We start from the raw sequence: 551,622 nt of genomic DNA on the forward strand, positions 1-551,622 counted from the left end.
AAAGCTCTGACTATTCCAGTATATGTTTTCCAATAGATTTTTGTAACTTGCATCATACTTCTGAATCTATGTTCAATGATCTCAAGAATTAGCATATCCATCTTTTTTTGTACCTTTTCTACTTGCCAAGATGTCTTTTCAGCCCTGCACCTCCAATATATAGCATCTATCAATGCATCCATGGTATCTCTGTCGACCCAATAGGTCATTCCTATTGGACTGGTACCTATGTCAACCTGAAGCAATCTTGCTTGCAGCCTTTGTTTCTCTTCATCAGCTTTCTCATATAAGCTTTTGTATGCAGAGTTCTCTCTGACTAGAAACTCTACTTGATCCTGGTTTAACTTAGCCACATCCAAATTTAGTTTGGCAGTTATTCTAGGGCCAGTCTTTCCAACTTGCTGCACCATCAAATGTCTGAAAGCTTCTTCTGTATCAATCAATATAGGTCTCTTATCTTTGGGATAGATAGCCCACTGTAAAAGAGCCTTCTGATCTGGATCATATCCTGATCCTCCAAAGAATTTGTCAATCTCATTCAGAATCATCTGCTTGTTCGGGTCCTGTTTCTTAAGGAATCCATCAAACAACAAGGCAGATTTCATGTCCCATCCAGAGTACAGCAACACACCAGCTTCCTTAAGCAATTGTCTTCCCTTCTCAAGTATCATTTCTTTCATCACAAGATCCATCTCCTCTTGAAGCTTTTGAAGTTGTTGTTCTTCATCCTTATCTTTCATGGTGTCCCTAATTTGAGATCCTTTATGTTGATAGAGGAATGTGGTAAACTCTTTAGAAGCAATGAAGTCACTATCTGCAATGAAATCCTCATGTTCTAGGAGTCTGATGTCAACCACTTCTCGGACATTCATTTGTCCTGTTGTTAGGTCTATAGGTGTATCCTCTGCATAACCAAGGGGCTAATCCTCTCAAGGAGTGAATGGAACAATACCAGATGTAGAAGTAGGAGACATATGAGCCAAAGGCTCTGTATTCCTAATAGTATTAATGTACTCCCCAAAGACATGAGGTGGAACTCCCTCAAGTATTTCCAATTCATGCTCCATGAGTTTGGTGGCTAACTCCAAGGGATCTTCAATCTTTTGTAGTACATTCCTATCCATTTTCCTTCTAAAAAGCTTCCATTTATAAGCCTGCATTACTTTCTCAAACTTTATTCGCTTCACTCTGGCCTCTTCCATGCCAATGTTCTTAATGAGGTCATCTGGCAAGTAAGATTTAAGCTCTCCAGCCTTCAGCTTTTGTGATGACCGGGCTATTCTTATGTATCCTTCGAGATAAAAATTGGGCCTTGTATCCCCCATAGCCATGCCATAGTAATCCAATTTTGTTTGTAACAAACCATAGCTCTTTGAACTCTTCACAATAAAATCTGAAAATACTAGCAACCCAGGTACAATTGATTGTTTTCCATGGCTTATCAGATGTTCTATACTTACTATTGATAGTTGCCTTATAATCTCCAGACAAGCCACTTTGTTAGGTACTGTAAGTGGTAATAAGTATGGTTTCCCTTCGAACCCATATACCCTTACTTGTGTGCAGTCTAAGAAACAATACCAATCTCCCCAATTATGGTCAATTGAGGGATCTTCAATGAAATCTTTTGGTCTCGGTAATCTTTGAATTTCTGGTGCAAGGGCATGATCGCACAGGCATCCTAATAGTTTATATAATGGCTTGACAAAGAACTCCCCAAAATGCCAATATTGGTTATTCACATACCTTTGGTCCCATGAAGAGACACATAGTTGCATTGGTTTTCTTATCCCGACATTGTCATATATCCTAACACATAACTCTTCTGGCCATAACCCTTCATCTTGGCCCACATACAATAGCATATGCATAAGAAAGTAATAATGCTTGAAATGAAAATTGATGACATCCCCTTTTAACTTTTCTATCCCATGATTTAAAACCTCAACCAAATAAGCAGAAAAATCAAAGAAGCAGGGGTCCTTAGACTGCAAATCGGCACAAATGACCATGGTTGCGATATCCATAAATGGATGGGCTTTTATCCCTAGCACTTGGGCAACACAGTAATAGGTATACTTGAAATATGGATGGAAAGAGTCAACATCATAGGGGGCCTTGTCATCTTGACCTAGTGGCACTAAGGATCTTGCATTTCAAGGTCTATGTATCGGGAGTCTCCACGTTTTATAAATGTGTTCTAGGTTAAAATATTCACCTGTTAACTTCTTGAGGTCAATCAATTCTTCGAACCCCCAATCCAACTCAAACACAATGTCAATAGCTTCTTTTATGATTGCAATAATTGGCTTACCCATGTAATTATATATGGTCATGGTTTTAGGGTCATAATTGTTCGCCAATGCCTTCATGAGCTCCACATTCACGAATACATTAGCCATAGCTAACCTACTTAGGTTCAATCACCATAAATTGCTTATAGGTTGAGGGGTAACTCTTCTATTGTACCCATATATGAATAATTCATACCCTCTCAACTTTTTCCATATGTCTCCAAGATCCTCAAGCTGATCCTCCAAGCCTTCCTCATCAGCTCTAATCTTCTTGGACCTCAAACTGGATGAAGGCCACTGATCAATCAAGTCTTGGGCCAAAGAACGCCCTTCCTTCTTCTATCTTTTAGGCTTTTCTTCTGCGCCAATAGGTTCCTTTCCTTTTCTAGTCTTACTAGCTTTAGATGATGATTCCATTTGAATTTAAAAAGGTCTGTGTAAACAACTTACTTGGAATCACTGAGTTTTATCTGTGAATTCACCCAATTTCTGCTTCCAGTTCGTCACCTATGAATTATTCAATGTTGTGTCCTTTGATGTCGATCCATTACTTATGGCGTATTTAATCAGTTAGTAATGGTGGTTTGGACAACGGTCACCTAGGCACACGTTTGAATTTAATGGCGATGTGACCTTGCCTGAGATTCATTTCTGATTTTCACGACAATCAATAACCATTTCGATGAAACTATATCTCTCGATCATTAATTTCTTTAGTCTATCGATCTCTTTGTTTCCATCGACAATACACTTCGATCAATTATTTTCTTCCTTCATCGAAATGCTGCATTCGGTCATTATAGCCGTCTCCCCATCGATATATTTCTAATGTCCGTCAGGTTTCATTTCGAAGAGACCTCGAGCTTCGATGACTTCCTTTATCCTTCCATCGAAACACCCTTTATATCGACATCACTACATCCCATCGATAAATGGGTCTGTTGTTTCATCGAAGCCATCTTTCTTTTGATGATTTGCTTCTACTATCGTCTTTCATCGATGAACTCATTAGTAATCTTCCTCGATAAAGTTGCATCGATGAAATCACACATATCGGTAACCTGCCTTTTAGCCTCCTCGAAACATATCTTTATCGATATCTTTTATCAATGTAGCTTCCTTTTGTTTAACTGATATCATTCTTTCGATAAGAACACTTCTTTCGGTGAGTTTCCTTCATGTTGCGCCAATGGTATTATTTCCTTGAAAGCCTTTTCCCGTTGATGAAAACGTCTCTGCTTTCTTTGATATCTTCTGTCGGTAAAATCATTGCTTTCGATGAGTCCTTTTCAGAGTTCATCGGTGTTCCCTTTCCTTCAATGCCCTTTTTATATCAATGAGACATCACTGGGTCTCATCGATATTATTTGGATTTTGGATATCTCGATAGAATGCTATCAGATTTGTTCGATAACTTATGGGTTTTCATGGTATTAATGAAAACGATGATTTCTTCTAACAATAGGGGCTTTTATGATTTAATTTCTAAAATCAAGATATTTTACTTAATTCAAATTTGATGCTCAACATAGAGTATGGAAAAACTATTTTGAGAGCTCAAATCAAACTAGAAGGTGTCAATTGTTTATTGAAATGATTAAAAAACTAAATTTTAGACACTATGAAAATTATTGGCTTAAGATCATTCAAAACCAATAGTGAAAAAATTATATTGAGAAATCTAATTTCTCTATATCAAGCAATAGGTTCAACATTGTGCACTAAAGTTGGCAACATTAGCCGATGTGTTCTTATCTCGGTTCTATAATGAGCAAGGAAATGAAAATATCTTGTTTGATTAGAAAAAAAAGTAAGTCACTCAAGATAAGTAGAACACCACTACACTATGCCTTAGGGAGACATTACAAAATCAAGGATCCTAATAATAATTCTCTCTGGGAATTCTTGAGTAGGCTTCCAGGAAAAGACATGGTAGTAGTTGATGCATTAATAGCATTAAATGAAAAAAATTGGCAAGATAGCACAAGAGTTTCACCCAATCAAATAGATGTTAGAATGAGAATAAGATCTAGAAATCGTGAACCACATCTCAAAAGCTTTTTAAATATGACTCAAACATTATTTTATGAGAAATTTTCAAATCTATCCTCAGTAAGAATTAGTCAAAAAAAAATTGAAGTGACCAAACCTTTTTATGTTAAGATAAATCATATATGCACTACATGTTGTTGTATGATGAATATTGAATTTTCTATGCATTATGATATTTACCATCATATATGTTTTACTTTGCACAATAATGATGTTTTGAAGGAATGTGGTATACAAGTCCTCCCAAGTCATCAAGAGATTTTATTTCATGTGTATTACACAAAAGAGATGATGGCTATATTTTTTTATAAGAAGTCATGTTTGAAAGTATCATGTGTTGTGTGTGGTGGTTTGCAACACTTGCAAAGATGTGTACATTTAGAGAGAACACATGAAATTGGAAACAAACTACGTGCTTTTGGAAAATACTAGATAGTAACATATGAGGTTAAAGATGACAAAGAGTTGAAGAGATGTGATTTAGAGAATATCCATATATATGTAGCTGAAGTTATGAGGTTTTTTCAAGAGAAACTAGTTTATGACTACACAATGCATGCACATAGAGCTCAATAGTTGGATGACAAATTCAGGTTATGTCAAGAAATATTTCCTCTTGGTATTCTAAACCCCAATCTCACCTCTCTCTCCCCTCTAGGACTCTTAGCTCCCTTCCCCTCTATGTTTACCTCTCTATCCCTCCCCACCCTCCTTAAACCCCCATCTCACCTCTCTCTCCCCTCTAGAACTCTCACCTCCCTTCCCTTCTATGCCCTTTATCACCAAGTCTCCTATTTCTATTATATATTTTACTAAGAATTATACACTATAACTAAAAAATGAAGTACAATCTCAGTATTACCACTCTACACAAGTTATTATTTTTGTACACATAGAATTCATGCATGCACATGATAGAACGAAGGGGGATAGAAAGATGTTAAGAGAGTATCACTTCTACATTAGCAATGATCAAACTCATTCCATAGAGTTTGAGCAAGGTTGCTTTCAAATTTAAACTATAATAATTTAAGAAAAATAAATATCAAATATAGTCCACACATCATATGGTTAGATAATTACACCTCACAATTAAACAATTTGATGATGTTCTATTGGTTGACTAAGATGCATGTAACAAGTAGTGTTCAACATTTTTAGAATTTCACTGAGGCTAGACAAGGAAAGGGAGAGCACAATGGTACAAGAGCATGTGTAAAAAGAGCCCTTGCCATAGAATCTATTGAAGTACCAAGGTGGTGATAAGTTTACAAATGCAACAACAATTATAAAATGGTGTAACTCCACAATGGGACCAAGTAATGAAGGTAAGTCTACAATTTCTAGATATTTTTGGTAGATATGTAAATCTAATTTTGTAGACTACATAGATTGTTGTACACTTGCAAGATCAAGATAGTTGCACTCTTTAGAAGTTGAAATGCAAGTTCATTGATTATTCAAATGAAATTGGTTGCATGTTTTTTCTCTTCATATATGGAATTTTGTGGGAAGAATGTGAATCAAAAGAGTGGGTTAACAAATGGTTTTGAATACCTTTAGTTCTCATTGACACATAAATTTTTAAAAGCACTACAGTTGAATAAGATAGAAGTATCAATAGAATTTTACCATGTATCTGCCCTAGTGAAACCAAGTATTTTGATTTATTACTTAGTTAGAATCAAATATTTAACTCATTTTATTACATTTTACATAGATTTTGGAATTCATTTATCATTCAATAAAATGCAAGTCATGTGTACGCAATTATTACTAATGGGAACAATGAAGAGGGAACAAATTGCTTTTCGTACCATTATATTAAGGCAAAAAAATTCACTATCACAAGCATTGATGGAGAGGGTTCTGAGTACCAAATATGGTTGATGTTGTCACAAGAACATGGCTTAGAAGGTACCCTATCAAAAAATCTAGTGTTTGGTTGTTTGAGGAATTCGACACACACATGCATATTCTTCATTACTATAACCTTTTTGTGGCAATAAATATCTAGTTGATTAAATATAATGGTAGATTTCTTAATAAGGATTTATGGAAAGTTCACAAATCTGACCATGAGACAATACTTAACACAATAAGGGTTAGAGTTGATCCATAAGCTTCACTAGATTGAATTTGGGTCAATTACAAGTATTTATGTATTTGAGCATTACAATGAAGATTGATTCTACAAAATAGTAAAATGGTTTTGGTAAATTTGTATATATCATTGGTTGATTGGCATATCATCCTGTCCTTCTACCAATTGTTGGAAATTCAATTCTTTTTATTAATATAAACTACTATGAACTGATTTGTACCTATTTAGTGTTGGCAAATGCACACTCCAATGAGACATTGTAGGTGATTGAAGGTTTTGTCGTTGATGGCAACCTTACAATCCTATGACACCGGCAAGACAATCCACCAGCACTAGCAAGATCAAACTCTACACTGGCATACAAACCACCGGCACTGGCAGTGAAAGGAAGCATACCAGCACAGAAGCCGACAAGAATTTTGTTTGTAATTTATTTTGTTTATTATTGTAAAATCATTGTAAGCCGACTTGGAAAATTGTAAAATGACTCATATATATAAGAGATCATTGTAGAACAATTATGTAAGCATGGAGGAATGTAATTAGGTGAATTAAGGCAGACCTATTATGTGAATTATAGGTTAAGGGTTTATGTATGAAGCGGAGCTATAAACCAGTACTGGATCTAGCATTGTAGATGTTATTTTGAAGCAGTACAAGACACTAGATTTATATAATCCATTTTGTAAGTCAGTGAGACTTCCCATTTTGTAATTGAGCAGTGAGCTCTAGGCACTTGGCCTTCCTGCATGTGAAGGCCCCTCTTGTAGTAGTAATATTCTCTTATTGGCTAGTAAGTGAATATTGTGGGTCACAAATCCCACCGAGGTTTTTCCCACACTGGGTTTCCTCATTAAACTATTGTGCTATGGTGTGTTTTTCATATGGTTGCTTTTATCTATGTTTATTGCATTACTTTTTGTTTACCGGTATGCAGTATTAATATGTTCTACATGTTTTAAGTTAAGAAAATCTGATCACTGGTTAGATACTGATTCACCCCCCCCCCCCCTCTCAGTATCTATGGGAATCCTAACAATTGGTATCAGAGCCTGGTCCTCTATTTTCAAAAGCCTAACAGCTTGAGGAAAATCTTGACACCAGTAGAGATGGATAACTTGATGAAGCAACTAGAAGGAGCTCTCTCAGACTATGATGCGGAAAAGGTGAAAAATATCAAACTTGAAGATGATCTAAAGGCAGCTCAGGATATTATTCAAGCACTTCAAGAAAATCTTACCATTGCAAGAAACAAGAGAAGAGAACTTTGTGAAAAGATGCAATTTGAGAATGATGAAAAGGAAACTCTTAATGATCTGATAAACAAGCTGAAACAAGAGAACATGACAACAAAGAATGAGATGCAGGATATGACTATGAGATTTTGTAAGGAAATTGAAGATAGAAAGAAGAATGAAGAAGATTTGACTAGAAGACTAAGTGATGCTGCAAATGAGAACACCAGACTTAGCTATGAAAATGATTTGTTGAAGAGAGATCTGATGCATACACAAAATGACTCAAATGAACTCATGAGACAGAAAGAAATCTTGGAAGGAGAACTGGCTGTTGCAAATCAACATAAAGAAAAATTCAAGAAAAGCTCAGAAGAACTTGGTGACTTGCTGAAGAATTAGAAACCTAATGGTGACACTAATGGCCTTGGCTTTGAAGTTGGTGAAAGCTCTGGTACTACAAATACACAGGATCATAACAAACTGGTAAGACAACCTAATGCTTACAAATTCAATGGTAAATGCTTTAACTGTAACAAGTATGGTCATAGAGAAAATCAATGTAGATCTAGAAATTATCAGAATACCAATACACCCACCGGTCAATGTTCCAAATGCAACAAAATTGGTCATAATTCTAAAAATTGCAGAATGAATGTAAGATGTTATGTTTGTGGAAGATTTGGACACTTATCTAATCAGTGTAAAACACAAACCAGAATAGGTTATGGAAAATCTATTTAGAAAAATAATGTGACTTGTTATGCCTGTAAAAAAATTGGACATATTGCTAAATTTTGTAGAAGCAAGTCCTCACCGGCAAATAACAAAGGTCCTAGTTTGAAAGGTAAAGAAAAAGTTGAAGAAGTTAAGCAGGAATTCTCAAAACAATGGATCGGGAAATCAAAACTGAATGTTGACAGGAATACTCCTCCACCGGTAGAACAGAGTAGCACTCCACTGGTAGGAGACTCTTCATCTAATTGAAGAAAATTCTTTTGAGGGTTTGGCAAACAAATATGAAACATGCTATTATTCCCTCGGTTGATGGTATGAAGTTGAAATTACTTCTATACTGATAGATAAGTTAAGTGATTACTTAATCGGCAAGCATTAAATGTGGTGGTTGGAAAATTAACATTATAAAATCAGTGTTTTTGGCCCCATTTCACTTCACCGAGCATTCAGACATTCGAAGAGAGCGAAAATTCTGAGCAAAGACATTTCAAGCAAAGAAGCAAAGCAATTCAGCAATCAATCATTCCTCAGGCAGAGAAAGGTATTTATAATCATGGCATCTTCTTCTGTACCTGAATTCATAGCAAACCCTACTATAGTCAAAATAATCAAACACCCTAGGCCCGTATTTCAGTTAGTTCCTGAAATTACTAAAAAGGATGATAATGTTGGTACATTTTATCAAATTCCCAAAGGAGTAGTTTTTGCAGAAGACCCTAGAATGTACATTCATTGCCACATAGAAGAATTAGGTGATGAGGAAATTAATAACATGTATAAAACTGTAATTTGTGATGATTCTGGTAATGTGAAACCTAAACACAAAATAGTTGAAACCCTAGGATTCATTGAAATTCTCAGCATTCTGGATTTTCCTAAGGAAGTGATAAGGATAGTTCTAAGCAGGGTACATGGTGCATTCTTCTGGTTAGATTCAGTTCACAAAATTACTAAAGAGGCAGTAAAAGTTGTGACAGGGTTACCCTCCACCGGTAACAAACCTGATAAGACAAAGAAGGTCTCAAATGACCTAGTGATTAACCTAACAAGTGCAACATCTGACAAGAGATCCTTGAGGGTAAATGATGTGACTGACATCAATGTCAGATTCATTAGCATGATTCTAGGCTACAAAACAACACATGCAAACAGGTTAAACTCAGTTTCTAGCTTATGCATAAAAAGTGCCTATGATATGATTAAGGACAATGCAAAAATAGATGTATGTGAATGGTTGAAGGATGAACTGATTGATAATCTTGGAAAGATCAAGAAAGACAAAAAGGGGACATTTAGATTTGGAAACCTACTTGTCTGTTTAATGTTGCACATAACAAAGCAGGTGCCCGATATCGGTAATAAGAATTTTGGTTTTGACATACCGGTAGGCAAACAACTATCTGATTTACTGCACAACATGGGAGAAAATAGAGAAAAGAATATAAATGAGTACTTTTAGGCATTGAAGGCCCGGATGAAGACTAGAGTCAGATTATCACAAGCAATTGTAGATAAGTATAAAGATGAAATATGCTTTGTTATTAAGAAGGATGAGATTTGGATGGAGGCAATCATCCCAAGAACAATCTGGGTTACTGAAATGGGTTATGAAACTGATAATCTCATAATTGAAACATATGCAAAAGCCCTCATAGAAGCACCCAAGGAACCCAAGGAAGAGGTATTTGGTAGTGCTGAGACCATTGAAAAACAAATACAATCTAAGAAGAATGTTAAAAAGGTCGAAGCAACAGTAAGAAGAGGATCCTGGCAAGAAAAGGCTATAAAGGAAGATGTACTCAAGAAAAATGGTATCACTGAAGATGAGTTAGAAGCACTACAGCCAGAAACTCACCTTTCACCGGTAGCAACTTCTTCGAAAAGTGATATACCAGCTGAATTTAAAAGAGTTGTGAGAAAAAGGAAACCTTCACCGGTATCTACACCTTCGCCTACAAGAACCAGACAAAAACAACAGGCAGTAAGACCCTCGGCTAAGAAGATAACTCCAAAGAAGAAAAAGTTAACACCCAAGAAGAAGACTCAACAAAACATTGCCCCAATTGACAAACTACTAGAAGAAATAACAGAGGATGGAAAGCTTAAGAACATCAACAAATTATATGATTCATTATCAGTTGATGACAAGGAAAAAGTTGAAAACGATGTAATTCTACACTTGGATATCTACAAGAAATTTTTGATGCAAGTTGTGGATGAATTACTGGCAGAACTATTTAAGAGACTTGAAGCTAGAAGGCAAGCTGTTGTAGAGCTTGATAAGAAATTAAAAGTTGAAAAACTACTTGTTGTTTATCCTATTAACTCACCAAAGGAGATAGATGATCTGATTGCAGAGGCTAACCGGTCAGTATTCTCAACTGCACACCGACATATAGCACTTATGGTTGGTAGAGTAAATGAGGTTGCAGAAGAAACTAAAAATGCATGGGATATATTCCTTGTAGAGAAGGAAAAGCAAGAAGAGTATAGAAATCCCAAACCTATCAAAGTATATCAGAAAGATAAGGATAAAGGAAAAGGCAAGGTTGGTGGACCCCCTAGCATAAAGATAAGAGATAATTTATCCCCACCACCTCTGGATACTCCACCGATAGTTACAACTGAAGATCAACCGGCTAGTGAGAGTATGGATATACCACAAGAGGACTCAAATCCTAGCTCTGAGGTGTTATACATAGTTGACATTGATACTTAGAAAGTTAACATTGTGGTAGATAAGGACACAACTGGAAAGACAGATATGGCTAGTGAGGCACTGGTAATAGGTAACATAGAAGGTAAATAGGCAGATGACCACACTGAGAAACAAACAGAGCAATAGGATCACTCAGAGCAACAGGCTCCCTCTCAGAAACAAGTTCATGTGGAAACAGTGCTACCGGCAACAACAGAGAAACAAAAACCTTTGCTTAAAGAAATGGAAACACAAACTGACCTACCAGAGGTCACCACAAGCAAGGAAATTGCTCCCACCGATGGGATACAGAGTGTTGGCTCTTCAACTACAGAATTCAAATTAACTAATGTAACAGAAGTTCTTTTGGACTCCATAAAGAAAATAACAGATTGTAGCTCACAAGCTTACAAGGCTATAGATGACACAATTCCAATTTTAAAAATGATAGCTCCAAAATGTAATGTAGATAATAAGGATTCTTTGAGTCAACTTGACACTTTGTCTAAGTATATTACTGACAACACTATGACAGTTGAACAAATAAAAGAGGAAGCATTCAAGGAGAGATTAGAGAAGGAAAAACACAAATTCTTTGAGGAAGAAATAAAGAAGAGTACAAGGCAGTTTGACACACTTCTACCAGAATTATGTAGCACATTAAAGGAATTCAAAACTTTGTACAGAGATACTTGTAAGACTAACTTTTTAACAGTTGATATAGACAAGAAGGTAAGCAAGATACAGGAGGAAATAAATCAACTAGCTGACAATTTCATTAATTGATCTGATTCATTATCAATTTTTGAGCAGAAAATAACAGGTTTTGAGGAAGAACTATTAAAACTGGAAAGAGAAAAGTAAAGAATAAAAAGTAAGGCTAAGGACCTTAAATGGAGACTAAGTCCAAAACTAGACTACCTTACCTCCTTAAGGAAAGAAATATCAGATCCTTTGGTTCAAGGACAGAAAACATCGGCAGAGCAAATGCAACACCTCACTGGTACAGTTCAGAGGATAGAGGCTGCAATAAAAGATAGCAAAAAGTTCCTTGAGAGCCTGAATCTAGTTTTGGAGGATCTTTTTCAGATTGTAACCAGTCGGTTACAAGGTTGAAGCAAGAAACCACACTCATTGACACTTTGACAACCTTTGTCATTGATGCCAAAGGGGGAGTAGTGGTATGAGAAAAATCCAATAACTTAGGGATCATCTGCTCAGGGGGAGCACACATTTTTGGTAACATTTTTGGACTTCAATTTTTGGATACACTTTTGAATTTTTCTCATGAGTGTTTCCATCAATGCCAAAGGGGGAGATTGTTGGCAAATGCACACTCCAATGAGATATTGTAGGTGATTGAAGGTTTTGTCATTGATGGCAACCTTACAATCCTATGACACCGGCAAGACAATCCACCGGCACACAGACCACCGGCATCGGCAGTGAAAGGAAGCATACCGGTACAGAAGCCGACAGGAATTTTTTTTGTAATTTATTTTGTTTATTATTGTAAAATCATTGTAAGCTGACTTGGCAAATTGTAAAATGACTCATATATATAAGAGATCATTGTAGAACAATTATGTAAGCATGGAGGAATGTAATTAGGCGAAATAAGGCAAACCTATTATGCGAATTATAGGTTAAGGGTTTATGTATGAAGTAGAGCTATAAATAGGTACTAGATCTGGCATTGTAGATGCTATTTTGAAGGAGTACAAAACACTGGATTTATATAATCCATTTTGTAAGTCAGTGAGACTTCCCATTTTGTAATCGAGCAATGAGCTCTAGGCACTTGGCCTTCTTGCATGTGAAGGCCCCTCTTGTAGCAGTAATATTCTCTTATTGGCCAGTAAGTGAATATTATGGGTCACAAATCCCACCGAGGTTTTTCCCACATCGAGTTTCCTTGTTAAACTATTGTGTTATGGTATGTTTTTCATATGGTTGATTTTATCTCTATTTATTGCATTACTTTTTGTTTACCGGTATGCAATATTAATATGTTCTACATGTTTTAAGTTAAGAAAATCTGATCACCGGTTAGATACTGATTCACCCCCCCCCCCTGCCCCTCTCAGTATCTGTGGGAATCCTAACATTTAGAAGCCAAATTATATATATAGATGGTCATGAACTCATTTGTACCTATTTAGAGGCTAAATTTTGTATATATTGACCACCATTTGATTATAAATGCATAAATTTAATTTTGTGATAAATTTTGTATCTATGATTCTACTTAAAATTTTGTATGATTGTACAATTCTTTTGTTAATGTGTAATTCATGTGCAAAATAATCACTTTCTATTGGTCCTTCAATGACCACAACTAACACTGTATGTCTCTACAAAATCTTATAGTTGTGGAAGATCATCAAAACCAAGCCTCTTTGAAGTATAATGACTCTGAAGATGGTTGCAAAACAACAATTCAAACAACAAATTAGATTACTTATGTCAATAATAGTTTACAAATGTCAAATTAACATCAAAGTAACTATATTGAACTATAATTTCTCTAGAATTGAATTATTGATAACCTTGTGTCTTTGGTTTTTGGCTAAAAGGCGTTCTAAAAATTATGGTCCCCTTTGAGGATTAGGAGTCCTACCATATCAATGAGGTAGAGGATCTGTGTCATGTCCAAATCATGAATACGACTATACTAGGTAAAATAAAATTGAGTTGGTTTTTTAAATGTAATATTATGATTATACACATACATCTAGATTGATAGCCTTACATTTTTTGTCTTCTATATACAAAAACTAATGGGGTTTACAACATTGATGATTGCAGCTGATATAATGGAAGAAGAGAGACAACATTTATATATTTTTTTATTTTTTTATTTTCTCAATAACATTATTGTATGCACTTGTACATTCATTATATTACAACCTTATCATTTTTTATACAGGAAATGGCCATATTCGTTTCATCAACGATGACCCCTCCTATGATAGCAAGAGAATCATCAAAGGCTCAAGTATACATTTATTTTATATTGTAGATATACGTTTAGAAAGAAGTAGATATATGTTTATGCCTATTTTATATTATAGATATACCTTTCGAAAGAAGTAGATATATGTTTATTTTAACATATATCTACTTCTTTCTAAATGTATATCTACGATATAAAATAAACCTATACCTGAGCCTCTAATGGTTCTCATGTTTTTGTAAGAGGGGGTTCATCAATGATGAAATGAGTATGGCCATTTCCTGTAAAAAAATGATAAAATTGTAATACAGTGCATGTACATGTGCATATAATCATATATCAAATATATATATATATAAAAACATGTTGCCTCTATTCTTCCAATGTATCAACTACAATTGTCAATGTTGTAAACCTCGTTAGTTGTTGTATATAGAAGACAAAAAATGTAAGGCTATCAATCAAGGTGTATGTGTATAATCATGTAGCGTCCTAAAATTGCGACACTTGCAATTTCGACTGCATTTCGGTCTTCACGATGGCGACGCAACACGCAACCTGAATGGAGACCCCGAAACCTGATTATGACACTGAAAACTGCATTTTCTTGCACCCTGGCCTGAACCTCCTTTGCACCCTGTTGTCCCGGGAGGTGGGACCAGAGCGCCCAGCACCCTGGTCCCCCAGGACCATGGCGCCCAGTGCCCTGGTCCCTGGGTCCTATTTTGGGCCCGGTCTCTTTTGGACTTCGGGTCTTTATGTTTGCAAATTGGAAAATTATCTTTCCTGGTCGGCTTAAGGTCGGGAAAATCAGTCTATCAGCCCTAAATGACAAGTATATAAACTACATTTTCCTCTCTCATTTGGACAAGATACAGATGATGGAAAAGCGTGGAAACTATACTCAAGCATTCAAGCATTCAAGCATTCAAGCATTCAAGCATTCCTTCAAGCAATTGATCATTCTAAGTCTCCATTCAAGGCTAAGTGTTGCATTCAAGACAAGGATTCAACCATTGAAGAGGAGATCACATACTACATGTTACATACAACATACAACATACAACAAACAAACAACATCTATACCTTCGCACATAAGGATACAAACATCCTTACAACAAGGTATTAGTACTTGTTTTACATTACATACATTTACAGCATTTCTCATTTCTTGGTTAATTCCAAAACCGGGGTTTGACCTAAAGGCAAACCCCTAATCCCTAACCCCCCAATCGTCTTCGCTTTTCTGTGTGTAGGTTGCAGGTACGCGGCTGAAATTGAAGATCTGGAATCCTTGTGCAGAGATGAACAGATCCCCCTTCGTTTCGCGGATTTTCGGAGGATCGTGGCGCTCGGGCGCCATCGTCCCAACAACTTTTGCTCAAATTTGCAGGACAGCGCCGTATCGACATTTTACTGCTAATTCCAGGTCCGCAACTTCATCCTATATCCCTATCTCAGTTTATAAACGAATCTTTGTCACTTTCTATGCGTTCCTAGCTTAATTCTTCTATCAACATTCTTTACAAAAGAGGGTAGCCTTGCTTTCTTAACCCTTGAAACACATTCAGCATCCAATCTTGCATTGTGTGGGATTGGATCTTGTGGGTTTCAACCCCTCTTTTGAATGTAAAGTCTCTCCCCTAAGTGAAAACCATCAACCCTAGTGAATCTCCCTTCTCTCTCCTTGGAGTTGGAAGAGGGGAGAGCAACTAGGGTTCGATCGCGATTTTCCGCTTTACATTTTGGTGAACCCAACGTGAACATCCTTTCTGATTATTCATAGTTAGATCTGAAAATTAGATTCCTTGATTACATTTCCATGTTTGATCTTTTGCAAAATTTTAGAGGTTAATTGCATAAAAACCCTAAATTTTCTTTTTAAGTAATTAAACTTGTGAAATGTTTAATTGTTAATGCTTGTTTCAGATCTGCCCTTCTATTACAAATTAACAATTCATATTTGTGCTTTAATTTTGAAAATTAAGTGGTTAAGTGTCAAAACCCTAATTTTTGAAACCCTCTTGATTCAACATTTGTCCGACAATTTCACTGATCAAAACATCTCCAAATCAGCTGTAACTTTGGATTCCGCAATAAAATCACAATATCTTTCATCCCTGAAAATTTGGAAAACAGTTGCGAGGACCGTGTGCACTCCGAGCGCCATCGTCCCCGACAATTTTTCCGAAATTTCGGGAGCGAGATCTTACTGTATTTTCCTGCTAAAATCCAGAATTTTGGCTGATTTTATCTATTTTAACACCTTCAAAATTACAGTCAAAGTTGGTCTTGTGATTGCTTGGATTAAGGCTTCTAAACATTCAAAAAATCATCGAAATTGAAATTTTGTGTCAAAATTGTGTTCTTACTGTCCTAAATCTGAAAAGTGTGTTTGCATTCATTCGAAATTTCAGTGCTTTATTCAAATTCTTACAATTTGTGACTTTTGAAATTAAGTGCTTAATTACAACAACTTTAATTTCCGCTTTCAAAATTGAATTTTGCGTGAAATTGAGTCAATTTTCAAATTTCAAAATTTGCATTGCTCTTGACATTCCCTCTAAAATCATAAAATTCAAAATTTCAGTTTCCCTCTCTTTTTCAAAATTCAAATTTTGCATTTTTCGACAATCTTGGTAGGGTTCAATTTTGAGATTGCAACTTTAATTTGGCCTATCTACAGATCGTAAAATCACTCAATTTTTTCAGATTAGCTCTAAAATCATCATAACTTTCATCCCTGCGAATTTCGAAAAAAGTTGCTGGGATCGTGTGCACTCCGAAGCGCCACGGTCCCTGACATTTTTTCTGAAATTTCGGGAGATTGTCCTGATTGTATTTAACAGCTTAAATCTGGAAGATTGGCTGATTTTACTGAAAATTGCTACCTCTAAATTCAAAACTTTCTCTCTCTCTCTAGTGCATGAGTTTTACAACAATAAGCCCTACTTACACTATTCCCGTTAGACGAAGCCATAGAATTAAGTCTTTCCGAGGTTTAACTACTGAGGAGATGGAACCTAATTTGAATAGCCTTTTTAACGAGGACATGGGTAATTCCTCTAATCCTCCTAATGATGAAGAAGCTCTCCATGAGGTTTCTGAAGAACAACTTTCGAAATTGGATAACCAATTTGACGATTTTCGACAATGGATGTCTCAAGAATACCCTGATAGTCAAGCTCTTCCTTTAATTGAGGGTCTAAAACGTATGCTTCAAAGTGATAAGAATGGAATTGATATTTTGCGTGGTATTGCACACATTGTGGATTCAAATGTGATGCCTATGAAGAGTTGTGCTGAAAATTTGGGTTATACACAACCTCCTACTCAAGTCAATCATTCTATTCCTTTGATGACTTCTATTGCTAGCATACCTACCTTTACATCAAACATAATGACTACTTCTACACAAGACATTCCTCCTGTGATCACCAGTCATGGGGGAAACCCTTCTTCTTCAATTAACCCTCTTCCTTCATTTAATCCGACCTCTTCATTCATTCCTTCAATGAGTGTCCCTATTATATCTCCACAAAGGAACATGACGCAAGGGGGCAATTCGTTTAACCATTCCATTCCTCCTTGTAGTGTTCCTCCTGTCCAATCATCTCCTATGACTAATTATCATAGAGTCCCACCACCTTACTCTTTACCTTCTTTCAATAACATAACACCTCCATCTCAATCTAACACATCTAATATGAATTCTTCGACTGAAGCGACCATTAACAATCTTGCACAAACTGTCTCTTCTTTACAGCAACAAATTGCCTCTATGAATCAATCTAAGTTTAGTGTGCCCACATTTGATGTTGCGAGCCCACTTTCTCTTGACATTGTTCGAGCTATCCCTCCTAAACATGTTGAAATCCCGCATTTGGAGCTTTATAATGGTAAAGGTGATCATCTAACACATGTTAAGACTTTTCAAACAATATGTACCGATTTTGCTTATGACCAAAGGTTGCTTGCAAAACTGTTTACTAGAACATTAAGAGACAAAGCCCTACAATGGTATTGCTCGTTGCCTTCCTATTCTATTACTTCTTTCGAACAACTTGCAAATGTTTTCATTCAACAATTTCAAAACAATATAAGTCCTAAAGTTACTTTGATTGATTTAATGCATTGTAAACAAGGTGTTAAAGAAAAAGTGATTGATTTCATTGGTAGATATAAACATTTGTATGCTCAAATTTCTTTTCCAGTGCCTGACAATGATATTCAAAGAATCTTTATTTCTAATTTACAAAAAGATATTCGAGACAAACTCCTGTTTTCTGAGTTTACTTCTTTCCAACAGTTGTGTGCAACTCTTCACAATTATCAACTGATTGTGAGTCAAATGGAACAATCACATCCTATGGCTCCAAGTGATAAGGGTGATAGAAGTCAACAACCATTTGGGAAGTTTAAACCGAACAGAGATTCCATCAAATTCAATGAACACATCATCAACAACAATGTGAATGCAGCATCAGGTGTGCCTCCTATTTCTAAATTTTTCAAGAAAGAAAGAAAGTATACTCCTTTGAATGAATCATTGCATAGTATTATGAATAAGTTATTGGAACAAAATGTGCTTACTCTTCCTCCTATAAGACAAATTGATCCTGCAAAGATTACTTCACCTTATTTTGATAACAAAGCTTTTTGTCAATTTCATCGTCAGCCTGGGCATGATACCGAAAAATGTTTTTCTTTAAAGGGTAAAATTCGAGATTTGATCGATAATAATACTATTTCTGTTTCTGGAGTGAATGATAAAGGCAATACATCTATAGCTCCTCCTAATCAAAATCTTCATATTTTCACTGATCCATTACCTTCTCATACCTCTAATGCAATTGAGGCTAATGATTCCTCTCTCTCATCTGATGGTCTTGTGTCTATGACTCCGAATGTGATTAACTTTGTAGAGCAGCAAGAAAACCCTAAAGAACTTTCCATCACATTTGACTCCATTGAAACCATTAGGGCACCTAATGGTCCTTTATACATAGTTGCAAAAGTCAAGAATACACCTTGCCGTGGAGTGCTTATTGATCCTTCGTGCATGGTTAATGTTATTACTGAAGAATTTCTTTTTACTTTGCAATTGAATCAAGTGATCTATGATGAAACAAATGTGGTTGTGAAATTATTTGATGCATTTTCTTCTCCTGCAATTGGTTCTATTACATTGCCTATTGAGGTCCATAACAAGTCCCTTGATGTGAACTTTGCTATTATTCCATCTTCCGAACAATTTCGTGTGAAGCTTGGCTATCCTTGGCTATCTTCCATGAAAGCTATTGCTTCTCCTATTCACAAGTGTTTGAAATTTCCCCATAATGGTGAAGTTGTTACTGTCAATCATAGTCTCTTTAAACCCGCTGAAAGAACTTCTAGCGTTCCTATTGATTACTTTTGGCCTAAACAATTCCAATCTCTTCCTCTGCGAAGTGATCATCTTTTCAAATCTTATCAAAAGTGGAAAACAGATATGATCCTATCTCTAAGTGAACCTAGAACACCTAAACTTGATATTCCTATCATTCTTGAGAAGGAAGTTCTTCCTTTGAAAGATAAAACTAATGTCTTTTCTGAAGAAGATTCCCAACCCATCCCTATGGATGTGACTATGTCTATATCTAATAAACTTCCTAAAAGTAGACCTATACCTCCTCGTCACGATGGACTTGGTCTCCTTCCTAAACCAAATATTCCTCCCTTATATGGAGCAGTCCCTCCTCCTCCTTTTTATAGAGAGAAGAGACCTTCTTCTTCTCCTATTATCCAGCCTAAGAGACCACAACCTAAACACCCAAGTGATAAGGATGAAAACATTCCTCCTCCTCAATCTTTCTCACTTCCTACTAAGACTAGACGAAATCGTTCTGCACGTGAACGCCGATGAAAGCGTCGTCTTAGAGCTCAAGCAGCTGCTTCTCAAACTTTGCAATCTCCAAAAACACCTTCAACAAGCATTATTCCATTTTCTCCAAAATCTCCAAAACATAAGATGCATGATGGTCTTGATCCTGTGCAAATTAAAGACCCTATTTTTATAAATCTTGATGATGCTATAGATGAAAATGTTATTCATGATGAAAATGTTACTCCTCTTGCTTCTGATAGTGAATATGAACTTGTTGATATTGATAACCATTTATCTAATGAATTTTCTAAAGCACTTATCCTAGCTCCTAGACAAGAACAACGTGGCTTGGAACATGAACATAGCCCTTGTTTGGATCTTGTGATAGCTCCATCTGCTATGTTGGATGTTCCTCCTCTAGCGTGTTCCCTGCCTTCCCGAAACATTGATCAGCAAGATCGGGGGGTAGATGACGTGCTAGACTAGTTACATTAGCATGGCAGATTCTCTACTCCTCTCTTTTGTTACTTCCTCTATGTGTTATTCTCATTCTTCTATTTGTTGTCCTTAGTGTTGTCTACTTGAGGACGATGCAAAGCATTGAGATCTCTCGATCTCTCTCATGTTGACTCAAAAGACACATGTGTTCCCTTCTTCTAGGTGACCTTCCTTGATTGGGGAATGAAGAACAATTATGCATACATACATATGATATACATGAATTATCATACAGCATACTGACCCCGAGGAAAGTGAAGTCACCTCGTGCTTTGTGTTTTGTGTCTATTATCCTTGGGTTTATCTCACACTTGGGGGCTAAATCCTTGCGATAACGTGCTCCTTTTCCTTTCTCATTTCTTATATGTATCACTACCTTAAAGCAATCACCCCCGGTGAGGCGTGTGCGATCGCTTTAACGTAGGGGGGCATACATCCCGTCCATATCTTTTCAAGATACTTGAAAATTTCTTGACAAATTTAGCTTTTCCTTGAAAATTTTTGATATCTTTCTTGCATGACTCATAGTGAGGGAACCTTACTACTGACAGTCATGGTTCTCCCTCGTGATCTTCCCTTTTACTTTGTCAATCGAAGTCGTAAGATCCTTAGTCCACTGGGGGCTTGGTGTATCTTGCCTCCTTGACGTGGTGAAAATTTTTCAATGTTGTTTCCTTGTACTTTACCGGAAGTATGAGCATACATACTCCCGCTAAAGTGGGGGCTAAATGTAGCGTCCTAAAATTGCGACACTTGCAATTTCGACTGCATTTCGGTCTTCACGATGGCGACGCAACACGCAACCTGAATGGAGACCCCGAAACCTGATTATGACACTGAAAACTGCATTTTCTTGCACCTTGGCCTGAACCTCCTTTGCACCCTACTGTCCCGGGAGGTGGGGCCAGAGCGCCCAGCGCCCTGGTCCTTGGGTCCTATTTTGGGCCCGGTCTCTTTTGGACTTCGGGTCTTTATGTTTGCAAATTGGAAAATTATCTTTCCTGGTCGGCCTAAGGTCGAGAAAATCAGTCTATCAGCCCTAAATGACAAGTATATAAACTACATTTTCCTCTCTCATTTGGACAAGATACAGATGATGGAAAAGCATGGAAACTATACTCAAGCATTCAAGCATTCAAGCATTCAAGCATTCCTTCAAGCAATTGATCATTCTAAGTCTCCATTCAAGGCTAAGTGTTGCATTCAAGACAAGGATTCAACCATTGAAGAGGAGATCACATACTACATGTTACATACAACATACAACATACAACAAACAAACAACATCTATACCTTCGCACATAAGGATACAAACATCCTTACAACAAGGTATTAGTACTTGTTTTACATTACATACATTTACAGCATTTCTCATTTCTTGGTTAATTCCAAAACCGGGGTTTGACCTAAAGGAAAACCCCTAATCCCTCACCCCCCAATCGTCTTCGCTTTTCTATGTGTAGGTTGCAGGTACGCGGCTGAAATTGAAGATCTGGAATCCTTGTGCAGAGACGAACAGATCCCCCTTCGTTTCGCGGATTTTTCGGAGGACCATGGCGCTCGAGCGCCATCGTCCCGACAACTTTTGCTCAAATTTGCAGGACAGCGCCGTATCGACATTTTACTGCTAATTCCAGGCCCGCAGCTTCATCCTATATCCCTATCTCAGTTTATAAACGAATCTTTGTCACTTTCTATGCGTTCCTAGCTTAATTCTTCTATCAACATTCTTTACAAAAGAGGGTAGCCTTGCTTTCTTAACCCTTGAAACACATTCAGCATCCAATCTTGCATTGTGTGGGATTGGATCTTGTGGGTTTCAACCCCTCTTTTGAATGTAAAGTCTCTCCCCTAAGTGAAAACCATCAACCCTAGTGAATCTCCCTTCTCTCTCCTTGGAGTTGGAAGAGGGGAGAGCAACTAGAGTTCGATCGCGATTTTCCGCTTTACAAATCATAATATTAAAAATTTAACAAATCAATTTCTAAATCATGCTACAATAACTCATATCAGCTCTTTAAAATTTTATTTCAATTTAAATTGTGCTTAATTATCATTGCTTGGTCAATTGATCTTGAGGAAGAAATTGGCATAGGTTATGTCTCTATCACACTCAGCATACCATACATGAGTATGATAAGATAAACATATATCATTAAAATATAAAATAAACAATCACACTTTAAGTGATATGCATATTTAAGAAAAATATTAAGTTCACGTACGTGCAAAAAAGGATATTGTATAGCTTTCTAGGCCAAATGAAATGGTCATAAGGGTAGCGTCATGGACCTGTGAAATCTAGTTTGTTGTCATCTCTAGTTAAACCTCACATAAATATACATTAGTAAGCTAATATATCTTATAATATATTTTTTTTATACAAGGTCAAATTATTCTATTTTGACAAGTTATAAAAAAAATTCATCTGTCGATGAAGATGCAAAGTTGCACAGGTTGTGGCAAAAATGATCAATGATGTACCACCCTCTATCGCTACATCCTACAATGTATAATGTTTGCATTATTTTAATTTGATCTATATTACATTTGGAAATTTAATTATTCAATAAATAAAACATAACTATATTTCAACATACCAACATCTCAATGCCTTGAACACCTGATGCATCAAGTCATCTGTCAACACCACATCATCTGATGCACCACTACTCCCATAAAATCTTGACTAACAATGTGAACACACATGGGAGGTTGAACCATCTACATGTGCATTAGTATCTCTCCCAAAGAATAGATGGTAACAATTGGAGCACATGTGAGAGCTAGGCACACTAGAGGTAGATAGTCAGGTTGTTGTACCATCATTTAGGCCAAGAGGCTAGGGTAATGGTGTGCCATGTTGGATATTAATGTCAATCAATATGGCAACTTCTTGAAGAGTTTTACCTCCATAGAAACCTTCAAAGGTATTAAGACTGTGACATGAACAATGGGTTTTGTTGCTAGTGGTCTATGATTTGGGTGGTTATCTACCCATCAAGCTCCTAGTATATCCTAGATAAATCCTTCCACCTCTACCCTATAACTCCCTCAAATCAAAATAATTGGGAATTTCATTAAGGATAAACTCGCAATACAATTTTCTCAAAAAATAGAGAGGCAAATCATAATTATTACAAGGAGGTTAGTCAAAGACCATCCACCGCCTATCCCAAATATTAGATTTGATGCCCTCGTGATCACACCAATGTATTGGAAACCTCCTTGAATTAAGAGGAAGATTCTCATTGGTTCTAGGTTTAGTGAAAAGTTCACATATTTATTCTTTTCTTATTTCTTTATCTTTCACTACATCATATGACAAACCATTTGCATAATACTCATGACATGAATCCCTATAAGGTTTCAATCATTTATTTGATTGGTAATTTTGCCAACATTTGTGACCATTGATTCCAAAGTTGTGGCCTAGTTTTTGAAATATTTAGTCTATAAATTAACTGAGAAATAATAGCTTTGTTTTGTTGTAAACAACGTAATAAATCATCTTGAGCATATGTTGTAGGGGGTTTCTTGGAGGATTCAGAGGGTTGGTCATCTAGGGTTCTTGGGGATTTTCATAAAGGTTTTCATTGTAGGAAAATTTTGTTCAGGCAAAGGGTTTTGAGGATCTAGTATCAAATTTTAAAAAATAAAAAATAAATTAAAAATAATAATTAAGCAGTCAAATTTTAATTAAAATACACAAAAATGAAGACGTACCTCTTCAACACGTCGTGGCATGGTGATTTGGGTTGCAAATGGTTGAAACCTATTCAAGATTTTTTATGCTAATGAGGATGGTTTGCAACATTGTTGCGAGGGTCATGGGTGAAAATGACGCAGTCAACCCTCTTTTTTTTAAAACGTAGTCATAAAAACCTAATTAGGTTTTTTTCTTTAAAAAACTCAATTGGGTTTTTATTATTAGTTTAGTTTGCATAGAGGGATTTAATTCAAAAAAACCTATCCACATTAAGGCTTGGATTTTTTCATCAGTAACACGTTCAAGATTTTTGAATTTTCAAAAAACCCAAACCCAATACCTACATTTTTTGCTTTTTTAGGTGATTGGCCACTCTTTATTCACCATCTTGGTGCATATACCCTGATATGAATGCTGATTTTTTAAGAATCATTAAGTAGAAGGATCTAATCATGGTTATACGACATTAAGGGAACTTAATTTTTAGACTTGCATATAAAGTTTTAGATTTTTATGTTGTAGCTATTCAAGCCTTATATCTCATCCTTTGATCATTTCTTTGGATAGAGATTGATTTTCACAACCTTTAGTATTGAACCTATATATTTATCAACAAAATGTCCTTAAAGTATTTGTGAGGTACTTCTAAATATTCCATTTGTTATCATAATGACATTTTAACGGAATAACAATTAGTGAACATAAGGAATTATGTGGACTTAGTTTGGGTAGAGGATGTTGATAGCAATATATATGCTAGTAGATGTTTGTTTCACCTATTTGGAGCATTGATTTGGATGACCAAGTGACATACTACAAGCAATTTATCCACTATAAAAGTTATCTATATGGCATCTTCTTAGGCATATAGGTATGTCATATATCTTTAGAAACTATTTTCAAATGTGGGGTTGATTAAGAGCGCTATTTTAATTCATTGTGATATATTAAGTGTCATTTGTCTTTTAAATAACCTAACCTTTCATTTCAGGATAAACTATGTTAATGTCCAATACCGTGTTCTTTGAGACATTGTAGAAGATGAGAGGTTGATGTTAGCTAATTTTGAAACTTTACAAAAATTTATAGATATATTGATGAAGCTAATGAACATAAAGAAGTTCATGTGGTGCTATGATTATGTGGTCCTCTTAGCCGCTAGTAGTTGTTGACAATGTTCATGTTCCCTTTTTTTCTCTAATAAGGTATACAAGAGTGACAAAATATTAGGGATAGGTGTATCAGACACCTCATAATCCATAGATTGATTTATTATTTATGTATTACTTGTGAAACATCGTGGAAAAAGATATCCCACTAATTAATTGGCTATTATGTCATGTGTATGCCTTAGCATGGCACATGCAAGTGAGATTATGTCTTATCATGAAGGCTATGTAAGAGTATGTATGAGGAAAATGTCGATTTAAAATTATTTATGATGCACATAAGAACTTGTTGACTTGACCACGTGGACCAACTTATGATGTATATAATTTGATATATTATAAGATATCATTGATTTGAGATAATGGAGCTCAATTGGAGTGCCCAACTTGGAGGGTTACACATAGCAATTTATACAAGGTGTAATAGGTGTAAGAGAAATTTCTTTTTTTAATCTTAGAAGAATAATATCAAGGAGGGCATTGGAATTTGAGGCCATGATTTGGGTTCCATTATGGCTCATGGTTTTGGCTCATGGTTTGTGGTTTATTACTCATGGTTTCATAGTTTTTGTTCTCTATTTATTGGATTCTTAGGAGAAAGGATTCATAATGAGATGATTTAGGCCAAACAAAGGCATAGGCTTTTACACATAGGCCACAATGAACCAAATTACCTTTAACAAAACTAGGAGCTCGACAAAAACATTAACAAGGAGCCTTATTCAAGCTTTATCAAACAAATTATCAACACCAATGAAAATCAAGTATACACAAATCCATAATAAATGTTTATCTAATCAAGATTCTTTAGTTCAAGAACTTCATAATAACATATTTTTTTCTAAATTGACACTTTGTCTTATCATGTGTAGGAAGAAGTCAAAGTTAACAAGTAGTTGGCTAAGCAACTCAATCAAATTCAAGAGAAAATGAATTAGGCATACACTTCACTAGAAAAATTAAGCAAAGGCCTCCAATTCGCTACTCATTGATGTTGCAGCATTTTTTTCTATGTGTTTTGAAATTGTTATTGTTATTTCTAGTTTATATACTACGTATCATGTGGTTGTCGCTATTACTGTCAAAGATATTTACAACTTGGTCACCAGTTGTTTCTTCTATTGTATTTATAATCCATTTTGATCTTGTTTTAGACTATAGTACCATAGTTTTTAACTTTTATATCTATTAATTTGTTGTATTATATTTCTTGACTTGTTTCAAACAAAAAAAACCAAACTTAAAAATAAAATGCACCTACTACTATTCTAGTTTAACTTATAATTTGAAGGGAAACGTCATACAAGATTATGGCACTAGATTGTTCTACTTCAATTGGTTGAGAACGATTTATGAGAGTAATGATATATTCCTTGATTATACCATCCTTCAAAAATTAAATTCTTGAAAATTTTAATAAATAAGGAATGAGGTCAATATCATGTCAAAAAAAATATTAACATGAACTTTTAGTACCATATCAAATTGCAAAAACAGTCTGAATTTAACATAAAACATTATAAATAAATAAAAATTTGACAATTATATTTGGAGCTGTCTATACAAAACAGCACCTCATCTAAACACAAAATCCACAAAATCACAATAGAATTTTAGGGGATTTTTACTGGTTAGATCCTCTTAATCTGTCTTTTTAATTTTGTAAAAATGAAAAAAAAAAATTAACTAAAAACCAATTGTATTATGCAAATTTATATTTTTGATCAGATTCTATTTTGTAGGGAGAATAGCAATTGCCATTAAATTTACCTTCACATTTAACAGTTGTCAAGTAGGGTGCATTTGGTTGGTAGCTGTCTCGCAAATAAGGCATGATAGAGAAATTAAACTACAATTAAAACACATCTTCAACTTATGAGCACGAGATTTATTACTGGCTTTGAGTGTATGCTGGACATATTCTAGATTTATTACTGGATTTGATTGTATGCTGGACATTTTCTTTACTATATATCGCTTTCTTACTTTCAACGAAATCTATAATTATGTGAAAAAAAATTCCGAAATTATTCATTACACTCTGTTTGTCACAGTGGGGATTCAAAATTCATAAAATGCCCATTTTCCACACTCCAATTACAATCTTAAAATGCCATGGTCATCTCCTACTCATCTTAATCTCACAGCATTATGGTGAAGGAGGTGCCGCGCATTCTGCTTACTACACACAAAGCTCCAGGAGAATCATATGCATATCTTCAATTATTGCAGACTTGCATTTTCAAGAACGCACATTCACAGAGGAAAAATGTCCACTCTTTCATCGCTCCCGGGCGATTTGCATTTGGTACAGACACAACTTTTCAGAGTAAGCTTATTAACATGTATGTCAAGTGTGGAAGTTTGTTGGATGCTCGCAAAGTGTTTGACCACATGAAAGAACGAGACAACGTCTCATCATGGAATACGATTATTGCAGCATACCGAAGGTATGGTTTTCCTCACGAGGCAGTCACACTGTTTCACCAAATGCAACGAACAGGTCTCCAACCCAATCAGTTCACGTTTGCCAGCGTACTCCCAGCCTGTGCCAAAATGGGCGCCTTGGAACAGGGTATGAACATCCATCAAAGTATAATGGAAGGGGGATTTTTGTCAGATGTCATAGTTGCAAGTGCCCTGGTAGACATGTATGCAAAATGTGGAAGCATAGACAAGGCACGTGAGTTGTTTGACAGAATGCCTCAAAGAGATGTCATCTCATGGACTGCCATGATTGCAGGATATGTTCAAAATGGGTTTGTTGAAAAAGCCTTGGAAAATTTTAAGCAAATGCAATTGGTCGGTGAAAAACCAGATTCGTCAACCTTCGTCAGCATCCTTCCTGCCTGTGCTCAAATTAGAGCTTTGGAACTTGCTGCAGCCATCCATAAAATTATAATAGAAAGTGGAGTTTTATCGGAGGTTGTAGTTGCAACTGCCTTGGTAGACATGTATGCAAAATGTGGAAGCATAGATAAGGCACATGAACTGTTTGACAAAATGGCTCAAAGAAATGTGGTTTCATGGAATGCAATGATTGCAGGATATGTACAAAATGGATTTGTTGAAAAGGCTTTAGAAACTTTCAAGCAAATGCAATTAGCAGGTGTAAAGCCAAATTCCACAACCTTTGCAAGCATACTTCCTGCCTGTGCCAAAATGGGAACTTTGGAACAGGGTATTGACATCCATCGAAGCATAAGAGAAGGGGGCTTTTTGTCTGATGTTGTAGTTTCAAGTGCTCTGGTAGACATGTATGCAAAATGTGGAAACATAGACAAGGCATGTGAACTCTTTGACAAAATGCCTCAAAGAAATGTTGTCTCATGGACTGCAATGATTTTAGGATATGCACAAAATGGATTTGTTGAGAAGGCTTTAGAAAATTTCAAGCAAATGCAATTGGCAGGTGTAACACCAAATTCCACAACTTTTGCCAGCATTCTTCCAGCCTGTGCCAAAATGGGAGCATTGAAACAGGGCATTGACATCCATCAAAGCATTGAAGAAGGGGGGTTTCTGTCAGATGTTGCAGTTGCAAATGCCCTTGTAGACATGTATGCTAAGTGTGGAAGCATAGACCAGGCACATGAACTGTTTGACAAAATGCCTCAAAGAAATGTGGTTTCATGGAATACCATGATTGCAGGATATGCACAAAATGGATTTTACAAGGATGCTCTCAAAATATTTGAATTAATGAAGCACTCTGGAATATATCCTGACATTGTAACATTTGCTCGTGTTCTATTTGCATGCAGCCATGCAGGTTTAGTGGATGAAGGGTGTACATACTTCAATCAAATGAGAAACTCCTTTTGCATTACACCTACAGTTGATCACTATGTATGCATGGTTGATCTTCTTTCCCGTGCCAGCTATCTTGAGGACACACTAAAATTTATTATTAAGATGCCACTTAAACCTGTAGTGGTTGTGTGGATGTGTTTTCTTGCTGCCTGTAGATCACATATGAACATAGGCTTAGGAGTATTTACAGCTACGCTGCTTTTTGATTTGGATCCTAAAAATGCTGCCACTTATGTTCTGCTATCAAACATCTATGCAGAAGTGGGCAGGTGGGGTGAGGTTCAAATGGTAAGGAGGTTGATGAAAGATAGAGGAATTAAAAAGATACCTGGATGTAGTTGGATTGAAGACCATAAAATGGTACATGCTTTTTGCATAGGAGACAGATCACACCCACAGACACAGGAGATCTATGCAATGTTGGAAAAATTGGCTTGGGAAATGAAGGCAGCAGGGTATTCTCCAGATTCAAAGCATTCACTTAATGATGTGGAAGAGGAGGAAAAAGAATTATTCCTCTGCTACCATAGTGAAAAGTTAGCAATCGCATTTGGTTTGTTAAACACGGCCCCTGGAACAACCATTAGAGTTGTTAAGAACCTTCGAGTATGTGCTGATTGCCACACTGCAACGAAATTCATCTCCAAGATAGTTCCTAGAGAAATTGTTGTGAGAGATGCAAACCGATTTCATCATTTTAAAGAGGGACAATGTTCTTGTGGAGACTACTGGTGATGCTAAACGAAGCGATCTGAAAAATAAGCTTGCACTATAATAATGTGCACTGCATCAGACCTGTTGTAATAAGGAGACAAGTTTTTCATTTTTCAGTTTCAAGAAAGTTTTTTTTTTTTATGATAGCATGGTTATGTTTCATTGAATTGATTTCAAAACGCATGCATATGCATGAAATGAAAAGCTAGAGGAGGTGAGTACTGTTGTGGTTTTTTTTTTCTTTCGCTCCATACCCAAGGTATAAGTCACGGCTTCACTTTTTGTATTGAGCTTCCATTAAGATTCCAAATACCTTATCTTTGTCAAAAGTGTTTAAAAGGCCTTACTACTTGACAAAATCCGCAAGCATGTGAAAGGAGAGAACCTTAGCTAGTTAATTTTCAAGATACTTTGACTGCTTCAACTCCACGTTGCATATGTAGAGGGAAATCACTCTGCAAGGAGTTCGAGTCATAAATGAAACTAGTAGAGCTGTAAGGGTTTGTGTCACTTTTGGGCCTCATCTAGCAAGTTTGCAGCAATCCATGGCATCCAAAATTATTACTAAGATTTAATGAAGGGTTCCGAGTGAGGGTTTTTGATCTTCAACAGCCATCGTTTTTAGTATAACAAGTAGAGATGCATTGAAGTGGTTGAAGAACTCCTTATGGACCATCATCCCCTGTTCATGCAGGTGCATAATGCGTAAAGAGGTATGTTGCTGTCTTAATTTGTTGAAGCCTTGCATTATTTTAAAAAAGCAATCTGCCTTATCAACAAAAAGAGGAAGAGAACAAGCATAATCTGCTCTATATTAGTTTCATTTGTTCATTTGTTGTGAAGACTATAGACAGATCAGAGAAAATTTTGCGTAATTAATGAGCAGCTAGTAAAAAGAACAAGCTCGAGGACTTCCCAAATACAGATCTAATGGGAAAGTTCAGGCTCCTCTCTTGAATCTTTGGTTTGATGAAAATATGCTCTCAAAGGTTTTATGTAACCTTGTGTGTGAAGGAAATCATGTGCGAATACAAAAGATTGAAATACCTACGATAACAATCAAGCAAACACAATTAGCTCAAACACCTCAAGATCAGGATGTTAGAAAGAAAGCAAAAGAAGCGTAATTGACATAAAACAAGATGCAAAACTTTATTTGACTCCTTGATTTGATTATCTCGCGGTTGGATGTGTGCTCATTGACGTGACGGGTGCTCGATATTGCTCCATGACGTGCGATTTGAAGATGAGATTCAAAAGCATGAAAAGATGGATGAGAGGATGGGATGGAGATGCATCATTATAACGATGTGGTTGTATGAAAAGTGGAGGATTTGCTTGAAAAAGAGCAGGATTAAATAGGAAAGGAAGGGAGATGAAGGGCCTTGAAAATGCAACACTTGTCCTCAAGGGCAATCCTAAGAATGCCATGTGGAATAAGATTCCACACTTGTCCTCAACAAAGGAGGACATGTGTCCTTAAGAGGGACAAATGTCAAGAAGGGGTTTGACATGTGTCCTTGAGGACACGTCCATTTTGGGAGGACACGTCCATTTTGGGATTCAATTTCCTAATATTAAGAAAATCAAGGAATCATGAGTGTGCACACACATGTGAGGGGAGGTTAGGATAAGATAAGGTTGGTTGGGAGGATAGGGTTGGTTAGAACCCATGAGTTATATTAGATGTTAGGTTAGAAGGGTAGTTAAAGTTAGGAGACATGTGACTAAAAGGAATATTTGAATTAAATTCAAATAAAGGGATGGAAAAGGGGGAATTAATTAATTTGATTAATTAATTCAAGGATTGGAAAGGGGGAATTAATTAATTTGATTAATTAATTCAAAGATTGGGGGTGGCCTTATTAATTAAATTAATTTGACCAAAGGGATACTTGATTTTAATTGAATAATAGAAATTATTTAACTAATACAAGCGACTTAGGAGATTTGATCTGATCTAATTAATCAATCAAATTTAAGTGTCTACACCTTGTAAATGTGGAGACACTATCTAGTTTATGGCCAAGGGGAATAGGTTGGATTTTGAATAGCATAAAATTGTCTCCCAAGTTTCAGTTTTCAAGAGCTTTGGAGATTGATGATCAAGTTATTCACATGTTAGTGGGCAAGTTAGAGAATGACAGAGATATAAATGTTGATGATCTTAGACTCACAGAAAAGGGGTGAAGGATTGCCTTAAAACCCTCAACCAACCATAACATGAAGCATTTAATGTGAAAATGAGGAGAAAGAAGGGATAATCCATGTAGAGATCAAAATCAATATCGATACTCAAGAAGAGACAAATAACAGTCATTGATGAAAGTGATTAAAGCAGCTCATAGCATTATCTATAAAGGTAAGAGGTCATTATATGTGCATGTCAGTCAATATCAATAAACATAAAACAAGGAGAAAGTAGGGGCAGCCAACAGTCAAGGGTTCATAAAATGTAAGCAGAGCAAGAATGCAAAGGACTACCATTTTAAGAATGAGAGCATAGCAGGATTGATGTTAAGTGGATAATGACAAGAGATAAACAATGAGCAATCATAGATTATGACAATAAAATAAGAAAGATAGGGTTCCCTTGGAAAAGACAATCCTAAGTCCAACAAGTGTTCACAAGATCTTAATTTACAAAGATCGTGAGTAGGCCATACCCTATGCCTATCAAGCAATGAGAAAAGACTTCTTTACCCTTCACCAAGTATTAGATTCAAGGTTAATGTAATACCCCGTCTGAAGGACCAAGGCAAAACTTGCCAGAACAACTTTTTTCTTTAAACACAACAACAAAAACACCAAAGGCACAACATAACATGTCACACGCGCTACAAGATGCATACTAGTCATGTGGAACACAATGACAACAAGGGTGACCTCACAATTGCATAAGCAAGGTACTAGCAGAAGGTTAAGCAATCAAGGGGCAACTCACCAAGGAGGACCTACAAGAGAGAGAACAACACCCAACAACAATCGGCACTAGCCCACAATCGTGTTCTCTATGAACACCACACAAGAATGGGATGAGGGAACATCATTCAAATCCACACACGACACACACTAGAAACAATGACAAAATCCTAGGAGCCAACACCACTCAACTTGATGACAACACTGCCAAAATTTCAAACAAGGAGTAGGATGAGGTCACTAGCACCTCCAATCCACTTCACTAGAGTCAAGACAATCCTAAGAATGAGGCCAACCTACATAAGAGATTTACTAACTAGGAGGCCTTATGCCCAACCAGCCTAGTTAAGCTTCAAAGGTCGGGTTTCGATGATCACCTAACCTCAAGCATGAAACAAGAGAGTTGTAGAAGAGAAGGTCTAAGGCTTGAGAGTCGATCCTTAAAATATCACAAGAAGAATCAGGGGTTGGGGATGTTGGCATGATTGGCATAACTGATGCAGATGAAGAATGATGACTGAACCGGTAAAGGACTGTTTGTGATGGCATTGTGATGAAGAGATTGAGAATGCACGTTTGGATGACTTTGATCAGTTATTTGTGTTGTCATTGATGGCAATTGATGTTTACTATGTTGTATTTTGTCATCTTAGTCTTTTTGGTCTACCGGAAGGAGCTTACCGGTAAAGAAACAGAAAACTGGGAATTAGGACCTTAACCAGTAAACAAGGAAATGTTTTGATTGGATCTAGTTGTTTGGTGGCAAAGATTAATATTTCAAGAATCCTATATTACATGCAAGAACTAATCACATAGAATTGAAATATCACTTTCTAAGGGAGAGAGTACAGGAAAAACAAATCAGAATGGAGTGTGTTACAAGCAAAGAACAACTAGCAGACATTTTCACAAAACCATTGCCAAAGACTACCTTTGAGTAACTCAAAGGTAAATTAGGGGCCAAACCCCTACACAAGAAAAACTAGGATGCAGGAGATGCATCAATCCGTTATGCTTATTGAAAACTTTTCACCATGGATTGATGAAATGATGGCTACTCCACAGGGGGAGCAGCTTAGATGAGATTTGCAGAGATGTTGAAAACAACAGCAGCAGATTTGATGACTGACGATCCATATGCACCTTCGGCATTGTTGTCAAAGGGGGAGAATAAGAAATATGATTGGGAAGAATAAATATATTATCCTAAGGAGGAGAAGATGTGTAATAGAAAGGGGGAGAAGAAATGAAGATTTAGTTCCAAGTGGAGAAGAGAAGAACCGGCAAAAGAGTGAAGTGCAACAGAGAAGTTCCAGAACTGAGCAGCATGATTTTAGTTGAATATGTTGGTGTTTATGTTGTTGTTGCCTTCAATGCCAAAGGGGGAGAATGTTGGCATAATTGGCATAACTGATGCAGATGAAGAATGATGATTGAACCAGTAAAGGACTATTTGTGATGACATTGTGATGAAGAGATTGAGATTGCATGGTTGGATGACTTTGATTAGTTATTTGTGTTGTCATTGATGGCAAGTGATGTTTACTATGGTGTATTTTGTCATCTTAGTCTTTTTGGTCTACCAAAAGGAGCTGACTGGTAAAGAAACAGGAAACTGGGAATTAGGACCTTAACCGATAAACGAGGAAATGTTTTGATTAGATCTGGCGATTGGTGATGATTGAAGTGTTGCAGTTTGGAATGTGAGTTTGTATCATTGTAATATGTATCTGACCAGAACCGCATCATTTTTTGGTTACCGGAAGTCATGTTTATGATTTATGTTGTATTTTTGCTAGGGTTTAAGAAGGCTTTAAGGACCGGTAAAGAATTATCTTAACCGGTAATGATTTTTGGTTTGGCGGTGATCTACATCAAGTTCAAATGTTGGAGGTGGCGTGGCACAACTCGCGTAGATGGATGAATTACTATTTTGGCACGTTTCAAGATGGAATTTCTTGGGAAATAGCAAAGCGCTTAAAAGAGTGAGCTAAGGGTTTGAAAGAGCATCAGATTGAGGTGCAATGATCATTCAACGGTTGTAATTGATTTGTAATTGATTGTAATGATCCATATGATGATCAATGATGATCAGTAATGAATTGTAAACGATCTGTGATGATCTATGTTGTAAGTCTTGGGGTTTTGTAACCGACTAAGTTGTAAAGGTTATTTAGGTTGGTACAGTTGATGTTTGTTGTGTCGGTGGTTTTGAGAAGAGTGTGAAGCCGAACCAGATTGTGAGAGATCTGCCAGAGTGTAGCAGAATTGGATCTGATCAAGCAAGTAGTTAAGTGCTATACCCAGATCATTCACTATTGTTCCCTAATAGTTGCAGCAGTCAAAATCCCTTAACCGGGTAGGTCCTAATAGGCCTTACATTGTAAATCCCTTAACCGAGTAGCTCAATATTTGAGTGTTAAATCCTTTTGCGAGGTTGATCCTAACAGGTCAAAGATCCTAACAGGGCTCATTATCTAAATCCCTTAACCGAGTGACTCCTAATAGGGTTTTCTCCTAACAAGTCATCTTTGTAAGCTCCTAACTGGGTTAGGCTCCTAACAGGGCGCATTCCAAAAGAGTGCACAATTTTTGTGGGTACCAATTCCCACCGTGGTTTTTCCCTATTTGGGTTTCCACTTGAAAAATATGGTGTTCATGTGGTGAATGTTTCTGATGTGTTGATTTGATTTACTTCCAGTTTATGCATGTTGATGAACACTTAATGAGCAGTTTTGTTAAATCAGTTTAACAGTTGGTTATCAATGATTACCATTAATGTTAAAGATTTTATTACTGGTTTATGATTGATTTTGTGGAGTTTTATAAGTTCAAGTTTTAAGTTTGAAATTGTTGTTAATACTGATTCACCCCCCCCTCTCAATATTAACAAGATCCTCTGAGATTAATAGGGGATTCGTCTTACCAATCACCAAATAAGGAGCTACAAAGACTTGATGTTCGACACCCCGGGACCTCCAACATCTAATGCTCAGTTGACTCTTGAATTGATGATTGGGGGTCAAGGATCCGACCTTCCAAGTTTGAAGCAAACATAAGAATGCTCGATGCCTAATGCTCGAAAACTATTGGGGTTGCAAGACCAAAAGCTACCTTTCAAGGATCAGGGATCAGGGGTGCACCTACCACTTTCCAAATAAGAAACGCAAATATCTGATTCCCGATGCGTGACATGTGCAAAGAAAACTTGGCAATAGAGAAGATGGTTTCGAGGGACGAGGGTTGGGTTTCCCGATATATTTTCACAGTTAGGGAATTTCGAAGAGCCAAATCCCAATCCACAAAGCCCGAAATACTTAGGGAAAAAGACAAGGATTAAGAGGCCTTTGGTGATCGAGGTGCAGGATTAAGGCTTACCCCTTTTCACAAATTTTACAAAGACCAAAGAGCACAAGCCCAATCAACAAAATCCAAAACACTAGGGAAAAGGAAAACTTAATGAGGTCCAAGGGTAGGGTCTAACCTCAACAAAAGGCAAGAAGAGGTGACACCTATGACTTTCACAAGTCTTGATTAGAGGTCTAAATAGGCCAAAGCAACTCGACACTCTAGGCACACACATCTAGAGATAAGAAGCACACAACATGGGGTACACAACACCACCCTTGACATAAGCCAAGACATTATATGTAAGAACTGTAGCGTTTTTTTCTTTTCTTGCTCCATACCCAAGGTATAAGTCACGACTCTACTTTTGCATGGACCTCTCATTAAGATTCCAAATACCTTATTTTTGTCAAAAGTGTTTAAAAGGCCTTATAACTTGACCAAATCCACAAGCATGTGAAATGAGAGAACCTTAGATAGTTGATTTTCAAGATACTTTTACTATTTCAACTCTATGTTACATGTATAAAGGGAAATCACTTTGCAAGGAGTTCGAGTCATAAATGAAACTAGTAGAGTTGTAAGGGTTTTGTCACTTTGGGCCTTTTTTAGCAAGTCTACAACAATCAATGGCATCCAAAAGTATTACTAAGATTTAATGAAGGGTTCTGAGCGAGGGTTTTTGATCTTCAACGACCATCATTTTTAGTATAACAAGTAGAGATACGTTGAAATGGTTGAAGAACTCCTTATGGGCCATGAATTATGTTTCATAGAATCGATTTCAAAAAAATATGCATATGCATGAAATGAAAAGCTAGAGGAGATAAGAACTATAGTGTTTTTTTTTTCTCCATACCCAAGGTATAAGTCATGGCTAAACTTTTTGCATGGAGCTTCCATTAAGATTCCAAATACCTTATCTTTGTCAAAAGTGTTTGTAAGGCCATATTACTTGACAAAATTCACAAGCATGTGAAAGGAGAGAACCTTAGCTAGTTAATTTTTTAGATATTTTGATTGTTTCAACTCCACATTGCATGTATGGAGGGAAATTACTCTACAAGGAGTTCGAGTCATAAATGAAACTAGTAGAGTTGTACGAGTTTTCGTTACTTTTGGGTCTCGTTTATCAAGTCGGCAACAATCTATGGCATCCAAAAGTATTACTAAGATTTAATGAATGGTTCCGAGTGAGGGTTTTTGATCTTCAACAACCATCGTTTTTAGTATAAAAAGTAGAGATGCATTGAAGTGGTTGAAAAACTCCTTATGGACCATCATCCCATGTTCATGCAGGTGCATAATGTGTAAAGAGGTTTGTTGTTGTCTTCATTTGTTGAAGCCTTGCATTATTTTAAAAAAGCAATCTGTCTTATCAACAAAAAGAGGAAGAGAACAAGCATAATCTGCTCTATGTTGGTTTCATTTGTTGTGAAAACTATAGAAAGATCAAAGAAAATTTTGTGTAGTTAATGAGCAGCTAGTAAAAGGAACAATCTCGATGACTTTCCAAATACAGATCTAATGGGAAACTTTAAGATCCTCTCTTGAATCCTTGGTTTGATGAAAATGCACTCTCAAAGGTTCCATGTAACCTTGTAAATGTGAAGACAATATCTAGTTTATGGTCAAGGGGAATAGGTTGGATTTTGAATAACATAAAATTGTCTTCCAAGTTTCATTTTTCAATAGTTTTGGAGATTGATCACGTTATTCACTTGTTGTTGGGAAAGTTAGAGAATGATAGAGATATAAATGTTGGTTCTCTTAGACTTGCATAAAAGGGATGAAGGATTTCCTTAAAACCCTCAACAAAACCTTACAACCATACCATGAAGCATAAGTAATGTGAAAGATGAGGAGTAATAAGGGATAATCCAGATGAAACTCAATATTGATACTCAAGAAGAGACAAATAACAGTCATTGAAGACAATGATAAAAGTAGCTCATAGCATTATCCATAAAGATAAGAGGTCATTATACATGTATGTCAGTCAATATCAATAAACATAGAACAAGGAAAAGGTAGGGGTGGCTAGAAGTCAAGGGTTCATAAAATGTAAGTATAGAAAGAATGCAAAGGACTGCCATTTTAAGGATCAGAGCATAGCAGGGTTGATATGATAATATGATGAAACAACAAGGATCCAGTCAACTACTGAGAGGGGGAGTGAATTAGTAGATAGAAAACAAACTAAACTTTCACCAAACTTAATCCCAACTCAGAAACAACTTGCTAAACTAATCGGTTTAGTCATTGTAACAAAAACTGCAACTGCACTGTCGAACTTTACCGGTTGACCAAAACATCAATGATACAATGTAACAGATCTGAAACTTAAATACCATTTAACCAAAAAATTAAACCACTTTACTAACATCAGTAATAGCTCATTTCAAATCACTTTTGGTCATCTAAACATATATAAGTGGATTTACCAGTTAATCATATCAACCATATCAAAACACATCACCAAAATCATTCACCACTTGACACAATGATTTTTCACGTTGAAATCCAAATGAGAAAAACCACGGTGGGGATGAATACCCACAAGTATTTTGAACTCTTTTGAAGTTTGCCCTGTTAGGAGCCAAGCCTTGTTAGAAGCTTATACAATAATGTCTTGTTAAGAACATATCCGGTTAGGGACCACCTGGTTAAGAGATTGACTACAGTACATTGTTAAAGGCAATACCTCGTTAGGAGTAACCTTAGTAGAGGATTTCAAATCCAAGCTAATGGATCACCTGGTTAGAGGATTTAAACAACACCAAGCCTATTAAAGCTTACCTGATTAAGGGATTTAACTGTTGTAATGGTTAGAGAACAATAGGGTCTTTGTTGATCTGGTAATAGCACTATCTTGCTTACTTGGATCCTTTTATGCTCCTATCTGCCTTCACAACATTTTGCAGACACTTCTTCTGGTTTTGCAACAATCACACTACCACACTAAACCAAATTTCCAACACAATTACAAACAACTCATCAACCTTAAATACAAATGCAATAGGTAGGTAACACAACACAAAACCTACAAATCTCATAGAGATTACAAAAATATCGGTTCAATCATAGCCATTGGATTACATAGCAATCAACTACACATTGTTCAAGATAACTTCAACTGTTGGACTGGATCACCGCACATTGGATCTTGTAGCTCATCATGTGTTTTCCCACTTCATGCTATGCATTTTCTCATTCCCAAGATAAACGGTTATCTTCACGTGCCAAAACCACTTTGAACCTCATCACGTGCATCATGCATACATGGCATCTTCATCTTCGATCATCATTCGGTCATAGATAATCACAACCAATTCACCAAGATCCATTGGTTAGGGTTCTGCATATCAACTGGTTAGGGTTACTAGTTGATCACTCTTCTTGAAATACCAATACCAATACCGGTTTCCTTCACTACTCTACTACCAGTTGCATTATTGCATCACTACCGGTTGCAATACAACTCCATTACCGGTTACTATTGACACCAATGACAACACTATACTTAATTAATGCAATCTTCATCCAATGCCAACAATCTCCCCCTTTGGCATTGATGGCAATACAAATATCAATACCCTTTGATTGTGATGATTGAGAGTAAAACACATACACAGGTATAGGAATCCTAGTTTGCACTTTTCCATATACTCTCCTTCAACTGTATCTTCATGTCTTCAGCTTGTAACTGGATATTCAATCATATACAGTTCTTCTCCCCCTTTGACAACAATGCCAAAGTGAAGGTTAACCATTCCATGCTTCACCGATCTGTAACTACGATCTGCAACTAGTTGCTCCCCCTGTGGAGTAGCTCCACTCTACACCAATCCATATTCAATATTTTCAATAAGCTACGGGACTGATGTCTTTCACATCTGCTTAATTGACTTCATGTAGGGGTATAACCCCTAACTTACCTCTAAGATACTCAAATGTAGCCTTAGGTAGAGGTTTAGTAAATATATCCGCTAGCGGTTCCTTAGTAGATACATGCTCCAGTGACACATCTTTACTTTGCACTTTTTCTCTCAAGAAATGATACTTCAGTTCAATATGCTTTGTCCTAGCATGCAACACTAGGTTCTTAGAAATGTTTATTGCACTAGTGTTATCACAGAAAATCATTACCGGTTCTGATAGCTTCAACTTGAAACCTTCCAGAATGTGTTTCATCTAGACTGCTTGGGTACAATTCATATATGTTGCAACATACTCAACTTTTGTAGTTGATTGAGAGATACAACTCCATTTCTTGTTGCTCCAAGACACTAGTCTTCCTCCAAGAAAGAATGCTCCTCCGGTTGTACTCTTCCTGTCATCAACATTGCCTGCCCAGTCTACATCTGTATAGACTTTTAAATCAAAGTCTCCTGCATATGGATACCATAATCCATAATCAATTGTGCCTTTCAAATATCTGAAAAATTATTTTGGTCGCTACCATGTGTGTCTCCTTTGGGCTCTTCTAAAATATGGCAACCAATCCTACTGCATGAGCAATGTTCGGTCTGTTGTGTACAACATAATGTAGTTTACCTATCATTGACCTGTACTCCTTTTCATCCACTGATGCAGAATCATCCTCCTTAGACAGTTTACAACCTGTAACCATTAGTGTTCCAACTGGTTTAGAGTCTCCCATTCCAAAAGTTTTCAATACTTCTTTCACATACTTGGACTATGTGATGAAAATACCATCCTTCATCTATCGGATTTGTAGACCTATGAATTTTTTTTATCTCACCTACCAGTGACATCTCAAACTTATTCTTCATCTCATTAGCAAAATCATGACACATATCATCATTCCCTCCAAAAATGATATCATCAACAAATACCTCACTTACTAGTATCTTATCTCCTTCTGACTTGAGATATATGTTATTGTCTTCACTAGTTCTCTGAAAACCTATCTTCACCAAGTGAGAGTGCAATATTTCATACCATGCTCTAGATGCTTGCTTCAGTCCATATAATGCCTTATGTAATTTGCACACCGAGTCCTTTTCTACAGTTAAAGCATAACCATCTGGATGTTCAATGTAGACTTCCTCTTCCAATATTCCATTTAGGAATGTTGACTTCACATCCATCTGATATACTTTGAATCCTCTATATGTTGCAAATGCAAGTAGAGTCCTTACTCCTTCCAATCTTGCAACTGGTGCAAATGTCTCACTATAGTCTTCACCTTCTTCTTGTGCATATCCTTTGCATACTAGTTTGGCTTTATTTTTTACCACTACTCCAACTTCATTCAGTTTATTTCTGAATACCCATTTTTTACCTATTACATTCTTGTTCTCTGGTTTGGGTACCAATGACCAAGTATTGTTCTTCTCTATTTGGTCAAGTTCTTCTTCCATTGCCTTGATCCAGTCTTCATCTGCAAATGCTTCCTTTGTAGTTCTAGGGTCAATGGTGGAAATCATACAAGAGTTCTCTCTAAGCCTTGTTCTAGTTAGCACACCTGCATTCATGTCTCCAATAATCTAATCGGAGCTATGATTGAGTCTAACATACCTTGGAATGACATGATCTTGATTTCTAGGTTCTTCTTCTTATTCACTTTCTTCTTCTTTTGTTGGACCTCCCTGTTCTGGTTGAACTGGGGATACTCTGTTCTGTTCTTCAAGTTCTGGCTTCACCGGTTTCTGTTCCAAAAACAGTGTGTAAGGTTCTTCTTCCTCATTCTCCTTACTAGTTTCTCTTGATTTCTCAAGAAACTCATCAACTCAAACATTAACACTTTCAATGATCTTCTTGGTCCGGTTATTGTAACACTTGTAAGCTTTGCTCTTGGTGGAGTAACCAAGAAATATGCCTTCATCACTCTTGGCATCAAACTTACCAACATAATGACCTCTTTTGATAAAACATATGCTACCAAAATTTTTAAAGTAACTGACATTAGGTGATCTACCATACCCAGTACTCATAGGGAGTTTTATCCTTATCTCTTTTAACTAGTATCCAGTTTGTTGTGTAAATAGCTGTGCCGATAGCTTCTCTCCAGAATGTCTTAGCTACACCTCCTTGAATTAGCATAGTCCTAGCAGCTTCAACAACTGACCGATTATCCCTTTTTACAATACCATTCTTATGTGGTGTCCTAGGTGCAGAAAGTTGCCTCTTAATTCCATTGTCTTCACAGTAACTAGTGAATTCCTTTGAAGTAAATTCACCACCTTGATTAGTTCTAAAGTGCTTTATCTTCTTTCCACTTTCATTTTCAACTAAGGCTCTGAATGCCTTAAACTTGCTAAATGCTTATGTCTTGTCTTTCAAGAATGTGACCCACATCATCCTTGAGCAATCATCAGTAAAAATCATGAAATATCGATCACCTTGAATACTCCTAGTCCTCATTGGTCTACAAAGGTCGGTATGAACCAAGTCTAGCAAATGTTGTGTTGAGAAACATTTTCTCTTGAAGGTTGACGATGGCATCTTCCTTAACTGACATTCATTGCACAAAGCATTCACCGGTTTGTCCAACTGTGGCAAACCTCTTACTGATTTGGACTTACTGACTTTTACAATGTTATCAAAATTTATATGACAAAATCTTCGATGCCAAAGCCAACTATCTTCTACTTTTGCAATTAAACAATTGTTGACTTTAGAACTTAAATGAAACAAGTTACCTCTGGTCTTTTTGTCAGTTGCAATCAGTTCACCTTTGCTTCCATAAATCATGCAGACTCCATTCTTGAATTCCAGTGGATAACCTTTGTCATTGAGTTGAGCAACACTCAAAAGATTGTGTTTCAGTCCTTCAACCCAGTAGACATCATCTACATTGATTTTACCATTCAAAGAGATGAATCCTTTTCATTTCACCATGCAGGGTGAGTCATTCCCAAATCTCACAACACCTCCATTAAACTCTCTCCAAGTAATAAACTTACTTCGGTCACCGGTCATGTGGTGTGAACAACCACTGTCTATAATCCAGTCATCATAACTATCCATGCAAGAGACTAATACCTTTTGATCTGATGTATCTTATTTAATAGAAAAAAAGACAATGTCCTCATTTGCATCTTCTTCAGATTCCTCATCTATAATTCCTTCATCCACTGCAATGAGACAATATCTTTTACCTTTGCCTTTATACTTCTTATACTTCTCACATTTTTGCTCATTATCTCCATTAGGACAGTTAGCAACAAGATGTCCAATCCGGTTACATGCAAAACACTTCAAAGGTAATTTACCTATGTACTTACCGGTACCTCTGGGAAACCGCTTGGCCAACAATGCTTCAAAATCAATCAAACTATCTTCATCATCTACGTCTTTGTTGGATTTGAACTCATGACTGTGGCTCACTTCTCTACTTTTCCTTACCAGTGGGGTTGAAACTGAGGCTCTAAATGCAGATTCTGATCTCTAAACACTTCCATCAAGACCATTTAATTCAAATGCAGTTAATTTACCAATGATGGAGTCAAGATTTACCTTTGTTTTATCAATAGACTTGAGTTCCTAAATGGTTGCAACTCGGATAGCATATACCAGTAGAAGGGTTATCAACACATTGCTAACCACTATGGTATCCTCCACTATACCTCCAACACTTTTGATCTCTCCGACTATCTCCTTGATCCTCTGACCATACTGTTGAATGTTTTCACCTTCAGCCATCTGCATATCATCAAATTTACCTCTCAGACTCTCCTCTTTGGAAATCTTAACATTCTCATCACCGCTATAGATATCTTCCAATTTCTTCCACACTTCATATGCAGTCTCCAATCCATGAACATCAACATACTCTGAATCGAACAAGGAACTGATAATGGCCTCCAATGCTTGATTGTTCTCATGTTGCTCTTTCTTTTGTTCATCTAACAAAATCCCACTAGGCAAGTTATATTTAGTAACAACATAGTCCCAATATTGACTTCCTAGGTTCTTGATATAGATCTTCATCATATCACTCCATATTCTGTAGTTTTCCCTATTGAACTTTGGACCTTCTTTCTTCATCATGTTCTCCTAGATCTTTTCCTCAAGCTATTAGGCTTAAATAGAAGAGGACCTGAAATGCTTTGATACCAATTGATAATATGATGAAACAACAAGGATCCGATCAAATACTAAGAGGGGGGGTGAATCGGTAGATAGAAAATAAGCTAAACTTTCACCAAACTTAATCCCAACTCAGAAACAACTTGCTAAACTAATCGGTTTAGTCATTGTAACAAAAACTGCAATTGTACTGTCAAACTTTACCAGTTGATCAAAACATCAATGATACAATGTAATAGATATGAAACATAAATACCATTTAACCAAAACATTAAACCACTTTACTAACATCAGTAATAGCTCATTTCAGATCACTTTCGGTCATCTAAACATATCTAAGTGGATTTACTAGTTAATCATATCAACCATATCAAAACACATCACCAAAATCATTCACCACTTGACACAATGATTTTTCACGTGGAAACCCAAATGGGAAAAACCACAATGGGGATGAGTACCCTTAAGTATTTTGAACTCTTCTGAAGTTCACCCTGTTAGGAGCCAAGCCTTGTTAGAAGCTTATAAGATAATGTCCTATTAAGAATAGATCTGGTTAGGGACCACCCGTTTAAGGGATTGACTACAATACCCTGTTAGAGACAATACCCTGTTAGGAGTAACCTCAATAGAGGATTTAAAATCCAATCTAATGGATCGCCTAGTTAGAGGATTTAAACAACACCAAGCCTGTTAAAGCTTACTTGGTTAAGGGATTTAACTATTGTAATGGTTAGAGAACAATGGGGTCTTTGTTGATCTGGTAATAGCACTATCTTTCTTAGTTAGATCCTTTTATGCTCCTATTTGCCTTCACAACACTCTACAGACACTTCTTCTAGTTCGGCAACAATCACACTACCACACTAAACCAAATTGCCAACACAATTATAAAAAACTCATCGACCTTAAATACAAATAGGTCGGTAACACAACACAAATCCTACAAATCTCATATAGATTATAAACATATCGGTTCAATCATAAACACTGGGCTACATAGCAATCGACTACACATTGTTCAAGACAACTTCAATCACTCGTGGATCACCGCACATTGGATCCTGTAGCTCATCACACATTTTCCACTTCATGCTATGCATTTGCTCATTCCCAAGATACATGACATCTTCATCTTTGATCATCATTCGGTCATAGATCATCACAACCGATTCACCAAGCTCCATCGGTTAGGGTTTTGCATATCAACTGGTTAGGGTTACCGGTTGATCACTCTGCTTGAAATACCAATACCAATACCGGTTTCCTTTACTGCTCTACTATCGGTTGCATTACTGCATCACTACCAGTTGCAATACAACTCCATTACCGGTTACTATTGACATCAATGACAACACTATACTTCATTAATGCAATCTTCATGCAATGGTAGCTCATAGCATTATCCATAAAGATAAGAGGTCATTGTACATGTATGTCAGTCAATATCAATAAACATAAAACAAGGAAAAGGTAGGGGCGGCTAGGAGTCAATGGTTCATAAAATGTAAGTATAGAAAGAATGCAAAGGACTACCATTTTAAGAATCAAAGCATAGCAGGGTTGATATTAAGTGGATAATGACAAGAGAGAAACCATGAGGAATGTTAGATTATGATAGTAACATAAGAAAGATAGGTCTCCCTTGGAAAAGTTAGTCCTAAGTACAACAAGTGTTCACAAGATCACAATGTACAAAGATCATGAGTAGGCCATACCCTATGCCTATCAAGCAATGAGAAAAGATTTATTTACCCTTCACTAAGTATCAGATTGAAGGTTGATGTAATGCCCCATCTAAAGGACCAAGGCAAAACTTGTCGAAACTACTTTTTTCTTGAAAACCAACAACCAAAACACCAAAGACAGAACATAACATGTCACACTCACACTATAAGATGCATACTAGATTCATGTGGAACACAATGACACAAAGGTAATGACAACAAGAATGTCCTCACAATTTTGAGAAGAAAGGAGGTACTAGCGAAAGGCTAAGCAATCGGTAGGTAACTCATCAAGGAGGACCTGCAAGGGAGGGAACAACACCAAACAACAATCAACACAAGCCCATGATCATATTTTCTATGAACACCACACAAGAATGGGACAAGGGAACATAATCTTCAAATCCACACACTAGAAACAATGACAAAATCCTAGGAACCAACAACACTCAGCTTGATGACCACACTACCAAAATCTCAAAATAGGAGTAGGATGAGGTCATTGTCACCTCCATTCTACTTCACTAGAGGCAAGATAATCTTAAGAATGAGGCCAACCTACATAAGTGATTTACTAATCAGGAGGCCTTATGCCCACCCAACCTAGTTAGACTTTGAAGGTTGGGTTTCGGTGCTTACCCAACCTCAAGCATGAAACAAGAGAGATACAAAAGAGAAGGTATGAGGCTTGAGGACCGATCCTTAAAATATCACAAGAAGAATAAGGTGTTGGGGGTTCAACTTACCAAGCATCGAATAAGGAATTGCAGAGACTCAATGTTCGACACCCTAGGACCTTCAATGTCTAATGCTCGATTAGCTTCGTTGAGGATTGGGGTTCAAGGATTCAATCTTCCAAGTTTGAAATGAACATTAGAATGTCTAATGTCTAATGCTCTAAAGCTATCGGCTACCTTTCAGGGATTTGGGATTGGGGGTGCACCTACCAATTTCCAAATAAAAAACACAATCTTTGATGCCCAATGCACGACACACTAAGAAAACTTTGCAATAGTGAAGATGGTTTTGTGGTTGGGGATCAGGTGTTGGGGTTCCCGACATATTTTCACACTTAGCATGCAGTCCCATGAGGGGGATTAAGCTTCTATTTTTATGGAGCAGGAGGTCCCATGAAACAAAAAAAAATTATGCTACAGGTTTATTTATAATCGTTTCCTAAAAAATAGAAGCTCCTACTTTTTAGGACTGCATATTTCAATAAGTAAAATTGGGGTGAGGCTAGAAATTGCCCCACTAGCTAAGGGATGATTCTGCTACTTGCCACATATCTAAGTTTAAATTGTTGTTAAAAAAAAAATTGGGAGGGAAAAAAAGTTTTTAAACTTGTTTTTATCATTGCAGAAAGAATAGAAAACAAAGATATGTATTCATGAGACCACTGACTTCCTTAAATTTAGGAGCTTAAATTTTTAAGCTAAATAACACTACAAAATTCATGAGACCCTTAGCTTTGAAATATTCCTAAAAATCTCAGTAGTTGCAACTCTATTTTTTAGGAAGCCCCCCTCCATGGAACCCCAGCCTTAGGGAACTTCGAAGAGCAAAAGCCCAATCCAAAAAGCCAGAAATACTTAGGGAAAAAGAAACGGATTAAGAGGCCTTTGGTGATAGAGGTGTGTGGTTAGGCTTGCCCCTTTTCACAAATTTTACAAAGACCAAAGGGCACAAGTCGGATCAATGGAATCCAAAACACTAGGGAAAAGGACAACTCAATGAGGTCCAAGAGTAGGGTATAACCTCAACAAAAGGCAAGAAGAGGTGACACCTATGACTTTCACAAGTCTTGAATAGATGTCTAAATAGCCCAAAACAACTCAATACTCTAGGCACAAACATCTAGAGACAAGAAGAACATGAGATGGTATACATAACACCACCCTTCACATCAACCAAGACATTATATTCATTTTAAACCAAATGAAATGTTCCTATTCATTAATACCAACATATCTATTTTCTAAGAACCGTGTTCATTTTAAGACCCAAATTAAGATTTATAAGTTCATTTTACCCATTATGTGATGTTCAAATGAGAGTAACACATACAAGTGCTTCTTGCTCAACACCAAGACTGAGACATGTAAACTACTCTAACCATATCACTTATCACTAATTACAATCCCTTCATAATGAGGGTCCAATCTACATATTACAAGTTACATAGCATAGGACAAAAGGTATTTGAATTATACATTTTCCATACATTAAATAACTAAAGTGCAAAGAAGGAAAGTTGAGAAGAGAGAGCTCAATATCGTCTATAATGTCAAAGCTCTAATCCCCAACAATAGTTCATGTTGATGTGTTTCTTAGGACACTTTGAACATAGTGTAAAATACCAAGTATTCTATCCTCACTTTAACAAAGAAACCTTATATGCTAAACAATGTGATCAAATGAGATAACTCAAACATTTACAATGCTAACAATCAACTTTAATTCTAGATAAACTCAGTGTGTATGATGTGATCTTGTTGGTAATCACAAAGGTACTTACATTTGTAAACATGGTTGGAATGTGGAATACTTAAACTCACTTGGAAATGAAAGGACAAAAGGGAAAATGTTGATAAATCTAATCTAATCCTAAGGACAATGATGACAAAGGATGATGCTTTGAAAGATGAATTTCATCATCAAGCCTTGATTCATCATGTAGAAACAACTACACAAAACTAATGTAACCTCCAAAGGATAACGAAGGGTTTTCATATTATGAAAACTATTCAAAAACCCAATACTGGTGCAGTCCAAGTGAACATCCACAATCGAACTTGTGTGCTTAATGAGGTTTAGACTAACCATACAGTGAAACTTGCAATAAACAAATTACAAATGGCATCAACTGGAATTCCATCAAGATATCATCACACTTCTCCATTATAATCAATGAACTTTATCTAAATTTGAGAAGTAACAAGAAACCATGCAAAATGTAGAAACAATACATTGAGATCCACCATGCTTCAATGAAAGTCATGTATTAGCTTCAATAAGTCTTAGCAATAACTTTGAGTTTACTCCTACTCTATTGCTAACTGCTATCTTTCTACTAACTATCTATTAACCTTTACAAATGAGAGAATTGAGCCTTATATACAAGTCTCATTACAATTGAATGGTTCTAATTAATTAAATATCAATGGCTAAGATCACATGTTAAAACCCTAATTAAGTTAGTTACAACTAACTCCATTTTGACTAATGAGAAAATTACATTGTTTAGAATACATGTCCATTCTTGAATTCTAACCAATGAGAAAATAGGTTAGGTACATAGAACAATATTCAATGTAGTGTCGTGTGTCACTTTTGTCTTCATTTGATGAGTTAGGTTCATTGAATTTGGACATCTTGACTTGGAGTAACTTGATTGGTTGGTGATGACTAGATGCCACCTCAACATGCTTGTCTTGTAGATCATCACAACAGAAGTGTTTTGTGTTAGGAAAATATCTCTTGATACTCAACATTATCCAACTACTTGAGGTGATGATGATGGGGAATATTTCCAAATTGTATTATATTTATGATCAAGTGTTTAACTTTGATTAACTCTTCTAAAACTATCTCCTGATCACATTCACTTTCAACTTCTTGAAAATCAAGAATCTACCTCCTTGTGTAGCATTTTGCCTTGATCCTTGCATTGATCCCTTCTTAGACTTGAATTCCTTTCCTTGACGTGGGGTATCTCTATGTTGTAGTGGCTTTGGATCTTGGATTTTTGAAGGAAATTCAAGATAATTGTAAAATTTACTCATTTCATTGCTATAGTTTGAACATTTTGAGATCTTCATTGCATTGTAAAATAGGCTTGCAATATTGAATCCTTCATGTGGTGATTGCATCCTCAAGGATATGAAATTATTCTCCATGTTGAAATTGCTTCATTTTCTTTCTCTTGCTTATGATTTCTTCATGTTGCAATGTTGGTATTTACCTAATTTTTGAAGACCTCATGTTCATCTTCTCGCATATGTGGATGTGGTCTCTCATTGATGATGAATATTCTTTCACTTGTCATTTTTGCATGTTCATCTATTATGCCTTCCTATGAATCCCTCTATCTAAGTCACACCCACACATTCTTGAATGTGATGATCTCTAATATCCTTCATTTCTTGCTTCAAAACTTTAAAAAAACATGCTTTAAATTAAGGAGGATGAAATAAACCTCAACCTTACACATCCTTAATTTTGAACAAAGAAAGGAAACAACACTTTACTAATTAGGCCTTGGAACCTGTTGTCACAAAAGTTTGCACCCTTGATGACCCAAGAAACCTTGATCATCAACCTTGTAAAACATTGAATCAAGCTCTCAAGTGTGGGACCTTTCTAAATGTGAGGTTGAATCTCTGGAGAAGGTCAACTTCCTATTCAATCTTAGTGCAAGTGTGTTGGACCAACCCAACACTGGTAAAACTAACTATGATCTGGCAGGGAAAATGGAGAGAGAGAAGGGTTGCATGAAAGAAGGAAAATATGTTTGCACCTACATTGAAAGTTGATCTACCCCCCACCTGTAACTGCACAGAACATCAATAAAACTACCCAAAAGATACACTAATTCTTATCTAAGTCTATCTTTCTGAGACTGAGTCAAGGTTGGAATTTTTAACAATGGCAGAGGAACGAAACAATGTTCTCAGATGCCACTCTAAGAGGAGTCAATGCTATCACAGATGTTGAGAAAATAAGAAAGAGATGCATTCACACAAACAGGTAAGAGAAATACACAAATTTGCATAAACTAAAACTAGGTAAGGCAAGCAAAATCTTATTAATGCAGAGGCAAGGTAATTTTAACAGTCGCAGAAGTCATAGACTATTGTAAGAGAAAATGAGGAGAAGATGATCCTCAAAATATTACAGAGATTGCATCTATAGTTCAAGCATAACTCAGACTGGACTCAAGATAGAAGCCCTAACCCTAACCAAGGTTAGGTTACAAAATAAGGCAGAGGGGAGAAGACAATTTGATTGAATGATTTAAGTTGTAGCATGCAAAATCTCCTCCCTGGGTGTCTAATCATTTGGGAAGAAACAAACCTACCTTACAGATGAAGTAACCCCAACACATAAGCATTATTGGGTACACTCCAGGGAAAAAAGTGTCTGAGCCGTAATGAATGAGCATGGGTTTCATTTGAAATCAACTGCAGAGGTGTAAGAGGGACAATCATCTCCTGAAAATCAGGAGAAATCCATATGGGATGGCATCTAAAAAATCTCCGTCAGACCCAAAAGTATTCATAATGCATTGAAGAGGAATGAGAGGCATCCATAATCAACCTATAGGGTCACTTTTGGAGTAATGGCGATAATCCCCAGTTGTTGAATGAAAATCAGATCTGAGATTGGGCACCGATTGAGCACAAAAAACGTCTCAACTATCGAGTTGACATTCACCCACTCTTCAGAGGAATTGAATTTCAATAGTCATCACAAAATTGAAAGTCCACCTTCTATCAAGAGATCTCATATGCAAATGGATGCATGAGATCTCGCCATATAAGTGCTCAAAAGTCTTCTTGAAGATTAAAACATTACCGTCAGATCAGGATTTATGAAAGTCCAATGGTCGTAGATGACTAATGTGGCCCCATAGGCCCACGTCTCCACCTTGTAATGTGATGTCCTAGCTGCCTGACCAACCGTGCAGGATAGTGGGGAACACCCTCTCCCTGCGATCTCTTATCCCGCAAGCCACTTTGCCTCCCAAAAAATCCCATGTGGGATAGCTGGGACACTACCAACTTGTTTCTCTTTATCCTGCGAGGCCAAAATGCTTCCCAAAAATCCTCACGAGATAATGGGGATGTCGTTAATTTCTTTGTTCCTTTACCCCACAAGGCCCCTTTGTCTATCGTCTTTACCTTGTGAGTAGGTGGGAACACTACCCGCAACCCTATTCTCTCCTACCTTGTAGGGTAGCCGTGATTGCATGAAAGGTTTATGTGATGACTATCTACCCCTTAACATTATTATCCCACAAAATTTTCTACCTCCTTGTTTACTTGTTAGGGGAAATGATATCATAGGCTGAGATCACCATCCCGCTATCCCGCAACTTCAGTTGTTGGCTTTAGAAAAACTTGCGGGGTAGTGGGGCCAAAAAACTTGAGGGGGAACCACCAATGACCGGTAAGAGGAAAAAGGGGAAAATCAATCCACTAACGACCAGAAGCCCTCCAGCCGGTGAAAAATAAGTGATTTGACTGATCGACCCAGTCAACTAAAAAATAAAAGCAATGGAGTCTGAAAGGAAAAGAGACCCACCACTGTTGCTTAAATGATACGCATAATACACAGGTTATCTAGATGTGCATCACACAATTTATGCAAAATGATTAGCATTTTCTCAGATTGGATCTTTAGCTTTGTTGATAGAAAAAGGTAAATATTTTGGTGACTCAAAGGGGGCCCTAGGCATACTTGGGGTGAGATCAGATGTCCTTGTCCATACATTGGGCACAGAGTCACAAAAGGAGCACAAAAAAGGAAAACACCCCTACATACTACAAAAAATTAAAAAAACGGCCAATCTGAAGGAATTGGTTTGTGCACAAGCACTTATGGAAAGAAGGAGAACATAAATTACAGATATCCACACTATTTCCAAAAGATCTAGAAGGTCTCCCTTAAGCACATGCCTTGAGATGTATGCCACTGATTGCAATAGGGAGGCCTTCACCATTTAGCTTGGATAAATTGAAATAATTAGCCTCCTTGCAACTTGTAATCACGTAGGGACCACTCCACATTGCATCAAATTTTGAGTGCCTCCCCTCTTTTTCTCTGTCACATCCCATTTTAGGAAAAAATCTCCAACTTGGAAGCTCCTCAAAATGGCCCTCCTATCAAAATACCTCTTCACTTATCCCTGATGGGCATTTAAGGTCTACTTGGCCTTCTCTCTGACCTCTTCAAGCTCTGTAAGTTCAGCATACCTTACTAACAAGGCATCATTTTCCTGGAGCTCCAACTGATGTGATAGGTCTAGAGATGGAAACTCAAGGGATAAGGGGAGCCTTGCTTCCCTTCCATATACTAGCATGAAAGGTGAGCTTCCCAAAGCTATCTTGGGAGTAATTCTATCAGCTCATAGGGTTGTTCCCAACTTGAGGTGCCATGACCTCTGACTGTCTTCAAGAGTCCTCTTGATGATTCTAATGAGATTTTTTTTAGAGGACTCGGCTAAGCCATTGCCATGGAGATAATAATTTTATGATGTTTTAAAAAACACATCATGCTGGACTGCCCATAGACTGATTTGAGATCCCACAAAGGCCTTATCATTATTTGTTATAATTGTGGAAGGGGATCCAAATGTGGTTGCAATACCTTCAAGGAATTGAACCACTAAATTTCTAGTTGCATCTTTCAAAGCCACTACCTCTGTCCACCTTGTGAAATAGTTTGTGGCTACCAAAATCCACTTGTGGCCTGCACTTGATATTGGATTTATAGGGCCAATAAAATCAAGCCCCCATTGTGCAAAAGGCTGATCAACAGAGATGGGATGAAGGGGCAAGGCTGCTAACCTTTGTTTGTCTAAAAAGAGTGCACACTCCTTGCACCTCCTAACCCACTTGTGAGCATCACTAAATAAAGAAAGCCAATAGTAGCCCACCCTTATGGTTTTCATGGCTGTGGTCCTTGTTGAGAAATGGCCACCTCAGGGACCATTATAAAATTCCTCTAGCAGCCTATTGGTCTGATTTCTCTGGATGAACCTTAGAAGGACACCATTTAGGTCCCTTTTGAACAAAACCCCATCCACCAAGGCATACGAGATGGACTGCAACCTGAGATGTCCCCTCTTGGTTTTATCAAAGTAGGGAGGATAGCTACCATCCTTTAAGAAGGTAGTCATATTATGGAACCAGCCAGTTTTCATATTTCCTTGGTTTTCAACCTGATATTATTCCTGTAGCAAGAGGGAGACCTTTGAATTTTCCTCAAAAGATGAATTGAATTGCTCATAGAGTCCTCTTCCCTTACTAACCTGGTAATTTTGATGTCAAGGTCATACTCCATGACCTTAGTGATCCATCCAACTCTCTTCTCACCGATATCCTTGTTGAGAAGAAAACCTTTCACACTGGCATGTGGGACTAAACATTGAACTCGGTTTTTTGAGAGCATGTGTTTGATATTTTTTAGTGCTCTCACAACTGTGATGACCTTCTTTTCCACATAGCTATACCTGAGTTCATAGTCCTTTAGGCCTCCACTGAAAAAAGCTATGGGTTGCTTCAATCCTTCCTAATTTAAAAGTGTTAGGATAATAGATATACTTGCATCTCCTCCCAATGTATAAATGATGAAATCCTTCTCATAGTTTGGATTTACTAAGGTAGGGGCCATAGCAATGGCCTGCTTAATCTGATCAACATGGTCCATTTCCTTCCTTGGTCCATTTGAAGGGAAATTTCTTCTTCAGCATGGTTGTGAGGGGCTTAACCAAAGCTGCAAGGTTTGGGATAAACCTTCTGACAAATTTGATTCTTCCGAGGAAGCTTTGAAGTCCTTTCTTGTGATATGGAAGTGGAAGAGACACAATGGCTTCCACTCTCTCTGGGTCTATGGCTAGACCATCTTTAGATATAATGTGTCCAAGTAGTTTTCCCTGATCAGTGACAAATACACACTTATGGGGGTTCAAGGACACGCCATATTCTTTGCACCTTTTGAATACTTTATCAAGGTGAGAAAAGTGGTATGTTTCATGCATGTAGTATATAGTGATATCATCAAGATATACCAGTACAAACTCTGTTAATACTCCCTTAAAGGCCATATACATGGCTCCCTGAAAAGTTGCACCTGCATTTGTTAGTCCAAAGGGAATTTTACAATAGGAATAAGTGCCCCACTTAGTAGTAAATGCATTCTTAAATTGGTCTAATTCTTCGACTAGGATCTGATTATACCATGAGTATCCATCCAAGAATGAAAATCTTTCCAAGCCACTAACTTTGGCTAAAATTTGTTCCATAGAAGGGAGGGGGTAATGATCTTTGAGAGAGGCTCTATTGAGGTCCCTCAAGTACACACACAATCTGATTTCCCCATTCTTTTTCCTAACTAGAACAAGATTGGCTACCCAAGAAGAATGCTTGATTGGAAAAATAATACTAGATTCTATAAGCTTGGATAATTCCTTTCTCATCAAAGGCTCAATTTTGGGGGTTATGGGTATTTGCTTTTGTCTAACTGGCTTTGTATTAGGATCTAACTCTATGGTGTGTTGAGCTAAGCTAGGTTCAAATCCTTTTAGATCCTCATATGTAAAAGAGAAAATATCATTATATTCTTGACAAAGATTGACAAAAGTACCCTGATCACTTTGGGAACATACCTTTCCCAAGTTGAGAGCTCTACCATCAGATATGTAGTCTCCCTTGTTTGCAGCCAGGATCATTGCTCTTCCTTTCAACCGATCATCAATGTTGAAGATCCCCTCCAAGGTGATTAGTCCCTTAGGAAGCTTGTTTGAGCTTAGCCACATGATCTGATTCCCATACTGGTCTTCCAGTATGCCTTGCTTCTTATGTGAGAACTCTTCTTCATCTTGCGAGAATCTCACAATATGTTGATCTGATTCGAAGACTTGTCAATAAACTTGGTTATCAGGAACTGTTTATCTCACCACAAGTCTGATATGTTGTTATTTCTCTACTACAACATGAGATGGAATGTCATTTTAAGCATCAATTGTTGCTAATCGATCAACATGTTTATTTTTATTTCTAGGGACACTAGAAATATTAAAGGCCTCAAATCCTTCAATTAGGTCCCATGCTCTATGCTTGGAGGACTTGAGAAGGTTGCTCTTGGTGGTGCTCTGAGATCTAATCTGATTAACAACCAACTCACTATCTCCATTCACTTTTAAAGATTTGATCCCTCTCTTTTGTGCCATTTGGAAACCCAAAATCAAGGATTCATACTTAGCTACATCATTAGTACAACCAAAATGAAGTCTAAAAGAAAAGTAATATTTCTCTCCTTTAGGAGAAATTAGTAGTATACTACCCCCTGCACCATTTGTTATCCTTGAGCCATCAAAGAACATATCCCACAGTCCATGCATGTCGTTGTCTTTCTTTGAGAGATTGGGGATAGGGGTATCCTTCTCATGTATGCAATAGGTACCTAGGCCTCTGTCTTTGATCTCATCAATGGGATCAAACTGAAATGCATTTGCCCACTCATCAAGTAGGCAATCAGGAACCTCCTCTAATTGAGTTGTAGGCTCTCTTACTGAAATTTCTTCTTTCTCCTCATGGAGGGTACAATCATATTGATAGGACTTAGGGTATAGGTTTCTATATTATCATTGGCAATAGGCTCGGCCCTAATGGTGAATTTGGTACTATATCTTGTCCTAAACAACATGTGTGACCAATCAGAAGATAAGTAGCCACCTATCTTAGTAGTGAATTCCCTAGATAAATAAATGGACAAATAAGAAGGGAGGTCAATCACTGAGATGTCTTGCAACACACTACAACCTGGGAAGGCATACAAGGTCAAATTTAAATCTTTAATGACCCCAACAGTCCGAACTGATGTTCCATAAAGCTGCACAACTCCTCTTGTGATAGGTTCATACTTGATACCTAGGCATTAGCTATCCCCTTAGGCATAACCAAACTACTAGCCCCACTATCTATCATGCAATTATGAACAATATTATTTCCTATGATTAATGATAGATAAAAAGTGGGAGGCTTACTAATTTTCTTTAGATTCTCTACCTCCAAAGGCTTCACTAGGCTTGTAGAAATTGAAGAGATGCCACCTTGACTGGTATCCTCTGCAACATCCATCCCCTTTAGGGCTTCTTGAAGTAGGTCTCTTTGAGATGGGATTGCAAGAGCATCACACATAGATACTTTAAGGCTGGCTCTCTTCATCTATTCAACAATATTAAAGGGAACAACAACCTTAGGAGGGATCTTTGTAACAATGAGGCTCAATTTTGATATTATAGGAGCCTTAGTTGGCTCTCCTTGCATGACCTTCTGAGTCACATCCTGTTCCTTATTCAAAGAAGCTACCATATTATGGGTCTTTGGCATTGTATTCTTCATGGTACCCTATGGAGCTTGAGGTGTTGTGGTAGAAGAAACAATAGTGTCTATGGCCCTCCTTTATGACCTTGTATTCCTGGCCACATTGTCCCCACATGTCTGATTCATTCCATAAAAATCAGCCTCCTACCAATTCATAAAAGTTGTATCTCCTTGTGGATGACCTAGACAGTTAGCAAATTGTTGCTTCCTTGATGTTGTTGGCTCCTCTTGTGCTACTAGGGCCTGATAAAACTCACCATTCTAACATGAAGTCTGATTGTGTGGCTGATTGCATGGGACACACTAGTCTTGCTCCTGAGCAAGATTGTTCTGAATTGGCACTATAGCCTTTGAGGTGCCTGGAGCTGTGGGATTCAAACTGTTCAAGGGCCTAGCATTGCTCCATTGGCTCTGCCCTTGAACATTAGGCCTCTACTACTGATAGTTTTGATTTGATGCTTGATAAGGCCTAATGTTAGCCTGTGGTAATTGTCTCTTGACTGAGACCAATTCATTTCCATATCCTTGCAGTTGTTGGCTCATTTTTGCACTGAAGCCTCCATAGCAGCCCCGAGCTCTTGGATTTTAGAAGCTAGAGGGGGTCCATGTGTAAGGAAATGTCTTGAAGACACCATTGGTATTGGTGCTAAAATAGGTTGTCAAGCAGGAGCCTCTGGAAATAAGGGCATTGGAGGCCTAGGAGACAACTTTCCTGCTTGTATTAAGAAATTTTATGTCCTTATGGCAGTCTCATAAGCTAATGGGAGATTATCTCCTCCCATAGATTGAATCATTGCAGCTATGCTACTGTTCAAAGCCTTAAAAAAATATAGAAAAGCATGGTTTGATGAAGGATTTACTAATGATGGGATTCTATCTCATGTCTTTTGAAATCTATAGTTGAAATCACCCATGAACTCATAGGGTTCTCTTTTTATTGTGGTCAGTTGCTCCATAAGTGATAGATAATTACTTTTGTCTTCAAAATGCTTGCATAGATTTTCTCCTAACTCATCCCAATTATGAATGGAGTTAGAAGCTATCCCTCTATACCATTGGAGAGGTTTTCCCTTTAATGAGGAGGCAAGAAGCCTCACTACAACATTGTCTTTAGTGACATCAAACACAGTGCAGATGCTTGACACATCTTGTATGTGTTCCTCTGGGGAGGTAGATGTCTCTCCTATGAAATATGGAATATCCTTCAAGGCTTCCACTAGAATATCATTCTTCTAGGCAAGAACCAAAGGGTTGCCACCATTAAAGGTGACAAATGCATGTTCTCTTGGCACTGCCATAGCAAATAGGGGTTTGTTGATATGGATGGTAGGTCCTCTAGATTGAGAAGGTCTGATAATAAGAGGGGTAGATTGAGACGTTAGGGGTGTAGGTGATTCTCCTTGAATTTCCCTTGTAGGTGACAAAGAATGCCTACCTCTAGTTCTTCTAGGATTTGAATATGAAAGTTCGAAGTATTGGAAATCACCTCTAGAAGATGCTCTGATTTGTATTCTTGGCATGTAAGTGGCAGCTGGTCCTCACCAAGAGTTTGAATTTTATCCTTAGAGTTGCCAAGTGCTTGATTAACTGCCTCCAAAGGCTGGATTGCTAAGAGTAGCACTGAATCCTTAGCAGATATGTTGAAAGTGTGTCCCACCAAGTGTGCCAAAAACTCTTGTTACAAAAGTTTGCACCCTTGATGGCCCAAGAAACCTTGATCATCAACCTTGTGAAATATTGAATCAAACTCTCAAGTGTGGGACCTTTCTAAATGTGAGGTTGAATCTCTGGAGAAGGTCAACTTCCTATTCAATCTTAGTGCAAGTGTGCTAGACCAACCCAACACTAGTAAAACTAATCTATGATCTGGCAGGGAAAACAGAGAGAGAGAAGGGTTGCGTGAAAGAAGGAAAAAAGGTTTACACCTAGACTGAAAGTTGATCTACCCCCACCTGTAACTGCATAGAACATCAGTAAAATTGCCCAAAAGATACACTAATTCCTATCTAAGTCTAGCTTTCTAAGACTGAGTCAAGGTTGGAATTCTTAACAATGGTAGAGGAATGAAACAATATTCTCATATGCCACTCTAAGAGGAGTCAACACTATCACAGATGCTGAGAAAACAAGAAAAAGATGCATTCACACAAAAAGGTAAGAGAAATATGCAAATTTGCATAGACTGAAACTAGGTAAGGCAAGCAAAATCTTATTAATGCAGAGGCAAGGTAATTTTTACAGTCGTAGAAGTAATAGACTGTTGTAAGAGAAAAAGTGGAGAAGATGATCCTCCAAATATTACAAAAATTGCCTTTATAGTTCATGCATAACTTAGATTGGACTCAAGATAGAAGCCCTAACCCTAACTAGGGTTAGGTTACAAAATAAGGTAGAGGGGATAAGACAATCTGATCGAATGATTTAAGCTGTAGCATGCAAAATCTCCTCTGTGGGTGTCTAATTGTTTGGGAAGAAACAAACTTACCCTACAGATAAAGTAACCCCAATACATAAGCATTATTGGGTACACTCCAGGGAAAGAGGTCTCTGATCCATAATGAATGAGCCTAGGTTTCATCTGAAATTGACTGTAGAGGCATAATAGGGACAGTCATCTCCGAAAATAAGGAGAAATCTATATGGGATGGCGTCTAAGAAATATCTGTCAGACCCAAAAGTCTTCATAATTCATTGAAGAGTCATGAGAGGCATCCATAGTCGACCTACAGGGTCACTTTTGGAGTAATGGCGATAATCTCCGGTGGTTTAATGAAAATCAGATCTGAGATTGGGCACCGAATGAGCACACAAAATGTCTTGACTACTGAGTCGACAGTCACCCACTCTACAGAGCAATTTAATTTCAATGCTCATCACAAAATTGAAAGTCCACCTTCGATCAAGAGATCTCATGCGCAGATGGCCGCGCAAGATCCCACCATATAAGTGCTCAAAAGTCTTCTTCAAGATTAAAAAATTACCGTCGGATCGAGCTTTATGAAAGTCCAATGATCGTGGATGACTAATGTGGCCCCACGGGCCCACGTCTCCACCTTGCAATGTGATGGCCTAACTGCCTAACCAACCATGGATGATAGCAAGGAACACCCTCTCCCTACGATCTCTTATCCCAGAGGCTGCTTTGCCTCCCAAAATATCCCCTACGAGATAGTAGAGACACTACCCGCTTGTTTCTCTTTATCCCGCGAGGCCAAAATGTTTCCCAAAACTACTCACGGGATAATGGGTATGTCGTTACTTTCTTTGTTCCTTTACCCCACAAGGTCCCTTTGTCTGTTGTCTTTACCTTGTTGGAGGGAGGGAACACTATCTACAACCCTATGATCGCCTACCCCACAGGGTAGACATGATTGCATGAAATATTTGTGGGATGGCGGGATGACTATCCGCCCCTTCAAATTGTTATCCCGCGAACCTTTCTACCTCCCTGTTTGCTTGTGTGAGGAAATGATATCATAGGCCGAGATCATTGTCCCGCTATCCCGTAGCATCAGTTGTTGGCTTTAGAAAAAGTTGCGGGGTAGCGGGGCCAAAAAACTTGAGGGGAAATCGCAAACAACCAATAAGGGGAAAAAGGGGGAAACTGGCCCGCTAAGGACCAGGAGCCCTCCAGTCGGTGAAAAATAAGTGAGTTGATTGATCAACTTGGTCAACTCAAAAATAAAAGAAATGGAGTCTGAAAGGAAAAAATCCCCACCGTTGTTGCTTAAACAATGTGCATAACACGGAAGTTATCCAAATGTGCATAACATGCAAGTTATCCAAATGTGCATAACACACAATTTATGCAAAACAATTAGAATTTGCTCAGATTGGATCTTCATCTTTGTTGACAGAAAAAGGTCAACGAAACCCCTTCAAGTCTAGAAATGATATTCTAAGTGTAGGAATGTTGTTGTTCAAGGTCTGGCTATTACCCAGATTTCACTTTGATGCAACCTTTGCCTTGATCTACTAATTAATTCATTCACATATACACCTTATGTTATGCACCCAAGTCTTTTCCTTTCTTCTAATTCGCTTGAATTGTGATAATTGATGTTTTGGTGAGAAAGTTTGATCCAAGTCTTTATATGATTCCTCACAATTTTAATTCACAACCTCCTATTAAGCCGGCCTAATCATATTTTCATTGGAAATCAAATACAAGGCACCCTCTTAAGTCAGGCAGGTCTAATTTTGTCATTGATTTCACCCTTTAATTACATATTTCTTCCTACAAAAGGGCCAACTTAGGGCTTTATCCAGCTAGAGTGGGTTTCAAGGGGGTTACTGCACAAATATTGAGCGCATTTAGGGGCCTCTTTTGTACAATTTGGAGTGCTAATCACACATATACAAGAATAGATGCAAGTCAGGTATGCCTCCATTTGATTATGTTTGTTTTTCAAGTCCAAGTTGGCTAGCTAAAAAATGTTGTTTGAACACATATAAATGAATGCTAGATTGCTCTCCCAAATCACAATCCTTCACCAAAATATACACTTTCTCTACTTTGTGTGTGAATTTAGGATAGATGTCTTACTTGCGGGTCTGATTTTGATCTTTTAGGTCTAAACTTGTGTTTTCAATGTGATTACTTTATGTTTCTAGGTCCTTTTAAGGTTTGGTTTTTACACTTTAATCAACCCCCTCATCTCTTCCCTTGGGTGAATATGAGCCCCTTGCTTGCACAATTTGTTGATTAGGTTTCATGGATATGCTATCACAAACAAGATGTTGAGCGCAATTCCGACATGTGCTTGCACAAAAAAAAGTATGTGATTGAGTGCATAGAATATGGTGGTTTGCACAACCAGAATAAGCACATACAAAGGTTATTTGTGCACAAATATGAGGAGCACATATAGGGTGTTGCTTTGCACAAGCTTCTAGAGTTGGTTTTGATGGTAAGAAAGCACAAAACTTATCCTTGAGCAGGGTTTTGGTGGTTCTTTGCACAATGTTGTAAGCTAGGTTTCATAGGGTAAAGTGCACAATATGATATGAGCGGTTTTGATGCATATATATGCACAAAGTTGGAGTGTATTTGAGGTTTAATATTACACAAGCTAAAAGGGAGTGGATTTGAAGGGTTAAGATGCACGACGATACATGGAGAGCATCTTGAGGTCATACTTAGATAATTTTTTGATTTGCAACCTTGACTTGTCATCATTGAGGGCTATATAATTGCACAAAGAGGGAAGATTTTAGGGGTAGGGTTGCACAACATTATGAGCGCATTTGAAATGTAGGCATGCATAAGTAAATGATAAAGTGCACTATGGCTTTGGGCATGCACAAAGTAGTTCAAGTGTAAAGGCCCTTGAATCTACACTTAGACATTTTTGAATGATCATTCTGAGGTAGGATTTGACACTAGTGCACAACTTACCCCCTTGACCTTGCACAAATTTATACATAAAATGAGGGGGTTAACTCTAGACAGAGACAAATTTTGAGTTCCCTCTCCTTAATTACCCACCTAAGCTCTACACAATGTGAAATTTTAATTCATGACCTTAAGGTGTCATGCTTGCAATTCCCGATGGAATCACAAGCAATCTTACCACTTCCTACAAACCCTATGAATCTAACAACAATGACAACTTTAGCAAGATTTTGCCATCCTGCCAATTTTGACAAAATTTGCAACTTTTCTTGCTTGATGACAATGTCTTTCAATTCTCACACCCCATAGCACTTCGACCTCAACTCCTCATCTTTGTAATGTCCCCTTTCTAGCACATGTTGTATGAGGTTGTTGTTAGTCTATTTCTTCATGGTCACGTAGGCTAACCGAGACATTTAAGGGGTCTTGAGGATATTTGGCCTAGGCAATTTCAGTTGCAATCGATTTTGATGTGTTTTGATATGTTTTTGAGATACTTACTATTTATAGTAAGTCAACTGGGCCAGGTCTGGATTGACAGTGAACTCGTAAATAATATCTTGATGATGATAGTTGTTGTTTTTTACTAGAGTTTTAATAATCGTTTGCGATTATTAATTTATTTATCAAAAAAGTTAAATTAAATATTTCTTTATTAAAGTGGGACTTATGTAAAGGGAAAAAGTTCCCTTTCACTTACAACACTTGGAGACTTGAATATTAAAAAGGGAAGTGTTTTATTTATCCCACATTGGTTAGAGATGTGTGTTGGCTCTCTTGGAAATGTTATAGAAGACTCTTTACGAGTTCGATTTTTGGATAGGCTTGACTTATTATTTCTGAGAGCTTCTAGTTTTCAGTTGCGTGCCCTAGGACTGAAACCCTTGGTTTCTTTTGGATTGGACAAAAACCCAATCTCATCTATCCCAATCTCATCTATCGGTGGATGTATTTAAAAATTCACTTTATGCTTCAATGATCAGTTTGAGGAGTTATTTGGGTTTCAAAGAGTTTAGTTCTACAGTAATCCATACTTGCTACAATAGTCCATACAACTACAGTGGGCGTGAACAGTGACGCAGCTACAATGGTAGTGAATAGTGTCGCAGGTACAGTGTTGTGAACAGTATCGCAGCTACAGTGGTTGTTTTAGTTTGGTTTATCTTTAATGAATATTAACTGGTTGCCTCTCTTGTAGCTGCAAACACAGTAATCAGAAGCTTAAGAAGTTGTCTCAGAACTTTATTGATGAATGTTGCCACAAGAAAGAAGGGACTGCATATTCTAATTGAAGGCTGGGCGTGGCTGTTTAGGGACAAGGCACTATAGATGGGGGTGTTTCATTAACTCTATGTTACAAGTGCAACTATTATAAACAATTTTAGACCTATTGGGTATAGTTTTGGAAGCAAATTTATAATTAAAAATCAAAGGTGCACCTACAGTCAATCATTGTTAAGATACAACAGTGTAGTTGTATGTGACAACAACAAACCTCAAAGCTGTGTAACATCTGCTTTATATGAGCAACATTATTATGAAATGACACCAGATGTTGTGGAGTTCTCAGAGTGAGGTCAGATTTATACAATTTGTTTATAGTTTGTGTGCATGTTATATGTTTGACAAAATACCTCTCTATTACTGTGATGTTTTGATGCAAAATTAGATGCCATACTTTCTATTTGCATATAGCATTGTTCTATAACAAATTCTATTAGAATGACATTGAAAAAACAAACAACGTAGACACCAACAAAATGCATATTGATTGACAAAATGCCTGCATAGTAGAAATCAGTAATCTTTATGGGTTTTGAAAAGAATTGGTTTGCAAAGTAGTTGACTATTACAGTGATATCAAAGCTTGGGTGCCAACTGTTTGACAAAATTCCTCATAGGAAAGATTTAAAAATTGGTTGCAAACTAGGGGTGATCATTACAATCTTGGAGTGACAAAAAGATACCCCCACTCATGAGCGAAGGTTAAGGACTACAGCTATTGCCAAGCTAAAATACCTAAGCTGGAAAGAAAAAAGTGGGGTTCCATGTTTGTAATGGGGCTATGTGTGACAACATCACAATAGTTACCATGTCACCTGGCCATGTGGAATGCATAGGTCCACCTCATCATGCTATGGATATGATCACACAACCCAAACACAAAAAACACATAATACATTTGGGGAGAAAAACTTGCACACACCAATCACAAAGTATACACATCATGCAATATTCAAGGAGTAAACACTAATATGGAGAGTAATACTACATCTCTTGGGTGCTACTCAAGCTACAAAATAGGTTACGTATTAGAGTCATGGAAGAGGAGTGTCATCATGTAGCATAAAGGTATGTCTTGCACAAAATCGAGTGGTCCTCTCAAGGAGACGAGGAGACTTGCTCATACTAACTAAACGTCCCAAGGACAGTCATATCTTTTTATAACTCAACCTAAGCCTATCCAAGTGCTCTAAGCATGAGAGGAAGCATATTATTACTTACATTTATCCATTTCTCATATTTTGCATGTTTTTTCCAACGAGTTAACCAAGTGACTATATGTGTTTGGGCCCTCATTGGATCCACTCTCACAACTCACCCTAATTGATACACCCTAGGATCATCATGTTCACTTCAAATACAAAATTCAATTAAAAAAAATTGCCAATCACAATGCAACACTCTCATTTTAACAATAGCATTCATATCATAGACATAAAGTTTCAATCCATCCAAAATGACATGAAACGAATCCAAAATAATCTGAAATCAAAATTCCATACACTAACTATATCATTCTACATAAGAATCTATCAAAATTTGGCAATAATTTCATTTTTTGGCAATAATTTTATTTTTTCAACTTTTCTAAATTTTCATGCAAGAACTAGTGAATAGTGAAACCTCCATTTAGGGAGATAAAAATTGCATAAAAATTCAAACTTCCAAATCTAATGATACCCTTTTGATTATTAGGTGCCCAACAACAATTATTTTAGCATAAAATCATCATTGCACCCATTCTATATTTTTTGTGTCATGATAACATTTTTAAAAGGGCTTTTTCTCAATTTTTCTCATAACTAATTATCTACTCAATGTAATGATTTCAATTAAGGAAATGTTTCTTTTTTCCATACAAATCATTTGCAACAAGAAAGAAAGAAAAAAGAAAGAGTATGGAGAGATAAATAAGATTTCTACCTAAAACTAGCTCCAAATTTCAAAATTCAAAATCTATAAAAACTCACAATTAATATTTAACTCCGCAGAGTAGCAAGGGGTTGTTTGGGTTCTAATGCCTCAATACCCACAAAAATCCTCTAACAATTTCCTCCCCAAATCACCATCCCAAAATTCAAGTGTAGAGAGGGTTTTGAGAGCTCAAAAATTCCAAAATAACATGAAGTATGAAATGAGCTATTTCCCTCTAATAAAGTCATATTGACTTTTCACCTTTTGAAATAAGTAAATTAAAATTACTTTTTAATTCTCAATTTCTTATTTTTACCTAAATTATGCAATGTCTTTCAAAATGAATATACATAAGCCCTTATTTGCTCTTTGAAATAAAAAATTGACAATTAAACTATAAAACACAATTTCATGTTAAGTTGAAATAAAATAGTAATGCATTTCCTTTTGAATATAAATGTATGAAAAATATAAACACATAACATTTCTTTAATTCCCAAACATCATATTACTCCAATTGTTGAATGCATTTTACAATGAATATAAATACGCCTTATATTATCTCTTTTTTTTAGTATTAAACTACTATTTAATACTAGTAAGTGTAACTTTGCATTAAATCAATATAAATAACTAAAACACTTCCTTTTCGCCCATATTTCACCTTGAATTTAAGGCATTCATTAGAAAGTTATTTTTTGAATATAGCATTAAAAGGCCAAGCAAATCTATTTAATCATTAAATTATTATAAATTATCATTTAAATCATAAACATGCTTATGCAACAAAATGCATAATGAACATAAACTAACACCAAGCACTTTTTATTGGGCATTCACATACGAGTAAGAGTTTATAAAAATTACCAATCATGGTATTTGGGGTATAACATGGTCATCACATGAGAAATCATACTCAACTGAGCATGATGGTCAAGATTTAGTGGGATTTGGCCAGTGCGATATCTCATGTTAACCACCATTGAGGTATGCTCAAACCTTTGGAGCCAGGTGGAGTTGATACCTAGTACTTGTAGACACTTAAACACACACAATGCCAAGCATATCTACTCAGTATATCAGTAAATAGTCGAAGTATCAATGATTGCCATATGAGGATTCTAACATTGTATCTATTCTCATTGTCTTTGAATGATATGCCATCATCCTCTTTCATGTAATCCTAAATTCATAACTAATAATCATAGTTTGGGCAAGCCTGCAACACATACACATCTTTTACGATACACTTTTCATATAAATCTCATTTAATCAATTAACATCAAATAAAAATCATTAATATTATTCAACTAGCTAGCATCTAAAGCATGGATCGGTATTATATTATCACCTTAATTAGGCTAGGGTTAGGGAGGCATTACACCTTCCCTCTCAAGAAATTGACTTACTCTTGGAAGTCAAAAAGATCAAGATGTAAGCATATCACACATTAGCAATGGAATTCCTTTTACCAACATCAAATATCCATGCATCATTCAAAGATGTGTAGTAATGCACATCACTTCCCATTGAATAAAATAGAGAAGATGCACAAGCATGCCATTCTCACAAGATAATCACCATTGTTTCTAAAAACATTCATCACTTATGTCATCTCAACTTTAAATGTCATAGCATAATTGATACTTATTTTCATAAAATGCAACAAGTTTACATTTTAAGACACAACACATCAATTTAAACATTTCATATTCAACTATACACATAGTAAAACATGCATTTATACATACATTCACATTTACATCATAGGGGATCACAACACAAGGATGAATGGGTCCTCAAGAACACCATGGGAATGTCATGGTAACTTCATCTAAATCCATAATCAAACATGAGGCCCTATCTACAAGTGTGTAAGTGACCCCACACCACTCAACACCAAGTAGGAAACATAACATACAATGTGACTTTATGTATATGTGTACATGGCATCGTGTTGTCAAGCTCATCTCGCTACCATCAATAACACAACATCATCACTAGCACTATGTTGGAAAATCAACATGGTGTGGCATCATTTCAAAACACATGCAGATATGGTATTCATCACAACATGGAATAATCAATCTCCACATGTTGGATCACATATACATACAATAAAGGTAAGAGATGTCAGGTCCGACTAGGAAAGCTAATGTACTGAGAGGGGAGGGGTGAATCAGTACTTCAAAACTTTTCTTGAAAAACAATTTTACTGATAAACACAAATTGAGTATTGCTGATCTCATAATATATAATGTTGAAACATAATCATAGAAATAACATCCATACAAATTTCACTCCATAACACAAAGATTTTTGGTCATGCAGAAACTCTTGGTTAGAGAGAAAAATTGCGGTGGGATCGCACCCACAACTTCACTACTGCAATAATCAAGATTGCTCGGTTAGAGCTACATGTTTAGCTATTTCTGATAGCTTACCCTGTTAGGAGTATAAAGATCTTTAGATCTACCTTGCTAAAGCATTTTACAAACACTTTTACAAAATGTTGTACCTGGTTAAAGGCTTTACAATTTATAGACTTTATTAGTGTCTTTTACCATGTTAAAGGTTTCTAACACAACTTAAATAATTCAATCAAAATCTTTACAAAATATCTGCAACTTCACATTTGAAATGTTATAGTAGACTCTATGTGCTCAATATAAAATTACCTTGCTCATAGCATTCCTCAATAATTGATAAATCAACTCGGTAACCTCTTTTGTATGCTTTGTCCCTTAAACTGTTCTCTGAAAACCTTCTCGGTAACCTCTGAATATCTCTGTCAATCTTCACATCTTATCTTCTCTCATGATTTTCCATTTTCAACTCATCATTTCAAATACTCAAATCATTCTATATATATAGATCTCTAAGACGGTGATCTGTTCATGCTTCGATCATATAAACATGTTTTATTGAATGAATAAACATAGAAATTATTTCATTGGATATTCTTCCTCAAAATCATACAAAATCTTTAAATGCAATTTCCTATGTAATAACAGTTTCATCTTCTCGATTCTTGTAACACGTTTCACATGTGTGTCCAGGTTCATTGAATCTGGTAACACGTTTCCACTCGGTTCAAATTAACTCGATATACCTTCTTTGCTGCTCGATAGACATATGAACTTTACTCGGTAGACATTCTATATTTGTCTCGGTCCATAGCTCGGTGTATATTATCTCGGTGACTTGTCTTTCTTTTGTAACCGATATCGATAACCTTAGTATTTACCGACTGGACATTTCAGTAGCATTTAATCGACTAGAGTATATAGGATGACTTTGGGGATAAAACTAATGACAACTTAGTAAATAGCAACAATCTCCCCTTTTGACATTAGTTTGGTATGTTTGACAAAACTCCTTTCAAAGTCATAACACAAAATCTATATACTTGCAAAATAAACTGAAATGACAGTATATACATTGTTCAAATACATACTCCCCTTATCAATATTTTGTAAAAAACTTGATGATCCATACTCTGTATTTCATGCTCCTGATGTTCCATGCTCCCCCTGTCCATTTCAACTGTACACTTGGTATATATGATAAACTCTGTTCACTCAGATACTCTGTATACTTGGATACTCGGTACACTCCCCCTTTTTGACAAACATCAAAACTAGTTACCATTTGGTGGGGGCAACTGATCAAAAATAGATTTATACTTTGTACGAGCATCTGTAAGAGCGTTGGTAAGTGCATCCTTGACACTTTCCATTAGTGAATTCTGAGCTGTAATATCAGCTAACAGTGTGATCAAACCATCTAAAGTGCTTCCCTCTACTTGAGTGGACAATTGGGTAGCTCGGTTGATCTACTCTTGAACTGATGACAAATGGGGAATAAATAATGTTTGAAGAGTCATGATATCCATCCTTATTTTGTGCTCTTCATTCCGAAGTTCTAACTGTTGAGCCATAAGATTTTGTAGCCTTCTATAGAAATTCTGAAGAGAATTTGGCTCGGTATTCAATTTACTTGAGAGACCGGTAATCTCTTTTTCAATGACTTCGGTCTTATTCTTGATATCTTTGATAAAGAATGAGAATGTACATAACTTCTGGAATAAATAAATAATATGCTTGAGTTGAGGGGACAACTCAGCAATGAATTCAATAAGCTTTGTTTTACCTATAGCAATTGCTTTCTGCACTTCTTCAATCATCTTGGCAGTTAGCTCTTTATCTTTTAATTTGCTAAGGTATCTTGATGCTTCTACTCCTGATGCCTCCAATTGAGTGAGTAGTTCATCCAGTTGCATATGGATGGCAGCATCTTTATTTACGGTAGCTTCAGGTATCATGTTTGTCAATAATGTTTTGACCTTCTGAAGTACTCAGTTCTTCTATTGAATAGCTATCTATCTTTCCTGCTCTACTTTGGCTTTACAAAGCTCGCCGAATTCTATCAGTGCTTGCCCTTTCAATTTTGCAATGTCAACATTCGGCAACACAATAGGCTTTGATAGATCTATCTTAAAATTGTGTCTCTTTGCTTTCTTCTCTTTTGATGATGATGCCTTCACCGGTTGAATGGGTACAATGGCTTTGGAGACTTGTCCTTCCTCGGTATGTTGCTCGGTAGAGGCAACACTTTTGTCATTTCTTGTAGCCTCTGTTGTGTTCTTTGGTGTTTCCTTGCTCAGAGTTTCAGTGGCGACAGTCTTGGTGCTTGATGGTACTTGGGAAGTTTGCTCACTGGTGGCTTGAGAGGTAGATTCACCTTGTTTAGCCTTTTGACCATCTGTACCTTGATCTGTGTCCTAAGGTTTCTCGGCTGAAACTTGTTGGGTGATTGGAGGATAGGACTGAACCTATTCCAAAACTGATTCACTTGATACCAGTTTGGCATAGGCGCTTCCTTCTATCATTTCTTCTTCCTGTGCTTCAGTGTCTATAACATCCTCATCTAACTGAATAGTGGAAGCAGGATCTTGCTCGGTGATGTCAACTATCCCCACTTCACCTTTAGGCTCTTCAGTCTGAATTCTGAATATTTTCTTCCATTTCTCTTTGGTTTCATTTTCAACTTCAAGATAGTGGCCATTCATCATTTTCAAGGCCCTTTGCTTTACTTGAAAATTTGTCTGGTAGTTTTTCAAATGATCTCTTATGTCATCTACCGACATATCTGGAAAGAGATGTACCAAAACTCTTTCTCTTATTTGCTTTTCCGAGTCCATAGCATATTGCCATCTATTATCAATATGTGACTATAATACTTTTGGAAGAAAACCAACCACTTCCAATGGAACTACTCGGAACTTGAGAAGTGTACAAATTACAGTCTCTTCTATTTGCCTCTTCTCTTCATCTGTTCTAGAGTCATATTTTACATATCAAAACGATCCAAATCCACCATATTGCTTTAATTTTGCACAAAAATTGTCAACACTATGTACATCTTCCTTTGTGCTTTTTACAACCTGAAATTTATTTACATCTTCTAACTCTATGTCACTTGCCTCTTTATTCAAAATTAGTCTTCTGGGCTTCTTTGTATAGGTATTTGTAACCTTAGGCGTTGCTACATTCTTCTGCTTCTTACCAGGTGACATAGCAAATGATCTAGTGTTCGGTCGCTTTACAGGTGGGGTTGGTGATGCTTTGGTTGTACCCTATTTCTTTCTTTTCAAAATTTTGCCTTTTGGAAACTCGGTACTCAGTGTAATTGTTGCTTCTTGAGCTTCAAATTCTTCCTCGATTGAAAGTTGACCATTATTCCTACTTGCTGGCTTAGTAGGTGTGGAGGTAGAACCTTCTCCAAATTTTTCAGTTAAATCCTTGATCATTCTAGTGGCTTTTCTGGCAGCCTTCGGTACTACAATGCTCATTTTTACTTTTTCCTTCACCTCTTCATAGGTGCCATATTTGATCTCGGTAGCATGCCTTGGAAGTGCTTAAAAGGCATCTATCTGTTGTTGAGCAATGCCAAAATCTATCTCATAACCCATAGGCGGTAAAGATTGAGTCCTGGGTTCTACTGCATTGACATAACAGTAGTCGGTATCCACTTCAAAACATATAGTATCCTTGTACTTTTCCACTAGATGAGGTGGAATCTTGTACCTACTATGCATCTTTTCCTAGAATTTGTTGAAGTAATCATCCATTATCTCATTGAAATTATCACCTAGCTGATTGATGAAATCATTTATTTGATGGGTGATAGGTCGATGTAATTCCCAAACAATGTTACCAATAGATGGAAAGAATTTATGAAAATAGAAGAACATACACACTAAGAGTGACCCAAACTTTAGTGTGTTGGCAGTATTATTCTTCTTCGGTTTCCTTATTGTATTGAGATTTTCAAAAAGATTCTTCAATAACACTTCACATAAATCAATTTGCATACCCTTTTTAACAATTTTATAAGCCAAATCTACAGTTGCACACGGTACACTGGTTTCTCTTAAAAACTAGAAGAAGCAATAACCAATAACTCTAATAGAAAAATTGAGTTCTGCATCAGTCACATTGTTCAACTTAAGACCTCTGCAATCAGACTCAACAACTGTTAAGGTTATCAATTCCTTCTGTGAAATCATCTTCTGTGCTCGGGCATGGTCAAATATAGGGTATCCGGTTATCATGTGAATAATCTCCTTGGTGATCTTGAAAGGTTGATCCTCTAACCACATAAAATCGTCATGCACTCTGCTCAAGACAAATTTGACCCATTGGGGTTTGAAGACTCGAGGATAGGTTAGGGCTTCGGTCAATCCCCTAACTTTGATATGCTCATATTTGCTAACTAGAATTCCATCGGTGCACAATTCATCATACATATCCTTAATCTCAGTATGACCTATCTCTTCAACTCGGCATTTGGTATAAAATCTAATATCTTCTATCAACAGAACCCTATCTGGAATAAGAGAGAATGCAATTTTCTCATCGGGTTCGGATGCCACTTTGGGAGGTAAGGTGTATTTCAGTGAAGGCTTCTCAATGGTCTCTACTACAACGGGTTTCTGTACCTTGGGAGCCATTTCAAACTTGAAATTCTACTTACGAAATATCTTAGGGTTTCAAATAACCAGAAAATGCTTCCAACTTAGTAAATACTATGCAAATATTTGCAATAGATTTTAATCGGTTAACTACTGAAAATGCGTTTTAGATTATGCTAAATACCTTGAATTCGCTCTTGAAAATGTTAGATCGCCTTTGATTCGCTTTGCTCTGCTCTTTGAAAACTGGTAAGTGAAAAATGACCGCACAAAGTACTTTAAATACTTCCTTTTGACCTTATCGGGCTTCGTACAATTAGGTATAATAGGCATTAAATGCACTTGGTTCCACTAAACTGACTATCTCCCTTACAAGCTTTTATCGACTAGACAGGTTGATACATTTACCAACTTCTCTGGTAATTCAAAAGACTAGATAATATTTCAAAATTGTTATTACATCTTAGCTATGCAAATTTTGGAATTATGTACATGATTAAATAGGAACTGTTAAGATCTGACCTTGTGAGAATGCAGTCCCTCCATACCTTTATTGATTAATTCGAAGTAGATGCACCTAACTCGGTAGGTAAGGTGCTTCCTTCATTAGTTGACCCATTTTCCTTCTTTTTCCAAAATTTCTGTAATTTGCTTCTTATCTCCCCAGTATCTCCTCTGGGTTGATCTTTACAGTCTTTAGCCAAGTGTCCAACTTTGTGACAATGAAAACATGCCATACCGGGATTTCTCCATGATCTTCTGTTGTTCATTCCAAACCTTATAATACAGTTTGCGGGTCAGTGCAAGAAGATGAGTCCACTTTTTGGCCAAAAAGTGGAAGTGTTTTCCCTGATTTTCAGATTTTCTCTCATTTGAGCTTAAATTTTGAAACACTTAGAGATTGAATCTTGGAAAAAGTCAGTAATATAAAAGATAGCCCTCTGAGTTTACTTTCCAAATATGTAATTTATTTTAATACCCACATAATAAAAAACAACTTTTTGAATGGAGTTCTGAAAACTATGTTTTAAAAATGCCTGTTTCAGGACCATACCATGCATGTGTACGACCCACACTTTTTGACACAATTAAAATTATTTTCTCAAACCGTTTTGGGAAGTGGTTTGTAACACACTGAAGATTGATGAGCATATTTTTCTGTATTTTTTTTTCTAATATTTTTTTTTAAAATAAATTTTTTAATGGCCGTAATTATCATTTTAAAAATTTGACGTGTACGACCCACATAATTTGATGTAAACTTAACATTTTTTTATTTTTTTATTTTTTTAAATACAAAAGAATTTTGTGTAGATTGATGACATATAATTTTTTTTCCAAAATTCTTTCAAATAAAAAAGTAATTAAATTAACAAAATTAGTTAATATTTCAAATTTATGGACCCGATTTAGTATAAATTAAATGAAAAATAGTTAAAATAATCAATTTTTAAATAAATTTACATATTTAGAATCTAGACAGTATAATCTGAAATGGGTTTTAATTTTGTATAAAAATTCTCTGATTAGAGGCGCGTAAACTATTTCTGAAGTTCATATTTGTGCTTTCATTTATGGAGATTTGAATTTGTAGGTCCATGTCTCAGGTGTGGCCATCCCAGGCCTATCCCGGGCCTAATCCAGGGCCAAGTGGCGGGTTGTGGAATCAAATTCCACAAAACGGGCCCCCGTTTTCAAACAAGGGCGGCTTGTGGAAAAAAAGGAAAAATACCATTTAGAAATGGGGGCCCGTTTTTAAAAAACGGGCCCCCGTTTTGTTTAAAAGCGGGCCCCCGTTTTAGAACAAAACGGGGGCCCATTTTTTTTTCTTCGGACCCCCGTTACCTTTTGGCTCAGGAGCCCGAAGCATAAACGGGCCCCCGTTTTTTGAAAACGGGCCCCCATTTATAAGAGCACATTTTCCAACGCGTGGACTTCCGTGAATTTGTGACTCATTACCTTACACTTGCCCTTGCACTTATATGTCTGTATCTTCCACAACATTCACACCATATTCTTGTATTGTAATCCCCTGGTAATGAAGTATATTGTCGATTGAGATCTGTGTGAGTTCGGTAGCTTCTAGTGTTTTCTCGGTGTGGAGTCCACATATAGTTTTTCTGCTTAAACCAACATTTCTCGATATTGTGTCCATATCTATTGCAATTTTTGAAACCCCTTGAATTTTGCCTTCTGATAATTGTTAACAGACTTTGTCCTACATTGCTTAGATGTGTGACCACACTTATTGCAATTATAACAATAGCCATCAAACCTAGTAACATTCGATTTCTTACCTTTTCTGATCTAGCAAAAGTTGGTAGTATTTCCTTGTTTTCCACAGTAGTTGCAAATAGGCTTCTTTTCCTTCATGTTATCTTTGTTTCCAGCTTTCTTTGATGATTCTCCTTTCTTAGTGGTGTTGATCCCTTTCTCGGTAGAGTTGTTTCCTTTGTAACCGAGTCCTGCAAATTTGTTGGGTGATCTCATATTTAGTTGCTCATCCAACATTCTTGATGCTTCATAACTTTTCTTCAGTGTTTCTTTTGACTTCTTTTTTGCTTCTAGTTCATCGGTCAATCTTGATAATTCAAGTTTCAATGCTTGGTTCTCATTTTCTTTTAGAGTAGCTTCATGATGTGCATAATCCAATTGATCAGACAGATTATGTTGAACTTTAGTCATCCTTGATATTTCATCATTCTTTTTAGACACCATTGCTTCTAGCTGTTGTTTTTCTCCTTCTATATTTCGCATATTATCTTCAGTTGTTCTCAATGCATCAAGATTTTCAGTCATCTGTGTGCTAAAATACTCATGTTCCCTTCTCATTGCTTTTAGTTGTTCATTAAGTGCTTTGTTCTTTTCTTTCAGTTCTACAATCATTTCTTCAGATTCTTCTGATATGCTATTCTCAGATAATGTCTCAATTTGTTCCACCAACTCTTGTGAGTCCTGTAAATCATCAGACAACCTTCTTCTGACTTTCAGTGACCTTTGCATTTGTCTTTGCATATCTGCAATCACTTGATTATCATGATCCAATTCTCCTTGAAGATTCACAATTCTGCGTGATTATTTATAGCCTTCCATTGATAGGATCTTTCTCTTTAGGCTGTTAATCCCTTTACCACGAGTCCAGCTCTGATACCAATTGTTAGGTCCGACTAGGAAAGCTAATGTACTGAGGGGGGAGGGGTGAATCAGTACTTCAAAACTTTTCTTGAAAAACAATTTTATTGATAAACACAAACTGAGTATTGCTAATCTCATAATATATAATGTTGAAACATAATCACAGAAATAACATCCATACAAATTTCACTCCATAACACAAAGATTTTTGGTCACGCAGAAACTCTTGGTTAGAGAGAAAAACTGCGGTGGAGATGGCACCCACAACTTCACTACTGCAATAATCAAGATTGCTTGGTTAGAGCTACATGTTTAGCTATTTTTGATAGCTTACCCTATTAGGAGTATAAAGATCTTTAGATCTACCTTGCTAAAGGATTTTACAAACACTTTTACAAAATGTTGTACTTGGTTAAAGGCTTTACAATTTATAGACTTTATTAGAGTCTTTTACCCTGTTAAAGGTTTCTAACACAACTTAAATAATTCAATCAAAATCTTTACAAAATATCTGCAACTTCACATCTGAAATGTTATAGCAGACTCTATGTGCTCAATATGAAATTACCTTGCTCATAGCATTCCTCGGTAATTGATAAATCAACTTGGTAACCTCTTCTATATGCTCTGTCCCTTAAACTGTTCTCTGAAAACCTTCTCGATATCCTCTGAATATCTCTGTCAATCTTCACATCTTATCTTCTCTCATGATTTTCCATTTTCAACTCATCATTTCAAATACTCAAATCATTCTGTATATATAGATCTCTGAGATGGTGATCTGTTCATTCTTCGATCATACAAACATGTTTTATTGAATGAATAAACATAGAAATTATTTCATTGGATATTCTTCCTCAAAATCATACAAAATCTTTAAATGCAATTTCCTATGTAATAATGGTTTCATCTTCTCGATTCCTATAACACATTTCACATGTGTGTCCAGGTTCATTGAATCTAGTAACACATTTCCACTCGGTTCAGATTAACTCGATATACCTTCTTTGCTGCTCGGTAGACATATGAACTTTACTCGGTAGACATTCTGTATTCATCTCGGTTCATAGCTCGGTGTATATTATCTCGGTGACTTGTCTTTCTTCTATAACCGATACCGATAACCTTAGTATTTACCGACTGGATATTTCTGTAGCATTTAACCGACTAGAGTATATAGGATGACTTTGGGCATAAAACTAATGACAACTTAGTAAATAGCAACAAGAGAAAATCTATCATTGGTAACTAGTACCAACCGTTGATATCATCCTCAAGAATTGTGGGGAATTGGCTATCACTATGAACCAACTAATGACCTATCCAAAAGGGGAAGTAGTGAGTACTTTCTTTAGGAGGGTAGGTGATGAAAATTACACCATGCCAATATTGGAACATATTACCAAAGCTTTCCAAAGAACTTTTCTGCTTCTACTACCCCTACACATATTGACTTATCAACAACCCATGGGTTGGCACTCAATAGGGTGACAAACAAGAAAACACATGTATAGTACGATTTCATCATACTCTTATTAAACACATCCTCCACCGAGGGGTACCTAGTACCACTCTCTCATGTGTACAAAATGTAAGTACGACATATTCACAACACTCATCATAAGTATTGGTACAAGATGTTCACATTCACAAGGAGTGTAATTATAATTTCACTTCTAAATATAACAAAAATATTTTCCTCATACATGATTATGTAATATTAACACAAAAATCTCCTAGAACAAGTACTCCCAAACATCCATTGGAATATCTCTTTCCAATATGATAATGCACATTAGCCATGGTTCCATAATCAAATTCTTTTAACACATCAATTTTCTCAATGCATGAAGTTAATTAACAACATCATACTAAATTTAATTGCATGTTCACATTCATAAGATAGTACCTCAACTTATAATACACACATGTCTACCTTATCTCTTTAAAATTCATAAACTAATAACATTCCATAAGGTATAATAGTTCTACTAACTTATAAATAATTTTCACAAACCAATGACACATATCACAAGAGTTTGGTTGGGGGACTTACATCATAACCCAACATTTCTAGTGCAATTACATTAAATATTCACTCACTCACCCAATAATTCATTAAATAACAATGCACATCTAGGCTCTAGTTAGGGGGATAATTCCCTAGTCGATGTTACCATGATCATGTAATTCAATCTATTTAGTCAATTGCCATACATAGTATAAATCTTTGTTAAAACAAGAACATTTAGATGTTTAACTCAAACCGTGGGTATATAACATATTCATTTTTTTCCATACACTTAATATTTTGCATTTTAAATTACAATACAACAATTTAACATTTACAAGATTTCCTTAACAATAAAAATTTAGTTGGAAACTATAAGTCTCATCAACAAAATGTTCTTATAATGCAATTATTATTGCTATACATATAATTCATTGCTCCCTTACTAAGTTTTCTTAATGCAAATTGATTATGAATTCAATTTGGGGACTTAGGTATTTTACTCAAAGGTTCATTCTAATCTAACATTCTTCTTACACATATATGATTAATTTACATGAATTAAGAATTTGATAATTCTAAAACACAAGACACTTAAGTTAAGAACCTTCATTAATCATACAAAATGAGAGAGGGAGAGAGATATTTTAGCACAATAAGAAAGACTTCATCACACAATATAACTATCTATATTGAATGAGGTTCAAGGCACAATCCTTTACACAAAACATTGCAATCGTTATTCAAGAGGGGGGAATTTACCATTTCTATGATGAAGCACATAAACATGATTTTATTTCAATGCATCTTTCTATTACATGTGCATGCAGTAATCACATAAAAGCATGCAGTAATCACTTATGAAGTATGAAAGCACTCAAGGCGAGGGTCAATTTAACAATCATATGAAATAGGGAGGTAAATAACCTGACAACATCAAGGTATAATTGACCTTCCAATTGCATGAATAAAGAAACCAAGAAAGGGCAATTTCAGCAACACACATGTTACCTCTAACCCACATACATACTAAGGCCCTAACATGCCCACCCACAACCAAGGACAAAAGGGAGTGATTGCTCTCAACTTTGGGAGACCCTCAACCAAGGTTGACATGCTAGTCTCATTGTGTAAGGCAAGGCCTAGGAGGTATCCTCCATCCATAAAAATAAAATAGGGGTTGGAAAACCGAACCTTCTAAAATGCCATGCTAAGGCACACGAGGCAAAAAGTCCTACGATTACCTCACCGCAATAAGAACTTGGAAACATACATAACAAGAACACTACAACCACATGGGCAACTACATTAACTAGATATCCCAGTGTTGCAACATGTGCTTTGATACCGGATGTGACCCATAAGGATAGTTAATCCCCTTCAATCTGACTATGTTCCCATGTACTCTAGTAGAATGTAATTTCTTTAGAGGTTGGCATTAGCGAGCTTTCTATCATTTCAATTTTCTTCCATCAAATAACATTTATAGTCAACTCCTTTTTCACTAGCATCTTCCTAAGCTTTGAATAAATCATATAAAAAAATAAAAAATATAGTACCAAGTTAATTGCATGAAGATTCAAAATATTAAATATGCTTTTTGTGGTTACTCTTTTATCAAGTGATATAATAGAGTGCAATTTTTAGATATTTACCAACAATTTTATTTTTTCACAATTTGAATTGGAGATTTGTCTTTTGTTTGGATATACTTAATAATGTGATCGTTGATACTATCATCCTTGTCATCTTAATATGCATATAAAAAAAATTAAATATTATTTGTATTTTTTAACTAATTTTTTATCAAAAATGTAACTGTAAGGCTTTATTCTAATAATTCCTTAGAAGTATGAAGGCATGAAAATGATATTTATATGTCAAAATACTTTCAAGGCTTCTTTGGGAACAGACGCAGTGTAGCATGGAGGCAGAATAACAATGGAAGGAGATTCACTCAAGGGTGTTTTAATAATGGTGCGAATCATGGGAATTCTGAGAAGCAATTCAAGGGATTTTCGAGGAAATGGTCTTTGGATCTGGGCAATCAGCGCATGTTTGCTAGGGTTGTTGGCTTGGCAAATAAGGAGACTGCGGCTAGGGTTTCTATTTCTTCACAACAGGTGGGAAATAAGGTAAATGTGAACCTCAAGGAAGCTAGTCTGGAAAAGGTAAGTAAGATTACATCTGTTCCTATTCTGCTTGAGGTTTCTTCATTGCAAGTTTGGGCTCCTATCCCTTGTATCGATCTTTTAGGTTCTTATGTCGATAAGAAAGCGAATTGTTTACATATGAATGCTATTTCTAGGGAAATTTGGGGTGATCAAATTAGTTTGTTAAAGCTTTATCATAAATTGCAGAAAAGATGGGGGGATATGCATTATTTTCAATTATTGTCTGCGAATGCTTTTATTATTGTCTGCGATTCTCCTTCTTTCAGAGATGAGGTATTAAGAACTTTACATCATTCGTTTGGAAAACATTTAATTTCAATTGCGGCTTGGAAACCTTTTTTTGTTCCTTCTTGGTCTAGTTTGAAACTTATTCCTTTCTGGTTTGGTTTACCTAAAATTCCTTTTGAATTTATGGATCCAGATGTTCTTGAGAAAATTGGAAATACTATTGGAACTTTTTTAACATCTAAAATGGACTTTGTGGAGGGGGAGGTTTTGGTAAAAATTTGTGTTCTTATTAACCCTAACAATGTTTGCCCCCGTACTTGTAATATCAAGTCTCATGATGGTATTTGGCACCAGTCAATTGAGAAATTAGAAATGGAGCTTCTTAAGTCTCCTTTACTTTTGGATGCTCCTTTACTTATGGATTTTAAGAAAAACCAGCAGGTTGTTGACTCTGTCCCTAAATCCCTTAATAAAGATAGTTTGTTGGCGGGACCTTAGATTGAAGGATGTGGAAATGTCTCTTCGCATAAATTGGTAGAAACAGGTCACATTAATCTTGAAAATAATCCATTGTGTCGTAGTTCTGGGAAACCAAATGATCGCACTTCGGGTTCAGTCTCACTTTCGTCTTTACTGAAGACATTTTCTAATAACGGGGGTATAGTGGATGGGAATCCCCCGATGAATGGAGTAGATCACCCATTGATGATAGATTGCCCTAAGATGCCAAATAATCACACAAAGGGTAAGGATGACAATTTGTCTTCATGCACTCAAAAGGAGGTTTTAGATTCTTCAAAGAATGTGAATTTAGATAAAAATGCAGTGGTTGATATGGAAACTATTAAATAGGTACCTGCCATAGGTTTTCCTAATGATGCTTCTTTAGTTCAAGAAATTAAGAATTTGGTGTCTAATAATTCCCCTCTGAATGTTGAAATTAATATGGCTAATGAATCTTCCTTAGGGATTAGTAATCCGTCAGAGGTTGTCCCTGTTATTATGCCAGATGAGAATCTATTTCAGCAAGTACATGATATTTTTAACAATCATGCACATCAAATGGATGAGGGTATTATTGATAGAGTTGTTTGTTCAATTGAGAATGATTTGGGGGGTATAAACTTGACCCTTCCAATTTCTGCATCTGCTAATCCTTTTGTGGTTTTGGCTACAACAGAGTTGGGTTTTGAAGATAATCCATTTATCCTGGCTTCTCCAAAGTCATGCAAGAGTTTACCAATTGTCCAAACAACTCCATTTTTTTCACCATCGGTGGTTTCTCCTAGGAGAGGTAGGCCTCCAAATAATCTTAAGACTCAAATGGAAATTGATGCTGGAATTCAAAAGACTTTGTCCCTTTCTCCTGCTGGTGGGCAAGGGAGGCATTCGGTCTCTCTTGGTAGGCCTAAGAAAACATGCCTAACTCTTGTAAGCGTAAAAAGAAAGAGGAGTAAAAGATTCGTGACTAGTCCACTTGTGACAAGATCAGGGGCTATGAAACGTAATTTGCAAGGTTGCTTTGGGGAAAGCAAAAATTCTCCGATTATTGGGAAGAGGGGAGCTTCGGCCTCCCCTCGAGGACAATGAGAATTATTTCTTGGAATGTTAGGGGCTTAAATGCTCCTAACAAGAGACGCTTAATTAAGTCCCAAATGGACTTAATCAAGTGTTATTTTTTTTATGTTGCAAGAAACAAAGTTGTCAAAGGAGTCTACTGATTTGATTTTTTCATCTTGGAGAAGGTGGAATTTTCTTTCTTCTCCGGCTTGTGGTGCTTCAGGAGGTTTGGCACTGCTTTGGAATAATTATAATATTGAGGTACAATTAGTGGCATTTGCTACAAATTGGATGTTGGCTTTAGTTATAAGAAAGATTTCGAAGGTTAAATTATGGCTTTTTAACATTTATGCTCCGTCAAGAATTCAAGGGGAGAGTAAGTTATGGGGTGAATTAAAGAGGATTTCTTCTCCCTTAAAACATGGTTCCTTTATTATCTTCGGGGGTGATTTTAATGCTATCACTAATTTAGATGAGAAAAGAGGAGGTGTTTTCCCTAATAAAAGGATTATGGATGACTTTGGGGATTTCATTTCTGATATGAGCCTTTTTTATTGTAAGTCTGAGAATGGGGTTTTCACATGGACAAACATGAGAAGGGATTTTTCTCAGATTGCTAAGAGATTAGATCGGTTTGTGTTATCTAAGCTGGATTGATTCAGATTTTGAATTCTTTTCCTCTATTCTACCAGTCTCAGGTTCTGATCATTTTCCAATTTCCCTTTCAGTTATTGAGGATAGGGCTTCTTTTAAGTCTCCATTTAAATTTGAGCCCATGTGGTTTAGGGATTCTTCCTTTTTACCTCTTCTTATGAAATGGTGGAATTCTGCTCCTTTTTGTTTTGTGTCCCGTATGTTTCAGATTACTAAGAAGTTAAGTTATTTAAAATTGAATATTAGGGAATGGAATATCTCGCATTTTAAGAACATTTTTCAGGAGAAACAAAGGATTCAAGATACGATTGAGTGTTTTAATACTCATGTGCTTCAACATGGTATGGTGCCACAAGTTTTTGATGAATTGAAGTCACTAAAATTACAGCCTGAGGAGGTGTTAGCTACAGAGGAAATCTATTGGAGACGGAAATCTAGAGAGTTATGGCTTTCAGATGGTGATAGAAACACAAAAAAATTTCATTCTTCAACTAAGATTAAAATATGTAAGAATAGGATATCTTGTATTCAATGTCAGAATGGGAATTTATTGACAGAGCCAGAGGACATTGCTTCAGAGGCAGTTAGGTTTTTTAAGTCATTATTATCTTCGGAAAATGGAAATCTTAGCAATGATATTATATCTAATATTCCTCCTTTAGTATCTTTGGAAGACAATAAGATGTTGATGTCTCCCTTTTCCTTAGAAGAATTTAAGAGTGTTGTCTTTGCCATGAATCCGGATAAAGCTCTGGGACCAGATGGTTTTACTCCTTTATTTTTTGAGAAATGTTGGGATTTTGTGGGAAATGATGTTTTATTGGCTCTCGAGGAATCTAGGAGAAATAGGTCCTTTTTAAAAGAACTTAATACTACAATGATTGCAATTATTCCTAAAAAAGAGGATACTAAGACTTTTGCTGACTTCCGCCCCATTTCTTTATGTAACACTTTGTATAAGATATTTACGAAGGCAATTTCCCTTAGGTTGGAAAAAATTCTACCTAGGATCATTTCATTGGAGCAAGGTGGTTTTGTTCCCGAAAGGGAGACAATAGAGGGTGCAATTGTAGCACATGAGGTGCTAAATTCTATTTCCACCCAAAGAACCCCGACCATGATACTTAAACTAGACATGATGAAGGCTTATGCTAGAGTAGAGTGGGGGGCTTTATGTGTTGTTCTTGAGAAGTTAGGTTTTTCCAATGCCTGGGTCAAATGGATTTGTGCATGTATTTCTTCTGCAAGATTCTTGGTTTTAATTAATGGTTCTCCTTGTGGTTTTTTCACTTCCTCCAAGGGTTTGAGACAGGGAGATCCCCTTTCTCCCTTTTTGTTTATTCTCCTAGCTGAAACCTTTAGTTGGGCTATTAGGGCTGCTAAAGTGGGGGGGCTTTGGAAAGGTATAAGGATTCAGAATATTCCCCAAAGTATTTCTCATTGTCTCTTTGCAGATGATACTCTATTATTTGGACATGCTTCATTAGTTGAGGCAAAAGTGATTAAAGGAATAATACAAAATTATGCATCATTTTCTGGTCAGAAAGTGAATGGTGATAAATCAAAGATTTTTTTCCTTAATACATCACAACTGGTTCAGCATAGGTTGCAATCCTTTTGGGGATTTGAGACTGAAAATCTTCCATGTACTTACCTTGGGATTCCTTTCTTTGTTAAACAGGATAAGATTGGTTTTTGGGATAAGATTATTTTGGTCATTTCTAAAAGAATTCTCTCATGGAATCATAGATGGTAAACTTTGGCAGGTAAAATTGTTCTCATCAAGTCTGTTTTGAATGTTGTTCCCATATATCTCATGTCTGTTTTGAAGTATCCAAAAGTAGCCATTGTTAGTTTACAGGATACTCTTAGAGATTTTATTTGGAACAATAATAAAGATGGCAAGAAGAAACTCCCTTTAGTTGCATGGGATAAGGTATGTTTGCCTAAGGAACTTGGGGGAACAGGAATTTGGAGTCTAGAGAATTAGAATTTAGCCTTAGGTGCTAAGTTGGTTTGGAAAATATATGACAAGCCTAGCTTCTTATGGGCACAGATTATGTTTTCCAAATATTTAATTAATGGACCAAGAGAGTACATTTTTAAAGTCTCAAATTTGCCTTCAGGTTCTGCTATTTGGAATTTCCTTTGTAAATGTAGATCAGTTATTTTGCCTCATCTCTCATGGATTGTTCATAATGGTAGAAAGGTCAGATTCTGGGATGAAGTATGGAATGGACACACACCTTTGGTGAATATTAGGGATTGGTCTCCTCTGATCACTGTTCTTTCCTCCCTTTGGGGTGTTTTTGTAGCAGATTATTTTGAAATTGTGACTAGTGGACCCCTTAAGCTAGCTAGATGGAAGTCGATTGATTTCTTAGATGTTGATCAAAGCATGAAATTAGATTTTGAAAAGATTTTGGGGGATAGAATTGTATTTCTTTCTGATTCTGAGGATGAACATATTTGGACAAAGAATATTTCTGGTAAGTACACTGTTAAAGATGGTTACAACTCTCTTATGGTTGCTAAAAATTTATCTTCTTGGCCTTATAAGTTGTTTTGGCATTCGGCTTGTCTTCCCAAAGCTGGAGCCTTTGCTTGGTTGGCAGTTCAGGATAGAGTCCTTACAGGTATGAGACTAGACAGGCTTGGTATTACTGTTGTTTTCCCTTGTGTCCTTTGTAACAAAAATTTGGAATCTTCTTCACACCTGTTCCTACATTGTGATTATGCTTATGAATGTTGGCAATGGTTTTTTGAGAAGTTAAATATAACCTTTGTTATTGGTAAGGATCTCATTTCACATTTTAGATCTTGGCCCTTTATGTTTGCCTCATCTTTTTATGCATGCCTTTGGATCATATCTCCATCTATTGTGATTTGGAATGTTTGGCTAGAGAGAAACAATAGGATATTTTAAAAAACAAGGTCTCCTGTGTCTGAGGTTCTATTAAAAATTGAGTCTTCAATATCTAAGGTTGCTTTGTCATTTATTTATAAGAATTTGGAAAATCTTACTTCTTTTTTGCACTGGGATAGTAGAGTTACTAGAGTTTAGAAGCTGTTGTCAGCTTTACCCTCTCATTGTTCAATTTTAAAAAAGAATGATGCAATAGGTAAGAGATGCTCTGCTAGATGGAAACCTCCTCTACAGGGGCACTTTAAACTGAATTTTGATGGGGCCTCTTGTGGTAACCCTGGGATGGCTGGGGTAGGCATGGTAATTTATGATCACAATGCAAATTTTATTCAAGCTAAGTGTCATGCTATTGGTTTTAAAACTAACAATTATGCATAATTTCATGCTTTGTCTTTTGGATTGGATATGGCAATCTCTTTGGGAATTAAGGACTTAATAATTGAAGGTGATTCTATGGTGATTATTCAATGTGTTATGAAAAAGAAATCAAATTGTTAGAATTTCCAGTATATACTTGATCCCATTTTACAAAAATTAGAATTTTTTGAATCTTTCTTGGTATCCCATTGTTATAGAGAAGTTAATAAGATTGCAGATTATTTGGAAAATTTAGCCATTGATAGCAATGCTAATCAGTGAGAGGTGGGTTTTGAGGAAATTCATTCTAGGGTATGGGAAGGTTTGCAGCAATAGTCATATGATTTTCTTGAGTAACGTCGATGTAAAATTTTATGATGATAATTATTCACACTTTCCCCTTTCATTTCAAGTATTCATGTTCGTTGTCTAGAGAAGAGTTCGAGGTCATGGTATTTGATATAATAGTGTTTTTCCAAAGGTTTTTTGATACTTTCTCTTTTGGTAGGAAGATTTTTGGCTCATGGGATTTGGCACAGGGCTTTGGAAAATTTTGTCTTCTTCCATTGATAGTAGCTATGGAGTCTACATTTGAAAATTATCTGATGGGTTTTTTTGGCAAATTGGCATATGGGCTCTATGCAAAACTGATATTATATGTGTTGTGACCGCATTTTGTATGTGGTTTTGGGCGGGGTGTATAAATTGATCCGTTAGATACTATAGGTTTATTTTATGAGTTGTGACCGGAGGTTTTCTTCCCAGGGTTCTTTCCTCTGGTATGCTCTTTGAATACTATGTAAAAAATAAAAAATATTAATAAAAAAGTTTAGTGGAATAATCCACTTTTATTTTAAAAAAACACACAATTTGGAATAGTTGGAGAGATCTCCAATGACCCATTTCCTTCCCATCCAACCCCAATGCTTTTCATACTCTAAAATCATGGGAAACATATGTCCTATAAGCATCAAGAGGTAGTTAAGTGGATTGGAAGCATCATGGAGAGAATATAGGGTAGGTTGGTGACTTGTCCAAATGGTTGAGAAGATTAAAGAGGAAATTTTGACTCAATTATAGTCAATTGAGAGCATCTAGGAGATGATTGAAGAGCTTCATCAATAGATGGGTCAAAATAGAAGACTTTTGTTCATCTTTAACCATTTTGAAGCACTTTTGAGGCCTCAAAAAATACCCAAACATTAGTTGCACGCTCAAAGGAGTTTGACCCAACAAATGGCAGTAAACTTATCTTTCTTTATTTAGCACATATTCCTTTATTCTAGCAAGGTGTTGCACGACTATAAAGAAGAGCATTAGGCTTCATTTTGGAGTTAGTTCTTGTTGTTTTAGGCTAGTATCATAGTTTGAAAGCTAGTTCTTTTTGGCCTTGCAACCACATTGTAACTCAAAGAGTTCTTTTATATATTTGTACAAGCTAATGTAAACACATTTTTTATCAATAAAAGATAAGCTCTTTTCCTTCATAAGAGGTTGTTTAACCATGTACTCTCATATGGTTGTTGTATCTCCTTGTGATTTTTATGAAGATGCTTGAAATTATCTCATTATAAACACTTTTAGGTAGAAAATATGTGTTTAGTGCAGGTTATAAGCTATGTGGATGATATTTATAATCACAGTTGTGAAAAATGCTACATTTTCCTTCTAAGATGTATATATAATGACCTCCCTATGAAGCATTGATGCATGAGCATATGAAACTTCTAAGTTGTGCATAGAAGAACATTATCATTAGTTAGTTGAATGTTCAAAAAAATATTATAGGTTTTGAAACTAATGTGTTGCATGTGACCATAGTAGTCTTAGTTTTCATTTGAGTCTTCTTTATATCATTTTTTCTAGTATGCAAAAATAGTTAGTCTAGATTAGGCGATTATAGCAAGGGAATTGACCCTCTTTGGAGGTTGACCTCTAACTATCAAAGCCTAGAATTTGAGAGGAATTCCAATGTTTCACTTGGTTGTTGACTTGAGAGCTCAACAAGAGCACAAACTCCAGTGATGAAAAGCACACAAAAAACACAAAAGGTGAGGAACACTTCAAGTAAACAGAAAGATGCTTGACAAGAGAAAAATGGAAAAGGAGAGATAACAATCACCCTTTTCCATTGTGTATAACTATTTTTAGTTCATTAATTGTATTATCCTTTTCTAATGTTAGGTCAACCTACTTTTATATAAGTGCAAGTAGATTGCCTCATTTATGGTTAGATATTTTTGATATTTCACATTCTTTTCCTTGGTGAAATAACTCATAGATTTGTCAATTTGTAAATATTTTAATGAGGATGCATCTACCACCCTCAAACCCAGATCCCAAGACCCTATGGTGTTTTAGGGATGGTGGGATGGCAAGGGACATCCTATAGAAATTTTCAAATCTAGAAATATTTTGAAAGGGTAGTAAATTGTAGGAAATATCTGTGTATTGCCATCTCCAAGGTGGTCTAGGACAATTGAGACATCCCTAAATTATCATAGGGATGACCAATTTCCCCAATGTCAAAATGATAGTTTACAATGTCTTAGAAAAAATGACACATGACATAAAATAATTGGTTTTAAAGGGGTGTAGGGATCCCACAAACCCTCCTATTCCCCTTATATGACCCAAATCATAAAAGAAAACACTATATAAAACTTTTTTCTACCAATATTGTTGTTGGAGAGGGTTTGAGGGCTAAGGATATGTTCCCAATGAACACATCACCAACATATAGACTAATTTTAGATTCATGTAGTTATCATGGACTAGTTCTAGCCTCTAGGTTCATTTGTTTACTTGGACACCACTTTCATCAATCATTTAGTGATATTAATTACTGATATATTATATTTTCAATAAATTTGATCTTTTATTTTAATTTATAAATTTAAAATTTAATTAATGTTATTTGATACATATTCCTTGGATATTCCCAACTCTAGCTCCATGTCCCTTCATACTGCAAACACCTACCATTAAGGTTTTCCTACTCCACTTGGATAAATGTATATATGTGTATCTACAAGGATATATCTATTTGTATGTATGCATGAGCCTTATCAATGAACATACATGCATACACACACACAGAGTAATAATCACTTATTGAGGTGGAGCAAGCAAACCTTAAAATTGTAGGCATTTTAAGCATCATAGGGGTGGAGCTAGGGTTGTCCATAGAACATGTTTGAGAAAGGAGAATTAAAGAATATCATATTGTTAGTAAATATTGTATTAATGCGTCTCCTACATACAAATATTGAATAGTGATATATTTATATATTCATTTGTAGAGAATGCTATTGAAAACAAGGTGAAGAAAGATTGTAATTTTAACTTCTTTATGTGATTGCAAATCTAAAAAAATGAATTATCAAATTTAAAATAATAAAATAATTTTAATATTGAACACAATACAAAAATTCAACAACCAAATGAGACACCAAATTTAGGTGGAGAAACCCTTTTGGGAAAAAACACCACCAAGGAAAGAGGGCAAGTATATTAATAATCTTCAAAAGAAATATAACTACAATAATGCACTTCACTTCACTTCTCTAACCAAAGCCAACAACATCTAGATACCTACAAATAAATCATATAAAATTATTATGCCATGGCTCCACTTTAAAGCAAAACTGAGGGAGGGAAAACCACAGTAGTAACTAGAAACAAGAGGTAGAAAACCACTTGCAAAAACCCATGCCTAGGAAAGTGGACAACCATGAGACATGATAAAATATTAATTTCCTTCATATGGATCCAACATAAGTTCCTAAATCATATCCCCTCAAGTCTTTAGCTTCTCAGATTCTTTGTAACTCACTGATGATTCTTTAGATCACCCAATGGACAACCTTTCACCTTCCAATCTTGGTCGCCCAAAGAATGACTCTTCATAATATAGAATGTGGATACCAAAAGGAGTAAATTTTATCCATTTTGGCTTATCCTTAAAAAATTTCTACATGTTCACTGTTGGTTCTCAAATCAACATGTCCCCAAACCCTAGAGATTTAGCCACCCTCTCATCAATAGGTTCAAAGTTGGATTTGGCCAACGAATGAGATTCAGTTCTAAGACTGAAGTCTCCTACACTTTTGTCTCTGCTAGGCCAAGGTGGGTGTACCTCACAATGTCCTAATGGCCTATGACAACTTTATGCCCAAACATTGCCTACTAAAGCAAATTATCTCAATGAAAATGTGTTGGCCATTTGGTGGAATTGATTATGTGTTGCATTGATGTTTTGTCATTGATGTCAACACTAAATGTTTGGATGCTTTACTGGCACCCTTCTGGTCCCGGTAGGATGAGTGTTTTCTGGTTAACTTGGATCTGACATGATCTGGCAGGCTCCGATATAATCTGGTGAAGGAATTGGCTTCTTCATGATACTTATACTCATATTTGGTCATTTGGTTTTGGTCTGATGATTGGATACTATCCTGCTTGCTTAGAAGATTGGTTTCTAGTTCCGGCGAGGGTTTCACCAGCAGAGCTTTTAGTGGAGATCTTTGATAAATTGCATAAGTGGTGTTGGTTTAGCTTCTGATGGAGTTTCAGGATGTTGTTGGTGATCATGTTCGAGACTTGGCATTTGGAGATCATTGTTGAAGCGTGTACACCTATACTTGATCCCGGTTGATCTAGGTTATGGACCAACTTTAATGTAACTTGTGGATAGGACCTATTGATTTATTTATGGGATGTCTTATGTGTTGATATTACTTGTTTGGTCTAAGGTCGACATGGTTTGTAATTATGTAATTGATTTATTATCTTATGGCTGACCTGATTGTTTATGGTCGAGGGTTTGTATAAATAAGATGTAAGATCTCATTGTAGATTACCATGGTTAATGTCAGAGGTCATGGTTAAGGAATGTAATGTGCGAATAATGTAATATCATTCAGGCAAAGGAGTTGGTCGATCATTGGAGATCGATTTGGGTTTATGTAAGAGGATTTAGTCCTCTGGTATTGAGCTTAACCGAAACTGTACTCTGGCATAGGAGATGCTATCTTTTGCAGTTCAACACTTCTTTGGATTGCAGTATGGATTTATATGTAGTCAGTGGGGCTCCTTTTGTGATGAGCAGTGTGCTCTAGGTTGTTGACCTTCCTGCAAGTGCAGGCCCCTTCATTGTAATTCACATACTTAGTATAGAAGTATTATCTGACTATGGGTAGGGTTCCCATCGTGGTTTCTCCCTTTACTGGGTTTTCCACGTACAAATCTTGGTGTTGTGTGGATGGTTTTTATTCTGTGATTACTCTCTATGCTTAATTGGATTAACTGCTATTACGATATTGTTGTTCTGGGTTTTGATATTAAAGTTTTAATTGCTAAAAGTTCTTGTAATATGTGACAACTGATTCGCCCCCCACCCCCCCTCTTAGTTGTCTTCTGGTTATCTAAATTATCTAACAATTGGTATCAGAGCTTTGGTCCTCTCTGCAGAAAGCTTAATTGCTTGGGGAAGATCCTATGGTAACTAATAGTTCAAGTTCATCTAGTTCTTTTGGAGCTATATTTCGAAGGGATATTCTGAGGCTTGATGGAACAAATTACACAGTATAGAAGATTCAGATGGAGACTCATTTGAGATGTCTTAGCAAGGAGATTTGGGAGATCACACAGAACGGTGTCACACCCTATAATCTGAGATATGGAAATCCTCCTCCAGAAAACCTGCACAAGGAGCTTGAGAATGATTGTAGAGCAAGATAATCCATCTTGTGTGCACTTTCTGATCAACAAATAATGGGATTAATAGACAAATCATTTGGAAAGGCTATATGAGATAAGTTGGAGACTCTTAATGAAGGTGACCCTATAGTGAAGATTGCTAAACTTGATATTTACCGGGTGAGATATGAAAACCCGAAGATGGAAGAAGATGAAAGGATTATTGCATTCATAGAAAGGGTAAATGAGATTGTTATGGGAATTCAATGTTGTGGTGGAACTCTAAGCGAAGATGAAATTGTTTCTAAAGTCTTGAGAGCCCTACCGTCAGCTTACAAAATGAAGGCTACTGTTATTAATGAGTTGAGAACAATGGATAATACATCTGTCAACAAAGATGCTTTGGTTGGGAAACTATCTGCTTTTGAACTTGAGGAATTTGGAGCTTCTAGAGCTGTGAAGACTGAACCTGCTTTTCATGCATCTACATCTTTTCATGCATCTACATCTACAACCAGTAAGCAAGACTAGAAATCTTTATATGCAAAGGAGTTAGAAGATATGAAGAGAGAAGATGATGAGTTTGAGCAACTTGAAGCACTATTTGCTAGAAGAGTACTGAAAGGACCGGTAGGAAGTAAGTATGAAGGAAAATCACCTTTTAAATGTTTTGCATGTAATAAGATTGGTCATTTTGCATCTAGATGTCCTGAAAGGAATTCAAGATTTGAAGAAAGAGTTAAAAGATCATTTAAGCCCAACCCTGGATATCACAACAAGTATAAGTACAAGAAAAACATAGACAAATCATGCTAAATAGCGGATGAGAAAGGCATTACTGATTCAGATGATGAATTGGTAGAAGAATCTACTAGTGTATCTGGCAATGGGAAGGAATGGGTATTCCTAGCTATCAAAGAAGATGATCCAGCACTAGAAGAGAATGTACTTGAAGAGAAGGAACTTGTTGATAAAATTGATGACAAGGATGAATGGGTAATTGACAGTGGTTGTTCACATCATATGATTGGAGATAAAGGGAAGTTTTTATCTTTGCAAGAATTTGATGGTGGAATAGTTAGATTTGGAGTTGACAAGGCATGCATGATTAAAGGAAAATGAACTATATCATTAGATGGTAAGAACAATACTGACAATGTTTATTATGTTGAAGGTTCGAAGCATAATATTTCGAGTGTAGGACAATTGGTAGATAAGGGATTTCTATTACAGTTCAAGGATGGAAAATGCAAAATCATTAACAGATCTGGCTCAGAGATTGCAACTGGTACACAGACTAAAGGTAACATATTTCATTTGAACTCCAGTGAGAAGACATGTTTGATTACATAGATTGATGAAAGTTGGCTATGACATAAAAGGTTGTGTCATGTGAATTTTGATTGAATTGTGAAGATCAGTTCAACTAAGGAAGTTAGGGATATACCTAAGATTATGAAGCCTTATGATCTGATCTATAAGGAATTTCAAATGGCTAAATAGGTCAGAACCTCTTTTAGGAGTATACAAGATAAATCAAATGATGTTCTTGATCTTATTCATGCTGATTTGTGTGGCCTTGGTAGAGTTAAAAGTTTTCAAGGTGATAGATATTTCATGCTAATCATTGATGATTATTCTAGAATGATGTGGGTTACTTTTTTGAGAGAAAAATCTGAAGCATTTGAAAAGTTTAAAATATTTAAGGCTAAAGTGGAAACTGGGACAGGATTGAAGATTAAATGTTTGAGATCAGATCATGGTGGAGAATTCACATCCGGTGAGTTTAATAACTTTTGTGACAAACATGGTATAAGAAGACAATTTTCTGCTCTGCAGACACCTCAGCAGAATGGAGTTGTGGAAAGGAAAAACAAAACTATCTTGGATGCTTCTAGAACAATGATGATGAAAGCTAATCTACCTCATATCTACTTGAGAGAAGCAATGAGTACAACAATTTATACATTCAACAGAGTACATATCAAAGGAGAAACTGGTAAGACACCTTATGAATTATGGTTTGGCAATACACCTACATTTAAATATTTCAAAATTTTTGGTAGTAAATATTATATTAGGAGAGATGATACTATTGGGAAATTTGATCCTAGATGTGATGAAGGCATATTTATTGGTTATTGTAATGAAAGCAAATCATATAGATGTTATAACCAGATATTGTAGAGAATTGTGGAGATTGCAGATGAGTTGAACATAAGTCAAATCAGAGTTTATGAGAAGGAACTGGTAGTGAAAATGATTGTATTTGAATTGGTAGCACCTTTACTAGAATAGAGAGTTGAACCAGTTACTCTGGAAACATCAGAGAATTCTACAATAACTGAAGAATAGGGAAGAGAAACAGAGAGTCAGAAGACTCCTAGGTATGTGAGACTGAATCATTCTGAAGATCAAATCATTGGGGATAAGAGAAATGGAGTGATGACAAGAAGAAAACTGGAAACTAATGAGGTATGTTTAATTTCACAAGTTGAACTGGTATCAGTAATTGAGGTATGTAAAGATGAACATTGGTTAAAAGCTATGGAAGAAGAATTAGATCAGATTGAGAAAAATAATACATGGACTTTGGTTCCCTGACCTAAAAATAAAAATGTTATTGGAACTAAATGGGCTTTTAGGAATAAATTGAATGAGGATGGTCAAGTTATAAGGAATAAAGCTAGATTGGTTTGTAAAGGATAATCTCAGAAGGAAGGAATTGATTATGGAGAGACTTTTACACTTGTAGCTAGGATTGAAGCTGTAAGATTATTTCTTGCTTATGATGCTTATAAAATCTACAAGGTTTATAAAATGGATGTTAAATGTGCATTTTTGAATGGGGATCTTGATGAGGAAGTTTATATTGAGCAACCTGATGGTTTTTCACTATCAGATGATACATATATTCTTTGTAGGTTAAGGAAAGTTTTATATGGATTGAAACAAGCACCTAGAGCTTGGTATGCAAGGTTGGATAAATATCTTTTGAAGCTTGGTTTTACTAAGGGCAGTGCTGACAATAATTTATATTATAAAATCATTGATGATGATATACTGATTGTTGAAGTATTTGTTGATGACATTATTTTTGGAGGTGAAGATAAGTTATGCATAGAATTTTCTAAGAATATGGAGAAACAATTTGAGATGTCTATGATTGGTGAGATGAAATTTTTCTTAGGTTTGCAGATTACTCAGACTAACAAAGGTATTTTTATCTATCAAACTAAATATGCTAAGGAATTATTAAAGAAATTTGGTATGGGAGATTCTAAACCGATAAGTACACCTATGGTTACAAGTGAGAAATTGACAAGAAAAGATGTTTCTACACAAATCTTTGATTGGAGGTCTGCTTTATTTGACTCAGACTAGGCCTAACATTATGAATGTTGTTTGTATTGTTTCAAGATTTCAGAGTGATCCTAGAGAAAATCATGAGATGGTGGTAAAAAGGATTTTTAGATACTTGCAAGGTACATCAAAATATGGCTTATGGTACCCTAAGGATGATAAATTTACTTTATGTGCATATATAGATGCTGATTGGGTTGGAGATGTTGATGACTAGAAAAGTACTTCTGGTGGAGCTTTCTTTCTTGGGAAGAAGTTGGTTTCATGTATCAGAAAGAAATAGTCATGTACTTCTCTATCTACTGTTGAAGCTGAGTATGTTGTTGCTACTAACTGTACACAATTTTTATGGATGAAGCAAATGTTGAAGGATATAAAGGTGGATTGTGATGCACTGGTAGTTATTCACTATGATAACTTTGCTGCTATTGATATATCAAAGAATCTGGCATTTCATTCTAAGACAAAGCACATATCTATCAAGTATAACTTTTTGAAGGAGAAGGTGGAAGCAAATGAAGTTGGACTGGTTTATGTGAACACCAAAGAACAAATTGCAGATATTTTCACTAAACCTTTATCCAAGGAATCATTTGAGTACCTGAGAGACAGATTGGGAGTTCTGCCCCCCGATAGAGACTTGATTGATGCAGTTTTTCATCAGTCTGACATGCACTATCAAAGATATTATTCATTTCGGCACTTATGTGGGATGCTACTACTCAGGGGGAGTAGTCAACTTTGAGATTCAAACGCTTATGTTTTTACTTTGATATTTCTATCAGATTTCTGGCATTGATGTCAAAGGGGGAGAGATATTGATATTCAAACCTATATATTGTTGGCTATCTTCCACAGGGGGAGACTTGTTTGGCATTTTTTTGGTACTTAGATATTTTTCACATCTAGTGTTGCCATCAATGCCAAAGGGGGAGATTGTTGGCCATTTGGTGGAATTATTATGTGTTGCATTGATGTTTTGTCATTGATGTCAACACTAACTATTTGGATACTTTACCGGCTCCCTTTTGGTCCTAGTAGGATGAGTGGCTTCTGGTTAACTTGGATTCGACATGATTCGGCAGGCTTTGGTATAATTTGGTGAAGGAATTGGCTTGTTCATGGTACTTATACTCATATTTGGTCAGTTGGTTTTGGCCTAATGATTGGATTCTATCCTACTTTCTTAGAAGATTGGTTTCTGGTTCCGGCGAGGGTTTCATCGGTAGGTCTTTTAGTGGAGATCTTTGATAAATTACATAAGTGGTGTTGGTGTAGCTTCTGATGGAGTTTTAGGTTGTTGTTGGTTATCATGTTCGAGACTTGGCTTTTGGAGATCATTGTTGAGGCATGTGGACCTATACTTGGTCCCGATTGATCTAGGTTATGGACCGACTTTAATGTAACTTGTGGATAGGACCTATTGATGTATTTATGAGATGTCTTATGTGTTGATATTACTTGTTTGGTCTAAGGCCGACATGGTTTGTAATTATGTAATTGGTTTATTATCCGATGGCCGACCTGATTGTTTATGGTCGAGGGTTTGTATAAATAAGATGTAAGATCTCATTGTAGATTATCATGGTTAATGTAAGAGGTCATGGTCAAGGAATGTAATGTGTGAATAATGTAATATCATTCAGGCACAGGAGTTGGTCAATCATTGGAGATCAAATTGGGTTTATGTAAGAGGATTTAGTCCTCCGGTATTGAGCTTAACCAGAACTGTACTCTGGCATAGGAGATGTTATCTTTTGCAGTTCAACACTTCTCTGGATTGTAGTATGGATTTATATGTAGTCAGTGAGGCTCCTTTTGTGATGAGCAATGTACTCTAGGTTGTTGGCCTTCCTAAAAGTCAAGGCCCCTTCATTGTAATTCACATACTTACTACAAAAGTATTATTTGACTATGGGTAGGCTTCCCACCGTGGTTTTTCCCTTTATTGGGTTTTCCATGTACAAATCTTGGTGTTGTGTGGATGGATTTTATTCTATGATTACTGTCTATGTTTAACTGGATTAACTGCTATTCCGGTATTATTGTTTTGGGCTCCGGTATTAAAGTTTTAATTGCTGAAAGTTCTTATAATCTATGACAACTGATTCACCCCCCTCTCTCAGTTGTCTTCTAGTTATCTGAACTATTTAACAAAATGTACCAAGGAAAGATAGATAAACTCTTGGTTCTGGCTTCAACATTAGTTTATCTCCTTCATTCATGCATTGAGATTGGTTCTGTATTATAATAACTACTCCTACTACAAAAACATAAAAGGTGAAATGAAAATTGATTCTGAAATGTTAATCTGACCAGTGCCTATTTCGGGTGAACAGAGTCCAATATGCAAACAATAAACGCTTTCTATGACACATATCCAATGAATAGCTTTAAATATGTTATGACTTGCACAACCTGTTCAAAAAATTATATAGACTGACTAACACTTCAATCCAACACACATTGTAATGATCTTGAGAATAGAATTAAACTCTTTCATTAAAAGTGACTCATATTCAAAAATCATACATTCCTACTTGAAGAGGATGAATTCATATTGTAGTCACATAAATCTGTCCACTTAATTAAATGAATACTTAGTATTTATTTGATTATTTAACCATCAATTAGTAATTAATTAAATTAATATTTAATTAATTCATCTTAACCCTCTTCTCCTATTAATTAAATAAATTATTCAATTTATTTGATTTAATTCACTTAACCAAATTCAGACCATTAATTAAATAAATAAATCATATTTATTTAATATTCTCTCACATTTAAATAAATTAATATTTATTTAAATCCCCCAAAATCCCACCTCTCACATTTAAATAAATTAATATTTATTTAAAACCCCCAAAATCCCACCTCTCACATTTAAATAAATAAATCATTTATTTAAATCACCTTTATCCTCCACCCACTTGCATTTTCCTACAAAAGCAAGTTGCACAATTATTTTAAATAAATAATTTATTTAAATCACCTTTATCCTCCACCCACTTGTATTTTCCTACAAAAGCAAGTTGCACAACTATTTTAAATAAATTATTTATTTAAAATCCTATTTATCCTCACCCACTTGAAACCTTTAATGGTTTCCCTTAAAGTAGTCAAACTTGATGGCTTTAAAGTCTTCAAACTTGATGGCTTCCTTCTATAGTCTTCTTAAGACTTTAATGGTTTTCCTTAAAGTCTTCAAGCCTTTAATGGTTTCCCTCAAAGTCTTCAAGCATTTTAAATGCTTTATCTTCATTTTCTCATTTAAATAAATTAATATTTATTTGAATATTTATCCAAATGCAAATTACACCATTTAATTGAAATAAATGATTTTATTTTAATTGAAAATACCAAAATTTCTCCCACTTGCATTTTCCTACAAAATCCACTTGTATGCCTAAACCCCTTCTAGATTCTTCTAAACCCTTCCTAATTAGCCTAAATCCATCCCTTAAATATTGTCACATTCCTAAGCAAATTGGAGTCACTTCTCAAAGACTCCAAAGTCTTTGAAAAGCAATTAATGCTTTGTGTGTTCAACAAATTAACCCTCAAAGTCTTGGATAACCTTTGAAAGCTTCCAACCTTCAACCACTAAATGGCTCAAAGTCTTTGATAACCATTGAAAGCTTCCAACCTTCAACCACTTAATCCCCAAAGTCTCCAATAACCATTAATGGTTAATTCAACCCTCCCACATGGTTAAAACATTTGTTTTGACTCAACCTCTACCCAACCCAAAGGTCTCATCAAGCCTTTAATGCTTTGACCATGATTATCTCTTAAACATTTGCACAAAGGTTTATCCTTGGATTAACTCTTAATCCAGTGGGTAATCTTAATTTAGACTTGACCCTTACCTTCTAGATAACCATGAGGTCTTCTCAGGCCTTTAATGCCTCCAACCTCTTCTCTCAACCCAATCCTATGTTGAAACTTGTCACCATTTTATTGGTGCCAATTGTGCACATGGATCCCCAACTTTCAATCCTAACCCTTGTTAAGATTGCTCAATCTTAACCCTTCATTTCCCTATTTCTTCTATAAATAGAACCCTTCTCCTCAAGCAAAAAAAGAAGCATTTTAGAGTATTGTTGTTATACTGGCATTAGCATAGAGCTTTTTCATAGCATCACTATATACTCTAGCATAGTATTTAGCTTTTCATTTCATATTTGAAGCTTAGTATTAAATCTCAATCCTCCATAAGCATCCATAGTGCAAAAAGCTGCTGAGAGCTACACTCATTTGGGACTTGGAGAGGAGAGGAACAAGGGAGGAGCAACTATGAGCATCTTGATTAGCTATTTCATTTTATGTTTATATGCTTTCTATTTCATGCTTAATATCTCTCTTGATATGCCTGTTTAGGATAATCTTTTGTTGCTAACACTAACGTTTGTTTCTTGTGCTCTTGTGTGTGTTGCCATCAAACAGATTTTCTAATCCTTTTTGCAGAGCATCACATATGTCATTAACATATAAATTTATAAACATGTGGACACAAAGCATGAGACAATAGGAAGATGACCTTCTCTCATTAATATCCAAAAACATACATATATCATAACAATGGACACTTGCAGAGAGGAAAAACTTTCTTTCTATGTTCCTTGGCTCCTATTATATCAGCAAGGGAGAAAAAAAAGCTATAGGCTAGAAAGAACACCACCTGGAGGCATTTAATGCAAATGGCTATGAGGACAACCACCATCACTATGAATATGATGGCAGGACCATTTTAACAATTCTCTTGAGCCACAAAGAAAATATGTCCCACTTGCAGATTAGATGCCATCATTAACTCCATCATCTGCCATCTTGGATCAATCCTTGAGAGTAGATTACTAAATTTAGTAACCTTCACCTACTCATAAAATCTAATATCCTTTGTAGGTCACCTTGAGCCACAGAACAATCTGCAACAATATTTTTGTTAATGCACTCTCCAGCATCTGTTGACCTGCTCATATTGGATAGGAGAACTACCATATTTAAGATCCACCATCCTCAGGAACCAACCACTGTGTATCCGATCATATATCTGACCACTTGGAAGCCTCTTGTTATCATTTTCATTGTCCATATCATTTGGTCAAGCCTAGTCAGCTGCCACATGGATCATCCTTTCTATCCACATCCATCTATGGCATCAAAACTTCACACACATCCTTTGGTCAACCTTTATCAACTATCTATGTGGATAATATAACCATTGGGCTATATGCTTGCATGCTCTGCGGGGTTACAGGATACATTATTTTTCATCTTTTATTTACCCTAGGATATCACCTTTTCATCGCCTTCAATGTTGTGGGGTAGTGGGATTACCCACTATTTTCTCTTATTTGATACCCCACAAGGCCCTTATCTTTTTTCCCTCTCGTGAGCTTCCTTTTCATTTTGCCTTTATTTCATCTTATCCCGCACAACTTATTGATTTTCTCTTTGCATAGTGTGGGATGGTGAGGAGATATCTACCTTCCTTCTTGGCCTTTCTGCATAGTAGTCTATTGATTGCTCTTAAGAGTGTGTGGGGTGGCAGGGTGCTTGCTTCTTGCACCCATCTTATCCCCATGTTGTATCTTCATCCACTCTGGATCCCATGTAGAGTAACAAATTACTCCCTTCGCCTTACATTTCTTTCCCCGCACGACCATCTTCCTCAAGTTCTTCATGGCATGTGATCCTTTCAGCGTGACATCCACATGTTGGCACAAAGTACTTTGGGCTATACCAAAACCATAAGTTACACCAAAATCAAATCTTTGTTGACTAGATAGAACCAAGTTGTGTCGAAAGAATACTCATGTCACTAAAACACGAAGCCCATCACACCAAAACTGAGATATTTTGATATGACCTAAGGGTTGCCAAAAGGAGAGAAGGTCTTGCCGAAAAGAAGTTAGGCCTTGTCAATACCATGGGGTCCACACAATTAGGAGATCCAACCAAAAACTGCAATGCAACCACCATTAAGCATGAGGGAGGAATGGAGGCCCACTTGACACCTCATCGCCAGAGCATGCCAGATCAGTGTTGTAATGCCCCGCCAAGAAACCCTAAAGGAAACAACAACAAACACTCAAAAAGAGTGCAAATAATTTTTTTTTAATGAAAAAACACTAACAAGATATACATTGCAATAGAAGTTGCACAAGTGGAAGACTTAACACAAACTCCTAAAGGGTTTCCAATGAAGATTACTCGATTAATCAAATGAACATTAAGGTGTATTAATCCAATTAATAATGAGATTCAGTAAACCTACTCATGATAGAATGATTACCACATGAACATAGAAATTAAATTCCATAAGAGATTAAACTAAGCATGCTTGAATATATACATATATCATTTGTTAAATTACGTCACTAACGCTACATTCATCATAATTCATATTACTGCATTTAAATTAATAACTTCATACATAGAATTAAGATTAATATCACCTAAATTACATTATACAATTTACCCATTATACCATTCATACATCCAAAAGTAAAAGCAACCAGATGAACACATACACCATACAACACACATTGATAACATAGTTCACCCCTAATGGGCTACGTCTCTAGGTCTGCTTCAAGTGCAAGACCATTCTAATAAATAAAAGATGAAAATAACATAAAGTTTACATCAATTACATCCCGCCATCAAGGCGTACATAAACAAATGATACAACCGACCTCATAAGGGTCCAAGATATACAAATATGATTTGAGGCATCAAAGAGGATCCAACTAGAACATCGAAATGAAATGAATCCAAGAGAAACATCTGGAGCACCTGCAAAGCTAATCCATCGCAAGAAGGAATGAACAACATACCCAATGGAAAATGACACTACCAATTGACCATGTGGCCCTAAAAGGAATCACCCCTCTATGCTAGGAGATAGAACTAAGGCCCTCAAGAAAGACATAACAAAGCATCACATGGTCTCACATGTACATCAGGAACTCACAAAAGATATAAGCATAAAAGCATGACTCTCACAAGAGTGCCCCAAGTATATCCAACACATGACTATACACTAGTGAACATAAGGGAAGAGTGTCATAGCATAGCTAGTATGGGTTACTGGCAGGCCTACATAGGCCTTGACCCCCATCCTGGGTTACCCTAGTAGCCTCTCCCGAACCTCTGGCCTCCATCCATGTCTAATGCAGACCCAACAAACCTTTCATGAGGACAAGGTAATTGGTTTGCCATTCCAAGCCTTCCCACTACATCCCGAGTCTGTACTAGCACTCAACCATGAGCGGGGCACAATTTATCTTGATTAATGTTTGTAAAACCCAACCCCCTATTTTTTAATTAAGTTATCACTTATTACTCAACTTTCGATGGGTTATCCTGCTAACCACTTTGGGTGTGACCCACACTTGAAAGACACTCTTTCTTATGACACTACACAACCTCCAAAGAACCCCAAGACAAAACACAAAAGCCAACTAACATAAGGAGTTAAAAAAAAAAACAAAACTGAAGGACAATATGATTAAACAAACCTTCTACCATGGTTAAACCAATTGGAGGTATGAAACGAACAACTGGTCTATCCACAAAACAAGACCAAAATGACAATAAAGCATGTACGACCACAACCAAAACTTAACCAAATCAATTTGCACAATAAATTGATATTCAACAACATGCCATCATGACACGAGAATGACTTTACCAAATCAACACCAAAAATTCACCAATCAAATTAAACACTCAAACGAATCTACTTGCACTCTAAATTCATCCATGTTAAAGAATCATAACAATCACTCAAAATATACTTAAAACTAACAATCTCTAATTGCAGTTATTTCAATAACTCTTATGAAAAGAACACCACAATATGGAATATCACATAAAGACGATCTAAGTAAACATACATTCAAATAAACTTGTTCAATATTCAATTTTAAACCATACACCTTAAAAAGAATAACAACAACTCAAAGCCTAAATAAACCATCATTTAAAGACAAATATAAAATCATTTCAACTAAAGCCAATTTGGCTATAACAAAGACCACTTGAATTTGGAATTTCAAGATATTGAAATTAACATTTAAAATACTTTTGAAAACTAAATTCGATATTTAAATCAAAATAATCTTTCCAATTCAAAGTCATATCGACTAAACGTAATTGATGGCTAACAATATAAATTTCATTTGCACAACTAATTTGCATTTACATTAAATCAATAATTAATATTTTCTTCATATAGTAAATTCAAAATACATAGTATAAATATATACACATATATTTATAAATTAATTACTAAACTGATAAAAAAAATTTAAAATTAAATTTCATCTAACACCATATTTCGAATAAAAATTACAAATTATATATATATATATATATATATATATAAAAAATTTAAAAACAATATAAAATATTACGCATTGCATAGGATATAACATTTACTATGATTTTGTTTTGACTGAGTTTTTTTTTAATTCATATATAATATCAATATTCCACATAATAATTTCACATTTAAAACATTAGATTCACATATTCTAGACATACATAAAAATTTGGGTAGCATTTCCCTAAAGCAACTCTCATTTAAAAAAATTGAAACATACAAATTCATATCTAAACTAAAATCCAAAATTCAAGTTGGAGAAAGGTTCTAAATCCATATGCTATCCATTTGCAACAAGAATTGTGCAATTTCATAAAGAATCAAGGGAGAAATCAAATAAAACTCACCTTCGAGTTAAAGAATTTCAAAATGAAACATGGAGCCAAAGACTCTGAAAGAACTCACGAAAACCAAGTAGCAACAAGAGTTTTCCCGCTCGAATCCAACAAGCTCCTACCCACAAAATATCTCCAAGGAAATCCTTCCCAATCAAAATTTCAAAAATCCATTTTAGGGTTGGAAATCTCCAAAATTTGGAAAATAATACTTTGTGTTCAAAAATGCATAACACATATTTAACTCCACCATATGGTAATAAATAAATACTCTAATTTGTTACCTTAATAGAATTTGATTTATCAATTTATTAAAACAATGGTCTATTTTTTTTTTTAAACAATTACTCAAGCCAAATATAATTTAACTTGCACTAATGATTCAACATCACTCTAACTTAAACAATTAAAAATAATCGATTAATTAATTAACCACAAAAATGATTCTAATATAATTTATTCTTAATTCCTTTTAATCAACATGCCACATATTAAATTCTCAATAACTACTCAAGAAGAGAATAATTAAACACACAAAACATATAACACGCAAAACTCAACTGAAACTGAAATAGAATATGACCCACATACCAACGTCAAAAAAGTGGCCTACTTGGCGAACTGACAGGGAAAACAAAAGACTGACGACGCTCATAGTTGAAAAAGGATAGGGATGACATTAGGACTTTAGAACTACCTCCTCCACTTCCATTAGGTTAATTAGGTATGCTCAGACCTGTGGAGCCAGGTGGAGATGATACCTTGTACCTGCAATTCCCTGCATCACCGAACCACACATACATATATACACAAACACGGTAAACACACCGGTGAAGGTGAATCGTGGCATTCCATGTCTCACTGAAATGAGTGACAGAAAATCATCTCCTCGCACCCCATAAACTTCCACACAACATCATGACATATACATGAAGCAACTAACATGCAAAGTAAATGTGTTATTCCATCATTAGTAACACTTAAATAAACTTAACATTTCCTCATTAATAAAATAAGATGTAGAAGCAGAGCTAACAACTACTCATCAATAAGCAATATTGTATATTCAATATCTATTCCTCAATGAGCTATAATGCATAATCATATTCACCAAACACACTCCAAATCGTAATACCAGAATACACTTCACAATCACAATAAATCAACCATCCACATAAGTCACTGAAAAGTCAACCTTGGTCAATGAGACCAAAAAGGGTCTGAACAGGGTAGGGGTACTACATTCTCCCTCACTAGGGTCTGACTTACACCTGGAAGTTAGTAGGCTAGGATGGAACAACAAGGACACCAAGTTGTCACACTCACATATCATAACCAAAATCATAACTTAACTTAAGGAGAATTGCAATCCACAAAATTAATATAATAATGTATAGAAATCAACATCGAAGTCATCTAACTTAACAAAAAGATTTCTCGCCTTTACTAAATCAATTAGTTAACATTGAACAATATTCCTTTTAAGTTCCTTAATTATAGAAATCAATGCATTAAAACAGTTACAACAAGATTCATTATCTCTAATTACCTAGATTATACATACTAACACCTTTTTCAACTTCTAGGAACTACTATCCCAACATACATTCATACAAGAAAAGATCTTCTATAGAAATCCTTATCCAAAAATATACATATCATACTGTACAAATCATAATAACTTAGTCTATCCAATCATGGAAACATTTATTTTATATCAATAAGCATCATGAAGATGGTATTTGCATGACTAATGCAATATCCTAATTATACACACAACCTGTGTTACCAGGTTAAGCACTGACATACTTTCAAATTAAACTTTAAAATTAAGTTGTAACTAATATTTCATACCACCTCTAAGGTACATAATGCATACACATTAAGTGTGTTGGCTTGATGATGATTGTAATGTATTCATCACTTGTTGTCATTGATGAAACACTCTCACACACACATATGATTATATTGACTACTGATGTAACTTTAATTGTTTACATTGTTAACCGGTATGTTAGAGGTTAATCCCTAACTGGTACTTTGTGTCAACCGGTATGTGCATAAGGGACAACTTGTGGTTATACTAAGTCGGCATCAAGATGAAGATAAAGATGGAGATCAAGCAGAGATTCAAGGACAACGATTTATATATTTTATTCAAACTAGTATTGATTGTTCCAACCGGTATTTGGTTATTTTTGTGATGAGTTATCGGCATCGACTACTTGGCGGTCATTTTTGTGATGAGTTATGATCACTTGTCTAGATACACTGCACCTAGGAAATTGTGTTTTGATTTCCTTGGATAGACATAAGATTTGAATGTCTATTTAAAGGCATCTTAGTGAATCATTTGAGATATATGTTAAGTTATGTTATGTTATGATGTATGCATGAAGAGCGAAATTTTTTGTTAAGATAAAGAGTGTGTTGAAGAGAAGTGTTGAATGTACTTAGAATGATCTAATAAAGAAAGTATTGTGCTACTCAGAACATATCAAACCATTCTTGTTGTTTTCTAACCATTACAAAAGAATCAAATCCCTTAACCAGGTAAGCTCTAACAAGCTTCAATGTACAAATCCTCTAACAAGGTGATCCATTAGTTTGGATTCTGAAATCCTCCACCGAGGTTACTCCTAACAAGGTATAAGCTTCTAATCAAGCTTTGGGATCTCTAACAAGATTCACTCCTATCAGAGCACTTTATAGACCTTAACCAGTCAGTTATCTATTACTACAGATAGTTAACTTGTGAGTCTCATCTCACCATGGTTTTTACCTATTTGGGTTTTACACGTATAAACAATTGTGTTATGGTGGATGCTTTAATTTTTGTGGATGTTGTTATATCGTTTTGGATTACATGCAAAAGCTTTGTTAAGTTCATCTAACGGTGTCACTGATTCACCCCCCCCTCTCAGTTCTTTTCAAGTCCATCAACTGGTATCAAAGCCCAACTTTTTAAAAGCCTAACCACTTAGAAGGGAGCCTTGAAACCACCATGGGGGACAAGATGAAGCCAATATAGATGCTTTAGTAGAGGAAGTTGAAAAGTTAAATGGTGAGAAACTGAATCTGAGGAGAGAGCTAGAAGGTCTCACTATCTGCATGAGTCAAGAACTGGAAGCCAGAAGAGCTGTTGAAGATCTTATCAAGGAAAGAGATCAAGAGATTACAAAGATCAAATGGGAAAATGCCACTATGCTTGAGCATTTGATTGTTGAAAGAGAAGAAAAGGAGAACCTGTAGCTAGATCTTGAACTTGCATCATCTCTGAAAGAGAACTTGTCAAAGTATAATGGAGATCTCACAAAATAACTTACTGAAGCCAATGAGAAATTGGAGAAGTTCATCAAGAGTTCTACCATGCTTGAAGAACAAATTCAATCACAAAGAATGAAGGGTGATGTCTCTGGACTTGGTTTTCATACAACTGAAAAAGGTGAATCCTCCGATACAAAGAGCAACAATCCTAAGAAAAAATATGCTTCTAAGATCAATAAGCCTACTGGTAAGAAGGTCTTTGAACTTGTCTGCTTTGTTTTCCATAAACCTGGTCACATTGAAAATGTTTGTAGAAGCAAACCTAACAGAAATGCAAGTTACAATACTAATGCTAGGTATGTGTCCAAGAAATTTGAAGGTAATTGCTTCACATGTGGAATGTATGGACATAGATCTGTTGAGTGCAAATATGGAGCAAACAATCTTGTACCACACATGCATCCAAGATAAAATGGTGACCGGATAAGAAACTTTGATAGCCGGGTAAACCTGAACTGGCAAAGATCCTACGACAACTGGTTTAGTTAATTTGAGATGGAAAAGGTAACAAATGTTATTTGCATCTCTAATAACTTTGGTCATGTGGCTATGAACTACAGAAGAAGAACAGGAAGAGGAAATGCAAGACCTTGGAGATCTACTAGTATGTCCAGTTATCACTGTAACAAACCGGGGCATTTAGCAAAATTATGTAGATCCACAAATAGAAAACCGGTCAACTCTTCTAAAGAGCAGAAGGGAAAGAAGAAAGTTAATGCTCAAGAAACCAGAGAGGAAATGAATCGAATTTGGAAGAAGAAAAGTGATGAGTCACCTAAAGAAGAAACTGTTCCTTCACCTAGTGAAGAGAACCCTGCACTGGTGACTTAAGCCTTCTTAATATGGCTAAGGGGCGCTTAACGGTAAAACATCTTTGGACCCCTTGTGAAAAATGAGCGGCAAAAGAATTTTGAAACGGGTGAACTCACAATAATGGTTCCCACTTTTTTGCCACTTTTGACACTGAGATGTACATTTTTAAAATAATCTTCAACTTCCGAGAACTATAACTTTTAAACTATTAAAAATTTGAAGATGATGTAAATTAGTGATTTCTAGCATTTTGTTTGTAGATTCTATATACATTTTTTTCAAATTTTTTTGAAAGATTTTTAAAAAAAATTTCCATCTCCCTCGAAAAGTAGTTTTTTACAACAAACTACATTTTTTAAGAGTGATGTGCCTTCCGTAACGCATAAATTTTTTTCTATAAATGATAAAAACTCAATTCTTTTGAATTTTGGTTTGTAACATCAATATCCAGGGCATGCATTTGGTTTTATAGTGATATGTTCAATATTTTTCATTTTATAAAGTTTTGAAGTCTGACTAGTCATAATTCAAACATAGGTTTACGTTTGAACACATAACTTGTTCTATATAAATCGAAATTCAATTTTTTTTTTTGTTAGAAAGAAGACATCAATACCAAGGGCATAGATATTTTTCAAAATTTTTTTGAATTAGTTTCTTATTTTTCCCAATGCGTTGAACAGAGAAGTTCATGTTCGGTTAAAAACCAACTTTTAATAAAATTAAAAAATCAAGAACATAATAAATTCAAAATATAACAAAATTATATCCGTTGGAAAGCTTGTTTCGAGTACTACCATCTAATATTTTTGGGTTATGAAGATTATTTCATTCGTGTACTGAACCAGAGCTCCGAAGTCATTAATTCTTCAGAACTCTGAAATTTTTTGGGAGAAACTTCCAATTTTGGGGTTTCGATCGAACACCTGTTTGATCGGATTGGGTTCGCTCGAACCAAAAGGGGTTCGAGCGAACCCCCATTCGCTCGAACAAGTGAGCTCATTTTGGCACGTTTGATGTTCGAGTGAACCCACTCGATGTTGGAGCGAACCCAACTGAACAGTTTGGTTCGCTCGGACTCCCAGGGGTAGTCCGAGCGAACATTTGTAGTTCGCTCGAACACTGGAAATCCGAAATTCCCACTTTCGCCAAATTCCTTCGTTGGCAAAAGTGGGAACCAGCTTTGTGAATTCACCCAAACATGAAATTTTGGTAACTTTTTGTCAACATGTTATCAACCAGTTTTTCGCTTGAGTGGTGAAATTAGGGTTTGTAACCCTAACGGGCAAGCATTTATTGTAGAAGGTAAAAAGGATAAAAGCAAGTTTCACTTTGTCGTTTTTACCCTAACGCATTTGAGAAATAAATTTGGAGTGCTTGCTGAGCTGAGTAAGATTGTCTTGTTGTAAATTGCCAAATTGTTTCATAATTTGTGAAATTAAGTTGAATTGAAGGTTGCAGAAGGTCGAACTAGTGTGCACTGGGGCATTTCAACTGGTAAATAGGGCAACGTGCATAAAACAAGGTATTTCTTTGAACATACCACTTTGAATCTTGTTCATCTAGAATGGCATCTACTTCAAAGTCTATAGAGAGGTTGATGATCACTTCTGAGCCTATGGAAGCTCAAAAGGAAGATAAGATTATGTCATATAATGCATTATCGCAAGTTCCAAGTAGAGTTTTGGTCAAAGGTGATTTGTCTAGTTATATTGACTGCAAGTTAGAATATTTAGGGTCTCTATACATCTACACAGTTGAAATCACTTTGTGATAAAAATGGCAAGATTAAGGCACAATATGCTAGGATTTTCGAAAAGGGTTTTCATAATGCCTCTTATTTTCTTGATGATTTCTAATAAGCACATATCAAAATAATTTTGAGTAGAGTTCATGGAGAAAACATGTACTTAGAAAGGACTCACACAATTACAAAAGAAACCATTCAGGCTGTGACTGGCTATTTCTCAACCGGTGAAGTACTTGAGCTAAGGAAAATTCTAAAGGACACTGTTTTCAAATTAACCGGTTCTACATCTGATGGGTGTGCTTTTTTCATCAACAACATTAAGGACCCTGCAGTAAAACTAGTAGCAATGGTGATAGGCTACCGAATATTTTACTCCAGTAGACTTAACAATATTCCATCTACAGCAGTTCACACAACTCACAAAATGATTGTTGATAATGCAGACTATGATCTCCGTGAAGCTATTAGGAGACAATTGTTTTTGAATTTGAAAACTATCAAGAAGGATAGGAGTCTGAAATTCAAGTATGGTCAACTATTAGTCGGTCTATTCTTTTACTTTCAGAAATTTCTACCAGGGATTAGAGACATTGAGTGGTCAAAGGACTCACCGGTCTCGGCTCGAATAAAGAACAACATCAAAGTTGTAAAGAATACTTTCCATGCTGCCCTAAATATGTATTTCAATGAGTTCAAAAAGAAGATGAGTATGAGAATGAGGCTACCAGAAGATGTGGTAAAACACTTTAAGAAGGACATAATCTTCACCGCTACCATTGACTTTTTCTTAATGCAAGCAATTGAGCCAAGAGAAGAAGAAATGGAAGACATGAGTTATGAGGTTAACCATGATCTACTAGTTGGTTATGATAATACCCTATTAGCATCACCTATAGACAAGAGGTAGGTAAAATTGGACATTGTGTCAATCTAAAAGGCACCTGAACAAACCAATACTGCACCTATCAAAAGTACAAAAGGAAAGAATAAAAAGTTTGATGAAGCATCTCGAGCAACAAAGAGTACTAGGGTTACCAGGAGTGTCCTAACCAAAAAGGAACTAGAACCCAAAGTATATACTAAGAAGGAGACAAAGAAGAGAGATAGGAAATTAATTTTGCAACTAGAGTCTGAGGGAGCAAACTCTGATGAAGAACCAAAGGAAGAAAAAGCAACCACAAAATATCCAAGAAGGTAAAGGTAGTGCCAAAGGAAACTACACCTATTGATATAGCTTCTTACAAACCGGATACCCATTTTGAAATTACAATGAAGAGACTAGGGAGGAATAGGTTTGACAATGTCAAAGAATATTTTGATTCTTTCACTGAAGATGAGTTAGAGAAAGTGATTCAATAGGTAATCACTCATTTGTGTCATTATAGTAGATTTCCACACATGATCTGGAAAAGGTCATTTTAATCTCTTTGTATAATATTCTTTTAGATAAATGGGAAGATGCTATAAAATTGGAAAAAGAAATTATTGATGAAATATTTGTACAATATTTTCCCAATTTATCTACGGATGGAATTAGTGCTTTAGTTGATCAGTACAAAGCACATTTTTCTTTTAAAGAAAGAAGATTGAATCTTCTTAATGGTAAAAGGGAAATTGTTGAAACTAAGACACATCAGATAGCCCATGGAATCAAAAAGATGGAAGAACTCATCCAATCTTCTAATAATAAGGATACAGAAGAGATATTTGATGATGTTAATAAATCAAAAATGGATGAAGAGGAGATTATTCAACCCGATGAGGTCTATCCTCTCAAGAAGAAGGATGATTTCATTATTCTTGTTGATGAAGGTGTTCAGAACATAGTAGACCTATCTGGAGACAACACTGCACTAGATATGGAGCCCCCAACAATCACTCATGTATAAGTTACACTAGTTAAGCATCCGTCTACTCAACTAAAAGTGAACAATCCACTGGCAACATAACAATTGGAGAAACCCCAATCTCCACTGGTCATTCAAGAAATTCAGAAGGAGCCTACTAAAATTGTTGTCACAAACGGACAAGAATATAGAGAAAGCTATCATTAAGGTTGTATCCTCTGAACCGGCAAAGCAAAAAGAACTTGAAGATGATGATGATTATTCTCTAAGAATATCAGGACCAATTGATATGAACAATCTGAGCGCATCAGAAATGATGAAGATTGCTAATGTTATGCAATCCAGGGCACATAAGAAGAGACTGAAATAGAAAAGGGTTGAAGCAGAGACAATTCAGACTGCAGTAGAAATTTTGTCTGGTCTAATACCAAAAACATCTATAGCACATCTTTCTACACCCATTAGCAAACTTGGTCAGTTAGTTGCAAATGCATCTGATCAAATCAAGTCATTAGAAGATTTTCTCAACTATGTGCTGAAAAGAGCCACAAGAAGAAATATGGAGATAAACTGGCAAAGCATATTGATAATAGCAAAATGGCTCTATCTCACAATTAAAGTATGTTGAGTAAAGCTATTGAAATAGGAGGAAAGTATCTTTCTTCTACCTCCAATGTTACTTTCTTTTATTTTGACATTTCAAAAAGTCAAGTTGAAACAAAGCAAGAAATGGAAAGGATATGCAAGGCATATGTCCCACTCCAGGATTCCACACATGCCTTTAGCAAGTCTGTAGATGATTTGCATAATAGACTAGACAACTATGATAATGAGAAGGCAAAGAGACTCTGATCTCTTAAAGACCTCAAAAGTCCGCTCACATCTCAAGTAGACATTCTTCAGAGGGCCTACTCCAATGAAGAAGCCATTCTTGCAACTTCTGACACCTGCACACTAGACTCAGTGGAAGAATTTCATTCCCAACTGACGTCTACATTTGAGTATACTGCAAACATACTGAAATCATGGGACAACGCTTTATCACAAATGAAGAAGAGCTTTAATGATATTTTTATGAGATTAGCTAATGCATGAACTTTTTTAAGGTTATTATTCTATATGTTGAAAACTTTGATATATATATATATATAATCTTTTCAATTTGGCATCGCTGTCAAAGGGGGAGTAGAAATATGTATGTGTGTTTTTTTGAAAATTTTGTACTTATGCATGCATTGAGGGGGAGTGTGAATATATGTGTAAATTTTTTGTGTATGCACACTTAGCAGTATTACTGTAAAATTTTCTAACTGTTGCCATCAATGCCAAAGGGGGAGATTGTTGGCTTGATGATGATTGTAATGTATTCATCACTTGTTGTCATTGATGAAACACTCTCATACACACATATGATTATATTGACTACCGATGTAACTTCAATTGTTTACACTGTTAACCAGTATGTTAGAGGTTAATCCCTAACCAGTACTTTGTGTCAACTGGTATGTGCATAAGGGACAACATGTGGTTATACTAAGTCGGCATCAAGATGAAGATAAAGATGGAGATCAAGTGGAGATTCAAGGACAACAGTTTATATGTTTTATTCAAACCGGTATTGATGGTTCCAACCGATATTTGGTTATTTTTGTGATGAGCATCCGACACTGACTACTTGGCGGTCATTTTTGTGATGAGTTATGATCACTTGTCTAGATACAGTACACCTAGGAAATTATGTTTTGATTTCCTTGGACTGACATAAGATTTGAATGTCTATTTAAAGACATCTTAGTGAATAATTTAAGAGATAAGTTAAGTTATGTTATGTTATTATGTATGCATGAAGAGCAAAATTTTTATTGAAGAGCAGTATTAAATGTACTTAGAAGGATCTAATCAAGCCAGTATTGTGCTACTCAGAATAGATCAAACCATTCTTGTTGTTTTCTAACCATTACAACAAAATCAAATCCCTTAACTGGGTAAGCTCTAAAAAGCTTCAATGTACAAATCCTCTAACAAGGTGATCCATTAGGTTGGATTCTAAAATCCTCCACCTAGGTTACCCCTAACAGGGTATAAGCTTCTAATCAAGATTCACTCCTAGCAGAGCATTTTGTAGACCTTAACTGGCCAGTTATCTATTACTGCAGATAGTTAACTTGTGAGTCTCATCTCACTGTGGTTTTTACCTATTTGGGTTTTCCATGTATAAACACTTTGTTATGGTGGATGCTTTACTTTTTGTGGATGATGTTATATCATTTTGGATTATATGCAAAAGCTTTGTTAAGTTCATCTACCGATTAGTGTTTAAAGTAGTTTATTTTTTGTCACTAATTCACCCCCCCTCTCAGTGCTTTTCGAGTCCATCAAAATGAATAAAGGTTCATGGTGCAGAATCATATCAATAACAACACCGACATATCACACCTCAAGAAAGATATAGCCTCACATGAAAGAAGAAACGAATATAATTACCTACGTTCAACCATCTAAGGTCTACTTAATTCAATTAGAACTCATGTGGGCTTTTCAACCACTCAACAAGATAATAAATCTATAGATCAAAAATATTTATCTAACATTTATCACTCAATCTATTAGATCCAGTTCACACTTCATCCTACTACATCTTATAATTCCGACAATAACAAACCAATTTCATCAAAGAAAACACACTTATTTCCTTAACTAATCTCATTATTTATTTAGTTACCTCATTACGTTTAGAATCACTCTCTACGATGTTCCCCCTTAGCACACTATCAGAGGCCCTGTTGGCATATGATGAAGCGGTGACAATGTATGTTGTCATTGATATCAATAAGTGAATAGGTATATGGTACTCAAGTAGGTGAACTGGTGTCGGGGTTTACAGTTTGACTATCGGTTGGTAGTCTCAGTTCAGCCCTAGGGTTTCCAGTTTGGCTTGTGCGGTGCAACTATTGATGTTTTGTGATGAGTTAGTTAAGAAAAAGGATAAGGATCAAGATGCCATGTCAGCTATGTGCACGTAAAATATTTCTTCGAGGATCTTGCGGTGAAGATCAAATGCATTGAATTTCTACCTCGAGAATGTGTGTTTTTCTTAGAGGTATGTGAAGAAGGTGTGATGGGTTACTATTTTCCAGCTGTGGTAAAGATTGGACAACGCAGAATGACTTGAGATCTTTCTCATATTGTTCTATTCTATGCAATGCATTTTAATGGCCAGGATTAGACCGCTTGTAACTGAAAACCTAAACGTGTAGGGTTTAGGGTTTATGGTACTGACCTAATTGTTGTCTATAAGGTCAATGATGTTTATTAATGTTTGTGTTGGCAAAAGTTTTGTTTATGTCTGTGTATTGAAGACTTGATACTTGCCAAACTAGAGTAGGGTGTGTGCAGAGTGTGATTGTAGAAGAGAGAAACTGAAAAGGCCTTAGCAAAGAAGCGATGTTATCAGATCGGATTTTTATTTGTTGTCTTCTAACCATTTCAACAAAAAGAAAATCCCTTGACCGGGTAGCTTTAACAGGCTTGTTGTAAATCCTCTAACCAGGTGACTCAAGCTCATTGAGTTCTTTAAATCCTCTAGCGAGGTAACCTTTAATAGGGTTTCAACCTTTAACATGGTTTATAGCCATCCCTTAACCAAGTGATCCCTAACAGGATCAGTTCCTAACAACACCTTATTATAAAGTCTTTAACCGGACTAGGCTCCTAACAAAGCGGACTTCAAAAGAGTTCAGAACAAGCTTGTGGGTATTCATTCCCACTGTGGTTTTTCCCATTTGGGTTTCCACATGAAAAATATGTGTGTTATGGGTTGTGAGTTTTCATATGATGATTGAGTAGTTTTTGATTAAGCTAAATATGCATACAATGCTAAATGATTGTGGTATTATTGATACAACTCATGCATGACTAAACTGGTAAAGTAGCTATCAAGATCTGAGATCTGTTGATTTTTGTTTGAAGTACTTTTGGTTAACCAGTTTAGTTGTCTGAAGCATTTTTGTTTAACCGGTATTGTTATGGCTAAGTACAGTGGTATAGACAACCGGTTATCTGTGTTTAGAGAGTGTCAAAATATTGAAGCAAGTTTTTGTGTGTATTAATTCACCCCCCCCCTCTCAGTATCGGTTAGGGTATTAGTTGTTCATCATTATTCATCAGGTCCAAGTGAACATGATAGATATAACGCTTAACACATAGCTAGGGATAGCTATTACAAACATTCAAAATGACCACCAATGATCTCAAAAGAACATCATCCAAATGATGATCACCAAATACGATGATAAATAAGAAAAATGTTAGCAATTTTGACAATCAACAAAATTGAAAACATGACAAGTGTCAAATTTAAATAAAAAATGAATGAGAGTTTAGTGGCCATTTCGTCATAAGAAATTTCAGAAGAAAGTGCTAGCCCCTTAGCCACAAAACACAAGTTAAAAGATAGTCAAAACACTGTCGCAATAAAACAAAAATAACATGGAACAAAGTGACCATTTTCAACCACATCATAGGGAGTAACCGCTACACTACATCCAAGATCACACGTCCTGAGTGCATTAGAGAATGAACCATAGAAACTAAGGCTATTAGACTAACTACTATACTTAAATACCATGCAATCTTAATTCCCAAGTGTCACCTTCCCAACATTATCATTTATCCATCTTACTAAAATTCACAAATCGAATAAGGTAAGGAAGTAACATTTTTTCTATATTTTTACTAACCAAACACATCATTCTTGTAGTTCTTAAAAATTACACAAAGATTTTGCGAAGCTAAGAATTCTATTTCCAAATAGAACGGAATCACAAAAGATTAATTTCCTATTCTCCACACACATTCTACATGTAGTGATATGATTATCTTAATAATACGTTTTTCCCCTTCATGATCTATCAATCATATAAGCTACATGGATTACCTATAAAATCTATGCAAAAAGTATTTCATTTACTTACTTACTTGACATGATGCACTCATAGGCAAAGCAACCCAATTTGGTTCTCAATGCAGAATGAAACAAACACTCCTTAATACATGTCTCTTAATATTCATTGCAAACAATCAATTATTTCTATTTAAGTTTTAATTACATCATTTAATAGCATTTATTTTAATCTTCATAACTAGATAAAGAGAGAAGGGAGAGATTTTTTTATTGTCAATCACTTCATACATATGCACGCAATCTACAAGTAAGACTAAATTTCTCCCTATATGCCTATCATCCTTATTGTACTATTTTTCATTTCACTTTTGATATAAAAAATATAATTTGGCTTATCATGATATTTCCTTACATTAAAGATGTCACTAATGTCTTAGTTTCCAAATGAGAATAATAAAATTTCAATCTTTCCTTACATGATAACTTCAAGAAAAACACTCCTTACTCTTAATTGATAAAAACACATCATTAACTATGACTATTCATTGAATGTCAAAACATGAGGAGAAGAAGGAGAATTGAAATTACCATTTATATAATATGTGGTTATGTAGGCACATCAACAACGTTATACATTCACACATTCTATTTATACATAGTCAATTTAATATGCCCACTACAATTGCATTATTGTACTATTCTTACAAGTCATTATTCAAGTTGATCATATAAAATACACAATGAGATCCTTAATAAAAACACATCCAATACCCTCCTATACCACTATAACATAATCCTTTACTTCTAACATTCAAGTACACACCAATCTCTCCAAGATTCACATAAGGGTTTTAGAAAATCAGAATATATAGATATTTTAATTTCTAGAGAGAAGGAGGAACAAATACATCTAATTCACAATGAATACACACTCAAAATTTTCTATATAGGCTCTCATTATTACGACACTAAGTCCATTTACAAGTAAAACACAAGTGCATGATCATTCATTCAGGCTTAAGACAATGCATTATTCAACCTATTTAGCTAGTCTAAATAGTATAATATTAGTTAAGAAGGTACATCCAATTAACTCTGAAAATAAGAGTAATTATGAACCAATACATCTTACAAGAAAGAAGCGCATATATGATCACACAACAACCACTAATCATCAATCAAGAAGAGAAAGAACTAAATACATATGTTACACTTGTTTAGGGTTTTCAAAAAGAGTGAGTTAAAGAAATAGAGCATGAACATATAAGATCTTCAAGATCCCAAGCTTTAATCACAAACATACATCAAAGAGACATGCATACAATGAAAGGATTATATATTACACACCACACTAAGGGCACCAGTTACACCAGAGATCCCAATGTTTGTAAACCTTGCCTCTGATACCAAGTGTAATGCCCTGCCAAGAAACCCTAAAGGAAACAACTACAAACACTCGAAAAAGAGTGCAAATAATTTTATTTTAATAAGAACACACTAATGTACAAGATATACATTGCAATATAATTTGCACAAGTGGAAGACTTAACACAAACTCCTAAAGGGTTTCCAATGAAGATTACTCGATTAATCCAATGAACATTAAGTTGTATTAATCCAATTAACAATGAGATTGATTAAACCTACTCATGATAGAATGATTACCACATGAACATAGCAATTAAATTCCATGAGAACTTAACCTAAGCATGATTGAATATATACATCTGTCATTTGTTACAATACATCAGTAACGCTACATTCATCATAATCCATATTATTGAATTTAAATTAATAACTTCATTCATACAATTAATATTAATATCACCTAAATTACATTATACCATTCATACATCCAAAATTAAACAGAACCAGATGAACACATACACCAACACACATTGATAACGGAGTTCGCCCATAATGGGCTGTCTCCAGGTCTACTTAAAGTGCAGGACCATTCTAATAAATAAAAGATGAAAAATACCTAAAGTTTACATCAATTACATCCTTCCATCAAGGCGTACATAAACAAATGATACAACCAACCACATAAGGGTCCAAGATATACAAATATGATCTGAGGGATCAAATAGGATCCAACTAGAACAACAGAATGAAATGAATCCAAGAGAAACATTTGGAGCACCTATGAAGCTAATCCATCACAAGAAGGCACAAACAAACTACACAATGGAAAGTGGCACTACCACCCGACCATGTGGCCCAAAAAGGAACCACCCCTCCATTCTAGGAGATATAAATAAGGCCCTCAAGAAAGCCATAACAAAGAATCACTTGGTCTCACATGTACATCAGGAACTCACAAAAGATATAAGCATACAAGCATGACTCACACAATAGTGCTCCAAGTAAAGCCAACACATGACAATACACTAGTGAACATAAGAGAAGAGTGTCATCGCATACTTGGGATGGGTTACTTAGCATGCCTCCATAGGTCTCGACCCCATCCATGTCTCATGCAAATCCAATAAACCTTTCATGAGGACAAGGTAGTTTGTTTTCCATTCTAGGCCTTCCCACGACATCCTGACTCTGTACTAGAACTCAACCATGAGAAGGGCACAATTTATCTTTATTAATGTTTTTGAAACCCAACCCCCCATTTTTAAATTAAGTTATCACTTATTACTTAATTATTGATGGGTTACCCTACTAACCACTTTGGATGTGGCCCCCACTCAAAAGCCACTCTTCGTTATGACACTATACAACCTCCAAAAAAGTCCAAGGCAAAACACAAAAGCCAACTAACATAAGGTGTTTAAAATAAACAAAATTGAAGGAAAATATGATTAAACAAACCTTCGACCATGGTTAAACCAATTGGAGGTGTGAAACGAACAACTGGTCTATCCACAAAACAAGACCAAAACCACAATAAAGAATGTACGACCACAACCAAAACTTAACCAATCAATTTGCACAATAAGCTAAAATTCAACAACATGCCATCATGACACGAGAATGACTTTACCAAATCAACACTAAAAATTTCACCAATCAGAGTAAACACTCAAATGAATCTACTTGCACTCTAAATTCATCCATGTAAAGGAATCATAACAATCACTCAAAATATACTTAAAACTAACAATCTCTAATTGCAACTATTTGAATAACTGACTCTTTTATGAAAAGAACACCACAATATGGAATATCGCATGAAGACGATCTAAGTAAACATACAATCAAATAAACTTGTTCAATATTCGATTTTAAACCATACACCTTAAAAAGAATAACAACAACTTGAAGCCTAAATAAACCATCATTTAGAGACAAATACAAAATCATTTCAACTAAAGCCAATTTGGCTATAACAAAGACCACTTGAATTTTGAATTTCAAGATAATGAAATTAACATTTAAAATACTTTTGAAAACTAAATTCAATATTCAAATCAAAAAAATCTTTCCAATTCAAAGTCATATCGACTAAATGCAATTGATGGCTAACAATATAAATTTCATTTGCACAGCTAATTTGCATTTACATTAAATCAATAATTAACATTTTCTTCATATAGTAAATTCAAAATACATAGTATAAATATATACACATATATTTATAAATTAATTACTATACTAATAATTATTTTTAAAAACGAATTTCATCTAACACCATATTCTGAATAAAAATTACAAATTGGAAATACAAATTTACAAATTATATATATATATATAACATTTACTGTGATTTTGTTTTGACTGAGCTTTTTTTTTTTAAATTCACACAAATAACTCATGGCAACAATGCATTTCCAACACATGTATTTAATTACTCAATTGGCCCTAATGCTAGGAGAACAGATCTGATTCAATCCACAAATGAAATTTTCATATATAATATCATTATTGCACAAATAATTTCACATTTAAAACATCAAATTCACATATTTCAAAAAGTCTAAGCAGACCAATAACCAAGTTTTGGAGGCCATCCACCATTGATGGACCTCCAAAAACTCAAAAAAATTAAAACTTGCCAAATCAAAAATTCCTTAAAACCCATTGGTTGATGGGTGAACAACATCACACTTTTCAAATAAAATTCACTTTCTGGGCATACATAAAAATTTGGGTAGCATTTCCCTACATCAACTCTCATTTAAAAAAAATGAAACATACAAATTCATATCTAAACTAAAATCCAAAATTCGAATTGGAGAAAGGTTCTAGATCCATTTGCTATCCATTTGCAACAAGAATTACAAAATTTCATAAATAATCAAGGTAGAGATCAAATAAAACTCACCTTCAAGTTGAAGAATTTCAAAATGAAACATGGAGCCAAAGACTCCAAAAGAACTCACAAAAACCGAGTAGCAACAAGAGTTTTCCCGCTCGAATCCAACAAGCTCCTACCCACAAAATCTCTACAAGCAAATCCTTCCCAATCAAAATTTAAAAAATCCATTGTAGGGTTGGAAATCTCCAAAATTTGGAAAATAATACTTCGTGTTCAAAAATGCATAACACATATTTAACTCCACCATATGGTAATAAATAAATACTCTAATTTGCTAGCTTAATAGAATTTGATTTATCAATTTATAAAAATAATGGTCTTATTTTTAATTTTTTTAAAACAATTACTCAAGCCCAATATAATTTAACTTTCACTAATGATTCAACATTCACTCTAACTTAGACAATTAAAAATAATCTATTAATTAATTAACCACAAAAATGATTCTAATATAATTTATTCTTAATTCCCTTTAATCAACACACCACATATTAAATTATCATTAACTACTCAAGAAGAGAATAATTAAATGCATAAAACGCATAACATGCAAAACTCAATTGAAACCAAAATAGAACATGACCCACATACCAACGTCGAAAAAGTGGCCTACTTGGTGAACTGATAGGGAAAACAAAAGATTGACAATGCTCACAATTGAGCAAGGCTAGGGACGACATTAGGACCTTAGAAATACCTCCTCCACCTCCATTATGTTAATTAGGTAAGCTCAGACCTATGGGGCTAGGTGGAGACGATACCTTGTACTTGCAATTCCTTGCATCACCAAACCACACATACATATATATACACAAACACGGTAAACACACCTATGAAGGAGAATCGTAATGTTCTGTGTCTCACAAAAATGAGTGATGGAAAATCATCTCCTCAAACCCCATTCACTTTCACATAACATGATGACATATACATGAAGCAACTCGCACGTAAAGTAAATGTGTTAGTCCATCATTAGTAAAAACTAAATAAACTTAACATTTTCTCTTTAATAAATTATGATGTAGAAGCAGAGTTAAAAACTACTCATCAATAAGCAATATTGTATATTCAATATCTATTCCTCAATGAACTATAATGCATAATCATATTCACCAAACACACTCCAAAGCGTAATACCAGAATACACATCACAATCACAATAAATCAACCATCCACATAAGCCATTGAAAAGTCAACCTTGGTCAACGAGGCCAAAAAGGGTCTCAACAGGGTAGGGGTACTATAGGTGTCATCACATGGACACATGCAAACACATAGATGAAGTGGGCTTGAGATCAAGAGAGAACATCACCAAAACACATTTCATGCAAACACAGATATGTCACACCAAAAAAGGAAGATTGTCGACATAGCATGTGAAGGTCAATAGGAAGTTGAAGAAGTCTTAGCGAAAGACGATGTTTAACCGAAAACTGTCATTTACATGGACTTTAAACATTTCACAGCCTACAACACATGTGCAGTTAACATGATGTGTTATGCACAACTACAACCAATACTCCTTGCAGTTGTATAGCGACTAACATGATGTGTTATCCTACAGAGGGGATTCTAAGTGTCATAAATCAAAAATTTAAACCTGGGGCTTCAATATTTGACAAAATTTTTGAAGTCCCAATAGTGGCTCTAGCTCATGGATGCATGACCCTTGTGGGTGTGGCAAGATCCTAGATCTATGGAGAAACAAACCAACACAAAAAACACCAGGAATACTTATGAAATATTTAAAACCCTAATCTATTGTGCATGGAAAGAACATCATGCAAAGAAATGCTTCAGGAACTATCTGTGTGTTGGTAGTTCCTGCATTTAACCATTCATGTCTATGAGGAAGTAAGATTCCTCACCATTCTTCTCTGCGATGACATAAGGGCCTAACCACAAAGCTTCAAACTTTCCATGCTTGCCCTTTTCTTGAGCTCTAGCATTCCACAACAATACTAGATCATCGATGTTAAACTTTCTTTCAAATGCCTTCTTGTCAAACAGATATTTACTCTTTTGTTGCAACTTCATATTTCTCTTGTGAACATCATTCCTGAATTCCTCAAGATCCATAAGTTGTTCCATTCTCTCTTCCATTGGATCAAGCATCTCGAAGTCATTCTCATGGATAAATTTACTTACAAGCAGCAAATTGTTTATAGGTTACGTAACTTGTGCCCCATATACCAATTCAAAAGGTGACTTTCCAATCGCCTTCTTGACTATGATTCGATCTTCCCATACAACCATCTTCAACTTGGAATCCCACACCTTTTTATTCTTTTCCACTATTCCCTTTATGATCTTCATAAGGCTCTTTTTACTAGATTCTACTTGTCCATTCACTTGAGGATGATATGGTGAATCATATGATATGCAGATTCCATATGACTTGCAAAATTTTGTGAACTCCTCATATCTAAAACACATTGCATTGTCCATAATCAATCTTACTGGAACCCCAAATCTAGTTATGACATTGGTCACCATGAAGTCTATGAGAATTTTGCTTGTGCACTATCTAATTGGGATAGCCTCTACCCACTTTGTGAAGTAATATTTTGCTACAAATATCCACCTGTGCCCACCACTTGACTGCTCAACTATCTCTCCAATAAAATTAATGATCCATTGGTAAATGAAGCCTCCACATGAATAGGTCTAAGAGGAAGTGCCCTTGAATACTTAACTTTACCTAAGAAATTATGGCAAGGATCGCATTTCCTTACATAAGAATGTGCATCCTTAAATAGGGTGGGCCAGAAGTAACTAGACCTTAACACTTTGTGGGTTGTATTAGTAGTTGTGAAGTGACCTTCACACACTCCAGAATGCATATCCCTGAGTAAAACTTGAGCTTGGTGTTCATCCAAACAAAGTAATAAAATGCCATCTTTTCCCTATAGTAAAGGTCTGCATTAATGAAGACATACCTCTGACTTTGCAACTTCAGGGTCCTCCTTTGACTTTCTGTCATGTTATCCAAGTATCTCATAAACTTGAGAAAATGGATAATGTCGGTATACCAAGGTGTTTGTTGAAGACTACAAACATTACCCTCTAGAATGGATACATTATTTACTTGGACAACATCCAAATTTCCCTCTTCCATAAGCTTTACTAAACCCATTCCTCTGACCAACTTAGTGATTTGGATGTCAATATTAAACTCCTAAATCTTATTTATCCATATGCATCTTCGTCCAGTTACCTCAGATTAAACAAAAATATCTTTGATTGCAACATTAGGCACATAAGCAATGACCTAGCCACCCACAAGATAAGGTCTGAAATTATTGACATCCTTTACCAAGGCATAAGCCTGTTTTTCCACTATGTCATATTTGAGTTCAGCTACTTGGAGAGATTTGCTATAAAAAGCAATAGGTTGTTCATAGCTCAGATCATTTTTCCAAAGCATGACTACAACAACAATATGAATGAAGAAAATGAAAAAAATTGGAAAGGCTTACTAAAATCAGGGGCTTTTAGACCAAGGGTTTCCTTAATTGCTCTCTTGATTGCTACAAAAGCCTCTAAAGTTTCACTTGTCCAATTTATTTGGGCTCATTTCTTGAGCATTTTAGATATGGGCATTACAATTTCAGCAAAGTTTGAAATAAACCTACGCACAAAGTTAATTTGGCCAAAAAATGATTGTATGGCTTTGACAGTTTTGGGAATTGGTATCTTATAAATTGCCTCTACTCTATCGGGATCTATTCTCACTCCTTCCTTTGACACAATGTGACCTAACAACTTGCCTTCAGTTACAACAAAATAACACTTTAGGATTGAGTGATATACCATACTCTAGGGCCTTGGTAAATATCTTCTCAAGGTGAAAATAATGATCCTTGACCTACTTAGAGAATGTCATCAAGTCATCCTGATATACAACCATGATGACATCAATTAAGTTTGAAAATGCCACATCCATGGCTCTCTGAAAGGTAGCCCCAACATTGGTTAGACCAAAGGGCATCCTTACATAAACATAAGTTCCCCATGGAGTTGTGCAGGTAGTTTTATATTGTTTTGATTCTTTCACTTTCACCTGATTATATCATGAAAAATTATCCATCATAGAAAGCAACTCACAACCGGCTACCTTTTGCAGCATGGCTTCCATGTTTGGAAGGGGATAGTTGTCCTTTAATGATGACATATTCATTTTTTTGAAATCCATGCATAGTTTGGTATCACCATTCTTCTTCTTTATTGGGACAAGATTTGAAACCCAAGATGAATGTCTTATTGGTTTAATGATACTACCATCCCTGAGTTTCATCAATTCTTCCTACATTTTGGGTCTAAGTACTGGGTTAATGGGTCTTTTTTTCTACCTAAATAGTTTTGCATTTGGATCCAAAAGAATCTCATGTTGAAATAGATCTTCTTTGTAAGCCTTCAAATCATCATAAGACCATTCAAATACACTTATACGTTCTCAATAGTGCAAGCAACATGGATTTGATCTTTGGTGTTATCTTCTTACCAATGTAGACCTTCTTTCGGGATGACCCAATCCCTAAATTAATATCTTCTATATCTTCCGTGTTAATTGTGAAAAGTTTGGTGATTTGATTATCATTACTATCAAATACTCTTTCCAGAGCCACTAGTCCCTTAGGGATTTTGTTTATTTGCAGTTGTACCACCTCATTCCCAAACACAATATCTTTACCCTCCTCAATCTCTACAAACACATTAAATTCTATTTCCTGATTCTCATACTCATCAATACAATGACGGAATTTTAGCAAGTCATTATCATCATTGAATACTTGCCAGTTACAAATATTGTCTAGGATGGATGGTCTAGTCTTCACTTCTACATTTGACATTCCAGCAAGAGTTATATCATCAGTTTTCAAAGCAACATTTTCTAAGAAATCAGCCATAATATTCTTTGTCCTATCTATCCATGTGATGTTGAAGGCATGTAATAACTCAATTGAATCCCAAACAACACCCCTATACTACTTCAACCTTTGAGTAGGTTGATCGAATCTAAGATACCACTAACTTTGAATCTCCCCAAGATGACAACATCTTTATTCCATGCTTTATAGCTAGATTCAACCCAAGGAGAAAGGCCTCATATTCTACTACATTGTTAGTGCATTCAAATAGCAGCTGGAGTGAATACTTAAAGGTCTTTCCACTAGGTTCCACCAATAAAATCCCAACCCCTAGCCCCTCATTGTTGCAATCTCCATTGAAGTGCATGTGCCACAAACCTCCTTGATCATTCTAAGTTTCAAAACTCACTAGGTCATTATTCTATAAAAGTGATTGAGTTGGTTCAATTCTGAAGTTTTCCATGTCAATGTCACAAAAACACACCATGTTGTTTGGGTTTAAATGCTCATCTATGGTTTCTGACCTACATTCTCTCTCCAATTTCACATCCTGACCATTGACTAGAATGGTAGCTCATGATAGGTCCAATTGTACATTGCCCTCTACCACTGCCCTCCATTGCCTAGACAATAACATTCCATAATGTGGGGGAATATCTACCACAGTTACATCTACATGGTATGTAGCTTTAGGGAAGCTTTCAAGTTTGACTTCTAGGTTCTTCAAAACACCTATAACTAGTACTCACCTATTATCTATAGCATAACATCTCCCATAGTTACAATCAACCCGTAACCCCAATTTTTTCATGACTCCTACTGGAATTATGTTAATGGGAACCCCTGAGTCTATCTTGCAATTTTTTACATATTTATTATTGACCAACAATGTCAAATAAAAGGGGTCTACCTGAGAATGTTTTTTGGTGATTGTAATTCCTAAATACACCTTAGGGATTTGCATGGTTTCTAATCCCCCATTTTGAGAAAATGTGTCATTTTCTTCCAAAACATGACATGCATTATCATTTTCTAGGACACTATTCTCAATCTTTCTCCTTTGAAATATATTAGGAACATTGAATATTAATGATAGGTGCACTATCCCTATGTTCTTGATTTTTCACAATTTCTAACAAAGGGACTGAGATCTTTATCTGTGACAAAGTTTGAATTGCATCAAATATAGGTGCACTAGGAATACCTAGATTACTCTCCCTTTTTATGGCTGGTTTTTGTTGATCTTCCTTCATTGTTGTGGGTTTCTAAGGTTCTTCAACTGGAGCTTCCCCTTTAGGCTTCTTGTATTTCTGATTTTCCTTGAGAACGTACTATTGGGCTTGACTTGTTTTAGCTGTCTTATTCTTGTCATCTACATTCCGGGGAGATTGTTGTGCTTTTGGGTCTAACTGTTTGTTTTTCATGAAAAGCCCTCCTGGAATTCCTTGATTTGGCAGAGAACCCTTTGACCTTAGATTATAATCATTCTTGGCTTGAGCAATTTCAATTATAGTTAACTGTCTAATTTCTTCTTGTGAGGGTCTCCTTAGGTTGATTTCTTCTAATTGTTCATTAGTTGCATGCATTTTGTAATCTTCTACATCTTCATCATTTGAGAGGATCTCTTGCTAATGTCTTGAACTCTATCTCCTTTGAGTATCAACATCCAGTTCAGTCTTATCATCTTCAGAGGAAGAATACCCAGTGCCACCATGATATGATCCAAGAGAGAGAAAATTGACCGTATGATCTTGCTCAAACTTATCCTCCATACAACTTATGTAGGTCTCATTTATCTCCTCCATAACTTTTGCAATTGCACATTGAGATTGTGCATGAGGTAGATTACACATGACACATCAAGGATGGTCCTCCACAAGGTGAGCACCCATTTTCTTTAAGGGATCAGGTGTATCCTTGCTGGGTGAAGGCTTCTAGTTATTATTTATAGGCTTTCCATCCTTCCAAATTGTGTTGTATGGCATGTCATGCAACCTTGGATTGTCAGGTCTCTAGTAGTTTGGCCTATCATGTGATAGTCCCTTTTCATTTTTGGATATTTTATAGTTCAAGTCCTTGAGATCACTCATGACTTTGTCCATCTTATCCTCTTATTTTGATTGCGTATTATGATGTCCTTTTACATTCTACAAGATTCTGACATCATCCCTCCTAGTTGCTTTTCCAAAGGCCTTTCTATTGTTTTCTATAGTAAGATCTTCTTTGAATTCCTCACTAAGATTTTATGGTTTTATTTTTATCTCAATTCATAACCAATCTTAGGATCAAAAGCATCATAGTAAAAAAAAATACAAATGTGATTAGTTGGCTTCAAATGAGGTGGTATTTTATTGAACAACTTAATGAATCGATTGTTAAAGCTTGACACTTCCTCATTGTGCCCCTTCTTTATGCTTGTCAATTCACAAAGGGAAAACTTTGGATCAGAGTGATCACCATATTTATCCTTGAACATCCTCTTGAAATCCTGAATGAATCTAATTGATGAATCAGACAAACTTTAATACCGCTCTCTTGCATCATCTGTGAGGGATTGCATAAACAATTTTATAAAAACATCCTCATGTTCAACATCAAAGTTAACCATTATATTTTGGAAATCTCTAATGTGATCTTCACCAGTGACTGCATTATTTCCAGAGAACTTAGGGACAACATTTGTTAGCTCATTGCTAATAGCATTAGGATAATCCTTGATCTCAGTAAAGTCCATTTGCCTATATCTATCCAATTGCATTGGTCTCCTAGCAAATTGACCTTGTTACTATTTGTGGACCTGTTGTTGTTGCATATTACCTTGATTTTAAATTTGTTGTTGATGTTGGTGTTGTTTATTATTAAATTGTTGCATAGGGATCTGTTGATGTTGGCATGCTAACTGTTGTTGATGTTGCAGAAATTGCAAGTATTGCGAGTAAGCATTATTCCCTCCTAATGGATTGAGCGGTGGATATGGTGGAAAAGTAGGGAAATAAGGGAACATGGGATATTGTGGAGGTGGTGGAGGAGGAATGTACCCATATGTTGGTCTACTAAACTGGTTTAGCATTGTGTGTTACTATTGTTGAAAACTTTGTTGTTGACTAGCGCTTGCTTGATTAGAATTGACATTTTGAGTATTTATGGGGTAAAATCACACTTGCAAACATTGAAGACATATTTGGCATGTCGGTAGTCCATGGGATAGACACTAGTATGGTGCTAGTGGCCACACTTGATGCATTCATTTGAACATTAGCACTGGCCTGAGTATTTCCTACCAATTGTGATGTTGACGTACTAGTCACAGTAGCCTAAGCACCATTACTTGTAATAGAAGGCAAAGATGAATTACTGATGCTTGGTGTGTTTGATACAGAAACAAAGGAATATGTAAGGCTGACATTTCTCGCTACAGACACAATAGGTATTTGACTTATACTACTACCGTACTATCCAGCTAAAGGAGGAAAAGCCAAGGCAAAATAGGAAGCAAGATTGGGAACCTCCTGAGCCATTAGTCTTATCATATCCATTTGGGCTTTCATTTAGTCTACTTTCCATTGTGATTCATTCATTGTTTCCCCGAATGGATTACCCAAAGTAGAACACACATTTAGATTGGTAAAATGGGCTTGAAACTAGGCTTGAAGTGGAGGATAACTCATTGATATAGGGTTAGGGGGAATACTTATTAGTTTAGGATTTGACATATTTTGACCAAACCCAGCTTGTGCATTGGCTAATTTCTCAACACATCTTGCTTCATTCTAATTTTGGAGTCTAACTTTCTCAAATTCAGCATAAAATTTATCTTATCTTGCTTTGGCCTAAATAGGGTCTTCATAATAGGGATTTGGGATATGTCTATCCATTTCTAGGAAGGTATACCCAGAAAAAAGATTCTCTCTAAATGGGGACTTGTCACTACTTGTATCTTCTAACTCTCTATCAAAATAATAACCTTCAGAAATATGCTTTTCTTTATCCCAAAGTTACAACTAATGAAGACCTTCTACTTCATTCAAAGAAATTTCAGAGTTAATCGCTATCAATTTTTTAGTAGCCGAGGTCTCAGTATTACCTCTTCCTTTGACAGTCCACCTTTTGTTTTCTATAGCTTGGCTTGAAAGGTGATTCCTTTATCTCTCTTGTGAAGCTTCTCAGTTTGAGCTATGCTCGTTATTTGAAGCCTTCTACTTTGCAATACGTTCACTTCTTCGTGTTGCAGTATTGATAGCCTTTTTACTACTCATATGAACTTCTCAGATTTCACAAATTTATTTCATTTTAAGAGTCACCACCCAAGATGGGAGTTACTTTCTTTAGGATGTATATTTACAATTTGAACTTGACCATTTACGTTTGTGACTCTGAACCTTGGATAGACCTCTAGGTTAACTGATTTGACAAGATGTAAACTATGAGTTCCCTAGCAGATTTGCCAATATGTTGGTTCTCAAATGAACATGTCCCAAAACCCTAGAGACTTATCCACTCTCTCATCAATAGTTTCAAGGATGGATTTGGCCAATGAATGAGATTTAGTTGCAAAACTGAAGTCTCTTGTACTTTTGGCTCTGCTAGACCAAGGCGGGTGTACCTCACAATGTCTAATGCCCCGCCAAGAAACCCCGAAAGGGATAAAGCTAAAACACATGAATGGAGTGCAATAATTTTTATTTTTTTTAAGTTACACAACATTAAGATACAACAAGATATCAAAGATTCAGATTATATAGCGGAAGACATCAACTAACACCTAAAGAGTTTCCCAACGTGATTACTTAATTACACATTGAACTTAACTCACACTAATAAATCCAATAAGCTGATTATCTTATAACAAGAAAATTCTTAAACAAGGATAATTTCTTTCAGATAGATGAAAATATAGTTCACAAAATAAGGTTCATCCATTAAGATTTATTCATACCTTACATTTAAGCTTTTCCTTAAAATATAAGCCATGCATCTAATATTCTAACACCCAAGAATTTCATCATAAATTTATGAGATATTTTCATGCATACTTAATTTCCTTAACAACAACTGATTATATTCCATTATACTACGCTACATTCATTCATGATCCAATTTACTGCATTCAAGAGAGGACTGCATACAAACATTTCAAATTAATTTCATCTTATCCTCTCATACATTCTATAAAATGCCATTCATACATGCTAACACTAAACATGAAACATAAGGATAAAAGCATCACATAACACCAAGAATGATCTCAGAGTTCACCCCTAAAGGGCTACATCTCCAGGTCTGCTCAACTACAAGACCCCTCTGATAATTAAACAAGCTCATAATACATAAGGTTCTCATTATTACAATCCTGCCATCAAAGCAAAACATAATCAATATACAAATGACCACATCAGTCAATAAATACATAAACGATCCCTATAAAGGAAAGGATCCAGTTGAACATAATTAAAGCTAATACAAAGGTCTGCTAGAGCATCCACAAAATTGAGTCATCGTAACCCAAGGTCTAGCATGAAACTAGGTACTCACAAGGGCATAGACAACAAGATGACTCCACAAAAGTGCTCCTATCAGGACATTACCATAACACACTAGCACTCATAGGGACAAGTGTCATCACACAACGTGGTATGGTTACCATGGCAGGTCTTCATAGGTTCTGGCCCCACACACTGGGTTACCCTGGCAACCTAATCCGAACCTCTGGCCCATACAAGCCTCATGTGGACCCACACATCCTCTCGTGAAGATAAGGATGATGGTTTGCCATTTCAGGCCTTCTCATAGCATGGCGAGTCTGTGTTAGCACTCGTCCCATGTGTGAGGCACAATAATCTTACTTAGAGATTAACATTCTAATCTATTGTTAGGTTATCACTTATTAGACTCACTTTCGATAGGTTACGCAATAGCCACTTTGGGCACGGCCCCTAATTGAAAGCCACTTTCCCATATGACACTAGACTATGATAGTTCTGATACTAAATGTTTAGTACAGATGCCAAGCTAACAAGATGAGAGAGGGGGGGGGTGAATCTGTAGCGTCGTAAATTGTACGCACTTGCTAAAGTGGTACAATTTCACACCTAGTTTAGCACCCACCTTGGCGCATTTTGCATTTTGCATTGCATTTCCCCTTTAGCACTTAATTAATCAAATTAATTAGGTCTAAGGTTCTTCCATATCATAAAGTTGGGCCCTTTTCATTAAAGTGTGCCCCTTTCATTTTATTGCTCCTATACATCATTTAATCAAAAACCCTAATTAGGTCCTATTTTGAACTTGGGGGCTTGATTTCGGGGGTCAAAACATCTTGAAATCACCTGTAACTTCAGGATTCTCTCTAAAATCATCATATCCGATGGCCCTGAAAATTTGGTGAAAAGTTGTCGGGACCATGGTGCCCGGAGTGCAACATGGTCCCGGACATTTTTCCCAAAATTTTAGGAGCGCGATCCAATCATAAAATAAAGCTTAACCCCAAGAAATTGGTGGGATATTCAATCTCTAGGTCAGCCAAAATACGAATTTACGATCTAGGGTTTCCTATATAAGAGCTCTCTTTCTTCATTTGAAGGGATCCGATTTTTGTTTTCAGGAACTTCATATGCAGCGAAAGAGCAGATCTTTGAAGACTTCAACAACAATCAACATCCTTCTATCAAGCATCTAATTCATTCATCCACTTAGGGCTTGGAAGACATTGAAGAACAATAGGAGATTACTGACTGAAGATTGGCTTGTACTCCTCCCTTGAGGGTTGGGTATGATTTCATGTTGTTTTCATGTCTTTGCATAAGCTTCAATATATCCTTTATTCATGCTTTAGATCACTTTGCATCTTGATTTAGAGCATTTACATTATCATTTACAAGCAATTAGGGTTTACTTTCTAGGTTGCTCTAGTTTGCTTTCTTGCATTTAAGGACCTTGCACACACACTAGGTCTGCACACACAATACATTTTACAATACAACTTGGCTATTCGTGGAGTTGGAAATCACCAAAGCGGGGGTTTGACTAAGGCAAAACCCTATATAGCCGCCCACCACACCTTTTTAGATATAAGTGCAGGTTTCGGAATTCGGACGACGCCGCAAGTTACAGATCCGGAAGAAGCAGACGGAGACCGAACTTCACACCAAATCTCAGAGAAAAAGACCAGGACAGGGGCGTGGGGCACCCTGGTCCTGCCAGGACAGGGGTGCTGGGCGCCCTGGTCCCTGGGACAAGGGCGCTGGGCGCCCTGGTCCTCCTGACAGACAGCATTTTCAGCATTTTTGACAGCTTTTCCAGAGTGCAAAACAGCAGTTTCCGGAGCAGTTTTCGGGGCAGAATCAGGACAGTGGCGCCCGCGCCCCCGTCCCGAACATTTTCAGTCAGATTTTAACTCCGGGTACGCATTTACATTCTTGTCTTGTCCTTGTGTTTACAGCTTTCCATTATTTAAGTTCAATTCTGCAAATCTTGTTATTAGTTCATACTTGCACTTTGGGGTTTGGGATTGAACTTGCATCATTTTATCTTTCAATTACAACAAAGGAATAGAAATCCTAATAGGTAGCCCGTGGCTCTCTCTTCCACAAGAAGAAGTAGCCAATTGTGTGATACCTCTAGGCTCTTTCGTATTCCACAAGTGTGTGGTTGAAAGTGAGATTAGGGCATGTTTGCTTAGTGTCACTTTTTCTCCCACACATTTTGGTGAACCCGACGTGAATCTATCATTGCTTCCTCTTGCATTGCATTTGTTAGATCTAGATCTAGATTTAGTGTGTTTTCATTTCATTTTCATTAAAAAGAAAAAGAAAAAAAAAAAAAAAGTGTGTTTCTTTGCATTGTGTGTTTAAAATTTTATGCAATTTCAAAATGTCAGATTTTTATTTGCAAGATGTTCATATTTGTGATGATTATGAGTTAGATGAAGCTTTAGATGAATTTTTGAAACATAAATATACCAAACCTTCATTTTACCAAAAACTCATAAACATTGTTACTATGCCATTTCGTTGTGATGAGAAAGATAAGTCGAATGATTCCTCTCAAGGGTACATTCCTATCAGCTCTTCCACTAAATCTAGTAACATGGTTGTTTTCAATGATCCCCTCTATGAAGAGATATCTCCTTTTGCATCAAAAGATAAACCTTTTAATAGATATGATCATACTTTGTTGGATGATGCCCTTGATGCCTTTGTGTCCCCTAAAAAACACTCCCTTCATGAGGATCCTTTTGTGCAAGAAGATGACATTATCCCTACATTTCCTAGTGATGGCCTTTCCTTTTCCAACAAAATTCCCACTAGAGATGATGAATTAATGATAAATGCTTACCCTTCTCCTAAAGTTGGTCTTACCCATAAGCATCCCTTAGAGAAAGAAGATGAAATAATAAGCAATTTCCTTAATTCTCTCTCCCCTAAAGATCATATTGAACATATTTTGAAGAAAGAGGATGAGTTTAACACATCTATTGATGCTCTCCCTCCTAAGGATGAGGAATTAATAAACAATGTTATCTCCTCTCCCGAAATTGACAATGCTTCAAACATTCCTTTCAACAACTTCACTATTTGGGATGAACCATTAGAAGAAGGTGTAGATTATTCTCTACCCTGTGAGAGAACCCTAGCCAAAGTGGTACAATTTCACACCTAGTTTAGCACCCGCCTTGGCGCATTTTGCATTTTGCATTGCATTTCCCCTTTAGCACTTAATTAATCAAATTAATTAGGTCTAAGGTTCTTCCATATCATAAAGTTGGGCCCTTTTCATTAAAGTGTGCCCCTTTCATTTTATTGCTCCTATACATCATTTAATCAAAAACCCTAATTAGGTCCTATTTTGAACTTGGGGGCTTGATTTCGGGGGTCAAAACATCTCAAAATCACCTGTAACTTCGGGATTCTCTCTAAAATCATCATATCCGACAGCCCTGAAAATTTGGTGAAAAGTTGTCGGGACCATGGTGCCCGGAGTGCAACATGGTCCTGGACATTTTTCCCGAAATTTTAGGAGCGCGATCCAATCATAAAATAAAGCTTAACCCCAAGAAATTGGCGGGATATTCAATCTCTAGGTCGGCCAAAATACGAACTTACGATCTAGGGTTTCCTATATAAGAGCTCTCTTTCTTCATTCGAAGGGATCCGATTTTTGTTTTCAGGAACTTCATATGCAGTGAAAGAGCAGATCTTTGAAGACTTCAACAACAATCAACATCCTTCTATCAAGCATCTAATTCATTCATCCACTTAGGGCTTGGAAGACATTGAAGAACAATAGGAGATTACCGACTGAAGATTGGCTTGTACTCCTTCCTTGAGGGTTGGGTATGATTTCATGTTGTTTTCATGTCTTTGCATAAGCTTCAATATATCCTTTATTCATGCTTTAGATCACTTTGCATCTTGATTTAGAGCATTTACATTATCATTTACAAGCAATTAGGGTTTACTTTCTAGGTTGCTCTAGTTTGCTTTCTTGCATTTAAGGACCTTGCACACACACTAGGTCTGCACACACAATACATTTTACAATACAACTTGGCTATTCGTGGAGGTGGAAATCACCAAAGCGGGGGTTTGACTAAGGCAAAACCCTATATAGCCGCCCACCACACCTTTTCAGATATAAGTGCAGGTTTCGGAATTCGGACGACGCTGCAAGTTACAGATCCGGAAGAAGCAGACGGAGACTGAACTTCACACCAAATCTCAGAGCAAAAGACCAGGACAGGGGCATGGGGCACCTTGGTCCTGCCAGGATAGGGGCGCTAGGCGCCCTGGTCCCTGGGACAAGGGTGCTGGGCACCCTGGTCCTCCTGACAGACAGCATTTTTAGCATTTTTGACAGCTTTTCCAGAGTGCAAAACAGCAGTTTCCGAAGCAGTTTTTGGGGTAGAATCAGGACAGTGGCGCCCGCGCCCCTGTCCCGAACATTTTCAGTCAGATTTTAACTCCGAGTACGCATTTACATTCTTGTCTTGTCCTTGTGTTTACAGCTTTCCATTATTTAAGTTCAATTCTGCGAATCTTGTTATTAGTTCATACTTGCACTTTGGGGTTTGGGATTGAACTTGCATCATTTTATCTTTTAATTACAACAAAGGAAAAGAAATCCTAATAGGTAGCCCGTGGCTCTCTCTTCCACAAGAAGAAGTAGCCAATTGTGTGATACCTCTAGGCTCTTTTGTATTCCACAAGTGTGTGGTTGAAAGTGAGATTAGGGCATGTTTGCTTAGTGTCACTTTTTCTCCCACACAGAATCATACAAACTTAATCTTCCATGAAAACAACAGATTCAACCTCGATAACATATACTTCAGCAATATAACCAAAACTGCTAAACATGCAAACTCATAAGCATATAAACATCATAACACTCATAACACCGAATTTAACATGGAAACCCAAATAGGAAAAAACCACTGTGGGATTTCGGACCCACTAAGAAATATACTCTTCTAGAGTATGCTTGGTTAAAAGAAAATCTTGTTAAAGATTACAAACACATTGCTAGATGTGACCTGGTTAAGGGATTTCCCTCAGATCTGTTAGGATCTTCACCTTGTTAGAAGTGACATTGTTAAAGGATTTCAAACACTCAATCAGAATGTCACCTTGCTAGAGGGTTTTACAAATAAGACTGTTAAGTCCACTCGGTTAAGAGCTTTTCTGTCACTTTACAAAATAACAGTAATAAAAATCTATCTGCAACTTCACATCCAAAATGCTAAAGCAGATTCTTATTTGCTCAATATAATCTAGTCATAGGACTTATCTTGTCCATCTGCTGGGCTCTATACTCTGTTATTCAAAATAGGTCTTCAAGCTTATGTGCTCGGTACTCACTATATGCATCCCTGTGCTTACACTGCCCGCATAGATTGTTTATCAATAGTTGCTTATTTATAAACAATTTGCCAACCACTTAATCTCCTTGATCACATATCCCATGATCAATCATAGCCATCAGATCTTCAAACTTGACCAGGTTCAATGTATCCTTCGATCTAAAAACATTTTACCCCACCTTGGAACTTGCATACATTTCTTGGAACTTGTGCTAGGGTATTGCGGTTCAATCTTAGCTGTAGATCTTCCTGCTAATTTTCCTTTGCCATAGATTCTTTAAAAAACTTCATGCATGGCATACCAATCATTTAATCAGTTCCAGCTCATCAACTTCCTTCATTAAATAATGCTTTTTATTCATTCAATGCATTTTTGTAGTACCCCTGCCCTAATCAATCTCTAACCTTGGTTTAATCTTGATTAGTTAATCGTAATATTATGTTATAGTCAGATGATTGATTTTACGCATCGCTGTTGATGTGGTTTCACACTAGTTATATGCAAGTTATTCAGTGTTCCTATTTCGTGATATTAGCATCGGACTAACGCTTTCATTAAGTTATTATATATGTATGCATGTATGTTCTTTGGTTGCAGGAGATTTCAGGTACGAAGTCGCATGAGTGCGAGGTTCGTCTTCACCTGGATGTGCAGGTTTTAATGTACCTCTGTTAATCCTTAGAGTTGGATTAGGTGGTCGTAAGACCCTAGTCGACCTTTGTCGTGCTCAAGTGAGCATCGCCAGTCGTCGTCGGTAATCCCTTCTTGTTTGGGTTTGTGAGTCGTCTATTTGGTTGGCCTTCTCGATTTGCGTGCTTGGTGTGTTTGGTTAAATTGTTTAATGAGTCCTTAATAATTATCTTGTTTTAATATGCGTTTGTGCATTGAAGATTAATGGATTAAATTAATCGGGAATTCGTTATGCGATTTTCGTTGATATGAATTGCTTATTTTATATTGGGAGTGAATTCGATTAAATGACTGATTTTGAATATTAAATGCATTTTGTATATGCTGTTGAAAAGAAAGTTATGTATTTTATCGCAATAGAGTTAATTGCATTCTGTTGGATTATTAAATTTGAAAGGTTAAATTGAATTGATTGAGGAAATCGATTTTTTGATTTGAATAGCAAGTTTAATTTGTTGTATAGTTGAAAAGGATTAATTTTGTGAATTATTTGTAAATAAAAATTTTTATTCCAAAAAATAGATTTTTTTTTTTGTCAACTCTTCCATATAACCCAAATTTGGGAAAATTTGGGGGATGGACAAAATTGGAGAAGATTTTGGTTGGGAAGAAATTTTGGAGGTTTTGGGAAGGATTGATGCTGGATCTGGAGGTGGGCTCTCCTTCAGCCATTCTAGGATTGCGTATTAAGGTAGGATTCTGAACTGCCTTTCTTGTTGCCAAATCCAATCTTTGATTGCTTTCAGTTTTAAATTGGATTTGTGAGTTTAAATCCATGTTTTAGTTGTGTTCTTCAAGAAGATTTTATGGCTGTATCATTGAGCTTATATGATTCTTTTTGCCATACCTGGTTTTGTTATTAAAAATCAATAGAATTAATGGAGGTGGGTTATTCCTCATAGCTGTTTGAATGTTGAAACCCTTTGGTATTTGGGATGAATGGATATCATCAATAATGTGACGCCAAACCCAGTTCATTTAAACCGAACTGTTATTAAACCGAAATTCTTTATCTTTTTGTGTTGGGCGTCGGTGTTAATTTCCGAGCTGGGCGTGTTGGTTTTATTTAGGACTGCGGGTTTGGGGTTGGAGGGCGGGGAGCGGAGCTCCACCCACTCCTCCTCCCCTCTCCCCCGCTCGCCCCCTTACTCCTCCCCCTGTCCCGTGCTCCTCCCTCGCTATCTGTTTGGGCCGCGGCCCACGGCGGTGGCCGCAGGGGCCACGGTGGCCCCAGGGCGCCGCAGCACCTGCGGGCACCACCGTGGCGCCGCCCACGAGAGTCCCCTGCACTGCGGCTAGGGTTAGGGCACGGCTGCCCTCGCACTATTTTAACATGCATTTTTTTTTAAAATCATAGTTTATAAAACATTTTTTTTTAATATGTTTTTTTCTATCATTCAAAAAAAGCATATGTTATGTAATACCATTTTAATGTAGGTTATTTTAATGCTGAGTTTTAATTAGTTTTAATCTTGATTAAGGTGGCATATAGTGGTAAATGTTAATTGGATATGGATTAATTTTATATTGGAGTTTATAAGTGAATTAATTATCCAATCTCATTTCTTGACTTATGCTCCTTTCCTGATTACGTTCTAAAACTATTAACTTCGCAACTAAATATCATTGATTATATTCTGATCGATCTTGGATTAATGAATCTAGATCTTGATCATAGAAATACGATGTAAATTACTGCTTGATGAGGTTAAATTTTATCGTAGAACATATCATTTGAGTAATTGTAAAGTAGTGAAATATTTATCGTTGGGCATTAGAAATTTAACGATATGCATTGGAAATGACTATCTCCATTTAGATTTTCTTTCTACATTTTTATTTCCGTAATCCGTATAATGTATCTGGAATTGAAATTATGAATCTGTAGAGATTGATTTTAGACCAGCATGTTAATGACGTTTTGATTGGAGATTAAATATCTTATTTTAATTGTTTAATGGTTGTCTGAGTTTAATTAATATGAATTGGTTTAAAAACTCTTTATGACTTAATATGTCTGTTCGATGCTTTGAACCTTCAAGAGTTAGAAAACCAAGAATAACTTATCCCTAGTTGAGGTAGATAACTGTAAGCTGATTTAGATCTTGTAGAAAACTTGATCGTCTTGTAATGATTAAATCAATTGGAGGAAATATTGTCTTTTCTGATTATTGCCTTGCGAGTTTAATTTCTGTATTCGCCTTAAATTATGAAATGTCAAGAGTGCTTTGTTTGATAGGACCCTGTCGTATGGATTGATTTGGGGTACCTATTTCAGTCCTCGATTCTGAGTTGACGGTTGTATTGTGGTAGTGTCGTTTTGATCATATCCTCCTTGTGTGTGAGTCGAATGATGATTGTGGTTGACCGTTGTTGGTCGGGTCTCTAGTTAGAGTACCGTCAGTAAGTGATTACCCTTGAGTCGTGTTTGACCAGATGATTGTTTCTCTCTTCTTGAACTCCGTTCTTCTGACCTTGTTTATTCCTTGGTTTTGAGTTCGTCTGAGTTAGTCTAGTGTCATATGGGAAAGTGGCTTTCGATTGGGGGCCATGCCCAAAGTGGCTGTTGGATAACCCGCCGAAAGTGAGTCTAATAAGTGATAACCTAAGTAGATTAGAATGTAATCTCTAATAAGATAATGTGCCTCACACATGGGACGAGTGCTATCATAGATTCGACATGCTGTGAGAAGGCCTGAAATGGCAAACCATCTTCCTTGTCTTCACGAGAGGATGTGTGGGTCCACATGAGGCTTGGATGGGCCGGAAGCTCGGATTAGGTTGCCAGGGTGACCCAGTGTATGGGGCCGGGACCTATGAAGACTTGCCATGGTATCCATACCAGGTTGTGTGATGACACTTGTCCCTACGTTCGCTAGTGTGTTGTCGTTTTGTCCTGTTTTGAGTACCTTTGTGGGTCATCCTTTTGTCTCTGCCCTTGTGAGTGTCAGTTTCATGTTAGACCTTGGGTGGTGATGGCTCAGTTTTATGGATGCTCTTCTGGACCGTTGTATTAGCTTTGATTATGTTCAGCTGGATCCTGTTCTTTTCAGGGATCGTTTATGTATTATGGACTGATGTGGTCGTTGGTATATTGTTTATGTATCGCCTGGATGGCTGGGTTGTATAGTGTAACCTCTTGTATTCTTAACTTTATTATTTATCAGAGGGGGTCTTGCAGTTGAGCAGACCCGGAGATGTAGCCCTTTAGGGGTGAACTCCGAGATCATTATGGTGTTATGTGATGTATTCTCTTATGTTTCCTTTATTCAGCTTTATCATGTATGATTAGCTTATGTTAGAATGGTTAAGTGAATAAATGGAATTAACTTTTAAATGCTTATATTCAGTTCTATCTTGAATGCCATGTTGATCGAATGCATAATTGGTTGAGATGCAATTTATCGTAAATGCATGTGTGTAATCGTCCATAAAATGCAATAAGTTGGACTATGGAATAATGTATCTTAGAGTAATGAATTATACTCAGTTGTTGTTAAGGAATTTAAATATGCTTGGAAAGATCTCTTATGTTATGATGAAATCCTAGTGTATTAGAATGTTAGATGTATGGTTTGTAATTTTAAATGAAAAGCTTGAATGAAGGTTATGAATGGATCTTAATGATGAATCTTCGCTTGTGAGTTATTATTCCCTCTTTTGAAAGGAATTATCCTGATTATGAATTATCTCGTTATTAAGATATTCAGCTCTTGGATTAATTGTGTGAGTTAAGTGTATTGTGAAATTTAAGTAATCTCATTGGGAAACTCTTTAGGTGTTAGTTGATGTCTTCCGCTATGTAATCTGAATCTTTGATATCTTGTTGCATCTTATGTGTTGTAACTTTAAAAAAAAAAAATTGCACTCTATTCTTGTATTATGGCTTAATCCCTTTGGGGTTTCCTGGCGGGGCATTACAATTTTTTTATTACTCGGTTGCAACTCGGTAAATACTAAACTTCACTCGGTAGACATTCCACCTTCATTAATCGATAGCGATAACCTTAGGGTTTACCGACTAGGTTCCTTAGGGTTTACCGACTAGGTTCCTTAGGGTTTACCAACTAGGTTCCTTAGGGTTTACCGACTAGATTCTTTGCTTGGTAACATAGTATAGTATTAACCTTACAATCAACAACATATGTAGGATATCAAAACAATCTAAACATCATGATCTCATCATTGTCTAGCTCGGTAATAGTTACCCATTGAATAACTTATTCCTCTCCTTATTCATCACATTCTTTCTATGTCTTTTACCGACATCTTTATACTCACCAAATCATACTTCTTAAGATATGGCAACATCATACAGAATCAGAAAATCAATTTCTTGACATCAATGACAAAATAATAATATTAAGACAGTAAACATCCTTAATCAGTTATATCCATAATCATCAACAACCTTCTCAATATCCTTATTGAAATGCCAACAATCTCTTATTGTAATTGGAATGCCAACAATCTCCCTTTGTCTATTATAATGCCAACAATCGCCCCCTTTGGCATTGATGGCAAAACCAATTGATTTGACCTAATTGATTTGGATTGTTGTGAGATTCTGACATGCTGAAATGCTCTCCCCCTGTCATTAGTCTTCTCCCCCATATAATAGTCTTCTCCCCCTTTGACAACAATGCCAAAAAGTAAAGAACTAAAACATGATTTCTTCCGCTGAGAAGTTAATTCCTTGTTGTTATGTGTCAACTTGGTCTCGATCAGAGCATTATGTCTTCAATTACTGTTCCCTATTATTGTTTCCTACACACCTTTAGAAAACCTCCTAAAGTGTGTAAATCAGCATCAACTCCTAAAAGATATTCTGTACAGTCATTGAATTGATGCTTTCACTGAACTTGGTCAATGAATAGAAGATAGGGTTAGGACCCCTAACCGACTTCTGAGATACTCAAAGTGTCCCTTGGCAGTGGCTTGGTGAAGATATCTACTATTTGTTCTTTTGTGCTAACATACTCCAACACCACTTTCTTCTCTTGAACTTCTTCTCTAAGATAATGATATTTGATAGAGATGTGCTTTGTCTTAGAGTGCATAATAGGATTCTTTGAAATGTTAATGGCACTAGTATTGTCACAAAATATAGTTACTGGCTCAGTAACTTTCTCATTTATGCCATCCAACAGTTGTTTGATCCATGCTATATTGGTACAATTCAATGCTGCAGCAACATATTCAACTTCTGCTGTTGACTGTGAAACACATCCTTGTTTCTTGCTAAGCCAACTTACTAGTCTTTCTCCTAAAAAGAAATCTCTTCCACTTGTTCTTTTCCTGTCATCAATGTTGCCTGCCCAATCAGCATCAGTATAAACTTTTAAATCAAAAACATTTCCTTTCTGATATACTAAGCCATAATCTTCAATGCCTTTCAGGTATCTGAAAATTCTCTTGATTGTTGTCATGTGTGTTTCCTTGGGATCTGCAGAAAATATTGCAACTATACCTACTGCATGTGCTATGTCTGGTCTGCTGTGAACAACATATTGCAACTTTCCAATCATGGATCGGTAAAGTGTCTCATCAACAGATGCAGATTCATCATTCTTTGATAGTTTATAGTTGGTAGTCATAGGAGTATTTACTGGTTTTGAATCCTCCATTCCAAATTTCTTCAAGATTTCCTTTATGTACTTGGATTGAGTAATGAAAATCTCATCTTTCATTTGTAGTATCTGTAAACCTATAAAATACTTTATCTCACCGATTAATGACATCTCAAATTCTTTGCTCGTTTCATTTCCAAAGTTCTTGCATAAAGAGTCATTTCCACAAAAGATAATATCATCAACAAATACGGCTGAGATCAGTATTCCATTTTCATCATTCTTCATGTACATGTTATTGTTTTCACTTGTTCTTATAAAACCAATCTTGATTAAATAAGAGTGCAATCTTTCATACCATGCTCTAGGTGCTTGTTTCAGACTATATAAAGCTTTGTTCAATTTACATACTTGATCTTTATTCTTGTCTTCAACAAATCCTTCAGGTTGTTCAATAAAAACTTCTTCTTCTAATATACCATTCAGAAATGTAGATTTGACATCCATTTGATATACCTTGAAATTCTTGTAAGCAACATATGCCAACAATGTTCTTACTCCTTCAATTCTTGCCACAGGTGAAAAAGTCTCACCATAATCAATTCCCTCTTCTTGGGCATAACCTTTGCAAACTAATCTTGCTTTATTTCAAATGACCTCACCCTTTTCATTCAGCTTGTTTCTGAAAATCCACTTTGTACTGATTACATTTTTATCCTTCAGTCTTGGGACCAGTGTCCATGTGCCATTCTTCTTGATTTGATCAATCTCTTCTATCATAGAATTTATCCAATCTTCACTGTTAAATGCCTCTTTCACTATCCTTGGTTCAAATTCAGATATCAGACATCTATTCTGTCTCAGTTTGTTCCTTGTCATCACTGGATCATCCTTATCTCCTATAATCTGACTTGATGCATGATGTCTTTTGACATACTTGGCTAATATAGGCTCGGTAGGCTCTGTATGATCTTCTTCACCACTCGGTAACTAGACATTCTCTTCATTTTCTCCAGTAACTCTCTCGGTAGGACTTGTTGGTTGAACATAGACAAATTCATCATAATCTTCTGGTTCTTTGGAATTTCCTTCATCATTTCTTTCTGCAAATTCATCAATTTTCACATTTGCACTTTCTACTATTTTGTTAGATGATTTGATCAGACATTTAAATGCTTTGCTTTTAGAAGAATAACCTAGAAATGTTCCTTCTTCACTTTTCTGATCAAACTTTCCATTTCTATCATCTTTGTGTACATAGCGTCTACTTCCAAAGATTTTGAAATAACTTACATTAGGTTTCTTGTCATACCAAATTTCATATGGTGTATTCAAATTTCCTTTCTTCAGTTGTACTCGGTTCAGGGTATAAACTATAGTGCTTATTGCTTCTCTCTAAAATGTTTGTGGTACTTTCTTTTCAATCATCAAGGTTCCAGCACAATCCACAATAGATCTGTTTCTTCTCTCACTAATTCCATTTTGTTGTGGAGTTCTCAGTGCAGAGACTTGTATTTTTATACCATGATCATTGTAGAATAAGTTGAACTCATCAGATGTGAACTCTCCTCCTCTATCAGATCTAAGACATTTCAGTTGTCTTCCTATTTCATTTTCAACTCTTGCCTTGTACCATTTAAACATTTGAAAAGCTTATGATTTTTCTTTTAAAAACATTACTGACATCATCCTTGAGTAATCATCCACAAATAATATGAAATATTTATCACCATAATAACTTTGAACTTTCATAGGACCACAAAGATTGGTGTGCACAAGATCTAAAATTCCCTTAAAAGTGTAGGACTTACTTGTAAAGCTTGATCTTGTCATTTTACCCATTTGGCATCCTTGGCACATAGCATTCTCAGGTTTTTCAAGACTCGATAGACCTCCTACTCGGTGCTTCTTGCTTATTTTGATCAGATTATCAAAATTTACATGACAAAACCTTTTATGCCATAACCAGGTATCATCAATCTTTGCATATAGACACTTGTTCCGATTTGAGTCAAGGTGAAATGTGTTACCTTTTGTTTGTGTTCTATTAGCAGCTAACTTTCCATGCTTGTCATGAACTTTGCCAATTCCTTTCTGAAATTCTATTCGGTAACCTGTGTTGTTTAGTTGTGCTACACTCAACAAATTGTATTTCAAACCTTCAACCCAATAAACATCATTGCATTTTGCATTGTCAAGAAGTGTTATAGATCCTTTACCTTTTACCGGACATGGTGCATCATTACCAAACCTTACATAGCCTCCATCATAATCTTCTAATATAACAAACTTGTGTTTATCACCTGTCATGTGATGTGAGCATCCACTATCTATGATCCAAGAATCATTAGTATTTATGTGAGATATTAGGGATTTTTCTTCATACCTTTCTTCATCTGATCCATCTTTGATAGCCACATAAACTACTTCCTCTATATCAGTTTCATCTAATTTATCATCATTGGATTCCTCATCAGCTATTAAGCATGACTTTCTATCTCTTCTTCTGAAGTCTTGGTGTCCTTTATTATGATTATCTTTCTATCTGTCATCTCGGTAATCTCTCTTTTCAGTAGAATCTTTGTCAGGATAGTTAGAAGCCATATGTCCTATTCTATCACAATTAAAATATTTCAAAGGTAGTTTTCCTTTATACTTACCTTTGCCTCTCGGTAACCTTCTGGCTAATAGTGCTTCAAACTCTTCTTGCTTTCTGATTTCCTCATACAGTTTGTGTACTTTTTCCATGTTCTTGTGAAATCTCTCACTTGCTCCATTGTGATCCCCTTCAATGTACTTACTCATTCTATCATTGTAATCATCAGATTCACCAATATGAAAAGAACTAAATGCAGATTCAACTTTATTTACCGATGACCCACTGTTATCAAAATTACTTAACTCAAATGCATGTAGTTTACCAATAGTAGCATCTAAAGAAACTGGCATATTGGGTACAGACCTCAATTCATTGATTGCAGAGACTCGGATTGCATAAGCTGGTAGAAGAGTTCTTAACAACTTACTTGTTATATCCTTTTCTTCAATAGTTCGACCTGCTCCTTTGATTTGATTGACAATCTCCTTTAGTCTTGTACTGTACTGGGTTATGTTCTCACCTTCATTCATCCTCTTAGGCTGTCCACTTTTTCTCTTTGAACATGTTCATCTCCACCATACACAGATATGATCTTATCCCACATTGCCTTTGCATCATTGTAGCCTTATAGATCATTAAACTCTGAGTCGGTCAATGGAAATGTTATTTCAATCATTACTTGGATATGTTCTTGCTTTGCCTTTATCTCTTCCATTGTCAATGGATAGGTTCTTAGTGTAATGAAATCATTTTCTAGATAATATACAACATATTCTCCAACTACTGATAGGTGCAGCTTCATCCTTTTTTGTCATGTAGAGAAACTTGACTTGTTCAACTTCAGTGCATCCCTCTTTGGATCTTTGCCTCAAGTACCTTTAAACTTTTTTTTTCTTCCGGAGTCCAAAGCTCTGATACCAATTGATAGTTCTGATACTAAGTGTTTAGTACAGATGCCAAGCTAACAAAATGAGAGGGGGGGGGGGGTTAATTATATAAACTTAATCTTCCATAAAAACAATAGATTCAACCTCGGTAATATATACTTCAGCAATATAACCAAAACTGCTAAACATGCAAACTCATAAGCATATAAACATCATAACACTCATAGCACCAGATTTAATGTGGAAACCCAAATAGGGAAAAACCATTGTGGGATTTTGGACCCACTAAGAAATATACTCTTCTAGAGTATGCTCGGTTAAAAGAAAATCCTGTTAAAGATTACAAACACATTGCTAGATGTGACCCGGTTAAGGGATTTCCCTCAGATCTGTTAGGATCTTCACCTTGTTAGAAGTGACCTTGTTAAATGATTTCAAACACTCAATCAAAATGTTACCTTGCTAGAGGGTTTTACAAATAAGACTATTAAGTCCACTCGGTTAAGAGATTTTCTATCACTTTACAAAATAACAATAATAAAAATCTATCTGCAACTTCACATCTAAAATGCTAAAGTAGATTCTTATTTTCTCAATACAATCTAGTCATAGGACTTATCTTGTCCATCTACTGGGCTCTATACTCTATTATTCAAAATGGGTCTTCAAGCTTCTGTGCTTGGTAATCACTATGTAGCATCCTTGTGCTTACACTTGCCCGCATACATTGTTTATCAACAGTTCTTTATTTATAAACAATTTGCCAACCACTTAATCTCCTTGATCACATATCCCATGATCAATCATAGCCATCAAATCTTCAAACTTGATCAGGTTCAATGTATCCTTCGATCTGATAACATTTTACCCCACCTTGGAACTTGCATACATTTCTTGGAACTTGTGCTAGGGTATTGTGGTTCAATCTGAGCTGTAGATCTTCCTACCAATTTTCCTTTGTCATAGATTCTTTAACAAACTTCATGCACGACATACCAATCATTTAATCAGTTCTAGCTCATCAACTTCCTTCATTAAATAATGCTTTTTATTCATTCAATGCATTCTGTTATTACTCGGTTGCAACTCGATAAATACTAAACTTCACTCGGTAGACATTCCACCTTCATTAACCGATAGCAATAACCTTAAGGTTTACCAACTAGGTTCCTTAGGGTTTACCGACTAGGTTCTTTGCTCGATAACATAGTATAGTATTAACCTTACAATCAACAACATATGTAGGATATCAAAACAATCTAAACATCATGATCTCATCATTGTCTAACTCAGTAATAGTTGCCCATTGAATAACTTATTCCTCCCCTTATTCATCACATTCTTTATGTGTCTTTTACCGACATCTTTATACTCACCAAATCATAATTCTTAAGATATGGCAACATCATACTGAATTAGAAAATCAATTTCTTGACATCAATGACAAAATAATAATATTAAGACAGTGAACATCCTTAATCAGTTATATTCATAATCATCAACAACCTTCTCAATATCCTTATTGAAATGCCAACAATCTCTTATTGTAATTGGAATGCCAAAAATCTCCCTTTGTCTATTATAATGCCAATAGACTATACTCAAGCGACCTCAAAAACCAAGGAATACACATGGTCAAGCAAACGGAGTTCCAAAAAGGAGGGAACATCCATCTGGTCAGACACGACTCAAAAGAGGTACACTTACTGATGGTACTCTAACCAGACACCTGACCAACTATGGTCAACCACGAATCATCATTCGACACCCACATACAGGATATGACCAATACAACACCACAACCAAATAATAGTCAACTCGAGATTGAGGACAGAAACAGGTACCCAAATCAACTATATGATAGGGTCCTATCAAACAAAGCAAGGCTTGCCCTTACTCAAGCAAAAGCGAATACAAAAATTAAACTTGCATAGGCAATAACCAGCAGATACAATCTTTTACCAAATTGTTTAAACATTAAATGTCGATCAAGTTTTCTAAATGATCTAAGTTAGATTGCAGTTATCTACTTCATCTAGGTATAATTTGATTCTTGGTTGCTCACGCTACCCCAAGGCAGTGCTACTACCAATTGGTAGCAGATTGCTACCCTTGGGTAGTGCTACTACCAATTGGTAGCAATCCGCTACCTTGGGTAGCGCTGCTACCAAAGGGTAGCAACCCACGTGGTGGGGTTTTATTCCCAGCCACGTGGTTTTTTTTTTTATGTTAGTTTTTTTTAAAAAAAATTACTGCTAAAATAACAGTACCCAGAAAAAAAATTAGAAAACACAGTCAATTGAGACTAAATTCATTTTATTATTTTTTTGATAGCTTTGGGTTTCTAAATTTTATAATATGAGAATACCCAAATCCAGGAAAGAATAAATTCCTCTAAAACAACACCATATTGACAAAATGAGATTGATCTTCACAAATTTAACATCATATCTGCCAAACCCCCAAACTAAATTTCATTTTTAAACTTATATAAGAGAGATTCATTGGAGTTTTAGACAAATGTTTCTTAAGAACAACCAAACCCCAAAATCTAGTTTTTAACTCTTTCTTTTTTTGAGAATCCAAGTATACACACAAAATTAACATCTAGAGGTCTAAAAAGGAAGCAAGGAGGATTTAAGATCCATAGGTTCAAACTACAACTCCTCCATTTCCCAAAAGCATAAGATCTTTCAAACTTCCCAAACAGATTTCTTCAAAATCCAAAACAATTTCTGATAAATAAAGAAACCAAAAATATAAACCAGAATCTTACCTCATATAGCAATCCTGGAAAAGATTTAGAGAGGAGCCCAACCTGCAGGATCAAGAAATTTCTCCTCCTCCAAAACCCCCAAATTTTCCTCCAAAATTTTTTTTTCCAACCATATTTTTCCAAAAATATCCATCCAATAATTTCCAAAAGTCTAGGTTAAATGGGAGAAGTTTGACCAAATTTTATTTTTGGAATTAAAATTTTTATTTAAAATAAATCACAAAAATCATTCTTTTAAACTATATCAATAAATTAAATTTGCTTTTCAATTTAAAACTGATTTTTCCAAATAATTGAATTTAACCTTTCTATTTCCAAAATGCCAAGAAGATAAAATTAATTCCATTTCAATTAAATTTAAATCTTTATTTTCAAACAGCATAAACATATTAAGTTTAACATTAAAATTAACTATTTAATTGAACTTGCTCCCAATTTAAATCGAGCAATTCAATTTAACAATAATTGCATAAAGAAGCCCTGTTTAAATTAGTCCATTAATCTTTAATGCACAAACACATATTTAATCAAATTAAAGATTAAGGATTAATTACTCAATTTTAACCATACACACCAAACACGCAAATCAAGAAGGTCACACAGACAGACGACCCGCATACCCAACCAAAGGGGATACCGATGACGACTGACGATGCTCACTTGAGCATGACTATGGTCAAACGAGGATATCACGACCACCTAATCCAACTCTAAGGATTAAAGAGATACACTCAAACCTGCGAATACAGGTGGAGACGAACCTCGCACCCATGCGATACTATACCTGGAATCTCCTGCAACCAAGAGTCATACATGCATACATATATAAACTTAATGAAAGTGTTAGCCCGAGATAATAACATGAAATAGGAGAATTAATTAACTTGCATACAAACTGGTGTGAAAACCATAATAACAAGTATGCACTAAAATCAAAACATCTGACTATAACACTATAATATGTTAAACTAACTCAGGTCAAACCGAGATTAGAAATTGATTAGGGTAGGGGTACTACACAATGTCCTAATGGCCTATGACAACTTTATGCTCTAACATTGCCTACTAAAGAAAATTATCTCAATGAAAATATACCAAGGAAATATAGACAAACTCTTGGTTCCGGCTTCAACCTCAGTTTATATGTTTCATGCTTGCATTGAGATTGGTTCTATATTCTAATAACTACTCCTACTGTAGAAACATAAAAGGTGAAATAAAAATATTAAATGTGAAATAAGAATGATTCTGAAATGTTAATCTAACCAGTGCCTATTTTAGGTGAACAAAGTCTAATTTGCAAACAATTAACACTTGCTATGACACATATTCAATGAACACCTTTGAACATGTTATGACTTGCACAACTTGTTCAGCAAATCATATAGACTGACTAACACTTCAATCCAACACACATTGTAATGATCTTGAAAATAGAATTACTCTTTCATTAAAATGACCCATATTCAGAAATCATACACTCCTACTTGAAGAGGACGAATTCATATGTCATTAACATAGAAATTCATAAACATGTGGACACAAAGTGTGAGACAATCTGAAGATGACCTTCTCTCATTAATATCCAAAAACATACATATATCATAACAATGGATACTTGCGGAGAGGAAAAACTTTATTTCTATGTTCCTTGGCTCCTATTACATGCTATTTGGAAAATCTTCAGATTCCATCTTTCTGGCCTTGAAATCCCTTTTATATCAACAAGGGAGAAAAAAAAGCTATAGTCTAGAAAGGACACTTGTCAAAACTTGACACCTTAAAATTATAAAAAATCTACTGCGCACAATCCTTCTGGAGGAATTTAATGCAAATGGTTGCGAGGACAACCACAAGCACTATGAATCCGATGGTAGGACCATTTCAACAATCCTCTTGAGCCACGGAAAAAAATTGTCCCACTTGCAGATTAGCTACCGTCATCAACTCCATCATCTGTCATCTTGGATCAATCCCTGAGAGTAGACTACTAAATTAAGTAACCTTCACCTGCTCACAAAATTTGATATACTATGTAGGTCACATTGAACCACAAAACAATCTGCAACAAGATTTACATTAATGCACTCTCCATCCTCTATCGACTTGCTCAGATTGGATAGGAAAACTACCATATTTAAAATCCACCATCCTCGGGCACTGATCACTATGTATCAGATCATATATCTGACCACCTAGAAGCCACTTGTCATCATTATCATTGTTCATATCACTTGGTCAAGCCTGGTCAACTGCCACATAGATCATCCTTCCTATCGCCATCCACCTGTGGCATCAAAATTTCACACACATCCTCTGGTCAAACTTTATCAACTATTTGTCTGGATAATCTGACCATTGGGTTGTATGCTTGCATTCTCTATGAGATGGTGGGATACATTATTTTCATCTTTTAGTTACCCTGCGATGTCACCTTTTCATTGCCTTCAATGCTCTAGGGTAGCGAGATTACCCACTATTTTCTCTTATTTGATATCCCACAAGACCCTTATATTTGTTCCCTCTCGCAGGATTTATTTTCATCTTGCCTTGATTTCATCTTATCTTGCATGATTTCTTGATCGGCTCTTTGCATAGTGTGGCATGATGGGGAGCCATCTCCCTTCCTTCTTGGCCTTCCCCCGTGGCAACCTATTGATTTCTCTTAAGAGTGTGCAGGGTGGCGGGGTTCTTGTTTCTTGCACCCATATTCTCCCCACATTGCATCTTCATTCACTCTGGATCCCATGTGGGGTAACAAATTACTCCCTCCACCTTACATTTCTTGCCCCATGTGGCCATCTTCCTCAAGTTCTTCATGGTTCAGGATCCTTTCGACATGACACCCAAAGGTCATTACAAAGTAAGTTGGGCTATACCAAAACCATAATTTACATTGAAATCAAAGCTTTGTTGCCCAAATAGAACCAAGTTGCGCTGAAAGAATACTCATGTCACTGAAACATGAAGCCCATCACACTAAAACTGGGATATTTTGGTATAAGACCTAAGGACTGCTAAAAGGAGAGAAGGTCTTCCTGGAAGGAAAGCTATGATGAAAATAACTTAGGCCTTCTCAATACCATGGGGTCCACACAATCGGGAGATCCAACCAAAAACTACCTTGCAAGCATGGAGGAATGGGTCCCACATGACACATCATTGCCAAAGCATACCAGATTGTTGTCACCACATGGACACCTACAAACACATACATGAAGTGGCTCCGAGATCAAGAAAGAACACCACCAAAACATATTTTGGCCAGACATAGAGATGTCACACCGAAATGGAAGACCATCGTCTTAGCATGTGAAGGTCGATAGGAGGTTGAAGTAGTCTTAGTGATAGATGATGTTTCACTGAAAACCACCATTCGTATTGATTTTAAACATTTCACAACCTGCAATGTAGAGTCCACCCTTGATTTGACTTATTTTGACTAGAGTTGACTTTTATATTATGTTTGATAGACTTATCTAGACTATATTTTGATGATTTGGATGATGATTACTCATGTGATTCAATGACTTATTATGGAGGTTAGACACTATTGGACATATGATATTTTGATTATCTATATGGATGTTGGTACTATCATGATTGATCATGTGATTCGATGATATATGCACTTGATGGTTTCTATATGCTCACTATGTGGTGGATTATTGATAGATTAGATTTATCATGGTTTTGATGATGATTATGATTATGCTAACCCTACCTCATGATTACATGTGATGAGATGTTTATGAGATGTGTTTGACTATTGTTTGACTGTCTTCTTGATAGAGATGATTCCACATCACTCATTGCGAGCAGGATGTGTCTTCGCGATCCTCTATCACTTGCCTGTTCTATAGATATGTATATGTATATGTATATGTGGTATTGTCATTTTGTGGTTGTAGGATTTTGCAGGTACCAGACATCGAGTCCACCTGGCTTCACAAGTCTGAGCGTGTCTTTAGTTCCAATGGCTTATGTGGTTTGGAGATGGCATGAGTTTCCCTCACATACTCTAGGTCTAAGTTGTTCACCATTTGTAGTTAGCGTCTTGGCATAATTCGCCATGTCAGTTAGTAAGCTTGGTCTTTTGGTATTGTGAGTTCAGTTTATGCCAGTTGATTTACTTGTTTATGCTAGAGTAATTATGTGGCTTTTGATGTGTAATTTATAATTGGTAATGCTTATTTTAATATATTTAATTTATAAGTTTTGAATATTTAATTATTTGATATTTATATTTATTTGATAATTAAAGTTTATTGATTTTATGATTATTTATTCAATACGCCTTATTGTTGTTTAATAATTATTTAATAATTGTGATTTAATCTTTAATGGTATTTGATTATTTAATTATTTATTTGACCTTCTATGGTTTGATATTTATTTGATATCTTATATTTATTTGGTTCTTTAATTTATTTTATTAGCTTTTGGTTTATTTGATTTTAATCCTCATTTGTATTATTTATTTACAGCTTATATTTATTTAATAGTTTGACTTTTATTCCTAAGTGGGGTGTATGAACACATTAAATTAAATAAAGAAATAAAACATTTCCCTCTTAGCTGAATAAGAATATTTTATTTACTTTACCTACCTTTCACTCTCATAGTTAAATTCAAAATGGGTGAATAAATTATATTATATGGTGGGTTGGTAAAATATACTCCAAAATGGAATATTTTGATTGGCTGAAATTGAGGCTAGGGTTTTGGATTATTGTTGCTTTTTATTTTCTTTCCCATGAAGTTTTTCGGGTTGGTTTTTGCTCTTCTCTGGAAAAAAATTCAGCAAGCTTCTTCCTTGGTTTTGGTTTTCTTCTCTCTTGGATTTGGCTGGAGCTTGGATTGGATTTGGTTTGGCTTGTGGGAGCTCTTCTTCAGCTTCAATCCATTGCTTAAGGTTGCAAGTTGGAGTTCTTTCACTTTGCATTTTCTTTTAATGGCTTCTCTGTGTATGCTTTGTGTCTGCAATGTTTTGGGTTCGGGATGAGAAGCTATTTTACTCTATAGTTTTATTATTGTTGAAGGTTAATATTTCGGAAGGAAAGCTTTATATTATTTGGGTTTTATATAGTTGCTGGGAGATTTATTGGTTTTTCCTGTGTATGGCATTTCACGACTTTGTGAATTTGCTATGGAAATCTTTGGTTGATTAATCCTCTCCTATATGAGATGAGATTGGTCTTCCTTTGTGAGTCCTTCAGTTGTGATTGTTTGGGACTGTCTTCATTTGATGCTCTGCGAGTTTTGCAGTGATTTGGTTCATTTTATGCTGTGAAGTTATTTGATTTAATCTTGATCTATAGTTGGAGATATTTTATTGTGTTTATACCCAAGTAATCCTTGTTTCTGGACATCTCTTTGCAAATGTTTTTCGAGCCTTTTTATAAAGTTTGGATTTTATTATTAGTTTTCTATAAATATTGTGCAAAAGAGATGTTTCTGCAGAAGCGTTGTCCTTTTGGCAGAAGCGTTGTCCTTTTCGGCAGAAGCACTGTCCTTTTTGGCAGAAGCGTTGTCCTTTTCGGCAAAAGCATTGTCCTTTTCAGTAGAAGCATCATCCTTTTCTACAGAAGCGTTGTCCTACTGGGCAAAAGCGCTAACTTGCCTGTGTGTTGTATTTTGTGAGTTTTTGGTCATTTCTGAGGTATTTTCCCAAATGGATTTTGTACCAGAGGCTATTTTTGAGGTCTATTAATATTTCCCAAATTTGGCTTTTATCAGTCTTGATGTATTTTGATAGTTTATGTATATTTACTTCTCTATACCATTGTGGATATTTTAGACTCTCTTCCATGTGGATAGGCCATGGATGATTGAGATGATTTTTATGTTGTTTTGGACCAGCAAGTGAGTAGGCCTTGTTGTGATGATTATTATTTATTTGATGGCAACATTAAATGGCTTGTTATGCCTTTGTTTATTGTTAGTCAAGAGGCTCATTTTTCTATATGGATGTTGTTGTAACCTCGCATATGTTGTGAGAGTATGTGTGGAAGTTTTTGGCTGCTTTAAGTATTATTTTCATGTATTTATGTGGTAGAGACTCTTGTGATTTATTGTTGGGCCATGTTAGGAGGAGTGGGCTTCCTTGTGATGACCGAGGTCACGAGAGATAGGCTTGCATGAGATTCGTTGTAAGGATGCATGAAGTCTAGACCACCAGGACACATTGGAGTTTTTCGTGACTTGTAAATAAGTGATTACCTAATAATTAATGGGTTGGGTAGTTAGATTAATTAATAAGATGATAAATTGATTTGTGCCTCATGATTTAGTCCTAGGGAGGATGTTTGAGGATAAGCATGGGAAGGTCGTGAAGATGGAAGCTAATCTCCCTGAGTCTCTCATAGGTTGAGATGGCTCCACATGTCCATCAGGCTAGTGCCTTGTGTTATTATGTTATTATGTTATGAGAATGGCATGTGATGAAACTCCACTCCTACATGTGCTTCCCCTTATTGATTTATGATTATTCTTATTGGATGCATTTATTTCTTAATGAGTTTTATGCCTCTGGGAGTTCATTCTTGTTGTTTGTGTGAGTTCTTGCTTGAGAGTCCTTGTGTGGTTAGTATCTTTGGTTAGAGTACCAGCTTAGGTTTAGAGTGTGTTGGGACCTTGTGTCATCTCCTAGCACGGGGGGTGGTCCCTTTGGTTCCACATGGTCGGGAGGTTGGTGTTTTTTAGCCATTGGGATGTTCTTTTGGATTCTTCTTGTGTGGATGTGGATTCTTCTTCATGATGAACTATGGATGTACCTTGTAGTAGATTTATGTAATGGATAAGATAGAATGCATGTAATGTAACATTATTTTGTATATCATAGATGAAATCTTGTAGTAGAAAGAGCTATTCTCATGATGAATTTAATGCACTTATATTTGTAGATGAATTGTAGTTGGAAATTGGAATTAAGGCATAATTTTATTGTACAATTGTAGAGATGTGGTCTTATGAATCATGGAAATAAGTGGATTATAGTTGGAACATAATGGAATTGCATTATGAATTAGTTGTATTATTTCATGGAATGTTTAGAGGCTAGTTAGAGTGTTAAATAATCTTGAAAAGGAGTCTTCATAGATTAATAGGTGAATATGTTAGAGGATGTTATTTGGATATAGTAAATAGGAATGATTCACATAGATGCATTGGTAGAAAGGAAAACATGCATAAGCAATGTTGTAGGTTTCATATCTCATGGTTAAAGGATTAGAATATGATGCATTAATGAAGATGAAATATACCTATCATGTGTGTAGTATGTTATTGTGGAAATGAATTACGTAATGATGTTAAAGTACCCTAGAGAAAGATTATTGATGTTGTGTTAGTTTCACTTGATTTATTTGATGAAATGAACAATGATGTATGTTCATATTGGTTAACTGGTTAATGAATGTAAATAGATTGAGATGTTATATGTTGCATTAGTTGTTATTAGATGGTTAATTAAGAAAAAATTTATCTACATTTGTATATTATTGTTTAATTTCTTTAGGGTATTTTGGCGGGCATTACAACTTGGTATCAGAGCCCATGTTCAACACTGGGTACTCTGGTTTCTGGTTTTGATTGAACCCATTGTGCATTTTAACATTTGGCATGGGGTAGCCCATCAGTTTTATCCTTGCTATTTATTTTCTTGTTATAGTTTCCTTAGATGTTTAGCTTATAGTTTCCTTTGCATTTGGTTAGATAAGATGCCTGTTAGGGGTAGAGATCGTCGTCGTGTTGGTCGCATGGGTACTCGTAGGAACCCTCACCCTGAGGTTTCTAAAGAGTCACACCATGAGGAACAGGAGAAGGAGCCTAGAGATGATCTGAATCCACAGTTGGTGAATGTGCTTCGGGAGATTCTTGGTCACCTAGGACCGAGACAGGAGGAGAACCAACAGGAGGGATCTCGTCATTTGGAGCATCGGGAGAGAGAGCGTTCACGTTCTCCAAGGAGGATAATTGAGGTGGATCAAGAGGCACTTGCAGCTAGTCACATCAGAGATCTAAATAGGACCCATCCTCCTACTTTTGATGGCTTAGGCAGTGACATGGAGGCAGAGACATGGTTATCAGACTTAGGTAGGTGTTTTTCTATGCACCAATGTAGCAATAACACCAAGGCGAGATGTGTGATTTTGCATCTTCATGATTTTGCGACGACATGGTGGCACATGGAGGAAAAAAAGTTGTATTTGGACATAGCGATGATATATTGGGAATTATTATTGGAGCGGTTTCATGCTAGATTTATTTCAGATCATTGGAGGCAGAGGAAGGCCGATGAGTTCCATGATTTGAGATAGCAGAGGATGACTGTAGAGCAGTATGAGTGCAGATTCTTTGAGCTTAGACAATATGTTGGATATGCAGATGATGAGCCAATGTTGATTCAACACTTTGTTAGAGGTCTCAATGATCGTATTGGTGGAGAGGTTCGGATGCACAGACCTAAGACCTTAGAGGTAGCTGTGGAGAAGGTGAGACTAGCAAAGGAGAATCTTTCATTAGCATCAGGAGGAGCGATTGGAGGACAGATAGTTAGTGCACTTGTTACAGGACCTACAGTGAGAGGACCACAACAGCAGTCTTCAGGATATGCTAGGAGCCATCCTTCTTCTTTCCGTAGTGGTCAGCAGTTTAAGAAGAGGTTTTCTCAGGGGCAGAGTTTTGCTCGAGGTGCTAGATTTCAAGTTGATAGGAGTCACAATCATCAGCGTGATAGGAGACCTACTCCTTCTCAGCCAGCGTAGAGTTTGCAACCACCTTCTAGTAGAGGTAGTGTTCAACAGTTGAGTACAACACCTGATAGCAGAGTGTTTGTCAGGAGAGATTGCTTTGTATGTGGATAGCTAGGTCTCATTTCTATTCATTGTCCTTAGCATACTTCTCAGATGTCAAGGCAACACAAGCCAGCTACTTCTGAGCCTATGGTTGGAGATGCAAGCAGGTCTCGTCGCATTTTTGCGGCAGTTGATAACCGTCAGGCTAAGCATTAGGCCACCATTGTTGAGATATCAGGTGTGATAGGTGGTATCTCTTGTTCAATGTTATTTGATTCTAGAGCGTCAGACTCTTTTATTTCTCCTTTTCCAGTAGAGTGATGCGGGCTTGCTATGACAAAGCAGGATGATAGGTGGTAGGTAGAGTTAGCTACGGGCTCTAAAGTGGTAGTGGATTCCCTTGTGCTCAATTGTCCTTTAGTTTTAGGAGGTTTCCATACCTATATGGATCTTTGTGTTATGTCTTTGGGATCTTATGATGTGGTTCTTAGTATGGATTGGCTTGGATCTCACCAAGCGTAGATAGATTGTAGAGGTAAGAGAGTGCAGTGGATGGATGATAGTGGGAAGAGTGTGGAGATTGTAGGTATTCAGAGACCTATCTCTCTTCGCATGATTTGTGCTTTGCAGATGAAGAGGTGTGCGCATAAAGGTTGCCAGTTGTTTGCAGTTAGAGTGAAGGATGTGGATGAGGGAGTTAGCTCAGAGGATTTATTGCAGCAGCATCCCATTCTTCAAGACTTTGTAGATGTTTTTCCTAGTGATATTCTGGGTATTCCCCCTCGGTGACATATAGATTTCAAGATTGATTTGGTGCCAGGAGCTGAGCCTATTTCTAAAGCTCCCTATCGGATGACCACGCAGGAGTTGAATGAGTTGAGGGTTCAGTTAGAGGAGTTGTTGGTGAAGTGGTTTATTCATCCTAGTGTGTCCCCTTGGGGTGCACCTGTGTTATTTTTGAAGAAGAAGGATAGATCTCTTTGATTGTGCATTGATTACAGACAACTTAATAAGGTGACAGTGAAGAACCGATATCCCTTACCTTGGATAGATGAATTATTTGACCAGATTAAGGATGCTAAAATATTCTCTAAGATTGACCTTAAGTTCAGGCATCACCAATTGAGGATTCAGGAGGCGGACATTCATCGCACAACTTTTTGCACTAGATATGGTCATTATGAGTTCACAGTGGTACCTTTTGGTCTCACGAATGCACCTTCAATTTTCATGAGCTTGAAGAATGGTGTATTCCAGTTGTATTTGAACAGATTTGTATTAGTATTTCTAGATGATATTTTGATTTATTCGAGATCAGTTGAGGAGCATGAGGATCATGTGAGGCAGGTTTTGCAGTGTCTTAGGGAGAATCACCTATACGCCAATTTGGCAAAGTTTGATTTCTTCAAGATAGAGGTGAGATATCTTGGTCATGTGATTTTTGGAGAGGGTACCATAGTTGGTCCCTCAAAGATTCAGGAAATTGTTGATTGGCCAACACCCACTAATGTGGGAGAGGTGCATAGTTTCATGGGTTTAGTAGGATATTATCGCAGATATGTTTAGGATTTCTCCAGGATAGCTCATCCTATCACTTCTCTTCAGATAAAAGGGAAGAAGTTTGTTTGGACAGAGCAATGTGAGATAGCATTTCAGATCCTTAAGGAGCGTTTGACCAGTGCACCTATTTTAGTAGTGCTAGATCCTTTGGGGAATTTTGTGGTGTGCACAGATGCTTCTTTGGAGGTTCTAGGAGTAGTGTTGATGCAGGATGGTCTTGTGATTGCATATGAGTCGCGTAAACTTAAGAATCATGAGCAAAATTATCCCACCCATGATCTTGAGTTAGCGGCAGTGGTTCATGCTTTAGTTAGATGGAGGCACTTCCTTCTTGAACATAGATTTGAGTTGCACAGTGATCATTGCAGTTTGAAGTATATCTTCACGCAGCCGAATTTGAATTCTAGGTAGAGGCGTTGGATGGAGTTCTTATGTGAGTACAACTTTGAGGTGAGGTATATTCAGGGTAAGGAGAATGTGGTAGCAGATGCATTGAGTTGCAGGAGGCATGAGATTTCAGCAATGTCTCTTAGTGTGGATTTGAGGAGTCGTATTCTTAGTGCCCTTCCTTCAGATGTATGGTATCAGGAGATTATTGTTGAGGTTGCCGTAGGTAGAGCTCTTGAGGGTAGATATGCAGGTTACTCAGTGGAATCAGATGGACTTCTTAGACATTTGAGACGTATTTATGTTCCACCATCAGAAGGTCTTCGAGATTTGATCGTGTCGGAGGCACATCGTGCACCTTACTCAGCACATCCAAGTGTCAAGAAGATGCACATGGATTTGAGATAGATATATCATTGGTCTGGTATGAGGAGAGATATTACAGATTTTGTGGCATGTTGCATAGAGTGTCAGCGAGTGAAGGCAGAGCATCAACATCCTCCAAGATTATTACAATCACATTTGGTTCTAGGATGGAAATGGGATATTATATCTATGGATTTTATAGTTGCATATATCTTCACGCTGTCATGATGCTATTATGGTCATTGTAGATAGATTGACCAAAGTAGTGCACTTTTCTCCAATCAGGTCTTCATATACAATAGCAACAGTAGCTCGGGTTTTCTTGGAAGGAGTTGTGAGGTTGCATGGTATTCCTTAGCAGATCATATCAGATTGCAATCTAGTGTTCCAATCAGCATTTTGGACAGCTCTTCAGCATGATTTGGGTACACAGTTGAACTTTAGTTCAACTTATCACCCTGAGACAGATGGATAGACAGAGAGGGTGAACTAGGTTCTAGAGCATATGTTGAGGATGTACATGATGGATCAGCATTCTCATTGGGAGGATTATCTCTATTTGATTGAGTTTACGTACAATAATGGTTACCATAGCTCTATTGGTATGTCTCCTTATCAGGTGTTATATGGTAGACCATGTCGCACACCATTGAGTTGGGACCATTTAGAGGATAGAGTACGTATTGGATTAGAGATGTTGCAGGATATGGAGGAGAAGGTGGCTCGCATTAGAGAGCATTTGTTGGCCGCTTAGGATAGATAGAAGAAATATGTGGATGCTCATCGAGTGGACAGGCAGTTTTCTATTGGTGACGGGGTTTTTTTAAGAGTTCTCCCGCTAAAGAGTTTGATCCATTATGGAAAAAGGCTCTAAGTTGGCACCTTGATTTGTTGGACCTTTCAATATTTTGGAGCGGATTGGTCCTGTGGCTTATCACATTGCCTTGCCGCCTACCTTGTCCCGCATCCATGATGTCTTTCATGTTTTAGGTTTGAGGTTATATCATCCTGATATTTCGCATGTGTTGGATTGGAATGCTTTACATGTCAATGACAGGCAGCTTTCTATGGAGCCCGTGTGTATTCTTCAGCACAGAGAGATGCCCCTCAGAGGTCAAAGCGTAGAGAAGGTAAGGGTCCAGTGGGATCTGATTGATGATTCTTCGGCTACATGGGAGGATGCAGTGTAGATGAGAGAGTTGTATCCCTATTTGTTCTCAGGCTTCCAAGAGTAAGCCTAAGTAAAGGGAGGAAGGATGTAGAGTCCACCCTTGATTTGGCTTATATTGACTAGAGTTGACTTTTATATTATGCTTGATAGACTTATCTAGACTATGTTTTGATGATTTGGATGATGATTACTCATGTGCTTCACTGACTTATTATGGAGGTTAGACACTATAATTGGACATATGCTATTTTGATTATCTATATGGATGTTGGTACTATCATGATTGATCATGTGATTCTATGATATATGCACTTGATGGTTTCTATATGCTCATTATGTGGTGGATTATTAATAGATTAGATTTATCATGGTTTTGATGATGATTATGATTACGCTAACCCTACTTCATGATTACATGTGATGAGATGTTTATGAGATGTGTTTGACTATTGTTTGACTATCTTCGTGATAGAGACAATTCCACATCACTCATTGCAAGCGGGGTGTGTCGTCGTGATTCTCTATCACTTGCATGTTCTATATATATGTATATGTATATGTGGTATTGTCATTTTGTGGTTGCAGGATTTTGTAGGTACGAGACATCGACTCCACCTGGCTTCACAGGTCTGAGCATGTCTTTAGTTCCAATGGCTTATGTGGTTCGGAGATGGCATGAGTTCCCCTCACATACTCTAGGTCTAAGTTGTTCACCATGTGTAGTCAACGTCTTGGCATAATTCGCCACATTAGTTAGTAAGCTTTGCCTTTTGGTATTGTGAGTTCAGCTTATGCTGGTTGATTTACTTGTTTATGCTAGAGTAATTATGTGGCTTTTGATGTGCAATTTTATAATTGGTAATGCTTATTTTAATATATTTAATTTATAAGTTTTGAATATTTAATTATTTGATATTTATATTAATTTAATAATTAACATTTATTGATTTTGTGATTATTTATTTGATAAGCCTTATTGTTGTTTAATAATTATTTAATAATTATGATTTAATCTTTAATGGTATTTAATTATTTAATTATTTATCTGACCTTCTATAGTTTGATATTTATTTGATATCTTATATTTATTTGGTTCTTTAAACACATGCAAAGAGATGCCCTGAAACAAGGAACTTTTTGACCTCATTGCAAGTGGTAGGAACTTTTGGATGACAATACAAGTCAATGCACTTACTTGTAATCGGGCCTCTAAGACCCGATTACAAGTTAGTGTATTGTTTTAATTGTTAAGATACTTGTCAAGTCGGGTCTCTAGAACCTGATTGCAATTCTCTTTATGCCTTCTTTCTTGTAAGTTATCTCTACTTGTAATTAGGTCTCCCAACCCCGATTGCAAGCATATTATATGAATGTTTGGATGTGTTGTAGTTGTGTTGGGGTCTTGCAACCATGCTTGCAATCTTATACTTACCCTACCCTAGTAAACCTTGCACTTGCAATCGTTCTACACAACCCCAATTGCAAGTATAAGTATTGGAGTTTTTTTTCCTTATGTTTTAGTCTAGAATTGGGCTTTAGGAGTCCTGTTATACATTCCTTGTTATTATCATGTAATGTGCAAAATGTTTCTAAAAAAGTCAAATTGGGCCTTTGATTTAAAATTGGGTTTTTATTGTATCATTACATATTTTAAACTCAACACTTTATAACATGTTTGAAAAGGTATGTAATGACTTAGAAAAAGTCCAATTTGTTTTTAAAAGACATGTAATGCCTCTTTTAAAATCCAATTTTTCTTGTTGAAGATGTGTAACATGTTACAAAAAACCCGATTATAACCTCTTGTTGTTGTTATGTGTCATATATATAGTCAAAAAATTGACTCGTCTTCTTGAAACCTGTTTTGTTTTGAAATGACATGTTATGCATTTCATAAAACCTGATTGGGCTCAAGTATGTATGTGTTACATGTAACATAAAACCCGACTCCATTATATATGTGTATTTAACACTCAATAACCCAAAATTGACTTAAAATGACTTAAAATCGAGTTATGTGAACCTTGTTACATCGTATCATGACACTTTTTTCAAGTTCCCTTCCAAACACATGTTGTTTTCACATGTAATCAGTTCTCCAAAACCCAAAATTGGTCTAAAATGCACTCAAAAAACACTTGAAAATGTGTCTTTAGGATTCGAATTACAAGCACAAACTTGTATTTTCCCATTACACATGAAGTTGCATATTTGTTCTCCATAATTGATAGTCAATGCTCTTGTCTTTCCACACATGTAATGCACTCCACAAAACCTAAAACTCACTTGTGAGCCCATTTTTGCATCAATTTATTTGTTCCCTTGTCAGTCTTGTTTGCACACACAATCTATCAAACCGACAAATCAAGTCATGGGCATTGTTTTATAACAATTTTATCTTGAATAAGGTGTTACGGGTTCTTCATCGGTGAACAAAAGAACATAAGAGTCTCTGAGGCAACATGGAGAAAAGTGAATGAATACAGATGTTTTTTCTTGCAGTTTCCAACTTTCACCTACATGAGAGTTTGATGTTTTGAAGAACAACCATACATGTTACCCCAATATCCCACTGACAAGATCCTTCTGATGGAGCTATCCAGGCAGGTGATGGCGGTTTATGCAATACAACTAGCAAATCATAAGCTAGGTATCATTATTTCCTCTCATAATCCATTGCAAATTGGTCGGTATACTTTGACCACCTCAACAAGAGCCAAGGAAATGGAAATGAAACTTCAAGAAATTAAGTTGAAGAAGTTCAAGGAGAGGAAGGATTTTGATTACCAAGAGATGAAGGATAAAATCAAGAGAGCCTTCACTCATGTTCATCACCTTGAGGATGTATAGATTGATCTCCACACTAAAGAAGATATCAGGAGAATGGATTACATCAAGCTCACTGTGGAGCAGATTGTAGATCTGAATTTGACCAAGATCCTAGAAGGAATGTTGGATTATGGGGATATCCTTGACCCAAAATATACAGAGCAATGAGTTGCAGAAGCTCCTCTTCCTTCTCCTTAATGGTGAAAGAAGGAGTGTGATTCTATTTTTGACCGATTTCAATCTATTCTTGCTAACACCAATGCTTGGCTAAAGAATAATATTGTCAAGACCATCAAGATTAAAGGTGGAGAAGAAGGTGATTCATCTAGACCTGTTGGGTGAATATCTAAGGTTGGGATCAATTCCAAAGAAGGTTCTTCCTCTTTTGGCACTAGGATCAAGTTGAGGGTCAATGGGACTTTGGTTATTCCTCCACCGGAAGTGTCACTTAAAGGAAAGGAGATACCATAGGTGAAAATTCATGTTATTGATCCAGATGGTGATGAGCATGAAGAGAATACAATAGGATCACCTCCTTATATAGGGTCATATTCTCCTCGTACAGTTGTTCCCCAATTTTCATTGGATGTACCCATGTCCCCAATTGATGTGAATGTGGATTCTTTCTCTACTATCCATGTGGATCCTATGGAACCAAGCACCTCTATTTGTTCTAGTATAAAAGTACATGTTGAGACCTCTCATGATGGCTTGGAGGATGTATTTGATGTGAATCCCTCATATGCCATCTTGTCCAATGTATCTTTTCCTGAAGTTGATACTTCTGCCATGAGTTTTGATAAGTTCATGATAGAAGTAGTCACGAGTTGCCACCTGAACAAACGTGTGTCGTTGTCCAGACAAAGACTTCTCCTAGAGTCACAACTGTGGTAGAGGCAAAGCCTGTTTCTTCTCAAACCACAAGTGTGGTCTTAGATGTAAACTCATTATAACTACCCCCTTGGTTGAGTTTAGTCTCACCCAAAAGGAAGAAGCAAGAGGTCTCTCCTGGCATATTTTATTTCCAATAGCTCAGGAAACCTAAGCCCAGAGCTACCAAAAGGGCAAAAGCAGTCTCGCGGGTGGTCGGAGATAGAAATAAAATGAAATATACAAAAGTGGTAGAGCCTTTAGTTGATAAATATCCAGAAGAAATGTAGTTGTCAGATTATAGGCTCACCATGATAGAACTTGGAAAGCAAATACATGTAGGTATCATGCATGATGCTACGGATTCAATGGCTTCACTAGTCCAAAGTTATGATAAGCTATTGGCAAAGAAGGATGATCTCAAAGATAAAAATTCATAGCTCATTAGGGTGATCAAGAAGATCACTAATTCTTAAAAACGGCTTGATCCTTTGACCTCCTCCACATATGAAGAATCTATTGAACAATTAAAGAAAGCTACTCAAAAGACCAAAGTAGTTGATTCTTAGGTAGATCAACTGATTGATCAAAGAACTCAAGTGATAAAGAGAAGCATTGCATGTGTTGAGAAATGTAAAAGAAGCAAATTTGAAGTTGAATCAGACTTTGGAGGCTTTTAATCAAAGTCTAGGTTCAATTGAGAAAGATCTAAAAATCTAGCATGAGATGGATCGGATCAAATTAGAAATATTGTGCAACAATATGGTAATTCCAAGTAGGGCGAAATACATAGAGTTTGATGAGGTTATGAAAATTAATTCTTTTATTATCAAAGATCTCATTAAAGATGTACAAGATACTCTTGAAATGAGTGATGAAGCTGAGCATGATATCCTCTCTAGTTTTGACAAAATGTCTTGCAAGATTTTAAGTCATGATGGAGAGTTACTTGTGGAAGATTTGATACTTAATGGTTTAGTGTTGAGCCTTCGCATTGAACTAGAATCAAAGTAGTTTGTTGTAGCTTCAATTCACAAGTTCATGAATTACCAAGTGTTCTTTGATAAGATGCAAACCACTATTGAGGAACACAGAGAGGCAACAGTTAGATATTTTGATGTTATCATTAAAACTGTTGCAGTTGCTAGGAATACAGTGGGTCCTGGCCCTAATGAGCTATAGAAATCCATCAATAGTTTCCAATCCCTCATGGGCGCTAGAGATGGAAAAGAATAAAAAGTGTCTTTTGACACTTGCTTTTGTGTTTATGCATTTTGTTTTCGACAAGTTAAATGAAATGTCAGGATTCATGATTGCAAGTGGATTTTCACTTGTAACTTTGTAAATTGTAATTACATGTAAACAAATTACAAGTTGATTAGCAATAGAACTATAATTTGAATAATTAATAGTTAGTTTTGAAAAAAGTCTTAGTTAGTTATACTTCTCCCACATTTTTCTCTTAGCCCCTCTCCTATATATAGACAAGGGTGCTCTTTGTTTTGGCAACAAAATTTTGCCAGTTTGTATGTGCACTCTAAGACTTTGAGCTTTGATGTAAATCAAATTGCTTTCATTAAAAGAGGCAAGTTGTTATGTGATAACATTTTATGGAATTGATTGTGAATTTTGTTCTATTGATCAAGAGGGATTTAAAATTCAATCCTACAAATTTTGAGTTGCTGATTGTATTTAGAGTTATAGGTTTGGTTTTCAGACCTAGTCTTGCAGACTTTGAGTTTCTTGTCATGTTTGGAGCTAGTGTAGAAAGATCAAGTAAGGAGATAACTTGTATACTTTGTGTTGCTTTTATTTTTTAGGACTTGTGCATGTAAGGTGAAGTGCATTATATAGACAAACTTTACGTTGTTGTATGTTGTACACTATTATCATTTTGAGAAGGTTGATAGGATAGAAGTGTTGAAGACTTTGTGCTTTAATTTATACTTTCCCATCTAGGAGAAGTGACGGAAGTCTTTGTTCTTTCATGGAAACTTTGCTTCCCTTTATGTTCTAAAAATCCTACAAAAAGTTTCATTTATGTATTTATTGTTGTTACTGTAACTTATTTCCTGAAATAAGAGAAAGAACATTGTTCATTCTGAAGAAAGACAATAAGATGTCATCCCACCCAAATTAGATTAGTGTTAGTAGTAGTAAAGGGGGAGACTTCCCTAAACTAGGATATTTTTATACTGACACACTGTGGCTGAAACCATAATTTTCAACATCTTCCCGGTTTACAAAATTTTCAACCAACACAAAGTGTCAACTTTCTTTATTAAAAAATTACCAATCTCAACCATTTCTTACACAAAGTCATACTGAAAGTATACTGCAAATATGTGCTTAAGAGATATTTAAGAGATGTGTTGTCATTGATGTCAACATATTTCTTTGTCCATGACAGTGATACAATGAAGTTTAGTGTGTTATTTTGTTCAGAGTAGTCAACATGATGATGATAAGAGTTTGCAAATTAAAGGGTTTATAGAGGATTGCCTATGGTTGATTCAGCTCGGATTTCAGAGGTCCTCATGAAGATTTGATTAGTTAAGGATATGTGTGTTGAAGTTGGTTTTTCAGTTGTTTAGTGGTCATAGAGTGTTAGTATTTTGATTTGCATTGCTTTGCATTGTAATATCTTGATCTGAGGATTTGGAGATATGTTTTGGAGGTTGGTGTGTATCCTCAATTCAAGTGGTTTGTGGTTTGGAGCTCTGCAAGTTATTTTTCAAGGTTGACAGTCGTTGCAGTTAGTGTTCCCGAGGTTCGATAAATGATGTTGATGATTCTAGTAATTTTGTTCATGCAGATGTTGCAGTGGTAATTCATGATGCTTGTGGATGTTTTTGGATCACATGAATTTTATGTTGGTCGTCCTCATTGAGCCTTGATCTTGTTAATGATGTTTTTTCTCTGGTATGTTAGTGTTCTTCATGTTTTTGGCCGACTGGATGCTTGTAGCATGTTGCAGATGATCGAGGTGTAATTTTTGGAGGTGTAATATGTTCGAGGTGAATGATTTGGGTCTCTTCTATGTCTTGACCGACATTGCTTGGTCCACATTTAATATATTGTGTTGACTTTGATTATATATTTGTAATTAGGTGATCAGTGTTGAGTTGACCTTGTTGATCTCTCCAAGGTTGATGTCATGTATAAATAAATGTAATATCTTTGTAATTGAGTGTGTTGTGGATGAGAATGAGAATGTATGTGCACTAAGTGTATACATCTTTCAAAGGTAGAGAAGAAGTGTGAAGAAGAAAGTTGTTTTGTTCTTCATTGGGACTAAGCCAGGCATTAAGGAGATGTTATTTCTCAATTCATGATTTATGAATGTGATCCGACATTGTTTGTATAGGCAGTGAGCCTTCTTGTTGTTGTTTTGAGTAGTGAGCTCTATGTAGTGTGCCTGAATGCATCTGCATTCCCCATTGTAATACTTCTAACATAGTATACCTATTTTGTGGGTTCATCCCCACCATGGTTTTTTCCTTACTGGTTTTTCCATGTCAAAAATCTTGGTGTTATATGTGTTCTTGATTTGTTGTTGATTTATGCTTTCATGTTTAATTATAAGATCTAAGAATAAGTTTAAGTCATATGACTTTTTGAGACAACTGATTCACCCCCCCTCCTCTCAATTGTCTGCCCTATTTGTATCAAGCTATTTTTATCGATTGGTATCAGAGCAAGCTCCTCTAAAGAAGCTTAACTACTTGAGGTGATCTGGGATGACAACTTACAAGAAGGATAATCCGAGATTTGATGGTACCAACTACTCTCTTTGGAAGAATCGCATGGAGTGTCATCTAAGATGCATAGGTGAACCTTACTGGGATATTACTAAAAGCAAGTATACTATTCCTGCAAATTAACCTTCAACTCCGGATGAGATCAAAAGTGTTGAATACGATATTAGGGATAAAGAAGCATTTCTTCAAGTGCCTTGATCAATTTTGAGATGACAAATTTTTTGGAATTGTAGATTGCTCATGAGATCTGGAAGAAGTTGGAAACCTTGTATGAAGGAAACAATTATGTGAAGATTGCTAAGTTGTAGAGCCTAAAAGGAAAATATGAAATGTTGAGGGTGGGCGAAGATGAGAACATCACTTCTTTCATGCAGAAGGTGAATGAACTAGTGTGCAATATCAGATGTGTCAATGGAAAGTTGGAAGAATCAAAGATTGTTGCTAAAGTGCCCAAACCTTTACCTGCATCCTACAAACATAAAGTTGTTGCTATTGAGGAAATCATAATTGTGATAGATGTGACCAGAGACATGTTGATTGGTAAGCTTTCAACTTTTGAGTGAGTTTGGTGATTCTCTTCCTAAGGTAGAATCTTCATTCAAAGCTACTATTTCTGGAAAGGATAAGCAGAGATATGATCCAGGAGAAAGTTCTTCAAGGTGGATGTACATATATGAGAAGGAGAGGAAGAAAATTGAAGAAGAGTGAGAGCTTGAAGCACTTATTGCCAAGAGATTACCCAAAGGAGTTGGTAAGTATGAAGGAAAGTTGCCTCTTAAATATTTTTCTTGCAATAAGATAGGTCATTTTGCCTCAAGGTGTCCGAAAAGAGTTCCTAGAAAATCTTACAAGCCTAAATTTCAGAAGAGATATTATTGTGTTGCTAATGAAGGTGTGTCAGATGATGAAACTGATAAAGGAAATGCAAGTGATAATGAATGGGTGTTTATTGCTATCAAGGAAGATGATCCAATACCTACTGATTTTGCTATCTAAATAAATGTGGAAAGAGCTTTGACTTCATAAGTTGAAGAGAAAGATGAATGGGTTATTGACAATGGATTCTCTCACCATATGACAGGCGATAAGAGTAAGTTTGTGAGTTTGGAAAAGTATGAAGGTGGAGTTATGAAATTTGGTGATGATAAATATGGTATTATATGTGGTAGATGATCCATTTCTCTTGATGGTAAGCACAAAAACTGATGATGTCTTGTACGTAGAATCTCTAAAGAATAATATTTTGAGTGTTGGACATATAGTTGACAAGGGATATAATCTCCAATTCATGAATGACAAGTGTAGAATCTTGGATAGCTCCAGAATTGAGATTGCATCAGTTACAAAGACTAAGGGTAATATATTTCACTTAAATAGTGTTGGTAAAAGATGTTTGATTGCTCAGGTTGATGAAATTTGGTTGTGGCATTGAAGGATGTGTCATGTGAATTTTGATAACACTGTCAAGATAAGTTCTACTTAGACTGTGAGAGATCCTCCTAAGTTAATAAAACCTGCTAACCCTATGTGCAAGGAATATCAATTAGGGAAACAAATCAGAATTACTTTCAAGAGTAAGAAGCATTTTTCAAATGGATTATTATATCTTGTGCATACTAATTTGTGTGGACCTTCTAGAGTTAGAAGCTTACAAGGAGACATATATTTCATGTTGCTGATTAATGATTATTCTAGGATGATGTGGGTTACTTTCTTAAGGGAGAAGTCTAAAGCTCTAGACAAATTCAAGATTTTCAAGGCTATGGTTGAGACTGATATAGGTTTGAAGATGAAGTGTCTGAGATCTGACAGAGGTAGTGAATTCACTTCTGGTGACTTTAATGCATTTTGTGAAGAACATGGGATAAGAAGACAATTGTCTGCTCTGAGAACCCCTTGACAAAATGGATTTGTGGAAAGGAAGAATAGAACCATTCAAGAAATTTCTAGGACAATGATGTTGAAAGGAAATGTTTTGCATATCTATTGGAGAGAAGTTGTGATTAATGTCATTTACACTCTTAACCAGGTGCATATCAGAGGTGATGTCGATAAGACTCCTTATGAATTATGGTTTGGTCATGCTCCTATTGTTAAATATTTCAAAAAATTTGGAAGTAAATGTTATATTAAGAAGGATGAAGATTTAGGAAAGTTTGATGCTAGATGTGATGAAGGAATTTTTCTTGGTTATTCTACTAAAATCAAGGCCTATCGGTGTTATAACAAGAAACTAAGGAATATAGTTGAGGATGCAAATGTCAAGGTTGATGAAAGCAATGAGAAACAATACAAATCTTGTGGATATGATTCAGATGATCAAAATGATAGTACAAACAAAGGGAAGCAACCTCAAACATATAATTGAGTTCATATTATTCTAGTGAATCCAGTGACTCAAGGAGAAGGAACTAGTGCAAGTGCCGAGGAAAGAACACAAGAGTCTGAAATTCAAGAAAATCCTAAGACTCCCAGGTATGTAAGATTGAATCATTCTAAAAATAAAATCATAGGAGATAGAAATAAAGGTGTTCAAACAAGAAGAACAATTTCCAAATATCAAGTTGAATATTGTTTAATTTCAAAGATTGAACCTAAGGATGTGAATGAAGCATGTAAAGATGAACATTGGATAAAAGAAATGGAAGAAGAATTTTTGCAGATTGAAAAGAATAATGCATGGATTCTTATTCCCAGACCTAAGAACAAAAATATAATTGGAACCAAATGGGTGGAACAAATTGAAGGAGAAAGGTGAAGTTGTTAGAAACAAAGCAAGACTTGTCTGCAAAGGATATTATCAAATGGAAGGAATTGATTTTGAAGAAACTTTTTCTCCAGTGGCAAGAATTGAAGCTATAAGATTGTTTCTTACTTTTGTTTCTTACAAGGATTAGAAATTCTATCAAATGGATGTCAAGTTAGCAATCCTGAATGATGAATTGGAAGAAGAGGTGTACATAGAGAAACGAGATGGATTTCAATTGACTGGTCAAGGAGATATGGTTTTCCAATTGAAGAAAGCATTGTATGGATTGAAGGAAGCACCAAGAGCATGGTATGCCATATTGGATAAGTATCCACTGAAGCTAGGCTTTAACAAAGGTACTGCTGATAAAAATTTGTACTTCAAGATTGATCATGATAATATTTTTATTACTGAATTTTTTGTTGATAACATTATCTTTGGAGGGAATGGTAGTTTGTGCAAAGAATTTGCTAATGAAATGCAGAATGAATTTGAAATGTCTATGATTTGAGAGATGAAAATCTTTTTGGGTTTACAAATCACATAGTCAGAAAAAGGAATATTTATATCTCAGTCCAAGTATGTAGAAGGGTTATTGATGAAGAAGTTTGTTTTCGAAGATACAAAGCTAGTTGGAACTCCTATGGTGACTAGATGTAAGATAACTAAGGAAGATTATTCCCTTAAATAAAATTAAACTAGATATAGATCTATGATTGGTGGATTACTTTATTTGACTCAGACCAGACTTGATATCATGAATGTCATTTATCTTAATGATAGATTTCAAGCTAATCATACGGAATCTCATGTTGTAGCTGTCAAAAGAATTTTTTAGATATTTGAAAGGAACTATTTATTTTGGTCTTATTTTATCCTAAAGATGATAATTTAACTTTGAGTGATTTTATTGATGCTAATTGGGCAAGAGATGTGGATGACAGAAAGAGTACTTGTGATGGTGCATTTTTCTTGGGAAAAAGATTGGTTTCATGGCTGAGAAAAAAACAAAACTCTATTTCTCTATCTACTGCAAAGGCATGGTATATTTCTACTACTAAAAATTGTACTCAAGTGGTATGGATGAAGCAGATGTTGAAAGATATCAGAGTTGTGTGTGATGAGCCTATTTCTATCTACTATGGCAATTCAAGTGCAATTAACATTTCTAAGAACCCGATATTGCATTCAAAGACTAAACATATATCAATCAAGTTTCACTTATTGAGAGATAGGGTAAATGAGAAGGAATTCAGATCAGAGTATGTGCCTGCAAAGGAACAGATTGCAAATATTTTCACAAAGTCTTTGCCTAAAGATACTTTTGGGTATCTCAGAGGGAAGCTAAGGGTGATTTCTCTTCTTTATTATAACTAAGATGCATTGGTATGCATCAATCTAGTGCATTTTATAGTCATATCTTGTGATCCACATTGATGAGCGATGGCTGATACTCAAGGGGAGTAGTCAGTAAGTTAGTTTTTTTGGTTTTATTGTAAATATATGTCTTTGCCATTGATGTCAAAGGGAGAGAGAGTCATGTGTAAAACTGTGTTGGGAGAGACTCGTGAGATGTAAAAAGGGGGAAAGAGTAGTATAAGAGGTAGAGCTGTTGATTTACTTTGTCATTGATTGTTTTTCACATCATATGTTGCCATCAATGCCAAAGGGGGAGATTGTTGGGAGATTGTTGGAAGTATGCTGCAAATATGTGCTTAAGAGATATTTGAGATATGTGTTATCATTGATTGTTAGGAACCAAGAAGGACAACTGAGAGAAGGGGGGGGTGAATCAGTTGTGTACCAGTTGTCAATGAATTACAAGTCAAAACCAATTAATCCAACTTGAAACTTAGTGCCGATAAAACAAACTTAAATGTCGATAAAATAGTTTAACAGTTATAGCAGTACCGGTATAACTTAATGCATGAAACAGAAGGAGAAACAACAACCACAACATATGACACAGAGATTTTAACGTGGAAACCCTGTAAGGGGAAAAACCATGGTGGGAAACCTTACCCACAATCAGATGATACTACTGCAGATAGTAAGTGTATACAAATGGGGTCTACACATGCAGAAAGGCCAACCGCCTAGAGCTCACTACTCAATCACAAAATAGGAGTCACACTGACTACAATTTGATGGTTAAATCCAATAACAATGTACTACCTTAGAATAGCATCTGCAATGTTGGATTTAGTACCGATTTAAGCTCTGACCATGAGTGTCAAACACCTTCATAACCTTTCCTTCAGCCTTCAGATAATGTCTGTGTGATTTGCACAAGGATCTGCTTATTTTTTCTCTTCAATATTCACACACACTCATCATGATCGATGATCTTCAATAAGATCTTACAATCATATATACAAAAATTAAGACCTATACATGAGGTCAACTCACTAAAGATATTACAATTAAATTAATTACAAATAAGTCTTGATGTGATACAATATGTTAGCTCAATGCATTTACTGCATTATCTAATCAATAAACCATTTCCAAGATGTGTCGTGCTAATTTGGAATAGATATCATGTACCGGTCCATAACCTAGACCTATCTGTCGATAAAGGCAAATCTGTCAACCCGATTAGACCAATAAGAAAAACACCAAATCCAAACATCCAATCCATGTCTTAGACATAACCAAATGATCTCCAGATGATAACAAGTTATCATCACTATCGGTGAACCATATATCCTGCTGGTGAACATATACTAACCATGTCGGTGAACACAATATGTCAGTTCAACAATAAACCAATATAACCAAAGTGTCAAATCAACAATGCAGACCTCCAAGAAGATAAGTGTTGACATCAATGAAAAAACCAATGCAACACATGATGAAGTCATCCATAATACCAACATTGATGTCAACATATTTCTTTGTCTATGATAGTGATGCAGTGAAGTTCAGTGAGTTAGTTTGTTTAGTGTAGTCAGCATGATGATGATTAGAGTTTGTGGATTAAAGCTTTTGTAGAGGATTGTCTATAGTTGATTCAACTTGGGTTTCATAGGTCTGCATGAAGATTTGATTGAGTTAAGGATATTTGTGTTGTGACTGGTTTTATAGTTGTTCAGTGGTGGTAGAGAGTCAATACTTTGATTTGCATTTCCCCGCATTGTAATATCTTGATCTACGAATTTTGAGATATGTTTGGGACGTTGGTGTGTATCCGCAATTCAAGTGGTTCATGGTTTGGATCTCCACAAGTGATTTTTTAAGGTTGACAGTTGTTGCGATTAGTGTTCTTGAGGTTCGGTTAATGATGTTGATGATTCTAGTAATTTGTGTTGATGTGGATATTGTGGTGGTCATTCACAATGCTTGTGGATGTTTCTTAATCATGTTCCTTTTGTATTGGTGGTCCACATTGATCGTTGAGCTCATAATTAATTTTTTTCTCCATTATGTTAGTGTTCTTCATGTTTTAGGCCAATCGGATGCTTGTGGTGTGTTGTGAATGATCGAGGTGTAACATATTTAAGGCAAATGATTTTGGGTTCATGCTATGTCTTAACCAACATCTCTTGGTCCGCATAATATATTGTGTTGAGTGTGATTATATTTTTGTAATTAAGTGATAACTATTGAGCCAACCTTGTTGATTTCTCCAAGGTTGATGTCATGTATAAATAAATGTAATATCTTTGTAATTGAGTGTGTTGTGAATGAAAATGAGAATGTATGTGCGCAGAATGTATACATCTTTCAGAGGAAGAGAAGAAGTTTTTTTGTACTTCATTGGAACTGAACTAGGCTTTAAAGAGAGTTTATTTCTTAGTTCATGATTTTTGGATGTGATCTGACATTGTTTGTATAGGCAATGAGCCTTCTTCTTGTTGTTTTGAGAAGTGAGCTCTAGGCAGTGTGCCTGAATGCATGTGCATTTCCTATTGTAATACTTCTAATAGAGTACACCTATTTTATGGGTTCATCCCCACTGTGGTTTTTCTCTTGACCAAGTTTTCCATGTCAAAAATCTTGGTGTTATGTGTGTTCTTGATGTGTTGTTGATTTATGCTTTCATATTTAATTATCGGATCTAAGAATAAGTTTAAGTTTTATGTTTTTTAAACAACTCATTCACCCCCCCCCCCCCCCCCGTGCACCGCCCCCTCAATTTTTTGCCCTATTGGTATCAAGTTATTTTCATCAATAAAGGGGGAGCCTTCCCTAAATTAGGAGATATTTATACTCATACACTATGGCTGAAACCACAATTTTGGACATCTTCTCAAGTTTACAAAATTTTCAACCAACACAAAGTATCAACTTTCTTTATTAAAAAATTACCATTCTCAGCCATTTATTACACAAAGTCATACTAAAAATTGGCATGCTTAGTGAGAGTATCATAGATGGGATTCATGGCCAAACATATAGCACTCTAATTGTCACATTAGATCCTTACAATCATGCAATCAAAACCAATGACAATACCAAGTCTTTTTAACCATATCACCTCCTTAGAGGCATGCATAGAATCCATATAATCTACTTCAATGGTGGGAAAAGCAATTATGGATTTCCTCTTATGCATCTAACAAATTCATCCTCCAAACAAGTAAATACATAGAAACTAGTGGACCTTTGGGTATCCAAGTCACCTATCCAATGAATTAACCACATAATCAATAGCATGATATTCCAAAAATTAATTGAAATTACCTTTCAAATATATAAACACCCTCTTAACAAAATTCCAATGCTCTCTACCAAGATTAGACGTAAACCTACTCAAAACTCTTATTGCTTGGGCTACATCTAGTGTAGTGAAAACCATTGCATACATCAAACTCCCAAAAATATGAGCATAAGGAACCTTAGACATATCCTTAAAATTATCATCATTCTCAAGTAACATATCTAAATTCAACTTATTACCAACTGAAAATGGAATACTAACTAGCTTGCATTCATGCAAATAATATCTATACAATGTAGTATCAATATACTTACTCTAGCTTAACCAAAGATTTCTATTAACTTGATCTATTTTGATTTCTATCCCATGAATATATTTTGTAGCCTTTGAGTCATTCATATCAAATATGCTAGAAAGTTCAACCTTGAATTCTCTAATCACCTTTTTATTACCAATAAACAACATGTCAACAACAAAATAAAACTTGACCATAATCTTATAAAGGACTTAAGATAAATAGTTAGATCAAAATTTGTCATTGTAGATCATCACAAAATCCTTGATTCAAAAGTGACATTAATGTTGAGGACATTGCCAACCACCTATGAGGATAACCATATATCCAAATATTTCAAAACTGGATTGGAAACCACGGAACAAAGCCGAGTAGGTGAGTGAAAAGTTAATAGAAAGTAAATATTTTATTTGAAATTTATTTAAATATGCATTATCCATGTAGTAGGATTCAAAATTAAGTAGTGCAGAGGATGATAAACATGGTGGATATGCTTATGAGGATCAAGCAAATAAAGTTCCTTAAAAAATAAATACGTATTTCATTATTAAGGCCAAGATTGACATGACATTAGAAAGAATATATGACATAGTGACAAATAAACCTACCTTGAAAGCACACAATTCCAATGTAACACCTATAGTTGCTACAACAGAAACCAAGCATAACTTTAACCACTAAACCATTGCAAGATGATTAGAAATATAGGGAAGAATATTGAAAACCATTAGTATACAAAATATACACCATCATGGATACAATACCTTCACTAAAATAAGGATAGACCTAGTACCAAATGAACTAAAATAGCAATGGCAACCATACTGTATAGGATTAAAATATACCACATAAGAAATAAACTAATAGAAAGTGTCATAAAAAACCCACTTGACACCAAATAAACACATTTTATAATAATTTTATAATGGTACAATGTACTTTATAACCTAAGATAAAGTAATTACAACATCATGGAAACCTAGGCCAACTCAAATATATCACCATAAAATATCAAGAAGATAAGAAAAATGGTATTACACATACAATTATACATATGATAACATATGTTTTCAGCAAAATCTAAGAGAATCCAACACAAAATAGCACAATCTATGAGAAGAAATTTAGTAAAGATATACAATTAGAGTATCTTTCCTTAGTGACAAAAATAATAAGATTAGATGTACATGTGGTACCAAAAATATTCCAGAAAAATCGTATAGGTTGACCAAAACATTTCCTACATAACCCTACGATATAACAACATGCATGCAAACTTAAATAATAACCATATGCAAGGTCAAAGATATAACGTGCAAGAAACACCCTATAAAAAACATTAAAAGAGAAAGACCTAGTCTTGGAAAGCATCCAATCTCAATGTATTATTCAATAATGAAAATATTATGATAGACTTGTAGAGTCTCCATGAATGCTTATAAAACATAAATCTCCTCCAATTTATTTATATTTTATAAAATGTAACCACACATCCCATTTTATGCTTCACATGTCGACTCTTTAGAAAAGGTTTCAATATAATGACAACGAAGCCAAATAAGCCAAAAAACCTCAACTATTAAACATGTGGCTACTTCTATAGAATAATACTCACACAAAATAACCAAGTGGTAAGGTGAAACCATGTGCCTTAATACTATGAGTATACAAAACCATTGACCCCACATTTTTTCTAGTACTATGTTTCTCTATTAAATATTTTTCCCATGTGTAACTCACACATAAAATATCTAACTAATGTTATATATAGATTTACAAGTGGACCCAAAAAATTATGTAATATGTATAAATATAAATCATAAAGATGCATCACAAATAAATATTTATTTTATATAAATAAAATTTTCATTTTTGTACAAGGTGTACAACATCCTGTATCTAACATTCTCCCACTTGTATAAATTGCATAAGGGTCAATTGATAAAATGCATCATCATCACCATCCATGAAACCACATCAATCTCTAGCATGCTCTCGTGCTTCATCAAGAAACCTCCAATAACATCCAATATGCCAAGAATCTCGAGAAAAAATTGCTCTCATTCTCCAACATGGCACCTATGGAAGAAAATAAAAAATGTAAGGTGAAGATGTATCAATCCAAAGAACACAAACATCAAATACATGTGATAAAAAGGCTTCAAACTATGGTCAAAAGAAAAAAAAATCTACATGAATAGAAATAGAAACCACAATAATGCTAATACATCCTATCATCCATACAAATAAGATATCCAGACATTAGTAGAACTCATTCCAATGATAGATCTAACCCATAGACCACAATCATAGGATCTTATTTAAAACATGTCAATGAGGAGCATATACATCTAGGAACTCCCACTATATGGGTAATACCAAAACTAAAAACAGATCAAAGCATAGGTCAAGTATACTAATCAACACTCATATCAAGGTGTGGCTACTAATAAAATAGTGTATCAATAAATAACAATCACAATCATCTACGCATGCAACCAAAACCACTACATACTCTATCACTATATCTCATCATAACTCTCCCAAGTCCACCTCAAAAAACCATGTGAGAATGAACCTCTAGCAGGTAGCCATAGAACAAAGAGACAAGGAATATAAATCATATCACGTATAACTTCTAACAACACCTCAAAGTGTTAAGTTGTGTCAAGTAAAATCTTCACAACCCAAAATGAAAAACCTTAACAAAACCCAAGCATTAAATATCATAGATAAAACAAAATATATGTATCTCATAAAACCAACATTGATGTAATCATCTCTTACCAAGAAAGATCAAACTCAAATACTTTTTCAAAACAAGGAAAAAGCGAAAAAAACATCTCCTAAATTCCTCATTAATGGATAACATCATTAAAAATATCATATGCACAAGGAGATAACAATGCCATACACTCCTCAAATAAACCCTCAAACCATCCTCAGATATCACAAATCCCAAATAGAATAATTCATCTTTCATTAAAGTACACTTCTTAAGATTTATCAGCAACTTTTCTTCTCTCAACCTCTGCAAAACTTGTCTCAAATGCAACAAATGTTCCTCTTTCGTTTTACTATAAATTAGAATGTCATCCAAATATACAATAACAAAATTACCCAATAATTTCTTCAATACCTCATTCATTAGCCTCATGAAAGTACTCAGTACATTAGTTAACCCAAAAGGCATCACCAACCATTCATACAGTCCTTCATTTGTCTTTAATGTTGTCTTCCACTCATCTCCTTCTCTGATCCTGATATGATGATATCCACTCTTCAAGTTTATCTTTGGAAAGTATTTGGCTCCGCTCAAATAGTCCATTATGTCATCCATCCTAGGCAAAGTAAACCGGTATTTCACTATGATCTTGTTTATTGCTTTGGAATTGGTACATATTCTCCACTCTCCATTCTTCTTAGGTGATAATATTGTTGGTATTGCACAAGGGCTCAGACTCTCTCTTATCAAACCTTTCTTCAACAGCTTGTGCACTTGTCTATTCAGTTATTCATTCTCTATCGGTGTCATCCGGTGTGCATCTTTGTTAGGAAAAGTAGCTCTGGGAACCAGGTCCATGCAATGAATGATACTTCTCACAGGTGGCAATCCATCAGGCACATTATCTGAAATGATGTCTTCATATTCTGTCAGCAAATCTTTAATCTCTTCTGGTTGTTCCTCTTCATGCTCTGGATTCTCAATCTTCTTAGGAACTAAGGAAAAACACATATTCTCATGTCTCAATCCATCCAAGAATTTCATTCCATCCACCAAACAGATTCTAGCATTCGTATAGACTTCATTCTTCGAAGGTTCCTCCAAGGGAAACAAGGTTTTCTTCATCCCATTGGCCACAATAGTGTATGTATTCTTCCTCCCATCATGTATTGCCTGTCTATCAAACTAACAAGGTCTACCCAACAAAAGATGACAAATATCCATAGGCATAATATTAGATAAGACTTCATTGTGATAATTCCCAATTTTCAATTTCACCAAACATTGCTCACTTACTAACAACTTATGCTCATCCTAAATCCATGCTATCTGATAAGGCTTAGGGTGTTTCAAGCTTTCCAAATTTAACTTATTTACCATCTCTTCTGAAATGAGATTATCTAAACTACCACTTGTTACTACTTATTATAGTTGCCATTAGTTTTATATCCAAAGTCATTCTATATACTCTAGTTGGTTACTACTACCGAAACATTCAGTCGGTATGCACAGAACAGTCGGTTATAGAAGAAAGTAGTCACAGAGCCCAGTATTCACCGAACTGTCTACCGAGCAGAAATAATGATACGCTGAGTTGATATACACTGAGTAAAATGTGTTACCAGATTCATTGAATCTAGACACACATGGGAAAACGTGTTACAAGATCAAGGAACATAGAACCGTTATCACATTGGAAATTGCACTTAAATATTGTGTATGATTTTGAGGTCATCTAACCAATGAAATATTTTCTATAGTTATTCATTCGATAAATCATGTTTGTAAGATCGAAGTAATGAACCTGATCACCGACATAAGAGATCTATTTATATAGCATGGATTGAGATCAGATAGAGAGACATAGAGGTGTATGAAGCAAGACATGTGTGATACATAAGAAAGCACTAAGTGTTATGACTATTATAGAGACACAGAGGTCACCGAGAAGGATTTCAGAGAATAGTCAAAGAACAGAGTAAACAGAAGGGTTTACCAAGTTATTCTATGGGTTACCGAGGTATGCTATAAGCAAGGTAATCTCATTTTTGAGCACATAGAATTTTCTATAACATTCCAAATGTAAAGTTGCAAATATTTGTAAATATTTTATTGTAATATTTTGAAGTTGTAAGAGAAACCTTTAACAGGGTAAAAGACTCTAACAAAGTCTATAAATTGTAAAGCCTTTAACCAGGTGCAACATTTAGTTTAAGTGTTGTGAAATCCTTTAGCAAGGTAGATCTAACGATCTTGATACTCCTAATAGGGTAAGCTATCAGAAATAGTTGAACATGTAGCTCTAATTGAGCAACCTTTATTATTGTAGTAGTGAAGTTGTGGGTGCCATCCCCACCGCAGTTTTTCTGTCTAACCAAGAGTTTCTGCATAACCAAAATATATGTGTTATGGAGTGAATCATGTATGATTGTTATTTATTTGTTTTAGCTTTATGTTATGTTACATCAGTTTGTGGTTTATGCATAACAGTAAAGATATTGTTGATAAAAGGATTTGAAGTACTGATTCACCCCTCCCCTCTCTGTACATTAGCTTTCCATATTGGGCCTAACAATTGGTATCAGAGCTTGAATCTTGGAAAAAGGTTTAACAACCTAAAGAGAAAGATCTTATCAATGGAAGGCTATAAACAATCTCGGAGTATTGTGTATCTACAAGAAGAGTTGGATCATGCTAATCAAGTGATTGGAGACATGCAAAGACAAATGCATAAATCATTGAAAGTTAGAAGAAGATTATCTGATGATTTGTAGGACTCTCAAGAGCTCGTGGAACAAATTGAAACATCATCTGAGAATAGTATATCTAAAGAGACTGAAGAGATGATTGAAGAACTAAAGGAAAAGAACAAAGCACTGATTGATCAGCTAAAAGCAATGAAAAGTGGACATGTACATTTCAGCACACAGATGATTGAGAATCTTGATGCACTAAGGATAGCTGAGGATAAAGTAAGAGATATAGAAAGAGAAAAACAATAGCTTGAAGCATTAGTATCTAAAAAGAATGATGAAATCACAAGGTTGACTGGGATTCAACAAAGTCTGTCAGATCAATTGGGCTATGCACATCATGAAGTAAGTCTGAAAGATGATGAGAATCAAGCATTGAAACTTGAAGTATCAAGGTTGACCAATGAACTTGAAATAGAAAAGAAATCTAAGGAAACACTGAAAAAGAGTTATGAAGCATCAAAGATGTTGGATGAGCAACTGAATACAAGAAGACCCATCAAAGAAGCAGGACTTGGTTACAAAGGAAAAGACTCTACCGAGAAGGGAATTCATACAACCGAGAGAGGAGAATCATCAAAACAAGCTAGAAATAAGAAGAATATCAAAGGAAAGAAGCCTGTTTGCAACTACTATGGAAAACAAGGTCACACTACTAACATATGCCAAATCAGAAAAGGTAAGTAATCGAATGTCACTAGGCCTAATGGTTATTATCACAATTGCAACAAATATGGTCACACATTTAACCAATGTAGGACAAAGTCTACTAGCAACTATAAGAAGGCAAAATTCAAAGGGTTTTGTAAAAACCGCAATAGATATGGACATAGTACCGAGGAGTGTTGGTTTAAGCAGAAAAACTATATGTGGTCTACACACCGAGCAAATACTAGAGACTACCGAACTCACATAGATCCTTACCGACAATATTCTGCAGTACCATGGGATTACAATACAAGGATATGGTGTGAATGTTGTGGAAGATATGGACATATAAGTGCCAACTGCTTTATAAGGTTTAGAATGAACAACCAAAGATCATGGAAAAATCCTGGTATGGCATGTTTTCATTGTCACAAAGTTGGACACTTGGCTAGAGATTGCAGAGATCAACCTAGAGGAGACACTAAAGAAATAAAAGGCAAATTATAGATGATTTGGAAAAAGAAGGAAAATTGTGTTAAATGAAGAAAGCACCTTACCTACCGAGTTAGGTGCACCTATTCCAAATTAATTGGTAAAGGTATGAAGGGACTGCATTATCTCAAAGGCCAAATCTTAACAGTTCCTATTTCATTTTGTACTTAATTCAAAATCTGCATAATTAAAGATGCATTAGAAAATTTGAAATTTTATCGAAGTCTTTTGGAAGCCTGTCAAGTCGGTAAATACAGGAAGTCTGGCTACTCGGTAAAAGCATAAAAAAAAGGAAGTAGTGGTACCGAGTGCATTTAATGTTTTCTGACCTAACTGCATGAAGCCCAATAAGGTATAATGAATACTTAAAGCTATTGCGTGGTCATTTTTCACTCACCAAGTTTTCAAGAAAGCAGAGAAAAGCGAATCAAAGGTGATCAAACCTCCTCCGAAGCAAATTCAAAGGTATTTACATCAATCACAACGCATTATCAAGATAGTTTACCGATCATATCAAGTTGTTATTATCTGCTAAGTAGAAAGCGTATGTCGTTTGAAAGTCTTCAAACCCTAAGGATCTTTTGTTAGTATTTATCTAAAATCTGTAATGGCACCTAAGATCCAAAATCTCGTTGTTGTTGGGAACATCAAAAAGCCCTCACTGAAATACTCTTTAACTCCCAAAATTGCATCTGAACGAGATGACAAAACTGCATTTTCACTCATTTTGGATAGAGTTTTATTAGTCGAGGATGTGAGATTCTTTACTAAATGTCGAGTTGAAGAACTAGGTCATGTTGAGATCAAAGACACATATGATGAATTGTGTACTGATGGTAAAATGGATAGAAAATATGAACACATCAAAATCAAGGGATTGACCGAAGCCCTAACCTATCCCCGTGTCTTCAAACCCCAATGGGTCAAGTTTGTTCTGAGCAGAGTTCATGATGACTTCATGTGGCTAGAAGAGCAACCATTTAAGATCACCAAGGAAATCATTCATTTGATCACCAGTTACCCTATTTATGATCATGCCCGAGCTCAGAAAATAATATCACAGAAGGAATTGATCAGTTTAACCGGAGTAAAATCTGATTGTAGGGGACTGAAATTGAACAATGTCACTGATGCAGAGCTAAAGTGTGCCATTAGAGTAATAGGTTATTGTTTCTTCTAATCAACAAGGGAAAATAGTGTACCCTGTGCAACAGTTGACTTAGCATATAAAATTGTGAAGAAAGGCATGAAAATTGATTTATGTGAGGTATTGTTGAAAAACCTGTTTGAGAATCTCAATACCATAAGGAAGCCAAAGAAGAACAATTCGGCTAATACACTAAAATTTAGATCACTTCTGGTATGCATGTTTTTCTATTTTGAAAAATTATTTCTATCAGTCGGTAAAGTTGTTTGGGAACTATACCGACCAATCACCCATCAAATCAATGACTTCATCAAGAAGCTAGGTGATAATTTTAATGATATTATGGATGATTATTTCAGCAAGTTTGGGGAGAAGATGCATAATAGATATAGAATTCCACCCAAGTTAGTGGAGAAATACAAGGATGACATATGTTTTGAAGTTGATACTGATTACTGGTATGTTAATGTTGTGGAACCGAGAACTCAATCTTTGCCACCTATGGGTTACAAGATAGATTTTGACATCACACAACAATAGATAGATGCTTTCCTTACATTACCAAGGCATGCTACCGAGCTAAGGTATGGAACATATGAAGAAGTGAAGGAAAAAGTAAAAATGAGCATTGTAGTACCCAAAGCTATAAGGAAGGCAACAAAAATGATCAAGGCATTAATGGAGAAATTTGGAGAAGGTTCTTCCTCCACACCTATCAAGGGCACTATAGCCATTACTGAAGAGGAATCTGAAGCCCAATAAACACTAAGCACCGAATTGCCTAAAGGGAAAGTTTTGAAAAGAAAGAAACGGGATACATCCAAAGTATCACCGACTCCTCCAACAAAGCGACCTAACACAAGAGCATCTGCAGCATCACCGAGTAAGAAACCAAAGAATGTTGCCGCACCCAAGGTAACAAAAAATTACAAGAAAACTACTCTGAGACTCATTTTGACTAAAGAGTCGACAAAGGTAAATGTACATAGTGTTGAAAATTTTTGTGCTAATTTGAAGCAATATGGTGGATTTGGATCATTCAGATATGTAAAATATGAATCCAGATTTGATAATGAAAAGAGACAAATAGAAGAAGCTGTCATCTGCACACTATTGAAATTCTGATTGGTCCCATTGGAAGTATGTAAATCTCTTCCAAATGAATTATATTTGCATATTGACAATAGGTGGAAGTATGCAATGGACTTAGAGAAACAGATGAGAGAAAGAAGTTTGGTACATCTTTTCCCAGTCATGTCAGTAGATGAGATCACCGAACATCTAAAAAACTGCCACACAAAATTCCTAGTCAAGCAAAGAGCCTTGAAATTGATGAATGGCCTTTACTTGGATGTAGAGAATGAGACCAAAGAAAAATGGCAGGAAATATTTTGAATCAGGAATGTTGGTGAGCAAGCTGAAGTTGAAATAGTTGATGTCACTGAGCAAGATCCTGATGTCACCGAGTAAGACCCTGCTGACACCATACAAGTAGATGAAGATATCATGGATACAAAGGCACCTGAACAAGAAATGATAGAAGGGAATGCTTATGCCCAACTTGTATCCAGTGAATCAGTTTTGGAACAAGTCTAGCCCTATCCTCTGGTCAATTAGCCTATCTCAACCGAGGTCCCTTGGGATATGGAACAAGGCACAGAAGGTCACAAGTCTACAACAGGAGAAGGTACTTCTCAAGAACAGACCTCTCAAGCTCCCTCTATCACTAAAAATTTTACAACCAAGACACCAAGCTCAGAGACACCAAAGGACACTATAGAGGCTAAAGAAACCGACCAAAGTGTTGCCTCTACCGAGCAACCTACCAAGGGTCAACAAGCCTCACAAGCCATTGTTTTAGTCCAACCGATGAAAGGTAAAGAAAAGAAAATGAAAAAGCATAGTTTCAAATTAGATTTGTCAAAACCAATAGTATTGCCCAATATCGATATATCCAAATTAAAGGGGCAAGCACTCATTGAATTTGGTGAGCTATGCAAAGCCAAAGTTGAACGGGAGAAGCAAATAGCTATTCAAAAGAAAAATAAAGTACTTCAGAAGGTGAAAGCACTCTTAACCAATATGCTACCTGAAGCAACCATGACAAAAGATGTCGCCATCCACATTCAACTAGATGAACTCCTAACCAAGATAGAGACATCTGGAGTAGATGCATCTAAATATTTGAGCAAGTTAAAGGACAAGGAGCTCACTGCTAAAATGATTGAAGAGGTACAGAAAGCTATTGCTATTGGCAAACTTAAACTTGTCAAATTTATTGTTGAGTTGACCCCTCAACTCAAGCACATTCTTTATTTATTTTAGAAACTCTGTACATTTTCTTTATTCATTAAAGATATCAAGAATAAAACTGAAGTGATTGAGAAAGAGATCACCGATCTCTCAAATAAGTTGACCACTAAGCCAAATTCCATTCAGAATTTTTATACAAAGTTACAAAAGCTCATGGCTCAACAATTGGAACTCAGGAATGAAGAGCACAAGATAAGGATGGACATAATGACACTTCAAACATTATTCATTCCTCATCTTTCCTCCGTCCAAGAACAGATCAACAAAGCTACATCCCTATCCACTCAATAAGAGGGAAGTACCTTAGATGGACTCATTTCACTGTTAGTTGACATTACAGTTCAGAATTCACTCATGGACAGTGTTAAGGATGCCCTCTCTGCCGCTCTCACCGATGCCCGAATAAAATACAAATCCATTTTTGACCAGTTGCCACCACCGAATGGTAACTAAGTTTTGATGTTTGTCAAAAAGGGGGAGTGAGTATCGTATCAAATTATACAGGGGAATGTAGTATACAGGGGGAGTATACCAAGCAGAACAGAGCATATGCACAGTTAATTTTGACTAGAAGAGAAGTGATCTGACCAGTACACCGAGCAGTGATCATCAAACAAAACCAAGTACAGAATATCGATCACCGAGCATGCAAAATCAGAATTTTGTACAGTATATTGATAAGGGGAGTATATATGAATATACTATTTCATTGATAAAAGTATATGCTGTCAGTTTTGTCAAAATTTGGTAAGTATATAGATTTTTGAGTCATGACTTTGAAAGTAGTTTTGTCAAACATCTCAACTAATGTCAAAAGGGGAGATTATTACTACTTATTATAGTTGCCATTAGTTTTATATCCAAAGTCATTCTATATACTCTAGTTGGTTACTACTACCGAAACATTCAGTCGATATGCACAAAACAATCGGTTATAGAAGAAAGTAGTCACAGAGCCCAGTATTCACCGAGTTGTCTACTGAGTAACACTCCATGTCTACCGAGCAGAAATAATGATACGTCGAGTTGATATACACTGAGTAAAACGTGTTACCAGATTCATTGAATCTAGACACACATGGGAAAACATGTTACAAGATCAAGGAACATAGAACCGTTATCACATTGGAAATTGCACTTAAAGATTGTGTATGATTTTGAGGTCATCTAACCAATGAAATATTTTCTATAGTTATTCATTCGATAAATCATGTTTGTAAGATCGAAGTAATGAACCTGATCACCAACATAAGAGATCTATTTATATAGCATGGATTGAGATCAGATAGAGAGACATAGAGGTGTATGAAGCAAGACATGTGTGAAACATAAGAAAGCACTAAGTGTTATGACTGTTACAGAGACATAGAGGTCACCGAGAAGGATTTTAGAGAACAGTCAAAGAACAAAGTAAACAGAAGGGTTTACCAAGTTATTCTATGGGTTACCGAAGTATGCTATAAGCAAGGTAATCTCATTTTTGATCTCATAGAATTTTCTATAACATTCTAGATGTAAAGTTGCAGATATTTGTAAAGATTTTATTGTAATATTTTGAAGTTGTAAGAGAAACCTTTAACAGGGTAAAAGACTCTAACAAAGTCTATAAATTGTAAAGCCTTTAACCGGGTGCATCATTTAGTTTAAGTGTTGTGAAATCCTTTAGCAAGGTAGATCTAACAATCTTGATACTCCTAACAGGGTAAGCTATCAAAAATAGCTGAACATGTAGCTCTAATCAAGCAACCTTTATTATTGCAGTAATGAAGTTGTGGGTGCCATCCCCACCGCAATTTTTCTGTCTAACCAAGAGTTTCTGCGTAACCAAAATATATGTGTTATGGAGTGAATCATGTATGATTGTTATTTATTTGTTTTAGCTTTATGTTATGTTACATCAGTTTGTGGTTTATGCATAATAGTAAAGATATTGTTGATAAAAGGATTTGAAGTACTGATTCACCCCTCCCCTCTCAGTACATTAGCTTTCCATATTGGGCCTAACACCACTATCAACAACAACTTTACAACACTTACTAGATACCTTACTTCTTGGTCTTGAACAAATTCTTCATCTGCAAGGGCTCTTCATCTCTCCTGGTATGACACAAAGCTCTCCTCATCATCAACAGTTCTCCATCTTTTGGTTTATTATCTGATCTGGTGGGGTTTTCTTCTACCATTTCTTCTCTTCTAGTATTCTTCATCTTCTTACACTTGAAAGCACGATGTCCTTCTCCTCCACACTTATAGCAAGTTCCTCTAAATATTCTCTTGTCTTGTCTTCCAAAATTCTCATTTTGGTAGCCATCTAGTTCTCTCCTCCAATAGAAATTTCTATCATCTTTTTAGTATGAATTACCATCTTTGTTCACTTCTTTTTCCTTGTTCTTATCTTCACAGGTTCCTCTACCTCTGGTATATCCTCTTCCTCCTTGAAATCTTCCTCCAGAAAACCTTCCACCTCTGCCTCTCTGCCTATGCTCATGTCTTGTGTTTAGTTTCTCTTCTACCTTAAGGACATACTGGTAAGCCTCTTCAACACTCTGTAATTTGATCAAACTGATTTCATCTTGTATAGACACCTACAATCCATTCAAATATCTTGCAACTTGTTCAACTTCATCATCAACATTTCTGAATTTGATATTCAACTTGTAAAATGCTTCGGTGTATTCCTTCACACTAGATTCCTTCTATCTCAAATTCTGCAACTTTCGAAACAGATTCACTTGATAATAAGATGGCATAAATTTTGATTTCAACTTAGCAACCATCTGGTCCCATGTCTTGATATTTTCTTTACCTCTTCTCTGTCTATCAACCTGCAAATGTTCCCACCAAAGAGATGCATTGCCTTTCAACCGGGTACAAGCATATTTCACCTTCCTTTCTTCTACAGTGTTTTCAAAATCAAAATATTTCTTCATCTTTGAGATCTAATCCATCAATTCATCTGAATCCAACTTTTTATCATATTTCGATGGGGTAAAATGAGGTTTAGTATTCACCCTGCTCAAAACCCTCAAAAACCTTTCCTCATCCAGATCAACCGTCGACAAGTTTACTTGTTCTAGAGGGGCCTCTTCTCCTTCATCTTCACTTACATATTCAATGTATCAGCCTCTTCTATGGGCTGTCTTGATGGCTTCCAACCGAGCTTCTATTCCTCGCAACATTTCCATCATAGTAGGGTCTACATTCCCACACTCTCCACCATTCCTAGTTCCTTTTTGTGCCATCTTTATGCCAGTCCTCTCTAGCTGTAGGTGAGATCCATAGTTTGCCACCCTACAACAAAATTCTCAAGACAACGCAATCTCTGAAATGAAAGCTCACTCTGATACCACTTGAAGCAGCCACCGACTAAGAAGGACCTCAAAGAGATCAGTCCAGACTGGTCATCAAGAGTAAACAAAATGGAAACACAAGGACATGATGGAGGTAATGCAGAACATAATGAATTATAACATGAAAACTGTTTGCAACCGGGTTATAGAAACTGGCTCACAAGCTTGCTAAAACATGCTCAAAATATAGAATAGGTCACAATCAGGACCTCAAATCTTAAGATCTATCTTCTATGCTTGATCTAACTTCTTTATTACATTCTAATGCTTTATTAAAATGATTTATACGATTCAAGGGGATCCAGTCAGCCCAAAAAAGGATCAAAACCCGAAGAACAAGACCTAACATGTAAAACCAACAAGGTCAGCCTCCGCCAAAGAAATTCCTTCGAAAAATCCAAAGGATAAAGTGTAGATCATGGGGAAAGGTTGACCATATGCTAAGGAACATCAAAATCATTACTTAGGGTTATGCAAGCTATGGAAGGGGATCTGGTAGATCACTAATATAAATAGGTCCAGGCGACCAAAAATAGAAAACTGTCTTGGAAACTGGAAGCGAAAACTTGTTGAAAAACAATCCAAATGCTCCATGGTTTGAGAATAAGTAATATGATCAAGTATTCAAGTAAAATCTAACTCCATAGAATCTGATGAGCCAAATTCGGGACACAAAGAAATAAATGCTAAAACTGCAAAGAGAAAGCAAAATAGAAAGGAAATATTTTTGGTTGATACAAGATTGCTATGAACCAGGGATGCTCCTGCATTAGACATCCGGGGTTGTTGAAAAAAAAGTGAGTCTCTCACTTTGCTGGGGCAGAGGAAAACCAGGGCGGTCTACCTCTGCTTGAGAAATCCAAGATGAATCTTCAACTAGTTTGTCCTTCCACTTCACAAGATACTCCTTATACTGAATGATTTGGGTACTATGCCCAATCCTAATGTCCAAAATGTCTTCAATCTGATTTGGTTCCTTCCGGGGCAACTGTTTCTCCAAGTTTGCAATATTGTCCTCACTAAATTCTGGTTCATGATATTGATACACCATCACTTCATCGCCAACTTCAAATTCCTTATGTCTCCTCTTCTCATCTGCCTTCTCCTTATACTTGCTATTCATGTCCTCCAAATGTTTCTTAAGTTGAATATGTAAGTCCTTCATGTGATTTGCAAAGTCTTCTACTTCTGAACTTTTCCAATCTTCACTACTAATATCTCTTAATTCTGATATACCTCTAGGATGTACTCCTGTTTACTGAATTATTGTAGGCAAACTTTGCTTGTGCAAGAATCAAATCCAAACTTTTGGTTTTATCTCCAACTAAACATCTCAACAAATTTCCCAAGCTCCGGTTAACTACTTCTATCTGTCCATCAGTTTATGGATGAAAAGTAGAACTGAACTTCAAATATGTCTTCATCTTCTTCCAAAGTGTTCTCCAAAAATAGCCAACAAACTCAGTGTCTCTGTCTGAAATTATGCTCTTAGGTAATCAATGCAATCTCACTATTTTCTTGAAAAATAGGTCTGCTACATGTAATACATCTAATGTCTTCTTACAAGGTATGAAATAAGCCATCTTTAAGAATCTATCCATTGCCACACATATACAATCATTCCCTCTTGGTGATTTAGGCAATCCAAGTATGAAATCCATGCTTATATCCTCCCAAGGTCTTATCGGTACTATCAAAGGTTTATACAATCCTACATTCTGACTACTACCCTTTGTGACTTGACAAACTCTACAACTTTGCACATATTTCCTAACATCCTTATGAATCTGGGGCCAAAAGTAATGTTCACTCACCAATGCTATTATTTTGTCAATACCAAAATATCCAACTAATCCTCCACTATGTTTCTCCTTTATCAGATTCTCCCTCATAGAACTCTTAGGTATGCACAACTAAACTCCTCTAAATAACATCCCATCTTGAATGAAGTAATCCAACCACTTGCTTCTATCTACTGTAACCGATTCTCTACATGCTCTCCAAGGTTCTGCAAAATCCGGGTCATCATCATACAAGGTCTTCAATTCCTCAAATCCTAGTACTATCACTCTCATCTTTGTTGGTAAATTCATATTCCTACTCAGGGCATCAAAAACTTTGTTATATTTCCCACTACTATGCTTCAACACAAAGGTGTAACTGTGCAAAAATTCTACCTATCTCATATGTCTCTAATTCAACTTACTCTGACTGTTCAAATACTGCAAAGATTGATGATCCGTATACAACACAAACTCCTTAGGCAATAGGTAATGTCTCCACTTCTTCAAAGCTTGAAATATGGCATAAAACTCTTGATCATACACTGAATATCTCCTTCGGACATCATTCAATTTCTCACTGAAATAAGATACTGCTCTCCCTTCCTAACTCAAGATTGCTCCTATTGTTGTTCCACTTGCATCACAATCCACTTGAAATAATTTATTGAAATCTGGTAAAGCTAACACAAGTTGCTTAGTCCCTTCCCTTTTCAACAGCTCAAAATTTTTGTTTTCTCCAGTGGTCCACTTAAATTCCTTCTGATCTCCCCTCATGGTCTCAATCATAGGGTTACAAACTGAACTGAAATTTCTGATGAACTTCTTGTAAAAACTAGCCAATCCATGAAATGATCTTACCTCTCCAATGCTTTCTGGTGTAGGCCACTCAATAATTGCTTTTACTTTCTCAGGGTCCATCTTCAAACCATCCTTAGATATCACAAATCCCAAATAGACTAATTCATCTTTCATGATAGTACTCTTCCTAAGATTTATCAACAACTTTTCTTCTCTCAACCTCTGAAAAACTTGTCTCAAATGTAAAAAATGCTCCTCTTTTGTCTTACTGAAAATCAGAATGTCATCCAAATATACAATAACAAACTTACCCAAGAATTTCTTCAATACCTCATTCAAAAGGCATCCCCAACCATTCATACAATCCTTCATTTTTCTTGAATGTTGTCTTCCACTCATCTCCTTCTCTAATCCTAATATGTTGATATCCACTCTTCAAGTATATCTTTGTAAAGTATTTGGCTCCATTCAAACAATCCATTATGTCATCCATCCTAGGCAAAGGAAACCAGTATTTCACTATGATCTAGTTTATTGCTTTGGAATCAATACACATTCTCCACTCTCCATTATTCTTAGGTGCTAATACTGCTACTACTGCACAAGAGCTCAGACTTTCTCTGATCAAACCTTTCTTTAACATCTCTTTCACTTTTCTATTCATTTCTTCATTCTTTGTCGGTGTCATCCGTTGTGCAGCTTTGTTAGGAAAACTAGCTTCGGGAACTAGGTCCATGCAATGACAGATACTTCTCACAGGTGGCAATCCATCAGGAACATTATCTAAAATGATGCCTTCATATTATGTCAGCAAATCTTTTATCTCGTATGGTTGTTCCTCTTCATGCCCTGGATTCTTAGCCTTCTTAGGAACCAAGGCAAAACACACATTCTCATGTCTCAATCCATCCAGGAATTTCCTTCCATCCACAAAACAGATTCTAGAATTCGTACAAACTTCATTCTTCAAAGGTTCCTCCAAGGGCAACAAGGTTTTCTTCATCCCATTGGCCACAATAGTGTATGTATTCTTCATCCCATCATATATTGCCTATCTATCAAATTGCCAAGGTCTACCTAACAAAAGATAACAAATATCTATAGGTATAATATCACACATAACCTCATCATGATAATTCCCAATTTCCAATTTCACCAAACATTTCTCACTTACTAACATCTTTTTCTCATCCTAAATCCATTCTTTCTGATAATGCTTAGGGTGTTTCAATCTTTCCAAATTCAACTTATTCACCATCTCTTCTGAAACAAGATTATCTGAATTACCACTATCAAAAACAACTTGACAGCACTTATCGGATACCTTCCATCTAGTCTTGAACAAATTCTTCCTCTCCAAGGGCTCTTCATCTCTCCTGGTATGACACAAAGATCTCCTCATAATCAATAATTCTCCATCTTTTGATTTATTCTCTGATCTAGTGGGGTTTTATTCCACCATTGCTACTCTTCTAGTATTCTCTCTCTTCTTACACAAAAGAACAATGTCCTTCTCCTCCACACTTATAGCAAGTTCCTCTAAATATTCTCTTGTCTTGTCTTCCAAAATTCTCATTCTAGTAGCCATCTGGTGCTCTGCTCCAGTAGAAATTTCTATCATCTTTCTGGTATGAATTACCTTCTTTGTTTACTTCTTTGCCCTTGTTCTGATTTGTACAAGTTCCTCTACCTCTAGTATATCCTCTTCCTCCTTGAAATCTTCCTCCGAAAAACCTTCCACCTCTGCCTCTCTGCCTCTTCTCATGTTTTTTGTTTAGTTTCTCTTCTGCCTTTAGGGCATACTAGTAAGCCTCTTCAACACTTTGTAATTTGATCAAACTGAGTTAATCTTGTATAGACACCCACAATCCATTCAAATATCTTGCAACTTGTTCAAATTCATCATCAACATGTCCGGATCTGATATTCAACTTGTAAAATGCTTCGGTGTATTCCTTCACACTAGATTCCTTTTGTCTCAAATTATGCAACTTCTAGAATAGATTCACTTGATAATCAGTTGGGATAAATATTTATTTCGACTTAGCAACCATTTGATCTGATCTCTTGATCTTTTCTTTACCTCTTCTTTGTCTATCAACCTGCAAATGTTCCCACCAAAGTGATGCATGACCTTTCAACTAGGTACAAGCATATTTCACCTTCCTTTCTTCTGTAGTGTTTTCAAAATCAATATATTTCTCCATCCCCAAGCTCCAATCCATCAATTGATCTGAATCCAATTTTTGATCATATTTCGATGGGGTAAAATGAGGTTTAGTATTCACCCTACTCAAAACCCTCAAAAACCTTTCCTCATCCGGATCAACCATCGGTGGGTTTACTTGTTCTGTTAGGGCTTCTTCTCCTTCATCTTCACTTATATCTGCAATGTGTCGGCCTCTTCTCTAGGGTGTCTCCGCGGCTTCCAACCGGGTTGCTATTCCTCGCAACATTTCCATCACAGTAGGGTCTGCATTCCCACGCACTCCACCATTCCTAGTTCCTCTTTGCACCATCTTTATGCTAGTCCTCTGCAGCTGCAGGTCGGATCCACAATCTGCCACCCTACAACAAAATTCTCAGGACAACTCAATCTCCGAAATGAATGCTCACTCTGATACCACTTGAAGCAGTCACCATTTAGGAGGGACTTCAAAGAGATCAGTCCAGATTGGTTTGCAAGAGTAAACACAATAGAAACACAAAGACATGATGGAGGCAATGCAGAACAAATTGAATTATAACATGAAGACTATTTACAATCGACCGGGAACAATCGGGTTATAGAAACCAGCTCACAGGCCTGCTAAAACATGCTCAAAATATAGAACAGGTCACAACGGGGACCTCAAATCTTAAGATCTATCTTCTTTGCTCAGTCTAACTTCTTGGTTACATTCTAATTCTCTATTACAATGATTTATATGATCCAAGGGGATCCGATCGGCCCAAAATGGGATCAAAACTTGAAAAACAAGACCTAACGTGTAAAACCAACAAGGTCGGCCTGTGCCAAATAAATTCCTCTAGAAAATCCAAAGGATGAAGTGTAGATCATAGGTAAAGATTTTCCACATGCTAAGAAACATCAAAATCAACTCTCAGGGCTCTGCAAGCTATGAAAAGAGATCCGGTAGATCGCCAATGCAAATAGGTCCAGGCAACTGGTAACAGAAAACTATCTCGGAAACTGGTAGCGATAACTTGCCGGAAAACAATCCAAATGCTCCACGGTTTGGGAATAAGGAAGATGATCAATTCTTCAAGTAAAATCCAACTCCACAAGTTCCGATGAGCCAAATCCAGGACATAGAGAAAGAAATGTTGAAACAGAAAACAAAAAGAAAAAAAAAAAAGGAAATATTCTGGGTTGATGCAAGATTGCTATGAATCGGGGATGCTCTTGCATCACATTTAGAGGAGAGCTCACTAGCATAACTAGGGGTTGAGTGGGAAAAAAACATTTCCTTTATCAACTAACCTTCTAAGGGTAAGGTGATCTATTATGTCACCTGCACTTAACTTGGGGTGAGGTGAACTACCATGTGGTACCACTTAACTATGGGTAAGATACTATATAGCCTTTATAGTCACATTGGAAATTTTTTCCCTATCTCTCCCTCTTTTATGGATCTACTAGTGATTCATATGTGAATATATTCCTTGAGAGTTTTCTTTCATGGGTTGAGGATGAACCCTTATGTACCATACTATTGGATTTGTATTGCTTTGGCTACGAACATTGGATATTTAGTAGTATGGTATTGGACATATTTACAGCTTCATGGGTATGTGACATCATCATGTTTTATTAACATAAGGGTAAAGCTCGATAGATATTGATCATAAGTAATGTTGGGAAAATAGTAAATAGGTAATACTTGTACCTTTGTAGAACTATCTAGCTCACAGACTTGGTAGTGATGATAATAGAGTTTTGTGATTATGATTCTTATTATGTTAGATCAAATAACAATTAGAAAATTACAAATAACTTTCATGCTAATAATTTAGATATATGAATTATGGATGTATTTTTTAGCATGTCTCTAGTTGTGTGGGACTATGGTTGCTTTATCAGGACATGTTTACTATGTTGAAATTTTATGGTTTGATATCACGATTCCTCTCCACCCTTTGAGTGGCTTTAGGAAACACAATATAGTGGATGTAATGTTCAAAATTTGTGAAAATGTGTATTATTGTTAATTATTTATTTATTGATGACACTTTTTATTTAAAAATTGATGCCAACAATTTTATATTTTATGAGCTATTTAGTTTATATTAATTTTTGCAATGGTTTTTTTTAATACTTGTTTAGATTAAAGTTGATATGTTGACTATTCTTTGCTTTTCTTTTATAAGATTTTTCTTGTAATTTTAAAATCACGTTTTTTTACATTTCTTAGGTTTGAGGATTTCTGAATATTTTGTATCTACTAGCATGTGTGGTGTAATGTGAATATCATAGATTTTCATATCTAGGAGGGATCCCTGACATATTGTATGAGGGCATAGATGTGGTAGGGAATTTTTATAGTGAGGATTAGGCTGCAATTGGGATTGGTGTGGGATGATTGTAATTCATTTTTCCTAGTTCTTGTGAGTGATTCTTTGTGTACCCAATTTTATAAGCTAACCCCCTCATAGAAACAAGGGGGGGTACTAGAAAATGTATGAACGAGTCCTGGGAAGGGGTCTTGAAGACCATATTTCCTTATATTATATGGTTCTGTGCATATGATCGATGATGGATTAGTGACTTTATCACTAAATGATATTTCAGAGTTTAGAATCTATAGTGTTATGGAATATGATTATTCAATGGTTTTTAGCATTGTTTATCTTTATAAATCCCATTTCTCGAATGGTGTAGTATTTTTGGGTTGACTTAGTTATGGCATGTGTATTATAAACAATTTTTTTGTGATATGGGATGCCTGTGAAGTGATAGAAATTGTTATGATGATAGAAAGTTTCTCATGAGATTTGATTTGAATTGAGATCATGATAGCATGACTATTATTGAATTTTGAATAGAATTGTGTAACTAATGATGATTAATGTGAATCTAGCATATACATGCCTAGCATTATTTAAAATAATCATAAAATTAATATGAAAAGTAGAATAAAAAATTGCATACCCTTACAATTTTACCTACACTTTTATACCTATTTTATGTTGGACATTGTTGCTGCTAGGATATGATGTTGTCATTGATGTCAACATTTTCCTGCTCCGGTGATTGCAGATTAGTTCATTGTGATTATGGTCTAGTGTATGGAGTATCTTTAGTATCAGTATATTCTTCTGTACTAGTGTTGGTGATCCAAGAAGCTTAATTGATCATTGTTATCCTCAATTTTTGTTTTAAAAAATGGACCATAACATAGATTTTTTGTCAAAAAAAAATTAAAATTACTCTGTGGCATGCTTCTCGAGGGATAATTTTGCTTCTCCCTTGGACTGGTTTAATCCTTTGTCTATCCTCAAACCACGATTCAAATTTCATCGCATTATGGGTTCGTTTACTATGTCTTTCCTTCAATTTTGGGTTTTCTTCTCCCTGACTGCAGGTGGGAAATTTTCCTTAAGTTGCAAGTTTTAGTGTTTTCCTTTGTTATATTCTTTGTAGGGAAATTTTTAGCTAATTACAAGTGCACTTTATTGAAAAAGAACTTGTAACTTACTTTTTATTTCCCCCTTGATGCTTTTTTGGCTTTTTAAGTCATAGTATGGATTTTTTGGATAAGTTACAAGTTAATTTTAAATTATAAATTTAAAAAGTCACTTGTAATTCTTTTATAAAGTTCCTATTTTAGTCTTTTTACTTGTAATGAGGATTTTATACCCCTAATACATGTGTTAAGTTATTAAAACTTTTTGAAAGGATTTTATTTTCCCCTTTACAAGTTATTATAACTTGTCTTTCTCTCTCAAAAACCCAATTTGATCCATAAGAGAAAATAAAGGCATTTTAAACTTGCTAAAGGGTTTTTAAAACCCGATTTTGCCTTGTGCAAGATAAAGTGACATTTTAAACATGTAATATGAAGTCCAAAACCTGATTTTCATTATTGCATGTAAAATAAAACTTGTTCTTTATTTCCAAAAACCCGACTAGCCAAGAAGGAGAATTTGTTGAAGATTTCAAGCAAATGTTTGTGGAGATTTTCTAGCAAGAAGAATGCATTTTTAACCCATTGCTTCTTTCATGCATTCTTGGACTCTCTTCACGCTATTTGGAGATAATTAATGTTGGTTTCATGGTAATTTCCAGCAAATATGTGTTTTATAAACTTCACGATTCTCTCTCACGAAATACCATGAATCCTTCCTCTTCAAAGTCGTTTATGCTTCCTTCACTTAGGCGTTGAGGTTAAAGGAAGATTTGACCGGTTCTTGTGTCATTATACTTGCATTTTGTGCCACGTTTTTCTTGTTTAGTCTCCAAATCTGAGTTTGGAAAACGTGGCTAGGGTTTTTGGGAGTTCGTTTATTGCTTGTTTAAGGGATTGTTTTCTTCATTCAAAGATTGTTTCATCTTTTGAAGAGGCGTTTTGAATTGAAGTAAGGTATGTTTTCTTTTCTTCTTGTTTTCTTGTTTTTCCATTCTAGTTGTAAATTTGTATATATGTTGGTTTTGCCCCAAAATCGGTTTTGTGGGAGAGATTTTCTCCTTTGCAAAGCAATTTGTGAATTGCATTGTTCTTCCCCATTTTACCTCTTTACTTGTATTCAGGATTTTAAATCCCAATTACAAGTTGGATGAAAATAATTGATCATCCCTTATGGTTATAAGAATTTAACCATCTTTTGTTGAAATTCCAAATTGCAAAGATGAAAAACACCCATTCTTCCAAAATCGGGTTTTTAGAACCGGATTGCATGTTGAAATTTCTTCCCATTTTCTTGAAAATGACATTCCCAAAATCTTCCCATTTTTATCCATCCATATTGCCTATATCCGTACTTTTTGTTCACGTCATTTTCCACAAGTCTAAATCTCATTTTTCACTCATTTCTCCATTTTTCGTTTTACAAGTATACTTGCATTTGGGTTTTAAAAATCTGATTGCATGTTCGTTCTTCCCCAGTTGTATACTTGTAAAATTTTCCCCAAGATCTGAAATTGGTCAAAGTCAAATTTCTAGCATTACCATTTATTTCCCATCTTTCTCTCACAAAGTTGTGAAGTGCAAGGGATGAAGTTCTTCCCATTTGAAGAACGAAAATTGTTAGTTGCAGCTGATTATGATGTTGCCTTAACACTTTTAAGTCTTCATCGCAGTATACCAAGTTGTCCTTCAATGTCAGATTTACCATCCTCTCCCATTCCAAAGAAGATGAAGTATAAATATGACAAGTACCAGAATGAAGTTTCACCTTCACAAGTTTCCTCTCCTTTGGATCACATCAAGGACACAGAGATAGGCCATGTGGACATGTCAGAATTCATTAAGAGGGTGGAGGATCCACAAGATTGTAATATGCATCGGTTGTTGGACACCCACATTCATCATGCATCTTCTTTTCCAGTGGCTGCCCTAGAACCTGAATTTGTTCTTTCTTGTGCCCATCACTTTGACAAGGAGACGAGAACCATTAGAAATGACGATGGTGAGGCAATAATCCACCTTGATGCAGATACTACTAAGAAAGTCTTCAAAAAACCACCAACACCTGTTTATATGGAAATTTCAAAGGATAGTGAAGCTGAGTACTATGTCAAGAGGGAAAAGGATTGCAAACGTCATATAAACAGGTGGATTCATGAGCAACGAGCTGCCTTCACGAGGTGGGCTAAGTTGTATCGTTGTGACTTTAAGTGGGAAATTGGAGACATCATTACTCTCCTCAGCATGATGATGGATCTTGAACACTCTAATGTTTTTGAACCTTAGATGTATCAGTTTACCATGTTCATAAGGCAGTCCCATCATATATCATGGGGAGAGATTATCAGTGATGCTTTGTGCGAGCAATTTGCAGCAGTCCCTACTACCATGACTTTCTACATGAATTCATACTTAGTGTATTTGGCAACATCACTCAGACATTTCCTTGGTCTTTCTACCAAGGGTGATCGCTCGCTTATACCTATGTGGACTATTATGATCAACTGCCTTTGAGACCCAGTAGCTTACATTTCAGAAGGGTTCAAGATGCATTCTTTGGTTACTTCAAGTGTTAGTTTGACAAGACTCTAAAGAACAGAAGGGTATTAGGTGAAGCATGGGAAAGAGTGAATGAGTATGGGTGCTTTTTTCTTCAATTCCCAACTTTCACTTATGTAAGAGTTGAATGCTACAGTGGGCAGCCATACATGCTTCCTATATACCTGACTAATAAGATCATTCTTATGGAGTTGGGAAGACAGATCATGGCTGTACACGCTCATCAATTTGTCATTCTTAAGGTTGGAATGGGGATCTCTACAACAAACCCATTGAAGATTGGTCGATATTCTCTTGTCACATCCATCAAATCCAAAGCTATGGAGACAGAGATGTAGGAGATTAAACTCAAAATATTTAAGTCCAAGGAAAATTTTGACTACCGAGGTATGAAGGAAAAGATCAAAAGGTCCTTCGTACATGTGCATCGTATTGAGGATATCTAGGTAGATCTTCATACATAAATGGAGGCTCTCAAGATGGACTACTGCAGGCTTACTGTTGAGCAGGTTGTTGATTTGAACTTGGTGGACATTCTGCAGGGAATGATTGATGATGGGAATGTGCTTGATCTAGAGTATGTCTCATGAAGGGTTGAAGAAGCTCCACTTCCTTTAATCCAGTGGTCACATAAAGAATGCACTTCCATTCTTGAAATATCTCAACCTATCTTAGCTAACACCAACACTTGGCTCAAAGGTAATGGTCTTAGACTCATCAAGATCTAGGTTGGAAAAGAAGATGACTCTACGGGGCGTCTTGGATGTAAGTCTGAGATTCAAGTTGACAACAAGGAAGGTGCATCATCTTCAGGCACTAGGATCAAATTGCAGGTTAGTTAGGTAATAGTGCTTCCTCCTGAGGAGGCGACAGTCCATGGGAAAGAAAAGTCTCGGATTCACATTCATGTGATCGATCCTGATAATCCAGAAGAAGGAAAGCAATCAGATGATGCTCCTAAGTCACTAGCTTCGGACTCACCTCATGAGATTCCCTCCTCAATTTCCATGGAGCTTCCTCTATCTCCTCCTAACATAATAGTGGAGGAATCTCCTTAGAATATTGTTCCTATTTAAGTAGTTGAGCCACCTCTTGATCATCAACAAGAGAGTTTGCTAGAAATTCCCGAGGATACTCGTGCCTGTATCCATTTGTCAAAAATTGATACCTCTACTTCTGTCTTTGAAGACTTTATGAGGCAATCTTCATGCCTTTTGGTTATTGAGAAAACCATGGTCGCCATACAAATAAATACTCCTCTCAAGGTGACCATGACTATTCAAATAAAAACTGCTTCTCATTCACCTTCAACAACTACTAGAGGAGAACTAGTCGTTTTACCTCCATGGCTTAGTTATTTTACCCCAAATGGGAAGAAACAGGAAGTCTCTCCCGATGTCTTTGATTATCAGCAACTCAAGCAGTCTAGGCCCAAGGTTGCTAAAAAATCCAAGACAATCTCAAGAGTACTGTTGACAACAACAAGATGAAAGTGGTAGAAATTGTTGAGCCCCTTGCGGATAAGGAATGCGAGGAAATGCAATCTGCTAATTATAGGTTTACAAGGATAGAATTGGGTAAACAAATGCATGAAGTGGTCAAGAATGATGCCCAACAATCTGTAGCTTCACTAGTTCAGCGGTATGATCAACTTCTAACAAAGAAAGACAAGATAGAAGAGGAGAATAGGCAACTTGTTGCAGCTGTTCATAAAATTACAAAACATACTAGTGAAGGGAGTAATCCTACAAGTTTTTTCGGTTCGCAAAATCAATTTGGGGAGTTTAAAGAGCTGCTTAGAAAGTACAAGCGTTGGATTCTTGGGTAGATCAACTTCATGATTTGTGTGCACAAGTGCTGAAAGACATTTTCCAAATGATGTCTAAGTTGGAGACCATTGAAGAAAAATTGAATCATACCTCCAAGACTTTCAAACATAATTTGGAAAGGGTTGAAGGTAGCTTGACAATTTGGCACACAATGCCTCAACAATAGTTGAGTGTTCTTCAGGAGCATGCCATTATTCCTTCCAGGGTCATGTACTTGGAATTTGAAGAACTTATAAAGAATAAAGCCCTTGTTATCAAATCCCTCATTGAGGAGATTGATGATGCAATGAGATTGCAAGTTGAAGTATTCCAAGGTGTCGTTTCTCATTGTGAGAAGGCCTCTTGAAATATAATGAGTCAGAATGGAGAGTTGATACCAGAAGAAGAAGCGCTCGCAAACCTACAGATGAGGATTCATAATGAGTGGAGGAGCAAACAATTTTCAGCTGCCTCAATTCATTTTTGATGAAGCATCAAATATTTTTGCATGAAATCTAGTCCAATTTGGAGAAGAATGACTCTATGCTTCTTTGATGCCACGAAACCATCATGAAGACCATGGTTGTTTCCGAGAACACCCACAAACAAAATCCTACTGAGCTACGAATGATCATCTAGAAGTTCAAAGGATTCTTGTCTTCACATGCTACAGCTTAAGTGTTTTTCAACACTTAGTTGTATTTTTCTAGAATTGTAATCTCTTGATTGTAGTTTTTCTTTTGACAAGTTACATGTAAAATTTTTTTGTAAATTGCAAGTCAAGTCTTTACTTGCACTTTTGTAATTACATGTAAAGCAACTACAAGTTGTGTTTAATTAGGACTGTAGTTGGAATAAGTCATAGTTATTTATTGAATAAGTCTTGGTGGTTGAGAGAATCTCTCAAGTTAGTTAGGATCCTGCCACCTTTTTCTCAAGGCTCCTCTTCTATAAATACTTGAGGGGTTTACTATAATCTTTATCTTTTAAGAGAGCAAGCAAAAACTCTGTCAAATTTACAGCAAAGAAGTCTTTGAGCTTTCATGTGTGAATTCAAGAATTGAAAGAAATAGAAGAAAATTGCTCAAGCTTTGAGTATTTGTGCTACATTCTTGAGTTTGTGTTCTATATTATCTTTCTTGCAAGTGTTTCTTTAAGAGCTTAATCGAATTTGATTTGTAGTCTTTGTGCTACAATTATTGCAGGTCAATATAAATTAGCGTAAATATTCTTTTGAGAGGAGCTGTAAGACTTTGTACTTGCACTTGTTCTTAAGAGAGTTTAGAAACAAATTTTGTAAGAAATAGTTGTGATTCTTTCAGCTCATACTATTTCTTATTGTTTTATGTAGAAAGGAATAAGATATTTCAGTCTTTGTGTTGTTAGAATTTGTTCTTGATAGGATTAGTATAGAAAAGGGTAGATAGGACTTCACATAATCAAGACTTTGAGCTTGATATTGTTGTCCTGTCCCGAAGGAAGTGACGAAAGTCTTTTCTCTTTCAGGAAACTTCATTTCCTTTCTCTCATTTCATTTCACAAGTTGTTGTTGTTGTTTTTATGTTAAAATTTCTATCACTTTTATGTGAAGAGAAAAGGATATTGCCTTTGTTGAAAAGAAAAAAAAAAGACTGTTGCCCCATCCTATTTTAATTTTAAGTTGTAGATAGATAGGGGGAACCTTCCCTTAATTAGGAGAGTTTTACTCACACACCGTGGTTGAAACCACAATTTTGTATATTTCCCCAAGTGTACAAAATTTTCAGCCAACAATCATATCATATGTGTTGGCATATGCACACTCCAATGAGACATTGTAGGTGATTGAAGGTTTTGTCATTGATGGCAACCTTACAATCCTATGACACCGGCAAGGCATTCCATCGGCACTAGCAAGATCAAACTCTACACCGGCACTTAGATCACCGACACCGGCAGTGAAAGAAAACATACCAGCACAGAGGCAGACAGGATTTTGTTGAAATATATTTTGTTTCTTATTGTAAAATCATTGTAAGTCGACTTGGCAAGTTGTAAAATGGCTCTTATATAAGATAGATCATTGTAGAACATTTGTGTAAGTAAGAAGAATGTAATTAGGCAAAATAAGACAAACCTATTATGCGAATTATAGGTTAAGGGTTTATGTAAGAAGCAGAGCAGAAATCGGTACTGGATCTGGCATTATAGATGCTATTTTGAAGTAGTACAAGACACTGGATTTATATAATCCATTTTGTAAGTCAATGAGACTTTCTATTTTGTATTTGAGCAGTGAGCTCTAGGCACTTAGCCTTCCTACATGTGCAGGCCCCTCTTGTAGCAGTAATATTCTCTTATCGGCCAGTAAGTGAATATTGTGGATCGCAAATCCCACCAAGGTTTTTCCCACACCGGGTTTCCTCGTTAAATCTTTATGTTATGGTGTTTTTTCATGTGGTTGTTTTTATCTCTATTTATTGCATTACTTTCTGTTTACCAGTACACAGTATTAATATGCTCTACATGTTTTAAGTTAAGAAAATCTATTAACCAGTTAGATACTAATTCACCACCCCCCCCCCCTCTAAGTATTTGTGGGAATCCTAACAATTGGTATCAAAGCTTGGTCCTCTATTTTCAAAAGCCTAATAGCTTGAGGAAGATCTTGACACCGGTAGAGATGGAAAACTTGAAGGAGCTCTCTCAGACTATGATGTAGAAAATTTGAAAAATATCAAGATGATCTAAAGGCTACTCAGGATATCATTCAAGCACTTCAAGAAAATCTTGCTATTTCAAGAAACAAGAGAAGAGAACTTTATGAAAAGATGCAAAATGAGAATGATGAAAAAGAAACTCTTAATGATATGATAAACAAGCTGAAACAAGAGAACATGACAACAAAGAATGAGATGCAGGATATGACTATGAGATTTTGTAAAGATATTAAAGATAGAAAGAAGAATGAAGAAGATTTGACTAGAAGACTAAGTGATTCTACAAATGAGAACACAAGACTCAATTATGAAAATGATTTGTTGAAAATAGATCTGATGCACACTCAGAATGACTCAAATGAACTAATGAGGCAGAAAGAAGTCTTAGAAAGAGAACTAGATATTGCAAATCAACATAAAGAGAAATCCAAGAAAAGCTCAGAAGAACTTGGTAACTTACTAAAGAATCAAAAACCTAAAGGTGACACTTGTGGAATTGGCTTTGAAGTTGGTGAAAGCTCCGGTACTACAAACACATAGGATCATAGAAAACCGGTAGGACAACCTACTGCTTATAAATTCAGTAGCAAATGCTTTAACTGTAACAAGTATGGTCATAGAGCAAATCAATGTAGATCTAGAAATTATCAGAATATCAACATACCCACTGGTCAACGTTCAAAATGCAACAAAGTTAGTCATAATTTTGAGAATTGCAGAATGAATGTGAGATGTTATGTTTGTGGAAGATTTGGACACCTATCTAATCAATGCAGAACACAAACCGAGATAGGTTATGGGAAAGCTATTCAGAAGAATAATGTGACTTGCTATGCATGTAACAAGATTGGGCATATTGCAAAATTCTGTAGAAGTAAAGGATCACCGGCAGACAACAAAGGTTCTAGTTTGAAAGGTAAAGAAAAAGTTGAAGAGGTTAAGAAAGAATTTTCAAAACAATGGATCAGAAAATCAAAACTGAATGTGGATAGGAATACTCCTCCACCGGTAGAACCAAGAAACACTCCATTGGCAGAATAGAGTAGCACTCCACTGACAGGTGTCTCTTCATCAAATTGAAGAAATTTCCTTGAGGGTTTGGCAATCACTAAGACATATGCTATTATTCCCTCAGTTGATGGTAAGAAGTTGAATTTACTTCTATACCGACAGATATGTTAAGTGATTACTTAACTAGCAAGCATTAAATGTGGTGGTTGGAAAATTGACATTATAAATTAATGTTTTTGGCTCCATTTTACTTCACCGAGCATTCAAACATTCAAAGAGCGTGAAATCTCCAGAGCTAAGGCATTTCGAGAAAAGAGGCAAAACACTTCAGCAATCAATCCTTCCTGAGGCAAAAAAAGGTATTTATAATCATGGCATCCTCCTCTGCACCTGAATTCATAGCAAACCCTACGGTGGTCGAGGTAATCAAATGCCCTAGGCCTGTATTTCAACTAGTTCCCGAGATAGCTAAAAAGGATGACAATGTAGGTGCTTTTTCCCAAATTCCCAAAGGAGTTGTTTATGCAGAAGACCCTAGAATTTATATCCATTGCCATATAGAAGAATTAGGAGATGAAGAAATCAAGAACATGTATAAATATGCTATCTATGATGATTCTGGTAAAGTAAAACCTGAACACCAAATTATTGAAACCCTAGGATTCACAGAAATTCTCAGCATTCCGAATTTCCCCAAGGAAGTTATTAGGATAGTGTTAAGTAGAGTACATGGTGCATTCTTTTGGCTTGAATCCGTCCATAAAATTACCAAGGAAGCTGTGAAAGTTGTAACAAGGTTACCCTCCACAGGTAGCAGACCAGACAAAACAAAGAAGGTCTCAAAAGACCTGGTAATGAACTTAACTGGTGCAACATCCGACAAAAGGTCTTTAAGGGTTAATGATGTAACTGACATAAATGTGAGATTTGTTAGCATGATTTTAGGATACAAAGCAACTCATGCAAACAGACTTAACTCAGTTTCCAGTTTATGCATAAAAAGTGCACATGATATGGTAAAAGAAAATGTGAAATTTGATGTATGTGAATGGTTAAAGGATGAATTAATTGACAATTTAGGAAAAATCAAGAAAGATAAGAAAGGGACTTTTAGATTTGGTAATTTACTTGTATGCTTAATGCTACATATAACCAAACAGGTGCTCGGTATAGGAAACAAGAACCTTGGATTTGACATACCGGTAGGGAAACAGTTATCAGACTTATTCAACAACATGGGTGAAAATAAGGAAAAGAATATCAATGAGTATTTTCAAGCACTAAAGGCCAGAATGAACAAAAGAATTGGACTGTCACAAGAAATTGTTAACAAATACAAGGATGAGATCTGGATGGAAGCAGTTATCCCAAGAACAATTTGGGTTACTGAAATGGGCTATGAGACTGATGACCACATCATTGAAACATATGCAAAAGCTCTTCTGGAAGCACCCAATGAACCTAAGGAAGAGGTATTTGGTAGTGCTGAGACCATTGAAAGCCAAATTCAATCTAAGAAGAGAGTAAAGAAAGTAGAAGCAACAGTAAGGAGAGGTTCAAGGTAGGCTAAGGCTATAAAAGAAGACGCACTGAAATAAACCGGTATCATTGAAGATGAGTTATAGGCACAACAACCAGAAACTCACCTGTCACTAGTAGCAACTTCTTCAGAGAGTGACAAGCCAGCTGAATTTAAAAGAGTTGTAAGGAAAAGACAACCTTCACCGGTATCCACACCCTCGCCTAGAAGAACTAGACAAAAACAACAGGCAGTGAGGTCTCGGGTAAAGAAGACAACCCCAAAGAAAAAGATAACACCTAAGAAGAAAAGGACTCAATAGAATATTTCTCTGATTGATAGACTGTTGGATGAAATCACAGAAGAAGGAAAACTCAAGAACATAAAAAAATTATATGATACACTATCAACAGATGAGAAAGAGCAAGTTGAAAACAATGTCATTTTACACCTAGATATCTATAAGAAGTTTTTAATGCAAGTTGTAGATGAGCTACCAGATGAATTATTCAAGAGACTAGAAGCAAGAAGACAATCTGTTGTAGAACTTGACAAGAAAATAAAAATTGAAAAATTACTTGTTGTCTACCTAGTCAACTCTCCAAAAGAAATAGATGATCTAATTGCAAAGGCCAACCGATCAGTATTCTCTACTACACACCAGCATATTGCACTAATGGCAGGAAGAGTAAATGAGGTAACAGAAGAAACAGAAAATGGATGGGATATATTCCTTGTGGAGAAGGAAAAGAAGGAAGAGTACAGGAACCCCAAGCCTATCAAAGTCTATCAGAAGGACAAAGATAAGGGTAAAGGAAAGGTTGGTGGACCTCCTAGTATCAAAATAAAAGATAACTTATTCCCACCACCTCTGATTACTCCATCGGTAACAACAACAAAAGACCAACCGACAGATGACAGTATGGATGTATCACAAGAGGATACTAATACTAATCCTGAGGTACTATACACAGTGGATGTTGATACTCAAAAGGTAAACATTGTGATAGACAAGGACACAACCAGTAAGACTGACATGGATAGTAAGCCACCAATAGCTGACAACATTGATAACACCGAAGGAAAAGTGGAAGATGATAGCACAGGGAAATAGACAAAGACTCAGACAGAGAGACAAGCAAAGCAACAGGCTCTGGAACAGGAACAGGTTCATGTGGAAATAGTGCCACTGGCAATAGGAGAGAAACAAAAACCCTTGCTTAAGGAAATGGAAACACAGACTGACCTACCAGAGGTCACTACAAGCATGGTTACTTCCTCCACCAACAAAATTCAGAACATTGGTTCCTCAGTTTTTGGATTACAGGTTTTGGATACACTTTTTGAATTTTCTCATGAGTGTTGCCATCAATGCCAAAGGGGGACATTGTTGGCATATGCACACTCTAATGAGACATTGAAGGTAATTGAAGGTTTTTTCATTGATGGCAACCTTACAATCCTATGACATCGGCAAGGCATTCCACTGGCACTAGCAAGATCAGACTCTACACCGACACTCAGATCACTGGCACCGACAGTGAAAGAAAGCATACCGGCACAGAGGCCGACATGATTTTTGTTGAAATATATTTTATTTCTTATTGTAAAATCATTGTAAGCTGACTTGGCAAGTTGTAAAATGACTCTTATATAAGAGAGATCATTGTAGAACATTTTTGTAAGTAAGAAGAATGTAATTAGGCGAAATAAGGCAGACCTATTATGCGAATTATAGGTTAAGGGTTTATGTAAGAAGCAAAGCAGAAACCGGTACTGGATCTGGCATTATAGATGTTATTTTGAAGCAATACAAGACACTGGATTTATATAATCCATTTTGTACGTCGGTGAGACTTCCTATTTTGTATTTGAGTAGTGAGCTCTAGGCACTTGGCCTTCCTGCATGTGCAGGCCCCTCTTGTAGCAGTAATATTCTCTTATTGGCCAGTAAGTGAATATTGTGGGTCACAAATCCCACCGAGGTTTTTCCCACACCAAGTTTCCTCATTAAATCTTTGTGTTATGGTGTGTTTTTCATGTGGTTGTTTTTATCTTTGTTTATTGTATTACTTTCTGTTTACTAGTACACAGTATTAATATGCTCTACATGTTTTAAGTTAAGAAAATCTATTAACCGGTTAGATACTGATTCACCCCCCGCTCTTAGTATCTGTGGGAATCCTAACAATATGATCCAATTTTCTAGTTTGTTAATCTAATCAGTGCTTTATAGAGTTCAGTATTTCCTCCGATATATTCTGGTGTGATCAGATCTTGATCTAAGACTTTGGGATATTGTTTGGGATGGTCTTGTGTATCTTCATTTCAAATGATTCATGATTTGGTGCTCCACAACTTATCTTTATTCGTGATAGTTGTTGTTGTTTGAGTGTTCTTGAGTTCCAGACGTTGACAGATGAAGATTTGATAAGTGGTGTTGATGCAGCTATTAATGATGATTCTAACGTGATTTTTGGTGTTTCCTAATCGTATCATATTTGTCCTAATGGTATGCATTGATCGTTGTGCATTTTTTTGGTGATTTTGTTGAACCGGTGATGTTCTTCATGTTATGTGGTTTTCCTAGTGGTGTAGCGTGTTGCAGTTGATCTTGGCATAATTTTCGGTGGTGTTGCATGTTTGGATATTTGAATTAGGTCCATGTTATGTCATGTAAATCATTATATTGGTCTGGTGGTTGATCTTTGTATCATGTGATGTAATTTTGTAATTGTGAGTCGAGTGTTTAGGTGACCTTATTGTCAAGGTTGATGAATTGTATAAATAGGTGATATTGTCATGTAATTTGGGTGTCAAGGTTATGTCTGCATTATCAGAGAGTGTTGTATGTGTGAACAAGGATTTATCTTTCAATGCATTGCATTGGGAAGAGATTGGTTTTTAAAAGTAGACAATTGTGCTTAACCAGAACTATCATCAGGTATTTGGAGATGCTATTACTGTAGTTCATTTCTTCTGGATTGTAGTATAAATCTTGTTGTAAGTCAGTGAGACTTCCCTAAGGGTTGTAGCCTTCTAGGTCATTATCTTTTGAGTAGTGAGCTCTAGGTAGTGTGCCTGGATGCATGTGCATTCCCCATTGTAATATTTTCACATACTACTACAGAGTATCATCTCATTGTGGGTAAGTTCCCACCGTGGTTTTTCCCTTAACCAGGTTTCCCACGTCAAAAATCTTGGTTTTGTGTGTTGCATTATCAATTTCCTTATCTTTGTTATTCTTGTAGTTTATCAAATCTATTTTTGTGATTAATTTTATAGATCTAGTGAAAATTGATTCACCCCCCCCCCCCTCAATTTTGTCTCATTGTTGTTGCCAACAATTGGTATTAGAGCTAGATCCTCCAAAAGAAGCTTAATCACTTGAGGAGATTCGGGATGGAAATTGGAAGTGGAAGTATTATCTTTAAGGAGAGTCTGAGATTTGATGGTAGTAACTATGCTATATGGAATAACTGGATGGAAGTGCACTTGACATGTTGGAGAGAAGATTACTGGAAGATTACAAAGAATGCCTATTTTGCTCCTCTGAATGGACCGGTTACTGTTGATGAGATTAAGGAAGTTGAACATAACATTAGAGCGAAGGAAGCATTGATGAGTGCCCTGACTGATTCAAAAATAACATATGCAATGGGACTTCAAACCACACATCAGATCTGGGAGAAGCTTGAGATCCTATATGAAGGAGGTAAACAAGTCAAAGTTGCTAAGTTACAAAGTTTGAAAGAGAAATACGAGATGTTGAAAATGGGAGAAAATGAGAACATAAATACATTTATGGTTAAGGTGAATGACCTTGTCCTAGGTATCAGATGCGTCGGTAGAACCCTTGAAGAAGATGAAATTGTTGCTAAGGTGCTGAGATATTTGCCTCCTTATAAAGATAAGGTAGCTACTATTGATGAGATCCAGAGTGTGACTATAGTGACAAGAGATATGTTGGTTGGAAAGATTGTTGCATTTGAGCTGAGCGAATTTGGTGAATCATATGGAAAATCTGAGACAACATTTAGAGCATCTACATCTGATAAACAAAAGTATGAACCTGAAGAATGCAAAATATCCAGATATGAAAGAGAAAGGAGAGTTGGAAGAGCAAGAAAGAGAAATTGATGAGCTTGAAGCACTAATTGCCTAGAGATTGCCTAAGGGAGCCGATAAGTATGATGGAAAATTGCCTTTGAAATGTTTCTCTTGCAATAAGGTAGGACATTTTGCTTCTAAGTGTCTGGGGAGAATGGTTAAGTATGATAGGCATGATAAATTTGATAAGCATGATAGAAAAGATAGATATGAGAAGCATGAGAAGTATGATAAGCCTTACAAGTGTAATTGGAAGTATAGGAATTAGAAGAACTACTATTGTGTTGTTGATGAAGGTGTTATAGATGAAGAATCAGAAGGAGATGCAGTTGTATTTCTTGCCATTAAGAAAGATGGACTGGTACCTGTTGATCCCACTAGCTGCACTATTGAAGAGAAACCTTTAGCTACTAAAGTTGAGGAAAGAGATGAATGGGTAATAGACATTGTTTTTCACATCGTATGACTGGTGATAAAAGAAAATTTGTGAGTATGGAAAGGTATGATGGTGGAATAGTGAGATTTGGAGATGACAAAGCCTATGTGATCCATGGTAGAGGTTCTATATCATTTGATGGTAAGCATAATACTGATGATGTTTTGTATGTTGAAGGTTTGAAGCATAATCTTTTGAGTGTTGGACAGATGGTTGACAAAGGTTATGATTTACAATTCAAGAATGGTAAATGCAAAATCCTAAATGCCTCCGGTATAGAGATTTCATCTGGGACTAAGACTGAAGGTAATATTTTTCATTTGAATGCTGGTGAGAAAAGTTGTGTGATTGCTCCGATTGATGAAAGTTGGTTGTGGCATAGGAGAATGTGTCATGTTAACTTTGATTCAATGATTAAGATCAGTTCTACTCAAGATGTTAGAGATCTACCTAAGACTATTAAGCCTTTTAATCTGGTATGTAAAGAATGTCAATTGGGTAAGCAAACAAGAATTTCTTTCAAGAGCAAGCAGTATACATCTGATGGATTACTAGATCTTGTGCATACTGACCTGTGTGGACCTAAAAATGTTAGAAGTGTGCAGAGAGCGATATTTTATGTTGTTAATTGATGATTATTCCAGGATGATGTGGGTTGTCTTTTTGAAGGAAAAATATGAAGCATTAGATAAATTCAAGATATTCAAAGAAAAGGTTGAGACTTAGTCAAGATTGAAGGTGAAATGTCTAAGATCTGATAGAGGTGGAGAATTTTGTTCTGGTGAGTTTGATTCATTCTATGAGAAGCATAGGATTAGAAGACAATTATCTGATCCTAGAACCCCTCAGTAGAATGGAGTTGTTGAAAGGAAGAACAAGACTATTTTGGATGCTGCAAGGACTATGTTGATTGAAGGAAATGTTCCGAAGATCTATTGGAGAGAAGTTATTCGAACTGTTGTTTACACATTAAACCGAGTTCATATCAAAGGTGATAACTATAAGACTCCTTGTGAGTTATGGTTTGGTCATGTTCCTATTGTGAGATATTTTAGAGTATTTGGTTGCAAATGTTATATCAAGAGAGATGACGACATAGGAAAGTTTGATGCAAGAAGTGATGAAGAAATTTTCTTGGGATATTCAACAAAGAGAAAATCCTACCGGTGTTACAATAAGAGACTGAGAAAGATATTGGAAAGTGCAAATGTGAAATGGATTAAGAACCTTGGGAAAGAGATCAGAGCATGTGGATATGATGATGGTCAGTATGTTATTCTAAATCATATTCAGACTGAAGAACCGAAGCAGACTGATCCGGTAAAAACTGTTAATCTGGATGTTATTGTTGTCGGTGGAGAGGTGAAGGAACCTGAGAATCAAAACAATCAGAAGACTCTGAGGTATGTAATACTGAATCATTCAAAAACTCAGATTATTGGAGATAAAAGTAAAGGTGTGATGACTAGAAGAAGGCTAGTTGTTGAAGAGGTATGTTTGATCTCTAAAGTTGAACCTAAATATGTTGTTGAAGCTTGCAAAGATGAAAATTGGATGAGTTATGGAAGAAGAATCAAATTAGATTGAGAAGAATGACACATGGGAGCTTGTGCCTAGACCTAAAGATAAGAATGTGATCGATACTAAATGGGTATGCAAGAATACATTGAATGAAGCCAGTGAAGTTGTTAGAAATAAAGCAAGACTAGTATGCAAAGGATATTCATAGAAAGAAGGAATTGATTATGAGGAGACTTTTTTTTCCAGTGGCCAAACTTGAAGCTGTTAGACTATTGCTTGCATATGTTGCCTATAAAGATTTTGAGGTATATCAGTTGGATGTCAAATCTGTCTTTCTGAATGGTGATCTTGAGGAAGAAGTCTACATTGAGAAACTTGATGGATTTTCATTATCGGATGATGGAGACATGGTATGAAAACTAAATAAATCTCTTTATGGATTGAAACAAGCCCCTAGAGACTGGTATGCTAGATTGGATAAGCACTTGTTGAAATTGGGATTTAATAAAGGGACTAATGATAGTAATTTGTACTTTAAGATTAAAAAATATAACATCTTAATTGTTGAAGTCTTTGTTGATGATATTATCTTTGGAGGTGATTATGACTTGAGCATGAAGTTTGTTGGTGATATGCAGAAGGAATTTGAGATGTCTATGATAGGAGAGATGAAATTTTTCTTAGGTTTGTAGATTTCACAGACTAGAAAAGGTATCTTTATATCTCAAACTAAATATATGAAGGAATTGTTGAAGAAGTTTGGGTTAGATGACTCTAAACCGGTTGGAACTCCTATGGTGACTGGCTGAAAATTATCTAAGAATGATGATTATCCGAAATCTAATTAGAGTTTGCATAGGTCTATGGTTGGTGGACTGCTATATCTTACTCAGACTAGGTCGGACATTATTCATGATGTATGTATAGCTGCTAGATATCAAGATGATCCGAAAGAGAGTCATGCCACTACTGTTAAGAGAATATTTAGATACTTGAAGGGAACTGTGGATTATGGTTTGTGGTATCTGAAGAATGATGATTTCATGTTATGTGCTTACATTGATGCTGATTAGGTTGGTGATGTTGATGACTGGAAGAGTACATCCGGTGGTTCTTTCTTTTTGGGTAAGAAATTGGTTTCATGGGCTAGTAAGAAACAAGATTCAATGTCCTTATCTACTACTGAGGCTGAGTACATTGTTGTTGCTGGTAGCTGCACTTAGGTGGTTTGGATGAAGCAAATGTTGAAGGATATCAAAATTATCTATGATGAGCCTACTGTCATATACTATGATAATTCCAGTGCTATCAACATGTCAAAGAATTCGGTGCAACATTCAAAGACTAAACATGTGTCAATCAAATATCATTACTTGAGGGAGAAAGTTAGTGAAGAGGAAGTGAAGTTGGAGTATGTGTCTACAAAGAAACAAATTCCTGATATTTTCACTAAGCCTTTGCCTACAGATACATTTGTCTATTTGAGAGAAAAGTTAGGGTTATCCACCCCTCCTGATGAGAAATGTATGAATTGAGTTGCATCAATCCAGTGGACTTCACAGTCTTATCTCTTTATCCAAGTTGATGAGTTGGTGTTGCTCCTTTGGTGGAGAAGTCTAGTTATGTGTTTAAGGGGGAGAGATTCATGATTTGTTTAGATCTTTGGCATTGTTGTCAAAGGGGGAGAGATGCATGTGAAAAACTGTTTTATCTTCTTGATCTTAGGGGGAGTTTTTTGGAGATGTTTCTTTCTTTTCATTGATTGTTTTTCATATTCATATGTTGCCATCAATGCCAAAGGGGGAGATTGTTGGACATTGTTGCTGCTAGGATATGTTGTTGCCATCGATGTCAACATATTCCTACTCTGGTGATTACAGATTAGTTCATTGTGATTATGGTTTGGTGTATGGCATATCTTTAGTAACATTATATTCTTTTTACTGGTGTTGGTGATCTGGGAAGCTTAATTGATCATATCATATGATCCGATTTTGCAGTTTGTTTATCTAATCAGTGCTTTGCAAAGTTCATTATTTCCTCTGATATACTCCAGTGTGATCAGATCTTGATCTGAGACTTTGGGATATTGTTTGGGATGGTCTTGTGTATCTTCATTTTAGATGGTTTGTGATTTGGTACTCCACAAGTTATCTTTCTTCGTGACAATTGTTGTTGTTGTTTGAGTGTTCTTGAGTTCTAGACATTGACCAATGAAGATTTGATAAGTGGTGTTGGTGCAGTTGTTATTGATGATTCTAACGTTCTTGCTAGTGTTTCCTAATCATGTCCTATTTTTTCTAATGATCCACATTGATCGTTGTGCAATTTTTTGGTGATTTCGTTGAACTGGTGATGTTCTTTGTGTTATGCGGTTTTCCTAGTGGTGTAGTGTGTTGAGGTTGATCTTGGCATGATTTTTGGTGGTGTTGTGTGTTTGGAGATTTGAATTAGGTCCATGTTATGTCATGTGAATCATTGTATTGTTCCAGTGGTCGATCTTATATCATGTGATGCAATTTTGTAATTGTGAGATGAGGGTTTAGGCGACCTTGTTGTCAAGGTTGATGAATTGTATAAACAGGTGATATTGTCCTGTAATTTGGGTGTCAAGGTTGTGTCTGCATTATCAGAGAGTGGTGTATGTGCGAACAAGGATTCATCTTTCAGTGTGGTGCATTGAGGAGAGATTGGTTTTGCAGAGTAGACAATTATGCTTAACTAAAACTGTCATCAGACATTTGGAGATGATATTATTGCAGTTCATTTCTTCCAAATTGTAGTCTGAATCTTGTTGTAAGTCAGTGAGACTTCCCTAAGGGTTGTAGCCTTTCGGGTCATTATCTTTTGAGCAGTGAGCTCTAGGTAGTGTGCCTGAATGCATGTGCATTCCCCATTGTAATATTTTCACTTACTACTGTAGAGTATCATCTTATTGTGGGTAGGTTCCCACTGTGGTTTTTCCCTTAACCGGGTTTTCCATGTCAAAATCTTGGTGTTGTGTGTTGTGTTATCAATTTTCTTATCTTTGTTATTGTTGCAGTTTATTAGATCTGTTTTTGTGATTAAGTTCATAGATCCGGTGAAAATTGATTCACCCGCCGCCACACCCCCCCCCAACCCCCTCTCAGTTTTCTCTCATTGTTATTGCCAACATTTTAGTGTCCATTCTCCTAGTATTTGGTAGGATCATTTTAACCCTTGAATAAAAAAATTCTCTCTTTATATTCTTAAGGTATTTTTCAACAACTATCTTCTTGTGTTATTTTTGTGTTCACCATGCAATTTTCTTGTCTCCCAACATTTTTTAGTTCTATTTGTCTACACACAAGTCCTAGCATGAATTCCCATTTGTTGCACTAGCATATCATGATATTTAATGCTCAAAGATCATTTTTTATCATTTCACCACTTGTCAACTACTCAAGTCACTGGAATCCACTTGAAATGACTTGTTTGACCCCTTTTGCCTCCTTTTCTTACTTTTTAAACACATCTTTCATTCACACAACCTCTCTTGAAAGATCTCTTGAAACATATTAGGTTCTCTTGGATTTCATCTCTCTCTCTCTCTCTCTCTCTCTCTCTCTCACACACACACACACACACACACACACACACAATCTTTACAACTCTCTACAACTAGCTACAACAATCTTTGTAACTCTTTTGGCTTCTTCAATCAATCTTGTACAACTCTCTACAACTAGCTACAACAATCTTTGCAACTCTTTTGGCTTCTTCAATCCTCTCTAGTAGTATCTCTCTTGTATATTTGAGCATCGTGGGATTCATCACATCCCTTGTCTATAAATAATTTATCATTGTGTCTATTTGTCTTTTGATCTATCTATTTATCTAGTTTATGTGGAGGTGGAAACACCAAAGAAAGGGCTTAATTAAGGAAAGTCTCCTAACAACCCCAAACATTTTTCCTTTGCTATGTATGTGTAGGTTTATTGGAGATATTCAACTACATGAAGGTTAGTCAAAGAATAGAGTTGGGTTTTTGGATTTTCTATATGTTTTTGGTCATAATCTATGAGACTACAATGTGCTAGTTGCCACATAAACATCTACACTCCATGTTGTCTTCCTTGGTTGCATTGTCATCCTCGGCCGAGATGTATAGATTCAAACTAAAAAATATCTCATCTATAGTTTACATTCTTGTAGTTATAAAATTTATTGTATTCATTTGCGATAAAATATTTTCACTAGTGTAAGTAGTTGGAGATATCTAAATGTATGTAGGGAAATTTTCTCTCAAAGGAACATAGTTTTCCTTTGCAGAGTCACATTTTCACCATTACATTTTGTGAACATTGTCAATCTTTCTATTTGTTCTTTTTTAAAGTATTATTTGTTGTGAAATCATTCATTATAGTAAAAAAGGACAAATCAAATATTTCTCATTCTAAAAAAAATTTCAAGGTGTTGCCTCAAATACCTTTCCATGTTGTCAAAGTAGAATTAATACATCAGCCTTTGGATGATTTGTATTTCTTAAATGTAACTTCTTATTTTTAATATACAAGTATTATCTTATTTTATTAGTTCAATTTGTAGTTTCATTAAAAGTGCTAATGATGTTCCTTTTCATGCATGCGATGGTGATATAGTTGTTCCTATGTCACTTTATGCCTTTGATCCCTCTCAGAAAATTCCTCTTATTTTAAAAGATATTTTGTTGCAAGAGGATAAGATCATTGACAATTTTCTTAATGTTACTCTACCCTCTCTTCATTCCAATGCACTCTCATCTAGAGATATGCATTAGTGAAAGATATATCTCATCTCACATCTAATACTCCACAGGTCAATGTTGAGCACATTCCTCTAACTAATTCTTCTACTTGTTGTAATGAATTTGTTAATGGAATTTTTGTCTATGCTATCTCCCAAAGGCCTAAGAGACCAATTATTTTTGTTACTCCAACTAGTTCATCACCAAAGAAGGTATTATCTATGCATGGTGTCCCTTTTATAATTCACCCATTGGATTCCTTCTTGAAGTTTTCTCAATATATCACTTCTAAGGTGTGAAAGCCTCCTTGTGATAAAATAGTAGCCCACACCTACAACACTTGTAAAACAAAACATTAATAATCCAACATATCTTTCATCCTCTCAACCTATTCCTTCATTAGCTCCTAATCCCCTTTCTCAATCCAAGGTGGAGTACTATGATATTATTCAACAACTTCTTGTTACTTCTGCTAAGATCTCTCTTTGGGATATTATTCTAACTTCACCATTTAATCATGATATACTGCAAGAGGCTCTACAAAAGATTCTTGTGTCATCTTTTGCTAGACTAAGAGATGTGAATGTCTTGATAGACTATACACACTCTAAAACATCAAATATCACACTCTTACAACATGAACTTTCTCCTTGTGAAGTGCAAAATCAAGTTGATCCACTCATGATTATAGTTAATGTCAATAAATTGGTATTAGACATACTCTCATTGATACCCGTTCAACACTCAATGTTTGTAGTATTTTTCTATTACCTAGGATTTAAATAGACCGTAGTTCACTTATAGCTTCATTTGTATTCATTCGTGGCTTTGATAATGTTGGTCACCAAGTTCTAGGTACAATAATAATACCTTTGAAGCTTGGATCCATTACCTGTTTCCACCTTGGTGTATGTAATGTCAAGGCCTTTATTGTATAGCCTTCTACTTGGTAAACTATGGATTCATGATATGGGTGCAATCTTGTCTACCTTGCATAAATCTATCAAATTTGTTCATAATAATCTAGTCATAATCAACACTAACCATAATGTTACACATTTGTGTCAAATGGTTGTAGCTGGTCAATCTTCGATTCTTCATACTTTAAAAAACTTAGTTCCTTCTCTAAGAAGTAATGTAGATAAAATTAGCATTAATCAATTATGTTTGATATTTATAAAGCTTCTTCTAATTCCTTAAGATATATCTTAAGGGAAATTTTGTTGTTACCATACTTGAAACTTATCATAAATGAAATAGTTATCTTCAGATATGTAGACTTGCATATGAAATTGTCCTAAACCTTAGTGAATAATAGGAAGAAGTATAATCCTAGGGGAGAGGATTTGAGAGCCCACCCACATTATTCATGTTCATTATGTGTTTCCCATTCATGATGAGATTCTCACATTATGCTTTGTTTATATGATTGGAATTTTGTGGATGTTTATTTAGTTCAAATGTATAAGTCATGTTGATAAATTTATATGTTCGATTAAGGATATCATTGGACTTCTTGATTATATGATAGATGTTAATTTATTATTAGTGATGTATATATTGTGTTTTCCAATGATTAAATTATGTAGTGTTATTAGAAGTTATAAGATAAGATTTAATGAACTAAATGATTGTGATGAATTATATCATGTTCATAAGAACCTTTTTGAGATGATAAAACATTTTAAATGTTATACTAATGTGTGTATTAGGTGCTTTAACTATTGATATAACTAGCATACCAATTTTTATAGGAATATAGGTAAAGTATGTTGAGGGATATTTTGATTGAAGCCTAACTTTTACATATTTCATCTTAGAAAGAAGGTAAACGCTGGCTCAAGAAAAAATGAAAAACACAAAATTTAAATTTAACTTTAAAATATTTAATGTAAAACTTCACAAATCAATTTTAATCAAATTTAAAAATAAATACCATTAATTTATTTTTTTAAATTGATATATTCATTTATTGATTTATCTTTCATCGTCCAAAAGTTCAAAAGCTTCCAACAAATCACCCTAAAGCAACGACCTAATCAAATGCAAGTAGAGGGTAAAATCACAAATAATCAATCACCTTAGTCATTGTTATAGTCTATTGAAAATTTCTCTCCAAAATGTAAAGAGAAGCAAGAATGGTCTTCACCTAACTATTTATGAAATGCCTAATCCAATGCTCTACAATATGAAATGCCTCTTCTCTCTTATGATCATATGCCAAAGAATTGTAGTGAGATACAAAAATAGATGAATCAAGTTTACATATAAATGCACATTTATAGTGAATTGAAAATTCAAATATGTGAGCTTTAAAGGAAAAAAACTTGTTTTGTTGATTGACATTACGAAAATAGGTGATTGATCAAATAATTTTCAATTATGATAATTGATAAAAAATAATAAAAAATATAAATATAAATAATTATTAAAATAATAGTAATAATATCTTGACATTATCTAAATTTTCAATAATAAATTAAAATAAACTTTAAAGAAAATAAAAAAATAAAAATAAAGCTAGATAAAAATAAAGATTATAAAAGATACAGACATAAGTGGATTTTTTTTAAAGCTCCATTTTCATAGAAAATAAAATAAAATGGTTATATATATATATATATATATATATATATATATATATATATATATATATATATATATATATATATATATATATATATATATATATATATATATAGGATATTAGCATACTAATCTTGTAATAAAAATAATCTAAAATTAAAAAATAATAATAAAATATTTTTTGATGCATTTAATATGTTGCATCTTTGGTTTTTAAATATTTTTTTAAAAATATAAATGATAATTTATTATTTAACATCTTTGAGAAAATTTTATTATTTAATTATTTTATTGAACATAGTTCTTTAATATTAATAAAATAATTATAATTTAAAAAATTTATTATTCAATTATTTTATGGAACATAGTTCTTTAATATTAATAAAATAATTATAATTTAAAAAATAAAAAATTTAATTTATAAATAAATATATGACTAATTTTTTTATATATAAAAAATAGATGAGCATCAATTTAAACCATATCAAGTTTTTATTGATGGGGGTTCTTTGAATCATTCTGTGAGTGTAATATGCCTCTCGGCGTAATTATTTCATATGATGCAACAACACTTTTCATTTAGTGAACATGTATTATTTGCCAATGATCACAAGGGTCACATGGCTCTCTTCTTTTTGTACATATCTCTATGAATACCGATCTCAACTTATATGGAGTTAATGAGATCTAGTATTGTACTATTGTGCTTCGTTTAATTATGTGAATATATAAGTTGTGATTTCTTCTTGTTGTGTGAAATTTTTTATTTTTGAATTATTTCTTGATATTTTATTTTTTGTGGTTTATGTGTTCTATACGTGAATTTAAAATGGTTTTTATGAACTTAAAATGTTTCTAGGTGATAGATATGGGGGTAAGAGAGTAGTTAGGACATAAAAATGCTTTATTTTGTGTTTTAGAGTCCCTTAACACCCATTTCGAAATGTGACAAAAAGGGGGTGGTCGAGGTGGAGTCCCTTAACACCCATTTCCAAATGTGACAAAAAGGGGGTGGTTGAGGTGGTTGAAAGGAAGTTTTATTTCTTCCTTCTATTTATTTTCCCTTTCTTGTGGTGAAAGGGGATTTTCAGCACTGTTAGGCTTTTGCTCTTCTTCTTTTGGACACTCGTGAAGATTTTGGAAGATATTTTGGGAAGAAGAATGAGAAGGAAAAGGGAAAGAGAGGCTTGTGGAATATTCTTTAAAAAAATTAAATCCCTTTTGAAAGCTAAGTTTTAAGGTAGGGTTAGAATCCTCTTTTCTAAATGGTAGCAATTATTGTGTATGTGAAACAAATTGAAAGACATGCATTTATTTGTTGCTGAATTTTGTTGTATGAAATCTAAGAAGTTGTTTGGATTGGTGTTGTGTTTTGTGTGAGGTTTAATGGTGATTATTATGAGGGTTTTATGTTCTTTATGTGGTAAGGGGTTGACCACCCTTGAAAGGGTTTTTGATCCTTCATTATGAATTGGGGTATGAGTGGGAGAGGCTTCTACATGGGGGTTTTCTAATTTGGGTAAGAGTGCCCCCATGTTGTGATATCTAGATATGATTATCTATATGTAATATTGTGCGAGAAACAAGGTTTTTGGGTGGAAAAAATTGAAAGTTTCAAATGTTATATTGGAGTATTTTTTTTAGAGTTTCATATGCGATTCAAAATATATAAAAAAATTACCTTCATCATGGAGCCCTGCCCCCCTCTTTTGGATCCAAATATGAAATCCTTAATGCTTATATGAGTTAAGTAATGTGGTGCTTTGTGTTGTATTGTATTGTATTGTGATGAACCTATAATGTGTTGTAATATGTGGTGTTATAAGAATGAAAATGTCTTTGTAAGTGTTTTGTTGATTATATATTTGATAGTGCAATTGGAGAGAGCTGTCACCCCTAGCTTGGGGGTGGATTGGATTTACACACCTATGGTTGGTTGGAGAGCCCATTGGCTCAAGTGCTTTTTTCATTCCTTTGTTGTCTTTGTTTTCAAGAGGGGCTATGGTTGGAGTCTCTAGTGGAGTTATCATTCTATGATTTGCAAGAGTGGTATTCTATTGGATAATCTTTCATTTGTTAAATGTCGATATCTTGATGATAATGTGAACATAGATCTTCTTGTATTATTGACAAGTCATATAATAATTTGGCTCTGTAAACTTGTAAAGAAAAAAATCACTGCTCTAGATTTAAATATTTACTTTACTTACTTTACTCATGAAGAGAAATGGAAATAAATTTATACTTTGTGAATTATTATATTTTATTACAATTCATCCTTCGAGAAAAGAGAATCTTTTTATTGTAATACAGTTGATCTCCTTCATTGTATCAACTATGTATATAGTTTCCTATTCCCTATGTCCTATACATCCTCTAGCTAATATCATATTCATTTCTTTCTTTATTTACTATTGGAACAACGATGATATTAAGAAGTTGGTTTAAAACAACCTCCATAAGAATACCAAACAATTTAAATAAGGAAACACAAATTTCTTCCCTTCTGAAGTTCTACACGGAGATTTCTTTTCATTATTCCTACTTATGTTAAAGTTTTGCACCCATGGGCTGTGACACCTTAACTAAGTACATTGCCAATAGGTTGTGGAATATTGGTGTAAGAATGAAGTACATACTTGAAAACTACAAGTTAAAAATTAATGGCAAGCCACTTTGCTACGATCATTTACATATTCAAGTGGTATTTTCATGTATTAGAGGAGAGGATCCAATGGTTAAGTAGGTTCTAGTAGTTTGGCAATACTTGGGAATCTGACCTTATTTGATTTGGAAAAGTTATTTAATACGGCTTCAAACTAGGTAGTATAGGATAAGAATTAGTATTAGGATAAAAAGTAGTTGTTAGGACAAAAAAATAACAAATTGTGTGAATACAAATGAGTACACCAAAAATATGTGTGTTCATATTATGAACCAACTTTTCTTCTTTATATTTAAAATATTCTCTTCTAAATGCTAATGTTATCACACCTTATTCATTATGCTATCAAAATTTGGTTAGTTGATATGAATCCTTGAATAGACGCAACAAACAGACCAAAACCAAAATTCTTAGCTTACTTCCTGTTTCCTAGAAACATGATTCTCCTGCCATTGGATCCAAGCTCTTCTCAATTTATTCATCTCTTCATCTGGAATAGCAGACATATCAAGTCTTTCCAGCCATCCCTTCCATAGAGGTTTTAATGGATCCAAATAAGTTGCAAGTTCTGGCAATAACACAGTTGAATAGAAATCATCAACTCTATCTTGTATACTGTCAGATCCTGTCAACCTTGAAATCTCAGACCTTGCAGACACAGAGTTGGAGGGTATGCCCCAAGAACGAAATTTCTCAGGAATATAAAACTCATTGCCACTCAAAACAAGAACTTCTGAAGGGGCAAGAGGTAGGACAATCCGAGAATGACGTAATAATGAAATCTTGATGATATCCTGTGGTAGCAAGCCACGCTTAACTGCAACAGCCGTTCCCACCATTTTTCTAATCTGCAAATGGCAATTATGCATTATCAACGCAGAATATAACAGAAACTGCAAAACATCTTTACAAATAATGGTCAATCAAAATGGATAATAGAATCAACATAAACCATAGAAACTTGAGATATATCTTTTTAACAGTTAAGCGAAATCAGGCAGGCAAAATAACATCATGCCACATTTGAACAAATAAATCAGAAAAAAATTATAGAATAGAAGCATTAATCTACGCATTCAAGGAAACATTCAATTCAAAATTTTCTCTGACATTTCCAAACTCGTATGTGTTAGATTTCTCCTAACAAGCATTTTTACAGGAGAGGCGCCTCCAATATGAGTGAGATCCTAACCCACCCATGCGTATTTTAGTTTCACCTCCCTCAAATTTTCCTCCAAAATATCTATTTATCGTAAATTTTTAATGGAGTACTCATTTCAGAGAATGCCTTCTAGGAGAAGGCATCTTCTGCATGGAAACGAATGCTACCATAACATTGTACACTGTCAAAGTGCACTTCCTAGTATGTCTGAACAATTCTAATATATTAGTCAATAACCCTTGACATCAGTCCTACTCTCTACAATACCAATTCGAAGGGGTTGTATCAACTTGGAGAAATACAATATCTTAGGTCCTCTATTTTGGGCAACTGTGACTGTTGTCTTTGGCAAAAGCCAAGATCCACAAAAAAATTCTTACCTACTATTAGCAGAGATGAACAGTCAGCTAGCAGTAAGATTTACAATTATTCATTCTAAGTCCGCATTCAGCTTCGATTTAAAAAGATGTCATGCACGATTGATACATATATGGATATTGAAATAAATTCACCGTTTTAGTTACTACTAAGCCATCAACATGCAATTATCACAATCATCTTGTTCTGGTAAACACTTTCATGATGGGAGAAAAAGACTAAAGCAACTGAAAAAAATCTAATATTTTAACTACAAGACTCCAACTTTCTTCTAATTTGGATTACAAAATGTTTTATCCCAAGTTTAATCGTTTGAATGCTGTTTAAGCTCCTGCCCTAGAATTGCCAGAATTGATGTGTGTCTCTGTGGGCACAGAAACTCAATTATGCAGAACACCTGTGGAAATAGAGTGGCCAATAAACAGTCAGGTATGTCCTCTGAAATCCTGTGGCATTTCAAAATGTGTTGTAATTTACTCAAATCTTCCCTTGGGGCCAAAACCCCAGCAGTAAGGGCCATTTCATAAGCATTCTCCTCAATGAAGTAGCTTAGAATGTGACTGCACACCCTCACAATACCACCGAAACTGCAAATACCAAATAGGGAGGGTCTTTCACCTCCGAAATGGTGGATACCAGAACTCCAACAGGAATTCGCACAGGAGAGAACAAAATATCAAAATTCGCATACCTACAACAATGACTAACACGGCCATATATATGGGCTCCGGGAAACTTCCCGAAGGGTTACAAACGGGCCGACGCGACCAACCAAAACTTGCCTAAACTAATTAAATAAAAGGGCCCGAAAGATTTGTTTATTAAATTTGGGGCCTTACAATAAAGTAATTAGATTTATTATTTAATTATATTGGGGACATCACAGTCCTCCTGGGCCAAAAATTGCTTGCCCTCAAGCAATTGCAGACTTGGATGCCCCAGAATTTGCTCGCCTTCCTAGGTGGCATCCTCAATGGGTAGATTCTTCTAGCGTACAAGGAACTCCTTGATTGTGCATGTTCTCAACCTCTTTTCTCTGACATCGATGATCTCCGCCGGCTCCAGAATTAGTTTCCCTTCTTCGTCGATGGGTGGCAGATCCTTGGACACTGTGACGCGCTGCCCGACGGCCTTCTTCAAACATGACAAGTGGAAAACATTGTGAATCCGACTCCCCTCAGGAAGCTCCAACTCGTAGGCCACTTCACCCACTCTCTGGACCACCCTGTAGGGTCCATAGAAACGCGGCTTCAGCTTCTCCTTTTGACTTGTCTTCAAGGAGGATTGTTTGTGCGGTCGAAGTCGAAGGTAAACTAGATCACCAACCTCAAAATTCTGCTCAATCCGGTGTTGGTCAGCATACATCTTTTGTTGGTTTTGAGCCCTCTGCAGGTTGTCTTTGAGAGATGTCAGGATGTCTAAACTCTCCTAAAGCCAATCTTTGGCCATCGGTGCACGACTGTCTCCCAATGCCAGGTCAACAAATGAAGAAGGTTCATAACCGTATAGTGCTTTGAAAGGTGGCATGCCTATCGACATGTGATAAGTGGTGTTGTAACAGTGTTCACCCAAATGTAACTAGCGAACCCAAGCCTTATGTTGAGTTGAGACGTAGTTCCTGAGATAACCCTCCAGCCATTTGTTCACAATCTCGGTTTGTCCGTCTGTCTGCAGATGGTAGCTCGTGCTGGGCGACAACTCGGTTCTTGCCAACCGAAATAACTCCATCCAGAAGGTACTCAGAAAACGGCTATCCCTGTCATTGACTATGTTTCGCAGTAAACCATGTAGGCGGAACACGTCACGGAAGAACAACTCAGCTACTTGAACTGCTTGATATCCTATGGGGATGGCACAAAAATGTGCATATTTGGTCAATCGGTCAACTATGACAAAAATGCAATCCTTTCCTTGCACTTTGGGGAGTCCAGTAATGAAATCCGTTGAGATGCTATCCCATTTCTGGTCGGGAATTGGCAAAGGTTGCAGCAATCCGGCCGGTAGATTATGCTCAGATTTGTTCTGCTGACATGTGGAGCATTCCCGCACATACTGCAGGACGTCGTTCTTAAGCCCCTTCCAGGAAAACCTTTCACGGATTTGTCTGTAGGTTTTCAAGTATCCCGGGTGTCCAGCCAAGGGAGAATCGTGCAATTCCTTCAGAATCTTTTTCTTCATCTTGGATTCGGGTACCAAATAAATTATGTCCTTGTAATAAATGATGTCGTCAACCACCTTGTATCAGTCATCCTGCACTTGACCATCCATCAGTTCGCAAACAAAAGTGTTCTTGGAGTATTCAACCAACAGGTATTCCTTCCAGTCCGCCGAAATCTAAGATAAAGAACATATGGCAGGCCTTCTTGACAGGGCATCAGCGACCATGTTATTCTTCCCCTTCACATATTCAATGTCGAAATCAACGCCTGGACTTTGCTCACCCATTTTTGTTATCGTTCATTCAGATCCCTCTGCTCCAAGAAGTATCGCAAGATGTTGTGGTTTGTCCACACAACAAAATTTGCCCCGATAAGGTACTGCCGAAACTTCATCAGTGCGTGTAGGATGGCGAGCATCTCCTTGTCGTAGATGGAATACAACCGCTCAACTCTCGAGAGCTTCCAACTCTCGAACGCAATGGGGTGACAGTCTTGCATCAATACCGCTCCAATGCCTTCCCCCGAGGCATCGCACTCTAGGATGAAAGGGCTTGTGAAGTCTAGTAGTGCCAAAACCGGATGCGTACTCATAACTTCTTTTAATTTGTCGAAGGTCTGTTGCGCTTGTGCATTCCAATAGAAGGATCCTTTCTTTGTCAGATCTGTCAGTGGTGCCCCTAGCTGTGAAAATCCTTTTACAAACCTTCTATAATAACTACACAAACCAAAAAATCCAGGTAGCTCCGAGAGAGTCTTGGGTGGAGGCCAATCCAAAATGGCCTGAATCTTCTCTTGGTGAACTTGTACCCCCTGGGCGCTGATGATGTGACCCAAGTATAGGACCTCGGTCATTCCAAATTCGCATTTGGACCTTTTGGCATACAGTGATTGTGATTCCATAACCCCCAATACTTCATCCAAATGCCCCACGTGTTCCTCCCAGGTCTTGCTATAGATGAGTATGTCATCGAAGAATACCAGTAGGAACTTACGCAGTTGCTTGTTGAAGATGTGGTTCATGCAGGACTGAAAAGTGGCTGGAGCATTGGTTAGTCCAAACGGCATGACCAAGAACTCAGTGTGTCCGTAATGGCAGCGAAAGGCTGTCTTTCCCACATCTTGCTCCCTCATACGGATTCGATGGTAGCTGAAGCGGAGATCAATCTTGGAGAAATAGATTGCGCCATGTAGTTCATCCAATAGCTCATCGACTTTGGGAATGGGGTACCTTTTCTTGATAGTCTTCTTATTTAGTGCACGATAGTCGATACACATTCTGAGAGTTCCGTCCTTCACCAATACCACCGAGGACGCGAAGGGGCTAGAACTGGGTCGGATCCATCCTTTATCGAGGAGTTCCTAGATCGTTTTCTCTATCTCATCTTTGAACTTCTTCGGGTGGCAATAGGGTGTGGTGATAACGGATTTTGCTCCTTCCTCCAACTCAATGGTGTGCTCAAACCCTCGATGTGGGGATATACCGGGTGGAATATCAGCGAAGACCAAACTATGTTCCTCCAGAACCGACTGAAGTCCCTCATCCTGGTAGTAAGTCGGTTGCTCTTTCACAGGTTTTGTTGAGATCAAGCAATGTGCTACCCAGACTACTTCATCATGTCTGAAGATGGCTTCCATCCTTTTGGAGGATATCTCCCTCGGGCCGCCATTCGACATTCCCCTGAGAACCACTTTCTTACTATCCACCTCGAATGAGAACTCCATCCTTTTGAAGCTCTGCGTGTACTGGTCGAGGGTTTCCATCCATTGAATGCCCAATATGACATCCGTGTCATCCAAATCTACAACAAAGAAATCGTCGGTCACCGTGTAATTTCCCATGGTGATACTCAGTTGTTGAACCAAGTGAGTGCATGATAGAAGGTTGCCTCTTGCCACCTTGACATCGAACCCTTCACGACTTTGTACACAAACCCCTTCGGGTGTGAGTGATGAGTTTATGAAGTTGAGCCCCACTGTCGAGCATAACAAGAACTCGTTGCCCTTGGAGTGCACCACGTACTCTAAATACACTGCACCTTTGGGTGCCTCCCTGTGTGGCAATGACACCACCCCTTCGTACCAATGTGGAGATTCTCTCCGCTAGACTGGTTTCTTCGGCAGATTCTTCCCTTGGGGTATCGCCTTCCTCATGCTCCTCTTCTCCATCGGACATCACTTCAATACAGTGAATCTTTCCTTTGCCCAAACATCAGTGTCCTGGTTCCCATGGTTCCCTACAGGTGAAACAAAGCTTCTTCCTTTTGAGTTCCTGTCTTGTGGCTTCATCGAGCGATAACCCCTTCGGAAAGGGTTTATTATCCTTCTCCCTCGGAACGAAAGGTGGTTTGGTATGTGCAAAATTTCTGGAAGAGGAGGATGTTATTGCCTCCGTAAGCGTGCTGGGGTTGAACCCTTTCACCCAACCTTTCAGTGGTTCCATCAATCCGTCCATGAACAAGACCACCAATCTCCGCTCTGAGATGTCAATTACCAACACGGATAGTCTTTGGAATTCTGTGATGTAACTATCCACAGATCCCGACTGCTTTAGTTGCGCCAACTCGTTGAGATTAAGTTCTGGATCCTTCCCATCAAATCGATCAATGAGCTTCTTTGTGAATTCGGCATAGGAGGTTATCTGGTCATGGCCAAGAGTGACCATTCCATGATGCCACCATTCATGCGCGACCCCTTCCAAGTGGAGTGTTGCAAACTTGATAGCTTCATCTTTAGGCATCGGGTTGAGTTGGAAGTAAGTATCTTCTTTTTGAACCCAGGCTCATGTCGAGGTCGCTCCAGCTCCATCAAAGGATGACAGGTTGATCTTGCCAACCTTCCGCTTGATGTCATGGTTATAGTGTCCATAATGGCCCCGACTTCTGCCGCCCGAGTATTTCATCCGGAGATCCACATAATCCTTGAAGGATATGTCCCCCTCGAGATTTGCATCCCTCCAATCTTGGTTCAATTGTGCTTGCATCTCCTAAAAGGTGGGCTCTTGTTCCTCATGTGGCGCTTCTGATTTCTGAGGAAAAGTTTGCATCAGCGGCCGTGAATGTGAGCGTTGGATGTTTGACCTTCCCATGACCGAATCATCGCCCTGTCCATTCTATTCTCCATTCGTTTTTCCCAAGGCCAATTGTCATTAGGTTTCCTCCATGATTTGTTGTCGTTGTTCACCTCTGGTTAGGGTGTCGTTGAGCTAAGCTTGGCTTTTGGTTAGCTCCCTTAATAGTGCCATGACTCTCTTGCAGGATCTTGTGGTTCCCCCATTCGATCGGCCGAACGGTACCTCCTTCTAGTGTATACTTGCATCCACTACACGACAGGTTGGCAAGATCACAAGCTCTGATACCACTGTAATGTTCCCTTGCCAATGTACGGCAATATGGAGAGTGTGCGGGTGTGACCGTACGGTGAAGGTGAAGGTGTACGGGAGGAATGCCGTGCGGTGGGAGGTAAGGCGTACGGTGGGGTGTACGGTGGAGGAATGGCGTGCGGTGGGAGGTAAGGCATACGGTGGGGTGTACGGTGGAGGAATGCCGTACGGTGGAGGTATGGCGTACGGTGGGGTTGGTGAGATGTATGGTGGAGGTGTGAGGTGTACGGTAGTATAATTGTACGGTGTGCTCCAGTGAATGTGCGGTGAAGGGTTGATCTTCCGTAAGCAATAAATTCTGAATATTAGGAATTCCTTATGCATGTATCGGATTAACAGATATGCAACTGGAGTGATAAACAATGATGAGATTCAAGATTTGCCAGATCCGAAATGAGTACAAATAAACAGAATAGGGTGAGGGGTGAATCTCACCGAAACTGCAAATACCAAATAGGGAGGGTCTTTCACCTCCGAAATGGTGGATACCAGAACTCCAACAGGAATTCGCATAGGAGAGAACAAAATATCAAAATTCGCATACCTACAACAATGACTAACACGGCCATATATATGGGCTCCGGGAAACTTCCCAAAGGGTTACAAATGGGCCAACGCGACCCACCAAAACTTGCCTAAACTAATTAAATAAAAGGGCCCGAAAGATTTGTTTATTAAATTTAGGGCCTTACAATAAAGTAATTAGATTTAATATTTAAATATATCAGGGACATCACATAATCACTATTTGGACTCCATTTTTGGAGTTTGCTGGTTATTCCCGCTATTGTATGCACTTTGCATTTGTAGCAAATGGGTATGTTTGATAATGCATTGTAATGATATTTCATTGTCTAGGTATCTTTAGTCTTGATGCTATATTGTACTTCAGTTTATTACTGGTTGTGGTACTTTCAAAATATTGTACTTGCAAGCTATTTCAGTCGTTTCATTGCTGCAATAAATATATTTTGTTATAACATTTATGCATCTCTGTCTTCCTTTATAAAACACTTCAAAACAGAAAACAAAAATAAAACAAAAAAGAAGGGTGTATATTACAATCGTATCAAAGTAGTTTATCCTACCATCTTGAGGGTTCAAAATGATACAGCAGTAATATGTCATGGTTAGACTTAGAGCAACCACCTTTCACACATCACTACAACACTCACAAGAAGAGGTCTAAGACTAATTTGGCAGCAAAAGAACAAATAGCAGTAGAAGAACAAGAGCGGCTAATATCGATGATAGGGATCTAGATGGAGAACGTTCCCTGAACATGCTAGACACTCAACTTAGCGGGCAATGAGCTGCAAAATGGAGAGCACCAAAAACAATCAGCATCTTGGGCAGATAGTTGAGTTGATGGCTCACCAAATGGGGGTTAATAACAACAATGTGGATATGAACAATGGAGGTAACAATGGACATCAATGTGGAAACATTAGTAACAATGGTCAAGGGATAATTTCATTAACAACAAAAATGTGAATCAACAAGCAAGGACAATTAATTCTAGACCCCTTATGCCAGTTTCCCCACCTAGGGTTCACCTACAAGTTGAAAATGAGCCCCTAGTCACAAATTTACAGAATCAGTTCATACGGAATTAAATGGATGGAGGTCTAGAGTTCCAGGCTGCCTTATCACTTAGAGACTATATTGACCTTGGAATGAAACATAGACCTTGTGCTGGTGGAACAACAAATAACTATGACTTGCAGAAAAAGGTTGCGAAACTAACCCTTCCCTCCTATTAGAACATGTAAAATTTGTCAAAAATATGCTTCAATATTCCCTTCTTGAAAAGCCCCTAACCCTAAATGTTTGTCATATGTTGCTCCATTTTGTTATTAATTCGTGAGTTTAAAGTCTGAATCAAGAATCTATTTGTTGTTATGTAGCAGTAGTCAAATTTTCTTATGTTATGTCTTTATTTTCCTATCGGCTAAAAGGTTTTGTGGTTAAATTTTCCCCTTTGTATTATGTGCATTCGACCCCTTAAGTCACTTATGTCTTAAGTGAACAACTTGTTGTGCATTGATCACCATGTGAGTAATTGTCTTGTAAGTGGATCGGTGTGACTACATTGTATTGATGAGAGCTTTGGTGAGTCTCATCGATTCATCAATGGAGAATGGAGTCACGAGCAAGTGGGACTAAGCAATTGATGGGAGTTCTTGGTATCGATGGGAGTCTTGCTTCGTCTCATGACCCATCGATTAGTCTGAAAAAAGTTTGAAAGGATGGCGGGCCCAAGTGCATATCGATGGAACAATTCTTATGTTCCATCAACCCCCCGTTGGGCCCAATTGGTGGTTTCGGTGAGGGATAAGGTATATCGAGGAAACACAGCGATGTTGATAGGACCTTTTCTATGTCTCTTCGATCTATCAATCAAGAACAATGTAAGAAATGTGAGCTTGAATAACATCTAAGGTAATGAATATAGCTCATCGGGGGGATAAAAGTGCATCAATGGGAATTCCTTTATGTCCCTTCGGCCTACCAATATTGATTAATGAGGTTGTCATATCGATAAGAAAATTCAAATCATGTCGATATCGGTCGATGTTTTTGATCTACGATGGATATTCAAAGTGAATAAATGGCTGTATTGGCGACTTTGGTGCTCGGATGGATGAGTATTAATGAGATGCATAGGATGGTTTATGAACTCATTTTCGTCTCAATTGTGCTGTGTTTTTGATGTTCGATAAGAAGTTGCAGGAGTGCTAGGTAAAAGAATTCAAGTTCTCAAAAGGTTGTAAAGGTAGTCAAACATCACTGTAGAGGTAAGTGCTCAAGCTCGTGCTACTGTTACAATTTGATTGCTATTTCAAAGAGGCAATGAATTGCATGCTAAGCTTTGTATTTGTTCTCTGGACTAGCAATTAAAAGTGCAGAAAGAGTTAGTTCTAGTATTTTGAAAATCAATCTCTATGAGAATCCAAACAGAATGGAAGGCCTCTCTAATAAGCCTAAGCCTAAAAGACAAAAGAAAGAGTTTAGACATGCAAATCAAGACCTTATAGACCAAATGCCTGGTTCTAGGGCCAAGCCTAGGAGAATTGTGAGTCTAAATCCTAATGCTGAGAGACTCAAAGATAAACAAAGAAATTTAGGGGATGTTTGGACCATGGAGATAGGATATGACCTATTTAGGTACCATTACAGAAAGATGTACAGAAACCAACCTGTTTGCAACCCATGGAGAGTGAATTTGAGGAGGTTGGTGGTGCCTAATGTCTTTTTCAATGTTGAATTAATGAGGGCAATCGCAAGAAGTATGACCCCAATTTGAGGACTATCTATTCTGCAAATGGATCCTCTTTTGTTCCAATCACTATAAATTACATTTGCAAAGTTTTTAATTTGGACTGTGGCCCAGACTTGAAATTGAGGATTAAAGATTTCCGGGATGAGCATCGTGGAATGGAAAAGGATTATAAAAGGTGGAAGTTGCCCCTACACAGGCCGAGGGATGAAAATGATAGGCTAAGGGCGTTTGCTGATTCAAAACAACCTCCATTTCCTATCAATTTGTTTGAGGAATACTATATATACACTTACTATTATGTGTGTTGAGTTCTGGGCTTGGAGGATGATATAAGAATGCAGGTGGCTGCCATGTTGTTGGCAATATTCAAAGTCATGATGCTCAGTCTTTTGATTATGCGGACTTTCTTGCAATAGAGATGAACAGGATTTTGGCCTCTATTAAGAGGGATGATAAAATTATACATTTCAAACATTACTCATTGTTAATGCACTTGATTCTCTATGACGGATGAGAAAAGAAAATATTGTAACCATGGTTGAAAATCATGGATGAGGATGATGATGGCAATGTAAGGCCTGTTCAAATGTGGATTGCTATCTGGGATAGTAGGTGCAAGCGGTCTCATTATTTATTCTTTGAAGACTCTTTTGTGAAGCAAATATACATAGAGCTAGGTTAGCCTTGTGACTATTACTTCTTGCTATTCAAAGGTTTTTGAAGTCTAAAGATAATGAGACATGGTTGAAAATTTATCACAATTGGGGAGATTCGTATGCTTTTGCGGATTGCACCAAAATCTGGGTGTATGGTTTTGAGGGAACACCCTATCTGCTACCAAAAACTATCCTTGAAAGGGTGGCATATGTGGAGATTATTAGGCAATTGCAATATTTTGACTTTGTGCATTTGAGATCCAATCTAAAGCAATCTCTTTTGCCAACTAAATTGTGTTTTGGAGACTTTACAATTTGTGCTATAGAGGGGTATAACCTTGTGGACAAAAAGCTTGAGTATTATGGTCTACCATTTGGCAAACTAGATAGTGGTTCGATCCTGAATCCTTCATTAATAATGCTAAAATGGCACAGAAGCTCAGTGGCTATTGTCATGTTCTTTTTGTAGATGATGAGCTGATTAGGAAAATGGATGAGCAACATGCTACACAAAGTACTGATTTGTATAACAAAATTATGATGGTTGAAAGGTGGAAAATGAAGCACAATCCTCTATATCAAGGTGCGTTTATTGAAGTGGAGGACCAATTGAGAAGAACATAGAAGATGTTACAACACAAGCCTGAGTTGATTAGAGGAGTTCCATGTGATGTCCCCTAAAAAGTAATACTTTCTTTTGGAAGTATTTGAATAAAAATATACTTTTATTATTTTATATTAGTCTTTAATTTACTAATATATTATAATTTAAGTTTAGTTCTTTTATATTTGTAAACTATTATTTAAAATTATTATTCCCAGTGTGTTTAGCGACAGTTGATGGAAATTGGTTTTCCTACGGGATTTTTTTCCTGATAGCTTGGCTTTAAATAAACCATTGTTCGTTGAGACTGGTGGGCTGGAATTTGAAGAAGTATACAAAGAAATATTTCTCTGAGGTTTCCGGAGAGATATTAAGAACATCCTTTCGCCAGAACCCCCTGGCCTATTGGATTAGTGTTATGGTATCCATAATGGAGTCCGCAGTGGACTTTGGTCAGAGGAGCATCTAAACTTTCTATTCACGCAAATGAGTTCGAGATCATCGTGCCGTATCTGAAACACCAATATTTCCAGATGGAGTAAATGTAATTCATCTCCACGAATTCATTGTTGCGGAATTGCGATTAAATGGTTGCGGAATTTGGTCTACTATCGACATTGGTAGAATGTTGGGTTGAATAGTTGAGATTGCATTTTCGACAGAAGCAAGGAAGTGTGCGTGTCTTGTAACAGAGAACCGTGAAATAATCATCCAACGATATTTGGTGTGGAGAGGTAACATATCGTGGCGGAATTACCAGACGGTGTTTGGTTTACACGCACAAGAATTAATTCCTTACTCCATCAGTATTTCTGGTTCAATACAAAGGACCCGATATCGAAATTTTATTCAAACAATGTGCCAGCATGGAAGTATGGCTACCAACAACTGTTTGGCGTGGTATCATTCCTGGAGGTTACGTGGTGTGAGTTCAACGTGCTGGAACTGGTGAATTCTCTGTAATTAACAATTGGCTTTCCATATCATTATCAAGTGCACTGTTAATATAAGATACTTCCATAATGTTATTTCAATAATTGCAAGCTATTTTTGAATCTGTTGAGAAAACGCCATGTTGGAATTAGTTTCAAGTTTGTTTTCCTTCTCAATAGTCTAAGTTCTGCTATAACTGTACAATAGGAGATAGATTTAATTAGACTAAACCTGTGAATGATATTTTGTGCATTTTTCCAACAAAGGAATGTGTTTGAGACAAATTCTGAAATACTTATTAATCTGCAAAACAAATTCCAGTTAAGGAATTTTACATTTCACCTCATGTTTTCACAAGAAGAGGGAGAGGTTTTCATGATGATGATATTCAGGTAATGGAAGCAAAATATTGGCCATGTGTCTCCACAGCCCACACTTGAAACAAGTTTCTCTATTGATATTGTTGATTTTGAAGAAGAGGAAGGTGATGACAATGATGGGTGTCATCAAATTGTCAGACTAGTGATTGAAGAATATAAACCTCCCGAGGATAGGAGAGTAATTGAAATTGAGCCATCTGATGAGTTGTCTAAGGATGTTAGGCATATTGCCTCAAGAAATTTTATTTCTGATGATTCTTTTGTTAATTCTTCTAAATTTAAAGCTTTTATTTTGGAGTATAAAGGGAAGCAGGTAAGAAATAAGATAAAAGATATAAGTCTTGAGAATCAATGGCAGATTGAGCAACAATTGCTAAATGAGGAAATGAAAGATATGACCTTGGAAGAAGGAAGAGAATTGGTACAAGAAGTGGGTGTCATGATTCTTCCAGGTTGGAATCTTAGCTTTGTAGTGGCATTTGATAGTCTAAGATCAAATCAAAAAATGACAATAAAATTGAGTGCACAAGCGGCAAACAAAGTGTATACAGGTTCAAGATTTAATCCCAATGATCATACTTTGTCTATCTAGGCCATTTATCCACCTAGGAAGAGACCATTAACCATTCAAGATCCTAGTAAAATATATGGCCATCTTCTTGTGCAAAGGCTTGGTGACACAGTTCTAGTAGAAACTGCTGAATTGAACATCAATATTGCTAAATTCACCAAAGCACATGTTGAGAAATTGGTCAAAGAGAATAGGTGGTATGTAGCTGAAAATGCTTAATTGAAACAAGAGGTTGCTAGTTTAAGAGACCAATTGCAATATCCCATAGGTTCGTATCAACAAGTGTTGGACTATGATAATAGGTTGCTTGAAATGACTACTGAGAGCACCTATTGGAAAGATAAAGCAAACAAATTCCAAAGGAAACAAGAACAACTCGATGCATGTAATGTCCTCTTCTCACTGATGACCTTCCAGTGGTCCATTAGCCTATTCTTGAGACCCGTAGGCTAGGTGGAATGAAGAATGAGGGTCCAGCATTGATGAAACGAGGACTTACTATTTTTAGTAAGTCAGGGAATGGCCATTCCGGTGTTACTGCCCTACTGAGCTCTCCATGTTTTGCCTCTGGACGCGATGATCATGCTTTTCTGAGCATTAGTTCTTGACTTACTATTTTTAGTAAGTGGCTGTGGGGCACAATTCTATTTTTGGCAGTAGACAGGGTTCTGATTCTGCAACAGTTCTATGGTCGTCCGGGCTTAGTTTCATCCTGGTTGTGATAATAATCAGTACGAGAGTCATTGGCAACATAATTAAATATTATTTTCCTTATCCTAAGGTTTAATATTTAATTAATCTGATTTTGCTACTGATTTATTATATTTGGGATTAATGTCCATATTTTTCCTAAGTATATGGGCGAGCTTCATGTTTATTAAGGAGATGTCGAATTATTTGAAAAGACATATTACTTTGTGACTTATCTCTAAATATTGGCCAAAGTATATCGTGGGTCCATGCCTTGGGCATGGGATTTGACTTATGGGAAATAGCGCCACTTTTGGGGGTCCACATGTAGTGGAATGAAATGCAAATGCAAGGCATTGAATTTGGAGGAATTGCATTTGGATTTGAGGAGTGAAGTTATAAATATGAGACTTGGGCTCCCATTTGGATCATCTTTGAAAATTGCATCATTATGCTGCCGGTTTGGCTACTGAAAATCTAAGCTTCGAAGTTGGCTTCCTAACTAAGTCTCAGTTTCGTACTTGCAAGATAGTACCTAGCTGTGTCCTTGTATTCCCATTGTCGTTGGTGAATGAGTTGCAGATTTTGGAGTGTTCTATGTGGGATTTGAGTGTTTCTGGTTTGTTGGTCGCGGGACTGCTAAAAGTATATTTTTGCTCACACCTCTTAACCAAGCGACTCCATCATTCTAGGTACCGGCTCATCCTTCCTTCCTAGCCATGGCGATACATTGTGTAAGTTTTTAGCAAGTTTTATTGAGCATTGATTTTTCTAGACAAAATCGAAATTCCTAGGTATGGCATGGGTTTCTGATATTGCATTGGGATGCGTGCAAATTAAATAAGGGTTGTTGGGGTTGTAGTTTGGATTGGATGTTGTTGTGAGTGTTATATTGGGGGATTGGGATTGATTTGAGTTGATTCGGGTGAAAAATGAGGGAGTTATCAGTATTTTGATGTTTCCATAGGCTGCTGAATTGTACTTTCAGCCTGCAGATTAGTTGTAACAAAAAATTAGTCTTGTTGTAGAAATCTGCAATTACTCTTCTCATCTCATCTCTTTTTTGTAAGGTTGTTTCAGTAGTACTGATCATCCCCTCTTTCTGCTCTTATTTATAATTCCCACTGCATAAGTGGAAGAGGCTGGCTTGCCACCTTCTAAGTTTTGTAATTTAGTTTTTGTACTCAGTCCTCCCACTGAATAAGTGGTCGAGTGATAAGTTCAATACAATGGTCCTCCCGCTGAAATATGCAGTAGAGTGATAGCTTAATGTAATGTCCTCCTGCTGAAATACGCGGTAGAGTGATTGAATTTCAGTTCTTGTCATGTTTTCCTTGGATGGTTTACTGCCAAGAGTTTAGTTTCTATCCTACTGGATAAGCAGAAGGGGCTGGCTTGCCGCCCAGGCATTGTAATTTTCAGTTTTTTTTATGGTGCTAACGATCCCCAGAACACCGTATGCTCTCACCCTCCCAGCTTGGGCTCTCGATGAACAAAAGGTGGAAGGGTTCTCTTTCAGCAATTTGGATGATTTCTCTAACCTTAACGGGTTGTTGTGTTTACTTGTAACTCTTACTGTTAAAAAAAAAATAAAAAAATTACTGGGATATTACAATGCAGAATTGAAGACTATCAAGTTTAGTGTTGTTTTAGATTTGATAAAGAAAAGATTTGAAAATGTAACCTCACAGGCTGACAGATTCTGAGTTGTCTATGCTAGGACTTACAGTGCACTTAAAGAGCAAGACAGGTTATAGCTTAGGTTGGTATCAAAGAGGGAAGAGTTTATATCAAAAGGTGATGTTGATGGTGCAGTGTTAAATGCTCTGGATGAATGGATTGATAAGAACAGTAGATTACATGCAGTGCTTACTAAAGAAATTAATGAATTTGATCAACCTCTGGATATTCTTTTTCCCCCTTTCTATGATGATAACGGTGATTTGAAGGAATGAAGAAGATGGAAAGATGAATTAGCTCAATTGTTGCCTCGAACATTGGATTTTAATAATCATGCATAGATGGTGGTTGACAACACTCATTTCCAGCTCAAAGAAATGTTTGCTCTTGAATTTGCAACAAAAGATATTATTGCCACAGTGGACACTTATGCAAGTCAAAGATACATTGATCGTCTATCCCAAGTTAACTTATTCATTACTTGATCGGCATGATGGTGAATGCAATATAGGGTGAAGCTCCATAGATTGTAATGCCTTGCCAAACTCATGTAGTCATGAGCATCTACCTACAGATGGAAGATAGTGAGTTTGTATATGTGTTCTATTGAACACACGACAGGACTAAGAGGGGGGATGAATCAGTCCGGAACTTCAAAACAGATTAATTATAAACAACATCAACCAACTTAGCAATAACACATCAATCATCAACACATGAGCATCAACCATCAACACATGAACACCAGATTTACGTGGAAAGCGCAAACAAGGAAAACCCACAGTGAGAATCTAACTCACAATATGAACAAGAATGATTACAAACTTTTAGACTTGCTACCAAGGAGCAACAACACCTAAAAACTTGCAAGGCTAAGACACATTGCCTTAAGGCAAGATACAAGGACTTGCACAACCGAGGCTCACTACTTCAAAGCAAGACACACACTGTTGTTGTAGGACTCACTGTCAATCAACAACGAAAGAAATGGCTGAATCAAAACTGAGAAGGATTCTCCTGAACATGAAATTGTCCTTGAACAACTAAATCAAGCAACCAAAATCATGGCTAACATCTTTGATAACTTCTACTACCACAACACACTGTCTCACTGAATATATCACCTTCAAAACTCTTCTCAAACTGACTTTAGCACATTCACAATCTCAAATCTGCTTGCATACCATTCACATACACTTCTCATCAATTCACACACAATTCATTTTTCCACACCCTTCACAACTCATCCATCTGCACTCCTTATATATGAGATACAACATTGAAAACCTATTTGAGAGTCGGCCAAAAGAAAAATAAGCAACATTACACAAAATAAGCCACCCGGACCAAAAATACTCAAAATGGTCCACTCCAAGAGAAAGAGGGAACAAAAACATATTACAATACATCCTTCCAAGATTAATCCAACAATCCACACACTAATACATTCTCCAAAGTCGTTACCAAACGTAACGTGTAGATATAGCAATCAGTCGACCACAAAACATCTTCCAATGCAAAATACTCCATGCGGATCTCCACATGCCATGGTGAGACCCATAACAACATCCCAATACAACTTTCAACTCATATACAGACCAAAAGAATATGATCCAATTAAGATAACTTAATGGGGTATATCGAGTCACAACATAACTGAATATCCTGAACATAAATTAACAAATCTCTCTTGCGGAACAAAGAAACTATCTAGGAAACATATTGAGAATACTACACATGCTATTAAACAACATCCACTAAACTGCAATGCAAACTACAACATATCCGTAGGGCACCAAAGGCTTCCCAGACCATTCTGACAGACATACTTCCTGCCAAAGAACAAAGATAACTATCCAAAACAAAATGCCACAATCAACACCAAAAGTATTGAACTCAATCTACAACACAAAGCACAACTGCATCCATAGTTGAACTACTCGCCACTCGGCAAAACTTGCCAAGGCCTGGAAAAAAACACTTGGGAAAAATTCGGCAACTTAAAAACATGCTTAAATTTAATTAAAAATGCATTTTTTTTTGCAAAATTTAATTAAAAATGCATTGTTTGCAAAATTTAATGAGAAGATGCATCCAATGAGTCAATAAATGAGAACACAAAAGAGACAAGCTGATTCTAGATATATTTAAATGCAAAGTATCTACAAAATCGCATCCTTATGAGGAATGTTGATGGTTGGAAGCCTAGAAGCAAAATAGTAAATAGTTTTTGTAAAACCAAAAGTAAATACATCATTACGATTACAACTTCCTCTTCCCAACTCTAGCAAAAACTTGGGGAGAGTTAGAAATAGAGGGTCTAGTCCTAGAAGTTTGCAATGGGCGTGACTCGCGTGACTGTGCGGCGGGTGCCTCCTCGCTCGGTATGGCTGGCTCATCCTCCATCCTGGCTGAAGCTATGTCTCCACCTGCTTGTGGCACTGGCAATGACTCCTCATCCTCATCCTCTTCCTCCTCAATGTCATCCAACGTGAAACCAAATCCACCCTCCTCCTCCTACATAGCCTGCCTCTCGAAATCAGTGATGTCATCCTCAAAAAACAATGGAGGCTTCTCTTGTGATGTCCAATCAATGTAAAGATCTATATCATCCAAGTCAATTGGACCACCTTCTACTTCCTCTACCTTCCTTACGCGCAATCGAAGATTATATTGCATGAAGACAAGGTCATTGAGGTGTTTCTGCGCTAACTTGTTCCTCTTCTTCGTGTGGATTGCTTCAAACAAGATCCAATTGCGCTCACAATTGGATGAACTACAAGGGTGACATAAGACTTTGAGGGCAAATGTTTTGAGATGTGGGGTGTTTCCACCCCAATTTTGCCACGAAGCATCTGCAAAATAAAAAAAATTGAAAAGTTAGAAAGCAAAGAGAAAAGAGAAAACATAATTTATTAATTTATCAATCACTTTAGATCCCAAAATCCAAATGGCAAATGTTATACCTGGAAATGAGTGGTTCTTCCTCTCCTAGCCAGCTCTGAAGAGAATAGCTTACCCCTTGCTTCCTCATAATTTTGGAGTTCGCTTACAATGAGGTCTCTCTCCTCAACATCGAGTACCATCCTCTCAATGCATGTAGGCCCTCCATAACCTCTCCATTAGGATCTGAGTAAGAAGCCCCAAACCTAAAACGAGGGTTGAGGAAGTACCCAGCTACATGAATGGGTTGGTGGAGCTAATTGTTCCACCTCCTATCAATAATTTCCCAAATGGGATCAAATTTGAGTCTATCCCTCTTGTAGAAATTTTTGAAAGACTCATTGGCCCTATCCATAGCCTCATAAATATACCCCATTGGGGTTTTATCCCCATCCACCAAACGGAGAACTCTAACCAAGGGCTCTGACACCTACAACTGAATAATACAAATTACAAAAGATTAATTAATGAAGCTACAAATTAGTAATGAGAGACTTGAATAAAGAATAATTGAAAATTAATTTTTTGAAGTTACCTTCACAATCTCTACAGCCCTTTATGCAAAAAGGTTGTCGAAGACTATGCATGCGATAGCCTCTCCTTCAGGCTTCTTTGAATATGGTGAGTTTAGCCAAGCTCCACTCACAAACATTTGTTTCAAAGAAGTCCAATGCAGAAAGAAGTCTTTGCAACGTCAAGAAAATCATTGCAAACCTTGTGACACCAGTTCTCACCAAATCTTTCCCTTCAATGTGCTCTCTCATCAAATTTAGAACCCAAGGGTGATTGTAAATATATTTGGTGATCCTCCTTGCATCTTCCACAACTAGAGTCACCCACTCAAGTTTTCCTATGTCCTCCAAAAGAAGGTCAAGGACATGTGTTGCACAAGGTGTCAAAAAAGAGTGGGGTGCCTCTCTTGGAGGATTCTACCTGCAAAAGAAGAAGTTATTCTTAAGAAAGATGCAACAAAGAAAAACAAAGCCACAACAAATGAAAATATTGCTAAAGGTGATAATTCAAAAGGATTCTACCTGCTGACACATATGCTGCTGCATTATCTGTGATGATTTGCACCACATTCTCTACTCCCACCTCCATGACAATGTGCTCCAACATTCCAACCAATGTTTCTGCATTTTTCACCTTGCTGGAGGCATCAACCGATTTCAAGAACACTACATTTTCCTTGCAAGCAGCCAAAAAACTAATGATGGTGCGGTTCTTGACATCTGTCCACCCATTAGAAAGAATGGTGCAGCCATGTTTTGCCCATTCAATTTTTTGTTCCTCCACCACTTCTTTTGCCCTAGCAACTGCATTTGTGAGCAACCTACAAGAACAAAGTGAAATTAGTTCTTAACTTCTTAGTACACAATTATGATTTAATAAACAAGAAATCTAAAAAACAATTAAAAATGAATTCAAGTGGACTATTTATTAATTGACCACTCAAATCCTTGCGAGAAGGGGTCTTGTACCCCTTTCCTGCAACTGTCATTGCGGTCACCAAATTCAGCCAAAAAGGATTGTCTACCACATTGAATGAAATGTTATTGAAGTACCAAAAATCAGCACATGCAATGTCAGCTTTCTCATGTGCCTCCCTATTCCATCCAATGGCCTCTAATGATGGTTCTACTCCAGGTGTGTTCCTGGGCACAAAATAATCACCTGTGGACCCTAATTGTGATGCAACAGTGCCAGTGTCAGGTACTCTACCAGAGGAAGCAAAAGCGATAGGCGAGGTGGTGATGGGTTTGCAGATACGTGGGCCACGCCGAGAGCCCACTATGCCCTCAAGTGCTTCTTGTTCTTCTTCAATGTCAATAGAAGCACCTTGAGATTCATCTATGGCTGATCTCATGGCTAGCTTTGCCCTCTCCTTTTGCAATTTCTTCTCTTCCCCAACTGCAAGTAGGGCATTCATTTCTCTTTTTATTTCAGGAGTGGTCCCTATGCATTCTCTAGCATCATGCCTGTCTATGCCTGCAAGGTGGTATTTAAGGCGGTTGATGCCTCCATGAAGTATTTCTTCACACTTTATGCAAATAACTATCCCAGGATCCAGTCCCTCATAGGCATACCTCCAAGCCCTATCTCTGGCACCTTTAGGATGGGTGCCTATATATCCAAATGGGCATGGTTCTAGTGGCCAATTAGAACTTGTCATAATTAATGCTTAGTTAACCTACACATACAAAGTGAAAAAAGAAAGTTAACATTTTAGTTAAACAATTTAGCAAACTATCTAAATTAGTTGAAATAAATTTAGACATCATTCAAAGTTAAAAAAAAAACTATTAGTATTTGATTTGTTTTTGAAAACTAGAGATTCTTCAAAAAAATAGTGAAAAAATCAACAAAACTTGTCAAAACTAGTGTTAAATCTTGTTCAAATAACTTAAAAAGATTTTAGACTACTTAGGAATGATTTCTGATTCATCTAGATGCAACAAAAAGTAAACAAAATGTTTGAAAAAAGCATAGAAAAAAAGTTTAAAAACCAACCTGGGAATCTGATTTTTCTTGAAAAATCACCTCAAATCCACTTAGAATTGGCAAGAATAGCTGGAAATCACCTTGCAAGAGTGTTGGAGTCACTCCTCCCCATTCTCAGCAAAAAACCGAACCTAAAATGATGAAATAAAACCTATTTTTGACGTTTTACCCTATATTGCTGAAGCGGCAGAGTTTTTATGTTGGACTCGCCAAGTCTTCGACAAAAACTCGTTGAAAACTCGGCGAGTTTTTGTCAAAAACTCGATCGAGTTAACTGGTGAGTTAAAGTGGTATTAACTCACAAGGCTTCACAACTCGGCAAGTTTTTAAAACTCGCCGAGTACTCTGCGAGTGTTCCATCTATGGCTGCAACAACCAAAAGCGTATCCAAACCAACACCCATCTGAATAAGCAGGTTTGACATCAATGACAACCCTACAAGCTCATGCTTCCAACATGTTCACCAGTTCTTCATTTGTTTTCAAATTTGTCATTGTCCACGTTGACTTGTAGTGCTCTTTTAGAATTTGCAACGATCATTTGTATTTAGCTTTGACAAATCGAGTTGGTGCCACTTTTATGTGGTATAGTATTTGGAGATTTTGTCGTTTTAAGAAGTTGAATAGTTGTTCAACTAGTAACGGAATGTAAATGGTTTGTAGCTTGTTTTGCTTCCTTTGTCTCTATAAGAAGGAAACCAAGACCATATTGAGGGGTTCAGAATTCTATTTTGGAACGGGGGCATGCTGTAAAAGATTTTGATACAAATATGGAGAACTTCCAATGAGATTGTGTTCTTGACCGGGTTTCAACTATTTGATGAAATTAATGAAAAGATATCATAAGGTCGTCTCCAATTTGTGTTTCTCTTTCTCATATGAATCAATATATTACTAATATATTTGATTTGTCGATGCACTTTTGTGTCTTCCGTGTGATTATTTCAAAGGGTTTTCTTAAATAGAAATTAAATTTTGTGGAATAGATTACAGTGGATAGAGGAATTCAATTTGGATTAATAAAAAGGGCCTAGGATAGATCTACTTGCACATTTATGTCATGCATAATTATAGTTCAATGCCAAATATTTAGAAATTCCGCCATTGAAGGAACATGCATTAATTTTGTGGTTAGAATCTGTTGCCTTGTGGAGAAGGCACCAATCAGTTTCGACTCCAAAACAGATAAAATATAAACATAACCTTTTACTTAAGATTAGGTTGGTAGGATTTAGTTTGATTTCATTTTCTATTTTTACCTCATGCCTGTGAATTATAGAAGATACAAGGATAATTAAACCAAGGTTGTAATTGAATAAACCTTTGAGGATTGTATGAGGTTTTATCTACTTATAACCACCATATAATTTTGAAGAAATAATAAATAAAGGTGATATTGGTTCACCTACCAAGGTTTTGCAGAGCCTAAAAAGAAGTTATTAGCCTTCTTGGTTAATTCTTGTTCGTTGGCCACGTCCACCTTTATACTTGAAAATAAGGTTTGGCATACCTTTAGAGTGTAAAGATTTGTTGATTTGGGAACCAACACCTACTATGATGGCTTAGGGAAGACTTCAGCTAGAGCTTGGGTACATAAAGTAGATACTTATTTTCAGCTCAATCCCATGCCAAAAGAAGAAGCAATCAAGTATATAGCAATACACCTAGATGGTATTGCACACGAGTGGTGGCATCTTAGGATGATCACTATGAATCATGATTAGATCACCTCTTATGCTGAGTTCATAGATAGGCTTATTGGGAGATTTGACAAGAAAGACCCAAAGTTGCATTTCAAGGAGTTAGCTCAATTGAAATAGTGGGGTTCAGTAGATGCCTATGGCTGATTTTTAGAGGCTTTCAGCACATATACTTCAAAAAGGAGGCTTATGGTTCTTTTCATGTATGGCCTTACAGATCCCTTGAGGGCTTGGATGATGGCTCTCAGTCCACCTACTTTACAAGAAGCCATCAAGAAGGCAAGAGACATGGAGGCTTCTACTTCTAGGAGCAAGTTCCAACCTAAGGGATTCCCTCACAAGAAAAATAAGGATAAGAAAAAATTTCATAGGGAATCAAATCAATCACGGAATGAATCTAACAAGTTGGGTAGCGAACAGTTGAATGATCTTCAGAAGAAAAAATTGTGCTTTCATTGCAAGGAGCCTTGTGACCCATCTCACAAATGCAGTATTAAGGCTAAGGCAAAACAATTAGAATTCTTTCAACAGAGGAATCAATGTCAGAAAAGTCATATCAGCAATCTAATTCAGAAAGTAGTGAAGACAAAATCTCATCAGAAGAAGAGCAAAGGAGTGGTGTTATCATTGTACAACTCTCTAGTGCCCAAAAAGAAAAACATTCAAGGTTAGAGGTGTGCTACAGGGGCAGCGAATAATAACAATTATTGATATAGGTTCCACTCATAATTTCGTTGATGAGGACTTTGTAGCTAGGAGAGGACTTCAAACTGAAGAATATGAGGGCTTCAGGGTGATGGTAGCTAATGGATATAAGCTCTCTTGTACTCATAAGATTTCCAATCTGAACATACAACTAGGAGATTATGAGTTGAGGATGAGTTTTATGTAGTGAATATAGGAGACACTAATGTGGTCTTAGGGATGCATTGGATGCTATCTCTTGTGAAGTTCTCCTTCAATTTGCAAATAATGGAGATGAAGTTTGAATCAAATGGGAAAAAGATAGTGCTTAGAGGATTATCAGATGGGGGTCCCAAAATTGTATCCTTTAAGACGATGGAGCATTTGATTAGACATGATCAAGTGGAGTGGATAGAAGAGTATCTTATAATGCCTATAGTTGCAGATCAACAAAAGAACTTTACCATCAAAACATCCAAAAATTGCCATCAAAGAATAGCAAGGTGTTTGGGAGTATTCCACCTGGAGTGCCACTTGAGAGAGGGATAGAACATGTGATAGAAATGGAGGAGGGTGCCAAACCAGTGATTACTACACCTTATAGACATCCTACCCGGATAAGGATGAGATAGAAACATCTATAAAGGAGTTACTAGAGACAAGGCACATTAGACCTAGCAAGAGCCCTTTTTACAATAAAAAACAGGTGTCCCATTCCTAGGATAGATGATACGATAGCATGGTGTGTAATATGCACCCTTGTTTTTTATTTGTTTTTGTTTATGTTTTGCAATTGTTTATAGATGAGAGAGATGTGTAGAATATTTGTTTGATAATAGATATACTTGCAGCAATTAAATAACTCAAAAAATAATAATACTCATGAAACCCACAAAGCTGAAATAACTCAGATTTAATTTCAGAACTACAGATACAATATATCTTGAAAATATGAACAACCCAATTCATGAAATTACATTACAAATGCATTTCAAGCATACCTATTAACTCCAACAAAGTAGAGGTCTGAACTGGCATCAAAATCTGCAAACTAGCAATAGTAGTTTGGACACCACTCTCCAATAACTCCTCCCAAGACCACAAAATGACAAAATCTAATGATGCAAGCCCAAAATGGCCCTTAACAGCAGAAAACAGCCCTCAAACTCCAATCGAACCCCTCTGCAAACCCTCATGCCACCTCCTAGGAAGTACGGCCTACCAAGAAAGGATGTACGACCAATTTTGGAAAGGTACTATTATCACATAGGTTTACACCCTTGTTGAGTTACCAACTCAGCGGCCTAGTGAAACAAGGAAACACTCTTGAGCCTATAGACACATAAAAATTTCATCAAATTTATCCTCATTTAACTTCAAATTTGCTCCAAGCATTGGGTAGATCCATAATCCGTTTCATCATTTCATTATTATAGATTATTCATATTTTCGTTTCATGTATCATAATATATGCATTATTTCATTCTTCATTATATTATTCATCCACTAAATTTATTAAATAAACATTGCATTATATTCATTTATCCACCTTCATTCATTCAACTTATATACATTTTCTCCATTAATTTAATAAAAAAAACCCTTTAATATTCCCTCCAACCACTTACCACTTACCACTCATCCTTCCCATACCACTAATCTCTCATTATCCCATATTCACCCCGATGCCTAATTTCTCCCTAAGAACATCTTATAAAAACCAAGCCTCTCTCTCATTCTTCCATCCATTATCTTGACATCTTGAGTACATATCCGCTATCTTCGCATTTCAAGCATTGATTATCTATTGCATCTCTAGTTTTCTCATATTCGCTTTCATATCATTTTATTGCATTCACAAATCTCAATTTCCTCATAGCCTTTTGCATAATTACTTCTGAGAGCAATAATGTTAAATGCGAAATCTTGAGGAATAGGAGTGCAATGAAGTAGAGTTTGATAGCGTGCATGCGTATTAGTTTAGATATTTTATTTTTTATGTTGCATGCATGTTTTTTGCAGGTACTTCATTGTTGGATGTTGGAAGATTGAATCTTGTATTCAATCCATTTCCCTCATCTTCAGAGCCTATTTTAATTTGATTATACTTTGACATTACATTGAACTAGCTACTGATGCTTGGTAGGAAAGAGTTAGAAAATAACATGAAAATAAAAACTACAGCTATTGGGGTGATGCACCAAATGAGTTTTCAAAATCTATACTAGTATTGTAATACACAATCATTCCATGATTAGTTTGGTCTTCACACAACTCAAAAATTTCCACACATTCATGAATCAATGTTTCATAAGGAGGCTGAAACGGGACTCGGACTTGGCTTAGACTCGGCAAGGCCGACTCAACTAGGGACTTGGACTCAGCAAAAAAACTCGACTCAAACTCGGCTGGACTCGGCAAATTGAAAAACCCAAGAAATTTAGAGATTTTTAAAGATTTAAAACTTGTTTCATGCACCCTTTATTAAATACACCTTAAAGACACAATAACATCATCAAATAGAAGCTAATTTGATTACATACACAAGTATACATCAATCACATAAGCATAAACGCAAATTGTAGCTGAAGGAAATAACAAACATAGATATATAAATATTGTCAAATGTATACAATATTACAAAACTCATGGAATAAAAAATCCATGTCATCATATGATCAAATGTTCCATACAAATATCACAAGTAAAAACAACTACAAGCCTATGGCTTAGAGGAGCCTACATCACTCCTACGAAGGCGTCTAAGGTAGGTCCTGGATGATTCGGCAGCCATAGCTTCTGCTTGTGACACCATGCCACCCTCACCAACATCAAGTATATGAATATCTGTGTCTACCTTTGGCTCTGTTGTCTCTTCTCGTGCTCTCTGCTCCTCCTTTGCCATGGCTATAGTCTCAGCCTCTCTATCTGTCTGATCGACAAAATCAATTTCGTCATCACTAAAGACAAGTTTTGTAGCCTCAGTGGTCCACTCGGCTTTAGGATCAACCTCCTCTAGAATGATATGGGAGATGTCATTTTGTGCACTCTGTTTCTATTTGAGGCGTAAGTTGTAGTGAACAAAGACAAGATCATTCAACTTCTCCACAGATAATATATTGCACCTCTTGGAGTGTATGTGCTCAAACATACTCCAATCGAGCTCACAACCAGATGCACGACATGGTTGGCTCAAAATGCAAATGGCCAACTTCTGAATATTTGGTGTTTTGGGGCCAAAAAAGTTCCACCAATTATCTAAAATGAGAAAAATAAAAAAAATCAGTCTCACTCTCAACTCTCATTTAGCAATATATAATAAAATTAAAATTATGCCTTAGAATGTAATTTTACCTGGCATCATAGTTGTTCTACTTTCTTTGCAGATAGGAAGAGATAAGTTCTCCCCTTGAGCACTAGAAAACAACCGTATCTCTCGCATAATTTCTGTACTACAACCAATAGGTGTCATCCACTCTATGACTGAGTACAACCCAGTAAGAACCTCTTCATCCACCTTAAAAGTAGGGTGGAAATGGAATGGCGGATTAAGATAATATGTTGCTGCATGGGCCTATGAAGCTGGTTATGCCATCTCTTATCAATGATATCCCAAATGGGATGATACCTACTCTCATCTCCTCCATACATGGATTTGATGGCCTCCTTGGCATATCCATGCCCTCATATATGTAGCCCATCGCAGGCTTTTCCCCATCTGCAACTCGCAAGAGAATCACCAAGGGGCTCAACAAAATGCAAAATTGCAAATATTGTGTAATTTATAAAAATGAGAAAATAAAAGAAAATGATGAATAATGTTGACGTCACTAAAGTCGTGTTGCTACAACTCTATCCAGCCAACGAAGAATAGAATGATCTCGCCGAATATCCTATCCTCTCTTGTATAAAGAAGCCCTAATGTTGTTTTAGTTGATCAAAGGGGACAACCTCAAGGTTTCGATTGTCAGGTCTTCACTGCGGGATAACTCAACGGTTGATGTGTTTTGCTGGGAGCACAAGGGGACTTACGTTTTGCAACAAGCTGGTCTGCTGTGATTCTCAAACTGCGAAATAAAATCAAAAGGGAAAGGGGGTTCAGGAAACCTAAAACTAACCAGGCTGGTATGCGGGTAGACGGATTCAACATAACCAATCCCTCCTTGGCCAGAATAACTCACAACCTTGCAGGAACAGTGCAATCTTCAAAGGGGCTTGGAAGATTTTCAGACTACAAATGCATGGCTAAGCACCCAATTCTAGCGCAGCTCAAACAGACACCTGCAATTGAACTAAGCACGATTAAAGGCTCAGACTAACCATACACAAGAACATACAATCAGTATATCCTCAATGGTATGAGCCTGAATCCATCAAATACCTGCACACTCAAAACCGAAAGATCTATCTAAAATGATGAAAGAAACCATGCACACAGACAAAAACCAAGATGATAAACACCAAATCAATGTCCATTATATTGATTCTAGCTGCCTATTACAACAATTTTTGCAGCATCTCTATGCTACTGCTAAAATTTAACCTTCTACAATCTTAGCCTATTCTAGCTGCCTAAAAATCTAACCCTTTACAAAAGAAAGGCCTCTGCCTTTTATAGATTTACAATTTGAACCGGCGGCCAGGATTGGCTGCATCCAAGGGTTGCAATCTACCTTCCAGAAGCTAGCAACTTTAACCCATGCCCACTCAATTTTTAGTTATCTACCCAACCACCCTCTCAACTGCCAACAACTATTTGGCTTCAATTTGAGTCTATCCGGTAGTTGAACATAACTAACCAGTGTTCCACTTTGTTCCAAAATATCTTGAGCAAGACCCACAGGCAGCTTTACATTAAAACGATTTCCGTTTTTAAAACTGAATTTATGGAATTAAATCCAGCAGTGCATTTCTCAAGAATGTAAAGACTTGTTGCATTCTGAATGTTCTTCGGTGTTTGGTCTCGGTGGTGGACTTTAGCTCGTTGTTCAGCGGCACACTTCCCAATGCTCGGTTTCGATCTTGCGCTCCTGCATCTTTTCTCCAGCTTCACTCGCAATCAAGGCTCCCTGACATTTTAGGCTTTGTCCTGGTTCTTCTCGACGATGCCTTTGGCCTACGAACAATCAATTTGAAAAATTAATTAAATTAATTTGACAAATATTAAATTTTATTTAATGATGTCAAGCTATGTACTGGAAGAGTTCGGGCTCGAGAAGCTCTTTGTGAGATGTATCTTTTAAATGCCTCACTTCTAACATGAAATCCTCATTCTTCATCTTGATTCATTCTCCAACTTGGACGAAATTCAGGCCTGAGAGGTGAACTGCAGGATGTTTGTAAGTTCAAGCCTGCCTTTGATTTTCGGATTGTTTAGATGAAATTCGGACCCTTTGGCAAATTTGAGAGATTTCGTGAGCTTTAGGCGTTTTTTAAAACTCTTTCCTCTTTTCGGCCCTTAATGTTCGAATTTCGACCTTTGGGGCTACTTTACGAGACTTCTTTGTATTGCCTTCCAATTTCGGGTTTAATGTCTGAAATGCGCAATTTATTTATTTTACTTCATCTTCGGCTCAAACGAGTCTCTTGGAATTTATTTTGGCTTGTAAGAAGTTTAATGGTGTGACTTGGACACTTGAAGATTTTCGGCCTCTAAGCTGATTTCACAAACCCTATCGCCCTTATTGGATTTCGGGCCCATTGGTCGTTTTGCGCGAATTTGTTTTGTTTTGCCCATTTTGCCCCAATAAAGAGAAATTTGAACTTTATACTTCAAACAAAATCTGTGAAGCCTTTACTTGTTTTCAGCTTGAATGGCCTATTTGCGCGATGTTCGTTTTCTTTTTCGTCTTAAAACAATATATTGTGCGAGTTTGATCTCCCCCTAAGTTTTCCGACTAAATGAGGATTTTTGGCTTGCACAGCCATTTTGCAAGGTTTCACAATGTTCTATCTTTCGGCCAGTTGGGCCGAATTGCACGATTTAAGTTCATTTTCGGCCTTTGAACCAAGGTTGTGCGAATTACTATATTTCATCATTTCCACCTTTTCAGCTTCTAATGCGACTTTGCATGAATTCATGGTTTTCGGCCTTAGAGGTCGTTTTGTGAATTTCGGCATATGGACCGTTTTGAGAGTTTGATGTTTTCTATGTTTTTGGCCTTTAACGGTGTTTGGTGGATTTCGTGATTTTACCCCTTTTTGATCATTTTCGGGTGTTGAATGGACTTCGTGAGTTTTAAGAATTTTTATTTTGGCTCAGAAAGTCCATTTGCAATACTTGAACCTTGAACGCCTTTCACTCTGCAAGTGAACTTCGGGTGAGTTGAGCTTTTTGGGCGAATTTTGGGTTCCTTGGTGATTTCGGCTTAAAGACGACTTTGGCGCGATTATGAACTTCGTTATATTTTTCGGGCTACATCGTCATTTTATTTGTTTTGACCATTCACTTGATTTCCGACTAAAAAGCCACTTTCGCGAACTTGTGAACTCTTCAAGATTTTTGGATCAAAATGATTATATTGCGCCGTTTGGAAGCTTCATCCATTTTTGGGGTATGCAGTGAAAATGCACGATTTGCGGGTTTTAGATATTTTCGGCCTCCTAAACCAATTTGCGAGATTTTGGTTTCCAACTCCATCTCGGCCAAAAGAAGCTATCTGCACGATTTTGAACTTGCTTTGAAACTTCGGCTTAAGTGAAGATTTTGTGAGATTTATCTTATTTAGGCTTTCACGCCTTTCTTCATTCCTCTCCTAATACGCAGGCAAACCAGACTATGGGGGTCCCCTGTCCACGACGAGGATGGGTGCAAAATGCACAACAAATGGCGACTCGACTAGGAAATGTTCCTGAACATTTCAAGGATGACTATCCGGATCGAAACCAAGAATCTTTGGTATATACCCCACAACACAACCCAAATGACAAAAGACAGATTCAAAGTAAAAATGAGGTCACAAACAGAATCAAGTCACCAAACCTGAAAAAGCAAGTGTGTGCAATGAGGTTCATTCCTACTTAAAGAAAGTTGAAATATCATTGTTCAGTCAAGACAAGCTATGTAGGGTGAGTCTAACTTCAAAAGCAACCTAGATATTGCCTTGCTGCTAGCGAGCATCCATAGCCTCAGCAAGGTTATCGCCTGTAAGCTCATATAGATTGCTCTGTTTCTGGTATATTTTCTTTTTGAATATCGGCAGAGGTGTCTCCACTCCCAAAGCCAAGCATTGGATATTTCTTTGCATTTCAATTTCTCTTCTTTTGATTTTTTCTTTTTACTTCGGCTGGTAAGTAGTGAAGCCTACGTGGGATTGAGCGTTACAGTGGTCGCTGAAGCAGAGCTTCAGATTTTTCACTTGCAATGACCTCCCTTTGATAAAATGACAAACTTAAGCGATTTTAAGCGTTTAAAATGTGCGGTGATCACAATGTTGGCAACAAAACACAATAAGCAACTAAATTTTTTAAATGACTACGCCTCAAACCAAATGAGATGATTATGGGGGCAACCGTCAATTAGGCACTCTACCAAAGTTGGCATCTAAGAAATGAGCCGGAAAAACTTCTTGACTTCGCACACCAATGCTAGGAAAAGCAAACATACCCCTGCAAAACAACGAGGAGACAGCCCCTTCCGAAAGGACACCTACACTACGGAAAAGAAAACTAAACTAAAGCAGAAAAACAGGGAAACTAAACTAAAAACAAAAAACGAACTAATCTAAAAACAGAAAACAAAACCTAAACTAACTATGTACAAGAAGAAACTGACTGTACAAATTGCGGACTGTATGTATACATTCTCGACCCAGGGTGATTTCTCAGTACATGCAGCAATAACAGGGCAGAGGGAATAGTTCTAATAGCTTGTTTGTCGTTGTATTCTGAAAAGAAAATTTTCAGTTGGCCACTCTCAAGTTTAACCAGGACATCGAGTAAAATTATCAGTTGAGGGAGTTCATTAGGTCTGTGGTTAATCCATTTACATGTTGTTTTCTGAGAATATTCAAAATTAAATTGAAATTTTTAGAATTAACAGTAGGAGGGAAATAAACAACCTAACAGGTTTCTAAGTCATGCGGGGTGTCGGGTGGGAGCCCTTCAGCTTCCTCACGAGGTCGCAACTGGTGGTGAAGCATCTCGATCGCGTCTGGCTTGTGCAAATCAGCATCAAATTCTTCATCGGGTTGCGCAAGTTGAAAAGCAGTCTCAAAACCGAACTCGAACTCAAGAAAGAGGGGTGCATCATCTATTGATGAATCTTCATATTGTGTGAACAATGCAGCCTTAGGCACCTCTATCAGCACGTCTTCAAACAACAGGGACTCCTTGATCGATTGATCCTCAAAAATGTCTTCAATTAGCTCTTGGACCATATCCTCCATTGGTGGGGCTGCTGCAAACTGCTCTTCAGTGTCGGGCTGATCTATGGAGCTCACTTGTGTCACATCTTCCGCCCTGGCATCATCAAGTGCAGGGACAACACAGTCTTCCTTTGTCATGTTTTTCCTTGGCATAAGGACGGCAAAATCTTTCGCTGCCATAGTCTGATTTACAGATTCTTCCTGTTTAGCACTTGGCAATTCCATCTCAATATCATCAGGAAGTGCAGTGCTGCATTGATGTTGAGCTCTTCTGTATTCGTCTGCAGCAAGGTAAGCACTCAACACTTTGCTGGTGATGCTCTCCTCTAGTTCTTCCGACAATCCAAATTGGGCTTTAACTTGATTGACTGCCTCCATGCATAGCGAGCAAGTGAATTCAGAATGTGGGGTGCGGTGAATTCTGCGCCACCAAGGTGATGGCACGCTCTCCAAGCATAACTCTTTGTCAAGACCAAACTGGTTCTCCATCCGATCTTTAAATCGTGTAAACTCCTCAATGCTTGACGGAGGACTGGGGATATCCGGCTGCATGAACAACTCTAACTTGGGGATATCCCAAAAAAATATCTGCCCCTACAATGCTAACTCGACCCTTGACAGAAACGTCAAGCAATTCGATTCTTCGTGCTCTGTTGTACCATGAACTCTACAGTGACCTACAGATGCAAATTCGGACAGCTCCTTGGGATATAGCTGCAAACTCAGCCTTTGCTAGAATTGGAAAATGTCAGACTACGGGTAGCCTTCATGAAGCGGCTCACTCAACATACTGCCTAAGAAATATTTTAGTATTTTAAGATTTTGTGATTGTTTTTGGTTTTTCTGGTTTATCAGGGATCTTGCATATCCCAAATATAGCATTGGAAAGGTATGCTAAACACAACTTGCTGCAAGGAACCTGACAGGGGCCATCCTTCTAGTGCCAATTCTGTTGACGTGGCTAAAGTTATGTTGCTACAACTCTATCCAGCCAACGCAGAATAGAATGATCTCGCCGAGTAACCTATCCTCTCTTGTATAAGGAAGTCCTAATGTTGTTTTAGTTGATCAAAGGGGACAACCTCAAGGTTTCGATTGTCAGGTCTTTACTGCGAGATAACTCAACAGTTGATGTGTTTTGCTAGGAGGACAAGGGGACTTACGTTTTGCAACAAGCTGGTCTGCTGTGATTCTCAGACTGCAAAATAAAATCAAAAGGGAAAGGGGGTTCAAGAAACCTAAAACTAACCAGGCTGGTATGTGGGTAGACGGATTCAACATAACCAGTCCTTGCTTGGCCAGAATAACCCACAACCTTGCAAGAACGGTGCAATCTTCAAAGAGGCTTGGAAGATTTTCGGACTGCAAATGCATGGCTAAGCACCCAATTCTGGCGCAACTTAAATGGACACCTGCAATTGAACTAAGCACAATTAAAGGCTCAAACTAACCATACACAAGAACATACAATCAGTCTATCCTCAATGGTATGAGCCTGGACCATCAAATACCTACACACCCAAAACAGAAAGATCTATCTAAAATGCTGAAAGAAACCATGCACACAAACTAAAACCAAGATGATAAACACCAAATCAATGTCCATTATATTGATTCTAGATGCCTATTACAACAATTTCTGTAGCATCTCTATGCTACTGCTAAAATTTAACCTTCTACAATCTAGCCTATTCTAACTACCTAAAAATCTAACCCTTTACAAAAGAAAGGCCTCTGCCTTTTATAGATTTACAATTTGAACCGGTAGCCAGGATTGACTGCATCCAAGGGTTGCAATTTGCCTTCCAGAAGCTAGTACCTTTAACCCATGCGCACTCAATTTTTAGTTATCTACCCAACCACCCTCTCAATTGCCAACAACTGTTTGGCTTCAATTTGGGTCTATCCGATAGTTGAACATAACTGACCACAACTGAGCTGGGTTCCACTTTGTTTCAAAATATCTTGAGCGGGAGCCACAAGCAGCTTTACATTAAAACAATTTCAATTTTTAAAAACTGAATTTCTGGAATTAAATCCAGCAATGCATTTCTCAAGAATGTATAGACTTGTTGCATTCTGAATGTCCTTCGGTCTTTGGTCTCGGTGGTGGACTTTAGCTTGTTGTTCAGCAACAAGCTTCCCAAAGCTAGGTTCCGATCTCGCGCTCCTGCATCTTTGCTCCAGCTTCACTCGCAATCAAGGCTCCCTGACGTTTCAAGCTTTCTCCTGGTTCTTCCCGACGATGCCTTCGGCTTGCAAACAATCAATTTCACCTTTAATCAATCAATTTGAAAAATTAATTAAATTAATTTAACAAATATTAAATTTTATTTAATGACGTCGGGCTATGTACTGGTAGAGTTCGGGCTCGAGAAGCTCTTTGTGAGATGTATCTTTTAAATGCCTCTCTTCTAACGTGAAATCCTCATTCTTCGTCTTGATTCATTCTCCAACTTAGACAAGGTTCAAGCCTACGTGGTGAACTGCGAGATGTTTCTAAGTTCAAGCATTGCTTTGAGTTTTGGATTGTTTAGATGAAATTCGAACCCTTTGGCAAATTTAAGAGATTTTATGAGCTTTAGGCGTTTTTAAAACTCTTTCCTCTTTTCGGCCCTTAATGTTAGAATTTCGGCCTTTGGGGCTACTTTGCGAGACTTCTTTGTATTGCCTTCCAATTTCGGGTTGAATGCATGAAATGCGCGATTTATTTCTTTTACTTCATCTTTGGCTTAAATGGGTCTCTTGGAATTTATTTCGGCTTGTAAGAGGTTTATTGGCGTGACTTGGACACTTGAAGATTTTCGGCCTCTAAGCCGATTTCACAAACCCTATCGCCGTTACTAGATTTCGGGCCCCATGGTCGTTTTGCACGAATTTGTTTTGTTTTGCCCATTTCGGCGATATAAAGGGAAATTCGAACTTTATACTTCAAACAAAATTTGTGAAGCCTTTAATTGTTTTCGGCCTGAATGGCCTATTTACGTGATGTTCATTTTCTTTTTTCGCTTAAAACAATATATTGCGCGAGTTTGATCTCCCCCTAAGTTTTCCAGCTAAATGAGGATTTTCCGCTTGCAAGGCCATTTTGCAAGGTTTCACAATGTTTTATCTTTCGGCCACTTGGGCTGAATTGCACGATTTAAGTTCATTTTCCGCCTTTGAACCGATATTGCACGAATTACTATATTTCATCATTTCCACCTATCCGGCTTCTAATGCAATTTTGCATGAATTCGTAGTTTTCGGCCTGTTGGTGTCTATTTTATCATCTACCAAACATTAGAATAGGATACCCGAAGGTATTCTATCCTCTCCTGAAAAATCATTACTGATTCCAAGGTCTATATGTGCGAACCAGCGACTTTAGTGGAATAGCTTCTTGGGTAGTGTATGCTGAAAATCTCAAGGGGGACTTATGTTTAACAAGTGTCTTGAACTACTGGACTTGGATGGATATAGCAATTTTAGGCTCTTCTTTTTTCTTTTTTTTGGATTTTCTGGGATTTAGAATTTCAAAAGAAAGGGAAAAAAGGATAGGGTTTAAGAAGGCTAATCTAATCCTACGAATTCTGGAGACGGTATCAACAGGGTGCTCTCGAGAAACCAAACCTTGCTTCGCCACACTAGGGACAACTACACAAAGCCGGTGCAATCTTCGATGGATTGTGCTTATGATTAAGATGTTGGGATGCACAGAGGATGGGCTCAGACTAACTTTGCACGGTAAAATGGAAATCATCCATTTACCAAAAGTATGAGCGGAGATACACCATCAATTGACACTTATCAAATCCTTCATTCAAATTAACAACAATGAAAGCAAATCTAAATTAATTCTAAGTGTTGAGCAAATTGAAACCATGCAAATCATTCAAACAATAGGGATTACAATGCAACGCACATGCAATATATTATCTGGAAATGACCTTAAGCAATAATACATCAAAAACCTCACACTCTCCAAATGAGAGGAGGCAACATTATATAGTTTTTCCAAATAAATGAATGGCCGAGATCAAACAGCGATCAAGGGCCAAGATTGAAAGTCCTAAACCCTAATTAGGGTTTCCCAAAATACTATCAGCTTAAATGAATAGGAGAGTGACACATGGCACAGCTGCTAATTTCACTGAGGTGAGTGTCCACTTTCTTCTTTCAGAGATTCAACGTATCTGGACACAATGAGCTTGACCTCCATGGTGACACTTGGCAAACTGCCAATCTGGAAGTCGATGATGTCCACATCATCGGTACATGTGGCAAGAATGCCTTCCCACTCAACTGCTTGGGTGAGGAAGTTCTCATCGATGGAGAGGAAGTTTGCAATCTTTGAAAGATCGCTGTAATATCCCTTGCCCAAACAAACTGATTTTGGCTCAAGGAATATTGTCAAACACTTTGTATGCTGTCTTTCTCTATTCTGATTTTTGTATTTCAGATTGTTTAATATACTTTGAAAGTTGCCAAGAAATTTAGGATGTTCACAAATGATGTTGACAATACCTCTTACAATGAACTAGTATGCGAGTGCAGTTCTTTTTGGTATTTTCAATGCATATACATGAAAACTAGATATGGAATGCATACCTACAGCCAACTGACATTTTGACAAACAACTGGCATGCAACTATTATGCTGATCATATATGCTATTAAAAGGACATTTTGTCAAACAAATGGTATGCAACATATATCTTCTTTATTGAATTCATTCCTAGTACAATGCTGCTATGGATTTGCCAAGACTAATTGGCTTACAAAAAGACTACAGCAATGCCAAATCTGATTCTAAGTTATCACTTACAACAGCAAAATTATATGCCTAAGATTTCAATTACTAACTACTAATAGTTGCAAGAGGAACCTGAGAATAGTGATGCTCAATGATGGAGATGAAAGTTGCAATCGGAATCAACCACAAATACTGTAGCGCGGCACTGTTCACGTGCACTATTCATGCACACTGTTCATGGGTACTGTTCATGCGCACTGTTCACGCATACTGTAGCAGCAAGAACAAACTTTAAAAGAACGATTACTAATGGCTGCCAATGAATCTTCAGGTCTGCACTCGATAGTCCTCAATATTCTTCGAACCCTTTCTATTATTCCTTTACTTTAAGCACAAATAGAACTCCAGAGTGAAGCTCTCCTGAAATGCCAAATTCAGTGGATATTTCACCACCTCCAATGGTTGCAACACTGAAGAATTGACGCTCTCCAATGGCTAACTGAAATCAAAAACCCTTGGCTTCCTCTCCCAATTTCATATCAAATGCAATTGACAATAATCCGATGATAAGAAAGAACCTCTCATGTTAATTTATCCTTTCCTTGTAGGAGCTCACTTACTTTTCTTCCCAATGTGGGATAAAAGATATTCTTATATTTGCACCCTATAATATTAAAGTGACTTTATTATTATAAGTTACTTTATAACTTTATAATAACATTAAAATATTTAAATAAATCACTTAAGTCACTTAAACTTTAATATCTCTTGAAATACTTGTCAGATTGCTATGCCGTCTGAAATAGAAATCTCTCCTCATAATTCCCCATGTGACTAAACACACTTTCTAAAAATAGAAAGGGTCCATCTCTATTTCCCCTGACTTACTATACATAGTAAGTATGGCAAATGGAGTCCAAATGATATCGAACAAAGGCCAATTCCTTGAATGTTGGAGAAGAATCAATCCTCAGAAGACCCTCTAACCATCCACATTAGCCTACGAGGGTCCAATAATAGGCTAATCATTGGCTAGCATGATGTCACTAGCTAGAAGGGGACATCACAGTCCGCCCTTCCTGAAATTGCTTGTCCTCAAGCAATCTCAACTCTGGATGCTGTAAAATCTCCTCACTCTCCCAAGTAGCATCCTCAACTGGCATATCCTTCCATTTCACCAGGTACTCCCGGATAGTGCGGCTCCTTAAATTCCTTTCCCTGAACTCCAAAATAGCCTCTGGCACTAGAACCAATTTACCTTCATCATCTAAGGGTGGGAGGATTGTAGAAGGAACAATGTGGTGTCCTAGCGCCTTCTTGAGGCGTGACACGTGGAAGACATTATGGACTTTGCTCTCAGCTGGCAAGTCCAACTCATAGGCCACCTCTCCTACTCTTCTGATCACCTTGAAAGGCCCATAATACCGTGGCTTCAATTTCTCGGCACCACTCCTTTTTAGAGTGGATTGGCGGTAAGGTTGTAGCATCAGGTATACCATATCTCCTACCTCAAATGTCCGCTCAGTCCTCTTCTGATCCGCATACTGTTTCTGCTGATTCTGTGCCTTAGCAATATTCTCCTTAAGAGCCTTCACAATGTCCTGGCTCTCCTGCAACAAATCCCCAGCACTAGGCACTCTACTGTCACTCAGCAAAAGGTCCATGAAGTTGGGCGCCTCATACCCATATAATGCCATGAAAGGTGACATCTGTATAGACATGTGATAAGTGGAATTGTAGCAATGCATAGATAAATCCACTTAACCCAAGCCTTCTGCTACCCTGCTATGTAGTTCCTGAGGTATCCCTCCACCCATTTGTTGACTATCTCAGTCTGTCCATCTGTCTGAGGGTGGTAGCTAGTACTCGGAGTGAGCTCTGTCTCGCATAACCTGAACAGCTCCTACCAGAAGTGACTCATAAACCTGCTGTCCCTGTCACTGACTATGCTCCGAGGTAGGCCATGTAATCTGAACACCTCGTGGAAGAATAACTCTGCCACCTGCGTAGCAGTGTATGTAGTCGTGATCGGAAAGAAGTGGGCAAACTTTGTAAGCCGGTCCACAACAACATATATGTAGTCTCTGCCTTGAGCTCTCGGCAGTCCTGTGATGAAATCCATCGACAAACACTCCCACGTCCTATCAGGAATCGGAAGTGGCTGTAATAATCCGGCTGGGTAAGAGTGTTCCTATTTATTCTGCTGACAAGTAGGACACTCTCTAACATACTGCAACACCTCAGCTTTGGGCCCTTTCCAAGAAAAGCGCTCACGAATCTGCCGGTAGGTTTTATAAAAACCCGGATGTCCTGCCATGGGTGAGTCATGATAAACTCTCAACAACATCCTCCTCACCTCTGAGCCTGGCACCAAATAGATATGCCCTTTGTAAATGATGAGCTCATTCACAAGGGTGAAATCACTATCCTGAACCGATCCATCTATGAATCCTGATGCCCACGCATCCTTTGCATACTCTACAAGGATCAAATGCCTCCAATCCTCTGATATATCTGTCATCGAGCTCAAATGGGGTCTGCGTGACAAGGCGTCTGCTACTACATTCTGTGTCCCCTTGAAATAGGTGATATCAAAATCATATGCCTGCAATTTACTCACCCATTTCTGTTACCTGTCATTAAGCTCTCGCTGCCCCAGGAAATGTTTCAGACTGTTGTGGTCCGTTTTTATGCAAAATTTGCTGCCCACCAAGTACTGCCTGAATTTGGCCAAAGCATGCATTATGGCCAACATATCCTTGTCATAAATACTAAAGCTCCGCTCAGGTCCCTTGAGCTTCCTACTCTCATATACAATCGAGTGCTTGTCCTGCATTAGCACTGCTCCCACACCCTCACCAGATGCATCACAATGTAGCCCAAAAGGCTTGCTGAAGTCTGGTAATGCTAGAACTAGACATGAAGTCATCAACTCCTTGAACTTATCAAAGCACTCCTATGCCTCAGGAGTCCATAGGAAAGCCCCCTTCTTCATCAAATCGGTCAAGGGTGCTGCATGCCTGGAGTAACCACTGACAAACCTCCTGTAGAATCCACACAACCCCAAAAATCCTCTCAACTGTGTAAGGTTGACTGGGCTAGGCCACTCAATAATAGCACGAATCTTCTCAGGATCCATGCGTACGCCCTGTGCACTGATAATGTGACCCAGATATAACAACTCTGATAGGCCCAGATCACATTTTGATTCCTTGGCATACAAGGACTCTCTGCTCAATATGCACAACACTGTATCCAAATGCTACAAGTGCTCATCCCATGATTTACTATAAACCAGGATGTCATCAAAGAAGACTAATAGAAATTTTCTCAGCTGATGCTAAAAAACCCTATTCATCGTGGACTAGAAAGTAGCCGGAGCATTAGTTAGCCCAAATGGCATAACTACGAACTCAAAATGTCCACAGTGACATCTGAATGTTGTCTTTTCTATATCCTGCTCTCGAACTCGGATTTGATGATAGCCCGATCTCAAATCTATCTTGGAGAAGAAACATGCTCCATGCAGCTCATCTAACAACTCATCAATCTGTGGGATGGGGTACTTGTTTTTAATTATCTTTTTATTCACGACCCTGTAATCAATACACATCCGGAGTGTACCATCTTTCTTCTTCACTAACACCACTGAAGAAGCAAAAGGAGATTTACTTGGTCTGATGTGACCCATGGCGAGTAATTCCTTAATGGTCTTTTCTATCTCATCCTTCAGTCTCTTCGGATGCCTGTATGGTGTGATCATGATGGGCTTTGCTCCCTCTTCCAACTCAATGACATGCTCAATACCTCTGTCAGGAGGTCTACCTGGGGGAATCTCACTGAAGACCTTATAATGCTTAATCCTCAGCTCCTCTATGTCCGGATGATATTCCGATTTCTGCTGCCCCTGTGCTGGCATGAAAGTGCAATGTACTACCCATTCAGCCTGATCATGCTTAAATAAGCTTTGCATACGCCTACAAGACATCATCCTGAATTCAATGTCTCGGATGGCCTTCAGTATGTGTGTTTTTCCATCCGCCTGAAACTTCATCTCCATTTGTTTTAGATCAAGAGTGAATACTCCTATGTCATGTAGCCAAGTCATCCCAAGTACCAAATCTGTGTCGCCCATATTCACCACATAGAAATCAGCCTTGAAGTCAAAGTTATTTATCTTCAAGGGTAAGTCTGTGATCTTCCTATCACACTTGAGGACATAGCCATCGGCCACCCTCACTCTTAAGCCCTCAAACTGCTCAGTCTGTATCCCACGCCTCTCAACTAATCTGGCATCAATGAAATTATGTGTGGCACCTATATCAATCAAAGTGATAACCTGCTGTCCAGCCAACACTCCTCTCATTCTAAATGAGCCCTCCTCCTGTACACTAATGAGACACACCTCCTTAAGTCTTCCTTCAGACTTATCCTCACCGTTGGTCATTTTGTTCAAGTGCTCATCTTCTGTGCCTCCCTGTTCTTCATCAGATTCTTCTTTATCTACTTGCTGGTCTGAATTTTCAGAATCTAAGTCCTCGTAATAGGCCCACATAACCCTGTTTGCTTTCCCTTTAGGACGCAAAGGACAATCATGATCCCTATCGTACGGTCCTTTGCAATAGAAACATAATTTCCTCTTCCACAAATCATTAAGAGTGTCTCTATCAAGGGGTGCAAAAGACTTATCCTTATTGTCAGTTTTGGACCCTGCCTGTTCAGGTCTTTTGAAGAACGGTTTGTTGTCTTTGCTGGAAGATGCCCCTTTTGCATGAAACTTGTTTGCGGATGCTGCAGGTTCCATGTCTCTGGCCTTACCCATAGCCTCCTGCAATGTGGGAGAATTGAACGCTTTAACCCAACCCCTCAGCGGTTCGGTTAATCCCTCACAAAATAGAACTATCAGTCTCTTTTCAGAGATATCTGGTACCAACACTGCCAAGCGCTGAAATTCATTAATAAATTGGTCCAAACTTCCTGTCTGTTTCAGCTAAGCTAGCTCTCTGAAGTAAAGCTTAGGGTCCTTTCTGTCAAACCTCTCTACCAACCTGTCAACAAACTCCTGGTATGAAGTCACCTGATTGTGCTAAAGCGTGATCAATCCATGGTACCACCAATCATGTGCTACCCCCTCCAGATGTAATGTGGCATATTTAATTGCCTCCATTTCTGTCATAGGTCTCAAGGCTAAGAAAGTGTCCAGCTTGTGTTGTCGATCTCCCGCTGCCGTCAAAAGTGGGCAGTGTAAGCTTACCTGCAGCATGCTTCAACTCACTATACTGGCGGGGTCTCCTGTCCTGTCTCATGGAGCGGTAATGCTCTCTCCTTTGATTGACAAACCTGTCAAAAGGAATCCGCTCTCGAACCTGTGGCGTCAAGAGTTCCCATTCATCATTTGCTACCATAAGGTTATCTGCAAACATCTCTTCACCCGCCTCTTCTACCTGTTCCTCTACCGGTTCATCTCTGACAAAAGTAGGGCGTGTAGGTCTGTCTACCGTCCTGGATCGTGTCCTCCGAGCTCGTGGGGGACCGTTCTCACTCTGATTATCCTCTTGTTCTCTATTCTGCCTCGCTGGTGGAGCCATGCGCTCCATCATGGCTGTGAGTGCCTGTAACGTCTGAGCCATCTGCTGCTGCCCAGTAGTCATAACTCTGAAAAATTCTCTAGTCTCCTCATCATCATTATTCCTGTGGCCTCTGGGTGGGCTATTTGACTGCCTCTCACCCATGGCGTCTGGTAGCCTATCTACCTATTCTCCTTCCAACAGTGCCCTTCTGCGTGTGTAATACCTGTGAGAACCAACTTCTTTCTGATACATGTAAATTTCGTAACCCTCAGGATGGCAGGAAATTAGCTCTGATACCACTGTAATATCCCTTGCCCAAACTGACTGATTTTGGCTCAAGGAATATTGTCAAACACTTTGTATGTTGTCTTTCTCTATTCTGATTTTTGTATTTCAGATTGTTTAATATACTTTGAAAGTTGCCAAGAAATTTAGGATGTTCACAAATGATGTTGACAATACCTCTTACAATGAACTAGTATGCGAGTGCAGTTCTTTTCGGTATTTTCAATGCATATACATGAAAACTAGATATGGAATGCATACCTACAGCCAACTGACATTTTGACAAACAACTGGCATGCAACTATTATGCTGATCATATATGCTATTAAAAGGACATTTTGTCAAACAAATGGTATGCAACATATATCTTCTTTATTGAATTCATTCCTAGTACAATGCTGCTATGGATTTGCCAAGACTAATTGGCTTACAAAAAGACTACAGCAATGCCAAATCTGATTCTAAGTTATCACTTACAACAGCAAAATTATATGCCTAAGATTTCAATTACTAACTACTAATAGTTGAAAGAGGAACCTGATAATAGTGATGCTCAATGATGGAGATGAAAGTTGCAATCGGAATCAACCACAAATACTGTAGCGCGGCACTGTTCACGTGCACTATTCATGCACACTGTTCATGGGTACTGTTCATGCGCACTGTTCACGCATACTGTAGCAGCAAGAACAAACTTTAAAAGAACGATTACTAATGGCTGCCAATGAATCTTCAGGTCTGCACTCAATAGTCCTCAATATTCTTCGAACCCTTTCTGTTATTCCTTTACTTTAAGCACAAATAGAACTCCAGAGTGAAGCTCTCCTGAAATGCCAAATTCAGTGGATATTTCACCACCTCAAATGGTTGCAACACTGAAGAATTGACGCTCTCCAATGGCTAACTGAAATCAAAAACCCTTGGCTTCCTCTCCCAATTTCATATCAAATGCAATTGACAATAATCCGATGATAAGAAAGAACCTCTCATGTTAATTTATCCTTTCCTTGTAGGAGCTCACTTACTTTTCTTCCCAATGTGGGATAAAAGATATTCTTATATTTGCACCCTATAATATTAAAGTGACTGTATTATTATAAGTTACTTTATAACTTTATAATAACATTAAAATATTTAAATAAATCACTTAAGTCACTTAAACTTTAATATCTCTTGAAATACTTGTCAGATTGCTATGCTGTCTGAAATAGAAATCTCTCCTCATAATTCCCCATGTGACCAAACACACTTTCTAAAAATAGAAAGGGTCCATCTCTATTTCCCCTGACTTACTATACATAGTAAGTATGGCAAATGGAGTCCAAATGATATTGAACAAAGGCCAATTCCCTGAATGTTGGAGAAGAATCAATCCTCAAAAGACCCTCTAACCATCCACATTAGCCTACGAGGGTCCAATAATAGGCTAATCATTGGCTAGCATGATGTCACTAGCTAGAAGGGGACATCACAATCGCCTTTGTCAATCATCCCTGAATCCTTGAAGAAGCTTGCCTAAATCCTGGCTCTCAGGTTCTCTGCCTGCAAATGTTTCTCCCTTAGGCTTTCCTTCTTCCAGATCTCTGACGCCACACGGAATACCTTGCCTAGGATCTCCCTAACATTTTCCTCTGTCTCAAAGCACTTGGTCTCGGATTTCTTCAGAACCTCAATCCGGGTAACCAAGGTGTAATACCATGTGCTGAAGTCGTACCTGTCTCCTGTCTGTATGATACCTGGATCCACTAAGCTTCTCTTCGACATGCCTCAGATAACCTTCAGGTGTGGTAGTATTTCATTCTGAATTTCATCCACCTCTTCCCAATTGGTGGCTAGATCCTGGATACGATCGATCAGTAAAGAAGCTGACTCATGTGTCGATACTAAATTTTCTACCAATGTGTCAGCACACACCAAAGCGTCTAAAATCCACTCCTTTGCTTGAGTGTACGAGCCCTTCATATCATCATAGTCCTTCATTGATCCCTGCTGAAGAGGTTGTGGCGGAGTACCTGGGACCTCACGGTTGAGTGGGCTGGTAAGATGGAGAACGTACTTTCTCCACTGTTGGTTCTCTTCTTCAACCTTCTTCCTCTTTTCTTTTTCATAAGCTAAACTCCTCTTTAGAATGTTGCAAGAGTCATCAAAATATTGGACCTCTTGGTCCTGGGTGGGCTTACCCGGCTCTATGGTGGTAACCTTGTAATCATCCGAAATGACATTGTCTCTAGTCTTCCCTTCTTTGGGCACCGCTATCTGGACTATCCTGAATCATGCACTGTCTCTCTGAATTAGGGAAAACTTCTTGGCGGGCTTGGGTGGTTTAGTTATAGTGGGCTCATTCACCTTCTCCAGAAATGCTGCAGTGACCTCTTCGGAGCGGGCCTCCTTGGGGATCTTGGCCTTTATTCTTTCTCTCAGCCAATCCGGAATGGTTGATTACTCTACAGTGTTCCGGTCAAACTCATCATCTACCTCTCCTGGGTTTGCTGGTATGCCATCCAAGAAGACTGTAGGTGCTTCAGTTTGCTCTCTGTCTGGACTTTGGACGGCCTCTTCCACTACTTCCCTAACTGATTAAGAAAGCACTCTTACTTCCTCATCGATCACGCAGATGTTCATCTCTTGCTCCCCAATTGCATTCTGATTGAGCAAAATGGAAGCAACACTTAAGATGGAGTGGCCTTCGCTGGACTCTCTTCTCTCACCTACAACCCTTTTCCCTGTGACCTTTGTGGAGTTTCCAACCAACTCCTTCCTCTTTCGAGACCCAACACTTTCTGGATTTCAAACATCACCAGCAGAGGTACAAGGATTGATGGACAGAGTATCATCTACTCCCATCAATTCGTAAGTCAAGGTCACACCTTTGGCCTTCAACTGCTTTGTCTTTTCAAACGTCCACCACCTCGAATACTCAACCACCGACCTCATGAGGTCTGCTAGATCTGATTTCTCTCCCTCTGTCCAATCTATTAAAACTAAGGGTTCATTTTTCATATTTTCAAAGCCCGGCTGCTGAAGTTCTAGGCTTTCTTCTACCTTATCGGCAACCCTGAATACTTCTGTTGCTCTCACCATGCTTAAAGGGATTCTTGACCAGAATCTCTTCCTGATCTCAAAGCTATCGGCTGCATTAGCCCAGTAGTCTTCTAGATCCAGTCTGTGCTCAAACATTGTTCCTTCGACCTTCTTTATCCTATGGAATGGATCGAAATCCCTCCTTGCTTTGTATTGATAGAAGGGATACCAGGCTAGCTCCTTGTCAGCGATCGCAGCAGCTTGTGATGATGGACATGTTTCCAGCCCATTGCCAATTGTAAGTGAAGACGTTCCTGCCTTCTTTTGCTTATCCCTTTGTGTATACACCTGAAAATGGTCTGAAGATAATTAATTAAATAAGCAATTATTTAATTAATCTCTCCTCCCCAATTTAATTAAATTCACTAAGCAATTTGATTAAATTTCCCCTTTCATCTACTTATTAATAAATCTAAGGATTTATTAAATAGGTTCATTTCACCCCTTTAATTAATTAATTCAAATTAATTAATTTCCTCCATCCAAAATCATTTCTTCTAATCCTAATTAATTAAAACAAATCCATGAATTGTTAAGATTAATTATCCATTTTCCTATTATTTGAATTTTTAAATTCAAATTCTCCTAACTTCTACCACTCCTAAACCTAACCATTCCTAAACCTAACCCATTCTACCTACCATCATGTCCCCTTTCATCCAACATCTTCTAGAACATTTGTGACACTTGTCACTAAGTGTTCCCTTTAATCCAACCCCCTTTGCCAACCTCCTCCAATTTAACCATTGATATCTTCAGATCAATCTCAACCGTTTATTCATGCCAACTCACCCCTAGCCTTGGAAAATCCTATAAATAGACCTCATTTTGAGCAATATGGATCCCATCTCATTTTGCATTCATGCATTGTTATTATAGGCATCTAGCTTATAATTTATCAGTTTTAGCAATGTTATCATGCTCAATTTTAGCTTCAATCTTAGCTTAATGATGCTAGATCAATCATTCATGTAGCTTAATCATGTTATTAGTGCTAGATCATGCATTTGCATCATTCAAATCCTCCATCTAAGTGTAGTCAAGTCACTGGAATTTGCATACTAAGATCTGAGAGCATTTTTCATACTTGCATTTACTAGGAGGCAATAAGTCGATTAGCTATGGTTTTGTATTTCATTGTTTCAATTTACTAACCATTGCTTATAGTGATTTATTGAGTGCATTGTGGTTGCAGGAACAGGTACACTTCACAAAGCACGACACTTTGAATCACTATATACTCCTTCAATTGTCTCACAACTTCAAGCAACACCACTCGGTCGGTAGGGTAAGCTGGAAGCTTGTATGGAGGCTCGGAGAATCCCTGAATTCAGAGGTAAGTGAACTTTGGATATTGGATGTACCAATACCCGAACTGACCGATGAAGTCCATAGACTCTTGAGAAAGTCTCTAGTCCAGCCCACCTTGAAGTGTCCGAGTAATGTGCATAAGGAAAGTATCATTCACTCTTTTGAAATGGAATTTCTCTTCCATGTGGAGGTGGGGATAGCAATAATACACTGGAAAGTGGTTCTCCTTGTTCCCAACTTCTCCTCGACAAGTGAGACCTCTGTACCTGTAGGTCCTGGCCAAAGAATAAAACAGGTAAGAACTCATGAAGAAAGTCCTATTCGTTTCCAGGTTCCTCAGTTGGCTGTCTAGGTTGTCGTTGATCATCTTGGCCGAGTCTATCATTTTTACTCCATTGATTATTTCATTAATAAAATAATACATCCATGGTTCGAATGGAGCTCCCTGAGGGTTTCCCATTATTCTATTGAGCAGGACAATCATGTCCCCAATGTCTTCCTTGAAGTATGCTCGTACTAGGCTCTTCCTCTAAAGTTTGGAGGCGCCCTTCCTCAGCTTGTCTAGCCAGGAATGGTTAAATATGGCATCATATTCCTCTAGGTGGTCCTCATACAAACTGTCAGCTTCGTCCTTTGTCATATACACTGTGTTGTGATACTCTGGGATCCTGAAGGCCTCTCTGATGGCCTCATCACTGATATTCGCCAGCACTCTTCCATCAGGTGCAACAATGTCCTTACTGATGGGGTTGTAGTGTTTGGCACATTCGACTACTAGTTCATTGCACTGCATGGTGGGGAGGAAGCCAGCAGCATGCACGATGCCATTCTTCATCATCTTTCGCGCAATGGTGGTAGGCACAAGGTTGTCCAGACCAAACATTCGCTTCTTAAATTCCCTCAGATTGATGTGTCTGAGGTTGGTGTCGCTGATGTTCTTCCATTTTGAAGTCATCCTCGACTCCGGAGGAGCATCTTTATCCACCTGAAATTTCATAATGTCTAGGGCCTACAGACAAACAATGAAATTTTAAGTTAGAAATAATTTGCAAAGTTTCGAAAATAATGGGGCTGCGAAATGGCAAGTGTTGGAAAATTTTCATTTTATTCCCATACTTAGCCAAAAGAATTGAATTTTCACCTCAAAAACCCTCAATCTTAAGGCTGGTTGTGGTTACCACCAAGTGTCAAAACTTTCAAAAAATTTCATACTTGGCCAAAAAAAAATGATTTTCTTTCTCCAAAATTTTCGAAAAAAATCATTTATTAAATTCTGGAAAATATTCAGAAAATTCATAATTTTAATTTCACCTTCGAATTGGATAGAAGTAAGGCTAGAATTTTCTCCAGAACATTCAGAAAGTTCAGAAAAGTTTAGATAATCCTTCCTCGTACTAGTTGCCTTTCTCAAAAACTTCGTGAAACTTTTGTCAAAAAAGTTATCCAACCTCCAGTGATATCAAAAATTTTCTCCAGATGATCTTCAAACTGAAATACTTCACTAAGCTCTCCTTAGTAACTTCGAACTTCTTGGTGTAATAATGAAGTTGATAATGAAGTATTTGTAGACAAGGTTAAATCTTCAAGTAGAAACCCTTAAAATCTTCCAACTCATACTTCCTAATTTTAACTTCATGTTTCCAAGTTTTTTCTCTTTAAAAAAAGTTTTCCATTTTGATTTAAGTTTGAAAATATCTAATAATCTTCCACTATTCTTTTCCAAAAAAGCTTTCCATTTTTTTTTAAGTTTGAAAATATTCAATAATCCTTAAATATTTTCTTCCAAAAAAACTTTCTATTTTGGTTTCCAAGTTCGAAATCCTTATGGATTTTGATGACATCACTGGCATCTTGTTGATTTAGTTTGACTTTCATGTGTAGGGTGGAGTTTTAAGTGTTCAACTTCATGCTTGAGCAGACTTTAGGAAGGACTCCAACATGTTCTTGGATTTTTCAACTTAACCTTTTATATGGCGGACTTTGACGGGTCTTCAACATTACACTTTGCACCTTGGGTGGACTTTGGTGTTTGCTCCTCAAGGCGGAGTTTAAGGCATCTCCTTCATAGGGCGGACTTTAGGCAACATCCCCTAGGGCGGACTTTAGGCAAGGCTCCCACCATTTGAAGACCTTGGGTGGACTTTGGGCTATACTCACAAGGCAGACTTTGATTGCACCCCTTGGGCGGACTTTGGTGACTTCTCCACCAAGACAGAGTCTTGGACTATCTCCCCATGGCGGACTTTGGTGTTACCTTCTCCTAGAGCAGACTTTGGTGTTCTTCTTACCTTGGGCGGACTTTGGTGAGTCCTCTTTGGTGTTCTTCCTACCTTGGGCGGACTTTGGTGAGTCCTCTACATTACACTTTGCACCTTGGGTGGACTTTAGAGGTGGCACCAAGGAGGGCGGAGTTTTGTGCTCCCTCTCCTTAGTCTTCTTGCACCCCTTGGGCAGACTTTAGACAAGGTCCCCACCAGTTGACATGCTTGGGCGGACTTTAGGTTATACCCCTATACACCCCACATATATGGCGGACTTCCTTGAAGGCTTCTCTTGGGCGGACTTTGGAGTGTTGGCCATCATGGCCTCTTCAACACATGGCGGACTTTAGGAGGGTCTTCTCTTCATGGCCTCCCACATCATGACATCATTTGAACCTGCAAAAACCCTTGTTAGCTAGACTTAGAAGAATTCTTAGAAAAATTTCAAAATTTCACAGCTTAATCAAATTTAACCGGATTAACTTGAAATTTGAAATCCATGCATAGGTGGATCATCTGAAGCAGTAGGATCCCTAAAATCTAGGGATTTAGCTTTTTAGGTCAAAAATTGGAATTTTTGGATCCCAGTCGAGGCAGGTCAGTGGCAGCAGTGTAAACCCTAGGTTCGCATCCCAAAAAAGCAAAAAGCAGGGATCCCTAAAATCTAGGAAAAACTTTCTAAAAATAGCCACACCGAGGATCAAGCTGAAAATGCCAAAAACCAAACTTCCTAAAAAATAGGAAAAAGCAAAAAGCAAACTTTCTAAAAATAGAAAGTTGTCCAAATTCGTCCAAATCAATTGCGATCTTCGTCCTTTGGCCTTTCTAAGCACTCTGGTTGTGTTCGTATTTTGGAATCACATAATTTGCAAAAACTAGCTTTCAATCGTCAGGGCTTGAAATGCTCAAAACCAGACAAGGCTTGGTGAAACTGTAGCGGAAGGTCATAGGACACTAACAAAACCCTAGAAAGCAGGAAAAGAGAGGGTCCCCATTTGCAATGGGGCGATGTGTGAAAAAGGTCACAACACGGCCTCAAAGGCCATTTTGTGAATTTCGGCATATGGACCGTTTTGAGAGTTTGACGTTTTCTATGTTTTTGGCCTTTAACGGTGTTTGGTGGATTTCACGATTTTACCCCTTTTTGATCATTTTCGGGTGTTGAATGGACTTTGTGAGTTTTAAGAATTTTTATTTTGGTGCAGAAAGCCCATTCGCGATACTTGAACCTTGAATGCCTTTCACTCTGCAAGTGAACTTCAGGTGAGTTGAGCTTTTTGGGCGAATTTCGGGTTCCTTGGTGAATTCGGCTTAAAGAGGACTTTGGCGCGATTATGAACTTCGTTATATTTTTCGGGCTACATCGTCATTTTATGAGTTTTAACCATTCACTTGATTTCCAACTAAAAAGCCACTTTCGCGAACTTGTGAACACTTCAAGATTTTTGGGTCAAAATGATTATATCGCGCAATTTGGAAGCTTCATCCATTTTCGGGGTATGCAGTGAAAATGCGCGATTTGCGGGTTTTAAACATTTTTGGCCTTCTAAACCAATTTCCAAAATTTTGGTTTCTAACTCCATTTCGGCCAAAAGAAGCTATCTACGCGATTTTGAACTTGCTTTGAAACTTCGGCTTAAGTGAAGATTTTGCGAGATTTATCTTATTTAGGCTTTCACGCCTTTCTTCATTCCTCTCCTAATACGCGAGCAGACCAAACTATGGGGGTATCCTGTCCAGGACGAGCATGGGTGCAAAATGCACAACAAATAAATTATAAAACAGAAACTTAAATTGTAGAATTTATAAAAAAATTACCTTCACAATCTCAACACAAGGGATCCAAAAGCGTCCTTCATCAAAAATGCAATCTGACATATCTATCCTTGGAGCGGTAGCAGCATAGGATGAGGAAGCCCACTCCTCACTAACAATCATACATCTCAAAGCCGCCTTACACTGAAGCATGGACTGTAATGTAATGAAGTTAGTGGCAAATTTGGTGATTCCGGGACGAGCTAACTCCCTCTTCTCCGTGTATTGCCTCATAAGAGCTAGCACCCATGAATGTTTATATACAAATTTGCAAAAAAAATTTGCCCTTTCTACATATCTCTTAATCCATGGGAGTTTCTCGATATCCTCCAACATGAGGTCAATGCAATGGGCGGCACATGGAGATCAAAATATAAATGGGTGCCTCTTCATAAACAGTCTATCTATAGCAACATAATTTGTTGCATTATCAGTGACTACCTACACCACGTTCTCCTCACCCACGTCATGTATCACCTCCTCTATTGCCTCACATAGGAATGTGGCATTTTTGCAGTGTGCGGAGACATCAATAGACTTGATGAAAACAGTGCCCCCTAAAATTAAAAATAAAGCAAGATCAATGATCATTCAATAAAGCATTAAATAAAAATTCAAAAAAAATTAATGACTAAATGAAATTAAAATTAATCAACCACCTGCGAAAGAAACAAGAAAATTAAGGAGAGTTCTATTTCTCCTATTTGTCCATATCTGGTGTTGATCCTGTAAATCACCCTTCACATCACGCACTATATTTGACAAAATTGGTCCCCTTAAATAAGATTCAGAAGGGGCTTTGAACTAAGCCCTGCATATGGTAATGGCATCAACCATTTCCTACAAATAAGGAGACCTGTCACAAATAAATTAAATGAGATATGTACTATGTACAACAAAAAATCAAACTATAAATATTAAAACAATCAAACAAAAAATATTCACTTGGCTACAAAGAATGGAATAGAGCAATAGTACCAAAACATGTCGTCTGCCAATCTAGCGACGTTATGGACCTCCTTGTTCCAACCCATGCTCTCAAGCGACGGTTGCGAGCCAGGAGTAGTGCGAGGCTCAAAGTAGGAATCCAGCCTAGATTTACAAATTCTAGGACCAATGCTAACACTCCCACTACCACTGGCAATGCCAGGACCATGAGCTCTAGCAAAAGCAGAAGCACTAGCACTGGCACGATATGGAGGCATGGAAGAAGGCCCTCGAACACAACCAATGCCCGCCAAATCCTCCTTTTGCTTCTTCACCATTTCCTTCTTTTCTTCAAGTGCTTCAAGTTGCACATAGCACTCACGTGTACCCTCAACAGTTGCTAATGTACATGGTTCAGCATCATGGCCACGTATGCCGGCAAGATGGTATTTTAATCTATATATTCCTCCATGGAATATTGTTTTACAAAATTTACACTTTGTCTGTGTGTTTTTTTGCCCCGAAAAATCTTCATGATATTTCCAAGCGGGGTCCTTTCTAACTGGGAGTTTAAAAGTAGACATTGTATGATTGTAATGTGAAAATTGAGGCAAATAAAAAAGTCAAGGTTGCTACAATAAGACACTATTACAAATACAAAAGACATTAATATTTGAGAATTTGTGCATTGACATAAATTAATATAAAAAAAATGTACATTTTTTTCAAAAAACTAATGTAGCTACTAAGGTAGGGTTTGTAAATTTTTTTAAAAAGAAATGTAGGGTTTGATCAAAATTTCTAACCCTACTTTTTTTTAAAGAAATTTACAACCCTATGGCTTACCTACATTAGATTTTGGTAGAAAATGTAAAACTTTCAAATAAAATGAATAGAAAATTAATCAAACAAATTACAATGAAATTTTTGCTTAAAAGAAACAAAAAAAAAAACTCAAAAAATCAATCTTACCTCTTACAACAAGCTTGAAATGAGATGAAAACTCTTCCTTACCAACTCTTGATGCACCAAATGAAAGTATAATGCAGCCCCAATGTGATTTAAGGATGAAATCTTGAGCTTCCTCCTTGCTGTTTTTCCTTCAATGAACTGTTGTTTCTTCTCACAACTCACCTTTCTCCTCCTATTTTGCCAAATGAATGAAATAAAGTTCACTTTTAGACTAAAAGCATAATATAAACAAACAAAAAATCAATTGAAAACATATTGTAAGTTGTTTTTTTTTTAACTTAGAATGTCATTGTCGTCGGTCGAGTCTAGGAGTAGGGACTCACCAATCTCGAAGAGTCTAGGTGAGTGCGAGTCCAAGCGAGTCTGGACCCCAGATTTGGCCGAGTCCAAGTCCAGGAGATTTTGGGCAATTTTCGTTTCTCTGCTTCATAGTGTTGAAGGAAAATAGGTTTTTTCACAACGAAACTGTACACATTCACAACACAACTCACAACCTGCAATAAAACATGTGTTTTTCTGCCTATAGGTGCTGGAATGAGATTTACATTGAAGGATTTGTATGAAAATCACAAGGACATAAATCAATCATGAGGTTGCACACAGTAGAACATCATATTGAGAAGGCAAAATAATTTATTTTATTAACAAAAGTATACTTACAGCAGTATAGGACTGAAATGTTTGTTTCTAAATCATCATAAAATAAAGTATTACGACAGTATTCTCAGTATGAGATTGAGTTTGAGTTACAAAACTAGCTTATAGCTTGAAAGAAAGAACTATTGCAGTTACAATCCTTAGTCTACAACCACCAAAACTCACTGAACTCAGACCCTAGGCATCTACTTATGTTGTTCCACAACTTCCTGGTAATCAGCAAAACGCTATGAGGAACAAATGACGTGCTTTCATTGGTTGTTGGGTCAAACCTTATCCTTGGAGTGTTGGAAGAGTCCTCCTCTTATTTGACTCTACAAAAGCTCTTAGTTGGCATCGAAGAAGATGATGTTTGACCTTTGAAAGCTCTTTTCCCTTAATTGTTGCTAGAAAAACTCCTACAGGTTTACCAACTGCTCAACTGCCCTTTATTGTCACTTCCATGATGATAGGAACTTCCTTTACATGTTTCTTTTATTGATAAATGTTCCATAATTGCCTTTGCATCTTCAACCTTTCAACCTCCAACCTACAAATTTGTAGGAAAATGCATTCCAGCTGTGTATGAAGGATCATCAAGACTTTCTTTTATTGATAAATGTTCCATAATTGCCTTTCCATCTTCAACCTTTCAATCTCCAACCTACAAATTTGTAGGAGAATGCATTCCAGCTGTGTATGGAAAAGATTTGACTCATCTAGGGTTCTCAAAAGTACTTCAATCTTATCCATTAATGCTTTCAAAGGAACTACTCTTGCATTTATTACCCCTATAGGGTCTTCATGCATGCCAATAAATCATGTAAGTTTCATAAAAGTGAAGTAGCCACCTTCGAAGATGACTATTCTTGTTGTCTTTGTCAACACTTTCCACTGCCTCTAAGTTATACACATAATTATGATACATTTGATTTCACTGCTCCCACTATCAAGTTGCAATCTTTGCTTGAGAATTATTGTCATCACTATGCTCCATGATCTTTTCCTCTTGTTGACTCAGGATCATCTTCTATTGTTGTCAAATAATGACCGGGGAGAGGTAGGATCCCCGATAGGGCCATTCGGTAGAACAAATATGTATAGCAGCCTTCTATTCATTGTTCCGGTGTGATACCTCTTTGCACTGTCATTTCCTTTACATGCTTGCCATTTCACACCAAATCCTTGAAACTTGCCTATCCTTGGTTCCTGCCTTTATTTTCACTGCCAATATCTCTGTTTACACTGTCCCATTTCCTTTATGATCTCATTTGTTCCTAATAGCATGTTGCTGATTACCAGGAAGCTGTTCAAAAACATAAATAGACGCCTAGTGCTCGAGTTCAATGCATTCTAGTGGCTGTAAACTGAGGATTGTAACTCAAATAATTATTTTCTTTCAAGCTATAAGCTAGTTTTGTAACTCAAACTCAGTCTTGGAATGAGAATACCATCGTAATAATTTATTTTATGACGATTTAGAAACAAACATTTCAGTCATATACTGCTGTAAGTATAATTTTATCAATGAAATAACGCATTTTGCCTTCTCAATATGAAGTTCTACTGTGTGCAACCTCAAGCTTGATGTATGTCTTTGTGATTTTCATACAAATCCTCATTCATCCAAAACCCTCATTCACCCCTAAGGCAAAGCCTCAATCGTTTATCTCTCGTTCCACCTTCCATTCTTTGATCTTGATTATCCTATCCATATCCTCCATCATTTAAGCTTCATCTTATCTAAGCCTTCCCATCCCACCTTTGATCTTGGTTTATCTCTTAGCTGTCCTATCCATAGTTTAAGGACTTGGAAGACTCACCTCGGACTTGCCCAAACTTGCGTGTTTGTTGGCAGGCCAAGTTGACTTGCCACAGACTCGTGAGTCAAGTCCAGGAGAGTCCTCGGCGTAGACTCCCAAGTCTGTGACAAGGACTCGGGCAAGTCTAACGTCGAGACTCCCAAGTCCTTAAAATAGAGTCCCGTCGCTGCTTTACATGCCCAATCCAGTGTTTAAACTCTTTTTTTTTTTCACTCATTTGTCATTTGTTACTACTCAAAACAGGTTTGTAGGGTTTGAAGGAGAGGAAACAAGATCAAACAACAAAAAAGATCTAGGTAAACATTTTTCTTCTCTTTTTTTTTCATTTCCATTTTTTGAAAATGGATATGCTGGTTGTTGGTTGAAAATTTTGTACACCTAGAGGGATGTGCAAAATTATAGTTTCTACCACAATGTGTGAGTATGATACTCTCCTAATTTAGGGAAGGCTCCCCCTATCTACTAACTAATTTAATCTAATATGGGTAGGACAACAATCTTTCCTCTTTTTTCAAGGAAAACTATATTATTTTCTCTTCACAGAAAAGTAATGACAGTTGTAAAGAAATAATAACAGCAACTTTTTAAAGCAAAACCGAGAGAGGAAATGAAATTCCCTAAAAGCACAAAGACTTTCCTCAGCTCCTTCGGGACAAGAGAACAATAACAAGCACAAAGTCTTGAATATCTGAAATCCTATCTGCCCTTTTATAATGATAATTTAAGAACAAAGTACAACGTATAGCAGCGCAAAGTCTCCAAATATGATGCACTTTAAAAACTACTTCAGATCGAAATTACTACAAGCACAAAGTCTTGCAACACTTCTCAGCTTCAAATCACAAACTAAACTAATTAAGCCTTCAATATCTGCAACACAAAGTCTGCAAGTATTTGGGGTGAAGCTCTTCTTAACAGCCTTCTACAATCTTCAACTAAGCACAAAGAACTACCCCAATATGACACAAGAACACAATGGGAACAAGGTAAGATTTCAACACAAAAACTGAAATCCCACACTCCTTTATATTACTCAAAAGAGAACAATTTACAACTATAAATCTCAAAGTCTTTATGAGTAAAAAATTCTGCAGAATTTACTTGCTTGCAAAAAGATAAGAAATACAATAGACCCTCTCCAATATATATAGGAAAGGAGCCTTAAGAAAAAGGTGGGAGGATCCTAACTAACTTGAGAAATCCTCTCAACCACCATGACTTATTCCAACTACAGTCCTAATCTAACTCAACTTGTAGTTGCCTTATATGTAATTACATTTTACAAGAATGCAAGTGAAAGTGACACATGCAATCACAAAATTTGTCTTTACATGTAACTTGTCAAAAAAACAAAATACATAAAACAAAGAGTAAGTGTCATGAGACACTTTTTATTCCTTTACATTCCTAACTCCGAAAGACTGGAAATTGCTAATAGATCTCTGCAACTCATTAGGATTTGGGCTTGTTGTAGTTCTGGCAACTGCAACAGTCTTGATGATGACATCAAAACACCTTACTGTTGCCTCTTTGTGTTCCTCGGGAGTGGTTTGCATTTTATCAAAGAACACCTACTAATTCACGAACTTGTGAATCAAAGCTACGGCAAACTGCTTCGACTCTAACTCCTGAAGAAGGCTCGATGCTAAGTCATTAAGAATCATATTTTCAGCGAGTAGCTCTCCATCGTGACTTATGATTTTGAAGATACTTTGTCAAAACCAGAAATGATATCCTGCTCAGCTTCATCACTTATCTCAAGGGTGGCTTGCACAATCTTTGATGAGATCCTTGATGACCAATGACTTGTTTGTCATGACTTCTTCAAATTCTATGTATCTTTCCCTGTTCGGAATCACCATATTGTTGCATAAAATTTCTAGTTTGACCTGATCCATCTCATGCCAGATCTTCAAGTCATTTTCAATTGAAACTAGACTCTGGTTAAAAGTTTCCAAGGTCTGATTTAGTTTTACTTTTGCTGCTCTTACATTACTCAGTACATGAAATGCTTTTTTCACCACTTGGGTACTCTAATCAATCAGCTGATCTACCCAAGAATCCACTACCTTAGCCTTTCGAGCAGCTTTCTCAAATTGTTTGATAGATTCTTCAGAGGTGGAGGAGGTCAAAGGATCAACCTTCTCTAAAGAGTTTGTGATCTTCTGAATCACTGTAAAGAGCTGCAAATTATTTTCTTTAAGCTCGTCCTTCTTTGCAAGCAGCTCATCGTAACTTTGGACCAAAGAAGCGATGGAATCTTGGGCATCATGCTTGAGACCAGAATGTGTCTGTTTCCCAAGTTCTATCCTCGTGAGCTTGTAATCTGACAACTACATCTCTTCTGGCAGTTTCTCAACTAGTGGCTCTGCTACTTCTGCATATTTCATTATGTTCTTGTCCACTACCACCCGCGAAACTGTCTTTGCCTTCTTGGGAGCTCTGGGCTTAAGTTTCGCAACTTGTCGAAAATCAAAGATATCAGGACAGATCTCCACCTTCTTCCTCTTAGGTGTAATTGAACTCAACCATGGGGGTAGTTCTAATGAGTTCATATCAGATACAACAACTGTGGTTTCTGAAGAAACAGGCTCTACCTGTACCATAGTTGTGACTCGAGAAGGGGCTTTTGTCTGAATAGCAACAAGCGTCTGCTCGGATGACAAATCATGACTTGCCTTCGTCATAAATTTATCAAAACCTGTCGAGGAAGTATCGATCTCAAGAAGAGAAACATTACACAATATGGCGTATGAGGGATTTATATCAAAGACATTCTCCAAGTCACCACGAGAGTTCTCAACAAGTATCTCCATGCTAGTACAAGCACATGTACTTGGTTCCACAGGGTCCATATGAACGGTGGAGAAAGAATCCACATTTGTATCAATTGGGGACATAGGTACACCAAATGACAATTGTGGAAGGGCTATATGAGGAGATTTGGAACCTACAGACAAAGGTGATCCTGTTGTGTTTTCCTCACGAGTATCATTGTTAGCATCCTCAATAACATGAATTTGTCCTCTTGGTTTCTCCTTCCCTTTTAGTAACACTTCTTGAGGAAGGATAACCAAAGCTCTGCTGACTCTCAACTTGATTCTTGTATCGGAAGAGAAGGCACCTTCTTTAAAATTAATATTGACCTCAAATCTTCGTCCAACAGGTCCAGCTGAATTGACTTTGTTCCACCTTTGATCTTGATAGTTTTGGCATTGTTGTTTTTCAGCCAAGCATTGGTATTTGCAAGAATGGGCTGAAATCTATCAAAAATAGGATCACATTCTTTCTTCGACCATTGTGGAGAAGGAAGAGGAGCTTCAACAACTCCTTGTTCTATGTACTCCAGATCAAGAATATTTCCATCATCTACCATGCCTTCCAGAATCTGGGTCAAATCAAGATCAACAATCTGCTCAAAGGTGAGTCAGCTGTAATCCATCCTTCTGATTTCTTCTTTACTGTGAAGATCAACCCAGATATCTTCCAAACGATGGACATGGGTGAAAGCCCTCTTGATCTTATTCTTCATTCCTCGGTAATCAAAATCCTTCCTCGCTACGAACTTCTTCAACTTAATCTCCTGAAGTTCAATTTCCATTACTTTGGCTCTTGCTGAAGTATTCAAAGAGTACTGACCAATCTGTAATGGATTGTGTGAGGAAATGTTGATACCCAACTTATGATTGGCAAGTTGTACTACATGAACTGCCATCAACTGTCTTGCCAATTCCATCAAGATGATCTTATCTATAAGGTACCTCGACAGCATGTACGGTTGGCCTTCAAAACATCCAACTCTCATGTAGGCGAAAGTTGGGAACTACAAAAACAAGCAACCGTATTCATTCACTTTCCTTTGGGCTGCCTTCGAGACTCTTCTATCTTTGAGGGTCTTATCAAAGAGACACATGACGTGTCCAAAGAACGCATCCTGCACTCTTCTATAATCAATCCTGTTGGGTCTAAGAGTAAGCTAATCATAATATTTCCATACAGGCACTAGCGATCTGTCACCTTTGGTGGAAAGACCAAGAAATTGTCTGAGTGATGTTGCAATATACACCAAGTATGAATTCATATAAAAGGTGAGGGTATTGGGAACTTGTGACAGCTGCTCACACAGGTTGTCGCTGATGATTTCTCCCTAGAGAATGTGACATTGCCCCTTTCTCATGATCACAATATATTTGTACATTAAAATCTCAAACACGTTAGAGTGTTTCAAACCCATAATCTTGCTAAGAAGGGTGATCATATCGCCAACTTCTTCAATAAAGTCGCAGCGATAAAGCTTAGGCCATCTGGAAAAACAAGTTCTGGGAGTCTTCAGCCACTCGGCATTAATATGGCTGATGCACTTTGACCTTCTCTGATTATAGTGATCGAGGGCACTTTTCATTGTGATGTTTGCATACACTGGAGCTATAGGAACTCTGAAAATTTTATCGATAGTCTCTGGATCCAACTTGATAATGGCGTTCCCATCATCATTTGTGATTGTTCTAGTCTCCTTATCAAAGTGACATGTGCATGCAAGCACAAATTCAGGCTCTAAGGAAGCCACCGGAAATGAAGACACCAAATGAATATGACTGTTCATGAGCAACTGCATCCCATGTGTAGGCTAACCCTCTATTCTTTCCAAGAACTCAAACATGTCAACGTGTCCAATCTCTATGTCACAGATCTCATCAATGAGAGAGATCACCTGAGTGGGAGCAATCTCATTATAATATTTGTTGTATTTGTATTTCATATTTTTGTTTGGAGGTGATGTCGGCTCCTCTGACATCGAACAACAATCTGCATCATTGCGGAGAAAATTCAAAGGGATAAGAACATCTTCAACAGCAACTGGAGATTCCATAGTTTTCAAGCCTTGAAAACTAATGCTCATACCACAACTTGGGAAGGATTTCATTATGAAACAGCTTGGACTAACTCAAAGATGCTTATGGATAAGCTTGGACCACAATGGGAGGGCAAATCAGATCTCGTGGAGGTGATTGCAAGTGGAAAAACTTTCACTTTTCGTACTTGTAATCGGGTCTCCAAGACCCGACATGCAAGTGGAAAATGTGAAAGCATGGAATTATGAATACTTGTAACGGAAGGTTTGGGACCCAATTACAATTAAAGCATGAACGCAAAGCACTTTGGAAAGCATCGTGTCAAGAAGGGATATGACTGCAAGTGAAATGAGCGCACCAAACTAAGGGGAAATGACTATTTTGGCACTTACAGTTGGGTCTTGGGAGCCCGATTGCAAGTAAACAACAACGGGAAATAATGTATTTTACTTGAAGTTATTAAACTTGCAACAACATGATACAGACCTAACTTTGAAAGGCAATATCTTACTTGTAGTCGGGTTTCGAAACCCTGACTATGTAATGTCCCTTGTGTGGAGGTTGTCTATTCGAATTTTTAAGCCCTGCAAACCAACGTTAGTATACAAACAATATGAAAGATAATTAACATGTATATTTATTCGTGCAATTATAAAAGAATGTCATACGTTCTCCTACATATTTAACAAATAATATTAACTAATTTATTGTTATCTATAAAAAAGGATACAATACTTAAATGGACCTTACCTGGATTGACCCAACCCTCTATTGAGAAATATTTCTCAGTTAGGAGCAACCCAGGATGTCGTCCCCCTAAGGTCTCTATTTGGGATCTCTATTAATGAGTAAAAATCATTAATGTTCTCAAGCTTGGCAGAGATCCCACCCCTGCTCAAGCTTCTCTATCTCCACATATGCATATGGTTAGCCTCTACAAAATATATAATGTCTCTAAGAGATTCTCCATGAATCTCTCTCTGGATCCCCCTTGTAATCTTGGCATTCACTTATGCCCTCTGGTCTCTATGGCTCCTTTAAAAGGGAACAATTATCTTAGATATTATCAAGGACTTAAATATGCTTCTGTCCTGGAATATCTCAATGGTTTATTTAAGGGTTGATGCAATCACTTCGGAAGAAATGTAGATGGTTCCTCTCTCCTCATCATATGAGAAAATCATACAATCGGGTCATGAACATAGCAAGTGAAGGTAAGATGTCATGTAGTTTGAAGACAAGCAGAATAGGATACATAATGAAGTATTGGCTACTATATGAACCCGAGTAGAGAAGGTTGTGAACCCAGTGCCACATACTGAACAAGAGAGACTTTATAAAGCAAGTGTTGAAGCAATACAAGCTATGGATAAGAAACATCACAACTCAAATGCACCTCTGACATACACATTAATTAAAAGGGTATCTCTGTTTACTTATCGCTATGTAGTTTCAATTCGCAGTATTAACCACAGTTTAGGGTAATCTACTTACCGATGCCTTGCTGGTGGTGAATCCCGGAGGTGCTGGTGCGTGTTCCTCTCCCTCTGCGATTCCCTTTCCAACGCGGCTTCGTTCCTCTTATGTGTGAGCCTGTACGCGGGAGCTACAGGTTATGCGTTCGGGCGTATAGGGGCGTGGTCTCTTTACGCGGGTCTCCTTCCTTCACACTGTCTCCTTATGCGGGTATCCTTCCTTCGCACCGTCTCCTTCCCTTCCTCCTTCCTCGCGTGTTTTGCTTGGTGATAAATATTTCTTCTGCGGCCATGTTCCTTGGACGTGACTTTTGGAATGGCGCGGTTTGGGGATTATTTTGCCATGTTTGTTATGTTTAATCTAACTTTATTTAATAATTCGATGTATTTTATATGCTACCTCTTCATTTATTTTATTAACTTAATTTTATATTTTAATGATTTTTCCCCTATTTATTATTGTTTACTAGTTACTCTTTATTAAAATAAGCATGATTCATTATTTGATTTATAATAATCATTATTATTTATCATTTAGTTTACTTACAAATATAATAATCTATGATTAACGATTTATCATTTATTAATATAACAATTCATGCTTAATGATTTATTATTATTTTTAATTGATAATGATCAATGTGTCCTTGGTATTTTTATTAATCGGGGGTCATTGCAGTCCTTCCCTCCCGATTTTGCTTGTCCTCAAGCATTTTAAGATCCTCTTCCCTCTCCCAAGCAGCATCTTCATTGGGTAGTCCCTTCCATTTGATTAGGACCTCTTTCACGGTTCGGTTCCTCAACTTTTTCTCTCTAGTATCAATGATGACTTCTGGTTCTAGGATAAGTTGTCCCTCATCGTCAAGTGGGGGCAAGTTTTCACATGGCACCACTTGTTGTCCCAAAACTCTTTTTAATCTGGATACATGAAACACATTGTGAATTCGGCTATCTTTGGGAAGCTCTAATTCATAGGCCACTTCTCCCACCTTCCGTGTTACACGGTATAGTCCATAGAATCGGGGTTTGAGTTTCTCTGTCCCATTCTTTTTGATGGATGTCTGTTTATATGGTTGCAACCGCAAGAAGACTAGATCCCCTATTTCAAATGATCTCTCCACTCGTTTCTTGTCTGCATAGAATTTTTGCTGATTTTGATTTTGGGCATGATGTAGATTGTCTCTGAGTGCCTTCATGAGGTCAATATTCTTTAGGATAAACTCTTGGGAACTAGGTACTTTGCAATCTTGGGTGTTCAATCCCCCAAAGAATGGAGCTTCATAACTGTATAGTGCTTTGAACGGACTCATCCCTATAGATAAATGGTGGGTGGTATTATAACAATATTCTCCCAAATGCAACCATCTAATCCAACTTGTTTGTTGGCCTGTGACATAATTTCTTAAGTACCCTTCTATCCATTTATTGACGATCTATGTCTGCCCATCAGTCTGGGGGTGATAACTGGTGCTTGGTGTTAATGTTGTTCCTGCTAACCTGAAAAGTTCTTGCCAGAACTTGCTGAGGAATTTGCTATCTCTATCGCTTACAATGTTCTGGGGAAACCCGTGGAGGCAGAAAACTTCTCTAAAGAATAGTTCTGCTATTTGTTGTACTTTAAACTCTGAGGAGGTAGGAAAAAAATGAGCGTACTTTGTGAGTCTGTCCACCACTACATAAATGTTGTCTTTCCCTTGAACTTTGGGTAGTCCTGTTATAAAATCCATAGATATACTTTCCCATTTCTGGCTTGGGATAGGGAGTGGTTGTAATAGTCCTGCCGGATGTGATAATTTTGTTTTATTCTGTTGACATGTCATGCATTCCCGCACATATTTGTAAACGTCCTTCTTTAGTCCCTTCCATGAGTATTTTTCTCTTATATGTTTGTATGTTTTATAGTACCCTTGGTGTCCAGCTAGAGGGCTATCATGATACTCCCTTAGAATGGTGTCTTTCATTTTAGATTGAGGGGTTAGATATACCCTACCTTTGTAGAGGATAACATCATCCCAAACTCTGAATTCTTCACTAGGCATCTTCCCTTCCATGATCTCGGCGGTCAGGGGGTCTTTGGCGTATTCTGCTATTATATCTTTCTTCCAATCCTTTGTGACTTTAGTGATAATGTTGATGTGAGGTCGTCGAGATAAGGTATTTGCGGCTCCGTTATTCACCCCTTTAACATACTCTAAATCAAAATCATATGCTTGGACCCTACTCACCCATTTCTGTTGTCTATCATTTAGGTCCCTCTAGCTCAGGAAGAAACGCAAGCTGTTATGGTCTATTTTCACTAGGAACTTCCCACATACCAGGTATTGCCGAAACTTTGCTAAGGCGTGCATTATGGCCAACATCTCTTTATCATAGATGGAATAATGTTTCTCTGTTTCTATGAGCTTGCGGCTTTCGAAGGCTATCGAGTGTTTCCTTTGCATAAGAACAACCCCTATACCTTCCCCTGATGCGTCACATTGTAGTTCAAATGGTATGGAAAAGTCTGGAATGGCTAATACTGGGCATGAACTCATGGCTTCCTGGAGTTGTTCAAAGGCTTGTTGGGCTCTATTATCCCATGAAAAGGCTCCTTTTTTGGTCAAGTCTGTGAGTGGGGCTGCTATCTTGGAGAATCCTTTTACGAATCGTCGGTAATAACTGCATAACCCCACAAAACCTCTAAGTTGTGTGAGAGTTTTGGGTCTGGGCCATTCCTGGATGGCTCTGATTTTTTCTTCGTCCACACTCACCCCTTCTGCATTAATTTTATGTCCTAGGTAGAGTATTTCCTTAAGGCCAAACTCACATTTCGAGATTTTGGCATATACTGACTTTGTCTCTAGTATATTCAGCACTTCCTCAATATGTTTGAGATGTTCCTCCCATGTTTTGTTGTAAATGAGGATGTCGTCAAAAAATATGAGAAGAAACTTCCTTAATTGTTCCCTGAAGGTGTGATTCATACAAGATTGAAAGGTGGCTGGGGCGTTCGTAAGTCCAAAGGAAAGCACTAAAAATTCGAAATGCCCATAATGACATCTAAATGTTGTTTTCTGCACATCTTCCTCTCTCATTCTGATTTGGTGGTATCCTGACCTTAAATCAATCTTGGAAAAATAACAAGCTCCATGTAGTTCATCCATCAGTTCGTCGATCCTAGGAATAGGATATCTATTTTTTATGGTTTTTTTATTTAAGGCTCTATAATCAATACACATCCTCATGGTTCCATCTTTCTTTTTGACTAACACCATTGATGAGGCAAAAGGACTGCTGCTGGGCTGAATGTGACCCATTTCCAATAGCTCTTTAATGGTTTTCTCAATTTCCTCTTTAAACTTGTGGGGGTGTCTATAAGGTGTGGTAATCACTGGTTTTGCTCCTTCTTCTAATTCAATAGAATGTTCAAAACCTCTTTGGGGGAAGGCCGGGTGGAATGTCTCCAAAAACCTTTTTGTATCTTTCAAGGATGGGTTGGACGTCTATATGAATTCTCTATTCATCTGAAGGAGTTTTACCTAGTATCATACATTGGGCTACCCATTCACCTTGATCATGTCTAAGGATTTGTTCAATTTTATTACAAGACACTAGCTTGGGACACCCATCCGGCATGCCTTTTAGGGTCACTTGTTTCCCTTCATGCTCAAAACATATCTCTAAATTAGGGCAATCCATAACGAACCGCCCCAAACAATTTATCCATGGCATTCCAAGGATGACATCATTTTGTATGTTTGCTACATAAAAATCTCTTTTGATCGTATGTTTCCCAAAAGTGATTTCTACCTGCGGGACTATTTTTGTACATTGATTTATGGATCCATCTGCAAGGGCGACTTTAAATCCTGGAAAGTTTTGGGTTTTTAGTCTTCTTTTTGTCGCCAAGTGTTGGCTAATGAAGTCATGTGAAGCGCCTGTGTCTACTAAGGCAACCACCTTCTGTCCTTTAAGAGTTCCTTTAATTCGAAAAGGTCTATTCATGTTCTGAGTGATGACTGCTAGTGATCCCTCTGTTTCGTCGGTCTTAGCCCTCTTGCTAAATTCTTCTATTTGGTTTACTTTGCCTCTCTTACATTGATGCCCTTTATCCCAAGGCTCTTTGCATTTGAAACGTAAATTTTTCTTCATTAATTCATCCCTCTTTTGGCACCTATGTCTTGTACTCCAAGGCTCCATACATAAATAACATGGTTTCTCTAAATTCTTTTTCCATGAATCATCTCTTCGGTAGGGCGGTTTGGAGGGGTAGACCTTTGTCTTTTCTTTGGATTGGTTAGACTCAACCCTTCTTGCTTTCCTGATAGCCTCGGCTAAATTTTGGGGTTCGAATGGTTTCACTACATTTTTGGTTCGATCTTTGAGCCCCTCTATAAACATATGAGTTAGCCGTTTCTGGGATAGGTCAGGAATCATAACAGATAATTCTTGGAATTTGCTAATAAATTCATCCACTGTGCCCGTTTGTTTGAGGAGCACTAATTCTTGAAAATACCATTCGGAGTCTTTTTCGTCAAATCTGCTAGTAAGTTTTTGAGAGAATTCCCCGTAGGAGTTAATATTTTGATGACCTAGGGAAACAAGTCCATTATGCCACCATTCATGAGCTGCTCCTTCTAGATGGAGAATTGCAAATTGGAGGGCGTTCTCTTCTGTCATGGGGCTTAGAGTGAAATAGATATTTAGATTTTGTAACCATGCGTGGGCTGTGAGTTTCCCTGATCCGCCAAAGTTGGGAAGGGATATTTTATTCACTTTGTGTTGGAGTTCTTTATTTTTATGCTTCCTGGGTGCTTCCCTACGCTTGTCTTCGCAGAAATCTCTAAAGGATACCACTTCCCTGATATGGAGGTCTAGATCGGCATATGCTCTTGCAATGTCCTCAGTGCTCATTCTGTGTTGTTCCACTCCCTCCTCTTCCTGCGATGGTTCATCGTGGGGTAAGAATCGGGGTTGGGGTACTCCGGATGTCGAGCTTTCATTATTATTCTCAGAATGATTAGAGCTAGTATCCCTTTTTTCGGTAGTATGCCCTTTTTTGTTTGAGTTCCCCATAGATTTCAAAGCTTCTAGGAGGGCTTGATTAGATTCTTTCATCTCCTTAATCAGGGTGTGATTTGTTTGTTCCAAGTAAGATCTCACCTCATTGGCGAATTCATTCATGTTGGGTTTCTTTTTCCTTTGGTAGACTAACATAAACTCCACAGGATGGCAAGATTATGCTCTGATACCACTGTAATGTCCCTCGTGTGGAGGTTGTCTATTCGAATTTTTAAGACCTGCAAACCAACGTTAGTATACAAACAATATGAAAGATAATTAACATGTATATTTATTTGTGCAATTATAAAAGAATGCCATACATTCTCCTACATATTTAACATATAATATTAACTAATTTATTGTTATCTATAAAAAAGGATACAATACTTAGTTGGACCTTACCTGGATTGACCCAACCCTCTATTGAGAAATATTTCTCAGTTAGGAGCAACCCAGGATGTCGTCCCCCTAAGGTCTCTATTCGGGATCTCTATTAATGAGTAAAAATCATTAATGTTCTCAAGCTTGGCAGAGATCCCACCCCTGCTCAGGCTTCTCTATCTCTACATATGCATATGGTTAGCCTCTACAAAATATATAATGTCTCTAAGAGATTCTCCATGAGTCTCTCTCTGGATCCCCCTTGTAATCTTGGCATTCACTTATGCCCTCTGGTCTCTATGGCTCCTTTAAAAGGGAACAATTATCTTAGATATTATCAAGGACTTAAATATGCTTCTGTCCTGGAATATCTCAATGGTTTATTTAAGGGTTGATGCAATCACTTTGGAAGAAATGTAGATGGTTCCTCTCTCCTCATCATATGAGAAAATCATACAATCGGGTCATGAACATAGCAAGTGAAGGTAAGACGTCATGTAGTTTGAAGACAAGCAGAATAGGATACATAATGAAGTATTGGCTACTATGTGAACCCGAGTAGAGAAGGTTGTGAACCCAGCGCCACATACTGAACAAGAGAGACTTTATAAAGCAAGTGTTGAAGCAATACAAGCTATGGATAAGAAACATCACAACTCAAATGCACCTCTGACATACACATTAATTAAAAGGGTATCTCTGTTTACTTATTGCTATGTAGTTTCAATTCGCAGTATTAACCACAGTTTAGGGTAATCTACTTACCGATGCCTTGCTGGTGGTGAATCCCGGAGGTGCTGGTGCGTGTTCCTCTCCCTCTGCGATTCCCTTTCCAACGCGGCTTCGTTCCTCCTATGTGTGAGCCTGTATGCGGGAGCTACAGGTTATGCGTTCGGGCATATAGGGGCGTGGTCTCTTTACGCGGGTCTCCTTCCTTCACACTGTCTCCTTATGCGGGTATCCTTCCTTCGCACCGTCTCCTTCCCTTCCTCCTTCCTCGCGTGTTTTGCTTGGTGATAAATATTTCTTCTACGGCCATGTTCCTTGGACGTGACTTTTGGAATGGCGCGGTTTGGGGATTATTTTGCCATGTTTGTTATGTTTAATCTAACTTTATTTAATAATTCGATGTATTTTATATGCTACCTCTTCATTTATTTTATTAACTTAATTTTATATTTTAATGATTTTTCCCCTATTTATTATTGTTTACTAGTTACTCTTTATTAAAATAAGCATGCTTCATTATTTGATTTATAATAATCATTATTATTTATCATTTAGTTTACTTACAAATATAATAATCTATGATTAACAATTTATCATTTATTAATATAACAATTCATGCTTAATGATTTATTATTATTTTTAATTGATAATGATCAATGTGTCCTTGGTATTTTTATTAATCGGGGGTCATTGCACTACCAGCCATCTTAGCACATGCAAAACACATGAATACAACGGATTGCTTTTGAGGATTGATCTCTTGAATGGTTGGTATGGTGAGAAGATATTCTAACATAATCTACTTGTAGTCGAGTTTATAAGACCCGACTACAAGTAGATATGTTTCACTTGCATTTCATCAACTTGTAATGACATGTGATAAACCCGATTTTAAAGGCAATAATTAACTTGTGGTCGGGTTTGGAAACCCGACTACAAGTCATTTGAATTCTAAAGACTTGCATGATGAAACGAATGACCCGAATTTGAAATGGAAAACGGATGAAAAATTTGTCTCCTGGTGAGAGGCGTAGGGGAAGAACATAAAGCTATCAAAAGTTACAACAAAGGAAAGAACTTGATTCGGTTAAAAACAGCTATGAACCTTAGCAAGACATGAATCATGGCGTAAAGAAAAGAGAAACCCAATTGCTTGTGAGACCTGATCACAAGCAATCAAAACTTGCAATATGAACATTCTAACACAAGCAAAAAAGAAAACCCTAATGCAAACAAAGAAAAGAAAGAGGAAATCAAAGACATACCTGAAAATGAAAGGTCGCCCAAACACCAAAGAATACGTCTTGAAAAACAACGAAAAAAAATCCTTGACAAACTTTGAAAGGATGAGCTTCAAACTTATAGGCAAAACAAGAAAGACTCCTCTTCCAACGCAATCTCCTCCATATTGATTGAACTCCTCAAAAATAGCAGAGGAAGATCATCTAAAGTGGACTCCTAAAAGATGAATCAGCTTGAATTTGGAAGAGAGCTCTAAAAACCCAATAGCAAAAAGGCTTAGGAAAAAAAAGAAGACTTGTAGTCAGGTTTCTAACATCTGACTACAAGTATTAAAAGACTTAAAATAAAGACTTGTAATTGGGTATCAAAAACCCGACTACAAGTTATAAAAAACAACACTATTTTGCAAAATGACCAACCCATTCACTTGTAGTCGGGTCTTAGAGACCCGACTGCAAGTGACATTTGCACTTGTAAAGTGGCATAGAAAACCCCCAATATGCAAATAGCCACTCAAGGCCCAACTAAGACAAAAGAAAGACATTTACTTGAAATCGGATTTGGAGAGACTCATTACAAGTAACTGAAAAGTTACTTGTAATGAGTTCAAAAAGCTCCTACAACTTGCATTAAGGCCTTTAAAACCTGAAATTGCACTAAGGATGCAAAAATGAAAACTTAAAACAATTAAAAACTACCAAAGAAAAAACACACTCAAAATAGGTAAAATTTGAGACAAATTTCAACCTTTGAAAGTGTGCACAGGAATTCTAAAGGATGAATTTTAATCAAAAAAAATCAAGAGGGTTGCTCACATTTTTGGTTTACAAAAACGAGGACAACACGAGAAAAAAAAATTCTATTTCCCTTCTTAACTTATTTCCTTATATTTTTTTCTTGTTTTCAAATACTATTTTTTTTCAAATGATTCATTATCATTTTTTTTGTTGATTTTCCAAAAAACCTCACTGATTTTTATTATTTTTTCATGTTAAAACAACAATGGCAAGTTCAACTCCAAGGGCAACCCGACCAAGAAGACAAAAAGACAAAGCATGGAAGTATGGGATACCGAAAAACAAAAAGGGAGAGGTCACTTGTACCGAATGTGGCAAATGGATAACTGGTGGACTCAATAGATTAAAATACTACCTTGCACAAATACCTTGACAAAATGTGGAGAAATACAACAAAACAACTCCGGAGATTATTAGAGAGATGAAGGACCTTCTTGCTAAGTATGATATGCAAAACGAAGGAAGGCAAAAAATGAAAGAAGCCATAGCAGCTACAATGAATCACACACTATCCACTTTGGGTCCCTTTGATCGTGAAAGTCCAAGTTTCCGTCAACCACTTTCATCTTTTGGTGACAATGAAGGTGAGGCTAGTGAGACTCCTCTTAGATCAGACCTGAATTACTTTGTTCCATGCAATATTCCAAGAGCACAACCTTCACTTGAAGGTACGAGATGGAATAGAAAGAAACATGAGCAAGCAAGGATAGCAGCAGCAAACTTTTGGTATTACAATAATTTACCTTTCAACGCAGCGAACAACGCATATTGGGAAGGTTTGGTTAATACATTTACAATTGTAGGCAAAGGAATTAAAGCCCCAACAGGTAGAGACTTCAATGAGCCATTGCTACAGCAAGCCGTCAAAAATACACAAGTGGTTGATGATCAAAAAAGATTTTGGAGGAGAAAAGGATGCAGAATTTTATCAAATGGATGGACAAATAAACAAAATAGGACTCTCCTCAACTTCTTGGTGGCTTCAAATGGTGCAATGGTATTCCTAAAGTCTATTGATGCCTCAAATGAAATAAAAAATGCAGAAACTTTGTGTAATCTATTAGATGGGGTGATCCAAGAAGTTGGAGTTGAAAATGTTGTCCAAATTATCATGGACAACGCAACTGCATATGTAGCTGCAAGTAGAATGCTTATGGAGAGGCATCCTACAATTACATGGAGTCCTTGTACTGCACATTGCTTGGACATGTTGTTAGAGGACATTGGGAAGATTGGATGGGTGAAAAGGGTGGTTGAAGATGCAAAAAATGTCACCAAATTCATCTACAACCATACTTCGGTCCTTGCTTTGATGAGAAAACACATAAATGGCACGTTTTTTATGAAGGGTTCACCAAAAGTGGAGAAGAGTTGATTGGGGTAAGTAACAAACACAAACATAAAATTTATACAAGATAATCTATTTGTTTTTTTTTGGGGGGTTAATTTTGTACTAGTTTTAAATTTGTTTTCATTTTTTAAGGCGATAGAACCTTTGGTAAGGGTTCTTCGTATGGTGGATGGAGAAGGCATGCCAATGGGTTTCATTTATGAGGCCATGGATAGGACCAAAGAGGCCATTTACAATTACTATGGCAGAAATACAAGAAAATGTGAAATCCTTTGGTGCATCATTGACCGTAGGTCGACAAACCAACTCCACCAACCGATACATGCCTTCGCCTACTTCTTGAACCCGAAATTCTACTTCTCTGATTCATTTAGGGCTAATGAGGAGGTCATGGCCGATGTTGTTGCATGCATTGATAAGATGGCACCTGATCCTAAGTTGAGAGACAAGGTTCTTGATGATTTGGAGGTGAGATTTGACATTTGCTATATCTTTATTTATGAATTTGGAAATGTTCATTGTTGAGTTTGACTATCTATTTATGAATTTGGGAATGTTCATTGTTCAAGATCATCAAGTGTGTAGAAGGGAGACTCTTCTCTTCACAACAAGCAATTGATAGGAGAGGAAAACAACAACCAAGTAAAAAATTTAGTTCAATACTACAAGAAAAAACTAGAAACTTGATGGTTACATTTTTTTCAATTCTAATCTTTCTAAATGACTTTTTGTAGATTTACGGTGTTGGCACGCCTAATCTTCAAAACATAGCCATCTGTGTTTTGTCCCAGCCATGTAGTGCTTCTAGGTGTGAACAGAATTGGAGTTTATTTGAGAGCATTCACACAAAGAAGAGAAATAGGTTGACCTAGAAGCGCCTCAATGATCTTGTCTTTGTTCAATACAACCTTTGCCTTGACACTAGAAAGGTGGAGGGTGTTTCACATGAGGCCATTGACTTGGATGAAATTGATCCATATGGTGATTGGACCATCAATGAACAAAATGATGGTGATGATGTCCTTATCAAAGAAGATCTTGCGGAAATAGAAAGAGGAGCAGCACAAGAAGCAGAAGCAGTAGGATTGGATGAAATGGAGGAGGATGAAGATGAGGACAAAGATTTTGAAGAAGAATCATCTCACCATTTAAATACCTCAGCAACTACTACTACTAGCTCAAGGCCTGAAAATTGAGTTATGTTGGGAGAGGAAAGAGGAAGATGTAGTCTTCTCTTTAGTTTGTTGTTTTTCACATTTGGACATATCTTTATCTCATTCAATCAATCTTCTTCAGCAATTGTCTTGCATAAGGTCATTACAATTCATTGCAACTACAATACATTCAATTTATTTAGGATCTCCAATACATCTCAGATCCGACACTTTGATATCCAAGAGAGAATTCATATACACTGATCAATTTACATAAAGTGATTGGACTTAAGGTTTATATAGTTGATGTGGGGTGATCAAAGGAAGTCACTATCATTTTTCAATTATAAAATTATTGTTGGGAAAACTAACTCTGCATAATGTCAAGATAGTTATCGTTGCATTAGTCAATACTTCCATGAAAGATATTGTCACTATACAACTCATATTAAACACATACATTAGCAGTAGTTAAAGAGTTAGATGGAAAGAGGTCACGTGCAATTAATTTACAAACAAAATTGTCCCGTTATTCCCTAAGTAATACTATAAGGGGACATTACAATGAGCATATCTACCTTGTATATCATATGGTTGACAGTAGAATGCAATTGTTAGTGGAATGTATTTGAGGGTATAAATAATTGTTCTTTTTCCTTGTGGAATGTACTTTAGGGTATAAATAATTGTTTGTTTTCCTTGTGGAATGTACTTGACGGTATAAATAATTGTTTGTTTTTCTTCTAAAAGGTAAAACCATGGAACAAATGTAATGAGGATTGTGCAAGAGGAGGTTAGAATGTGCTTCCAGGTCAAACATTTGTGTCTACATGAGCTATATTCATGGCAAAAGTATTTAAAAAAATATAAGCAGTTAATAGCTTTATACAGATAGCTATGTCTTGAAGATGGGGTGCATGCCTTTCCCATCAATTTAGACATTATTTTGAATTCTCCTAGCCACATATGCAATTACTATTATCTTCTCAATATGAAGAAAAATAGTTTTAAAATTCAAATACTACTATATGCCTAGATGTTTGCCCTAAGACTCTGTTGACATGTCTAAAATCGCATTGCTACGACTATATCTGGCCAACGCAGAATAGAATGTACTCGTCAAGTATCCTATCCTCGCTTGTATAAGGAAGCCCTAATGCTGTTTTTAATCGATCAAAGGGGACAACCTCAAGGTTCCAAATGTCAGTTCTTGACAATGGGATAGCTCAACGGTCGACGTGTTTTGCTGGGAGCACAACGGGCCTTACGTTTTGCAACAAGTTGGTCAGCGTCTGATTCTCGAACTGGGAAATAAAACCAAAGGAGAAGGGTTAAGAGACCTAAAGTAAAAAAAGACTGGTGTGCGACTAGACGGATTCAACATAACCAATCCCTGCTTGGCCAGAATAGCTCACAACCTCGCAAGAACAATGCAATCTTCAAGGGGACTTGGAAGATTTTCAAACTGCAGGTGCATGCCCAAACACCCAATTCTGGCGCAGCTCAGACGGACACCTGCAATTGAACTAAACACGAATTTAAAGGCTCAGGCTAACCATACACAAGGATACAAAATCAGCATATCCTCAATGGTATGAGTCTGAACCCATCAGATACCTGCACACCAAGAAGATCTATCTAAACTGCTGAAGAAAACCATGCAAACAAAGGAAAACCAAGATAACAAACACCATTCTTCAATGTTCATATATTGATTTTGACTGCCATTACAACAATTTTTTGCAGCATTTCTATCCTACTCCTAAAATCTAACTTTCTACAAAACTCGAACCTATTCTAATTGAAATCTAACAGTTTAAATGTCTAAAAATCTAACCTTTTACAAAAGGAAAGCCTCCGCCTTTTATAGATTTTACAATTCGAACCAGTGGCCAGGATTGACTACATCCAAGGGCCCTGGTTTGCCTTCCAGAAGCATGGCAGCCTTAACCAATGCCAACTCAATTTTCAGTTATCCACCCAGCCACTATCTCAACTACCTACCACTATTTGGCTTTAATTTAGTCAATTCGGCAGTTAGACATAACTTACCACAACTGACCTGTGTCCCTTTGTTTCAAAATATCTTGAACGAGACCCATAGGCAGTTCTCTTTTTACAATAAACAATGACTTTCTGGAATTAAATCCACTTGTGTATCATTTTGGGAATGCATACTTTGAGCATTCTATGTGTTCTTTGTCTACAATCTCGTTGATGGACGCCCACTCATCGTCTAGTGGTGGCGCACTTCCCATGCTTCATTTTTTGATCCTGCGCTCTGCATCCTCGCTTCGCTCGCGATCCTTCTTCGATTTGCATTTCAGGCTTTCTCCTGGTTCTTCCCGACAATGTCTTCGACCTGCAAACAATCAATTTTGATCCGCATTAATCATTTCGAAAACTTAAATAAATTAATTTAACACTAAATTATAAAGCGACGTTGGGCTTTGCTTTGATGCAGATGAAAGATTTTCACTTTAAAACAACCCAATCCTTTGAATTGAAATGCAAACCTGATCCCCAAGAACAGATTGCAAATTCGGCCATTGTGCATGAAATGAGCGATTTTTAGATATGCAATCTTAAACTTTAAATGCCTCCCCCCTCTTTGACTTGACAAAATTCGGCCTTGAGAAGAACTTTGTGGATTAAACTACCTTGGCAACTCTTTCAATCTTGTCGATTTAGAAGAAAATTTGGCCTTCAGAGCCAAAATGCGAACTTTGTTTGCCAACTTCGGCCTAGAGACCGATTTTGCAAGCCTTAGGTGATTTTCAGCTAAAATGAGGATTTTGGGGAACTTAGACATTTTCTTTCCATTAGCTTATTGAAGTTAAAAAAGTGAGATTTAGAGGTTTTCGGCCTAACTGGGCCTTTTGCGAGATTTCAACCATTTTAAGTTTCAACGCCCTCCTTAGTTAATTTCGGGCCCTTTAGAAACTTTGTGAGATTTTCTAAGAGCGCAATTTTGTTTTAATGATTTTGGTTTAGATAGGAACTTTGAAAGCCTTATCTCACATTTTGGCCTGTTAGGCGACTTTGGGCCCTTTACCTTTTCTTTCGACCTTGGAACGATTTTGGGGGGCTTCATCTAACATTTCGGCCTTCTAGGCCGAATTTGTCTTGTGTCTTATTACCTCTTTCGGCTTATGAAGGTGCCCTAGTGAATTTTCTCTCATTTCGGCCTTGGAGGCTGATTTTGAGCCTTAATGTTTTGAACTTCGGGTCTCAAGGCTGATTTGCCGGCTTTTGTTTCAAATTTCGGCCCAAGAGGCCGATTTTGCAGACCTTTCCTTCATTTCAACCCTTTAGACCGAATTTTGAGATTGACTTTGCATTTTGGCCTACCAAGCCGATTGGAGAGTTTTGTCTAATATTTCTGGCTTTTAGGCCGATTTTGTGAGCTTTAGCGCCCCTTAATGATTTTCGAGTCTTTTTGCAAGAATGTGCGATTTTGGACTAGGAAGATGGACACACCCTTTTGACCCATGAAATGAAATTCACCCATTCCCTTTCGGACACCTTTTCTAAAGTGGGCGGATTTCTTTCATTTTGGTCCTAAAAGGCCTCTCTTTCTTCCCTTAGGCAGACTGCAAAAAAAAAGACAGGGTTCCCTGTCCAGAACAAGGTGTATGTGCAGAACGCACAACAGTCTCCTTATGAATGTTGTTGCAAAAGAATCCAATTCCACCACTACATATCTCTAGTGGCGTCACTTGGTTTTTCTTGCCTCCTCTCTATCAAACACCTTGCCAACTACTGAATGTAAAAAATTTTAATAATGACATGTAATCCTCTTAACAATACCAACTACCAAAAACTACAAATGAATGAAGATCGAGATATCACAGTCCCAAGGTTTGATTTTTCAATTTGGATGGAGAATAATCCTTTTTTTCTAAGTTGGACAATTTTTTTTGTTTTAAAATTACGTGAGACTTGGGGGTTGGCCGGCCATCCCTAGGACGGACAACTGTCCCCCTAGGTTTCCCATTGCGTCCTTGTGCTCAAGAAATGTTTCAGTGTTTTTCCTGCAAACTGGAAATGGGAAGGAAATGTTTCCCCCCGTCCCCGAAACAGCTATGTTTCACCCTCCCTGAGTTATACTATTACTTATACCTAAATTGCTAGTCTCGGTTCAGGCTCGAGTTCAAGTTCAGGTTCGCGGGTTCGGCAAAAAAAAATTGGGGGTTTTGGGTTGATTTTGGGTTTGTTAGTACAAAAACATATAAAAATAAAAAATATATACATATATGCAGCAATAGTTAAGTTCAAAATACACCACTATGCTAATAGTCAAATAACATAGCAAAATACACCATCATATATTAAAGTTTTAGTTCAAATCACATAGAAAAACCATAAATACACCACCATATTAATGTTTTAGTTCAAAAATAATAATGTCCGGCTACAACAGTCAGCCATCACAGATCAAATATCATATGGGTCATCAAAAATATCATCATCATCTTCCATATGCTATGATAAATTAGAAGAACCACAAATAGTACCACTAGGAGTGGCACTAGCATTGGCACTGGCACAGGCAATAGCATTGGCAGCAATACTAGCATTGCCAATCTCACGATTAGTAGGTAGCTCTGTAATATCCCCCTTAATTTTTTCCACAATTACATTCAACACAACACTTGTTATAGTTAGGAAATGAAAACCAAATGTTGCTGAAAGTATCCCTCCACTTTTTGTTCACCAAGAGCCCAATCTAGGAGGGTGAGAGCATACAGTGTCGAGGGGATCGTTAGATGCCAATAACTAAAAATGATTACAATCTTCGGTCGGCAAGCCAGCCCCTTCCGCTTATACAGCGGGATATTGAAATCTATGCAATCACCTGGTGGTAAACCAGCCAAAGAACTGAAGAATGCAATCACTCAACCGCTTGTGCAACGGGAGGACTAGAAATAGAAATTAATATCAACTCCACCGCTTATTCAACGGGAGGACAGAATTACAAACTCAAGATAGGCGGCCAAGCCAGCCTCTTCCACTTATGCAGTGGGAGCCAACTAAGAAATCTGAAAGATAGTTGTTAGTACTACTAACCAACTTTACAAATTCATTACAATATTTTTCAATATAAGAAATATTACTAATCTAAGATAGGTGGCTGAGCTAGCCTCTTCCACTTATGCAGTGGGACAACAGAAAGCCAAAATGTTGCTATTAGTACTACTAACCAGCTTTACAATAAATATGAAATTTGATAGCCAAGTGTTAATTATGAGCTAACAACTGCAACAACACCTCCAATCATCATCTAACCACCCAATCTGCTCACCCTCTCAAAAGCACACCCAATGACCAACTTTCGAAAATATGATATTTATGACAGCAAGCTAGAAATGCATAACCAGCAACACCAAAACACACCAAAATGCTCCTAACTCTTTCAAAACCCACTCAAATCACCCAACAACACAGCCAAACTGATAATAAGCACATAGCGATGTAAAGTCCCCTTCTCTGCAGTGATTAGTTCAGTAGTGGTTCATTGGCATATTCCGAAGACCCGTAGACTGTGGAAAGGAGAATTAGGGTTTCCAACTTCTGTGGAGTTCTGCTCAAGCTTGTTAGGATTAGTCAAAAGGGAATTCTTCAATCCTGCTTGTGGTTTCCTTCTAGATTTTCCATGAACTCCAGTGTGGCATAACATGCAGTTGACTCTTTGATGAAATGTGAACTTACTATTTTTAGTAAGTTAGGGTTTGGCTATTTGGATGATGTTGTCTTACTGAGCTTTCCAATCTCTTTCTTCGGGTGCGAAGATCATGTTTTTCAGAGGAGTATTCCATGACTTACTATTTTTAGTAAGTGGTAGTACTGAGCAATTCTATTTTTAGCAGTTTGGACAAGGTCCTGATCCTATAGCAATTCAATGGTTTTCGTTGCTCAGCGTCATCCTGGATTCTGTTGATAATCAGTATTGGAGTCATAAGTGATTTAATTAAATATTATTTCCTTATCCTAAGGTTTAATATTTAATTATTTTATAACTAATTAAAGTTATATTGGGCGACTTAGGAAAAGACATATTTATATCTAATGTCAATGTTATATTTTCCTAAGTTAGGCGTTGAAATTTGAAGAATGCATTAAGTTATTGTTGAAGACTTAGGCAAGTTCGAACTTGTTTAATTATTGGTTAAAATGCAACTTGAGCGCCCACCTTGGGAAATGAAATGAAATGTCATTTGGACACCATGTGATAGTGAAATGAAATGCAAATTGGAGAGGTGAATTTGGGAGCATTTACATTTTGTTGTCCTCATTTTTGTTTTAAAAAATGAAGGACCATTACATGAAATTTTTGTGAAAAAATTAAAAAATTAACTCTATGGCATGCTTCCCGAGGCAAAATTTCGACTAATCCTTGGACTGGCTTAATCCTCTAACTACGTTTTGAATTTCGTCAAATTCTGGGTTTGTTTGCTATGTCTTTCCTTCAATCGGGTTTTAAAACCCCGACTGCAAGTGGAGAATTTTCTTCAAACTGCAAATTTTAATGATATTCATTGTTTTGGTCTTTGTAGGGGAATTTTTGGCTTATTACATGCGCACTTTTATTCAAGGATGAATACTTGTAATTTGTTTTAAATTTCCCTTTTATTGTTTTTATTATTTTTAATGTTTTTGGTCTTGTTTAGTTAAAATAGAGATTTTTTTGCTAAATTACAAGTAAACTTGCAGTTTGGTCTAAAAACCCCTACTTTAATGGTTTTTACATGTAAAAGGGATTTTAAATCCCCATTACATATGTGCAAGCAAGTATAACTTGTTGTAGGGATTTTATTTCCCTTTTACAAGTATTTAAAACTTGCATTTCTCTCCAAAAAACCCGATTTTGCCTTGCAAGTGCATTTTTGACAATTTTAAACTTGCACTTTGGTCTAAAAAACCCGATTTTGCTCATAAAGTGCATTTTTGACATTTTAAACTTGCTATTTGGCCAAAAATCCCGATTTTGCCCAACATGTTGAAAAAGTTAAATCTTAAACTTGTTATATCTTCTAAAAAACCCGATTTTCATTGTTTCATGCATTTTAAACTTGCTATTTGTTACAAAATACCCGAATTACAAGGAAAAACGTTTTTTTTTAGGAATTTTGGCAAATTTTTGTCGAGATTTTTTGGGAGATAGAAGGCGTTTTGGATTCCTCCCTATTTTTATGCATTTTCAAACACCTTTAACGCCACATGGAAGTTAAGATTGTATTGTGACGTTTTCACACATCGCCCCATTGCAAATGGGGACCCTTGCTTTTTTGCTTTTTAGGGTTTGTTTTTTGGTCTTTTAGGGTTTTGTTAGTTAGCCTTTGCATTTTTTAGTGCTGTCGGGGAGATCAATAGGATAGCAAGTCCTGCTTGAGTGAGGTCCTGATCCTGAAATTTGGCTAAGTCTGGAATGTCCTGATCCTGAAATTTGACTAAGTCTGGAAACTGAGAAACCTCAAAAAACTAGATTTTGCAATATAACTCCTGGAGGTCTGAAACCACTCTCAAACATCCTGAAAGTATATATGGAATATAACTTAAAGTATAAGAAAGAAGAAACATAGAAGGAAATGTCACTTATACTTATTTGAGCCATTCCTAACCTTGTTTGGACGAATTGAGACATCAAAAGCATGGTGAAGGACGAAATGAGCATGATAGAGCATCCAGACTTGATCAAAAACAATGAAATGATGAAGTTTTTGCCTAGAAGGTCAAATTCGCTCCTGTCCCTCACTGAAGGACCGGAGCTTGAAATCCAAAATTGCCTTGTCCTTGAAAGATTTGAACGATTTCGCGAATTGAGAAGATCAAAGGAGATACATTTTATTAGTTGAATATAATTTGAAAGCACAATCATGAGGAAAATTGACCCTAGAAGCAAAATCGCTCCTGTCCCTCTGCCAGGGACCAGGGCGAATTTAAGTGATAGCTCCCGTCCCTCTCTCAGGGACCAGAGCGAAATTCCTCATGAGGCATGTTTTGGGCAAAAAGCAAGCAAGTTTTGAGTTTGAAGCAAGAAAGGAGGATGAAATGAACCCGTTGAAGACAAATTGAAGATTACAAGACATCAATAGGAGACTCAAATTGGCCTAGGCGCTCCTGTCCCTCAGTCAGGGACCAGAGCGATTTTTGCCTTAGGTCAATTTCTCACCAAGTTTGAACAAACTCCCGGCCAAGGATGAATGAAAGGGGACACAACGAGTCTATTGAAGGTAATTTTTGAAGTTAGCAAAGTGTGATGGAGCCTACAAGTCCAAATTCACTCCTATCCCTCAGTAAGGGACCAGGGCGATATTCATTTTATTAGCCAATTCATTCAAAAATCACGCCAAGTCAAGGACGTACAAGGTTGCACAAGGTCGAAGATATCATTTGGAAGGCAACAAACAAGAAGCACAGGTTGAAAGATAGCAAATGTTGGCTAGAGCATAAAATTCGCTCCTGTCCCTCACCAAGGGACCAGGGTGAAAACCATTTAAACATCGAATATGCCTTGTTAACGACAAGTAGAATGTGCATGAAGCGAAGGGATAACGTCATTGCTTGCCATATAATGAAGATTGGTGATTGAAGAAGCAAGATCAAGGAGAAAACACCAAGATCGCTCCTGTCCCTCACCAAGGGACCAGGGCGATATCAACCTCAGGAGGCACTCATCCACAAAATCAAATCAATCAAGCTCGAGGTTCTTAGCGAAAATGCCAGTTTCAACGTAAAGATGGAGATTTTGAACGTCAAAGGTGAAAATCAAAGGCTAAAATGGAAGTTCGCTCCTGTCCCTCAGTCAGGGACCAGGGCGATAATGGTTTGTATCTTTCCACCATCTCCAAGTTTTGGCGTTAAAACATTTTTTTTGAATTTTATTAAATGCTAGAAAAATCGATAAATTGGAATATTCAATTGATAGCATTTAAAAATTAACGCATGAGCATTTAATTGATTAATTTTGCCTATTTAAAAAAAAAACGAATTAATTAAAAACGATGGCATTTAATTAATTAATTATTATTTTAAATGAAAACTTGGAGCGCTTGGATTTACTTGTTTTATTCTTACAAAGTCGGCCTTTGGTTTTATTTTAAAATTGCTTTTAATTACCTTATTTTGCAAAAGTCGGCCTAAGGTAATGCATGGGGTAAGCGCCTATAAAGGGAAGGTGATAATTTCATTTTCAAATCATCATTTCACCTTCATTCATATGCGATTTGGAGAAGACAAAGAGAGGTGCGATTTGTATTTACAAGGAGTGAATTTCATAAAGGAGAAGTGCGAATTTAGCAAAGGGAGTGCGAACTTGAAGTTAAAGTGGGGCGAACTTGCCAAAGACTACATTGAAGACCCCCCCCCCCCAAAGGTGGCGAATTACTAAAGAGGATCGCTCGTTTGAAGGAGATCACGTTGAAAGTTTCAAACATTAATTTTTGCCTAGGCGATTTTCTTCATTTTGCATTTTTTGAGTTCGCTCTCAAGTAAGGTATGGCAAGATCCCTTGTTTTAATTTTAAATTTTGATCGTCATACCCTTAAAGTTTGAATTTTGAAATTTTGAATTGTGATAGCTCAATCGTTTTTTAGGAAATGATAACTCAAGGACTTATCATGAAGTTTCCTAAATTTAATCTCTAATCTAGTTATTCATTGCAAAATCATGTTACTAATTTTGAAATGTTGTGTAGGTATCAAGATGGCGACTCCCAAGCTCGAAAGATCTACAAGTCGGAAGACTCTCCTCAAGGACGATCAAGCAAGGACAAGGACGATCAAGCGAGGACAAGGACGACCTTCTTCGATCTAGCCTAGCATCGACAAGGACGGCCTTCTTGGACTAACGTCATCAAGGGCGACCTCTTCCAATCCAGCATTCCAAGGCGAGGTACAACAATCATCCTGCAAATCAAGGACACAAGAAGTCAGAGCAAAGGGTTCGTTGAAGAAGCAGGTAGTTCCAGAAGAATTAAATAAAGCTAGCTTCTCAACAACATCAAGTTGAATATCTACCAAGTTACAAGTGTCAGACGAGGTGGCATCCTAGTCATCACTCCTCCAGTCGGATTGGTCCACCTCAACAATGTCCAGATTCAATGTACCTAACTCATAGAAGGTGGCACAAACTCTGATGTACCTACCCCAACTATCCATTGGTGGAATTTTCTAGAGAGGACGTGTCCAAGCAATACAATTATTTCATTGGTCAAGCATTAAATGTTATGTAATGATTGTAACAAACCCTAATTAGGGTTTTCATTGTAAAATCTTGGCCATTGATCTCAAATTGATCTAAGCCATCGAATTGTATTGAAGGCACTATATAAGCCCTGGCATTTCATTTTGTAAAGGGAATTTTTTTTAATTAGCAATTAGCAATAGTTAGAATAGTTAGGAATAGTTGGAAGCAGTTAGAAGATAGATAAGAGATATAGAATAGCAATTAGGGTAGAGTAGAGAGAGAAGGCAAAGATTGTTGCCAAGATGTTGTTGTAAAAGACTTGTAACTTCATTGAAGAAATGGTGAAATTTATGGGTCGATTCGACAAATTGCATGGTCTCTAGACTTCTCGTATTTGATTTCATGTTATTAAATGAGTGGAAGAAATGTGCTTGATTGATGGTGGAATTCGTATATCCATACTACTAGCAGTTTGTTGATTGCAGACTTGCCTTGTGTAGTCAACTGGAATCATTCAGCTTAAGCTTAACTTCAATTGTCGCTTCTTCATTGATATGCATCGACCTGATGGTGTCTATGCCTGCAGTGATGATTTGAACATCATAAAGCTTTCCTTCGAAGATCGCACTAACCTTGTGGAGATGGTCCTATGATGTCAAAACAAGACTTAGTTAGAATTTCATCAAAGATCATTCATTGCTCTTACATTCTTAGTGTTAGGATTAGATCCTTTCCTCGCCCTCATTTTTTTTTCTTTTTTTAAATCTAAGCTAGTGAAAATCCTGTGTTCCAGCAATATTCAAAGCAAATCAGAAGTTCAGGCATCAAATGTAAGTCCCCTTGTGATTCCAGCAAATCACATCATACCACAAAGAGCTTATCCACACGTAGAGACCCTACTAAAAAGAACATTGGAGTCATCCTAACTGATCCTTCTTGCGAAATCTTCAGCAGTTAGCGACTTTATTCAAGAGAGGATAAGATGCCTTTGGGTATTTTATTCTGTGTATGATTGTGTACAAAATACACGTCAACAGATTGCTGATTTTTAGCTTTATAACAGCAGCCACGTTTTTTTGCCATTTGGAATGCCACGAATCAGCAATGTTCTAAATCGTTTTGGCTTGGTATGCTAAGGCGTTGAAGTTAGAAAGAGTCTTGGGCATTTTCCATGCCATTTCTCATGCATTTGCTGCCACGTTTTTCAGTTTTGGGCATTTTTTCAAAAACATGGCTAGGGTTTTGGAATACGGTTAATTTCTTTTTAAGAGATATTCTTCTTTATTTAAAAGGTTAATCATCTTTTTGAAGAAGGCATTTTCAGTTTGGAGCAAGGTAAGATTTATTTTCTTCTTGTTTCATTTTTCTTGTCTTTTTGTTTTCTTATTTTCTTCTTGTTTCATTTTTCTTGTTTTCAAATATGTTGGTTCTTCCCCAAAAATCAGATTTTGTGAGAGAGATTTTCCACTTTGTAAAGCAATTTTAGAATTGCATTGTTCTTCTCCATTTTTCCTCTTTACTTGTATTCGGGATTTTAAATCCCGATTACAAGTTGGATGAAAATCATTGCTCTTCCCTTACGGATAAAAGATTTAACCATCTTTTGTTTAAATATGAAGTTGCAAAGATGAGAAATACCCATCCTTTCAAAATCAGGTTTTTGGAACCGGATTACATGCTGAAAATTTCTTCCCATTTTCTTGAAGATGATCTTCCCAAAATCTTTTCATATTCATTTCCATCATCCGTACATACCATTTCATCCATTCATTTCACACCTTCATTCATTTTCCCCATTTAAAGTCTACCTACAGTCAGCCATCCAGAACCCGAAATTGGTCCAAAATACACTCAAAAAACACTTGAAAATGAGTTCTAAAGGTCCAATTACAAGTGCAAACTTGTAGTTACCCATAACGCATATGAAGTTGCACGTTTGTTCCCCGCAATTGCAAGTTAATGCTCTTGTTTTCCCCACACATGTAATGCAACTTCCAAAACCTGAAATTCACTTGTGAGCCCATTTTTGCATCAATTTCTCTCTTCCCTTGTCAGTCTGGTTTGCACACATGATCTACCAAATCAATGGATTAAGGCATGGGCCTTATTTTGCAAGCAAATTTCAAGAATGAAGGATGATACAAAGAAAAAATACAACAACAATTCATGGTTGAGAGCATAAAATGCTTTCAAGACAAAGATGGTCATGACATGAAAAGAGAAAGGCAGCCCGTTCCCTCTTGAAAAGCTAGTACTACCTCAAGCAAGAAGACAAGGATGCAAGTTCCCATTCCGGTTCAAGATGTCTTTACCAATCCAGAATACTTCAAGTTCTAGCATCCTAAAGCGACATGAAGATCATCACAGACAAAGGGTGATGCAGTTAGAATCGTGTCTTTAGACACATGGAATAGTTTTAGTTATGCATTTGTAATTTTCTTTTGACAAGTTACATGTAAAAGTATTTTTTGTAAAATGCAAGTTACACATTACTTGCACTTTTGTAATTACATGTAAGGCAACTACAAGTTGTGTTCGATTAGGACTGTAGTTGAAATAAGTCTTAGTTAGTTATTGAAGTCTTAGTTAGTTATTGAATAAGTCTTGGTGGTTGAGAGAATCTCTCAAGTTAGTTAGGATCCTCCCACCTTTTTCTCAAGGCTCCTCTTCTATAAATACTTGAGGGGTCTATTGTAATCTTTATCTTTTGGAAAGCAAGCCAAAACTCTGCCAAATTTATAGCAAGAAGTCTTTGAGCTTATGTATGTGAATTGAAAGTTTTGAAGAATAATAAAGAAGGGTTACTCAAGTTTTGAGTTTTTGAGCTACATGTTTGAGTTTGAATCTTTTTATTTCTTCCATGCAAAGTGTTTCTAAAAGAGCTTAGTCTAATCTGATTTGAAGTCTTTGAGCTGCAAGTAGAGAAGATTAATTAAAATAGGAAAATCTCTAGAAGGAGCAGCAAGTCTTTGAGCTTGCGTCTATTCTTGAGGAAAAATTATTGTTTGATAAGAAATAGCAGCAAGTCTTTGAGCTTGCATTAGTTCTTGTCTTTGTGTTGAAAGAATGGATTATTCCAATCTTTGAGATGTTGTCTTTTATTCGTTGTAAAATTTAGTATAGCAAAGGGTAGATAGGACTTCCAATAGTCAAGTCTTTGAGCTTGATATTGTTCTCTCATCCCGAAGGAAGTGACGGAAGTCTTTGAGCTTTCAGGAAACTTCATTTCCTTTCTCGTTTTCATTTGAAGTTGTTACCATTATTATACATTTTCTTGCTATCACTTTTCTAAGGAGAGAAAAGGATATAGGCTTCCTTGAAGAAAGAAGGAAGATTGTTGTCCCATCCTGTTTTTATTTCAGATTTAGATAGATACGGGGAGCCTTCCCTTAATTAGGAGAGTTTCATACTCACACACTGTGGTTGAAGCCACAATTTTGTTTGCTTTCACGAGTGTACAGAATTTTCAACCAACAGTTTTTGGCAACTCTGCTGGGGACACAGACGCATTCGGAAGCCTCAAGCTTTCGTTTGAAGACTAGTATCTTGCCGATTTAAAAAAAAAAAAGGAAATAACTTTTCTTGGGTTTCTGCTAGGATACGATATGCATTCAAAAGCCTCACACTTTTGTTTGAAGTATACTGGTATGCTATTCATTGTAATTCCTGTTTTTGTAATTTCTCAAACTTTCACCAAGGATATGTTAAATGGCTGCTCAAGGTCCTTGGGGGAATGCTTTTGGTCCGTTGAATTTGACTTCGCCTTTGCATGCTCTTCCTGATGGTTCGAGGAAGAACTTTCCCAAGTTCTTTGGAGATGGACAACAACACCCTGATGAACACATTGTTGCTTTCTACATTGCATGTGGTGTTCATGGTGTTGAACACGAAGATGTATCTGTAAGATTATTTGTGGATACTCTCCAAGGTATTGCTGCTGATTGATTTTATAACCTTTCGGCCGGTTCGATTTTATCTTGGGCCACACTTAAAGTCAAGTTTGAAGAGAGGTTCAAGCCTGTAGAAGATGTGCATGCATTGTGAGCTCAGTTAGCTCAAACGAAAAAAGAGTCACATGAACCCATGCGGGATTTTGTGGCTAAATTCAATAAGTTGTGTAACAAAATTCCAGTTGTTGCTCAGCCTACCGCTACAAATTTGAAGTGCTTCTTCGTCAATGCTCAAGTGCTAGAAGTATGTTTTTTGTTGAGAAGGGAAGTCCCAAGAGACCTTGCAGCAACGCAAGCCTTGGCAATTGATATTGAAGATGATCTTATCTTTGCTGGTAAGATAAAGATAGAATCAAATGAGTCCAAAGAAATTTCTTCATTGGGATCATGGGCAGATCCCATGGTGTAGAAGTTGGCTAATGAGCTGATTGCCCTCAAAAGGCAAATAGCTCAAAGTGTATTCTCTTCCCCTTATGAAGACATTCCAAGGAGTCCATACCCAAATATTGCTCCTAGTTATGTAGCTGAAAATCAAGATAAGCTTCCTTCATCACCAGAAGGGCTTTCTCTTGAGGCACCACCAATAAATGCAGCAGTGGAGGATTTTGAATTTGAACAAAGTGATCTTGCTGGTCTCTTCCAAGAAGATGAGGAAGCAGACATAGCTGGCGACTCTCAAATTTAGTTTATGCAATTCCAAAAAGCTGATGAACAAAAAGAATGGACCGTGCCGGATACCATGGAAAATGCACAACAAGAGGTTGAAGGCCACTCTCCCAAGGTGTCGCTAAAGGAGGACAATCATGTCATGGGATGTGAAAAGATGGTTTATGAACATAAAGACAATTCTATTTTGAATTTTGGAAAGTTTGATGAGAGTTGTCATGAAGCAAATTTCAGCTCTCCTATTCAAAAGAGTAAAGAAGATATTGAAGACGATACATTTTGGGATGAGATGGAACTATTTTGTTCAAGCTTTGATGTTAAACCGATATCTCATAAGTTAAAAGATCATGAGAAGCTTGAGAAAGATGAAAATCAAGAGTCTATTTTCCAAGATGGAGGTTTTGATATTGGTTCGAGTCCCCAAGAAAGTTCTATAGAAGAATTCTCTTTTTGTACGAGCATGCATGAAGGTCCCAATCAAGTTGAAATGAATGCATTCGTGTTCCAAGGTCATGGATTTGGACATATCATGCATAAGAGATCTACCCCAAAACTTGATGAGGATCATTTCATGAGTACTATAGAAGAGTTTTGTTTAAATCTTGTTGATGATTCTCTCAAATCTGAAGTTTGTAAACAGCATACTGAGGAATGCAATGCAGTCACATTTTCATTTGAATCACATGAAGATCTCTCTGTCCAACATAAGGTTATGGTTGAAAAAACAACTGATAAAGGTGTAATCAGCAAGAAGAATTTTGTTTTTGTCCCATCAAGAGGATGTCCAATCAGACATCTTTCTTGGTTGGAAGCCAATGGGAAGACAAAGGTTTCACTTGTTCCTAAGCCGGTAGATACACTTGTTGATTTCACCCTATTCCTATGCATTTTGGATTTCACCCTATTCCTATGCATTTGTAAACACTTATCATGCCATTTGGGGTTTGCATTTACTGATTTTTTGGTCTAAATCAGCAACCACATGTTTCTTTGAAGCCACATTTTGGGGGATCAAGACTCCACGAAGTTGCAATCTCCTAGTTCGTTTTTGCCTCTCTTACCTAGGTGTGGAGTTTGTGACAAGTTTTCAGTCATTTAATGAGCCATTCAAGAAGGTTTTAATGCCAAGTGACCCTCCTTTGGCTGCGTTTTGAAAGGATTTGACACCATTTCTCCATCTCCTCCTTAGGAGTTTTGCTTTAACTCTCTTGGGTGTGCTCTCTCATTGGCATTTTGGCCCTCCAAATTTGGGATTGCTGCCACGTTTTTCAGTTTGTGGCATTTTTGCAAAAACGTGACAAGGGTTTAGCATTGTGGATTGCTTCTATTTATTGGTTTGTCTTCTTCTTTCCAAAGATTGGTTGCATCTTTTGAAGAAGCATTTTCAGTTTCATTCAAGGTATGTTCTCCTTTCTTTCTTGTTTTCTTAGTTTTCCTTCTTAGTTGCATTTTTGTAAATATGTTGTTCTTCCCCCCAAAAATCAGTTTTTGTGAGAGACATCTTCCCCTTGGTATGCAATTTTTGAATTGCATTGTTCTTCCCCAATTTCCCTCTTTACTTGTATTCGGGATTTTAAATCCCGATTACAAGTTCGCTAGAAATTCTTGTTCTTCCCTTACGGTTAAGGAATTTAACCATTTTTGGTTAAAATTCCAAGTTGAAATGTGTGAAATACACCCCCCCCTTTCAAATTCGGGTTTAAAAAACCGGATTACATGTTGAAAAGTTCTTCCTATTTTCATGAAAATGACATTCCTAGATTTTCCCATTTCTATCCATTCATGTTTCCCATATCCGTACTTTTCATTTCCGTCATTTTCTGCAAGTCAAATTCTCATTTTCCATCCATTTCTCCGCTTGCAAATTTACAAGTGTACTTGCATTCGGGTTTTAAAACCCCGATTGCATGTATGTTCTTTCCAACTTGTATACTTGCAAAAATTTCCACAAGATCCAAAATTGGTCAAAGTCAAGATTTTCCCATTTCCATATATTTCCCCTCTTCCCCTCACAAAATCGTTAAGTTCAAGAATCGAAGTTTTTCCCCAATTGAATTCCCATTTGAACAAGGAAGAATGATATTTGCAGTTGACTATGATGTTGCCTTAACTCTTTTAAGTCTTCATCACAGTATTTCAGGTTCACAATCAATGTCAAATTTCTCGGCATCTCTAGTTTCAAAAAAGATGAAGTACAAATATGACAAATATCAGAACGAGGTAGCACCTTCCCAAGTTTCTTCCCCTTTGGATCGTATCAGAGATACGGAAATAGGGCACGTGGATATGTCGGAATTTGTCAAGAGGGTGGAAGATCCACAAGATAATAACATGCAGCGGTTATTGGACAGCCATATCCATCATGCATCTTCTTTCCCGATGGCTGCCCTAGATCTTGAGTTTGTTCTCACTTGCACCCATCATTTTGACAGAGTCAAGAGTCATCAAAAATGATGATGGCAAAGCTATAATCCGTCTTGATGCGGATACGATCGAGAAGGTCTTCAGAATACCTCCTGCACCTGTTTACATGGAAATCTCCAAACAAAGTGCAGCAGAATATTACGTGAAGAGGGAAAAAGATTGCAAGCGACATATCAACAAGTGGATCCAAGCGCCACGAGCCTCCTTCTCAAGGTGGGCAAAGTTGTACCGCTGCGATTTCAAATGGGAGATAGGAGACACCATAACCCTTCTCAACAAGATGATGGGCCTCGAGTATTCTAATGTCTTTGAGCCATGGATGTACCAGTTCATCATGGTCATAAGGCAGTCTCATCACATTTCATGGGGAGAAGTCATCAGCGATGCCTTGTGTGAACAACTTGCAGCAGTCCCTACCACCATGACTTTCTTCATGAATTCGTATTTGGTATACTTGGCAGCATCACTTAGACACTTTCCAGGTCTTTCTACCAAGGGTGATCTCTCACTTATACCAGTCTGGGAATATTACGACCAGTTGCCGTTGAGACCCAGCAAACTGCATTTCAGAAGAATCCAAGATGCATTCTTCGGATATTTTGTTGTCCTCATTTTTGTTTCCAAAAATGAAGGACCACTACGATGGAATTTTTATGAAAAAATAAAAATTATTACTCTATGGCACGCTTCCCGAGGCGGAATTTTGACTAATCCTTGGACTGGCTTAATCCTCAGTCCATTCTCGAACTACGTTTCAAATTTCGTCCAATTCTGGGTTCGTTTGCTATGCCTTTCCTTCAATTTCGGGTTTTAAAACCCAGACTGCAGGTGGAGAATTTTCTTCAAACTGCAAGTTTTAATGATGTTCATTGTTGTGGTCTTTGTAGGGGAATTTTTGATCACTTACATGTGCATTTTTTTTATTTCAAATATGTCACTTGTAATTTGTTTTAAGTTTCCCATTTAATGTTTTTATCTTTTTGTTGTTTTTTGGTCATTTTTAGTTAAAATAGGGGTTTTTTAGCTCAACTGCAAGTAAACTTGCAGTTTGTCCAAAAAACCCCTACTTTAATGGTTTTCACATGTAATAGGGATTTTAAATCCCCATTACATGTGTGCAAGTGTTTAATACTTGTTGTAGGGATTTTATTTCCCCCTTACAAGTATTTTTAAACTTGCAGTTTGTCTTTTAAAACCCGATTTTAACATAAAGTTCATTTTTGACAATTTTAAACTTGTCATTTGTCCAAAAAAACCCGATTTTGGCTTAATGAGTGAAAAGGTGAGATTTTAAACTTGTTGTTTTATATTCAAAACCCGATTTTAAGCATGAAAGAGGAAAAAAGTGCAAATCGAACTTGTTATTTTGTTTTCAAAACCCGATTTGCTCCCTTTTGAAGAAAACAAACTTGCCATTTGTTTTTCAAAACCCGAAATGCAAGAGGGAAGCGATTTTAGACTTTTTCAAAGCTAAATTTGTGGAGGAATCGCTGGATGAAGGAGGCGTTTTGGGTTTGCATCCTATCTTCTTGCATTTTTGGACATCTATCATGCCATTCCAAGGACAAATTCGCTGGTTTTTACCCTAAAAACAGCAACCACGTTTTTTTTTAACGTGAATCATTAATGCCACGTTTTGAGGGGTTGAATCTTTAACATTTCGCACACTCCTAAATCGTTTTGATCTTTCTTCCTAAGGCATGGAGGGTAAGAGAAGTTTCGCACCATTTAATGGTTCATTGAATGTGTAATGTGTAATGAATACCACGTTTTTCACAAAAACGTGACTCTCTTTGGCTGCGTTTTAATCCTTTGGCATTAATACCTCTTCAAACACCTTTGGTGTTATTGCTTTAGCAAATACCTTGATCGTTTTGCTTCAACAAACTTGAAATGAACACTTTCATTGGCATTTTACTCTTGCAAGTTTAAGATTGCTACCATTTTGGGGGGCATTTTCACAAAAACGTGATAAGGGTTTAATAGTTCAGTTTTGCTTCTTCATCTCAAGAAGTATTGCATTGTTGGAGAAGCATTTTGATTTTCCAATCAAGGTATGTTCTTCCTTTCTTCTCTTCTTTTTATTTTCATGTTTTCTTCATTTTTGGTTATTAATGACATTCTTCACATGTGTTGTTCTTCCCTTAAAATTGGTTTTCATGAAAGAAATCTTCCCTTTGAAATGCAATTGTTAAATTGCATTATTCTTCTCAAAATTCCATCTTAGCTTGTATTCGGGATTTTTAATCTCGATTATAAGTTCGCTGGAAATTCTTGTTCTTCCCCTACGGTTGAAAAATTTAATCATTTTTGGTTAAATTTCCAAGCTTGAAAAATGTGAAATACCCCTCTTGCAAATTCGTGTTTTGAAAACCGGATTACATGTTGAAAAGATCTTCCCATTTTCATGAAAATGACTATCCTGGATATTCCCATTTCTATCCATTCACGTTCCCCATATCCGCACTTTCCATTTCCATCATTTCCCGCAAGTCAAAATCCCATTTTTCATCCGTTTCTCCATTTTCGAATTTACAAGTATACTTGTATTCGGGTTTTAAAATCCCGATTGCATGTATGTACTTTCCAACTTGTATACTTGCGAAAATTCCCCCAAGATCCGAAATTGGTCAAAGTCAAGATTTTCCCATTTCTACATGTCTTCTCTCTTCTTCTCACAAAACCGTGAAATTCAGAGATCAAAGTTTTACCCATTTGAAAAAAGAAAGAATGATATTTGCAGCTGATTATGATGTGGCCTTAACCCTTTTAAGTCTTCATCACAGCATTCCAGGTTCGCAATCAATGTCAGATTTGCCGGCATCGCCAACTCCAAAGAAAATGAAATACAAATATGATAAATACCAGAATGAGGTTACACCTTCCCAGGTATCCTCTCCATTGGATCGCATCAAGGACACAGAAATAGGGCATGTTGATATGGCAGAATTCATTCACAGGGTAGAAGATCCACAAGATAACAACTTGCAGCGGCTGTTGGACAGCCATATCCATCATGCGTCTTCTTTCCCAGTGGCTGCCCTAGAACCTGAATTTGTTCTTGCATGCGCCCATCATTTTGACAAAAAGTCAAGAATCATAAAAAATGATGATGGTGAAGCCATAATTCGTCTTGATGCGGATACAATCGAGAAGGTCTTCAAAATACCTCCTGCACCTGTTTATATGGAAATCACCAAAGAAAGTGCAGCAGAGTATTATGTGAAAAGAGAAAAAGATTGCAAGCGCCACATCAATAGGTGGATTCATGAGCCACGTCCTTCCTTCTCAAGATGGGCAAAGTTGTACCGTTGTGATTTCAAGTGGGAGATAGGAGACACCATCACTCTTCTCAGCAGAATGTTAGGCCTTGAGCACTCTAATGTCTTTGAGCCATGGATGTATCAATTCATCATGTTCATACGGCAGTCGCATCACATTTCATGGGGTGAAATCATCAGCGATGCTTTGTGCGAACAACTTGCAGCGGTTCCTACCACTATGACCTTCTTTATGAATTCTTATTTGGTATATTTAGCAGCATCACTTAGACACTTTCCAGGTCTTTCTACCAAGGGTGATCGCTCTCTCATACCAGTTTGGGAATATTATGACCAGCTGCCTTTGAAACCTAGCAGACTACATTTCAGAAGAGTCCAAGACGCATTCTTTGGATATTTTATGTGTCAGTTTGACATGGATCTCAGAAATAAACGAGTATCAGATGAGGCATGGGTCAAGGTATCTGAGTATGGGTGCTTATTCCTGCAATTTCCCACCTTCACCTACATGAGGATTGGGTGCTATGATGGACAACCATACATGCTTCCAAGATACCCGACCGATAGGATAATTCTTATGGAGTTGGGTAGACAGATTATGGCTGTTCATACTCTTCAGTCTGCTAGACACAAGGTTGGAATGGGGATCTCCAGCACAAATCCGTTGAAAATTGATCGATACTCCCTTGTCACATCTGTGAAGGCTAAGGCCATGGAGGTTGAATTGCAGGAAATCAAGCTTAAGAGGTTCAAACCTAGAGCTGATTTTGATTATAGAGGTATGAAGGAAAAGATCAAGAAATCCTTTGTACATGTTCATCGCATTGAAGACATCTGGGCAGATCTCCGCACAGAAGCTGAAGTCCTGAAGATGGATTACTGCAGGCTCACTGTTGAGCAAATTGTTGACTTGAACTTGGCAGATATCCCACAAGGGATGATTGATGATGGGCATATACTTGATCCTGAATACACTTCACGGAGGGTTGAGGAAGCTCCACTTCCTTTGATCCAATGGTCACATAAAGAGTGCGTCTCCATTCTTGACAGATTTCAGCCTATCTTGGCCAACACTAACGCATGGTTGAAAAGCAATGCTGTTAGACTTATCAAAATCAAGGTTGGTAAAGAAGATGATTCTACAGGGCCTCTTGGACGAAAGTCTGAGATTCAGATTGATAATAAGGAGGGTGCTTCATCTTCAAGCACAAGGATCAAGTTACGAGTTAGTCGTGCAGTAGTGCTTCCTCCTGAGGAGACAACTACTCGTGGGAAGGAGAAATCACGGTTCCATGTTCGGGTGATCGATCTGGATAATCCAGAAGAGGGGCAGCAATCTGATGATGCGCCTAAGTCTCCAGTTTCAGACACGCCTCATGAGGTCATTCCTCCAGTTTCTATTGAGACGCCTCTTTCTCCTCCTGATTTGCTCATTGATGAGTCTCCTCAGAATGCAGTTCCCATTTCAGCATACGGGCCTTCTCCTGAGCAACAACGAGAAAGTGTGTTGGAAATTCCTGAAGATAATCCCACTTGCATTCAGTTATCAGAAATTGATACTTCCACTTCTGGTTTTGAAGAATTCATGAGGCAATCTTCATGCCCATTGGTAACTGAGCAAACCGTGGTCGCTATTCAAACAGATATTCCTCCCAGGGTGACCACAGTGATTCAAACAGAAACTGCTTCTCCTTTGCCTACAGCTGTTACAGGAAGTGAGTTGATGACTTTGCCTCCATGGCTTAGTTCTTTCACCCCGAAAAGAAAGAAGCAAGAGATCTCACCTGATGCCTTCGACTACCAGCAACTCAAACAGTCCAGATCCAAAGTTGCTAAGAAGGCGAAGACTATTTCCAGGGTAACTGTTGATAGCAACAAGATGAAAGTAGCTGAAATTGTGGAACCTATTGCAGATAAACCACTTGATGAAATGTCAGCTGCTGATTATAAGGTTACAAGGGTAGAATTGGGCAAGCAAACACATGAAGTCATTAAACATGATGCTCAGTTTTCTGTTGCTTCACTAGTGCAAAGGTGTGACGATCTTCTTGCAAAGAAAGACAAGCTAGAAGAAGAAAACCGACAGCTCATGGCAGCCATCAATAAAATCACAAAACCTGCTGCTGAAGGGAGTAACTCCATAAGTTCTTCCGGTTCCCAAGAATCGATTCGTGGAGTGGAAAGGGCTGCTCAAAAAGTACAAGCACTGGATTCCTGGATTGATCAGCTTCATGATCAATGCGTGCAAGTGATAAAAGACATTTTTCAAATAATGTCTAAGCTGGAAACCATTGAGGAGGAATTGGATCAGACTTCTAACACTTTCAAAAAGAATCTGGAAAGTGTTGAGAAAAGTCTGGCAATCTGGCGTACCATGCCCCAACAACAGCTGAGTATTTTGCAGGAGCACGCCATCATCCCTTCCAGGGTCATGTACTTGGAATTTGAGGAACTCATGGAAAACAAAACCCTTGTTCTTAAGTCCCTCATCGAAGAGATCAGTGATGCAAGGAGATTCCCGAATGAAGTTTATCAAGGTATTGTCTCACATTGTGAAAGGGCCTCTTGCAATATAGTAAGTCAGGATGGAGAGCTAATTCCAGAAGAAGAAGTTCTTGCGGACTTACAGATGAGGATTCATGGTGAATGGAGGAGTGAACAATTCTCGGCAGTTTCAATTCAAGCATTGATGAAACATCAAGCCTTTTTGCATGAGATCCAGTCTATCCTGGATAGAGACAATTCCGCTCTCCTCCGCTGTCACGACACTATTGTGAAGACTATGGTAGTTACTAAGAACACTCATGAACCGAATCCCGAGGAACTACAAGCGAGCATCCGGAAATTTCAAGGATTCATGTCTTCACAAAAGGCAACTTAAGTGTTTTTCAACACTTAGTTGAATTTTCTCTCTTTTGTAATCTTTAGTTGTAATTTTGTTTTGACAAGTTACATGTAAAAGTAATTTTTGTAAAATACAAGTTACACATTACTTGTACTTTTGTAATTACATGTAAGGCAACTACAAGTTATGTCCGATTAGGACTGTAGTTGGAATAAGTCTTAGTTAGTTAGAGTAACTCTTAGTTAATTAATGAAATCTCAGTTATTTATTGAAGGAGTCTTGATGGATGAGAGAATCTCTCAAGTTAGTTAGGATCCTCCCACCTTTTTCTCAAGGCTCCTCTTCTATAAATACTTGAGAGGTCCATTGTAAATATATCTTTTGGAAAGCAAACAAAAACTCTGCCAAATTTACAGCAAGAAGTCTTTGAGCTTATGTATGTGGATTGAAAGTTTTTGAAGAATAATAAAGAAGGATTACTCAAGTTTTGAGTCTTTGAGCTACATGTTTGGGTTTGAATCTTTTATTTCTTCTATGCAAAGTGTTTCTAAAGGAGCTTAGTCCAATCTGATTTGAAGTCTTTGAGCTGCAAGTAGAGAAGATTAATTAAAATAGGGAAATCTCTAGAAGGAGCAGCAAGTCTTTGAGCTTGCGTCTATTCTTGAGGAAAAGTTACTGTTTGATAAGAAATAGCAGCAAGTCTTTGAGCTTGCATTAGTTCTTGTCTTTGTGTTAAAAGAATAAATTATTCCAGTCTTTGAGCTGTTGTCGTTTATTCATTGTAAAATTTAGTATAGAAAAGGGTAGATAGGACTTCCAATAGTCAAGTCTTTGAGCTTGATATTGCTGTCCCGTCCCGAAGGAAGTGACGGAAGTCTTTGCGCTTTCAGGAAACTTCATTTCCTTTCTCTTATTTCACTTTAAAGTGGTTACTGCTGTTATTCAACCGCTATCCTTTTCTGTGAAGAGAAAAGGATATAGTCTTTCTTGAAAAAAGAAGAAAGATTGTTGTCCCATCCCATTTTGCTTTCCAAGTTGTAGTTAGATAGGGGGAGCCTTCCCTTAATTAGGAGAGTTTTTACTCGTGTGCTGTGGTTGAAACCACAATTTTGTATTTTTCCCCCAAGTGTACAAAATTTTCAACCAACATATTTCATGTGTCAGTTTGACAGAACTCTAAGGAACAAAAGAGTATCAGATGAGGCATGGGAAAGGGTGTGCGAATATGGATATTTGTTTCTACAATTTCCCACCTTCACCTATATGAGAATCGGATGCTATAGTGGTCAGCCATATATGCTTCCCAGATTCCCAACTGATAAGATCATTCTTATGGAGTTTGGAAGACAGATCATGGCTGTCCACACTTTTCAGTCTGCTAGACACAAGGTTGGAATGGGGATCTCTACCACAAATCCATTGAAAATTGGTCGGTATTCCCTTGTCACATCTATAAAAGCTAAGGCCATGGAAACTGAAATGCAAGAAATCCAGCTCAAAAGGTTTAAACCTAGAGCTGATTTTGATTACAGGGGTACGAAGGAGAAGATCAAGAAATCCTTTGTGCATGTGCATCGCATTGAGGACATCTGGGTAGATCTTCGCACAGAAGTCGAAGTTCTGAAGATGGATTACTGCAGGCTCACTATTGAGCAAATTGTTGATTTCAACTTGGTGGATATCCCACAAGGGATGATTGATGATGGGCACATACTTGATCCTAAATACATTTCGCAGAGGGTTGAGGAAGCTCCACTTTCTTTGATCCAATGGTCACACAAAGAGTGCATATCCATCCTTGAGAGATTTCAACCTATCTTGGCTAACACTAACGCATGGCTGAAAAATAATGTTGTTAGACTTATTAAAATCAAGGTTGGAAAAGAAGATGATTTTACGGGGCCTCTTGGACGTAAGTTTGAGATTCAGGTTGACAACAAAGAAGGTGCATCATCTTCGGGCACAAGAATCAAGTTGCGAATTAGTCGGGCACTAGTGCTTCCTCCTGAGGAGATGACAGTTCTTGGGAAGGAAAAATCACGATTTCATGTTCAGGTGATCGATCTGGATAATCCAGAAGAAGGGCAGCAATCTGATGATGCTCCTAAGTCTCCAGTTTCAGACTCGCCTCATGAGATCATTCCTCCAGTTGCCATTGAGATGCCTCTTTCTCCTCCTGATTTGCTCATGGATGAATCTCCTCAAAATGCCATTCCCTTCTCAACATACGAGCCACCTCCTGATCATCTACAAGAGTGTGTTGGAAGTTCCTGAGGATATTCCTACTTGCATCCAGTTATCAGAAATTGATACTTCCACTTCTGATTTTGAAGAATTTATGAGGAAATCTACCTACCCGTTGGTAACTGAGCAAAACGTGGTCGCTGTCCAAACAAATATTCCTCTCAGGATGACCACGGTGATTCAAACAGAAACTGCTTCTCCTTTGCCTACAACTGCTACTGGAGGGGAGTTGATGACTTTGCCTCCATGGCTTAGTTATTTTACTCCGAAAAGGAAGAAGCGAGAAATCTCACCTGATGCCTTTGACTATCAACAACTGAAAGAGTCCAGATCCAAAGTTGCTAAGAAGGCCAAAACTATCTCTAGAGTAACTGTTGACAGCAACAAGATGAAGGTAGCTGAAATTGTGGAACCTATTGCAGATAAGCCACTTGAAGAAATGTCAGATGCTGATTATAAGGTTACAAGGAAAGAGTTGGGCAAACAAATGCATGAGGTCATTAAACATGATGCTCAGTTTTCTGTAGCTTTGCTCGTACAAAGGTGTGATGAACTTCTCGCAAAGAAAGACAAGCTAGAAGAGGAAAACCGACAACTTATGGCAGCCATTCGTAAGATCACAAAACCTGCTGCTGAAGGGAGTAACTCCATAGGTTCTTTTGGTTCCCAAGAATCAATTCGTGGAGTGGAAAGGGCTGCTCAGAAGGTACAAGCACTAGATTCCTGGGTTGATTAGCTTCATGATCTATGTGCACAGGTAATAAAAGACATTTTTCAGATGATGTCTAAGTTAGAGACCATTGAGGAGAAATTGGATCAGACTTCTAATACTTTCAAAAAGAATCTGGAAAGTGTTGAAGAAAGTTTGACAATCTGGTGTACCATGCCCCAACGACAGCTGAGTGTTTTGCAGGAGCATGCCATCATCTCTTCCAGGATAATGTACTTGGAATTTGAAGAACTCCTGAAAACAAGGCCCTTGTTCTTAAATCCCTCATTGAGGAGATCGGTGATGCAAAGAGATTCTGGGGTGAAGTTTTTCGATATATTGTCTCACATTGTGAAAGGGCCTCTTGCAACATAGTAAGTCGGGATAGAGAGCTGATTCCAGAAGAAGAAGTTCTTGCTGATTTACAGATGAGGATTAATAATGAATGGAGGAGCGAACAATTCTCGGCTGCTTCAATTCAGATATTGATGAAACACCAAGCCTTTTTGCATGAAATCCAGTCTAAACTAGATAAAAACAACTCTGCGCTCCTATGGTGTCAAAACACTATTGTGAAGACCATGGTTGTTGCCAAAAACACCCGTGAACCGAATCCCGAGGAACTACAAACAAGCATCCAGAAGTTTGGAGAGCGATAGGAGTGTGTCATAGCTTCTTGAAGTTGTTGGTCTGCGTGTCATTGCTCCTAGAAATTATTAATTTCATGTTGAAGGGCTTTTGGGGAGTTAGCACTTGCTTGGGAATATTTATCAGCTTGGACAACATTACTTCTCTATTCAATCTCTCTAATTCCTATATTGTAAGGTTAAGCAGTAGTACTACTAACCATTAGCCGCCTTCTTGCTTTGTAATTCAGTTTATGTACTCAATCCTCCCACTGAATAAGTGGTCGAGTGATAAGTTTTATGCAATTGTCCTCCCCCTAAAATATGCGGTAGAGTGATAGCTTAATGTAATGTCCTCCCGCTTAAATACGTGGTAGAGTGATTGAGTTTCAGTTTCTTGTTATTTCCCTTGGCTGGTTTACCGCCAAGAGTTTGGTTTCTATCCTGATGGATAAGCAAAAGGGGCTGGCTTGCCACCCGTGCATTGTAGTTTTCATTTGGTTTAAGGTGCTAACGATCCCCAGAACATTGTATGCTCTCACCCTCCCAGATTGGGCTCTCGGTGAACAAAAGGTGGAAGGGTTCCCTTTCAGTAGTTTGGATTATTTCTCTAACCTTAACGGGTTATGGTGTTTGCATGTAACTCTTATTGCTAAAAAACAAAAAAAATTAAGGGGAATATTACAAGCGACTAAGAACCAACAGGAAAACAGCAGCAATATAACCCTAAACACTCAGCACGCAACCCAATGCACTGCCTAACAAAAACGTCTAAGCTGAAAAGTTCGATTTGCAGTTAAAATTTGGAAACTCAATACTAGGAACTATAAACTTACAAATCTTATCACTGGGGGCATAGAAATATTTAGAGCCAATACCCAAAATCAACAGGAGCCCGAACTAGAAACTAGGAGTGAAAATACGCTTCAGCCATGACGCCAACCAGCAACCCAAAAACACAAACTCACACCAAAAACAGAAAACCAGCTGAAACAACCATTCCCAGTACGCTCTATCTATTCCTATGAGTGAGAAATTGTCTCTCCGCAGCTAGGTGCTATCTCTCAAGCACGAATTTGACATAGGCTAGGACGCTCGCAACTTCGAAGCAAGAATTTGGCACCATTCCGGCAGCACTTCGTTATAGAAATTTTCATGGATACCAAATGAGAGCCCAAGGCCTGTATTTATAACTTTTTGCTAGCCAAATTCAAATTCAAATGCTCTCTAAATGCGCCCAAACCAAATGCCATTCCATTTCATCCACATTTGGCGTTGCATTTCATTTCATTTCCTTGCACAAGTTCGCCCAACTCACATTCACCCAAAATCGCCCTTTTTAATAAATATAAGTGTCATAAAAAAAAGTGTAAAGTGGGCGCCCAACCATGACTTCCAAATAAAAAATATTACTAAGGCAATATACTTAGAAAATCACCCCATTTGCCTTGAGTTATAATTTATTTATTAACACCATCACGACCCCCTTGAAGTCAAATGCAAATTTCGCCCAAATAGACTTAGGATAAAATTAATATTTTCTCCCCTCCTAAGTCGTCCATCCATAAAATGATCAAATATTAATACCGCATGCCTAAGATATTAATATATTAAAAATACCTTCTCCTCAAATACTGATTATTGCCAAATTGAGCCAGAGACTAAAGTGTTGGAAATCACCAAAACTGAACTGAGTTGGAGCTCTCAACTAAACTGCTAAAAATAGTCATCTGAGTGAATACAGGATCCTACCAAAATAATACTGCCACAAATAGCCACTGAGTTGAGTTGCAGAATCCTTGCCAAAAAATAGCACTGCCAAAAATAGTAATTACTATAAATAGCATACTACTAAAAATTGTAAGTGTTTCCAAAGTGATTTTTACCACATTCTGAGCAACTCCCAAACTTACTAAAAATAGTAAAGTCCCGAAAAGGTCCTTAGATTGGTTTGCATGTTATACCATCGCAAAGCTCTCAGAAACCCCAGAAAAACCCAGAGAACTCAACTGCTTCTGCCTCCACTTCTACAAATAGTAAGTTGGTCAAACTCCATAACTTGCTATGCATGTACCCTCACTGGGTAGCTTTCTGAAAACCCAAAAGGAATCCATAATCCAAACTAATAAATTCTAACATGTAAGCCGTCGAAACTGCAGAAATATCCTCCCAGAGGTAGGAAACCCTAATTTTTGTTTCCGAATAGCCTACGGGTCTCGAGAATAGGCTAACGACCCCCAAAACAAACTAGAGCAGAAAAGGGGACATTACAAGCTCATGGTCATCAATGTCATCAAGTCCAAGTGCAACAAGCCAGGAAATTGACTCATCCAACTCGGCATGTTCTGAATCAATATCCCACTGCTTTTACCTTTTTAGTGTTTTAGGTCATCAAATTAGGGTCCTGGGTTTTGTAAAATCCTTCAAAATTCTTCCTGGGTTCTTCTGGGTCCGGCATGGAAGAACCCACAAGGCATTTGTAGGACCCTATCCGGACCCAAGGAGGACTGACCCAGGTTCAAGACCTGGGGGGAACCGGCCTAGGACTCGGGGGTTAGAGGCAAGGATCCCGGTAACTTAGACTTATACATATCAAATTGTCTATTTTTAGGTCTCTTGTCATGCAAGAGATCTGAACATTAAATCCTAGTTTGTAATAAATTCAATCTATAGCTTTGCATGTTGCATGGTTTTTCTTTTTAGTAGTAAAGGATAGGATTTTGTAATAAACATTGCAATTCATCCAAATCAGTTATTCTTAGAGTGAGCATAGTACTTCGTTTTGTAGGGAGTTGAGCTGGCTGTTTTTCCCAGAGGAGAACCTTTGACATCAATGACAACACAATGTTCAACAAGTTTTTTATTTTTTGAAGCAATAGCTTTGTAAACAATATAAATTTCTTTTTGCACTTAAGTTGGAATTGATGGTAATTCTCACAACTACTAATTGTTGGAGTTGTTCATCAAGTATTCAATCTTATCATGACTTTGTTATTCACTCCATGACATTTATTACATCCATCTTGCTTATAAATGTTTATTGAGATGTTGTGTATGTGTGTTAAGATTAAATTGTTTGGCGAATTCGGATGGTTTGTACTGTAGGGAAGATCAAAGGTGTACCTCGTGGCTTTAAACTGAGTCCTATGTTGAATTCAACCATATTGCTCACATTTATCTGTTATTCAATTAAACTCTGTGTGTACTTGCCCTCCTCACTCTTTGTTTTTAATTGAACAACATAAGTGTATAGCTATAAGATTTGTTTTATGTCAAAGAAAACATAAAATCCTTTCACTAGTCTTAAAAGAGCATCATAGCCTTTTTACCCTAGGCAAAACCAAAAAGATATGCATTTATATTGGATTTAGCATGAACATGAACCACTCCAAAAAACAGTATACAAATTGTAAACTAAAAGTACATATTGTCTAGTTTTAAGTTAATTTGTATTTACAAGGAGATTCTCTTTTAATTCAAAGAGCGGTCTTACCACAAACCGGTTCTAGTTTGTGTTACATTGAAGGTGTAAAGTGAAATGCCAACAAGCAGTACTCTCATATGCATGAAGTGAACAAGTCATAAGGAAAAGTTATAAATAGGTATAAGCTATAAAGCCCTTAGAATTTCATCATGTTTTGAAGAAATTGTGCCAGGTCTACAATGATGTTTGTGTCAAAACCTATGTGCACACTGCTTCGGATATTTTCCTCTCTTGTTTTAAGTGTTATCAAAATCAAATTTTCAGAAAGATTATAGTAGTGTTCTTCTGCAGTCATGTTATATTTTGTTCACTTTTTATAATAGCAGACAAAATAAAGTGGAAGTTCAAAGCAGATTACTTTTTTTAGCTTTAGAATAATATAGCATTTAAATTTTCTTCCAGCAGATCCAGGTTTTACTCATTTCACAGTTTCATAGAAGCTTCCACCCTTCAGACTTAAAAGTGTTTTTGGCAACAAGATTCCAATGATGTTTGGGCCAAAACCAACCTGCACACTGCTTTGGATATATTCCTTATTTTATGTATTATCAAAGTCAAATTTCCAGAAATGTTATAGTACTGTTGGTTTGCAGTAATATTATATTTTGTTCACTTTTCATAAAGTCCAGACAAGAAAGAAGAAACTTCAATGAATATTACCTTTATTTTTAGATTTAGAATGATAAAGCATTCAAATTTTCTTCCAGCAGATACAGGTTTTACTCTTTTTATAATCCCATAGAGGTTTTTATTTGAGTTTTTAATAGAAGTACCTGATGAAACACAAAGGACTCTCCATGAATGCTGATCTCTATGTACCGTACGTTTGCAATTGCTTCCAGATCCCCACAAGTACAAGAGAGGATTTTTCTGAAATGAGCAGCACTTATTAAGTCAGCCTCATCTTGCTCATGCAACCATTTTGCACAAGGAAATTTAGATACTTCTGGTGTGCTTGACATATTTGGCCCACATTTGCTGTCTTGAATGGAATTCATGAGATCCTCTTCAATGTCACTCGAATCTGTGAGACTTTCTTCTTCTATATTATTACCATCCTTTGTAGAATTTCCGTGCTTTCTTTTACAATCATTTGACTCTTGGTTTGATCCTTCCTCAACAGAAAAAATTGGTCTTGAAACTTTAACAAGAGTTTTCGATGAGCGTTTTCTGTAATGAGCACGAATGGTATAATTGTGGAAAGGATGGTTCCCCTGACATCATTAAATATTTTTTTAGTTAGATGCTGTTTAAAATACCAAACAAAGTCAAACACTTAGATAGCCAAGATGTGGAGGAAAACAATATGAGATCAAAGAATCATCCTATTGAACAATATATTGTTAAAATTAAAACTACTGTAATAAGAAAAATCTTCACAACTGGAATCATTAAGATGCTGTAGATTTTAAGTTACCCTTTAGTTGAATCTAGATATGAACTCCAGTTGACAGTGCCTTTGTCCATTTTATTCATTAGATTCCAATTCCATTACTGAATTCATTCACATAATAGAGTTGCATCATGTTCTCTCTGAATTGCATTCCATCAACAATGTATTTGTTTTTCCCTTCAACTAACAAACCTTTAGATGGAATTTCTTACAATGTGAGAGTCAAATTCATAAACTGTGCCATTGCTTTTGTCCGACACCCAACATGATCGATAATCACATGCAATAAATATACATAGTCTGTTTTCATCCTATCACAAGTTCAGGTCAATGTTTTAAGATTTCAACTTCTTGGTAATGTGTTAGTGTTTTAATTTGTTTCTTGTGAGACAACACAAAACATAATCCTCTTTTCAAACTAATATGGAAAGCTCTCTCTGAGATCTAAAACTACTCTTAAAACCTAAGGCTATGAAAAAGTTTAAGATTGTGAACACTAAGTTGGTACTCCAATTTGTTACCCCTCAAAAATTGTGTTTAATCATATCTCCAAATTTCAGATCATTATTGTCACATCAAAATCAATTATGTTATATTTCCTGTCAAAATGGTTATGTCCTTCAGTGCCAGCCTCTCTTGGTCTACTAACAATGTATGCCTGTTGCTTATCACGAAAACTATCAAGCTAGGAATCTTGAAAAGAGCTCCAACACCAACATAGAAAAGAAAGTGTTAAGTTCAAAAAGTATGATGGCAAATACTAAACACAAGCATAAAAATTTGAGGCTAAGACAAATCTTTTCGAGCATATTGAGATAGAATCATATATGAGAATCATTTTCCAAAAATAAAGATGTCAATTCAGAAGTTCCAATATTCCAGACAAGATCTGCTCTGTCTTGGATTGAGGAGATAAACACAAAACCACAAATTTCTATTTTTTGAAAATTGTTTTTATTTTTTTTTCTTTTAAAAAAAAAAAGCAGTGGAAGGCAAGACAGAAAGTTTCCAAAATAGTTTCAAGCTTTGTCTTGTGAAAAATCGAATTAAGAAAGATGAAAGACAATAAGAAATGGAATCCTTATTAAAGTCATGAAAATCATGACTTTCTAATTTTAGAAAGTTGATATTTTTTATTTTTCTACTTTTATTGGCAAAAACTAAAAGAGGTGGACAGCATAGGTAGAAAGTTACTAGAGCAATTTCAAGCTTTGTCATCTGAAAATGGAATCCAAAATTATTGAAGGCAAATGAGGAAGGGAATTTTTCCTAGAATTATTGTTCAAAAATGAGAAAAAGGAATAGATTTAAAAGATATTCAAAGTTGTGAGCTAATCATTCGAAAATTGACATAAATGAACCAAAACTTCCATCAAAAAGAAAATGGGTACCTGTTGATGTGGGTTTTATACACAATTGAACACAGAATAAAATACCAAGGTATCTTATCCTCTCTTGAACAAAGTCTCTCAAATGCTATGCTTCGCGATCAAATGAGACAACTTCAATGTTATGAAATGCCAAGTCTTGACTTGTGGATAAGCTCAATGGTTGATGTGATATTGCTGGAATCACAAGGGGACTTGCGTTATAAATGAATGCTTGAATACTTGGACGTTGCTAGAATGTGGGATTAACTCATCTAACAAAGAAAGATCAAAAGGAAAGGGTTTAGAGAATCTAATCTAATCTTAAGGACAATGAAGATAATAGATGGTGCTTTAATACACAAATTCCCCCCTAACATAACTCGGCTTCGACAAGACAAGCAACAACTACACCAAGTTAGTGCGATATTCTAAGGAGTCTCATTCATTCAAATACCCAATACTGGCGCAACTTGAGCAAACATCCACAATTGATCTTAGCAACCACAATCATAAAGTTCAGGCTAACTTTGCACATTAGCTTACAATCAAAAAACTACCAAAAGTATGAACACTTAAGGAATTCATCAAATACCATTGCACTTCTCCATCATGATCAATGAACTTCATCTAAACTATGAGGTTAAAGAACAAGAAACCATGCAACATGTAAAAAGAATGCCACAATTCACCATGACTTCAATGAAAGTAGTGTATCCATTCATAAGCCTTGGCAACAATTTCTGCCTTTTCTCCTCCTACTCTACTCCAAACTTCTAATGACCTAACTACTATCTTCTACTCTTCTACTACTAGCTATTCTTCTAGTATTCCCCTTACAAATGAGAGCATTGAGCCATATATAGATAGCTCATTACAATGAATGGCTTAGATCGATTCAAGATCAATGGCCAAGATTGAAAGTAGAAACCCTAATTAGAGTTTGTTACAACCACCATTACATTCACCAATGAGAGATGAGGGTAGGTAAGATAAATAATATTTGATGTAGTGCCATGTGTCACCTTTTTCCCTCGAATGAATATTGACTAGGTACCCTTTGATTGGACAAATAGTGACTGGGATGCCACCTCAACTTGTCTTGTAGACTTAATCAATTTGACTTGAACATTATTCATAATATTTGAAATTCCCTGTGATACTTTGCATTTCATCCTTATGTTAGGAAATTCCCCATGAATTGTTTCCTCGTTAACGTTCTTTGGCTTTCACATTCCTTGATGTAGTTCTTGATTTTATAATGTGTAATCCTTTGTGTTCATGTCTTGAACTTGCTTTCCTTTATTTGTTCACCATCATGGTGAAGCTTTCTCTTTATGTTTGATCTAGTCCACATCTAGGCCTTTTGGAAATCCTTGTCTTGAAATCCTCTTCCAATCTTTGAAGTGTTGATCTTCCTCATCCGCATTTGTTATGTTGTCCTTACAATATGCATCCTCTTCAAGCCTTGATCATTGTGCCTCCCTTCCTTGTGGCAGACCTGCAAAACAAACAAACATTGAATCAAAACTCTATGGGATAAACTTTATTTCAACCTGTTGTGCATTGCACACGCTCCCTGTCGCCGACAGGGTCCCCCTTCCCTTTTTTGAGCCTTTCATCTTCGCCCTGTTGAGTTTCGCACAAAGTGTCTCGCGTGGTTTCGAGCGAGTCCGCGATCGATGCGTGAAGTGATGATGTTGAAAGAAAAGAGTCAATGATTCCATTAGGGTAGTCTAGCCCTCAGGCACGAATGCCAAGAGATTGTTCAAAATTGTGAAATCGCCTTGGATAGGCGTAAGGTGATAGAAGTTGGCGAGGCCCGCCAAGCAAAGAGCAGCGCGTCTGAAGGTCGCATGACGACCCAAAATGGTCATTTTAGCGTAAGAGCGATGAGATGGATTACATGAGGTTTGTTTTTACGAAGTTTATAAGATTTGAACGAATGACGATTTTCGACAGCCAGAGAAGGAGCAGCGAATTTCTTTGCAAAATGCCAAAGTCCTCCAAACTCGCCCAAGTGCCCAAGCTCGCACAAAAGGAGAGACATTTCGAAGGTTTGCAAAATCGCCTAGGGGGCCGAATTTCAGACCCTGGGGACAAAAGGAGAGAAATTTCGAAGGTTTGCAAAATCGCCCAGGGGCCGAATTTCGAACCCTGGGGACAAAATGAGAGAAATTCATAAAATTGCAAAAGGTGCCTTAAGCTCCGAAATTTTGTAAGTTCGCAAAAGGCGTGAAAACTCCAAAAATTGCAAAAGGTGCCTTAAGCTCCGAAATTTTGTTAAGTTCGCAAAAGGCGTGAAAACTCCGAAAATTGCAAAAGGTGCCTTAAGCTCCGAAATTTTGTTAAATTGACAAAATCGTTGAAAGCTCCGAAGTTTGGATAAATTCGCAAAAAACGTAAAAGGTTCGAACTTGTCTTAAGTTGGCAAAATCGCCCAGGGGGCCGAAATTTCAAAGTTTAAAATGACAAAATCGTTGAAAGCTCCGAAGTTTAGATAAATTCGCAAAAAACGTAAAAGGTCCGAACTTGTCTTAAGTTGGCAAAATCGCCCAGGGGGTCGAATTTCGGACCCTGGGGCCGAAATTTCAAAGTTTAAATGACAAAATCGTTGAAAGCTCCGAAATTTGGATAAGTTCACAAAAGGCATATAGGGTCTGAAAAACACTTAAAGTTGCCAAAATCGCCTTATGGGCCAAATTTCGGACCCTAAGGGCAAAATGGGAGAATTCGTAAAAACTCGCAAAAGAAAAAAACGTGAAAGCCCTGAAAATCGCCAAAACGTCTAAAAGGTCCGAAGTTTGTGTGAAAAGCGCCTAAGTTCTTCAAGGTAAGAACGCAGTTTAGGTTTCGAAAACCTCCATTCCACCGAAGTCGCGAGCTAGAGGATAGCCGCCAAGAAGCAAGGGCAGTTCTGGCGAAAACCCCAAATGCTCCGAAATCTTCCATTCATCCGAAGAACACAGCGCGAAAGTGCAGTAAACCTCAAAACGCAAGGCATGCGAAGTCCGCGATTTAGGAGAAGGAGACGTGAGGTTTGAGGGCCTGCAAAACCCCTCCATACCACCGAAGTTCGCGTGAGAGAGGATCGCGTTCGGTTTTGAAAGGGAAGCCAGAAAGTATAATTTGCATTCAAGGTAAAACACGGACATAAACCCTTCCAAGTGTCCAAGTTCAAATTCCTAAATCACCTAAAGTGAAAATCGCCTAGTTTAAAACTCGACATTGCAAATTCTTTTCCAACCGCAACCGCGAAAATTTGAATTAGAGAGATAACCGTTGGTATTCGAAATTTGCAGATTTATCCATTCGTTTTTGCATAGCAAGTCGGGCAATTTCTCGCCATCCATTTTCATCAGGTAAGTACGCTTTGTCTCTCTTGATCATCTGAGATGTTTATAAATTGGATGCATGCATGTGCAAAACTGATTAAAATGCTTAAAATTCGCATCTTTTTTTTCCGATTATTAAAACATCATGCAAAGCAGTCGAAATTAGAATTTGCTCCTAAGATTTAACCAGAAATTGCATTTTCAAACTTAGGAGAATTTTTCGAGCTTTGTCCCTTTTGAAAATTAATCCAGAAAATGCTTAAATATAAATTCGCGATCAAAAGCTTCATGAATAAATGTTTTGCTCAATCAAGCTCTCAGCTAGCAATATCACTCTGTTTCCAATTTAAATTTTGAATTAATCCTTGAATGCTGGAGTATACTCTATCTGACCCGCCTTACTTCTTTTATATCGCCTCGTAATCCGCATCTGGCTATGCAGGATAAATGCCTAAGTCGACGGTGGAATCATCAAAGACGCCCACTACAGCCGAGACATCGCGAGCATCCAAATCGGATATCCCACGTAAAGTTGACAGGATGAAGTATCAGTATCAAAGAGGGGGATTGAGGGAGTCAAAAGTTCAGAGCGTCTGGGACAATGTCGGTGATACCGACCTAGGCCTTATTGACATCCAGGACTTCAGGAATCGGGTCTTCTCCCCTAACGCATATGGCAAGCCTAGACAGATGGTGGAAAGTGGCATCGCCCAAGCAACGGCATTTCCTCCAGCAATACAAAATTATGAGTTAGTGATAGAGGTTGCCCGACATTATCAGCTGTCATGTCCCCTCTTTAGCTCTGTCTAGCAGAGACATGTGAGTTAGCCTATTATGGAGTCTTGTAGGTTGGCAATGGTAGATAGAGACTCAATCAGGATATTCAGTGTTTGGATTTGGTGTTTCTAGCAGTAGTAGACCAGTTTGGAGCAGTTTCTTGATTTTAGGAGGCAGTTCCTACATTTTCGGAGGTTGTGACAGCGTCCAAGGTTGGGGTTCCATGAGACCATTCCTTGGTTTCAGTTTCAAGAGATTTGGGTGTGTTTCCTAGTTTCTAGGAGCATCCCTAGATTTTAGGGATGAGACTGCCAGTTGATCCATGATTTCCGACATCAGTCACAGACAGGTGACAGGTTCCATTTCAGACTTTTGGAATCATTTGAGCCTTCTGCAGCTATTTGGGTTATATTTTTAATATATTTAAATATTTCCTAAGTTAGCGTTTAATTAATTAAATAAGGCTATGTTTATAGCCATTTTGGAGTAATAAGGGGTTTTTGGCTTCATCTGGATGCATATGCCCATGTGTTATAGCTCGTTGGAAAGGTCTTGAACTTTTCTAAATGTTTCCCATTTGTCAGGGACCCTTTTGATGAAAAGAATTCTTTTATATTAAAAAAGTGGCGTTTTCTCTATACTTGGCGACTAAAAATGAGAAATAAGACTTTATAAGCCTAAGCGCACTTTTCATACACTTTTAGGGTTCGAGCTAGAGGAAAGGAGTTATAAGGAGATGGTAACCTAATTATCAAGTATCTTTTACACATTTCATCTTTGATTTGGAGAATTTGCTCTAGAGAGCAATTCAGCATCTGGGACGAAAACCCCAGGGTCTTGCCTGTTTGGGACGTAGCCCCCAGCACAGTGGTTATTTGGTTCTTGCATTCAATTTTCAGTGCCTTAGAGTTGGTACGACATCTTTTTCTGGAGGATTCAGTGAACAGAGTTAGGGTTTAGCGTGGAGATTGGGGTTTCCAACTTGGCATCACCTAACAGCCGTACGGTTGTACTTTGCAGCCATTTCTCTTCCCACGTGGAGCTATGTAAGAGCTTTGGATGTTTGCTGCAGCTTCCTTCTTGATTTCAGTATTCACTCTTCATTCAGGTTGGACTCATTGCTTATTCTAATCTTCCTGGAATTGTTTGGAATCACTATCTAGACACTTATTTGATTTAATAAATCAGAAATCTGCTTGGTACGATTCTGATTTGGCTGTGTATGAACATTTATTTCCAGTACTCTTTTCATGTACTTGTTCTTCAATTATTACTTGCTGAAAAACTATCAAAAACACAAAAATAAACAAACCTTCTGCAACTTCTGTCTATTCTCTAAAACCATCAAAGGAAACACAGGAAAATATAGTTTATTAATTTAAAAACTACAGCAGATCAGCAAGGAGATCCATCACGGATCTTTCATCAGCGAGGTTCCAGATTGGTGCTCCTCAAGAATATGACTCTCGCCAACTTCACCCCTGAGGCCATTGGCGACGCATTCAACATTCCCTTCCCAAACAATCCCTCGGCCACGACTATAGACGAAGCACAGGCGGCATACGATATGAATCCGGCCAGATGCAGAACACTGATCAACGAAGAGTGGTACAAGGAGAGAAGGCCTCCAAGCGCCAGAATTGGGAAACAGACCCCAAGAAGTGACTTTCATAATGAGCATGGGGATATGGTCACATTACTCAGCCGGGTTATGGGACTTCCTAAATCCAACTACTTTGAAGAGTGGATGTTTTATTTCACAGAGCAAGTCTTCGTTGGGAAGTCCAAGTTTGACTGGGCCCAGATTATAAGCGACAACATCCACACCCAGCTAATTGAACTTGAGAGCAAAAAGTACTTCACTATGACCTCTTACTTGGTCTACATGTGCGCCAAGAACCAGCTGCTGCCAGGTTTGATAATGAAAGGTGAAATCGGGAATGGGCCTAGTTAGGTAAAGGTCTATGATTGTTACCCTCAGCTGCACTATCAAGATATAGCTCAGAGAGAAAAGAGCAGCCTAGCTTATGCAGTTGGCCAATATGAGCGCGTCAATGACGCCTTCACAATGCGCCTGGTCAGGCTAATGCAGGGAGGATTTGTAATGTCCCCATTTTAGCAGACATGGTTTTTTGGTGATTAGCCTATCATTCTGACCCTCGTAGGCTAATGAGTATGGATAGAGGGTCTCCCGAGTCTTGTATCAGCTCCAGAGTTCAGTGTGTTTCGATCTGGCTTTCGTTTGGTATCATTTGGACTTCATTTGCTATACTTACTATTTATAGTAAGTTTGAGATGTTAGAGATGGACCCCTTCTATTTTTAGTAAAGGGGTATGGTCATATGCAGCTTCATCATGTCAGCTCCTAGCTCAAACGGCGTTTAAAAATGTTGAGTATTAATGGAGATATTAATGTTTATTTAGTTTAGATAAACATTAATGTTTTGAGCTTATATTATTAAGTTATAATATAATTTTATATTATAACTTAAGTAAGGGTCCAAGTATCATTAAAGGGGACCATTTAATTAATTAATTTGGCTCTTTTACCAAGGTGAAATATTAAATGACAAAGTGAAAATATTATATCATTAAATGTCATTTAATATCATTAATTGATTTAATGCCTTATTGGAGAAAATCGAACCTTCATGGGAAATATATATAAGGCTTTTGAAAAGAAGAGAAGGGGAATTGATCATTGTTATTTTTGATGAGAAGACTTGTCTCTTGGCTTTGGAGAAGAAGCTGGGGTTTCTGCAGCTTGTCCAGAGTATCGGCATTGGAGAACGTGAAGACTTCATTGCATCAACAATCTGAGGGTGTGAGATATTCATCTGAAGTTGCTCCTAGGGTTGGCTTCATCCAAAAGTTGACATTGTGCTGATTGGGGATTTATTTTCAGATTTATTGGCATAGCTAAGGGCATATGTATATGGCAGACTGAGAACATCATACAGAGGGTTTATTTGCTGCTACAGTGTCGTGAACAGTGCGCGTGAACAGTGCGCTACAATACCCGTGAATAGTAAATCGCTACAGTACCCATGAATAGTAAACACTACAGTACCGCACTACAGTAAACGCTACAGTACCTTGCCAATTTTGTGGTCTTTGTGGAGACCAAATTGGAGATGTATGTTCAAATTTACGATGAAGATTGAATAAGGAGTCTTTGGCTGCTTCTTCTACATTCTGCAAACCCCTGTAGCCACCTTCATCTCCTACAGATTGGGGTCAATTGATATTCCAGGTGACATTTAACATTGATCAACCACTTAGCTTTCATGCCAACTGTTTGCTTAAATGCCTAATGGTTGTAGGTGTACTTTGGGATGCATGACAAGTGTTTGTCTTAATGTCTACTAGCTGTACTAGTTAATTTCAGTCTTTCCATGTGTGTGTAAGGTCTAAAACAGCTAGCATATCATTTCTATAACAACTTTGCATTGTTAGAAGCTTTCCATTACTTCATTTGCAGCCTACAAACCCAAAGAAAACAAATAAAGAATTCACTACAGCGGCTTCAAACATTGTATGCCAAGTGTTTGACAATATTCCTTGGGGTTCAAATAAGCGAAACAGGGCCAGATTAGCCAAGGGATATTACAGGATTACACATAAGGCTCTCAAAGCAAGCTACTATTCTAGTACAGAGATACGGAGCCTGGTTCATCCAGTTCCCAAGGTTCTCCTATATCTGAATAGCGGGCTTTGATTGTGCCCCTCTCCGACTTCCACGGTACCCAATTGACAAAATAGTTCTTATGGAGGTCGCAAGGCAGTCACGTCCAGCCGGCATCTTACTCAGAGAGAGCAAACAGGCTGGATTCGCGTTCCCCATGATTATAGGCAACCAGGATGTCCATCTGAAGACCCCCACCCTAGCAGAGGAATCCCTCGCAGAGCTGGCCTCTTATGGCCTACAAGAGCACTTTCCAAGAAAATATTTCGATCACGATAATCTGGCAAAGAGAGCCTATGGCAGGCGGTACAGGGCAAAGGAATCAGTTGAAGACTATTGGAAAAATTGCTCTGATGACTATGAGGTTCGAAGACGTGAATATTCTAGGCTGAGTGTGCAGCAAATGCGACTCTTTGAATACCATCGGGTCCCAGATCAACTCACGGATTCAAGGAATTGTCTGCAAGTCCGGGAATTTGAGGCAGTGAGGCATCTTTTGCCAAGCGTTGATTGGTCCCAGTACCCTATCACTGATTTTGAGGCAGTCATGGCAGCCCCAGCAAGATATACAAACCTATGGTTGCATCAGCAGATTAACAGACTAATTCATGAGGGAGTCCAGTTCACCTACCACTTAATGGGCAGCCTCGATTCTCAGTCCTCCGAAGATGAGGGATCTTCCAGTGCACCCAGAGAAGAAATTGAGAAACTTGAGAAGAGAAAGAAGGCTAAGGCTTGCAGAGGGACTCGGACGTCCAAGAGAACAAGAAGGGAAAAGATTCCTATAAGAAGACCGGAGGTCACTTCATCGTCCAAGGACCCTAGTTCGTCCGACGATGTAGTAGAATTAGATTATATACCTGCTCCGCCTTCTCAGAGTGACATTGATGCATTTGAAGTTGATGATCCTCCTGCACCTGACATGCTAGAAGCTGAGCTAAGAGCCATTGAATCAACCGAACCGGGTAACCAAATAGAGGAAGGAGAGATTCCATCCATTCAAGGGATCGAAGTGCCTGAACCCACGCAACAGAGCCGCCATGAATTGCTGCTCCACAATACAACCAAAGATGACTCTACCGTCGAAGGAGAGCAAAGGACAGATGAGACCCGTGAGCCTCAAAAGACTAAAGAACAACCATCACATGAAGATACCAGGCAGTTGTTTAGTGAAGTAGGAGAAAATTCCGCTGCAAGCAAGGAACTTGGCACCTCCTCCACCCCTCCGGTAACAGAACAGCTGCGAATTTGCGATGAGTCGGCTGAAAACATCAAAGAACGGAATGCAAACTTAACCATATCATCAACCCAGACAGTACCTCAAGAATGGTTGATTGCCAGAGCCCAGCACAAGGCCGCCACCAAACCACCTATTGATTTGGAGGACATCTTCTCACGCATGGACCAAGTTAAAGCTAAGGGGAAGAAAAAGCCCAAGGCATATTCTAGAATGACTAAAGATGATCAAAGGAACCCCAATCTTCACATTGCCACCCCGCCTGTAGACAAGCCAGCAGATCAGATTACACTGGCACATTATAGCATCACGACTGTCCCCATCGGACGAGCCACTAAGGAACAGGAAAAGGAGGAATTCAAGGATTCAGTACAGAACATGCTCAGGCAACTTGAAGAGATAACAGCTGAAAAGGACATGTATCGAACTCGTGCTGAGCAGGCCGAGGGATGCATCGATCAACTCCTGAGACCATTACACAATGCTTCTGAATCCCACATTCCCCCGACAGCATTGGCACAGAGGATCACAACAGAATTTGAAGGAGTACGGGACACTGCAAGGGCCGTCAAGGAATGGATACAAGGCATCAAAGGGAGGGGAGAACGAATCCTCAAAGAAGTAAAAGAGATGGCTCACCATCAAGAGACCACCCTGGTCCGGCTATTAGAAGTAAAGAGGGAATCCCTTAGAATGCATGAAGTGGCTGCCACTACCCTTCCCCTCATGAGAGCTCTCTTCTGGACCCATGCACAAATTCCTACATTACCCAGCATCATGGATCCTCATAACATCAGCACTCTTAAGGAATGGTACTGGACTATCACCATGAAGAACGACACAAGAGAAATCATTGATAAAGAACACGATGCGTGCGAGACGATTTTGAACACCATGCAAGACCTCGGCAAAATGATCCTTCGATCAATGGTCTCGGGATGGCAAAATGCCCTATGCGATAAAGTGATACGACCAGACTGGGAAGAAAGACTAAGGATGGATAGGATCACCTATTCCGTTAAGGACCTAAATTTTGCTGGTCAATTCCAGTCAGACATGTTGTGCTTCGAGCGTAATCGTTCCGGCTGGAAGGATGGTTTGAAGCACGTGGACCAATATCTCGAGGGCATGCAATATAAAATTCGGCATCCTCCTATGCCTCCATTCAGTCTGCTATTCCAATTATGCATCAAGTTCCAGGAGTATGTTCGTGAGGAGCGTGCAGCAGGTCGAGATCTTTGGCAGGAATATTTGCATAGTGAAGATGAGTTCTTGGAAAAGGAATCTACAAATGGAAAAGAGAAAGTGCTTTCCTAGAAAGTGCTTTTTCTTTTTAAATCTTGAAAATGCACTTTTTGGCCAAAAGGTCATGTTTGACTCCCAAGTCAACAGAAATGTAAAACTTTGTGAATGCACCTTTTTGGATTATTTCTGGATATGTTCTAATTACCTTTTTGGGTAGTTATTACTCCCTTTGGGGTGGTTGTTGATATTTGCCTCCCATTTATGGGTATGGGCAGCCATGTTTTATGGATGAATCTGGTTTAGATAAGATCTTGGCCATTCATCCATTTTTGAAGCCTATTTAAAATATTGGTTTTCCCTCATTTAGTAAGAAGTTCTTGAATTGTTGCAAAAGCTCTAGCAAAATTTACAGGATTTAATGCAAAGTTAAGACCGTTTCCAAATTTCCTTGTGAGTGCATGGTCTCCTTCTTCATTAATTTAGAATTTTTCAGTCATGTTTCTTTCCTTTACATAGCATTTTCAAATAAACATCCGATAGAATTCTTGCAGTTCACACCATTTGGGAATGGCTGATTGCCTTTCCTTCTGCATGGTTAATCTGAACCTTTCATATGCTCAGTTCGATTATTAAATGCTCACTATGAATGTAAAAGTTCCAATGTTGTATTTGATAGCATGAAAATCCTATTTTCCTTCGAAGATCGCACTAGATTGATGCAAGTATTGTGCTTAAATAGCTGGTGATGCTTAGTCTAGTTATTTGGAGGTGTCTGTCTGTTTACTGAACCTGCTATCTTAGTTAAAATTTATATTTTATGCATCTCTCTCTCCCTATCCTTCCCTCCTTTCTCCTTTTTTTTTATCATAAACGAATCCGCAGTCCCATTGAAGACAGTATCAACTCAACTGAAATCATTTGATAAGAAAGATCATAAGAATTCCAGGGAACTCATCTATCAATCGCCTATCTCACCGTAAGTCCCCCTTGTGTTTCTAGCATAAACACATCAAACCACTGAGCAATCCCGCAGTCAAGACCTGACAAACGAAACCTTGAGGTCGTCTCCTTTGATCAAACGTAAGAAATAGCATTAGGGATTTCCTTATCTCAAGAGAGGATAGGATACTCAGCGAGTTTATTCTATTCTGCGTTGGCCGTATGGAGTTTGCAGCAATGCGATTTCAGCCACGTCAACACAACCTTGGTGGGAAATCCATCTGCATATGGACGGATCAGTCCTCAAAACATCCACATTATCCTTGTCCCTTCCTTTGTAATTCTGCCCTCAAGTGGAAATCCGACCCTTATCCGAACTCATTGTCCTTGAAAATTTTGTTCGATTGGATCATTATTTGATGGAGTGGAAATTTGAACTCCATTAGGACATCTCAATATTCCTCACTTTGTCCAAACAATTCTTCCAGAATTAACTTTGGTTCTGATTTGAATCAGAAAATTGGAGCTATGTAACATAATTCTAAAAAATACAAAGGATTTGATGGTAAATTTGCCCTCAGAAAACCTGATTTTCAGACTGAGGATAAGTCTGATTGCAATAAATAAGTTTGAAGACACCCCTGTAAACTCAGAAAATGGCATGATTGATGCAATCTCAGGTCTGATCTCTAAGTATAAAGTTTGAGGACACCTCTGAAAAATGGTTGATATAGATGCTGGAAAGTTGCCTCAAATTTGATTTTCTGAGTACCAAGTCTGAAGACACCCTGGTATACTCAAAAAATGGCATTTGAAACTCAAAAAAAAGTATACCCAGGTCCAAAAATGTCACTTGGAAGTCTAAATACACTCCAAAAGTGACTGATTTTTTATATCAAAGTTGTAATAAATTCTGATTTTCTGACGACTGAGTCTGAATACGCCCACCAATGTCTGAAAATACTCAGAAAATAGTGTATTGAAGTCTGATTTTCTGATGTTAAAGTCTAAATACACCCTTCCGACTTCTAAAAATGGCCTCCAAAAATCTGAAGACACACTGGAAATGAAGGAAATTAGGGGCTAGAAGTGGTCACAGCTGAGTCATGCACTTGCACTTAAGTTGTTTCACCTTTTTAAGCTCAAAAATGGAAATGGCCACGCCTAGGCATAAGGCATAACTATGAAGCTGGAAATGAAGTTTCAGTCTGAAGAAAACTCTAAAAATGGAGTTTCAGACTTGCACCAGCACAAAATGCCCCAAATTTACTACAAAAAATGCCCAAAATAAAATCGCCCCAGCTGGAAATGAAGTTTCAGATCTAAGAATGGAAAGTTCCAGGTAAAGACCAGCAATGGCGCCCAACAATGGTGTCCAAATTCGCCCAGCTATGGCGTCAAATCCAAATCTGAATGTAGTCACTCTCTCCACATGCAATGGTGCCAAGCATAATCACTCCAAATCGCCAAAAATGGTGGCTTAACCAGCCACACAACAATCGTTGTAACTCCTCTCCAATGGTGGCGCCACACTTGATTGGGCAAAATCCCCCCTCCCCCCCTCAATCTGCAATTCCTCTCCAATAATGGTGTCTAAATGACACTTGGGCAAAAATCGGCTTCAATCTGCCACTTGACTGTCACAATCAGCACACTTATATTATTATTTTAATGCTGGTTGGGCATACTTATACTAGTTTTCACCTTGATATTTCACTACACAAGCAATGTGGGATAAAACTTTGTCTTTTATAACTGCCTCAGGAAAATCGATTTGCCTTGGGGTGAAAAATTTATTATTAAATAATTGTTTCCAAGCATTAAATAATTTATAGCAAGGCAAAAATAATTAAATGTGGGCACACTTATCATTAAATTCATTCACTTGCATTAAATTTGGGCCAACTAGGGAAAAGCCCCCTCTGTCTGGATAAAAATCCTCATTAAGTTTCCACATAACTCATCACAATTGCCCTTGGGGAAAATCGACCCCTAACACGATGCATAAATTCACTTCATTTCATCAACTTTGTCCCAAAAATCCACCATGGGGAAAAACGTGGGCCATCTAGATGCCCAATCCACACATTTTCATCATTAAATTCCCTTTTTGAGAAATTCAATCTTCAACAAGATAAATATCTGCACTTATTTCCATTAAATTTACTCATAAATTAACTTGGGAAAAAAAGACCCCCATCAGGATAATCAATTTCATCTGCATAAAACTTCATAAATCATTCTTGGGGAAATTCGATCCCCATCAGGATAATTTCCAACACTCAGACAAATTATGGGCCTCCCAGTGGAAAAATGTGGTCCATCAGGACACTTGGAGAAAAAGGCCCCTCATCAGGAAAATGAGTAGGGAAAATCATGGGTCATCACAAATTTGTCTAAAAAGCATAGGGAAAAACGTCCTCCATCAGAATAACTGGCTTGTAGACCTCAATTATATGTTTTCTATCGGGAATATGATGATTTTCGCACCACTAAGTATCAAGACATGTCAAATTTCATCGTTGTGCATTAGGACTTGGTCCATTTTAACTGAATTTGAGCGATAAAATAGGGATTCCATTGGGACAAAGTGCAATTTTGACTTAATTTACCTACTAGGAGGAGGAAAATGACTCCTAAAGAAACTCTTTGATTCTCAAGCACAAAAATATCACCAACTTACAACACTTGGGCATATATACTCTCAAATTACAACTTGATGCAAACCCTAAACTTAGGCAAAATTTTAGGCCCAAATTAACAACTTTGACATTTTAAACACGTTTGATCCTACACCCTCTCATTAGCAAAGGCAAACACTAGGAAATTATTACTAAACCAAGGCAATCCAAGCAAACATCTACCCTAAAAGGTGAAAACTGGGGGTCCCCATTTGCTATGGCGCAACAACAGTACCTAAACTTGATCAAGCATCGAAATTGCATGTTTTTCTTGTCATTACAAAGTCAGAAGCAATGCAAAAGCAGCATCCAAGTTAGTATACAGGCCCAAGTGAAGATTGGAAGGAAAATAAAGCACAAAATACAATGAATTTGAGCCATTTATTCAAAGTGACACCCAAGCCAATATTGTGGATCAATTAAAACAAATCAAAGACAAAATCAGAAGATCAAAGCCTTTCAGTAAGATTCTAGTGTCTCCACCAGAATTTATTAACAAACTTGCAAATTTTAAAACCTTAGCTCACAGAAAATTGTCAAATAGTTTGTGAAACAATTAACCAGTCAAAAATTTCTGAATTAAGTGCTTAGGAACAGTGGCTCCTATCTTTAATCACCATGGACATATTCACAAACATTTGCAGGCATTGAGCAATTCATGGACTTTTTAACCAACAGTTATCATGCATCAACCTTTCATAAACAATTGGCCAACACAACCCTTACTAGTATTTATTATCAAGATACAATAGTGGCAGCAACTAATAGGTGAATTATAACAAACATATAGCCATCAATTGATAAGAAACATTCTGTCAAACAATAGCCATGAAACCTGAAATATAAGCCATATAACTGATTTTTCTTAAGTTCACAATAACTTTTGAAAGTAACTATATCAACTAATGCAATGGCTGGAAATGAAACATTACTCAGGACAAAAATGACATCAAAATACCCGTGAATATTGCTGTAAATTCTCAGTGTGTAGAAAATGCTTCATTAATTTGACACACTAGTAGTAGTGGACTGATATTGCTGAAATACTGCTGCAGATAAACTTCTGATTCCTTTCCGACACTACTATACCCCAAATCAAATATATATAGTCAAGTTAATGATTGTCTTGCTCTGAAACTAACTTCTTACTGACTGTATGCTGTTCCAAAACTGATTATGGACTGTTGGAATAGAAAAATTCAGCACACTGGCAACCTCCATACGAAATTGCCCCAATGGATATTGAATGCTTTTGCCCCCAACCCAATATCTTCAGCACACAAGTGACTTCTAAATGAAATCACTCTCAAATGGCTAGGAGGGTTTTTGTCCCCAAAATCATTCTTATCTTAGGGTTTTCCTCCTAGTTGTAGTAAGTGTGAACATTGAAAAATGATTATTGTGCCTTTATCAGGTATTGAAGAGATTAATGTTGGATGCCATACCTAAGGTTATTCACCAGTATTTTGAGATCCTGAATTGGTGTGATAATTCTATAGGAATTCTTCATGGAGCGTGACTTAATCATTCTAAGATGTGAAAAATGGAGAACCAGCAGCAGTTCCCTTGTAATCGCTTCTTCAATTTTCAGTTTGTACCATGAGTATGGAGTTGTGGAATTGTGATGAGACATTCCCAGTAGGTGAATTGATAAGAAACAATCATCACTTTCCCATGAGGGGATATGATAGTTCCAAAATTTGGGATCCATCGATCAGCATAATAGTGGGAATGCTTCAGAATGACAAAGTTGCAGGTTTCAGCAATGCTGATTGCATCAAAGAAGGACAGTAGAGTGATATAGTGTTGCTCATATGGCTGATTTGGGATCTTGGTGGTGCAGAAATGAATTGGTTGAGGGCAAGCAATGTTCGGGCAGAGAGGACTGTAATGTTCCCAAATTTGGTGAAATGACAATAGAATTAATTGATTAAATTGTCCAAAAAAAAAATATTATTTCAAAGGAGGGCTCATAATTGATTAATTTGATTAAAAATAATAAAATAGCACTTTATTACATAACGTTCTCCAGTCGTGACAAATATTAAATGTGGCCTTGCAAATATTAAAAGTGGCCTAATCTTCTAGATAGTGTCCAGAAGTCTTTATGATGAGGTGGATGGGTTGTACTCAGGCATGATTTAGTATGATAAATTTGTATGATTCTTTGGGATAACCTGTATCTCTGAGGATGGAAACCTTCAGCAGATTGATAAAGGATTGGATGAAAACCTAACTCTTTCTAAGGGTGGTTCAACTAGGATTCACACTTGGGCGACAAAGGAAAATAGAAAAGTTGTGATATAAGACAAATTTTCAAAATAAAGATAATTACAAATATTGGAGTCGAATCAATAAGTGTGAACACTCAAAACTTATTATTGTGCCTTTATCAAGCATTGAAAACATTAATCTTGGATGCCATATCTAAGAATATTCGACAATATTATTGAGAGTTTGAATTGGTAGAATAATACTAAAGGAATTCTTCATAGGGCATGACTTAATCATTCAATGGTGTGAATAGCTATTTGGACATGGCGTGAAAATGGAGAACCAGTGGCAGTTACCTTGAATTGATTGCTGTTTGGCGTGAGGAGCTTGTATTCACAAAGAGTATTATTGAAATTGTTTTGTTCTACATTACCTCCATTTCATATCGTGGAAGATTGGCCCGGCTGCCTAAGTAGTTTGCTATATTGTGGGTTCCTATCTAAATGTTTACAGTGGCAAACACAGTAAAGACCCCCTGTCTTCAATACTGGTTCTCTATTGTTTTGTTTGCGAATGACGGTTTGTTTTTGGTTTGAATTTTCTGATTTTTTATTTGCTTTTTTTGAGTTTTTCAAATATGACAAATGCATTCACAATGCTCAAATACATATGAAATTGCAACAACAATGCACTTATAATAACAAGGATTACTTAGACATCGAATGGAATCAACTAATGGAAATTGTTGCATTAACTAAGTCTAAAAAGCAACTACAATGATAGATAAGGAACCTGAAAATTCTGATTTGATCAGTCAAAGGTCTACTTGTTATCCTTCAATGATGCATTTAGGCTCTAACACCTTAGCGCCACCTTCAAGAATTTTTTGTAGATTTTTTGAAGCTTATAAACCAAAATCGCCCACCTAGGGTCTGGTGCCACTTTGCAGCTGTGAATGTCTGAAATTTGCAGCACAGCTGCTGATGATTTGTCACTAGTGATGACTCCTTTGTTGATGTAAAATATTCCCCCAATCTGATTCAACAAGATGATTGAAAATCTGTGAAATGAACCCCAATCTGCACAATATTGACTTTTGGATGAAGCCAACCCTGCAAGCTATCCTCAACTGGTATTGCACAACCTCAGGCAGCCCCGACAATGAAGAATGTGCGTCCTCCAATGTCAAAAACTCTGAAAAGCTGCAGGAAACCCTTGTCTCTCCACAAACTCCAAAGCTCTCAGCCTTCAAGAGAAAAATAACCATCAAAACATAATGAGTTCGATTTCACTTGTAAAACCTTATATCTCCTCATGAAGTTCAATTTCCTCTAAAAAGCATTTTTAAATAACATTTAAAATGTTATTATATTTAAACTTAGGAAATCATTTTAATTTCTCATTAATATTGGACCCCATAATTAATTGTAATAATGACCCACTTTCGATGATGACTCGACCCTCAACTTTAAGTGAAATTATAAAGTTAAATTATAACTTTATAATAAGCCATTTAATGATTTAATATTAATTTGGCCACTAAAATATTAATAACTCCCAAAATAATTATTTAGCCATACCGTTTGAAATGGGAGTCAACATCGCTAATCGCCATATGACCAGATGCTCTTGCTAAAAATAGAAAAGGTCATTCTCGATCAACCTCTGACTTACTATAAATAGTAAGTATAGCAAATGAAGTCCAAATGAAGCCAAACGAATGTCAAAACGGAACATACTGAATATTGGAGAAGATGAGAACCTCTTGTTGACCAAATCTCTACCTCAAAAAACCCTTTGTCCACACTCATTAGCCTACGAGAGTCAAAATGATTGGTTAATCTCCTTGATACTGATGTCTAGCTAGTAGGGGACATCACAGTCTGCCCTCCCTGAAATTGCTTGTCCCCAAGCAACTTCAACTCAGGATGCAGCAAGACATCATCTCTTTCCCATGTAGCATCCTCATCCGGTAAATTTCTCCATTTAACCAAATATTCCCTGATGACCCTGTTTCTCAATCTATGCTCCCTGAAATCAATGATGGCCTCAGGTACTAATATCAATTTCCCCTCATCATCAAGAGGAGGTAGCACTGTGGATGGAGTAACATGGTGTCCTATCCCCCTTTTGAGGTGAGACACATGGAAAACATTGTGCACCTTTGCATCTGCCGGCAACTCTAGCTCATAGGCCACCTCTCCAACCCGCATGACAATCCTGAATGGCCCATAATAACGCGACTTGAGCTTCTCTACACCACTCTTCTTAAGGGTGGATTTCTTGTATGGCTACAGCATCAAGTACACCATATCACCTACATCAAATGATCACTCAACTCTTTTCTGACCTGCATATTGTTTTTGTTGGTTATGTGCCTTCTGTATATTCTCCTTCAATGATCTCACAATGTCCTGACTCTCCTAAAGAAGATCCATGGCACTCAACACTCTACTGTCACTTAACAACAAGTCCAAAAAGTTGGGCACATTATACCCAAACCAAGCCATGAATGGTGTCATCTAGATGGACATGTGATGAGTAGTATTGTAACAGTACTCGCATAGATGCAACCACTTCACCCATGCCCGCTGTTGTCCGGCTATATAATTTCGGAGGTAACCTTCCACCCACTTGTTTACACTCTTTGTCTGACCATCAATCTGTGGGTGGTAGCTCATACTAGGGGTGAGTTCGTGTTGACGTGTATTTTGTACACTATCATACATAGAATAAAATACCTAAAGGCATCTTATCCTCTCTTGAATAAAGTCTCTAACTGCTGAAGATTCGCATGAAGGATCAGTTAGGATGACTCCAATGTTCTGGTTAGTAGGGTCTCTACGTGTGGATAAACTCCAGTGGTATGATGTGATTTGCTGGAATCACAAGGGGACTTACATCTAATGATTGAACTTCCGATCTGCTTTGCTGGAACACAGGCTCTTACTGGCTTAGATTTGAAAAAATGGAAAAAGGATGAGGGCGAAGAGAAGATCTAATCCTAATACTAAGAATGTAGGAGCAATGATTTGATTTTTGATGAAACTCTAACTAGGTCTTGTTTTGACATCAATGGACCATCTCCACAAGGCTAGTGCGATCTTCTAAGGGAAGCTTTATGATGTTCAAATCATCACCGCAGGCATAGACACCATCAAGTTGATGCATATAAATGAAGAAGCGACAAATTGAAATTGAGCTTAAGCTGAATGATTCCAGTTGACTACACAAGGCAAGTCTGCAATCAACAAACTGCTAGTAGTATGGATATACGAATTCCACCATTAATCAATCGCATTTCCTCCATTCATCTAATCATCTACCATCTAGGATTGAAGACTCAACAAGAAACCATGCAAATTGCAAGAAACGACACACTTCACCATTACTTCAATGAAAATGGAGTTTGTTTACAATCAATGGCAACAATTTCTTGCCTTGTCCTCCTATTCTACTCTAATTACTATTCTATCAATTTCTAACTACTCTCTATCTACTAACTGCTTTCTATTACTTACAACTCTCTCTCATTAACTTTACAAAATGAAATGTCAAGGCTTATATAGTGCCCACAATTCAATTCGATGGCTTAGATCAATGGCCAAGATTCAACAATGAAAACCCTAATTAGGGTTTGTTACAACCATTACATAACATTTAATGCTTGACCATGTCATGTTCCCACTCTAGCTCAGTCTAGCAGAGACATGTGAGTCAGCTTATTATGGGGTCTTGTAGGCTGACAGGGTTGGACAGAGACCCGGTATGGTTATTCAGTGTTGGAGACTTGGTATTCTAGCAGTTATTGATCAGTTGGGAGACATTCCTTGTTTTTAGGAGGCAGTTCCTACTTTTTAGGAGGTTTGATCATGCCCAAGGTTGGGTCTCCATGAGATGCCTCTTTGGGTTCAGTTTCAGAGAGATTGGGCTTGTTTCCTAAATTTTAGGAGCATCCCTAGATTTTAGGGATGAGACTACCAGTGAATCCTTGATTTCCGACTTCAGTCACAGACAGGTGACAGGATGATTTTAGGGTTTGTAATGTCAGTTGGGCATTTTATGGCTATTTGGGTTATATTTTTAATATTTCCTAAGTTAGCGTTTAATAATTAAATAAGGCTAAGTTGTTAGCCATTTTGGAGTAATAAGGGGATTTTTGGCCTCATCTGGATGCGCACCCTATTGTGTGATAGCTCGTTGGAAAGATCTTGAAATTCTTTAAATCTTTCTCTTTGGTCTCAGGGCAATTCAGTGAGCGGATTTCTGTCTATGAGGAAAAAGGTCATTTTCTAGTAACATGACCACTTTAAAATAAGAAATTATAACATTTCCACTGGACCATGCCACTTGGAGACAATTAGGGTTCGATTTGCAATTGAGAGGGGTTATAAGGGGATAGGAGCTTCATTCTATCATCATCTTTTGCATATTTGACAACTTGTATGAATTTGCTCTGGAGAGCGATTTCTAGACTGGGACGCAAACCCCAGGATTAGGATTGGCTGGGACGTAGCCCTCAGCAATCTTTGGCACCGGACTTATAAGGCATTGTGTGTGGTGATTAAGGACAGAGGCATCAATTCTCAGTAGGGTTTCAGCGTGGCCTACCATCTTTCCAGTGGAGACGTGGTTCATTGCAGCTGGAGGAATGCCATTTGCAGCAAATACACCGCGTGGTGTATAGGGTATTGCTTGTATTCACTTCCAGTGTATGTGGGGTTGGAGAACATTCTTCATCTTCCAGTTTGACTTTGAATTTGTATGAGAGCTTGGGAAATACATTGGATTCATTGTTTGGCTTTGTAATTCAGACAAATCTGCCTGGTACGATTTGCAATAATTCTGACTTTTGCTGTATACCTCATTTATTTCAGTATTGCTTCATATTTGTTGTTATCTATTCCTTCCTATGCTATTAAACAATCAAAAACACAAAAACAAACAACCCTTTCTGCACTTCTGTCTAGTTCTGTAAGAAAAACTTAAATAAACAGGGAAACAAAATTAAAAATAAAAAAAATTACAGCAGGTTAACAGCAAAGATCTATCAGGTATCTTTCAGACCAATGATAAAATTGTATTGCTTGGACACATGTCCCCTCTAGAAAAATCGACCAATGGATAGCCGGGGTAGGTACATCGGAGTTTGTGCCACCTTCCATGAGTTAAGTACATTGAATCTGGACATGCTGAGGTGGACCTCACTGATTGGAGACGTGATGACTAGGATGCCACCTCATCTGACACTTGGTTGATACTCAATTTGGTAGCGTTGAGAAGTTATCTTTGATTAACTCTTCTAAAATTATTTGCTTCTTCAACGAGCCCTTGTCCTAACTCCATGTGTCCTTGATGTGTAGGATGATGATGTACCTCGCCTTGGAACGCTAGATTGAAAGAGGTCGCCCCTGTCCTGGCTTGATCGTCCCGGCGAAGACCGTCCTTGATCCGGCTTGATTTTCCTTGATGAGATCTCCATTTGATGCCTACACAACATTTCAAAATTAGTAACATGATTTTGCAATGAATAACTAGATTAGAGATTAAATTTAGGAAACTTCATGATAAGTCCTTGAGTTATCATTTCCTAAAAACGATTGAGCTATCACAATTCAAAATTTCAAAATTCAAACTTTAAGGCTATGACGATCAAAATTTAAAATCAAAACAATAAATCAATATCGCCATACCTTTCTTGAGAGCTAACACTAAAATGCAAAATGAAGAAAATCGCCTAGGCAAAATCTGAAATTAGATGGCTTTGACGTGATCTTCAATGTCTTTGGCAAGCTTGCCTTAACTCTAACCAAGGTTCGCACGTACTCTCCTTTTGATAATGCTTCGCACCACCACGCTTTAATGAAATTCGCACTCTCTAAACACAATTCGCACTTCTCCTTCCAAGATCGCATGTGAGATGATAATGTGAAAATAACAATTTTCACCCTCCCTTTATAAGCGCTCACCTCATATTCACTTTAAGGCCGACTTGGTAATTAAAAGCAAATTTTAAATAAAATAAAAGGCCGACTTTTGTAAAATAAACAAATAAATACCAAGCGCTCCATTTGATTTTAATTAAATTAATAATCAATTAATTAAATGCCTTTGTTTTTTAAATTAATAAACTCGATTTTAAAAGGCAAAAAATTAATTAATTAATGTCCAAGCGCAATTTTTAAATGCTAATTAATTGAATTTTTTGAATTTGTCGATTTTAGCATTTAAAATAAATTCAAAAAAAATTGCTTTAGCGCCAAAAAATTGGAGAAGTGGAAAAGTACAAACCTCATCGCCCTGGTCCCTGACTGAGGGACAGGAGCGGTCTACCATTTTAGCCTGGAATCTCGTGCTTTTGACGTTCAAAATCTTCATCCTTACGTTGAAATTGGCATTTTCGTTGGGAAATTCGAGCTTGATTGACTTGCTTGTGCGAATGAGTGCCTCTTGAGGTGATATCGCCCTGGTCCCTTGGAGAGGGACAAGAGCGATCTTGGTGTTTTCTCCTTGATCTTGCTTGTTCAATCACCAATCTTCATTATATGGCAAGTAATAACATTGTTTCTTCATTCCACTTTTACTTCACTTGGCATCTACAAGGCATTTTGATGTTTAAATAGATTATCGCCCTGGTCCCTTGGAGAGGGACAGGAGCGATCCTGAAGTTCTAGCCAAAATTTGCTATCTTTCAACCTTTGTTCTTTGTTCATTGCTTCCTAAATGATGTCCTTGATCTTGTGTATCCTTGCCTTGTCATGATTTTGAAGGAAAATGGATGATCTTGTGAAAATCGCCCTGGTCCCTGACTGAGGGACAGGAGCGATGTTGTCTCCTTGGCTCAATTGATCACCTTTTGACGTTTGATTTCTTTGCATATCATCTTCTTAAGACACCTTAGACCCTGTGCAACCTTGTACAACCTTGACTTGGCGTGATTTTTGAAGGATTTGGCCAATATGGTAAATATCGCCCTAGTCCCTGACTGAGGGACAGGAGCGAATTTGGGCATCCTGGGCTCAACCTCGTTTGTATCAACTTGCAATCACTTTCACCATGTAGAATGAGGTCCTTTGATCCCTCTTGGACACTTGAAACTTGATAAACCTTCAAAACCCAAGCCTTCATAGGAATTTCGCTCTGGTCCCTGACTGAGGGACAGGAGCGATCTTGGATATTTGGTGCAATTCTCCTAACATTGGCGACCTTTGATACTTCGTTCTTCGTCAAGACGCTTCAAAACGTCCCTGCCACCTTTCACCTTGACTTGGAGTGGTTTGAACTTGAGTGAAAGACATAATAACAAACATCTCGCCCTGGTCCCTGACTGAGGGACAGGAGCGAATTTGTACTTGTAGGCTCCATCACAACTTGCTAACTTCAAAATTTATCTTCAATGGACTCATTGTGTCCCCTTCCCTTCATCTTTGGCCGGGAGTTTGCTCAAACTTGGCGAGAAATTGTCCTAAGGCAAAAATCACTCTGGTCCCTGACTGAGGGACAGGAGCGCTTAGGCCAATTTGAGTCCCCTGTTGATGTTTTGTAATCTTCAATTTGTATTCAACGGGTTCATTTCACCCTCCTTTCTTGCCTTCAAACTCAAAACTTGCTTGCTTTTGCCTGAATTTTGCCCTATGAAGAATTTCGCTCTGGTCCCTGGGAGAGGGACGGGAGCTACACTGAATATCGCCCTAGTCCCTGACTGAGGAACAAGAGCGAACTTTGCATTTTTGGTCCATTTTCCTTCACGAAGGCACTTCAAGTTATATTCAATTGATAAAACATATCTCCTTTGATCTCTTCAAATCGTCAAATTGTTCAAATCTTTCAAGGACAAGGCAATTTTGGATTTCAAGCTCCGGTCCTTCAGTGAGGGACAGGAGCGATTTTTGTCCTCCAGGCCCAAATGCTTCACTTTTCACCATGAAATGTCTTTGCTAGGGAAGATATCATCCTGCTTCATGCTATGAATAAAAGTTAATGTCCAAAAAAAGGTCTAAAATTGTGCATATAAAGAAAATCGCTCTGGTCCTTCAGTGAGGGACAGGAGCGATTTGACCTTCTAGGCAAAAACTTCATCATTTCATTGCTTTTGATCAAGTCTGGATGCTCGATCATGCTCATTTTGCCCTTCACCATGCCTTTGATGTCTCAATTCGTCCAAACAAGGTCAGGAATGGCTCAAATAAGTATTATCGCCCTGGTCCTTTGGTGAGGGACAAGAGCGCTTCGCCTTGGTCCTCCTGGGAGGGACAGGAGCGAAATTCGCTCTGGATCCTCAGTGAAGGACACGAGCGAAATTTGACTTTTCGAACTCTCTATCAGGATAACTTTTATGGAATATAACATTTAAGTATAAGTGACTTATACTTTAAGTTATATTCCATATATACTTTCAGGATGTTTGAGAGTGGTTTCAGACCTCCAGGAGTTATATTGCAAAATCTAGTTTTTGGAGGTTTTTTCAGTTTCCAGACTTAGTCAAATTCAGGATCAGGACATTCCAGACTTAGCCAAATTTCAGGACTAGGGCATCACTCAAGCCGGACTTGCTTATCCATGTGATCACCCGACAGCACTCAAAATGCAAAGGCTAACTAACAAAATCCTAAAAGACCAAAAAACAAACCCTAAAAAGCAAAAAAAACATGGGTCCCCATTTGCAATGGGGCGATGTGTGAAAACGTCACAACAGTTCGGTACCACTAAGTCTAAACAGCTCCTGCCAAAAATTACTCATGAATCTGTTGTCCCTATCACTGACCATAGTCTAAGGTAACCCATGAAGTCCGAAAACCTCCCGAAAGAAAAGATCTAAAACCTGAACTGCTGAATAAGTAGCTGAGATCGAAAAGAAATGGGCAAACTTTGTGAGCTGATCAACAACCACATAAATACAATCTCTACCATGAACTCTAGGCAATCCAGTAATGAAGTCCATCGATAAACATTCTCACTTCCTATCAGGTATGGGAAGTAGCTGGAGAAGTCCTGCTGGACATGTATGTTCCTGTTTGTTCTACTGACAAACAGGACACTCTTTGAAATACTGAAGAACATCGGATGAGCCCCTTCCAAGTAAAACGTTCCCTAACCTGACTATATGTCTTATAATAACCGGGGTGTCCTGCCATGGGGGAATCGTGTAAGGCCCTTAGAATCATGTTCTTCATCTCTGATCCTGGTACAAGAAATACCTTCCCTTTGTAAATGATGAGATCATTTACAATGGAGTACCTGTTGTCCTGCATTGTATCGTCCATGATGCTAGACACCCACGAGTCCTTAGCATACTCTGCTGAAATCAAATGCCTCCAATCCTCCGTAATCTAAACCATAGCACTCAAATGCAGCCTTCGAGACAATGCATCGCAACAATATTATTCTTCCCTTTGACATAGGTGATGTCAAATTCATACGCCTGCAGCTTACTAACCCACTTCTGTTGGCGATCATTCAAATCATGTTGCCCAAGGAAATGTTTCAAGCTATTGTGGTCCGTTTTGATACTGAATTTGGATCCCACCAAGTATTGCCTGAACTTGGCCAATGTGTGCATTATGGCCAACATCTCCTTATCATATATACTATAGGTCTACTTAGGCCCCCTCAGCTTCTTTCTCTCATAGGCAATGGGGTGCTTATCCTGCATGAGGATTGCACCAACTAGAGAAAACTGGTACAGCCAATACTGGACATGTGGTCATCAAGTGTTTGAACTTCTCAAAACATTTTTTTGCTTGATTGGTCCAAACGAAAGCCCCCTTCTTCATCAAGTCTATCAACGGTACTGCGTGCTGAGAAAAACTATTGACGAAGTGTTGACTTGGCTAAAATCGTATTGCTACAACTCTATCCGGCCAATGCAAAATAGAATGTTCTCGCTAAGTATCCTATCCTCTCTTGTGTAAGGAATCCCTAATGTTGTTTTTAATTGATCAATGGGGACAACCTCAAGGTTCCAAATGTCAGTTCATGACTGTCGGATAGCTCAACGGTTGATGTGTTTTGTTGGGAGCACAAGGGGCCTTACATTTTGCAACAGGCTAGTCTGCATCCTAAGATGCTGCGGGAAAAATAAATGCAAAAGGATAGGGTTAAGAGACCTAAAATTAACAAGACTGGTGTGTGAGTAGACGGATCCAACATAACCAATCCCTACTTGGCCAAAATAACTCACAACCTCACAAGAACGGTGCAATTTTCAAGGGGACTTAGAAGATTTCCAGACTGCGGGTGCATGCCTAAGCACCCAATTCTAGCGCAGCTCAAATGGACACCTACAATTGAACTAAACACAATTTTAAAGGCTCAGGCTAACCATACACAGGGATACACAATCAGCATATCCCCAATGGTATGAACCCGAATCCATCAAATACCTGCACACTAGAAAGGATCTATCTAAACATGTTGAAGGAAACCATGCAAACAGAATAAAACCAAGATAACAAACACCACACTTCAATGTCCATATATTGATTTCAGCTACTATTACAACAATTTCTACAGCATTTCTACTCTATTCCTAGCTACTAAAATCTAACTTTCTACAAGAACTCTAACTATCTAACTATAAAATTCTAACTAGAATCTAACAATCTAACCCCTGCCTTTTATAGATTTTACAATTTGAATCGATGGCCAGGATGGACTGCATCCAACAGCTGCAATCTGTCTTCTAGAACCTTGGCAGCTTTAACCCATGCCCAATCAATCCTTAGTTATCCCCCCAGCCCCATTCCCAACTACCTACCACTGTTTGGCACCAATTCAAGTCAATCCGGTAGTTGGAAACTAACATGTGCCCCTTTACTTTAAAATCATTACGTGGGGCACACAAGTAGTCATGTACAATAAAATATTTCAGTATTTAAACTGATTTTCTGGAATTACTTCCAGCCTTGCATTTCTGACTTTGCACATTTTGAGTGTTCTTTCATTTTTGGTCTGAAGATGGACTTCGACTTTATCGTCCAATGGTGGCACATTTCTCTGTACTTTATTGCTTCGATTTTGCACTCTGCAATGCGTTCTTGGCTATAATCGCTATCCTATCTTCTCGATGTCGTTGATCTACAAATAATCAATTTTTACTTAAATTAATCACTTTGAAAAATTAAATACATTAATTTAACAAATATTAAATTTTAGCACAACATCAGGCTTTGTTTTGGCGAAGGCGAAAGATAATTACTCTTAAAACAAAATAACTCCCCCTTTGCGAAATTAGAATTTTAAGGTTAAAATGCGAGATTTTAAAACCTTAGTTAAAATGCCCCCCCCTTGTGACGAAAATCGGCCACTGTGGTCAAAATGTGCGATTTTTAGCGACTTGGTTTTAAACACCCCCTATATAGATGAAATTTCGGGCTTAGTTATGAAAATGCGAGACTTCCATTTCTTCCCTTTCACTTTATGTTATGATTTCGAACTTTACACTGCACTTAAGGGAGAAATTTGGCTATCTCAAGTAAAATGTGAGATTGAAATGGGCCCAAACACGGGTTTGTTAGGTAGAATAAATAAATCGACCCCCTTTGATTTAATTGCACATTCGGTTATTTGGTTCAGAATGCACGATTTTGTTTTGTTTCTATTGCTTATTAGAAATTCGGCTTTTTGAGACTAAATGTGTGATTTGGCTTTTGCTTCTTGCAAAATATTCAAAGGGCTCAAGTTTGTTGTTTAATGCCCCCTATTCACTAAATGAAACTTCGGCCATTTTATCAAAACGACACAATTCTTAGTTTGAATGATTTTTGGCTAAATGAAGTAGATTGTGCGAATTTGGAGATTTTCGGTTGAATGGGGCTATTCGCGACTTAGAACTTTTGTTTCATTTTCGGCCTCATAACTTTTGTTTCATTTTCAGCCTCATCAGCTGGTTTGAGATCTTTCCTTTTAACTTCGTTCATTTCGTTGTTTTAAGCCAATTTCACCCTTTTTGGCCTAATAAGCCGTTTTGCGTGATGTAAAAGCTTGAAGCCATTTCAGCCTGAAAGACCCTTTGGTGAACTTGGACCCTATCATTTTGCACGATCTTACTCCTCTTTCATTTGGTGAATTCGGCCTTCTAGCCGAAAATGCGAGCTTAGCAAAATTTGGTCCTTGCTCAGGTTTTGTGTGATTTTGACTTAACGCTCTCTTTTCCCTTTTCACTGATGATTTTCGGGCTTGTTGGACGATTTGCGCGAAGTTTAGAGTTTGGTTTAAATTGGGTTGTAAAAATTACCCTTCAAAACTCTGGATTGCAAGCAAATTTTCATTCGATGCTGATGAACAAGTGAACTTTTTCTCATTGCCCGTTCTCTCCTACACAGGCAGACAGACATGGGGGGGGGGGGGCGGTCCCCGTCAAGGATGGGGGTGTGTTGTGTGAGGCACAACACGAAGCGCCTGTATAAACCACATAAACTAATGAATCCTCTGAACTACGTAAGATTCTCAGCAGTAGGCCAATCCATAATAGCCCAGACTTTATCTGAATCCATCTACACCCCCTCAGCACTAATGATGTGCCCAAGATATAATAGCTCTGTCAAACCCAATGCACACTTGGACTCATTGGCACACAAGGACTCCCTCTCTATGCACACTTGGACTCCTCAACTGATGCTGGAATACCCGGTTCATAATGGATTGAAATGTCGTTGGCGCATTGGTTAAGCCGAAAGGCATAACCAGGAATTCAAAATGTCCATAGTGACACCGGAAAGCTGTCTTCTCAATGTCCTGCTCCCTCACCCGAATCTAATGATATCCTGACCTTCAATCAATCTTCAAGAAGAAGCAAGCACCATGTAACTCATCGATCAACTCATCGATGTGCGGAATGGGGTATCAGTTCTTGATGGTCCTCTTATTCAAAGCACGGTAATCTATTCACATTTGAAGAGTGCCATCTTTTTTCTTTACCAACACCACTAATGAAGCAAAAGGAGACTTACTTGGACGAATGTGGCCCATGTCCAACAACTCCTTATTTGTTTTCTCAATTTCATCCTTCATTTTCTTTGGATGCCTGTAAGGTGTGATCATGATGGGTTTGGCACCCTCCTCAAGCTCAATAATATGCTCAATACCCCTGTCAGGAGGTCTACCAGGTGGAATAGCACTAAACAGCTTGGGGTGTTTAGTCAAAAAGTCTTGTATATCGGCTGGGTAATCCACCTTCTGCTGCTCCAACTGTGTAGGCATTATTCTACATTCTGCTGCCCACTCTAGCTAATCATGGCGAATTAATCTCTCCATCCTCCTAAAGGGGATCATCCGCAAGATGGTGTCTATTATTGCCTTGAGCACACGATTCCTCACATTTGCTTCAAATTGTAACTCCATATGTTTCACATTAAGTGTAAGCTCCTCAATAGCATGAATCCATGTCATGTCAAACACCACATCCATTTCTCCCATATTGACTACATATAAGTCAGCCTTAAATTCATAATCGCTCAAGCGCATAGGGAGATCGGTGATCATTTTGTTACAAGTGAGTGCATAACCATCGGCTACTCTAACACGCACTCCCTCAAACTCCTGTGTCTGAATCCCACGCCTTGCTACTAACTTCCCATCAATGAAGTTGTGTGTTGCACCTGTATCAAAAAGGGTGATGACCCGTTGCCCTACTATAACTCCCCGCATCCTGAAAGTGCCCTCACGATAAGGAAATAATGTACATGGTAGTCCTTTTGCCTTCTGATTCATTTTCTGACACTTTTGAAGCCCTTTCAGACTCTGTATCCTCATGGTCAGTCTACTGGTCTGAAAAATCAGAATTATCATCACGCTCATAAGTCCATTCCATTTGCTTGGCCTTGGCCTTAGGCATCAGGGGACACTCATGCTCAAGTGTGTAGGGTGCCTTGCACCAAAAACATTACTTTTTCTTCCTCAAATCATTCAAACTCCCTCAATTCTTGCCCATAGGAAATTTCTTCTTGAAATCTGATTTTTCTGGTTTCTAATGAGAAAATTTATTATCTTTGTTGGAAGTAGAGAACTTAGTTAGAAACATGCTTCTAGGTGTTGCAAGTTCCATGCTACGTGCCTTTTTCATGGCTTCCAACAAGGTGGGTGGGTCAAATGCCTTAATACAACCTCTCAAAGGCTCCAACAATCCCTCAATAAATAATATGACAAATCTCCTCTCTGAAATGCTAGGCACCATTTCTGCAAGCCTCTGGAATTCACCAATATAAGTCTCCAAGTTACCTGCCTGTTTCAACTACGCCAACTCTCTAAAATACATATCAGGATCATTGTGATCAAATCGCTCTATCAACTTGTCAGAAAACTCTGCATAAGTGGTAATGTGATTATGTCCAAGGGTGACCAAACCATGGTACCACCATTCGTGAGCAGCTCCTTCTAAATGAAGTGTGGCAAATCTGATAGCATCCTCTTCAGGCATCAGTTTCAATGACAGATGGTTATCTAGCTTTTGTACCCATGCTCTAGCTGTACACTTATCACTCCCATCGAAATATGGCAATATAATTTTACCAAGAGCTTGTTGGTAATCGGTTTGTGTTGGAGCATGATATCCATTTCTTCCACCATTTCTCCTACTCTTTTGATTCATGAACTGATTAAAGGTCCACTATTCTCTCAAATCAGGGGGTAGGGTGGTATATTCTAAACATGTCTGTCGTGCTTCATCTACATAAGGTACAGGGGCAGCAACATGTGGTTGTTCTTCTCGTGGAGTGAAGGTAGGGAAAAGAGGTCTAGAGGTTGATCCTCTAGTGAATGCATCATGCTGAATGACTGTCCTATCCCTTCCATTACCCTCCATATCATTGTTGCTACTATTCCCACGAACACCACTATTTTCTCCCGTATTGTTCTGATGATTTTGATTCTGATTAGCTTACTGATTATTGTTTGATTGTTGTTCCATTTTTCTTAACAAGCGTGACATCATGTCAAGCATGGTGTCGAACTTCCTTTCAATTTTTGCATCCCTGTCATCTTCTGCCATGTTTTGGACTGCTTTATCGTTGTCTCTTTCTCTCAAAGCCTCTAAAAATGTCTCAACTTCAGGCACCTATGGGTTTTGAAACTGTTGTCTTCTTTGTTACCTGTTATAATATCTGATATCTCTTTCACTCATCTGATAACTTTATCAAAACTAATCACGGGATGGAAGGATCTTGGCTCTAATACCACTATAAAGACCCCTTGTCTTCAATACCGGTTCTCTGTTGTTTTGTTTGCCAATGAAGGTTTGTTTTTGGTTTGAATTTTCTGATTTTTTATTTGCTTTTTTGGAGTTTTTCAAATACGACAAATGCAAGGTATTCACAATGCTCAAAAACATATGAAATTGCAACAATAATGCATTTATAATAACAAGGACTACATTGACATCGAATGGAATCAACTAATGGAAATTGTTGCATTAAAAGTATAAAAAGCAACTACAATGATAGATAAGGAACCTGAAAATTCTGATTTGATCAGCCAAAGGTCTTCTTTTTATCCTTCAATGTTGCGTTTAGGCTCTAACACCTTAGCGCCACCTTCAAGAATTTTTTGTAGATTTTTTGAAGCTTATAAACCAAAATCCCTCGTCTGGTGCCACTTTGCAGCTGTGAATGTCTGAAATTTGCAGCACAGTTGTTGATGATTTGTCACTAATGATGACTCCTTTGTTGATGTAAAATTCCCTCAATCTGATTCAAGAAGATGATCGAAACTCTATGAAATGAACCCCAATCTGCACAATATTGACTTCTGGATGAAGCCAACCCTGCAAGCTATCTTCAGCTGGTGTTTCACAACCTCGGGCAGCTCTGACAATGAAGAATGCACGTCCTCCAATGTCAAAAACTCTGAAAATCTGCAGGAAACCCTTGTCTCTCCACAAACTCCAAAGCTCTCAGTCTTCAAGAGAAAAATAACCATCAAAACATAATGAGTTCGATTTCACTTGCAAAGCCTTATATCTCCTCATGAAGTTCGATTTCCTCTAAAAAGCATTTTTAAATAACATTTAAAATGTTATTACATTTAAACTTAAGAAATCATTTTAATTTCTCATTAATATTGGACCCCATAATTAATTGTAATAATGGCCCCCTTTCGATGATGACTCGACCCTCAACTTTAAGTGAAATTATAAAGTTAAATTATAACTTTATAATAAGCCATTTAATGATTTAATATTAATTTGGCCACTAAAATATTAATAACTCCCAAAATACTTATTTAGCCATACCGTCTGAAATGGGAGTCAACACTGCTAATAACCATATGACCAAATGCTCTTGCTAAAATTATAAAAGGTCCTTCTCGATCAACCTCTGACTTACTATAAATAGTAAGTATAGCAAATGAAGTCCAAATGAAGCCAAACGAACGTCAAAACTGAACATACTAAATACTGGAGAAGATGAGAACCTCTTGTTGACCAAATCTCTGCCTCAAAAGACCCTCTGTCCACACTCATTAGCCTACAAGCGTCAAAATGATAGGCTAATCTCCCTGATACTAATGTCTAGCTAGAAGGGGACATCACAAACACTTGCATATGGGCCTCATTCTTAGGTGTGGAAGAGAGTCATTTCTTTGGACGAGATCAAATATAGGCATGGAATACACAATTATGGTGGATCTATTTGGAGGATAAAGTATTCTCAAAGGTATTTGAAGACAGAGCATGGAATACACAAGAGCTATGTAAGTTAGCTTGTTGGGGGATGACAAAGATACAAAGCATAATGGCAATTGAAATAACAAAGTGGTATGAATTATACACTCATTATACATTTTCTACTCATTAATATCAACGACCTTCACACTAGACCTAAATGTTTTTCTTATCGAACGTAAACTAAGCTTCAATATAAACAAGTACGATCTCACTCCTACTATGAAAAGGTTAGACCTTATATTATTCTGAGTATTTAGATCTACTTTTTTATTCATTGTCATCGTTCTTTATGCAATAAATATATTTGCCAAATCCACTCTTGTATGCATCAAACAAATAAACATATCAAACCACAATTCTAAGACAAGTAGCAGCAATACTGGAAGTACTTTATGGTGAAAAGAAAAGTGGCGATAGAAAAAGGTCTTTACAGTGGTATCAAAGCTTTGACCATGCGAGCCTACTGGGTTAAGTATTTATGAATTGGGAGGAGCCTACATACATCACTTATTAGAGACGAGAGCAGCAACCACAAGAACAATCCAGTTTTGATTCAGAAGGTGAAATGGGTGATGAGCATCCGCAAACACACCAAAAGACCGTCTTGGTGGTAAGGGTGACACCCACAGGCGTTAAGGGTGGCCCTGCAAGCATTCCACCCAAGCATCCAAGGATTTACAACAACCCCATACAGACACATGATCGTCATGGAACATCTCCCACACACAAGGACATCATTGGCCCACCATTCTCCATGGATCTCAACCTCGAGAACTCAACTCTAATACCACTAAGGCCCAAGCACTACACCAAAGGATTAACCTGGGGGAAAGGTGGCACCCACAAGCATTCCACCCAAGCATTCGAGGATTTATGACAACCCCATACAAACATGTGGCCATCAAGGAACATCTCCCATGCATAGGAACATCACAGTGGTCCCCGATTACATGTACAACAAGAAATATATAGGCAGGCTAACATTGGTTGAGAATGCCAACCGTTGGCAATTGCAAAGTAACTGCCACCTGTCGGAACTTAATTTTTTTTAACTTTTTTATTATTTGCCAACTACAATATTGTAATTATGGTAATGTTTCACATTGTTATAAATAACCACCACAATGTAAATCAGAGAAATGAAACTCGCCCAAACTCGGTGAGTTGTGAGTAGAGAAACGGGACTCGCCCAGACTCGGCGAGTCCGAGTCCGAGTCAGGCCTGCCGAGTCCCAGGGGCTCGGACTCGGACTTGTCCGAGTCTGGCGAGTAAACTCGACAGACTCGCTGAGTTGGCGAGTTTGGCCCAAACTCGCCAAACTCAGCGAGTCCCGAGCCCTGGACTCGGCCGGCGTGGGCATACTTTAAAACACAAAAAAAAATTAGTTTGCAAAGTTTTTTTAAATCCGTTTTTTTATGTTAATTGTCTTCTAGCCCTAAAAGTGACTTTCATTTCATTCACTTGCAAAAAAAGGAAGAGTAAAGTGAGTTGGGAAGAAAAGCAAGGGTGCATAGAAGAAAAACCAGCAAGGAGGAAGCTCAAGTTTTCTTCAATTTGTCACATTGGAGCTGCATTGTGTTTCGATTTGGTGCATCAAGAGTTGGATAGGAAGAGTTTGCAGCTCATTTCAAGCTTGTTGTAAGAGGTAAGATTGTTTTTTTGAACATTATTTTGTTTCTTGTATGCAAAAATTCCATTTTCTATTCATTTATTTTGAAAGTTTTACATTTTCTTGTATGCAAGATCTTTTGTATGTTTGTAATTTGTATGTAGCATGTAGTATGTAGTTGTACTATGTAGGGTTGTATGTAGGGTTTGTAAATTTATTTTTTTTAAAAGTAGGGTTTGACAAACCCTACAATTTTAAAAAAAAAATTTACAAACCCTACTTTAGTTTTTTTGAATGTATGTATTAATTTTATTTTGTATTTGTAATGTTTTATTGCAGCAAACTTCACTTTATTATTTGCCTCAACTTCAAGTTTCACAAAACTATCCTAAAATGTCTACTTCAACTTCTAGACCCCCCATGAGAAAGGACCCTGCTTGGAAATATCATGAGGATTTTCCAGGGCAAGGAAAGGGGCAAACAAAATGTATGTTTTGCAAAACAATATTCCATGGAGGTATATATAGGCTGAAATACCATATTGCTGGTGTGCATGGACATGATGCCGAACCATGCCTAAAAGCAGTCCCTGAGGCCGTACGTGATTGTTATGTAATGGTTGAGAAGATTGAAAGAAAAAAGAAACAAAAAGAGGATCGAGCGGCCATTGGGAGAGAGACAGTTTTAGGAAGAGGGACACAGTTAGGTTGTGTTGGAGGCCCTTCTTCCTTACCTCCATATCATCCCACTCAGTTTGCTACTGCTGGTGCTTCCGTTTCTGCTTCTGCTTCTATAAGTGGCAGTGCCACCGCCACTTCTCATGCTCCTACCACTAGTAGTTGTAATGGGAATGTTACCATTGGACCTAGGATTCGTAAATCTAGGTTGGATTCCTTCTTTGTACCTCGCACTACTCCTGGGTCCCAACCGTCGCTTGAGGGCATGGGTTGGAACAAGGAGGTCCATGATGCTGCTAAAATGGCAGTTGGCAGGTTTTGGAGCTACAGCTGTATTCCATTCTTTGTAGCCAGGTGAATGTTTTACTAACTTTTATGTTTGATAACTTTGATTGTTTTAATTTTTATACTTAACTTATCTCATTGAATTTTTATACTTAACTTATCTCATTGAGTTTCTTTGCGACAGGTCTCCTTATTGGCAACAAATGGTTGATGCCATTACCATATGCGGGGCGGGGTTCAAAGCCCCTAGTGAGAGTGATTTAAGGGGACCCATTTTGTCTCAAATGGTGGATGATGTGAAAAAGGATTTAGATGAACAACGCCACATATGGAGCACTAAAGGTTGCACCATCATGACTGATGGTTGGACGGATAGGAGAAATAGAACTCTCCTTAATTTTCTTGTTTCTTCCGCAGGTGATTGATTAATTTTAGTTTCATATAGTCTTTAATTTTTTATTTTTTATCTAATGGTTTATTGAATAATCATTGACCTAGCTTTATTTTTTTATTTCAGGGGGCACCGTTTTCATCAAGTCCATTGATGCCTCCGCCCATTGCAAGAATGCCACCTACGTATGTGAGCAAATAGAGGAGGTGATTGAAGATGTGGGTGAGGAGAACGTGGTATAGGTGGTGACCGACAATGCAGCAAATTATGTTGTTGCGAGTAAACTTTTGATTACAAACTAATTTTGTTTGCAAATTAATTACTATCTTGTAGTTTGTACTTTGTACCTCCATTAATTACAATTTACAATGCAACAAATTATGTTGCTGCAGGTAGACTATTGATGGAGAGGCACCCATCTATAGTTTGGACTCCATGTGCTGCTCATTGCATTGACCTCATGTTGGAGGATATTGGAAAAATCCCATGGGTCAAGAAATGTGTAGAAAGGGCAAGAAATGTCTGCAAATTTGTATATAATCATTCATGGGTGTTGGCTCTTATGAGACAATACACAGAGCAGAAAGAGTTGCATCATCCAGGAATCAAAAGATTTGCCACAAACTTCCTCACATTGCAATCCATGCTTAGGTCTAAGTCTGCCTTGAGACGTATGATTGTTGGTGAGGAGTGGTCTTCCTCATTCTATGCTACCATCCCCGCAGGGATAGATATGGCAGACTGCATTTTTGATGAGCAAGGCTTTTGGGTCCCTTGTGATGAGATAGTGAAGGTAATTTTTTTATAAATTCTACAATTTAACTTCATGTTTTATAACTTATTATATGTATTCTCTTATTTGCTCATTTTCTAAATTACACAATATTTTCAATTTTGCAGTTTGTTAAGCCCTTGGTGGTTTTGTTGCGAGTTGCGGATGGAGATAAGCCCGCAATGGGCTATATATATGAGGGCATGGATAGGGCGAAGGAGGCCATCAGATTCGTCTATGGAGCAGATGAGAGCAAGTATGGTCCCATTTGGGAGATCATTGATAGGAGATGGCATCATCAGCTTCATAGGCCCATCCATGCGGCAGCCTATTATCTAAATCCGGCATTCCGTTTTATCCCTTCTTTCAAGGCTGATGTGGAGGTCCTTAATGGGCTATATGCAATCATGGAGAAGATGGGACCTACTGGTACTTCTCAGATAGACCTTTTTCGAGAGCTACAGATGTTCTCAGATGCACAAGGGGAGACCTTCTCTCGTCCTATCGCCAAAGACGATAGGACAACTATGATGCCAGGTAAAAATAAATTGTAAGGCTTAATTTTAGTTTTATTCAATACTATATTGTAACTTGTTAAATGAGTTCATGAGATTGATTTTATTTATTTTTTCTCATTTCAAACTCCGATCATTGGTGGAACTTTTTTGGCCCAGAGACACCAAATATTCAGAAGTTGGCCATTCGCATCTTGAGCCAACCATGCAGCACATCAGGTTGTGAGCGCAATTGGAATATGTTTGAGCACATACACTCCAAGAGGCGCAATAGATTATCTATGGAGAAGATGAATGATCTCGTATTTGTTCACTACAACCTCCGCCTGAGAATGAGAAAGAATGCAGTAGTTGACATGTCTCCTATCATTCTAGATGAGGTTGATCTTGAAGCAGAGTGGGCCAATGAGAATCAGACAGCTCCTGGGACTCCTACAGCTGTATTTAGTGATGATGACATTGATTGGATTGACCAGGTAGATATAGAGGTTGAGGCTGTAACAATGGCATAGGAGGAGCAGAGAGCACGAGCAGAGATAGGAAATACTAAGACTCAAAGTGACACAGCTGTTCCTGATGTTGGCGAGCATGACACAGCTATTCCTGATGTTGGTGAGCATGGCATGGTGTCACGGGGAGTGACTATGGCTGCTGAATCATCCAGGACCTACTTTAAACGCCTTCGCAGGGGGCCAGGGCGAGATGGTGCACGGCCCTCTGAGCCATAGGCTTGTACACTTGTAGTTGTATTTAGTATTTGCTATTTACCTTTGGTATTTGTATGAAACATTTGATGATCATCATATGATGACATGGATTTTTTATTCCATGAGTTTTGTAATATTGTATACATTTGACAATATTTATATATCTATGTTTGTTACTTTCTTCAGCTACAATTTGCGTTTATGCTTATGTGATTGATGTATACTTGTGTATGTAATCAAATGAGCCGAGTTTGATGATGTTTTTGTGTCTTTAAGGTGTATTCAATAAAGGGTGTCTGAAACAAGTTTTAAATCTTTAAAAATCTCTAAAATTCTTGAGTTTTTCACTTTCCCGAGTCCAGCCGAGTTTGGAGCCGAGTCTGACACTGAGTCTCGAGTCCGAGTCCGAGTCGGCCTTGCTGAGTCCGAGCAGAGTCCGAGTCCCGTTTCTTTGGTCGCGAGTCCTAAGGACTCGGACTCAGACTTGACCAAGTCTAGGACAGACTCGCAGAATCTAATGGACTCACTAGACTCGACGAGTATGGACGAGTCCCATCACCTAGACTCGACTAAACTAAAAAAAAAAAATTTAAGTCTCAAAATTTCAATGCTTTTTTGGTTTAAGACATGCCCCAAAATATACATGAAATATAACATTTAACTTGCCATCTTCGTCTTCAAGTCAGTCTCATTCTCTTCATCACAATATATACATGAAATATAACATTTAAGTATAAATCTTATATGTCATGTATAAATTGTCTGGATGTCTAAGAGTGGTTTTAGATCTCTAGGAGTTATAATGCAAACTCTAGGTTTTAGAAGATCTTATAAATTTTCAAACAATCAAATTTCAATAATCAACAAGGTCCTCTCAACATTCTCTCACTCACTTTATCCCTAAACTCGGCCTATCTCTCTCCCTATCACTCTTCCTCTATCCCCTCTCTCTATCTCTCTGTATCTCACTCTCCCCTCTCTCCCCCAAGATCTAGACCTGACTCTCTATCTCTCTCACCCTCATACCCCCACAAGGGGTGCTACCCTTAACCCCATTTAGGTGTTGCCCCCAAACCTCCATCAAACTATAAGTCTAAGAAAGTAATAGGCCAATGATGAATCATGATCATAAAAGTCTACATAATACATATCCCTTGTTTCAAATCTCTGCATATTCATAGTGTAAAAAATATTATGGCTGCTATATCATCTAGGTCCTACCTTAGACGCCTTCATAGGAAGGTGCAAGCTCCTCTAAGCCATAGACTTCTAGTTATTGTTTTGATATTTGTTTGGAACTTTTGATGTCATGGATTTCATATTCCATGAGTTTTGTATACATTTGACAATATTTATATATGTAAGTGTGTTATTTCCTTCAGCTACAATTTGTTTTTATACTTATGTGATCGATGTATACTTGTATATGATCAAATTAGCTTCTATTTGATGATGTTACTGTGTCTTTAAGGTTTATTTAATAAAAGGTGCATGAAACAAGTTTTTAATCCTTAATAATCTCTAAATTTCTTGGTTTTTTCACTTTGCCAGGTTTTTTTGCCGAGTCGTGAGTCGAGTCATGCTGGTCTAGTCCAAACCGAGTCCAAGTCACATCACTTTGATGTATATAATGAAGTTTTCTTAGCAGAGGAAAATAACTAGATAGAGATTTGTTGTCTTCCCTTGGATTGTTTTTCATATAGTTTTATAGTCCAATTACTTAATTACACTCTATGCACTAAAATTTCAAATCAGCCTTCCAGATGCAGAGTATTCTTGACCCCCCTACAATACAAGGATGAGGCACCTCATACATGAGGAGAGGTGAACTTCTTAATACCATGAAGAGAAATTCAGAAAAAAATTTAATACCCTAACCCAAAAAAAAGAGTGGAATCAAAACAGACCTAAAAAGTTGAGCTCATACACTTATCCAAAACATAACTATTGAAAAGTACATAGAAAAAATTCAAGTTCTAAAGTCCATGGCCAAACTTTAAACTTTTACATCTCAAAACTTGGTTCAAAAATCTTAAATTGAAGGAAGGAGTAAGGACTTTAGGACCAAACTAAAATGACCATTCTGGCTAGAAGAACAGAAGTTCAACTAGAAGCAATTACAAGAAACTTAGAAAGGTTTTTGATATTGGAAAAATGGTGTGTTCCTTTGATAGGAGAACTAAGAATGAGGTAAAGTTTGAGACAGTACAGCTTAGAAACCCTAGCTGTCGATTAATCAGAAGCCTTAACCCATCAACTTAAAATATATTTCAAAAATTCCCCAATCTTGAAGGACTGTTCTTGTAACCCGAAAAATATATATATTTGAGCACAGAATTGTCTCTAAATATAAGTCAAATCCAGATTCTGTTCATGAATACAAGTGTCAAATGTGCCCAAATCCCACTTAATAGCAACATAAGAGCCACCAGTGTCTCTTGTGGAAATACTTGAGCTGGACTCTTTACATATTTTAAAAACTAATCCCATACAAACAGGAATTGTGTTTGAGTCATGATACAACCTAGGAGAACATTTCACATTTTGGATAAGAAACAAGTCCAAAAATCAGATCTTCACTTAGGCACCTTTAAAAGCTTTCAGATTTAATCCCTGGTCATAAAAGGATCAAGAGCATAGGGGTAGTACAGAGTGTCAAGATTACAGTGCCTAAATAATTAAAGATAAGTTTTAGGTTGTACATGTTTTGGGTCTTTGGTTTTTGTACTCAGCAGTAACTGAACCAATAAAACACCAAAAAATGTTCCTTTCCTATGAGCAAGGTGACTCTGGGTATACTTTCAAACCCTCATCCCAAAAAAAATCAACATGATGGTTCTAGCTACATTGTGATGTACTATGCTAATCTTTTGTGTATTCTGCCAATTGCTTGATGAAATGCCAGCTGATAACTGATGTGAAATAATAACTGTTTGACTTTGTGTATTGTGCAAGTGTTTGATGAAAAGTTCCATGAAATATAATACTTGAATGAAGACTAATCTACCTAAACTGAGGCAGACTGCTGCACTAAGTTAATGTTGTAATTTCCTTCCATGAACAAATAGTCTTCAACTACAAGAAAATTAAACTCGGAGCAAAGTACTCAAATCATATACAATTCATTTACATCCTTGCTGGAAAGAAATATCACAGACCAATTTGAAACACTTCTAACCTCAAAGCTGCCAGACCATACATTGAACTAAAGGTGGATGTCACTGAAGATTGCTGGTATGACTGCTACACTTTGGTAAATCCTCCAAATCTATCCCAGAAAGCTGCATCACACATAGGCAGTTGAAATATCTTGAAACTATGCTGTGGCTGGAAAATAAGGTCACTAATACCCTAATGCAGGCAGCGCTTTTACTCTAGACCCTCATGCCAGCTCTTTTCATGGTATATTATTCTCTTCTTCAGGTGTGGTGACCAGCAGGTAGACATAAAATTGAGGCAGACAGCAAGCAACAACAGAGTGTAAAGAGACCAAAGATAAAAGAGAAAACAAAAAAGGATTTAATTCTTCCACCATTCAGCATACAAAATGCTTCTAATCACCAGACGCCATTGTTGCCGGGAATAATCATTATGTTATGTTGTCATATTATGTTTATGTTGTCGTCAGTAATAATGAGTTACGGCGGTCAGTTAGTTAGTTGTCCCGAAGGGCAATTGGACGCGACGGTTGGTCACACCCCTTCGGGTATTATATATTGTGTACCTTTCCTTCGAAGTGGCATCATAATAGTCGTATCAGATGTAATGTTATAAGCACTTGATGTACATGGACTGTTGAATTAATACAGAGACTAGTTATTTAATATATGTCCATTATGTTCTGTGCATTTACTTTCTGCATCTAATCGTTTACCGTACGTGGCAAACATTTGGCGCCGTTGCCTAGACTACTCGGGAATGGAAAACGCGGATGGCGCACAGACACGATGGGCTTACCTGTCGGTGAGATTAACCCAGAGGCCGACGATGCGCAAACGGAACAATTGTCGTGGGACGCAGAGCATGATGGCAAGAGGCGAAGGGGAAATTGAACCCTGTAATAATCCCGGCACAATTTTGAGATAAATTGTGCCCGAAAGGAAAAATAATAAAAGTTTTTTTTTTTGTACATGGCGTGTGCTGCTATGTACAGAAGTGATTTATGCCCAATATATTAAATAAAGATAGAAATAAAAAAGTAGAAACGGACAAGTGGGAGGACGTGCAGAGAGCCTTGATTCTGGAGCAGCAAGTAGAACGTAGACGGAGGCTGAGGCAACTTGCCGAAGGACGACCTGCCGAAGGGTGGCCCGAGGGGAACCAAGGAGGTGTCACGGAGGGTGCAGAAGCCGACGGAAATTTCTACGCGTCGCTAGAACACCGTAGGGTGCGGAGCCACGAAGAGTTTCTGGAGGAAACAAGGTTAAGGAGAGATCTAGTCAAAGAGACCCGGGATCGGTTCAAAAACTTATCCCTTACACCACAAAGTGAGGATAACCAAAGGGAGCCAGGAGGGGGCGTGGGTGACAACGAAGGGGAGGATAACCGTACGGTAGGTGCCACACTCGGCAGGCAAAACACCGTACCTCCAGTCACCCACGCAGGACACACCACCGGCACAAGAGGGACCGGAGGGAGCGGCACAGGGGCACAGACACAACCACAGCCACCTCCAGGAAGACGACCCCCATCGATGGGGAGTAAACAGAAACTGTCGAAGTTCAATGGCGACGGGAAGGAAGATCCCGTCCGCCATTGTCAAACGTGCGAAACCATATGGTCAGCGAACAGTGTTACCGACCAAAACGAATGGGTAACACAGTTCCCAGCAACTTTAAGGGGAGTGGCCATAGACTGGTACTCAGACATGGACAAGGCCAAAGTCGGCACATGGCCCGACCTGAAGAAGGAGTTTGGGATAGAGTTCTGCCTCCTGAGAGATGACGATGAAATAGTCACCGAGATCTATGGAACAAAGAAGAACAAGAACGAGACTATCCGAGCCTATAGTCGGCGGCTGAAGGAACTATTGGGAAAAATGGAGAGTCAACCAACAGATGGGTTGAAAAAGCGATGGTTCGTGGAGGGACTAAAGCATTCCCTCCGAAAGAAGATGAAAATCGTTCCACCTACATCGTACGAAGACGCATACAATAGAGCGATGGATCTCGAGAGCGAGACCAAAACATCGAAGAAAAAGAAGAAGGAGGATAGCTTGTCCGAGGAGGATGACTCGTCACAGGAAAGCAGCAGCGACAGCGAGGCTGGCAAACGGCTGCAAGCGCTCCAGAAAGACATGGAGCGAATGAGGAGGGAATTCAAAACAATGAAAAGCACCGGTCGGACCGAAGGGGACATATAGTGCACTGAGTGCAAAGAGGAGGGGCATACAAAGGGTACTTGCCCGAAGAAAGCATTCTGCGAGATTTGCCAAGTGATGGGACACTCCACCAAGGAGTGCCCATACAACATGAAAACCCGGAATACGCAAATGAACCAGGTGTTGTTCACGGAACAGGCCACAACGTCCGCACCAGCGGGTACGGGCAAACAAGCAAACAACAATGCAACCTCGGGAGGCTACCGAGATAACCGGTGGGGAGGACAAAACAACAATAACAACACAAGGAGCCAGATCCAATACGACTCCAAAGGTCGACCGATGGTACAATGCAAAGCGTGCAGCCAATGGGGGCACTTCGCCCGAGACTGCCCGAAGGGAGAGGCCACATAATATTTGTGCAAATGGTGCGGACCGAGAGACCACGAAGACGCCACCTGCCCGAAGTCCGGCGTCAACTTGCCCAATGTCGAGGAAACCAAAGAAGAGGAAGTGTTGGCCCTAACCCGTGCCCAAGCCAGACATGCAATGTGCCCAGACCCGGAGATGGAGAAGCGAAGGGCATGGGAAGCACGGGAAGAAATTGAGAAAGAGATACAAGAAAGGGCGAAGGCGAAGGGTACGGCGAGTACTTCTAGCCAACCGGAGGCGGAGGATGCTATACTAAATCAAATTTTAAAATTAAAACTGGAGATGCCTATGAAGGTACACGACCTCCTCCAAACGATGCCTCAATTACGAACGGCGTTGCTGAATAATCTCTCCCAACCACGCACCAATACCAACCACCGCACAGATGTTCCTGGGGGGTCTGCAATAGACCCCATGCTGCTGGCAGTTAACACTGGAAGGAACCTGGCCATTGTAGAGATGGGTATCCTTGGCACCATTCTAACCGATACCATCGTCGATGGTGGATCAGGAGTGAATGTTCTTCCAGAAGAAACCTGGCGGAGCAGATCAGCATGGAATCAAACCCATCGGGACACTGATGGGCCAACAAGTTACCATCGGGACGCAACCCTTCATACTGGACTTCGTGGTAATCGCACTAAAGAAAAAAGGGTATGATGCAATCTTAGGGAGAGGGTGGCTGGTGGCAGCCAGGGCCACCCACAACTGGAAGAAGAACACTCTGTCTACGAAGAATGGAGGAAGGAAGTTTATCATAGACCTCGGGACACAGTTAGTTAGTGAGGAACTGGCATCATCTTCGAAATCGAAGGGTGAAGGAGAAGGCAACTTGAGAAATGAAGGACGAGGCTGCAGGGAGCCCAACGACGAAGGGATTCTCAAACTAGGAGAGTGCTCTGAGGATGAGACAGGGTCATTGAATAGGCTCTTCCATTGGCAGATGGAGGATTATGAAATGTTCCAGAGCTACAGGCTCGAAGTAGAGGAACCAAAGCAAGTAACAGAGGAGGTGTACCTGCCAGAATACATAGAATATTGGAAGGGAGACGCCCCAAACCTCAGTGATGTAGATAATCTGAAGATCAATTGTGTCAACAACGATTGGAACCCTGTGTGGAAGGCCGCGGCTTTCAAAATCTTTATTATTATTCTTCTTCTTATGTACGGGAAGGAGACTGTGGTCCCTGTAGAATTTGTGGTTCCAGGTCTTCGGATGGCCATTGAAAATAGACTTGCCACCAATGGATCCAAATTGAAACCCTACCACGCGAAGCGCGCAGGGGACCCGAGAGGCCGGAAGGACACCCGAGAGGCCGGAGGGGGACCCGAGAGGCCGGAGGGGGACCCGAGGGGATGGAAGGGGACTCGAGAGGCCGGGCAGGCGACTTGAGAGGCACGGGACCAATGCGGGAGACTCTTGGGCGAGGAAAACCGCGAAGGATGAAGGGCGATCCCAGAGACGAGACCTGAGCCGACGACTCTCTAGACAACTAAATTAGGAAATTTTAAGAAAAAAAACCGTACGGTTGTACAGGTCCGTACGACAGTTGACCGTACGGTTGAAAAAAATAAAATAATAAATAATCGTACGATCCGTACGATGACCATACGAGCAAAAAAAACTCGTACGCCAGGTGACTGTACGACTTGCAAAAAAAAAAAGGCAAAGTGCAATGTACGGTGGGGCCACGCATCCACTGTGCAGTGGCACCGCGGGGCCACCGTGCGGTGGCACCACGGGGTCCATCGTGCGGTGGTACCGTGTGCCCACCGTACGGTGGCACCGTGTGTCCACCGCGGGGTCACCGTGCAGTGGCTATTTTAACCCGCACAATCGAAGAGGCGAACAGAGGAAAATAAATAAAGAAGGAAACAACGCAGAGGAAGGAGATTTCACACCCGCACGCCAAGTACACCGCACAAACAAACACAGCCCTATGGTGGAGGGATATCGACCGCACGGGAAGTTGTTCGTACGTTGGAGGTGTGTTTGTACGGTAAGGAGGTTGTTGACCGTACGGGGAGGTTGTATGGTCGGGGTGCCATCGAAGACATTACAGAGGAAACAAAAAAAAAACGACGACGACCAGATTGAAAAATTATTCGATGACTTCTGGAGCCAGGACACTGAAAATGTTAGAGTGGAGAAGAAGGGTTTTGATATCATAAAATATCACAGAAATGATGCACGCCATGGACTTCCATGTGGTTCTGAAGATTGTAAATATCACAGAAATGATGCGCTGCCCCCGGACCCCGCGAGGGGCGCTGCCCCAGACCCCACGGGGGCACTGCCCCTCGACCCTGCTGGGGCGCTGCCCCATACCCTGCTGGGGGTGTTGCCCCCAAACCCCCAGTTTATTTTTGAGCTACAATACACTTGTTAGAGTTGGGCGAAGGGCATCAGAGAAGGCACGGTAAGTGTTGGGTTGTCCCATACTGTGAGAAAGAAGCCTACAGCTAAGCATTGGCGGGGAAGCCATAAGCCGTAGAGGGAGACGGATTTGGAGGTTGGGAACAAACAGAGTTTGAGGGAAGGCATTGTGGGTCCGCGCAATTGTATGACACTAGAGAGTTATTCAGTTCAGTTAGCAGCCTTTGGGGAGTGTGATGGAGGATTTGAGGTGCCTCCTAGCCTTTGTGCCAGAGGGTTGTGGCCACCTCCAAGTAGGAATGGTACGCTTGAGGAACTTGGAGTATGTCTCAGCTGGACGTGAGGTTGCCTTGGTGGATGCAGAGAGGGCTCGGGAGGAGTTGACCACCAGGTTGGAGGCAGTACTAGCGTGAGACATAGCTCAGCGTACCCAGGAATTGGATGCCGAGAGGGCAACACGGGTGGCTATCGAGGACAAATTGGCTAGGGAAGACAATATCATTTGAGTAGCAGTTGGTGGAGGCTGAGACTGAAAAGCGTGTTTTGCAGACAAGTTTGGTTTAGGCACAGGAGAACTGTGATGTCAAAGAGGCACTTCAGCATCGGATGGTAGCAGACAAGGGTTTTCAGGCGAGGACACAGCAGGTGTAGGGGTTCTAGGCTCGACTAGTGTCAGCAGTTCTCTACCTTGGTTTTGTTTAATGTCATCTCTATTTTTGTATTGAGTCGTCCGGAGACGACTTCTTTTCTTGGGGGGGATGATGTTGCCGGAAATAATCATTATGTCATGTTGTCATATTATGTTTATGTTGTCAGTAATAATGAGTTATGGCGGTCAGTTAGTTAGTCGTCCCGAAGGGCAATTGGACGCAACGGTTGGTCGCACCCCTTCGGGTATTATATATTGCGTACCTTTCCTTCGAAGTGGCATCATAATAGTCGTATCAGATGTAATGTTATAAGCACTTGATGTACATGGACTGTTGAATTAATACAAAGATTGGTTATTTAATATATGTCCATTATGTTCTGTGCATTTACTTTCTGCATCTAATCGTTTACCGTACGTGGCAAACAGCCATCATCCTTAAGCATACAGCCAGCAATAAATTGGGAACAACTGGTAGTCAACATAGAATCTATGAAAACTTCAATAAACTCCCATCAAAACCATTGTGTCCTTATAAAATGAGCTGATAGTAATGTTTCCAGTTATGGTGACTGCCCCTGATTTGTATTTTATAATAATATTTTAAATAGATCTGAGGCATCATTTGTAGGGTACCAGCCAGCAATTTTATTGCATAGAAATTCAAATGGAGGTAGTAGCTGGTATGATAGGCATAAAAATCAACATATCCAACACAAGAAATAATTCTTCTTACGAATTTATTTTTGCTTCCAAACTTCAATATGTATATTACCTTCAACTCCCTGAACCTGCAAATGTATGGCAATCGAGCTCAATTTCTTCACAAATCTTTTAACTTTCAACAAAAATTCACACAAACAACAAGGGCACAAATTGTTCAACTCAATGGTGATCTTTGGGTGAAATCAGTCAATCAACTAGGTGGGTTTTCATCAACAAAACTGATTGCCAGAAGGGTTTTTGTCCTTTGATTGTAGACTAAATCAAGTTCAATCTCTCCAAACTGGTATTTTTTGAATTAACTGTCAAGAATGTTTTTCCTCCTCATTCACCTCTTTTTATACCTTTTTCGTTGCTTTTTCATTGCTTTCCGAAAAAGCACTTTTGTTTTTTCATTGCTTTTTTCAAACAAAATCATTTTTTCTTTTCCGCCAAGAAAATTTATTAATTTAACTTTTTATTTTAAACCTGAAAAGTTGCTTTATAATCTAGTTAATTAAGTAAATCGTATAAGCTTAGACAACTTAATTTAATTACTTTTCGCACAACTACCAAAATTCTGAAAAATAATAAAATAGCCCAAAATAGGAATTTTGAGCCACCATCAATACTTTGAGTGCATATTTGCATACAGAAAATACCTTATACTACTCTAGGCTTAGGAACACCCCATCACTATCAAAATACCTTCCCCATAATGTTGGTGTTCCCCAAGAAAGTTGGAGGTTTCCAAGGATGTTGGAATGGACCAAAAAGGGACATTAAATACATGAACAAATTTATCCAGGAATGGTTTGTTTTGATTGCTCATTTGTATTCCATGACCAAATAAGAAGTCCAAGTCTAAGAATTCCCAAGCTATAACTCATCTATAAATTAGTCTTCCCTGGCCTAACTCAAATAATTCCTCAAAACATATAAATGAACTTGATTCCATAGTTGGCAAAGCCTTAGAGTACTCACCAAATTTTTTTACCATACGAGTATTTGTAGGTTTAACTCAAGAGTTTGCAAGTACAGTTTTCTAACAAAAACTGACAAGGTTTTTTGGCGAGTACTTGCCAAAACTTGGGATTACATAGTGAAAAATTGCAATGTACAAAAAAAAAACTCTAAGCATTTAAATTTGTAAAAGAAAAACATGAAAAATTGTCAAAATTGCCAAACATGCTGAATGGCCAAAAATTGCTTGAACTATTAAGTCCCAACAATATGAGACAAAAGACAAGCCACCAACAATGGGTTCACTACACTCACATAATGTTCTAATCCCCAAGGCTCCTAATTGAGGAGATATTGCTCCTCAACAATTGACATCACTACCATCCAATTTGAGCACACCCATGACCACACAACCATTAAAGAGCATTTAGTCATAAAAGAAATTTATCTAAAATTATATTTATAATTTTTATTTAAATTGAATCTTGAAATTGATATTATTATTGTATTGAACTCGTTTTTTGATGTATGATACATAGTGAGCTCCATTTTTATCTGCATATGAAAGAATTCAATAATATATTCTCTAATTTAGTAATACGCATGATTCTGAAGAATATTTTACAAATTTATGTGGTTTTTAGTGTTTGAAAAATTTATGGAGTTTTTCTTGTATATATCTTAAGTTCAAGATTTTGAAAACATTGGACTTATCGAGTTATTGTTGAGTTTGAGTTATTGTGTATGTCAAAGCCACTAAACTTAGAGGCGATGCAGCCTAAATTGCTTTAGAGCCCTTGTCTCGTCCATTGCATTAAACTTACTAAGGATATAAAGAAACCTAGTTAGGTGAAAAACATGTGTAAGATACAACGAATATAAAAAAATACATCTACCACCACACATGGGTTCTTTATTGACTAAAAGATAAAGATTTTTTCAATCAATCACGAAAAAGCAGAATGTTTTTAAATGTTCAGAAATTCTTAAAAGCAAAGATTGTTGTCGGGTAATTAAGCAATAAGACATTTAATGTAATTAGAGTTAATGACGGCAGTTAACTCGTCGGTTGTCGACAGTTGACACCGGGTAATTGACCGGTCACCTTTATATATTAGCGAGTCCTTGGTCATGGAGACAAAGTTAGTATGGTCATTGTCATTGTACTGACATTATTATGAATCAATGAAGATCTGAGTTTCTTTATATTCTGTCATGTTGTATTCTGTCATGTCTATTATTTCTGCAATGCATTGAATTACACTTTATTGGCAAAACATTTGGCGTCGTTGCCTAGACAGACTCGGGAAAACGAGCGGATGGCGTACGGACACGATGGGCCTACCCGCGAGCAAGATTAACCTTGAGGTGGACAACGCACGAACAGAGCTCTACGACGGAGAAGATACTACAACGAGGGAATTTTCAATCCTGCTTTAGGTGGCCATCGAAACCTACGTCCGAAGAGAGGCCACGGAGGCGGAAATTCCAACAAGTGTCGTGTGGACCGCACTGGAAGTTAGCCCTGCGGTGAATCAGTCAATGAACCACCTCCCCCGATTGCTCACACAGGCTTCACTCGCACAGCGGGCTCGCCTGGAGGAAATTGCTTGCGAAGAACGACGCCAACAAATCCTCCTACAGTATGAAGAAAACAACCGTCGTTGGGAAGCGCAACAAGATGGCATGCGACGGGACACTTGAACCTTGAGACATACGGGGTGGAATAAAGAACACTCATTGTAATAATTATGTCATATTGTTGACATAGACTTGTATCCCACAGGATGAATGAATAAAAGTGTTCTACTTTTTATATGTCGTTGTTATATATAAAGCCGTATGGGAATTAATGCCCAATACATTGAATAAAGACAAAAATAAGCAAGAGTATATAGATGAATGTGCAGTAGCCCAACGTGCCTTGATCCTTGAACAGCAAGCGGAAAGGCGACAGAGGTATAAGCGAAGGGAGGAGGAACGCTCCGAAGGGGACGGTGAGGCCGACGGCCACCCACGGAGTCGGGAGGAGTTACTTGCGGAAACCCACCGCAGGATAGAGTGTACTAAAACTCAATTGAGGGACTTGAGGGACTTGTCACGCACACCAGAGGCTAGGAAAACTCCACGTAGTGGGGAGGAGGCAAGGGAGGGAGAAGACACCGGGGCTACCAGGAGTGTCGGAGGGACACCGGGGCACGGTGGTCAAGCACCTCTTACAGGATCTAACCCATCCGGAGTAGGACAGCAGCCACCAGTAGTAAAAAGACAAGGCATGGCGCAAAAACAAAAACTTCCAAAGTTCCATGGGGACGAGAAAGAAGACCCTGTCCGCCACTGTCGCACTTGTGAAACAATTTGGGGAGCGAATGGTGTTACCGATCAAGACGAGTGGGTAACAAGTTTCCCGCAACCCTAAGGGGCGTGGCCATTGACTGGTTCTCCGATACGGAGAAGGCTAAAATTAGCACATGGCCTGACTTGATGAAGGAATTTCAAGCGGAGTTTCATCTCCTAAGAGACGATAATGAGATCGTAGCCGAAATTTACGGCACGAAACAGAGGAAGAACGAGACGGTTCGAACCTACAGCCGGCGGCTCAAAGAGCTGCTAGGAAAAATGGAGAACCAGCCCACAGACGGACTGAAAAAACGGTGGTTCGTGGAATGTCTGAAGACGTCTCTTAGACGGAAAATGAAGATCGTACCTCCCTCTTCATATATCGACGCCTATAATAGGGCAATGCATTTAGAAAGCGAGCAGAAGACGTCCAAGAAAAAGAAAAATAAATCCTTGTCAGACGACGATTCCTCTTCTGACAAAAGCAGTAGCAGTGATGACAAGTCTAATCGGAAGGTACGGGCTCTCCAGAAAGATATGGAGCGAATGACGAGAGATATGAAGGCGACCAAAGGAAACACAAGCAAAGCCGACGAAGGGGATTTATGGTGCACGGACTGCCGCAACGACGGACACACCAAGGGGTCTTGTCCGAAGAAAGCATTTTGTGATATTTGTCAGATTGTCGAACACCTTACCAAGGAGTGTCTGTACAATATGAGGACCCGTAACCAACAGGTTCTCTTTACGAAACCGTCTGCGCCAGCCGGCACGTCCCAGCCTGCGATCAACAACGCGTCGTCTGGCGGCTATCGGAACAACAGGCGAGGAGGAAGAGGCAATAATAATAATACTAATAATAGAAGCTGAATCCAATATGACGCTAAAGGACGGCCGATGATACAATGTCGAGCTTGCAACCGATGGGGGCATTTTGCCAGGGACTGTACGGCGAAGGAAGTGCCACAAAAACTTTGCAAGTGGTGCGGTCCGGGGGACCATGACGATGGCAACTGTCTGAAATCTGGAGTGAATTTGTTGAATGTAGAAACGGAGGATGTGCTCGCCATAACAAGATCCAAGACGAAAGCAGCCACTTACCCAGATCATCGTACGGAAAAACGAAAGGCACTGGAGGCACGAGCGGAACTGGAGAAGGAGATGTCGACGAACAAGGACGCACACAGGCTTGCAGGTACTTCTCACTCTGAAGCAAAAACAAATATTATAAACCAACTGCTACAGGTCGAGATACCCGTCAAAATGAAGGATCTCCTAGAAAGTATGCCACACTTGCGGATGGCACTTCTACAATCCGTACTGATAACCCTAGTCGGCCGACCAACACATGGAAGGGACAACCTTGGCGAGACGGCAGCAGACCCATTAGCCCTGACGATCAACAATGGTAGACACCCAGCAGTGGTGGAAATGGGTATACTAGGCACCATCTTGACTGACACCATTGTCGACGGCGGGTCGGGAGTAAATGTCTTGCCAGAGGAAACATGGAAAAAATTGGGCAAACCTACTCTCTGGCCGTCCACCAATAAATTATTCGGAGCAAACCAACACGGCATCAAGCCACTTGGCACACTCATGGTGCAGCCAGTGACGATCGAAACACAGCCATTCGTCTTGATCTTTGTGGTCGTTCCATTGAAGAAGAAGGGATATGATGCCATCCTTGGCAAAGGCTGGCAGGTGGCGGCAAAAGCAAACCACAATTGGAAAAAGAACACCTTGTCCATGGAAAAGGCCGGCAGAAGATATATCATTGACCTCAATACCCAACTGGTCAGTGAAGAGTTGGCATCAAAGTTAGAGTCCGACGGGGACGACGGTACGGACGAAGGGAAGGATGGTAGGGAACCAAATGACGAAGGCATCTTAGGAATTCAAGCCTGTTCTGAGGACGAGACGGATTCTTTGAGAGGGCTCTTCCATTGGCAAATGGAAGACTATGAATTATTGTACGGGTGCAATGTGCTGGAGATCGAAGAAGAACCTGACGAGAACGAGTTCCCGCCAGAGTACGGACAATACAAGGAAGGGGATGCCCCTGTGGATGACGCACCAGCGCACCAGTTTGACAAGAGTAAGCCCATAAGGTACGAGGAATCCGCACTTAAAATTACAAACCTTGGAGAAACTTCAGAACAAAAAAATATTCTAGTCAGCGACGACTGGAATCCGGTCTTGAAGATGGCAGCGTTCAAAATGTTCACAGAGTACAAGGATGTGTTCGCCTGGACGTATAAAGACCTCAAAGGGGTACCACAAGAACTTTGTGTACACCGGATCCCTCTAGTTCCCGGAGCCGTGCCTGTACGGAAGCGGCCATACAGGATGAACAAAAATTATGCCGCTAGGGTAAATGACGAAATTGACCGCATGCTCGAAGCAGGAATCCAGACCAGCGAATGGGTATCACCCATTGTGATATCCTTGAAAAAGGAGGCCGATCAGATAAGAATCTGTGTAGACTTTAGGTGTTTGAATGATGTCACAATTAAAGATCCATTTCCCATACCATTCACAGACACCATCCTCGAGGAAGTAGCGGGCCATGAAATTTATTCATTTATGGATGGATTCTCCGGATATAATCAAATTTCCATTGCAGAGGAGGACAAATTGAAGACCACCTATGTCGTAGAAGATGGCGTCTATGCATACAACCGAATGCCATTCGGGTTGTGCAACGCGCCAGCTACCTTCCAATGGATAATCCTCCATATTTTCGACAAAATGTCCGTAGGAAACTTCAAAGCATTCTTGGACGACTGGTCCATTTGCAGCACGGAAGAGGCACATCTCGTCGCACTTGGCGAATGCATGGAAAGATGTCGACGAGCCCGCCTCGCCCTAAATCCCAAGAAATGCAGATTTATGGTGCCTCAAGGCAAGTTGCTAGGGCACATTGTCTGCAAGGCCGGACTGAAGATTGACCCTGACAAGGTACGGGTCATTGTGGAGATGGAGGCACCCGACGATGTCACTGGCGTCAAGTCATTTCTTGGACACATTGGGTATTATAGGCGGTTTATTAAGAACTTTGCCCAAGTATCATACCCACTTGATATGCTGACACGAAGGGGGGAGCCGTACATCTGGGGGACGGCCCAAGAAGAGGCTTTCCAAGAGTTAAAGTCACGGTTGGTAGGTGCACCAATCCTGACATATCCAGACTGGGACAAAGAGTTCCATGTACATGTCGATGCATCCAACTTTGCCATAGGGGCCACATTGGCGCAGGTTGGCAGCCACGGGCTGGACCACCCAATGTATTTTGCAAGCCGACTCTTGTCAAAAGCAGAGAAGAATTACAGCACGACGAAGAGAGAAGCCCTGGGATGGTATACTCTGTCCAGAAATTCCGACATTACCTATTGGCGACACCATTCACATTTTATGTGGATCACCAAGCGTTGATGTACCTGGTGAACAAGCCAATCATCCAGGGGCGGATTAGCCGATGGCTGTTGCTTTTACAAGAATTTACATTCAACATCATTGTCAGACCTGGCAAGAGCCATGTCATCGCCGACCAGCTATCACGGATCAAGTCTGGAGAGCCGGCCGAAGGTGTTAACGAGGATTTTTCGAACGCCCATCTCTTCCGCATTGCCGTCCTTCCTGCCTGATACACGAGAGTGGGCGAATACCTGTCAACTTCAAAATTTCCTAAGCAAATGTCGTCAGGCGAAAGACGAAAACTTGTACTAAGAAGCAGAACATTCCAACTTATAAATGGCCTTCTCTACAAAATGGGACCTGACCAGATCCTACGACGATGCATCTTGGAAGAGGAAATCCCAGGAGTCCTAAGAGAAGCACATGAAGGGGTCACAGGAGGACACATGGGACCGGACACGACGGCAAGGAAAGTCTTACTAGCAGGCTTATGGTGGCCGACAGTGCATAATGACGCCAGAGAATAGGTGACAAGTTGTGATACATGTCAAAGCGTTGGACGACCGTTAAAGAGGGATTTTATGCCACTCAACCCATCGAATGCTCAAGAGTTGTTCGAAAGATGGGGGTTAGACTTCATTGGTCCGTTGAAACCAAGCCGGGCCCGACGATGTAGATAAATTGTCGTGGCGACTGAATACTTGACCAAATGAGTCGAAGCAAGGGCCTTGGCAGACAACTCCGCCGTTAGTACGGCGAGATTCATTTATGAACAGATTATCACCCGGTACGGAATACCTATACAGTTGACAAGTGATAGAGGAGGGCACTTTGTAAACCACATTATCCGGCTGTTGACAACCGAATTCAAAATTTTCCATTCTCTATCAAGTCCGTACTATCCTCGGGCAAATGGCCAGGCTAAGGCGACCAACAAAATCATGGTGTCAGTAATTTATAAGTCCTACGGGGTTGAAAAGGAAGACTGGGAGGAGCGTGTACCGTCGGTACTTTAGGCGTACCGAACAACTTACAAGGTAACCACTGGGCAGACACCATTCCAATTAATATACGGCCAGGAGGCTGTGGTGCCAGTGGAATTCATGGTGCCAAGTCTCAGAATTGCCATTGACAACAGGTTAGGTGACATGGAAAGCCTCCAGGAGAGACTATACGCCCTGAATAAGTTGGATGAAAGACGGACGATGGCACAGTGGGCGACGGAGACAGCTCAGCAACGACGGAAAGCCTGGCACGACAAACATTTAAGAAGGATGCAGTTCACCCCGAGGCAATTGGTATTGAAGTTTAATGGTCGAAATGAAATTAAGCCAGGCAAGTTCAGGGTAAAATGGCTAGGTCCCTTTAAGATTCGTGAAGTTGGCGTGAACGGAGTCATCAAGCTGTGGACGATGGACAGGATGGAGGTGCCTGATGCTGTAAATGGCTCCAAGTTGAAAATCTATCACCAACGGAGGCAAGAGACGAGGTCCGCCTAAGTGGACAGGTAAGTGCGGTTGTATGGAAATGACCGTACGATAGGTCCGTACGACCCCGTACAGTAGGTCCGTAGGAAGAAAAAACGGAAAATTAAAAAAATTGAAAAATATAAAAATGTTGTCGTATGGAAATAACAGTACAGTGGGTTCATACGGCCGTACGGTACGAAATTTTTTTAAAATTATATTTTAAAAATTTAAAAAAAAAAAAAAAAACCGTACAGTCGTACGGAAAAGGCCGTACGGACGTACGGAATTGAGTTTTAAAAAAAAAAGAAAAAAGGGACATACAGAAAAAAGTTAAAGTTATTTTTTTGTCATTAAGTGTTTTATATGGCATGAATACTCAGGAAATTGCCAAGTTAGAAAATTGTCGGGTTATAAAGACGTCCGTACGGACAAATCAGCTACTTGCCAATTAGAAAATTGTCGGGTGATAGTCGTACAATCAAATCAGTCATACCACATTAGCAAGGCAAATCCGTACAAAAAGAAAGACAGTTAAGGCTCGAAACAGTTACAAATCGAACCCCAGACAAGGAATTTTTATTTTATTTTGATTAATGGCGATTGAACCTAGGGGATTGAAAAAGCTAGACTGGAGGAAGAAATTGCAAGAAAGAGAAGAGCAAACCAAGAAGGAAGCCAGAAAGAAACCTGCTGTAGCAATGGGCGACCAAGACAAGGGCAAAGCAATTGCACAAGATACAGGAAAGGGAAGAGTTACGCAAGTCACCACAGATACAATTCTATTCGAGGGTTTGGCTGGAACGGTGTGCAGGCAATGGTGGGAAAATGCCACGAGCCCGTCAAATATTGAGGTAAAAATTGAATTAACAAAAGCTAGGGTCCATGATGCTATTCAGATGCCCATTTTTAATATTAAGGAATTCGAACCCTGCCTACGACAAATGATTAAAACATATGATCCTGAACTTCGCACATCGTCATTCAATTTCTAGCACACTGACATCATTGTTTCATTTAACTCTGATGATTTTGAGAGAGTATTTGGCATTCCTGACAAGGATAAAAAGATTGACAAAAAGGTAACAAAGTTGTCCGAGGAAAGAAGAACCCAGCTATTAAAAGAAATGTGTAGGGACAACTTGACTATAAAAGAATGGAGTCGCATCCTGGATCCGAAGGGAAGAGGTCTGAGGAGGGAGGACCATTGGCATCATCTAGAGTCACAGTGGGTACCATCTCTACCATCCCCATACCTGGGTTTGGTCAGATGCATCCTCGGCCTCCACCAGTCCAACCATCGCCAGTCACAGCCAAGATGACGACACCAGCGAATGCACCAGTACGCATGCTCGTCATCCTGACGGAACCTAGGACAGAGGAGGCCCAGAGGACAATCGAGGAGAGGAGGGCGGGGGACGATGTCAATTCATGGCTAGATAGATATGCGGCTCTACCTTCATCCCCACGCAGGCAGGCACCACCCACACCTTCCTACCCTTGAATTCCTTCACCTCCAGGGGTTATCGACTTCGACAGTGGCACTAGAAAGCAAGGCGATAGAAAGACACCGCTGGTGGAGGAGGGGACGGTATCACCGCAGCAGCAGCATCAGGTTGGACGGATTGGAGAGGGGAGACCTATTGCCATGGTGCAGTTCTTAGCCAGGATGGAGGAGGAGGTTCAGTTACTGGTTGCCTCGACAGTAGAGGAGTCTGTCGGATAGCTCACTTTGCGGAGACTCCTTGTGTTTGCTACATCTGGAGTAGCAGTGGCATTTCAGCAGTGTTTTGAGCAGCATGGATGGCCGACGCTTGATCTTCCAGAGATGCGAGCAGAGTGGCAGAGCCAGGAGGTGGCCGGAGGGAGTCAGACACAGTCTGTGGTCAGATGGATTGAGCAGGCTATACGAGATAGGTATCTCGAGCTTCGAGAGACTCAGCTCAGGGCGGATAGGGCTCAGGAGGAGTTGGCCACTTGCATCCCTGCATTGGAGACAGAGTTAGAGCAGCAGCGCACCCATGCTAGGAGTACAAATGAGATCCTTGCCACCGTGAGAGGAGAATTGAGTGTCGTGAAGGCAGAGTTGGCAGTGCAGTCAAATGAGAGAGCCTCAACAGAATCGAGAGTTGCTACCCTGGCAGCCGAGTTGGAGGCGAAGCATCAGGAATTGATGGAGGCAGTGTTTCGAGTGAGGAGTTCTCGGGAGCGGCAGTTGCAGGCTGAGCAGGACCTCTGATACCGGACCGACCAGGTGGTACAGCTTCGGGAGCAGTTGGCAGTAGCAGCCCCAGCCCCTCCACCATTACGGACGCCTCCCTTACCCCCTCAGTAGTCTGTGTGTAGTTGTAATTTTGTGGGGTTCGTAGTTGTTATGTGTTGTAGGCATATCATTCCCATTTTGTTGTCTGTCGTCCGGAGACGACATTTCTTTTTGGGGGGGATGATGTTGTCGGGTAATTAAGCAATAAGACATTTAATGTAATTAGAGTTAATGACGGCAGTTAACCCGTCGGTCGTCGACAGTTGACACTAGGTAACTGACCGGTCACCTTTATATATTAGCGAGTCCTTGGTCATGGAGACAGAGTTAGTATGGTCATTGTCATTGTACTGACATTATTATGAATCAATGAAGATCTGAGTTTCTTTATATTCTGTCATGTTGTATTCTGTCATGTCTATTATTTCTGCAATGCATTGAATTACACTTTATTGGCAAAACAAAGATCAAAAGTTGTTTTCTAATTTCAAGCTAGATTGTAATCTCTAATAAAATTGCAATTTTCCCATGCCCAAGTCTGTAAAAAACTTGGCAATCAGATTCAAATTGAAGTGCCAACCAGTCAGAGCCACAATTACTTGTGATTTCCCAGATATTTGCTTCTATAATTAGGAGTAGGACTCTTGTTTTGAAGTTGTACATTAGAGAATTTAGGCTTTCTTAAATATGGTGTGGACTCACTTGTTTTTCTCAGTATAAAATTATTTAAAATGTTGAAGACAAATATTACTACATTCATAAATAGCATGACTATGTCACTACAGTGATTGGGAACATGCTTGCCACAAATTTAGATAGGTTGTTTTCAAGGAGTTGAAGCATAGCAATCTTAGAGTGAAGGAACATGAAAGCTTCAAAAGATGCTTCTAGACTATTAATCACAATTACTCTCTTTTTATTGATCTTCCAAAGTAAATTGTCTTGTTTGGACTTTGAGGCTTTTGACTTCATGCCAAAGAACTTTTTGTCTTGGAGATTACACAATATTGTCGATAGTTCTAACTTCTATATTACTAATATCATAGGAATCTACAAGAGAAAAGTGTGTCTGTTCTTGACTACCTCTGAGCTCTTAATTAGTTTAGGAGTACAATATTGGATCAAAGTTGTATAATGACACTCATCTGTTAATTACCTTTGGAATTTATATTGATGTGCTTGAGGACTTTAATAGAGATAACAGTCATGTGCAGATGGTTGCATTATGCCTTGCTTGATGTGTTGTTTCTTGATGATGTCATCTTAATTCGAGATTTTTCTTTTGGTTAATAGTTGTCATTTAATGGCTTCTTTTGACTCTGAGTAATCCAACTTCTTGAATGTAATAACATTACAACCCTCAATTTTCCTAACAAAAATAAAGAAGCAATAAGTTGAGCCCAGAAATGTCCTACGTGATTGCTTCTAAAACATGGAAGTTGATTCATTTAGTCAGAGTCACAAGAAAAGACAAATCTTCAAATGAATCAAACATCTCAACATACTCAAAATGTAACTACCTTAAATATCTGCAATATGTCTCTGAATTCTCTGACATGTCGTTCTATTTCTTCTGGGCTGCAGTTATTTTCAATTCCAATAACTTCAGCTGGAAGAAGGTACATATATTTTCGGCTAGTGCAGTCTATTCTTGCATCAAAGCCCCTACAATATAGATGTATATCAGAGTCAGATCATTAAACTTCTGATTCCACCTAAAAGCAAACCCAAAACATATTAAATAACATATAGATCAGGATATATTCATGGATATCAGTACATTACAATCCCTCATACTCTATGCAGCACCTATGCAAAGATAGCCACTGATCAATGATATGATCTTTTATGTAGCACTGATATATCATAAATGACTATCAAATCCTCAATCAAATGGTTTGTACTCTACAGAATAATTTTTCTAGTTATTGAAAGCAAGATAAGCTGAAATCAGATATTAAAAATGTGCATTTGACTATCAACCAGTGCTGTATAGATTGAGAAAATGTATTATTTAACTCTAGCATGTGGTCTAGACTCTATATGTTCACAATCTCAATATATGAAGATAATAGTTTTCCTGAAGTTTTAAATGGACTGGTTCTTTTCTAGAACTTTCAATTTTGGGGGATTTGACCCAGGTGTGTTTTTAAATCATCTCAAGATGACTTCCATGAGTATTCATACTCACAAATGACATCTTATATCATCAGGTTTGATGGTAATAATTACAGGCAAAGAGAACTCACATAGCACACAAGCACCTCTAACAATTTGTTAGTTGGGAGGAGGAAAAGTGAATGTAATCACTGCTTTGATTTTTTCACCCTCTAGCCTCTTTCCCTATTGGAAAAGCTTTTGGAACATGTAATCCCTTATTACGATATTAGTCACCCTTATCATGCAATTCTAAACAATACAGGATTAACCCAAATACATCCCAATAAGCATTGACAGCTTTTGCAAGAAATTCAATTAGAATTTATTTTTTGCCAGATTTGGCACTTGTTTTATTGAGTTATCTCAAGATAACCTCTAAGAATAATCATTTACTCTACTAGAGTTTAAAACCTTCATGCATGTTAATAATTATTATAAGGCAAAGAGACCCACTTAGCACACAAAGACCTATAAGCATTCCTTAGAAGGTCAGAAAAGGTGAATGTAATCACCCTTTTGGGCTTTTCACTCTCTAGTTTCTTTCCCCATTGGCAGAACTTTTGCAGCATGTAATGCGTTATAAGTCACCCTTATCTTGCAATTCTAACCGATATGGAATAAACCCAAGTACAACCTAATCATATAAACATGTGTTAGACTTTGAAGGCTATCAAAGGCATTTTAATTAGAATTTTAATGTTTGTCAGATTTAACCCATATATGTTTTTAAGTCATCGGAAAATGACCTCCATGAGTAGTCATTCTGCTTCTTCATGGACATTGGTAATAATTTCAAGGAAAGGGGACCCACTTAGCACACAAGCACCTTTAATCATTTGATGGTAAAAATCATATTCATAAAGTTCTCATTTGTAAAATGGTAGGTTGTGTAAAGCCCCACCTTGCATGGACTATTGGGTGTCACTTTTTCCACCCACCATTTTTTGTGATATAGTGTATTTTTATAAACTTTATATGGTTAATATAAATGACACTTTCATTAAAAAAATGATATGCTTTAGTAGAAAATGACCAATAGCATTAATATAGCAAGTTACTTATGTCTACCATCTTATCAATTATTATAGATTGAGAAGAAGCTATATAAGAAGGGCTAGGTTTTAAATTTGCTAATTAACAGGCTGTTACATGTAGTTATACACTATAAACATCTGTTTATATATTGGAATTGATGCAATGTGTTATTCTTCATTATATATGTGTTTTACTCTACTAAACATGATCCTAAATGGACAGGTGGCATTCATACTTGTTTATTGGCAAAATGCTGAAAACCCGTACATCGTATGGTAGATATTGATTAATAATCTCTGCAAGTGCTGTACCATCTGGGTCATCTACCCATGCACCATCAGGGACCTCCATCTTGAGTGTTATCACAGTAGCTAGAGAATGTACCTGACAGCTATGCACATAATAAGTGCTGCAGTTAAAACAAGCAAAAATCATGTGAATGCTAAAATTCAACTGTAGTTACCCTGGTCAATGCAACAACTATTATACATCCCCTCTTAATGCTGCCTCTATCTTGTGACTTCCCGTTTCCTTCTTTTGCTTTTATCCAGAATATCCAATGCAAGAAATATTGTTCTAGCTTCTATCTATTCCTTTTTCTTCCTAGCATAAAAGAAAAACTAAATGATGAAATTATAGACATGAAGAATTATGGCAATAACATAGAAACACACACAACTAATAAAGATTTGTCTTAGTTGACTCATATCATTAGAATGATAATAATAAATGCTTTACACAATATCAGCCATACATAACATTAATATCAAATAGAAAATGTGAAAGAAAAGGCCATTTAGTGGCACAAAGAAAGACAATTAAAATATTGAGTTTAACTCTAGCAAGGTAACTGTGTCATCAGAGAGGTATTAATAAGTGCTTTGCAGAAGACTGTCATTTATTAAATAAATATCAAACAAGCAATGTGAAGTTAAAGGTTTTTTGGAACAAAATTAAGTGAAGAAAATCCAGAGCTGTTCAAAAAAATTAACTGGTGATTATGTTTATAGCCACTCCAGTGCATGTACACATGCATGGCTGAAGATAACATAATTTTGCAAAACATAAAAGCAAATGAGCAATTGAACTTTCCTTGGGGGTATTCACATTTGAAGAGAGAATTGTGGATGCCGGAGTGGTCATAGATATTATGGCATAGTCAAAATCAGAAGCAGAAACTGTATTATGACCACCAAGTTATGCTAGAGGTGAAATCAGTGCAAACCGACAAGAAATGGAAACCATGAAAATGTAAATAACTAATGAAAGTAATTCAGGGGAGTGCAAACAAAACCCTCATCATCAAATATTTGGTTTAGAAAAAATTTGACACTAACATTATGGTAGCAGGAAAATGTTATTACAGATGATATTTGCCATATATAATAATAAAATCATAATATTTTTTTCTCATTAACTGAAAATTCTCACCCCCTTGTCTGTCCGGCTGCTCCTCCTCCATCCTATTTTATGTAGGTTTCCATAGTTACTTTCAAGCATTCCTCCTGCCTTGAGAATAGCTCTCTCCAATTCACCCTCGATTGCTACATTTAACATCAGCATGCCATCAGCATATCCCTTTTGGCAAAATAAACTTTACAGAGATATCTATTAAACTATTCAAATTCTTCTTTACATAGATTAAATGAAAACCATTTAGAAATAATTGCTTCCATAGATTAATAAAGAGTTATTAATAAGGAAAACATCAATATTACAAATGGAGAAAACGCATGCGAATAAAGGTTATTCTAGGACAAGAAAAACTAAAAGATTCAATCCTTGCATAGTGTCATGGAGTGCATAAGCCAAAGTCCACAATAGAATTTTGAATTAATAAGAGAAGGCATATCCTCATAAAAGCAATCTATCTCAAATCATGATCATTACCAGGCATAACAATAAACTATTAATGTCACTGATGCAGTTATCAGAATACTCAAACTTTGTGAATCAGTTAACAAAGCTCAAAACCTGCTCCAAGCAGCCATTCGGGGCAACATTTAAACAACATACTGAAAAAATAGTATGTGGCTATAGCTCATAACAAACGCATTCAGAAGCATCAGAAAATAAAGGATGTATACAACATGATAGAAGTGGGCAAGACTCTGTTTGGTGTTGAAACGAAAATTGATTAACTGATGATATGTGAACCAGATAGGGTTCATCTTTACTTAACAATAACACACAAGACTACATTAGGCACTAGTAACCATTCGTTCCTTATAAAAAGTTTAAAGTGGGTCCATAGTTACTTCACAGATAGCAAAAACCATTACACACAAAAATCATAACACTTCAGATTTGTACTCAACGCATCTATTTTATGTATATCACAATAATTATTCATAAAAAGCAGCACATCCTAATCTCGCAAACTTCTCTATCTCTTTTCTTTTTCATTTTATGCTTGCCTACCTATGCTTACCATTGCATTGCAACATATAATCTAATAACGCTTGACTCATGATTGTCCCCACATAACTTTTGTAATGTCCCCTTCTCAATGATGTGCATTCAGTGGTCCATTGGCCTATTCTGGAGACCTGTAGGCTATTTGGAAAGGAGAATTAAGCTTTCCTATTTTCTAGGAGGATCCTTTGGTGTTTTCAGGGGGTATATGTGGGAATCTGACAGTTTGGATTCTGGATTCCTTCTAGGTTTTCAGAGAGCTTCAGGATGGTTCGACATGCATCTGCATCAGGTGACTTTTCCTATACTTAGTATTTTTAGTAAGTGCGACGGCTGCTCGAAATGTGGTTAAAATCACTTTGGAAACACTTACTATTTTTAGCAATATACAATTTTTAGTAAGTACTATTTTTAGCAGTTCTATTTTTAGCAGGATGTCAGCAGGCCTTTTCAGATGGCTATTTCCGGAAGGTCAGTTTGAGCAGTTGGTCTTCCAGCATTTTCTGGTGCTATTCTTGGCAAGGATTTTGCAGCTCAGCACGGTGGCTATTCCTGGCAGTATTATTTTGGCAGGATCCTATATTCACTCAGATGACTATTTTTAGGAGTTCAGTTTAGAGCCCCAACTCAGTTCAGTTTTGGTGATTTCCAACACTTCAATCTCCGGCTCAATTTGGCAATAATCAATATTTGAGGAGAAGGTATTTATAATATATTAATACCTTAGGCATGAGGTATTAATATTTTATTATTTTATGGATGGACGACTTAGGCAGGGAGAAACTATTAATTTTATCCTAAGTCTATTTGGGAGAAATTTGCATATGACTTCAAGGGGGTCGTCATGGTGTTAATAATTAAATTATAACTTAAGGCAAATGGGGTGATTTTCTAAGTATATTGCCTTAGTAATATTTTTTATTTGGAAGTCATAGTTGGGCGCCCACTTTACACTTTATTTTATGACACTTATATTTATTAAAAAGGGCCATTTTTGGGTGAATGTGAATTTGGCGAACCTGTGCAAGGAAATGAAATGGAATGGCATTTGGTTTCGGCATATTTGGAGTGCATTTGAATTTGAGTTTGAATTTGGTTGGCAAAAAATTATAAATAACTTGGGCTCTCATTTTGGTATCTGTTGTGATGTATTCACACATCGCCCCATTGCAAATGGGGACCCCTACTTTTTGATTTCCAGGGTTTGTTTTCTAGGTCTTTTAGGGTCTTGTCTATTAGCCTTTGCATTTTGAGTGTTGCCAAAGAGATCACTAAGATAGCAAGCTCTGTTTTAGCTAGGGTGATTCAGTGGATGCTCAGGGTTAGGGTCATCTTTAAAAGCCTTCCTTAGGGCGAAGTTTTGCTCTGGTTGCTAATTGTGTTTTTGAAGAGGTCAATGAAGCTTGGTGAGTGAATATCATTTTTGAAGGTCTGAGTTAGGTCAAAATGGTGAGTGATGAAGTCTTGGGTGTTGATTGATGAATAGTTGACCTATCTATCCTTTGGAGACGCCTTGGACAAGTCTAGGCATGATGATTTGATGAAATGGTCAAGAAATTTGAGCAAAACTCAAATTTCGCTCCTGACCCTTCCAAAGGGTCCAAAGCGAAATTTCACCAAGGGACCTAAAACTTGACCTAAGTCAGTGAGTGGTTGAGCGAATGGGCAAGGATTTGGAAGGATATGCACCAAGGGTTGAGTCTAGGGCAAAGGCAAGTTAATTCCAAAGTGAATCAAGCCTAGAATCAGGAATTTCGCTCCTGACCCTTCCAAATGGTCCAGAGCGAATTCCTCTATAAGACACTCTACATTTGACCAAAACTATGAACAAATCCATGTCCCAGGTATTATTGCAGGCAATTCACTTATTTGGAGTGAAGAAATGTGAAAATGAAGTCACGATTTGAGCTCAAGGAAGAATTTCACTCGTGACCCTTCCAAAGGGTCCAAAGCGAAATTCATATAAAACCCTATTTTTCACAACATCTTGAGCTAGATGTCAACTTGAAGAGCAAATTCACATGATCGTGATGGAAGGAAATCTAACAAAGTATGTCCAAGGCATGAAAAGGAGAAAGGAGGTGAGAAATTAGCTCAAAATGAGAATTTCGCTCCTGACCCTTCCAAAGGGTCCAAAGCGAAATCATCATTTGACCCTCTATTTTGCCTAGGACATTGGAAAGACCTTGTTTTGAACTAAGTAGGTGGCAAATTCACTTGAATGTGGCAAGAGGAAGTTGGATAAATCGAGTTTGAAGTGAATTGAGGAGAGAAGAAGTGTGAAATCAACCCAAAATGTGAATTTCGCTCCTGACCCTTCCAAAGGGTCCAGAGCGAAATTCTCCCTAGACACTATTTTCTTCCTTGTTTTGGCCAACAGCCTTGTTCCTTGGACATGGTGGGGGTAGATTGATATGTTCTTGCCTTAGGAAGTGATTGAAAGCATTGAAAACTAAGGATTTTGTCCAGGATTGTGAATTTCACTCCTGACCCTTCCAAAGGATCCAAAGCGAAATTCTTCATAGGCCTCATTTGCTTCCTTTCTTAGACTACCAACCTTGTTCCTTGGGCGTATTTCGAAGTAGATTAACATGTCTTTGCCTTTTGAAGTGATGGAATGTGAAGAAGTGGAGGATTTTTAGCCTAAAACTAGAATTTCGCTCCTGACACTTCCAAAGGGTCCAGAGCGAAATTCTTGAAGAACGCCTATTTTTCCTTGGAGAGGGTCAAATCCTTGGTTTTTATGGCGTGGATGGGAGTGGAGTAACATATCCTTTCCTTTTGAGGTTGATTGGAGTTGAAAAAAATGAAGAAATGAGCTCAAGACAAGAATTTTGCTCCTAACCCTTCCAAAGGATCCAGAGCAAAATTCCCAAAATCTATTCTTTCTTCCAATTTTTGTGTCAAGACAAACCTTGATCAAGGTGAAATGAGCTTGGAGATACTCCTTAGACATGCATTTGAGCAAGTTGTGGCCACCAATGATGATGAATTTGAGCTAGAACAAGGATTTCGCTCCTAACCCTTCCAAAGGGTCCAGAGCGAAATCCTAAATAGGTCTTGTCCCTGGCCATGGTTTTGAGCGAATTTCCCCTATCAAGCCATTTTGAGGGTCAAACAAGTGTTGCATACATATGAGAAGGATCCAAAGATGAGAGTCCAGGTATAGAAAGTGAGAAGGATAGATCTAGGTGAAGGAAAACAAGCAAATCAAGAATTTCATTTCGCTCCTGACCCTTCCAAAGGGTCCAAAGCAAAATTCCCAAAATCACCTAGTTTGCCCAAGATTGAGATTAAGAGATGGATTCGTAGGCCTTGGTGGAGAGAAGGCTAGCATGTGCTTGTCTTGGGAGGCAATTTGGAGTAAGGAAATGATAGATTTTGTCCTAGAATGCAAATTTCGCTCTTGACCCTTCCAAAGGGTTTAGAGCAAAATTCTTAAAACCTCTATTTTGCTCCAATTTTGCATCAAACCTAGTGTTGATTGAGATTAAGGGCATCCTTAGGCATGCATTTGAGCAAGTTGTGGTCACAAAATGAGAAGAATTTGAGCCCAAAATGCAAATTTCGCTCCTAACCCTTCCAAAGGGTCGAGAGCGAAATTCCTTATAGGTCCTGTCCTTGGCCAAGGTCCAAAGCGAAATCCTCTTTTTTGGTCTTTTTGGGAGTCAAATCAATGATATCTTCAGGAGAAAGCAATTCAAAGGTCAAGAGAAGTTCAAGGCAAGGAGATGATGAAATTTGAGCTAAAATGCAAATTTCTCTCCTGACCCTTCTAAAGGGTCCAGAGCGAAATTATTATAGGGCCTGTCCCTGGAGAGGATCTTGAGCAAATTTCACTCTAATCCCTTCTTGTTGATGATTTAAGGTAGGAAATGCTATGTTGGAATGAATTTATTATGTGTCCTTAATCACCTTTTGGTTTGTTTTGCGGATGGAAGAAGATCGGGACAAGGACGACCTATTCCAGTCCATCACCATCAAGGACATTCCAAAGGCATAAAGGTGGACTCAAGGTGTTTTGAAGCATTGAAAGACTACATGTGTTCAAGGAATTGCCAGCTATCTCTAAAACCTTCACTTCGCCACACAAAGAAACCACATGATGACAGAGAAGAATGACACTTCAAGGTGAGGTATGCTACCAGAGAAAAGAACATTTGACAATGAGGAAGCCTCATCAAGCACATAGAAAGTCAAGGAGGTACATCATTCATCGTGTCAAAAGACAGAAAAGAGATCAACCAAGACACAGACGTCAGACAAGGTGGCATCCCAATCATTTTTTCCTCCAGTTGGATTGGTCCACCTTAGCATGTCCAGATTCAATGTACCTAATTTATCAGGGACAGCACAAACTTCGGTGTACCTACCCCTGCTTCCTATTGGTCCTCACTCCTAGAATGTAATTTTTTCATTGGCTAAGGAAGTTTGTTATAACAAACCCTAATTAGGGTTTCTATCCTTTAATCCTAGCCATTGATTCTAAGTCAATCAGAGCCGTCAATTTGTAAAGGGATCTCTATATAAAGCCTTGGCTCCTCATTTGTAAAGGTTAATAGTTAGTGAATAGTCAAAGAATAGTTAGGAGTTAGCAAAAGAGAGATAGTCAATAATTAGTAGCTCAATAGTAGATAGCATTTTAGAGTAGAGTAGAAAGAGAAGGCAAAGATTGTTGTCAAGATATTGTTGCAAAAGACATGTAAACCTCACTAAAGAAATGGTGAATTCTATGTGTCGATTCTACAATTTGCATGGTCTCTATACTTCTCAGATTTAATTTCATGTTATTAGATGAATGGAAGGAATTTGTATGATCAATGGTGAAATTTGTATATCCATACTACTAGCGGTTTGTTGATTGCAAACTTGCCTTGCGTAGTCAACTGGAATCATTCAACTTAAGCTTAACTTCAATTATCGCTTCTTCATTGATATGCATCAACCTGACGGTGTTTATGCTTGTAGCGGTGATCTGAACATCATAAAGCTATCCTTAGAAGATTGCACTAACCTTGTGGAGATGATCCTAGCATGTCAAAGCAAGACTTAGTTAGAATTTCATCAAAGATTATCCATTGCTCCTACATTTTTAGTGTTAGAATTAGATCCTTCTCCAACCCTTATCCTTTTTTTCCCTTTTTAAAATCAAGGATCTATAAAGACCCACGTTCCAGTGATATCCAAAGTAAATCAGACGCTCAGGACATCAAATGTAAGTCCCCTTGTGATTCCAGCAAAATCACATCATACCGCAAGAGCTTATCGACACGTAGAGAACCTACAATCAGAACCTTGGAGCTACTCCAATTGATCCTTCTACGAGATCTTCAGCATTTGGGGAAGCTTTATTCAAGAGAGGATAAGGTACCTTTAGGTATTTTATTCTGTGTTCGCATGTGCATAAAAAATACATCAACAGTATCTCAGACAATTTACACTGTTATGCTGTCGGATTGACTCTAGACAATCTTCGAGGGTGAATACCTCCTAGGTCTCTTGACAGACTTCAAGTGTGAGATATCACTCCTAGGTGTGATTGGATCTTCTAAATGTGTGGTTCGATTTTAGTATGCATTTTCAGATTTTCAGTGTGGTGTGGATTTCAGTGTTGCTGGTTTTTGGTGTGGCTATAGCACGTTTTAGTTCATAACTCTCAATTCAAGTGTCAATCATTTTGGGTAGTGGCTTGTTCTCTTCCTATGCCACAGGCGATCAAGTCTGTAAGTTTGTAGAGCTTAATGTTGAGTATTTAATTTTTAAATGTAAATCGCACTTCTTTCCTAGTTGTACTATGTCGGGCTGCCTGGGCATGTGTGCATAAATTCATTTGGGGGTTTTGGGTGCAGTTTGTTAGTTCTAATCTCATCGCTTGTCTTGTATCTCTCATTTGCATCCGTTTGGGGGTCATTTCGTTGAGTGTGAATAAAGTTACGAGCATTTTTGTGAGTTTCTAGGCTGCTGGTTTGTGTGTTTCCAGCACATGGGTTGCATATCAAAATCTGAAAAATTGTTAGTTTGGAGTGTTTCCTTGTGTGGAGTTGGTTTTAGAGTGTGTGTGTTCTTTGGAGTGTGTTTAGAGATAATTTGAGTGTGTGGGCAGTGATTTAGAAGTGTTTGTGAGGATTTTAATGTCGTTGGTCTGTATTTCCAGCCTATTGTTCATTCATATCAGAATTAGTTTTTTGGGGTTGAAGCTAGTCTTCAGGTGTGTGAGTCTATGGTTGTGGTGTGAAGAGTCTTGGTAATAAGTTGCAGCTGTTAGTTTGGGTTTTGGCATTTGAATATCCATGATGAATCATATTGTAATGCTTGTAAGTAGCAAAGAAGCAAAAGTCGGCATTGAGTCGCGATTAATCGTGAATAATCGCGAATCATCAGAAATGTCGATTTTTTCCCCAAAGTCGGGCCAAAAAATCATTGACTATCAGTCAACGACTTTGGCCGATTAATTGCAGGTAGAACTCTGCAAAATCGTGTTTAAATCATGTTTAAAATTGCAAAATATCTGCTCGGCTAAAAAAATGACATAAACCCTAAAAATCACCTGTGAAAATAGACCGATTCTGGGTATAGTTTGCATGGAATCGGTTAGGGTTTGAAATTTTTGTCCTTAATTTTTTGCCGAACGTTTTGACCTTTGCAAAACCTTAATGACTTTCTGTATCGCTGAAAATTGAAACCTTAAATATTTTTGTTTGCATTTTGAATAAGAGCCTCACCTTTTCTCACTGTTTCACCTGGGAATTATAAATAAAAAATCGGAAATAACGTTTGTGCAACTGATAAAGCTTGAGAAATATGAGAATAAGCTTTCAGTCTTTCCCCTTTTTTTTTTGGTAACTTTATATTATTGAGTACTTTAAATTAAAATCTGAACTCTAAATTAAAAACTATGATATCTAATTTGGGGGATTATAAACTTTATATAGGTATTTATAAAAAAAATTATAAGCGACAATCCTTACATTCATTTATATTATTATTTACTATATGTTTAATATATAATTAAAAATAATTTAATAATTAACATTATAAAATAATTTGTAAATTAAAATTATTATACATTATATTAGTGTGTCATTTATTAAATTATATAGAATAATTATATAATTTAATAAATTGTAAATTAGAAATATAAATAATTTAAAAATTAAAATTAAAAATTCGTATCTTTATAGACCATTAATAAATGTAAATATAATAATATTTATTTTTAGTTTATAATGTATATTATTTAATTTCTAATATATAATTAATATATATAAAATAATTTGTAAATTAAAATTATTATATATTATATTAATGTGTCATTTATTAAACTATATAGAATAATTATATAATTTAATAAAATTGTAAATTAGAAATATAAATAATTTAAAAATTATAAATTAAAACTTCATATCTTTTTTTTTTTTTTGATAAAAGTGGATGACCCACTGAAATTATATTAAATATTTATATTTTTTACATGGTGTCTGGTTCAATGAGCACTGAAGGGAAAGAACCAATAAGAAAACCCTTCAGTATTGCTCAAGAAAACAAAAGCCTATCTACCCATTACAATAGCCCATAGGCAACCCAAATACAACCCCAGATTACATCATCAATCGCATTAGATATAAAGGAAGCTTTGAAAAGCTTGTAGGACCCAGTGAAGAAAATAACATCCCAGAATGAAGCCACCATATCTTAAACAAAATCAGTGCCAGCACCCCAAAAAATCAATCTGCCTATGCACCACATGAATCCAAGGCCCTGCAGAGAACAAAACACACAGCCAAAAGGGAAACAAGAAAAAGCAATCCTGTCAACATGAAAATGGTTAGCATACATATGCCTATCCATATAATAAGTAGAGAAGGATGGAGAAAACCCTCAGGAAACAAGGTGAGGCCAATCCATAAAATAGTCCAAAGCAAAAGCCATATCAGTAACAACAGGATAAGGAGCCATCTGCACCACCAAATAAACTGCACTTTCCAATTCCTCCGAAAAAGCCACCAACCACCAATTTTGCCAAAAAATCTCCAAATAATGCAGAGCATTGTGTAATAGAAAGAAAAAGAACAAAAAAGAATGAATGCCATACCTGCACACCTATCCGGAATATAACAGAGAAGAAGATAACCGTTGTATGATTATCTTGTCATCATAAGAGAATGTCCAGCAAGAGACCTCATAACAGAAGATGAAAATTCCCTCATATCTTACAACAAGCCCAATCATTAAAGCAATTGCCTAAACAGCAGGGCACCCATGGAGCATAATGATTTAACAGAAGGATCAGCTCCACTTAATGTGAAACGAAAGCTCATCGCAAGGTCACCCATATCTATCCGCAAAGAGAAATGATTACCAAAAAAGCAGAGCATCAAAGCATTATAACAAAATTCAACCACGAAAAATAATGATTAACATAGAATATCCAATGCCAAATCAGTCCCCAAGAAGTCCAAAGGAAACCGAGGTATCCATCTACCATGATGATAATCCCATAAACCTATCATGTAGCTTCATGGGACAAGACAATGCCAAGCAAAAAAAACCAATAATTACCAAAACTGCCAGCCGATCAATAAGGTATCCCCTCTCTGACCATTTGGGAAAATAATTTCACAAGAACCCCGACGATCTCACCCATATAGATTGCCAACCAACGTGCCACAAAGCTGAAAAATAAAAAAAGATCAAAAGACAATCGCCAAACTAACAAAAGAAGAACGAAGATATCCATCAACAGGGGTATCCATAATATTAAAAAATGCAGCCATAGAACAAACTTGAAAATCGACCCAAATCCCATTCACTATCAAATAAATGTTAGCTGGGCTTAAATTGCCCCTCCATCCTCCATACTTAATAAGGAGCTACTACCAGAAATAGCTAGAACAGAGATGCTGCCATAAGGCAAGACAACATCCCCCCTATAGCCATACAAGGAAGTAAACTCCCCACAAAGCAAGGAGATGGGTGAGGCCAATCGAACAAAAGGTAGGTCAATCCAAAAAAATAGAAACCACAACAAACTCTTTCCTTAATGAGGAGATTCTCCCAATAAATGTCAATAGCAATGATATTGCCACAAAGGCCAACACCCTCATTATAGGCACTTACAAAAGAACAACCACACCAAGAAAAGGGAATGAAGGAAGTTTCTGAATGGAAGGACTGTTAAGAGAGAAGTTTCATGCAGGAGATAGGAAAGTCCGAAGGGGCAAGTTCTGTATAATCAGCACCTTCAACAACAGCCTTGTTTGCAAGAAAATCCGCGAAAACATTAATCTCTCTAAAACAGTGAGAAATAGAGAAAGTGGAAAAACCATTAAGTTGGAGGAGAATGTGCTCCAAAAAATACTGCAAGTGCTAAGAGAGACACTTTTTGCTAGCAACCGCCTGAAAGACCGGCATTGAATCACCTTCAATAACAATATCCTTAATGTTTAGAGAAAGAGCAAGATCAAGTCCAAAGGATAAAGCCTGAAACTCAGCCATGTTATTAGTGCCATAACCAATATATTTACCAACTGCTTTGATGATTTTTGAAGAGTGATCAAAAATAATTACCCCAATCCCAGACCTCCCCGGATTGCCCTTAGAGGCCCCATCAAACTAAAGTTTGAATGAAGGGAAAGGAGGAGGACTCCATTTAGCCATCTTGCGCTTAAGAAATAAAGAAAATCCATCTGATATAACCCCATGAGAAGGCATCAAATGAAGTGAAGACCGCCGCCAAGTAGCCCAATTATCCCAATGAGAAAAGGACCTGAGATGATCTAAAATTTTATGAATGAAATAAAGCACCACTTCAGTAATAGAGGCTTGAATTTTACCAATTATGTCTGCCAAAGATGCAGACTTATGTTTGAAGATTCTTGAATTCATTTCAAGCCAAAGATTCCAGATCACCAGAGATGGAGCAACAACCCAAAGAGATGAGTAGAACGAAGAGGGAAACAACAAGGGCCAGGACATAAACTGTGAAAGTAGATTTGAACAGAGAGCAGAAAACCATCCTAACATACCAAACAGCCAATACCAACATTCAGAGGCAAAAGGACATAGCAGGAAAAGGTGATCCACCGATTCCATACAATAACCACATAAAACAAAAGGAAAAACTATCGTAATCCCAAGCCTATCCAATCGCATTCCAGTAAGGATTTTATCTTGGACTGCCAACCAAGCAAAAGCCCCTGCTTTTGGAAGACAAGCAGGATGCCAGAAAAGCTTAATAGGCCAACAAAAAGGCATAGGGGCCTGAACCAAAGAATTGTACCCCTCTTTTACCGAATAAGAGCTTGTAGCATTTTTAACCCAAACCAAAGAGTCCTTGTTATGGAAAACTAAAGGTCTCCTACGAAGTTCTTCTACAAAAGCTAAAATAATATCGTTATTAATAGACTGGGGAGGGATATCCTTCCATTTAGCCACTAAACATGGACCTGAGGTGACAATGTTAAAATAATCTACAACAAAAGGTCCCCAAAGATCCGATAGGATATCCGGCAAAGGGGACCAGTCACGAATAGCTAAGAGAGCAGGATGCTCATTCCAAACTTCATCCCAAAAACGGGCCTTTCTCCCATTATGGACAACCCAAGATAAATGTGGTAGGACCACCTCCCTACAAGAAATCAAACAATTCCAAAACGCAGAACCCTTCGAAAGGGATGTTGTAGTAAAAATCCTTTCTCTGGATGCTCCCCTTAAATACTTGACGAGCATGATGGAGGCCCATTTACTACAGGGGGCTGCATATAACTTCCAAATCAATTTTGCCCCCAATGCTTTATTCTGAATAAAACTTCGCATCTTTATAGACCATTAATAAATGTAAATATAATAATATTTATTTTTAATTTATAATGTATATTATTTAATTTTGTAAATTAAAATTATTATATATTATATTAGTGTGTCATTTATTAAACTATATAGAATAATTATAAAATTTAATAAAATTGTAAATTAGAAATATAAATAATTTTAAAATTATAAATTAAAACTTCACATCTTTATAGACCATTAATAAATGTAAATATAATAATATCTATTTTTAATTTATAATGTATATTATTTAATTTTTAATATATAATTAATATATATAAAATTATTTGTAAATTATATTAGTGTGTCATTTATTAAACTATATAGAATAATTATATAATTTAGTAAAATTGTAAATTAGAAATATAAATAATTTAAAAATTATAAATTATAAATTCGTATCTTTATAGACAATTAATAAGCGTAAATATAATAATATTTATTTTAAATTTATAATGTATATTATATCATTTTTAATATATAATTAATATATATTTAATTTATACTATATTTAATTTTAAAAATATATTTATTTTTTAATATGTTTTTTGTACAGATGTACCGAACGTACCAAGTTCCTCCAAAAAAATTGACATACCGATGTATTGTACCCACTTACCCTGATTCTGATTCCAATTCGGCAACCTACCTACATCTTTGTGCTATGGAAATGCCCTTAAATGTAAAAAGAAAGTATTCTGTCTCTTTTTCTATATTTTTTTACTTTTTTTAAAATTCGATTTTTTGCCGATTTTTTCTCGATTAATTCCCCAAACGATTAATGCTTCTTTGGTTAGTAGTACTAACATCAATTTATTTGAACTCTCTTAGTCCCACTGCATAAGTGGAAGAGATTGGCCTTGCCGCCTAGTTTGGACAATTATTCTAGTAATTTTGTAATCCATGTTTGCATTGTAAAGCTGATTAGTAGTACTAACAGCTATATACTTGGATTGTGGTTCTTTGGCCCACTGCATAAGTGGAAGAGGTTGGCTTGTTGCCTTCTTATCTATTGTAATTATGTCCTCTCGATGAATAAGTGGTTGAGTTGATTGTAATCTCATTTTCAGTCCTCCCACTGAATAAGCGGTGGACTTGATTGCTATATCATTTCTAGTCCTCCCGCTGCATAAGCGATAGAGTGATTGTTCTTCAATTTCTTGCATCATCCTTGGCTGGTTTACCACCAAGTGATTTTTAATATTCTCCATATCCCGCTGAAAAGTGGAAGCTTGCCGCCCAAGCATTGTATTATTTCCAGTTATTTGAAGTTAACAATCCCCTCAACACCATATGCTCTCACCTTCCCATATTGGGCACTTGGTGATCAGAAAGTGGAAGGGTTACAATTTCAGCATTATTGTATCTTCATATCCTAACCTTAACAGGTTCTTGTTGTGATTGTAACTGGAAATAAATTGAAAAAAATTGTGGGGATGTTACAACTTCCTCATACAATGTTGCAAGCCTTGAGCCACTACTACCACATATCATTGTTGAGACCTGGAGAATGCTTTGATCTCATCTCACATAACTGCCAAGAGCTATATGTCTACTCAATTAGCACTCTCACATTCAAAGCAACATATGAATCAAATGCTATGCTCCTTCAAGTTTTTGGATAGGGACTACAGGGATTGGAAGGATATGTTTTGGGGGCAGATTTCTTTGTAGGCCATTTTTTAGGGGATGGCAAGGGACACCTATTAAAAGAATAAGGAGATTTTTTAAATATAAGGAAAATTAAATATTCATAAGATAACATTGATAAGGAATTCATCATAGACATTATAGAACCTTAAGTTTTAACACATAACATTAGACTTATAACAACAAAATGCCCAAAGGCTACAAGATTCAATTACAAAATGACAAAACATAGAGAATATATAGTTGTCCCTAATTGATATCTGCCTCTAGTACGATTGCATCAAAATCATTGTTTAGGTCTTCGTAACTGTCACTATAAAGGTTTGCCTCATCCAATGGACCCCAACCAACCCCTTACGTGCTTGCTCATCAACCTATATAGCATCTTCATAATCAACATCCCAACATGAAACTACAATTTGGTGATAATCAAAATATATCAATCTTGTGAGCACATGTAATGTCCCCATTTTAGCAGACTTGGATTTTGTGAGATTAGCCTATTATCTTGACCCTCGTAGGCTAATGTGTTGGATAGAGGGTCTTTTGAGGATTGGTATCATCTCCAGTGTTCAGAGTGCTTCAGTTTGGTCTTCGTTTGGCATCATTCGGACATCATTTGCTCTACTTCCTATTTTTAGTAAGTCTTGGGATGTTAGAGATGGACCCCTGCTATTTTTAGTAAAGGGGGTATGGTCATATGCAGTCTCCTCATGTTAGCTCCCAGTTCAGATGATGTTTGAAAATACAAAGTATTCATGGAGATATTAATGTTTAATTGGCTCAATTAAACATTAATTATTTGGAGATTATATTATTAAGTTATAAAATGACTTTATATTATAAAGCACTTAAATGAGGGTCTATTTATCATGATAAGGGGGCCAAGTTTATTAATAATTTATGAGCACCTAACCCAAGGTTTAATTACATTATTGATGCCAATGAAATATTATGACATTTTAATGTTAATTAAGAGCTTTTTGAAGAAGTTCGAACTTCTTGAGGAAATATAAGTGTGCAAAAGGAATCGAACTTCATTATGTGATTGGAGTTTTTGATTGAAGTTTCTCTGGAGCATTGAAGTGTAGAATACCAGGGGTTTCTGCAAGATTCAAGGCTTGTCGGCATTGGAGAGTGTGGCTTCTTCATTGTAACAGCATATAGAGGGTGGGCAATATCATCTGATTATGCTTGTGAGAGTTGGCTTCATTCAGAAGTCAATATTGTGCTGATTGGAGATTTATTTTCAGATTTATTGGCATAGCTGAGAGCATATGTATATGGCAGACTAAGAACATCATACAGAGGGTTTATTTGCTGCTACAGTGTGCACTACAGTGCCGTGAACAGTGCGCATGAACAGTGCGCTACAGTACTGTGAACAGTGCACATGAACAGCGTGCTACAGTAGTTTGAATTCTATAGAAGGGGATTTAGAAAGGTGAACAGCTATATATATTTGACAAGGGCTTTGCGTATGAGGAGAATCAAACCAATATATCAAGGCAGCCATTGAAATTCAAGGTTTCTATCTATGGTCATTGTATTAGAAAATCATTACTTCATTGCATCATTTTCTATTATGATTATATCATGAAATACTTGGAGGTTGCATATGTTTAATGGAGATATAAGTTGCATATTCCACATTCATGGTAACATTCAACATTGATCAGCCACTTAGCTTTCATGCCAATTGTTTGCTTAAATGCCTAATGGTTGTAGGTATACATTGGGATGCATGACAAGTGTTTGTCTTAATGTCAATTAGCTGTACTAGTTAGTTTCAGTCATTACATGTGTGTGTAAAGGTCTAAAACAGCTAGTATATCATTTCTATAACAACTTTGCATTGTTAGAAGCTTTCCATAACTTCATTTGCAGCCTACAAACCCAAAGAAGACAAATAAAGAATTCACTACAGCGGCTTCAAACATTGTATGCCAAGTGTTTGACAATATTCCTTGGGGTTCAAATAAGCGAAACGGGGTCAGATTAGCCAAGGGATATTACAGCACAAGGGACTATGCATGGCCACCAACGTTTTTGATCATCTATAGGGAAAGTTGTTCCTCTTAACTAATTGAATAAAGCCATATGTCCAACAATTCTTTTCTGCAATAAAGGAACTGCCAACCTATGAAAGGAGGCCAATGGCGAGTATCCTAAACTTTGATGCATCCTTGCCATGCCACATCCACCATCCATTAGAATCAATTTGAGCTAATGTAGCTCTATTTGTCCTCATCTTTGGTTTGTTGAAGGTTGGACCATGGAGATAAAAAAGGCTAGCTATTGTATGGAAAGTACAAAAGACTCGTCATTAGCATTACATCTCTCTAAAGGGCCTTCATGAATCTTGCTTTCACCTATTCATCATGAAATGGAAGTGCTCTTCTAAGCCTTGCTACATACTATTTTGGATTTAGACCATAGGCTGTCATATAAGTGGAGTTTTCATAGTGTTCCACCACCATGTCCCAATAGACCTATATCATGTCTCAATTTTTGAAACTATAGAAATAATTAAATAATTAAAATTAGGTTGTTGAAAAGCAACTTCATATTAAAAGACAACTTATATTTAATTATTTAAAAGATTGTTATAAGTGAATGAACAAAGTGTCACTAGACCCAAGGTCCTAAAAGTAAGTATAAAAAGGACACGCTATTATATTATAGCTTTGCAGGAAAAGTAAAATAAAGGAAAAATATATATATTAATTTCCCTCAAAAAGTTATAAAAGGAGGTTTTGTCTGAAGAAATTTCATCTCCACAAAACGAACGTGAGTTCTTTCTTTTCCAATGGTGAAAACCCTCCTAGCCTTTCAGTGCAGTTTTGCAAAGGGATTATAATTGTACTTCAGCTATTGATGATTTCCAGCCTTCAATTGTTTGATTCCAATTTGAAGGTTCCAAATTTTTGGAATCAAGTTTTTATCTTGCTGTTGTGGTGTAAGATTTATGAAAAAGATACAAAAATATTATCTAGTGTTTTCAGAAATTACTCTCAAATTTTCAAATTGTTTGAGATTATCAACATGGGTATGGTGAAATATTTTCATAATGATAATATTGTTGTTTGGAGTTTCCAAATCTCTAGTGAATGGTTTGTCTCTAGTTTTATTTATATCTTGTAGATAATAAAATCATATGCAAGTTGTGCCTTAATGAATGTGTAATATCCCGGATAATTTTTTTTTGTTTTAATACAATAAGGATTACAAACAAACACCATAGCCCATTAAGATTTGAAAATACAATCTCAATACTGCTGCAAGTAACCCTTCCACTTTCTGATCACCAAGAGCCCAATGTGGGAAGGTGAGAGCATACGGTGATAAGGGGTTCATTAGCTCACTGATCTGCTGAAAATTATAATGCAAGTACAATACTGGGCGGCAGGCCAGCCCCTTCCACTTTTCAGCGAGATGAAGACCAAGAACTTGGCGGTAAACCAGCCAAGGGAACAAAAACATAACCAGAACCAAATCACTCAACCGTTTATGCAGCGGGAGGACAATACCACTCCACCACTTATTCAATGGAAGGACAGAAGTACAAATGAAATTACAAAACACTAAGGCGGCCCAGCCAGCCTCTTCCACTTATGCAGTGGGGATTACAATGAGATCTTCAAGTTCAATAAAAGGTTAGTACTACTAACCAATGATACAAGATGATTACAATGAAGTACTAAAAACATTCAATCATAGACTAAAACTGATTTCAAACTAAAACATAAAACAACAATTCTGATATAAATACCAGCAGCTCCAGAAATGGGCCAGCAATATAGAAATGCACATAATTCTTCCGAATCAGCTCCAAAGTACCCACAAACTTAGGCGAACAGCTGCTAAGACCAAGGCGAACAAACAAGAAGCTCAAACCAGCACCAAAATCACCACATTGATCGCACACAAACCAAGGCAACTCCAAAAAGGTACGGCCCACTGAGAATTTCGATTTGCTCTCAAAAATTCTAATGAACACTAAATCAAATGCCCTTCCAGAGGAATGATCGCCTCTCCAATACGCTTCCGACGAGCCTCTACCCAGAAGAAACGGACACTCAAGCAGAGATCTATGAACAGAAATCCACTTCAGCCACTCCAAACCAGCAACACAAAAAACTCACCAAAACTCTAAAACTGAAAATCCTCACACCAAAATCCACTCTCAACACACCCACCAGCTAGGTACTGTATTGCAAGTACGAAACTGTGCTACCTAGGAAGCCTCAACTCCGAAGCTCAATTTTGCTCTCCATTTCGGCAGCATAACAATGCAAATTCTTTAGATGATCCAAATGAGAGCCCAAGGCTCTTATTTATAACTTTTTGCTCCCTAAATTTAAAAGCAAATGCATCCAAATACACCTAAATTACATGCCACTTCATTACACCCCAAGGGTGCCCAAACACATTTGAAATATATTAAATAAGTCCCCTCAAGGATGGCATCCCCTTCCCTTAGAAAAGTTCGAACTTTGCCTAGGACAACAACTTGCAAACAAAACATAGAGTGATGCTCATGAAATAAGTTCGATTTCTCTTATGCCATTGACTTAAGAAAAAATTGATAAAATCACTTGAATAAAATAAACTTCTATTTTCCAAAGTCGTCCAAACTAATATAATTAAATATTAACCTTAGAATGCAGTGTTAATATTTAATAAATCATCCTGCAAGCCCAATACTGCTCAAAACTCAAATGGATTGAGGACTGAAGTGTCGAACCATCCACTAGACTAAATTGAATCTCTAAACTTCCCTGCTATAAATAGAACCACCAAAACTAATACTTACTAAAAATAGTAAGAAATGCAATATAGTTCCAAAAAACATAATCTTCGCACTCAGTGACAGAACATGAAAAACTCAGTAAGATAGCATCATCCAAACAGTCAACCCCTAACTTACTAAAAATAGTAAGTTCATGCTACACCAACATTTGAAACCCTAATTCTTCATTCCACATAGCCTACGGGTGCCTCAGATAGGCCAATGGACCACTGAAAGCACATCATTGAGAAGGGGACATTACAGGCATCGAATCTTTCAATCAAAACCCAAACCCTATGTTTGTATGATTTGAGTAGGTTGGTTTTTGCTACACTTTGGGCTCAGATGTGGTTAACAACCAACTCACTATCTCCAAATACTTTCAAAGATCTGATCTTTCTGCTTTGTGCAAATTGGAGGCCTTGGATCAAGGCTTCATACTCAGCGACATTGTTGGTGCAACCAAATTGAAGCCTAAAAGAGAAGAAATATTTCTCCTGCTTAGGAGAAACAAGCATCACACCGGCACCTGCACCATTCTTGTTTCTTGAACCATCAAAAAACATGTTCCATAACCCCTCTGAGTCTCCTTGTGTCTTGATGAGGTTAGGGATAGGAGTATCCTCTTCATGGATACAATAGGTGCCAAGCCCAGTCTCTTCAGTCTCAGATAATGGATCAAATTGAAAAGCATTGGCCCATTCATCCAGCAAGCAATCAGGAACCTCTTGCAAAAGAGTGGCAGGCTCACGGATAGTACACTTCCTCCCCTTCTTCATGCAAAGTGCAATTCATGTTTATAGGGCTGGGGGTGTAGGGCTCAATGTGGTTTTGGGCAATGGGCTCTACCCTTATGGTGACCTTGGTACCATACCTTGTTCGAAATAGCATGTGGGACCAATCAGAAGACAAGTACCCACCTATCTTGGCGGTGAAGTCTCTAGACAAGCAGATGGCAAAGAAGGCAGGGAGGTCAATGATTGATACGTCTGGTAAGACAGTGCAACCAGGGCATGCATGCAAGGTTAACTTCAAATTTTTAACAACCCCAACTGTCTTAATAGAGGTGCCATCCAATTGGACCACCCCTTTTGTCACAGGTTCGTATTCTATGCCAAGAAGATCAGCTACCTTCTTAGGCATGACTGAGCAACTAGCTCCTGAATCTATCATGCAGTTGTGAACCAAGTTATCTCCTATGATTAAGGAGAGATAGAAAGGGGAAGGCTTGCTGATCTTGCTTGAATCTTCTTCCTCCCTGGGTTGCACCAAACTGGTGGAGACTATCTTGTTGCTGACTGTTGCCTCATCACCTAACTGATTGACATCCTTTAGTGCCTCCTTAAGCAAATCCCTTTGAGATGGGATGGAAAGGGCCTCCCACATAGTGACGTTGAGGTTGGCCTTCTTCATCTGATCAACTAAGTTGAAAGGAACACCAGCTGATTTTAGAGGCCCTTTTGAGGCTATAAGGTCTACTTTTGCTCTTTGGATGACTTGGGCCTCTTGCTCCCCTACATGGTATTTTGGCTTGTATCATGGATAGCTACATTGGTCGTTGGAGCTTGGGCTGATGTTGAAGGTGAGGCAGCCTCCATGGCTCTCTTGTTTGACCTTGTATATTGTAACATAGACTCACCATTTGTTTGGTTCAAACCACAGAATTCTGCCTCCTGCCAATTGACAAAGCTCGAATCCCCTTGCAAGTAAGCCTGAGTGTTAACACTAGGTTGATTTGGGTCATATTGCTGGCCAGAAGTAGTCGGCTCATCCTACACCACTAAGGCTTGGACAAACCCTCCATTTTGGCATGCACCTTGGTTGTGTGGCTGATTGCATGGTTGACACCAATCTTGCTCTTGGGCGAGGTTATTTTGCATTGGAACTATCGCTTTTGAGTTGCTTGCAGCTGTGGGGTTCACACTATTCAAAGGCTTGGCGTTGCTCCATTGGTTTTGCCCTTGAAAGGGTGGCCTATTCTACTGATAGTTCTAATTTTGTGCCTAATAAGGTCTGCTATGCTGGGCTTGTTGCCTCTTTAGTGTCACCAACTCATTGCTAAAATTTTGCAATTGAGCCTTGAGCTCATGGAGCTCATTGGAGGATGTAGAGGGTGTGGATGATTGTCCTACGGGCACCATGGGGATAGGAGGCAAGGTGGGTTGTTGAGTAGGAGCTTCTGGGAAGAGAGGCATTAGAGGCCTTGCAGCTATCTTCCCAGCCTGGATCAAACAATTTGCTGCCCTGATGGCTATGTCATATGCACCCGATAAAGAGGCTCCACCCATTGATTATACCATGACAGCTATATCGTTGTTGAGAGCTCTAAGATAATACAAGAAGGCATGATTTGGAGATGGCTTCACTAGAGCAGGAATTCTATTCCATGTCTTATGGAATCTGAAATTGAAATCTCCCATGAACTCGTGGGGTGCCCTCTTGATCGTAGTCAACTGCTCCACAAGTGATAGGTGATCACTTTTGTCTTCAAAATGGTTGCACAACCTCTACCCCAGTTTCCCAATTGTGAATGGAGCTAGATGGCAACCCTGTATACCACTGCAAAGTTTTGCCTTTCAAAGATGTGGCTAAGAGTCTAACAGCAACATCATCCTGGCTGATATTATGGACGGAGCAGATGTTTGCAATGTCTTGTATGTGCTCAATAGGCGTAGTACCTATTGCACCAGTGAAGTATGGTATACTCTTCAACGCAACCATTGGTATGTCATCCCATTGAGTCAAAATAAGGGGACTCCCCCCATTGAAGGTAACAAAAACCTGATTTCTTGCCATGTGAAACAATGGTCTATTGATATGAGTGGTGGGAGCCCTTGATAGTAATGGTCTTGTGAATGGGGGGGTAGAATGAGACCTGGGAGATGGAGTGTTTATAACCCTGACCTCCCTAACTGGTGATAATGAAGGTCTACCTCTCCACCTTCTAGAGCCTGAAGATGAGAGCTCTTCGAACTGGAAACTACCTCTAGAAGACGCCCTTGTATGAATTTTGGGTAAAAAATCAGGAGCTGCAACAAGTCATGAGAAAGCAGTGGACCTATTGAGCAGAGACTTTGGAACCTCAAGGTTACAGAGTTCTGGGGTTAAGTACTTCAGAACCTGGGGGTTCCAGACCTCCGGAGTAGTAGACTTCAGGACCTGGGGATCCGGACTTCCAGAGTTGGGAGCTTCGTATGAACAAGAATTGGACCTTGAGCAGAGTCGCCAAGTGCTTGAAAGGTGATCGCCTCTAAAGGCTAAAACACTAAGAATTAGCACTAAATCCTTAGCATGTGTGTCGAACTAGGTCCCACCAGGCGTGCCAAAAATTGTTATCACAAAAGCTCACACCCTTGCTGAGCTATCAACTCAGTAACTTTGTGAAACATGGAAACAACCCCGAAGTGTGGGACCTTGCGCGGTTGAATCTCCGGAGAAGGCCAGCTTCCTTCTCAATCCAGGTGCAGGTGTTGAACCAACTCAACACTTCAAAACTAACTCCTAGGCCTATCCTAACAAATTGCAGAGGTAAAGGGAAGAGAGAAATGCTTGAAATAAAAGGAGGTGATGCACCAAGAAGAGATTGTTCCTCTCCCTACCCGAAATAACACAAAGAATCAACTAAAAAACCCAGGAAATGCAAAAACTTCAGTTGTATGAGTGACCCCAATGCATGTATGGAGGTTAGAATTCGCTGAATGCCAAGAGGGGAGAAGGTTTCCGACAAGTCACACTCAAAAATAAGTTAACACAGCATAAATGAGAGAAGAGCCACAAAACATAAATCTATGATGAAGGTAAGAAAACATACATAAGTTGAAGGAAGGCAAGAATAGTGATTTCAATTAATTATAAGGCCAATGGCCAACTTACAGTTGAAATACAGAATAATACAAGAGAAGTGAGAGAGCATAGAATAGCTCAAGCCAGCAGGGAGAGAACCCTTTACAATGAGGCTTAACAGCCTTTATATTGAAAAATGGTTACAAGAGTGATCATGACCCCTGTATGTCAATCTGGGAGTGCAGGGAAGTGCATGCACTTGACTTCTGTACATGCAAGCAACCTAGCCATACCTTGAAAAGGCAACCCTGAGAAGGGTGGATTGACTGACCTTCCAAAGTCAGAGTATGAAGACATGACATAAGTCACCACAACAAGCACGGCCCCGTACCTCTTCTGATGGAAATTATGCCAAAAACATTAAATGCATCCCTGTGGCTCCACAAAAGAAGGTGCATAAGTCACAAAAGTTGTCGGAGCATTTAAAGCTTTGAGTGTTGATCATGCCATCCGGAAGTGTTGCCAACCGGAAAGAAGTCTGGGGACTTCGGAAACTCAGTGTCCCGAAGTGGGGAAGACAAGGAAAGAACTTCAAAACCTTCGGGGTTCGGGGTTCCGGGAAGGAGAAAGGAGAGCAACAGGGAACTCCAGAACCTCAGGGTTCCGGAGTTCCGAAGAAAGAAAGGAAGAAAGGCTAGGAGGGAACTTCGGAACCTCGAGGTTCCGAAGAAGGCAAGGGAAAGGAAATTTGGAACCTCGAGGTTCCGGCGTTCCGGGGAACTGAGGAGGAGGCAAGGAAAAGGCGGGACTTAGAAAAGGAACTTCGGAACCTTAGGGTTTCGGAGTTCCGGGGAATAGAAGAGGAGGGGAAAGAAAGGGAGGAACTTTGGAAACTCAGGTTTCCCGAGTTCTGGGAAAAGAAAGGAGAGGCAACAAAGGGAAGGAACCTCGAGATTTCGGAGTTTTGGGAAAGAAGAAAGCGAAGAGGGAACTTCGGAACCTCGGGGTTCTAGAGTTCCAGAGAAGGAAAACAAGAGAAGGCAAAGAGAAAGAACTACGGAACCTTGGGGTTCCGGAGTTCCGGGGAAGGAAGAAAAGGCCAAGGGAGGAACTTCCTCTGGACAAGGCAACACCTCACACTTCATGATTCCTCTGCTTTTCTCCTTGATCAACTGGGGCAGCATTGGTCCATGGATCGTATCTCTGATCGGTTCTTACTGATGGACCAAGGGTGTCATAAAATGACAGCAGTTGATATTAAGTTTAGTGCTTATGATTTCTTAAATTGCTATATATGACATGATGTATTATGATTAAGATGGAGTATGATGTACTAACATATGTTTCAGGTGATTCTATTGGAGGATTGATTATGACTACTAATGCTATTGTTAGATATCTATATGTATATATGTTGTGCAAGTGTTTTGTGTTTTGGTTGATGCAAGTACCACGCATCGACTCCACCTGGCTTCACATGTCTGAGTGTGCCTATAATCCCCGATGGTGGTATATGGAGATAGCCATAAGGCCCAAGTGACCTAGTCCTATTATCCCGAATTAGGGCCATTGTCCCGAATTAGGGCAATAACCTTGCTCTTGAGTTTCCCTATTTGGATGCCCATGTACCCATGTCAGTGATCTTTGATTTGTGTGGTGCTTGATGGATTTAATCTTGGCAATGTTTTTTACCATTTATGTGTTATATTATTAATAATACTTATGTTGTTAATATTATTATTTATGGTATAAATATTTCCCATCCATATTCCTATTATTATTATTATTACTTTTATTTTAACACCCTTTTATGTGATATAAATTAGTAATATTAATATTGTAACATTTGACCTCTTCTTGTGTAATTATGAACACTTATGGTAAGTGAAAATATATTTATTGTGTGGAGTAATTATTAAATGACCTTTTTACTTATGTAATTGTATTTGGGAGGAGGTAAATACTATTAGTTTATTATTATTCAAAGGAAATATTATTTTTGTTTTTTGGTTTTGCAAAGAGAGTCCCTGCAACTTGTTAGAAAAAGCTTTTCGAGAGGAGGATTTGAGAGTGATTTTTGAAGAGGGTTTTGGAAGGAAAATCTTGCTTTTTGAGTGTGGATTTTGGAGGAATTCTTTGGTGATTGATTGTTTGGGATAAATTGAGGTTTGGCTGGAGATTTTGCTTGCTTCGAAGTGCTTGACTGCTGGTTGGATTGACTGTTGTTCGCTGGAGTGTTGTTGTGCAAACTTCATCCTTGATTCTCCTTGTTTCTCAGAATTTGAGGTAGGGTTTATTGTCCTCTTTGTTTGGTATTTGATTTTCTGCATTTGAAATGGAAAAATATTGTGCTTCGTACCTTTCTTTTCAAATCTGGAAATGGTTTTCATTTCTGGTTATGAATGTGAAGTTATATGTTGAAATGCTATCATTTTCCTTGTGTATTTTGGGGCTGTTTTTAGGGTTTGGGGTCTTGTTTTTTGTTTATGAGTCTTGGGATATAATTGATGCCTTTTTTGAAAGGGAGTTAGACACCCCTCAAATGGGTCTTCGCCTAGTTTTGCTTCCGGGGCCCAATCGATACCCGATTGTGAGTCCCAGTTGGACTTCTGCAATTGCGCAATTTCAGGATCAACTACCCAGTTACAGTAATCAATTGCGTAGTATCTCTCAGCAAATGCACAGTACCAATAAGCAGATGCGCAGGTATAGTCACAAATATTTAAGTATTAAATGCCAATGGTAGTGATAAAGATAAATATGAAAACGGTAGTGATAAAGATAAATATAAATGCCAATTGATAGTTAAATATTTAATATTAATCTTCATCAATAGGCATTTAATAGTGATAATTTTAGTTGTCTAAGTTCTTGATTCTGGTCTCCACTCCCAGAACCCCTCATTGTAATCAAATTTCTTATATGACAAGAGATCTCACTAAGTAGTGGGGGTTTGGGAGTGGAGACGCTAATGGGTTTGAGGGGTAGCAATAATAAGCTATAAGGTGTTAGATGTGAGAAAAACTCAACAATAGAAGGGGTGAGAGGAAAAACCCCCCAAAAAAAGGTGTTTTTTTAATTGTTCTTGTACTTTTTAAGTGACTAGGCAGTTTTTAAGGGTTGGGTTCGCGCTCGAGTGCAGCTTGGGTGTGCCCCAAGGGCCCCAGGTTTGTTGTGGGTCCACGTTCAAAAACCCACAACGAATCTGAGGCCCCTAGGGCACATCCAAACAAACCCAGTCCAAGTGAGCCCACTTGTAGACACAAACCCAGTAACATAGAGATTAGTAGACTTTGAGTGATCTTTTCCAGAACCTTTTGGAGAAGCCCCCTGTCGTGTAGGGGCCAATTTTGTGGAACTTCTTAATACCGTCCCTTTGGTCCTTACAAAGAAAGAAATGACTAGATAGGTTATCAAGGAAGAGGTCAAGGCTGCTACTTTCTCCTTTACTTCTTTCAAGGCTACTTTCTTTCTAGTTTGATTTCCCCAAACCAGAAAGGATGTCCCTAGCCACCAAATTCTAGATGTTATTATATCCACGCATGAAGTGCTACATTCAATGGAAAAAAGAAAAATGGGAAGTATGATCTTCTACTTGGACATCTCCAAAGCTTATGATAAAATATCTTGGGATTTTTTATTTAAGGTCCTAAATAAAATTGGGTTTCAAGGTAAGTTGTTGCAAAAGATTAAGGCTTGTGTTACTACTATAAAGTTTTCTATCCTCATTAAGGGAAAGCCTAGAGGTCTTCTCAGCGGCACTAAAGGGTTGTGGCAAGGAGACCCCATCTCTCCATACCTTTTCATGATCTTAGTTGAGGCTTTAGATAGGAACATTTCCAAGATGGTTGCTACTCATGCTTTCATGAGGTTTAGACTTGCTTCATCAATGTCTCCCTCTTCTCATTAGCTATTTGTGGATGATACCATTCTCTCCATCAAGTCATCTGTGCAAGAGGCCACTTGTTGGCATTAGATTGTCATTGATGTCAATAGTTGAGAAGATGTAGTGGATAGAGATGCAGAGACATACAAAGGTTAGATTGATAGAGATGGTATTGTGACTAGCTTGGAGCTAGCAAAGAAGGCATTGAGCAAATTGGTCTAACTCAGAAAAAGTGTTGCCGCATTTGTGCATAACACGTTATGTTAGTCTCACATTGTGACAGGGATAGCATAACACATCGTCTTATCACTATTGCTATCTCACGGTCAACCCTTTGCATTGACCAAAGGCAACTGTGAAACTACGATAGAGGATGTCAATAACACAAAATGTTAGTTGCCCCGCCATCCCGCAATGATGGAGCTTGGAGAATATTGGCCCTGCAAGGTAACAAAATCAAAGAAGAAATTCATCCCCCGCTATCTCGCAGCTTGGAGGTTGGAAGAAAAATAACCTCGCGAGGCAACATAAAAGCAATGCAAATGAGGTCCCCTGCTATCCCGCGCCGAGAAGAACCAAAAGAAATGACCGCACGAGGAAACATAGACATCAAGTAAGAGGCATCCCCCACTATAACACGCCGAGAAAAGTCAAAGTGGAAAGGTTGTGCGAGGTAACATAAATATGAAGTAAGAGGTCGCCCCCGCTATTCCGTGCCAACAAAAACTAAAGAAAGATGACCTTGCGGAGTAATCAGATGTAAGGAGCATGAGGGATCCTACCATCTCGCGAGAAGAAAGACCGAAGAAGAAAGTCTTCACGGGGCAGCGGAGAAGTTAACTACCATGATGCAACACAGCATCCCGCCAGCCCGTGGCAAGGGAGAAGGAAGACGAAAGACCCTATGAGGTAGTGGGGTAATATCCAATGTAGCAAAAAGATGACCCCATCATCCCGCAGCAAGGAAGAGCAAAGTAAAAGTCATGTAGGGTAATAAGGAAAAGAGAATGATGAAGAACCCCGCCATCCCGGAGCAAGAAAGCCGGATGAAAAATGATCTCACGGGGTAATTGAAAGGTAGATGATGTTTTATCCCGCCATCCCGCAGGTATGTTTTGCGATGTTGGGAACGAGGAGAAAACAGTGAATGATTGAGGTAGTTGTTGATGTGGCATGTGGAACCGCCACAATGGCAATATTGACCAAGAATTTTTGGTCAAATTTTGTAGATCTACGGTCTAGAATTAAAGTTAATAAGATTTCAGGTTGGCGCGCTAATAGAGCTTCTGAGAACTTGAACTGCTGAATGTTAAATATATTTTTTAACAGTTACAAATTGAAGATAATAAGAACAATATGCAAACCGGCTAAATGAACGATTCTAATGCAACATGGAAAATTGTATGGATCATGGTTTGAAAAGTCTATGCAAATCGTCTATGATGATCTACAATCTGGCCAACCTTATGGAGGTGAATGAAGAATATATAAAGACATGGTACGTCGACTGACGGTGTTTAGGTTGTTGTTGTTCGTTGAACAAAGGAGGAGCGAAAGTTGTAGAGCTGTGCTGGACCAGGGAGAAGAAACAGTTGCAGAGTTGAACAAGAGTGATCTGATTTTTTAAGGAAGTAGAGCAGAATTACAAAAGGTTCAAATTTTCTTTTTGTATTGCTTCAAGATTATAGTCTTGCAGGTTAGAATAGGGGATTGGTGTCTCCTGAAGTTTGGTGCCTTCAAATTTAGCAATTGTAAGGGATTAGTGTCTTAGTTTTGATTGTAAGAGTTGGTGCTCTTCAGGGTTTGTAGGGGATTGGTGTCTCCTGAAGGTTGGTGCCTTCAAACTCATTGTAATCATTGATATATTTGTGAGGCTGGATTTGGACGGTAGCTCCGAGCAGCATTTTCTCACTGTGGTTTTTCCCATCCAGGGTTTTCCACATATATTCTGGTGTTGTGTGATATGCTATTGTTCTTTTCATTTCTTTGCATCATATGTCTAATTTCTTGTGAAGATTGAGAAGTTGTTTTTGGATACACTAGTTCAACCCCCACTTCTCAGTGTAATTGTCTTCAACACCACTAAGTGGAAATCTTTGTTGATGGATTAAACTATTGTTTCTGAGTATTAGATCAATTATGCTAAGACCTCACTATACTTTTTTAACACCCTTAAGAATTCACAAGTCTAGATTATTTGTATTCCTACGTATGGTGTTCCCCTTTTGTCAACCACTTATTTGGGCCTTCCACTATCTATGAAGAAGCTTAATCCCCATTAATGAAACATTGTTGTGAAGAGAATACAAAAAAACTTGTCAACTAAAAAGAAAAACTACTTAGTTACGTTGGAAAACTCTAGCTTCTTAAGGCCTCTCTTCAAAATATTTCCATGTACTACCTTTCCTGAAATATATGAAAAAAGAAACTGAGCAAATTAAAATAAAATTCCTTTGGATGTGTAATGATCTGTTCTAGTTTTGCCCTTAAAATTTCAGTTTATTGGGTTTGACATTTCGTCAAACACTTTACATGAATTGTTAGGTTGTCTGGTTTCTTGTTTGTTGTTTGAGTTTGTGGGTTTATATTTGATGCCAAGCGCAAATAATAATGCATAGAAATGGTGATCAACATTTGCATTTAAATTAGACAATAGAACTTAAGGAATTGCATCATGAGAAGCATAAATCAAACTCATTGATCACTAACTATAACAGTTACACTTTGTTTCAGTTTGTAACCACATACAAAGAGAGTTTATCATTCATCGATACAAGCATAGTCATTCCTTACATGCCCAAGCCTACTTCATGAACATATTATGGAAACGTTAGGTCCATACATGGAGAGGAGATATCCAAAATACTGATGACTTCAACTTCAATGTCGAATCCTAGTGGAAGTAGCGGATAATGCCCAGCTGAGAGATATGGATCAATTGGAAATCGAACTAGTAATTTATGTAATTCGGATTTCACAAACTCTATTGTAGCAGAGCCCTCTACTATTAGGTGAAGGCTTGATTTACATCCAGTTAAGTTGACCCTTAATGAAGGGCATACAACCACCTATGCATCATGCCATGGCAGGGGAGAAATCTTTCAAACACAAGGAAATCTATTATCTCTACAAAATCGTTGATGATGGAGGAGCCAGTTATTTGATTTTGAATCTATTCTTACACTTGTGCTATTCCCGGTAATGGAAATTGCCTGTGAAGGGAAAACATCTTTGCCTGGGCGCTTCTTATGGCTCTGAATCACCACAAATTGTTACCCACGTAAAGCTCCAAGCTAGGCCAAATGGAATACTGAATTCGGGACGCCTAGGGTTTCACCCAACCATCCATAACGCTAGGGTTTTCGTCCCATGCGAGAGGAAGAACACGCCTTCTGCCAGTTCGATAAAATGAGAGAAGGAAAATAATGTGAACAATGATCTCCCCTCCAAACTCTACGAAACATAATATATTTGCCCTTTTATTTTATCGAATCACTTCATGAAGTGCTAATAATATTTCCTTGGAAAATATATCGCTCCACTTAATAAAATCGCCTTTCCACCCTGTCACCCATTACACCATGTAATAAAATATTTCCCTATGAAATTAACTCGCTCCACTAAAAAAAAATCAACCCCTTTCAATAATAATTTAGCTTGGCTTAAATCATTTAATTCGCCCTCCATGAAATAGCCGCCTCATTTGCATAAGTCGTTGTAACAGACTACCATGTTTGCTATAAATGCCTTCGTCTAACAGGCTGCTAGAATTTTGTCAAACAATTGGTAGATTTCCAAATGAGGATTAAACTGAGTTTTTTTTCTGAGGTTTTGCTGATACCTGGTGCGTTTTGTTGTTTGGAATTTGGTTTCTTAAAATTTTACCAACATTCAAGAAGAATACAGGAAAATACATGCATTTTCGCACCCTACTGAAAAATTCAATAATGTCACTTTCACTGTATTATTATTATCCAAATTCAATACACATTCACACAACAATGTTTATAGTATTTCTAGGAGTTCACAAGTATTTTTTGGAAAATTAAAACCCAAGCTAAGGGTTCGAGCTGAACGAACCTGGATATATTTTTCTCTGTAACAATTCATGTTCATTGTGATATCATCTAATCTGCAGCTTCAGTAACACCCTGTCGCTTCTTTCACACCCAACCAAGAGTTCTTCGCCACTACTGTAAGATTCAAACAGACCCACGGCTGCTACACACAGCAAATGCAAGTTCTCACACTGGTGATAGTGTTCAGCCAGCAACAATGGAAAATGTTTGTCAAAGTTGGAATGCTCACACTCGGTCAATGGTTTTAGCACTCTCATCCAGAAGCACTAATCACGCCCAGCAGGTTATATGGTTTACGCCCAACCACAAGCATAGTTTACGCCTAGCAAGTGTTTTTGGTACACACCCAGCCAAAGAGACTCTAACGCCCAACAAAGAGATTCTTTAAAATCTCGTCCATGGAGAATTCCATGCCCAACCAAGGTCTCTGCTCACGTCCCAGTCAAGGGGGACACTAAAGCCCAAACATGTAGGTTTCGCCCAACAAAAGGAAAAATTCGTTGCTCACTGATTTCGGCCCAAGAAGGTTTCACATCCAACTCTCAGTAATGACTCCCGGCACAAATATTAAACCCTGTGACCTGTTGTAGTAGAGCACTCACAAAATAATATTCATTCTACTGCTGTTGGGAAGCTATCCCACACTAAAACCCTACTGTAGTATCAACTCAAAATGTAGGACTAGAATTTTGTTACCTAAAACTTAACTGCAACTTTCACCAGACTAGATGTAACCAGCCATTTCTGTATTTGTCACACCATCGATTCTTTCCATACTATTTTTTTTTTTAAATTCCCAGACTTGGTCTCTCACAAGCGTAGGAATTGATGCTATTGAGGGGAAACGTCCTCAAAAGCCAGGAAAAAACTCCAGAATTTCACCAATATCAAGCACAATTTACAAAATGCCATTCCAGCATTCAATGCCTTCATTTATTACTTCATTTGGGCTCCAATCCCAATTCATCACCAATGTGGAATAATAGAAGGTTCTAATAAAACAACAATAAGCTTATGTCTCCCATTTGAGTGGGTACTTTTAATTTTTTCCTTTTAAACTATAGTCTCCACATTAAATAGACATTAAAGTTAAATATTTAAATTAACTTTATTACTTTTCATTAAACGTCCAAATAAAATAATAGCGCATTAAAATTGCAATCCAGATGAGGAATAATATGCACCAAAATATCGCCTACCAAAATTGCATCAAAATTTACTAGACATTGCGCCCAAACTGACTTACTATAAATAGTAAGTTCCAGGAAACCCTGTCAAATCAACTCCGATTGGCCCCAAACTAAACTTGCCTCGGCCAAATCCATCACCAATCCCTGCAAATTCCTGGTTAACCCTCGGGACCATGGTAAAACGGGCTAACGAGAACTCACCTCCTGACTACTAAAAAGGGGACATTACAGTCCGCCCCCCTTGAAATTGCTTGTCCTCAAGCAATCTCAACTCTGGATGTTGTAAAACCTACTCACCCTCCCAAGTAGCATCCTCTACCGGCATGTTCTTCCACTTCACCAAATACTCCCTGATGACCCGTCTCCACAAAGTACGCTCCCTAGTCTGAAGAATGGCCTCAGGAACCAAAATAAGCATCCCCTCATCATCAAGAGCAGGTAACTCTGCTGAAGGTACCACATTATGACCCAATGCCTTTTTGAGGCGTGACACATGAAACACATTTTTGTCATGACACCACAGCGCACGATGAACTGAATTGCTTGACATTTTTGTCAAGGGTTGAGCTCGCATTACAAGGGTAGATATTCTTTTGGGATGTCCCCAAACCAGAGGCGATCGTACAGCCGGATATCCCCAGTCCTCCGTCCAGCATCGATGAGTTTACACGCTTTAAGAATTTGATTGAGAACCAGTTTGGTCTCGAAGAGGAGTTATGCTTGGAGAACATGTTGTCACCTTGATGGTGCAGAGTTCACCGCACCCCACATTCAGAGTTCACCTGCTCGCTATGCATAGAAGCAGTCAATCAAGTCAAAGCCCAATTTGGACTGCCGGAAGAACCAGAGGAGAGCATCACCAGCAAAGTGTGGAGTGCCTACCTAGCTGCAGACGAGTATAGACGAACACAAAATCAATGCACCGCCGCACTCCCCAATGATGAAAGGATGGAGTTGCCAATCGCTAAGCAAGATGAACCAGTCAATCAGACCAAGGCAGCAGATGAATTTATTATCCCTGCAACTGATGAGGATAGTGTTCAGAAGGACAATCAAGTGAGCTTTGTGGATCAGCCACAGGTTGAAGAGCAGTTTGCAGCAACCTTACCAATGGACGATGTAGTCCAAGAGTCTGTCGAGGATGTTTTTGAGGGCCAATTAATCGAACGATCCCTGTTGTTTGAAGACGTGCTAGCAGAGGTGCCTAAGGCTGCATTGTTCACACAATATGAAGATGCACCAGCAGATGATGCACCCCTCTTCCTGAGTTCGAGTTCGGTTTTGAGATCAACTGTTAGCTTGGGCCACTCGAAGAAAAATATGATGCTGATTTGCACACTCTAAACGCTACCAAGATGCTGCACCACCACTGGCAACCTCCTGATACAGCTGTTGAAGCCTTCCCGCCGCACAACCCACCGTACAATACTCTGCATGACTCAGAAACTTGCCAGGTTGTTTCTTTCCCTCCTGCTGTTAATTCTGAAAATTTTCCATTTAATTTTGAATATTCTGGGAAAACAACCTATAAATGGATTAACCACGGACCTAATGAACTTCCCCAATTGATAATTTTGCCCAATGTCCTGGTTAAATTCAAGAGTGGCCAACTGAAAATTTTCTTTTTAGAATATAAAGACAAACAAGCCAAACTGAGAACTCTTCCCACTGCCCTATTACTGCTGCATATACTGAAAAATCATCTTGGGTCGAGAACGCATGCATGCAGCCCGCATTTTGTACAGTCAGTTTCTCCTTGTACATAGTTTAGGTTTTTGTTTTCTGTTTTTGTTCGTTTTCTGTTTTTTTAGCTTAGATTTCCTGCTTTCTGCTTTAGTTTAGTTTGCTTTCCGTAGTGTAGGTGTCCTTTCGGAAGAAGTTGTCTCCCTATCAGTTTTTGTAGGGGTTTGTTTGCTTTTCCCAGCACTGGTGTATGAAGTCGGAAAAAAAAAATCCGGCTCATTTCTTGGATGCCAACTTTGGTAGAGCACCTAATTGACAGTTGCCCCCGTAGTCAGTCCATTTTGGTTTAAGGCTTAGTCAGTCTAAAAATTTAGTTGCTTATTGCGTCTTGTTGCCAATGTTGTGATCACTGCACTTTTTAAACGTTTAAAATGCTTAAGTCTATTGTTTTATCAAAGGGAGTTCATTGCAAGTGAAAAATCTGAAGCTCTACTTCAACGACCACTGTAACGCTCAATCCCACTTAGGCTTCACTACTCACCAGCCAAGGTGGAAAAGTGAAAAGTAAAAGAGAAAAATCAAAAGAAAAGAACTTGAAAAGCAAAGAAATATCAAGTTGCTTGGCTTTGGGAATGCAAACACCTCTGCCGATTTTTCAAAAGAAAATTTATCGGAAATAGAGCAACCTCTGTGAGCTTACAGGCGATAACTCCGTCGGGGCTATAGACGCTTGCTGGCAGCGGGGCTCTATCCAAGTTGCTTTTGAGGTTTGAGTCTCTCTATGTAGCTTGCATCAACTAAACAATGATATTTCAGCTTTCTTTAAGCTTGAATGAATTTCACTGCACACACTTGATTCTCAAAGTTGGTGACTTGATTCAGTTTGCGACCTCATTTTTACCTTGAATCTGTCTTTTGTCATTTTGGGTTGTTCTGTGGAGTGTGTCTCTGGGGTTCGATCCGAATAGTCATCCTTCAAATGTTCAGGAACATTTCCCAACCGAGTCGCCATTTGTTGTGGTCGCACACACACCCCTAGTTCAGGGGACCCCCAAGTTTTTTTTGCAATCTCCGGAAAATCTCAGAAGGAAGGCAATCATGTGCAATACCTCAATGGGCCAAAAAAAAAAGAATGACCAAAGTTTGCAAAGAGACATTAAACCTCCGAAATTCACACTAGAGGGGAGAATTGTTAGAAGTGTCAACCTTTTCAAAATCCACCTAAATCCCGAAATTTGCACTACAGGGCGTAAATGCTAAAATTTATTAACTTTGCAAACCATGTCAAATCACCGAGGTTTTCAACTTAGGCAAAAATTGCGATTTTTTTTAAAAGGCTTGCAAAACCAGCCTAACCTCCGAAGTTCACAACCTGGAGAGATTTCGCAAAGAGTTTTAAAGTTTGCAAACCATCGTAAAACCCCGAAGTTCGTAAAAGGCGAAATTTTAAAGTTTAGAAAACCACTAAATCGTCGAACTTCAGCCAAGGCTCTAAAAATCGCGAAGTTTTAAAGGGTTTGTAAACTCCATTTTTGACGCCAGAGTTCGCGTAAGACGGAAAATCGTGAAGGAGTTTTAAAACGTTGCAATCCCCCCCAAAAATCCCGAAGTCTAGCATATAGCACGGATTTTTGTGAGAGTGGCAAAAGATATAAAAACGCCGAAATTCACGTAAAGCTAAAATCGCGCAGCCTATAAACCCTGCGGAAATGTCATAGACCCATTTTCAACGTCTAATAGGTAAAATCGCAATGCCCAAGGCATCCAAGGGAAAATCGTGAAGTTCATAGTTTGCAAACCTCCCTCATTTTCCAAAATTTTGCAAAAGGTATTAGAACACCGAAGTTTGAAATCGCCCCCAAAGCCCCGAAATTTGTCATAAACTTTGCAAGAGGTCTAAAATTCCCGAAATTCTCATTACAAGGGTAAATTGCGAAATTTATAAAGTTTGAAAAAGGGTTGAAAATGCCGAAATTCAACTGGAGGTAAAACCGCGGAGTTTATAAACCTTGCAATCGCCCCCCAAAGGCCCGAAGTTTGCATAAGGACGTTCAACTTAAAACAAAGTTCGCTCATATCACTTCATGGCCAAGATAATAATCTCGCAAAAAGCTTCCAAAAGGCCCAAAAGGCTGAGTTGGGCATTGACACTTAAATAAAACAAAATCTCTCAAAGGTTTGATTCGCCTGAATTTCGTTCAAGAGAGCAAATTAAAGATCGGATTTCAAGATACATCTCACAAAGAGCTTCACCGAGACTAAGCCAGACATTTAAAAATTTAATGTTTGATTAATTAAATTAATTAATTTTTCAAATTGATTTATTGAAGTAAGGTTGATTGTTTGCAAGCCACGGTACGTCTTCAGAAGGAACCAGGAAAAAGGCCTGAAACGACAAAGCCAGGCGCTGAGAGCTGAAAAAGATGCAGCGCAGGATCGAAGCGATGAAGCATTGGGAACCGTGTCGCTGAACAAAGATGAAGTCCACCACCAGGACCAAAGACCAAAGAACACTCCGAGTACAGCAATCGTGCGTTCTCAAGAAAAGTGCACAAGCTAGATTTAATTCCAGGAATTCAATTTTAAAAACTAAAACTGTTTTAAAACTGCCTATGGGTCCTGCACAAGATATTTTTGTGGACAGTTATGTCCAACTGCCAAATTGACCGAATTAAAGCAAAATAGTGGCAGGTAGTTGGAATTGTGGTTGGTTGGATAACTGAGAATTGATTGGGCATGGGTTAAGGCTGCCAGCTTTTGGATGGCAGGTTGCAGCCCTTGGATGCAATCAATCCTAGCCTCTGATTCAATATTGTAAAAACTATAAAAGGCAGAGGCCTTCCTTTTGTAAAGAGTTAGATAGTTAGACAGTTAGAGAGAATTTTGTAGTTAGATTTTTAGAAGTTAGAATAGATTAGATTTTAAGCATAGCATAGAGATGCTGCAGAAATTGTTGTAATGGCAGCTGAAGCAAATATATGAACATTGAAATATGGTGTTTGTTGTCTTTGTTTTAGTCTGTTTGCATGGTTTCTTTCTGCTGGTTAATTTTAGAGTGCAGGGATTTTTAATGGTGAAGTGTGGAGGGGTATTTGATGCATTTCTGGTTCATACCATTGGGGGTCCGTTGATTGTAGGTCACCATGCATGGTTAGTTTGAACCCAAGTTGTGCTTAGTTCAACTGCAGGTGTTCGTCTTAGGCTGCACCAGAATTGGGTGCCTAAAACGAGTGTCTCCGGTCTGAAAATCCTTTATCCCTTGAAGCTTGCACCGTTTCTGTCTAGTTGTGAGGGTATCTCTGGCGAAACAAGAACTGGTTTATCGAAATCTATCTACCCGTTGCATCAGTTGTTATCATCCTTGTCCTTAGGCTTCCTGAACCCTTTCCCTTTTTTATTTTATTTTGTAGTCTGAGAATCACAGCAGACCACCTTGTTGCAAAACGTAAGACCCCTTGTGCTCCCAACAAATCACATCAATCACTGAGTAATCCCGCAGTCAAGACCTGACAATCAAAACCTTGAGGTCGTCCCCATTGATCAAAGAAATAGCATTATGGATTTCCTTATCTCAAGAGACGATAGGATACTCGGCAACATCATTCTATTATGTGTTGGCCAGATGGAGTTTGCAGCGATGCAACTTTAGACACGTCAACAGGCATGTGCTCATCAACTCCTTAAATTTGTCAAAACACAACTGAGCTCTGTCTGACCACTCAAAACCATCTTTCCTAGTCAAATCTGTAAGGGGTGCAGCAATCTGAGAAAAACCCTTCACAAAGCGACGGTAGAATCCACACCAACCAAGGAATCCCTTCAGCTAAGAAATATTCTTTGATGGCGGTCAATCCATAATAGCCCTGATTTTCTTCGTATCCACACGAACACCCTCAGCACTAATGATGTGCCCCAAGTACAACAACTATGTCATCCCAAAAGCACATTTAGACATCTTCGCATACAGGGATTCACGATCAAGAATACTCAACACAATATCTATATGTTTCAAATGCTCCTCCCAAGTCTTACAAACCTCCTCAACTGATCTCTGAATGTCCTGTTCATACAGGACCGGAAGGTAGTCGATGCATTTGTCAAGCCAAAGGGCATGACTAAGAACTCGAAGTGTTCATAATGACACCTAAATGTTGTCTTCTCTACATCATCCTCCCTACCGGAATCTAATAATAGTCGAAGCTCAAATCTGTTTTGGAGAAGTAGCAGGCACCATGTAACTCATCTATGAGTTCATCAATACAGGGAATCGGAAATCTGTTTTTTATCCTTTTCTTGTTTAACTCCTTGTAATCAATGCACATCCTGAAAGTATTGTCCTTTTTAACCAACACCACTCGAGAAGCAAACGGACTCTTACTAGGCCTAATGTGCCCCATCTCGAGAAGCTCTTTGATAGCCTTCTCGATCTCATCCTTATACCTTTTTGGATGCCTATAGGGTACAGTGATAACAAGTTTTGCTCCCTCTAATTTTAACATGCTCAATGCCCCTATCAAGAGGTCTACCTGGAGGTATATCATCAAACATTTTGGAGTGTTTGGTCAACAGTGACTGAACCTGTGGAGGATAATCATGCTTCGGCTGTCCCGTTCCCTCTGGCATCACTAAAATATCAGCTCCCCACTGCACCTGGTCATGAAGAATCAACCTCTCCATTTGTACAAGTGATACTCTTCTAAGACCACCATTTGACAAACCACGAAGTACCACTTTTTTGCCCTGATGCTCAAATCTCATTTCTACTCTCTCCAAATTAAATGTAAACTCATCCAGAGAAGTCATCCAAGTCATGCCTAGTATGACATCATAGTCTCCCATGTCTACAACATAAAAATCATCAACCAATTCATAATCTCCAATCCTCGTGTGCAAATTAGAAACTTTTTGCATACATAGGAGTTTATGCCCACTAGCCACCATAACTCTGAATCCATCATGCTCCTCTGTCTTAATCCCCGTTTCGCCACAACCTGAGCATCAATGAATTTATGAGGTACCACCAGTGTCAATCAAAGATATCACTCGCTGCCCCTGAACCACACCATGCACCTTAAAGGTAATAGACTTCTAAGTGCCTATCAAGCATGCTATCACCTTGTCATCACTACTATCCTCACCAGCTGCTGATTTACTATCGCTGTCCCCTGTAGAAGATGAACTTTCTAAACTTTCAGAGACTGTCTCCTCAGCTGAAAAGTACTCAATCTACTTGGCCTTAGCCTTAGAGGACATCTATGAGAAGGATCTCAAGGCTCCCTACAGTGAAAACACAATTTCTTCCTTCTAAGTTCATTCAACTGGTCATTATCAAGTTTCTTATTACCCTCATGTGGCTGATGTGAATCCTTATGAGATGTTTTCTTATCTTTGTCCTTCTTGTAGTAAGAGTCCTTAGACTTGAATTTGCTCTTGTAGGATGAGGGTGCCAAGTCCTTAGCCTTTTTTATGGCCTCTTGCAATGTCAAAAGATCATATCCCTTGACCCAACCACGTAAAGGATCTGAAAGACCATCCATGAATAAGACAAGTCTCCTCTCTGAAATATCAATCACTAACACTGCTAACCTCCGAAATTCTGAAATATAAACATCTACTGATCCCCACTGTCTAAGTTGTGCTAGCTCTTTGAAATGCAACTCGGGATCCTTGGTGTCAGAACCTCTCAATCAACTGTTCTATGAACTCAACATAGGAAGTAATATGACCATGTCCCATAGATACCATACCGTGGTGCCACCACTCATGAGCAATTCCATCAAGGTGTATAGCAGCATACTTAATAGCTTCATCCTCCAACATAGGGTTAAGCTGAAGGTAAGTGTCCACCTTTTGGACCCAAGCTCATGATGTAGTCTTACCAGAAGCATCAAAATAAGGTAAAGACAATTTTCCCACTTTCCTCAGCTCATAGTTTTGATTCCTATCACCTGCACGAGGCATGTGTCTCATCCTCACATCAATGTAGTCCCAAAGAGTTATAGCTACCTGAAAGTTCTGTCCTCCACTCTCCCAATCTCTCTGAAACTGATCCTGTAAGTCTACAATATGCGGTTCAACAGTTGGTTGTACTAAAACTCTAGGTGGAAAGGTAGGTATGAGAGGTCTAGAACTCGTTGTCCTAGTGGGTTGTGTTGCATGACCAGAATTATCTGCCATCTGTCCTCCTCCATTTTTGTTGTGCCCACCATTATTGCCTCCATTTTGTCCATTATTTCCCTCTTGCTGTTATTAATTCCTCCTTGCTGATCCTTTCTAGCATTCCCACCACCAAAATTGTTCACATTTATGCCCATTTGTCTAGCTATCATCTGTGTCAATAAATCCAACTGTTGATTATGTTGTTGTGCCCTTTGCTTTGAAAGTTGTTGTCCTTGAACCAGTGTATCTAGCAACTGAAGGAATCGTCCCTCACCTGGGTCTCTTCTCTCTCCCATATTTCTAGCTGGAAAGGTATCAGCAATTTCTTCAATAATAGGTGGTTCTTCTTGTCCTGCTCCAGCCGGATTGTTAAGGTTAGTGTTGGACCTATTTCTCCTCAAATAGTACTGATGATGAATAACTTTAAACCCCTCAGATTGGCAGAATCTTCTGCTCTGATACCACTGTAACAGACTGCCCTGTTTGCTATAAATCCCTTCGTCTAACAGGCTGCTAGAATTTTGTCAAACAATTGATAGATTTCAAATGAGGATTAAACTAAGTTGTTTTTTTTCTGAGGTTTTGCTGATACCTGGTGCGTTTTGGTGTTTGGAAGTTGGTTTCTTAAAATTTTACCAACATTCAAGAAGAATACAGGAAAATAGATGCATTTTGGCACCCTACTGAAAATTCAATGATGTCACTTTCATTGTATTATTATTATCTAGATTCAATACGCATTCACACAGCAATGTTTACAGTATTTCTAGGAGTTCACAAGTATTTTTGGGAAAATTAAAACCAAGCAAGGGTTCAAGCTAAAAGAACCTGGATATATTTTCCTCGGTAACAGTTCATGTTCACTGTGACATCATCTAATCTGCAGCTTTAGTAACACCATGTCACTTCTTTCACACCCAGCGAAGAGTTCTTCGCCACTACTGTAAGATTCAAACACACCCACAGCTGCTACACACAGCAAATGCAAGTTCACACACTGGTGATAGTGTTCGGCAAGCAACAATGGAAAATTTTTGTCAAAGTTGGAATGCTCACGCCCGTTCAATGGTTTTAGCACTCTCAGCCAGAAGCACTAATCACGCCCAGCAGGTTATATGGTTTACGCCCAGCCACAAGCATAGTTTACACCTAGCAAGTGTTTTTGGTACACGCCCAGCCAAAGAGATTCTTTCAAATCTCGTCCACTAAGAATTCCATGCCCAGCCAAGGTCTCTGCTCACGCCCCAGTCAAGGGGGACACTAACGCCTAGACATGTAGGTTTCGCCCAACAAAAGGAAAATTTTGCTACTCACTGATTTCGGTCCAAAAAAGGTTTCACGTCCAGCTCTCAATAATGACTCCCAGCACAAATGTTAAACCTTGCAACCTGCTGTAGCTAATCACTCACAGAATAATATTCGTTCTACTGCTGTTAGGTAGCTATCCCACACTAAAACCCTACTGTAGTATCAGCTCAAAATGCAAAACTAGAATTTTCTTACCTAAAACTTAACTGCAACTTTCACCAGACCAGGTGTAAGCAGCCATTTTTGTATTTGTCACACCATTGATTCTTTCCATACTATTTGTTTTTGAAATTCCCAGACTTGGTCTCTCACAAGCGTAGGAATTGATGCTATTGAGGGGAAACGTAATCAAAAGCCGAGAAAAAACTCCAGAATTTACCTCCAAAATTTCACCAATAGCAAGCACAATTTCCAAGATGTCATTCCAGCATTCAATGCCTTCATTTATTACTTCAATTGGGCTTCAATCTCAATGCATCACCAATGTGATATAATAAAAGGTTCTAATAAAACAAGAATAACCTTATGTCTCCCATTTGAGTGGGCACTTTTAATTTTTTCCTTTTCAAATTATAGTCTCCCACATTAAATAGACATTAAAGTTAAATATTTAAATTTAACTTTAGTACTTTTCATTGAATGCCCAAATAAAATAATGGCGCATTAAAATTGCAATCCAGATGAGGAATAATATGCACCAAAATATCACCTACCGAAATTGCATCAAAATTTACCAGACACTACACCCAAACTGACTTACTATAAATAGTAAGTTCCAGGAAACCCTATCAAATCAACTCCAATTGGCCCAAAACTGAATTTGCTTGGGCCAAATCCATCACCGATCCCTACAAAGTTCTGGTTAGCCCTCGGGACCATGGTAAAACCGTCTAATGACAACTCTCCTCCTAACTGCTAAAAAAGGGGACATTACAGTCGCCCTTGGCCTTTAATAATTTACTTAGGCCCAAGGTGTAATTAATTCACCAAGCTTGTGAATCGCCTAGAATAATTAAGTCATCACATCAATTGGCCCTCTTCTAAAGATAACTATGAATAATTAAATAGTTATAAGCTCAACAATAGCTTTTCTTGCCCAAATATTTAATTATCGCCTCAAAATGTCGCTTTTAATTAAATAAATTAAAATAAAGCCACCCTTTTAATATTTAATTCATTTGGGATGACATTTAAATAATTTATTTATTTCGCCCAAAATTTGGGGACATTATAGAATGAGTAGGGCTTTGATCAAGTGTAATATGGTGTCCAAAACAAAGGACAATGGAGGGCTTAGTATCAAGAAAATTCAAAAGATCAACAAAGTGGTATTGGCCAAAATTGGTTGGAGCTTCATGAAGGACAACAAAGGTTGGGTGGATATTATAAAATCCAAATACTTTTAGGGAGGAGTTTATAAGTACGTTGTTGAAAGAGTGCCAGAAGGCTCTCTTATAAGGAACAATATGATCAAAGTTATAGATCTTCTCGAAAATGTTATTCAACGGAGCAAGGGTGATCAAATTAGTTCTAAGATGACTACTAGTTGGAACAATGACCACTTTCACTCAATTCCATAAAATTATAGGGATAATTTCTGCTAAATTTGGAAAAGTTGTGGAAGGGTAATTGATTGTGGAAGTATATAGAATCAAATGTAGGAATTTGTAGGAATTTGATGTTGAACACCAAGTTATTTCTGAAGTATGATCGCTACTCAATTCCTTCAGATTGTGCTTCTTTCAGCAGAATGATGTCTCCTTTTGGGCCCCACACCCGATGGTAAATCACTCTATTACTTATAGAAATTCCCTCCATCTTGGCTCTCTCATGCTTGAGAAGAAACAGAAAAGAGTTGGGGACTGCAAGCTTATCCCATAGATCAACCTTTTCTAGTGGACTCCTATATCATGAGAAAATCCTAACCAAAGACTATTTGCGGTGGAGATCTTTCTCCTTACCCAATACATGCATGTTGTGCCACTCCTATGAAGAAACTATTGATCATATACTTCTTCATTGTAAGTTCAATAGTAAGTTGTAGGGCGAATTATTCAAGAATTTTAAGCTTAATTTGGTTTTGTTGATGTCCTTGAAAGCGTTTACTAATTGTTGGTGCCCTTGATTTACCCACCGTGTGATTAGAGAAATTTGAAGAGTCGCCCCCTTGCATGTTGCTTGGGGCATTTGAAAAGAGAGGAGTAACAAGATTTTCAAGGAAAGATCTCAAAGTGAAGAAATCATTTTTTAGTAAGTCAAAAGAGCTACAACAAAGATTGTTGTTATCAAAAAAACCAACATGCCTTCCTTCTCAATAGCAATCTAAAATCATGAGGGATTGAGAGGAAAAAAAGAGATTCAAACTGTCAACTTCAATATGCAAAGGACAAGGAGGTACACGATATAAATGACTCCCCCAAATGCATGGGTTAACTTGAATTTTGATGGGACTTCCAAAGGAAATCCCAAGAATGCTAGTCGAGGAGGGATAACTAGAAGTGACAAAGGTGAGTTAATATAAACTTATGCAAGAAATATTGGGTTTAGAACCAATAATAAAACAAAGGCAGCAATGTCTTGCCAAGGTCTTCAGCTTGTTTCTTCAATTGGCTTAAATAAAGTCACTCTTGAGGGAGATTCCAAATTGATTAGTGACTTCATTAATGGTAAAACTGAGCTTGTAAGAAAGATAGGGAATTTCATTTCTGACTACGGACATTTGGCTAAAAAAATTATTTTTCATGTCTACAAAGAGGGCAACAAAGCGTTTGATGATCTCACCAATGAAGGATTAAGACAAAAGAATTGAAGGTGTTGGAAATGAATGGCAAGCCTTCTTTGAAGTGTGTACAATTTGTTTCTCAATGATTTGGCAAATTAATCTAAAATGGATGCCTAACCCTATCTCAATCATGTTGATGTTTCTATCGGTGGCTAATGATCTTCTCAAGGTTCCTAGATATATTGATCTCTATGCTTTGTTGATTTTCATAACATTGTGTATTTTAGTTAATTGGGAGGTTGTTACCTTCCACATCAAGGTTATCATTACCATAAAAGAAAATATTGGGGGCTTTCTTGTTATTGTTAAAGGAAATGTGAAAAGATTGCAAGGGAGAAATTACATTGCAATCAATCAAGAATTATGATCCAAGGTGGTGACAGTTCGCAAAAGATGAATGTCCTTCTAAATGAGAAAACGATTGGGCTCATTACTTCCCTGTAAGCTTTTCTCAACTATCATATAGGTTCTTGATCAACCCTATTCATTAGAGTTGTTTTTGTTGTTATTTCCACCATCCAAGGAGATAGGGTAAAGATAGAACCCCCCTCTTCATGCAAACATTAAACAAATCAAGAGCTTTGGAATATTCTTAGTAAGAGGGGTGCCGCACCTTACTTCGAATCTATTAGTGGTTTTGAACCTGCCCTTTCTATCCAATTTGTACAAACATAGAACTCGAGTAAAGTGACAAAAGACAAAATTGAATTTGAAGTCACAAAGGGGCTAATTGGTGATGCTACTAGTCTAGGTATAAATGGGCTGAAAGTGAGACAAATTGGAAAAAGTAGAGTGAATAATTTCATCAATTCCTTCCTCACTAAAGGACAACTCAACAAACATCAAAATGGGTTCAAGCGGGAGGATCTTCCCCCTTGGAACAAAGTGAGTCTTTACTTAATCAAGTATATTATCATGGAAGGGCATTTTCAATGCATTTATACTTATCACTTCCCCTTGTTATGCCACCTTCACATAATGTGCATATTAGTATTACATTCTATCTATTGTCTTCTATGCAAACTTTTATTAATGAGGTTGGGTGCAACAAGGTGAGTGTGCCTAGTGATTGGGCCCCTATTTGTGTCCAAAGCTTTACATATATAAGTTCAAAGAAAAGATCTAAAACACTAGTGAAATTAAAAAGAACAACTTGAAGAATCATAACAACGTAATCAACCTTAAATTCATATAACATACTTATTAGCTTTTTGAGATTTCCACAAGTTAACATTTTTATTTGCTTTTATATAACACAGCTATCATGAAAAGAAAAATGAGAGTCACATAAATTGTATCTAATATCCACAATCTCCATAGTGGCATCAACCATTGGAAACCCAAAAACACCATTAGATACATATATTTGTAGATTTTGTGACACATGTAAAATGGAGACAAATTCCATTTAATGTTAACTTATCCTATCCTTACAAACATGAAAATACTTTATGGTATATTTCATCATTAAAATTTCTTCACTCGTGAGAGTTAAATAAAATTTTGTATTTACAATATTCTCAAAAAAATTAGCAATAAATTAAAACATGAACTCAATCTTTTCTTATAAAAACAGAATAGATCTCGTCAATCTTAAGGATTGGTAAAACTAAAAAATTATCATCATTTTATACGTGTCGATCAACTAATCACAAATCTGCAATCAACAACAAAGTAAGATATATAGAGTGGCCTACGTAGAGATATCATATTACTACAAAAAGTGAAAGGTGTATAAACAATGAATATGCACTCATAGCATATTGATCACATACAAAATTTAGAAGATACTTAAATCAACAGTTACGTCAAATAAATAAAAGGCTACTTACTGACTGTAGGAGCAGAATCCCGCTGAATTTGCAAACCTAAAATCAAGGAAAACATACACATATTCATATATGAACAATAAGCTTTACAAGAAATCAGCATTTCACATTTTCTAAAGAGAGTAAGATGATGATATCAAACAGACTGTAGAACTGAGAAAAAGCATAACTTCCTGAGATGAGATAAATAGTTCTTACACAAATGCCAAGTTTTGCTCCCAATTATTTTTGTGCCCAATTATTTTTGTGATTAAAACATCATGAGTCCAAAATTATTTTACTTGGTTATGTTCTTAAACTTTAGAAAGCTAATTTACAAATACAATATAATTGCTCTAAGCAAATATGATTTAGTCCACAGTGCGCTCTGCAGAAACAAATTCATTAAAAACAACAGTACATGATTGTAAACATACACTAAAGAGATTTCATCACACACAATATGAAATATAATTTTAATTTACTTGATTATAATGTGTTGAATATGCATGCTATAAAGTATAAACCATTCTGCCTGCTCATGCAATAAGTTTGTGATGCAGAGACCTTGCAGCCTATCAAGACTCACGACCACCACCATATTCAACCAAACCTTTGATACTGAAAATTTACTTTCCAAATTTCATGTCCTTCGACCATTTCCCTTAAATAGTGTAATATTTAAAAAAGGTTCTCTGAGAAACCTCATAAGAAACTTGAAAACATGAAAAATAAAAATATAAACAGTAACACAAAAGATGGAGACTGCAAAGGATTTCCATGTAAGAAACTATTTTTTCTTCTTTAATCACAGAAGAATTGTATTAGAGATAAAGGATTTCCAGTAAATTTTCAAAAAACATCAGATCACCATCTCAACATCATCTTATTCTATTCATTCCTTCTTCCAAGGTCCCACTCATAACCACAACAGGAAACTCTTTGGATTCATTAATAGAGTAGTGACTTCTTGTATTTTTTTCATTGGTGTATAGGTAGAAGTTAGGGGTTGTAGTGTAAAAGGGGTCTTAAGGATGAGAGAAAGAGGTAGTGAATACAATAATTAATGGTAAAATTTAGAATCCTATGTGTTGTGACCTAATCACACATCACCCCATTCCAAATGGGGACCCCCTACTTTTTAGGTCCTCTTAGTCTTTTGGTTTTGGTTCTTTGGGTCTTTTTGCGGTTGTCTTTTCGATCTCCTTGGTTTGCAAGTGTTTTGGGTGAATTTGATCAAGTCTACAAGTCCTTTGAACAAATTTGGCTAAGTCTAGAACTCATTCAGTCCATTTTAGGATTTCGCCCTACAAACTTAGATTTGAAGTCTTTTCCTTAGGGTTTTGAAAAAACTAAACATTGCATTGGAATCAAGACCCTTCAAGGAAGCTACCAATGAAATTTGAGCAAATTTTAAGCAATAAAAATTCCTATTTTTTAGGAATTTCATTGCCTCCCGAATTGTCTTTATTTCGCCAAAAATAAAACTTACTATTTTTAGCAATTTCTATTTTTATTAAGTTTCTATTTTTGGTGTCATCTTGTTAGTTGAAAATTTTGTACACTTGGGGAAATATACAAAATTGTGGTTTCAACCACAGCGTGTGAGTAAAACTCTCCTAATTAAGGGAAGGCTCCCCCTATCTAACTACAACTTTGAAAATAAAATGGGATGGAACAACAATCTTTCTTCTTCCTTCAATAAAGACAATATCCTTTTCTCTTCACAGAAAATGATAGCGATCTGATATAAACAGCAGTAACCACTTTCAAAATGAAATGAGAGAAAGGAAATGAAGTTTCCTAAAAGCACAAAGACTTTGTCACTTCTTTCAGGACGAGACAGCAATATCAAGCTCAAAGACTTGATCATATGAAGTCCTATCTACCCTTTTTCGATACTCATGCTATAAAGAACAAATTATAACAGCTCAAAGACTGAAATATCTTATTCTTTTCTATTTAAAAAAATGGGAGATAGTATAAGCTCAAAGACTTACAGCTATTTCTCACAAAATCTACTCCTAAATTCTCCTAAGAACAAGTGAAAGCACAAAGACTTGCAGCTTTTCTCAACAAAATATTTGTTTTAATCTATATTAACCTCAACTACTTGCAGCACAAAGACTGCAAATCAGATGTGATTAAGCTCTTTAAGGAACACTTGCAAGAAAGATAAAATATAGAACACAAACTCAAGTATGTAGCACAAAGACTCAAAGCTTGAGCAATTTTCTTCTATTCCTTTCAATTCTTGAATTTACACATGAAAGCTCAATAACTTCTTTGTTGTAAATTTGGTAGAGTTTTTGCTTGCTTTCCAAAAGAAAAAAATTACAATAGACCCCTCAAGTATTTATAGAAGAGGAGCCTTGAGAAAAAGGTAGGAGGATCCTAACTAACTTGAGAGATTCTCTCAACCACCAAAACTTATTCAATAACTAACTAAGACTTCAATAACTAAATAAGACTTATTCCAACTACAGTCCTAATTGAACACAACTTGAAGTTGCTTTACATGTAATTACAAAAGTGCAAGTAATGAGTTAACTTGTGTTTTACAAAAAGACTTTTACATGTAACTTGTCGAAAGGAAAACTACAACTAAAGATTACAAAAGTGGAAAAAATACAACTAAGTGTTAAAAAACACTTAAGTTGCAGCACGTGAAGACACGAATCCTTTAAATTTCTGGATGATCATTTGTAGTTCCTCGGGATCTGGTTCATGGGTGTTCTTGGCAACAACCATGGTCTTCACAATAGTATCATGACACCGGAGGAACGTAGAGCTGTTTTTATCCAAGATGGACTGGATTTCATGCAAAAAGACTTGGTGTTTCATCAACATTTGAATTGAAGCGGCCGAGAATTGTTCGCTCCTCCATTCATTATGAATCCTCATCTGTAAATCAGCAAGAACTTCTTCTTTTGGAATCAGCTCTCCATCCTGACTTAAAATGTTGCAGGAGGCCCTTTCAAATTGTGAGACAATATCTCGGAAAACTTCACCCCAAAATCTCGTTGCATCACCGATCTCCTCAATGAGGGATTTAAGAACAAGGGCCTTGTTTTCCAAAAGCTCTTCAAATTACAAGTACATGACCCTAGAAAAGATGATGGCATGCTCCTGTAGAACACTCAACTGTTGTTGAGGCATGGTACACCAGATTGTCAAACTATTTTCAACACTTTCAAGATTCTTTTTGAAAGTATCGAAAGTCTGATCCAGTTTCTCCTCAATGGTTTCCAACTTAAACATCATCTGAAAAATGTCTTTCATCACCTGTGCACATAGATCATGAAGCTGATCAACCCAAGAATCCAATGCTTGTAGAACTTGTGAGGTTACTCCCTTCAGCAACCCTTTCAATTCCACGAATTGATTCTTAGGAACCGAAAGAACTTGTGAGGTTACTCCCTTCAGCAGCAAGTTTTGTAATTTTATGAACAGCTGCCATAAGTTGTCGGTTTTCCTCTTCTAGCTTTTTTTTCTTTGCTAGAAGTTCATCACACCGCTGTACCAGTGAAGCTACAGAAAACTGAACATCGTGTTTAATCACCTCATGCGTTTGCTTACCCAATTCTATCCTTGTAACTTTGTAATCAACAGCTGACATTTCTTCAAGTGGCTTATTTGCAATGGGTTCAACAATTTCAGCTACCTTCATCTTGTTGCTGTCAATAGTTACTCTGGAGATAGCCTTGGCCTTTTTAACAACCCTGGATCTGGACTGTTTTAGTTGCTGATAATCAAAGGCATCAGGTGAGATTTCTTGCTTCTTCCTCTTTGGAGTAAAAGAACTAAGCCATGGAGGTAAAGCCATCAACTCTCCTTCAGTAGTAGTTGTAGGCAAAGGAAAAATAGTTTATGTTTGAATAACCGTGGTCATCCTGGGAAGAATATTTGTTTGGATGGCGACTACGGTTTACTCAATAACCAATGGGCATGAAGATTGCCTCAAAAACTCTTCAAAATCAAAAGTGGAAGTATCAATTTCTAACAGCTGGATACAAGTAGGAATATCCTCAAAAACTTCCAACACACTCTCTTGTTGATGATCAGGAGGTGGCTCGTATGCTGAAATGGGAATGGCATTCTGAGGAGATTCATCCAAAAGCAAATCAGGAGGAGCAAGGGGCGTCTCAATGGAAACTGGGGGAATGATTGAAATATCCCTTGCCAATTTTTTTTTGAAAACACTTTAAAACAAGATGGTTTGCAATAACTTAGATGATTGTACGTTTAAGTTAGAATATAATTCCATGTGCTGAAACAACTCTACCCAGAATGCGCCGTGGATGGCGAGCATTGGTCAGAGGATCTTTAAAACAGTTGCTTATGCAAATAACTCTAACCAGCATGGCGCCGAGATGGCGAGCATTGGTCAGAGGATCTTAAAAACAGTTGCTTATGCAAATAACTCTAACCAGCATGGCGCCGAGATGGCGAGCATTGGTCAGAGGATCCCCTATTCTAAAACTGGAATGGGAACTCTACGCCAAGTATGTGCTACCCACTCCAAACGGACAGGGGCGACCATATGACGGAGTGAAAACTAAAATGCTTGATTGATTAGTAATGCAGAAACTGAAAACACTCAACACCCGGAATGTGCTTTCCGACCCAAGAAGGGAGAGTAGCTACCATAGGGTGGAGGATTAACTTATTACAACAACTTAAATGAGTTTGAGAACTACAACTAGAAATGAAGCATGATACCAAGACTGCCAGTACTACTGTCAGCCTTTACAAAGAGTGGATTCTTCTTGTTCAAATCTTGTAGAATTTATAAGGGATCACATTACATTATGGAGAGCCATTATGAACTTAAGTGGCAATACAAAATCCAATAGCTTCAAAGATCAATATACTGGATCTTCCGATTCCTGTTACAAATCTGCACATTAAATTCATAAACAGCAGTCTATAGGACTACTTCACATGCTCATATTCTTCTCATATAACCTCCAAATGACCAGCAATCAGATGCAATAACCCTTATTAATGGAGATGCTTAAGACAAGACAAAGAAACCAACCCAAAAACCATGCATACAACCTGCACTAATTCCAATGCACTCCCAAATGGTACGGTATAGCAGAAAGGTACGATTTGCTCTCAAAAATTAATGCAAGCTTCTAAAATGCTACAAACTTAGGAAATGCAACGCCTAGGACAAACAAATGCAATGGGCTGATACCCAGAATGATATTTTTGGTGTTTTCTGTTTTATGAATGAAAACATGCAGTCGCGGATTCCTGGATGCAGAAGACTGAATACACTACAATGCTTAAATGATTAATAATGCAATATTCTGAAGATAAACTACTATCAAATGCAATACATAGAGATTAAATCACCACTAGTTGTTGTCTTTCAAACAAGAAGCGATGCCTGTGCTAGAAGGCCTTCATTCCTTGAAGCAAATCCCAGAGCCAGACGGCAGCCAGACAAAATTCTCCAAAAAGATCCCTCCATGATGCACAAGACTCCAATATATAGATTCCTTGAACTCCACGAAACCCTAAATGCAACTTCACCTCAAACCCTAATCTCACCTTCAACATGGCGTCCCATCTTTCCTAGCGCAAAAGTCAAGGTATTTAATAAAGTCTTCACCTTGGTAAGTCACGCCTTGGTTTTGACTTTGGCTTAGGACAAAAAAGTATTAAATCTACTCCATGAAAGCGCCACCCTTAGAAACCCCCTTTTAAGTTGTCATTAAGTCATTTGACTAGGCCAAGGGGTACAATAACATTATAATTATAATGTTATTTAAAATTGCAATTACTTGACTTCTCAACCTTGCATTCTGGAGCTCGAATCTGTCTACGCCCTTTTGAGTCGACTGAACAAGAAAAGGAGATTGCCTGATGTCACCTGGATACTGCCAAAAATAGAACTTACTAAAAATAGTAAATTCTAAGAATTGCCTCGAAAGCAGAGATGAATATACCGTTGCGAAGCTCTCTGAGCAACCAGAAAGAAGCCGCCAAGGAAAACACCCAACATGAACAAAGTCCTCCTCAAAAATAGGAAACCCTAATTATACCTTCCGACTGGCCTCCGAGTTTCCAAACAAAAGACCAACGGTCGCAGAGAAAATCAGGTCCAAGAAGTGGACATTACAATGATCTCATGAGGTGAGTCTGAAACTGGAGACTTAGGAGCATCATCAGATTGCTGCCCTTCTTCTGGATTATCTAGATCAACCACCTGAACATGAAATCGTGATTTTTCCTTCCCACGAACTGTCGTCTCCTCAGGAGGAAGCACTACTGCCTGACTAACTCGCAACTTGATCCTTGTGTCCGAAGATGATGCACCTTCCTTGTTGTCAACCTGAACCTCGGACTTACATCCAAGAGGCCCCATAGAATCATCTTCTTTTCCAATCTTGATTTTTATGAGTCTAACAGCATTACTTTTCAGCCATGCGTTGGTGTTAGCCAAGATAGGCTGAAATCTTTCAAGAATGGATATGCACTCCCTTGTGTGACCATTGGATCAAAGGAAGTGGAGCTTCCTCAACCCTTCGTGAAATATATTCAGGATCAAGTACGTGCCCATCGTCAATCATCCCTTGTGGAATATCGGCAAGGTTCAAATCAACAATTTGCTCAACAGTGAGCCTGCAGTAATCCATCTTTAGAACCTCGACCTCTGTGCGGAGATCTACTCAGATGTCTTCAATGCGATGCACGTGCACAAAGGATTTCTTGATCTTCTCCTTCATAGCCCTGTAATCAAAATCAGCTCTAGGTTTAAACCTTTTGAGCTTTATTTCCTGCATTTCAGTCTCCATGGCCTTAGCTTTAACGGATGTGACAAGAGAATACCGGCCAATTTTTAATGGGTTTGTTGTACAAATCCCCATTCCAACCTTGTGTCTAGCAGACTGATGAGTGTGGACAGCCATGATCTGTCTTCCCAACTCCATAAGAATGATCCTATCAGTTGGGTATCTAGGAAGCATATATGGTTGACCACTATAGCATCCGATTCTCCTATAGGTAAAGGTGGGGAACTGTAGAAACAAGCATCCATACTCGCTCAACCTTTCCCATGCCTCATCTGATACCCTTTTGTTCCTCAGACTTCTTTATACTGACACATGAAGTAACCGAAAAATGCATCTTGGACTGTTCTGAAATGCAGTCTGCTGGGTCTTAAAGGCAACTGATCATAATACTCCCAAATTGGTATAAGTGAGCGATCACCCTTGGTAGAAAGACCTGGAAAGTGTCTAAGTGATGCTGCCAAGTGTACCAAATATGAGTTCATGTAGAAAGTCATGGTGGTAGGGACTGCTGCAAGTTGGTCACACAAGGCATTGCTGATGACTTCTCCCCATGATATATGATGAGACTGCCTTATGAACATGATGAACTGGTACATCCCAGGATCAAAAACATTAGAATGCTCAAGGCCCATCATCCTGCTGAGAAGGGTTATGGTGTCTCCTATCTCCCATTTGAAATCACAGCGGTACAACTTGACCCACCTTGAGAAGGAGGCTCGTGGCTCTTGGATCTACCTGTTGATATGTCGTTTACAATCGTTTTCCCTTTTTACATAATACTCAGCTGCACTTTCTTTGGAGATTTCCATGTAAACAGGTGCGGGAGGTATTTTGAAGACCTTCTCAATTGTGTCTGCGTCAAGGCGGATTATTGCTTCGCCATCATCATTTTTGATGATTCTTGTCTCCTTGTCAAAGTGATGGGCGCAAGCGAGAACAAATTCAGGTTCTAGAGCAGCCACCGGGAAAGAAGATGCATGATGGATATGGCTGTCAAACAGCCGCTGCATATTGTTATCTTGTGGATCTTCCACCCTCTTGACAAACTCTAACATATCCACATGCCCTATTTTTGTATCTCTGATACGATCCAAAGGGGAAGAAACTTGAGAAGGTGCAACTTCGTTCTAATACTTGTCATATTTGTACTTCATCTTTTTTGGAATTGGAGATGATGGCAAATCTAGCATTGATTGAAAACCTGGAATACTGTGATGCAGACTTAAAAGTGTTAAGGCAACATCATATTCAGCTGCAAATAACAATTTTACTTCTTCAAATGGGAAAAACTTCGACTCTTGAACTTCACGATTTTGTGAGAGAAAGAAGGGAAATAAATGGAAATGGGAAAATCTTGACTTTGACCAATTTCAGATCTTGGGGAAAATTTTGCAAGTAAACAAGTTGGAAAGAGCATACATGCAATCAGATTTTTAAAACCCGAATGCAAGTACACTTGTAAATTTGCAAATGGAGAAATGGATGGAAAATGAGAATTAGACTTGAGGAAAATGATGAAAATGGAAAGTACGGATATGGGTGACATGAATGGATAAAAGGGGGAAGATCCGGGAATGTCATTTTCATGAAAATGGGAAGAACTTTTCAACATGTAATCCGGTTCTTAAAACCCGATTTTGAAAGGAAGGGTATTTCACATCTTTTCAACTTGGAATTTTAACCAAAAATGGTTAAATCCTTTAACCGTAAGGGAAGAACAAAGAATTCCAGCCAACTTGTAATCGGGATTTAAAATCCCGAATACAAGTTGGCTGGAATTCAGGGAAGATCAATGCAATTCAAAAATTGCATATCAAAGGGAAAAACTCTCTCACAAAACCGATTTTTTGGGGGAAGAACAACATATTTACCAAATTACAACTAGAAAGAAAAGCTAAGAAACAAAAAAAAAAGAAAATGAAACAAGAAAAGAAGAAAAAATCATACTTTGGTTCAAACTGAAAATGCCTCTCCAAAAGATGATCAATCTTTGTGTTGAAGAAGACAATCCAATAAATAGAGACAATCCAAAATGCCAAACCCTAACCACGTTTTTGCAAAAATGTCAAAAACTGAAAAACGTGGCAGAAAATGCAAGAGAAATGGTGTGAAAGATGTTTGAATCTCCTTCTACCCTCAACGCCTTAGCATACCAAGCCAAAACGATTCATAAGATTGCTAATTCGTGGCATATTTAATGGAGAAAAACGTGGTTTTTGGTAAAAATGTGTTTGCTGTCATAAACCAAGAAACCAGCAACTTTAACCTCCATGTGGCGTGAAAGGTGTCTACCAATGCATGAAAATAGGAAGGAATCCTAAACGCCTTCCTCTTCCAAAAAATTCTCTACAAAAATTTGCTAAAAATCCTCAAAAAAAACGTTTTTTTCCTTGCAAACCGGGTTTTTGGGAACAAATAGCAAGTTCGAATTGCATGAAACAATGAAAATCGGGTTTTTTGGAGGAAATAACAAGTTTAAAATTTCACTTTTTCAACTATAAGGCAAAAATCAGGATTTTTAGACCAAATAGCAAGTTTAAAATTGTCAAAAATGCACTTTATAGGCAAAATCGAGTTTTTTAGACCAAATAGCAAGTTTAAAATGTCACTTTATTCATTCCAAGGCAAAATCGGGTTTTGGAGAGAGATGTGCAAGTTTAAAATCACTTGTAAAGGGAAAATAGAATCCCCACAACAAGTTATAATTCACTTGCACACATGTAATAGGGGTTTAAAATCCCTATTACATGTAAAAACCATTAAAGTAGGGGTTTTAGAAAAGAACTACAAGTTTACTTGTAACTTAACCAAAAAATCCCTATTTTAACTGAAAAAGCCAAAAAAACAACAAAGGGGAAATAAAAAGTGTAGTCACACAAATCTGTCCAGCTTAATTAAATAAATATTCGCTATTTATTTGATTAAAAATCTACTAGCCATCAATTAATTAAATTAATATTTAATTAATTCATCTCCAAACATTCTTCTATTAATTAAAATAAATTATGTTTTTAGTGTCTCTCTTGGTATGCCTTTTTAGATTAGTTTTTGATTGACTAACACTAACGGTTTTGCGTCTTTTGTGTTATTTATCATTTGCTAACCATGTGCCATTTAGGAGGGCATCAAAAAGCAAATTACAAGTTTTTATTTTTCAATAAAGTGCACATGTAATAAGCTAAAAATTTCCCTACAAAGACCAAAACAATGGAAATCATTAAAACTTGCAGTTCAAGTGAAAGATCCCTGATAGATCTTTGCTGTTAACCTGCTGTAATTTTTTTATTTTTAATTTTGTTTTCCTGTTTATTTAAGTTTTTCTTACAGAACTAGACAGAAGTGCAGAAAGGGTTGTTTGTTTTTGTGTTTTTGATTGTTTAATAGCATAGGAAGGAATAGATAACAGCAAATATGAAGCAATACTGAAATAAATGAGGTATACAGCAAAAGTCAGAATTATTGCAAATCGTACCAGGCAGATTTGTCTGAATTACAAAGCCAAACAATGAATCCAATGTATTTCCCAAGCTCTCATACAAATTCAAAGTCGAACTGGAAGATGAAGAATGTTCTCCAACCCCACATACACTGGAAGTGAATACAAGCAATACCCTATACACCACGTGGTGTATTTGCTGCAAATGGCATTCCTCCAGCTGCAATGAACCACGTCTCCACTGGAAAGATGGTAGGCCACGCTGAAACCCTACTGAGAATTGATGCCTCTGTCCTTAATCACCACACACAATGCCTTATAAGTCCGGTGCCAAAGATTGCTGAGGGCTACGTCCCAGCCAATCCTAATCCTGGGGTTTGCGTCCCAGTCTAGAAATCGCTCTCCAGAGCAAATTCATACAAGTTGTCAAATATGCAAAAGATGATGATAGAATGAAGCTCCTATCCCCTTATAACCCCTCTCAATTGCAAATCGAACCCTAATTGTCTCCAAGTGGCATGGTCTAGTGGAAATGTTATAATTTCTTATTTTAAAGTGGTCATGTTACTAGAAAATGACCTTTTTCCTCATAGACAGAAATCCGCTCACTGAATTGCCCTGAGACCAAAGAGAAAGATTTAAAGAATTTCAAGATCTTTCCAACGAGCTATCACACAATAGGGTGCGCATCCAGATGAGGCCAAAAATCCCCTTATTACTCCAAAATGGCTAACAACTTAGCCTTATTTAATTATTAAACGCTAACTTAGGAAATATTAAAAATATAACCCAAATAGCCATAAAATGCCCAACTGACATTACAAACCCTAAAATCATCCTGTCACCTGTCTGTGACTGAAGTCGGAAATCAAGGATTCACTGGTAGTCTCATCCCTAAAATCTAGGGATGCTCCTAAAATTTAGGAAACAAGCCCAATCTCTCTGAAACTGAACCCAAAGAGGCATCTCATGGAGACCCAACCTTGGGCATGATCAAACCTCCTAAAAAGTAGGAACTGCCTCCTAAAAACAAGGAATGTCTCCCAACTGATCAATAACTGCTAGAATACCAAGTCTCCAACACTGAATAACCATACCGGGTCTCTGTCCAACCCTGTCAGCCTACAAGACCCCATAATAAGCTGACTCACATGTCTCTGTTAGACTGAGCTAGAGTGGGGACATGACAGTCCTCCCCTCTCGGAGATGCTTGCCCACAAGCAACTGTAATGCTGGATGCTGTAAAATGCTCTCACCTTCCCAAGTGGCATCCTCTATGGGAAGATCTCTCCATCGAACCAAATACTCTCGAATCACCCGGCTTCTCAGCCGTCGTTCCCTCACCTCAAGAATCTCATCAGGAACCAAAATCAATTTACCCTCCTCATCCATAGGAGGTAACTCGGGTGAAACTGTAATATGCTGTCCAAGGGCCTTTTTCAGGCAAGATACATGAAATACATTATGAATCCTGCTGCCAGGTGGTAACTCAACCTCATATGCAACCTCTCCCACTCGCCTGAGTACCCTGTATGGACCATAAAAACGTGGTTTGAGCTTCTCAGCTCCCCCCCTTTTTAGGGTGCTCTGCCGATATGGTTGTAAGCGCAGAAAGACCATATCATCCACCTCAAATGCTCTCTCAATCCTGTGCCTGTCTGCGTACATCTTTTGCTGATTTTGGGCCTGCTGTAAATTCTCCCTGAGAGATCTCATGACATCCTGGTTCTCCTGTAACCAATCCTGAGCCAAAGGAACTCTACTATCACTAATTGCCAAATCAGTGAAAGATAATGCCTCATATCCATAGAGAGCTCTGAAAGGCGTCATGCCAATGGACATATGGTGAGTGGTATTATAACAATACTCGCCCAAATACAACCAGCGTACCCATGCTTTTTGTTGCCCTGACACATAGTTACGCAAATATCCCTCAACCCACTTGTTGACTATCTCGGTCTGTCCATCAGTTTGAGGGTGGTAACTAGTACTAGGTATCAACTCAGTGCCTGTAAGCCTGAAAAGTTCCTGCCAAAAGGAACTCATGAACCTGCTGTCCCTGTCACTCACAATGGTCTTGGGAAGACCATGGAGTCTAAATACCTCCCTGAAAAATAACTCAGCCACCTGCGATGCTGTGAAATCCAGTGCAATGGGAAAGAAGTGGGCATACTTTGTTAGCCTATCCACAACAACATAAATACAATCTTTCCCCTGAACCCGAGGAAGACCTGTAATGAAATCCATTGAGATCCCTGTCCACTTCTGTTCCGGTATAGGTAAGGGTTGCAACAACCCCGCTGGGTAGGTATGCTCCGACTTGTTCTGCTGACAAGTCATACACTCACGGACATGGCGTAAAACATCATCTTTGAGACCCTTCCAAGAGAATCTCTCACGAACCGCCCTGTAAGTCTTACCATATCCTGGATGTCCTGCTGTAGGAGTATCATGGAGAGCATGCAAAATTTGTTCCTTCAACTGAGAACTCGGAACAAGATAAACCCTACCCTTGTAGTAGATAATATCATCTACCACACTATATCTGTCATCCACTATCAAACCATCCATGATCTCACAAGCATGCTGATCCTTGGAATACTCAACTAAGAGTTGAGCCTTCCAATCTGCTGAAATCTCGCTCAATGAGCAAAGGGCAGCCAATGAAGGTTTCCTAGAGAGTGCATCAGCCACAGTATTATTCTTCCCCTTTATGAATTCGATATCGAAGTCATAAGCCTGAATTTTGCTAATCCATTTTTGTTGTCTATCATTAAGCTCTGTTTGATTTAGGAAGTATTTCAGACTGTTGTGATCAGTTCTTACCACAAATTTGCTGCCAACAAGATACTGTCTGAATTTGGCTAACGCATGCATGATAGCCAACATTTCCTTGTCGTAGGTAGAGTACAACCTCTCATTATTTTGCAACTTTCTGCTCTCATAGGCAATGGGATGTTTGTTCTGCATCAACACGGCTCCTATACCAAATCCTGAGGCATCACACTCTAGAACAAAGGGCTGCGAGAAATCAGGTAGTGCCAAGACAGGACAAGTGCTCATCACCTCCTTGAGTCTATCAAAGACCCCCTGCGCTTGTTCTGTCCATCTGAAGGCCCCCTTTTTTGTAAGATCTGTCAAAGGTGCCGCCAACTGAGAGAACCCCTTCACAAATCTCCTATAATAAGCACACAATCCAAGGAATCCACGTAACTCCGTAATGTTCTGAGGGACGGGCCAATTCTGAATTGCCTGAATCTTCTCCTCATGCACCTTCACTCCATCAGCACTGATCACATGTCCCAAATATAACACCTCCCTCAATCCAAACTCACATTTGGAAAGCTTAGCAAATAGAGACTGATCCTCCATTATGCCAAGTACCTCCTCAAGATGTCTGAGATGATCCTCCCAAGTACAACTGTAAATCAATATATCATCAAAGAACACTAGAACCGACTTCCTCAACTGCTTGTTGAAGATATGGTTCATACAGGACTGGAAAGTAGCTGGTGCATTGGTAAGGCCAAAAGGCATTACCAGGAACTCATAATGCCCATAGTGACAACGGAAAGCAGTCTTGTGTACATCCTCAGCGCGTACACGAATCTGATGGTAGCCTGAACGAAGATCAATCTTAGAGAAATAGACAGCCCCATGTAACTCATCCAACAACTCATCTATGCGCGGAATAGGATATCTGTTTTTTATTGTCTTCTTGTTCAAGGCTCTATAATCAATACACATCCGTAGAGTCCCATCCTTCTTCTTAACCAACACTACGGAAGAAGCAAACGGGCTAGAACTCGGTCGAATGAAACCCATATCTAATAGTTCATGAATTGTCTTCTCAATTTCATCCTTATAAGCTCTAGGATGACGATATGGGGTAGTAATCACTGGCTTTGCTCCCTCCTCCAACTCTATACCATGCTCAAAACCTCTATCTGGTGGCACTCCAGGAGGTATATCACCAAATACTCTACCATGGCGATCCATCACTGACTGAATGTCCACATGAAACACACGGCCATCCTGGGGTGTGGGTGTTTTGGACTTAACCAAACAATGCGTAGCCCAGAGTACATCATTATGCCTGAGGATAGTCTCCATCCTGCGAGAAGTCACTTCCCTAGGTCCACCATCTGAAGCTGCCCTCAAAATCACTTTCTTCCCTCCAGACAGAAACTCCAACTGCATACGTTTGTGATCAATAATGTAACGCCCAATACCCTGTAACCACTGCATGCCCAAAACCACATCATAATCCTCTATAGGAAGCACATAAAAATCATCAGTCAAAGTATAATTCCCCATCTGAATACTAAGCTGTGGAATCCGTTTGGTGCAACCCAAAACTGCACCATCTGCCACCTTCACTCCAAAACCACCAAACTCCTCATACTGCAAGCCACGCCTCTCAACTAATTTTTGATCAATAAAGTTATGCGTAGCACCTGTGTCTACCAAGCTGGTGACCCGCTTACCCTTAAGTGTACCTTTCAACCGGAAGGCATGAAACTTAGGATAACTGGAGAGAGTAGCCATAGCTACTTTGGCTGACGCCAACGGCTCAGGGATGTCTAGCTCCAACTGTGTCTGAACCTGCTCAACATCCTCTATATCCTCCTCAATATCAGTATCAAGAACCTCCTCATCTCCTAACTCAGAAGTCACCTCAATCAAATGAACCTTTCCTTTACCCATGCAACGGTGTCCTGGTTCCCAAGGTTCCTTGCAGGAAAAACATAACTTTTTCCTCCTCAATTCATTCCTCGTTTCCTGATTCATCCAAGGGGTTTTCGCTGAAGTCCCTTCTTTGTTCTGGGACGTATTGGCCTTCTGTGCAGGCCGTGAATCTCTAAATGGTTTCTTATCTGCCTGATAAGAAGTGGGAACAGTATCTAGTCTCAATGTCACCTCAATAGCCTCCTTAAGAGTTGCTGGTTGGAAAGCACGCACTAGTCCCTTTAGCCTATCCTGCAAGCCCTCAGTGAACAACATCACACTACGTCTCTGGGGCATATCCGGTACCATCACTGCAATACGTTGGAACTCATTAATATAGGCTTCTGCATGACCGGTTTGTCTAAGGTGAGCCAACTCCCTATAATAAAGTTCTGTATCCTTACGGTCAAACCGTGCAATGAGACGCTCAGTGAACTCAGTATAGGAGTGAACTAAGGTGTGATCCTGGGTGACCAATCCATGGTGCCACCAATCATAGGCAATCCCCTCTAAATGCAATACAGCAAACTGAATAGCCTCACGCTCAGGCATGGGCCTCAATGAAAGATATATGTCCAGCTTGTGGACCCACGCTCGTGCGCTAGTGTCTCCTGTGCCATTATATGGGGCCAATGTAATCTTCCCAGTAGCTCTATTCAAATCATAATTCTGCTGCTGCTGGTGTGGTCTATTACCACGATCTCCCCTGAACCTGGTTGTATCTCTACGCTGTGCACAATACTAGGGAAGAGGGAAAACGTCCCTAACCTCAGGGGGTAGAGCTCTCCACTCAGCTGTGGCTGCTAAAACTGACTCCTGGAACCCAACCTCCGGTGGTTCCACTTGTGCTGGTTGTTCACCTGGTATGAACTGAGGAAGCAATGGCCTATTCGTAGTAGGTGTACGATGGCGGTGCCTCCTGCTGGAATGATGGGAACTCCCAACTGAAGATTGGGACTGATGGCTGCGGTGACTACCAGCCACTGAAGGTGACCTACCACGCCTACCTCTGTGTCCATCCATATCCAAACGATCCAAGGTATCTTGTAACCTATCTAATGCCTGGACGATCCTGGGCTGAGTAGTGATAAGAGTCCTCATCATCTCTCTCTCTTCCTCATCCTGATTTCTTCTGTCGCCCACCTGTTCCTCAGCCATGACTGGATTCTGTTCTATCCCAAACTCACGCTCGTACTGAGCTCTTCTGCGTGTGTAATACCTATTTATATCCGCTCTACCCGAATGCATAGAAATAAAGTCTGATTAACCCCACAGGCTGGCAGAATACATGGCTCTGATACCACTGAAAGATCCCTGATAGATCTTTGCTGTTAACCTGCTGTAATTTTTTTATTTTTAATTTTGTTTTCCTGTTTATTTAAGTTTTTCTTACAGAACTAGACAGAAGTGCAGAAAGGGTTGTTTGTTTTTGTGTTTTTGATTGTTTAATAGCATAGGAAGGAATAGATAACAGCAAATATGAAGCAATACTGAAATAAATGAGGTATACAGCAAAAGTCAGAATTATTGCAAATCGTACCAGGCAGATTTGTCTGAATTACAAAGCCAAACAATGAATCCAATGTATTTCCCAAGCTCTCATACAAATTCAAAGTCGAACTGGAAGATGAAGAATGTTCTCCAACCCCACATACACTGGAAGTGAATACAAGCAATACCCTATACACCACGTGGTGTATTTGCTGCAAATGGCATTCCTCCAGCTGCAATGAACCACGTCTCCACTGGAAAGATGGTAGGCCACGCTGAAACCCTACTGAGAATTGATGCCTCTGTCCTTAATCACCACACACAATGCCTTATAAGTCCGGTGCCAAAGATTGCTGAGGGCTACGTCCCAGCCAATCCTAATCCTGGGGTTTGCGTCCCAGTCTAGAAATCGCTCTCCAGAGCAAATTCATACAAGTTGTCAAATATGCAAAAGATGATGATAGAATGAAGCTCCTATCCCCTTATAACCCCTCTCAATTGCAAATCGAACCCTAATTGTCTCCAAGTGGCATGGTCTAGTGGAAATGTTATAATTTCTTATTTTAAAGTGGTCATGTTACTAGAAAATGACCTTTTTCCTCATAGACAGAAATCCGCTCACTGAATTGCCCTGAGACCAAAGAGAAAGATTTAAAGAATTTCAAGATCTTTCCAACGAGCTATCACACAATAGGGTGCGCATCCAGATGAGGCCAAAAATCCCCTTATTACTCCAAAATGGCTAACAACTTAGCCTTATTTAATTATTAAACGCTAACTTAGGAAATATTAAAAATATAACCCAAATAGCCATAAAATGCCCAACTGACATTACAAACCCTAAAATCATCCTGTCACCTGTCTGTGACTGAAGTCGGAAATCAAGGATTCACTGGTAGTCTCATCCCTAAAATCTAGGGATGCTCCTAAAATTTAGGAAACAAGCCCAATCTCTCTGAAACTGAACCCAAAGAGGCATCTCATGGAGACCCAACCTTGGGCATGATCAAACCTCCTAAAAAGTAGGAACTGACTCCTAAAAACAAGGAATGTCTCCCAACTGATCAATAACTGCTAGAATACCAAGTCTCCAACACTGAATAACCATACCGGGTCTCTGTCCAACCCTGTCAGCCTACAAGACCCCATAATAAGCTGACTCACATGTCTCTGTTAGACTGAGCTAGAGTGGGGACATGACATCAAGGAAAATTCTCCACCTGCAGTCAGGGAGAAAAAACCCGAAATTGAAGGAAAGACAGCAAATGAATCCAGAATGCAACGAAATTCGAAATGTAGTTCGAGGATGGACTGAGGATTAAGCCAGTCCAAGGATTGGTCAAAATTCTGCCTCGGGAAGCATGCCATAGAGTAAAATTTTATGTAATGGTCCATTTTTTAAAACAAAAATGAGGACAACAACTGGCTCTAACTGGGGAATTCTTTCATTTATCCTTCAAGATAGTGAAAGAAAAGAATCCAGAACTCTAAGTGCCTTCCTCTTATCCATTGGGTCATAGAGTCAAAAAATGCAAAAACAAACAAACAAAAGACAAAAATCAAACAAGAAAAAGACATTATTTACAAGAAGTTACCTCGAACCTTCATTCAAAGTAATGCTTCAAATGCTGACCATTATAAGGCAGTGCAAATGGTGTACCATCATGATAAGCCAAGATAAAACTATCTTCTCCAGCAATACGGTGAACAATGAAGGGTCCTCGCCAAAGAGAATCAAATTTGCCATGTAAACCTTTTGGTTCCCTTCACTTATCCCAAAGCAAAACACGATCACCAACTTGGAATCCTCTTTGCTTTGCTTTTTTATCAAAAAGAACTTTGACTTGTTGCTGATGCTGAGCAATCCAATCTCCCACTTGTGTTCTTTGTTCTTCCAGCTGAGAAAGATACATAATCCTCTTGTCTAAAGCATTCTCAAAAGTTTGATCTTCAATTGCTTTAGCCAACTTAAGAGCGGGAAGTTCCAAAGTAATAGGTATTTCTGCATTGATCCCATAAAGAAGCTGAAATGGTGACATACCAATAGCCCTTTTGGGTGTAATTTTGTCCGCCCATAAAGCATCAAAAAGAGCCTTATGCCAAGACCTTTGATTTTCTTCCAGAAGCTTGCGAATAATAGTAATCAAATTTTTGTTACTTGATTCCACCTGACCATTACCTTGGGGATAATAATCGGATGAATGAGTTAGCAAAATACTATATTCAAAACAAAATTGTGAAATTTCAGAGGAAGAAAAGGTGGCTGCATTATCAGTCACGATTTTGAATGGAACACCAAATCGAGAAATAATATTCTCCTTGAGTAATCTGCACACTATCTCAGAAGTAGCGTTCTTTACTGGTATTGCTTCCACCCACTTGGTAAAATAATTTGTAGCAGTAAGGACATACGAATGACCTACACTTGAAGAAGGATTGATCACACCAATGAAATCAATGCCCCATTGCCGGAAAGGTTCTTCAACTAACTGGCTTCAATGGCACGCTGCAAGATTTTGTTTACCCACAAACTGCTGACAATGTATACATTTACGCACCCATCTAAAAGCATCTTGAAAGAGCGTAGGCCAATAATACTTAGCTCTCAAAATTTTGTGAGCAGTCACTGGTGCAGAAAAATGTCCACCACAAGCCTTGTCATGGAAAGATTCCAGCAATTTGGTTTGTTGTGCTTTGTCAACACAACGGAGGAAAGTACCATCAATTGCTCTTTTATACAAACCAGTATCCCATAATACAAAGTTCGCAGCTTTCAACTTGATACTTCTTTTTTCCTTGAATAACAAATGTTGTGGACATTCACCATAAGTCAAGAAAAATGCTATATTAGAGTACCATTCATCAGTAGTATTGACATACAGCATCTTGGGAAGATCTTCAGAATCATCCAATTCTTGCTCCTCTGGAATCCCTTCTGCCATCAGCTAATAGAGTCCTCTTCCTCGAACAAGCTTTGTAGGCTTAATCTCCAAATCATACTCTTGGATTTTAGCAATCCAATTCCCTCTTTTTGTGCCAAACTCCTGTTGTGTTAAGATAGATTTGACTGATGTATCAGGAACTAACACAAGGGTATGAGAATTCAAGATGTAAAAACGGAAGTTCTTGACTGCTTTAACAACCGCATAGGCATTCTTCTCAATAGAGGAATACTTGAGTTCATGAGACTTTAAAGGGCAACTCATGAAAGCAATGGGAGATTGAGGATCGCCATAGCTGGTGTGGTGCGATTTCGGTGTCTAGGACACTAAGTGCACCACCATTGTAAGTGTTTGCAACATTATTGACTTCATCATTGCTGATTGGAGTCGCCATTCCTAGCCGAATCAACATTACCAGTGATTATCCAAGAGGGAGCAACATCATTGTTTATGCTAAAACGTCATTTCTAGCCAAGTAAACACAAAATCGCATCAAGTATATGAAGTGCGCCATCAATGAGATGATTTCCTGCCATTGCAGAGGTGTTCTCAAACATTTACACTAGTTGAGAAGTACGAATCATGGTATACTCAATTTCCTACCTTCACATACCTAAGGATTCAGGGATTCACTTCCGAACCATACAAGCTTCCTAGGTATCCGATCGACGAGATGGTGTTACTTGAGGTAGTGAGGCAGCTCTCAGAGTTTGATTGCATCCCAAAGGGAAAACATAGGCAAGGAATTACTTTTCCTATCACGCTTGGGAAGATGATGGAGATATGCCCACTGCAGCAGCAACAGAGACAGTTAATGAGGAGCTAGAGTTCTTTCATCTTGGAATTTATAAAGTTAGGAATCGATTTGATCCATTTCAGAGAATATCAACAGCTAAAGGAGAAAAGTTTACACACAAGATTGACATCAAGGATTATTGGGCTAATCTCACGAATGAGCTTGGAGTTAGGATAAAGATGTGGTCTCGGATGTCAATGGACTTCATGAGGAAGTGTAACTTCTTCTTGATTCCTGATCAAGTGAAGGATGATGGGAATCACATTCATCTGCAATATGCAAAGGAGAAGGACAAGCCCATTCCATCACCTAATTGGTCACAACCTGAGTTGGTAGATTTGAGTAATTTGATGACAGAAGTAAGTGATTGCTCCAGAGAATGGGTGGACAAGCAAATAAATGAACTAAGAAGACAGAAGACCACCTTGACCTATGAGAAGATGAGAAGTGAGGAGTCCTCCCTCAATGATGATGAAATAACAATAAGCAATGTGAGAACACATATTGATGAGGAGAGTCAAGCTCCTAAAAGAAGAAAAGGTATGCCTAGAGGATCACAAATGAAAGGGAAGGAAATTGTTAGTCAAGAATCAAGGCACAAGAAGCATAAGTCTAACACTCAATCTACCATGAGTTCCTCCTCTGTGAAGGAAAATGATATGACAGAGAAGGACAATGAGTCTAAGCAAGGTTCCGACAGGGAAATCCTATTGAAGAATGATCAAGATGAACATGCATCGGCACAATCAGCACCACACAAAGATAATGAAGAGCAACCAGGATCTCCTACCATTCAACTTGTGGTCCACTTAGGTGATGATGTGGTGGATTTGAGTAAGAAGATGGCAAAGGATGAGGTTATTTCAGCCTTGAGAGGATTTGATGATGATCAACAGCTCGAAGATGGGATGGAATTTTCTACAATTCCCGATTGGTTGGTTAGCAGCATGGAAAAGAAGAAAGTGATAGAGGCACAGCCCGTTGAAGATATTGATGACTTCCTAGCCAGGATTGGTAAGGGTAAAGGGAAGAAGAAGGTGAAGAAGTTCTCTAAGATTACCAGAGATGATTCAGGACCACGCATTGTGCAAGTGGCTGTCCCAACTGTTGACAAGACTAGAGATGTGATCACTCCTATGGATTATCAGGTTACCACAATTGACCTTGGACCTACTACAAAGAAGCAAGAATTTCAAGAGCTAAATGATACTGCCAAGGCAATTGAGGCATGATTGAACAAGGTTGAAGAAAAGAAAGAATTACTAGAGATGGAAAATAGAAGACTCAAGGAGTATATTGAAGGGTTGAATCCCCTAAGGCACGAGGATCCTACATTCATTTCACCTATTGCTATTGCTCATGGATCACCTGTTGATCATGAGGCGATGAGGAATACATACCAGGAGGTTGGAAGATAGATAGAAGATATTTCAAAGCAAATGGATGATTTCCTATTCCAATTCGTCCAAGCATATGATAAGACAACGATGCTCATACTCAGAATGCAATACTTGGAGGGAGTATGGGAAGAGTTCCAACCAGTGCAAGAGAAGACGATTCCTTGCCTCAAAGTGGTTAAGCGGATTCCTATGTCCACATTGATCCAGGAGGGAGTTGTTCAGGAAGGTAATGTGTATGATTTTCATGGATGGTATTGTTCCTTCGCCATGAAGAAGTCAATGTTTGATCACGCAAAGGATAAGTGTGTGGAGATGGAAGGATCGATCCAAGAGATACAATCGAAGATCCTCACATCAATTGAAGAGTTATTGGGACAAGATGTCCACACTTCCAACAGTTTGAACTTGGAAGAATTGAAAGAAAAAATGAAGTTTATTTACTTCAAACAGTTAGAATCTATTAGAAAGAATCAGCTAAACGATTTGGTTTCCCTCATGATCCACATCAACAATTTGCAGAAGCTTATGCCAAATTGGGAAAACATTTTCGATGCTTGCTCAAATGCCTTGGATGTGATCCATTTGCAACGGGAAGGATTACCAAATGCTACGATGGAGGAACTCGACTCGATCTTGGCTAGATTCATTGAGTATGCAGCTAGAGAGAGGGATGCAAGTCAGAATCTTCTAGAAGATTCCTTGCTTGATGACTAGGCGTCATCCTATTGGACCTCATTTCTCGATTTTTGTGATTCCACCTTTCTTATGTAGACCCTAATTAGGGCAATGTTGGCGTGATCCCGTCCCTTAATTCTAAATGAATCTTGGCCATTCATTTTAGTTGGAGACTCTACATAAACCCTAAGTTACCGGTTCCGGTTCGGATTCAAGTTCGGATTCGGGTACGGATTCGCGGATTCGGCAAAAAAAAAAAAAAAATTTGGGTACGGGTACGGGTTCGTCCGTACATATATATATTTTAAATTTTTTTTAAACATATATATATATGTTCAAACTTCAAACATCAAAATTATATATGTTCATAGTTCAAACATACAAATATGAAATATACAATGTAACTTTCCCATACAATGATACATAAATGATAACAGATAAATCATAAATCATAAATCCATAATTGCCAATGCCAATAAATATTCTGATATTGATATATCATAAATCATCAAAAATGCAAGTAGAATAGGTTGAATGCATGTTTTGATGCATGAAATGCATCATAGAGGGGCAGATTAGGGTTTAGATGTAAAAAAAAAAAAAAAAAAAATAGTTTTTTAATTGTTTTTAATTGCTTTCTAACCCGTGGACCCCGTTTTTGGGAACCCACGGGCTTGGGTTCACCCGGGTCCTCTTGGGTTTACTCGGGTCCTCTTGGGTTCGCCCTGGGTCCCACCCGGGTCCTGCCCAGTCGGCTGGGTTCCCTGTGGGTCCTGTCACGCAGGACCCACAGGGAACCCAGCCACTTGGGCAGGACCCGGGTGGGACCCAGGGCGAACCAGGCTAGAACCAGGACTGGGCAAGGACCAGGACCAGGACCCAGCCAGTTTAGGCAAGAACTGGTAACTAAGCATAAACCCCTTTGCCTCTCATTTGTAAGAGAGATGCTTTTTAGAATCGTCGCTTATATGCTGCCAAATTGAATTTAAACATTGAAACTTGGTGATTTTTATGACATTTTGAAGCATTGTGTGGTTCTCTTACCTCCAAATTTAGTTTAGAAATTTGTTTTAAGTACTGTAGTTGAATGAAAGAAATTGTTGAGTGAATTGATATGAAATTCGTTTATCCATACCACTAGCTATTTGTTGATTGTGAATTTGCCTTGTGTGGTCAACAAAAATATAAATTGAGCTTAACTTCAATTCCTATTTGCACATTGATATTGATCAAATGGATGGTGTTAGTGTTGTGAATTTGAATTTGAAATTGAATATCAATTGATTGCCTTAGAAGATTGCACTAAGCTTGTGTTCAGTTATTCATTGTATGACAAGACTTGGCCTAGTTGAATTTCATTGAGTCATTCACTATCTCTTGCATCCTAGGTTTAAAATAGGATTAGAATAGAAATTCTAAACCCTTTTCCTTTTTGCATTTTATTTGAAAATCTTTGTTAGAAGTAGATCAAGAGCTCATCTTGCAAAATCATAAGTTATTTGAAACCATTGGCAAACCTACTTCCATTCATGATAAGATTAAGTCTTTAGAACAATTGTGTAAGTCCCTTTGTATAAAAAGCAAAATTGCATTCCCCATTGAGTTACCCACACATCAAGAACTGATATTAGAAACCTTGGAATCATCTTGATCGGATATTTAGCATCTAAGGTGATTTTGTTCAAGAGGGGGTAAAATATTTTGGTATTTTATTCTGTGTTAGAGGTGCCTAAACAACACATCAACATGGCCCCACCAAGTCGGGGTACCTAAATTCAGAGTTTTTTGAGAATTTGTAATTTGTTTGTTATTTTATTTTGCAAAAAACTCTTCATTTCGAATCTGTTGGATTCCAGAGACTACAGGAATTCCAGATTGATGTTTAAAACTCAGTTTTGGATAAGATAACGTGACTTTTGATGCATACAACGCTGGTTTTTGAGTTTTTGCTATTATCCATCTTAAACAATACTTGCAGGTTTTAGCTTACCATGTATAATTAACGAATTCCTTACTGAATTGAGATCATTACTTTAATCAGTAAAGTAAGAGCACTAAAGTTTTCCAACAACTCGCTCTCACAAGTAGCAGCACATTCCATTTGTGGACTAGAAGATTTTGGTTATCGTGCTTTGATTCCATGTTAAAATACAAACCATGGTAAGCAGATTCTGCACTCAAAAATACCTAACCAACGAATTGATCAAAATTGTTGTCTTCTAAGTATGTTAACATGCAATACCAAAAAAATAAAAAGAAAGAAACTTGCAAAACTAATTTGCTAAAAGTACAAAATCAATGAATAAAATGAAACCAAAATTATATTATATCATCTATGTTGTCTGAATATTCTTGTTATTCTGAATTTTCTTGAAATACAAAAGAGAGCACCCATGGTCAACACTAGATAGACCTGCTGAGTTGTGCACACAAATCAGAACTAAAGTAGTTTAAAGCTAGAGTCTTATGGCGTTTTTTTCATACTATGACTTCACTAAAATTGAAGAATAACTGCTCCTGCACTCAAAATAAAAACAAAAAAACTAGAAATTAAAGAAAAAATTAAAAAGTTGACCGATTTAGGAATGTAAACACCATATAAAGCACTCATCTATAGCACCTGAATTCATTAAATTTTGGATATTTCTGCACCCAACTTTAAGAGTAACTGTTGCTGCATCAGTTGGAAAAGAACAGCATCTGAGCGATAAAAAAACTAACAAGGCAGCCAATAACACAACAGAAATGTAACAAAATCATCTTGTCAAAAAAAGAGCATCCAGATCCAAATCCAGCATAACAATAAAACCAACAGATGTCATGTGTAATGAGATTATCTTTCAAAAAATAAGAGCGTCTCCAGGTTCAAACCATCCACAGTAATAGAGCAGCCTATAGTGTTAGTGCACTTAACGTTCAGTCTTGCACCATATTTTACGGACAAGAGACGGTGCATATGCATTGTGCATGTAAGGCTAACTAAGGAGCTCATTCTTGTTTTTAACTCCCTCTTCATCTTCCACTTCCATTTCATGCAATTACTTCTTGATCTGCAGAAATTTCATGCATCTTGTGCATAATTTTTGCTCCTATGATCTATAAATCATTTGTAATTCATATAGATTTTGTAATGTAAATGAAGATGATTGCATTCATTCAATTTTGATTTTCTTCTCTATTTTGCTTGCAAGTTTTGCTTCTTTCTTTTCTGCTAGATCTATTTTATTTTGCAGAGATAGCTGCAAAATTTTACATGGTATCAGAGCGTGGTTGCGAGGAAGAAGAAGCTAAACACAATTATTTGCAGGCAGATTTCTGAAGATTACCATCACCATGGAAGCTGACATAGACCTCTGTTTCTAAATGCATGCATATTCTTCCCCTAATTTTTGCATGCTCCTTGCTTCTTTTCTATATTAATTCTTTAAAAAATGTACATGCTTTGCAAGCACCGCATGATAAAGATCTGGAAAAATTGGGGCTTTGTAAAAATTGAACTTTAAGAAAGTTTATATGGGGGTTTTGCTTAATGCATTTAGTATAGGTTTCTTTTAATAAGTTTTCTGAATAAAAATAGAATATTAAAGTTGCTATGCACTCTTCCTCCAATTGATAGCCAAAAGTATTCTTTTGTTCTAAATTCCTGTCTACATGAGATTCCAATGTTGCAACTTTGTTTGCTCCTAGAGATTCTTTCTAGCAAGGTTCTTGACTACATGAGATTCCAGAGTCGCATCCTTGAGTGCTTCCGGAATTTCTTTCTAGTGGGACATTATTGAACATTAGATAAACAATGGCATCATCCCAACCGGAGGTCATCTTTGCAGTTCTTCAGTTTGGAGCACATTTCTGCAGATTCATATCTTCTTGTCTTCAGATGATCAGTTTCTTTATTCAGAGACCGTGTACTTGTCTGTTCATCCATTTGAGCAATGCAAAATATGTACAACTATGTTTTCAAAGTATCCTAGAGGTACTCATGCAGTGGTTTCTATGACTCTGATACAATCTTGTTGCAGTGTGGATTCATTTGCAGTTCGTAGCTTTCTTCTTTAATTTGAATAATAGTTAGGAGTTTTTCTCAATTGGGTTTTCTCCTTTCCTCTTTGTAATTGGGTTCCTGATCAAGCTTTGTTGCCAGGACCCATATCTTTCCTTAGTTAGACTTAAGGGGGTGTGTTAGCGCACTTAACGTTTAGTCCTACACCGTATTTTACGAACAAGTGACGGTGCATATGCGTTGTGCATGGTAAGGCTAACTAAGGAGCTCATTCTTGTTTTTAACTCCCTCTTCATCTTCCACTTCCGTTTCATGCAATTAGTTCTTGATCTGCAGAAATTTCATGCATCTTGTGCATAATTTTTGCTCATGTGATCTATAAATCATTTGTAATTCATACAGATTTTGTAATGTAAATGAAGATGATTGCATTCATTCAGTTTTGATTTTCTTCTCTATTTTGCTTGCATGTTTTGCTTCTTTCTTTTCTGCTAGATCTATTTTATTTTGCAGGACAGCTGCAAAATTTTACATATAGCTCCACTCAAAATGTCAACAATTTGTATTGAAATGATAAAGTGTGATCCAGCTTCGCATTCCCCCATCAATAAAGTGGACCATAACTCCGTCTGATGTGAATCAGCCTAGTCTTGAAACTATAAAAATGTGATCCAGGCCCAAATTCTCTTGAAGTTAGAAGAATGACACGGATTCACAAAACATAACGACCCAGGTTCAAATACCTTTAAGTTACACAGAAAATAAATAAATACATACAAGAAGAACCCAAGTTGAAATCTCCCAAAATTGCACAAAGCTTCTATTGAAATCCCCGAAACAACAATAGAGTTATCCAGGTTGAAATCGACAAAGTAATTAAGCAACCCCTAACACTCTACGTGGATAACGAATTTGCATTGACACAGCTATTGGGACAATTTTGAGCATGTACCCATATATACAAATGTCATGAATCTGTTCTAGGAGCTTAATGATGAAAAAGTGAAAAGGTGAAAAAATATCAGTGATAAAAAATATATCTCGAGGACAAACTCTTAAGGAGGAGGAATAACTTGCCTTTGAAATTGGTTCCTACGTAGCCAACGCGCATTGCCACTTTTCTTTTTGCCACTGATTTCCATCTGCTATAATTAACTGAGCAGTCATCTGCCTCTAATTTGTCGATGCTCAAGTCGACTGGGGGACTGGTTATCCTGCCACTACTTCTTCTTCTGCTGCAATAAATTTTGGGGAAACTACAGCTAAAGTTGGCGGAGAAGAATAAGCATGTATTGGTTTTCAAACTGTCGGAAACTTTAGTAGAAAGAGAGAAAAACTGAAGCCTAAGATTGGCAGCAGTCATTGTATGTGTGCAGAAGATGAGTTCAGCCAAATTTTCAGTAGTCCTTCCCTTGAGCCCAAATGTTAGAACGACTGCATTGCATTACGACGAATGAATGTACATGTTTGACAGCTTTACAACCTTTGGATGTGATATTTTTTCCCATTGATATCCTGTTTTTCCTCCGTCTTTTTCCAAAATGTTACCATTGCTCGATTCGCATTTGAATTCATTTTGTTGTAATTTTACAGTTTTAGTTTTAAGCTTTTGTATGTTATGGATGGGCATAGAACACCTCTTTTAAAATTAAAAAGATAGTTTTTTAACAATAAACGAAATTAGATTGAAAGATTTTAATAAAATATCTAACAAAAAAGCAATGTGTTAGACACAACAAGAAGTTACAAGGGTTGTCGAAATAATTTTATGAAGTTTTCAAACTTTTTTAAATGTGAGATTTTCTATCATTGAGCTTGCCCAGAGAACTTGTTATTTTGTCTAGCCTCACCTCTTCAAATATGGCGGTTAGGTTTTCCTCACCTCTTCAAATATGGCGGTTAGGTTTTCCACATTCAAGTTATCTTTGTACTTGATATAAATGTAACAATAGTTTGTGTATCGTGTGATGTAATGTCATTGTGTCTCCTACACCCCCTTGTTGCAAAATAGGCATATTTGTTGAACCCGAGGCAGGATTGAGAGGGGGGTGAATTAGTCTAAACAAACAATTACTACAGCATATAAACAATTACACAACAAGACATATCCAACAATAGAACACGTGGAAAACCCGAACAAGGAAAAACCACGATGAGCACCTACCCACAAAATATATCCACTATGAACAGAAATGATTACAAAGATAGAACTAACTACTCTGGACTTGCACGCCAAGACTAACTGCTCATGGGGCAAGATGTAAAGAGGATTTGCAAAACCTAAAGCTAACTGCACTCAGGGTCAGATACAAAAATGATATGAAAAGAAGAATCTCCCCATCATGAAGTTGTCCCTGAACTCTGAATCAAGTGACCAACATCGACACACACACAACTCTGATCTTAACTGCCAACACTCAGTCTCAACTCTCTATCACAGTCTCAACACAGCTTGCATATCATTCGAACACAACTCTTCTTATTCTCTTTACCGAACCTCATACTCAATCACACTCATCCTTATATGCAAAATAGATCATCAAAGCTTAAACCAACTTGGTCTAAATCAAGATACACTTTTCAAGCCAAAAATACACACACCGATCCACTCCAGGAGAAAGAGAGGACTAAAACACAACTTCCAAAGATTAATTCACCGATCCGCAATCACCAGAACCTAACCAATAGTATATCCACATGCTACGCAACAATATAAGTAATTACTAATCAAAACATACTCACCGATGCAAACAACTCAAATTTGAATCTCCACACGCTACAGTGAGACCCTTAACATAACAACCACGATTTTGCAAATCATATCCAGACCTAAAGATAGGTCGAACATAGAATCCCACAACTAGTAACAAACAATGCCACAACACCCAAAGAACACAAAAATGTTTTCGGACCTCAGAACCATCATATCCATGATACAGAAACTATATCCAATAGAGATATCAATAATTGTTAATACTAGCAACAAATTTCAGACCCAAGCACTTCCGGAACAACCAACACAACAATTGCACCAACTATGCAACAAGATAGCTCTACAAGATAGCTCTGCACCATAGACATTTCGGACCAATCTGGAACAAGAAGCCTGACATCAATGACAACACAGCAATACATCAACACAAACTTCCAACAATCTCCCCCTTTTCATTGATGGCAACACTTGATAGCACTGGATAAGCACTTGATAATACATGCACCTCAACCAAAACTCAAAGAAGAAGAATATTGTTCAATATCTCTTAAAATCTCTGATAGAACTTAACAATTCATTCTCTAACTCAATCTCTCCTTGAACTAACGACCCAATCTGAGAGCTAACAACTCAATCTCTCCCCCTTTGCCATCAAGGACAAAGGTCACAACAACACTGCACACACCATTGTTCCCCCTAAGAGTAGCCACAACATCAAACCACGAAAAAGAAATAGGCATGAAAGCTCCCTCTGGAAAGATGCATCCCCATAATGCACCTACTTAGAAGGAGGGGCAATAACCCCACGTTTCTCCCGAAGAAAATCAAATGTATCCTTCGCCAATGCCTTGGTGAAAATATTTGCAGCCTACTCCTTTGAAGAAATGTATTCCAATCAAACTTCCTTCTCAGTAACTTTCTCCCTTAAATTATGATATGTGATTGAAATATGCTTTGTTCTTGAATGCATGACAGGATTCTTCAAAATGTTTATTGCACTTGTATTGTCACAAAAAATAGGAATTGCTTCATCATATGTTACCTTGATATCCTTAAGAGTCTGTCTCATCCACATCACCTGAATACAACATGATGTTGTTGCAAAATATTCAGCTTCAGTTGCTTCAACAGTAGATAGGGAAACTGAATCTTGTTTCTTACTAAACCAAGAAACCAATTTGTCTCCTAAAAAGAATGTACCACCACTAGTACTCTTTCAATCATCGACACTTCCAGCCCAATTTGCATCAGTATAGGCTTTCAACATGAAATCTCCACCTTTCTTGTAACAAAGTCCAAAAGTTTATTGTACCTTTTAAGTATCTAAAAATTCTCTTCACGTCTTGCTCATGTGTCACTTTCTAGTTTGCCTGAAATCTAGCTACCAGTAGCCTGCATGATATCTAGTCTGGACACAGTCAAATACAACAATCCACCAATCATCGATCTATACTTCTTTTGTTCAACTTCTAGAGACTCGTCATCTTTACTCAATTTGCAACCAACTGTTAAAGGGGTAGTAACTAGTTTGCAATCATCAAAACCAAAATTCTTCAACATTTCCTTCACATATTTTCTCTAAGAAATTAAAAATCCATCTTCTAATTGATTAATTTGCAACCCAAGAAAGAAAGACAACTCACCAATCATTGACAGCTCAAATTCATTATGCATCTCTTTAGCAAATTATTTACATAAACTATTATCTCCTCCAAATATAATGTCATCAATATAAACTATAACAATTAACAACTTATCTCCATCAATCTTGAAATAAAGATTACTATCTATTGTACCTTTCCTGAAATTCTATTGGAGTAAATACATGTCCAAACTTGCATACCAAGCTCTAAGTGCCTGTTTAAGTCCATACAAATCTTTTTTCAGTCTGCATACCATATCCAGTTCTTTTGTCAATTTGAATCCATTTGTTCGCTCAATGTAAACTTCTTCTAGATCTCCATTCAAAAATGTTGATTTGACATCCATCTGATAACCTTTGAAGTTCTTGTAAGAAGAAAATGCAAGAAACATGCATATAGCTTCCATCCAAGCTATCGGAACAAAAGTTTCTTCAAAGTCTATACCTTCTACTTGAGAATATCCTTTACATACCAGTCTCGCTTTATTCCTTGTCACTTGTTCTTGCTCATTCAACTTATTTCTAAATACCCACTTAGTTCCAATTACATTCTTGTCCACCGGTCTAGGTACTAGCTCCCGTGTCTTTTTCTTTTGAATCTGACTTAGTTCTTCTTCAATTGTCTTTACCCAACTCTCATCTTTGCTTGCTTCCTCATAAGTCTTCGACTCTGTCATAGATAGAAAACAATAATTAGTTTGATCTTGAGCTTCTGCAATCTTCCTTCTTGTCTGAACACCTTTTGTCTTATCTCCAATTATGTGATTCTCTGAATGATGCTTCTAAACATACTTGGAAAGAATTTTCTTTGAATTCTCCTCATCTTCTTCTTTTTCATTTGTTTCCTTCTCTTTGTTTTCTTCTAGATCTCTTGTCTTCATTGGAACTGTAGGAGCAATCTCAATTTGTTGCACTAGCAAACACTTTTTCTCCTCTCCATCATTGATATAATATACATTTCCAACTGTTCTAACTCCTTCTGCAACTCTTTACCAATTTTCTCTTTTTTTATCATACATTTAGTACTACTAAATAAAACTTCATACCCTTTTCTACACATCTAACTAACACTTAATAAATTATGTCTTAATCCTTCAACATAATAAGCATCACCAATCTTATGCTTACCATCAATTGAAACGCTTCTAATACCTCAAATAGTTGCACCATCTTCTCTAGCAAACTTCATTGATCCTCCATTATGCCTCTTCAGATTAATAAACTCGTATTTATCACTAGTCATATGATTTGAACATCTAGAGTCTATATATCCATGCATTTGGTTCAATATTAGAATGCAATGCAGTCTTAACAATCTTCTCATCTTTTGGTTTCTCCAAAGCACTCTTTGTATCCTCTATTGCCAGAAACAAAGATTCTTCATTTGAGTCATCATCAACTTCATCTTCGAATGTATGTTCTTCAATAGAGCATAATCTTTTCTTCTCCTTTCTGTTGAAATTGTGTCTTCCAAACTTGTTTTTCTTCTCATCATCATCTAATCTCTTATAATCTTCTTTGTAAGTGTAATTAGAAGCATAATGTCCAATTCTACCACAAGAAAAACATTTCAGAGGTAACTTACCTTTGTATTTTTCAGTGCCTTGCTACAATCTTCTCACAAATTTGCTTAAGCTTCATCTAGATCTCCATTGTATTTATGAAATCTCATAGGCTGCTAGGTACCAATAGGCTGATCAATAAATACTTACTCAAATCATCGCTCTCTAGTATAGCACATCTCTACAACTTGTAGGAATTAGGCAAAGTTAGCAAGATCTTATGCACAACATCACATTCTTCTAAATTTCCACTGGTAGTTGTAATACCATCAACAAGATTAGTCAATCTATGAATATAGTTCTCAACACTCTCATCTTTCAGCATTTGCAAGTACTCATATTTTTGTTTCAAATTCATTAGCCTAGCCTGCTTGGTCTTCAGATCTCCTTCATATGCCAAACATAGCTTGTTTCATATAGCTTTAGCTTCCTCTAACCCTTTTACTCTTCCAAACACAAAATCACCTATATAGCTTAGAATTATAGCTCTAGAATTTCCATTAGCCTCCTCCAATTTTATCTCATCTAGAGTCTTACACCACCCTATGGCTTTTTATATCCATTCTGAATGATTTTCCAAATTCCACTATGCAATATCTCCAAATGCAACTTCGTTCTCTCCTTCCAGTATAGAATTTTTTTACCATTAAAGCTAGGAACCTTGTAATGCATGTCCTACGTTATACAAGATCTACCTCAAATGGTTAAGCTTACTCAAGAGGAACTACACTCTGATACCAATTGTTGAACCCAAGGTAGGACTAAGAGGGGGGTGAATCAATTTAAAAAAAATATTATGACAACATATAAATAATTACACAACAAGACATATCCAACAATAGAACACCAAAATTTATACGTGGAAAACCTGAATAGGGAAAAACCACAATGAGCACCTGCCCACAAAATATATCCACTATAAATAGAATTGATTACAAAGATAGAGCTAACTGCTCCATATTTGAACACCAAGGCTAATTGCTCATGGGGAAAGATACAAAGAGGACTTACAAAACCTAAAGTTAGCTGCACTTAGGGCTAGATACAAAAATGATATGAAAAGATGGATCTCCTAATGATGAAGTTGTCCTTGAACTTTGCACTAAGTGACCAATATCAACACACACACACAACTCTGATCTCAACTCCCAACACTCTTATCTCAACTCTCTATCACATTCTCAACACAACTTGCATATCATTCAAATACAACTCTTCCTCTACTCTTTACTGAACCTCATTGACTATCTTTGCATCATACATATACACTCCACACTTCATACTCACCCACTTAACTCAATCACAATCATCCTTATATACAAGATAGATCAATAAAGCTTAAACCAGGTCCGCCTAAATCAAGATGTGTAGGGGAAAAAGCGAGACTAGGCTAACATGTCCTAATCCTACCTTTTGACACACATTGTGGAATACGAAAGAGCCTAGAGGTATCACACAATTGGCTACTTCTTTTTGTGGAAGAGAGAGCCACGGGCTACCTATTAGGATTTCTATTCCTTTGTTGTAATTGAAAGATAAAATGATACAAGTTCAATTCCTAATCCCAAAGTGCAAGTATGAACTAATAACAAGATTGCAGAATTAAGATTAAACAATGGAAAGCTGGAAACACAAGGACAAGATAAGAATGCAAATGCGTACCCAGAGTTAAAATCTGAGTGAAGATGTTCGGGACGGGGGCGCAAGCGCCACTGTCCTGATACTGCCCCTGAAACTGCTCCTGAAACTGCTGTTCTGCAACCTGAAAAGCTGTCTGAAACTTGTTGTCTGACAGAAGGACTAGGGCGCCCAGCGCCCCTGTCTTGGCAGGACCAGGGCGCCCCACGCCCCTGTCCTGGTCTTTTGCTCTAAAATTTGGTGTGTTGTTCTGTCTCGGTTCGCTTCCGTCGGATCTGCACCTTGCGACGTCGTCCGAATTCCGAAACTTGCACTTATATCTGAAAAGGTATGGTGGGCGGCTATATAGGGTTTTGCCTTAGTCAAACCCCCGCTTTGGTGGTTTCCACCTCCACGAATAGTTAAGTTGTATTGTAAAAGTAGTGTGTGCAGACCTTGTGTGTGTGCAAGATCCTAAAATGCAAGTAAGCAAACTAGAGCAACCTAGAAAGTAAACCCTAATTGCTTGTACATGATAATGTAAATGCTCCAAATCAAGATGCCAAGTGATCTAAAGCATGAATACAAATGATATGATGAAGCTTATGCAAAGACATGAAAACAACATGAAATCATACCCAACCCCAAGGGAGGGGTACAAGCCAATCTTCAGTCGGTGATCCCTTATTGTTCTTCAATGCCTTAAAAGCCCTAAATGGATGAATGAAATTGATAGATGCTTGATGGATGGATGTTGAATGTTGTTGAAGTCTTCAAAGATCTGCTCTTTCGCTGCATAGAAGGTCCTTGAAACCAAAAATCGGGTCCTTTCAAATGAAGAAAGAGAGCTCTTATATACGAAACCCTAGGTCTTAATTTCAACTTTTGGCCGACCTAGAGATTGAATCTCCCGCCAATTTCTTGGGGTTAAGCTTTATTTTATGATTGGATTGCGCTCCTGAAATTTCGGGAAAAATGTCCGGGACCATGTGTACGCCGGGCGCCATGGTCCCAACAACTTTTCACCAAATTTTCAGGGCCGTCGGATATGATGATTTTAGAGCGAATCCCGAAGTTACAGGTGATTTCGAGATGTTTTGACCCCCGAAATCAAGCCCCCAAGTTCAAAATAGGACCTAATTAGGGTTTTTGATTAAATGATGTATTAGAGGAATAAAATGAAAGGGGCACACTTTAATGAAAAGGGCCCAACTTTATGATATGGGAGATGATAAAATAGAACCTTAGACCTAATTAATTTAATTAATTAAGTGCTAAAGGGAAAATGCAATGCAAAATGCAAAATGTGCCAAGGCGGGTGCTAAACTAGGTGTGAAATTGTACCACCCTAGCAAGTGCGTACAATTTACGACGCTACATTTAGCCCCCACTTTAGTGGTCATATGAACACTACGTGCATATGCAAGCTAAAGTACAGAAAAGTAAACATTATTTGAAAAAGGATATATCCATAAGTCTATCAAACGAAGCCCCCAGCGGTATCTGCAGTACATAGTTAGGAACCGCACCCTACAAAACACATGTTAGATCACAAAATCACCTAATGCTTACTATGGAAGGTGATGAAAATTCGAGGGTAGCTATATGCCCCCTCCTGTTTCGGCTTGCTAATTTTAGTGAGTTGAAACAGGGTATCATGTTTACCACTTCGAATTGTTAAAGAATATTGATGACAAATGCTCACAAGAAGATTTGATATGAGATCAAAAACTAATGGAGAATCATTTGGTAAGAAAGAGGACCAAATCTCAATTCCAACACAACAAAGAGTGTTAGGATTTGAGAGTTCTCTAACACAAGATGAAGGATGTAAATGGAAACAAAATGCAAAGAGAAGAAAAGAAAGGAAAAGCATGAATACACACATTGGTGATCCATGAGAAGAATAGTGAGAGAGAAAACATGGACTTCTCGCCCCTAGATCTTGTCTAGGTGATCCATGGGAAAAGGACATGGAAAACTAGCCCCTAGAGTCTGTCTAGGTGATCCATGTAAGGGAGGAGAGTAAGAAAGTCTAGCCTTATGCCGCTAGTTCCACTCAACCTCGTGCATGTGTGTGTAAGGGATGTTAGAAGCACCTCATAGGAGTCTATGCCCGAGTATGCTACAACCTGTATATGTATAGTACAAAAGCGTGACATCTCGCTCTAAGAGTCTATGCTCTAGTTCCGAGAATAATCACCTTGTATAAAAGAAAAAATGGAGACATTTCGCTCTAAGAGTCTGTGCTCTGGTTCCGAGAATGACCCATTGCTCAAAAAGTGTAATGTTTATGTCATAAGCAAAGTAGAACAAGGATACCTACCTTCATCACAAAAGAAGATACCCCAAAAATGCAACAATGTCATAGATCCAAGCAAGAGAGTTTTGCACTCTTTAAGCACGGATAAGATAGTTGAAAAGGGATATCTTGTAGTATGTGTAAAGGAGATCCTTAGAGGAGAAGAGATCTTTGTACAAAAGATACCTATCCCCGAGAGGAAAAATATAACATCTTCTAGAATAAGACAAAGAAGAGAATAAGAATGCAATACTTCCTTCTTTTGCGAGGTGAAAGTGATTCTTAATGAAGGATGACGCTCTTTTTAACCCAATTGGGAGAGTGAATTCATTATGGATGTATTTTACCAAGTGCAAAAGAGGTTGTAGTCAAGGACTTACACCTCTTGTAAGAGAGAATCCTTGAACAAACAACAACAAATGCATACAAGGAATAACATCAAGTAATAAAGTTCACACCATCCACGAAATAGGAAAAAGTGGATCCTTAGAAAAAAAATAAGGAAAGATCATTGCCTCCCAAGGATAAGGACAATGAGAAGGACTTACACAATCTTCTAGGGAGAGATTTAGACATAAGCAAAATGTACTACATACTCACATGAGTTCATGCAAGCAAGACATTAGTGTATGTAAAATGCTCCTCACAAGAAGTGGGTAGGATAAGAAAGAGAATACACATCTTCTCCCATATCTAGGAAAAGAAAATTCTAAAGAAAAGATGATCAATATTTCCACATTATTACCCCAAAGGGAAATTTTAACCATAAAAGGAAGAGATGTATGAAATCACTCTTGTCCCCATAGAAACAAGAGATAACATAGAAAAATTAGGCTATTATGTTGCTTCAAAAATATGATTGCACTTGAAATTGTACCATCATGAATGACAATGAGCCCCCAGTAAATGAGCTACCAATGTCACATAATGATGAGCAACATAATAGCCATTAATGTTATTTAAAGACATGATAGACTAAATGAGGTATTTGAATATGACATGCTAAATGCTCAACTATAAGTGAGATCAAAAACATGTATAAAGTGATAAAAATTGAAGAAGAAAAGTCACAAGAAATCTTAGAAGAGGGATGAGTGTAATTTATTAGAGCCTTATCCCTAGAGGAAAGGACTTTATGATGAATAGGAGATAAAGATTCATAAGTGGATTTAGAAATTTGAAGGGAGTCATAAAGAGATTTGTTCATCGCCAAGATTTCCTTATGAGGGGAATGAGAGTTGATAGAAGTAGAAGATGATTTAGTTGAAGTGAGATCATCATCACTACTAAATATAGCATTCACACTGAGAGATGGTCTTTTAGATGCTTTGGTGGGCTTAGAAAGATTATATCCAATTCCAAATGAATATTCATGCATGTTATGTTCTAAAGGAACTTTAATTCCTTGTTCATTTGCGCCACAACCATTTCCACTATAGCCACTCTTAGCCAAAATATGAAAACCACGACCATAATGATTAGCCATTTCAGAAAGAAAAGGTGGTTTTTCATAAGACAAAGAATCAAATTCTTCAGAATTAGAGGTGTGAGGAGAAGAAGTTTGAAAAGCAGCCACAAAATTATTGCTCGTAGGTTCAGGTAAGACTGATTGATCTCTAGTTTCTTCCTTCTTTTTAACTTTAAGCTCTCTAGGAGGAACCCTATACTCACCTACAAAGGTGGGATTAAAATCAAGAGATCCCCAATCGTCTTCTGCGAGAACCTTCTCAGGATCAAAAGCCTTTTCATGTGTAGATTCAAGCTGAGAAGAATATTCTTCAGGAACTCCAGACTCATCCAAAGAATTCTGATTATCAGAGGGTGATGATTCATCCATAGGTATCTTGTTTAACGAGTCATCACTAGAAGAGGAAGGCTTAGAAGAACTCCCTTTGGAAGTAGATGTTTGCAAACAAGCTTGAAAATTAGTATCACTTATCAAGGTATATGTCTTATTATTATAAATAAATTTAACTTGTCTATGCAATGTAGAGGGGACAGCTTGCATACTGTGAATCCAAGGTCTCCCTAATAACAAATTGTATGTTAGATTTCCCGACATAACATGGATAGGAGTAGGCAAAGTAACAGGTCCCACTGTGATGGGTAAGGTGATAATACCTAATGAAGACTTAGCCACATTATCAAAGCCTCGAATGGGACAAGAGTCAGGCTCAATAAGGGATGTATCCACATTCATCTTATGCAATAGATTAATGCTACACACATTAAGGCCAGAACCATTATCTACCAGTGTTCGTCTTATAGCAGTGTCATTTATGATAACCACAATCATCAAGGGATCATATTGATGTTGAATTTCGCTAGTAGGCAACTCATCTTGAGTAAACACAATTTGAGCTTTAGGATTGTTGGTTGAAAATTTTGTACACTTGGGGAAATATACAAAATTGTGGTTTCAACCATAGCACACGAGTAAAAACTCTCATAATTAAGGGAAGGCTCCCCCTATCTAACTACAACTTGGAAAATAAAATGGGATGGGACAACAGTCTTTCTTCTTTCTTCAAGAAAGACAATATCCTTTTCTCTTCACAGAAAAGGATAGCGATTGAAAATGAACAGCAGTAACTACTTTCAAGTGAAATGAGAGAAAGGAAATGAAGTTTCCTGAAAGCGCAAAGACTTCCGTCACTTCCTTCGGGACGAGACAGCAATATCAAGTTCAAAGACTTGACTATTGGAAGTCCTATCTACCCTTTGCTATACTAAATTTTACAATGAATAAAAGATAACAGCTCAAAGACTAAAATAATCTATTCTTTTAACACAAAGACAAGAACTAATGCAAGCTCAAAGACTTGCTGCTATTTCTTGTCAAACAGTAATTTTTCCTCAAGAATAGACGCAAGCTCAAAGACTTGCTGCTCCTTCAAGAGGGTTTCCTATTTTAATTAATCTTCTCTACTTGCAGCTCAAAGACTTCAAATCAGATTGGACTAAGCTCCTTTAGAAACACTTTGCATAGAAGAAATAAAAAGATTCAAACTCAAACATGTAGTTCAAAGACTCAAAACTTGAGTAATCCTTCTTTCTTATTCTTCAAAACCTTCAATTCACATACATAAGCTCAAAGACCTCTTGCTGTAAATTTGGCAGAGTTTTTGCTTGATTTCAAAAAGATAAATATTACAATAGACTCCTCCAGTATTTATAGAAGAGGAGCCTTGAGAAAAAGGTGGGAGGATCCTAACTAACTTGAGAGATTCTCTCAACCACCAAGACTCATTCAATAACTAACTGAGACTTCATTAACTAACTAAGAGTTACTCCAACTAACGAAGACTTATTCCAACTACAGTCCTAATCGGACACAACTTGTAGTTGTCTTACATGTAATTACAAAAGTGCAAGTAATGTGTAACTTGCATTTTACAAAAAATATTTTTACATGTAACTTGTCAAAACAAAATTGCAAATGCATAACTAAAACTATTCCATGTGTCCAAAGACACGACTCTAACTGCATCATCCTTTGTCTATGATGATCTTCATGTCGCTTCAGGATGCTAGAACTTGAAGTATTCTAGATTGGTAAAGACTTCTTGAACCGGAACGGGAACTTGCATCCTTGTCTTCTTGCTTGGGGTAATACTAGCTTTTCAAGAGGGAACAGGCTGCCTTCCTCTTTTCATGTCATGACCATCTTTGTCTTGAAAGCATTTTATGCTCTCAACCATGAATTGTTGTTGTATTTGTTCTTTGTATCATCCTTCATTCTTGAAATTTGCTTGCAAAATAAGGCCCATGCCTTAATCCATTGATTTGGTAGATCGTGTGTGCAAACCGGACTGACAAGGGAAGAGAGAAATTGATGCAAAAATGGGCTCACCAGTGAATTTCGGGTTTTGGAAGTTGCATTACATGTGTGGGGAAAACAAGAGCATTAACTTGCAAATGTGGGAACAAACATGCAACTTCATATGTGTAATGGGTAACTACAAGTTTGCACTTGTAATTGGTCCTTTAAAACTCATTTTCAAGTGTTTTTTGAGTGCATTTTGGACCAATTTCGGGTTCTGGATGGCTGACTGCAAGTAGACTTTAAATGGGGAAAATGAATGAAGGTGTGAAATGAGTGGATGAATTGGTATGTACGAATGAGGGAATTGGAAGCGGATAGGTAAAAATGAATTTCAAGAAGATCACTTGGAACTTTGCCAATGCAAAAATGGGAAGAACTTTCAACTTGCAACCCGGATTTCAAAAAAAAGATGGTTAAATCTTTTATCCGTAAGGGAAGAACAATGATTTTCATCCAACTTGTAATCAGAATTTAAAATCCTGAATACAAGTAAAGAGGGAAAATGGGGAAGAACAATGCAATTCTAAAATTTCTTTACAAAAGGGAAAATCTCTCTCACAAAATCTGATTTTTGGGGAAGAACCAACCATTTACAAATTTACAACTAGAAAGAAAAAAAAACAAGAAAACAAGAAAAAAGAAACAAGAAGAAAATAAATCTTACCTTGCTCCAATGTGAAAATGCCTCTCCAAAAGATAATCAATCTTTGAAATAAAGAAGAATATCTCTTAAAAAGAAATTAACCGTATTCCAAAACCCTGGCCACGTTTTTGAAAAAATGGCAAAAACTGAAAAACGTGGCAGCAAATGCATGAGAAATGGCATGGAAAATGGCCAAGACTCTTTCTAACCTCAATACCTTAGCATACCAAGCCAAAACGATTCATAACATTGCTGATTCGTGGCATTTTTAATGAAGAAAAACATGGGTTTTTAGCAAAAACGTGTTTGCTATTATAAACCTAAAAACCAACAAACTTAACCTCCATGTGGCGTGAAAGGTGTCTTAAAATACATGGAAATAGGAAGGAATCCAAAACACCTTCTATCTCCCAAAAAATCTCCACAAAAATTTGCTAAAAATCTTCAAAAAACATGTTTTTCCTTGCAATTCGGGTTTTTTGGAACAAATAGCAAGTTTAAAATGTATGAAACAATGAAAATCGGGTTTTTTGGAGGATATGACAAGTTTAAATTTCACTTTTTCAACATGTTAGGCAAAATCGGGATATTTTGGCCAAACAGCAAGTTTAAAATGTAAAAAATGCACTTTATGAGCAAAATCGGGTTTTTTGGACCGAAGTGCAAGTTTTAAATTGTCACTTTTTCACTTACAAGGCAAAATCGGGTTTTTTGGAGCAAACTGCAAGTTTTAAATACTTGTAAATGGGAAATAAAATCCCTACAACAAGTTATACTTGCTTGCACATATGTAATGGGGATTTAAAATCCCTATTACATGCAAAAACCATTAAAGTAGGGGTTTTTTCACCAAACTGCAAGTTTACTTGCACATATGTAATGGGGATTTAAAATCCCTATTACATGTGAAAACCATTAAAGTAGGGGTTTTTTGACCAAACTGCAAGTTTACTTGCACATATGTAATGGGGATTTAAAATCCCTATTACATGTGAAAACCATTAAAGTAGGGGTGTTTTGACCAAACTGCAAGTTTACTTGCAGTTGAGCCAAAAAATCCCTATTTTAACTAAAAATGACCAAAAAACAATAAAAAGATAAAAACAACAAAGGGGAAATTTAAAACAAATTACAAGTAACATCTTTTAAATAAAAGTGCACATGTAATAAGTCAAAAATTCCCCTACAAAGACCAAAACAATGAATATCATTAAAACTTGCAGTTTGAAGAAAATTCTCCACCTGCAGTCGGGATTTTAAAACCCGAAATTGAAGGAAAGACATAGCAAACGAACCCAGAATTTGAAAAAATTTGAAGCGTAGTTTGAGGATGGACTGAGGATTAAGCCAGTCCAAGGATTAGTCGAAATTCTGCCTCGGGAAGTGTGCCATAGAGTAAATTTTTTCATTTTTTCACAAAAATTTCATGTAATGGTCCTTCATTTTTGAAAACAAAAATGAGGACAACAAGGATTCATCACAGAGTTAACCAAAGACACTATATTACTAGATGTATTAGGTGGAGGAACATTCAAATCTTTCAAGGCATCTTGTAACATTCCATGATGAGCGGAAGAAGTTTGAATCAAATCCCAAAGGGATATCTTAGCAGGGGTAGCTTTAAGTTGTTCTATGAGATCATAGTCCTTACTAAGCATTTGTGAAATACGAGGAGCTTGAGGAAGAATAGGTTTGGAAGGAGGACGTGAAGTTGGGATAACTGGAGGAGGATTAGGTTGCCTATTATTTCTTGTGTTATAGGTATGAGCAACCGCATTACAACTCTCTCTAGTCAGTTGCTTAGCATACTCATAAGGGCTCTTAGTAGAATAACTTCCTTGCACAGTAATAATAGGTTTCTTAGGAGTGCAAAAAGAATCATTAGCATAACTACCTTGGACCACTAAGATAGGCTTATTTAAAGGTTGAGAATTTTGAGGACAGGCACCTTGGACAGTGAAGAGAGGTTTGTTAGGTGTTTCATTCACGCGTATCAAATTAATTGAGGATGGTTTAGAGGAATGAACAAAAGTGTTGGAAGAATTATCGATAGTCTTCTCTTGCACTAAAATCTTATCACGGATTAAATCAATTTTAGGAGAGAGACAAGGGGTAGGCATTGATGTTCCAGTAGGAAGAGTAATACTAGGAAAGGTCATATCATCTTCTATCATCAAAGGATCTACATGGGGAATAAACTCTCTAGGAGAAGGATCAACATTACTCTCTAAAGTCTCACTTTTGAGATGGAGATCTTTGAAAGAGATGTTAACCATGTTGTTTTGAACTAGGGTTTCCTTATGAGTAGAACCAAGTTGAGGAGAGGGAGATGCTTTATTTTTAGAGGGAGAATGATTGAGATTCAAGGAAGGTGAGAAACTATCAAGGGAGTTTTCAATCTTGATTTCATCCCCTTTGGCTAGGGGTAGAGAATAATCTATACCTTCTTCTAATGGTTCATCCCAAATAGTGAGGTTGTTGAAAGGAATGTTTGAAGTATTGTCAATTTCGGGAGAGGAGATAACATTGTTTATTAATTCCTCATCCTTAGGAGGGAGAGCTTCAATAGATGTGTTAAACTCATCCTCTTTCCTCAAAATATGTTCAATATGATCTTTAGGGGAGAGAGAATTAAGGAAATTGCTTATTATTTCATCTTCTTTCTCTAAGGGATGCTTATGGGTAAGACAAACTTTAGGAGAAGGGTAAGCATTTATCATTAATTCATCATCTCTAGTGGGAATTTTGTTGGAAAAGGAAATGCCATCACTAGGAAATGTAGGGATAATGTCATCTTCTTGCACAAAAGGATCCTCATGAAGGGAGCGTTTTTTAGGAGCCACAAAGTCATCAAGGGCATCATCCAACAAAGCATGATCATATCTATTAAAAGGTTTATCTTTTGATTCAAAAGGAGATATCTCTTCATAGAGGGGATCATTGAAAACAACCATGTTACTAGATTTAGTGGAAGAGTTGATAGGAATGTACCCTTGAGAGGAATCATTCGACTTATCTTTCTCATCACAACGAAATGGCATACTAACAATGTTTATGAGTTTTTGGTAAAATGAACGTTTGGTATCTTTAGGTTTCAAAAACTCATCTAAAGCTTCATCTAACTCATAATCATCACAAATATGAACATCTTGCAAATAAAAATCTGACATTTTGAAATAAAAATTGCACACAATGCAACAAAACACACTCTTTCTTTTCCTTCTTTTTTTTTTTTTTTTTTTTTTTTTGAAAATGAAACTTAAATGAAACACGCTAAATCTAGATTTAGATCTAACAAATGTAATGCAAGAGAAAGCAATAATAAGATTCACGTCGGGTTCACCAAAATGTGTAGGGGAAAAAGCGAGACTAGGCTAACATGTCCTAATCCTACCTTTTGACACACATTGTGGAATACGAAAGAGCCTAGAGGTATCACACAATTGGCTACTTCTTTTTGTGGAAGAGAGAGCCACGAGCTACCTATTAGGATTTCTATTCCTTTGTTGTAATTGAAAGATAAAATGATACAAGTTTAATTCCTAATCCCAAAGTGCAAGTATGAACTAATAACAAGATTGCAGAATTAAGATTAAACAATGGAAAGCTGTAAACACAAGGACAAGACAAGAATGCAAATGCGTACCCGGAGTTAAAATCTGAGTGAAGATGCTCGGGACGGGGGCGCAGGTGCCACTGTCCTGATACTACCCCTGAAACTGCTCCTGAAACTACTGTTCTGCAACCTGAAAAGCTGTCTGAAACTTGCTATCTGACAGAAGGACCAGGGCGCCCAGCGCCCCTGTCCCAGGGACCAGGGCGCCCCACACCCCTGTCCTAGTCTTTTGCTCTAAAATTTGGTGTGTTGTTCTGTCTCGGTTCGCTTCCGTCGGATCTGCAACTTGCAGCGTCGTCTGAATCCCGAAACTTGCACTTATATCTGAAAAGGTATGGTGGCCGGCTATATAGGGTTTTGCCTTAGTCAAACCCCCGCTTTGGTGGTTTCCACCTCCACAAATAGCCAAGTTGTATTGTAAAAGTAGTGTGTGCAGACCTTGTGTGTGTGCAAGATCCTAAAATGCAAGTAAGCAAACTAGAGCAACCTAGAAAGTAAACCCTAATTGCTTGTACATGATAATGTAAATGCTCCAAATCAAGATGCCAAGTGATCTAAAGCATGAATACAAATGATATGATGAAGCTTATGCAAAGACATGAAAACAACATGAAATCATACCCAACCCCAAGGGAGGGGTACAAGCCAATCTTCAGTCGGTGATCCCTTATTGTTCTTCAATGCCTTAAAAGCCCTAAATGGATGAATGAAATTGATAGATGCTTGATGGATGGATGTTGAATGTTGTTGAAGTCTTCAAAGATCTGCTCTTTCGCTGCATAGAAGGTCCTTGAAACCAAAAATCGGGTCCTTTCAAATGAAGAAAGAGAGCTCTTATATACGAAACCCTAGGTCTTAATTTCAACTTTTGGCCGACCTAGAGATTGAATCTCCCGCCAATTTCTTGGGGTTAAGATTTATTTTATGATTGGATTGCGCCCCTGAAATTTCGGGAAAAATGTCCGGGACCGTGTGTACGCCGGGCGCCATGGTCCCAACAACTTTTCACCAAATTTTCAGGGCCGTCGGATATGATGATTTTAGAGCGAATCCCGAAGTTACAGGTGATTTCGAGATGTTTTGACCCCCGAAATCAAGCCCCCAAGTTCAAAATAGGACCTAATTAGGGTTTTTGATTAAATGATGTATTAGAGGAATAAAATGAAAGGGGCACACTTTAATGAAAAGGGCCCAACTTTATGATATGGGAGATGATAAAATAGAACCTTAGACCTAATTAATTTAATTAATTAAGTGCTAAAGGGAAAATGCAATGCAAAATGCAAAATGTGCCAAGGCGGGTGCTAAACTAGGTGTGAAATTGTACCACCCTAGCAAGTGCGTACAATTTACGACGCTACACAAGATATACTTTCTGAACCAAAAATATAGGCAGTGGTATACTCTAGGCAAAAGAGAGGTCCAAAACACAACTTCCAAAGTTTAATTCATCGATCTACAATCATTAGAACCAAACCAATAGCATATCCACATGCTATGCAACCATATAAGAAATTACTGATCAAAACATACTTTTCAATGCAAACAACTCAAATCCGGATCTCCACACACTATGGTGAGACCCTTAACATAACAACCACTCTTCCACAAATCATATCCAGACCTACGGATAGGTCAAACATAGAATCTCACAACTAGCAACGAACAATGCTACAACACCTGGAGAACACAAAGATGTTTTTGGACCTCAGAACCACCATATCCATTATACCAAAACTATATCCAATGAAGATATGAATAACATAACACCAACAACAAATTCCAGACCCAAACACTTCTAGAACAACCAACACAACAATTGAACCAACTACACAATAAGATAACTTTGCAATATAGCTCTGCACCACACACATTTTGGACTAATCTAGAACAACAAGTTTGACATCAATGACAACCACAACAACACATCAACACAAACTCCCAATAATAACATCATTTCTCACTCCTACTTAGGTATTTTCCCTTTATTAGTCTCACGTCTAAGATTATCTAATCCAATCTTTAACTAGGCCACCAACATCTTTTCCTTTAACTTAACTTCTACTTCTATGTAGGATTTTTCACAATGGTCTCCTATGGTTAAACTCTTTGATATTGTATGCTTTCTTTTAACTAATTTGCTTTGTCTTTATGGGAGTCCTAAATTTTTCTTGTATGCTTTTTTAATTTCAATCTTGCAAATTAATGTCTCATTCTCTCATTCATTTGTCACTCTACTTCATCAAGTGTTCTTTCATCAATCTATCTCTCCCTACATCACCATTGTCGACCAATAATGATTCTCCATATTTTGAATATTTTTATATAACTTAATGTTCAAGTCATCGTCAATGCTTTCAACAAGAAAGTACCAATTTTAGGTAATAATATCTCATAGAAAACTAAAGTGTGATTTTGAAGCTACTTATGATTAAATATTTATGGATACTTTCTATTTGCCTCCATTTTGATTCGACATATTATTGCTCTAAATTTCATACCCATAAAATAATGATGTGAAAATCGAATAAAAAAATATTATCTTGGTTTTTTAATATCATAGTTTCATGCATCTACTTATTGTTAGTATAAAGCCTTCTACCCCCTATATTTTTTTTTTGGCTTGCATGTCTCCCAACTAAGCTTGATGCGAAAATAAAACCTAAGGTACATGTATTCTTTCAATATCTATAGTGAACTTTCTTTGAAAAAGAAATATAATTTATTTTTTTCTCCAATTAAAATGAATATGGTTTTGGTTTTACTAGTGTTCACTTACATCCCAACCTCCTAATAGTAGAGCTTTACATCCCTTAGGTGTTCTGCTATATATATATAAAATTAGGATGACATTATTTGCATACAACAATAATTTTACTACATATTAAATAAGTTGAACACCTACTCCCCACTAGTCTTTCTTATGCACTCTTTGAATATATCAATGTGCAAACCAAATGAGTCATGGAGACTAGACAACCCTATTGGATCCAATGTTGCTTTCAAATCATTCTAGCATTCCTCGACTTGTTAAAATTTTAACTCTCACCTATGCATCCCCTTCGAACCATACAAACAACTCCTTCTGCATTTCACCATCTTGCCCCGTCTTAATAGGGTGTGGCATTGTTCTTTTCTCTGCTCCAAATGGAGTAAGGTTAGCTTCCAAATCTAGAAATCTAAAGCTAATGCACAGTCCCAGCTGTTAGCATGGAAAATTCTTCATGGTAAACTACCTATTGGTAATCACCTCAATTATGTTTACCCCCTTCCCACTTGCCCTTTTTGTGCCAAATTAGAATCTTTGAAACATACCTTTTGGTATTACAATCATGCTTGTAATTTGTGGACCTTGTTGTTCACCTCCTTGCCTACCTTATTCCCTCGAGTTTGGTCTTGGAAATCAGCTCTTCTTGGTGCTTCTCCATCTCTTGATATTTTATCTCACACTTGCAGACATGTGATTTTAAAATCCCTTTGGAAACTACGTTGCAATGTTGTCTTTTATAACACAATCCTTCCTTTGCAGGTAGAATTTCATATGATATGTTCTAATTTTTCTCTTCTTCAACAACTGCAAACTAGGAAAGAGAGCAATGGAGACACAACCATGCAACATTCTCCTGTCGTTGATGATTGACAAACACAAAAGTTGTTGCATCTTGTTGATTTATGTTGTAAATTCTTCTCAAGTTCTATCTTTGTGTATCTACAACCACCTTTTTTTGGTTGTTCCAGTTGTTTCCAGTCCCTTTTCTTGTAACTACAACCGCCTGGGTTGCTATCACCTATGCCTCTTGGTTGTGCAGGCTCGTGCAACTATCAATTGGTGATATGTATTTGACTGTTGTAGTTTCCAGCTGCTTGTGTTCTTCTAGTTTTAGTTGTAGTTTTCAGCTGGTTGTAGTTTCCAGCTGCTTGTGTTCTAGTTCTAGTTTTAGTTGTATTTTTTAGTTGTTTGTAGTTTCTAACTGCTTGTGTTCTAGTTCTAGTTTTAGTTGTAGTTTTCAGATGGTTGTAGTTTCTAACTGCTTGTGTTCTAGTTCTAGTTGTATTTATCGGTTGATATGTATTTGGTTGCTCTTGTTGCTACAACCTAGGCTCCTATCATTATTGGCTCTTAGTTATGACTTCAACTATTGTTGTTTTATATTCTAAATACTTTCCGTGAATTGTAATTATTTATTTGCTTTCCTCAATAATTAAAAAAAAAATCCTATAAAATTGTTGTTATTTATTCATATAGAATTTTGAGTGGGCTCATCCCATTCTAAAGTTTATCTTTCAATGTCATGTCAAATGCTTTTTATATCAACAAAGTAATCAAAACCTTCATCTCCTTTCATGTCCCATATTTTTTCAATCAAGTACCTAAGGGTGATACAATGATCAATAATAGAGTGCCTTGATGTGAAACCTAACTACCCTTTTGTCTTTTTCCCTTCATTTTCTATTAGATTACTAATTTCTCCCTCTATCATATGCTCATATAAAATTTCTTTACGAGGACTAATTACAATAGTATAGTACTTTGATATATTAGTGATATATTTAATTTTATAAGGAGAGAAACAACACTAGTCATTTGCTTAGTCAAGCAGCTAAGCATTCTTGAATGACACAATCAAAGATGCATCTAGATTTGTGGTGTGAGGGCCTTTATTCCTCATTTTAAATATTTACTCATAACCCATCTATATCTTATGCTTTAACCCCTAATAGACTCTTTATTCCTTGACTGATATCTTGCATAAAGAAGAGTTCAATTGTCCTAATCACTAGAGGATGTCTTTATCCTAAACAAATTCATGTAGTAACTTTGCATATTTTAAGCATTAGGCATTTGTGATATTATGAAAACTTAATTATCCCCCTATGTTCATATATCTTTCCTTTTTAGAACATAATGAATTTCCATAATCCTGAACTTATTTTCTTTGTCTATCTCTAGAGTACTCTCAATTTTTTGTTTGTTTCATAACACCCTTAAACATACCATGAGTTTGTTGCAATAGTATTTGTAGTTCCTCCATTAGGCCTAAATCTTTTTCATGCACTTAATGCTTTGTGGGTTAAAGGAATCATCATACTTTTTCTAGTGGGAGAATTGCTATACAACTTGCACTACTCTATGATTCCTAAAGTGTTGTTCAAGGGATATTTTGAAGAGCTTGATTCTCTTGAGTCATGAGGAATTTACCTAGATGAGATGCATTCTTTTCATTGTGATGGGATTTTTCTCTTTGTATATTATTTGTGTATATGGTGAAAAGTGATGATAAAAATAATAATATTGAAAGACTAAAAAAGATCCAACCACAAAACCCTAGCCTAACAAAGAAAAGCATCCACCATACACAAATGAAGATACCTAAGAACATGTAAACAAAAAAAATCAAAACAAGATGTATCATTCACATATCTAGAGTAGGGTTTCAATCTCCATTTCTTCCTATCTCCATTGATCTTGTTTGATATATTTGCTCTTAGATTTCATGTGTGCATAAGAGCTCAACAAAGAACAGAAATGTGGTTGATAGCTTAATTGCAAGAAGGTTTGATTGCATAATATTGATTATGTCATTAGGGTTGATAATGAAGGAGAGTATCCTCTTATATAGAAGACACTGTAGGAAATGGAGGGATAAGATTAAGAGGTGTAAAGATAAATGGTCGGCTAGGATTAAAGGGTAGATAGAGGAAATAATTAAATGATAAAGGGGGTAGGTAAGAGAAGAATTAAGAGATGAATGACATGTCTCATGGGTAGAAAAGGCTAATGAATTAATTAAATAAATAAATATTTATTTAATTAATAGATGAAGTGGGATGAATTAAATAAATAAAATATTTATTTAATTTAGGAAAAGGACAATTTAAATAAATAAAAGTATTTATTTAAATGAGGAAAGGCTTAGAAGAGGATAAATGAATAAATTAAATAAATAAGAATTTATTTAATTAGTAGAAGACTTAGGATAGAATAATTAAATAAATAAAATATTTATTTAATTAGACGGGACAATTTTAGGTGCCTACATTTTGCCCCTCTTTGAGACAATCCAACTTGTTGTGTTGGCTCAAAGAAGATAAGATTACTGATACATGCCCCAAGACAAGAAGGATATGCCCCCTCGAGAGATTGGATAGAAAAACTGAAAAAGTTGCTGACAATCTCTCAAAAAGAGAAAAAAGGCAAGAAAAGACCGACAAGATAGTTTGACAAGGTCATGCAGGAAAAAGAGACTGACATGGGAGACTAGGGTTAAGTAGCCTTTATGATAGGGCAGAAGGAAAAAACATCCTCATCCGCATCCACACACTTAAGAAATTAGAGTGCAGAGAAAAAGATTAGAGTAGTCAGAGCAACCAACAACGAAGGATAGAATTCACAGGTTCGATTGAGTCTGGCGATATCAGAGACCAGACGACATGGGCGAGCCGATAAGTACCTCAAAGCCTCTTTGTACATTTATGCATTTATTGTTGTCATTGATGAACTTTAGGTTAGGTAAAAAAAAATGCGAAATTGGTAAAAGTTATTTTGAACGCATCTAGGTCAGTTTCGAACGCGTCTATGTAGGATAGCTACGTCTACATTTTGTATGGTCACAAATATGTATGTAAACGTGCCTAGGTATAGGTTGTGATGCATTTATGTCTAAAAATCACATATGTGTCAAGGGGACGCGTTTGTAAAAGACAAGCGCATTTGCATTGAACAATGTCACGTATGTGATGTACAGGTGTGTTTAGGGAAAGAAACTATGTTTAGGTTGGTTAAAACCATGTTTGCATTGCAAAAACGTGTCTAAGTAGGCTAGAATCTACAGTTCTGTTATGAACATATGTTGTTGATTGGATAAGATGCTAAGAGGACTCACTTAATAGGTGCCCCAAACAAGACAAACTAGAATGAAGGCTAGAATTGACAATTTTGTGATAAACATATGCTACCAATTGGATAAGTTGCTGAGAGGATACACTCAAGCAAGGCCTTTAAATAGGATGAAGTGCAATGTGATGAACATATACACTAGGATAGAAGTAGCACTATGTGATAAGCATCAGTAACACTAGGATTGAAGTAGCACTATGTGATGAACATGAGTACCACTAGGATTGACACAATCAATTTGATTGGATGTAGGAGTACTTGCCCCAAATTGAGTATCGAGAGAGATTCCCTATGACATAAAGGTTACGACCAAAGTTGATCTTTGAGGAGAGGGCAACTATCGAGGCTATGGGATTGAGACACATCATGTATCTATCTTAGATTTGGGTAAACATAGGATTACTGATTGCTCTAGTAGAGAGATGGCACTCTGAGACTTGTTCGTTTCATTTGTTGACTAGCAAGATGTCAGTCACCTTAGAGGATGTTTATCAGATATTGTGGATAGCCTTCCATGGGGAGCTCGTGGCTTATGACAAAGAGGGAGATAGGGATGCATTGAGATGGGTCTTTGTTGACCTAGAGTTGGAGATGAAATCAAGACATGTCAGTTGGGAGGTCATGCTATCTACAGGATGCAGACTACTGACAGTGGTTGGATAGCCTTCCACGGGGAGCTCGTGGCTTACGAAAGAGAGGGAGACAAGGATGCATTGAGACGGGTCTTTGTTGACCCAAAGTTGGAGATGAGATCAAGACATGTCAGTTGGGAGGTTATGTTATCTAATGGATACAGACTACCGACAGTGGTTGGAGGAGTGATTAGTGGTTACCTTTGTCTAGACAAGGCGACATGGGGTATGGTTGTTGGTTGGGGGAGGACTCTAGAGACACTGGTGGCATAGCACACTAGGTATGCTTGGGGTCCACGTGTGTTAGCACACTTGTATCATGAGCTTCACCAGTTCATGTATCTAGGTGGTTGCGAGCTAGGTTGTGAGGTTACTTTGCTACAGATATGGTCATATGAGCACATCACAGTGACTAGGCCAGTGCACTTCTAAGGGAGAGGGCATGGATAACCTTATGCACATTTGTACAGTATGATCACTTCCCAGCCATGGATTGGGAAAATGGGATATTGGAGATGGGTTATTGATGACAAATAGTATCATATGGAGACCCTATGTTGACTGGGAGGAGTGGGAGGAGGATGCTACAGAGCTACTATATGTCTTCAGGAGCAGGTATTTCATTGAGCGTATGTTGTATGTACTAGATAGATATTTGATTGATAGGGTATTCAGGCAGTTTAGGTGGCAATAGAGGATGCCTCAGGGATCTAGAGAGTTTGCAGGGACAGTGCGGGAGTAGGCTCACTAGGGGACAATTTTATCTTATGATGTTGTTGTTACACAGTTTGAGCAGTTAGTTCCTATGCCTTGGGACCTATAGACAAATGTCATTGATGTAGGCACAAATGCAGAGTATGCAACCTATTTTGCAACACATCCAGTACCTAGACTAATAGACCCAGATGAGCCTCTGGTAGTCAAGGATGATGATGATGAGGAAAAGAGTGGGGGAGACATAGGAGGCAAAGGAGAGGAGAAATGAGGAGGGTGGTGAGGGGAAGGGGTGGACAAATAGATTTTGGAGAGAGAGCTAAGGGAGGACAAGATTCATAGGGAGGTAGGCCATCAAGACCACTGAGGGGGAGAGGAGGACAACTCTTACTGGTTGGGGGATAAGTACAGGTACAACTACTAGGGAGAGGGGCACAGGTATAGGTACAAGTTGGGTAGGAGACACCTGAGCAGCCTAGATAGGATGAGGGTGCCCAGGGTGGAGAGAAGGAGGAGGATGAGCTGCTAGCGCTGCAGGACAGGCTGATGAGATCGAGGATCTTGAGACAGATGTGACTCGGTTGAGGTGAAAACTAGTAGAGATGCAGAAGGAGAGAGAGATTAGGCCATTCAGTGATAGACAGTCACAGAGGAGGCACTGAGGGTAGGGAGAGCAATAGCTAAGGGGGGTCATATCACAGGCTATGCATACGTCCTCTAAGCGGGGGAGGAGATTGTGTATTGGAGAGACCTATACTATGTAGTAGTTCCTCCAGAACTCAGGGTAAGGAGTTATAGGAGAGCCTCTCGAACTATGACCATAGAAGACACAAGAGGTAGGCATCCAGTGGTGGGGTCATGGGTCCACCCACGCCACCAGGAGGAGGGTACAGACAGGGTGATCCTAGAACAGGGACTTCGAGAGCTTAGATTCCTTCGAGGCCAGTCGGCTCTGAGGGAGGGAGTTCATCATAGCTCTTTTGGATCCCATTTTGTATCAGTTTTTGTATGATGATGTACACACCTTTGGGTGATTTTGTATCCATATGAGATATTGGCATCATTGTATCATGACACTTATTATTTTTTGATATATATATGAGATGATCTATCCTTGCGACAACTATATGCATGTGTAATATGTGATGTTATATATGCTTTATGATGATTTTATGATGCTTATGATATGATTATGATATGGATGCAAAATATGTACATGATGAGATGCATTATTTTTCGATCTTTTATGTTTTATACGCCATGCATGATGCAAATATGAATGTACTATATGTAGATGGATGTATGATAATTAACATGTCGTGATTATTTACATGATGAGAATGCAATGTATATATGATATGCTAATCAGTGGTGTGTGCGGGATGTGATTCAATTATGATTTTTATATGTATGCATATATAATGAAAATATTAACATGTGGTGATGCAGGTGAATACTACATGCAATGCATATATTTTTGGCATGTCATTAGACTCAATCATGTGATAGCAGGATACACGAACTAAGGAAGGGACGATGGAGGTCAATCAATAAAAGGGGATGAAAGATAGAAGATATGGAAGTGAAAGAGCTTCTCGTGCTATTATCATCATTGAGCTTTATTATGGCAAAAACGTTATGACAAATCTAGATTTGTGTTCAACCGAGAAAGTCATTATACCCTTTTGCATGGAGATTAGACAATCGCAAACAAGGAATGCCTCGGTTCTCACTAGACTCACAGTGTCCTCATATCCTTGGACAAGTCATAGCATTACTAAGAGACAATCCACATACATCAAAACAATAGTAGGTGAATCATATCCCATCCTCGCCTTTCTAGTCAAAGACATCCTGGAGATAGAATCTCTAGTCAGAGGCATCCTGAAAAAGCTAATATACATGTCACCTTAAAAGATGAAATCAAAAGAAAACCAAGACTTGACACCAACACACAATAAAATCCTCAAGTTATTTGTGTTTCTTGTGACATATGTTAACATGTTTGATTTGGTCACAATGTTGTTATCCTGATAAAGGACAAATAACGTTGAAAACCATGTTGTTGCCAAAGTTTGCTGAAAGATTTGATTTGTTGAATTCCCACTGTTGCTTGTTTCTCATCTGAAACTGACTGAATCCATGAAAATGATACTTTATTGCGAAGAACGGAAATTTATTGTGGATTGGTGATGCAAGTGATCTTTTATTGCGGATTGTGCATGAAAAGAAAAGGAAGATGAAAAGATGATGCTCCTCAAAACATGCAATGCTCAGGGTACCACTTTCATCACTAGATTTGAGATTTTGCCCCAGTTATAGATTGGACCTAATTTATTATGGAAGGAAAAGGGAATGGAAAGGAAGAGGAATGCGTATGAAAGGGAACCAAACTTAGGTAGATCAATAACCAACCATGATGGGATTGGGTAAGTTTATTATGGAGTGGTAAAATGTGAAACATGAGTGTGTGCAAAGTGAAGTGGAGAAGGGATTGAATCACGAAGGAGGGAGGAGCAATGTCTCTACACATGGTGTCAGTAACCTGGTTTTCACCATGGTACTTGCCTAGGGCACCACCAAAGTGGTTTTCACCGTTAGATGAAGTTTTTATTGCAATTTTCTAATTTTTTTTAAAAAAATTGTGTTTTAGAAGGCGCCTATTTGCCAAGTTTTTACCATAGTGATGATTTTTTATTTTTTTTATTTTTTTTATATTTTTGACATTTTTTAATTTTTTTGTATTTTTGAATTTTTTTTTGTTTTTGTTTTTGAATTAGGATATTCTGAAGAGCTATGTGTAAAACCTACGAAGGTGCATGTTGTTGATAGGATCCTCCAAAGGTTCTCCATCTGGTGTTGAAAGCTGACATGCACCTAATCCATCGACTGTTGTGATGACATAAGGACCAAGCCGATTGGGCTCAAATTTTCCTTTCTTTTCTCAATCATGCTGATTTTTAAGATTCTCTCTCAATACTAAGTCACCCACCTCAAATGTACAAGGCTTTGCCTTATGATTGTAGTTGTGACTCATTCTCTGTTGATAAGACTTAAGATGGTTAAAAGCAGTTTGTCTTCTCTCATCCAATAGTTATAGTTCCTGTAACTGGGAGATCTTGTAGTCTTCATCATTGATTATATCATGTAAAGAGACTCGTAATGATGGTAACTTGACCTCAATAGGAAAGATAGATTTGGCACCATAGACAAGTGAATAAGGAGTGGCTTTGGTAGGTGTGTGAACACTTGTGTGATAAGCCCAAAGTGCGGGATTGAGTTGGATGTGCCAATTTTGGTCAGTGTCATTAACTGCCTTCTTGAGGATTTTGAGAATGGTTTTGTTAGACGCCTCAACTTGACCATTACCTTGGGGGTAGTATGGAGTGGAGAAGCGGTGGTTAATATGGAAGTGATCACAAAGTTCACGAATATCATGATTTTTGAAGGGATGTTCATTATCTGTGATGATGGAAAGAGGGACACCATAGAGACAGATGATGTAATTGAGAATGAATGTCATAATTTGTTTTCCAATGACTTGGGTGAGAGGAAACACTTAAATCCATTTCGTAAAATATTATGTGGCAGTGATAATGAATTAATGGCCATTGAAAGGAGGGTGAATTTTGCCTATGAGATCAAGTCCCCATTGACAAAAGGGCCATGGAGTCCTGATTAGTTGAAGGTCTCCATGAATTTGACATTGCTTACATTTCTTGATAAACTGATATGAGTCTTTTTCCATAGTGGGTAAGTAGTATCCAGTCCTAATAAGTTTCTTGTCTAAGGTCAGACCACTAGAGTGGGCACCACATATACCTTTGTAAACCTCATGTAACACAATTTTAGCTTCATCACTTTCTAAGAATCTAAGAAGAGTGCCATCTAAACCTCGACGATAAAAGGTATCAACTAAAATGACATAGTGAGAAGATTGGCGGATGAAGGTATGACACTTATTGTTGGATAGGTCAGGGGGAAGGGTATTGTTGTGAAGGTATGTGAAAATGGCACCGTACCAAGGGGAATCAGGACCAATGACACATATCATCTTGACAAGAGTCATCTCATACGAGGGAACCAAAACATTATCCACCAAGAACTCGTAGCGGGTTTCATTCTGCGTTAGATCAATCAATGAAGCAATAGTAGCCATGGTATCTGCAGCTCGATTGTTATCTCTTGGAATCTACTCAAAGATTATCTCTGTGAAGTATTGTTTGAAGTCATCTACCATTTTCTTATAAGGCAATTTTTTCATCTTTTGTTTGGTAGTCATCATTTGCTTGACGAATCACCAGTTGAGAGTCCCCAAAAATATGAAGTTCCTGGATCTTCCACTGAATCACAATTCGTAGACCTGTTGTTAATGCCTCATACTCTATTATGTTATTGGTGCACGAAAATGACAATCGATAGGATTTAGGAATATAATCCCCTTTAGGTGTGATGTATGAACCATCAAAATATAATTGCCAAGGCTTTGTGTGTGTCATAGTAAGAATAGATTCATCGAGAAACTCTAAAGTCGTAGGAGTATCATCAATCATACGTGCATCTGCTAACTAGTTTGCAATAGCCTGTCCCTTGATGGCTTTTTTGTCAACATACTCAATGTCAAATTTACTTAAAATCATAATCCATTTAGCCAGTCTTCCTGTAAGGGTTTCTTTGTTGAGGAGATACTTGAGTGGATCTATTCGTGCAATAAGCTTAGTTTTGTGAGTGAACATGTAATGGCGCAATTTTTGCAAAGTAAAAACTATGGCTAGACACACACGTTCAATCAGTGTGTAATTAATTTCATACTCAACCAAATTATGACTAATATAGTACATTGCTCTTTCCTTACCATCATTGTCTTATTGTGCTAGAAGTGCCCCCAGTGTTGTTTGTGTGGTTGATATGTAGAGCAAAAGGGGGTTCCCTTGAATCAACAACATCAAAACTGGTGGATTTAAGAGATAATCTTGAGTATTTAAAAATCCCATTGACATTTATCATCCCACTTGAATTTGATGTTTTTGTGGAGTAGGTATTGAAAAGGATGACATTTTTTTGCAAGTTGAGCAATGAATCTTCATATAGACTGGAGTCTTCCTTGTAGAGACCGAAGTTGACTGATATTCTTTGTTGGTGGCATTTTTAATATAGCTCTAACTTTTGCTGGATTAGCTTCAATTCCTCTCTTTGAGACAATGCATCCAAGGAGCTTCCTGGAGGTTACTCCAAAGACACATTTCTTAGGGTTTAGTCTAACTTTGTATTTTTCTAACTGATCGAAGACCACTGAAGGGATTTCCAAATGTGTTTCTCTTTCTAATGATTTACCCAGGAGGTCGTCAACGTAATCTTCCACGGTAACATGCATAAGATCATGAAAGATGGTAGTCATAGCTCTTTGGTATGTGGCACCTGCGTTCTTTAGTCCGAAGGGCGTGACATTCTAGCAAAAAGTTCCCAAAGGATAGGTAAATGTTGTTTTGTGTTGATCCTTAGGTGCAATTTTTATCTAGTTGTACCCAAAGAATGCATCCATCAATGATAACTGTATACACATAAAAATGGTCGAGCAATTAAATATATATTTTATATTTATTTAATAGTTATTCTTTTGTTAAATAGTTAATTTGAAGAGATTAATTTATTTAATTCATTTCATATCCTTCTATTAATTAATTTAATTGAAACATTTATTAATTAATTCATTTATCCTTTTCTTCTAATCAATTAATTAAATATCTAATATTTAATTATTCCTCTAATCAATCAATTAAATATCTAATATTTGATGGTTATTCTTCTATCCTATGGTCTCATTAATTAAATAGTTTCTTAATTATTTAATCCCTTTTCCAACTCATCCTTCCATCTCCACTTCATCTTCCCTTTGCCAACTCATCCATCATGTGGCTAAATTAATTCAACAAAACCAAATAAAACAAAATTATTTATCAGCCACTTATCTCCAACTTCCAAAATAAATGAAATATTGTGTACGTACACATATTTCCTAACCTTCTTCTATATTATCTCTAACATCCCTATATTTTACGAGGACTTGAGTCCACTTGTCCTCTCATTCCTGCATCTTCTCCAACTATCCTATATCCTCTCAAGTCTTCCCCTCAGTCAAGGTGAGATGAGTGTCACTTATCTTCTCCTTCCTCCTTTCTCTCAACCTTCAACTTCTTTCTCATAGCCATCCAATCTACAAGATTTGATCATGACCGTTGATCTCTGCCACCTAAGCTCGTGCACTCAAAAATTTATAAAAAGAGGTCTCCTAAGAAAATTTGAAACTAATAGACTAATAGCTAATCATATAGTCATCTAGGAGTTTTTATTTTGCATCCGTGAGTTTGAGTTTGAAGCAAATAGCATTTTTAGAGTTTTTGAGCATAAATCATTTTCATAGAATTTTAGCTTAATATCATTTGCATTATCATAGTATCAATTAACTATCAGTCAATTCTTCATATGCCATCTTGGAAGCTACCAATGCTTGTCTGAGAGCAAATCATCTGCAACCAGGAACAGTGGAGTTAGGACACAATGAGACTTAAATCATGAAGGTAATATTGTATTCATTTTATATTCATTTCATGTAGTTTCATTGGTTGAGTTTGGTTGAGTTTGGATTTCCTGTAAACTAATATGTTGCAGGTAATATTCTCAAGATGAAATTCAAGTCGACACATTTTGGCGCCCACCGTGGGGTTGGAGCCTCGCATATATCTTTCTAATATCATGTCTAGTTCTCGTACACATAACTTTAACGCATTTGTAATCCAGATTCACACCTGTGTGAATTCTCACAACGCATCGATTTAATGGATTAGCGCTTTAGTATCGCAGGTTAGCGCATTTACATTTAGGTTGGTGCTTGTGTCTACAAATCAACGCATTTAATCCTTAGATTAGTGGTTTCATCTCGTAGGTTAACACATGTGGCATTTAGGTTAGCACTTTTGCATGTGAATTCATGCATTTAGTCCGCAAAGCAACATTTTTGTATAATAGGAAAAGACTAATTAATTCTCAACACCTCATAAATTGATTTGTTTTAATTAATTAGAGGATTAGAAGAATTGATTTAAAGTGGCGGGAGGATTAATTAATCAAAGGGAACTATTGAAACGAACCAATTAAATAAATCCTTAGATTTATTAATAAGTAGATGAAAGGGAGAATTCAATCAAATTGCCTAATGAATTCAATTAAATTAGGAAGGGGGATTAATTAAATAATTGCTTATTTAATTAAATATCTTCAGACCATTTTTAGGTGTATACATTTTGCCCCTCTTTGAAGAGAGGTGTGATGACACGTTGATTCAAAGAATAATCTCATTTTGGTGATGATATTAGTTCGATAGGATGCCCCAACTATTGATTGATAAATTGTGGTATGATGATGCCCCCTCGGGAGATCAATTGAGATAATCAACCTTTGGAGTGCTTGGATCTTTGCGAAATTGATATCCTGATTAGAAATGGTTTGATTTCTACAACTATGGTTGATGAAAATGCGAGTTCTATGATCACGGTGATGTGGTTTTTGATTATTGATAAAGCTTAATTGATTAGATTGATAAGATCGAGATTCAGTCTGGTTTCAGGAATGACACCTCTTGTATAAGACATGATTAGAACGTCTGGTTTCAAGAAAGATACATCCTATATAAGACATGATAAAATTGATTTAGATGTGACTGATTAATAGAATTGATAAGGTTGATTAGGTATAGAACTGACAGTTTGTTGATATCAAGTTGCAAAAAGATTTAGACATGCTGATGTTGGTTCTGTTGAGGGGGGAATATAAGATTTTTGTTGGGTCGATAATATCTGGACAGAGATGAGTCATCATTCTGATTGCATATACACTTATGATGATGTCTTGATGATTCCTACGATAGATTTAACCTTGGATAGAATGAGCATGTGGGATCCCATGCAATAATGAAATGCAAGCTAAATGAAAATGCCAATGCAAAGCTACAAATGGACCAGTCACTAGGTTATTGCATTTTGTCATCATTGAGCCTTTTAAAATATGGGAAATGAGTGAAAACATCGATGGTATAATTAGACCATGATGACCTGAGCATGACTTTCTTGGATTTTGATATGGCAAGTTACTACAAGCATCAAGGTATAAATAAACCAAGATGACCTAAGTGTTTCTTGTGTAAAACAAGCAGTATTAACCATTGCAATACGCAAATCAGAAATGTCTTCGATGACTCTGATGATCATGTCCCAAGACAAATTTGCACATATTAATGATTAATTTACAGACAATAGACAAGAAAATTTTATGTTCCTTCCTTGTTACTCTAGTTAGAGACATCTTGGAGTTACTAAGAAATCATGATAGCGAAAATCAAGATAGAAAAGTTGAACAATCATGCCAAAATCATTATCCAAAAGATATCATCCATTGAAAAGTGTGTGAATGTGCTTAGACCGACATGCAATAGTTTGATGGTTGATAATTTGATCTTGTGTTCAACGTTGGATGCGTCTCATTTTTCACTTGATAAGGGTTGCCTAACTATTGTTCTACCTGGTTGATTAAGCTCAAAATGATCAAAAAAATTTCCCCCAGCTAGGTGCAGGATTTTTCCCCAAGCCTAGAAACAAATTCATTATAATATACCCAATGATCCAAACTATGGCAAGAAGCCACTCAGGATGCCTGCATATGTACAAAGGCTTTATTATGCATATGAACAACGCTGAATGAATGCAAGCGGAAGGATGCATGAACTAATAGATGGAAGAGCTAGCTGACAGATAACACCTGTTTGGGGAGGTTTTTACCATTTGTTTTTATTGCACTTTTTCTAATTTGATTTTTTTTATTTTATTCTTTTTCACTTTTTTTTTGGGATTTTTTTTTGCTTTTTCACATTTTATTTTTTATTTTTTTGCTTTTTCAAACATAAAACTTCTTTAGATGCATGCTATTGATGGGTTCGTCGAGCTAATCTCCATCATGTGTTGATAGCTAATATGCTCTTGACCCAAATATTGTTGTGACCACAAACGGACCTAACCAATTTGGTTCAAACTTTCCCTTCTTTTCTCGATTTGCCTGGTTTCATGGATTTTCCTTTAGTACTAGTTCCCCAACTTGAAAGACTCGTGGTTTGACCCTATGATCATAACTTTGGCACATTCTTTGTTGATATACCTTTAAATGATCAAAGACATTTTTCTTCATTCATGGATTAATTCTAACTCTTGCAATCTAGATACTCGTTGTTCTTCATCTGGGATAAGACCTTTTAATGATACGCGTAGAGAAGGTATCTCTACTTCTATTGGTAGTATTTCTTCTAAGCTATAAACAAGAGAGAAAGGTTTGGCACCTATTGGTGTGCAGATACTAATATGATAGGCCCATAGAGCAGGGTTCAATTGAATATGCCAATCTCTGCTAGCATCATTCATTGTCTTTTTGAGGATTTTCAAAATAGTTTTGTTTGATGCTTCTGCTTGCCCATTCCCTTGTGGATAGTAGGGTGTGGAAAATCTGTGTTGGATCTTGAATTTCTCACATAGCTCTTCTACATCCTGATTCTTGAACGTGCTCATTATCAATGATAATGGTCATGGGTATTCCATAGTGACAGACGATATAGTTTAAGATAAATGTAGGAATTTGTTTTCCTGTGATATTTGTGAGAGGTACTTCCTCAATCCATTTTTTGAAATACTCTGTAGCTACAAGGATAAATTTATGACCATTAGATGAAGGAGGATTTATATTTCCTACCAGATCAAGACCCCATTGAGAGAAAGGCCAAGATGTTGCTAAAGCATGAAGTTCCTGTGCTGGTGCAGAATCAAATTCCCATGGATCTGATATTGTTTGCATGTTCTAGCTATCTAAAAAAAATCTCGTTCCATAGTTGGCCAATAATAGCCCAAGCGTATGAGTTTTTTTGAAAGGGTAAGACCACTTGAATGAGTGCCACAAATGTTGTTATGGACTTCATGTAAGGCCTTCTCAGATTCTTCTTGTTCGAGAAATCTTAAGAGAGTACCATCTAGACCTCATTTAAACAGGGTATCCACGATAAGAATAAAATGGGAGGATTGACAAATAAAGTTTATCTTTTGGTTCTTCGATAAATCGAGAGGTAGGGTGTTATCTTTCAGGTATGTGTAAGTTTGGCCATAACAAGAGGAATCATGCCCAACAAGGTGACAAATAGTTTGGGAATCAGGGCAATTATGAGTAGGGTAAAACAACTCTTCCACCAGGAATTCATAACGCTATTGATTTTCCTGTGTCTGAAGGAGAGAAGCAAGTGTAGGCATGGCGTCTGCTGCTTTGTTGTCATTCCTTAGAATCTGTTGAAATTTTGTTTCTACAAAGTATTTCTTTATATCATCAACCATCTTTTTATAAGGCTTTAACTTTTTGTCCTTTGTTTGATAATCATCATTGATTTGATTGATGACGAGCTGAGAGTCTCCAAAGACTTGAAGTTGTGTAATGTTCCATTCTATAGTCATTTTGATACTTGTAACCACAGATTCACATTCTGCTATAATGTTGGTGCATGGAAAGCTTAATTTGTATGCTTTTGGAATTGTATGACCTTGTGGTGTGATGAATAGAATGCCTACTCCTGATCCATGTTGTGTATATGAACCATCAAAGTATAATTGCCTTATCTTTGTGGTGACCGTTAGGATATCAACATCAAGAAATTCAATCTGCAAAGGACGATTATCATGAAGCTGTGCCTCGACTAGTTGGTCTGCAATGACTTGCCCCTTGATAGCTTTTCTGTCTACATATTCAATATCAAACTCACTCAGGATCGTGATCCATTTTGCTAATCGTCCTGTTAATGTTGCCTTGCTAAGTAAATACTTCAGAGAATAAATTTTAGCTATCAACTTGATGGAGTGAGATAGTAGATAGTGTCTTAATTTTTTAGAAGCAAAAACTATTGCCAAGCATGTTTTTTCCGTTGGAGAATAGTTGAGCTCATATCCCACTAATGTTTTGTTGATGTAATAGATGGCTCGTTCTTTTTCTTCATTATCCTGTTGTGCAAGTAGAACTCCTAATGATACTTCAGTGGTTGATACATAGAGTAATAACGACTTTCCTAGAATTGGTGATATTAGGACAGGTGGTTGCATGAGATATGCCTTGATCTTGTTAAATGCATCCTCACATTGATGGTCCCACTTGAAATGAACATTTTTGTGTAATAGATGAGTAAATGGTTGACATTTATCTGCTAGTTGAGCAACAAATCTTCTGATTGACTGGAGTCTTCCTTGGAGTGATCTGAGTTGACTTATATTCTTGGGAGATGCCATCTTCATGATTGCTTTGACCTTAGCTGGATCTACTTCGATACCTCTAGCTGAAACAATGTATCCCAATAGCTTGCCCGAAGTGACACCAAAGGCACATTTCTTAGGATTGAGTCATAGCTTATATTGTTCTAACTTGTCAAAGGTATTTTCTAGTATTCCTATATGGTCTTCTCTATTGTATAATTTTGCCAAGATGTCATCCACATAGTCTTCCATGAATGTATTCATCATGTCATGGAATATTGTTGTCATAGCGCTTTGATATGTAGCACCTGCGTTCTTTAGTCCAAAAGGCATGACGTTCCAACAGAATGTACCCCATGGGCATGTGAAAGCTATCTTTTCTTGATCTTCAGGTGCTATTTTAATATGATTGTATCTGGAGAAACCATCCATTAGAGAAAACATGGAGAGTCCAATAGTTAAATCTATAATGATGTCAATGTTAGGCAAAGGAAAGTCATCCTTTGGACATGCGTTATTAATATCTTTGAAGTCTGTGCATATTCTAATGATTTTATCTAGTTTTGAAATAGAATGATGTTGGATACCCATTGAGGATAAGCTACAGGTCTGATGAATCCAACATCCAATAATTTCTTTAATTCTGCTTTGACTAGGAGAGCGATATGCAGATGCATTTTCCTTAACTTCTGTTTGACTAGTTTGGCTCCTGGATTGACATTTAAGTGATGTATAATAAGCTCTGGATCTAACCCGGACATGTCTGCATATGACCAGGTGAAATTGATTTATCATCGTTTGAAGAATTCTATATATTGTTGCATTTCTTCTTCCAACTGAGAAGTTGTTGGATGTAGGATCTTTGGTTGCTCTATTGTCCCAATGTTAACTGCCTCTGTTGGTTCAATCAAAATGGATGACCTTTCTTGATAGTGCGCAGGTAAAGTGTCAAATCTCCCATCTTCCAATGCTTCATGAAGGTTTTCACCGTTAGATGCGTCCTTTCTTTTTACTTTTTCCTGATCTAATGTTGCCAAGAAATGGTTTTCAACATTAGACATGATATTATTTTCTTTATTTTTGTTTTTGCGACTAGGAGATTTGGCACCCACTTGACTGGAAGATGCATTGCTGAAATTCTTAGTGAGAGTTGTTGTGGGTTAGATTGCATTGAGATATACAAATATGGCATGGTCATTCAGAAAGGTATCAATGGTAGTATGTCCTTTATTGTAAGGAAGTTAAGTAGCGGAAACAACTTCCTACACTAACCTTGAGAGGAGGGTAATGCAAAACTTTTTCAGATCATTACAACAGTTACAGAAAAATAGAAATAGATATAATAGCATCCATACCACAACACAGTGATTTACGTGGGGAAAACCCTTTCGGGAGAAAAACCCCACACTCCAAAAGCAGCTCAATATTTTATTCAGCAATCAAAAACAGATTACAACATACTTGCAGAGCAATCTCTTCACAGGAGTACCACTAATCAGAGATTCAGAGTCAACTCAAAAGCCATAAGACTCTCTTACACACAACCTCTATCTCACACACCTCATAAATAGGAGATACAATACAGGAAACCGTCAAACAGTATTACAAAACCATGGCCTAAAACCACCCAATAAGGTGTAGCCGACCTTATCTCCCTTCTAGATGCCCTATGACATGTTAAAGCACACATCAACACGTGTCGCTCCCTTTTACAGCTCATTTATGTATCCGATACAAATTATTTTTCCTATTTCAGGAGTACAAACTTTCGGAGGCCATAACTTGAGAACTGGGTGTCCGATTGACGAATCGTTTGAAGCGCCGGAAAGCTCGCGAAGTGCTCTATCACCTCATAACCTGCTGCGCCAGTTACGGCCACTTTTCAGGGCATTTCGGAGCCTCTAAAGCCCCCAAAATTAAGTTTAAACATTTTATCGCACCCCTCCAAGACGAAAACTTTAATATCTTCAAAACTAGCTGTGACCTTGCGACGCAACTTTACCATAATGCTTATCTAGCCAACCAGAAGCTTCAGGGAGAGTTTCGCACCATTTAGTGCTCAAATGAAAACTTACTATAAATATTAACCTCACATAAATGCAAGGTTGAGACACCATTTTTCCCAACATTTATTTTCCCAATCAATAAGCTCAAGGTGGATTAGAGGTAGGGGTCATTAGGTTGAGATGTTTTGAGAGTATAAAGGGTCATGATGGTCAAAGTTTTGGATATGTATGTCGATGTCTAGAACGGTACTCTCATCAGAATGACCTCACACTAGGAGCTCTTGATCATCCTTGATTAAGTCCAAGTCATTCGAATGTGATTCTGATTCAAGTGAACTAGTTCCTAACATTTGCCCTGCATACGTGTGAACTACATCGACTCCTACATCTTCTTCAAAGCAATTTTCTTCAGATGATTCTTTAGAGTGATAGGAATCCCATTCCCATTCATTAGAATTTGTATCACTTGCAGCCTGCAATCTATAGATTTGTTCATACAGTATTTGATTTGTTTCTTCAACTTTTCTTGTTATATCTTTTCTTCTTTCATATTCAACCTCTTCAGGACTAAGATTGAGTTATGTCAACCTTGCTATGAGCTCTCCTTGATTAGTACTAGGTTCATGCTTGTTTTTATTGAGATTTAAGGCTGCTTGAGAGGTGCTATTAGTTTGTTTTTCTTGTTGATTTGAAGCTTGCTTCTTTTCCCATTTCATGTTTGCTTGTGTTTGTTGTTTAGCTGATGTTTCTTCTCTTTCAATTTCCAGTTGTTCTTGTCTGTTTTCATATTCCTCTAGTTGTTGGCTAAAATATGTGTCTTCTGGTACAGTAAATTTTCCATACCCTAAGCCTGTTTTGTCTATAGCCTACTGCATGTAAGGTTGGATAGGTTCTGATATACCTTCTTTTATTTTCCCTATAGGACCTGTTCCAGTGTATCCCATCTTTCTGAGAATGTTAAATCCTTTTCCATACTTTTCTATAGGTATACGAACATTGTTGATCTTTTGTTGAACTTCTTCACCCTTGTATAGCCACTATGGTACATCTTTGTCTTTTGTTTCCTCCGATAAGGTTCCAACACTAACAAATGCTCCATCAAATATCGGAAGTTGTTTCACAATTGCTAGTTGTTTAGAGTTTGATGGTTTTCCAAAGGATTTAGGAGAAAGGGGTAATTGTGATATTGAGTATTCTACATTCCCTTGATCTCTTAGCTGCATTTGTTTTTCCATACCTGACAAAATTGAGGCAAATGATTTTTCTTTAGATTGCGTGTTTGAAGATGACGCCTCCCTATTATGAGGAACAATAAGTTCTTGAGCTTGTTTGAGATTACTACAATACTGAAATGGATTTGAATCTGCTGAGATTGTAATTTCCTACCCATTATAGGGAAACTTTAAGCACTGATGATATGTTGATGGAACAACTTGTATGTCATGTATCCAGGGTCTTCCCAAGAGTATGTTGTATGTTGTATGATAAGTCCAAGTCTAGAACTTGGCATGATGTGTCTTTCTATAAAGGTCCCACTCTGATGGGTAACATCACAATTCCTTTAGAGGAACACTCTTCTTCATCATATGCTTTGATGGTGATCTTTTTTTGGGGATCAACTGCATCTTCTGAATAACCTAGAGCACAGACAAGACTCAAAGAGAAAATGTTTAAGCCAACTCCTCCATCTATTAGGACATGTTTAAGTCACATCTTATGAATGATGACTTCAATATGCAAGGGAGCATTATGGGGATATTGCAAGGACATGTCATCTTCTTCGGTGAATGATAAGCAGTGAGGGTCATGAGATGTCCCACCATGATTTGGAATTGAGCTATATCCAGATCTTTAGACACTGTTGTATCTACCAATGCTCGTTCAAGAATTTCTTTGTGTGCAGGTGAATGCTTTAAAAGTTCTAAGATGGATATTTGGGCGGGCATTTTCTGCAATTGTTCCACTAGATTATATTGCTTTGTAGTGGATGACGTGTTTGTTGTAGGACCCGGTAAAACAAATTTATCTTTGCTTCTTGTGATAGCATGAGCAGGTTCTTGATTTTGCTTTTCTTTAACTACAATCACATTTACCATATTATCATATGTATGAGCGTAGTTTACCTTCACTTTACCCTTACCATTATTTGTTGTTGATGATTCACCTTTCTCATAGTTTGGAAGCGGAGTTTTAAAAGTTGTATGAGATTCATTTGTTGTATGTCCATCCATAGTTATTACTCCATTATCAATCAAATCTTGGATGGCATGTTTCAACTGCTGACAATTATCTATGTGATGTCCCTTGTTCGATGGAAATCGCAATAATGGTTATCATTCCACCAAGATGGTTTTACTTGAGGTTCATAGTTCCTTTCTTCTGGTAAAGTAATCAATTTGTTTGCGAGAAGTGTCTTTAGTGTTGACCCAAGGGATTCACCAATGTTTGTAAATTGCTTTCGAAAGAAATTTTTGATAGTTGCTTTTTGGTGATTGTTGTTTTGCTGAGCCACTGCTGAGTGGTGGGATAAATTAAAAACCGGTTGTTTTGGTTTTACATTGTTATTATCTAGTATTCCATCATTTACGACATTACGATTTCTATTCCAAAACTTTGGCTTATCATTATAGTTGTTGTTAGTGTTGTTAGGAGGGTTAACTCCATCTTTGTATATTTTCAACTCACCTTTCTTTATCATGGCTTCCTCCATTCCGATTCCATTATCAATCATCTTTCCGAAACTTTGATTTCCTTGCATTTTAGATGATAACTCATTTGATAATTTAGGTTCTCGATGAGTATGTCCATTTTTTCATACTTTAGCACTGTATGAGGGTATCATGAAGCTAACCTTCTCCATCATTGTAAAAATATCATGAAAGGTTCTCCACTCTTTTGTTTGGCATTACATAGGTCTATCATTGTTACATCATGTTGTATGTTGTAAGAGTATTGTGAAACAAACTTATCCCCCAATTCTGAGAATGATTTGATACAAGGTGGAAGTTTGGAGAACCATTCCATAGCTAGTCTGGTTAAGCTTTTCGGAAATAATCTCATCAAGTAGGTATCTTCATGTGCAAACTCCATACTCATTGTGAAAAATTCTCGTATATGATCTTGAGGGTCAGTGCTTCCATCATATTTTTCGTATCTAGGAGTTTCACAACCTATAGGAAATCGTATCATGTTTAGATTTCTGTCGAATGGATAAGGACAAATTTCTTGAAGTGAGTATCTTGTAACATTTCCTCTCTCCATATCTTGAATTTGTGTTTGCAATATTTGTATTTGTTGCGTGAGAGTTGTGATAGGATTATCAACATGATTTGTTCTTGCATAACCATGATTTTTCATTCTAGGAGGATCTGGATCTCTTCTTGTATCATCTCTACCCCTTCTTGTATCTTCATTGGATTGAACGTTATTCATAATTTCTACTTCATCCCTTTTGGGCATGTAAGTTTCCTCATTGGTTCTGATGTTACTAGGAATTGACGTGTCATTCATTTTGAGACCAAAAATATCCTCATATTGTTCATTATTAGGGGTAGGGTCACTTTTCTTTTGTGTCAATTTGTTCACATCAAAATCTTGGGGGAGTGTAGCACCAGATTTTGCTAACATTAGAAAATATTTTTCTTTTTCTCCCTCCAATAATTTCTCCATAAATTTATCAAATTGAGGATCTTTTTTGATGCCTCTGACAGGTTGTTCTGTTATTTCTTCTTCAACTTGTATTTCATCTTCATGTTCCATGGTTCTATGCTCTTCAGTTATTTCGAATGTTTCAATTTTTGTTTCTACGATTTTTCATCTCTGGGCTCTGGTTAGAACAAGCATACACATGTGTTAGATATTGTGCTAGGATTCTATTGTCTAAAAGTTATTTTGATAAGTGATTAAATGTCAACGTAAATGTGATAGAGCGATATGACACAAAAAGATGGTTCAAGTGTTTAAAAGTTTGCAAGTTTTTCGATCTTCAGTTTTGGAGTGCAATGATGATGATTTTGATAAAAACTAAGTCCAATAGGAATGATATATCCTACGATGTGGGACAAGGTTGTCCGAACCAAACGTTGTAGTTTCATGATAAAGGATGATAGATCCTAATGAGATACTATATTTTAAGTGATGAGTTTATTAAAGAGAGTGATGATGCACTTTGAAATGTTTAGATCTTGAACTTGTCAAATGTGAATACCTGAAAATCTAGGTGTTTAGCTTTAGAATCCGATTTGACAAATGATAACTTGACCAAGTAAACCAATAATACAATCCAAGCATAAAATGACAGACAAATGATAACTTGACCAAGTAAACCAATAATATAATCCAAGCATAAAATGACAGATAACAGGTGTTTATGATCACTGTAAATTGACCACACCAATATGATAGATTTGAAAAAGATGTGCAAGACGACAACTCTGGACCAACAAAGACATAAATTTGTACGACAATTTAAGAAGCTCCAGATGATAATACATACAGGCCCATATGACAAATCAGGAATCTCATATGACAAAGCACAAGCTCATATGACAATTCCCACTGAGCAAAACGATAAACCAGAGACCTTGTACGACAAAACTTTCTAAACCATATGAAAAACAAGAATGCTCGTACGACAAAGCTTTCTAAACCATACAACAAATAAGGGGGCTCGTACGACAAAACACAAGCTCATACGACTCAAGATAGAATAGAGGTAAAAAATGTTGTTTGGACAGATTTTTGATCATTGAAGTTTGATGTTTTGCTTATGTTTTCTAGTTTTAAATGTCTGATTTTCTATTTTAGGTATGAAGACATAGCAAACACGTGATATGATAAGTGACCTCAAGCACATTACGCTACCTAAGGAAGTTGACTAAGAGAGAAAACCTTTACTTGCAAACTTAGGTACACAACCAATAGCTAATCAGAATACTACTGTTGAGTCTCAAGCAATGGATTCTCAACGCCGTATTATCCGACTCCAAATGCTAATGGGGGCACGATATGGCAAGTGTCTTGGGAGAGTTACTATCTCTCTTGCGCACATATTATCACCCTTTTGGAGGTGAATCAAGTAGCTTCTAATCTTAATTGGAACTAGTAAGGGATCAATTCGATGCGTTGGGGTATAAACTCAATTAAGAGGTCTCCCAGCCTTGAAAACCAAGGTTTGATATACCCGAAGGTACGGAGGAGAGCTATTCCCAAGCATTTTTTGTTGACTTTATTTTCATCAAATCATAATTATTTTATAGTGGGTTAGAGTACTTGGCATTAGCCGTTCCCACTTGGGTCGTTCCCCTCTCACCGACCTTAATGGCTTAGAGTTATTAGCTCCTCGGGAGGGCAGGCCCACTAAAGATATGCACTATTGAAAGTAAAAGATGAGTCTAGCTTTCTGATCACCTAAGAAAGGTGAGAGCATACTAGCCTATCATCAAAAAACATAATACATGATTGTTCATTCCCTTTAGCAAAATAAGTGTGCCTAGAAAGCTTAAAGAGGACATAAAGTTTGGTTGAGTCCTCCTAGGCAACCTGTAAAATAAATGCATTATTAGTCATGATGCATTTTGGTGAAATGAAGCTTCGACAAGCGTAATCTTTGACAATCGTCCTGCAAAAACCAATTAGGCTGTCGAAAAACTCACAAACAGACCAAGGTTAACATTAATAATAATAAAATTGAAGCATGAAAACCCTAAAATACAAACTGCTTTGAAAATACAGAAGCATAATTTTGTACGACACTATTTACCTGATCGTACGAGTGTCTTTTCATGACCGTATGAGTGCAAAATGGAGCTCGTACGATAATTCAGTATCCTTAAAAGCTCGTACGAGTAAGAAAAAATTCTCGTCTAGGTGCACAAAGGAGCTCGTACGAGGCTAAAAAGGAACTTGTATGAGATTCTGATTCAGACCCAGCCAGAAATGAAGATCTGATGATGCTAAGAGGCCAAAAATGAGATTTTCGGCCCCACGGTGGGTGCCCAAATGTCGTGGTTGTGAAGTGTGATACCTGTAGCTACAACACAAAACACTCAATAGATCATTACAAGCATGGTTAGCAAATAATAAGCAAACAAAGATGAACCATGACAAAGTGACCTATCGTCTCCTAATAGATGCAAGTATGGATTTGCTCTCAGATCTAGATAAGCAATCCCAGTGACTTGACTACACATAGACAGAGGATTTGAAATGACAATGATATGCAAAGATGAGATTGATTATGCTAGATTGATCCAAGAGACTAATTAAGCTAATGATATGCATGATTAAACTATGATGATGATGCAATTAAGCTAGGAAAGAGATTGATTAAGCTACATGATTCAACAATTATGCTAGAAAATGATCAAATTAAACTAAGTCTAAGATGCAATTTCTTAAAACAACAATGTTCAAATGATATGCCTATAGTAACAATGCATAAGATGAAATGAGATGGGATCCTTATTGCTACAAAATGAGGGATATTTATAGGATTTCCAAGGCCAGGGGTGAGGTGGCAGGAATCAACGGTCAAGATTAAGTCTGAAGATATAAAGGGTCAAATTGGAGGAGGTTAGAAAAGAGGTTGGAGGAAGAGACACTTGTCATCTCTGTGGTGATAAGTGTCAAGGAGCTTTGCTCATAAAAGGGCAAGTGTCCAAGAGAGGAGACATGTGACCAAAGTGCCATGTGTCTCAAGAAGAAAATATCCACACCATAGGAGTTTAAAATAAAGAGGTTAGAATGTGCAAGATAGGATAGGGTTAGTTGAACCCAAGGTTAGGTGGAATGGGTTAGGTTAGAGGGATGGTTAGGTTAGGTGGTTAGAAGTTAGGAGGCATGTGGGTAATTTGAATTTAAAAATTCAAATAATAGGAAAAGACTAATTAATTCTCAACAACTCATAAATTGATTTGTTTTAATTAATTAGACGATTAGAAGAATTGATTTAAAGTGGAAGGAGGATTAATTAATTTGAATTAATTAATCAAAGGGAACTATTGAAATGAACCTATTAAATAAATCCTTAGATTTATTAATAAGTAGATGAAAGGGAGAATTTAATCAAATTGCCTAATGAATTCAATTAAATTAGGAAGGGGGATTAATTAAATAATTGCTTATTTAATTAAATATCTTCAGACCATTTTTAGGTGTATACAAACACTTCCGACATGTTTGGATCTATGGAATGTGATTGGTTACATGTGAAACGTGCTTCTAGAGCATGTCTTGGTCAGTTGGTATTAACTTGGTAATCGAATGCTATCATACACTCTGGTAATACTAGCACTAGTTTAAGGCTTTACTGACAGAGCTCTCACTGAGGAATCTTGATAAGATGCAATTGGTGTTGGTGCAGCTTCTACATGGATTTGAAGATGTTGAAAATGTTGTTTGATCATGCTTCAACTGCTTGAAGACATTGCTTTGGCATGGTGGACCCATAATAGGTCCGGTACCTATCTAGGTTATGAACCGGTATCATGATAACATGTACTCTACATGTTACCGAGATGTTTTAGGATTTTTTATGGATTTGATATTGTTGTTTTGGTCTTAAGCTAACATGGCATATCAATGTAATATGAATTTATGTAATGATCTTATTGTAATATCTTTTAGGTGGCTGACCTAATTGGTTTAGGCCTTGGGGTTTGTATAAAATGATGTAAGATATCATTGTAGATCGTGACATGTGTGGTATGGGAATGGAATAAGTGTTCATGGTCTTGAAATGCAATATCATATACAAAGGAGATTTGGTCAATCATAGGTGATCGAATTGGGATTAAGGAAGAGGTTAAAGGCCTCCGGTATTGAGCTTAACCAGGACTGTAATTAGGCATGGTAGATGCTATTTTTGGCAGTTCACTCTATTGGATTATTGTCCATTTATCCTAAGATGGTTGTAGCCTCTCTATAGTCAGTGAGACTTTTTTGTGATGAGCAGTACGCTCTAGGAAGCATTCCTTCCTGCATGTGCAGGCCCTTGATTGTAACACATACTTTTTGTAGAAGTATCATCTGACTGTGGGTAGGATTCCCACTGTGGTTTTTCCCTTTCTAGGTTTTCCACATATAAATCATGGTGTTATGTAGTATGGTTGCTTTGCATTGATTATCTGTTTAATTGATAAGTTGTATTGTTTACCGGTACTTCATCAGGTTAAAGGTTATTAAGTGGATTAAATGTTACAATCTGTTAACAACTTATTCACCCCCCCTCTGAGTTGTTCACTGGTTATCCTAACAATTGGTATAGAGCTTTGGTCCTCTTTTGCAGAAGCTTAACTGCCTGAGGTAGATCCTATGGTAGCTAACACTTCTAATCCACCGACAACTATTTTCAGAAGAGAAATCCCCAAGCTTGATGGAACAAATTATGGGATATGGAAAATTCTAATGAAGACTCATCTTAGATGTCTTGGCAAAGATATTTGGGAGATTACTGAAAAAAGGATACACACCTTATGATCCGACATCTAGCAATCCTGCTCCTGTAGACTTGGATAAGAATATTGAGAATGATTTTAGAGCTAGAGAAGCCCTTTTGTGTGCACTTATTGATCAACAGATAATATGATTAATTGATAAATCATCAACAAAGGTTATGTGGGATAAATTGCAAACTCTGAATGAAGGTGATCCTACTGTCAAAATTGCTAAACTTGATGGTTACCGGGTAAGATATGAAAACTTAAAGATGGAAGATAATAAAAGAATTGTTGTGTTTATGGAAAGAGTAAATGAGATTGTTATGGGAATTCAATATTGTGGAGGATTTCTGAGTGAAGATGAAATAGTTTTCAAAGTCTTCAGAGCCCTTCCTTCGACTTACAAGATGAAGGCAACTACATTTAATGAGTTGAGAACAATGGCCAACTCTTCAGTTAACAAAGACATTCTGATTGGGAAATTATTTGCTTTTGAGCTTGAAGAATTTGGATCTTCTGGAGCTGTAAAGTCTGAACTTGGTTTTCATGCATCATCATCATCATCTACTAGCAAAAGTGATTGGAAAGTTCTATATGCCAAATAATTGGAAGACATGAGAAAAGAAGATGAAGAATTTGAGCAACTTGAAGCCTTATTTGCTAGAAGAGTACCTAAAGGTCCGATAGGAAGTAAGTATGAAGGAAAAACACCTTTTAAATATTTTTCATGTAATAAGATTGGTCATTTTGCATCTAGATGTCCTGAAAGGAATGCAAGGTTTGAGGAAAGAGTTAAGAAATCATTTAAGCCTAACCAGAATAGATATAGATTCAAGAAAAGTAAACAATGCTACATAGCGGATGAGGAAGGAGTAATTGATGACTCTGGAGATGAATCGATAGAAGACTCTGCTAGTGGATTTGACAATGGAAAGGAATGGGTGTTCTATGCTTTAAAGGAAGATGAACTGGAACCAATTATCAAAAATGAAGAAAAGGCCCTGACAACAAAAGTTGAAGATAAGGATGAATGGGTAATTGATAGTGGATGCTCACATCATATGGCTAGAGATAAAGGGAAATTTATGTCCCTACAAGAATACAATGGCGGTCAAGTTAGATTTGGAGATGACAAAGCATGTATGATCAAAGGTAGAGGTATTATTTCTTTGGATGGTAATCATAACATTGATAATGTCTATTATGTAGAAGGTTTAAAGCATAATCTTTTGAGTGTTGGTCAATTGGTAGATAAGGGTTTCCAACTTCAGTTTAAAGATAGAAAATGCAAAATTGTTGACAAGATTGGTTTGGAGATTGCAACTGGTATTCAGACTGGAGGTAATATCTTTCACTTGAATACTGGTAATAAGACATGTTTGATTGCGCATATTGATGAAAGTTGGTTATAGCATAAGAGGTTGTGTCATGTTAATTTTGATTGTACTGTTAAGATCAGTTCAACTAAGGCAGTTAGAGATATGGCTAAAATTATGAAGCCTCATAATCCATTATGTAAGGAATGTCAATTGGGAAAGCAAGTTAGAAGTTCTTTTAAGAGCATACATGATAAATATAATGATGTACTTGATTTGATTCACACTGACTTATGTGGTCCAGTAAGGACTAGAAGCTTTCAAGGTGATAGGTATTTCATGTTGATTATTGATGACTATTCTAGGATGATGTGGGTGACTTTTCTTAAGGAGAAGTCTAAAGCCTTTGAGAAATTCAAGATCTTTAGAGCAAAGGTTGAAACAAAAAATGGATTGAAAATCAAATGTCTAATATCAAATCATGGCGGTGAGTTCACTTCTCATAAATTTAACAATTATTGTGAGACAAATGGAATCAGGAGACAATTATCTGCACCTTGGACTCCTCAACAAAATGAAGTAGTGGAAAGAAAGAACATAACCATTTTGGATGCAACAAGATCTATGATGATGGAAGCCAAATTGCCTTATATCTACTGGAGAGAACTAGTGATTACAATAGTCTACACATTCAATAGAGTTCACATCAAAGGTAAAACCAGTAAGACCCCTTATGAATTATGGTTTGGACATACACCCATTGTTAAGTGTTTCAAAATTTTTGGAAGTAAATGCTATATCAAAAGAGATGATTCAATTGGAAAGTTTGATCCTAGATGTGATGAAGGGATACTTCTTGGTTATTCAATTCAAACCAAAGCTTATAGATGTTATAACAAAAGATTGTAGAAAATTGTGGAGAGTGCTAATGTGAAAGTGGATGAGCAGTACAAAAATCATTTTATATCATATGACAGGGAACCGGCTGTGGAAATGATCATAACTGAACCGACAATGCCTCAATTGGTATAGGAAACTAAGACAGTTACACTGGCACAATCAGAAAATTCAACTGTGATAGATGATCGGAGCAGTGAACCTAAAGTTCAGAAGACACCAAGGTATGTAAGATTAAATCATTCTGAAGATCAAATCATTGGAGATAGGAACAAGGGAGTTATGACAAGAAGAAAGATGGCAAATGAATAGGTATGTCTTATTCCTCAAGTTAAACTAGCAACTGTTATTGAAGCTTGTGAGATTTTGCAAGATCAAGAGCTCAATGAAATGTACAAAATAGAGACACAATATAGAACAAGAATAAACTGTATTCTCATCAATAGAAAATGATCAATAATATCAATTAATTATTACATACAATGTAGATGAGCTTGCTTATATAGGCAAGGCTAGGGATATGTGAGCACACAAACATGACATGTGGCTCAATATGAAACAAGGGTAGGTAGGAAATAGGTGTGGGTAGGTAGGAGAAATAATATAATAGTCCACATGAGGTGGATCACCCACTGAATGTGGAGTGTAACAACAAGATCAACACCATAAAAGGTGGAATTTCTCCTACACACATTATCCTAATGTGGCACAAACACCCAAGTGTCTCATACCCAAACTACTATGAGATGCATTTCCTAAGTAAACTTAAGTAATTGCAATAATATCCAAGATGAATAATTATTTACACCAACACCCCCCCTTAAGTGCAACTTAGGGGAATGCACTTAAGTCTAAAATGCAACTAAGCAATGCAAGATGGGTCCCGGCTACTAGGCCATGTTAGGTACCCATGTACAAATGCAAATGCATGCAAACCAATGCAATGAAAACTCTCACAAAGTGGGGAAAGAGAGAAAAACCCAATGGGAAAAAACCCTCCCCCAAAAGAGAGATGAAAAACATACAAGAGAACTTTCATAGAAGAATGTGAAGGACAAAACCCCATGTGAGGAAAAAGTCCCCCCTATATGAGAGAAGAAAAGAAGCTAGGAAGCCCCTCCTCAATGTGGAATCTGCACCAATGATAGAAGCTCGATGTATGAAGAAACTGCTCCACGAACGTCGAACAACATTCCTCCCCTTAGGAAGAAACAAAACCAAAGGTGTATCCATGAAGTCTCCCCAATCATGAAGGGAAGATGTATGAAAAAAACTCATGATGAAAGGAATCTCTAAAAACTGCTCAAGTGTCCCCATGTCGATGTTGAAAGATACCCCCTCCAAAGGTGGTAAACTGTGCCACATTGTTGAAAAAGGCACTCCAAGATCTAGTGGAGATGGATGTAGAACATGTCCTAAAGACTCACATGTCTCCTCAAAACATAAAGAGACCTCCTCCAACTACTGTACATAAGTATCCACAATCATGTCAACCTTGAAAGAATGATCATGTAGAGAATGAACAAGAGGGTCAGAGTGTTCCCTCGCAACAATCGAAGAAGGATCATCTTCATCAAAGAGAAGATGAATGTCATCAATGATGTCTCCCAAATCTGCAATGTAGGATTCCATAAATAAACCTGCAATATCTGTCAAGTAATCATCCCATGAATCTGAAGCTGGAAGACAATGAATATCCTGCTGCACTGAATCACATGAAGGCAAAACTATCGCACTATCCGCATCATCAGGTGCAATAGGTGATGTGATATCAATATGAGGAGATGAAATACAAGACTCAAGAACGGGTTCACATGTGAGAATCCCCATGTTCAAGTGTCCAAAGTTCTCCTCAAAATATGAACCATCACAAGAAGTGTGATCATAATGTGTAGAATCATCAAATGTGATATCATCATCATCAACAAAATCTGAAAAGGAGTATAACCGAGATGCATGATCAACCACCCCAGTCGCAATGATAGCTCTAGTCTCCAATTCTCTAATGAAAACTGAGTCAGGTGTGAACTCCACAACTCTCTTAGTTGCGCCATGTGTGATTTGATAGATAGAAAGGAGATTGTTTGTCAAGTGGGGTACACACAACACATCATTGAAGGAGTTATCCCCAATGTCAATAGATCCTTTCCCAATCACATCCATGTATGTATGATTGCCCATCAAAATCTGTGGCATGGTGCAAGGCTCAAATGTAGAGAACATAGACTGCAAAGATACCATATGATGAGAAGCCCCTGAATCTAGAAGCCATCTCTCTGAATTATGACTAATAGTAGCACATAGAGCTTTTCCTTTTCTTGTTCCAAAAGAGTGAGTCTTTCCACTTGTAGAGGCCATGAATGCTTGCCCTTTTCCTTTTGAATGTGAGGAAGTGGAAGTTGATGAATCATCCTTCTTGTAGACTTTAGGCAAATCAATGTTATGCTTTTTGATGATATGTGTGAGCTCATCAATCTTCTTAGAATGGCAACGATGCTCCTCATGACCAATCTTTTTACAATAAGCACAAGTAGGTCTCTCCCTTTCTGGTGAATTATCTCTCTTGGAAGAGGATGAATCTCCTTGTTGTGGAGAAGATGGTGCTTTTTCCTTAGGCTTTGATTGCCATTTCTTCTTGTTTGAGTTGTCCTTTCCTTGATTTCCTTTGTTCCCTTTATTTGCCACTAATGCTTGAGACTTAGAAGCCTTAAGAATGCCCATGCTTATCAACTTAGTTTGTTCCATCATCAACATTTCATTGAAAGCATCAAATGTAGGCATTTTGTAGCTTGAACCCATTGTCATCCTATGGGTTTGGAAACTAGAAACAAATGTTGCATATTCTTGTGGAAGCTTGCCTATCAAGTTGAATATCAATTGAGTATCTGTTTTATCAATGCCACAATCTTTGAGTTGTGCCCTCAACTCATTTGCCTTAGTGACATAATCTTGTATAGTATCAAAGTTCTTGGGATCTAACATGGTGAGATCACTATCAATTTGGTATCCCCTAATCTCATCAACTTGACCATACAAGTCTTGAAACTTTTGCCAAGCATCCTTGATTAGAGTACATTTCTCAATATGAAAAATGAGATCCTTTGATACATACTTTCTTAAGGTACCAATTGCCATGATATTTTTAGTGAGCCAATCCAAGTGACCAACTGGATCAACCTTAGGATCAGCGGGAGCAACAATAGTTCCATCAATGTAATGAGTGAGTCCTTTTTCCATAAGTTTACTCCATGCATCAATTTTCCAAGTAGCATAATTATGTGGAGTTAAGAGAGGAAACTTAGAAGAACCCATAGCAGCAAAAAGGAAGGAACACAAGAGTACAAAAGCACAAGAGACACCCCCCCAAATTCACTCAATCAAAGTACTCCCCCCAAAGTGATGATTTTGACACTTTATACTTAGTGTGATTACAATGAGCCACTTGCAAAACAAGGCAAAGTGGACTTATGATGCAAATTTTACAACTTCTCAAATGAGATACAAGAGACTTCAATCAATAGTGCAATGAATCTAATTGAGATTCAAGAAAATATACAAGTACCAAGAGAGCCAAAAATGGCCAAAATCTGAAAGTATAATTTCTACTTACAATGGCATCAATCTGATAGCATCATGTGAAAGTAGACAAAAAAATACGCACTTTCAAAAAAAATGGGACCTGAAAAGGAGGTCGTATGACCCGAAACGAAGCCTCTGAAGTTGCAAAAACGGGGATTACTCAGGTACAGTCACCAAAAACTGCATTTTATGAAAAATCAGTGCATCAAAATCAAAAAAATTCTTCACCACTATGGAGAGCATGAAAGTCTAGCCCATTTCAAAAAAAATTGCTCGAAAAAAGGAGCAAAAATGAGCAAGTTATGGCCATTTGAAGTTGAACTGCAAAATCAAAAAGCTCAATGAGAGGGGCCTGCAAAATTTTTGAGAAATGATGATGTGGCACTAACATCAGCAATTCACTGTGTTAAATTTAATGGCCGTATGACCGTCGCAAAACTTGGCCTCCCTGCTGACTGGGCATCCGTACTGTACGGACTGCTGACGTGGCAGATGACTGTGCAGGCCGTACCGTACATATTTGCTGACTAGGCGGCTCTGCGTGGCAGATGACGTGGCAGACGTATGGATGACGTGGCGTATGAGTTTTACCCGCGGGCCAGTGGCCGCCTGCCACGTGGCAGACGCGGGTCCTCCTGTTTGGGTTGACCGCCGAAAGACTTTCGCAGGCGGCGTGTGGTAGCGGGCACCGGAGAGGAGGTAGCGGGTGCCGGAGCCGAGAGGCCGGCGGGCGAGCATGTGAAGCCGGGAGGACGTCGCCGGTGGTGGTGCTTGGCGGTGCTACTGCGGGTGGAGCCAGTGGGTCTTAGCGGCACGGATCTCGGCGCGGGCGAACTGCGAGGCGCGGGGCGGTGGCGGGTACAGGTGCTACAGACCTGCAGAGTACGACAGACCTGCAACACGCGGAACTGTGGGTACACACTACATGGGGGGGGGGGTCTGCGGACCCCCCAAAAACACACTTTGTTTTTTTTTTTTGATTTTTGATTTTTTTTTTGAAAATTTTCCTAAATTTTTATATTTTTTTTTCAATTTTTTTTTTTAGGAAATTTTTTTTGATTTTTATTTTCGGAAAATATAAATTTTTTTTCGAAATTCATGCAATATTAGCAAAATTGGCGAAAAAAAATTTCTCACCAAAATAGTCCGACTTTATAACCAAAATTCATGGAAACGACCTTCTGGACGCAATGGCGGGGTCGGATCTGGTCTAGGGCGCCTCCAAAAGATGCTTCTCCTCAGATCTGCCTCTTGACGTCGCAATAATGCCTCTTCAAGACGAATCAATGAAGCCCCAATGGCTCTGATACCATGTGAGATTTTGCCAAGATCAAGAGCTTAATGAAATGTATAAAATAGAGACACAATATAGGACAAGAATAAACTGTATTCTCATCAATAGAAAATGATCAATAATATCAATTAATTATTACATACAATGTAGATGAGCTTGCTTATATAGGCAAGATGAGGGATATGTGAGCACACAAACATGACATGTGGCTCAATAAGAAACAAGGGTAGGTAGGAAATAGGTGTGGGTAGGTAGGAGAAATAATATAATCGTCCACATGAGGTGGATCACCCACTAAATGTGGAGTGTAACAACAAGATCAACACCATAAAAGGTGGAATTTCTCCTACACACATTATCCCAATGTGGCACAAACACCCAAGTGTCTCATACCCAAACTACTATGAGATGCATTTCCTAAGTAAACTTAAGTAAGTGTAATAATATCCAAGATGAATAATTATTTACACCAACAAAGCTTGTAAGGATGAACATTGGTTAAAGGCTATGGAAGATGAATTAGATCAGATAGAGAAAAAGGAGACTTGGTCTTTAGTTCCTCGACCTAAAATACGAATGTTATTCGAACTAAATGGGTTTTTAGGAATAAACTGAATGAGGATGGTCAAATTGTAAGAAATAAGGTTAGACTGGCTTGTAAAAGATATTCTCAAATGGAAGGAATTGATTATGGTGAGGCATTTGCACCTGTAGCTAGAATTGAAGTTGTTAGACTATTTCTTGCCTATGCAACTTCTAAGAACTATAAGGTTTATCAAATGGATGTTAAATGTGCATTTTTGAATGGTGAAATTGAAGAAGAAGTATACATTGAGCAACCTGATGGATTTTCACTGACAGATGAGAAACATATGGTTTGCAGATTGAAGAAATCTTTATATGGATTGAAACAGGCTCCTAGAGGTTGGTATACAAGATTGGATAAATACCTTTTGAAGCTTGATTTTACTAAAGGCAGTGTTGATAGTAATTTATATTATAAGATCATTGATAATGATATTCTGATTATTGAAGTATTTGTTGATGATATCATTTTTGGAGGAGAAGATAAATTGTGCATGGAATTCACTAACAATATAAAAAATGAATTTGAAATGTCCATGATTGGTGAGATGAGATTTTTGTTAGGTTTGCAAAATACTCAAACGGACAGGCATTTTTATCTGTCAAACTAAGTATCTGAGGGAATTGTTGAAGAAGTTTGGTATGGATAATTCCAAACCGGTAAGTACTCCTATGGTGACAAGTGAGAAATTATCTATCAAGGATACTTCTACACCGGTAAATCCAAGAAGGTATAAGTCTATGATTGGTGGTTTGTTATATTTAACTAAGACTAGACTGGATATTATGAATGCAGTAAGTATTGTTTCAAGATATCAAAGCAATCCTAAAGAAAATCATGAATGTGCAGTAAAGAAGATATTCTAGTATTTGCAAGGAACAACATAATATGGTTTATGGTATTCTAAAAATGATGATTTCACTTTATGTGCATATACTAACTCAGATTGGGCAAGAGGTACTGATGACAAGAAGAGCACTTCTGGTGGAGCTTTCATTCTTGGAAAGAAACTAGTTTCACGGATCAACAAAAAACAGTCATGCATTTCTTTATCTACTACAAAAGCTGAGTATGTTGCAACAACAACTAATTGTACTCAAGTCTTGTGGATGAAGCAAATGTTGAAGGATATCAGGGTAAATTATAGTGAACTGGTAGTTATCTATTGTGATAACTCTACAACTATTGACATGTCTAAGAATATGATATTTCACTCTAAGACTAAGCATATATCAATAAAGTACAACTTTCTGAAGGACATGGTAGAAGGAAAGGAAGTCAAATTGGTTTATGTGAACACTAAATAACAGATTGCAGATATTCTCACTAAACTGCTGTCTAAGGAATCATTTGAGTATTTGAGAGACAAGTTAGGGGTTTTTGCCCATCTGATAGAGACTTGATTGATGCAGTTTGTCATCAATCCAATATGCATTATCAGAGATATTATTCATTCTGACACTGATGAGTAGTACTACTACTCAAGGGGAGCAGTCAGCTTTGAGATTCAGAGGTTTATATTCTTGCTTTGATATTTTTGTCAGATTTCTAGCATTGATGTCAAAGGGGGAGAGATAGTGATGTGAAAAAATAAATTCAGAACTTTACAGAGATATCATTCATAAGGGGAGAGTTATTGATATTCAGGAGATTATTGGTTGTCTTCCACAAGGGGAGACTTGTTTGGCATTTTTTGGTACTTAGATGTTTTTCACATCTAGTGTTGTCATCAATGCCAAAGGGGGAGATTTTTGGCATTATTGGATGAATTGATTATGTGTTGCATTGATGTTTTGTCATTGATGTCAACACTAGCAGTTATGGTTGGTTACCGACGAATAGGTTTTGGTTACCGATAAAAGATCATGTTACTGACAAAAGAGACTATCTGTTGGACACTTCCAGCATGTTTGGATCTATGGAATGTGATTGGTTACATGTGGTACGTGCTTCTGGAGCATGTCTTGTTCAGTTGGTATTTACTTGGTAATCGGATTCTATCATACACTCTAGTAAACCCTTACCGATACTAGTTTAAGGCTTTACCAACAGAGCTCTCACTGAGGAATCCTGACAGGATGCATAATTGGTGTTGCTGCAGCTTCTACATAGATTTGAGGATGCTAAAGATGTTCTTTTATCATTCTTCAACTGCTTGAAGACATTGCTTTGGTGTGGTGGACCCATAATAGGTCTAATACCTATCTAGGCTATGGACCGATATCATGATAACGTGTACTCTACATGTTACGGGATGTTTCAAGATGATTTATGGATTTGTTATTGTTGTTTTGGTCTTAAGCTGACATGGAATATCAATGTAATATGAATTTATGTAATTATCTTATTGTAATATCATTTAGGTGGCCGACCTAATTGGTTTAGGCCTTAGGGTTTGTATAAAATGATGTAAGATCTCATTGTAGATCGTGGCCAAAATCCTTCTAATTGTTGGTGCAAGAGGTCAAACCTCTGAAGCGGCTCACACACATACGGTTCTTAGTAGAGCTATATACTTTGCTATGGAAACTGGTGCTTGGCTGCCCCGAAGAAGTGAGTGTTGAGGGTGGATCCAATGGGGTCAAGCATCTAAATATTTGTTCTAAATAGCGTAGCCTCAGGGAAAACACCATGTGAGATTCAACAATTATTGTCTCGGCCTACCATAGGATTTGTGCTTGCTTGTGCATTTTTTTTTTTAAACATTGTGTCTTCTATGTCTATAACGTCCTCAAAATGGTCAAAAATTGAAAAAAAATCATCATCTAAAAATGAGCAAAAATCTAACAACTTGCTGGCAATTTTGAAAAAACCTTGTTACACAGTCAAAACAACACTTTTGAGGTGTAAAACCACATATTTATTATACAAAACAATGTGTTTGAACAACAGTACAACGTTTTTATGTCATATGTTCATGTATTTGATCAGTGGATTAGCGCTTTTAAACATAAAACCCTGCTTTTATAACACAATTTTTCGCTTTTAGTGTCACAGAGAAGCGCTTTCAAGCAACAAAGTAGCAGATTTGTCCCATAAGTTAGTGCTTTTAACCAAAAAGTTAGCGCAAATGCTTTTTCGCATCTGAGATAAAGCATATTTGACCAAAATTTCAAAGTCAGTATCAAAAACCCTTCTTAAGTAGAGTTGTCGTTAAACTATCACAGACCTTCAAACTAGTTCGATAATCAGGGTACCAATCCAACAGGCTATTTCCAAAAGGTTTCCATAAGCATAAAACATTCAACAAGCTAGTAATTCAACCATCTTAAGTAAAAAAATCAGCATTATTATCAGTTTCTCATCAGGATATATCAAATCCTCTATCATGAAACTTGATCAATCCACCTTTTGTTCATTATCTTGGATATATCGTTCCTATTTTGAACCTAGGTTATATCAAAATCAGAATTGCAACAACATTGGAATCAAGTAAACTTGAAAACTATCATATGCTTATATGACTTTTAAATATCTCCTTAAGAAAAGAAAACCCAGTTATAAAGCTACTCAGAAGAGGATAAGATTCTTGTATATCAATCGCAAGATCTTATTAAAACATAGGACTTTCCTATAACGTTTTCATCACTATTTACGTGGTTGTGGGATAGAATTTGATGGAGAAATTTTGCAAGGATGTTCTTTTCAACAAAAAGATGCTTTATCACAACGAACCAATAACAGTGGTAAAATCAACAAAGCTTACCTTCCTAAACCAATAATCACCTATTGAGTTGTTTTTAGAAGGTCAAAACTTTTTAAATTTTTTTTTAAAGCATTCACATGTTAGTTTGGACTAGAGCTTAATACAAGCAATTTAGAAAACAACAAAAACAAATGGAAGAAGACAATTCAATGTTTCAAACTTTTGGGTATACGGATGTTGATGAAGAAGCGGTCAATAGCACCATTAGAGACCTTGAGCAAGATTTCAAATTTGATAAACTAATGGAAAAGTTATTGGAGAAACAAAAAGAAAAATACCTTTTAATGTTGGCAAAATCAAGAGCTAAATTGCCACAAGACTTTAATATAGAAAGCTTGAAACAAGATGCAGAGACGAGTAATAATCAAAACACATATGATCCAAATAATGAGGATGTAAATAATGTTGGCAGTTGACACTCATTGGATTCATTTTGTTGTCATTGATGGCAACAAGATCTGATGGAAGTCATAAACCGACACTAGGAAGCATATACTAGCTTTGGAGCATTCAGGGCTACACCTACACAGGCACCGACACCGGCATCAATACTTTTTTGGAAGCCGACATCAAGGAGGATTTATTTAAATAATTTTGTAATTATTATTGTCAAGACCGATAGTTTTGTAAGTATTGGAAGGTGACATATGGCATATCATTTGTAATGGGTATATAGGTCAATCTGCTAGGCTATTTTGAAAAAATAAAAAATAAAGGGTAGATATAAGTGATGTGATAGATGATATGTATGGACATAGGAGAATATAACAGAGCTGTATGATGCAAAATATATGTATGAAGATCATTTTGTATGCGAGTATTATATCATGCAATGATCTATAGATAGCTTTGAAAGCGTTCTGGGAGGAGAAGAGATATCGGTAGTAGTTTAGAGTTTATGAACCGGTATAGAGTAGAACCAGAACTAGAACTCTATTGGGCAAAGTAGATGCATTCTTGAATGCATTTTCATTAACTTACTTTAGCAAAAAGCTTGTAGTCAGTGAGGCTCTTTAGTGATGAGCAGTATGCTCTAGGAAGTGTGCCTTCCTGTGGGTGCAAGCCCCTATTATATGTAATATATTTTTATATGGCCGGTGAACTGATATTGTGGGTCATAAATCCCACCGTGGTTTTTCCTCATTGAGGTTTTCCACGTATAAATCCTATGTGTTATGGTGTTCATTTATGTGGATGCTTTATTTGCTCCTTGTTATATGTTTGTTTGTTTACCGGTTTATATATGCATGGTATAAAAGGATAATAACTGTTCATTTCGGCAGAACACTGATTCACCCCCCCCCCCCCCCCTCTCAGTGTTCTTGAATCCCAACAATTGGTATTAGAGCTTGGTACCTCAGAAGAAGTTTAACAGCTTGAGGAAGATCCTAAAACCAGAATCTTTGAACATGGCTATGAAGAAGCAACTTGAGATGGCTCTTGAGGATTATGATGTTGAAAGGATGAAGAACTTGAAATCGCAAGAAGAATTGAATTCTGCAAATGAATTCATTCTTATCCTACAAGAAAGGTTATCATCTACTCAAGCCAAGAGAAAAGAACTTTTGCATAAACCAGATGATGAGGAGAAGAATTCTCTTAAGGAACAATGTCAGAAACTAAGTCAAGCAAACATACCCATGAAGAATGAAATGCAAGATCTGACTATGAGGTTATCTAAAGATATCGAGGATAGAAAGAAGAAGGAAGATAATCTTGTTATATCTTCATAGAACAAATTTGATGAATGTGGCAGATTGACTCATGAGAATAATTTGTTGAGAATTGATTTGGCACACTCTCAGAACAATGAACAAGAACTTGAAAGACAAGTAACTACTCTAAGAGATGATCTGACTATTGCAAGTGAGTATAAAGAAAAGTTTAGGATCAGTGCTGCAAAGTTGGATGACTTACTGAAAAGACAAAGATAGATTGGTGATTCGAGAGGACTTGGATTTGTACAAGGTGAAAGCTCCGACACTGCAAATGAAGATCAGACAATCGGTATGGAGAAATCATTAGAATAGAGGAAATCGGTAAGGCAATCTAATGCTTATAAATTCAATGGTAGATGTTTTGTTTGCAATAAGTTTGGGCATATGGCTAAACAATGTAAAAATAAGGCAAATCAAAACTACAATTCTGTTCCCGGTCAATGCACAAACTGTAAGAAATATGGTCATAGATCAGAAGATTGCAGAATGAATGTTAAATGTCATGCATGTGGAAAGGTTGGAAATTTTGCTAATAATTGTAGGTCAAGAAATGATACCAGACACGTCAAAGCAATTTAGAAGAATAATGTTACATGCTATGCATGCAACAAAATAGGTCATATTGCTAAGTATTACAGAAGCAAGACTCAACTGGTTAATAATGATAAAGAAAATGAGAAAGGAAAGAAGAAGGTAGATGAAATACAACAAGATCACACCAAGAGATGGGTTAGAAAATATGAAGACCCAAGTGGAGATGGATCTACACCGGTAACTCCATTGGTAGAACAAAGTATTCCTCCCCTGGTAGAAAATTCCATCAGTAACTGAGGCATAAGCCTTAGGGGATGAAAAAGTCATTGCTAAATTTTGCATATTACCCCAGAAGAGATCCAAGAAGATTTGAAAGAGATCTGAAAATTATGTTCATCATCGATGAAGGTTCACCTGACATATGACTATGAAATTGGCATTCGTAGGGTTGTTGGTGAAGCATTTATTATAGAAAATTAGGCTTTTATTTGCTGATAAAAGGTGGTAAGTAAATTCATTTTCACTCACCGAGCATTCAATCATTCAGAGCAAAGTAAAGGCAAGTTAAGAGTGAGAAAAAGCATTGTGAAAGGTTTTCAAGCAGTTATCTGAAACACTCAATCTTCCACTGGTACTCACCTTCAAGTATGTTTTGAAATGGCATCTGTATCTTCAGCTCCTACTTTTATTGCAAATCCCACCATTGTCAAAGTCAAGGATAGGTTAAGGCCAATATTTAAGGAGGTTCCCAAAATTGTTAAATAGAAAGACTTTGTGGGAGCATTTTCTAGGGTTCTCGATGGCGTAATGTATGTTGAAGATGTGAGCACATACATTCACTGCACCCTCAAGGATTTGGGAACTGTAGCGTCGTAAAATTGTGACACTTGCAATTTTGACTGCATTTGGGTCTCCATGATGGTAGTGCAATGTTGAACCTGAATGGAGACCCCGAAACCTATTTACGACATCAAAAACTACATCTTTCTGCACCTTGGCCTGATCCTCCTTGCACCTTGCTGTCCCGGGAGGTGGGACCATGGCGCCCAGTGCCCTGGTCCTTCAAGACCATGGTGCCCAGTGCTCTGGTCCCTCAGGACCATGGCGCCCAGTGCTATGGTCCTTCAGGACCATGGCGCCTAGCGCCCTGGTCCCTTAGGACCATGGCACCCAGCGCCCTGGTCCCTGGCCCTATTTTGGGCCCGGTCTCTTGTTGGGCATCGGGTCTTCAAGTTTGCAATTTGGAAAATAATGCTCCTAGGTCGGCCTAAGGTCAGAAAAATTAGTCTCCTAACCCTAATTGACAAGTATATAAACTACATTTCTCCTCCCAGAAAGAGGGAGGAAAAGAAAAGGAAGGACGGAAAACATATGTGTGCAAGAGGTGGAAGCGATATTCAAACATTCAAACATTCAAGCATTCAAGCATTCCTTCAAGCAATTGAGCATTCTAAGTCTCCATTCAAGGCTAGGTGTTGCATTCAAGACAAGGATTCAAACATTGAAGAGGAGATCACCTACAACATACAACATACAACATCATTACACCTTCGCATGTAAGAATACAAACATTCTTACAACAAGGTATCAATACTTGATTACATTACAAACATTTACATTTACAACATTCTCATTTCTTAGTTAATTCCAAAACTGGGGTTTGACCTGAAGGCAAACCTCTAATCCCTAACCCCCCAATCGTCCTCTCTTTTCTATGTGTAGGTTGCAGGTACGCGACTGTAATTGAAGATCTGGAATCCTTGTGCAAAGACGAACAGATCCCCCTTTGTTTCACAGATTTTTCGGAGGACCGTGTGCACTCCGGGCGCCATCGTCCCGTCAACTTTCGCTCAAACTTGAAGGACAACATCGTCTCAACATTTTACTGCTAATTTCAGGTCCGTAGCTTCATCCCATGTCCCTATCTCTGTCTACAAGCGAATCTTTCTTACTCTTACATACACTCCTAGTTCAATCCTTCTATCTACATTCTTTACAAAAGAGGGTATCCTTGCTGTCTCAACCCTTGAAACTCATTTAGAATTCAATCTTGCATTGTGTGGGATTGGATCTTGTGAGTTTCAACCCCTCTTTTGAATGTAAAGTCTCCTAAGTGAAAACCGTCAATCCTAGTGACCTCCTTTCTCTTTCCTTGGAGTGGGGGAACACCTAGGGTTCGATTTTCCGCTTTACATTTTGGTGAACCCGACATGAACATCCTAATTCTGATTATTCATGGTTAGATCTGAAAAAAAAAATTTGCTTCCTTAATTACATTTCCATGTTTGATCTTTTGCAAATTTTAGAGGTTCATTGCATAAAAACCCTAAATTTTCTTTTTAGTAATTGAGCTTGTGAAATGTTTAATTGTTAATGCTTGTTTCAGATCTACCCTTCTATTGCAAATTGTCAAATCATATTTGTGCTTTAATTCTGAAAATTAAGTGGTTAAGTGTCAAAACCCTAATTTTTAAAACCCTCTTGATTCAACCTTTGACCGATGATTTCACTGATCAAAACACCTCCAAATCGGCTGTAACTTTGGATTCCGCAACAAAATCATAATATCTCTCATCCCTGAAAATTTTGAAAAAAGTTGCGAGGACCGTGTGCACCCCGAGCGTCATCGTCCCCGACAATTTTCTGAAATTTTGGGAGCTAGATCTTATTGTATTTTTCTGCTAGAATCTAGAATCTTGGCTGATTTCATCAATTCTAACACTTTCAAAATTAAAGTCAAAGTTGGTCTAGTGATTGCTTGGATTAAGGCTTATAATCATTCAAAAATTGTTGAAATTAAAATTTTGTGTTAAAATTGTATTTCTTACTGTCCTAAATCTGAAAAGTGTGTTGGCATTCATTCGAAATTTTAGTGCTTTATTCAAATTCTTGCAGCTTGTGACTTTTGAAATTAAGTGTTTAATTGCAACAACCTTGATTTCCACTTTCAAAATTGAATTTCGCATGAAATTGAGTCAACTTTTAAATTCCAAAGCTTGCATTGCTTTTAGTATTCCCTCTAAAATCTTAAATTCAAAATTTTAGTTTCCCTCTCTTTTTCAAGATTCAAATTTTGCATTTTTAAACAATCTTGGTAGGGTTCAATTTTGAGATTGCAACTTTAATTTGGCCTATCTACAGATCATAAAATCACTCAGTTTTTTCAGATTAGCTTTAAAATCATCATAACTTTCATCCCTGAAAATTTTGGAAAAAGTTGCGAGGACTGTGTGCACTCCGTTCGCCATAGTCCCTGACATTTTTTCTGAAACTTTGGGAGATTGTCATGATTGCATTTAACAGCTTAAATCTAGGAGATTGGCTGATTTTATTGAAATTTGCTACCTCTAAATTCGAAAATAAATTCAAAATTCAAGATCTCAATTTTCAAGAGAACAATTAAAATTAAGTGCTCCCCCCTTGGCCCTAATTTTCAATTGTGCCACTCTCTCTCTAGTGCATGAGTTTTACAACAATAAGCCCTACTTACACTATTCCCGTTAGACGAAGCCTTAGAATTAAGTCTTTCCAAGGTTTAACTACCGAGGAGATGGAACCTAATTTGAATGGCCTTTTTAACGAGGACATGGGTAATTCCTCTAATCCTCTTAATGATGAAGAAGCTCTCCATGAGGTTTCTATAGAACAACTTTCGAAATTGGATAACCAATTTGATGATTTTCAGCAATGGATGTCTCAAGAATATCCCGATAGTCAAGCTCTTTCATTAATTGAGGGTCTAAAACATATGGTTCAAAGTGATAAGAATGGAATTGATATTTTACGTAGTATTGCACACATCGTGGATTTGAATGTGATGCCTATGAAGAGTTGTGCCGAAACTTTAGGTTATACACAACCTCCTACTCAAGTCAATCATTCTACCCCTTTGACAACTTCTATTGCTAGTATACCTACTTTTACATCAAACATAATGACTACTTCAATACAAAACATTCCACCTATGATCACTAGTCATGGGGGCAATCCTTCTTCTTCAATCAACCCTCTTCCTTCCTTCAATCCGACTTCCTCATTCATTCCTTCAAAGAGTGTCCCTATTACATCTTCACAAATGAACATGACGCAAGGGGGCAATTTATTTAACCATTCCATTCCTCCTTGTAGTGTTCCTTCTTTCCAATCATCTCCTATGACTAACTATCATAGTGTCCCGCCACCTTACTCTCAATCAATACCTCCATCACAATCTAACATGTCTAATATGAACTCTTCGACTAAAGCAACCATTAACAAGCTTGCACAAACTGTCTCTTCTTTACAGCAACAAATTGCCTCTATGAATCAATCTAAGTTTAGTGTGCCCACATTTGATGTTGCGAGCCCACTTTCTCTTGACGTTGTTCAGGCTATCCCCCCTAAGCATGTTGAAATCCCGCAGTTGGAACTTTATAATGGTAAAGGTGATCCTCTAACACATGTTAAGACCTTTCAAACAATATGTACCGATTTTGCTCATGACCAAAGGTTGCTTGCAAAACTGTTTACTAGAACATTAAGAGATAAGGCTCTATAATGGTATTGCCCGTTGCCTTCCTATTCTATTACTTCTTTCCAACAACTTGCAAATGCTTTTATTCAACAATTTCAAAACAATATAGGTCCTAAAGTTACTTTGATTGATTTAATGCATTGTAAACAAGGTGTTAAAGAAAAAGTGACTGATTTCATTGGTAGATATAAGCATTTGTGTGCTCAAATTTCTTTTCCAGTACCTGACAATGATATTCAAAGAATATTTATTTCTAATTTACAAAAAGATATTAGAGAAAAACTTCTGTTTTCTGAGTTTACCTCTTTCCAACAATTGTGCGCAACTCTTCACAATTATCAACTGACTGTGAGTCAAATGGAACAAGCAAATCCTATGGCTCCGAGTGATAAGGGTGATAGTAGTCAACAACCATTTGGGAAGTTTAAACCGAACAGAGAGTTCATTAAGTTCAATGAAAACATCACCAACAACAATGTGAATGCAGCATCAGGTGTGCCTCCTATTTCTAAGTTTTTCAAGAAAGAAAGAAAGTTTACTCCTTTGAATGAATCATTGCATAGTATTATGAATAAGTTATTGGAACGAAATGTGCTTATTCTCCCTCCTATAAAGCAAATAGATCCTGCAAAGATTAATTCACCCTATTTTGATAACAAATCTTTTTGTCAATTTCATCGTCAACTTGGGCATGATACTGAAAAATGTTTTGCTTTAAAGGGTAAAATTCAAGATTTGATTGATAATAATACTATCTCTGTTTCAGGTGTGAATGATAAAGGCAACACATCTGTAGCTGCTCCTAACCAAAATCTTAAGATTTTTACTGATCCATTACCTTCTCATACCTCTAATGTGATTGAGTCTAATGATTCCTCTTTCTCACCTGATGGTCTTGTGTCTATGACTCCGAATGTGATTAACTTTGTAGAGCAGCAGAAAATCCCTAAAGAACCTTCCATCACATTTGATTCCAGTGAAACTATTAGGGCACCTGATGGTCCTTTATATATAGTTGCAAAAGTCAAGAATACACCTTGTTGTGGAGTGCTTATTGATCCTTCTTGTATGGTTAATGTCATTACTGAAGAATTTCTTTTTACTTTGCAATTGAATCAAGTGATCTATGACAAAACAAATGTGGTTGTGAAATTATTCGATGCATTTTCTTCTCCTGCAATTGGTTCTATTACATTACCTATTGAGGTCCATAACAAATCCCTTGATGTTAGCTTTTCTATTATTCCATCATCCGAACAATTTCGTGTGAAGCTAGGCTATCCTTGGCTATATTCCATGAAAGCTATTGCTTCTCCTATTCACAAGTGTTTGAAATTTCCCCATAATGGTGAAGTTGTTACTGTCAATCATGGTCTCTTTAAACCAGCTGAAAGAAATTCTAGCGTTCCTATTGATTATTTTTGGCCTAATCAATTTCAATCTCTTCCACCACGAAGTGATCATCTTTTCAAATCTTATCAAAAGTGGAAAGAAGATATGATCCTATCTCTAAGTGAACCTAGAACACCCAAACTTGATATTCCTATCGTTCTTGAGAAGGAAGTTCTTCCTTTGAAAGATAAAACTAATGTCTTTCCTCAAGAAGATTCCCAACCCATCCCTATGGATGTGACTATGTCTATGTCTAATAAACTTTCTAAAGGTAGACCTATACCTCCTCGTCATGATGGACTTGGTCTCCTTGCTAAACTAGATATTCCTCCTTTATATGGAGCAGTTCCTCCTCCTTCCTCTTATAGAGAGAAGAGACCTTCCTCTTCTCCTATTATTCAACCTAAGAGACCACAACCTAAACACCCAAGTGATAAGGATGAGAACATTCCTCCTCCTCAATCTTCTCAACTTCCTACTAAGACTAGACGAAATCGTTCTGCGCATGAACGCCGACGAAAGCATCATCTTAGAGCTCATGCAACTGCTTCTCAAACTTTGCAATCCCCAAAAACACCTTCAGCTAGTATTATTCCATTTTCTCCTCAGCCGAAAATTGAGCCAAAATCTCCTAAACATAAGATGCATGATGGTTTTGATCCTGTGCGAGTTAAAGATCCTATTTTTATAAATCTTGATGACGATATAGATAAAAATGTTATTCATGATGAAAATGTTACTCCTCTTTCTTCTGATAGTGAATATAAATATGTTGATGTTGATAACCATTTATCTAACAAATTTTCTAAAGCACTTATCCTAGCTCCTAGACAAGAACAACGTGGCTTGGAACATGAACATAGCCCTTGTTTGGATCTTGTGATAGCTCCATCTGCTATGTTGGATGTTCCTCCTCTAGCATGTTTCCTGCCTTCCTGAAATATTGATCAGCAAGATCGGGGGGTGGATGACGTGCTAGACTAGTTCATTAGCATAGCAAACTCTCTCCTCCTTTCTTGATCTCTTTTGTTACTTCTTCTATGTGTTATTCTCATTCTTCTATTTGTTGTCCTTAGTGTTGTCTACTTGAGGACGATGCAAAGCATTGAGATCTCTTTTGGTCTCTCTCATGTTGACTCAAAAGACACATGTGTTCCCTTCTTCTAGGTGACCTTCCTTGATTGGGGAATGAAAAACAATTATGCATACATACATATGATATGCATGAATTATCATACAACATATTGACCCCAAGGAAAGTGAAGTCACCTCGTGCTTTGTGTTTTGTGTCTATTATCCTTGGGTTTATCTCACACTTGGGGGCTAAATCCTTGCGATAACGTGCTCCTTTCCCTTCTCAATTCTTATGTGTATCACTACCTTAAAGAAATCACCCCCGATGAGGCATGTGTGATCGCTTTAACGTAGGGGGCATACACTCCGTTCATATCTCTCCAAGATACTTGAAAATTTCTTGGCGAACTTAGCTTTGCCTTGAAAATTTTTGGTATTTTTCTTGCATGACTCATAGTGAGGGAACCTTACTACTGACAGTCATGGTTCTCCCTCGTGATCTTCCCTTTTACTTTGTCAATCGAAGTCGTAAGATCCTTAGTCCACTGGGGGCTTGGTGTATCTTGCCTCCTTGACGTGGTGAAAGTCTTTCAATGTTGTTTCCTTGTACTTTACCGGAAGTATGGGTGTACGCTTATACTCCCACTAAAGTGGGGGCTAAATGTAGCGTCATAAAATTGTGACACTTGCAATTTCGACTGCATTTGGGTCTCCACGATGGCGGCGCAACGTTGAACCTGAATGGAGACCCTGAAACCTGTTTACGACATCAAAAACTGCATCTTTCTGCACCTTGGCCTGATCCTCCTTGCACCCTGCTGTCCCGGGAGGTGGGACCATGGCGCCCAGTGCCCTGGTCCTTCAAGACCATGGTGCCCAGTGCTCTGGTCCCTCAAGACCATGGCGCCCAGTGCTCTGGTCCTTCAGGACCATGGCGCCTAGCGCCCTGGTCCCTTAGGACCATGGCGCCCAACGCCCTGGTCCCTGGCCCTATTTTGGGCCCGGTCTCTTGTTGGGCATCGGGTCTTCAAGTTTGCAATTTGGAAAATAATGCTCCTAGGTTGGCCTAAGGTCAGAAAAATCAGTCTCCTAACCCTAATTGACAAGTATATAAACTAAATTTCCCCTCCCAGAAAGACGGAGGAAAAGAAAAGGAAGGACGGAAAACATATGTGTGCAAGAGGTGGAAGCGATATTCAAACATTCAAACATTCAAGAATTCAAGCATTCCTTCAAGCAATTGAGCATTCTAAGTCTCCATTCAAGGCTAGGTGTTGCATTCAAGACAAGGATTCAACCATTGAAGAGGAGATCACCTACAACATACAACATACAACATCATTACACCTTCGCATGTAAGAATACAAACATTCTTACAACAAGGTATCAATACTTGATTACATTACAAACATTTACATTTACAACATTCTCATTTCTTGGTTAATTCCAAAACCGGGGTTTGACCTGAAGGCAAACCCCTAATCCCTAACCCCCTAATCGTCCTCTCTTTTCTGTGAATAGGTTGCAGGTATGCGGCTGTAATTGAAGATCTGGAATCCTTGTGCAGAGACGAATAGATCCCCCTTCATTTCACAGATTTTTCGGAGGACCGTGTGCACTCCAGGCGCCATCGTCCCATCAAATTTCGCTCAAACTTGTAGGACAGCATCGTCTCGACATTTTACTGCTAATTTCAGGTCCGTAGCTTCATCCCGTGTCCCTATCTCCGTCTACAAATGAATCTTTCTTACTCTTACATACACTCCTAGTTCAATCCTTCTATCTACATTCTTTACAAAAGAGGGTATCCTTACTGTCTCAACCCTTGAAACTCATTTAGAATTCAATCTTGCATTGTGTGGGATTGGATCTTGTGAGTTTCAACCCCTTTTTTGAATGTAAAGTCTCTCCTAAGTGAAAACCGTCAATCCTAGTGACCTCCTTTCTCTTTCCTTGGAGTGGGGGAACACCTAGGGTTCGATTTTCCGCTTTACAGGAACATAGGACATCAAAAACATGTATCAATCCATGATACTGGGAGACTCCGGAACCATCAAACTGGAATAGAAAACAATTAAGGATCTAGGGTTAACCAGTTTTCTGTACATACCAAAATTCAAAGATGAAGTTATCAGATACATTCTGAGTAGGATTCACAACAAATTTATTTGGCTAGATAGGCCTTACATGATCACGAAGGAGGCTATTCAAGCTATCATCGGCTTACCCAGGGTTGGACAAGTGTTAATGCATAATAGATTCGGTAAGATGAATGATTGAATGAGAGATAAATGAAATCTCTCATTCAATCATTTATCATATCGATAACTACGATAAAACCATCAAGCAATTAATTCATCCTTTATAGCCATTCTATATTTGCATATGAGCAATCTATTGATAATCACACTATTTATCTTCCTCATATTCATCTATCTAATGAATCCTGTATTTAAATGAATATCAATTAAACATAAATAATGATGACACCAATTAATATATACCGAATTGAATATATATTATATCGGGTTACATATAATATTATATCGGAGTGCATTTAATATATATCGGGTTACATTTAAGGTATATCGGAATGCATATCGAGTGGCAATGTATTAGTCACTGATAGTTATCGGTGTGTTAGTCTACACCGATAGTTATCAGTTGTCAAGGCTAACACACCAATAACTATCGGCTGTTAGCATTGATAGCCACCGATATACTATCAGTTGTCAGCATTGGGTTAATACACCGATGAACTTTGGTTATAATCACCGATTGGCATTTACCGTAACATGATTTTGTTAGTATAAACAAAAAGGTACGATCAAGTAATGTCTTGATCGGTCATGACCGATCAAGGCATTGCTTGACCGTGCCTTCTTTGTCATATACTTATAGTAAGTGGCATTCTTGAGATAGGACATAGAAAATATTAAACTCTCCTCTCATCTGCCACAAGCAAGAAGATAGTTAGATATATACAATAGGAAATTAATAATACAAAATTAGATAATAGAATTATAACTTGAATATTAAATCTAAATTGAACATCATTTATATGGTATCAGAGCTATAGTTAAATTGAACTTGAGGTTGTTCAATTTTACGTAAAATTCAAATCAAGTATATATTCAACATCACAATCCTATCAATGGCTAGCGCTATCAGATTTGAAGACAGACTTGCAGGAGGTGACTATTTCTCTGCATGGAAATTCAGAATTCAAATGATACTAAAAGATAACAGAGTTGAATCATTCGTAAAGACTGAATCCAAAGAACCTGAGACTGAACCCAATCAAGCAATTTGGAGAGAAGGAAATGATAAGGCTATCAAAATAATAGTTGATGGGATAAGGAACAATATTATGCCCATTATAAAGAAACACGAATCAACTTTCAACATGTTCAAAGCACTTGAAGATGCTTTTGCTATATCCAATGCCAGTAGAACCTTGGCTCTAAAAAGAGAGATAAATCATATTACCATGATGAAAGGAGAATCAGTCAACACCTACTTCATGTGGATATCTAACTTAAGGGATGAACTAGAAACCCTTGAATATGAGATCCAAAGAAAAGAATTAACCCTCATTGCTTCAGATGAGTTGCCTAGTATCTGGGAAATGTTTGTCCAAGGCATCAATGCAAGGGACAACTTTCCAAAATTTGATAGACTAAAGGCTAACTGTCTCCAAGAGGAATCAAGGCAAAATAAGAAATCAAACAAAAAAATATAGATGAAGATCTTCAAGTTGTAACTACAAACTCAGACAGAAAGGGCAAGAAGAAGCAATTCAAGAAGAGAAAGAGTCGTCATGGCAAGAACTCTTTCAAAAAGGACCTCTCTCAAATTTAGTGTTATAGATGTGACAAATTTGGGCACTATGTTGCCAAATATCCAGAAAGAGCTAAACAGGTCACATTTGCCAAATTAGGAAAAGCGAAAAGGAAAGAGGACTCCAAGAAGTATGTGCTCTATTCAGCACTCACACATCAAACATCAACCAAAGTGAACTCCTGGGTAATCGACAGTGGCTCATTCAGACACATCATAGGATTCAGAGAAGTACTAGACTTTATGAGAGAGGAAAATGATGAAGAGGTAACCATCAGAGATGACTCTACACACCTTGTCAAAGGAGTTGGAAACTACACCATCAAACTGAAGTCAAGTGTATCATTACAACTTGAAGGAGTGCTATATGTTCTAGGCATTAAGAGGAATCTTGTCTCAATATCAGCACTGGAGGAAAATGGATACAGAGTGACATTCATGGACAACCAAGTGTTGGCTTGGCCAAAGAACTCATCTATCAAGAAAGCTAGTATAATTGGTCAAAGACAAGGCTACCTATATGAGCTATGCACAGAGCCCAACTTAGTCCTAATTCATGAAACTACAAATGCCAATGAAATCTGGCATAGAAGACTAGGCCACCTAAATTTTAGAGCTTTATCATCAATGGGAGACCTTGTCACAGGTCTACCTAAGCTAAAGCAATATCATTCAGGGGCATGCACAAGATGTGCCCTTGGCAAAAATACTAAGGGTGCTTTTCAGAGTAGTACTAGGAAAACAAGTAAAGTATTAGAGTTAATTCATTCTGATGTATGTGGACCTACGTCTATAAATTCATTGGGGGAATTTTTTTATCATGTGATATTTGTCGATGACTACTCTAGGAAAACCTGGATCTACTTTATGAAATGCAAAGAATCAGAAGAGATCCTTAATAGGTTTAAAGAATTCAAATCATTAACAGAAAACTACTCAAGAAACAAAATTAAAACCCTTAAACTGATAATGGGGGGAAATACACATCAGAATTATTTAAAGAGTTTTGTAAAAATTTAGGGATTAAGAGGGAGTTAACAATACCTTACAACCCTCAACAAAATGGGATAGTAGAAAGGAAAAATAGGACAATCGTTGAAGCTGCCAAATCTATGATTCTTGATCAGAATCTAACTATCAATCTTTGGGCAGAAGCAACCAACACTGCAGTATACATTCAAAACATATGTCCTCACTCTCATCTTGAAGACAAGATCCCTGAAGAAGTCTTCACAAAATCAAAACCAGATATAAGCCACCTTAGGATTTTTGGATGTCCAGTGTATATTCATGTACCTAAGGAGAAAAGATTAAAATTAGAACCCTCTGGAAAGAGAGGAATCTTTGTAGGATACAGTGAAACCTCCAAAGCCTACAAAATATATATACCCGACCAAAAGAATATTGAACTAAGTAGGGATGTGATCTTTGAAGAAAACTTAGCCTTCAAAAGAGCCCAAGGCTCTCTAGATCCTAAAGTCCATATTCCTAACCCTGACTTAGATAGAGATCCTACTCTTGAGCTTCAGAGGGAGAATCCTGAGGAAACTATGAGTGAAACTTTAAGTCCACCTAGAGAAAACCTCAAGAAGAGACCACTATGGGACACCAAAACTGTAGAAGAAGCTTAGAAGTTTGCTGCTCCCTTAGGAACCTTCAGAGAAAGCAAAAGCCCTAATAAATTTACTAGCTATGTTGCCCTTATGAATGACCTCTCTAAAGCTGAACCAAGCAATGTATCAGATTCACTTCAACATCAAGTATGGAAGGATGCAATGTCTGAAGAGTATCAATCCATTATGAAGAACGATGTTTGGGAGATTGTTCCTAGACCAACCAAGAAATCCATGGTTTCATCTAAATGGTTGTTCAAAATCAAACATGCTGCAGACAACAGTATTGAAAAATAGAAGGCCATATTTGTAGCTAGAGGCTTCTCACAAAGGGAAGGAATAGATTATGAAGAAACCTTTGCACCTGTTGCTAGGTATACTTCAGTAAGAGTTGTATTAGCAATTGCAGCAGTAAAGGGATGGAAGGTACACCAAATGGATGTTAAGACAACTTTTCTAAATGGTGAGATCTTAGAAGAAGTCTACCTAGAGCAACCTAAAGGCTTTGAAATTCATGACACAGAGTCTCATGTGTGTAGACTCAAGAAAGCTCTCTATGGGCTCAAATAGGCTCCTAGGACATGGAAGTGATCAACTCATAAAACAATGCAAGAATGATCTATCTAAAGAATTTGATATGAAGGACTTAGGATTTCTTCATTACTTCCTAGGATTAGAAGTATGGTAGAATTCTGACAACATTATACTAAACCAAGGAAAGTACACTTTGGATATTTTGAAGAGATTCGGAATGCTAAATTGTAGACCCATGACCTCTCCTATGGAAACCAACCTACATAAACTTAAAGAAGCAGTAGCAGAGTCACAACCCACTGATTCTACTCAATATAGACAGATGATTGGGTCCCTGATGTATCTAGTAAATACAAGACCAGATATCTGTTATGCAGTCAATGCTCTAAGTCAGTTTATGTGTGAACCAAAGGAGATATGCCTAGTTGCAGTGAAGCACATTATGAGGTACCTACAAGGTACTTAAACCTTGGTCTCAAGTACAAGAAGGTTGAGATAGACTTACATGGATTTACAGATTCAGATTGGGCTGGAAGTGTAACAGACAGGAAAAGCACTTCAGGGTGTTGCTTCAATCTAGGTTCAGCTATGATATCTTGGATCAATAGGAAGCAGTCTTCTGTAGATCAAAGTTCCACTAAGGTAGAATATATTGCAGCTTCTATGGCTACCCGAGAGGCAGTATGGCTTAGGAAGTTGCCTGTGGGATTTTTTGGAGAACCTATGAAACCCACTGTTATACACTGTGACAATCAGAGTTGCATAAAACTTTCAGTAAACCTAGTGTTTCATGACAGATCCGAGCATACTGAGATTCCATATCACTATGTGCGAGATATGGTAGATAGGAATGCAATCCAACTAGAATATGTTTGTACAGGAGATCAAACTGCAGACATTCTGACCAAATCCCTTTCCAGAGTGAAAGTTGATCACTTCAGAAAAGGTTTAGGTATGACAGAAAGGTAAATTGCTTTGTAATCTATATTTGCATACCTATAAGATGTTTAATGTGTAAACCTCTTTGTCATGTTAGGACAATTTTTTGGATTCTATCCCCTGGGTTCACATCTAAGAGGTGATGATCTCTCAAGCTAGTGAACACTTGTGTGGGGACATTATAAGGTGACGATCTTATAATGTCCAAACCAGTTATCATGTTGGATCTTTGGTATGTCATGGATGTGCCATGATTGTATTGTGATAAAATATTTGTATAAAGTGTTAGTGCACTTATCACAAATAGGATAAGGTGAGAAATTAATCTTTCTCATATGATTATCCTTAAGTATTGCGTGTAGGCAATACTGATATCACATGCTTAGGTGATATCCTATCAATCGTAAGATTGATGTGATGAACTTCACTATCACGTGTTTAGGTGATACTACATACCAAATGATTAGATGGTATGATTCCCATGAATGACTAAAATGACCACTATCAATTAAATTATGATGCTTGAATATATTGTCTACATTCATCTTACCTAGCTAAGAGGGAATGTTAATGCATAATAGCTTCGGTAAGATAAATGTTTGAATGAGAGATAAATGAAGTCTCTCATTCAATCATTTATCATATCGATAACTATGATAAAACCATCAAGCAATTAATTCATCCTTGATAACCATTCTATATTTGCATTTAAGCAATCTATTGATAATCACACTATGTATCTTCCTCATGTTCATCTATCTAATGAATCCTATATTTAGATGAATATCAATTAAACATAAATAATGATGACACCAATTAATATATACCAAATTGAATATATATTATATCAAGTTACATATAATATTATATCGGAGTGCATATAATATATATCGGGTTGCATATAAGGTATATCAGAATGCATATTGGGTGGCAATGTATTAGTCACCGATAGTTATTGGTTGTCAAGGCTAACACACCAATAACTATCAGTTGTTAGCATTGACAGCCATCGATATACTATCGGTTGTTAGCGTTGGGTTAATACATCGATGAACTTCAGTTATAATCACCAATTGGCATTTACCGTAACATGCTTTTGTTAGTATAAACAAAAAGGTATGATCAAGTAATGTCTTGATCGGTCATGACCGATCAAGGCATTGGTTGACCATGCCTTCTTTGTCATATACTTATAGTAAGTAGCATTCTTGAGATAGGACATAGAAAATATTAAATGCTCCTCTCATCTACCACAAGCAAGAAGATAGTTAGATATATACAATAAGAAATTAATAATACAAAATTAGATAATAGAATTATAACTTGCATATTGAATGTAAATTGAACATCATTTACAACAAGAACTAGCAAGAAAATTTCCAACACAGAGGTCTAGAAACTCACCGGTGCTACCCCTGATAGTAGATCAATGAGGATAAGCACAATCACTGACACATATATAAAGTTTGCAAGTATGATCATAGGTTACAAGGTAACTCAATCCAACTGATTGATTTCTGTTGCTAGTCATGCATTCATGTTGCATATCATATGCTAAGGAATAATGTGAAATATGATTTATGTGAATGGATAAGGAGTGAGTTGATGTTAAACCTTGGCAAAATCAAAGGAATCAAGAAAGGCACTTTTAGATATGGAAACTTGATTGTTTGTTTAATGCTTTACTTCCTAAATGAGCTACCTGGTCTAGGGAAGAAGCATTGGGCTCATGACATACCGGTAGGTATGAAGATCAAGGAAGCAATCACCGGTCTTGGTACTGACATAGATGAGAAACTTTGGGGGTATTTTAAGACTTTTCAAGAAAACTTGAGGCAAAGGGAGAGAACTTCAAAGAACATTGTGGAGAAGCATTCCAACAATATCTGTTTCATGGTAAAAATTGATGAGACTCTTATGGAAGCAGTTGAACCTAGGCAAATATGAATTACTAAGCTTGGATATGAGGTGGATGATAGCATTTTTGAACTCTATGCAAAGATGTTGTTAGATGCCCCATTAGATGATAAGACAAAACATTTTGGTATAGCAGGAGAGAAGGCTCTTGAAGTGAAAACTAGTTTTAACAGAGAGAGAAGAGAAAAGAAAATAGAAAAGATGTCTGCATATGTACAATATGTGATTTATAAGATAGACACTCAACCGGGTTCCAAATCAAAACAGGTTGCTAAACCGACAGAGGTTGGTACTGCAGAAGTGAAGAAACCACAAGTTCACATTTCCCCTATCACTTCAGACTCTGATCCTGAGGATAATTAATCTCTGGCTTTCAGAAGGGTACAAAGGAAGAATGTGGTAAAACCATCGGTAGAGCAGAATAAGGCAGAGCCTAGGAGGAGACTCGTTAGAAAGGCAACTAAGTCTACTGCACCTCCACCACCGGCAAGGAAGCTTATGCAAAAGAGGAAACTAGTCACACCAACAACCACAAGTAAAAAGAAGAAGGGTGATGATACTGGAACTGGTAAGACCACAATGACCTGTGCTGAGATTATTGAAGAAATTACAAAAGATGGAATATTGAAAAATATATCAAATTATTTTAAATATTTAGAAGAGAATGAGAAAAGTGAATTAGAAGAGGCTATTTTGTTATATATAGACATCTATAAGAAATCCTTAATTGAAATTTTGAAGGAGATACCTTTATCCTTGTATAATAAACTTGAGGCTAGGAGACTTGACTTTGTCAAGAGAGATAGGGAGATCAAAGAAGTAGCACTTTTGGAATTGTGTGGTGCTGTAAATAATGAAGAAATGAAAAGATGTATAGACACTGCAAATAGGACAGTCTTCAGTAGTAAAATCTGACATATAAGTCTTATGATGGGGAGAGTAAATGAGGTGTTAAATGAGACAAGTAAGGGATGCACCAAATTATTTCAGAAAAACCCAGACTTTCTCACATCTCAAGAAGAATTTTCAAGGACAACAACTTCCACCATTCCTGACAAATCAAAAGGGAAAGGTATTTTGGGCAGTTCAACTCCAGTTTTGACACAACCGGTAGTAACTATAGATACTCAAACACAACCGATAGCTAAGGAGAGTGTACAGTCTGTATCGACACATACCATTTTTTAGCAAGGCAATGCACAAGACACTAGAAATACTGTGGATAATACTCCACTGGCAGTAACCGACACTGCACCAAGTGGCGAAGCCACCAGTCCAATAGAGGTTGAGATGGATAAGGTAAAAGCCACTAAGTCCATACCACTAGGTAAAACTGATTCCTCAACAAAGGTTTTGGCAATTGACACTTCTCAGGTTGAGAAGAAATCAGTCGCTGAGTTGAGTCCAACTGAATTAATGATGATGGCTACTCAGAAATTGTTGAAGGAAGGTACTATAGATAAAGGATTAATTGATCAATCGATCTCTATGTTGCATAGATTATTGCCTGATTGTCAGATTGAAGATGGAGAAATATCTTCTGGTAAGCTCAAGACTCTAACAAAGTATATCTCTAACAATTTTCAATCTCTGAGGCAGGTAGACCGACAAGCTTTGGATAATTTCACAATAGCAAAAAGAACAACTTTTGATCAAATTATAGAAACAAAGAAGAAGAAAATTGGGGACAACCTTATTCCTATTGAGGTTTATTTAAAACAATGTACAAATATCTACAAAGTGTGTTGTAACATAGAAAGTCTTACGGCTAATGTAGATAGCAAATTGAAGGAGTTATGTGATAAGATGGATAAAATTGCTAACTCTTTTGATGGATTGACTGCACTGACCACATTTGTTGATGGACAAATTTTATCCTTGGAGAACCAAATTTTTGCTTTTGAGAAGGAGAGAGATAAAATCATGAGAAGAGCAAGAAATCTAAGAGGATTGGTAAGTCCTAGACTAGATTCACTAGGTGTTCACAAGAAAGAGTGCATGGACATGATAGCTAAACCCACACCGGTAGATATCAAAGAGAAGGAAACACTTTCCCAAGTACTAAGTGGACTTGCATCTATTTCTGATACTTTCAAATCTGGCTGGGATACATTGCAAAAGGCATACCCACAAATCTTGAAGCTGACTAAGCTCCAGTGAAACTAATAGTATTCTTTTATTCTTTCAATTCTTTCACCGGTCTTTGGCATTAATGTCAAAGGGAGAGTATGTACATATGTGAAAAATATAAGTTAAAAATATCAGAGAAACACATTGGAAGGATATTAGATGCAGTGTATTGCTCAGGGGGAGCATATCGACAGGGAATCCATTTTTCACATGAGTGTTGCCATCAATGCCAAAGGGGGAGATTGTTGGCAATTGACACTCATTGGATTCATTTTGTTGTCCTTGATGGCAACAAGATCTGATGAAATTCATAAATCGACACTAGGAAGCATATATCGGCATATACTAGCTTTGGAGCATTCAGGGCTGCACCTACATCGACACCGACACCAACATCAATACTTCTTTGGAAGTCGACATCAAGGAGGATTTATTTAAATTATTTTGTAATTATTATTGTCAAGGCCAACATTTTTGTAAATTTATTGTAAGATGACATAAGGCATATCATTTGTAATGGGTATATAGGTCAGTCTGCTAGGTTATTTTGAAAAAAGAAAAAAACAAGGGTAGGTATAAGTGATGTGATAGATGATATGTATGGACATAGGAGAATATAGCAAAACTGTATGATGTGAAATATATGTATGAAGATCATTTTGTATGCGAGTATTATATCATGCAATGATCTATAGATAGCTTTGAAAGCATTCTTGGAGGAGAAGAGATATCGGTAGCAATATAGAGTTTATGAACCAGTACAGAGTAGAACCAAAATAGAAACTCTATTGGGCATAGCAAATGCATTCTTGAGTTCATTTTCAGTAATTTACTTTAGCAGAAAGCTTGTATTCAGTGAGGCTCTTTAGTGATGAGCAGTATGCTCTAGGCAGTGTGCCTTCCTGTAAGTGCAGGCCCCTATTATATGTAATATCTTTTCATATGGCTAGTGAACTGATATCATGGGTTACAAATCCCACCATGGTTTTTCCTCATTGAGGTTTTCCACGTATAAATCCTATGTGTTATGGTGTTCATTTATGTGGATGCTTTATTTGCTCCTTATTATATGTTTGTTTGTTTACCGGTTTATATATGCATGGTATAAAAGGATAATAACTGTTCATTCTAGTAGAACACTAATTCAACCCCCCCCCCTCTCAGTGTTCTTGGATCCCAACAAATAAAGTAAGCCATGAGGAAATAAGAGGAGATAAAACAAAAAAAGACCATGATGATACAAAAAGAGAGCGTAGTGATAGAAGAACTTATGAGGATACAAGGAGAATCCATATGGATAATCCTTTGTTAACTCTCGCTCAATAAATGCAAACCTTACTGTCGTGTATTGTGAAGTATACCTGTACCTACAAACACAATGCTCTCAATAAGTCATTACAAGCATGGTTAGAAGATTTAAATCAAAGAAAGACAAAACCATAGCTAATCGACTTATTGCCTCCTAGTAAATGCGAGTATGAAAAATGCTCTTAGATTTGATTATGCATACTCCAATGACTTGACTACATTTAGATTGAGGATTTGAATGATGAAAATGTATGATCTAGCAAGATAACATGATTAAGCTACATGATTTCATGATTGATCTAGAAAATGAACTAAGATTAAGATGCAATCGAGCTAAAATTGAGCATAATAACATTGCTAAAGATGATAAACTAGAAGCTAGATGCCTATAGTAACAATACATAAGATGAGAATGAGATGGGATCCATATTGCTCAAAATGAGGTCTATTTATAGGATTTTCCAAGGCCAGGGGTGAGGTGGCAAGAATCAACAATCAAGATTGATATGAAAATATCAATGGTTAAATTGGAGGAAGTTGGCAAAGGGGGTTGGATTAAAGGGAACATCTGTCATCTCTATGGTGACAAGTGTCAAGAGGCTTCTAGAATGGAGTGGATGAAAGGGAACACTTAGTGACAAGTGTCACAAAGGTTCTAGAAGATGTTAGATGAAAGGGGACATGTGGGTAGGTAGAATGGGTTAGGTTTAGGAGTGGTAGAAGTTAGGAGAATTTGAATTTATAAATTCAAATAATGGAAAAAGGATAATTAATTTCAACAACTCATGAATTTGATTTGTTTTAATTAATTAGGATTTTAGAAGAAGTGAATTTGGTGGAGGGAATTCATTAATTTGAATTAATTAATTAAAGGGTTGAAATGAACTTATTAAATAAATCCTTAGATTTATTAATAAGTAGATGAAAGGGGAAATTTAATCAAATTGCTGATGAATTCAATTAAATTGGGAAGGGGGAGTATTAATTAAATAATTGCTTATTCAATTAATTATCTTTAGACCATTTTTAGGTGTATACATTTTTCCCCTCTTTGAAGCGAGGTGTGATGACGCGTTGATTCAAATAATAATCTCATTTTGATGATGATATTGATTTGATAGGATGCCCCAGCTCTTGATTGCTAAATTCCAGTAAGATGATGCCCCCTCAGGAGATCAATTGAGATAATTGATCTTTGGAGTTTTCGCAAGATTTATATCCCGATAGATTTGATTTGATTTCTGCATCTGTATTTTGATGAAAGTGCAAGTTCTTCGATTAGCTCTATTGCTTAGATTAGTAAGATTGATAAATCTTGATTGATTAGATTGATAAGATCGAAATTCAGTCTGGTTTTAGGAAGGATTCATCCTGTATAAGACAATGATGATCAAAGCATCTGGTTTCAGGAAGGATTCATCCTGTATAAGACATGATCAGAACGTCTGGTTTCAGGAAGGATACATCCTGTATAAGACATGAATCAAAATCAGATCGTTTGGTTTCAGGAAGGATTCATCCTGTATAAGACATGATAGAGTGATTAGTTTTGAATGACTAATTTGTTTTGATAAGGTTGATAGATAAAGAATCGACAATTTGTTGATATCAAGTTGTGGATTTTTTTTGGATATGCTGATGTTGATTATGTTGAAAAAGATAGCATAACATTTTTGTTGGGTTGATAATATCTGAAGATATATGAGTCATTATTCTGATTGTGTATACACTTGTGATGATATTTTGATGATTCTTGCGATAGATTTAACCTTGGATAAAAGGAGCATGTGGGATCCCATGCAAGAATGAAATGAAAGCTAAAATGCAAATGAAATGCAAAGCTACGACCGAACCAGTCATTGGATTATTTTGCGTTTTTGTCATCATTGAGCTTTTTGAAATGTGGGAAGTGAGTGCAAAAATCGATGGTATAAATAAACCATGATGAACTGAGCACTTCTTTCCTGGATTTTGATATAGCAAGTTAGCACAAGCATCAAGGTATAATTGAACCGAGATGACCTAAATGTTGCTTGCATAAAACATGCAGTATTAATCATTTCAATATGCAAATTGGAAATGTCTTCAATGATATTCTGATGATCATGTCCCGAGACAAATTTGAACATATTAATGATTAATTTCAGACAACAGACAAGAAAAATGTCATGTTCCTTCCTTGTTCCTCTAGTCAAAGACATCCTGGAGTCACTCAGAAATCATGATAGAGAAAAGAAATTATAGAAAAGTTGAACAATCATGTTAAAATTATTATCCAAAAAGATATTATCCACTGAAAAGTGTGTGATGTGCTTAGATTGATTTTGCGATAGCTTGATAGTTGATAGTTTGATCTCGTGTTCAACGTTGGATGTGTCTCAGTTTTTGCTTGATAAGAGTTGTCTAACTGTTGTTCTACCTGTTTGATTTAGCTCAAAATGATCAAGAGTTTGCCCCCAGCTAAGTGTAGAATTTTTCCCCAAGCCTAGAAACAAAGTCATTATGATATATCCAATGATCCAAACCATCGAAAGAAGAGCCAGCCGACTGATAGCGCTTGTTTGCCAGGTTTTCACCATCTTTTTTTATTGCACTTTTTTTGATATTTGATTTTTTTCTTTCTTTTTTATTTTTCACTTTTTAGGATTTTTCTGCTTTTTTCCTTTTTTTGATTTTATTTTTTATTTTTCACTGTTTTTGATTTTTCTGACATAGAATTTCTTCAGGTGCATGCTATTGATGGGTTCCTCAAGTTGATCGCCATCCTGTGTTGATAGCTGATATGCTCCTGACCCAAATATTGTTGTGACCACAAATGGACCCAACCAGTTTGGTTCAAACTTGCCTTTCTTTTCTCGATCTGCTCGGTTGCATGGATTTTCCTTTAGCACTAGTTCTCCCACTTGAAAGATTCATGGTTTAACCTTGTGATTGTAGTTTTAGCATATTCTTTGTTGATATACCTTTAGATGATCAAAGGCATTTTGTCTTCATTCATGGATTAGTTCTAACTCTTGTAGTCTAGATACTCGTTGTTCTTCATCTGGGATGAGACCTTTTAGTGATACACGTAGAGAGGGTATCTCTACTTTGATTGGCAATATGACTTCTGATCCATATACAAGAGAGAAAGGTGTGGCACCTATTGGTGTGCGGATACTAGTACGGTAGGCCCATAGAGCAGGATTTAGTTGAATATGCCAATCTTTCCCAGCATCGTTCACTGTCTTTTTGAGGATTTTTAGAATAGTTTTGTTAGATGCTCTGCCTGCCCATTTCCTTGTGGATAATATGGTGTGAAGAATTTGTGCTGGATTTTGAACTTCTCACATAGCTCTTGTACATCTTGATTCTTGAATGGTCGCCCATTATCAGTGATAATGGTCATTGGTATTCCATAGCGACAGATGATATAATTCAAGATAAATGTAGCAATTTGTTTTCCTATGATATTGATGAGAGGTGCCGCTTCAATCCATTTTGTGAAATATTAAGTAGCTACCAGGATGAATTTGTGTCTATTAGATGAATAAGGATTTATCTTTCCTACCAGATCAAGTCCCCATTGACAAAAAGGCCAAGATGTTGCTAAAGCATGAAGTTCTTGTGCTGGTGCATGAATCAAGTTCCCATGGATTTGAAATCGTTTTGCATGTTCTTGCTATTTTAAAAGAATCTCATTCCATAGTCGGCCAATAATAGCCCAAGCGATGAGTTTTTTTGAAAGGGTAAGACCACTTGAATGAGTGCTACAAATACCATTATAGACTTCTTGTAAGGCCTTCTCAGATTCTTCTTGTTCGAGACATCGTAATAGAGTACTGTCTAGACCTCGTTTAAATAGGGTATCCATGATGAGAGTAAAATGAGAAGATTGGCAAATAAAGTTTCTCTTTTGTTTTTTCGATAAGTCAGGAGGTAAGATGTTATCTTTCAGGTATGTGTAAGTTTGGCCATAGTAGGAGGAATCATGTCCAATAAGTTGACAAATGGTTTGGGAATCAGGACAATTAAAGGTGAGATGAAACAACTCTTCAACCAGGAATTAATAACGTGTTGATTTTCCTATGTCTATAATAGAGAAGCAAGTTTAGCCATGGCATCTGCTGCTTTGTTATCATTTCTTGGAATCTGTTCAAAAGTTATTTCTACAAAGTATTTCTTGAAATCATCCACTATCTTTTTGTAAGGCATGAGTTTGTCATCTTTTGTTTGATAGTCATCATTGATTTGATTGATGACAATTTGAGAGTCTCCAAAGACCTGAAGTTGTTTAATGTTCCATTCTACAACCATTTTGATACTTGTAACTAATGCTTCATACTCTGCTATATTGTTTGTGCATAGAAATCTTAATTTGTATGCTTTCGGGATTGTATGCCATTGTGGTGTGATAAATAGAATTCCTGCTCCTGATCTGTGTTGTGTATATGAACCATTATTGATGTCTGCTCCTGGACTGATATTCGGGTGATGTATTATAAGATATGGATCAAACCCTGGAATGTTTGTATATGAACAGGTAAAATTGACTTGCCATCTTTTGAATGGTTTCAAGTATTTCTATCTTGCTATTTTTGATATAGAGATTGCTGGATGTAGATCAGTTGTGCTAATGATAACTGCCTCTGTTGGTTTTATCAGTATACATGACTTCTCTTGATAAAATTCAAGTAAGGTGTCAACTCTCCCATCTTCTGGTGCCTCAAGGAGTTTTTCACCATTAGATGCATCCTTTATTTTTACTTTTCCTAGTCTAATGTTGCCAATAAATGGTTTTCAACATTAGACCTTATATTGTTTTCTTTACTTTCACTTTTGCGACTAGGAGATTTAACGCCCACTTGACCTGAAGATACGTTGGTGGAATCCCCGGTGAAAGTTGTTATGGGTTTGATTTCATCAAGATATAAGGATATGGCATGGTCATTAAGTAAGGTATCAATGTCAGTATGTCCTTCATTTTCCCAGTCCATCGGTTCAGGATAACTTAATGATAAAGGATCTTCAGGTTGAATAGTTTCAAAGATATTAGTGGTCATGGTAGAGATGTCAGAGCTTTCAGTATGTATTTCCATGTCTAGAATGGCACTCTCGTCAGAATGACCTTGCATAAGAAAATCCTGATCGCCCTTGGTTAAGTCCATGTCAACAGAATGTGATTCTGATTCAAGTAGGCTAGCTCCTAACATTTGTCCTGCATACACGTAAACTACATTGACTACTATATATGCTTCTTCATCCCTCTCAATTGGAAGTTGCTCTTGTTTGTTTTTCCATGATATCAAATATTCTCTATTCCCTTGATCTTTTAGCTATATTTGTTTTTCCATATTTGACAAAATTGATGCAAATGATTGTTCCTTGGATTGTGTGCTTGAATATGCTGCCTCTTTGTTATGTGAAACTACAACCTCTTGACCTGATTCCAGATTATTACAACACTGCACTGGATTTGAGTCTGCTGATATTGTGATTTCCTGTCCATTGTATGGAAATTTTAAGCACTGATGACATGTTGATGTAATAGCTTGTATGTCCTGAATCCATGGTCTCCCCAAGATTATATTGTATGGTAGGTCCACGTCTAGAACTTGGCATTCTATGTCCTTCTGCAAAGGTCCCACTCTGATGGGTAATATCACCATTCCTTTAGATGAATGCTCTTCTTCATTATGTGCTTTGATTTTTATCTTTTTTCGGGGATCAACTGCATCTTTTGAATAGCCTAGAGCATGGACAAGATTCATAGAGAAAATGTTCAAGCCAGCTCCCCCATCTATTAGGAATCATTTAACAAGCATTCTATGAATGAGGACTTCAAATTGCAAGGAAGCGTTATGGGGATTTTGAAACGAATCAATGCTTGGATATGAAGGAGATGAGCTTTGAATATGATCCTTTGAAATAGGCTTGATGGGTATATTGTTTGGTGAGGATGCTATGGAAGGTTTTTGCAAGCTTTCAGGAGGTGCAGGAATAGATGCCTTTGGAGCGTCAATTTTCTTATGGGGGGATGAGTCATTTCTAGACATAGGTGTACGATTTTGATCTTCTTTAGCCAAATCCTTTAGGGATCTCTTTAAGAGGTGCATAAAAGAGCCACTTTTCTTTGGAGATGTATTTGAATCCTTGTGAGGTTTTAACATAGTTTGATTTTGATTTTGATTTTGAACTTATTTGATTGCTCTGATATGTTGGCTTGTTACTTATATTTTGCTTTGGTATTCCATGTCAATATATCTTCAACTATTTCAAATTTTTTTGTTTCCGTTTCAGGGGTTTGATTGTCTAAAAGTTGTTTTGATAAGTGATCAACTATCAAGGTAGATACGCTAGAATGATAAGACATGCAAAGATAATTCAAGTTTTTAAAAGTTTGCAAGTTTTTTCGATCTTTAGTTTAGGATTGCAATGATGATGATTTGATAAGAACCAAGTCCAGTAGGAATGATATATCCTACAATGTGGGACAAGGTTATCCTAACCAAACGTTTCAGTTTCATGATAAAGGCTAATTGATCCTGATGAGAAACTATGTTTGAGTGATCATTTTATCAAAGAGGGTGATAATGCACTTTGAGATGTTTAGATCTTGAACTTGTTGGGGGTGAGCACTTGAAAATATTAAGGTGTTTATCTTTTAGAGTCATATTTTTATGGGTGATAACTTTGACCAAGCGAACTAAGGAGACAATTTAAGTACAGATTGATAGATAGCAGGTGTTTATGTTTACTACAAATTGATCAGGCAGAAATGTCAAATCTGAAATAGACATGTAGGACACAACTCTAGATATAAAAATGCAGAGTTTCATACGAGAGGATGTGTAGCTTAGAATGATACAAGATATGAATCTGTACGACAAAGAATAAGTTTTCATGTAAAAAGCAGAGGATGGTATGACACACTTTTCTGAAGCATATGACAAAACATTTGACTCGTATGACACAAAATTCTGTGTAGCATGACACAAGATTTTATGCAAACAGGTTTGTATGACAGAGATCCTAACTCGTACGACAAATAACCAGACAAGATAAAAAATGTTTGTTTGGTTGAATTTTTGATAATTGAAGTTTAATGTCTTGCTTATGTCTTCCAGTTTTTAGATGTTTGATTTGTCGATTTAGGGATGAATACATAACAAACACATGATGTGATAAGTGACTTCAAGCATGCTAAACCCTAAGGAAGTTGGCTGAGAATGAAAACCTTTGCTTGCTGACTTAGGTACAAACCCAATAGCTAATCAGAATACGACCACTGAGTCTCATGCAATGGATTCTCAACGCCATATTATCTGACTCCAAATGCTAATGGGGGCACGATATGGCAAGTGTCTTGGGAGAGTTACTATCTCTCTTGCACAAAGATTATCACCCTTTCGAAGGTGAATCGGGTAGCTTCTATTTTAACTATCACTAGTAAGGGATCCATTCGGCACATCGGGGTACAAACTCAATTAAGAGGTCTCCCAGCCTTGAAAACCAAGGTTTGATATACCTGAAGGTACGGAAGAGAGCTATTTCTGAGCACTGTCGTTGCTACATTTATTTTATAGTGGGTTGGATTACTTGGCGTTAGCCATTCCCACTTAGGTTGTTCCCCTCTCACCAACCTTAATGGCTAAGAGTTATTACTCCTTGGGAGGGTAGGCCTGCTAAAGAAATGCACTAGTGAAAGCAAAAGATGAGTCTAGCTTTCTGATCACCTAAGAAAGGTGAGAGCATACTTGTCTATCAGCAAAGACACAAAATACATGATTGTTCATTCCTTTAGCAAAATTGAAGTGTGCCTAGAAAACTTTAATGAATACACAAAGTTTAGTCGGATTCATAGGCAACCTGCAAAATAGATCCATTAGTAGTCATTGATTTGTGTTTTTGAAATATGTGTTTGACAAGTGTTTCTTTGTCAAGCATCCTGCAAAACTTGTTAGGCTATTAAAAATCTCATAAACCAGTCAGGGTTAGCATTAGAAAATTTTTGGATTAAAACCAGAAAACCCTAACTTGCAGTTTATTAAATTTACAGAAACATAGACTCGTACGACATGATTTTCCAGTTAGTACGACACAAAATGAGATTTCACACAGGGACCAAAATTGACTCATACGAAACATAAATGAGCTAGAATGATTAGGAAATTCCAAAGCAAAAACTCGTATGAGAAGGATTTAGCTAACGTACGACAATGAAATTTAGTTCGTACGACACATAATTTACTTAGTTAAAAATTTGTATAACAACAATTTATACCTCAATGACAAGGGAATTAGCTCATATGACATA

The 551,622-nt window shown here is 37.5% G+C and overlaps 2 protein-coding genes across 3 annotated transcripts; one reads left to right on the forward strand and one right to left on the reverse strand.

Annotated features, from left to right (window-relative positions):
* The first annotated feature begins 27,243 nt into the window (after positions 1-27,243).
* LOC131078615 (pentatricopeptide repeat-containing protein DOT4, chloroplastic-like) lies at positions 27,244-30,114 on the forward strand. Its single transcript, XM_058016357.2, has one exon. It carries the CDS (start codon positions 27,471-27,473, stop codon positions 29,865-29,867), a length of 2,397 nt encoding a protein of 798 aa, XP_057872340.2. The 5' UTR covers positions 27,244-27,470; the 3' UTR covers positions 29,868-30,114.
* Positions 30,115-223,571: 193,457 nt separating this feature from the next.
* LOC131078616 (putative tRNA pseudouridine synthase) lies at positions 223,572-464,080 on the reverse strand. Of its 2 annotated transcripts, none has more exons than XM_058016358.2 (7): positions 463,584-464,080; positions 436,257-436,292; positions 391,299-391,411; positions 390,103-390,251; positions 388,193-388,337; positions 327,028-327,468; positions 223,572-224,176 (listed from the first exon to the last, which is right to left on the reverse strand). In XM_058016358.2, the coding sequence occupies exons 1-7, from the start codon at positions 463,867-463,869 to the stop codon at positions 223,739-223,741; spliced, it is 1,608 nt and encodes a 535-aa protein (XP_057872341.2). In that variant the 5' UTR covers positions 463,870-464,080; the 3' UTR covers positions 223,572-223,738. The 2 variants fall into 2 exon arrangements, with proteins under 2 accessions (XP_057872341.2, XP_057872343.2); XM_058016360.2 differs by lacking the exon at positions 223,572-224,176 and adding an exon at positions 244,259-244,337.
* Positions 464,081-551,622: the final 87,542 nt, after the last annotated feature.

Source organism: Cryptomeria japonica, chromosome 3 (genome assembly GCF_030272615.1).
Source record: "Cryptomeria japonica chromosome 3, Sugi_1.0, whole genome shotgun sequence".
NCBI classification, from domain to species: Eukaryota; Viridiplantae; Streptophyta; class Pinopsida; order Cupressales; family Cupressaceae; genus Cryptomeria; species Cryptomeria japonica.

What these genes read in the sequence shown, in the direction of transcription:
- LOC131078615 (XM_058016357.2), top strand. Translation starts at nt 27,471, where the DNA reads ATGGTGAAGGAGGTGCCGCGCATTCTGCTTACTACACACAAAGCTCCA.
- LOC131078616 (XM_058016358.2), bottom strand. Translation starts at nt 463,869, where the DNA reads ATGACTGCTGCCAATCTTAGGCTTCAGTTTTTCTCTCTTTCTACTAAA. An exon ending in GCAGCCGGACAGACAAGGGG is followed by an intron (nt 390,252 to 391,298) that starts GTGAGAATTTTC and finishes CATAGCTGTCAG; the next exon opens with GTACATTCTCTAGCTACTGT. An exon ending in AGCATTTTGCCAATAAACAA is followed by an intron (nt 388,338 to 390,102) that starts GTATGAATGCCA and finishes TCTATATTGTAG; the next exon opens with GGGCTTTGATGCAAGAATAG.